This window comes from Ochotona princeps, chromosome 22, assembly GCF_030435755.1.
Source record: "Ochotona princeps isolate mOchPri1 chromosome 22, mOchPri1.hap1, whole genome shotgun sequence".
Taxonomy (NCBI): domain Eukaryota; kingdom Metazoa; phylum Chordata; class Mammalia; order Lagomorpha; family Ochotonidae; genus Ochotona; species Ochotona princeps.
In genome coordinates, this window is record NC_080853.1 from 24,038,843 (window position 1) to 24,492,343 (window position 453,501).

Below are 453,501 nucleotides of genomic sequence, written 5' to 3' on the forward strand. Positions count from 1 at the left end.
CGATCAAGATGCTTTCATAAATGGTCTTGAGGACTTAAAGAGGATTATTGATTGTCCTGTTCAGCACCACATTTGACTTCATGCTTGTTCACACCTTTTCCTATTTTGAAACCTCTTTTATGGGTTGGGCACAATGGCTCAATTGACTAATCTTCCCCCCAACCCCCACTAGAACCAGGATCCCATATGGCCACTGGTTTATGTCCCTGCTGCTCCACTTCCTATCCAGCTCCCTGCTTGTGGCCTGAGAAAGAAGTCAAGGACAGCCCAAAGCCTTGAGACCCTGCACCTGCATAGGAAACTCGGAAGAAGCTCCTGGCTCCTAGCTTCAGATCAGCTTGACTCCAGCTGCTGTGGCTACTTGGGGAGTGTGCCAGAGGACAGATCTTTCTGTCTCTCCTTTCTATAAATCTGCCTTTCCAATAAAAATAAGTGAATCTTAAAAAAAAAAAAAACAAAACTCTTTTTCTCTCCTCACTGTTAGCACTGGGAGGAGGGAGAACCAGCCAAGAGCCCCATTGTCTCTATTTGCTCAGCAGGAAAGCAGCGCTGCCACCTGTCAGAGCTGTCTGATCCGTGCCCCCCTGCTCCAGCAGCCGCCACGGAGCAGACTGGTCTGGGCACGGGACAGGATTGCTAGGCGTTGGAGACCTGGTGCAGGCCTGCAGGACCTCTTACCGAGTATACTGTCTTGTTGGACAAAAGCAGGTACTCATGAAATACACACATATATACAGATGCACTCATGCATGCACACAGCCAGTTATTTATTTAAAAGTCCTCATCAGTTGGCTGCAAACCATAACTATATGTGGAAAAAAGAACCCGTCAACCACTTGGGTCGTGTGGGTTGCAGTCCCCTGAGATGGACCAGGCCATCTGCCTGGTGAACATGGCAACATGGAGAATCCACTGAGCGTCCTGTAGTGAACTTTTAACCCGCCCCTGTGGCTGTGAGTCAGGGCCTCTGACACAGGAAGGGCCGTGGACAGAGGCGTGGGTCACCCCAGTCCAGGGTTGTGACTAGAAGCATGCAGGGCCCTGGGATTATCCAACCGGGGTGGGGCTGGGGGCAGGAGGTGACATCCAGTTCCGCTCATGCCCTTGGAAGGATGATGAAGGTGCTGCTTTTTTTTGTTTTTTTTTTTCTTGGAAATGCTGTGCTCAGTTCATCCTGGGTCCCCAGTCCTTCCAGAGCTTTCCATGCCAGTGTCTTGTCACTCCCACCTCATCACTAATCATGGCCAGGGGATGCATTAGCTGGCTGGCGGGTAGCAAGAATTTTTTCCAGAGACAATTTTTAGGAAATGACATTGAATTAAAGCTTATTTAAGATAACCTTGAGAATGTGTTTCAGAAGAACCAGGCCCTGCTGGCACTGCATGTTCACATTCCTTATGAACCCACAACTATGCCCTTGGCTCCTCTGGCCGAGCAGGTGGGGGCACCCATGCAGCCTCCACCACGGGGGTTCCTGGGAGACTCGACACTTTACTACAATTCCCACTTGGCAATGACCAAGCCAACACCAAGGCCAGGCAACAACTCTCTTACCAGCATTTTTCATCCTGTGAGTGGAGGATGCGGAGTGGGGGGCGAGTAGGAAGGAAGAAAAAAGAATATTGTATGCTGGCCTTTTCCCAGAGATACGCAGGGTGAGAAGCAGCCAGTAAACCTTGTGAGAGGCATAAAAAGGACAAGAATTGGTTGCTCTTTGCCCAGTGGTCTTAAAAGTCCCTCTCTCAGAAGGCTGGATAAAAAGCCCTTTAGGGGCCCGGTGTGATAGTGTAGTGGTTAAGGTCCTCCCCTTGCATGCGCCGGGACCCATATGGGCGCCAGTTCTAATCCCAGCGGCCCCGCTTTCCATCCTGCTCCCTGATTGTGGCCTGGGAAAGCAGTCGTGGACGGCCCAATGCATTGGGACCCTGCACCCGCGTGGGAGACCTGGAAGAGCTCCTGGCTCCCGGCTTCGGATGGGCGCAGCACCGGCCCGTTGCGGTCACTTGGGGAGTGAATCATCGGACGGAAGATCTTCCTCTCTGTCTCTCCTCCTCTCTGTATATCTGCCTTTCCAATAAAAATAAATGAATCTCTTTTTAAAAAGTGTTAAAAAAAAAAAACCTTCAGAAATAGGAGATAGGTCCATCAGTTCTGAAGGAGCCTGGATTTAGAACACTGCCTTGGAAAATTGATTTCTCCGCACCTAAGAAATACCATGTCATCTCCAAGACCCCAGATGCACTAAGGACAGGTTCCAGGGGTCTGTGTCCTCTTAGATTCCCACAGCACCCAGCTGTTCCCTGTGGTAAGAACCAGTGGCCCACCCCCACCTCTGTCTCCTCGGAGCAGGGCCCTGTGGGCCTAAAGCCTGGCTGCAGATGGCCTGAGGCAGGAACCTTGTGCTCCCCTGGAGCCTGAGTCTCCAGCCAAACCAAGAGCACTCCCACACCGCTCTGGTCACTGCTGTAGTCTGTTGGGGCAGACTGACCCTTGTAGTCATTAGGGAAACCTTGGTCCCTAGCTAGATCCCCAGGGTGCAAGAAATTGCTAGAAAAACAAGCACACTCTAGTTAGTCTCCCAGTTAGCATCAGAAACTGCAGCTTTGTGAGGCTGGGCACTCCCTGGCTTTGGTGCTGGCCGGCAACTCACTCAACAGCATCACAGCTCCCAGAGGGAAAGAATCCCCAAAGGAAGATGCCCCAAGTGGGACTTCACAGCCCTCCGACGCCTCTGCCCTCTGTCCTGGTCACCTGGGACTGGCCATGTGCCAGAGCCCATCTCTTTTTAGGATTTATTTTTATTATAAAGGCAAATCCAATTTACAGAGAGGAGAGGCAGAGAGAAACTGATCTTCCATCCACCGGTTCACTCCCCCAAATGGCCGCAGTGGCTGAAGCTGAGCCAACCCAAAGTCAGAAGTCAGGAGCTTCTTCCAGGTCTCCCATGTGGACACAGGGTCCCAAGGCTTTGGGCTGTCCTCTACTGCTTTTGCAGGCCACAGGTAGGGAGCTGGATGGGAAGTGGAGCAGCCAAGACATGAACAGGTGCCCATATGGGATCCTAGCATGTGCAAGGTGAGGATTTAGCCACTGAGCCATCACACCAGGCCTGAGGAGGAGAACACACTTCATGCTTTACCCACCAGCCGCTCTCGGGATAGCCTGATTGATCCCGCTCTCCATGGAGCATCTGACCAGCAGCGGGGTTTTGTCCTCAACAGGGTGCAGCACTCCTAGGTCTCCATGCTCCCAGTGGGACACTCGTCTGCCCCTACCCCTCTGCAGAGTCCTGCTCTTAGCACCTGCCATGGGATTCCACCCTCAGGAGCAGACAGTCAGGAGGAGGGAGGCAGACAGGACTGTTTCCTAGAACTAATGCCCAGACCACATGGGCCAGAACCAGTGCACACCCAGGCAGCCAAGAAATTCAAGTTAGCTCATGCAGGACCTGTCTTAGTTCAGTGGGTACAAGTCTTGAGACAGCAGGAGTTCTGCTGTCAGAACTGCAAGTTCCATGATACCAGCACCCGGAGCTCCCATGTCCCTGCCAGGGTCCCCATACCCTGAACTGCTACATTGTCCACACACATTGGTGTGTGCTGGACCAGCTCAGCACTGAGCCATCCACGTCATTTCCCCGACACCTCAGACCTGAGTTGTTTGCAGACAGTTAAGTTCAAGTCAGCCTCGCGCAGAAAGTCAGAACTTCAAAAAAAAAAAAGTCAGGAGGCAGACAGACGGAGCACTCCTCTCTCTGCTGGTTCACTCACTTGTCAGATAACCCACAAAGGCCCAGGGCTGGAGCTGGGAGCAGGAAGCCGGAGCCAGATGCTGAACCCAGGCATTCCAGCCCGGTGGATGGGCGTCCTAACCACCAGCTCCAACAGCCTGCTGGAAATGACAGTTCTGAAGGAAAACAGTGGGTCAAGGCAGAGTGTGCAGGACAGCCCAGGGTGCTTGGAACACAGTGTGCATTTGTAGCATGGTCCACGAACACTTCCTCACTCACCTCCCTGCCCTGCCTCGGGAGATGTTCTTCTCTTTGCTCCCCACCGATCTCAGCGCCGGTTCCTGTTGTGGCGCCTGGAGAACCAGGACAGCAGTAGTGCTGGCAGACCCCTTCTTTTCTATTTGGGCATTTTTTTTTTTAAGATTTATTTTTTATTGGAAAGTCAGATTTACAGAGAAGAGAGCCAGAGAGATCATCCATCCACTGGTTCACTTCCCAAGTAGCTGCAAAGCTTCTGCCGAGTCTTCCACATGGGTACAGGATCCCAGAGCTTTGGGCCATCCTCTACTGCTTTCCCAGGCCACAGGCAGGGAGGTAGAAAGGAAGAGGAGCAGCTGGGACATGAACCGGTGCCCGTATGGAATCCCGGCAGATGCAAGGCGAGGACATTGCGCCAGGCCCTTACTTAGGGCATTTTTACACACAGCAGTATTGAGGCCTGATCGCCTACCATGCAATTGTTGCATGGAAAGTGCACAGTTCAGGGATGGGCGTTTATTTAGCCTGAGGGTTGACTCCACATCCCACTTCCAAGTCCCCAAGTCAAGTCAACTCTGGCTCCCAACTTCAGCTTCCTGATGCTGCAATAACAATAGCTACAGTTCCCAACCTACTCTAAAGCAGACACTGGGAATCAGTCCTCCTAGCCCTCCACCCTGCACTCACCCCTTTGCCCAAACAACCACTCATCCACTTTCTGGCTGTGTGGACTGGCCTGTCCCAGACATTTCGTATCCGTGGATTCATCCAGTTATTGCTGCAGGGCACACGGCTGCTTTCACTTAACTTGTTCATTAGGTCCATCCATGTAGCAGCGTGAGTTTCAGATTCTTTTCTTTTTAGTGCCAAGTAGCTTTTCATTGTGACAATAGACCAGATTTGGTTCGTCCAGCCCTCTGCTGGTGGATGTCTCGGCCACTTCCCACCTCATGGCCTTCAGGACTAGCACTGCCGTCAATATCCACATGGTGTCTGGCTGTTCACAGGGATGAGAAAGTCAGTCTGGTGAGGGGAACCCACTTTGCTGTGGCTGAGCTGCCACTGACACCTTGGACTCATTTGTGAGACAGGGAGAATAACAGCCTGGAAACCTTCCTCCAAGACAGCCTGGTGAGCAAGTGAACTTGAAAATCCAGTGTGATTTCGGGCTAGGTCCAGAACAGCCCATTGCACCTGTGGACGGGAAAGATGGGGAGAAAAAATGCCAGAAAAGGTTTTTTCGTGTGCAATCCACCTGCTCCCTAGACCCCTGCCTGCAGACGCAGGCGTGTGCACACAGACACACATAATCTGCACGCTCTTCCCTCCCTCCCTGCTGGTGCAGCTGTCCCAGCTTTCTGCTTCAGAACCCAAGTTGATGGGCAAGTCCAACGATCAGAGGGAAGCAAAACCCAGAGCCAGGGCTGGGGCCAGGACACAGCCTGTGCTGCTGGATGGGAAATCCTGGAAGCTGTCCTTAAGCCATTTGGAGATGTTAATGAGACTGGCCAATTCCCACTGGTCTTGGGTTGTAGTGTGTATGCTCATGCCATCCACTGCTGCACCTGTTCCCTTCTGCAGAGCCATTCCAAGGGGTCTGAAGAGCCCCCAACAGCCTCTGATCTCCCACTCGGCCTGCCTTCGTGCTGGTAGGATATTCAGCACTCGCTGAAAGGCAGAACCCTAGCCGTTCCTCTCTGTCATCCATGCCAGCTCTCGCAAGCCTTCCCTCTCATTATTTTGAAGCAGTTCATCATTTTCCATGCTGACTGCCCAGTAATAAGGATCCAGGGAGAGGTAGCCACTTTGCTTGTCTAACACTGCCCACCGTGATCCCACAGACCATCCAGCAGGGCAGCCTTTTCCTCCATGATAAGAAGCTTGCTTCAGACTCTTCCCCCTTTGCCCTCCCAGTGAGGAAAAACTGGAGAAAGCAGGCCTCCCAAAGAGCCCCCATCCTGGGAAAGCCGCGGCGAGGCAGAGCTGGGAGAGCATGCGCAATCTCCAAGTGGGCTCCTGGACTTTTCCAAAGAAGTCCTGTAAAGCCAAGGAGGGAAGACATCTTCCTCTTGTGAAAAATGGCTTCTGGTGCTCTGTGCCTAACCTGTCCCCAAGTGGCTGCAGGTGGGCCGTTTGCTGTCCTGGGCCAAACGTCAAGGGCTGTTCCCAGGAGCCTCGCTCGCCTGCCCTTGAGTGTGAGTGAGGCTGACCCGTGACCTCCCTGCCCCACACATATGCAAGAATGCCATTACACCTGCAGATGCACACTGACCCTGGAACCCCACGTGCCTCAAGGTCATTGCCAACACCACCCCAGCACGAAGCCTTTGGAACCATGGTTATTCTTGAGTTTTTCCCCTCTTCTCACACGCACATACACACACAGAGGCAAAATATCTTGTATCTTTATGGACAGAAATCACATCTGTGCTTTACACACACAAAGAGGAGGACATCTCCCCCCAAGGGGGTAATGTCACCCCCTTGGGCTGCATGCTGCCGTCTGCTTACCTCTGCCAATAAGCCCCAGAGGCAAGAGCTTGCCTGCTTTGTTCAGTGTTGTCAACAGGAGCCTAGGACAGTACCAGGCACACATCCGGGGGCATGGTTGATGAAAGAAGGAAGTAATTATGCCTTGTGTCTCTCGCAGATGCCCTCAGGCATCGCACGGCCTCCCAGGCTCTTCCCCTTCTGCATCCCTCCTCTGGTGCTATCCAGCAGTGCCCAGGTCGCTTGATGCCTCATGCCCTTCATCCCGCCCCACTGCCAGGTCGGTGGGGAGGAGGGGGTGCATCAGGAAGTTGACAGCCCACTGCCCTGCTCCAACCACTGGGACTTGTGCCTTTGGGAGCACCATGTGTGTGTCAAGGACAAGTGACACTTGAGCCCCATTGGAATAATCAAGACAGCCCCCAACTGGCTCTGCCTTTGCATCTCCTTAACTCCGCCGTGGATTGGCAGTTACGGAGATATTCTTTGTGGGCCAGCCCACGGCACGCCAGGCTGCATCTGGGGACACCCGGGACAGGAGGAAACCGTTCTCATCAGCAATTACAAACAAGTCCTCCATTGTCAGCCTACGCCATCTGCTTTCATGCTTTCTACCAATCGGGTGCCTGTCTGTGCAGCAGAACCAGGGCTGAGGGGAATAGATCAGGGAGCCCCCCGCCATGAAGACCTCTTAGCTCACGTTGGAGAGGCGGAAGCACAGTGCCCCGAGAAGCTGGGCCTCCCCAACCCAAGGGCGACCCATACATGAGGCACCCTTCGTTTGCCATCTTTTTCATGGAAGGAAGTGGGGGGGTGCCCTCCAACCACACAATGCATTTGAACAAATGGAAATCTAGGCCGTCCCATCACCCACGGATGCAGACCCCATCCGAGTCTATAGTCAGCAGTCAGCACCTGCCTAGAGCCCCTCGTGCTTGGAGCACACCATCCTCTGGTGACGGTGGAGGTCGACATCAAAACAGGTGGGACCAGAAATGCCCCTGGAGCACCCAAGCCCAGAGACGGAGCCCAAAATTGTCAGCCGCAGAAGAGGGGAGCAGGTATATTTTCATCAGTAGAGTGAAGACTGTGTCTTCCTAGCAGTGCATGGAGCCCCGGCTAGAAGTCCTACATTCTGGACCTCTACCATGTGACAAGTGCAGCCCCCGTCACTCTGCTGACCTTGGCAGATGGGGTCAGCAGAAAATTCCTAACTGTGCCCGTGCAGATAATGGTGTCCTGTGTCGCTGATAAGGCATCCTGTGCTCAGCTCTGATGGTGGTCTCATGGCAACTAAATTCAGAAGGGCTTTGTGGTTTGGCAGAAGGAACCCCTGCCCAAGGCAGGAGAGTAGTGTATTTTTCAAAGGAAACAGGATAGTATGGAAGGGTGAGGTGATGGGTGCTACTAGTGGGTGATAGCGTGAGTCTGCCTAGCGGTGCAGCCTCGGGGTCCCTTCCCAAGCCAACCTATGCACAGCATGCCCCGTGCCCCCTCGCTGGGGCCTGTCACATTGTAGGTGACAGTGGAATGAGCCTGTAAAATGAAACTGGGGGGGGGGGGGGGAGCAGCATGATAGCCTGGCAGCTAAAGTCCTTGTCTTGCACTCGCCAGAATCCCACATGGGAGCTGATTCTAATCCCAGCATCTCCACCTCCTGGAAAGCAGTCAAAGATGGCCCAAAGACTTGAGACCCTGCACCCACGTGGGAGACCCAGAAGAGGATCTGGGCTCCTGGCTTCGGATTGGCACAGCTCCAGCTGTTGTGGTCACTTGGGGGAGTGGATTGATGAATGAAGGATCTTTGTCTCTCCTCCTCTCTGTTTATCTGTCTTTCCAATAAAAGAAATAAATCTTGTTTAAAAAATGGGACTTGGGGCCAGGTGAGCCTTCCCACCTCCAGCACCTCGGAGAGCTCCTTCAGTTGTCTCCTGGCAAGTCCACTGGTTGTGTTGCACACTGTTTTGTATCTTGGACCCTACCTTGTACCAAATCACACAGGAAAGGCTGGGCACTGGGAAGAGGGCCTGGCTGCCCCACAGCTGCAGGGCTCCCAGCAATCTCCACCTTGTGCATCCTGGGAGTTTTGATGCCTCTTCATTTCGCATTTGTGGATATGACCTTAGCTTGTGGAGTTTTAGAGTAACTTTTCAGCTGTGAAGAATCTCAGGAATTCACAAGTTTGTAGCCTCATGTAAATGACAGGGCCGGTGCCAGAGGGACACTTGTAGTCACTCGATGTCCTGTTCTCTCCCTCCAGATTGAAACACATGACCCTCCCATCGCAGTACCTGAGAAAGGTAAGCCTGACTTGCCGGCACCCGGCACAGCTCGGCCTGGCGCAGCCCCGCTGCCCTTGGGGAGCCAGAAGGGGGTGACTTGACCATCAGGTCTTCTCTGCTTCTGCTGCCTGCTGTGCCCTCCACCTCCCTGGGACTCCCTCACCCAGGCTGCCTCCCGCCAGCTCCCAGTGGCCCTGCCCTCACTCTGGCCCCTGTGCTGTATGTCTGTGCTGCCCTGGGAGCCTGCCTCGCCTTCCTCTCTTCCACCTGCAGGGCACTCATGCAGAATCTGAGACTAGCACCCACCGGTCCCAGGAAATGTCTGTCAGCCACCCTTTTGTGTATGGGCTTCAGGAAGCCAGTGGGTGCCAGGGCCAGCCCTTCTTCTGGGCTGCCATTGCCGGTGGCCTTGGACTGCCATAATGGCAGCCTCCTTGGCCTGCATGCAGGGAGGACAGGCAAGGGGAGGGGGCTACTGAATGGAACAGCTTGAAGAAGACAAGTAGAAGAAAAGCTGCCAAAGCTAAGAGAGCAAAGGACTTAGGGTCCACAGTCTGGTACCCAAAGGACAGGACAGCACAGCAGGCGTGGCCTTGCTGGGAAAACCATGTCCTCCCCGCCACATCCCCTGTAGAGCCCTTGGCATTGGAACATTCCAAGTTCCCGATCACACTCGCCAAGGTCTTGTTGACAAGTCCAGGTTTGTTGGCAAGCACTGATTCTGGAAGCTCTTTGGAGAAGCAGTGAGACAAGGGCAGAGGATGCAAAGACAGATGCTATCCATGAACCCAGTGACCTACCCCCCCCCACGACCAAAAACATTTCAGGAGCCAAAACCCTGCCCAAGAGGCAGTGAGCAGCAGGAGGGGAGGAGCTAGCAGGCCTGCTCGCCAGGTGTGCTGTCGGCCCGGTCGCACCGGGAGCCCAGGTGAACAAGTAGGTTAGGAGGGGAAGGGTGATGAAATGGTGGCGCCCCAGGAGAGCACCCCGCCAGCAACAGTGGCGGAGTGTTGCAGCAGGCAGTCCGGGATTCCTTGGAGCTCCCTCTGGCAGCCCTGGGGAGGCGGGGTGCAGAGCCACCTGGTCTCACATTCTCCTTTTTCCCTGCCCTGTGCTCACGTGGACTCATTCAGCAAGCACTTCACCCCTGACCTCTGTAGTCTTAGAGAGCCCCTAGGGGATAAGTGAGTAGTAACTCATTGAGTAAAAATCTCAACACATACAGCCGGGGAGCTGCCGATCGCACCAGCAAGGACTGTCCGAGCTGCCAGTGTAGCTTTGCCAGCTGTTTCACGGACTGGTCTGTGTCAGTCGCATGTCTGTCCCTTTTGTCCTGTGCTTGTGCATCGGACATTAAGGCTGAGTTAACTTTGAAAAGGTTCATGGCTTCTTCCTATGCTATTCGACAGCTGGAGGACTTGATTGGTTGATTCACTCAGTGAACATCCTCGCAAGCCCACCAGCGTGCAGCCTGCGGGGAGTCCCTCATTGGAGGCCTAGGACCCCTTTCTTAGTAGTGCAGATCCCTGGAACCCATGGCTGTAGTAGCCTAGACCGACTCCATGATGGGGCCATTCTCTGCTTCCTTCACAGGGTCCTGGATCCCACCTGCGTGCCAGCCCGGAGATGGATGTGGCTCCCGCAACCCCCTCTCCCAGAACCCCAAAGCCCAGAGCCTGCGGGAGACTTGGTTGCCATGCCTGTGCGCTAAACATCAAGCAAACCTCCTGAAATCAAAAGTGAATTCCAGCAACTTTCACACAAGATGGTGTCCTTGTGTCCCAGGACCCCATGAAAAAGCCACCAACAGCCAGAGACAAACCCACTGCCCATGGGCACTGGTGGGGCTTCCCCGAGCAGCACCGCATGGGAGAGTGTGGGCCGCCAGGGAGGGGCCCAGAGCAGTTGAGTTCCTAAGCCCCCTCTGGTTCCTCTCATTCACAAACCCCTGCATTGGTGTTGCTAGTTTTTGCTTCTTGTTAGGATGTACCATCTCCTCAAAAATTTCATCATCATGATAAGTGGCTCTCCCCAGGGCCCGGTGCCCAGGGGAAGGTCCACCTCAGTGCTTGAGTGATTTTCCACCTGTGCCCAAGACCCACGTTACCCTGGCCACCCAGAGGGCCCATCAACGCTCCCATCCCACAACACTCAGAAGGTTCTGGAAATGCAAGGTACCGTCCCTATGATGCCAAGGCTCAGCGTGGCAAGTGCCCATCAGGAGAGCAGGCGAATGCCAGCAGCTGCTGCAGGTGCCAGGCCTGGAATGGACATGTGCCTTGGGGAGGGTTGGAAGAGCCCTGGGACGTGTCCTGTCACACACTCAACTTTAAGGGGACAGATTCCAAGCAAGGGACAGGGGTTAGCAGGGGAGTCAGATGGAGGGCCTGTTGAGCTTGTTCACAAACAGGAAAAGCAGGAGCAGACAGGGAACCGAGGACCAGCCCTCTCCCTGCTGCGCAGCTCACCCAGCTCCTTCTACCAGCATCTCTGGGCAGGGGGACCCTGCTTGTCCTGCTGGAAATTTGTGCTCGCAGGGATGACCCGTGTCACTCAAGCCTTACCCCAGCGTGGACTCTGGGACTGCTTGACCCCAGAGCAGGAATCCAAGTCCATTGCCCACCTCAGTTCCTATTGGGAGAGGGCCCTTTTGCAGCGCACAGGGCCAAAGACATGAGAAGTGCAGCTACCAGCCAGGAACTTGGCCCTGGAAAGTTTGTTTTTCTGCCTCCCTGGGATTGCAGGTAGGGGACTGAAGCCTAGCCCACCACATGGGGGAGCAGGGATGTGGCAAAGTAGAAATGAGCTTTACCCACCTTGGGCCGCTCTGAAAAGGGCGGTGGACGTTCTGCTGTCCTCTTTGAGTAAAGCATGACTCCCAACAGCCCAGTCTCTGGAGTCTAGCTGCCTTGGTTCATGTTTATCACGCTCCCCAAGCCTCCACTACTCAGTTGGCAGCTGGAAATGGGTAGCTTCTGGAACATTCTATGTCCAGGATCTAGGGAGCCCTGTCACCTCTGTGCACCAGAGCCTCTGACCTTATAGGGGGAGACGACTGTAGGCGACCAGACACTCAGCTTCTATTTGCATTCTTGGGTTTTCATGAGCCCATGAGCCCATGCTACAGCCAGCACCCTTCTGAAAGAGCCTTCCTCACTCCACTCTTCTCGGTGACCCTAGGGTTGGGGAATTCAGAGCAGGTGGAGTAGGAGTTCTGGCACCATGTTTACTCACAGTCATGTGGATTTGGGTCCTTTGGGTTCTGTGGCGTGGAAAAGTGAACCGATCAAGTTGGGTTTTTTTTTTTAAAGATTTATTTATTTTTATTGCAAAGTCAAATATACAGAGAGGAGGAGAGACAGAGAGGAAGATCTTACGTCTGATGGTTCACTCCCCAAGTGACCACAACAGCCGGTGCTGCACCAATCTGAAGCCAGGAGCTCTTCCGGGTTTCTCATGCTGGTGCAGGGTCCCAAGGCTTTGGGCCATCCTCGACTGCTTTCCCAGGTCACAAGCAGGGAGCAGGATGGGAAGCAGGACTGCTGGGATTAGAACCAGCGCCCATATGTGATCCCAGCGCATGCTAGGCGAGGACTTTAACCACTACGCTATCGCGCTGGTCCTGAAGTTGGGTTTTTTGTTTGTTTGTTTGTTTGTTTGTTTTTAGTTTTCCCCCAGAAAAGCAAATATTGTGCTCTTGTGAAAAATGCCTTGCAGCAAAATCTGTGGAGGGCTGGTCATCTGGCCAGCTTCCTCCTGCCTCTCCCCCACCCTGCTCTGCCACACATGCACACCAAGTCCCAGTGCTCTTCCACCATGTAAGTGTCGGGGGGCAATCCCATATAGCTGGAGGGGCCACTCCTGGGCCCCCCTACATCAGGTCAGTCCCTCACGCTCCCTGCATACCACTCTCCAGATTCCCAACTAGGTCAAAGCCCAGGTGTGTCAGCTCACTAGACAGCGATTCCACCAAATGAGGACTTGCTAAAAGTGGCTGAGTGTGCCACATGGGTGAGCATTGGTCAGCAGCTAAGTCCATAGCCCGTCCGAGGCCCCGGAGGAGTTGGGGGACTGATGAGCCCCTAGAGATCCTGCAGCCTCCGTGATCCATGCTCACCCCAGCTTCCCCGCCCCCATCAGGTGTGAGTACCTGCGCCCTGCCACGATGAATGCTGTCACACTTACCATCATGTCTTCCCCACGTGACCGTGCTACTGTCTGCCCACTAAGGGGAATGTCTTCATCAGAAAGGAAATTGGCCATGAAACAGCCATCATTGTCTTTGCTCTCAGTATCTATGTACAACATAGACATCAAGCAAGCGTTTCTTCCGTTTCCAGGTCTACGATGTTTAGTATCTGTAAATAAGAGAAAAAAAAACTGATAGACACGGTAAATTAAGTTATAATGTGTCGTTTGTGTTTTACTGTCTCCTGTTAATTATCCTGACGCTCCATGCCTTCGATGACAGAGACCCTCACACGTGTCCTACGTTTGCAAGGTGTGTGTGTGTAGACGTGTGTGCACACCAGGACACACTGCCCCACAGTTCACACAACTCCACTGCTGACCTCTGCCTGACCCTGTCTTCCTCTTTCCTTCTGACTTACTGTGATGATCACAATAAAGTAGAAACGAGCTCCTTGATGCTGTGTGATTCTTTCCTCCCTATGATCGTTGGAAAATAAAGTGTATCATGGCATCTTATAAAAAGGTGATTTGAGTTTTTATTGAACAAAATATTCTCTTGACCGAAAGCCTATGAATTACCCCCAAAATGATGACTGTGCTTCCCAGCTAGGAGCTGACAACAGTTGTGTTGTGTGAAATTGGCCCCTCAGCTCCTCACACACACACACAAACCAAAGGTCCACCCACACAGAGGTGCTGGTCACTCAGCACTGCCCACCACTGAGTTGGCATCATCCACAGTGGACAGCACCCTTGCCCGTTCCTTCCAGGGACAACCTCCTATACCAGCTCCCTGCTGCTGGTCTCAAGTCAGCAATCAGCCAACTTTGAGGGTTTGCCGTGGCACCAGGTGTGAGGCCTGATGCAGTCATGGCCTGCTGGGCGCTCGGGCTCTCAGGACCCTGCCACCTGCCAGGCCGGCCAGTGTCCTGAGCCATTCCCAGGCTCCGGATACCACGAGCCTCTCGAGACTTTGGCCAACTGTGTAAGAGCCTATTCATCATCCCTTTAGTAAGTAGTCATTCACTGTCTGTTCCTTAGCATTTTGCTGAGGCTCAAAGGGGTTTGGGTGTCTTCCTGGAAAGCAAGCAGAAGCTGAATGGACCTGGCTTCCTGTTAGGTTTAAAATATATATATTTATTTTTTGTTAGAATGGGACCAAACCATGCTTCCATAAGGTCTTTCTTGACTTTTGCTGGGTGCTCTAATTTAAGGAAAGATGATTTCAAGGTCAGTTTAAAAGTTCTTGTAGGGCCCGGCACAGTAGCCTAGCAGCTAAAGTCTGCCTTACACGTACCGGGATCCGATATAGGCGCCAGTTCTAATCCCGGCAGCTCCACTTCCCATCCAGCTCCCTGCTTGTGGCCTGGGAAAGCAGTTGAGGATGGCCCAAAGCCTTGGAACCCTGCACGCCGTGTGGGAGACCTGGAAGAAGCTCCTGGCTGCTGGTTTCGGATAGGCTCAGCTCCAGCCATTGTGGCCACTTGGGGAGTGAATCATCGGACGGAAGATCTTCCTTGCTGTCTCTCCTCCTCTGTGTGTATCTGACCTTGCAATAAAAATAAATAAATCTTTAAAAAAAAAAGTTCTTGTAAATGTTCCAGAAAAGATGCAGCGAAGATTGTGTCACAGTCAGAACACGCCGACCCAGGCATCTACTCACCCCTGGGGCAGTCAGGCAGCTCGCCAGTTCTTAGAGTGTATACACCAAATTGAGGCCAGCTGGGGTCATTAAACCATTTATGTCAAGGGAGCACCATTGGCATTTGCTAAAGTGATTTTCATTGCATTTCATTATAAGATTTATTTTATTTTTATAGTAAAGTCAGAGAGACAGAGAGGAGGAGAGACAGAGGGGAAGATCTTCCATCCGATGATTCACTCTCCAAGTGGCTGAACGGCTGGTGCTGCGCCGATCCAAAGCCAGGAGCCAGGAACTTCTTCCAGGTCTCCCATGCAGGTGCAGGGTCCCAAGGCTTTGGGCCGTGCTTGACTGCTTCCCCAGGCTACAAGCAGGGAGCAGGATGGGAAGTGGAGCTGCCGGGATTAGAACCGACGCCCATATGGGATCCTTGCGCTTTAGCCGCTAGGCCGCCGCGCCGGGCCCCATTGCATTTCATTTTTCAAACCAAAATACGAATGCCGTGGAAATGGAACCCTAAATGAACATGAGTCCTGCGCTTTTTCCTGCTCGAGGTCATGAAAAGGTCATGTGTGAGCTCTGTTCAGACCTAGAGCTGTTGACTCAGTGGGCTTACCCAGCTGGAAAGCGGGGGCCTTCTGTGCTGTTCCTAACCAGCATGTGCACTGTACTCCAAAAACAAAACGCCCAGATACATCGGACAGCCAACATTTTCATATTCAAAATTGGAATGTCATATGTTTACTGGCACGAAGGTGTGTGTGCACTGCTACGAGCATGCTTCCAGGAGGCTCACATTTCACATACACCACGCTGCCTGGGCAGGAGTCCCCACACCTGCCCCGGCCCCCAGCGTCCTCCGAGCCTCATCCTTGGAGGAGGCAGTGGCCACGACTCAGGGCATTGGCGTCTCCACCTAGTTCCAGCCCTGGTGGGCTGTTGTCATCCTTCCAGGGGAGTAAGACGGTGGATACAAGCATACTTCTTCCCCCGCCGCGTCCCTTTCTCTTCCTCTCTCCCTTTCTCTATCTCCCCACCCTTAGCTCTCGAATGAAAGTTTTTGCAATAACTTATTTTGCTCTTAATAGCTACATTCCCCCTACGTTGGCTAAGACAAGGGAGCAAGACATTGGTCATAGGCTGTCACGTTACCAAACATGCTTCTGGAAGATTCTGCCTTTTCCAGAACAATTCTAGGAGAAGCCAGACCAGTCCCAGTTTGCAGCCTGCTTTCTGTGCCACAGCAAACATGCAAAGCAAAGATTCGATTTTCCTTACAATCTCACCCCCAATCTCAGATATCAGGGGGCCTTGTGGGTGTTATTATAAATCCTATTGAAAACATCCTAGGGGGAAAAAATCAACGCATGAAATATCTCAGTGTCCTTTCCTGTGTGTTTGAGGTGTCATCCACAATGTGCCAGTCCTGTGCCCCCCCCGCAACCCCTACCCCTGCCACCCAAATGTCTGTTGAGGTTGACAGCATGTTTTATCTGAAGAGGTCCCCACGTGGCAGCTCCCCTCCTGGGCACTCGCCAATCCTAGCAGGCTGGGAATTGGAGTGAGGCTCTCGGTGAGGGTGTGAAGTGGGCCGGGGCTTGCTATTACAGACCCTGAAAGGAGCTCTTTGACTTCAGAAAATAGCCTGGCAAAGAAAAGGTCTTTTTTCCCCCCTATGAATACTCGGGCACTGCATTATGCTCCTGAGATGACGGAGGTGAGTACTTTGGATCAATAACCCTGAGAAACTGCTGCCCAGCTAAGTGTGAGCCCCGCGGCCTCCAGCGTGGGCCTCCCTCCCTCCCAGGCAGCAGCTCACCGCCCACGGTTGGAGCCCTTAATGGCCTCATCTTCTGCTTTCAGAGGACGTGGTCTGTCATCCGACCATGAGGACAGCTGCCCACCGGCCGGCTGGAAACACCCATTTGGCACCTGCCTTCCTGGAATCCTTGGTATGTTCATTCCAGGTCGGAGGGGGGAGACCTGCAGGTGGGGCTGCCCCCCAGTCCAGCCCGTTTATTTACGTTGCATCAGGGAGATTGTGATGAGACAGCCAAAGCACAGGTCATTCCCCTTTCAGATGTGGTGATCTGCCACTTTTGCCTCTATTCCGGGATAGAGAGGCAGTTACTCAAAAGGTTATTATCTCCGCTCTTGCCTTGTTTTTTTGAAGATCTGATTTATTTATTGGAAAGGCAGAGAGGCAGAGAAAAGGAATGAGAGAAATAGGTGTTCTATTCACTGGTTCACTTTCCAAGTGGTTGCAATGGCCAGGGCCAACCTGGGCCAACCAAAATCAAGCCAAATGATTAGAAATGAAGGACACAATAACAAATTTAAAATTCAATGGAAAGTCTCAATAACAGAATGAGTAAGGCAGAAGAAAGAATCTCAGAATTGGAAGATGTTTTCTTCAATAATGGGGAAACAAGCAAAAAAAAAAAAAAATAGAAGAGGAACTGAGTCAAGCTAAGAAAAGTATCCGAGAATTAAGGAAAGCTATTACAAGCTGAATGTAAGAGTTACAGGAGTTCCAGAAGGCACAGAAAGAGAAACTGGGTTTTTAAATGTACTCAATAAAACAATAAAGGAAAATTTCCCTAATTTGGAGAAATAATTGGGAAACAAAATAACTACGTAAAGATTGTCAAAAATACAAAAAAAAATTGAAATACAGGATGGTTTTATAAAGCAAAAAAAAAAAATTGTTTCTCTACAAATTTTCAGAAACACCCTCATAGCAACAAACCCTTAAAAACACCTTTCCTACAACTTCCCTCGTCAGTTACACAGCCTGTAGCTACGACTGCCTCTCACTTACTGCTTCTAATAAGCATGGTATCCTCACCAGAGCCTTATTTGAGTTTGCTCAGCCCACCTGCACACACCAAGGTGCACCTTGGTGCTTGCCCTACACACCCTCAGACCTGCATCCTGGCAATGGCCCCTTCCCCGATCGCTCTGACTGCTGGGAGGTCAGTTGGACTGTCCAGAAGGATGCCACCCAGAGAATCTGTAGCTGTAAAGGATCAAGTGTCTGTGTCCTCGTGCCCCTAGACATTGAAGCTCTGTGCACCTCCATGTAGTGGGAATAGGCACCTCCAGAGCAAGGGGACAACCAGTTTGTTATTATGAAAACGTACTGCTTTCAGAAGCCATGGCACTGGCACTGTCTGAAGGGTGTAATATGAAATTTTTCATGGAAATATTTTTCTCTGAAGTCATCACACAGTGAGGCTGGCTTGGTAGTGCTGTGGGATAAGCCACTGCCTGCACTGTTGGCATTGCCAACAGTTGGGGTCTCTGCAGCACCACTGCTGATCCAGCTCCCTGCTAATGTGCCTGGGAAGGCAGCAGAAGACGGTCCAAGTCCACGGAGAGCCAATGGTACTACAGGCTCCCCAGATGTTACAGCTATTTGGGAGAGTGAACCAGTAGGTGGAAGGTCTCTCTCTCTCTCTCTCTCTCTCTCTCTCTCTCTCTCTCTCTCTGAATCTCTGAATCTCTCTGTAACTGTCTTTCAAATCCTAAGGAGAGAGAGTTCTGAGACCAAGTCCCTGTGTACTTGCTTGAGCTGATCCGTGTTCATTGGTGTTGTGTGTGCTGCCCCTGGGTGAAGGTGGGAGGGACTGCCAACAGGACCTGAGCTTGGAGATTTTCCCTTCTCGCCCACGTGCTGGTTGCCATGGTTCCCGAGAGAGAACTTGCTTGCAGGTGCAAAATAGTAAGTGATCTCCACAACAAAAGTGCTTTTAGAACCAGATGGAAGGTGGCTTCAGAGAGCCTGAGCCGACCCTAAGTGAGAGTCTCACTGTGGGGCTGTTTAAGAAGTCGGACATTTCTCTCCATTTTGATTTACATCTGTGGGATGAGAAAATTAAGCGGGGGCTGGGGGGGAGGGAGAACTAATAAATAATCTACAGATTTCTTACTACAAATGGACAGCGGTGTGAGAGCCATAATTACCATGCAAAGTGCTGAATTCACCTGACTCTTTCTGGCCAATGGTTATTTGTGTGTGCAGGTTAGATCCTGCTGAAATAAGAACTTTGCCCTGGGGGCGGGCCAGGTCCAGGGTCTGTGTGCCCCATTAGAGTGCCTGTGTTTGAGCTCCCGGGTCTAGCTCCCTGCTGATGCGCATGCTGGGCAGCACCACTCGACAGGTGAGCTGGTTGGTCCCTGCCACCCGCACAGGAGACCTGAATAGAGATCAGTTATAGAGTGGAAGGATGGCAAGGACTTCGCCTCTTCCATTGCCTCAAGTACTGTAGAAGAATTCATGGCTTTTGGAGGGAACCACTTGCTGTGGGGGTCTCTGTCATGCTTTCTTTTCTTCATTCAAGTCCCTGTTCAGGCGCCACTTGTCGCTGACCTGCAGCGATGGACTTGGTGCACGGAGATGATAATAACACACATGGACTACTGGCTGATGGTCAGTAGCCTAATTCATTTATTTTTATTGGAAAGGCGGTAAAGCAGCCGGAATACAAACCAGCACCCATATGGGATGCTGGCACTTGGAGATGGAGGATTAACTAGTGGAGCTATTTCGCTGGGTCCTATTGTTGTTGTTGTTGTTTTCTTAATGTTTTCTACTTTGATCTGCTTGAGAGGCAGAGCAGGAGAGGAGAGAAAGTGAGAGAGATCATCCATTTGCTGCTTCACTTCCCAGATACCTGCAACACCCAGAGCAGACCCAGGCCAAAGCCAGGAATCTAGTCTCCCCTGTGGGCTGCCCCACTTAGCTGCAGGGAGCTAAGTGCTTGAGCTATCCCCTGCCGCCTCCCGGGGTGTGTTTGTTAGCAGGCAGCTGGATCAGAAGCAGGGTAGTTGGGACTTGAACTGGATTTGCTTGTCTGAGTATTGCCTGAAATAGACCATAATTAACAAGATGGGACGGGCGTTGTGGCACAGTGTGTTAATCACTGCCTTGGATGTTTACATCCCAGAAGGGAGTGCCCACCCCTACGTAGCTGTCCAGCTTCCTGATGATGTACAACCTAAGGAGCCTGCAGCTGATGGTTCAGGTGCTGGGGCCCTGCCACCACGTGGCCCATTTGGAGTTCTGGACACCTGACATCGTCAGGGCCAAACCAGTTGTAGGCATTTAGGGGGTGAATCAGTGGATGAAAAATGTATCCCTGGGGCCAGCATGATGATTTGTCAGGTGAATCTTCCACCTGCTAGCACCACCATCCCGTACGAGCACCAGTTCCTGCCCCAGTTGCTCCACTTCCCATCCAGTTCCTTGCTCATGGCCTGAGTGGACGGCAGAAAATGTCCTGAGTCTTTGGAATTCTGCACGCACATGAAGACCTGGAAGAAGCGTCTGGCTTCCAGCTTCAGATCGGTTCAGCTTTGGCCATTGTGGCCAGTTTGGGGAATAAACCAGTGGATGGAAAACCTGTCTCTTCCATTCTCTGTAAAATCTGCCATTCAAATAAAAATAAATAAATCTTTTAAAATGTATATATCTTACATTCTTGCTCTTCCTGCCTTTCAAGTACCAAAAAAATATATATATTTTTAAACCCATGAACAGTCACAATAGAATTACTCTGGAGGCAATTTTCTACTTTCAGAAAATCCAGTAAATTTTCTTACTCCACCAATCAGGCACTGGAACAGTGACACCTGTAGAAAGAGCAGTCCTCAGTGTGGTGACAGTTTTCCAGGGTTCTATGACCTTTGGGATGCCGACGCACATCTGAGCCAAGGGCAGTGTTCTCAAGATCCGCATGCGCACAACGCCAGGAGCAGGATCCCAGGAGAGCAACCCAACAGCAACCGACTGCATTGCCTTCTGCACCGTCTGCCGACCAGCAGACTGCCCTGTGAGGGCTCTGCATCCACTGTGTAGGCTCTGCCGCCTGTCTGCTCTCTAGTCCAGTGACTGAACTTGGTGCCTGCAGCATGAAGGCAAGCAGAGAATGGGCATGACTGTGTTCCAGTAATATTTTAGTAACAATATTTTGCCAGGTGGCCATGGTTTCCCAAACCCTGTTGTTTCCTGTCACAGTGAGAGAAGATGGTGACGTCCCACAGGGATGGCAAGAGGCCGGGGATTCCAGAATGGCCTTAGAACATGTCAGATCCTCGTTACCACCACAGAGAAACTGGGAGAAGAGGAATATATGCTTAGTTGTTTTAAACCTCTTTAATTCGTATTAACAAATGTTGAAAATATTCAAAAATATGAAGGGAGTAAATTGCATTTACTCTGTAGTTAACCAAGCATGATGTCTTCTGAGAAAAACATGAAACAGTAAGTGTGTGGCTTGTAGGATTAAAACCATAGGTTACAGTTGCTGATGTATCAGACACAAGTGAAAACCTTCAGGAAGATATTGTGGTTAATTACCGTGTTTCAAGGGAAGCAGTAAAGGTTATTCAAAGACAGGAGGGAAGAAAGACTGTGTTCCTTTGGGAGGCTAACGATTTCCTCAGAGGCTGATGCTGCGTCTCAGTGGATGAAGTTGCCACCTTTGGAGTCCCGGCTGCTCCACTTCCAATCCAGCTCCCTGCTAATGTGCCTGGGAGGTTGGTGGAAAACAGCCCAAGTGCATGGGCCCCTGCAACCATGTGGGAGACCAGCAAGAAATTCCTGCCTCCTGACTTTGCCTGGCCCATCCCTGGCTATTGAGGCCACTTGGAGAGCGAATAAGCAGATGGAAGATCTCTCTCCATCTTTCTTTCTACCATTTTGCCTTTCAAATATATAAATACAGCTCTTTAAAAAAGGAAAAAAAGAGAGAGATTGACTCAGACTTAAGATGACACAGGATTCTGCTAAAATGTGGGTGCTCACAGTCGGCTCTGTGGATCACATTCCTCTGTCCGAGATGCCCAAGTCATTTGCATGTACCTTGTTCCTTTCTGTTTCCACCAGTCTTGTAACAACAGCCTCTTTGTGGATGAAGTCTGGGAAGGTAAAGCTTCAATTTACATAATCTAGTAGGTAGATAGTGGCAGAAAAGAACTGCAATCAATCAGCATTCCAAGCTGCTAAGCAACAACACTGACAGGTGTGTGTGTGTGTATGTGCGCACGTGCGTACGCCACACGTGTGATAGGCCACTCTTCTCATCCTTTTCCATTCTTTGTGCTGGGAGGAAATTTTAGCCCGATTTTCCCTCTACCTCCTGTATTGTTTCTCTGAAACCCACTCCTCCACGCGCTACTGCCTTCTCTGCATCCTATCAGATCCAACACATAATAGCCATTTGGCACCCTTGACCATCCTGCCACCGTCAGGTGTGACTGTCACCTGGCTGTGGGCGTTGGGACAGGGGATGTTGCCTCAGGGCCCCTCCTCCCACACAGCAGATGTTCCATGCAAATTGAAGGCTCTTCTCTGAGCACTGAGAGGGAACAATGAACTCAGGCTGACATTTCCAGCATTACTCTTCCCCACTTGGAAGGAGCAGTGATGAGGGAACAGGTTCACTTGATCCATACCATGTCAGCCAGCGCACGCATGGGACCAGCCTGGAAAGGTGCCTTTCAGCTGTCGGCACTTCACAGCATGCTGCTGCTGACATCAAGCATTCTGTGGGGCTCCTTTCCACTTGATGAGTGTTCCGAGGATGACTGGTCCCACTTGCACGACATGAGGAGCTAAGGACGGAAATTTCAGGCCTGCTGCTTTGTGCGGAAAGGCCACCAGCAAGAACTCACAGTCCATTTGCTCGCCACCTGGAGGAAGCAGGTACATCCTGGATGTTCCCTTTTGCCTGAACAACCAAGTCAACTTGCAATGAAAGGACATGGGAGACCCGTGCTGACACACACGACTTCCAAGATGAGACAGGTTCCAGCTTGGATCTGTGAAAACATGTCAGCTGACTTGGGCTCACGTGTTCAGGTGTGTTCTGTGATCCTGGAAGTACCTCCAGCCTCACAAGAGAGTGGGAGATGGTAAAGCTGTAAGCCATGTTATCTATCTCACTCAATCATGAGATATCAATTTTCTTTACCCCCTGAAGGTCCAGCCCAGGTCCCTGGCTGCTGATACCTCCCATAATCTTGCCCTGCAGACTCTCCAGAGGTTAGGATTAGGTTATGGTTGTGGTTACAGTTAGGGTTAGGGCTAGGTTTGGGTTTAGGATCAAGGGTTAGAGGTAGGGTGAGGGCTATGGCTAGAGTTAAGGTTAGGGTTAGGTTAGATAAGGTTAGGATTAGGGTTAGAGCTAGGGCTGGGGCTAGGGCTTGGTTAGGATTTAGGTTATGAGTGTGCCCAAGGAAGCAGCACTGACTTATCCTTGGAGAGTCTTCAAGCTGGGAAATCATGCCTGGATGACACTCAGGCCGGTGTCGCTGGTCTGCTCTCGACAACCCCAAAAGGGGTCAGGAGTGGTCTGGATCTCACGGGAAACCTAATGACTTTCCAGGTCATCTAACAACTATGCAGACAAGCCTTCTTGGCCCCTTGTTCCCATGGGCTCACTGTGCCAGACCTCGCTGGGAATTCCTGGCCATGGAGGCAGGGAGCAGAGCAGAGCAAACTCTGGAGCTCCAGCTCCCTTTACAGTATGCACCCCTTGCCCCCGCTGGGTGTCAGTCACCAGCCCTGCCAGGTGAGGACAGGGTTGTAGGTCCTGGGACAAAAATCCTTGAAGCTGGTGCTGGTGTGATCGCTCAATTGGCTAATTCTCTACCTGCAAGTGCTGGCATCCCATGTGAGCGCCGATTCATAGCCCGGTTGCTTCATTTCCTGTCCAGCCCTGCTGTGGCCTGGGAAAGCAGTAGAGGAAGGCCCAAAACCTTGGGAACCTTGTACCCACGTGGGAGATCCAGAAGAAGCTCTTGGTTCCTGGCTTCAGATTGGTTCATTTCTGACTGTTGTAGTCATTTGGAAAGTGAACCAGCAGATGGAAGATCTCTCTCTGTCTATCCTTCTATCTACCTTTCCAATAAAAATAAATAAATCTTTAAAATAAGAGGTTGGAATTTGAAGTGTCTTTGGGCCACCGCACTTGTGCCCAACTGCTCTGGTACCCTTGGCGTTCTGGTGGCCTCAGCATGCTGGCACGTGACTCTTGCTTGGCTCTCACAATGGTGTACTTTGCCACCGCATGAACTTTCTCCCTGTAACTCAGTTGCTTCCTTGACCTTCGTTGAATTCCACAGGCTGGGGCCAGCAAATTACCCACAGTGCAACACCCAATCCCAGCTGCTCTGCTTCCAACCCAGCTTCCTGCTAAGGATGCTGAGAAAAGTAGTAGTAGATGATGCACGTGCTAGGGGGTCCCAGACACCCACATGCTGGGCTCCTGGTTTTGACCTGGCTACTGAGGCCATGCAAGGAATAAAACAGTATGGAAGATCTATTACTCCCTGCCACTCTGCCTTTTAGATAAACAATAAAAATAGTTAGTGAAATAAATGTGAGTTCTACAGCTTGTTCCTTCAACTCTGAAGTATTGCAGGTTTGATGACCTTGGCCACGGAAGCAGTAAGGTAGCCTGGTCCTCTAACAAGCGACACGGGATCTACTTACTAGAGAGAAGCAGAGACATGCTTGGCTGCTGCAGAAAGAGGCCAGGCTTTGCTCCCAGCAAGCCTGCCTTCGGCCAGTGACTTAACTACTCCTAAGTGTCACAGCCCTCCTGACAAAGCAGCCTTCCCCTCCAGCATCTCTCAAAAGCAAGCCTCTGGGTTACAGGGAAGACAGAGGCCAAGGGGCTCAACCAAAACCAGAAAGCTTGCCCAGCCGCTGCTGCGAGACACCTGTGACGTGCAGAATTCCTGGTAACTCATTCAGATTGTTGCAATCGCTGGTGCCTTGTTTTGTCTGAAGCTACATCCATGGCTGCAGCGTTCCAAGCTAGAGCCAGGTGGATGGAAGGACCCAGCTGGTAGTAGGAGGGTACTGGATGGCACGGAGACCAAATGGGAGGCATTTGAGAAATCCTGTACTCTTACCCAGCACCCCAGGTTTCTGCAGGGCACTCCAGTAAGCCCACATGAACAAATCAAGCCCAGCAATGGGCCCCAGGTTACCTGAATGGGGCCATCACTTCCCCTCACCCCATCCATGGTGCTACACGGAAGGAACAAATACCAACATTGCACAGGACTGGGCTGTATTCCCCTGGGTCACACTGTTCCCACTACCGAGCAATGTTCCTGCTCTGGAGGATGATGGAGCCCTGCTTTCCTCAGATCTCCCCTGGGGGTGGGGTGAGGAGAGCCAAACCAGCAGCAGGCGGGAAGCCTTCCTCCAAAGGACAGGAGCCTGCGTGTCTTGCACCTGTCTCGGCGGGCTGGCTTCGGAGCCCAGGAGCCCAGGAGCGCTATCGCCTCTCATTCTCCCACACAGAGGAGAGATCTGAAGAGACAGTGCCTGCTGAAAATCAGTTTCCTTTGGCCCATAAATGCCTCCCTCCTGGAGGCCACGAAGCCTTGGCTAACACCCAACAGCCTCATCACTTGGCCTCTGCCGCTGGGAGCTCCTCCCCCACCTGGGGCGACCTCAGCAGCCGCTGCCTGTCTGTGATGTGCATGTATTTCCACTTGGTGCCCTACTCTGAGCACTTGCTATCTAGGGAGGCATTAGAGAGAGGTAACCTGATTTGCTTCCTGTGAAATATTCCGCTAACTCATATTGCATGACTTTGGAAATGAATTGGCTAAGTTTCTCTGTTTCCGCTCTGCCGTTTTTAAGTCCACGTCCACACACTCGTTTCATTTGCTCTCTCACACAAATGAGATTTTGGTTCCTGTTTTAGAATGGACGTGTTCAGTCCATTGACATGAATGTCACCGCAGATAAGGAACGAGGGAATCTATTTGTGTGCCCAACCAAAGGATATTCGATTTCTGAAAGAAAGGTGGAACTTTGGGGAATTCGTGCAGTATGAAGACAAACACCAAGGCTAGGTTATGATTAGCCAGAACCTGACCCCAAGAACAGGTATGAGTGCAACTGTGTGGCCAGTCTGGTGAGTTTTTTTTTTTTTTTAAGAAAACTTTATTGCCATAAAACATGCATCCACTGACTCTGAGTTTCCCGGCTGTTGGAAAACACTGTAAAATGCACAAAGAATATTTGTAAAGCTCTGAGCCAAGGTTGCTGGAAACGGGAAGGAGCAGCTATCCGCTCACCTCCCAAGTTTGCAGGGTGTCACTAATGCTGCTGTCCTGGCTGCTGGGAGCCCAAGGCAACCTGCCCTGGGGGAGGGGGATGCGACCTAACCTGTTCGTAGGTCTGTGGTGCGACTTCCAGCGTCAGTTCTGTTTCCTTCCTAAAGGAAAGCAGTTTTGAGTTCCAGGGGATTGTCTCTGAGCCAACCCTGGCCCATGACGAACTTGGGTGCGCAACCTGCTAATTTGCTCTCCTGGGGCGTCACTCTTAGCCTGCCCCACCCCTGCCCCAGCCTTCTTTGAAAAATGTTACTGGGTACAATTCTAACATCCCGCCGACCACCCTAGGATTGGATCTGGCTACCTCTGTTGGGGGGGAGAAGAAACACGCTGAAGGAGGAAAAGCGGTCCAGAGCTTCAGGGCTGACTATCAGGAATTTCCTTTGCAGAAATGACACATCATGAAAAACATTCTAACTACTGGCTATAACATTTAATGCCCCAAACAGATGGCATTCAATATCCCCCAAATTGGGTTGCTCACCTAGCTGGAAATAATTTCAGAACTGCTTACCTCAAACCCAGTTGCTTAACTCCTGTGGCACCCCAATGAGAACTGCTTTGCTCCCCTGACACACACCTTTTTGGGGAGTGGTGGTGGACAGTCTGACCATAAAAGAATTTCTACTTTTTTTTTCCTAGGAGGAGCTGCTTGTCCGGAACGGTGTGTGTGTGTGTGTGTGTGTGTGTGTGTGTGTGTGTGTGTGTGCCGGGCTGTGTGAGCGTCAGAAGGAGGCCCGTCTTGGTGGGAAAGGAAGGTTTTGCTAAGTCTAAGAGGGTCTCCTAACAGCCCCCGAGTGGAAGGGGGCAGGTTCCGGGAGCCACAGCTGTTTGTGGCCTTCATCCTAAGCCCTGTCTTCCAGAACTTCTCTGAAAGGGCCATTGGTTTCCCTGGGTTGTTTCTGGGGCCACGGCGGGCTGTGGCCAGATGGTGCAGGTTACTTGCTCTTAAAAACAAAGACGGCCTGTCGGAAGACGTGATCGCGGGATGCAGAAATAAAGCCCATCACACCGTGACCTTGAAAATATTTTATTTGAATAGTAAATCATTATACAGTTGAAACATTACTATCGAAGCTTTCTATAAATAGCTAACAATTAAGAAAATAATGTATGTAGAAAAGAGATTGCATTTAAAAGTAAGAGCTGCGGGTCATCCTTAGGTCCCCAAACGGACGGACCTCGGCAAGCAGGATTTACAATGGTACAGGGTTGTCTGTAATTTACTCTGACAACATATAAAAGTTAAAACTTTTCGCAGATCCCTTCAGGAAAAAAAAAGGGGGGGGGCGGGGAGAAGAAGGCTCTCTTAAAATGCACAGTGAAACGTCAAAGTATGGCAGAGGCCGGGGAGGGGAGAAAACGCACCCGGAAAACCCAAATGAACAAAGCCATCTGCAATCAAAAAATAATATCATCTCCATAATTAATATAAATAAATAAAGAATAAATAACAATTCTTCATAAATCAACATATACATGTAGAGGGAACACGTATGAAGCCCCACCCCCAACAAAGATGTTAGAGCCCAAAAGAAAGCAGAAGTGACGCGCGAAATACTGAGGCAGTTCCTACAGCGACTTGAAAAACTCCCTTCCCCTCCCCAAACCTCCCCCACCCCCCGCCAAAAAAATAATCCCAGACAACAGTTCAAGGCATTTGTGGCTATACTAAAACAAAACAAAACAAAACTCTTTTTTTTTGTTTTGTTTTCAGCGATTTGATTTGTTTACATACAAGAAAAAGGTAAAGCCAGACTCCAGCACTTTACAAGCCATCATAAAGCTAATCGTGGTGGGGGTGAGGGGGCAGTTCGGTTCACAGCCCGAGAATATAAAGGCATTGATATTGATTGCTTAGGAGCCACCCAAAACAACCCGTACGCTACATACAGAGAGAGGGAGAGAGAGGCGCGAGCAGACCAAGGATGGACACGGCAAACTCGAGTAAGAGGAAAAAGGCGGGGTGAGGGGTGTTGGCGGTGGAGGGGGGGAACCGAAATTCAGAAACAGCTTCTCCCCTTCCGGGGGCCGGGGTAGGGGACAGCTCCCAACCACGAAAGGAACTCGCGCTTGTTTTCTTTCTCGCAAAGAGAAGACCACGACTCCCGCGGCGCCGCCGCGCGGGGTAGGGGGAAAGTTGGGGTTGGGAGGGTAGGGGGCAACTCAACGCAAGAAGGAGTCACAAGGAGACGATGGGGGTAGGGGGTGGCTGGTTACCGTCACGCCACGGCCAGAGGAGCGAGCGGAGCCGCGGCGTGCGGGGCGCGAGTGCGCCGCTCTCTGCGGGTCTCCGAAGCGAAAGGCACAGTTTGGGGCGCCGGGGAGAGAGGAGTGGGTGGCCCCAGGGTGCACTCTAGCAGGCCGGACGCACGGGCACCTGCAGAAGGATGACCTGTCTGTTCTCGGACGGGTGGCACTTGTTGATGTGCCGCGTGAGGCCCGGCGAGCTGTAGAAGGTGGCGGGGCAGTATTTGCAAGGGAACACCTGGGCGGCGTGCAGCAGGCGCAGGTGGCGCTCCTGGGCGCCCTTGCTGGGGAACGTCTCCCCACATACCGGGCACAGATGGCACTCGGCGGCGGACGCAGCCAGGCTCAGCACGCCGGCCGCCTCACCGTCGCCGGCCGCCTCCTGGGGTGCCACCTTCTCTTCGGGCCCTGGATACAGGGCCTTTAGGTCCTCGGTCGGGGGCGCCGGCGACGGGCCCTTGGCCTGCAGCGCCTGATGGTGGGCCAGCAGGTGCTTGCGCAGATAGGCCTGGCGGCGGAACTTCTTGGCGCAGTGGTGGCACTCATAGAGCCCGTCCTCCGAGCCCGATTCGGAAACGCCCCCGGGGCTCGGCGTGTCTCGGTCGCTACCGCCGCCGCCCGGTGTCTCCCGCGCCTCCGCCCTGGCAGCAGCCTCGGGCTCCGGAGCGCGGGCGGCAGCGGCGGCGGGCGCCGGCCTTGGCTTGTGCCAGCGGCGGTGCGAAGCCAGATTGGCGGGGCAGCTGAAGACCTTGGCACACTCGGGGCAGCGATACTCCACGCGCACGATGCGCGAGCACTTATGCTGCGCCAGCGCGAACGGGTCAGCGTACTCCTCCTTGCACAGCTGGCAGATGAACTCCCCCAGGGGCCGCGCTGCACCCCCCGCGCGACCCCGCGGCGCCTCCACCGGACCCTCCTTGATCTTGAGCCCCAACACTGGCGACGTGGTCACCTCGTCCTCGAAGTGCAGCTTGCGGATGGCCTTGGGCTTCTTGGCGTTGGGGGCCTTGGCTACCTTGGCTGGGGGCTCCGCCGCGGTGGCGGCGGCGGAGGAGGGGGGCCCGGGCCGCTTGCCCGGTGGCCGGAGGGCGGCGGCAGGGGGCAGCGGGGGTCCGGGCCCTGGGCCGCGAGCCGCCTCGGCGCCGGCCGAGAACGCCGTGCCCATCTTGAGCTCGGCGGGCGCATAGAGCAGTGCGTCGCCGCCGCAGGTGCCGCCACCGCCCGCGCCGTTCGCGCCACTACCACCGCCGGCGCCGGCGCCTCCTCCCAGCAGCGCGGCGGGCGTAGGGAAGGACTCGGCAGACACCGGCGAGCCGAGGTTAAAGCTCCGCTCGAAGTACTTGTGCTTCTCGTGCTCGCGGCTCACGGGCCGCGTGGGGCTGTAGAGCGGTGCGGGGTGCGCGGCCTCGGGATTGCCGAAGTGTGCGGCCCGCGGGGGTGGCTGCGGGCCCGGCGCGCAGGCGAGCGCGGCGGCGAGCGCCGCATGGGCGCGCTCGGCGGGCGGCGGCGGCGGCAGTGGCCCTGGCCCGGGGCTCGGCGCCGGGGGCTCGGCGCGGGCGCCCCCGCAGCCCGGCGTGAGCAGCGGCGCGCGGTCGCCGTCCTCGCCGCCGCGAACCCGGTAGGACACGGGCGTGGACTTCTTGCTGCGCTTCACCAGGAAGCCGCGGGGCATGTTGGCGTGGCGCTAGGGCCCGGCACCGATTCGGTGGCACCTCCGCGCACGACTGCGGCGGCCGCGGTGGCGCTCAGTGTCGCCAGCCCATGGCCCGGGCGCGGCGGCTGCGGAACTCGCGTGGCGCTCGCGGTGGTGCCGGCGGCAGCAGATTGGCCCGGCTCTGCGCCCTGCACGCGCGGCCCTGTCCCCGGTTCTCGGCGCCGCTCCCTTTTTAACGGGGGGAGGGGGTCATTGTTCTCGCCTCCCGCTTTCTCCGGAGCCAATCAGCGCGGCCGCAGCTCCTCCGCCGAGCAGGGTTGGGAGGGCACCGAAGCGGCAAAAAAAAAAAGGGGGGTGTGGGCGGGACTCGGGGGTCGCCCGCTAGGTGCGGCAGATGTACCTGAGGGCGCGGGGGCCCCCGCGCGCGCCCCGCCCGGCGCCGCCGCCCCGCCCGGCCGAGGCACACGCCCTGCCCCGCCTCCCTTCACGGTCTGCTGCTCCTCTATGGCCAGCCGCACGTGCCTGGGCTTTGTGTCTCTCCTCCGGGGGAGCGCGGAGCCGCCAAATGGGCCCGTCCATCAGCGCGACAATGCGCGTTCCCCCCCCTTCCCGCGCTCTCAGGGAGGAGGGTGGGATTACCCCGCGGGTCGCGAGCGAAATAGCAACAAAGGAGAAGAATGGCCCCAAATCTGTCAGGAGGGTTCCAGGCGCGAGCCGGGGACAGGGGGTTGTGCGCACTGAGTGGGTGGGGGCGGGGTGGTGGGCGATCGCCAGCGCGGGCACGGTTGGAGAGCCGGCACGGAAACCCTACGGGGTGATGGGGGAACTGGGCCAGGGGGAAGTCTCTAGAAGTGCGTACGGCTCGAGGCCCGGCTCGGGGTGGTCCGAGTAGCTCTGGTTCCGTGAGAAAACCGGAGCTCCCAAGTTGCGGGGCGTGGATCGGGGATCTGGGCTTGCTGGCCGCTGCAGCCGAGGGTGCCGTGTGTGCTCACAGCGACCACCTGGCCGGCAGGGCATATCTCCGGAGTTGGACAAACAGTTGACACGGCATGCTTTCTCCATCGCTGGAGCCGGGTGCGGGGCGAGCTGGGCAGGGTTCCAGCAGGAACTAGTATTTTTCAACTTTATCTCTCTATCTACCTATCTATCATCTATCTATCTTTCTATCTATCTATGCTAAGTACCCAGTGAATCTGGTGCTCGGAGGGCGGGGTGGAGCCCAGTCCCCGCTCCGGCCCGGTCGCGGCTAGAGCTTCGTTCATCCAAAGCCAGTTGGTCAGAGCCCGAAAGGCGCGCTCCGCCTGGCGCGCTGGGGTGAAGTTGGCCTCATGCATTTTCATTCCGGGCGGGCATTTTGTCTGCCGGTTGACATCAGATGCTAAATCAAGGGCTCCAATCAAGGCACTGCGGAATAAAGGGGCCGCCTGTCTGGGCGCAGGCACCCCCACCCCCGGAGCCTTGCCCCTTCACCTTTGTAAAGGAAATTAACCTCGTGCTATTGAGCGCGCGTCGCGGCCAATCTGGACGCCAAAGAGACGCGTGCTGCTTGCCGGGGGAGGGGAGGGGGAGAGCAATCTGTCCTCCGAGGCAGGCTGCAGCCTCGGCAAGGACAAGCCGCCGCCCCCGCGCCACCAGGGACAGGCGCCGGCGGAGAGGACCCCCCTCCCCATGCCCCTCCCCTCCCAGCCGCCAGCCTCCGCCGAGCGCCCCGCCCGACCCGGTGGAGGCACAAAAGAGGCGGGTGTCCAGGGGTGGGGATGGGATCCCGGAGGGCCGGTGGCCGGGGAAAGACTGGCAAAACCCCGACGTCAGGTGTCCCGCGGGCGAGCGGAGCCTGGCGTGGCCGGCCAGGGCAGTCACCCGGACTCTGCCGAGCTTAGTGCACCCCAGATGCGTCCTGCAGGGTTTTCATTTCCGCTTTCATTCCTCTGAAGGCAACTGAGTGTTTAGGCCTTTCCCTCTGGAAAAAACACCCTGGCGTGAAAATAAAACCTCGTGAGAGAAGAAATACATTAAGTTTGGAGGAAGAGAGTTGTCTGGGATGCCTTCTCAAGGAGTTCATCGAGTTGGTTACTCCAGGGGCAAGACACCTGGTGATTTTTAATGCTTGTGGATTCAAGAGAAAACCCACACCCGGTAAAGAGAACACACGGGGACGCTTTTGGAAGGTTGTCACTTGGGTTTCTGAAATGCTGACCCTCACTGAGGCTAACTCTAGAAACTGGGAGGGCCTGCGGCGACTTTCTAGAATGCATCAGTCTGTGTGCCTCTGTTGTTGCCTTGCTGCACTGAGCAGAGACAGCTTCTGCACTGAGTGCCAGCTGCATTGTGGCCTAACGTGCCAGAGGCTAAGCCTGGCTGCCCCAGCTGAGTGTGGGGGCTCTGATGAGGAGTCTGTGGCCGCTGCTTTGACAGGCTAACAGAAAGCCACCTTGTGAACGCTTACGATATTAGAACACCTATTGGTTTAATGAGGGAGACAGAGGGTTGGACCACTCACCAAAACAATATCACAGTCCCCAAATAAAACCCCTGCCCAAGAGAACTGCGTGTTCAGTTTCGCCAGGGGGAATCTACTGAATGCTGTTCTATAGAACTGGCTTCTTGTCTCGTGTGTGGGTGTCTCTTCTGACTAGGCTTGTTTGCGGGAGGGAAATCTGTTTTCAGACAGGTACAATGCAAAATAAGTGGAGACTTGAGAAGAGGGACAAGCCTTGGAAACTAACTTAGTAACTCAGCTGCCAAAGACCAGCCACGCTAGCTCGCTCACACGCGCGCTCATACACGCCGACAACCTCCGAGCAGGTGGGCGTCCTCGGAGCTCCACCGCCTCTGGTGCGATTTTCAGAGAATCCGCGCACCCGCAGGATGCAACCCTCAAGTCGTGGCATTTGTCTTCCTCTAGAAGTAGCCAGGCATCTCCACATGGCACTCCCGCGGCCGCCCTAGGGGCACTGCGGTTCCGAGTAGGGGCGGCGTGCGGTCGGGTTGGGGGCTTCCAGACACAGCAGAAGGAACTAAAGCTGGGCACCGGGTGTCCTTTCCAGTCTCCACGAGGTCCACCCTTTCCTACCGGCTGAGTGCTAACGCTGAGGCAGGACTCGTGGCTGGGAGTGAGGAGTGGGCGGGGGAGGCTTTTTGCTTTTCTGCCTTCCCTCTCCGACGGCTGCAGAGCCGGAGGTCGCGGGCGCCCCAAGCTCTCCGGGCCGGCCTTGCGTGATTACAGTCGTGGCAAGCTCCCGGGTTCATCGTGACTCCACCCCCGACTTGAGAAATGGTGGCTCTTCGGCGTGTTCAAGGCTTCCGCTGAATCCTCAGATTCTAAATCCCACCCCACTGTTGAAATAAGGTTTATAGGCGCAAGGTGGCAGCTATCCGTGCCCCCGCCCCTCTCCCTATCCCCACTCTAACGCACACCCCTCCTCTGAGTTTCAGAGTGTCACCCACGCGCGGTCTTCGGTCCCCGCGAGCAGGCGGCTGGCGCACTTTGCCGCCGCCAAGTCCCTGGAGGGGGCCCGCGCCCCAGCACATCCCGCGCGCCAGACCCGAGCCTGGGGAGAGGCTTTGTGTTTGCAGGAATGAGGGGTTGTTGTGTCAGCCTCGGGGGCACGCGAGAGACACGCGCAGTCCGCCTGCTGCCCCGCCCGGCCCGGCCCGGCCCGGGGCCCCCAGCCGTCGCCTTTGTTCGGCACATTAGCATAAAGCTGCCAAGGATCTCCCGTTTAAATAATTCCACACAAAAGGAGAGTGCATGAAAGAGAACGAACAAGGGGCGAGTGTGCGAGGCTGCTCCGTCCGTCCGCCCGGCGCTAGAGCGTTTCCCTCCCGTCGAGTTTTCAGAGCCCCCGGCAATCTGCTGCGCGCGGGTGACTGCGGCCGGGTACCGCGGCGCTCTCGGCTCCTGGAAGGGCTCTTGGGGCCGTTAGGGGTTTTTAAAATTAATTAAAAAAATTTTTTTGCCTCGGATGGTATCTTCTAGGCTGGGAAGGGATGAGGCGGGGGGGGGGGCGGTTTTGGCGAGGACCTCGGGGACGGTAGAGTGGAGTTGGCGAAATCCAGCCGAGGACGCCTCCGGATGGCTTTGAAATCTGGGGCTCAGAAACGGATCGCCTGGCCACCTGCACCGGGAGCCTCTAGCCCTGAGAGCTCTGGTTACCCACAAACCCGAGACTCCCCACCCCGCACCGTGGCTGGAAATGGTCTTACTATAGAGAACTCTCTGCTTCAACACACCGCATACACAGGCACACCGGCACTCCTACACACTCGCGCCGTCCCCAGTGGATGCGAAGGCCTCCAGGCTTCTCCAAGGGAGCACCTTTTGCCTTGTTCTGGGTTCAACCCAGGGTTTGGGGATGTTACAAGGGAAGTGCTGTGCACCCCGGCCCCGGGCCCCCAAGGTCTTCTAGCCGGTTCCTTTCCTCTTTCTCGCCCTCCCTCCCTAGGCCTCTCCCCCCCTCCTTCCTTCCCACACCTGTCCCTGCGTCCCCGTCGCTCCTCCAGTCTCTCCCCGCGCCCCCTCTCCGCCCCCGCCCGATCTCCTCCGCTCTCTCTCCCCGCAGGCCAACGTGTGTTACTTTATTTGTCTAGAGAGAGCCTATTTGTTCAGTGATGTGTGGCCTCCTGGTCGCCTGCTTTAATGGGGGCCGTGGAGGCTGGGTTCGGTGCGCATTAGCATACAGCTGCCCGGCTCCGCGCCCGGCCGCGGCTTGCTTCAACCCGGCCTTATCAGCGCCGCTTCTCCCACCGGCCAACAATCGCGCAGCGCCTCGCGCGCCGCCACTTTCCAGCCCCCGAGTGGCTCGGACTCACTCCATCACCGGACCGGCTCCCCCTTCCCCTTCCGGGGGTAAATATTGATCGACGGCTTTTACTTTCTGCCCTCCTAACAGTGTTTTCTCCCTGCCTTAGATTTCCCCTCCACCCCCTTCAGGCCTGCCCGCCTGCCTGCCCGTGATACGCTTGCGTGCCATTTAGCACCGTTTGGGTCAGGGGGTTTGCCATCCCACCCCTCCCACACAATCCGTTTTCTCAACAGACATCAGCCAGGAGACCCTTGGAGGTGATTGGAGGGGGTGGGGGTGGGGAGAATAAAACTTTGTATAATTCACTCCCGGGTTTCGTTGTTGTTGTTTTGTCGGCATTCTGTGGGGTTTCACATTTCAGGTCAGGCCTTCCCCGCCCCCCTCTCTCATCCACTGAATCTCCACCCCAAGTCCTTAAAAGGACCCTCTGGCAGCTGGACCCCACCAGCTCACCTACTCTTAGGGCGCCTGCACTCGGGGTCCTGAAATGCTACAAGAGTTGCTGAGTGACAGAGCCTGGGTGCCCAGTGGTCTTGGAGTCCGGAGGCGACCCTCTGGCTGTGTGGGGTTAAGGGATGCAGGAGCACCTCCCCAGCCCCCCAGCACTGTGTAGGCTGGAGAGGGTCGCTTTCACATGCCTGGGATTTTTCTGGGTCAAAGAAGCACCCCCACACTGTTTGTTGTGTCCTGCCAGGATCCCAGGCCCCAGGAGCCCTGGCTTTGGCTCTGTTTGTGGATGCGTTTGGTGGTTGGGGGGGGGCACACACTCTCTTGGGAAAGACGTGAAGTGGGGAGGTGTGTCTGCCAGGCGCTGCGCTCCTCCTGTGCGAGTCTGAGAGTGGTGTGTGTGTGTGTGTGTGTGTGTGTGTGTGTTGGGGGCCAAATCCCGAGGCATGGCCCAGGAACGATTGTTCTCCCATTCTGACTACACAGTCTGCACCATATGGCCCTGGCCGGGCTCTCCCCCTAAATGCCCCCACGCGTCTGTGTGAACCATACATGTGAAGGAATTAGCGGCCTGCTGCCTCAGACACAGGTTTTCTGGAACCATCGTATATGTGTGTGTGTGTGTGTGTGTGTGTGTGTATGGAGAGAGAGAGAGAGGTTTATAGAGCGACTTTGTGGCTTCAACAACAACAATCAAGACGCCTTATAGCTGTGTATGATGGTTCTTCTGTCTCTGTTTGGCCAGCCCCGACTCTTTCTTCTCATCTCTGTACTTGTGCCAGCTCTGGCTATATGTGTTCATGAGAAACCGATCCTGTTCAGAGGGAAATCAATGTGACAGGATCTAACAAAAGAGCCCCAGAGAGCTGGATGTGTGTGTGTGGGCGGGGGAGGGAGGACTGCAGGTATTCCGACAGGTTCTAGAACCGATGCATTTTCCACCCGGGAGTGAACCTCCTGTCTTTACAAACAGCAGCCCTGGTTCCTGGCACCTCAGGTGCAAAGCGAATGAGCTAAGACTGATTCCTCACCCTGGCTTAGTCACCCGAGACCTGCAGCTTCCAGCGTTTTCTGTGCCTTTCCACCAAAGGTCTGGGACAGGAGGCTGAAAAGTTGTTTTTCCTTCCACCACAGTCAATTCTGCTGCTGCGCCACAGATCTAATTTCTCATCCTCTGTTTACCGATGTTCCATTCTCTGGGCATATGACTTTTTTTTTTTTTTTTTAATCACTCCCAAGTTCTACTGGGTAAACACGTGTAGCAAGAACAAAACTGGCGGCAGAACGCACTCCAGGAAATAAAACAGAATCACTCTCAGGGTTTGAACAACAACAACAACCCCACCAAAGTTTTCCTCGGGGCATGGTGGAGATGATCTCATTTGGTGGCTGAGATGTCCCGGGTGCCAGGGACCAGGAAGCTCGGACACACGTGCGCCACCTGCTGGGGCCGACAGGGAACTGTGGGCCCCGAGGGTGCAGAGCCCCGGGCTGGCAGCTACACGATGCCTGGCCACGCGTACATGGGCAGGTGGTAGTGGTTGTAGTGCAGGTAGTCCAGGATGCTCCTTTCCACCAGCGGCTTGTAGATGCTGTCCTCGAAGACCCTCTGGAGGTACTGCTGCGGCTTCTCGCTCAGCTCCAGCTCCTCGTCCTCAATCTGCCTGGCCAGCTCCTCCAGGGAGGGAAGCGCTTCTTCCTGGAAGATAATGGGGAAGGGCTCCATTGAGGTAGGCGGGCCTGGTGCCCCCAGTGAGGGTATGGGTATGTGCCTGGGGAGCGGCCCAGGGAGGAGGGAGGGCGATGGCGCCCCCCCACGTGTGAGCATGTGGGCGCGTGTATACATACATAATCTTCCCCTAGATTTGTATACATTATGGCCAGGTACAATACAAGGCAAACTTCTTCTCCTTCCCCCACTTTTTTTTTTTTTAAAGTTAGAGAGATCTGCCATCCTCCACTCCCCCAAATGGTCTCAATGGTTGGGATGGGGGAGGTGAGAATCCACACGCTTCTTCCGGGTATCCCTCGAGGGTGCAGGGGCCCAAGCATTGGCCTATGGTCCTCTGCTTTCCCAGGAACATTAGCAGGGAGCTGAATGGGAAGTGGAGCAGGCCAGAACACTAAACCGGTACGCACAAGGGGTGCCGGTGGTTGCACGTGTAGCAAACCACTGTGCTAGCCCCAAACCTGGTGGTTTTCAGAACTGTTAAGGAGTGCGGTAGCAGCAGGGACCTGATGGCATACCCTGGTATGGCCATTACACCCCACTCCACGTGCTGGGTTTCTTCTCATCCCCTGTAGATCAGGCTCTTTGCCCTCCCAGGCCCTCCCTGCCCCAGCCTCCCCCAGCACTGTCTCTCTGCTTCCTATCCTGATGGATCTGACCATGTGGGGTTGATGAGAGGAATCAGGCAGACTGTGACTGGTTCGTGTCACTTGATGTGCTGCCTGCACTTCAAAGCTCACCAGTGATGGTCGTTTAAAACCCTGAGTGTTCCAGACGGAAAAACCTCTCTGTAGGTTTCCAAAACAAGCATGACCTCGATCAAATGTTAGTACCTGCATACTCCTGAGTGGTGTGCTTTACTTGGTTACAGTCCCTAAGAGACAGGATGTTAACAACCTTAAATCTGACTTGTGGCATGACAGTTAAAGTCATTTCCTGCAAAGATGGCACCCCATGTAGGTGCTTGTTAAAGTTCTGGCTGCTCTACTTCCAATCCCATTTCCTGCTAATGTGCCTGGGAGAGCAGGGGAAGATGGCCGAACCAGACGAAGCTCCTGGCTCCTTGCTTTGGCCTGGCCCAACCCTGACCATTGTGGCCACTTAGGGAGTGAATCAATCTCTCTCTCTCTCTCTCTCTGTAGCTCCAGCTTTCAAATAGATTTAATGATTTATTTTTTTATTGGAAAGTCAGATATACAGAGAGGAGGAGAGGTAGAGAGGAAGATCTTCTGTCTGTTGATTCACTTCCCAAACACCCCCGACAGCTGGAGCTGAGCCGATTTTAAGCCAAGAGCCCGGAGCCTTTTGCGGGTCTCCCATGTGGGCACAGGATCCCAAGGCTTTGGGCCATCCTCGACTGCCTTCCCAGACCACAGGCAGGGAGCTGGATGGGAAGTTGGGCTGCCAGGATTAGAACCAGGGCCCATAAGGGATCCTGATGTGCAAGGCAAGGATTTTAGCCGCTAGGCCATGGTGCCCGGCCCTAGACAAATTAATCTTTAAGAAAAAAAACACTGCTGGTAAACTAATAATTTGTTGTCATCCTTCACGATAGAACTCAAAATAAAGGTGACTTGGAGCTAAGGATCCAATGCTATTGTTGCCCACCTTTGCAGCACTGTATTATAATAACATTCACGGCTTGGAAACATGTACATAGATCTGCACTGGAAACTGTGCACACACACAGGGGCTCATGCACACAGGGGCACGTGCACACACAGGGGCACATGCACACACAGGGGCTCATGCACACACAGGGGCACGTGGACACACAGGGTCACATGCACACACAGGGGCTCATGCACACACAGGGTCACATGCACACACAGGGGCTCGTGCACACACAGGGTCACATGCACACACAGGGGCTCATGCACACACAGGGGCACATGCACACACAGGGGCTCGTGCACACACAGGGTCACATGCACACACAGGGGCTCATGCACACACAGGGGCACGTGGACACACAGGGGCACGTGCACACACAGGGGCACATGCACACACAGGGGCTCATGCACACACAGGGGCACGTGCACACACAGGGTCACATGCACACACAGGGGCTCATGCACACACAGGGTCACATGCACACACAGGGGCTCGTGCACACACGGGCTCATGCGCACACAGGGTCACATGCACACACAGGGTCACATGCACACACAGGGGCACGTGCACACACAGGGGCACGTGCACACACAGGGGCACGTGGACACACAGGGTCACATGCACACACAGGGGCACATGCACACACAGGGGCTCATGCACACACAGGGGCACGTGGAAGCATACATCTTATCCCTCCGCCACCTGGTCCCTGCACTTAACCCTTCCTTGTCCTTCCTCACCTTCTCTGCCTGAATGCCACAGGGTTGCCCCCAAAGGGCCCTGGTCCCAGAACTGGACCTGTTGCTTCATTGTCTGAACACCTGTGAGCTTTGAGTACTGACCGCAAAGGAAGCATAGCGTGGCCTGCGCTGGTATGTTTATTTCAGCTTCCAATAATTCTTTTTTATTTGGGAAAGGAAAATAGAAAGTGGATTGCTTGTGGGCTTCTCCTGGATCACTGATTTATTTAATGGTCAGAACACACTCTCTCTCTCTCTCTCTCTCTCACACACACACACACACACACACCGGCTTCAAGCTTGGTGGAGGCAGTGTTCCCTCAGCTGTGACAGCAGGATGTGGCTATGTGTCTCAGGTCATGGGGGGGGGGTTGCAAGAGCATCCTGCGTGCAGCCGGGGGTCATTCAGTTTCCACAAAGGGCGTGAGATGATAGCAGGCCACCGATGCCCCAAACTGAGTGCCCCCACCCACAGCCTGGCTGATGCGTTCTGCAACATAGATGAGGTTGGTTTTGCTCCCTTCTCACTAATTTTCCTGCAGAATTTTTCTCCCTCCCTTTCTTCCTATTCATTTATTTACTTGAAAGGCAAACAGAAAGAAAATCTTCCACCTACTGCTCTACTCCTATAATGGCCACGACAGCTTGGATTGGACATGTGTGAGACTGCAGCAGGAGCCGGGAGCCTCACTGGGGTCTCCCGTGTGAATGCTGGGGCCCAAACACTTGAGCCATCCTTCGCTACTTTCCCAGGTGCGTTCGCAGGGAGCCGGATGGGAAGCTGGGATTCAAACCAGGGGATGTCAGTATCGCAGATGACAGCTTAACGTGCAATGCCACACAGCTGGCTCCAGGAAGGAGCTGCTTCGTTTCCACAAGGTGGAGAATGTTGTGGTTTTCCCTTTCTGTTACCAATGTCTGGTTCTATTCCATCGTGCATGGAGAACAGACTTTGTATGATTCAAATGCTTCCCAGTGTCTTGAGGGTGGGTGTTTCTGTGCCGCAGGTTTAGCTACTGCTCAGGTTGGGAGTCCTAGTCAGCGATGTTCCACCATTGCCACTTTGGTGATCCAGTTCCCTGCTATGTGTGTCCCAGGAAGCAGCCGATGACAAGCTCTGGTGCTTGGGATCCTGGCACCCATGTGAGAGACTCCAACTGAGATGCACTGCCCATTTAGACAGCAGGAGCTCCCTGGGAGCCTGCAGGAGGGAAGGTGAGAGTCTAGGCTAGCTCTCTGAACACAGATGTTCCTCCTCCAAGCTCTGCAACAGACTGCAGGATGTCAAGGAACAATTTCATTTAAAACTTTACAGAGAGAAAGATCTTCCCTATCCTCTGGTTCACTCCACACAGGGCTGCAACGGCCGCAGCTGCGCTGATCCAAAGCCAGGAGCCTCCTCCAGGTCTCCCATACGGGTACAGGGGCCCAAGGCTCTGGGCCATCCTCTGTGGCTTTCCTAGGCCATAAGAGGGAAGTTGGATGGGAAGTGGAGGAGCCGACACATGAACTGGCACCCTTGTGGGATGCTGGTGCAACAGGCAGAAGATTAGCCTGCTATATAATGGCAACAGCTGGCATTTACAGTCTTTTTTTTTAAAATAGAAGTGGGTTTCAACTTTGAGTGTCTTCCCCTTACATCTTTAAGACAACACATGTACACGTGTGAACATACGTCAATGTTCCAACAACTGACGCAGAAACTAAAGGAATGCAACTTTCCTTTTAAGGGTGAGTAACTCATAGCAAGCTTATAGGCAGCATTGTTAGCTGCTCGTGATAAGACAGTTACAAAGAGGAAAAAAGAAACTTGCTCCCTTTGCCCCATCAAAGAATTACATAAAATAACTTGCCCTGAAACATCGCCCACAGAGGCTTGCATGTGCAGTAGTTTCTTTGTAGTGCACAGTTGGCTTAACAAGTAAAGCTGTGGAATCAGAGTTGTGGCATAGTGTGTTAAGCCTCTCCCTACGGCGCTGGCATCTCATATGGACACTGGTTCAAGTCCCAGCTGCTCCCCTTCTGATCCAGCTCCCTGCTAATGTGCATGAGAAAACAGAAGATGACCCAAGTGCTTGGGCCCATAAATCCACGTGGGAGACAAGCAAGAAGCTCCTGGCTCCTGGCTTCAGACTAGTCCAGGTCCACCAATTGTGGTCATTTGCGGGAGTGAACCAGCGGATGGAAGCTCTCTCTCTCTCTCAACTGTTTAAAAGGCAGCAGCAGCAGCAGCAGCAGCCAAGCCAGAAAACGAGAATGCAGGAGGAAGCCCAAATGACCAACAGCTTTCAGCTGCTTGTAATTTGCAAGGAACAAACCTCACGTCCATCCGTCGCGCGTACCTTCTTGGAGGCTATGATCTGGCGGAGCTCTTTCCGGAGATCAATAAACCGATCGTGGAAGAGGGCCATGCACCACGACTCCGTGAAGTAGCTGGCGAGGCAAGCGGACAGAGTCGGTGAGCTGGTGGCCTGCTCATTACCATTAATAAAGTATTTTACCTGCTTTTTTTTTCTTTTGCCTTTATAAATAACAGTTCTGGCCCCAGTGCAATCGTTTGCTCATAAAATGCCTTGTGGAACAGCTTGGCCAATCAATGTTTTAAATGGATGTTCCTGATGTCAGGCCAGGTTCCCTAATTACATTTAAAGTGCTTTAATTCAGAGCTGGGGCAAGACCCAGGGAAGAATCCTGATTTTTATCAGGCTTTAAAAGCCTGAAGACTTGTGAGAAAACGGTGTCCCCACTCCCTGTCCTCGTCAGACACAACCAGATTGCAGGATTAACTGAACTGCTGCATAAACAAATTAAATTTGGGGGAGACAGTGACACAAATGCTGTTCGTCATTAAGGTTTCTGGATAAATAATGAGCAGAAAACCAGGCCACCTGGGTGGGGCGGCACGGTCTGGGCGCTGCCGGGCCCGGCCTTAATTGAATCTCCCTCAGCCCACCAGTGGCTCTCTTTTGCTAACTTGGCGCTGAAAGCCGAGAGAGAGTGCTCTCCTGCACGGAGGACGAAATGGCCAGCCCTCCGAGGGCTGAGCGAGCTGCTGCCTTCTTGGAATAATCGAGAACAGTCCCTGTCACTTCAGCCCTTGCTTGCAAAAGGCAGAGGGGGTGCCCTGGAGGAGGACAGCCTGGGCTCATGGCTCAGTGTATGCTAGATGAGCCCTTTTGTGTGGACCCGGTCTGCCGTGCCTGTTGCTGGCAGTGGGGGTCAGGTGTGTGCACGGGGCTGGGTGGCGAGGGGAGAAGGCCCTGGTGGCCATGGGTACGGCTGTGCCTCCTGGGTCCTGAACATGACAGGCAGACCTTAGGGACACAGGTGGACCCTGGGAGCTCTGCAGGCCTTGGAAGGCAAGCATGGTGATAGCAAGCCCTGTCAGGACCGCCTGGTGCCCACCTGTACCAGGTATTGCCTGACACCAACTCATCCAATTTCCTGCTCAATCACTTGCCTTGTTGTTCAGTGCCTAGATTCATCCAACTACAAATTCACTAAGCATGTATTCCTTTTTAATAAAGATTCCTTTGTTTGGGCCCGGCGGCATGGCCTAGCGGCTAAAGTCCTCGCCTTGAAAGCCCCGGGATCCCATATGGGCGCCAGTTCTAATCCCAGCAGCTCCACTTCCCATCCAGCTCCCTGCTTGTGGCCTGGGAAAGCAGTCGAGGACGGCCCAAACCATTGGGACCCTGCACCCGCGTGGGAGACCCGGAAGAGGTTCCAGGTTCCCGGCTTTGGATCGGCGCGCATCGGCCTGTTGTGGCTCACTTGGGGAGTGAATCATCGGACGGAAGATCTTCCTCTCTGTCTCTCCTCCTCTGTGTATATCTGGCTGTAATAAAATGAATAACCTTTAAAAAAAAAAGATTCCTTTGTTTGAAAAAGCAGAGGGGTCCAGTACAGTAGCCTAGTGGCTGAAGCCCTTGCTTTGCAAGCACCGGCATCCCATAGGGATGCCAGTTTGTGTCCCGGCTGCTCCACTTACCATCCAGCTTCCTGCTGTGGCCTAGAAAGGCAATGCAGGATGGCCCAAAGTCTTGGGACCCTGCACCCATGTGGGAGACCCAGAAGAAGCTCCTGGTTTCAGATTGGCTCAGCCCCGGCCACTGCGGCCACTTGGGGAGTAAACCAGAGGATTAAAGATCTTTCTCTCTGTCTCTCCTTCTCTCTGTAAATCTGACTTTCCAATAAAAAATAAAAATAAATCTTTAAATAAGTAATATTTGAAAAGCAGAGTTTCAGAGAGAGAAGGAGACAGACATCTTTCATGTACTGGTTCACCCCCCAGGTGATCACAATGGCCTGAGCTGTGCTGATCCAAAGCTTGTAGCCAGGAGTTTCTTTTTGGATCTCCCATGTGGATGCAGGAGCCCAAGCACCTGAGTCGTCTGCTTCTGCGTTAGCAGGCAGCTGGATGGGAAGTGGAGCAGCTGCGGCTCAAACCGGAGCCCAGATGAGATGCTGGCACTGCAGGTAGAGGCTCAACGCCACAGCGCTGGCCCCATTAATGAATTTTAAATAGAAATTTTAAAAAATGTTCCCAATTCATACTTTCAAAAAAGGGAGACTCGTATGCGTCACTGTGTGTTACCTCGCTGGTTGCCCAGGAGTCTTCAGGAGAGACGTATTCTTGCAGGTGGGCTGAAGGACCCAGGCCAGGTGACCAGAACCCCGCCAGATCCCCAGCCCCTTGGGGCTCATGAGCCTGGCACTCGCTGTGCAGACAAGCACAGGCACCCTTGCCAGGCACCCCAACCCCCCGGGTCCCCCATCCCCAGGGCTCATGGATCCGGAACCTCCTTCGCAGGTGTCTTTTTTTTCTTAATTATTTTTGTTTATTTTATTTATATTGGAAAGGCAGATATATAGAGTGAAGGAGAGACAGAAAGAAAGATCTTCCATCCACTGATTCACTCCCAAGTGGTTGCAACGGCTAGAGCTGAGCCTATCCAAAGTCAGGAGCCAGGAGTTTCTTCTGGTTCTCCCATGCAGGTGCAGGGTCCCAAGGCTTTGGGCTGTCCTCTCCTGCTTTCCCAGGCCACAAGCAGGGAGCTGTATAGGAAATGGAGCAGCAGGGACACAAAGTAGTGCCCGAATGGGTTCCCAATGTGTGCAAGGAGAGGATTTAGCCACTGAGTCATTGCTCAGGGCCCGTGAAGTATTTCTTGGAGTTTGTCAGAATCTTTAGCTAATGCTTTCCTCAATTTAAATTTATAAATGTCAGATAAGGGATTTTGAAAGCAAAACCAAGCAGTTGTTTGATGAGCAGCTGTAACTTCTGCCTGCTACAGCTGGGGTGATCTTGAGCTTGTCTGATGTAACTCCTCTCGGTCTAAGTCTTCGTGGTAGTAGCAAAGAAGACAGTGACGCTGTTTCTGATTTTACCAGTAATCACCAGAATTCCAGAGGAAGGAGTCGGCTGCTGCCTGGCGTAGGGTCGGGGCCATACGAGCTAGCACTATTTTTACTATTACTGTTCTTTATCGTGCTGTCTCTTGATGTTTGTGGAGGGTGCCTTTCTGGGGCTAACTGGGTGGCAGCTACGTGACCGAATACTGCTCGTTTGCTGATTCATTGCAGAATTGCAGTGTTTCTCCTTGGGCTTTCCTCCATGCAGGGGGTTCTGCATAAATACACCTGCCCGCAATTTACAGGTCAGTAAAGGGAGGAGAGACTTCATAACAAACCCTCCTTAAGTTTTATCCTGTAGTCAAGAGTTAAACAGACATAAATAAAAATGACACAGAAGTCATTTCAATGAGGCTTGGATTTTTTTTTTTTTTGCCTGCTTATTTTGTTGGATGTGCCAGTTATACCATAACGGCTAAGCTAGTTGTTCATACAAGGTATTAAGTTGGGGAACATGAACCAGGCCAAGGTTCCGAGTTCAGAGCCTGATTTTCTGCTGACCTGCCCAGCACTGCCTGCCTGGCCAGAGCACACGGGCTTCCTCATGTAAGTGGTGTGAAGCTTATCCTGCAATGGCTGCTTTTTCATGCAGCTCGGCTGGAACCTTACTGTCCCCTTCACCTTCTGCTGTGCTTGCCAAGCTGGGCTTGGCATCTGCTGCCCGTGTCTGCTTGTAGCTGGAGGCCGAGAGACCGAGAGTTTAGCTCTGACTGGCTTCCTTTTCATGCGCATCGGTGGGATGTCTTTGCTCGCTGCTGCTTTATTAGGGGCTGCATTAATAGAATTTGTACGAGAGATTCAGGGCCCTCCCGTTGCCGGCCACTGGCATTGATTGGTTATTTAAGTTCAGGGCTTAATAGTTCCAAGCAAGGCCAGCATTGAGTTCCACGCAGAAAGGGGAGCTCTTAGCATAGCAGCTTCCCTTCCTCTGCTCCATTCCTCTTGTTCTGACTTCTCTTTTCATAGAAAGCATAGCCATTTGCCATTAATTAGGCTGCCAAAAGCCGGGCCCTAGCATTAGGGTAGTAGCCATTCAGCACAGCACTCGGCCGTGCTCATTTCCTATCTATTTTCTGTAAAAAGAAAAGGGGGAGGCGTGCGTATCTGCACGCTGAATCCCCAGTGAGGCTGGGGCGGCGGGGGTACAAATGCCAGGTGGGATCATCGTGTGTGAGAGTAAGGCTGTGAGCGCTGGCAAGCCCCAAGAAGTAAGGCATTTGGCAGCCTTTGGTTAAAATAATTGGTCTTAAAAATTGAAAAAAAAAATGTGCTTAGCAGGAATACCATTTACCGGTGCAGGAAGGCACACATCATGTTTAACACATGTCTATGAGAATTAAATAAGGGGTATGCATTCAAAACAGGTCTCTTTTGTAACCCGCTTTTCGAATCCACTTGTTCATATATATATTTTTGTGTGTGACATTTTTTATCCACAGTGAGGAATGACAAGCTGTTCCTTGATTCTTTACAATTGCACGTTTGAGGTCTCCAAAACTGAGGCATGAAAAGTTAGCTAGCATATCCCTCCTGGGTCTTCCTATCCTAAAACATGACAAGGAGGGTAACAGGTTATAATCCATAACTCACGGGGAAGTATTAGAATTGTTCAGTCCACACTGATCCCAACAAACGAATGAAAAGATAGAAGGAGGAAAAGGCATGATTCTTTGCAGTGGGATGCTAACCAGTAAACAACGACAGTAAATGCATCAGGCGAGAGTTGCAGGTGGATGCTACATTAGACGGAGGGAGGCAGCATGATGGGAAGCAGAGCTCGACACAGTATCAGAGTAGAGCCAGTTAATGACAAGGGGAAGCAGTGGGCTTCTGAGGAGTGGCCTGCAGCCTCCACGTCCCGCAGTCATGCTGATACGCGGGGCAGGAGGGTGTTCAGGGCCTCCCCGCAGGCTGCACCGGGAAGGGCCTAGCACCTGTCCTGCGCTTCCTGCCAAAATGCACAACCTGCAATAGATGATGAGGACAAAACAGGAGTCAATCTCATCTGAGCATTCTGTAGAATGACGGACCCGTGCTTCTCCAACGGAATGCCTGTGGAAGACAGAGGTTGAGGGAGGGGAGGGGAGGCTGCCGTGGAGCATCTGAGATCAGAACCTCGGGTACAGTCCCTGCCACTCCACCTCTGATCCAGTTGCTGCACCTGGAAAGGCAGTGAAACGTGGTGCATGTCCTTGGGCCTCTGCCACCATGTGGGAGACCCGAGTGGAGTTCTAGGTTCTGCAGCCATTCGGGGGCTGAACCAGTGCATGGAAGATTCTCTCTCTATAACTCTACCTTTCAAATTAAATATATATATATATCTATATATAGATAGATATAGATATAGATAGATATCTATATCTATATCTATATCTATATCTATATCTATATATCTGAATCACATGAGCATAATACAAATGTGAATCTTCGCATTCTGGTGTTATATCCAAAAACCCATCGCAAGAACAGCACTGGGGATTCTTGCTCCTATATTGTCTCCTGGAACTTTCATGGTTTCAATTCTTACGTTGAAGTCTTTCATCGTTCTGTGTTAATTTTTGTGTGTGGTGTTGAGTCCAAGGCCACTGTTTTGCATGTGCCTTCCCAACACAATTCATCTGAGAGACGATCTTTTCTCTAGGGTGATTTTGGGTTTTTTTGCAGATTTGTCTGATATTACAGTTGGTAAGGGATGTACTTCTGGGTTTTCGTCTGTTCCACTGGTCTATGTCTGTTTTGTTGCTGATACCATGCTATTTTGATTATTATGGCATTTGTAATATAGCTTCAGATCAGCTAATGTGATGACTTTAGGTTTTTTTTTTTTTCCTCAAGATTGCTTTGCCTATTTGGGTTTTTTTGGTAGTTCCATATGGATTTTGCAATTAAAAAAAATGCTGTGAAAGAGTCATTGGACTTTTATCTATCATATATCTATCTCTATGTCTATCTATCTATCTATCTCTATATCTATCTATCTATCTATCTATCTATCTATCTATCTATCTAAGAGTCAAACAAATATAGTCCACCCTTTGGTTCACTCTACAAATATCTACAAAAGCCAGGGCTAGGTCACACCCAAACTAGAACTCCATCTGGTCTCCCACACAGGTGGCAGGGACCAAAGTACTTGAGCTGTCACCCGAAGTCTCCTTGGGTGTAATGGTAGGAAACAGATCAGAAGTGGAGCAGAAATCAGAGTCGGGCACTCTGATATTGGTGTCCCAGTGGCTACACTGCTCCAAAGGCCCACCTCATCACCGGTCATATTTTTAAAGATTTATTTGTTTATTTGAAGGAAGAATTATCAAGAGAGACCGAGAGACACACAGAGAGAGGATCTTCTATCTGCTGGTTCACTCTCCCGATGGCTATATTCGCCAGGACTGGATCAGGAGCCAGATGCTTCTTTCAGGTCTCCCTTGTGGGTACAGGGGTCTAAGGATCGGGCCATCTTCTGCTGCTTTCCCCGGTCATTACCAAGGAGCTGGATTGGAAGTGGAGTGGCCAGGACTGGAACCAGTGCACATATGGGATGCCAGCTCTACAGGCAGAAGCTTGAGTGCCACCCACATGGGAGACCTGGATGAGACTCTTAGCTCCTGACTTAGCCCTGGCCCAGCCATGGCTGTTGTTGCCATCTGGAAAATGATTCAGTGTATAGAAGATATTCTCTCTCTCTCTCTCTCTGGCTTTTAAATTTAAAAAAATTTTCCTTAAAAACAATCTATTTTGTTCTTATTTGAAAGGCAGAGTTACAGAGAGAAGGAGAAATAGAGCAAGAGAGAGATTTCCATCTGTTGACTCAATTCCCCCAAATGGCCACAACAGCCAGAGCTGGGCTGGTCTGAAGTGGGGAACCAGGAGCTTGTTCCAGGTCTCCCATGTGGGTTCAGGGGCCCAAGCACTTGGATCATCCTCCGCTGCTTTCCCAGGCCATAAGCAGGGAGCTGGATCAGAAGTGGAGCAGCCAGGACACGAACCAGGTCAAAGTACCGGTCCCATCAAATAAATAACTCCTTAAAAAAACAATTCGAGGCATGGGAAAATGTTCCAGATATCCCAATATGCTAAAATGGAAAGTTATCAATCAGCAAGTAAAATATTGTTTCCATATATTTTATATTCAGGGAAAAAAAACTACTGAACAGACACCCAGCAGCAAGGAGCAATGGCCATCCCTGAAGTCTGCTCGTGGGGAGGCAGCTTGCAGCCCAGCCCTGTGGGTTCAGCAGTGAGCATCCATCAGTTTCGTAAAAGAAAAAGCAGAGTTTTTGTTGTTGTTGGTGGTTTTGTTTGTTTGTTTGCTTTACAAAAATAGTATATCTAGAGAGAAAGCTCAGCAGTTTAGATATTTGTAAGCTTTCTCACTGGCTCACTCCCTCCATCCCTCCTTCCTTCCTTCCTTCCCTTCCTCATCCCTCCCTTCTCCTCTCCTCTCCTCTCCTCTCCTCTCCTCTCCTCTCCTCTCCTCTCCTCTCCTCTCCTCTCTCCCCTCTCCTCTCCTCTCCTCTCCTCTCCTCTCCTCTCCTCTCTCCCCTCTCCTCTCCTCTCCTCTCCTCTCTCCCCTCTTCTCTCCTCTTCTCTCTCCCCTCTCCTCTCCTCTCCTCTTCCCTCCTCTCCTCTCCTCTCTCCCCTCTCCTCTCCTCTCCTCTCCTCTTCCCTCCTCTCCTCTCCTCTCTTCTCTCCTCTTCCCTCCTCTCCTCTCCCCTCCTCTCCTCTTCCCTCCTCTTCCCTCCTCTCCTCTCCTCTCCCCTCCTCTCCTCTCTCCTCTCCTCTCTCCCCTCTCCTCTCCTCTCCTCTTCCCTCCTCTCCTCTCCTCTCCCCTCTCTCCTCTCCTCTCCTCTCTCCCCTCTTCTCTCCTCTCCTCTCTCCCCTCTCCTCTCCTCTCCTCTCCTCTTCCCTCCTCTCCTCTCCTCTCTCCCCTCTCCTCTCCTCTCCTCTTCCCTCCTCTCCTCTCCTCTCCTCTCTTCTCTCCTCTCCTCTTCCTTCCTCTCCTCTCCTCTCCCCTCCTCTCCTCTCCTCTTCCCTCCTCTTCCCTCCTCTCCTCTCCTCTCCCCTCCTCTCCCCTCCTCTCCTCTCTCCTCTCCTCTCCTCTCTCCCCTCTTCTCTCCTCTCCTCTCTCCCCTCTCCTCTCCTCTCCTCTTCCCTCCTCTCCTCTCCTCTCTCCCCTCTCCTCTCCTCTCTCCCCTCTCCTCTCCTCTTCCCTCCTCTCCTCTCCTCTCTTCTCTCCTCTTCCCTCCTCTCCTCTCCTCTCCCCTCCTCTCCTCTCCTCTTCCCTCCTCTTCCCTCCTCTCCTCTCCTCTCCCCTCCTCTCCTCTCTCCTCTCCTCTCTCCCCTCTCCTCTTCCCTCCTCTTCCCTCCTCTTCTCTCCTCTCCTCTCCCCTCCTCTCCTCTCCTCTTCCCTCCTCTTCCCTCCTCTCCTCTCCTCTCCCCTCCTCTCCTCTCTCCTCTCCTCTCTCCCCTCTCCTCTCCTCTCCTCTTCCCTCCTCTCCTCTCCTCTCTCCCCTCTCCTCTCCTCTCCTCTTCCCTCCTCTCCTCTCCTCTCCTCTCTTCTCTCCTCTCCTCTTCCCTCCTCTCCTCTCCTCTCCTCTCCCCTCCTCTCCTCTCCTCTTCCCTCCTCTTCCCTCCTCTCCTCTCCTCTCCCCTCCTCTCCCCTCCTCTCCTCTCTCCTCTCCTCTCCTCTCTCCCCTCTTCTCTCCTCTCCTCTCTCTCCTCTCCTCTCCTCTCCTCTTCCCTCCTCTCCTCTCCTCTCTCCCCTCTCCTCTCCTCTCTCCCCTCTCCTCTCCTCTTCCCTCCTCTCCTCTCCTCTCTTCTCTCCTCTTCCCTCCTCTCCTCTCCTCTCCCCTCCTCTCCTCTCCTCTTCCCTCCTCTTCCCTCCTCTCCTCTCCTCTCCCCTCCTCTCCTCTCTCCTCTCCTCTCTCCCCTCTCCTCTTCCCTCCTCTTCCCTCCTCTTCTCTCCTCTCCTCTCCTCTCCTCTCCCCCTCTTTCCTCGCTTCCTTCTTTCTTTTTTCCTTCCTTCCTTTCTTCTTCTTCTTCTTCTTCTTCTTCTTCTTCTTCTTCTTCTTCTTCTTCTTCTTCTTCTTCTTCTCTCTCTCTCTCTCTCTCTCTCTCTCTCTCCTCTCTCTCCTCTCTCTCCTCTCTCTCTCTGTCTCTTCCAGATCTTGATCTATTTGGCTTCTGTACCTTTGCATCCCATGCTAGTATACAGATCAGGTAACTGCATCTGAAAGTAGGAGACTCTCGCTTCCTTTCTTTGGAGTGCTGCTGCATTTGGGGTGATTTGTGATCCTGATTTTTTAAGGGAGCATGGTGAGGATACAGAGGAAAGCTGAACTTCTCCCGGTACAGTTTCCTCATGTTTGTGATGCTGTGAGGCTCTTCATTTGTTGGAGCCTTCTCTTGGGGCCCGGTGGCATTTCTTTGCTTTCCTGTTGCTGAGCTCTGAAGAAAGGCCTGGAGAGCTTGTCTGGATGGTACTCCCATTCGAGCTCGAACCAGAACCCTCTGCCAGCTGAGATTTCAGCGGTGAGAGGTTGAGTGACAAGTGCAGTGGGAGGGAGAGATCAGACCTCGAGGGCAGGCAGGGTGCTTTGTCTCAGCATGGTCATCCACAAGAGTTCTAGCTGCATAATCACATCATTAAGGGCCATCTGATATTATTGAAAACAAAGTTGTTATTGTGATACTTTCACAGTCTCAAGCCTGAGAAGCCTCTCATGGTCTAATTCAATAACTAAGCTACTTAAAGGTACAAAGTCGTGAGGAAGAACAGATTTTTAGCAAATTTGATTTTCATTAATGCGAGATGAATGTCTTCCATGAAACACTTTCAGATCATATTAATGACAGTATAGCAAACAGCATCCACGGGTTGCTAGGCAACACACGGACCCTTTAACAATCTCTGAACTTGAGAGGCCACAGGGAGAGGATGCCGGAGCTCAGAGACAGTCCCTATGTCTTGGCAACTGCTCCTGCAGGAAGAGCAGTGGGAGGATGGGAAGGAAGGAAGGGAATTGAGGGCACTGTCCATCATGGTGAACACTGTGTGTGCCTCTTCACTCTCCCTTCTGTCGCACTGTCGCACTGTGTGGGACAGCCAGGACCGAGAAGGGGGTTTAAATGGAGAGGTCAGTCTGTGTGTCCTTCCCTCTGCTTGGGCAAGCAACAGGCTGCCATGAAACCAGGGTGAGAGAGGGGGCTGTTTGCTGAGCCTTCCTTTGCAGGCATCGGCTGCCATCCCACCTCCCAGCAGTTCTGCTGTCCTTCCCCGAGTCCACAAATAATCCACACATTTCAGTTAAGAATTATTGTGCAAACACCTCCCCAAAACCTAGAGGCTTGGAGCCAGGGTGAAGGGTCATCGGCTGAGAGTATGGATGGTGCAGGGCCACTAGGGTGATGGAAGTTTTGTCACTTGTATGTTTGACACCTGGGTCGGGATTACTGGAAAGTTTGGCTCAGCTGGAACATTGGCCAGCCAATCCGCACTGCCTGAGCCTCCTCACTACATGACTGCCTCAGGATGTTATGAAAATATGATAGAATGTTCTCACAAAACAAGGTGGGAGTTGGCACGGTCTTCTACCTGCTGACCCCAGCAGCCATGTAGCCCCACTTCTGCCAAACTCTGGTGATAAGAACAGTCCCAAAGCTTGCCCAGGTCCAATGGCAGTGGACAGAGGCTTCACTCTCTGGAGAGAGCACCAAATCCCATGTGGTCCTAATGTGGAATTGGCACACCAGGCCAGGCCAGTGGTCTGCTCTCTTGGGCATCTGGAGCTGGAGGTGCTGAGAGGCATCTAGATGGTTCTATGGGTTTGAGGATTTGTGGCCTGGAACATGGGAGCTGTGGGGCAAGCAGACCAAGTCAGTGTGAAGAGGAGGATGGAGCCACTGCCTGGTCCCGCCTGCCAAGAGAGCCCAAGCCATCACTGCCCTTTCAGATGTAACATGCAACCTTGACCTTTACAACCTGTTCTTTTGCAGTTATCACTCTTAACTGGGCTCTGCTGTTTGCAGTCAAAGACTCTTACATAATTCTGATCATCAGATGATTTTTTAGGTGATTTTCCTATCATGATTGTGACGGTTGGGGCTAGTGTGGTGGGGTAACACATAAATACAGCAACTGCGATGCTGGCATCCCATGATGGGCACTGGTTCATGTTTCGGTTGTTCCACCTCTGATCCACTTTTCCAGTAAATGTTTGGGAAAACAGTGGAAGATGGCCTAAGTCCTTGGGCCCCTGCTACCCATGTGGGAGACCCAGAGGAAGCTCTGGCTCCAGCTTCCACCTGGCCTAGTGCTGGCTGATGCTGGGGCCACCTGGGGAGCAAATGAGAGAAGGGAAGCTTTCTCTCTGGTTCTAACTTTGACTTTCAAAATAATAAATCTTTTTTTTTTAAATAATGTGATGAATTATCTAAGTGGTGTGCATTTTGTTTATTGATTTTTAATCATAGTTATTTAACTTCTATTGTCATAAATGAAGTTTTCTGAAACATCACCTCCCATGTTTCCTTCTGAATTTCCTAGTTTATGTAACAGCTTTTGAATTTTGTGATTATTTTAACAATAAATATTAATCACTGTCTTTTCTTGTGGCTTTTACTGTTCTTAGAATTAATCACTGTTTTTTTTCTATTAGCTTTCAATGTCTGTATCACAATTTTTTCCAGAATGTTCCAGCAGTTCTGTAAAATGTCTCTCCATATCCCTTTATTTCTTCTTCTGGGTTTGTCTCTTCCCTGTCTGCTTGTTCTCTTGGCCATGTGGCTTTCAGTGTCACAGCCTTTTGTTTCAGTGTATAATTTTGGTGTTTTTCTTTTTTTTTTTTAGGGTTTTGATTATTTATTTGGAAATCAGAGAGAGAAATCTTCCATTGGCTGGTTTACTGTCCACATGGCTGAAATGGCCAGACCAAGGCTGGCTCAAGTGAAAGCCAGGATCCAGGAATTCCAATGAGGTCTCCCACCTGCATAGATAGCAGAGACCCAAGCACGTGGAGCCAGGCACATAAACAGGATTTGAAGTGGAACAGCCAGGATTCAAACTGGTGCTTGTATGGGATGCTGGTGACAGTCCCACAATGTCAGGCCCTGGTTACTTTGTAATATGTTTAATTGGAAGTATGCTGTGATAAAGCACTAGCGCCTGCTTCCCAGTTTTTCATCAGTTGTCAGATCATGGTCAATCTCATGCTATCCCTGATCAATCTACTCTTTTTTTCTCCTGGGTATTTTGAAAACTCACTGAAAATGGGACACAGGCAAATGGGGTGGGGGGACAGTGCCTTCTCTGTCCCCTTCCTACCCACAGGGAATTCAGCCCCTACACTTCCCTCACCGCATTGCACGGCTCTGGCCCAGACCATGGGAGCTGTGGTAGGGGTGTTATGGGTGCCCAGAAGGGGGAGGAGAGGCCAGAGGCAGCCCAGGACTCTGGTGATGCTGAGGCGTGCACAGATGTCTTCGTCTCTAAGGACCCTCCTGCATTCCCAAACAGCCTTGTCCCCAACCTTAGGGCTTGGAGGTGGCCCTGATGGTGGTTCCAAAGGGGTGGACAGACTCAGGATCCAGACGCTCAGCGGTCATCCCCAGGAAGTTTTCCACGGACCCCTGGATCCCCTCTGTTCTCCTAACACCAGAGTGCCACATGCCTTAGCCTGGAGCCCCGCCATGACTTCCACTTGAAGTGGAGCCCAATCCCAGATCAGGAACAAAGAGCTGGCGGTATTTCAAATGGCCTCAGGCATGGACATTTAGCAGCCCACGCTGGAGGATCTGGGTTTGATTCCTGCCTCTGGCCCTCAGTGCCAGCTTTCATCACAGTGCCAACCCAAAGTAACAGTGACAGCTCACAGGCCTGGGTTCCTGCTACCCAACAGGGGAGACCCAGACTGTGAACCTGGCTCCTGGCTTCAGCCCTGACTCAGCCCCAGCCATTGAGGGCATCTGGAGAGTGGACCAGGTGATGGAGCTCTTTCTTGCTCTTTTTCATATCATCTCTTTGTCTCCAAAAAATAAAGAAATAAAAATAAAATAAAAGTCCTGGCACCAGAAGCCCCCACCTTCCATGCCAAAAGACTGCTCGTCCCTTGATGCAGTTCTGGGACACAGGTAAGACTCCTCCAGCTTATCTGTTGATTTGAGCTGGGCCCTGTCACCTGCAAACTGCAGCTCCTGACCAATCACCACTGAAAGTGTATCAACAACAAAGCCTTCTCTCTTAACATCTGAACATGAATGAATTACAAAATAAAACACAAAAATCCTCTTAAAACGGCTACCAGTGATGCTGACTGACTGCTCCCCCTTCTGAAGGTCCACGTGCAGTGGCTGCCAATGCTGACTCCAGAGAGCCATCAGCTCCTTGCTGAACGGCTACATGCAGACAGCCCTCCCAAAGGGTCTTGGTGTCCCTGCCCATATGCGGTGCCCAGTCTGTACTCCAGACACAGGTGCCTTTGGAGAACCTGCAGGGCATGACGGCCAGGGCTCACACTGGTCAGGTTCTCAAGTCCTTCAACACCCCAGCTTCAGACAACAAAGCGTGCTATTAAGATCCTATGCAAGGCCAAGTTCAAATCCCCTGGCCACATCCTGAACAAGTAGGGCCATACCAACCTTCCTGCAAATGCATTTGAAGGCAGGGTGGCCCAGAAGCAGCTTACAGCAGGTGGTCGTGGGGTCTAACAAATCTCTGGGTAACGGGCAGGCCCTGCTCTCAAGAGAGCTGTCTCTTCCTTAATCACACCAACCACTGAATACTGTTTCCTGGCAGGAAAAAGTACTCTAAAAAATGCTTCTCCTCTGCAGATTTCTTCCTACTTAATGTGCTACAGGCTGAGCTGCTGCAATAAAGGCCTAGGTGAGCAGGTAATGAAGAAATTGGGGGTGGGGTGAGTCTAATCCTTGCTGGGATCCCAGCATCCTCAGACCTCCCTTGCATAAGAAACACCTGTGGATCTGCCTGAGGATGGGTGCAAGGTGCAGGGTGCAGGCAGCTGGACAGCACTGGGGAGCTGGAGGCTTAAGGTGTCCAGCAAAGATGACTGCCATTGAGTCCGGGTTAACAAATGGTAGCGCTGTTCAATTATCACGTGTGGGAAGGCTGCAGCTGGCAGGTGCACTTGTCAGCTGGGACAGCGAGTGGCTGGGGACTCATCACTCAGCCTGCTGAGGGGCGCAGAAGCCTCCTCCCGGCAAGCCCCGCAGCCTCCAGCGTGGCGGATGCTTTCCTATTTTGCTTGGATTTGTTCCTAATGATTGAACTATAGATTATGAATGCCGTGGACCTCTGATCCCAGCGTGACTGTGCTGGGCTCTATTCGGCCCTCAGAGTCTTCGGCACGATCCCTGGCCTGGTGCACAGTGCTCCGGCAGCTGTCGGAGCCGCTGGGTCCAGGAGGGTATCGTGGGATCCGAACTGTGGCTCCTATTAGCAGCTGCGGGGACTTGGTGGGTGGATTTTGGCACTCTCTTCTCCCCAGATCACCAAGGGTGAGTAAATAATAAGTCAAAAGACACAGCTCGGGGTTTGCTGCGGGTGGCGGAAACAGTGTTTCTGAAGGAGAAGAGAAGTGGCTGACGCCACACTGGGAGGCTCTGCTAATCTGTCACTTGGCAAAGTTCTCTGGGTTGAGTGAGGCTGGGGAGCTATGTGCTGGGCTGCACAGGGTCTGCAGCAGTGGGATTGCAGGGCAGTGTGCTGCAGGTGGCTTGGCCCCCTTGGGGCCAGTTCTGAGCTGAATGTTTTCTTCTATGGTCTACACAACAGCCCCGGGCAGAGCTGCACGCCTTCTGTTACATGGGAAACAAGGCATAGAGGAAACTGGGTGGCTCTCATCACACAGACCTCCCGGCAAAATCTGAAGGATCACAGCATGTTCCCTCCTTTCCACCCGTGTTGTTGGCACCAGTGAGACGTGGGAAAGTCTTCTGGGATCTGGAGAAGGAATATGAGTCTGGACCAACATCAGTGCCTGGCACTGGAGGCAAGTGTAGCTAATGTGGTTGTGGGGTGAGGAGGGTCCCCAAAAGTCTGAGACAGGTGCCACTGTCAGCTGTTGGAAACCCTCTTCCTGCCTTTGTGGCAGCCCCTTGATGTGTGGGGGACACACTGCAGCACCAGATTTGGGGTGAAGAACATTTGTCTGTTTTTGCCCATCTGGGCAATGGGCTGAACAACTTAGGCTGCAGGAGTCTCACTTCTCATGGTTGTGGAGTCTTGAAGGCCAAGATCAAAGTGACAGGATGGTCATTTCCTGGTAAGAACTCTCTTCCTGGCTAGCAGATGGCCACTGAATTGCTCCTCATGTGGTAGAGATGTTGCTCTCTAGTTCTTCTGCTACTGCCACTGTCCTACTGGATTAGGAGTCTACTCTTGGGACCTCAGTTGCCCTTAGCAACCTCCTAAGGATCTTTTCTGCCGATCCAGTTACGTTAGTGCTTAAGGCATCAATACATGAATTTGGCAGAACCAGGGTGATTCTGTAGTACTGGAGCCATCAGTGGGATCATTGGCTGGGGGACAGCACACTGACAGACAAGTGAAGAAGGCCAATAGGTTGGAGAATGACCCAAGAGATGTTGACTGGGTATAAACAGGGTGGTCTAGGTAATACAAAGGGGGTGATTTATGTCCTTTTTAGTAGCCTGGAGATGTTATTAATGATATGTAATAAATGCTTTCTAAAATTTGAAGGGTAAAAAAACCAAACAGCTAAATAAACAAAATCAAATACCTGAAGGATCCATTGTTTCCTGGCTTGCATTGCTACTGATGTAAGGTCTGTTGCTCTTCTCTTTAGTTCCCTGTGTCAACAATGTGCATGTTGGGGTCAGCATTGTGGCGCAGCAAGCTAGGCTGCCACCTGCGATGCTGGCATCCCATACGAGCACTGGTTTGAGTCCTGGTTGCTCCTCTTCCGATCTGACTTTTGCTAATGGGCCTGGGAATATCACTGAGAGGCACATATTTTTTTAAATTCTTTTTTCTCTCTGCTCAATCTTTATTATCTACAAATTCACAAATCTGTTTTCATTGGGATCTAATCTGCCTTATTCTTGTTCGGTGTAGTTTTCTATTTCAGACACTATAATGTTCATCTCTGGAAGTTGGATGTGAATCTTTATACACCTTGGACACCTTAACTTTTGACCATCTAAAATATAGTTATAATAATCATCTTAATATGTGTATCTGCTAATTTTAACATCTGTAACAGTTTGGAATTAGTTTGGAGTGACTGATTGCATGTTTCCATTTCTTTGCATCCCTGGTGATTTTTTTTTCCTGAATGGATGCCAGAAATTCTGCATTCCACTCTGTTGGGTGTTAGGATTTTCAGTGTTCCTATACACATTTTGACCTTGTTTCTGGGTACAGGTATTAAGAATATATTCCTGTCTTGTTTCCCAGATGTTTAAAGTGGGACTGCAGCGATGCTTTGTCTAGGGCTTCTTGTTTCCCATTACGGAGCCCCTTCTGTGTTCTCTTCTACCCTGGAGATTTTCAGGCACTGTTGTCAGCCCCATGTGAGTGCTGGTACTGTAACCTTTAATCCTTCTAGCTGGTTTTTGCCCTGGCTTGGGTCCCTTTCTCACCTACAGGTGCTGACAGGTGCTCAACCACATGCTCACAGTGGCTCTTCTGCTTAACTGTCTCTCTCTCTGTGTAGCTCTGTCATGTGCCTTGACCTCTCCAGATACTCAGACCCATCCCCAACTCAGAGAATCTGCTGCTGGGCTCTGCCTGGGTCCCATTTCCCTTCCCATCGGCAGAAACTCTCCAGTTCACAGGTTGGCTCAATGACAAGGTTGATGCAGGTCCCTAAGAGCAACACATAATTCTAATCAATTGATGGCCATTTTCAAAAGGAGTTAAGGATTTAAAAAGCTGATACTGAAATGATTTCATTCTATCTAGTGACATGTGCTACAAATGTGTTATATATGTGTCCATGTTGTATGTTGTGTCCATATGATTAAAGAAAATCCTTAAGAGCTTGGTTTAATTGATTTACAGTAAAAGAGTACTCATATAAAACTATTAACCCAGATACCTTGGGTTTACATAATATGAAATAAATCTGTGACAGACTTAACTGTCCTAAGTAATGGATCATATGTTGATATTACGTGCTAATTCTTTCATTCAAGGCTTTTCTTTATTTTTGTAACTGACCCAGGTAAAAAGGGAGAAGGTTTTTAGTGTTTCCTGTTGTGTTTCTGAATCGTGACTGCCTGGGAGAATTGTGTCTTAAAGGAGTTACCATTATCTTCCTGTTTTACTGGTTAAATCTAGCTCACAGCTTTGGCTGAGTGATCACTTTTACAGTGATCTGATGGTTTGAACCTCTGAACATTTTTCAAAGTTGTGAGCTGAGTCTTTCCCTCCGGCTGGATGTCAGACCCAAGAGAGCTCTTGGATTTCTTGGCAAACCAGAAAGCAAGGGTTAGGACTCGGAGTGCTGATTCAAAGTCTAAAAAAAGAAAGACAGAAATGCCCAATGGCATAGACTCACAAAAACTGGACATAGCCCCCCAAGACTGGCTGTGTCTTAGAAATCCTAACAGCAGGGACTCCCCTGGCCACCGGGGTGGCCCACGTCCCCCAGTGCTGCCACTCTGGGAACCTCAGGGAGATCATGGGCTAACTTGTCACTGAGAAACACTTGGCCGCATGATCTGATCATCGCAACAGTGCCCAAAATATTCACTGACTTTAAATACACCCACTTTGTTCTAGACCCTTCTGAGGAACCAATGGCTTGAGTGCTTTAAAGAGTATATCCAAGCAGGCACCTCACTGATGATTCACCTTGAAACTCCACTCACCTTAGATGGAAACATCTAAATGTGTGAGGGGACTCAGAAGGCCAAGTCTGCAGTAGTCACCTTCCAGCAACTGGGAGTAGAAACACTGCCAACAGGTGCCTCTGCCCATGGGCAAGAGCCCATGCCTTACAACTTGCAAGAGGCAAGAGGGTAAAAGTCTATGAGGACTCTGAAGTTAACGCCATCTGTCTTATCTGCCTATTGGGCTACGAAGACGGAACATTTGCAGATAAACATCTAAGCCAGCTGCTAAGCAAATGTCTGACTTGCTATCCCTTACAGGGGCAAAGCAGGCAAGTCATAGTCACCGTGTCAGTGGTTTTCGTTCCCTACTCTGCCCCTAAAAGGCAGGAAGTAGCCAGAAGGAAGTCCATGTCCCTATTCCATAGTTGTACAATGGAAAGCTGGCAGCAGAGGGGGAGGGAGGGAAGTGATTTGTAACTGGAATGAAAGCTTCTTTTCCCTTTTCACACTGTAACTAGCAAAAACCGCCTACGGATATTGTGAATTCCCTGTGGTTGGTAATTATTATTCATCACAGCATATGCATGAGTAAATAATAATATTTGCTAAAGAGACCCGGGAGCCTCCTGAAGGGGATGACTTGGAGTGGCAGGGCTCATACCCAGTAAGGAGATGGTGAGCAATGTTGAACTGCCAGGAGCTGAAACCTCCACCTGGCCAAGTTCATGGACAGACCACTACAAAGCCTCAAAGTCTGCTTGGTTAGCAGTTGGCCAGACTCACCCCACATGTGGTTACCCTTGCTCTTTAAGACCCCTCCCCCACCTTTTTGGATTTAGAGATCTCTCTGTCCCCACAACTGTGGATTTCTGGAAATAAACCCTGTCCTCTCCCCAGCTCTTGTCCTCTGGTGACTGGGCTGTTCTGAGGCAAGCAGCGAGGCCCTGGCTACTCTGCCTGGTAACAGTGACCAGGTTGGGACAGTCCCAAGCCATCTTGCCTTTCAGCTCAGGAAAGGTTCAGTCGGAAGACAGGAAGAGGTGACATTGTGTAGGAAGGGAATAAACCCATTTTGATCAGAGCAGCAAAGTGATTACAGAAGGATGCAGGCTGGGTCAAATGGATCTGGCCTTAGTTTCTGCCCAAACTTTCAGATCTCAGGCACAGTGCTGTTCAGAGCATGGACTGGATCCTCACAGCCTGGGTCACAGCGGAGACAACCCTTTGAGCAGCTGGGAATCGAGGTGGGATGCGCCAGATAGGAAGCACGTGAGGAAACCTGACATAGACCACTTCCTCCCGAGGGTAGAGATACGGACTTGCATTGGATGACAGAGAAGATTCTGGGTTGGGCAAATCGTCTGTACAGGTATCCTTTGGTGGGGCTGTCATGCCGGACCAGAGAGGGCTCTTTAACAGGGCCGGGGGGTGATGGGGCAGATAGCCGACTGGGAGGTGTGTGCAGGCCACGAGTGCCCACGTGAGCGTGCAAAGACATGCAGAAGCAGGAATGAGCAGCCTCATGCCTCGAGGTCTCCTTCCATCCAGGGATGTGGGCGCTGGGACTTTGGCAGGCTGATCATGGCACCAGGCTGCTGACCACAGGGGGAACAGAAAGCCCTTCTTAGGTGGTGGGCAGATGACTCCCACGGGAGTCTAATGAATGACCGAATGAACCTCTGGGGCCAAGGACAAGGTGGCTTCCCCAAGGCACTAACATCTGGAAGCCCACAGGTCGACAAGGGGATTACAGCCTTGTGAAGGAGCTGCTGTGGGGTAAGGAGGCAGCGTGGACAACACGATGGCTCAATGACTAAATCCTCACCTTGAACATGCACTGGGATCCCATATGGGCACCAGTTATTGTCTCAGCTACTCCACTTCCCATCCAGCTCTCTGCTTGTGGCCTGGGAAAGCAGTCAAGGACGGCCCAAAGCCTTGGGATCCTGCACCTGTGTGGGAGACCTGGAAGAAGCTCCTGGCTCCTGGTTTTGGATTGGATCAGCTCTGGCCATTGCAGCCATTTGAGGAATGAACCAGCAGATGGAAGATCTTTTGTCTCTCCTCTCTGTAAATCTGATCTGCCTTTCCAATAAAAAAATAAGTAGATCTTTAGTGTGTGGGGGCTTTTGGCATTCCCCCTTGAAAGGCTGTGTGCGGTAGCATACCCCCCTGCACACAGGCAGCTCGTGGTTATGCTGGGGAGTGCTTGAGAGCCCGCTCCTGCTCCCAATGTGAGAAGTGGTGATGAAATCAAGGTGTGTGAGTCCCTAATGGGCTCATACAAAGATGTTAGTGTTGAGATCTATTCATGCCACCAGAATACAGGATGCTGCAGCCTGCTAATTAGGGCTAAGGACGGCACTCAGTGAACAAGACATTATTATTATTATTATTATTATTATTATTATTATTATTTTGCAGGGTCATTGGTAAGTGGAGGAGAAAGATGATGAGTGGAGAAAGCAGAGGGGGATGCAGGGGGCAGGTCTTGGTTAAGGCCCCAGCAGAAGGCAGCACGAACTGCCTCAGCTGCCCTCCCCTCAGCCCACTTCTCAGCACCTTTGCTCCCCAGGTGACGCTGAGGCAACAGTACAACCAGGCCTGAAGAGGCCGACCAGTCCCGGGAGCATCTGAGGGCTTTGTGGGCAGGCTGGCAGAGATGGGCATGAATGAATGAGTGTAAGAGCTAGGGGGAGACTGGGCAGAGGAAGACTTTAGTAATCCACTTGTTAGTGACTTGAAAGGCTGTTCGGTTCAGAAAGGAAGAAATGATTTTTAAAAATGGCTCTATGCTTTTTGCATCTGTCCCTGCCCCTGCTATCAGCAGGGAGTGTAGTTGTCTCCACCTTTGGGGCCAAAAGCTTGCACTGGTGCCCCAAGCTCAAACCAGGAAGGGAATAGAGGTGGATGCCCAGCCAGCCTGGGCTGCAGCCTGGAGCTGAGCTGAGCTGAGCTGAGCTGAGCTGAGCTGCAGGGCCGCAACAGCTGTTGGCTGACTGCTTGCCCACCACCCCGTGTCCCCAGATGGCTGCAAGTGAGTCCCCAGCTCAGAAGGCCTCAACTGCCCCCAGCAACATCTGACCCGCGGGGCTGCCAGGGTTCCCACTGGCACAGCTGTGAGAACTGACTGGGTGTTCGGAGACTCAGGGAGGAGTCCCTGGTGCTGCTGGGCCTGTAGCACCGGCAGGTTCACCATGAAGTGGCTCACGCAGGAAGAGGCCCCAGGTGCATGGCAAATGCTGCTGGATTTGAATGAGACAGGTGGCACATGCTGCCAAGGTCAGGAAAACAATTGGTAACTGTCTCGCGGCCAAAATCAGCTAAAGCCGCCACAGTGGTTCTTGGAAAGAGCCTTGCCAATCTGTCTAACAGCAAACGGGGCAGGCAGTGCTGGGCCAAGAATAGGCACCGGGGCCTGGCAGCACTGGGGACGTGATAACAACGTGGCGGCAGCTGCTCTGTGCCTGCGGCTGCACATGAGACAAGCCCAACAAGGTGTGGCCCCCTCGGAGCCTGCCAGGACACTCAGTGACCAGGCTCTGCCCGTGACCTGCAAGTCTCTTGAGACGTCAGCAGGGACCTCATAGTGGCCACTGGAGCTCTGTTTTATCTAGTCACAGATGCTCGCTCTTGACATATCAAATTATCTTCCAAAATGAGCTCAACAGCTGCACCCCAACTAGCAGTTGCAAGCTCAGCATCTGGCTCAACACCACTTTCTGCAGAGATGCAAGTTAGCAGGGGCTTTGGTGTGAGAACAAGTTCCCTCTCCCTGCACCCAAGGAACAGCCTTAGCATATATTTTCTGACCAAATACAATCCTGTTTTTAGATTTTTTTTTATTTGAAAGAGTTAGAAAGAGGAGGAGTGGAGAGAGAGCGCTAGAGAAAGATCTTTCATCTGCTGGCTCACTCCCCAAACGGCTGCAATAGCCAGAACCAGGGTGATCCAAAGTCTAGAGCTAAAAGCTTCTTCATGGACATAATAGTATTGCCCACTTCCCTATCCCCCTGAACCCTTTTTTTTCCTTTCTTTTTCTTTCTTTAACTGTAATTAACTATGTAAAGATTGTCAACAACAACACAATAAAATAGATTAAAAAAAAAATAAAATAAAAGCTTCTTCATGGTCTCTCACATGTGTGGCAGGGTCTCAAACACTTGGGCCATGCTCCACTGCTCTCCCAGGTGCACAAGCAAGGAGCTGGATGGGAAGTAGAGCGTCTGGGATTCGAATCAGCACCTAAATGAGATGCTGATGCTGCAGGCAGTGGCTTAACCCACTTTGCCACATCACAGGCCCTGTAAAATTATTCTTTATGAAACAACTCAGCTATTTTGGATAAGGCTGGTGACAACAGTGACATCCTACTGATGAGCCAGGGCACAGACGTGCTCATTTAAAAAATGCTTGAGTTTTTCTTTGTTGAAGATGAATATGGGAATCAAGTCTATAAATATTTGAAGAGGGAGAGCTATGAGTATAAAAATTTGATGCTTATCAAAATACAGCATATATTTGAAAGCAGTAAGAAGATTTAAAAAAATATTTTTATTGGAAAGGTAGATTTATAGAAAGATCTTCCATATGCTGATTCACTCCTCAAATGGCTGCATGGCCAGAGCTGAGTCAATCCAAAGCCAGGAGCTCTTCCAGGTCTCCCACGCAGGAGCAGGGTCCCAAGGCTTTGGCCTGTCCTTCATTACTTTCCCAGGCCTCAAGCAGGGAGCTGGATGGGATGTGGAACAGCCAGGACATGAACTGGTGCCCATATGGGATGCCAGCACTTGCAGGCAAAGGATTAGCCAATTAAGTCATCATGCCGATCCCTGAAGATTTTCTTATATGCAAAGGATTTAAGAGACTAAATATTTACATTGGGGAAAAGATGAAAATCATTCATCTTAAAAATGTTCGGCAGGCCGGGGCTGGCGCAGTAGCCTAGTAGCTAAAGTTCTCGCCTTGAATGTGCCAGGATCCCAATTGCTGCTGGTTCTAATCCCAGCAGCCCCACTTCCCATCCAGCTCCCTGCTTGTGGCCTGGGAAAGTGGTGGAGGATGGCCCAAAGCCATGGGACCCTGTGTTTGCATAGGAGACCTGGAAGAAGCTCCTGGCTCCTGACTTCAGATTGGCTCAGGTCCGGCCATTTTGGCCAACTGGAGAGTGAATCAGTGGATGGAAGATCTTCCCCTCTGTCCCTCCTCCTCTCTGTATATCTGAATTTCCAATAAAAATAAACAAATAAAGAAAAAAAAATGTTTGGCAGACCAGGGGTGGATATTTGGCCTAAGACCCAAGACCCTACATTCCACAGTAGCGTGCTTGAGTTTGAGTCTTGATTTTGTCCCTGATTCCGGCTTCCTATTCATGTGTACACTGAGAGGCGGCAGGTGGTGGTTCCCTTGGACCCCTCCCAGCCACGTGGGAGCTTTGGGTTGAATTCCCGGCTTCGGGCTCCCGCCTGGCTAGCCCTAGGCTGTTGTACACATTTAAGGAGTAAGGTGGAAGATGGAGACTCTGTCAACCTGTGTCTCCCTACCTCTGCTGAAGTAACTTTTTTTTTTTAAGTTTACCATACCAGTAATCAGAGGAACTCTGTTAATTCCATAAAGAGCATTATCAAACATATAACTGGCCAACGCTATGCAGTTAATAGTGAACACATTATCCCTTGATAATTAATCACAAGGCAATAGGGGCTGGTGTTCTGGTACAGTGGCTAAAGCTGCCATCTGCAATACCAGTACCCCATACATCCCATAAGGACACTGGTTCGAGTCCTGAATGCTCCACTTTTGATCCAGCTTCCTGCTAATACACCTGGGAAAGTAGTGGAAGATGGCCAAAGTGATTGGGCATCTGCCACCCACATGGGAGATCCGGAAGAAGCTGCTGGCTCTGGATCAAGTCAACTCCAGCCTTTGTGGCCATTGGGGAGTGGACCAGGTGATGGAAGATCTCTCTCTCTCTCTCTCTCTCTCTTTCTTTCTACAATTCTGACTTTCAAATAAATAAGTAAATTTTTACAAACAATAAGGCAACAGTGCCACAGTTCACTTAAGTACAAGAAGAAACAGAAATAAAAGCCACAAAGCAGAGGGACAAAACTCGGCATGCCCCTCAGAACTGAATCCTTGCCTCTCCGGCTCCTCCCGGTCAACTCCCACTTTGCTGTCCCATGCATTTGACTTGACCATTCCCCGAGTCCCACAAACAGCAAGGTGTGACTCACCTGTAGAGATCTGTGATCTTTTGGTTCTCATAGCGAATGCACAGGTTGTTGAGCACCTGCTCGTGCTGGCCGAACAGGCGGATGTAGTTGGAGGTGGGGAACGGCACTTTCGACAGGCACGTGATGCTCTCCACCAGCCTGTACTTGTTAATATGGATCCGGAAATAGGTCCCGTTTTCCACCGAACCAGTGACTATTTCCAAACCCTGGGGTAAAGAGTCAGGGAGGGAGGGAGGCAGATCAGAAAACAGCACTGGAAACACTGCTGGACCTTGGAAACTTTCTCATAGCAACCGATTTCCTAGACAGAACAGATATCTCATGGCTCATTGCAAAGAGCCACGGCCATGGACCAACTCAATGGAAGACAGCCACTCTCGGGGGCAGTGGGCACTGCACGCTCAGACTTAACTAACTGCTCCTGGGGGTATTTTTCAACCATGATTGCACGGTTCTGTGTTTCTGAATTAGTTGCTAGGTTACATCAATTCTCTGTGACTCAATGCCTCGCTCTGCTGGTAAGTGGAGCTAGATTTGCTCTTTTCTAAGGTGTCTTACGACTCTACCTTGCTGCCCCTCTCTCTGCCCTCAGCACTAGTGTGGAGGTCCAAAAGCGATGCGGAAGGGCTTGAGCTATTTAACAGAGTGGCTTACAGAAAACTAGCAAAGGGAGAGGTTTGGTGTGGGATAAGGGGAAAGGCTAAAGTCTGCGGGAAACACATACCTACACACATGTGTGCACACCCATATGCATATATACACCCACACACACACAATGCAGGTGAATGTTTAGTTCGCAAACTGTTAAAGGTGTGGGTTGGTGGCCTGATGCCCGTTGGAAATCGGGTCAACTGCCCCAGGAACCCGGATGACAAGGGAAGCTGCTGTTCTAATTCTGGGCTGCTTTTCTTAGCTCAGCCCCTGATGGTTCCTGACTGCTACTGCCTGGGGACCTGTGCAGCGCTCTCCTATGGCTCGGACAGCAGAAATGCTCTGTGGATAGATGTGGACTTGCTCACTGGGGGTGGCCACACCTTCCCCCATGACTCTGAATTTGGTATACAACAACTTGCAGTCTTTATATATATTTGTTTTTTTTTGGTGCACACCGATTTCAGCTTTGTGAAGGTGGTATTTAGGAACCCAAGACAAGCTGGACTGCACTGACCCCAAACATTAACTTAGTTCTGGACATCACCTGGGGGCTTTGTCTAAGCAAGAAGACACTGTTTCGCTTTCTAAATAAACTGAGGTAACCAGTGGGTATCATGGGGCAAAGTCCTGATGATTGAGTTAGTCAGAGATGGAAGAGGCGAGATACTCGGGAGGTCTGGCACCAATCCCAAGGGCATGTGGGAGCCTGGTGTTTGGGGTGTGTGTACAGATCAAGTACAACTCCCAAAAGAGGTTGGGGAGGATATGTCAAGGGAGATCCCAGTGGCCCATCATTTCTAGGGATGAGTGGGTCCAACAAGAAACCAGTGTATACAGCTAAGGGTTCAGGAACAGGTGTTTATCTGCCAATAGAATGGTCTGCAAGGCATCTGATAACATCAACCAATAAAATGCAATGCATAGCAGTGCCATGGGTTGACAGTCCATGCTGTATTATAGAAACAGCTACACAAATTGTACTGGATCCTTATACCATTAAAAAATATTACTGATCATTTTCTGTGGATGGAAGACAGGGTCATTTTGATCACTTCTCCTGTAACTCTGCAGTTGGTCATTTATAATGATTACAACTTCCAAAATTTGTTTTTTAAAGTTATTCTCAACTATTTTGCCTGTGCTGTATCAAGAGTTAGACTTTGGATGAACAAATTGTGAGAAAAAAAAGAAGCACAAAGCAGCAGATGGAAGGAAAGAAGAAAATAAAGAGGAGAGAGGGAGAAGCAAGAAGGGTGCAGGTTCTGGGCAGGAGACTATGGCAGGGTGAGACTGTCTACAGAAGAATCTGCAAACATCCGGTCTGAGCAGTGAATGAATCCTAGTGCCAGGTGAGGCACCTGATACCACTGGACAATTCCTGGCTTGAACTTTACTTGCTGGCCCAGAACGTGCGACATTATTTCAGAATTAAGATATATACAGATATATGGCCAGGCTGTGCATGGATCTTCACATGCATTCCAGAGATTAACTACAAGATTAGGGGCAGGTATTTGGCACAAGGGCTAAGGACACAGTTTGGGGCACCCACATCCCACACCGAGGATCATGGGGTGGAGCACCCACAACCCACACTGAAGGGTCTAAGTCTTGGCTCTTTTCTTGAAGACTCCAGATTCCTGCTAATGCACATTCTGGGAGGCAATGGGGGAAAGATGTGTGAATTTTTGAAAAGCCTTTTTGCACCAAGATAAATTTATTTATGTAAAGATTTATTTATTTACTATTGGAAAGGCAGATATACAGAGAGGAGGAGACACAGACAGAAAGATCTTCCGTCCAATGGTTCACTTCCCAAGCAGCCACAACATCTGGAGCTGCGCCAATTTAAGCCAGGAGTGCAGAGCCTCTTCTGGCGCTCCCATGTGGGTGCAGGGTCCCAAGGTTTTGGGCCATCCTCTCCTGCTTTCCCAGACTACAAACAGGGAGCGGGATGGGAAGCAGTGCTGCTGGGATTAAAACCGACATCCATATGGGATCCTGGCTCATTCAAGGTGAGGACTTTAGCTACTACGCTGTTTTGCCGGGCCTCCAATTTATATTTTTAAAAACATTTCTTTATATTTGAAAGGCAGATTTACAGAGAGAGAGAGAAAATCTTCCATGTACTGGTTTACTTCCCAGTTGACTGCAATGGCCATGGATGAGTGATCTGAAGGCAGAAGCTTGCTCCAGGTCTCCCACGTGGGTGCAGGTGCCCAAGGTTTTTGGCCATCTTTCCACTGCTTTCCCAGACCATAAGCAGGCAGTTGGATCAGAAGTAGCGTAGTTGGCACACGAATTAATGCCCATTTGGGATACGGTGTTTCAGTCAGAGGATTGCTCTGATATGCCACTGAACCATCCCCTAAATTTATTTTTTAATTCCTTTTTTTTCCTGTGAGGCTTTTTGAAGGCTCCTTGTAGAAAGAAATTGTTATGAATCTGGGACTTGAATTTAAGATTTTGATGGAGTAAAGCTATCTGGCACAGTTTTCCTTCTTCTTCTTCTTTTCCTGCCTGAATACAATTATCCCTCTTCAGTTCCTTTATGATTTTTGACAAAGGTTGGATGATGACTCTGAGACTGATGCCAAATGGAAGACACGGAGACTAATCAGACTTGGTATTCATAAAATCCAGTTTCCCAGCTCTGGTGGAGAACACAGAATTTTAGCTTTCGTGGCATCCAAGGCAGAACTTGTTGTGACAAATTTCTTTATTCTGTGGTGTGGAAGCCAGCTAAGCATGTGGACCGGAATTTGTAAACTGGTTTATTATGAAGCCAGCTTGGGGTCCCCTTTCTTCCTCTTGTCAGGTTACCTCTCAGAGAGCTCTTGAGCTACGGGAGAATCTTCTGACCTGAATGCTGCTGTGAGGGGGTCTGATTAAGCATCATCCTGGCTTGCATGTATTATAAGAACAGCATTCCCTAGACCTGGGGAAATGCTATTCAGGGGGCGCCATTCTCAATCCATTGGCCATGTCCAGGTCATGTCAATTATTGCCTGACTATTTTGGCAACAATTTTACTTAATCAAATTTATTCCAACCCTAAAACATTGCCATGCAACCATGCTACTCTTTTTTTCCCCTCCATCCTCTTTGAATAATAAAACAGGAGGAAAAAAATCTGTTTCAATCTTCTGTACTAATTAAGAAGGAGGCCCACCTGGCAGAATGGTTAATTAAAGTCAGGGGTACTGTTCAAATGCTGTCATGGCCTCCGCCAGACTGTTTCAGCTGTGCTCACAGCAAGACTCTCAGTAGCTCATAGCCCCCCTCTCGCTCCTCCTCTGTCTTTACCGAGGGAGGCAGCAAGGGGGTTTACAGAGGGAAAAGCACGCAGCATCCTTAAAGAACGATCTGGCTCTGTCTGAAGCCACGTCCCGTGTTTCCCAGCCCTTACACATCTATGACTCAAGTTCCTGACCTACCCTCCACGACTCAGCCTCAGGAACCTATGGCCCCATCCCTCACCTCTGATGCCTCCGTGGATTTTCCCATGGTGGCCTCAATTGTGTCTCCCATTCCTGGTGGCCCTACCTTTTGCCATATGACCTTGACCCCTATTCCACTGCGGGGTGGATTCCTTGGGTCCCTTGACATGGGTGTCTGTGGACTGTGACTGTTCCCGTGGAAGATGCTGTGTGTCTCCCAAGGCTGGATCATTCAATGTCAGACAGCTCCCGGCTTGTTGTTGAGGGCTCTTTTATCATGTCTGATGGCTGAGGCCACTAGCCCCGGGGTAAGCCCAAGTTGGGGTGCCAGAGTCAGCCTCCAGTGGTGAATGGACTAGCTTTCACGTGACCTGCATTACGGATCTGGGCATGTCTTCTCACTGCAGGCTCTGGACATGGTGGGACAGAGACAAAGGATTCCCACTGTTCCCTGTCCAAATTCCTAACTCTTGGAATCTGTGAGAAAAATCCATTTGCTGCTATGTGCCACTAAGTGATGTAAGCAACAATAGAAACTGGAACAGCGGGCACAGTGTGGTGACCTAGCAGCCAAAGTCCTTGCCTTGAACATGCCACGATGCCATATCGGTGCCGGTTTAATCCCAACGGCCCTGCTTCCCATCCAGCTCCTTGCTTGCAGCCTGGGAAAGCAGTCAAGGATGGCCCAAAGCCTTGGGACCCTGCACTCATGTGGGAGACCTGGGAGAGGCTCCTGACTCATGGCTTCAGATTGGTGCAACTCTGGCTGTTGTAGTTGCTTGGGGAGTAAATGATCGGATGGAAGATCTTTCTCTCTGTCTCACCTCCTCTCTGTATATCTGACTTTGCAATAAAAAATAATGTTTTTAAATTAAAATTTAAAAATTAAAAAAAAATTGGAACAGCGTTCACTCTGGTCCTTTGGCTTTCCTTAATGTAGGGAAATTTTGCACCAGGGCATGCACATGGAATACCTTAAGGGATTTGGGAAAGGCCTAAGGGAAATAAACTTTTTAAATTAAAAAGTGTATTTATTTTCATTTTACTAGAGAGGTAGAGAGACACAGAGCAATGGAGACAGAGTGCTCTTTCCCCAATGGTCACGACAGCCAAGGCTGGGCCAGCTTCGAACAAGGAGCCGGACTGCAATCCATGTCTTCCTCGTGGGTGGCAGGGCTCTAGCTACGGGAGCCATCACCGGCTGCCTGCCGTAGTGTGCACTGGCAGGATGCTGGGGTCAGGAGATGGACCGAGACTCCAAGCCAGGCCCTCCAATGTGGGATGTGGGTGACCCCAAATGTCCTATTGGAAATAGGTTTACTAATAACGCCCACCACTGGCTGGCCACCTGTCTTGCTCCAATGTTATTTCCTAACCTCAGAGATACTGAGGAATTGAATAACTTGTTCAAGACCCAGGGGGAGTGGATGGAGGAGCTGGGATTGTAATTTCCTGATGGGGGTTGAAGGAGAGGCCAACCATCTGTACCACTGTGAGTCATTCCTGCCTCCAGGAATCTTCCAGTGGCTTCTACTTACATCTCATGGGCAGGACCCTGCCCCATGGCTGACACTATCCTTACGGAAGGCTGGGAAGTACATTTATTTTAGATTGGTCAGATCTTAACTCTTAAAAATATTCAAGAGAAGAAAATGAGAAGAGAAATGAAGCAGGCAGTGTTCAGTGTCTGCCTCTCTAAGAAGTCCCCATGACACATCGGCAGGATCCTGGGACACAAGAGCTGTCAGAGACTCTCCTTCCGAGAGGCCTGACCTGCAACCCAGGGGCAGTCCTGGCCCACAGCTTCTGCTCTCATCTGAGTGGTCCCTAATGGTGTGATTCAGGGAGAAGAGAACAGTGGATGCTGCACAGCCACTCCGTATCTAAGAAATCCATGTGCTCCACCACCACAGAAGTGTTGTTTTGGTAACGTGTAGCGGCAGCGTAAGTCACCTCAAAAACTCAGCGCTTAATTTTCCTGAGCAGGAGAACGGAGGAGTAAATGGTGGTGCAGCCAGACAATGGGATATTGGTCTAAGTCTGTTTCTGATCCAGCTTTCTGTGAACGAGCCTGGAACAACAGCAGAAGATGGACATCTACTGCCCAGGGGCAAGACTGTCTCCCCGGCTTCCGCCTGGCCAACACCTGGCAGGGAACAGGTATTTGCGGATTGAACCAGCAGGTAGAAGATCTTTCTCTCCTTCTCCATCTCTCCCTGCCACCCTTTCTTTCTAATCAATGAATTAATTAAAGAGAAAAGCTGAAAGGGGCGGGACTTACCTCGGACTCTGACATCTACCACAGGGAGCTTCTGATGTGCCAACTGATCCATTACAGATTTTCAGTAAAGATTTTCAGCCATCATATACACAAAGTCACTAACGTTTGGAAGTAATGTGAAATTCAGGGCTAATACTTACAAAATCAGACTGTGCCATTTGGACCTCCAAGGGAGTTGGAATGGCGGGTTTGGCAATATGCAGATAATGGTAGGAGCCGGGAAGAATGCCTCCTAGGGGAGATGACAAGGTTTCCACATGTGAAATGAAGAAGCTGGTGGGAGAGATCTGTATCTCCATCACAGCACAGACAGACATGTCCACAACCGTCCTCAGAATTCCCCACTAGAGCTCTGCTGGGATCACTGGGCTTTGTTAGTTAAAGCAGTATGACTGTGATGGTCTACCCTGTACCACATCCACTAATGCTCTGGGATGTGCCGTGATGGCCCTGTGTGCTCTGTGATTCCTCCAAACTCCTCATACCCCGACCTGTACCTGCTGAAACCGGATCAAGACCTCAGAATCTTTAAAAGGTGGCAATGCTGTTCCCATCCCCTCACTGACAGGGCAGGGTTGGATTCCGGCCAGAGCTGGAAACCATAAGCCCTCTGCCTGATGGGATCCTCTATGCCTGCCTGTCAGTCAAACAGCCCCCTCCCCAGGATGTAGCTCCCTTCACCTGGGAGGTGCCATGTAGCCACTCCTCCCCCTCCATCCTTATAAAAGAGGTTGGCGACTGGGAGGAGTTTTCTTCTTTAGTCAGCGACCCAGTTGACAGGAGCCACTGAAGGGTGCCTTCTCTCTACCTCCCTTCCCCAGCCTCTTCTCACTCCCTTGAGCTCACTGCATGTCTCAGCTATGCTCGTGTGTGTTTGTGTGTGCACATATGTGTGCATGTATGTGCTTTCTCACCTGCTAAATAAACTGTCACTTGGGGCATCATATATGTGCCTGTACTTGTAATGCTTCTCTAAGCAAAAGGCAAAGGATCTGGAATAAAATTAAGTCCCGCCCCTCCCACTTTGCTATCCATCTTCCAACATGTAGCCAAAAACATTTTCAAAAAATTAAACTTTACAAGGGGAAAAATGGATAAAGTTCTCTGCCTAGTGCTTTGAAAATTGCTTGTTATCAAATTGTCATTTTTTTTCAGTGCTTCTCTGGAGTCTGCTCTCCAACCTGTCCCCTTTCGCTGGCTTGGAGCCAGTGTGCCTCCTGAGGTTCACCCAGAAGGAGCCTGGAGTCTCGTTCAGTCTGTTCTTGTGTTTGCAGCACTATGGGCCACACATGCCCCAGGGGTCTGTGGGAGGTAGCATCCGGGCTTGCCTCACGGGTGCCCTGAGATGGAGCATGTCATGGAAATGTGTCTACTTTTCTGGGAGAAGGTCTCCACTATTCAGAGGTGCTGCTCACCGCCAAACACGAAGCAACCCTGCGCTGTATGAATGGAATTGTCCCCTTAGGGGTTCACAAGGCTAGGGTTTAGTAAAGGACTGTTTTTTTTTTTTTTTTACAAACACAAGTGGTTGAGTCTGTCCATCCAGAGAGCAGGATGAGGCCTGGGAGGCCTGCAAGGGTCTCCTTCTACCCAAATGAACAGGAAGAAGGGATTTGTACGAAAGGCTCGAAGCACTGTCACAATTACTACTGGCAGGCCTTCCAGAAGGTCACTGGTTGCCTCCTGATCTGCGGCCTACAGACAGAGTTAGGATGTGGTACGTGAAAAAGTGCTCAAAAGACCAAGGTCCTGGGCCTGCCTGATAGCCTAGTGGCTGGATCCTCTCGCCTTGCATGCACTGGGATCCCACATGGGCACCTCTTCTTGTCCTGGCTGCTCCACTTCCCTTACATCTCCCTGTGTGTGGCCTGCAAAGGCAATGGAGGATGGCTCAAAGCTTTGGGACCCTGCACCCATGTGGGGGACCCAGAGAAAGCTCCTGGATCCTGGCTTTGGATCATCTCAGTTTCAGCCATTACGGCCACTTGGGGACTGAACCAGTGGATAGATACTTTTGTTGGTTTCTCCTTATCTCTGTCAATCTGCCTTTCCAATAAAAATAAACAAATCTTTAGAAAAAAAAGTCCAAGGTACACAGAAATTGCAATAATTAATAAGGCAAGGGTCATCATAAATGCTTTAGAAATTAGATAGCTACGCCTCTGGGGAAGTCTGCCAGGGGACTGGGGACTCCTCACAGAGGCTTTTCTGAATGCTGGCCTAGATAGAAGATGGCCACACACACACACACGCACACCTTTGATCTTGGCTCCTTTGTACATGGGGATGAGTCGGTCAAGATCAGCAGGTGGCTCAGTCACAGGCTCAAGGGTTGGATCAAAGAGGTTGAGCATGGCCGCGGCCAGCTGAAAGCCGATTTCTTTGGAGCTGAAGTTGCTGTGAGTCCACTCATTGGAATAATATCTACTGGAGAATTTGGTGAGGGGGCCAGCGGCTCTGATAGCAATGTCATTGGTGTGGAAGTTGGTATCGATCACCAGCCGGCCATCATAGACCAGACAGGCATCATTGAGTGCTTTAAAGGTTTCATAATCCACGTTCTTCTCACCAAAGCTGAAGAACATCTAGAAAGCAAGCAGCCTCATCGTTACTCCTCACCCCTCTTCAATTCACCTTCCCAAGCCCGTGAAGATTCTCTAGGGGGAGAGAGACAGAGAGAGAGAGAGAGAGAGAGAGAGAGAGAGAGAGAGAGAGATTGTACTTGGCATTATGAACAAGTTTGGATAGCTCAATGACATTTTATGTAATCAATCAGTTTATAGCCAATGGTGAAATATTTTTCCCTGTAAGAAGGTTTACATTTCCAGACCTCCACTTTCTTTATTCTCCCATGTTTCAAATAAATGTAGCTCAACCTTCTCTCTGTTATTCCTCTGACACTTAATCTTCTTCTTAGTATTATTCCTTCTTCTATATCTTCTTAGTTATCGCATCCAGAGTTCTCCTTATTGACTCACTCCTGGTCTTTCTGACTCAGCAGGTGGGTCCCTGTGGGGCGCTCCAGGAAGGATGTGCAAGTCACAGCAGCCTCCACAGACCAGGCCAGGGCTCTTGCCTTTCTGCTCCCTGCCTTGCCTGACCTGACAGTGACCACCTAGCACCCACAGGGAAGCATAATTTTGCAAAGCCTCTTTCTATCTGAGTCTCCTTACACCCTTGTCCCTCTCCCTAGGTGTATGTCCCCATGACATACATTTATATATATTTTACATACATATTTATGTTCATATATATTTATATACATGCAAATATGGCACAATGGAGACCTCAGTCACCAGCAGGAAGAAACAGAATTCTGCAACCATGTGAACTTGGAGCAGGACTCTAAGCTCCACACAAAAGATAGCTAGAAGAAAAACTGGATTTTAGCCCTGAGTGTAAGCAGAGAAGCCAGCTACACTACGTCTATGATTCCCACTCACAGAACTATAAATAAATAGATGGTTACTTTTTTAGTCTAAGTTTTGCAATAACTGTACAGCAGCAAAAAGATTAATACATTCTACTTTATGATACCTACAAGAGACACGTCACAGACAGAGAGACACAGCAGAGTGGGAAGGAAATGGATGAGGAAGACACATCATGCAAATGGTTAAGCACAGAAAGCTTAGCATGGCTACATTAATATCAAAATGGACCTTAAGACAAGAGATATTATCTGAGATAAAGAGGGACACTTCCCAGTGATGAAAGGCAAATGGTGTTCAGGAGGCAGACATAATGACATAAACGCCCATGTGTGTAATAACAGAGCCGCAACCATGGTAAAGCAAAAATGACAGGTCTGAAAGAACAAATAAAATCTTCAACAACAATTAGAACAGATGTTAATACCCTCTCTCGCAGCAACTGATAGAATATGTACGCTTGGTATTTTTACAAAAAGATCCGTATACCTGCATATAAAACAACTGTCAATACATCTTAAAGGATTGAAACAATAATGAGCTTCTGCAGTCAGGCCTGTGGAGACTAGGGATATGTGCTTGCAGGGGGACAGGGGGACGGGGATGGCGCCAGTGGGGGTATGTGGAGACCTGGGTGCTTGTGCCCAGGCAGGTGGAGCAGGCCTGGGGAATCCCCTACATGCTTTACCCAGGGCCAGGGGGAGGGAGTAGAGCCCTGGATTAGTAGGCTGGCATATAGTGCTGGTGGACCAGGCCAGGGACCCAGGTGCTCCTGGGCACAGGAACTATGGATTCATCAAGGAAAAGGGTAAGGGGCTGTAGGGAAGGAAGGGCTGCTGAGTATGTAGCAGGTAAAGAATGACTTTTGAGGAACTTCCATCCACAAGGCCAAAGTACTTGCAGGTAAGCAAGAGGGCTGAGACAGAGCATTTGGAGTGAGGAAGTTGCAGGACTTTCGTGGGTCAGACAGATGCATGCCCATGTCGGACACCTGAGCTGGGCTAATTAGCATGGGATGATAGCTGAACACCACTCATAGACCCACACTAAAGCTAGGGCTGGAGGTCTACCTGTCAGGGCTAGATCACAGTACCTGCCAGTGAGAACAGGAACGGGGGACGGGCAATGTTAGGCTGGGCCATGACACCAACCAGCATGAGAGAGAACCAGGTCTGAGGGCAGAATCTGTGGGGGATTCTGTGGGCCCACTCCTGTGGAACTGAAATTTCCACTGGTTTGCTTAAGAGTTGGCAGTAGTGATGGGTTAAGCTAGGCATGACCATGGAACTCTCAGATACTCATGGGTGTTGGGGCTCAGAATAGGCTGGGCTGGTCCAGGCTGCAGTACCCACAGACGCACCCAAGAAGAAGGTGTAGTTCCTACTGGTGAGCGCGAGAACCAGAATAGGGGCAGTGGCCTGGGCTAGACTTGGTTGCAGTGTCTCTCAGCATGTGTGTGGATGGGTCTAGGGGGTGTCAAATGGGGCTAGACTCCAGCACCCACTGGTACTTGTGAGAGTCAAGGAGGGCATAGGGTAGGCTAGGCTAGGTCTTGGCACCCACTGAACCACGTGAGAGCTGTGTCTGGGCATGGACTAGGTGTGGCTGGGCTGTAGCATCCAATAGTAAGAACTGGAATGGGTGTGGTCTGGTTGGGCAAGGCCAGTGTTCCTGCCAGGACAATAGGTAGATTAAGTCAGTCTGTGCCAAGGATTCACCAGTGGGCACGAGATCTGCCACTGGGAAGAGATCTGATAGGGAAGCTTGGGAAGGGTTGGGCTGGGCTGTAGCACCCACTGCTTTATGTAAGAGCTGGGGCTGGAGACAGAACTGACTCAGTAATTGCGACTACCAGTATGTGCATTGGCTGATCTGGGTGACGGATAGAGCTGGAACTCCTACAGGCAAGCACACACAAAAATCAGGTCTGTGATCACTTCAGAAGAGGTTTATTTGGGGATATGCCTGACTAAACCACTGGACTCAGAACTCCAACCATGGGGAGAATTGTAGCATCTGTAGTCAGATAATGGAGTGCATGTATCAGAACCTGGCCTCATCAGTGGCTTAGATGGAACAGTGGATAGCATACCCAGATACACATGGAGAATTTGACAGTCCATTGGAGCCTGCAGAGGGCATCTGGTCCCATAACAGAGGATGGAGAGCAGAATAAATTGGTCAAATACCCCAGCCAAACTTGACAGAAAATATCTGGGCAAATGGAGACTCTAAGATGGACTATGTCAGCCAATGGACCTTGGAAGGATTTCCTCATCCTTGGAGCAGTGAGATCAACAGCATTTCAGAACTACTGAAACCACTTGAGCAGAACCCTCAGAGCTTGTTTCACATCAAGGACCCTATGATGACATTGGGTGCTATTTCCCATCCCCGGGTACTGAGGCAGTTGGAATGGCTTTTCCTCTTATCTCCTCCCAGATACAGGAAGAATAAAAATAAAATTGGAAACAATGGTCTCACCCACCTGCCACTAAACCTTGACCCTTCCCACCCTAATCAACTATGTAAACATCATCAAAAATTAATTTTTTAAAAAAGAAATAATAATGGATATGTTCTCTGATCACAGCCTACCGTGATCAGAAATCAATAAAAATAGACTATCCACATGCCACACACTATGGACAGCAGGTTCAGCAGCACTTGGATTATTCACATCTCATTATCAAAGTGCTGGTTTCAGTCTTGGATGCCCCGTTTCTGATCTAGCTTCCTGCTCATTTGCCTGGGGAGGCAGGAGTGATGGCCCAAGTGCCTGGGGCCTTGCCATGCATGTGGAGACTTGAAGAGAGTTGGGCTCTTAGCGTTGGCTTGATCTAACCTTGCTTTTGCAGGGATTTGGGGAAAAAAAAAACCAGCAAATGGAAACATCTCTTTCTTTCCATCTCCCTCTTTTGTCCACTTTATCACCCTGCCTTTTAAATAAATGAAATTTTTTAGAAAAAGATTTCTTTATTTTTATTGGAAAGGCAGTTTTACAGAGACAAGGAGAGAAAGATCTTCTGTACGCTGGCTCACTTTCTAAATGGCTGCAATGGCTAGAGATGAGCCGATCTGAAGCCAGGAGCTTCTTCCTGGTCTCCCACAGGAGTGCAGGGTCCCAAGACTTTGGGCTGTCCTCCTTCGCTTTCCCAGGACATAAGTAGGGAACTTATTGAGAAGTACAGCAACTGGGACATGAACTGGAAACCATATGGGATGCTGGCACTTGCAGGTAGAGGAATAGTCAATTGAACCATCAAACCAATCCCACAAATAAACCAATCTTTTAAAAAATTTTTTGAAACAAATTTCTTCCCTTACAACAATAATTCTATTTAGGATCCTGGCACTGTGGCAAAGCAGGTAAAACCATTGCCTGTGGCACAAGTATCCCATATAAGTTTGAGTCCTAGCAGTTCCACTTATCATCCAACTCCCTGCTAATATGCCTGGAAAAGCAGTGCAAGATAGCCCAAGTGATTGGACCCCTGCTACTCACATGGGAGACATGAATGAAGTTCCTGGCTCCTGGCTTTAGCCTGACCAGCTCCAACATTGAGGCCATCTGGGGAGCGAACCAGCAGAAGGAAGATCTCTGTCTCTCTTTCTCTGTCTCTCCTTCTATATCTGGAACGCTACCTTTCAAATAAATAAATAAATAAATCCTTAAAAATGCTACTTAGGGATCCGGTGTGGTAGCTTAGTGGCTAAAGTCCTCGTTTTGAACACAACAGGATCCCATATGGGCCCCGGTTCAGATCCCGGTGGCCCCACTTCCCATCTAGCTCCCTGTTTGTGGCCTGGGAAAGCAGTCAAGGACGGCCCAAAGCCTTGGGACCCTGCACCCGCATAGAGACCTGGAGGAGGCTCTGGGCTCCTGGCTTCAGATCAGCTCAGCTCCAGCCATTGCGGCCACTTGGGGAGTGAATCATCAGACAGAAGATCTTCCTGATCTCTCCTCCTCTCGGTATATCTGAGTTTCCAATAAAAATGAATAAATCTTTTTCAAAAATGTTACTTAGGAAAACCTCAAATATTTGGAAAATTAAACAATACACTGCTAAATAATTCAGGGGTCAAAGCATAGGGGGAAAATAGTTTGAATTAAATGATAAGTGAAGAGTTGGTGCATGGAAACCTGGTATGCAGCCCAAACGCAGGTGAAAGCTTATAGCTTCAATGTTTACATGAACCGTCCACCTAAGACATTTCACCTCAAGCAACTTGAGAAAAAAGAGCAAACTAAAGGCAAATCAGAGAGAACACAACGAAAGAGAAACTGACAGAGAAAATTAGCAAAGTCAAAAGTTAATTCTTTGAAAAAAACAAACAAACAAACTGCTATCCGGACACCAAGTGAAAGAGGGGAAAAAGAGAAAAGTAAGTAGACACAATTCACTAACATCAGAAAGATTTCTACAGGTTATCGCTGTAGGTCCTAACAGTAAATAGATAATAAAGATCATAAGGTAGGAAACACCTGACGCTGACAAATTTTAAATAAAATTGATTTTTATAAATATAACAACATTTCAGGATGAGTGCTGTGGTATAGTCAGTTAAGCTGCCGCCTGTTGTGCCAGCATCTCAGTGGGTGCCAGTTTGAGTCCTGGCTGCTCAACTTCCATCCCAGCCTGGGAAAGCAAAAGATGGCCCAAGTCCTTGAATCCCTATACCCATGTTGGGAAACCTGGAAGAAGTTCCTGGCTTCTCGCATTCACTGGCCTAGCCACAGTAGCTGGAAGCCCTCTTTCTCTGTAACTCTGAAATAAAATAAATTCTTAAAAATTCCTTGGAAAATGCAACTTAATTAAAATTGACATGAAGAGTATTAAACTCTCAAGAACCTTGTATCTAGAAACGAAACTGAATGTTATCAAAAAAGCTTCCCATAATACAAACTATGCCCAGATTGTTTCACTGCTGAATTCTATAAATCAAGGAAGAAATACTGAAAATCTTTTATAAGCTTCTTAGAAATTAAATTCTTAGAAATTAAATGTTCTCAAACCAGAACCTTACAAGAACATTACACACACAGAAAATTATAGATCAACAGTCCTCGAAGATAGAGTCAGAAAACCTAGTTGAAAAAAATGATGAAAACCTATTTTCACATAATATCCAATATACTGCAGGATAATGTATCGAGGCTAACTAGGGTTTGCTTCAAAAAGGCAAGGCTGGCTGAAGACTTTGGAAAATAAATCAATGCAATTGGTTGGGTTAACAGAAGGAAGGAGCAAAGGTTTTTGAGGAGATATGGGAAATTTACTTGGCAAAGTTCAACAGCCATTCATGATTAAACCCCTGAACAGGCTGGAAATGAAACATCACTTCCTCAGGCAGATCAGAGACCAGGGAACACTCCCCGGGCAAGCTCCTATTCATGGAGAAAATTTGAAGCTTCTCGCTTGAGCTCAGGACCCAGCCTGGAGCCCTGTCTACTCCACTTTCATTCAACATCACATTGGAGGTGTCTTTGTTTCAAAGGCAGAGTTCTAGAAAGAGAGAGGGAGGGCGAGACAAAGAGACAGAGGTCTTCCACCTGCTGATTCACTCCCTAAAGGGCTGCAGCAGCCAGGGCTGAATGAGGCCAAGGCAAGGAGCCAGGAGCTTCTCCTGGTCTCCCATCTGGGTGTAGGGGTCCAAGCACTTGGGCCATCCTCTGCTACTTTCCCCAGGCTATTATCAATGAGCTGGATCAGAATTGGAGCAACCAGGTATTCGAATGGGATGCTGGCAGTGCAGGTGGCAGCTTTATGCACTATGCTACAACACTAGCCCACGGCAAAATCTTAAAAGAATAAACACTCACCTGCCAGAGAACCTAGCTATTCTTTAGACACAGAGTTGAGATAAATTAAAATACTTGTCTACACAATGACAAGTATACCTAACAAGCAAAGGAATAAACAAAAACGTGGCATATCCTCGGCTATGAAAAGGAATGAACTATTGACACAGGGGACTGTGTGGCATCTCAAAATCACTTCTACTAAGGAAAAGAAGCCAAAATTAAAAAAAAAAATACACAGAATGCATAATGTAAGATTCCAGTTGTAAAAATAATGATGGTTTCAACGGCCACATGTTACCTATGCCAACCACTTACAGGTACACACGCTGTGACACCATCTGTTCAGTTTCCTAGGGCCGTGATAACAAACCACTAGGTAGCTCAGAATAACAAATATTGATTCTCTTACAGTCCCGGAGGTCAGACCGCTTAAAGTAAGCAGTTGGCAGGGCCGTACTCCCTCTAAAAGCTTGCCTTTCCTCTCTGATGGCTTCTGGCAACCATTGTCGTTTAGTGGCTCGTAACTGCCTCACTCCGAGCCCTGCCTCTGTCACCACCCAGCATTCTGGCTGGTACCTGCTATGGGCCATCAAGTCTACCTCCATTTGCGAACATTTGAGAATCGTTCAGAGTTCATCCTGAGGGGGACTTCTCTTCACTTGATTACATCTGACTCATTTCTAGACAGGAGTAGGTGGGGGCTAGGACTTGGAGCCCCGGTTCATCGTTGTAGACAAGATAACCAACGTCCTCATTCCCACCAGAGTTGGTCCCCAAATGCCCTGCTCATCGCTACCCAAGGCAGACACTAGGACAGGGTGACACCCTGGTGTTCCCTTTGCCTGTTCCTTATCAGACACACCCAAACCTGGGGTATGTCAACTGTGGCTGCCATTTCATGATACAAACCAGGGGGGAGACAGGCGGCAGGCTCTGACAGAGAAACAAGCCCCTGCCTGACCCCGAGCTGCGGCAGGATGGTGCTTCAGTAGTCAGGCAAAGCAGTAAACAAAGGCCCTGGAGAGCATTCATCTGTGAGAAACTTTTGCCATGGTTTCAATTCTAACTTGAACAAGGAAACAAAGGCCAGAGGAAACTCCCAGAACACCTGTATTTGATGGTATATGGGGGCGGTTTCCCTTTCCCCACACAGGGTTTGTGCTCATTTCCCAATGTCCTCTGAGGGTATACTTGACATTCCTACAGGATCACTTTTTTGGGGGGTGGGGAATGGCATTTTGATCTTTGTTTCTAAATCCAACAGTTGTGATATGTGTCCATAGAAGACATCATTTTGAAAAGCATATCACAACCGTTGATCGTTGTCTGCATTTTTCTCTGCGCACAGCCTAACACCCTCACTCTCAGGGGCAAATCCCAGCAGGAGTTCATTTCCAAGTCTGGTACAGTCCCCGCTGAGGTTGTCCTCTGCACCCATAGCCAGGTGTGAGTGAAGACGCCTTTGAAACGACCCCAGCCTCAACCACTCTGACTTCAACAGCAAGCAAGACCCGGAATGGGAACTGTCCAGTTGAGCCTGGTCAAAGCCCTGAACCAGGACACGCAACACTAATAAATGCCCGCTGTTGCTTGGGTCTCAGAATGCGCAGAAAACCCAGGCATGTAAGATCTGCTGTCTGACACCTTTCATGAAGACACCCCTGGTCCCTGCACGGGGAGGTTACTCCCTCCTTCTAGCCTTGGGAGCAACGTGCATGACTTACTGAGCACTGGAGCCTGAAGGGCTTGGTGGGTGTGGTGAAGGAGGCGCTGTGGATGGGGTCCGGGGAGTGGCCATCGTTCCACTGGGCCAGGATCGCTTCCACGTGAACCGTGACCCCAGCGGCTCTGAGCGCCTCGGCCACTGCGCTTTCCACTGAGTAGTTGTTGAGGCAGGTGACAGTGGAGGAGGGCGGGGGCTGCACCATGTGGATGCAGGTGCCCTTCACGCCCAAGTGCAGCAGCATTTCCACTGTGGTGTAGGTGTCGATGGTGTTCCCGTAGACAATGACGTTCCCTAGGAAAGGAGGGGGAGTGTGCTAAGATATGCAGTCTAGAAATCAAAAAAAGAAAAAGAAAGAAAAACCAACCCCTATTAGTCAAATGCTAATAATGCTGAATTGCTCCTGTGACCCTCCGCCACAGGAAGCCAGCGGTGTTACCTAGCAACGGTGACCAAGATAATTTAGTCAAGAATTGGCACAAAACATCCCACAAAGTAGTCAAGTACTTTTAACGCAGAAGTAGAACATTCATTTATGTTCCTGCCATTGGAAAGTTGAAATTATGCCGCACCGAATGGTCTAGGACAAAACCTTTTATCTTGTTTTTGTTCCCTGCTTGCTATACTTATTAAGGAAACAAAATTACTGAAATTTGTAATAATACAAGTTCTAAGATGAAAGGACAATGGCAAAACACACACGCACACACACATTCGTGCATACAAGATGCTATTGTTATTTTAATATTCCAATCCTGAGGTGGGTGGATTTCGAGGGTGCGTGTTTGCCTTTTGTGAAAATGAAAGACTGAGAATAAATAGTCTGCTTTAAAACAGACACTTTAATAAATATTCAGATTCTGAGTTTTAGAATTTAATGTGTCAAGACTCAGCTAGAAGGACTGCACAAACAGCATTTTGGTTTACAAGCACAAAGTCATAAAACGTTCTGCAAAGATTTCCCTTCCAGGGGCAGCAAGCGCCACCATGTGCTCCTGTTCTCAGAAATGCTGCAGAAACATACAAGCCCTTCCACGGTTTCAACAGCTTTAAGTAAATGACGCTATTCAATGAGGGAGGGCTACTACACGTGATTCTTCACAATGACTTGGCAGTCTTCAAAAAAACCTGTTGTACACTTACTTTTCAGATACAGGAACAATTTGCCTATAAAACACATACTTCGCTGAATCTCTCTTGCTGTTTTATGAAAAGGTATGAAAGGGGATTTCACAAGGCACAATGAACGACGTTATTTGTTCGGTTGGGCTGAATAAATTATATAAAATTTGATTTCAATCCCAAATGGAAATGAGGTGTGATGGCTCATTTTATCTGCTGAGGAAATATAAGCCAGAGAAAAATAAAAAGTCTTCTCTGGGGGTAACATCGTCTAGAACATTCTCCCATGCTCCCTGGTCCCCAGCTATGGGACGGTCACAGGTACCTTTCCGTGTGCGTTACGATGCTGCAGCCCCACGGCTCTGAGTGCGTCCCTCAGGGAGCTGCAACTGCCTTGGGGGAGAGAGGCGGCAATCGGCTGAAACTATCGTGGCCTCTACCTGACACAAAACAGGAATCTCGGCCGACCATCAGCAAAGCCAAAATTTGAACCAAAAACTACCTCAGACTTGAGACCTTCTTTTCCCTAAAACATGCGTGCCAAAACAACATTCCTTCTTAGTTAAACATATGTAAGTGTTGAAGCTCCAATGTAGAATTCAGTCATTTTCCATGCGCCTCTCTCTTTTTAAAGATTTATTTATTTGAAAGGCACAGTCACAGAGAGAAAGAGAGAGAGAGAGAGAGAGAGAGAGAGAGAGAGAGATTTCTTGGTTCGCTCTCTATATGGCCACAATGGCTGGGGCTGGGCCAGGCTGAAGCCAGGAGCTCAGAACTCCGTGTGAGTGGCAGGGGCCCAATCCCTTAGGCCATCTTCTGCAGCTTCCCCAGGCACATGAACAGGGAGCTCAAACCTGGGATGCAGCTGTGGCTACCCTTTTGTACCACATCACCAGTCCAAAGATGAATTTAATCAGTGTAGAAAGGGATCTTCAAAAAGCTCACCGAAAATGCCTATCATGAGAAAACCACTTGTGAATTTTTTTTCCATTCCATTGTCAAGATCTGATCACTGTTTTTTTTTTCCTGTTCCACTCGCTCGACAGATGAGAAATGATTCAGTTTTGCACTTGATCTGGCAGGTGACAGAGGTAAAAGGTCAGCTGCCCTACTTTAAAATGGCAAACGATAACTGATGATTAGAACACTCAGGGTGAATTTTCAATAGAGGAGAATGGGATATGACCAGAGCATTTTTCATGGAAGGCCAATCTCTGTTGCTTCTCTTAGGGGATAAATCATTAGCATTAGCTGAGAGCACAGAGCTGAACGGAGAAGCGGCGTCCGAGGAAGGCTCGGGTAGGAAGGCAACGGTGAAGGCTCCTGGAATGGGAGCTGCCAAGAAGGAGCACTCGTCCTCTCTTTTCAGCAGCCTTTGAAGCACAGCATGCAAGGGCGGCAGCTACGCCACAGGAGCAGTGGCTTCAGGCCCGCTGGGGAGGAGGGAGAAGGACGCAAATCAACATCTGGATGAGCTGTCAGTTTCCCTCTGCAGATGGCGAGGCACAAGGAAGACCTGCACATGCTGGCAGAAATGAAGATAATTGTTTTTGCTTTTTTTGCACATTGTAAGTGAAACCCCAGCATGGTGGCACAGTAAGGTAAGCTGCCACCTGCGACACCAGCATCTCACCTCAGTCCCGGCTGCTCCACCAGCCATCCAATTCCCTGCTAATGCAGCTGGGAAAGCTGCGGAAGATGGCCCAACCGCTTGGGCCCGTGAGACCCATGTGGGAGATCCACACAGACGTCCAGGCTCCTGGCTTTGGCCTGGCCCAGCAATTTTGGCCATTTGTGGAAGGAACCAGCAGATGGAAGATCTCCTCTCTCTCTGTGTAATATTGCCTTTCATATAAATAAAACTTAAGAAAAATGAGAGTGTAACCGATGGTTAAGACACCACTTGGGATTCCTGTGTCCTGCATTCCAGGGCCTTGGGTTTGCATCCTGGCTCTGCTTCTGCCCCAGACGCCTCCATATGCACACTCCAGGAGCCAGCGGGTGATGGCTCAGGAGGCTGGCTCTCTACCAGCCATGGGAGAAAGACGGGCAGAACTTCCAGGTCCTCGCTCTGATCTGGCCCAGCCCCGCCTGTTGCAGGCATTCAAGGAGTAAACCAGTGGATGACAGATACTTCTCTCTCTCTCTCTCTCTCTCTCTCTCTCTCTCTCTGTTTTGGATAAAAAGAGATAAAAAAAAAAAACCCACACATGGTGGTTATGCATGACCTCATTCACCTTTAGAACATGCCTATGAGGTAAGTTGAATTATCTCCCACAGAGGTGTTAAGTGGTGAGCCTACGGTCACACAGCAGTCAGGTGGATTGGCAGGTTCTGGTTTCAGAATCAGTGATTCCAGCACTGCACTTACTACCCTGGCATTTTAACTAGATAGATGTGTTCAGTAAACAGCTAGGTGATGAAGGTGTTTTTAAAAAATATTTCACAGGGCATTAAAATTGTGACATAAGCACCCATTTAAACAGTGTATTTTTAAGAAGTATGAACTTTTCATCGGAACCTAAGATTTCCATGCCCCATGCCTGACCTGCCCCACGTGCGCTGCCAACATAAAGAAAAAAAGAACATGTTAGATCTAACGAGACAAAAGCTTTCTGGAGGTGATTCAGGCACTGGAATTTTAATGCAAGACTTCTGACAAACACACTTTTAATAAGGCAGTAAACTGTATTTAAAGATGAAAATAATGTATCCAACTCAAGCCATTACGGCATTTTTTAACAAAAATTTACTTTCATCCCTCGATTCACTTTCATGGGAAGTATGGAGGTAACAGCAGGTGAATTTCTGTCAGTTCTCGGTGGTTCTGTTACCAAACACCCCCAGCTGATCACTCTGGGTCTCACCAGCGCTGGAAAGCTGCATGTCAGCCTGTGATGTCACTCATCCGCCACGGCTGGGGCAGGTACCGAGTGATGCAGGATGATTTATTTCTAGAAAGCCATCCAAGTCTAGAGTCCAGAAACGACTTGCGGTTTGGTTTGGGTTGTTTTAACTCCATCCCGGAACGAGTGTGAAATGCTTTGGGAATGGGGGTTGGACAGACAGAACAGTGGAGGGAGGGGCTCCCCTCTGGGCTGGGATGTGTGGGTAATGTGTGCCTGGTAGAGACTCAGAGGACAGTCCACCTCCTCCTAGGAGCTGCATCCAGTGCCCATGCTACCCAGATGCAGCTCCTTCTAGAACAGTCGTCCTGCTGACGTCAGTGAAGCTAGGCCTGGTGCCCAGTCACAATGAGGAAGATACAGTGAAGTTTTTATTCATTTATTTGATTCTTTTGAGCAGACCCTGGCCTTGAATGCCATCCCTCTAGCGCCAATTCCCATCATTAATGATCTGCAAAGTGGGTTGGGGAAAGTGACTGTTGGGGGAGATGCTCACATTTCTTCTGGCGTGGTGGTCACAAAGCGAGGGCTGATATGTCTGGAATCATGATGAGACAACACACTTCGTACATCTTCAGGACATACACATCTTTTGGAAAGGAGAGAAAGACACAGCCAGAGACAGAGACAGCCAGGGAGAGAGGTCCACCTGCTGATTCAATCCCCAAATGCCCACGACTGGGGCTGGGCTGAAGCTGGGAGCTGGGAATGTGTGTCTCCCAGTGGCATCTTCTCAGCTCTGCCAATGCCCAGTCTCCCCCACCCCCATTTTTTTCTACAAAATGCAACAAAATCTGTTGTGGGTTGCATCTCAGCATGCAGAACCCGTGGGGTACCAGGAGCGGGTACATTTAATTTCAGCGTGTTAATTGCATTGAAAGATACACTTAGCTATATTTAAAATAAATGAAGACACTTAATTGCAAGCGTTGATGCCCACTCTTGCGAGCACTTTATGGTCTTTCCACCTGCAGATGAACAGAAGGCCTGGACTGGAGTCCCAGCTCCCTGCCCTGAGTACTCTAAAGCTCGACTCCCAGGTTTCTACTCAAGACACAAGGGTAGTCAGACCCGGCCCGGTTGTTCCACCAGCAGGACAATTTCCATGCAATCCAAGCGTTAAGACAAGGGAGGTGCTTGAGAAAACCCCCTGGCAGGGTGCAGGCATTCATGCAAATGCTTTTTAGCTTTTGATTCCAAAAGTTGCATGTCACTTGAATATGCGTGTTTGTGGGAAGGAAGGACCTCGCACACAGCACTGAGGAGGAGAACAATGGGACAAGAAAAGAAACGAGCCCAGCCAAGGCAGGCCTTTTCTCCTAGGATAGGTCTTTTTGGTTTCACAAAGGGAGACATATTTTCCATATAATTGCTAAACATGTTTGCTTATTAAATTATTCTTTAATTAGTTAATGATTTTAGTCCTGCTTTGCTCTTCGGATATTCATTTTGTGTAATAAAATAATTATAGATAATTAAACTATCTGAAGCCTTTCTCTTCCACCCCCCTCCACCCCCAGCAAACATGCTGGGTCTCTAAAAATGACAACAAGTTGTAAATTAATCTGGAAAACAAAAGCATGACAGATGAATGATTTGGTTGGAATTAATTAGGCACTAATTATATACTGGAACTAGATGAAGAATGAGACTCATTACCAAAATCAAAACGCTTGTTCTGAAAAAGACACTCCGTGACGGACGTCTTTACCTTCCTCGGTGATGGAATTGTCCCTCATCCAAGTGAGTGCCTTAAAGCAGTCTTCCTCGCTGTTGAGTGTGAACAGGTTGCAAGGGACTTTGCCGGTGTAGCGCAGTTTGTTGGAGTTGGGAACCTCCCGGTTCGTCAGGTGCTGGCTGATGTCAGCCCCCGTGGGGCATGGGACCTGGTGCAGAGGGTGAGAGACGTGTGTGTCAGGTACTGAAGAAGAGGCACAGACATGCTTTGTTTCAGAAAAGGAAGCCCAGCCACGTCCAGTGTGGGAGCGCCTCTTTCTGTCTCCAGGCACAACCCATCAAGTCCTAGTGGAGTGCAACAATACAAACTTGGAACAGGTGGAGTGACCACTTAGTGCCAACTCTTCTGAAGTGTACGGCCAATGTCTCCGCAGCCTAGGGTTGGGGAAGGACCATACAGCAAGTTCCCTGGCTCTGTAGGTCAGGAACACAGACCACAGGCAAAACTGCTCTCTGAGCCACAGGATCAGGGTTTCAAATGAGAAGACCCAAAAGCCAGGAGTGCCTGGGGATCTGAAATCATCTGGGCCTAAATAATCTATCAAATCCTTTCCCTAGAGAAAACATGCTAGTATTTCAAAAGGACAAGAAGGTGTCAGGTTTTCTGCTTGTTTGTTCTGTGTCCAGCCATTGATCTAGGCTGTGTTCTGGGTCTTAGCTGGAGTCTCTCTGCCAGAACACCCACAGTCCAAGTGCCCCCTTCTTGCGGCAGAAGCTCCTTACAACATGGCAGCTGAGTTTAAAGGGCGAAGGTGCTGCAACAGAATCAGGACAGGGAGCTCCAAGCTCATTTCCAGTCTTGTCTTAGGAGCCACAAGTGTCTCCTCCATCTTATGTGTGCATGGAGATAGTCATAAAAATCCTACTTTAGAGCGAAGGAAGGATTCAAATTCTTCTTGCAAGAGTACAAGGTTCTAGAAGAAGGCATGGAACTGAAGTTAATGCAGCCATGATTAATTTTTTTTAAAAAATGTACAACAGGGATCATAGATAAACTTCAAGTGTATAGAGGGACTAGGCAGAAAGCAGAGGGAAGTGGATTACTATTTACTTACAAAAGTTATATGATTATTCTTCACTTCGTCAAAGATGTATTCTCTGTCTCTCTCGTCCTGTCTCCCCATTTCTCCCACAGACACCAGTGGGAACACACACATTTCCTTACTGTTAAGCTGAGCCATGGGGAACACACAATGCAAGACAGCGTGATACTGTTCCTGTTTGCCAATCACGCTGTGGCACACCAGAGGGCCTGTGCCCTGGCTGCGACATCCGAGGATGGCATCAGTAGTGGTCAGATCTTATTTCTCAGGAAATGCAAGAGCTGGGGTTTTTATGTAGACTCAGAAATTACTATTACCAAGATGATGATGATTCAAGTTAAAACCAGGTGAACACCCTTGTGAAAGCCAAATACATCAGCACAGTAGCCTGAGATTTCCCAGCGACTACCAGTGCACCTCTCTGATTTAGTGACCAGGTGGAAGCAGACACAAGCCACAAAGCTTCAAGGCAATCTATGCCATCAGGGCATCAGGGTCAACAGGGGCCACCTCCAGGGGAGGGGTCAATGAGAGTAAAGACTTGAGCCCCTGGCACTCTGGCATGGGCTGCAAGCATCCCTACAGCTTCCTACCTGCCACACTGGATGGCAAATCCATCTACTCTTTCTGACACCATTTTCCCATGAACTCTTTGAAGTTATCTGTACAGCGACCAGCCCATCCTGTGCGCCCTCAGCCTCCATCTCTCTGGCTAAGCACCTGTGGGGACCAAGTCTCTGGATGCTTTAGATGCTTGTTTCCATTCTTTAGGTGTGCTCAGCGGTGAACAGATCTGTGACCTCCACACTTGCTGTCACAAGTTGCACCCTTTCCAGCTGTGTCTCATTGAGTATTGACGTTGCATTTGTTGTAACTGCTGGCATAGTCTTCTCTTCGTGCACTCACAGCTAGCCTTTCTCCTTTAGAAATGGTTGTTGTCACTCTAATTGGGTAGTTCTCCCGTATTCAGTGCAGGAACAGTCATGCACTTGCAACAGGGTAGTTGAAATCACTGTTCTATTTTCCCCTGTATATCATCCTGGTTTATAAGTCTCGCTTTTAACCATTGCGGCTGCTCCCTTTGCCTTCTCCCCTCTCATCTTCTCCAGAGCTTGGAAGGTACATAAAAGTCAAGATTGAAATATTACCTTTGCTACTTAGGACAACATGCACTTCTCCCTTGCCACTGCTCTCCAAATTTTCAGCAACTCCTCAGTTTTACTGTAGCAGGAATTATTATTTTTTTGTACTTAATCTCAAACTATAAAGTTATGCAGATTTGCATTTTAAAAATCATGTGTGAGGCTTGCTACCTCTATTTGTATTAATGTGAATTTCAAGATTTTCTTTTCTGTCTCAGTTGTTTGTATTACACATTAAAGTAAGAAAAACAGAAAATATATTTTTTTCTTAGACTTGCACATAAAAGAATGGCTTTATGCTACTTTCAGGTGCAATAGATTTGGATGGGCAGATAATCATGGAATCATCACATTTTCTCCAAAATGTTGTGTAGTTTCATTTTCTTTTGTTACTTAATGCTGGTGAGGGAAGTTTTGATGTTTCTTTTGTTCTTTCCCAGGAGCATGGGTTGGTAATCTGTGATGTTCCCTTTGAAGTCTGTTCATTTTACCCCCATCTTTCTCATGACGCAATGAGAAATGCCTCGTTCTCTGACGTTTGTCAGAATGCCACTGAGCAAGCGTTTCCCTCTCTTTTGGCCAGAAGGTGGTCAGTTTGTCGGACAACATGTTTTCCACGTAAGAAAAATTTTCTTCTAGCATGTCTTTAATTATTGTCTCATTTGGTTGGGTCTCTGCTTTGGAAAAATCAATGATCTACACGTTGCTCCATCACACTCAGCTCCTGTCATCTTTTAGACCAGATGTGCCCTGTTGTCCTCTGACTGCTAAGGGAGCTTTGTACTTTGTCCTCAGTATCCCTGACTTAGCTCGCCAGTCCTTCTGACTCTGAACGAGGCTGAATGTCAACCCTGCCTTACTCGCCCGTTTCTCTTTATTGATTTTGTGGTCTCTCTGTTAATCTTCCGTCTCGGAGTCTGGGTGGTCAGATAGAACTGAGAGACCAGAAGCTTCCTGCCACACCTGTGGAATATGGAGGCATTTGTGTGTGAGGTCCGCCTTTGGGCATTTTCAAAAGCAGGTTTTCTCCTTGGTTTTTCTTGATGTCATTCCCTTTCTCTTCTCTCTGTGTTGCCTTTGGTCACAGATGTCACACTTCAAACAAGAAATTCATTGCCAAAACTCAATTTTGTCAGTTTTTCATGATCGTATGGGTCAGAACTTTTGGGGCAGGGTGTGATGGGTGATTATTTTTATTGTTTTATTTATTTTTAAAAAAGACTTATTTATCTTTATTGGAAAGACAGATATACAGAGAGAAGGAGAGAGAGAAAGATCAATCTTCCATCTATTGGTTCACTCCCCAAATGGCTGGAGCTGAACTGATCCAAAGCCAGGAGCCAGGAGCTTATTCTAGGTCTCCCACATGGGTGCAGGATCCCAAGTCTTTGAGCCGACCCCCACTGCTTTCCCAGGCCACAAGCAGGGAGCTGGATGGGAAGTGGAGGAACTTGTCATAAACAGGTGTGCATATGGGATCCCGGCACTTGGAGGATTAGCCAGTTGAGTCACTGCACTGGGGCCTTGGGCAATGCTTTTACTCCAACATTGACAGAAATCACTTGGTAATACTCAGCTGGCAAGTGGCTTGATCTGGAGGATCCAGAATGGCATCACTCACACATCTGGAGTCTGACAGGAATGGCTGGGGAGGCGGGATGAGTGGAATTGTGAAGCAGAGAGTTCACCTGTGCAATCCCCAGCAAGAGGCTCCAGGCCCAGGGATTCCTTCTGCAGGCATTGGGAGCTCCAGGAGCAATTGTTTCCACAAAGAGGGGCTGCCTAACCTCCATCAAGGTAGTCACACAAGCTTTGTTGCAACTCCATACTCCAGGAGAGGAGAGACAGGTTGCATCTCTTGGGAGCGAGAAACACTGACAAGTTCCCAGAGGATCCCATGATAGCCACTTTTCCTGGACATGCTACTGTTCCTGCCCCCTCATCTTCCTTGAAGTAGAATCTTGTATCAGATGTTGTCATATGACAAGGGAGTGAGGCGCTCAGGTACCATTGTAGGTCCCACACTTTTGTTCACCTAATATGTAATCAAGCTCTCTGGACATCACAACACATGGCTAGTATCTAATCAAGCTTGGGATAAAAAAAAAGGTCCTGCTTGTTCAGGTACTTGCCCCACCCACTGGCTTCCTGAATGGTCTGTGTCTCAGTCTTCTCATGGTCAATACCAAGCTCTTTTGACTTTGAGCTGAAAGAGTGTTGTTCTTCCTCTTTCTTTGTGATGTTACTGAAGTCCTGACTTATCTCTGGAATTGTCTTCAGGTGGAAAGCGGCTCTGTTGGCTCATTGTGGAGGTCATCTCACAGTGCTTGCTTTCTTTCTTTCTTTCTTTCTTTCTTTTTCAATTAAGTTAGTTAATATCTTTCTTTTAAAACAGATTTATTTACTTTATTTGAAATGCAGATTTACAGAGAGAAGGAGAGAGAGAGAGAGATCTTCCATCTGCTGGTTCACAATGGCCACAATACTATGGCTGAAGCTGAACTAACCCAAAGCCAGAAGCCAGGAGCTTCTTCTTGGTCTCCCATGTGGGTGCAGGGGCTCAAAGACTTGGACCATCATTTGTTGCTTTTTTCAGCCCATAAGCATGGAGCTGGATCTACAAACAGAGCACGCAGGACATGAACCGGTGCCCATATGGGATGCTAGCATCATAGGTAGAAGATTAATTTGCCTTGCCACTATGCTGCCCCAATGTGTTTTTTCAAAACCAGTGTATGTTCACCAAAGCCAGTAACCCAAATGAACAGGTATGTGCAAAGGAGTTATAGAGAACTGTTGTGAACGAGCAAAGCCACTGTCCCACATGGAGGCGCTCACAGATGGTCTGAAGTTGACAGACCAAGGGAGAAACTTTCACAAATGCATCATTGGGAGCTATGAGAGTAACTACTGAAGAATCAACAACAGAAATCCTTCAAAACTGACTCTAGAAGAATGACTTGAAAGTAAAAGAGGAGGCCTGGCATGGTAGCCTAGTGGCTAAAGTCCTTGCATTTCTTGCACCGGGATCCCATATGGGTCCTGGTTTGTCTCCTGGCTGATCCACTTCCCATCCAGCTCCCTGCTTGTGGCTTGGGAAAGCAGTTGAGGACACCCCAAAGCTTGGGACCCTGCACCTGTGTGGGAAACCCAGAAGAAGCTCCTGGCTCCTGGCTTTGGATGGGCTCAGTTCCAGTTGTTGTGGCCAACTGGGGAGTGAATCAGTGGATGGAAGATCTTTCTCTCTTTCCTTCTCTCTAAATATTTGAAAATAAATAAATCTTAAGGAGAGAGAGAGAGAGAGAGAGAGAGAGAGAGAGAGAGAGAACTTGAGAGTGAGACCTGCCACGTCTTTTCTCCAGTCCTGCAGAACAATTCTTTCCCTTGTGCACGGTTTTCTGATCAACCAAACGATGTGCACCTGCATCTCAAACGCCACTTCAGAATGAGGCACGCCACTCAAGACGCTTCATTAGTTTAAGTATACAATTATATTTTATAATAGGTTATCTTTGTTCTTAGGGATGTAAGCTTTATTTTCATCATCGGGTTTTGCTTTCAAAAAAATCACAGAATTGGTACAACAGCGTGCAAGAACTGAAGAGAAGAGAAGCGGAGAAACCAGGCCAGGCAATCTGCCATAGCTGGAGCTGCTCTTTCTGGTATCGCTCTGTGTATCTTTGGTCATGATGTCCTTCTGGGAAAAAAAAATGAAATTGGAACTCCCTTTATCACTTCTTCATGTTATGTTTCACTTTGCAAAAAAAGGGCAGGAGCTTAATGTGCCACTGACTAAAGCTGCAGGGGCAGCTGGACACACATGGACCGATGCCCAGGTCTTGGGACAGCTCGCTGTGTCCTCTGCTAACAGCTTCCAAAGCACAAACTTGCCAGCCACCGCTGGAACCCTGGGGTGGGTGAGCTGATGAGAGACAAGCTGTAGAGTGTGTGGCATTTTCTTCTGGTTTAATATTTTTACAACCAAGAGGAATACTGGCATAGGAACATGAAGTATCCCTCCAGTTCATCTTTATCTTTTAACCAGAGCAAAAAAAAAAAAAATCCTTTTCTATCTTTCAGTAATTAGACTTCTTAAAAAAAAAGTGTGTGTGGGGGGGAGGGTACAATGTAGGAAAGGAGGAAGGAAGAAAGAAATTGAGAGAAAAGAAATGAGGCAGAATTTGATACACGGGACTCCAACTGTGGGCCCTTCGGGAGCAGTCCTGAGTGTACCTGGAAGCTTGTCAGAGATGCAGCGTCCCGGGCTCCCCTGGCCCACGCCCTGGGCTCAGAATCAGCATTTTAACAAGAGTCACAGGGAGTCGTGTTTGCAAGGTGCAAAGTTCAGAAATGTTGCTCCAAAAATTCCAGCTGGTGGCTCTCAGCCTTAGCTTATAATTATTTGGGAAATTAAAAAAAAATTACGAGGGTGGGTGATGTGCCACAACAAGTTAAGCCATGACTTGGGTGGACCCCTGCACCACCTCATTGCGTATTTAGGTGCTAGTTTGAGTATGCTGACACCTCTGCTTCCAATCTTGGTCCCTGATGATGTGCCTGGGAAGCAGCAGGTGACCAGTCAAGTACTTGGGCCTCGGTAGCCCACGTGGGAGACCTGGATGGAATCCTAGGCTTCTGGCTTGACTCTGGCTCAGCCTTGACTGTTGTGGGCATTTGGTGAGTGAACAGATGAATGGAACAGCTTTATCTCTGTGTCTCTCTCTTTTCCCTGCAGCTCTGCCTTTTGAGAAGATGAAAATGAATATGCAAGGAAAAAAAATAAAAAGAATACTGATGACTGGGCCCACCAGAATAGCAAAATCCCTGGGTGGCAGAGGGTGTAGGTACAGTCCTGTCTTCAGAAAAGCTTTGGGTGGCCTCTATGCGCAGTCACAGCAGACAGAATACTGAGAGGGCTCAGTCCCCTGCCCCAGCTCCTCTGGGCCAGGCAGTGGGAAGGCTGCCAGCACACATGCCTCTGTGTGGACTCCATAGCCACTGACAAGATGATCTGAGACCCCTGGCCCTGAGTCCCAGAGTTCACTGGCAAGACCCAGCCTGCTTTCGTGGACTCCCGTGAGATGCCCAATGTGTGCTGCAGGCCAGAGAGGCGGCAATCTGTTACCCCAAGTCATGGGGGCAGCTCTAAGCTATCTAGCAGCAACACTTTCTTCAGATTTAGCTTCAACAGATTAATCACACAGCTGCAGGGCAGCCGGTCAATCAGACTTCCTAGCTTTAAGACTGAGAGATAGAAGGTGTGCATGTTTGCAATATTGTTGCAGGGGCCCACCACTGGTGCCTCCTGTGGCATCAGCAAATTGAGCATACAAACACGTGCATACCTGGTGGCATCTGGATCCAGCCTCAGCCAGTAGTTAAGTGTTAACAAACATGGCTTCAAGAATATTTCTCCAGCTCGCTGCCATTTTTATCTTTGAATAGAATATTTTTTCCTGGACTCGGTCCCTGGGAGTGCTATGTGGACACAGCTCTGGCTGCAGGCACAGGGCTTGGAGAGTGTATTTGTGAATGCACGGCGGCAGGCAGCTGTCTTGGAGGAGGACGTGCAGGCCGGGTAAACACATCCACCACGGACAGCTCCCAGCAGCCCCTGCCTGCGCAGCCTCACCTGGTACTGCTGGCCCGTACACAGGATGAGGTGATCGTAGTGTACGATATCTTCCTGGGAAACCACCACGTGCTTGGCCACCCGGTCTATGGCCGTCATTCTTCCCACCACCACATTAACCCAGGAGCACAGGGACATCAGCGCATAATCTTTATCGGTAAAACAGTGGCTGCAACAGAGAGAGGAGAGCTCCGTGAGTGACATTTGAGCAGCTGACAGTGGGTATTAATTAGACATCTGGGGAGCTGCTACAAGTCCCCTGATGGGCCAGGTCCCAGGCTCTGGCTGCGAGTTGACCAGGACAGATGCTAGATTTTTTTTTTAAGGTACAAACGAACATCCTTCCGTTAGAGCTGACTTGTTCCACCTGGCCTAGGCTGGTCCACATGGAGGGGGTGTGTGTGTGTGTGTGTGTGTAATCACTCTTCTGCTTCTGTGCATGGTGTTTTTAAGTCTGCTTTAGCTGCTGGACTGTCACACTGACCACAGGAAATGAGAAACAAGAGACTGACACTGCTAAGGCAAGGGCCAGCGTCCGAGAGTACAGAGAAATCTTCCATGCTAGTGCTTGTTCGATAAATGACTCATCCTACAATGAATGAATGGCTCGTGCCAAAGCAACAAGATGCCTTTTATGTGGTTAACCAGGTGAGGCTTGCAGCGAGGCCCACCCCTAGGGACTTTGGGGAGTCCCTGTGCTGGGCACAGGTGACATGCAGGGAACTGGCACTTGTGTGCAGAGTAGGACCAGTGAAGACTTAGCAAAGGTCTGGTGGCTGCACAAGCCCCATTTCCTGGTGTCTCCAGATTTACTGGGGCAGGGGGCGGGGGAGGGATTGCGATGAGGACTGTTTGAAGGACTTTCTGAAAGGTCTGACCTTGTGAAGATGACCTTTGGTAACACTCCTGTTGTGACAACCAGTGGTTGTCTAAGATGACTAAGTCGGATGAGTTTCCTTTCATCCTGCTGCTGCTCTTGTCAAGCAGAATCTTGCCAGGGTCTACAACCCCTGCTCTTGACCATGGCCTGGCTGCACCCTGGATGGCTTTCAGTCTCCTCACCTCTCCACCAGGGGTTGGGGGGATACTGAGCCCACCCTGGGTACTTTGACCATTGTGAGAAAGGAACTGGAAAAAGTAAGAGATGCTGTTTTGTCAAGTGGGATGCAGATGGGGAAGGCATTATCTAAATAATGTTAATGATACATAATCCTGTTTATTTTCCTCGGAGGCAAACAGGATTCTGAAGTGGTAATGGGAGAACACTTTTCTTCTTTTTTGATCCATGCAACAGTCTGGCCTTGCTGCACAAAGAGAATTCTAGTAATGGATGCCCATTAGACCCCGTTACCAGGGTCCGTGAAAAGAGACGGGCGCTCTGGGCTTTGCAACTCCCTGTGAAGCAACACTTAAAAACAAGATGATTTCATCTTAATAAATTAAAAAAAGAAAAGAAAAGAAAAGAAAATCAAGAGCTAGCAGGTCGCAGGGAAATAATGGGCAGTGAGATGAAATTCTCTTGTCAACAAGTACCCACGTTGATAGCTTTACAGCAGTACAGGTGGTTCAGGGAGCCCACCTCTCTACAACACATGGCCCCAGGGTTGTTCCCAGTCATCTCACAGTCCCTCCTGTATGCAGGCCATGCGAGGTGGTGGTAGGGGAAGTAAATGAAGTTAGTGCACAGGGATTAGTGCCGTGAAGATCTGTGCAAAGATAAATGCTTCTGCGGAAAATCTACAGAAGGCTAAGATGCCAGCACCATTTTGAATGATGGCATGATGGTGGTGTTGCTGAATGTCAGCATTCATATCTGAAGCTCTGTCCAGCTGGAACTGGGAACTTGGGGAACACTGCTCTGGAAGAACCCTCACTGGGATGCAAAAGGAGGCGAGTGAAGAGTGTGTGGGCATTTGCTCTTCCCCGGCTGCTATACCCATGACACTGCTCAGTTTTAACCATCTGGTGTCAAGAGACAGATCTTACCTAATTCCCCACCCCGACCCCACCACAGCAATGAAGCTGTATCCTGGTGACTCTAAAAGCGACCCTCTTCTGCCATTATTTCCTAAGCAGTTAGTGGGCATCAAGATTCTAACACAGGAAGGGACTGCTTGCCAACTCAATGAGACAGAATGACCACCACTAGGATTCTCCGGAAAGGGGAGAAGGAACCAAAGAAGGCAGATCAGTGACTGAAAAAAAAAAAAAGAACCATGAAAGGTCATCTTTACAGACCATTCAGAGGTGAGATGAGAAGGAAAGAGCAGAATTCAGGGTCAGGAGATGTTTGGAAGTGACCATATATAAGGAGAGTGGCCAGCCTGCTCAAGTTTGTGGTTCTCCTAACTTAGTGGGGGGACAGGAGACTAAGCCCCCAAACTTTGGGTACACAATGACAGCCCAGCTCCAGCATGGCAAACGTTAAGTCAGCAGAGGCCTACTGCCTCTTGGAATCACAACTCTTCAGAACGACAAAGAACTCTGATGGTTTTTTTTTTTTTTTTTTTTTATAAAGAACTGGATCATGATGCTCTCAGAAAGGAGGCTCACAATTAACTTTCCATTCTTCAGGCCTGACTGACCAATTAATGGATGGCTCCCTCCTTCTGTATCTCCACCCCTCCCGCGGCCTTCCTTCAGCTGCCTCCCAAGCATGTCATTAGCACCTCCGCCAGGGGCTGGGCAGTGTAGGGGAGGAAGATGAATGTGATGCCAAATAGTAACAACAGTAATAATCCAGAATACTGGCTAGGGACAAGCTCAAAATTAGTATATAGAAGGAAGATCATGTGTTATCAGATTTATGGATGTCATTTGCACATGTTAGTTTCAAACTTGGAGATCATTTCCTTTCTTGGGATTCTGGGACCATTTGAAAGGCAACATCCTGTCCAATCTGTGGTTTCTAAGAACTGTGATGACATGCAGTGACCCGCACAGAGAGACCTGGCTGCGTTACTCATTTAACTCTTGCCCAACACTTGATTGAGGAGACTTTGGTATGAACGTTGGAGCCAACTTCTTCATCTAGCCCATCATTATTTCCTGGGCACCTGCTTGTGCCAAATCCAGGAGCTGCTCCATGAGCAGCAACAAAGAAAGCAAGGCAGAGAATCAACCACTTAAAAAGGCAGATTAGGAGAGTTTCAACAGCAAGAGAGAAATACAGCAGAGCGAGGGGAACCCAAGTGTGTTGGGATGCTGACTGCAGATGAATGGAGCAGTCAGCATAGATCTAGTGGATCGGGTAGCAGTTGAGAGACAAGAGTGAAAACCCTGAGGACAGGAACTTTTCGTATTTGAGGGGCATTAAAGAGGCAAAGAGGCTGTTATGGTGTGTGTGTGTGTGTGTGTGTGTGTGTGTGTGTGTGTGTGTAATGGCACAAATTATAAAAGATGAGGTTAGAGAAGTCAGAAGTTGGGAGAGGTCTTAGGTCATAGCATTTCTAGAACATTCTGTGATAGCAGAAATGTTCTGCAGTCGTGCTGTGTAATATAAAACGGTGACTGGTGGCCACACGTGGTTGCCTGAGCCCTTATACATGGCTCCTGGAAGTGAGGAATAGAATTTCCATTTCAACAAGTTGTAATTGACTTAAAACAGCTGAGTGTGGCTTGGGAGTGTTCTATAACGCAAGGGGTGGATGAGCTGAATCCAGTTTTACAGTGTGGGCTGAGCTGCTACGCTGAGTAGGCAGAAGGACAGAAGCAGGGGTGACTCCCACAGCCTCCCAGCCTGGGCGGCATGGCACTCCCACGAAACCAGCTCAGAACCAGAATTTCCTGGTTAGAAATTTTGAAAGAGGGCAAGTGAAGAAGAGGACACTTGTGGGTCATCCTCTACGCTTGGCCAGAACTTGGTGTTAGGCTAATGCTAACCAAAACTTCCAGAAGGTGTGTTTCAACAGATACTTCTCATGATCAAAACCACCACCACCAAAAAAACATCAGGCTCAGGAAGTGAACCCCCTGGGTCAGACCCTTAGCAGTAAGGACAGAATTTGAAGCCACTTCCTCTTGGCTCAAAAACAAGACCATTTTTTTTTTCTGTACCATCATGATCCCTTCCAGGAAAAAAAAAAGTTTATAGCCTGATAAAAAGAATTAGGTCACAATGAGCTTGGTCCTACTGGCAAGGAAGCTGTGCTTGCTCTCTGCTGGAAGGCAAAGCCAGCCTTTTCCACAGAAGGAAAAGGGTCCCTCCATCACAGGCTTTGAAACGAACCCCCGAAGAGGGACCAATTTCCTTCTTCCTGGCGGGATAAATTGGGAGAGTATTCCCGGAGGCAGGGTGCCTGGTGCTTCTTGTACCCATGTTTTGCTGTAGGAAATTAAACCTGATGGAAGCTGTGTGGTAATGAAATGGCATTTTCCAGGACGGATATTATCACACCGTGATTCTGCAGGGCTGTGTTGAAAACAACACAGCTCACCCAGAGTGGCGTGGGAGGCCTCTGCCTAGCCTAACCCGGCCAAGCAATGTGGGGTGGGTCGGGGGGGGGGGCACCGATCGGTTAGCTAGCAAGTTTGTCTCTGTATTTCCTTAGGTAGACTTGAAGTCTGGGAGGGAAAACTTGCCATATCTCCCTTTTCTGATCTGAAATCTCTCTCAGCCTAAGAATGCACACAAAGCGGGACATTTGGGCTGCGGAGCAGAAATGCAAACACAATTCATACTCGCTTGCTAGGAATTTTCTTGGTTCACTGCCCAGAAGTTTTTTCCCTGGGAGTCCATGAGCTGAAATCAGGGTGAGGCTGTTAAACTTCAGGTGCGAGCTGCAGAAGAAAGAAGCAAAGGGAGAAAGAACAAAAGCGGTTAAGCATGATGCAGTGCAAGGACTTTTAAAATGATTATATTTCAATGTAACTTTCCTTCCTGTGTAGTCCAACATTTGCATTTTTTTTCCTTTGAGGCTGGCAATCTTTGCACAAACCTTCAGACAGAACTGAATGTTCAAATGAAGAAAGCAAGATTATGCTGATGTTGCAAATTGTAGAAACTTCTGGAAGCTTAGGGCAGACACTTTTTTTTTAAATTTGCTTTTCAAAGTAAAACAAAACTAAACCCACATATTGGGATGAGTGAGGTAAATTTGGTATAAATTAATGCAAAGTTTTAATTTCAGGCCATTTTCTAAGAAACTACTTTGATCATGATCATCACGGCTAACCCTTGTGCACATCCTCCTATACACTTGAAATAGTCTCTAGACTCCTTATAATACTGAATCAGTGTCAATTCTAGTGCATAAGTAGCTGTTAGACTGTATCATTTAAGGACTCACAACAAAAACATCTGTGCATATTCAGTACAGATGTTGCTTTTTTTTAATGTAATACTTCTCATCTGCCGTTGAACTCGCAGCAATGTTAAAGTCATGAGAAGGCTGACTGCTCTGTAGACCCGGAACAGTCGAGAGGCTTCCATTGACTATGTAAGTCCATTGGCCAATAGCAGCCTCAATGCTTTCAGATGCACTCAAATCAGGACAGCAAAGTAGAATATTCTAGAAGATTCCTTTCCAGAGCAACATTGCCTTCCACTCACTTTGGGCTTTCCAGAGCCTGTGGCACTTTGGTAAGCATTATCTTAGAGATCGGTCTTTAAGATGGTTCGTGCCGGGGGTGGGGGTGGCGGTTAGGGAAATCAGCATTGGAAACTGTAGATTGATTTGTTCAAGGTCAACTCACGAGCAGAGTGGTCAGAAATTATATCCATGGCTTCTGACCCTGAGCTGTGCCTTCTCTACTCATCATGCCGCCCTCTCTGACCAGACCCCACAAGCAACTTTCATGTGCATGCCCAGCCTGAAGATGGTGTGCGTTTCAGACTTTAAACACTCCTGTTTAAAACACTCCTGCTGCACATCTTCCCCTTACTTGTGGTCGGCATGATTTTTCTGGGTGAGCTGATCTTCTCAGAGGGTCCTGGCTGCTGAGAATATTCCCCCCCACTAAAACCTCTTCTTAATTCACACGTCCTCTCCAACCCACCAAATCCCAAAGAGGACGCCTTCGCCAAGTCAGTGGAGAACACCTGCCCCATCCCTGTGAAAAGACTGGAAAATCTCCAAATGTGGAGATGCTATCAATTTACTGACAGTCCATTAAGTAGCACTAAAAGCAGGAGACTTCTGATGATGGCCCCGGGGCTGGCCATGCATTAAACCCACTGCACCTGACATTTAAAAATAGCTAAATATTATGAAAGGTTTTGCTTTAAAGTCTCAAAGGATGGGTATCATTTAAGAATGAACATTCTTATTTGATATGAATAAAACCAAGCACATTTTATCCTCTGACAACAAGAATAAAACATTTTTGAATATCTTCCAACAGCCTAAAGGTCACAATCAACCTCAGCTACTTGTGATGGCCAGTCTGAAAGTGCACACTGGTGACAGGCCTTTGGTTTGTGATCATTTAATAAAAGATTCAGATAAGAATAACAACAACGTATGTCTATACTTGAATGCAATTAAAATTTGTTCTGGCTTTAGAGCTTATGTGATTGAAAAGTGGTTTACTTCGTCTTCATAGTTTGCTGTTTTCAGATTCAGTAATTTACTTATTTCAGGGGGTGACAGAGAAGGGACACACACACACACACATACACACAATCTTCCACCTGCTGTTTCCCAAATGGCTACAACATCCAAGTACTTGCTTCCTTCCCAGGAGTGTTACAGGAAGCTGGAAATGAAGCAATGGGACTTGATCCGGAGCTCTGGGATGGGAATGTTAACCGTGCAAGCAGCAGGTTAACTAGCTGTGACACAAAGGTTGGCCTCTAACAATAATCTTACCAGCTCTCTTTACATCTCTATCTAAGAAGGCTCAATGGTTCTCCCATTATGCCTCTTACGTATCTTATTCCCTTCATACTAAATATCTGAATTATCTAACAACACGGATCAAATGACCTATCAATTGCCAAATTACCATGCTGTGGTATCCTGAATTATCTTGCTGCACAATTAAAAATTTCCCAAAAGACAGAGCTGGATATTCTTCATTTGTACCACCTATAATAATATATTACAGAGGGTTTTTGTTTTTGTGGAGAGGGGGCATTTTCTGGATTTTTCTATGTAAAAGCAGCACTCTTCTACCTTTTCCCTTAGCCCTAATCCAATTCCCTTTGCACTCTTCACGGTGGGTGTTCTGGCCCTTTACCCAACCTTCAGGTTCCCGATGGAACACTTCTTGTTCTCACGACTAGTTTCCTTCCTCATGCCAAGTAAGTGCACCTTGCACATCACAAGGAAAACGGGGCAGCCACCAGCCCTGGTCAACTTCCTTGCTTGTCAAGCCAGGAGGCATCTGCAAAGAGTGTCATTCCATTCTGGTCTCACACATTTACCTGCCTGCTCTCTGAGTCCCTCTTGGGTCTCCCTTGATCTCCAGACCAGCCCATTTCTTTTGGCCGCTAAAGAAACTAGAGTCAAGTGCCAATAAGGTGGATATGTGACATCCACAGGGGCCATGGCCATGCTTTTCTGCTTCTCTGAGTGTGGCCTCCATCTGCAAGGTCACCTCAGGCCTAGGGTGGCTCCTGGCACATTACAGAAAGGAGAAATGGGTAGAAAGGGCTGCCTGTTAATGACCCCTTCTGAGAGTCTCATGCGACATTTCTCTTTACATTGCCAGAACTCAGTGATGCGGTTATCTGTAGCAGCAAGGGAGGCTGGGGAAAAGGTAATTTTTCAAAGAAAAATGTGAAAACTTTGTCAAAGAACTACCAGGGACAAAATGCAGAAGAGACACCGGGAGGCAAGCCCAAGACATTACTTATGTTGACTCACAAAAGAAAGGAAGGATGGGAATGTGAGAGCATCCTCATAATGAGGATCCAGGCTGCAGACTGCACAGTGCTCCAGGTTCTCTGCCATGCAGGGAACAGGGGTTTTCCACCACGGTGGGATGCCACCACTAACCTAACCATGCAGGCAGTAAGGGATGGAGGAAAAGGGCAGAGCAGGGTCATGGATGGAGAAGCCTCATCGAACGAGCTAAGACAACAGTGTCTTCAGGTTCCCTGCATGTTCTCATACAGCACCATGCCACAGCTGACTGTCGCATGCATTCTAACTGGCCTGCTCCACAGATGTCCAGCCTGACAGGTCCGTGTCTAGGCAACGCTCTGGGTAGCTCTAGCCCACTTCTCCTCTCTCTCTGGCAAAGTCATGGCCAATGAACCACCTCTTAAGCTAGGGATCTGCAAGTCCATCTCAGATGCGAACTCTCTTTCCCTCTACCCATGCAGGGCACTGTGTCCACTCACCTGGCCCTGGCCCCTTCGTCCTTCAGTGCCCATTTCCCACCCACCTCCCAGGGCACAGAACCTGAGCTCAGCATCTGGACTAGAAAAACAACCTCAGGGGTAGTTTCTGTGGCACAAGTGTTTCTCTTTTGTCCTGTTCCACACAGCTAGATGCCACTTCTTCCATGAAAGCAAATCTCAGTAGCTCCTCGTTTTGAAATCCCCAGCTTTACTCACTGTAGTGATACCAGAATATGGTGGTGAAGGTGAAGGGCTTGGGAGTCACTTGGGTGAGTTAGTTAACCTCCCTGTTGCTGTTTCCTAGCCTATGAAATGAGGAAGATAGAACCTCATATCTCCTGTGATGCTGTAGAGACAACATGGAAGCACATGTATTGTTCAGAAACAGCACATTTTTGATGAATATAAACTATTTTTATGACCAAAATGTTAACTCCAAATGTACTAGCTTGGCATCCAGGGTCATAAAAGTTGGGGCCTAACCTGTGCTTCCCCCAAGCCCCAAACTTCTTTGTAACATGTAATATAAAAATACATCACATATTATTTATATATTATTATATAATATATTATGATATCTTACATAATATATAAGTACACACCTCAATCCTTACATCTAAATCTAAGAGTATCTGCTCTGAAAGTGTAAGGTTTCAGTAATTCAGTCTAACTGTTCTGAGGATCAAATACGGAAATGAAATTATTTTTAAGATTTTTAAATGGGGATGACTTAGGAATAGTCTCCAAGTTCCTGCAAGTGGATCACAGAACACAGCGTGGGTCCGAGCAGGCATCCCAGGTAACGCCAGGGTCGGCTGCCCAGCAGAACGCACAATGCTCTGGATCTGGTGGTGCTGGATTAATGTACACAAGCAGTTTCTAACATCAGCATGAACCCTCAGCTCCAAAACCAAAGGTCACTGTTACCGTGGAAAAAAAAAAAAAAGGTTCGAGTTAAGTGCTCAAGCCAATGAAACATTAAACAAGTGCACCTGCATTTTCACAGTAAATAATTCCAGTGGGGATTTCACGTTGCTGTGGCTACAAAGGGAGGAACAGCTCGGAGATACTTGGAGAGTGGTGGAGGATTAGAGTATCCAGGGAAATAAGTAAAAGGGATTGCATTTCACTGCAGGCTTCTTAAGGCTAAACGGCCTTACCCTCCACACACAGAGGATCCCACTGCCAAACTGCTGTGAACAAGATAAAAAAAGAAACCAAAAACTTCACACGGTTCACCCTACATCTAAAACTAGCTAAGCCAGCTTGCTGGACGATTGCTTATCATCATCATTACTGCTGATATTTTTGGCAAGGTAGAGGCAACCCAAGCTGTAGAATTTAATTCACTGCTTTTATTTAAGCCAATTGTATAGAGAAAAAAGAGGAACTCCACATTGATCTCAATGTACTCAACTAAGCCTCTGCTAACAGAATTGTGCAAAATGGTGACAGAAGAAATGTTTGCCAGATGACAGCAAATCCTAACTCAGGATAAATATTTGACCTAACTGCATATTCTACTAGTCAAAGACTAACTCAGGTCTAATTCATTCTAAATGATATAGAATAATATCAGAAAGTCATTGATGAAATGCCCCCAGATGGTACCCCAAAACCGGGAGTTGGGTGAAATGTCAAAATTAGAAGGAAAATATTCTTGCCATATAAAACACAATATAAAGCAGATAAAGAGAATCTAACAGTCCCTCCCCCATTAAAATGTTTACGTTTTTTCATCAGTATTTTGTTTTTCTGTTTAGATCACAGCAGATCTCTGTTTTTCAAAGTTCTCAGATATTTGATGTTGGAACATTTCTGATTTGCACAAGAGGTTAAAGAAGCATGTCAAGCAGTCATCAACATTTTGCCACTAAAGACACTTGAACACGCTTTGCTGGCAGAGCGTTTTAAAAGCAAACCACAGATTTCATTTTACTTTATTAGCACATCAGAACGTAGAAGCCTAAAGCAGAAAAGCAGAATCATGGAACGGACTACTATACACTCAAAGAGGTGTCACAGGCGGTAGTGTTGGCAACTTACTTGCATTTTGACCCAACCAGACACGCCATGGAAGAACCATTTTTGAAGACCAGTGTGGAAAACTGAACGTGGGTTTCATATTAGACGGCAGCAAGGAATTACTGTATCTTCTCAGGAGTGTGTTAAAGGCACTGGTCTGTTTTGGCTCTGTTAGTGGAACTCAAATGGCAGCTGCACTTGGGCCACACAGCTGTCAATAGTGGCACACTCTCACCTCCAGAGTGAGACCAAAGAGAGGCATCCAGGGAAGGTTCCGATACACCCAGGAGGCGGCTGGCTCCGTCTCTTCCAGGATGCCCTCCTGGCTGGCTCCACCTCGGAGTGTGGGTCTGACCATCTCTCTGCTTGGCAGCCCCCGTGGGAAGTAGCACAGGATCTGGAGACAGGGGCTCAGGAGCACAGCTCCCATGCCTATCCTGAGTGCAGGCTTGTCCAGGGACGCACTGGGAGGGCACGAGCAACTGCCTGCAATGTTGCTGGGCTTCTGTGGAGTCTCCCAAGACCCGGCCTGGGACAACAGTGGTGGCAGCAGAAGGGACTGGGGAAGAAGGGTAGGTTTAGGGATTCAGGGTCTCAAATAAAACACTGCTGTATTATATCTCTGCACAAAGGAAACACATGAGTCCTGGATGAAAGATAATTAAAATGAGTATCCTGCCTGGGAGACCCAGGGGGAAGAGGGGAAACTCCTGGCTCCCAGCTTCAGATCAGCCCAGCCCTGGCTGTTATGGCCGACTGGGGAGTGAACCAGCAGATGGAAGATCTCTCTTGGTCTCTCACTCATTCAAGTAAAGTAAAATAAAACTTTTTAAAAAGTTGGGAGTTCTTGTGAAGCAGATTACAATTACGTTTATTTTTAGAATTTAGGGAAAATTATTAATGACCTTTAATCTACATATATGAAGAAAAGTATACATTTATACTTGAAGCTATGCTTACATGAGGGTGTTTCAAAAACTCATGGATAGAATTACAACGTATTCACTCTGATGTGGAAAAAACTTTGAAATTTGTGTAGTATTTTTTCTTCCTGTGTACACTATCTGGAAACTGAAAAAATTTTGAAAAATGGGCGTGGTTTTTTCCCCCATGTAAACTTTCTGGAAACAAGGAGTTTTCTCTGTTGTGAAAAAAAATTTTTTTGATATTAGCAGAGTTTTCTATTCCACCCTGTACACCTTCTGGAAATTTTCTGAAGAACTCTTGTATACTGAACACAGAGAAGATGGCAGCTACAGAAGACAAGGCCAAAAAAAGCTTCACACCCAAGAGGCAGCAAAGGACGCCTAAGCGGGCAAGTTGCTTAAGACTGGAATAACAAAGCGTGTTGGGAATTTGACAGCAAGAGAGAGTGAGTGATGGTTACAGGTGGGCCTTATTCACACCACATGGACACGTTTCTTCACAATTCTTCTTGAGCCTTCGTTCTTACCGGAGACAGTTTAAACATAAAACTTCATGAAATGCTTTTGACTAATGTCCAATTTATTGTCTACATATCATGAACTCAGGGTAATGGCTTCAACTGCTTAACGTTAATGAGAGCTCAATAATTCGATCTGGTAAGAACTAAAATAACAATATGACTTAGATGATTTGTGGAGAATTGCAAGATGTGGTTTGGAAAACAAGCCCATAAAAAAAAGCCAGTTTCAGTGCATAATTAGAAGGGGGAAGTGGGTTTTCTCGCAGATGAAGACCACTAATTTTGAGGAAATATTTAGAAACTGGTTCCCAAAGCCAGCTACATGTCAGAATTACCTGGGGGAGTCTGTGGAAATACCTACTCCTGGAACGCACCCCAGTCCTATGACGTGTAACCCAAAGCAGGGTTCAGGAAATTATTGTTTCTACAGTCTTCTCCATTCCCTCCCAAGGGGCTTGGATGCAGCATCTGGGACTTTGAGAATCTTTTTATTTACAGCCAGAACTACACAACGTTAACCCTAATGTCTAGGAAATGGAGTTACAACATTTCTTTTTTACACCGTAAATCCTTAAAAACAAAAGCCACAGCTTGGAATACCCACACCCCATCCTGGAGTGCCTACTTCTAGCCTTGGGTATTCCTTGCTTCCGGTTGAGCTTCTTGCTAACACATTCTGAGAGGCAGCAGATGATGCTTCAAGGGCTTGGGCCCCTGCCACCCATGTGAGAGAGCTGGATGCAATGCCTAGTTCTTGGCCCAGTTGTGACTTGACTTGGGGGAATGAATCAGTGGTTGAGAAAGACCTTGTTCTCTCTTTCTTTCTCCTTCTGATTCATCTCCCCCCGCCCATCGCTTTTACTTTCAAATAAGTAACTACATGTTTTAAGAAATAAAACGAGAAATCCAAAGCCATTCTCATCAGGCCCAAACATCTTACTATGTTGCTAGAGTTGGATCATCCCTTTACCAGGTTCTCGTCTTCAGAGTACTGTAGTTAGAAACATGCACTCCAGAAGTCATACGCTTCCGTTAACCACCAAAAATGGCCTGGCCTGGCTTTGGGCCTCACACAGCAAGCAGTGCGCAGGCTCTCATGCCTCAGAAAGCAGGCTCACCCGTCACCTCGACAGAAGACTCCATGCCTGTGTTGTCAGGCCAGGCTGCCTCTGGGCCTCCCTTTCAAATTCCCACAACATGCTCCAAGAGGGGGACAGGCTGACATTACCTAATGCCCCCAGTACACCTGCATGCAGTATAAAGAAGTCAATGGCTAGACATTAGAATTTAGTTCTCTCTCTGGGGAGGTGTACAGGTGGCACACAGCTGAGGATATACTGTGTCTTTGACTTTGGTGGGGAGTGTGGGGAAGAGCAGGGTTGCCCATGAGAAATGTGGGGTTCGTAAGAAGCAGGGTGGCAGGGCCAAGATGGTGTCCATCTAGGAGCACTGCAGAAGGAGTGCTGGTAAAGCACAGATGGCTGGGCCCAGCCAAGGTCCCCAGTGCTGTTGATGCTGGTGTCCTAGTAATGACACTTTGAGAACCACTATCCTAACAGTTGATGGCTGCGAGCTACTCAAGAAAGGAGGGTAGAATTTAAGAGTTTTCTATGAAGGAAGAGCAAGCAGACCTTAAAACCCTGCATGGACACCAGCTGCCTCCAGATGAAAAGTGGGTGGCCCTACACAGGCCACAGGCATCACTATCTGCTTCTGTCCTCCTGTCACCAGGGCCATGGTGCAGCAGAGGTTGACAGTCATGGTCACCAGCTTGGGGTGTGGCAGAAGAAGGGCAATCGGTCCTGAGATGAACAAGGAAGCACTGCCTATTTCATTTAGTCACTTAATTAGTGACAGGCCACATGGCAGGTTTCTGAAGTCTTCGGACAAATGTAAAAGATAAGAAGGGCTAATTAAGCTGCGGGCACAGGGCTGGCTTGCTGCCAGTGCCCACAGCTGTGCCGGAGATTGTGCGGAACCGAGATAACAGTTATGGTCACTCGGCCACGGTGGCAGCTCTGAGAACACGCTGGCCTGCTCCAAGCTCTTCTTAGTCCCCTTGGGTCCCAACCAGATGAGTGAGGGTCCAGTTGCTAGGAAGCACCGCTTCTCCTAAGTGGAAGTGGGAGGGAGCCAACGAGTCCTGGGCTTTCCAGCACTTTCCCTGAGTCAGAAGCATCCTTCTCTCTCCAGTCCCACAAGGCCGAAGGGATTAGCACTGCCCCTCACCACTCCACCCCACCCCAACCCGGCTGCCTTCAGCCACTGGCATCTCGTGATTTCTTTAATGCTTCCCCCCCACACCCGCCGCCCCCAGTACCTGTACAGGTTCTTTAGAGATTCTTTACGTCTGAATTGCATTAGGCAGGATTTTTTTTTAAAAGGGATTAAAAGGAATAAATGCTACAAACTGTGAAAACACACACACAGATGGACTGAATCAGAAGCGGGGGGATGGAGGAGGTCTCTGGTACCCAAAGACACTGACTGCACTGCAGGGAGCTGGCCAGGGGCGGGGCAGCGCATCTATCTGGGACCCTGTGCCGGGAAGGGCCTGCAGCTCCGCACTTCTATTTTGATGTTTTCAAAATCACTGAAAAATTAATCAGAGAGACACAGAGATAAAGCTCCCATCGGCTGGTTTTGCATCTTTTTCTTTTCTTTTTCTTTTTTTGGGAGGAGGGATATCTGCTTTTTTTCATTTTATAACTATTATTATCATCATTTTATGATACAATTCCATAGGCCTTTTAAAAAGATTTATTTATTTATTATTGGAAAGTCAAATACACAGAGAGGAGGAAAGATAGGAAAATCTTCTGTTCACTGGTTCACTTCCCAAGCGGTCATAATGGCCAGAGATGAGCTGATCCGAAGGGGCCAAGACCTTCTTCCAGGTCTCCTATGTGGGGTGCAGGATTCCAAGGCTTTCCCAGGCCATAGGCAGGAAGCTGGATGGGAAGCAGAGCTGTTGGATACGAATTGGCACCCACATGGGATCCTGGTGGTGTATGCAAGGCAAGGATTTGGCCACTAGGCTACCGTGCTGGGCCCTCACATGTCTTTCTAAGTATGACTTTGGAGTATCTCACATTCAACATAATAATACATCTAGGAAGTTCCGCAGGACTAGGCTTGGTGCCCTAAGGAGTAAGATCTGACTTTCTGAGTTTTGTGCAAGAGGCTTTTACATGTCCCTGAAAAGCTCTGTGGTTCTGGAAGTAGAGTTTCCCTGACGGATGCCGTGGAAGCCACGCTGAGAGTTGGCTGTTGATCCAGGACTGGGGAAGTTCACTTCAACCCCAGATAGGGTGGGTGGCAGAACCTTGGGGCCCCCTGCTGTGACCCTGCCCTGGCACAGATGTGGGGACTAGCTGTGGCACTACAAGTCAGAGGTGGGCTGCCCGGGACAAGTTCTCTGCACTTTACTCAGGGGGTTATTAGGGGTGCTCAGAGAACAAGGGGTGTGTAACAACTATGGGCAGCCAAGGAAGAGCTTTCTGATCTCAGAGAGCCAGGGCAGACATAGACACAATCCATTGTTCTCCAGGACTGTAATTTTAAAATAATTCAGGCCCATCACTCAAATCCCTTGGGTGTCATGGCAGACAGGTGTACCACAGAGGAACGTCTTAGCGCCTGCCTTCTCACTGCAAGTCCATTGCCCTCTGCACGGTCAATGAGCCAGCCTGTTTTCCTTTGATGCACCTCCTCCCTGACTGTAACGGAACAGGCACCCTGACCCGTGCTCTGCTGCCCCCATCTCCCCATGCTCAGCCCCTCAGTCATGTCAGGGAGGCCCACGGCCTGGCCAAGACCAAAGGGGCAGAGTCCACAGGGCCACCCTCTTTGGCTATTCCAGAGGTGCTTCTGCCTGGTGCCCTCAAAATCCAAGTGTGCAGGCCCAGCGGCTATGAAGAAATGAGCTGAGCCTCACCCCAACCTGAGTGACCCTTGCCCCTGCCCTCTGTCACTCCTCCACTGGTCAGAGGCCTCTCTCCAAAGCTAATGACAATTGCAGGAAGCTCTGCCAACAGGGCTGTCAGGCTCTCACCTGGCCCCGGAACAGTCGCTGGGAGGGCAGAGGAGGCCAGAGCCTGCAACACTGGTCTCTGTCCACAGGGAGATGCCTGACACGTGTCACTGGGCCCTGGAGATCTGATGGCCCTGCCCTGGGAAGGACAGGAGGCAGGTGACTCACAGGGCTGACCACTACCGACCAGAAGGAATGTCCAGGTGTGTCTATGCTGAGGGAACTGGGGATGGACAGCAGCTGAGAAGGTCAGACAGAATGCTGAGCTAAAAGACAAAACAAAACACTTGGCTCAACAGTTAGGACTCTGCTGGAAATACTGGCGTCCCGCATTGCTTTTCGAGTTCCATCTCCATGTCCAAGTCCAGCTTCCTGCTGCCACTCACTGTGGCAGGCAGTGGGTGATGGTTCAACTACGTGGGTCCCGGGCATATGCATGGGAGACCTGGGTTGGGCTCCTGGCATCTGGATGCAGCCTGTTCCAGCTGTTGAGAGCATTTGGAAAGAGAACCAGTAGATGGGGGAGATTTCTCTGCCTTTCCAACGAGAACACACACACAAAGTCCTATTCTTCATGCTCCCAGTTGGAACCAGGCAGAGATTCCAATGCATTAGGGGCAGACTTTTCCCAGTAACACCTTAGCACTTGGCGGGGCCGGGGAGATGGGGGAGGGGGAAGGACACAATGGACTCAATAATGGCACAGAATTTATGCAAGAATCGCTTTCTGGTGTCCTTTGGAGAAGGACCAGATGTGCTTTATAATGTCTTGCATGGAAATAATAGAAAGGACCAAGAGTGATGTCTGTTATGTCACCAGATGACAAGAGTGCCAGATTTTCGGGAAACACAGGTGACTGTGCTGGGCCTCAAATGGACTTTCCAGGAACTACAGGGCACCTGCGGGGCCTGTTCATGCAACCTGAGAGTGCAAGTGCAAGCAAGGTGGTTTTTTTTTTTTTCTTTTTTCTTGTCTTCCAAAATGTGGATTTAATTCTCATTGGCTGTTGGCAATCAGTGAAAACTTTGTTTTTTAAATTCACTCCAGCTCAAATAATTTATAAAGTTTAGTTTGAATGGCAGCCGGTTACTATGGCAATTGCTGATTTAAAATAATTATAGAAAATGATGAGAAAACTATTTCCTCTCTTAAGGATTGGAGATCCGTAAACTGATACCAGTCTATTTTTAGTGGACATAATCTGTGTAACAATGATAGAGAATTATGGGTACTTTAAAATGCTTTAAAAAGGTCTGCCTGATTGGGGAATTTAATCAACCAAGGATTTACATCAAAATTTATATTTATCTTGATTAAACCTAAGTCAATTCCACAAAAAGAAAATTACATGTGTATATCTTAATGTAATCAGTTTAAACAAACCATTATGACTAGGTATACGGCTAGATTAAGATTTAAGACCTATTTATGATAACTTCTTGACTGTTATGAAGTCACATTTCCACCCCGATAATGCATCATTCAAAAACGCTTGTGGGATATGTACTTGGCCTAGTGGTTAAGACACTCTGGTGTGGGCCTGGGGTTCAAGTCCCAGGGGTACTACTCCTGGTTCCAGCTTCTGGCTAATGCTCACTGGAAGGACAGCAGGGGATGATTCAACTAAGTGGGCCTCTGCCGCCCCCACAGGGGAAACCAGGAGTAAGTTCAAGCTGCCAGCCTCAGCCTCTGCCAGCCCCGGCTGCTGCAGCCTTCTGGGGGAGTGAATCAGAGGATGGAAGTGCTCTCATCACCTGGCTTTCCAAATATGAAAATAAATCTTTTTGAATATGACTGTGTTCCAATAAGGCTTTACTCACAGCAGCAAGCTATATTTGGCCGGGAGGTTCTAGTTTGCTAACTGCTGGTCTAGAATATTCCATCACCCTCATCAATTCATACAGGCAGAACAAACAAATTCAGGCCTCGTCGCTCAAGAGGTTCTATCGTGGATACAGAAAGAAAGAGAATTTTTATTATTGTAAATAAATTCAAAACTCACCAGAACACCAGTGTCTCCAAGAAGGAGATGCCCACACTGGACGCACCAACCACAACGATCCTGGCGTTGACGGTTATTTTAGGTTCCAATGTCAGCTTTCTGTTCGTATGGTTCAAGGCATAATTCAACTGGGGGGAGAAAAACACAGACACAAGGAGGAACTAGAGAACAATGTCACAGGGCACGTGGACTTCTCTAGCCAGAACATTACTGAAACATCTAAAAGAATCATGCTCGTGCGGCAACCCTGGCAAAACTCACAGGAGGGTATTTAATGTAAGACTGGAAGAATATGCACTTGGCCTGGGTCACCAAAAAAATGCTTGGTTTGGATGACGATTTTTGCGTAATTTAGGGCAGATATCTCATATAGATCAGAAGTATTTGAAGGTTAGTGATGACAAGATCAACAATTCTACAAGAAGACAGCCAAGCTCTCCCTGGGTGTCTGCACTACTGTGAAAGATTCCAGGTTTTTCCTCCCATGCTGGGTTTCCCTGAAACCTTTCACATTAGTTTGCATACCTGAACCAAAAGCATTATTTCTTCTTCCCTTCTGTATCTCCCATACCACTCAACACAGAACCCCGTGGATTGCTGAATGACAAACAGCTGTTGAATGGTAAGAATTGTTCAGATTTTCAGATTCTTTGGGGTCAAGGAGGACCCTCAAGTGGTTTATTATTAACAATAATAACTAGGAAAGAGGTGCAGAAACAGAGAGAAGAAATGGGGAGTAAGTTCACAACCAAATTGAATTTATTAGAGATAAATACATTCAAAGAGGGTGGACATCTGGCCCCTGTCTAGATGGATGATCACAAGGCACAGGCTCAGTTCTTCAACCGTCTGGATTTGTTAGGCTGGAACAATGCCTTGGGGTGTTCCTAGAGTTGGGGTGATTCCAAGGAAATAGAGGCAGCACCATCTTAAGGCACTGGAAACCTACTCCTTCTGATTTGGTCCACATTATACCTACTTCCTTCCTCCTCCCACCTCTCCCAGACTCTAGTAATCACTATTCTGGGTTCTGGGTTTTATGTTAGCTTATTCTCCCACATCTGAGTAGAACAGGTGACATTTGTCTCTCTCTGTGCCTGGCTTATTTCACCTGACAGTGCCCCCCAGTTCCAACCATTTACTGCAAATGACAGGATTGCATCCTTTTTCATGGCCAAATAACAGTCCATTGTATATATGTTCCACATTTCCTCTATATGGTCATCTCAAGATTCAGAGTGCCAGGGTGGGGGGAATTCCAGTGCATAAAAACAAATGTGTCACATTATGCAATGAAATTAATAATAATAATAAAAAAATTGCACAAAAAAAAAAAAAAGATTCAGAGTGCCAGGGCCTGTTCTTCTCATGGCAACATTAGCAGTATGAGCAGGGTAAGCTAACATAAGCAGTTCTTTCTGCCTGCTGTCCACAATCAGTCAGTCATGCAGTAGAGCCCAGGCCTATGCGATACGGAACTCCACTTACTCCAAGGAGGAGGTACCCGATGTCCTTTAGCAAAGGGCCCATCCCAGGGAGGGAGGAAAGCAGGTACGAAGGAGGCAGCCCTAAAGTGTCTCCTCAGTTGCTTAGGCCAGTTTGTTTCAAAAGGTCAATGGGGAACTGTGCCAAGAGTTCTAGTTCATACTGGTTGCGCGCAGGTGCCACTTTGTGCTGTGCTGCGCTTGATTTCTAAGCCTAGCAAGCCCCCAGCAAATTCCCTCCAGGCCAGCCTGGGACTTAGGTGGTGAAAACCCGATTTTGAGGATACAGCATTAAAAAAATCATCAAATCACAGATCTAACAAACACACGGAAGATGCAAACATCTTACCAGGGTGGGAACCCGGGATTCCTTCCACTAGGCATTCCCCTCCACTGTCGGGTCAACTACATCACGGGTAGGAAAGCGATTGGAGGGGAAAGAACCTACCTCATTCTGAGAGGGCTCAGAAACCATGATACAAAGGCAGCCGGGGGAAACAGAATGGGCTGGCTTTTGTTTCCTACACAATGGCTTTGACACCAACAGCTGCCAGGCCTCTAAAGAAATCACCTTTCTGTTAAATACACAAAGTGGCCTTCTAGTGTCAACAGTTAGCCATAGGCACTAGTGACATGGGCAGGTCTTGGGAGGGTGGTCAGCTGGCATATTGATTCACAGGAAACCCAGTTTTCTGTCCATGTTTTCATTAAATATACATCTATCCTCAGGTATGATGAAATCTGACCTGGGGGAACCCCCCCTTCTTATTCTTCTTCTTCTTCTTTTTTTTTTTTTGCTTTTGTTAACATAGCTGGTTTTCAAATGCCTTGAATAGAAATCTTCCCAGCTGGCCAAACTCATTCAGGGACAATAGTAAATGAAGACCACGCCTGTTGCTTTAGAAAAGTTTTGTCCCTGAGCTGCGAGTGCAGGTCATCTTTAATGCAAGCAGAAAATCTCCTTCCTTCAAATGACAGCTTTCATGGGAAAGAAGCATGGGTATGGAGGACTCCCTGGGTCATGTCAGTTTGTCCCATTCGGCTCTGAACAACTAACTATCCCCAAATGCCCTGTGTAGTGGAGATCCTGCTTTGGGTCTATTTCCTTAGTCATAAAGTAAAAACTAAAAGCCCTTATTATTGGCTCATATTTTATAGATATAAATTAAATATGTTGAAGCCCAATGTTGTGATGCAATGGATAGAGCAAAGTCAGCAGGGCACCACCAGTTTAGGTCCTGGTGCTCCACATCGCATCCAGCTCCTTACTAATAAGCCTGGAAAAAGCAGCAGAACATGCCCCACGTAGCTGGGCCCCTGGCATCCCCTGAACATGCCCCACGTAGCTGGGCCCCTGGCACCCCCTTAGGAGACCTGCACAAAGCTACCTCCTGGTTTCTTTCAGGCACAGTTCAGACCACTGCAGCCACTTGGGGAGGAAAACAGCCGATGCAAGATCTCTCTCTCTCTCTCTCTCTCTCTAGCTCTTTCAAATAAATAATTAGGTAGAAATCCAACATTCCTTGGAACAGTAAGTTATTTCTAAGATCCAACAGTGGGGACTGTGAGCTAATCACCCACACACCACACGACTGATGACACGATGGTACACCAGATTCTCACCTCCATAGCCTTTCAAGACACTGGATTCTACTTTCCTATTTGCTACCATCACTTTGGCACACTGCACATTGGTTTTCCATGTAGATATGAGCATGTACCCTCAGCAAGAATGGAAGAAAACAACAGATTCTGGCATCTGCGTTGACCTTGAAAGGCTAAAAGAAATGGCCCCCACCACACAAATTGACATTGAGGTCTATGGTGCATCCCAGACACAGGCCTGAACTCCCCCATCCTCCTGGGAGGAGACTGTGGTGCTGAGTCCTGAGGCCAGTGTGTGTGGACTGGAAAAGAGGAGTCAGGGGGAGTGAAAAGGCTGAGATGAGGTGACAGGCACCAGGCCCGAGCAGCTGTAGAAGACACAACCTCACTTGTTGCTGAGAAGCCTGAAGCTTCTCCGACAGAGGAGCCCACACGGCCTGCTGAGCACTGGCAGCTCTGGTAACGGCTTGCAGTCCTGAAAGCTTGGAGTCCCTCACATGGTCTGCAACTAGCGGCCACTTTCCAACTGCACTGAAGTCAGGAATTACTCCTTTTTCCAGTTTTTCTAAAAGATCAAGTATATTTGAAAAGCAGAGATAACAGACAGTGACAGATTTCTCTCTGCTGGTTCACTCCCCAAATGACTACAACTACCAGCGTGGTCAGGCTGAAGCCAGGCACCAGGAACACCGTCTGGCTCCTATGTGGTCACTCATGTCAGTGTCAAGGGCTCAAGTACTTGGGTTATCTCCCACTGCATTTCCCAAGTGCATTCACAGGCTACTGGATCGGAAGTGGAGCAGACAGGACTCAAACCAGAACCCAGGTGGGATGTTTGCTGCTGTGGCTGCAAGCTACAGCCTAACTCAATACACCACAATGCTGGTGTATTGAGCTAAGCATCTGATTCCTTTTATTTGAACAATTCTGCCGTACACTTTGAAACATTCAAGGAACGGTAAAAGAACAAGTAGGTGCATTAATGCGGCATAATAGAATCTCTTTTAAGGGTGCTGACATAATTTTTTACTCTTCAAAAGTGGTTTTGTTGGTCCTTTTTCAATTGCTTAAGAGTTTAAACAAATGATTTAAATAGAATTACCTAGGGCTAAATTTGATCTTTGTAGAAAACATTATTTCGATGTACATGTTCAGATGACTTTATACCCTCAGTCACATACCCTTACAAAGAGACCTTAAATACATAACTTTAATTTTATATTTGTCTTTGGAGCGTATAAAAAGTCAGTCAAAATATAATTTCAACTGTTATACACAGACATGGGTTCTGTGGCTTTACAACTGGTTTGGTTTCTCATCGGTACTTAATGTGACTTTGAATGTCCACAACTGAAACTCAATTTCAATAACAGATCCAAATTCAGAAGTGGACTAAAACTACTAACAGTACAATACATTAGAAAAAGGTCAAAAGAAGTACAAAAGTCCTTGCATAGCAAATGCAAGGTCCATGCTAAAATGGGACTTGGGAATAACTATGGTGGATTTGTTCTCATGTCAGCCTGTATTTGGGAGGTCACCTTCAGCCTCCGGGCTCATCACAGTAGGTGTCATCAGCCTGGTGCCAAATTTTGGCCTTGTTTTCCTAATTCTGCTTCTGCTTAGAATGTTGAGCCTCTTTTTCCTTAAATATCAGTTTCCTCAGGTGTAAAATACAAGTAAATTACACAGACTTCTACCTTCCTCAGCAGGCAAACATGGAGACCATTCATTTAGGGGGGAAAAGTCTACAAATACTGTGAGCTTTTCAGGCAAAAGATGTTACATGAGGCAAAATTGTACATCCTCTCTCCCATCTGCAATATGAAAGGCAAATCTTTGAAAAACACATTTTAAAAGGCCAAAACAATGAGCTCAATTTTCAGCTCACACCCATGTACATACACTTTTTTTTTCTTACACAAAGCTTCCAAAGACTTCAAAGGGAGCTCTATCCATGTAAGGAGATGGAAGATGGAGAAATCTAACCCATTAGGAATAACATTTCCAAAGCCCTTAATAAGCCTGCTTAGGCTTTCTACACGTAACTTTTTCCTTCTGCATTTCCATTCTCTCCTTTTTCTTTGAGAAGCCCTCTGTGCTCCTAGTTGGAGCAGAAGAAACGATGGACAGGCCAAAAATGCCAACCAGGTTGGGCCTCCAAGTTTTCACAAACTGGCCTATTTGGCAAAGTCTTGGCACTATTTACCAACTTCATGAAGGGTAGGGAGGTAGAGATGTTTAAAAAAAAAAACAGAACTCAGTTAGGAAAAGTATCTTTCAGGGATACACAATGTAATTTCAAAAAGTCGGTTACAGCCATTAATGGGGTTGAAAGTATGATGAGAACATTACTGCATCTGGCTACAATAACTCTGTGGCTTGGTCTTGTTGGCTTGAAGGATTCTCTTTAACTTTCCTCTTGGCTGGGTGATGGGGTGAGGTGGGCTCCTGGCAACACTGTGGCTCCAAGACGTGGCTGGACTTGATTTGGCTTCCAGGTAATGGATGACGGCTCTGTCTATGGTGTCACCTGAGGGTGGGGAGGGCCCAACAACGCTCGCTGGCTTCGTTTGAATGCTAGGAAGGCAGATGCAACATGGGGGCAAGAGGAGGCTTTGGTCATTGTGCATCTTCGCACAGGCACATAGAGGCATGCCTCAACAGTTTATGGCTTGCACTGTTCCTGCTTGGACAGGAGGTGAACTGAGTAGGGTTGGCTCAAGGACCCCCTGGTATGCGCAAAATCTGGCATTGGGAGGGGTTCTGATGGAGGAGCCTGGGCAACTCCTCTGGCAGGACACAGTCCCTGCAGGTAAGCGCAAGAAGCATGATAGGAAACAGCCCAGAATAGGCCATGGAAAGTTTCCCACTGGCACACATTTGGCATGGGTCAGGGGCAGACCTGGCTGAATCAGTTCATGTCATCCACTGGCAAATCCGAACACCAGAACAGAGTGTGGGTCGAGCCAGGTTTGGTTGCGACAAAACCAGTACACATTATGGAATGCCAGGGTGAGGTTGCCTGTACTGGATTTGACTGCAGCACCCAACCAGCACATGTGAGATCCAGGAAGGGAGGGACAGAGCTGGCAGGGGGATTAAGGGGCTGGTCCCCTCGCCGGACAGCTACTCCCACTGGAGAGCATGGGCTGGGATGGGGCAGACCAGACTAAGCAAGGCTGCAACACCTGTGCGCTGCATGAGGACTAGATCAGGGAAAAGCCAGGCTGGGCTGATTATTCCTGCTGGTGCAAGCATAAATTAGAGCGGGTGAGGGATGTTTGGGCTTGGCCGCAGCATCAGCTGGCAGAAGCTGGCACTGGGGACTAATTCTGTCAAGTCAAATCACAGAACCACCTAAAGAGTGCATAAACTGGGACTGAGAGAGACCTGGGAGGGAAAAAGTGGGTTCCCCCTTCCTGGGTCACTAGTCCTGCGGAAGGGCATGAAAACTAGGATGGGGGCTGGGCTGGCTAGACAGAGAGGCACTCAACAACATCCGTGAGAGCTGGATGGTTGAGTTGGTTAGATGGAACTAAGCTTTAATACCCATTGACAAGTACAAGAGCCAAATGGGATGGGGGACAGATTGGTCTACTGCTACACATACTGGCAAACCAGGGTAGGGGGTGGGCCTGATGGGTGTTATTGTGGGTCGCCCCAACTAGGCTGCAGCTCCCACTGGTTGATGTAAGGGCCGAGTATGTGCTGGGCAGAACCAGACTGGACTGCAACACCCATTGGTTCCAGTGCAACTCGGGACTGAAAACAGAACCAACCCAGCAATTGCAACCACCAGCTGATTGGGGTGATGGACTATGCCGGGCCCTGTGCTTGCTAGAACATACAAGAATCTGGTCTGGGAATACCTCAAGGTTTCTTTGGAGATCTCCCCAATCGAATTGCTGGACTCAGAACTCTAACCAGGAAAGGACAGAAGACAGAACAGGTCAATCATTCATCTCATCTATATGTTGGCAGCGAAATATGGGGCAAACGGAGACTTTATGATGGACCATCTCAATCAGTGGACGACCTCATCGAGCGAAACTGGCAGCGATTCATAACTGGAGAACTATTAACACCACTTGAGCAAATATCTCAGAGCATGCCCCACATCCGGGACTTGGGGTGGGCGGGAAACCGGGTGGGGCTTCTCCCTCAATATCCCCCTTTACCTCAGATACATGAAGGAAACAATATGGACATAATAGTATTACCCACTTCCCTATACCCCCTGAACCTTTTTTTTTTAACCGCAATTAACTATGTAAAGATTGTCAACAACAATAAAATAAAATAAAATTAAAAAAAAAGAGTTTATGGCTTGAATGAATCACTTAGTTTGCCTCTGCAAAATTATTGATTGTACTTCCCATGTAGGATAGTTATTTATTTAAGGAAGCAGCATGCCTTTAATTCCTTCATAATATCCCAGGCAAACAGCCGCAGCATTTCCTCAGATGGAATAGTAGCTGAGCAGAGAGGATTCTTGGCTCCCTTGTGGCGGGGCCAAGCCGTTGATGATGGAAAAGCCCATCCATCAGCAGCTGGACCAAGATATAAGACAGTGTGTCACTTTCACAATAGTAAATGTGGTGCTATGCTGGCGCAGTGCTATGAACCTGCACGCAGCAGACTCATGCTGCTTGTGCCTGTCCAACTTGTCACGCTTCCCTCTGCAAGGATGGTTAAGGATGGCTCCTGGAGAGTCAGACATCACATTCCCACTCCAGGTGCCAGCAAGGAGAAGGCACAGGGTGGGAGGAGAAGGGAAAAGGCTGAGGGGAAGAGAGAAAAAGAGACTTTCGTCCTGGCTTAGTTAGTCCTTTTCGTTAGCTTTGTCAGAATTCTAGCTAGGTGCATGGCTACCTGAGATGAAACTGAGGTCCCATTACCAAGGTGGATGAGAAGAAAAAGGCTACGGGATGGGTGTAACTCATCTTGGCCACAGTTCCTTTAGCCTAATTTCTTATGTTTATGTTTCCAATTCCATCTATCCCAACTCTTTCTACATCTGGCCATTATCATTATTTTGCAAACACTTCTAAAAGCTGAAATTGTAGATACCGTATGGCATGTACTGGTGAACATTTATTTTTTTTCTAAAGACTTGTTTATTTTTATTGCAAAGTCAGATACTTATATATAGAGAGGAAGAGAGACAGAGAGAAATATCTTCTGTCCGATGATTCACTCCCCAAGTGAGCGCAACAACTAGTGCTGCGCCGATCTGAAGCCAGAAGCCAGGAGTTCTTCCGGGTCACCCACATGGGTGCAGGGTCTCAAGGCTTTGGGCCGAACTCCACTGCTTTCCCAGTTCCTTCTTAAACATCCATATTAGAATAAAAAAGTGTTTTGGAAGCTGAAGGGAGTGATAGGAATCCATCAATTATAGATTGCATTTTTTTTCACATTAGCATTCCTGAAATAAGCCTTAAAGTCAACGACACACCAGTACCTTTTGTTTGTTTGTTTGTTTGTTTAAAGATCTATATATTTTTATTGGAAAGTCAGATATACAGAGAGGAGACGAGACATAAAGGACCATCTTCCGTCCATTGATTCACTCCCCAAGTGGCTACAATGGCTGGACCTGAGCTGATCCAAAGTCAGGAGACTCTTCTGGGTCTCCCACACGGTGCAGAGTCCCAAGGCTTTGGGCCATCCTCTCCTGCTTTCCCAGGCCACAAGCAGGAAGCTGGATGGGAGGCGGGATTGCCAGGACAAGAACTGGAGCCCATACGGGATCCCAGCATGTGCAAGGAGAGGACTTTAGCTGCTAGGTTATCACACCAGGCCTCATCCCAGTATCTTAACAGCCAAGGTTAGCCAGGGAGCAGTTGCAAGTGACACAACTGATTTTGGCTGTATCTGGGTTGCTTGGTCATGTCATTGCTTCCAGAGAATTATGTGCGTTACATATATGATAAACGTTGAGTTTAGCTGTTCCTGACAGCGTGCTCCCCGAAGATTCCAGCATGATTTGGTATTAAAAGAGGTGCTTACTGTGATTTCCCAGAAAGGTCCAGCGGGGTATACATTTTGTATTAGTGAAACAAATACTAGTCATCGGGAGAACGAGACTGTAATTTTCTTGCAACGCAACTACTGAGTGCTTTTCAGGATCCAATAAGGGTCAGCTCTCCACCAGCAGATGAAGCCCGGGTACATTGTGTTACTGAGACACATGCAAAAAAATGTTTTCCAATCACCCAGCAAACAATGCAATTGAAGGGAACATAAATTGCCTCCCCTCTCTGAATAGATGAAGAAATTTCAAAGCCATTAGACTTATATGACTCATTCATACGCTGTTCAGTAGTCTCATTAAGACATTGTGTTGCCATTTAATTGACCACATTTTCCCCCTTAATGGTACATAGAATAAAGGTACATCTTATAATTGATGAAGTCTTGGATTTGAAAAGTTAAGGTGATTAATTCACTTCTTTTCAATGAAATAACAGCCTTAGACAAGAAACTCATATAATCCTTCAAAATACAATTGCTTTCATGCATTGCATCAACGCTGGCAAAGGAGCTCTGCTATTGTCTTTTGGAGATGCTGAAATTCATTAGTCCCCAGTCTAGGGCACATAAACGTGTGCACCAAGACAGTGTGCAAGGGCTCCAGGCCTCTCTTTTCCTGCCCTGAGGAGTCTCAGTTGGGAAGGGGCCCTTGGGGCCTCTGCAACATTCTCACCTATGCTAGCTGGCTGACATTCTAGGGGTTATTTTTTTCTTCCTTCCTTCCTTCCTTCCTTCCTTCCTTCCTTCCTTCCTTCCTTCCTTCCTTCCTTCCTTCTTTCCTTCCTTCTTTCTTTCCTTCCTTCCTTCCTTCCCCCTCTCTTTCATTTTTATTGGAAAGGCAACATCGCAAACAGAAGGATAGAGAGAAAAAATCTTTCATCCACTTGCTCTCTCTCTAAATGGCCACAATGGCTGCAGCCAAGCCATTCCGAGCCAGGAGCCACTTCTGGGTCTTTGAGCCATCCTCACTGCTTTCCCAGACCAAGGTTTTGAGCCAACCTCCACTGTTTTTCCACAAGCAGGGAGCTGGATGGGAAGCAGAACAGCCAGGACAAGAACCTGTGCCTATATGGGATCCCAGTGCATGCAAGGCGAGGATTTAGCCACTGAGCCATCGCTCCAGGCCCCAGGGCTCATTTTCAAATCAGGGTCAACCACAACCTAAAGAAAATTGTGTGGGGCTGAGGAAGGGTTGAGCACACGGGGAAAGGAAGAAATGAAGCAAATGTGTGGTGAAGAAATGGTTCACAGAATCCGTGGTGAGCTGCCTTGCATCATTCTAGGAGCACGGAGTGGTCTCTCTTTAACAAAACACTGATTGAACAACCCACTGCCGAGTCATTCCCAGCTTCTGCAGCCCCTGGAAAGCACCATGAGGACTGGCATGCAAGGAGGGTGTGGTCCTCAAAGCTACAGAAACACACTCCAAAGGAACAGAACGCAGTCTTCCTTACAAAACAGCGACCTTCTCAAATGACGGCATTTTCCTACAGGCGTCCAAGAACACAAATTGATTTTTGTGAATCAAATATAAAGTGTGTTTAAAAAGAAACAACAAAAAAATCAACTCCGGTTTCCTCTTCCTTCTCAAAGACAGAACATTTCTCACACAAACTGTGTGTGATTTCTCCCACACCATCCAGTTCTCTGACACCACCTTGGTGTCCCACAACCCAATGAAATCCTGACACTTGCCCACATGGACACAGTCCCGCATGTCTGCACTGTCACCACCAGCCCCCCACTTCAGAGGCTAACATTACCACTTGCACTCTGATGTGTAAGTTGGAGACCCCCACGATCCCTCCCTTAGGGGTTGACAGCTTGCTCAAGTGACTCACAAAATTCAAGAAAATGGCTTACTTCCTGGATTGCCAGCACAGGATAAAGGGACAGGCCGTGAGGAATGGCCAGCAGCATGTGGTGTGGGGGTGGGGGAGCCAGGGTATGGCGCTCTCAGGCGTTTTCCAAGTGTGTGCCCTCCATCTGCTGGTTGCCACACTGCACCTCTCTGGTTAGGGCTGCTATGCAGAACCCTCCTGGGGGGCATCACTGATTAGATGGCTAGCGATTGGCAACTGAGCTCAACTTCCAATTCCTCTCTCTTCCCTTGAGGACAAGGGCTCGGGAGGATGACATTGCCATGGTAGCACATGTCTGAAAGGAGCTGGAGGAACAGTGAGGCCTGAGTCACACGGAGAGGGGCGCGGGAGAGGTAGGTGGGGAAAACTGCAGGGGCTGGGCACAGGGCTGTGGTTGGCCGAGAGCTGCCAGTGACCTGTGTGCACACCACCACTCCCCATGAGGCAAGATTGCCCAGTAACTCTCCAAATGTAGAGGTCCATGATACTGTCTCCCTTCCAGGGGAGAAAGCTGGCTGATCAGGTCTGGTCAGTGGCAATTAAGCCTCCTATTCAATAACAGTACTGCAAGAAAACTTATCTTTTTTTTCTGAGAATTTCTGTCCATAGTTGCTTCACCCATACGACATTCAAGTCTTTTTTTTTTTTAAAGATTTTTATTATTATTATTGGAAAGCCCGATATACAGAGAGGAGGAGAGACAGAGAGGAAGATTTTCCATCCGATGTTTTCACTCCCCAAGTGAGCCGCAACGGGCCGGTGCGCGCCGATCCGATGCCAGGAGCCAGGAACCTCTTCCGGGTCTCCCATGCGGATGCAGGGTCCCAAAGCTTTGGGCCGTCTTCAACTGCTTTCCCAGGCCACAAGCAGGGAGCTGGATGGGAAGTGGAGCTGCCGGGATTAGAACCGGCGCCCATATGGGATCCCGGGGCTTTCAAGGCGAGGACTTTAGCCGCTAGGCCACGCCGTCGGGCCCATGACATTCAAGTCTTACCCTCTATGTTTGCTCCCTCTTATTGCCCACCTGTATGTACTATAAGCAAGTGCATCTATGTGACTGTTCTTTATTTTTCAAGTGTGCCCCTGCAGACATTAAACAGAGCTTGGAACTAGGCTTCCTCTTTCTGCTGACATCCAATGAAATCTCTGAAGAAATTAGGTATATCTCTTTCATCTCAATGCAAACAATGCTCTGTCCCCCATCCTCTGCTGTGGTATTAGGTGTCCTCTGCAGACTCTCATGTACTGCCATGTCCTCCATTTGCACCTGGATATGCTGTCCACTGCTCCATCTAAGCCACCAAGGAGGCTCAGCTCTGACACATGCACTCCACAGACAGACCATGGAATCTGCAATTCTCTCCTTGGTTGGGATTCTGATTCCAGCTAATCATTTAGGGAGATGCTGGTTCAAATCCCGGCTGTCTCTGCTTCTGATCCAGCTATCTGCTAATGCTCCTGGTGCTTGAGCTCCTGCACCCATGTTGGAGATCCTGAAGAAACTCCTGGCTCCTAGCTTTGGACATGCCCAGCTCCAGTCAGTGAGACCATTTGGAGAATGAACCAATGGATAGAAGATTCCTCTTTCTCCTTTTCTCTCTGTAACTCTGCCTTTCATATACAAATAAATCATTTTTTAAAATGCACCAATGTCATTAAAATATAACTTTAAGGTCCCCAATGCAGCATCAAACAGAAAAATCCAACAAGAATAACACTGCTGGGCCCGGCGGTGTGGCCTAGCGGCTAAAGTCCTCGCCTTGAAAGCCCTGGGATCCCATATGGGCGCCGGTTCTAATCCCAGCAGCTCCACTTCCCATCCAGCTCCCTGCTTGTGGCCTGGGAAAGCAGTTGAGGACGGCCCAATGCATTGGGACACTGCACCCGCGTGGGAGACCCGGAAGAGGTTCCAGGTTCCCGGCATCGGATCGGCGCGCACCGGCCTGTTGCAGCTCACTTGGGGAGTGAAGCATCGGACGGAAGATCTTCCTCTCTGTCTCTCCTCCTCTGTGTATATCTGGCTGTAATAAAATGAATAAATCTTAAAAAAAAAAAAAAAAAAGAATAACACTGCTGTGGTTAATGAGCACACAGAACGCTTCCCCGGTTCCTCGGGTGCCTGGAAGGCCTCCCAGGGAAGCCGGGTGATTGCTCATGCTGGTTAACACCTACACGGTGGCAGCTGTGACTTTCAGGGCGTCTGAGATTCCAAACACAGAATCAATCAAGAGGCCTTGGGAAACACACACCCCACCCCTGTGCTGCTCGCTCTGTGGATATTCAAATGCAAACTGTTTTCCAAAAGCCCCCCAAAACCCCTCGAGTGGATGGATGGGAGGAGGCAGGCATACTGCACTGTAATTAACACCCAGTTGCCGCTGTCATCGTGCCTCAGAGTAAAGATAGGTCACGTACTTTTCATTTCTCACACGCGTGTCGGCGGTAAACAGTCTCAGCGTTCCTGCTAATGACACCATCTGGCGCCTGCCCCAACTGTGTGGCAGGAGCCTCCCAAACAAGATGTAACGGCAGCAGCACGCGAGGCCCACTGACATTTACAGGGAGGACATTTAGGACCAGGCGTCGGTTTGCACGGCTGCTGGAGCTGTAAAATTGTCACCTTTGCCAAGCAAGCAAAGGTGCAATAAATAATGGATCTTCAGCCATGCATGTAGCACCAAATCATTAAACATTTATCACGCAGGCACAGCATCATCTCAAGCAACAGTTACTGCTTGAAAAATTAATGCTGCTTTTGAGGGTTAAATGAAAGCCATGTCGCTTAAGCTTTTACAATTTTTAACGTGGTGCAGGAGGGAACACAAAGATTTTTTTTTCGAATTTATATTTTCAGTTGAACGCGATACTTAACATAAATAGCTCTTTTATAATGATTTTCTCTCGGGTAATGTCACTGTATGTTCTTTTGTTAAAGAAATACTTAAATATACATGCAAACAACCAAAACAATTCTTGGGGGAAAAAATCATTGTTACAGAAACAAACAAAAGAAAGGTTCTTAAGGAATCAAGAGTATTCTTCCTGTGGGGTAAAAAGGCCTAATGGATTAGTCTGTCATGGTTGTAATTAAGGAACTTTAATTTGGGATTAAGGAAACAAAGTCAAAAACCCAATAAAATCCCTCAAGTCACCTAGAAACATTTGCCTCTAATATTCCTTTAGAACACTTTTCCCAAAGCGTGCCACTATGTTCTCCTATATGTTTGTTCTATGGGTGTCTACTGCTGTAAGAAAGAAATCCAAGAAAACTCACAATTCAAAATACAGATACATTGGGGACAGCGACTGGCTCTATGCAGAAGTGCTTTAAAGAATGCTGCTTGAGCCAAAGGGACAAAGAGAAGCCTAGATGAGAACCATTTGCTCGCCTGCCGCCCCGGGAACACGGAAGGTGTGGCTGCTGGTGGTCGCTGCCACAGAAGGGGCCTCACACAAAGAGGCTGATGGGAAGTACAAGCTTTTGAGGACAACCGCCAGAGAGAGGCCCTGGCACTGGAGGCCACGATGAGGACCCAGTTCTAAAACCAACAAACATGCAGAATTGTCACAAAGAAAGAGGGGGCAGGAGGGAACCCCTAGAAGCTGCCAAGCAGTGATGTTTGAAAAAAAATAACATAATGTGCAGAACGTAAGAAGTGATTCAATAAGTGATTTCTAGCTCATTTGTGAGGCTCAATTCCTTGGTGAGGACTATTGCTTAGAAAGCCTCTAAGGTTTGTTAACAGGTGGATCTTCCTCTCTCTCCTTTACTCCTCAGTTTGGAAAAGAGGGGCTGGGGAGTGAATTCCGGACGCAGGGCATCCCTGTTAGGGAGGGGGACAGCCTGCCCACTGAACTCACAGGAGGCAGGGCTGTGCACTGCCACAGGGCGGAGGTCTTACACTGTCCCGTAAGATTAATTGGATTCTTTTTGTGTCCTGAGGTGAAAACTCAAGGTTCTCTCAGGCCATGCATCTACAATGCTGGCTTCCTGGGTTGTCTGGGAGCACCTCCTTCGGTGGGGTGCGGTAGGACTGACAGCAGGGCCTGGGGTCCAGAAATCAGCTGCTGGTTTGGAGTGACCAGGGAAGGGAACTTAGGAGCCTGGGCAGACAGAGGAGCCCAAGCTGCCCTACCTGAGCAGCTGGGGAAGTGTCAAGCTGTGAGCCAGCTGCCCACTCAGCTCCTTACTCAGAGGGATGACTCGATGGACTAACTGTAGTGGGATTACACAGAGAGACCCTCGGAGATGTCAAACCATCATCATGCTTGAGCCTTGATGTGAAAATGCAAGTAGCAAGTATGGGAAATTTCCTCAAGCACTCTCTTTCCACCCGTTTGTCTAGGCAAGGGCCACCCATTCACCCTGACACTCCACCTATCCCAAGTTCAGCACATCCCAGAATGCTAGCTATCCTGTGGCATCTTCTGGAAATGACCAGTGTGTGTGTTGAGGGGGAGCTCCCTGAGCTAGAGAATCAGGCAGCAGCACCAACAGCATCACCAAGAAGGTTTTTCTTATTTCTTTCCAAGTTGTGTCAGCTCCCGGAAATACTTTAACTGCTGTGCCATTACAAAAGTGTGTGTGTTTGTGTGTGTGTGTGCACACACACACAAGACAGGGGAGGGGAGGCGGAGGAGGCAGAGTCAGGGAGGGAATTAGAGACAGGCAGATCCCCACACCACAAACAACCCTCCTGAAGGTGTGAGAAAAACATCCAACAATGAAGGGCAAGACACGAAGAGCCACTCAACAGATGCATGTCATTTTTAACTCTTCAGTGTGGCTCTGGGTTGCTCTTGTTAATTATATCACCTATTCTTTCCTTATATCGATAATTACATAATTACATGAAACAGATGGGTGACAGAACGCACCCAGATGGCGAGAATGTAAACAGCCTCACAAATTGCTTATTCTTGGGCATATTAAAAAGAATTATTCAATAATACATAGATTTCTATACTCCACACATCTGTCAAGCAGAACCTTCAAAATGGCAGTTACTTTGTCATATTTTTTGTCCACTTAAACAGATACAATGTTGGCCCCAGGAATTCCTCGAATGCCAACAGCGAGGGGGGTACAAGAGTAGACCTTTGCCAAGTGTGTCAAATACCCGAGTTGATTGGCTTGCTCTCCACCCGCACTCTTGGAAAAAACAGAAACCTTTTGTGTCACCCTCACACAATGGCTCTAGCCCTGCTCTCAGCATTGCCGAAAAAAGGGGGGAGGATTGCCTTGAAGAACACACTCTTGAGATGTTTTCATTGCACCTGACGGGTATCCTGTGTGAGATTCTTCCAAAATCATATGAGATAAAAGCTAAAAGCTCCAATGCTATGTTCTTTGGGGAGTGGGGCGATGGGGCAGGTTCACAGGACCCCATAGTGTCTGTGATGGTGACAGGGGAAGGCGTGGCATCAGTTGGTTCCTCTGGCTCTGCACACCACCTCATCTGCCCCCTGGGTTCAGCAGTCTCTAAATGACCCCTCTGAGGAGAAGTCCTGTCCATTCTTCACACCTGTTTAGTTTTCTTTTTGATGTCACTTCCGACCCATTCCCACTCCTGCCAGAGCATCCCTGTCTGCTCCCACCTCCACTAGCATGCAAACAGCAGGTGGCAGGAATTGGCCTGCCTTTCCAAGGGCTGAACCCACTCCTCCAGGGCAAAGCCCTGAGGTCCACCATGTGGTCAGCACAGAGCACACAGGTTGGAATGACTACCAGCAATCACATGTCCATCTCTCAGCTTGCTGGTCTGTAATGCAAACTGGGTCCTGAGCCCGCAGCTGAGGCACAAGAGCCAGTTCAGGGAGGAGCAGAGAGTGACCAACAGGTAGGACTTCCCATCAACATGTAGGGTGGCTGAAGTCCCCTTCTAACTGGAAAAACAGCTACAACTCCTGAAGTTGGGGGCAAAAAGCAGGACACCTGGACAAAACGGTCTGGTGGGGAAAAGGAGCAAGCTTTGGGAGGACCAGCGCATCTGGCTTTCAGTGGAGCCATCTGATTGAGGACAAGAACCTGGTCTGTGGATGGGGGACCAACAAGGTACCCGGGAATCAGGCTGTTCTCATCCATTGCATTCTAGGAAGTGATGAACCTGTTGCCTGTGCTTGGTGCACTTCCCCAGGAGAGAGAGAGAGAATGAATCAGAGATGTATCCAGACACACACAAAGGAAGGCTGTAAGATGGATTCAAGGGGTCTGGGCAACCTCCTGGGATTTGGGATCTACTGCTATGTCCCTAGAATCTGCTCTCTAATGGGCCAAGTCCTGCCAGAGGTCAGGTTGAGCTCCTTCCCATTCCTGTTCCAGTTTCTTTGTGTCCGGGGAACCAGGGAGCTTGGCATGGCTGTCCTGAGTAAGGCCATGGGTTCCTGGGCACCAGGCAGCACTTTCCTAAGCAGACAGCTCTAGGGAAGCAGATAAAGAAAGGTGTGGGTGTGGGTGCGGAGACAGCTCCCTGGGAAGTGCAGCCAGATACTTTCAGCAGAGAACACAGCAGATAGAAAGAGCCAAGGCTGTGGGCAGGACACTGGCTGAGGAGTCGAACCCAGCCTCTCCTTCTCTTCTGTCCCACTGGCAGTTACTCTTTCCTTAGGGTAAGTTCGGATGATCCAAGTGTGAATGTGTCTCTGAATGACACACAAGGAGGGGCAAGCTGTTGGCAGTCACATAGCCTGGGGAACTGTGGAGGGACCAATCCCACCAACCTAGTGACCAAAGATCCGGAAAATGTTCTCAGCACGGAAATACTCATGCCTGGCATGCAACTCTGTACGACACCATCAGACCAACCTGCTATGTTGTGACTTGTGGTGGGCAACATCCCGTCCCACTGTTAGAATCAACCACTGGCGTCTGTTCCCAAGGAGCAGACAATGGTGGTGCATGTGGGGTGTTTTCTGGCGAGTGGGGCTTCACCGGGGTGACCACAAGTGTTGCCTGAGACTCTGTTCCCTGTGATCAAACCCAGGGATGGGCAGGAAAGCCAGGAGCACCTGACTACCTTGGCGGTCCTATCAATGCCCTGAGCTACATGAAAACACACAGAGTGTGGGGTGCAATGGTACCACCCCAGGAGCAGGAGCGAAAACAGGGGTTATGATTTCTCTTTATTGCTGTGTGGAGTTCAGCCCACCGAACGCCTCATGTCTGCCTGCATTCTAGCTGACTCACGCCTGTTACCGCAAACAAATAGCAATTAAAAAAATACACCTTTTATGGCCTCCATGCTATGATCCTACCATATTTATTCTCTTTCTCTCCCCTCCCCACCCTGTCTTTAAGTCATCCTCTTTGTTTTTTTCTTGCTTATTAAATGGATTCCTATGGAAATCATGACATCATCAATGTTGACGAAGCTTCGTGGCCTTGAGGTTATGCTCAGGGTAACAGGTTTGGACCCTTAAAGTGGTTCAGTCCCTTAGGAATGGGAGCAGCTGAAGAACTCAAGCTGGAGGGTTTCAAAATGCTTGTGTAATGCGGTAGTGTGGGGGCTGGCACGGGGGCAAAGCAAATGGGGGCTCCCTCGGTCAAGTCTGTGTGGCAGCCGGATTGGGGTTAGGGTGGAGGGGAAGCAGGCCTTGGTTTCCAAGTTCATTTCACTCTTTGCTTTCACTCTTTGCCTCCAGCGCCACCTTCCCCTACAGATGGGTGCTGCGTAAACAGTGACAGTGACTGGGCTCAAGCTGCTAATGGGAAACTACTGAACCGTGGGAGACTTCCAAGCCACCCAAAGCCCCATTTCAGCACAAAACCTCTCCAGCTTCTGGGTTATTATTTTTTTATCGTGATGTTTCATATCCCTGAACAACGCATTTCCTGTTGTTATTGTTTCAAATTGGAGTTCATTACTAGGATACAATGTACAATTTTACTGAAAAGATCTGAGAGTGAAACTTACAGTACTCAATCATGTCTATGTGTAACCCCGTAAAATTCCTTCATGGCGAATGGAATCACATATTTTTACAGTTTTCCCAAGGGCGGGAAGGAGCGGTCAACCCCACGAAGCATCTTGTGGGGCTGCAGCCCGTGTGTGTTTCCTGGTGCTTATGTAGCCAACTGCTGCCTTTGTATTTCATCCCTGCCAGTTCCCTGATGCTTCGGGTAGGAACCAGGAAACACTGGGGACTTGGGGCAGACATGCCCTTGGGAGAACAAACGGGTCCGTTGTGCGCTTTGTCTGTTCCAAGGCAAATGACAGGTGGCAAGGAGACTTTGGGATCCACACAGCCTGATGTTGGTGTTATCAAAGGGTGATGCCTCAAGTCAGAAATTTCAGAAGAACCTGTGACCCTGACAGCCTGCTTTCTGAAGATTGCAGGAGGAGGAAGGCCACTGAAATGAAAGAGACTTAAGCACCATTCAGCACAATGCCCTGGTGTGGGTTTGGGAGATAGAGGAGAAGGGGAGATTGTAGCCACCACCGTAGACCCATAGACTCGTAGACTACACTCCAACCCCTCGGCCCGAGGGCACGAGACTGGGAAGCAGCTACACGGAACACTCCCTCTCATACTGCTGTGACACTCCACACCTGTGAGCTCCTGCGAACCTAGATGTCTTCCCTGCCCCTCACTACTAGACAATTCCCAAATGTTCTCAGCATAACCACTAAATGGTTAAATGGATCTGGAATCCAGGCAAGTTATTCTGTTTTCTCCCCTCAGGTAGAAGGAAAGCTTGAAGTAAGGACAGACATTGGAGTGGAAGGAGAGAAATAAAACAGAAGGCCTGCCACTTGGCAAACCTGATTACTTGTCTGAAAATCTGTATCTTGGGATGGCATTATAGCACAAGCAGGTTGGGGACCAACGCAGTAGTCTAGCGGCTAAAGTCCTCACCTTGAACACAACAGGATCCCATATGGGGGCTGGTTCTAATCCTGCTGGCCCTGTTTCCCATCCAGCTCCCTGCTTGTGGCCTGGGAAAGCAGTCAAGTATGGCCCAAAGCCTTGGAATCCTGCACCCATGTGGGAGACCTGCAAGAGGCTCTGTGCTCTTGTCTTCAGATTGGCTCAGCTCTAGCCGTTGCGGCCTCTTGGGGAATGAATCAACAGACGGAAGATGCTCCTCTTTGTCTCTCCTCTGTATATTTGACTTTGTAATAAAAATAAATAAATCTTTAAATGAAAAAATAAAAAGCAGCAGGTTGGGCCATCACTTGTGACGCTGACAGGCTGTAACAACCTGTATGAGTGCAGGTGTGAGTCTAGGCTGCTCTGCTCCGGGTCCAGCTCCCTGCTAAAGTGCCTGATAGCTCAGACCCTGCCACCCATGTGGGAGATAAGCTGGAGTTCCTGCTGCCTTGCTTGGCCTGGTGCTGCTGCAGCCATTTGGGGAGTGAGAGCGGCGCATCCTGCTCTGGCTCCCCTTCTCCCTCTTCCTCTGATGTTCTCCTTTGAAGTCAATTAATTTAAAAGAAGTCTGCACCTGACAATAAAAAGTGGGTCTTCTGTACACTGATTATTTACTTACAGTAATAAATCGCCAAGAGAAATCATCTTTTAAAACTCAGGAATCACTAGGTTACAGTGATTAATGCTTTTGGATTAAAGTGAGTAACTGTACCATTGACCCAGCAATGCCCTTTCTAGGAACTTATTCACAGGAAATCATCACAAATGCACTTAAGAAATAGTAAGCAGGGACACAGTAACACTGCTTATAAAGAAAAAATGGTAAAAACTTATAAAAAGACTGCCATGGGGGAATAGGTGACCAGACCAACAATCCTAAATGGAGCCTTCGGACTTGGTCAGGCTGTCCTGTCCCACGGCAGCTGCATGAGCCTGGGCAGGTTCACAGCAAGCTGAAGGTTCTAAGGAGTTCCTCTAATGCACATGTCAGTGCTGGGGGTGGGGGACACCCACTGGCTAGATGAAGACACAAAAGGGTAAGAAGGACAGATACCAGAGAGAGTTTTCTGGAGACTTCCTTGGGGAGAACTGTTGCTGTGCTCTGGGACCCACCTCTTCCCCACCCTTAGAGCTGTCTTGTCCTGTGCCTCAAGTCACACCCATGGTGTTGGACCCTCTAGAGTATCGTGGGCATGGTGCACGATGGGACTGAGGACCCTAAGAGGCACTACAGGCAGGCCTGTGGCTGCTAGGTGACTGAGTGACAGGAGGTGGCCTGCACTCTCGTGGTTCTGCTCGCCCGGGGGAAGTGACCTCCATCACAGCTCCTTCCTGTAAGGTGCCTTCAAGGGCATTTACGATTCACGTAAGCTGGAGGACCACATGGCCCGCACAATCGGAATCCTGGCACGCGGGTATCAGTGTCACAATCTCCCACTGCCACAGTGAAAGTCTTGGGACAGGAATGATGGAGACGAGACTCTCCCAAGCCTGCCTACTGCTCCTTGACACTCCCGCCCCACTTGCAGAAGGCCAGAAATACAGCCAAAACAATAAGACAAATAGAAAAGGCAAGCAGAGGAAGAGTGGGGGAAGTGGAGTTAACTGAGCAGACAACTGGGAGTGGCAGCTTCAGGCTCCGTTATCCCAAAAAGGGAAACTGCAAGCTAGATGGAACAATCAGGTGCTGTGATTTCAAGTGACCCATGCAGCTTTCTCGACCTGAAGTAACCTCCAAAAGGTCACGGGACTCACTGCCGCCCTCTTGCCACTCCATGCTGACCTCGGTATTGTGACAGGAGGCTCAAATCAAGTGGCTTCGTGATTATTTCCTCAAGTCTGGCTGTGTCCTAGTGTCCCAACCTGGCATCCCAACATCTCCCCACTGTGGCTGCCCCTACTGTGACATGGGGAGAGTGACAAACACACACACACGCACACGCACACACACTACTGTGAGAACAAAAAAGGACAGTCCTCGGCAGCATGTGGCATGGAGCCTGCCAGACAGACACGCATGCTGTCACCAGGGTGCAGTCCACAATAGACCACGTACATAATCGTGGTCCCCTAACCTACCTCCCAGGCACACTGCTGGCTGTCTCAGTCCATGTCTGCATAGGTACTAAAGTAGAATTAAAGATGATGGGTATGGCCATTTGGCTTCACGACTGACACCTGTTAGAACATCCACATCCCGTGCAGGAGTGCAAGGGTTTGGTTCCCGCCAATACAGCCCCTGGGAGGTAAGTGTGGTGCAGCAAATCCCTGCTTCCCATGGAGGAGACCTGGGTCACGTTCCTGGCTCCTGCCCTGACCCCGCCGGGCTGATGTACAAGCAGATGGAACTGTGCAATCACCTGCTCCCTCCCTCTTTCTCGCTCTCTCTAATGTGCATTTTCCACCTCTAAGACGTTTGTGCAACAGCGACATCCCCTCGGCGGCATCTCTCCAAAGGGGTCCACATTATACCTGGTGCATGACTATGCTCATTAAGGGTCATGGACAGTCAGTTGGTGGAGACTTGTCTAGCTATTTTCATGACATGCAAGACTACCATATTAAGTAAAAAAAAAAAATCATGCTTCAGGTACTAAGTACTCAGGACTCCATATTTAATGGCATCCATGTGGGGTTCTTTTATCTCCCCCCCATAGAAAATAACCTACAAATAAAAATATCGAAATATTAACAAAGGCAATCTGTAGAAAGATTGCAGGTTAAGCTATTGATTTTCTATTATTATTATTATATAAAGATTTATTTATTTTTATTGGAAAGGCAGATCTACAGAGAGAGGAGAGACAGAGAGAACTCTTCCTTCCGCCGATTCACTCCCCAAGTGGCTGCAATGGTAGGAACTGAGCCAACTAAAGCCAGGAGTCAGAATTTTCTTCTGGGTCTCCCATGTAGGTACAGGGTCTCTAGGCTTCCCCAGGCCACAAGCAGGGAGCTGGGTGCAAAGTAGAGCAGCGGGGACATGAACTGGCACCCATCTGGGATTTCTGGAGCTTGTAAGGCAAGGATTTAGCTACCAAGCCATAGTGCCGGGCCCTATTATTTCAAGTAATTAATAAATTAATTAATAAGCTTATCTATTTATTTATTTTTGCCTGAATATTGCTAGTAAAGTGTGTACTGCCTTGGCAATGACTTAGTTATTTTCAATCAAGAGGGAAAGCCATGACTCCCCTAGTCAGCTTCTACAGAACTCTAATTGTCCTCTGTCATTTTGTATCCCCAGCTACTTGGAAACACAAAGAGCAAGGCCTCCTGTTGGCATTGCACTCCCTACTCTCCCCCCTGAAGGAAGATGCTGAGGATTCAGCCACTTGGCTGGCGAGGCCAGTTCCTGACCCAAGGGCCCTGCTGGGCTGAGCAGCGAGCAGCTGAGGCATCCTGAGGCACTTCTGGATGCGGGCAAGGCCTTCATTACCCTGGCTCTGCAGGAGCAGAATGCATCCCTACCACCCCCAATCAGAACCCTGCTGAGCCTCCTGGATTTTTCTTTTCCTTTCAAGAGCCTAGACAGCTCTCCTAAGAGCTGTAACATTACTGAGGGTGGGAGGGAGCCAAGATCCTGCTGATGGCCTCAACAAATCCTGCTGATGGTTCCTGTGTGTCACTCCCAGTCTGGATGGGTACTGGGCATTTTTCTTTGCTGCCTGGGCTCTCTAAGATATCTGTGCAGGATCAGAAAAGGCTGGCGAGGAGCGATTTTCTTCTAAAACAATCTCTGCTTTCAGAAGAACTGAAGTGTGTGTTAGCTTCAGCAGCACATATACTAAAATCAGAATGGTACAGGGAAAGTTAGCATGGCCCCTCAGCAAGCGCTGACATACAGACAAAGCAAAGCTTGTACAGCCGTGTCACGGACAGACTGCAAGCTCTCCTCCCGAGACTGTAAAGGACAATTCCACGCACTGCCCACCAACAGCCTACGGTGGACGAGCACTCCGGGTGACAACTTCCTGGTCAGCATTCCGGCTCCGATCTAAGCACAAGAGAATGTAAAACTGGGCAGCTTCTTTGGATGATAGCTTGGCACGTTAGACATGACTGACCTCCACAATTCCACTCTTAGGTATATGAGGCTCTTCAAAAAGGTCATGGAAATTATCTATTTTGGAAAAAAAGGAATCATGTGTGGATTTCAAAATCTTTTTTGCACCAAAATAAACTAATCTTTTAAAAATTTTTTATATGTTTTTATTTTTATTTTACCTGAAAGGCAGTGAGAGGAAGGGAGGGAGGGAGGGAGGGAGGGAGGGATGGGAAGAAGAGAGAGAATCTTCCCATCTCTGGTTCACTCTGCAAACACCCACAGTACCTTGGGCTGGGCCAGCCTTGAACACAGGAGCCTGGAACTCCACCCAGATCTCCCACATGGGTGCCAGGGACCCAAGAACTTAACGATGCCTTCACCTTCTTCCTCCCAGGGTGAACACTGGCAGGAAGCTGGACTTAGAGGTAGAGTTGAATCCCAAACTCAGGTATACGTAGGAGAGAGGCAGGCATCATAATTGCTCTGCCAAATACTCGTCCCAAAACTTATCTTTTGACTCTATGCTTCCACAAACTTTGTGAAATACTCTTACATGCACATACACCCAGGAGAAGTAAAAAACATACATGTGTGCAAAGACATGCATGTACATTTTCATGGCAATATTACTCACGATAGTTAAACAGTGGGAAAAAAATAAAAATGCCCATCAAAGATACAGTATGAACCACAGACTAGACTATTCAATGACTAAAAAAAGGGGGATCATGATAAGGCACAAGCTGCAACAAGGACCAACTTTGGAAATATGCTCAGTGAAAGATCTCTCTCATAAAATGATACATACCTGTCTGATCCTACTCGTATGAGGCATCCAGAACAGGTAAATTCATGGAGACAAAAGCAGATAACAGTGACTGCCTGGGGCAGGGGACAGGGACCCTGGAGGAAAACATAGTGCCTGGTGGCGGCCACAAGTTTGCTTTCTGGGTGACAAGCTGGTTCTAACGTTAGAGGACTGTGATGGTTGTGCACCTCTGTAAATTCATTAAAAACCATCAAATGCTGCAACCAAGAGAGGATGCGCTGTTGAATATATGTGTCTGATGCTGCACTGAAACTGTGGAGGGGGAGGAGAGACAGTCCTAGAATGTCTGTTCTAGAAAATGAAGTAAGATGTGACGTGGATTCGCAACAACACTGAGAGTGGTAAGTTACTTCTCTCAGTTTCTCTTACTGCAGAGCTCATGCTTGCCACACCAACTTCTAAGCTGACCAGGGAACAGTACTTCACTGGCATCCTGTCCGCTGGCTCCAGGTAAGCCTGGGGACACACTGCCCACGTGGGCCTCTCCCTGAGCACCTTCTAAGGACACCATGACCACCTGCACACTGGAGCTTAGTCTTAGCAATCTGTAATGTAAACTCCATACACAGGATCCTAATTTTTCCTTTTTGCTTTCCAAGTAGCTCCCTCCTCCCCTCTATAACTTTGGAAAAAATTTATAACAGGGACCATTTGGTGGCATAGTGCGTGCCACCATATGGGTGCCAGTTCAAGTCCTGGCTGTTCCACTTTTAATTCAGCTCCCTGCTTGTGGCCTGGCAAAGCAGCGAAGCATGGCCCAAAGCCTTGGGTCCCTGCACCATGTGGAAGACACAGAAGCTGCTGGCTCCTGGCTCCGGACTAGTCCAGCTTTGGCTGTTGTGGCCATTTAGGGAGTGAACCAATGGATGGAGGATTCTCCCTTTCTCTCCCTCTGGATCATTTTCAAGTAGAATAAATAAATTTAAAAAAATGAAAGAAAAAGTTTTATAATAAGAATCCTATACAAAACAGAGAATTTCCAATAGTAGTGGCCAAAAGCTGACCTGAGTGTACCCTTTGGGACCTAGACGGCTGTTCCTGCCGTGGTCAAGGTCAAAACCGAGAGCAGATGAAGTAGACAAGAGGAAAACTCCACTGTGCTTGAGGAAAGGCAGGGTTGTGGGTCACCATTTCGGGGATGTTGGCCTGGGACACTTGAAGAGATGTACCTTCTCTGCAGTTCGCTTTCCCGTATCAGCTCAGGACGGGAAGGCTCTGGGTTTTTTTTTTTTTTCCAGGCAGGAAAGGCTGTCTGCCAGGTTAAAGGTGGGGGACTGGGAAGCCGGAAGTGTGAGTCTGCAGCTCTGTCAAGAAACAGAACTTGTAACAGACTATCTGGGCCCACCTGCTTTGTTCGGGAACATTGAGGATGGTCACTGCAGTGTAGAGGCAACTGCAAGGGACTTCACAGAAGGTGGAATTAAAAGATGTTTGCTTTGGTGCAAAAACTGAGCAATCCATGCACTGTTTTTGCAATTGCACATTTTCCCCATGGACTTGGTGAAGGCCCCTCATCCGTACACATGCTCTTGTGAACATTATATGGGGCAGAGTCCCTGTGCTGGCCAGGGGAAGAGTCTCAGACTCACTAAAGCTGAAGGTATGGTTTTATTAAGAGGGAGAACTCTGATAACAAATGGGAATAACCCACCAGTCTGTCACTCATTTTGATATACAGTGTTTGAAGAACTGGGAAGGGGAGAAGGTAGGGAGGAAGAGATGTTGAAGCTTGGAGTGTCTGAAGGAAAACAAAAAATAGTGACAGAGAAAGAGAAAGACCACTAAGGAATTTCTGTCAATTATTCTAAGAATCTCACAGAAAAGGGGTCCCTGCAAATGGAAGAAAACGTGAGTCTTATGTGGAGCCCAAATGCATAGGAAACAGTGGAGAAGTGATTTGAAAGAGCAAACTTGACTGGCAACGGCAAGTTGAACTACGCTGGTATCAGTTCAAGGGAGCATCACCATGGTCACATGCCCGACGCTCAGGGCTCATGTGGGTTTTCATTTTTAGAAATGCCTGCTAAGGACTTGCTAAAGAGCTGGCTTTAAAAACACATCACACACCCCAAGCACAAATACAAGCAAGGGAAATCTAAGCGGGTGGGGGGGGGGGGGAGGAGAGGGGGGAGGGGAGGGCAGTGAAAGTTAGCAAGTTTAAGGAAGGGGTTGCGAAACAATTAAGCTGGGGGTGGGGGTATGGAATCCAGCAGGTGCTGGGAGAATAATGCAATTTCCTCAGGCAGCAGATGCACAAGTGAAACAGTATCCAGTAACAGTCCGTCAGATGGTAATTACAGCTGGACTGGGGAAGGACAGCCCAGATGAAAAGGGGCAATTCAGAGGGTAACTGAATGCCAGTGAGTGACATCTTCCAGAGGGATCACATACCAGGCCAGAGCTGGGCCAGCATTTAACTCCGAGAGGGGGGCTAAGTAAACCGTCATTTTCCTTTGTGGGAGGACAAAAGGGGCCAAGTGAGGGAGTGGGAGAACCAAAACGCACGGAATCCAAATGCAGGCCTCCAAAGAGCCCATTAGCCGAGATTTAATAGAGCATCACTAATAAACGGGCAGAAAGAAAATGACGACAGGGGCTGTTGATTCCTTTGGAAAGATGGTAGGCTGGTTTGGCCCCAAAAAATGTGAAGGAGGGGGGCTGGAGGAGAGGCGGAGTTTACGCGGTAATACTATGGCTGCCTCAAATCAAGATGAAGAACTGAAGCCATCCGTGTGGATGATGGGAGCACCTACCGATAAAAGACCACAGTTAGTGGCTGGCTTCACTTCTAAACAAGTTTTCTGGAGTTTGAATGTAACAGTGACTTACACTCCCAAGCCTGGAAGGAAAGCCACACCTGGGACACTAATACATATCCTCAAAACGCACAGCAGGTTCTCCTGAGCCTGGGCACCCCTGTTTGCCGTCTTTCACAGTTGATTCTGCAGCTAGACTGGAAGCTAGCTGGTGTGACAATCATGCTGAACCTCTGCAGGGGTTGAGAAAGAAAGAAAACGCAACTGGCCACACAGAACCACCCCCTAGGTCACGGAGTGCGTGGTACCTTGCTCCACAGCCTGTCAGTTCATCCAGTTTCTAAGCACCACACCCCTAGCCTCCACTGCAGTATGGATATGCCAGGGTGAGCTGTGATGATTCATTTATCAAACTTCATGGGTCCGTGAGAATGACACTCAGAATGTAAAAGCACACATGCGGATGAGGAATTCCAGCCCAGACAAGAACTGTCCAGCTCCATCCTGTTGATTATGGTCTTGGCCAGGACACAGCCCTGACTCTTCTGCATGAGTTTTCACTGGTCCACAGAGGTCGGGGCAGATACAAAGATGGATCTGTGGGGCTACCTCTGGAATGTGGGATGGAAATCATTGACCAAGTCCTGCTATGGAGTGGGCTGCCAACAAGCAGAAGCGATAGGGAAGGTGTTGTGAGTGAGACACACTGGTCACCCAGCCTGAGAATGAGCCAATGGGGTCTCAGAGTGGAGGACAGTGGGATTGGAGGGCACTCTTCCTGGCACATGTGTGTGCTGGGATGGGTTTCAGTCTCTGCTGCCTTGTGAGGGATTCAAACTGGCGACCCACTGAGATGAAAGCCTTTCTCTGCCATTACTCACGCCTGCAGTGATCCTGTTCCCTTGAAGATTGGCCTCCCAGATGAGTTCATGGAGTGCTCATTCTAAGAGGTTCTCAACAGGATAAAAGGTGGGGCCGTAGGTGGAGGGGGGCGGTGAGATGGGAAGCTTGAAAGGTGGGAGGATGGACATCACTTAGCAGTGCCAACCGCCCAACTCCGCAATAGTTAACCTGCCTAAGAATCTTACATTTAGGGTCATAGAGAAATCCCTTCTCTGGAAATTCCATTTGGCTCAAATTAGCGCAGATAAGTCAGTCTCAAAACATTATGGGTAACTAAAATGTCAAAACAGAGAAACAATGATTTTAATAGAATTTACCCTTTGAACTCCTGAATGGCTTGGCCTATCCCCGTGGGGATTAGAGCCTTCATAAGCCCTTTGTTGGAACTGTTCAAGGCCCTAATGAATTCAGTTATAAACCTGGCTTGCCCAGTCTACATCCTTTTTAACACCTCATCTGCAGACTGACCACCACAGGTAGCTGTCCAAGGTGCTGCCATAAGCACCAAAAACCCATGACAGCACCTTGCAGCAGGAGGCAAGCACACAGGAGAACCTTCTGCATGTCCTACCCAACAGTGCTCTTGTGCATCGCGCCTTTCTCCTTGAAGGAAGGGGTCAGCCACAAGAGGATGCCAATTTCAGAACCTTACCTGGATGTGATACTGAAGCAGCAACGCAGGCCTCCCTGTGGCATCACACACTTTTCCCTCCCAGCCCCTTCTCCTGGAAACAGTCTGGCTCTGTGGATGCCGTATTTCAATGACATGACTCACAAGCACTCTTAAGCCCGGTGAGCTTTCTCTGCATTAAACTTACGAACCTTGGCTCTCACTCCCAAAGATTCCACTTTGCAGAAATTTGCCAAGAGCATGCCTGTGGCCTAGAATGAAATGCCAGGCATCTGTAATCTGCTTCAAAATTGTGTGTAAGAAAGGGAAGTAGGTGAAGGCTAGGAGACCCCAAACTGGTCTAGAGTGAAAAATCATTGCAGTGGGACAGGGGGCATTTGGGAGTTTTGTGGGGGTGGGCCCACTTCCATGTGTGGTCTGGGACAGGTGCCCATGTGCCATAATGACTGGCCTATGGAGCTGGAAGGCAGTACAGACACTGACAGAAGCATCAGAAGTTCTCATGCTAATTTGAGAGGGTAATTTCATGCCTATTAAAACTAATAATGGAATAACTGGATTTGAAATCTGTCTTTGCTTTTGTATCTCATTTTCTCAGGAACTATTTTTTCCAACAAAACTATCAGTCTGTGATAGGTTGTACATTTTAAAAAATGATTCTGATTTACTCCTTTATTTGAAAGGTAGAGTTAAAGAGAGTGAGAGAGACAAAGATATTTCCCATCTACTAGCTAACTCTCTAGGTGAGTGTAACAGCCAGGGCTGGGCCAGGCAGAAGCTAGGAACCAGGAGATTCATCTGGGTCTCCAATGTTAGGTGGCAGGGCCCCAACAACATCTGCTTTCCCAGGCAAATTAGCAGGGAACATGCCAGGAAGTGGAGTAGCTGAGACCTGAATCAGTCGATGTCTGTGTTCCAGGTGGAAATGTACAGGACTACACAGTGGCAACCCCGTGATTACACATTAAAAGAAAAAAAAAGCAAGAGATGGTCCCTGGCCACAGAAGCTAGGCTCCCACCACCCTGCTACCTGTATGATTGGCATTTTCTAGAATAAAGAGTTGAGACTGGGGGAGCAAGAACTGCTGTTCGGTCCCAGTCTCTACTCAGATACACATATGTAACTGAAAAATAGCATCAGTGTAGTTTTTTTCTAATTTCACAAATAGAAAGATAAATGAAGGACTAGGAAGCTGTCACTGTCATACAGAGGACAGGCCTCGGGAAAGCGGCTCCTCCCTGGAGCTCCATGCGCAAGGTGCAGCCAGGGGACAGCGGACAGGAAGCCCCGGCCAGGATACTGTGAAGAAACTTGAAACTTTGCTTTTCTCCCCCTTTCTCTCATGGAGTTACGATAACTCATGGCCCAGCGAAAGTTTTGTTCTCTCTGATTTCTTTGTGTATGGAAACACAGCAAGCCCATGTGGCAGTCAACTCTCAAAAATAATAATAGTAACAATAATAATACTAACAATAAATCAGGGTTTCCTGTTCAGTTAACAGAAAATGGCTCAGTGCCTGCGTGCCTGGACATCTCCATCCAGAAACCACATCTGGATCATCTACAGCACTCCGCTTCCCCCTCCCCACTCCCGCTTCTCCCAGGCCAGCTAACACGTTTCTGTTCATCACACGTGCACCACCCCTCCCCCCACACACATACTTAGGACTCTTTAAAACACACACCTTCTGGGGTGGCAGCTTTGTCCTGGGAGTGGACGGCCATTTGCTGCCTTGAGAGCAAAGCACCAGTTTCAAAATGACTGGGAGTGGGGGCAGGGTGATTGGAAGGGGAAAGAGATGAAATGCTTGGGAGGGTGTGCCCACGGCGTCCCCCTGTGGGATCAATGTAGCTCACTTGTTTTAGGCTTGCTGGGAAATAACCACAGGCCACCGGCTGGTGTGTGAGGGGAGAGAGGGGAGGCCTTTGCTGAGGCTGCCTGTAAGGGTATGAGCGCCAGGTTCCCTGTAATTAAGAAGCAGCCTGCTCCTGCTAAGACACTGCTGCCACCCCATCTGCCGAGCCCGCAGGAGCTGGCACCGCGCCGCCCTGCCCGCCGCCCCACTACCCACCGGCTCCTTGGAGACCGCCTTTGATGGGGCGTTTATGCCAAGCTTTTCCAGGGGATAGACAATCTGTCGTCGTGGGCGAACGGGCACGAAGTAGTGCAGGGCAGATGTCAGCGAGTGGGCGTAGGGTTTCTGGAACTGAAAAGACAGCAATCTGTATTTTAGGGGAGAGAATGTCAGGGAGAGCGAGCGGCACAGATGGCCGCGTGCTGCTTTACAAATACAGAACCCTGCGCGTGGCCAAGTCAGGAGAGGGGAGGGGGGAGGAAAAAAAAACCCGGCAGATAAACAAACATACTCTTCGTGAGCGGAGGAATGAATTGTAGATAATGCCTGACACTAATGAAGATAATTACGAGAGTAATTACATTACTATCTCTGTGGGAATGACGGATAAACAAGTGGTTTGGTTTATGGGATTTTTCAGTACAAGTATTCTCCCCAGGAGGATACCCTTCTCAGCGGTGATCAGAGTCGGCTGGAGGCTGACCCCATTAAGCTGTGTTATCTGCGTCCTGTTAACCTTTGAGTGTTTGGCACGAGCTGGTTCTCAGAAGAGAAGCAGATAAAATGTCATCGAGGGGGCAGCTCCGAGCAGCTGCAAGAAGCTTCCTGGTTTGTGGAAGTGACTCCTGGAGATTCCAACCACTCGGCTGTTGGAAAAATGAGTGCCGTCAAGCAAACGGGTGGCCCTGGAAAGTGGACATGGGTGTGGGGCAAGAAGGGCACGCCACTTGCTCTTTACACTAAGTGATGAGCTGGTTTTCCGTTGAGTGAGACGGACTAGGATAAGCCATGTTTCAGGAAAACGCTTTAAATATTAGCTGTTTGCAGGTTGTTTTGAAGCTTGGCAGAGGACACTGATCCCAGTGATCTTCAGGTTTTGGGTGAAGCCAACTGGGAGCATTGCTGCTGTGCAGTCCCCAAGAGGATGCAGGCTGGCATTGTGGCGGAGCAGGCAAAGCCTCTATCAGGCAATGCTGACATCCCACTTCTACGATCCAACTGCCTGCTAACAGCCTGGGAAAAGCAGCGGAAAATCAACAATGTTCTTGGGTCCCTGCTAACTGAGAGACCTGGAAGAAGCTCCTGGCTCCTAGCTTTGGCCTGGCCTGGCCCTGGCCATTGCAACCTTCTGGGAACTAAACCAGCAGATGAAAGATCTGTCTCTTCCCACCCCACTCCCATCCCTCTTTCTGTAACTCTGACTTTCAAGTCAACAAACAAATCTTCAAAATAAATAAATAAATAAATAAATAAATAAATAAATAAATAAAGGTAAACTGAGCATCTCAAACTGATAGTCCATTTCCTGAAATGTAGGCTGGAAAGTACGGGAAGTAAAGTGGAACTGCGGGTGGATGGATCTTCACAGACAGCAAGGCTCAGGCAAGACGTGTCTATGCAGCCGCTCTGGGAACGGCCGAGGCATCCCCAGGGCCTCCCACCAGGGCTTCTGTAAACCTCCGCTGTTGACTTCACAACAGAGTCCAGAAATTCTGAGCCACTGTTCTGATTTTTTTAACTTTATGCATATTTCTTTATTTTCATCTATTTAAAGATCTAGTGCCACACACACACACGGAAGGATCATACATTTCCTGGTTCACTCTCTGAATGCCCCCAACATCCACGGCTGAGCTAGTCAGAGCCAGAAGCTGGTAACTCCATCCACATCCATCACATGCATGCCAGGGCCCAAGCCCGTGCACTGTGAGTTGCTGCCTCCCAGGATGAATTTGCAGGAATCTGGATCATCAGTGGAAACGCTGGGATTTGGACTAGCACTCTGATACAGATGTGTACATCCTAGGCTGTGGGTTAACCTGCTGTGTCACAACTTCCAGACTTCTGCCTTTGTGACTGTGAGTTGTCTTAGCAAGGCGTCCTCAGAAAATTCATGGAAAAATGCATATTATGAAAAAAAGATACATGGCTTTTAATTTTTCTGCAGCAAAATAATCTTTTAATGCCACTTTTTCACAGACCTTTTTTTTTTATTGTTTATTTATTTGAAATGCAGAGTTATCAAGACAGTGGGAGAGTGAGAGTGAGAATCTTCCATCTGTTGGTTCATGCTTCTAAATGACCACAGTGGCTGGGGACTGAACTGGAATGGGGCAAAACCAGGAGTTTCTTCCAGGTCTCCCATATGAGTGTAGGGACCCAAGAACTTGGCCCATCTTCCTCTGTTTTCCAGATGCCTTAGCAGGAAGCTACATCTGAAGTGGAGCAACAGGGACTCGAAATGGTACCCATGTGGGATGCCAGCAAGGCAGGCAGTTCTTAACCTGATATGCCACAAGGCTGATCCTCCACAAACCTTCATAAGTACCCTTGAACACCCACTTGCAGGGATGTGTGAAGAAAACTATCTGCATGAGTGCCAGCCAAAAAATTTCAGCTTCACTGCAGTCAACTGGGGACTTGACAGCCACATTTGGAAACCCAAAGGAACTAGTGCTTACACTTGTTTGAAATGTATATGTGCAAATCAACTGCAAGTGCAGACTGCAAGAAAATCTGTTTCCAAATGTTTTTCTAGCACCTACAATGTACAGCATAATATATTCTCCATTCTATACCACTGAAGTAATTATATGAATACTGTACAAGCTGCGTAAGACGTTGCTTTAATAGTAGACCAGACATGGATTCTCTCCAACCCAGTGCATTTAGGCAACATCATGAATAAAACCTAAGCATTCAATACCACACTCGGATGGTCACACAATTGGCATCTGGCCAAACACAAAAGTGAAATTAGGCAAGACCAGAGTTTTCCAGCAAAATTGATCTTTCTTATCTCATTAAGTTCAAATGAACAGCAACTGCATTGCTATCATGCTGCATTTACGGACAATATATTTATTTGAGAAAAAAGAGAGATCTCCAACTTGCTGGGTCACTCCTCATGACTACATGGCAAGGGCTGGAAATTTGGAACTCAGTCCAGGTCTCCTATGTGGGTGACAGGAACCTCATCACTTGAATCATCACCCCTGCCTCCCGGGGTCTGCAACAGCAAGAAGCTGAAGTCAAGAATGAAAGGCTATGTCAAACCAGGGTAGGGGGCGGGCCTGGTGGGGGTTATTATGGGTCGCTCTGACTAGGCTGCAGCTCCCACTGTTTTATGTGACGGCCGAGTATGTGCTGGGCAGAACCAGGTTGGACTGCAACACTCATTGGTTCCAGTGGAAGTCGGGGCTGAAAACAGAACCAACCCAGCAATTGCAACCACCAGCTGGTTGTGGTGATGGACTGTGCCGGGCCCTGTGCTTGCTAGCTAGCACAAGAATCTGGTCTGGGGATACCTCAAAGTTTCTTTGGGGATCCCCCCAATCGAAATGCTGGACTCAGAACCCTAGCCAAGGAAAGACAGAAGACAGAACAAGTCAATCAACCACCTCAGCTATATGTTGGCAATGAAAATACTGGGCAAATGGAGACTCTATGATGAACTATGTCAATCAGTGGATTCTTCAACGACCTCATTGTGCTTGGAGTGGCGAGACTGGCAGCGATTCATAACTGGTGAACTATCAAAACCACTTGAGCAAGTATCTCAGAGCATGCCCCACAGCCGGGACTTGGGGTGGGCGGGAAACCAGGTGGGGCTTCTCCCTCAATATCCCCCTTTACCTCAGATACATGAAGGAAACAATATGGACATAATAGTCTTACCCACTTCCCTATAGCCCTTGAACCTTTTTACCCTTTTTTCCTATGTAAAGATTATCAAAAATATAATTAAAAAAAAAAAAAAACAAAAAAAAAGATGTAAACAAATGGAAAAAAAAAATGAATGAAAGGGTAGTATGGAACCGAGGGATTCTACTGTAAGATGCCGGCATCTTAGATGACTTGTTAACTACTAGGCCAGACACCCTGTACTGCTCTTTGATTATAAGAAAAAATCCCCAGAGACTACATCTCACTGAAAATCTCATGTTTTTTTTTTCTTCCCTATTTTCTCCACAATGTTTCAAAATGCTTTTACTAAGACACATTGGCACATTGGCAAAATTATTGTTATATATATGTACAAACACACTTCAGACTGTTCAGTAACAAAATAATCAAATAAATAGAGGCTAGCATTGTGGCCCAGCAAGTTAGGACATTGCTGCTGCCAGCAATACCAACACATGAGAGCCTGTTTGAGTTCCAGCTGTTCCACTTCCAATCCAGCTCACTGCTAATGTGCCTGGGAAAGTTGCATAATTTGGCCCAAGTCATTGGCCCCTGCACCTAAGTGGGAAACCTGGATGAAGTTCCAGGCTCCTAGCTTTGGCCTGAGCCAGTCACAGTCATATGCCCATTTGAGGAGCGAGCCAGCAGATGGATATGTATGAATGTAGATGTGTGGTTAAGGAGAATGTGTGTGTGTTAGTGATTTCTAGGCACTGTGGGACCAGCTCTGAACAAGGCAAATGAGCATCTCACCCTTCATGGTCAAATATATCAGCTTAGCTAGGGAGGTGTGTAAAGGGGGTAAGGCAGGAAGACAACAGTGCTTGCTAGCTGTGCATGTAACAGAGCTACAGCAATGCGTGTTGATCACAACACTATCACTCCATGTAAGTGGAATAAGTACCCTATGGAGTGCCCGTGGTCTTCACTTACACAAAGGTTACAGTGAGATTGCATAGCTCCATCTCTATCCATCACTTTCATGGGGAACTTATAATACTTAGTTGGAATTCCAATGAGAGCCACACAAATCTTACAGAATGGAAACCATCTATCCTGTGGGCCCTTTACTCAAAGTCTCTCACTTCAGGAACACAGCAGGATCATTTTGGCACTCCACTGTAAGAAAAACCTGATTTTCATGCTTCTTACAAGCCTTTTTTGTTTTTTGCAAAGCTTTCAGTTTCTGTTTTGTCAATATGGAAAAGCCAACAAATTGTTCTATTAGTTATGTCATTTGTGATTGTCTTAGAAATTCAGAGCTTTCTGGGCTTTGTAGCATAAGAGAAAGGCCGAACTCCAGGGGCTCCTGAAAATCTAGGTCCCTGTTATAATCAAAACCCACCCAACAAGGAAGAGGCCACATGCAATCTCACACCCACAGGCACCCTGCTGGGAGACCGGGTCACCACACGTCCTCACCTTGCCTTCTCTGCTCTGTGGATAAATCGGGTAGTAGAGACATGACTTGTAGCCTAAACGAAGGATTTCCTTTAGAAAAAACTTGGTGTAGTGCCGGAAGATGGGGTTCAGGGCAAAGTGGTACAAGTGCCCATGCTCTTCTCGCTGGTGGTGACTGAAGTAGATGAAATCCTCAATGTTGTAGTGTGACCGGATGTACTCTATGTCCTACAGCGAGAGTCAAGGAAAGAGGTGTGAGACCAACTACACATGTGTTCTGCCACACGGCTAATCGCACTACTGTGCAACAATAGCAAGACAAGTGTGTTTCTCTCCCTCATTTACCACGTCGTTCTCACTGTTAGCTTGGTGCTTCCTGGACTCTCAGCCGTGTGGGAAAGTACCGACCCACAGTGCACACACCTGGCCTGGCACACAGCTTGGAGACGGCCATTCTGTGATGGACAATGTTTTTATGCAGTTGAAGCTAGTTTAGCGGGCTGGTAAGTATTTACATGTGAAAGGAAATCTGGGGCGCATGGATCCCAAAGGCCAAGGACTGGTCCCACCCTTGGTCGCCCCACACTGCCATGGGCACCAGGGGCTCATCTCTGCTGATCATGCATTGTTTTTGCCCTGTCCTGCTTCACCTCCCCACCCACCTCATCATGCACACTGCCTAGGGTGGGGAATGAGGGGTGCTATCCGAAGCGACAGTGACTCTCTCTCTGATGACAGGAAACTTCATTCCTGCCCACTGAGGACTGCAAATCACACGGAGTACACATATTTCAGAAACATCAGATCCTATAACAGACCAAAAAATACTGATGTCCATTTCTTCTTGTTTTCCACAGCGAAATTTTAAGAAGAGAAGCTTTAAGAAGAGAAATTGGGAGATGCACTGTGACATTTGTGACCAGGTCCCTCAAGCTCCCTGGCCTTCCCGGCTTCTGCTAGCAGGCACAGGGGAAATGAGGCTCAGGCTGTCCCGCCAGAGGTTGTGCCCACAGCAGAATTCCGATCATTTTTCAACCACAGTGACCCTGTAATGGCCTTGCCACCCTAGGACTTTCTTAATGATCCAGGAGACATCTCTTCCTGATAAAATGGAACCAGCAACAAGGAAAAACCTGACAGAGACCATTGCAAAGTCAAGAGCCAACAGAAGTGATCTGCCCAAAACAGAGATGGGTATGTGCAGCTAATTGCCCCTCCACCCCCAATTCCTTAAAATAAAAGCAACAACAATAGAAATAAACAAACAAAACCCAAAATGCTTTTTTGAAATCGTGGAGACACGCTGCAGTGGGGAGGATGGGGAGGGCAAAAAAACGCAAGGCAGTTCTACCTTGCAGACAGCTTTGCCTGGCAAGGAAAACTTGACCCCCTAGGCTAATCCTTTCTGGAGGTCAGTGAGTACAAGGAGAGGCACTGGAAAGGATAAATGCCTAATGATAGTAGCCCGGCGGAGTGACCAAATGGCAGACACACTCACACACTGGCATGCACATGTTTAAGTATACACAAAGTGGATGACTGCTTGAGTGATTGCTTGAGTTTTCAGGGTGAGGAAGTTTCCTCCATTCTTTGCAACATTTTACTCATTTTAGCCTGCAAAAAATAACCAAAAGGTTTCCAAATGGGATGCAAGCAATGCTTATGACTACATGCTTCAAAGGGGGGGAGCCTCCACTCTGAGGAAGCACAGGACCTGCAGAGGGGGCACAGCATGCCCACTCCTGAGGTGCCAGGCACCACCCAGAGACCAAGGTTAATCTCGCCACTTACCATTTCGTTTCTGATCACAGCAATGCCAACAATTTCTTCTGCAACTTCGGCCACGAATGCCTGCAGAGGTGTTCCATCCTGAAAAAATAATTATGCATTTGGAGATCCCTACACAAACATCACTCCCCACACGTTTGCCAGCTATCCGCAGTGGTTTTTACCACTAATTGCAAAATGGCAATGACAGAGCCAGCATCTACCAGGATGGTCTTTGAACACAGTGCCTTCCCTGTGGGTCCCGTCCATCGGCACTCTGAGGTCAGTTCTGCTGTTGCATCTGCTTTGTGTATGAGCAAACAAGGCTTGGGAGGCTGAGCAACTTGCCCAGAGACCCTGCTGCCACCTGTATGTGTAAGAGTGTGTACATATCGAGTTCCACACGTGCTGGTAACTGTGTAGCTGTGTGTATGTGCAGTCCTGTAGGATCGCAGCACCCGTCATAGGGATAGGCACCTCTCCAGTCCTGACACAGCATCCCTGGGCTAACTTTTCACAGCCATGTTCAGCTCCATCCCGGGCTTTGAAGTTCAAGACAACAAACAATCTGCTTCGCATTCCTAACATGTGGTTCTAATGGCTTCATCTCAGAAGCCATCTAGGTGAAACCACACAGTACATACAGGAGTTGGCTTTTCTTGCTCTGGAGCACTTTTCTGGAGACACAAACACAGGTGACACTTGTCACTACTGAGTAGTACTGCTTGGCACGCATATGCTACCACGCAGCCACTCACCTGCTGAAGAGAACCTGGGCCAATCTATGTCCAAGGTCTCACTTCTCTAGAATGAATGCCTTGCAGGCTGGCACTGTGGCACTGTGGCACAGTGGGCAGCACTGCGTAGAGGTGCTGTTTCACATTTTAGCTGTTCCACCTTCCTGCCCAGCTCCCTGCTAAGCTGGCTGGGAGCGCAGCAGAGGATGGCCCAAGTGGTTGGATCCCTGCACCCACATGGGAGACCTGGAAGTTGTTGGCTCCTGACGTGAGCTCTGCCCATTCCTGATCATTAAGGCCATTTGAGGAGTAAACCAGAGGATGGAAGATCTCTCCCTCTCTTTCTCCCTCTTTCTCTGTAAACTCTGCCTTTCAAATAAATGGATAGATCCTGGGTTGGCTCTGTGGTATAGCAATTCTAAGCCTCCACCTGCAGTGCCAGCAGTCCACAGTGGCATTGGTTCGAGTCCCACTGGGTACACTTCTGATCCAGCTCTCTTCTAATGAGCTGGGAAAGCAGCAGAGGATGGCACAAGTCCCTGGGCCTTGTAGCCATGTAGAAGATCCGGAAGAAGCTGACTGGCCCAGCTCTGGCCGTTGTGGTCATTTGGGAAGAGAACCAGTGGATGGATGATCTCTTGCTTTCTCTTTCTTTCCTTCTCTCTAAAATTCGACCTTTCAAATAAAAACAAATTTCTCAAAATTAACAAACAAATGCATAAACCTTAAAAAAAAAAAAAAAAAAAGAGGAACAAACACCCTGGAGTGTAACTTCTAGGTCTCAGACCTTTTTTTTTTAAAGATTTATTTATTTTTATTACAAAGGCAGATATACAGAGAGGAGGAGAGATAGAGAGGAAGATCTTCTGTCCGATGATTCACTCCCCAAGTGAGCCGCAACGGCCGGTGCGCGCTGATCCGAAGCCGGGAACCTGGAACCGCTTCCGGGTCTCCCACGCGGGTGCAGTGTCCCAAAGCTTTGGGCCATCCTCGACTGCTTTCCCAGGACACAAGCAGGGAGCTGGATGGGAAGTGGAGCTGCCGGGATTAGAACCGGCGCCCATATGGGATCCCGGGGCGTTCAAGGCGAGGACTTTAGCCGCTAGGCCATGCCGTCGGGCCGGTCTCAGGCTTTTAAAGGAGTATCCAACAGCCACCCTTGAGACCACCAGAGAACCACCAGATGCTCCCATGTTGGGCTGCGCCCAGCAGGTGCTTACAGGATCTCGGCGAGCCTCGTTGTATTGGGCCAGATCTTCCAGGAGGCTCCTGCTCAGCAGGAGGGTCCTGACAAGGTTTTCCACACCAGGAGTATCCCTCAGGGCAGCCAGTCTTATTTCAATGGACCTGCAGCAGTAGACAAGCACATTGCCTTTTTAGGTTACAGCACTGAATGACATATTCTCCCCAACATGGAGACAGAATTGTAAGATATTATTACACGTACATAAAATACTATCCAGCAACATGCATGAGGACTCTGTAAACAGTTCATAGAAAATGGAATCAAAGGAAAAATTTATTTTTGCTGTCCACATTTTTGAAACCCATGCACTGTTTTGTAACACGATGACCTTTTTAGTGAATTTTCTGAACACCTCATATGCATCTATAGATTTTTTTTTTGCACAAAAACAGACTTTTCTTTCAATTCTGCTTCCCACAAACTTTTTGAAAACCCTATCTGTATAAAGCAGTGAGGCTTGATTAACTTTGGAAGTCATTTGTTTCATTCTAGAAACGCTGGAAACACATTCACAACTGCAAAATGTAACTTAAAAGTCACTGACAATACCATGAATCATTAAAGACGACACAGTGATACCTCAAGTGCATTTAATTAAAAATGTTCACCATCGTGCTTTATTCCATATTTATTCCGTTTGTAGAGCCCACAACTTCCCCAGATGTATAAGCAGCGTTAAGAAATTACACTGAGTTCATGACTGTGTGCCTGGGGGAGCTGTCCAGAGGTGCCTGCTCAAAGGGCCTCACACTGCAGATTTGATGTTCTGAGATCACTGCCTTAGTCCATAATAATCTTATCCTTGATTTTGAGGGGATTTTTTTTTATTGGAAAGGCAGATTTACAGAGAGGAAATACAGAGAGAAAGATTTTCTGTCCATTAGTTCATTCTTCAAATGGCTACAATGGCCAAAGCTTCTTCTGGGTCTCCCACGTGGGTCCTATGTGGGTTGTTGGGTTGGAAGTAGAGCAGCCAGGACTAGAACAAGTGCCTATATGGGATGTTGGTACTTGAAGATGGAGGATTAGTCATGTTGAATCATTGCACAGGTCCCTGATTTTGAGTTTTTGAGTGAAATTGAGTGAGCATGGCCTGAAACTTGGAGCCTTGACTCTTGCAACCCTTCTCATCTCTCACTGTCTCTGTGTGATAGCTTCCCTCCTGCCTGCTCTGTGTTCCAGATACTGTGGGTTTCACAGGGCTTCTTTCCCCCTACTGCCACCTCCTTCTAGCAGAATGACAAGTGGGTTGCCCGGACTGGGGGCTGAAGGTGAGGGTCTGCCAGGCCATCAATCATCAGTGCAGTTCTGTACATGGAGCATGGAGAGGGATTGGGGTCAGGCACAGGCTCCCGGAGCCTCTGCTCACAACACAGGGTGACTGGACCCAACCTAGGAAGCCAGGGAAGTGATGTTATTCAGCCATACACTGGGTGTGGGCCTCTTGTCTACTTCCCATCCGGATGTCAGTGTGCTGCAAGCCCTTGGAGCTGGCCTGTCTGCTGAGGGTTGGGACAGAGGGCACATGGGAGGGAATGCCCATTTCCCAGCCCAGGTCAGAGCCCCACACTTTCATTGTGTAATCGGTTTCACAGGTTATGTATCTGGTTTTGCACTGAATTCTCTCTCTTCATTCATTATGAACTAAATAAGCACAGTGACACTCTTTCTAAGGTTGACAAAGTACAATAACCTGAACTATTTCTAATCAAGGAATTATCAGTGCAGAAATTTGAAAGCATGTTTCCTTAATTGCAAAGAACAATCTACATCTATAATGACTGGGTTAAAAAGATGATGTAAATGCACATATATAAAGACAACACCATAAGTGTACAACTTCAGAACATCTGTGTAGAGTTATAACAGGAATTTGACTAACTAACCATCATACTGGTAGAATTCAACATCTCTCTCTCTCTTCAAACCTGGCATCAGACAAAAGATTTTAAAACCCTGCAGGGAATTTAGATTAGTTCAATCCAAATCCATCCCCCAAGTGAGATCTAGAAGTCTTCTCTACTATATCATACCACCTACAGTTCCATCCTTCCAGGGATCTGGGCCCAAACTCAGCCTCCTCTTGCCTTAAACTAAATAAGCAGCCCACGATGTCTTTACTGGCTGGCAATGGTGGTATTAGCCTGTATGTCCGCAATGGCCTCTAACAGCAGACGCTTTTCACTTGGCTCAGAGAGCAGAGTGTAGGTTGCCCCCAGGAGACCTTTTCCTTTGTCTGCAGGCTCCAAGGCAAGGTGCCTGTTGTACACTCTGCTGCCTCTACTATCAGGCTCCAGCAACAGCAGCCTTCTTGTTTTGGCTTTAACTGGAATGAGATCAGGGAGGGGATCTACAGCCAAAAAAAAAAAAAAAACCCTGAAAGATTACAAAAATTATCAGAAGCACAGTGACAGGTGTATGTTCTGGCTGTTTTGATGTCGTATTTGAAGAGCATTAGGAAAGTGAATGGAGTCAAGGGTGGCATTCCCCTGTGCGTCCATCCAAAGGAGACGGTGCTTATTGCTGAACTGCTGGCAGCCAGCTGTTCCTTACCTAGGCTCCTAATCATAAAGAGGAGGGATATTTACTAAGAATCTGTGAAAATGGCACCAACACCTACCATGACACTGGATCACATTGGATCACATAAGCAGCCAAGAAAACAAGTTGCCTTCTGATGTGGAACGCCTGCAGAAGACGGTGGCTACATGGGCATGCATACCTGATGCCCACCTTCCCAGACCAGGCACCTGGCACGACTGTTTGATGCCGACCTTTTCAACTCCAAGACAAATGAGATAAGACACCTACAAGTTGCCATGTGTGGTGTGGTCAGGTTGTTTTGCAAGAAAACAAAGTGGAATGAATTTTTGATATTAATACATGCTAACAAAATTAAACTGAGTCTACTGAAATCTAAAGGTGTGACCTATGCAATGGGCTCATGCAGCACCTGTGGAATCCTCATTTCATCTTACACAGGCAAATAAAGCAGTACAGGCAAAACCACAAATTTTTTTTAAATGATGTTTCTATTGGGTTCTATCCAAGGATTGTGACTGAAAGCAGATGGGGCAGAGTACTGACATCACTAGAATATTCTATGTAACAAAATGGGCTTCCAAGAGGTGTCAGTGAACAGTAAACACGGAAAACAAACACCTTGAGGGGAAGGTGTTTGTTTAGAGGCCAACCACCCCAGGGCCTTTGCTGGGCTAAGATGACAACGGGCTGTATCATTTAACTCACTAGTATTCAGTTATAGAAAATAACTTTCAGCACAAAAGATATTAGTTGGAGGAATAATTCAGCACAGTTGGGAAGGGCAGCCAGATGGAGGGAGTGGCCAGGGCACTCCAAGGTGTTCTTTGCTGGTGAGTCAGCAAGAGGATGCCAATGGGAAGATTCAGAATGGGCACGTGGCAGGAAACAAAACGGAAGCCTTTACACCACCCACTGACATTACATTGAGTGGGAAACATCCTAGAGATCATGCTGTGAAGTCAAAGTGTTTATAAAAAAAAAGTAGGGGATGGCAGAGGAAGGGAAGGGAAAGGAGAGGAAGGAAAGAGAGGAGGCAAAGAAGAACAGAAGGGAAGATCTGTATGGTGCCATTTCAGACTAATCCTCTGCTTGTACAGCTGGCATCCTATACGGGCACTGGTTCACAACCCAGCTGCTCCACTTCCCATCCAGCTCCCTGTTGATAGCCTGGGAAAGTAGCAGGGGATGGCCTGAGTTCTTGGACCCAGAAGAAGTTCCTGGTTGCTGGTTTCAGCTCAGCCTAGCTCTGGTGTCTGTGGCCACTGGGGAGTGGTCCAACAGATGGAAGATTCCTCTCTCTCTCTCTGTGTAACTCTTTCAACACTTTTAACTTTGTGTATTATCTACTGATCATCAGTAGATGTTCTCATCTTAGGAGCAAATGGTGCTGGACCGAGGGAGGGGACCCTGTGCGTGGACTCTGTTGACAGAAGAAGTAGCCACCCTAACACTGGAATGAGTTATTTGTCCCAGTAGTCACCAGCATGGCCTGAGGGCAGATGACTGACACAAATATAATTTCCCGAGGGAAGAAGAACGAAATTAGGTGTGAGACCAGACATGAGGTCATGAAATTTAAAGCAACCAAATTTAAGAGCAGGAACCATTCATTCCAAATGTCAAACGAAGTGAAGCAAAAAACTGCGAAGCATGAGACCCATTTATTTCTTTATTTTTAATTATGGGATTAAAAAAATATATCACAGGTGTTGAAGCCCCACACCTTCCCAGCAACCGCCTCTCCTGTGTGGCTGGGAGGTTGGCAGCTCCTCTTCCGGCTTAGGTCTTCAATCCTCTCACCCCTGGATTCTCCACACCTGCCCTCCTCTGCTGCACATGAGAGGGCACCTTCCTCTGCTCCAACTGGGGCACAGGTCACAAGAGACCAAGGTTTCTGGGTCTTCCCTCCCTTCCTCTCCCTGGCACTCCGAATGAGGCCAGCACGTAGACACTGTCAGGGCTCTGGGTTTCAGCTGCTGAATAAGAGCAGCAGTGAGGGCCTCTGGGAAAGAACAGTCCCCACGGGCCAGTGCTCTCTTGCTCACAGGCACAGTGCTGTGAGCCTGCACCCCAGCAGACCGCTCGCTGCGAGTGTGATGGAAGCCAGCTCTGGAATGGTGTGGATGTGGGAGCAGGCAGCGGGGAGAGCCACAGGCCCAAGACCCAGGACAATGAAGATCTTTCAGCCTTTCTTGTCTTCAGGCTTCCTACCTGAGTGAGCCAAGGACTTCCTGATGGCTGAAGTCACTGTGAGTTGGGGTTCGTTCCATTTCCAAGTGAAAGCACCCTCACTGTCAATCGACATTTTAAACATGTAAAAGGATGCTGCAGTTGTAGCACAGCAGCTTAAGCAGCCACTGGTTTGAGTCCCAGAGCTGGCATCCCATATGAGTTCAGGCTGCAGTCCCAGCTGCTCCACTTTCAATCCAGCTACCAGCTGACCTGGAAAGCAGCAGCAGATGGCTCCAGCACTTCGGTCCCTGTCATCTTTGTGCCAGATCCAGTGGAGTTCCAAATTTCTGCCTATGTCCTGGTCCAGACCCAGCCAATGGCAGCCATTTGGGGAGTGAACCAGAGGACAGAAGATATGTCTCTCTCTGTGCAGGAGATCATTTTCAAATACTGCTTTATATACTGATTTTTTTGGTTTGATTTTTTGTTTGTTTAGCCTACACTGAACATTTGTTGACTATCAAGTACTCTGAGTCATTAACGTTTTCTTGCTTTTGCAAATAGAGGGTATGATCACTACTTTAAAAATTCACAGAGCATTAGTTTTCACATGCATTCTGATTTATTTCTTAGATTTCAAGCAATGGTGCTGAAGGTCAAAGGTATAAACTATTTTAGCGTTCTTTTGAAATGTCATGAAATGACACTGTAACACATTAGAATTAAGCATTTCTACATTTTAATTCTTGCCAATTGACCAAAATCGATGTCTTCTTATTGCTTCACTTTCTTCTGATTAGGCAACCAAGATTTTTAAATACCTGTGGACTTATGACTTCAGGCATGTGCAGTCTGGCTTTGCTCTGTTAGATCTCCTACTTGGGTGGTGAGTGAGTCCTTAAAGTTCTTGCTGTACCAGATATACCACTCTTTTACCTGCAGTAACTACTGTAAACATCCCTGTTAGGTCCCGGTGCAATGACTTGGTGGTTAAATCTTCACCTTGCACGCGCCAGGATCCCCTATGGGCACCAGTTCATGTCCTGGCTGCTCCACTTCCCATCTAGCTCCCTGCTCGTGGCCTGGGAAAGCTGTAGAGGATGGCCCAATGCCTTGGGACCCTGCACTAATGTGGGAGACCTGGAAGAGGCTCCTGGCTCTGGATCCGCTCAGCTCTGGCCACTGAGGCCATTTGGGAAGTGTACTAGTGGATGGAAGGTCTTTCTATCTCTCCTTATCTCCATAAAGCTGACCTACCTTTTCAATAAATAAATAGATAAATAAATAGATAAACAAACAAATCTTAACCAAAAAAATCCCTGTTGGTTACTTTTGAGTGTGGTCAAAAACTTTAAAAGGCAAGGAAGATCTTCATTTTTTTCTTTTCATCATTTAGAAACCTACTGGGACATGATAAGACAAATCTTGCACGATCGTCCTACAGTGCTCCATATACACATCTTCCCCACAGACCTTCCTCTAACTGGACCAAACCTCCCAACAACACACACCCCTGTTGCTGGCTCCTCCTGTCTCGGCTGGCTGCAGTTTTACACTTGTGTGGAACAGGCTGCTCACCCTTCTACTCCCAGAAACGGCAAACACAATCTAGCACTGTGGATATATGTTCTAAGTTTTTATGGTTTCAATATTTGCATCTGCCTCTTTAATCCCCTGGGAATCTATTTTACTGTCGAGCATTTTTAAAGCATCTGTCTTCAGTTCGTGCCATCACTGACAAACTAATATTTCCTCTCCCCTTGATTGGGACACGTACCTTGTCGTGATGCATGTAGACACATGTGTAAATCCATGGGTCTCTCATGCTGCACTGCACTCGGTCAACTGGGCACACTTTGGGATCTGTCTGATTATGCCAGAGCCGTGCTATTTCTTAGCATGTCCCAGGACACATCTATTCTTCATCTTACTCTTTCCCTGCATGCACTAGTTAAAACCATGTGATCAAGTCCTTTGCTCAGAATAAAAAGCAATTTCCAAAGCAAATGATTCACTTAGGATGGGCATGAATGCCTGTGCCTTTCTGTCTCACTGCCAGTTATGCTAGTTTGGCCACACATGTGCCTGCTTACTTGAGCAATCCAGCCCTACTGAAGACATAGAGATCCTGCTGGAGGGTGCAGCTGTCGAAGGGCACGGCCTTCACGAAGTTCTGGATGAGGTTGAATTCCGGGGTGAGGGGGGGCAGAGAAATGATGCAGAAGTTCTTGTCCTAACAACAGCCAAAAACCAGACACACAGAAAACATCATGTCATTTGCCAATAAACCAACTGCTGCCCTCATAGACCGAGGAAGACGCAAGCAGAAAGCACTGAGGAAGGACAGGACACTCGGACTAAACTAAACATCTCTCCTGTGAGTTGGAAAGCACAGCAAATTCAAGGAGATGATACAAGGATATGGTGAAAATCTCTAACTGAGGCCTCAGTGAGCAACCTTTCCAAACTTGCAGAAGGTTGCTTGCTACACGAAGGCCATCTGCACTTATGAATTCGTTTGCATGCACTAGTTAAAGCCAATAGTGAATTCGTTTGCATCACCAGGTAGCAGGTATCCTATCAAGAGTGCGCGTCCTATCAAGAGTCACCTTACGCTGGCAGCAGTCCCCACTCTGAGAGATGAGAGGGTGGCACTCCAGGACCTGGCTAGCTCTAAAATCTTGCCTTTTTCCACAAATGGATGTGTGTGGCTTTTATCATGACCTGGGTCCCACTTGGGCTAACAGATCAATGGAAGGTTTGAACCCTGGCACTGGGCTTGGTCAGCAGGTACAGGTCCTGACAGGTGCTATGGACCGGCCAGACTCACACGCTCCCCTGTGGTGACCAATGGCCGCATCTGGCCACTGGGCATTTGGACTACAGCACGTGTGACTGAGAAACTGAATGTTGAATTTTGGGTCACTTGCATTCACTTAAATTTTATTGGACTTGTGTGAATCTACTTATTGAACCTGGCATCTGAAATCTACCAAAGTCAACCATCAACTTTATGAAATCTAAATACAGGGTGAAGGTTGCTGAAACTTAGCACCTGAACTGATCTAAAACCACACTGGTTTCCAAAGACTGAGTGTATCAGAAAAGGAATAGCACAGAGTGGCTCGAGACTCCTTGCTGCAGATCACACATTTAAATTTGGGACACACTGAGTTGGACATTATTAGCATGAACTGCATCGGTTCCTCGTTCCTGTGTTTTCACACAGTGGAGGGAAGGACCGTTGTGTGCACAGTCAGGGCTCCTACTCTAGGCTGTCTGCATGTCTCACAGCCTCTCGAGCCTCAGCCAGGTCTCCACAGGTCCCACACAGGCAGCCTGCTCTTCCCGGAGTTAATTTGTCCCTTTGGGATCTCACCTTCCCTTGAACCCTGTAAAGACATTAACCTGTGTTAATCCAAAACCCTGGGGATGTTTGTGCAACCCAGAGGGAGTGAATCATTGTTCGACTTCATCTCCCTTCTTCCTAGCAAAATAATGTGATCCTTTCTGGGGACCTTGAGAGCCAAGCTGCTGAAGCGACTGGAGCTGACAACATGGACTGGGGGCCAAGTCTCCCCCGGCATCCTCTGGGAGGGGAAGACTTCCACTAATGAGTCCCTTCAAGTTGGATTTGAAGGATTAAGGATGAAGTAACGCAGGTATTTTGTTCCTGTTTCATGTGCCCCCAAAACGGGCAGAATTAAAATATAAACAGATCTTTCATATGTCTGTAAAGCCAACTCCACTTTTAAAATGCCGAAACTTTGAAATAAAAATGAATTAAACCTAGATCTCTCTGAAACATCATTGAGGAAAACTGCCAGTGTCAAGCCTGCATTCAGCGTGATCTGGATTGCTTTATGGACTTAAAAAAAAGAAAAAAGCCTTCAGACACGTACATATTGCCTACTGCAATACTAAAAGATTACATTTAAAAACGAAATGAAACCTGGGATCACATAGTATTGATTCCAGATAAGCAACCCGTATTTGGGTTTGCCTCAGCAGAAACAGAACTTGTGGAAATAACATTTGAAACGAGCCACCTGAAGAGGTACAGTCGTGGACCTGACCACAGGTCAGTCCGGGAAGTCTAGCAAAATGTGTATTATTCCTCCATGGCCCTTCTCCCCAACTTTCTGCCCTTCAATAAAACCCTAAGAAGTTGGCTGGAGTCTCCACCCCATGGCACCATGAAACGGAAGTGGAGGAAATGACCCAAATACCCTGAAATGCACCTGGATGTTGGCTCCCCCAACAGGCACTGAGTCTCTCTTTGGTTGCTAGGCACCAAGTCAGGCTCAGGAGCCAGCAGGGAGTGGAATAGCAACCTGAAAAATCAATCCCAAGTTCTCACCTTCCTACCCTGGCAAACACTTGGAGCCAGAGTAAACCATCATGTCACACAGCTGTCTGGTTCACTTTAGTGTCATTTCTGACACCTCCATTAAGCTACCATGGATGCCTTTATTCTTTTGAAAAACACGGTAATGCCACTGCTGAAAGGAATTATGAAACGACAGGAAAGCAGAATGACAGAAGGATTATTCAACATGACAGTCTTTCCTGCTTTTTAAGAGTCCAGGTCAGACCACCTGACCTTACACTCAGAAGACAGAAGCAGCATTCCAAATGATGGAAATTTCTGGATGCTGCAGATGGCATTTTACTTTTCTCTAACTTCTCTAGCCTACATATCAATTCTACTGTTTAAAATTCATGTACTTACAGGAAAAAGACTGAAAACGAAATTCATAAAATCCAGTGACCTGCAAAGAAGAAGAAAGCAAGCATTGTCATTGGCCTAGAAACAAGGGCAGCCCTGGTGGATATTTTAAAAGACTGATGGCGCTTTCCCCCTTGGGCAGTGATTAGCTAACTGCTAGTCCAAGTTCGTACCTAGTTGAACGATAAATCAGCTGGATAAGTCACACTTCCTATGGCAATAAAACAGTATTTTATGGCAATTTCTAATTCCTGCACATTAAAAAAGCCAGTATCAGTAGGGAAGACATTTGGTCTAGAGATTTAAACACTGGCCTTCCTAATGCCCACTTCCTACTGATAGGCATCACGGGAGGCAGCGAGTGACAGAAGGACCAGGTGGCGGAGTCCCCGCCCCCCATGTCAGAGGCCTAGGGTGAGGTTCTGGTTCCTAGATTCAGTCAGCCCCTGTCCCAGCTACTGCAAGAACTTACAGAGTGAACTGGAAGAAGGGGGTACTCTTCAGTGTGTGTGTCTCAAATATATAAAATATATATTGCTTAAAAAAAAAAGCTCGGGCCTGGCACAACAGCATAGCAGCTAAAGTCCTCGTCTTGAACGTGCCGGGATCCTCCTTTCTGTATATCCACCTTTCCAATAAAAAATGAATAAATCTTCAAAAAAAAAGGCAACACCGAAGATCATGTGTACTTGATCCTTTCCTTTCTTATCTGGACACATTGAAGAGAAGACGTGGTAATACGGGATCCTCCAAAATTCCAAGGAAACGGAGTTTTTAAAAATAAGCTTAATTTGACTCAAAAACTTAAAAAATACATGCATTTGGGGAGCTCATCAAAAAGTTTTTTGAAAAAAATTGTATTATTTAAAAACTATGCATGTATTTCAATTTTTTACAAATCAAAATAAAGTGACCTTTTAAAGTACACTTCCCATGAACTATTTTACATAGCCTCATATTGTTAGCTACTTTGATCTTTATTGGTCATTTTCTCTTTCATTTGTGGTAAATTTCCTGACCAGCTGCAGGTGTGCATTGACAAGCCAACTGGGATATCAAATTTCTAGCTGGAAATCTAAGAACTACATTTTAAGCACCATCCTGCACCAGAAGTTCCTGGTTCCCAGCTTCGGATCGGCACAGCACCGGCTGTTGAGGTCACTTGGGGAATGAATCATTGGACGGAAGATCTTCCTCTCTGTCTCTCCTCCTCTCTGTATCTGACTTTCCAATAAATCTTAAAAGAAAAAAAAGGCATTTAAAAATTTTCTAAAAAAAAAGATAACTATAGGGGGTGAACCCGGCGCCCCATTATCAGAGCACTGGCTCAAGTCTCAGCTGCTCTGCTTCCTATCCAGCTCCCTGCCAACGCACCTGGGAAAACAGCGGAAGATGGTCCACGGACTTGGGCATCTGCCACACATGTGGGAGACCCAGATACCCAGATATAGTGCTGAGCTCCTGGCTTCAGCTTGGCTCTTACCCAGTTACTGCAGCTATTCGGGGAGTGAACTAGCAGACAGAAGTGCTCGCGCTCTCTCTCCCCCTTGCCACCATTACTCTACCTTTCAAATAATAAATACATAATATATTTTTAAAAAATTAAATAGTAAGATAAAAGATGCCTCAGAACGTTCTGGTTGAGGCAGGTTAACGAACCACCAGCCCTGTAAAATCCAAAGGCTGGGCTTCTGAACACCACAATAAATTCTTCACCGTGGTAGAGAACCTGAAGATGAGGACTTGCCTTGCTCCATGCTTCTCATCGATACAGAACAGCTGAATGCAAAAGGCGGTAGGGGCACCATTGTAGCTGGGCCGGAAGTAGCTGGGCTCCTCGTGCAGTGAGCCATATGTTGAGCTCCTACTGACCAGGTACTGGGTTTGCTCATCCACAGTGGAGAGCTGACTGATGATTTCCAGGTCCTGCAGGGTCAAGAGAGGAGGCATCATTGGGATCTTTTTTATTTTTTTTTTAACTCATTTCCTGCTTCTCAGTGGCCCGAGGTTACACTGTGACTTACCTAACTCGATTCATTCTGAGCCAGGCCCATTTCACATGAGCTGTTCTCCAAGAAATCCCATATTTACAAAAGGATTAAAACAGGTTCTCGTGCAAACGTGTTCAGCTGGCCTTTGATACAGGCTGCATATTTTAACCATATCACTGGGTTAAGGCTAGACCAGTTAGTAGTAAACAGACATGACATCCCTTCAAAAAGGTAATGGAAAAATGAAATTAAAGCATCAGTTTATTTTGGTGCTAAGCTGCTGCCTCTGAAGAGGAAGGCAGGGGCCACAGCCAAAGGAACACAAGAGTCCGCAAAGGCAAGAGAACAAGGTTTCCCCAGAGCTTCCAGAAGCAATACACCCGAGCTACCCTTGTATCTGAGCATAGCATGACCCTTTTCAAACTTCTGACCTCCTCAACAGTGTGGTGAGAGATCAAGGCTATTTAAGCCACCAGATTTATGGTCATTTTTTCACAGCAGCCAGAGGAGACCGCTACAAAGACCTGGCTTCTGTTATTCTGAGGATAACAGAAGGGGAGGAGAGGGGCCACAGCTTCTTCTATTGGAAACGTAGACTTCCACTGGCTCAGCTCTTCTCTGTCCTCCACGACACCAGTGAGCCTGGAGCTGTGTCAGATTATCTCTCAGAGCAATCGTCTGGTTGTGTCAGTGGCAGGAAACATGGTGGGTGAACCAGGTGGAGAGTGGGGGATACAGTAAAGGGGACACAGAGTTGGGGTCACTCCATATAACATGCATCACACAGACCCCTAGGGTTTAGTCCCATTCTTCACCTGACAAAGGCCCTACAAGGACCCCCAGGTCCTCAGCCTGGGGTAGAACTCATGTGCTTCTGCTAGTCTTTCCCCTCAAAAAGACCACAGTTTCACCTTTCTCAGCTGTGCTAAGCCACTGTAAACTGCTCCATCGATCGCCTTGTCTCTAAATATTTTTAAAGTGCTTATCTTCCAATATCTCCTGTCTGTCTTGTGGTCCTTGGAGGTCGGTGCCCTTTATGTTCCTTTACTGTCATTTCAGTGGGTTTATTCCTGGAGGGACAGGAAATAAACATGGGAGGCCAAGCCAGCTTGTTGAACCAGATGCCCCCTGAGGGGGGTCGATAGATGTGCTGCGAGGGAAGGGGCTGCCTGTCTCCTTGTGGAGCCCATCCGGGAATGGTCACTCTCAAAAAAAGAATACTGTTCTCCATTGCAGCTCCCTCCTTCTCATCCCCAGCACACAAGGGTCAGGTCACCTTAGTATGTATTTTTCCAGAAGCAAACTCTGGTCTGGTCCATAGTTTACCTGAGGAAGCAGGGCAGGAAGTCCTGCTAGAAGTTTGGGGAATGGGGAGGCAGGCAAGCAAGGCCGACACAGGGTGCCCTGATGAGCGGGTTACCACTGCGCATTCAATCTTGAGATCTCAGCAGTCGGGGAGATCATGTCTCAGAGCTGTCCCAGTTCAGAGGTGGGAGAGCTGGGCTGCTGGAGGTGGCCTGGAGCACAGCCACCCAGGAGTCTGACCTTCCACAAGTCCAACACTAGAGAGCACAGACTGGCGGCTGTGGCTGGCAGGAGTGGGACAGGGGACCAACAGCACAAGGTAAGTCGGGATGTGCTGGTGATGGACCTGGCTCTGCATAGTCCCTCTCTTTCTGGCTGCATATGCTGCTCCTAGACTCATTTCCTCCTTGCAGTTACCCTGGCACAGGAGCAGACCCCACCCCAAGGGTAACACCTGCCTACACACAGGGGTAGACGGTCCCTTCAGGAGGAAAGTAGGGAAGTCCACTGGTGTTCTGGATCCAGGCCTTGTTCTCCAGATCAGCGCTAGGCATAGGAAGGTGCTCCCTTCGTCCCTTGCTGAATTTTATGTCAATTCTTTGACTGGCCAATCTCTGGGGAGGAAACGACAGGGACGTCTAACCCTCTGGTGCAGTTCCCATGTCTGGGATCCTTGTTCGGTGAGTACCGCAGTGTGTCCACATGGTTATGACTCACCTAGCTCCTATCCCCTCCTCATGGGCTGACCTATGCCTGCTACTGTCTGTCACCCTGAGCCCTTGGAAACCTGCTCAAGGTCCCGCACTCTGCTGCCAGAGGCCAAGGGAAACATCCAAGCATGTCAATCTCCCATGCACACACACCTATGTGACTTTTCCTACTCCAAAAGAGAAGTCCAAAACTCTGAGTAAGGTCGATGGAGCTCTGCCAATCTCCTCCTGAATCCCACGGTTCTGGCAAGAAACAGGTGGCACAGTCCCACGGACCTTGTGGTATAGCACATTAAGTTGCCACCTGCCTGCAAGGCCTGCCTCCCCATAATGGAGTACCCATTCAAGTCTTGGCTTCTCTGCTTCCAATCCAGCTCCCTGCTAATGCACTTGGAAAAGCAGTGGATGGTGGTCCAAGCACTCTGAAATTACATACACAAAGGGTCTTCAAAGAGCTCACGGCAAATGTGTGTTACTGGAAAAACGTGCATGAATTTCAATTTTTTGCATCAAAGTAAACATCCTTTAGTTCCATTTCCATGAACTCTCTGAAGTACATTCATTTATAAACACATGCTTACTCACAGCATATGACATAAAGCTGGAGAACACTCTGTCTATAAGTGTCTTGCCTCTCCACAATGTCTTTTGGCAATGGCAAGTGGTGGGGGGAAATCGTATTTATTGAAATAGTGGTAAATAAAATGTGGAAAGTGTAACTTCTTGTCTGCGCTGAGCAGGGGATATAGAATGAGTAATTAACTACAGTGAAACGTTAACGGGGTAGGGGAGGTTTATGGAGTAAGTTCTAAAAGGTGGTGGGCGGGACCCGGGAGAGAGGCAGAGAAGCAGGGACTGCAGCTCACGGACCCTAGCCGAACCCTACCTCCACGTCGCTAGTATTTTCACTGTGGATTGCTAGGGGAGGTTCCCCGGATGTGGCATCCTCTGTCACTTTTCCCTGCAAATGACAATGGAAAAACGTTAGAATTATTTGACAGCACTGACAGTGTGTGGCGATACAAAGCTGGGTGGTTCAGACAGAAAGGAGCTAAGAAAAGCTTCTAACTGGATAAATGACAGATGGGCAGATGCTGGAAGCTTTCTACAGTGCAAACACTTCCTAATTCTCTCCATATTTTCGTTACAATCCCACTCTTTTTTTATTCTTCTATGTAACCTGAAACTGGCTTTACTGAGCTATAATCAACATACAATAAATGACTCATATTAAAAGGATAAATTTTTGGCTCAATTGGTTAAATCCTCTTCTTGCAAGCACCAGGATCCCCATATGAGTGCCAGTACGTGTCCTGGTTGCTCCACTTCCCATCCAGCTCCCTCTTTGTGATCTGGGAAAGCAGTAGAAGATGATCCAAAGCCTTGGAATCCTAGACCTACGTGGGAGATCTGGAAGAAACTCCTGCATCCTGGCTTCAGATCAACTCAGCTCCCGGCCATTGTGACCATTTGGGGAGTGAACTAGTGGATAGATCTTTCTGTCTCGCCTTCTCTCTGTAAAATCTGATCTGCCTTTCCAGTAAAAATAAATAAATTTTTAAAAAAACGAAAAGCTACCTTTTTGAAAAGTTTTCACATATGCATGCTTCCATAAAATTATTACCACAATCAAAACAATCAACATACACACCATTTCCCCTGTGTTCCCACGTGCCTCTCGTACCCCTTGCTACCCTGCCGACCACAGGCAAACTGGGACCTGCTTTGTCACTACAGACTAGCTGGAATTTTCTGGAGTTTTATATGAATGAGATCACACAGCGTGTATGTTTTGTGGGCTGGGAAGTTGGGGTCTCTCAGTTATCTGAAACGCGTCCACATTTTTGCAGGTACACCTCATCGGTTTGCTCTCTTCTGTTGCTGAGCGACAGTTCACAGGGTGTGTGAACCACACTTTCTCCACATTGTCACCAATGCTTGGGCCGCTTTATCATTTTTAATTCTGGTCGTTGTGACAGATGTACAGTTGCATCTGTGTGGTTTTAATGTCATTAACCAGGTGTAATGTTGTTTCACATACTAAGTCTTCTTTTCAACCCCCCTGTCCATCTGTATTGGACTACTTTGTGTTGTTGTATTTGAGAGTTTTAAAGGACATATTCTAGGAACAAGTCCTTCTTGAGATTACAAATTACAGTTGAGAAGGTACTCTTAAAAGTTCATGGGAAATAAGACTAAAAGATGCATTTAGTTTGGTACAGAAACAAATTTGGAAGCCATGCATACTTCTTTTCATGATAGGTATTGTCCATGAAGCTTTAGAGAGTCCTTCTATCTTTGTTTGCTGTTTTTCTCTTAACAGTAATTTTCAAAAACAAAAGCCTAAACTTCTGATGATACCTAATTCATTTATTATTTTATGTATTGTGTTTATGTTGCTGCTTAGAACTCTTAGATTAACCGAATCACAAAGTTTTCCTTTTCTGTTATATTTTCTTCTGGCAGTTGAACAGGTTTGGGTTTTACATTTCAATATGGAATCCATTTGCAGTTACTTTTTATGTATGACATATATGTTGAGTTTTTAGATTTCCGAATATGCACATCCAATTGTCCCAGTAACATTTACTGGGGAAGATTGTCCCTTGTGCGCTGCACTGCCATATGACTTAGACATTGCGCTGCAGGGTTATTTTCCTGCAATGTCTTTTGTTGCAAGGAGACATGCTCCAGATGACTTAAGTTCTTTCAAGCTGAGACTTGTTTCAAAGAATATGGTCCAGCTTGGAAAATGTTTCACATCGTAACTGTTTTCTTTTGTTGTTGGGTAGAGCATCTGTGCTAATTCAAGCAAATAGGAAAGGATTTATTTTGCTCCAAAAAAAAAAATCTGTGCTTGCTTAAAAAGTCAACCATCTTTTTTTCTGCTAATATTCAACCTGCAAGGATGCCTCAAGTTCTTGGACTCTTTCACTCAAGTGAGGCTTAGACTGAGTTCCGGGGCGCCCACTTCAACATGGTCAGCTATGGTTTCGTGGGAATATGGGAGATGAACCAGCAGACAGAAAATCTCTGTCTTTTTGCCCCTCAAATAAAAGTATGTTTCAACCTCTTTTTTTCTTGTATAATGGACTCCAATTAAATGCATCAGTTAAAAACGCAGGTATATCCTTAGAGTTTGTTGCTGGATGGTTTCGTCTTCCTGTACAGATTCTTAAACTTTGTCCTGTAACCCCATTAAGTTACTCAGGAACAGATCATTTTTGGTTGTTGTTCTGGAGATCTACTCTACAGGACCTGGCAGGAGCTAGGGGAAGAGCTCTCCTCTCTTCAGGGCTCACTACTGTCCCCCTTGAGGCGAGAATCTGTCTTGTACTCCCCCAGCACCCTGTGGACCGTAGGGTTCTCACAGGGCCAGCTGCTCAGGACAGGCACTGTTCTTAGGCTTGTCTGGACATAGTTCACTCCAACCCTGCTGAGAGGGTTTCCCACATGGGTTGTAGGGACCCAGGTATTTGGGCCACCCTCTGCTGCTTGTCCCAGGTGAACTAGCAGGGACTTGGATCTGAACTCACGCCCCAGGATGGGATGTTAATATCACAGGCATTGGCTTAACCTGCAGTGCCACAATATCTAACCTTGTTGTTTGTTTGTTTGTTTGTTTTTAAGATTTACTTATTTTTACTGCAAAGTCAGATATATAGAGAGGAGGAAAGACACAGGGGAAGATCTTCCGTTCGCTGATTCACTACCCAAGTGACTGCAATGGCCAGAGCTGCGTCGTTCCTAAGCTAAGAGCCAGGAGCTCTTCCAGGTCTCACACATCGGTGCAGGGTCCCAAGGCTTTGGGCTGTCCTTGACTGCTTTCTCAGGCCACAAACAGGGAGCTGGATGGGAAGCAGGGCTGCCGGGATTAGAACCAACGTCCATATAGGATCCTGGCGCATTCAAGGCAAGGACTTAAGCAGCCAGGCCACCGCGTTGGGCTCTGAACCCTGTTTTTAATTGCATTCCTTTATTTTTATGTTCCTCGGTCATCCAAATCATTCTGCAGAAGATTCAGACCTTCCCCAGTGTTCAGTTTCTGGGGTTCTTCCTCAACCTGTTGCCCAAACTCTTAGTTATGGGCCTCTCCTCCCCAAAGACTGAGGCTGTGGTTTGGTCTCGTGGGTGTCCCAGCACCTGGGGGTACCCCCTCCCCAAACAAGGAGGAAATCAGCACTGGAAATGTGACACAAAAACACCTACAGGTTGAAACTTTCTGTGCTTTGGGACATCAGGATCTCTGCACAAAGACGACGCAAAAAATAAAAGAGTACAATCCAGGATGGTGCTAAGCCCAGAGTCCCCCCCCCCCCATGGCTCCTCTTCCCCAGATAGTCCTTGCCTGAGCTGAAGGGCAAGGGAAAAGCTGTTTGGTCCAAGGCAGGAATGGAGAAAACAAAAGGAAAGAAAGGAGGAAGCTGGCGGCTGAGAAGCAGCGCTATCACACCTGCTCTCCATCCTTCTCTGGTGGGAGGGACTCGGGGACCAGCCAGCAGGAGGAGTTGGTAGACCAGAAACCGAACGAGCTGTGCAGTGAAACAGGCTTGGATCCTGGCTACACACAGTGCTGATGTAGCTCTGTGTGGGCACCATTCACCTGGATGTGAGCCCACTCGTTCTCCCCACTTCTGCTTAGCCTCTTTGGTGAGGCCTCCTGGAGCAGAAGGGCGATCATAGGGGCCTTGTTTCTCAGGACCCAAGGGGCATGCACTCCTGAGGCCCTGCAGAAGCAGGTGGACATGAGAGTCCACAGACACATGGGCCTCTTCATATGGCTGTGAATCCATTGGTGGTTCAAGGCTGGTAGAGGTGGCTGGATATCCAGGCCCACCCTCCGAGTCCTCTGTAATCTTTGACAGTCAATTGCAGGTTCTCTTGGGGCGTGTTTATTAGGGTAAGAAGGTAGCTCACACAGTCCTCTATGGACAGCATGCCCATAGCAGGAGGTGCAGAGCAGGGGATCCCGCCCAGTAGGGCCAAGCCAGGGAAGCAAGTGAGCAGCTCTCCAGGGAGCTGAGATGGGCAGGGAGGAAAACATGGTTGAGGGTGCAGACAGAGCATCAGTGTCTTCAGTTTGGATTTCCCAGGGAGCCTTGAGTAGGCTGTTTCATCTGCCTGCTGAAATCAGAGAATGGTCGGGAGCAAGGCAGATGAGGGCTTGAAATCCACCCCTGACCCACATCGGGAGGAAGCCTGTGGGCCTTGTTCCCCTGGCCTCTTTGGCATGTGATGCCCCCAGCCCAAGGGATGTTCGTGGTGTCACGAGTAGCGTGCCAGCCCACCCTGCACCCAGGCATAGGGGAATGGTCTCCCTTACCTGGATACTCTCCCTGGGCTCTGGAGAATACGGCTCCTTCACTATTTGCTGGGAATCCTGGCTGCTACTGCTGAGCTCTGTATCTTTGGGAGATAAAAGAGAATAAGGAGAGAAAAGCCACAGTAAGTATCTGTGAAGCTACAGGAAATTGGACTGAAGGATCAATGTGTTGACAAAGTTCAGTGTCTCTGATGAATTTGATTCTATGGGGAGCAGGGGGTCATGACCCATCAAGGTGAGAAGATTGGGGTCTTCCACAGAGGGATCCTTGGTACTCCCCTGTGCAGGACAGAGCTCCAGGGGAGCTGCAAAGATGAAGCCACTGACAGTCGTTGAGTGTAGAGAGCCTGCTGCACAGGAGGCCTGGGCCTCTGTGCTAGGCTCGGGGTCATAGCACCCACTGACCGCAGGCAGCCCTCCCTGACGTTTGCAAACTACCGAAGGCCAGCTTCTCTGACGGCAGTTTGGAAACGATCTTAAGGCAGGAGGTGGGAGACACCACAATGAGCTATGTCTGTGCTGCTCAACTTCCCAGAGTTAGCTCAAGGGCTGCCTTCTCCTGGGAAAACTGAACTCCTAGCTGTACCAGTGACCCCAACGCTCACTTTGCTGTTGTCTAAGCAAGAGGAACTGAGCTAACACATTTTGTACAGTGCCTTTAAACTTCACTTAAAATCTCAGAACAACAACAGAAAAAGGTCACTGGGGTTGCTGTGGTGGTGCACCAGGATAATTTTCCACCAGCAAGCACCAGTATCTCACATGGGTGTCGGTTCTAGTCCTGGCTACTCCACTTCTGATCTGGCTCCCTGCTAATGGCCTAGGAAAGCAGTAGAGGATGGCTCTAGTCCTTAGGACCCTGCACCTATATGGGAGACCCAAAGGAGGCTCCTAATCCAGGCTTCAGGTCAGCTCAGTTCAAGCCTTTGCAGCCACTTAGGGAGTAAACCAGCAGATGGGAGGCCCTCTCTCTCCAACTCTCCATCTCTGTAAAAATGTGCCTTTCAGACAACAACAAAAATAAACCTTTTAAAAACATAATGATGTTGTTTGACTGAAAAGGCCTTCCTAAGGCCACCACTACCTCCTCTCTCTCTCCACCCTTCCCTCCCCACGCTGGGCGAGGCTGTCACGACAGGCAGGCCTGCAATTCTTGTAGCCTCACTTGGGCCTGTGTTGCTGGGAGCCCCACAGCTGCCCCGCCTGCTCCTGCTTTCTGGCCCCAGCCCAGAGCAGCCCAGGAGCGGGAGGCACCCCGGGCCTGCTAGAGGCTCCAGAGCTGCTGTCCCCACCAGCAGCATGGGTATCCAACCTATTCTGCCCACTTCATCTCCCAGCATCCCACGGAGGGATCCCCTCGGCTTCTTCCCCTCCCACAACATTCTCCTAGCCCTCGCCAGGGATACACAGTTCCTACAGTTGCCTTCCAAGTCCCCAAGATACTGGATTTTTAAAAATTTATTTATTTTTATTGGAAAGGCAGGTTTACAAAAAATAAAGAGCTTCCATCGCCTGGTTCACTCCCTAAGTGGCTCCAATGGCTGCAGTTGAGCTGATCTGAAGCCAGGAGCTTCTTCTGGGTCTCCCATGTGGGTGCAGGGTCCCAAGGCTTTGGGCTGTCCTCTACTGCTTTCCCAGGCCACAAGCAGAAAGTGGATGGAAAGTGGAGCACTTGGGACATGAGCCGGCACTCATATGGGATCCCAGCACGTGCAAGGCAAGGATTTAGCTACTGAACCACCATCGCTCCAAGTTACTGGATCTTTATACCTACTTCTGATGAAGACACAAGCAAATGAAGTACAGAGTCTAAGACTCAGATGCTGGGGAGGTGAGAAAAGCGTGGCGGAAGGGAGTAGGAGGTGGCTGGCATTGAAGGTCAGAAGTCACCTCCTGGCATAAAGGGTGGTGGCTCTTTAGCTTTGAGAAAGGCACGTGAGGCGAAGGGGGTAGGTTGTAGTGTGTGTGTGTGTGTGTGTGTGTAGTCAAGAACATAGAGCCCCTCCCATGAAGAATGACTGCAGGTAAAACCTGGAACATTGGATTCTGAGCGGCTCTAGCACATTGGGAAATCCTCCAGACATCATGTCTGGGGTTTGCAGCACCGTGGATTAAATCAGCAGCATGCCTGCCAGCTTGCCGCACTCACTGGTGGGGGTGCAGCACACACAGGAGCAAGTGTGCAGCCAGGAAGCCGCCACGTGCATCTGTTGCCAAGCAACAGCCATTGGAATGCATGCAGGACACCTTCCCCACATCCAGAACCTTCCCTCATCTGTCCCACCACTATCCCAGATGCTTTTCTCATTTTCACCACCACTCATGGGCTTTGCTCAGCAGCAGTATTTTTGAAGGTTTATTTATAGATAGATGACATATATATTCAAAAATATAATTTATATGTTTATTTGAAAATCAGAGTTACAGAGAAAGACAGAGAAAGAATCTTGTATCCACTGGTTCACCCCCTTCAAATTGCTACAACAGTTAGTGCTGGGCTAGGCCAAATACAGGAGCCAGGAACTTTGTGTCTCCAACATGGTGATAGGCACCTAGACCCAGGCCAGCTCTCACTGCTGTTTTCCAGGACATTAGTAGTGAGCTGTATTGAAGTGGAACAGCTAGGTTATAAACCTGGTGCCTGAGTGAGATGCCAGCATTGCAGCTGAAGGCTTTACCTGCTTTGTCACAACATCAGCCTCCAAGATTTTCAAAAAAAGATGTATTTATTTGAAAGGTGGAATAAGAATTTCTACCCCCTGGTTTACTACCTAAATGGCCACAATGGCTGGGGCTGGACCAGGTTTGAAGCCAGGAGCCCAAGCATTCAGGCCATCTTTTGTGGCTTTCCCAGGCATATGAGCAGGGAGCTGGGCTAACAGTGGAACAGACAGGACATAAATGAGTGCCCTTATGGGATATCAGTGTCCCAGTGACCCTTAACTCCCTATACCACAATGCCAACCCTGAGAGTAAACTTATACACATACATGTAAATACATGTGTATATCTGTATGTACTTACATGTGTGTGCATATATGTGAATATGTGTGTAAACATATGTAGATGTTTATATATGAATGTGTGTAGATAGACATACATGCAAAAATACAAACATGTGTGCATGACTGCTGATACTTTCCCAATTTAAGTTTTAAATTTGGAGAACTCCAAAATGCATAACTGAAAAACTGTAGGCCTTGGCTGGGTATATATTTCTCTTATAATCAGGATGAAGTTGCCAAAAAGTACAGGTCTAGAGGAACAGGTGAGATTGGCAATGAACTTAGAATCCTGCTGTGTTAGCTATCTGATAGTGTGCTACTGTGACACAATTATCGAGCGCAGCGCCTAACTGTCCTGGTGGAACTGCCGTGAGGGCTTGTGCTTCACTGTGCAGCAGCTGCCACGCTTGTCCCCAGAGGCAGCTGCATTTCAGAACTGGGCGAGGTGAACTTGTGTCGCTCTCCCCCGTGTCTCTGGGGTTCGGTGGGGTTTCATTAGCTAACATTCACGATGCACCCTAGGGTCCTCAGATCTGAGTTGCTATCCCAGGGCCACGTCCAGGCTGTGGGATCAGGTAACATACAACCAAAACCCACACAGATGCCGCCAGCTGAACTGCAGTGTTGTGGCTTATGCCACACCTAAGGAGCTTAGAGGTTATGAACCAGTGATTTCTTTCTTTCTTCCAGTGGGAAAGAAGCCACCACTTTCTAGAACTTCTCAGGGAGACTGTTTCTCTGGAGTAAGCGAGGAGTTCAGAGCCCTCCGAACACAGGGCCCACCCAAAGCACCGTAAGAAATGTCAGCGACTTCATGCTACATGATCATCCTTAAAGAGAGCCCCCAGCTCATAAAGACTCGAGGTTTCAAGGACTTCAGATCTGCTCTGACCTTTATCCACAAAGACCAACACATACAGAATACAAAATCATACAATTTGAAGGTTTCAGGAGTAAATAACAACAGATGGGCTCATGAATTTTTTACTTCTACCATAATAGCCATCCAGAATCCCAATCATATTCTTTTTCATCTATTATTATTCTTATAATTATTATTATTTTATGATACAGTTCCATAGGCCCTAAGATTTCTCCTAATCTCTGCCCAAATCCCCTTCCCCACTGAGTCCCCTTATATCATTACAACAGTATAATTCCTCATAAACAGTCATAAATCCATCATTGCAGGCATGGACACTGGCAGAGAGTCCAGCATCCTATTGTCATGACACATCCAACTGGGAGTCCATCCTCTATCTGGATACACAATGCATTGTATCCTCCCATCTACACATCATAGTCACTATACATACCCACCAGTGAAAAGCCACAATACAAATCAACAACAGGAAGAAAAACAAAACTTTACAATGCCATGAAGTTAAACAAATTGCCACTAGATATGATAATCTTCATTACACCATTATTATACATCCCCTTAAATGAAAAGCTACAAAACAAAATCAACAACAGGAAGAAAAAAGAAAGTTACAATGCCATGAAGTTAAATAACATGCTATTGAATGACTACTGTGTCACCAAAGAAATGAAAAAGAAAACCAAGAACCTTCTTGGAGAAAACGATGCTGCTGTATGATACATGAGACAGTGAAGAATTTTTTATTAAGAGTCAAGTGACTCTTTTTTTTTAATTGGAAAGTCAGACAGAAAGATCTTCCGTCTGATGAGTCACTCCCCAAGTGAGCGCAACAGCCGGTGCTATACTGATCCGAAGCCAGGAGCCAGGAACTTCCTCCAGGTCTCCCAAACGGGTGCAGGATCCCAAGGCTTTGGGCTGTCCTCGACTGCTTTCCCAGGCCACAAGCAGGAAGCTGGATGGGAAGTGGAGCTGCTGGGATTAGAGCCGGCGCCCAGATGGGATCCTGGTGTGATCAAGGCGAGGGCTTTAGCCACTAGGGCAACGGCTCCGGGCCCGAGACAGTGAAGAATTTAATGAGGAAAAAAACTGTTTTGAAGAAATGAAACTAAAGAACATCAAAATCCATAAGATATAGTTTCTGCTGATTTTTGTTGGTCAGATGTGTCTCCTGTAGGCAACAAATAGATGGATTTTGTTTCTTTTTTTTTTTTTAAATCCAGTCTACGAATCTGACATTTGATTGATGAGATTAAGTCATTTGCATTCAGGGTTAATATGAATAGGTGGTAATTTGGTCCTGTGATTTAGCAATGGGTTGTTCATTGATTTAGTCTTCTGTTGTTATTTTACTGGGATATTCTTTGCGTTGGCCTTTGATGGGTGCTATTCCTTTTCTCTGCCAAGAGAACATCTTCATCACTTGTAGGCAAGGTTTGGAAGAGGCTTATTCTTTTAACTTCTCTTTACTGTGGAAGAATTCTATTTCATTTTCAAAGACCAAGGAAAGTTTTGCTGGGTACATTATCCTGGGACGACAATTTTTGCTTTTAGAATCTGGAATATGTCCCTTCATTCTATTCTTGACTGTAGAGTTTCCTGTGAGAGGTCTCCTGTGAGTTTAATTGGCATTCCTTTATATGTCAGTCGATTGTTTTCACGTGCAAATTTAAGGATCTTTTCCGTATGTTCGATTGAAGAGAGCTTGATTAACATGTGTAACGGTGAAGATCACTTTTGGTCAACCCTGTTGGGAGTTCTTCGCCCCTCCTGGATGTTGTTTCCCAATTCTTTCTCCAGATTAGGAAATTTTTCCTTTATTATTTCATTAAATATATTTGTAAAACCAGTTTCTCTTTCTGCACCTTCTAGAACTCCCATAATTCTCACATTTGGCCTTTTAATAGTGTCTCTTTTTTTCTTGAATAATTTCTTAGCCTGGTCCGGCTCTGCTTCCAGCTTTTTTATTATTTTCCCATTGTGACAAGAAATATCTTCCAATTCTGAGATTCTTTCTTCTGCCTCATTCATTCCATTATTGAGACTTTCCACTGATCTTTTATATTTGCTCTATTGCATCCTTCATTTCCAATAATTCGGCTTGATTTCATTTCAGTGTTGCTATTTCCTATGTGATGTATTGCTTTAATTCCTGCATGTGCTTCTCATTGTTGAGAAGGAGCTTTATAACAGGTGTTTTGAATTCTGTATCCCACATTTTTTCGATGTCTTCCTCAGTGAACTCTGAGGTTTACAAAGCCTTTTGCTCCTTTGTAGGGGAGTCCTCAGTAATATTCATTGTGCATTTTGCTTCCACCTGCAATACTGGCATTCATATTGGTGCTGGTCTGAGTCCCAGTTCCTTCACTTCTGACCCAGCTCCCTGCAAAGGCTCCTAGGAAAGCAGTGGAAGATGGCCCAAGCACTTTCACCCCTGCAGCCACATAGGAGACCTGGAAGAAGCTCCAAGATCCTAGTTTCAGACTGGGCCAACTCCAGTTATTGAGGGTATCTGGGGAGTGCAGGAGATGGAATCTCTCTCTTTCTTTCTCTCTCTATGTATGTATCTCCTCCTCTCTCTGTAACTTTGCCTTTTAAATTTTTAAAAAAAAAGGAAAGAAGGAAGCAAGGAAGGAAGGAGGAACGAGAAGGAACATTAAGACACCACCACCACTAAGTGCTGTTGAAGGAGAAGAGTCTCAGAGAAGCGTCCTTGGCATGGCCATGTTTGGTGGTTCTGGAGTATCTCCAAGCCAGCAAGACTTATTCTGGCACAAACTTCTGCAAGAGAATCAACGAAACATATTTGGAGTTTACAGCAGCACCACTTGCAAGAACAGAATAACAGAAACAACTTCAATATGCCTCCAAGAATGGATGTGGCACATTCCACACAGTACAGTACTTCTCAGAAGGCAAAAGGAATGTCTTAGTTGTATGCCTATCAACATAACTGGGTCTCAACAAGCCATGTGGAGGAGCTCATCTCTAAACACTGCGTACCCATTTACACAGAAAAACATGGCTACAGGCTAGAATGAATCCACGGTTAGCGTACAGAAGCCTAAGTGAGAGGTCTAGAAGGATGCATACTAAAGCCATAACCACAACTACAGCTGGGGAAGACAAGAGATCAAAATGAACTCAGCTCTAAGTGCATTACCCTAAACTTTTGTAAGGGACTCTTTCATACGTTACTAATGTCGTATATGGAAACTGAATGTTTAGCTATGAAAGTAAATATCTTGAAAATATTACACAACAGTTGCTTTGTTTAGTACCTTAATGTTACAATTTCAGAAAAAAAACTTGAATAAAAAAAAAGACTAGTTCAGAAAAATCAAATGAGTTTACGGTGTTTGGTTTTAAGAGGAGGGGTGGGAAACGATTAGAAATTAAGTTAAATCATTCAGTTCAGTGGAGAACCAGTTCTAGACATCCTATGAGGTAGCCAGAAGCAAAGAATGAATAAGATGTAGAAGATGCTAACTGGCTCCCAAGTGACTAAGGGTCATGAGCAATACGTACACATATATGCACACAAACATAATCTTAGTATAAAAGTTGCTAGAGGGGCCCGGCGGCATGGTCTAGTGGCTGAAGTCCTCGCCTTGAAGGCCCCGAGATCCCATATGGGTGCCGGTTCTAGTCCCGGCGGCTCCACTTCCCATCCAGCTCCCTGCCTGTGGCCTGGGAAAGCAGTTGAGGACGGCCCAATGCATTGGGACCCTGCACCCGCGTGGGAGACCTGGAAGAGGTTCCAGGTTCCCGGCTTCGGATCGGCGCGCATCGGCCCGTTGAGGCTCACTTGGGGAGTGAATCATCGGACGGAGGATCTTCCTCTCTGTCTCTCCTCCTCTGTGTATATCTGGCTGTAATAAAATGAATAAATCTTTTTAAAAAAAGTTGCTAGATTAGAGATGTACACAAAGCACAGCATATGGGCCCTTATTTGTGTATTTTTCTTTGTTTTTTAAAATTTTGATCAGGTTGGGAAGCGCCAAGGATTAGGGGAAAGTGGATGAAACCATTGTTTCCAATTTTCTTTTTCTTCTTCCTGTATCTGGGGGAAGGAGGGGAGAGATGGGGAAAAGTGACACCCAGCACCCTAACCACATCAATACCCAGGGATAGGGAATGGCCACCTGATATCATTCCAGGGTCCCTGATGCAGAGCATGCTCCGTGGTTTCTGCTCAAGTGGTTTTGATAGTTCTGAAATGCTGTTGATCTCACTGCTCCAAGCATGAGGAAATCCTTCCAAAATCTATTGGCTGACATAGTCCATCCTAAGAGTCTCCATTCAACCAGATATTTACTCTCAACGTTTGGCTGGGGAAGTTGACCAATTTGTTCTGCCCTCCATCCTCTGTTATGTATCACATGTCCTGTGTAGGCCACAATAGACTGCCAAATCCTCCATGTGCATCTGGTTATGCTGTCCACTGCTCCATCTTAGCCATGAGGAGGCCCAATTCTGATATAAACACTCTACAATCAGACCACAGACCTGCGATTCTTCCAATGGTTGGAGTTCTGAGTTCAGCAGTTCAGTTGGGGAGATCCCCAAAGAAACTCATCTGAGGTGATCCCAGACCTGACTCTTGTGTATGCTTGCCAGTGTGGGGTCTGACTCTGTCAGTCACCCACATTAGCCTACGCACATAGGGTGGTTTCAGTTGCTAGTTCAGTTCTGTTTCCAGCCCCATCTCTTATGCAAAATGGGCCCCTATTTGTTTCTTTGGCCATTTAAAAGTATCTGTTTCACACGTGCCATCTGTGAGACAGCAACATTGTAGGGTGTCGGGGCAGGTCCTTGCATTGCTGAAGCGGTTGTTAAGTAAACAACACAATCCTAAATTAGGAAACCAAACCTTGGGAGATTCCCCCTTCCTCATAGATGGAGATGAACCACAACGAGGAGCCCTGAACCAGGACAAGGCAAGAAACAAGCAGCACTCACCACTCTCTCAAGCCTTGCTGCAGGGTGAAGAAGTCGTTTCTCTTCCTTGGCTGGCCTCCTACCCTTGTCTTCTTTGTAATTGTGTTGCTTTCCTGTGGCTGCTCTCACCAATTATCACTCACTTAGCGGTTTATAACGGTGGAAATTTATTCTATCTTGGTTCTGGAGGCCAGGAGCCAGAAATACGTGCTCTCCAAGATCGATCCTGAGGTGTCATCCATCCCACTGGCTCCAGGAACAAATCCCTGGCCTCTCCCACTCCTGGGAGGCGGCTGCATTCCTGGATTTGTGGCTGTGCTTTTCCAGGTTCTGCTTCCCTGACCTGACCATGTGGCGTTGTCCCTCTCTGCTTCATCAGGGACCCTGTGAAAGTGCTTAGGGCCCCTTGGATAGGCCAGGACAACCTCACCTCCAAGAGCCTTCATCAGTTTCCAAAGATACTTTCTGTAAAACTAGGGCGACAGGGGCAGCCCAGGTGAGCCTGAAGCTGGAGGCCTGGGTGCTCGACTCTCCCAGCTGTATGGCAGCTGCTGGGAGGACCCAGCCGAACAGCCTGTACACCAACGGTACCTGGGTGAAGCCCATGAGCTGCCCAGCAATATTCTCTGGGATCTTGGGAGTGTGGGGCTTACAGGGAATCTGAGAGATGGTACAGGTGGAGATCAGCAAAGACCTTAGACTTCAGGTCCAGGCAAGGAATGACTTCTCTGAAGTTCCATGGACGAGACCACTCTACTTGAAGGGCTACAACATGGAACCCACCAGAGAGTGTCAGAAAAGCAAACCGATTCTGTGAAGCTGGGCCAAGAATTCAACAAATATATGAGTGAATTGGGTCTGGGGGTAGAATCTGCAGAGCAATATGTAGACTCACCAATGTAGAACAGCAATATCTGTTGGCATGCAGAAGTATAGTGGCTGGGAACATGCCTGGTTGGGGAGCTAAGGGGACATCCTAGCTGGGCTGGAATTTCCATCAGTGAACGTGAGTGCCAGAATTGGTGCATTGTCCTGGGCTGAACACAGCTTCAATCTCCCTCGGCACGGGTGTGGCGTGGGTTTGGGGAGGGCCGGGCTGGGCTACATAGGCTGGAACTGGGCTGATCCAAAGCCAGGAGGTAGGAATTTCTTCCAGGTCTCCCACGTAGGTGCAGGCTCCCAAGGCTTTGAACCATCTTCCACTGCTTTCCCAGGCCACAAGTAGGAAGCCGGATGGGATGTAAAGTAACTGGGACACGAACTAAAGCCCATATGGGATTCCGGCACACACAAGGCAAGGATTTAGTCACTGAACCATCACACCAGGTCCAAGCCAGTTTTATCTAGTATTCAAAAGGACATTTCATCAATAATGGGACAGACTGAAAAGGTATCAACCCAGAGAAGATGCACTAAGAACTGAGAGTTCCATGTGTACCATGTGAAATTCACACTGAGGAACAAAACTAAAGAGGCAGTGTTGTGACACAGGGGTTAAGCTCTGCTGAGGACCCTGGCATTTTCCACTAGAGTGGGCTGCTCCACTTCTGACCTAGCTGTCTGCAAGTACAAGTGGGAAAAGTAGTGGAAGATGGCCCAAGTGGGGTTCCTGGTTTCAGTCTGATCCAGTACAGGCCATGCAGGCCATTTAAGGGAATGAACCAATAGACAGAAGATCTTTCTATTTCAACCCTTCTCTGTGTCACTCGGACTTTCAGACATGTAAAATTGATCTTAAAAAAGCAGAGAAGGATGGCCCAAAGCCTTGGAACCCTGCACTCACGTGGAAGGCCCTGAGGAGGCTCATGGCTCCTGACTTCAGATCAGCTCAGCTCCAGTTGTTGAAGTCATTTGGGGAGTGAATTAGTGGAAAGATCTTTTCCCCTCTGTATCTCCTCCTCTCTATAAATCTGCCTTTCAAATAAAAATAAATAAAGCGGGTCTGGCGGCGTGGCCTAGTGGCTAAGGTCCTCGCCTTGAACGCCCCGGGATCCCATATGGGCGCCAGTTCTAGTCCCGGCAGCTCTACTTCCCATCCAGCTCCCTGCTTGTGGCCTGGGAAAGCAGTTGAGGACGGCCCAAAGCTTTGGGACCCTGCACCCGTGTGGGAGACCCGGAAGAGGTTCCAGGTTCCCGGCTTCGGATAGGCGCAGCACAGGCCATTGCGGCTCACTTGGGGAGTGAATCATCGGACAGAAGATCTTCCTCTCTGTCTCTCCTCTTCTCTGTATATCTCACTTTGTAATAAAATAAATAAATCTTTAAAAAAAATAAATCTTAATAATAATAATAATACAGAAATCCTGAATCTAGTAACAGCTCCAGAGGACGTGGGTGGTGTTTGGGTCCTTTTTTTAGCTGAATGAGTCCAGTTGTCTTTGAAGGTCTGAAGGTGCCAGAGGAGTGAGCAAAATGCAGAGGGGGGCTGAAGGATTTCCACCCAGAAGCAAAGTGACTGGCTCCTCCTAGGCATTTAAATTCAGAAACCTTCCTTTGCTTATTGTCATTGCCAAGACTATTACTTTTTTCTTTCTTTTTTAATAATTGCTTCCTTAAAAATAGTCACTTCGCGCAGATTAAAATTTGGTCTGTGATATTTTAAGAGTCATCAAAAAATCCTTTGTAAACACAAGGAACGCACAGCGATCCTGATACGGTGGTTGTAGTCCCCCTGCCGGCCAATTTAATCAAGGGGAAATTCACAGTCTTCCCGGCAAGCAATTGATTTTCAACAGAAAAGTCAGCGGGATCAAACAGCCAGTTGGGATGAAAATCCCTTGAATCACCCCTATCGCCGTGTTTTCTAGCAAGCACCTCCTGACTCCATATAGTGTAATAGCCAAATTACTATAATTATCCTGCAACACAAGTGGCATATCAACATTATTTTAAACGTGGACTTTTTTGGCATAATCTTTCATTATTATCATTCAGCCTCCCATTTGGAAATGGAAAACAACAACAAACTGTGATCTACCCCCAGAAGAAAGGGGGGGAAAAAAAGGTCACCAGAGAGAACAAATGAAAGGGTTATTTACATGTGAATATACTGAGATGTGTTTTACAGTCAAATACACTCTTGAAATTCATTAAATGCCTTCTTCCCTGCTTCATAAATATGGGTGAAAAGAGACACCGCCTACTGAGAAAATAATCCCAGCACATAATACTCATAACGAATATGAATAAAGCCACTTTTCTTTCCGGAGACCTTCAGACCCTGGGTAAAAAAAAACGTATTTGTTGTTCCCGCCAGTTGGGAAAGGCGTCTGACTGTAGGAGGGTGAGACCCAGTCACATCCCAGGCAGCTTCCAGAGCTGAAGAGTGCTAGAGGAATGTGGGTCCCAGTTAGTTTGCTCCGGGCAAAATAATAGGCTTTTAAGTGGTCACCATCAGGTGTCGCTGCCGCCACCATCCTTGAAGACAGAGAGGGGATGGAGGGCAGTGCCAGAATGGGTCTGTGCTTGATAAACCAAGAGGTTCATCGAGAGGCCTTGGGCACCCTGTCCCTGGCAGCTCTGACTGGCAGGATCCATCCTGACACCCTCTAGACCATAGGCCTTGAATATGACCGGGCATAGGTCTGGCATTCTTACCTTGTCTTATCAACATCTCTACATTAGCACTCACAGAGTTAATCCTAGACAATCACAACTGGTTAAAAGCTTTAGAAGACAATGTGATTTTGCTACCTTCACATACTTTAGACATTCATGTGGCTAAAAACTAGAAATAAATAAAATAGAAAAAAGAATAAAATTCCAATCTTAACAAACCTAAGTTGATGTATTAGGCATCGCATAAACATGAGGTGAAACAGATACTGCTGCTGCCCCTTAATCTGCATTATTGTCATAGCCTTGTCGCCTTAGTTCCAAGACACCCAGAACCACATCATAGCATCCAGGGGAGGAGGAAAGATGGTGGGAAGAATGAGAACTAGGGTGTGAAGCCCAAGAGATTGCCGGGTCAAGGGGCGATGAGCCCACTCCAGGGGCAGTAAGCGTCACTGACCATGAGGAACCTCAGTGTTTTCTGTTTTTGAGATTTCTGCCTTACTTGCTCGGCTGGGGTTTGTGTGAACTCCAGGCCTGACAGTCTACATGACACCTGGCAGGTCATGTAGGCAGAGCACTCCTCAGGAAGGAGCCCCTGGTGTGCTTTTTAGATAAGACTTGCTCACCATTCCACAACCCACCAGTTTGAACTATTTGAAGGTTGCTTGCTTCAAACCCACCAACAGAAGCCTGCCAACTTGCTCTTTTTAAAAGTTAATAGTTAAACTGACCAATCATGACTGTGGAATTGTGTGGAATTGGCCTGAAATGTATAAAAACCCTGTGCTGTCCAACCTGGGCCCTTCTTTTGCCCCTCTACCCCTTTTTATGCCCCTTCTGCTGCTTCTGCCACTGCTTTTTAGCTGCTGATACTGCTTCAGCTTCTGATGCTCCCCAGTCCTCTTGGGCTGGGGTGATGGCTTGGAGCCTAGGCTAGCCTGAATAAACTGCCCTTATGTGTTTGCATCGACTTCCGGCTCCTGACAATTTTATGGGGATCTCAAAACCTAGGTACAACAACCACACCCAGGGCAGGGAGGCTGTAGAGACTGGGTGATTTAAATATCAATGTAGCCCCTACTCTGAATGCATCCTGCCATCCTATTAGGGAGCAGAAAAATAAGGAGTGGCATCACAGAGCCTCTTGGGACAAGGATAAGAATCGACCTGATCTAGAATATAGAAAATGACATTTATCTGGGGCATGGTACAATGGCTCAATTGGGCAATCCTTTGCCTTGTAAGCACTGGGATTCCATATGGGTGCCAATTCATGTCTTGGCTGCTCCACTTCCCAATCCTGCTTTTGGTCTGGGAAAACAGTCAAGGACGTTCCAAAGTCATGGGACCCTGCACTCTTACGGGAGACCTGGAAGAAGCTCCCAGATCCTGGCTTCAGATCACTTGGGGAGCAAACCAATGGATGGAAAGTCCTTCGGTCAGTCTCCTCTTCTCTCTGTGAATCTGCCTTTCCAATTTAAAAAAATCAGTAATTTTTTAAAATTACATTCATCTGGGGCTAATTCAGATTGTAAACTGGAAAAACAAAGACCAAAACAGTCTTGAAAAATGCACTTTGAGGTCTTGCATGATGGCGGCCGTAGCAAATGATTCCCAAAGCAAGATGGTGGCAAGTGCATCATCTGTTTCTCAAGAATTGTGACTGGCAATTACCAGAGTTGAGCTTGTCCTGTAAGAAAGGGACTAAGGGTTGTCTCAACCAACAGGTGGCCTAGGGGAAGCAGGGCAAGTCTTTCCCCACAACTAGCAAATGCTCAAGGATGGCAATTTACCCCAGGCCAGAGTTCAACACAATGGGGATGTTGTGGTCCTACCAGACAGCCCAGTTCCAAGTTTAGCCTGCAGATAGAACCTGGTTTTACAATAGCCTCCTGACCCCGCTCCAAGTGCCTCGAACCAAGACTTCCTTAGTTTGATTTTCTCCCTTCACTATGTGTCTCACGCTCTACCGCAAGAAAAAATGGTGAAGTCTTAACCCTCAGTGGCTGTTCTTGCAGAGGAAGACATAGGGAGAGGATGCCACTTGCAAATGAGAGAGGCTTCAGATGCTCCCAACCCTGTTCAATCCTCCCTCTCAGACTTCTGGCCCCATGTCAGGAGAAGATGACATTTCTGTGGCATAAGCCACGGTCAGTGGAACTTTATAATGACAACTCACTGCAAATCACTACACAATAGGAGTCAAAAGACTAGCGTCTAGGATGTCCAACTGTATGTTCTGAGATCTATGAAGCAATACACTGGCAGGAAAACTGCCTTGCTCTGTCCGGGAGAGCTGCATTCCTACCGGCATCCGCGTCAAAGGATCAGCCAAGCAAAATAGCAGGGAATCAGGAATATAAAATGCAACCCTAGGGAGACAGGCCAGAAGACCTCGGGCTGTTTAATATGTAACAAGGAAGAGAATTTAAACCCCCCCCTCCTCTTTTTTTTCTTTTCTTTTCAGTTGTGGCACCTAAAGAGAGCTTTCATGTGCTTCCCAGCCTAACAGAAAAGAGAAATTGAGAGAAGATGCAAACTTACGTGTAATGGATAAAAATGTAAGACATAAATAGCTGCTAACAGCAACAATGCAAAGGCAACATCTGTTGTATTGGACATGGGGACGTGAGCTTTTTACACAGAGCGTCAGCAGCGCTTCCCCTGGATGGCTTGGTAACTAGGGCTTGGGCTGATCCTTTTGATTCTCTCTGGTAACCCTTTTCCCTGCCAAGGGGCCCATCAAGTCCTACAAAGACTCCGTGAGGTGGGCAGCGGGTGTGCGCCGAGACGTCCAGGTCTGCACCAAGCAGGGGTCTTTGAAAAGCGAGATATGTGCTGCCTGGATTACACTGGACCAACAGTCAGAACAAAAGGTTTTCTGTTTGCTTTGGCTTTTTAAAATTTTAACTATTTGGACGAAGCAATGCCAATACAGCTGTAGAAATGCAGGCTGTGCCCTACTTTGCCTCATGCCTTGTCAAGAAAATTGCCAGCCCAGTTCTGATTCCAAAAGTCTTCATTGTGAGGCTGTGGCTAACAAAGGACACAGCTTGACTGGCAAATGACATGCAGGGCCAGCGGTGGGGGCCAGCTGGAAAAATAAAATATTGTTTTGAGCCATTTTATTGTCACTGACAGAGAATATTCATTAACCGTCAGGCATACGGAACATCTTGATGTGGTTCCATGTATTTTCAGAGGTGTTCACATTTACGGGGCTCTTAGGCCTCTTTTAGTGAATCTCTCCATAAGCAGGAAACCTTCTTCAGACTATCACTTTCCTGTTTTCTTACAAAGTCTTCCAATATCCTGGAAATTCAGCAATACTTTTTAAAAAAATAACATGTCTATTTTCTATCTACTTGAAAGGCAGAATCCCTGCGTGTCAGTGTGAGTGTGAGAGAGGCAGAGATTCAGGTCTTCCATGCACTGCACTGGTTCACTCCCCAAGTTCCCACAATAGCCAAAGATGGACCAGGAGGCGGCCAAGAAGCCAGAACCCTACCCAGCGTGTCCACGTGGATAGCAGAGGCCCAAGTCTAGACCATCATCTGATGCCTCCTGAGATGCATTAAAAGGGAGTTCAATCAGAAACAGTTACTGACACTTGAGCTGGCACGTCAGTATGGAAGGCAGGTGTCATAAAGCAACAGCAATTTAACCCACTGAACTGTAACACCTGTCCCTGGAAATGTACTCCTTCTAAATTAGGTTATCCACTGAACAAAGTAACACCTCTTATAAACTTTTACTAATTTTTCCCTACACTGGGACAACCACATCCTATTGGTCCTAGTATTGTACCCAAGATTTAGCACATGAAAATAAAAGATTACAAGTATCTAATAGGTTATGCATGCAAAATAATGAGCTATGAGCACAGGCACACATTTTTTAGGTGCAGTGCAAATTCAACAAGCACAGCTAGTTTTAAATTCAATGAAACAATGGAAAAAGCAGGTGTCATAAGGCTTGTAAGGGACTAGAGAAAGAAGGGTCATGGTAGTGGCTTAAGAACGTTGAGTCTTGGGGCTGATACAATAATGTAGCAGGTGGAGCCACTGTCTACAATCCTAGCATCCTGAAGGGGCATCAGTTCACATCCCAGCTACTCCATTTCTTATCCAGATCCCTGCTGACAGCCTGAGAAGAACAACAGGAGATGATCCCAGTATCTGGGCCCCTGTTTCCCATGTGGGAGACTAGGATGAAGCTCCAGGCTCCAGCACTAGCCCTTGGGGCCATCTGTGGAGTGAATCAGCAGGCATGGAGTCGGTGTGTGTATGTGTGTATCTCCCACTCCCTTTTTGTATGTCTGCCTTTCAAATAGATACATCATCAAAGAAGTGAGAGATTGAATCTTGACATAATTCTGCTAGAATATGTTGAGACTGGTATGAAAGTCGTCACTTCCATAGCTGGTGGGAATTGGCCTTGAGTGAGAGTTGAAACCAAGTAGTTTGTTTGGGTGGTGATTGTAGAAACAACAATTAGGACAATGAGGAGGTGGGGAAGGGAAGGCAACCAATCAATCACTGGTTTTTACCTAGATTACAGCTGTGGACAGCTGGAACTTGACACAGTGTGGGAATTTAGGAAATGGACCGCAGTTCACATCTCTGAGTCCTCCTACCCGAGAGGGAAGAGAGCTAGGGTGATGTTATGCCCTAACTCCAGTCAGTTCTATACAAATAAATGTTTTCACAGCTGGTAGGAAAAGATCAACCCAATAGAGACCTTATCTGGGTTCTCTCAGAAGGCCAGTGTGGATCAAAGATGCAAAGACAACCAATGATGAGGGAGTTGATGAAGGAGGCAATGGTCACGGGGGTGGGATGAGGGAGCCGGAGACCAGCTCCTGGAGTGTTAGTTTCGAGGCACGCAGGTTGCAACAGCATTCCACCATGTAAACGGCTCAAGGACACAGGGTTGATAATTCCAGGAGACATGAGTTGTCCCAGGCACAAACACAGATCAAAATAAAGTCTGAGGGATGTGAGTGAATCGATCAACAGTTACTCGTGAAAGGGTCAATTCGTCAAGCGACTCGTTGACATGAATAAACAGGTCACGGGTTAAGTGCAGCTCTCAGTCAAGGCAGGCTAAGACAGAAGCTGACCTGGCCAGCCATGTCAGCTCCCATGGAAGCAGAGGGGCTGTGTCTGGGGGCTAGGTCAGCTGCTCACAAGCATTAAAACCTTGCATGAGCTTGGGCAGGTGTAAAACAAATAGAACATCACCTGCCCTAGTTACCGTACATCAATTTCTGAGGATGTAATGAGGTAACGCACATGGAAATCCTTCAAGATAGGCAAAGTACTTAAAACACAATACAAAAAGCATAATAATGGGTGCTCACTTTTAACAAGAACTTTCATTCATATTTCAAAGAAATTGTATTTCCTTGAACTTGAGACTTCTATCCAGAAACACAAACACACACAGAGTACAGACAGACTATTCTCTGGAGCCTCAGTCTCGGTTACTGTTGACAGGAAGGCGGCAGCCAGAGGCGTGGCTGACTCCTAGCTAGAAAGACTGGTGAGTCTGTCCCCAAGTTATCTGAAAGTCTCCAATAGTAGCTCCCTGGCACACAGTCCCTAACTTCTATGATGCCACAAATCACACAGCTGTGTGTCCTGCTTGATTCTCTGTGCTGGTCACTGTACCTTGACTTCCGACGCTAGACTCCTTCGGCAGATCCAGGATGTCATCGGGGTGGGGAACGCAGAGGCCGTGGAAGGGTCTCAGGTCGAAGCACTCATGCAGCAGCTGCATGTTCACCCGTGAGCACACGCTCATGAAACCGACAGCTTCGCCATCCACCTGCAACGCCCAAAACACCTTGTTATTCTACCAAGAACCCGAATGGGTTTCATGGTGACCCTTCCACGAGCCCCTGATGGGTAGGGGGAAGGCTGGTGACTTAGAAGGCACGCTGAGATCCACGAGGGGCAGGTGCCTTATTTGGGTGGTTCTAGTGTCCAATGCCACACACAGCATGTGTGAGTTCAAAACATCAGATGAATGACCATTTGGGAACAATCATAGAAGGGTTGTGACTTAGGGAAACTATCGGAATTCTTGAGAGGAAATTATTGGTAACTTTAGCCCTTCTTGTCCTGTTTGTCCTGCAAAAACTCTACCTTGTCCATAGCCTCAGCCATTCGGTGTCTTTATGAATTTTTGGAAACCCCATCCTGAGTTTAAGGCTCGTATGCACTTTCTTCCTCTCCACCAGACACAGTTCTCAGTCAGACAGGTTATTCCAGGGACCGTCTCTTGGTCTCAAGTCAGAGTTACAGAGAGAAATATTTTCCATCCACTGCCTCACTCCACTGATGGCCACGATGGCAAGGGCTGGGCCAGGCCGCAGCCAGGAGCCAGGAGTTTCCTCCAGGTCTCCCACGTGGGCACAGGATTGGGGCTTCTGCCACTGTTTTCCTTGGTCACTAACAGGGAGGAAAACTGGAAGTGGGGGAGCCAGGACCTGAACCGGCACCCATTTGGAGTCCTAAAGTTGCATGGAGCAGCCTTACCTTTACCCATCTTTTTTAAGATAACCATTCCATTTTCAGAAAGAACTCAACAAACACAGGTATCCTTTATTGTCAAGAATGCAACAAATGCCCACAAGTGGCCAGAGTAAATGACTGCTATTTTAATATCTTAACTAGAAAGTCAAGCTAAATTTAATGCTGCTTTAAATGCACAGAAAAAATAAAATTTGGTATTAGAGTTTTTGTTATGATGGAGCCCTTCCAGCTAAAACCCGTTTGTGGGGTAAGTGCTTGCCATAGAAGTCTAGACACCACTTGGGATGCTTGCGACCCATATCAGAGCGCCTGAGTTCAAGGTCTGGCTCCGCTCCCGATGCCAGCTTCTTGCTAACGGGCAGGCTGGGATATAGAAGGGGACGGCTCAAGTAGCTGGGCTCCTGCCACCCACTAAGGAGATCCAAGCTGAGTTCCTGGCTCTTGGCTTTGGCCTGGCACAGCCCCAAGCCACAGCGCTTGCAGGCACATGGAGACTGAACCAATGGATGGAAGATCTCTCTCTATCCCTCTCTGTCTCTGTTCCTGTCTCTACCACCCCCACAAATAGGTAAGATGAACTTTCTAAAAAACATACTTGCTCTCAAACACGTGTTTGAAAAATAAATGTGAATCTCCTCTTATTTTCTCCCTAATACTGAAACACAAGAGAAATCTTACATCATTTTTTCCATACATAATCCTTTGTTTACAGGTCCCCCCAAAACGACACTTGCTGCTAAAGGCTGGGTTTACACAGCTGTTTTGTAAAGCCATCGACACTTTAGTAGAAGTCCAAAATAAACATTTTAATTTTTTCCCCAAATAACTAGTGGTTGTTTGTCTTGTGTGCACCCGTGAACAAAAGGCTGTGTAGCCGCAGTTGTCTGGCTTCTCTGTAATTTTAGGCCCAAGACTCAGCAGACGCTGATTAACCAATCCATCCACCATATGTGCAGAGAGAGACGGCCAGCTTCACTCCCGGCAGGGAAAATTGGCATCCATCTTGGTTCACATGGAGATGTCCTTCTCATCTACAGCCGCGCCGGCGCGCTGGAAACTTCAGTGGCCTGAAATACCTTTCGCTGGCTTCGCGGCAGGCTGCATGCGCCTGATAAGAATGTATTATTTATAAGACTGCTGTTAGTAATGAGCTGTTACACTAATGGCTCATTGTGTTTGGAATCTGATCTCAAATGGCATGGATCACACATTCTGATGAAAATGAGAAAAACATGTTTTGCCATTAGGAACAAAGGTTTAACACTCGCCAGTTCTACAACCTGTTATATTCCCTTCATTCATCCAGGGTTGTAACAATTTACCAAAATTCACAATTAGAGATTTGCCACAGAGCTGGGACCCATGGTGGAAATGTCTGCTGCTTCCTTTCCCATAATTTGAGAAACACTGCTTGTCAATAAGAGCATTTGCCAGAGTATCCAAATGCATCTTTGTATATGGATGTGTGTTCTCTTAAACAAATGATAAATTGATTTAACTGACGTTAAAAAAAAAACTGGTCTCATGAAAAGGCACTAATTGGCAGTTTTATTTATCCTCCAAGTGGCACAGGTCCTTTCCGCCACCAACGTGTCTCCAATGATCTTGCACGGCAGATTATAGCTCTTGCTTGTACTATGAGGACAGGATGAAGCACACAGCCCCGACTGCGAGCAAGCTTTATGCAGCGGCCCTGTTCGCAGAGGCTTATTTAGAAACACGTACATGTTATCACTCACACTTGCAGTCAGAAGCCCCACCCTCACCCATCCCTTTGGGGTGACAATCTTTCACAATGAGGGTTTTGTCCTCATTGTGACCATGGCTGGCTGGACTTTCTCCTCTCGATGCCAAACTGATGGCTGACCTGGCAGGCTTTCGCCCGCCTGCTGGTCAGCTTTGCCCATTTGGACCACTGCTGCCCATGCCCTGGATGATGCCAAAGCAGACACTTTGCCCTTATGTCCCCGGGGACACCCTTGGCCTTCAGCGGCCCTTGCTTAAAATCCCTGCGTGGACTAAACACCAGATGTCAAGTTGAGCCAGGACCTAGTTATGATAAGGAACTTGCCACAAACTCTGGTGACAGTAGCCTTCCAGCCACAACAAAGGCCCCTTTTGCTCATCTAGGATTTTCCAAACAGAACATGCCTTCTACATATACCTGCCCTCCAACTGCCACGGGATGGTCTGGGAAGAGAAGTCCTGGCACATTGCTCTGTTGTCTCTGGCTACTGTGGTTGACAAAAGCTTGGTAAATGCCTACTCAGCATTGAGGTGGGGAAAAGTCCAGATTTGTAGCCTTAGCTGATGCCTGTGCCATTGCCAACTGCAGGCTGCAGCAGGAAGCTGCTGAGCTTGAGGGTTACGAAAAACAGCACAGGAGCACGTAGAAACCACAGGTGAGCTCATCGACCCCAAGAACCCCCAGGTCGGAGAGAACAATGAAATAACTGGAAGTGGTGGCTTTTGAGTATTCATTAATTCTCTAACTCTGGAATTTCTGTAATTCAATTTTGACTAATGGATATGCTTAACAAGCACCTTGCAAAGTTCTTGAGGATTCAGCAATTAGCTCTCAGGGGGCAAAACCAAGCTTGCTCCAGCACACCATTCCCCATGGGTCCTTCTAACGGGCAGGTCCAGGGAGGCAAGCAGAGAGGTTGTTAACAGAACTGACCTTATGGGCATCAGTTCAAGACCAGGCTGCCCCACTTTCCATCCAGCACCCTACTTGGAGCCTGGGATGGCAGTAGTGCAGGGTCCAAAGCCTGACAACCCCTCACCCATGTGGGAGACCCGGAAGGAGCTCCTGGGTCCTAATCGGCTCAGCTCCAGCTGTTGCAGCCATTTGGGGAGTGAACCAGCAGACGGAAGTTCTTTATCTCTGTAAATTCACCTTTCCAATAAAAAATATCAATCTTTTAAAAAAAAAATTCACTTTGAACCCTACAAGGCTTCACCAGGTATAATTCTATTGAGACTGGAAGTCCATCTGCCCGCCTCTGCCCTGCCATCTTGAGAGTGCTGCTGAACTCACAACCCGAGCCCCATAGGGCACATCCCAAATTAAAGCAGCAGAGCTTCTTGGTGGGACCTGGGCCAGACACCTACTGCCTGCGCAGCACCAGGCCTGCAGTCCTCGGCCTGTGGCCTTGCTCTAATGTTGGCACACAATGGTGGGATAGGACAGGAGTGGGGTCCAGCTGCCTGCTAATGCATTTTAGAAGGCAGCAGATGACAGTTCAAGTCTGTGGGTCCTTGCCACCTCTATGGGAGACCTGGATGGAGTTAAAGGATCCTGGCTTTAGCATAGTGCAAGTCCAGCTCTTGCAGGGAATTGGAAGTAAGCCAGTGAATAAAAGCTCTCTCACGCTTGTGCTCTCTCTTTATATATATTTCTGTATGCATGTGTCAGTTATTGTCTAATACTTTTTTTAAAATCATAATTGTGCTGTATGTACTTGGCCAAGATTGATTTAATTGACCTAAACTGATTCCTAGCCTCAGATTCTTTTAATTGATATAATCTACTTGCTATAATAGTCCCTTTAAAAATATGCAATTCAGTAACTTTTAGAATATCCACAAAGTTACGTAGCCATCATCACTAATTCCAAAACAGTTTCTTCTCCCCACACCACCCTCTCACCCCCCCAAAAAAAACCCAATACCCATCATTTGCTTTGTAAGATTCATTTATTTATTTGAAAGGCACAGTTACAAAGATGAGGAGGACTTGGGAAAGAGAGAGACAGACAGATCTTCCATCTGCTGGTTCACTCTCCAAATGTCTGCAACAGTCAGAGCTGAGCCAGGCTGAAGCCAAGAGCCTGAACTCCATCCGGGTCTCCCATGTGGGTGCAGAGGCTTATACACTTCCGGCTGGTTTTTCCCAGGCTTATTAGCTGGTTAGCTACTTAACAGTGAGCTGAATTAAAAGGGGGTTAGCCAGGACTTGAACTAGTGCTTATATGCTTTAACTTGATACTTCATAATGCCACCTTCCCTAGAACCATTCCACTCGATGGTCTCTAACCTATTTTCTGTCTAGATGGATTCACCTATTGCAGTTTTCATGGAAATGAGATCATACAACATGTTTTTTTTATGCACAATAATTTGCAAGGCTCAAACATGACAGACTGTGTGCCAGTGTTACATTTGTCTATCTTTTCAAGTAATATACCATTGTATAACACCTTTGATGGATCCATTCACTAGCAGATGGACAGATAGGCTGTTTCCACTTTGCAGTATTGTGAATAATTCTACTGTGAATATTTGTGTATGAGTTTTCCTATGAGCATGCATCCTCAACCCCAGGCAGAGAGTGGCTGGGTGAAATAGTAACTCCACATTTAATTCTTACGGGGACAAGGTCATTGTTTTCCAACCTACTTGCACCATGTTTTAATCTCACTAGCAATGTATAAACATCTCAACTACTCCACATTCTTGCCAACACTGATTACTGCCTGCCTTTCTTTTTATTTTTTTTGGAGGGGAGATTTATTTTATCTACTTGAAAGGCAGAGTTACAGAGAGGTGCTTGCTTCGGCAGCACATATACTAAAATTGGAACAGAGAGAGAGAGAGAGAATCTTCCATCCACTAGTTCACTCCTCAAGTAGCCAAAATGGCTAAGGCTGTACCATGCCACAGTCGGGAGCTTCTTCTGGGTCTTCCACATGAGTGCAGTGGCCCAAGCACTTGGGCCATCGTCCACTGCTTTCCTAGACACATCAGCAGAGAGCTGGATCAGAAGTAGAGCAGCCAGGACCCAAACCAGAACCCTCATGGCATGCTGGCCACGCAGATGGTGGCTGAACCCACTCGGTGCCATAGCCCTGGCCCTACTGCCTTTCTTTTTCACACAACCATCTCAAGCGTGGTTTTGATTTGCATTTCCTGAAGCACATCTTCTCGTGTGTTTGCTGGCCATTTTTAAATCTTTCTGATTCCTGGATAAATGTCCATTTGAAGCTTTTGCACGTGAGTATGGATGACTCGTCTCTTGCGGTGAGAGTCCTTTGGCTATTTTGGTTCCAAGCCCTGTGGCACATACATGGTCTCCAACCCCACTGGTGATGTGAAGCTAACCCTCCAACTTCCCTTGTTATCCAAATCAGAGAACTCCTGCTTCTGGCTGCTTTTATTTTGTGTTTTGTTTTTGTTTTTGCTTGTTTAAGAAAGAAGCAGAAGAAACAGGATATCCAAAAGCAATGAAAGACCCAGACTTATTTCCACCAGAAAGGACTTATTGGAAATGTCAGCAGAATTTCAGAAAGGTCTGATAATAGCATTGCACAAATTGTAATTGCCTCATTTTTATCAAGTACTAAGATCATGCAAGAGAACATCCTTGTTTTTAGAAAACATTTACTGAAATATCCAGAGGTAAACGGACATTATGTCTGCAAATTACTCTGAAATGGTTCAGAAAAGCATATATGGGCGGATTAATTACTCCGATAAGCAAGAAGATGGTAAGGTGGACAGGGTACAATGTTAACACTTAAGGGAAGCTGGGTGTTTACAGGTCTTCCACCAATGTGAAATTACGTTGAAACATACATTGCTTTTTGTTAATCGCTTCTTGTAAGTGGAGCAAACGTCTGGGATCTGAGGACACTCAGAAATCCCTTACACCCCCGGCAGGTCTTCCTTTCCCGCTCACTGCAATGCCTGCTTTTCAGGGGCAGGGTAGAAACCTGACAGCAGCCAACGGCATACAGCAGGACCTCATGACAGGAAGCCTAAAGCCACCAACACTAGCTGGGGCTTCAACAGCTCCAGCGGTGCTCAGCAAAACCGGGGCAGCCTCTTTCCTTGTTCTCAGGGCCCACTTTCCCCCGAAACCACCACCTTAAGGGAGACTGGGGGAGAGGGTGGTAACCAACCTCACTCACAACGGCATGGTTTTCTTCATCTTGGGCCTCTATGAGTTCGGCCAGGAAGTATTCACCATACATCTCCTTCAGAATGGTGTCGTGGCGCATAAATATGGGCATGAGGTTGTCATGATCTTCCACTCTGTTTAACAGAAAAGCTCTGGGTTCAGCGTTGGTTCCCTACCACAGGCCAGATCCCGCTCAGAGTGCCAGGGACAAGGTAATACCCTTGGGGAATGAACTGACTGTTCTAGCAGTTCTTTCTGACGATAAGAAATGTCATCCACATAATCGACTCCAGATGTCTCACACGGGCCATGCCCACTCTGGGACGAAGAGTGACAGGGCAGCCAGGAAGCATCAGGGAAGATTTCCGTGAGCAGGGACAGGTGGCTGAGACCCACATGTGTGAAGAGATCAGAGGATGCCACGTTGAGATCTAGAGGGGCACTGTCTGGGCAGATGTGTTTAGGCCGAGTCTATGGGGCCACACTGGCTGTAATGTATGCTGCCACCAACATTAGCAGGAAGTGAGAATTAGGGATGGAACCAGCACTCAAAGGCAGGCACTATGACCTGGGATACAGGTCGCCCATGCAGTGTATTAACCACTCTGCCAACAGCCTGCCCCTCCACAAACTTTCTGAAGTACCCGCATATAAAAAATACAGGACTTTATCCAGATCATCTGGTGCTGAACTTCCCACAGCAAACCCAAGGGGGGAGGCCCGGCCCTCATCTTACATACGGAAGACAGCCCTGCCCCGAGGAATGACAGAAGAGGTGGCAGCGGAGCCATGGTAGGAAGTCAGGTCTGCTGCCCTAAGCCCAGCCTTCACACAGGAACTGCTAGGCTGACAATGAATTTGATACTTTTGGGGCCGCTGCTGTGGTGTACTAGGTAAAGCCTTTGCAGAAAAAAAAAAAAATCTCAGAAGAAAAAAAAAAACAAAAAATAGAATTTGACACTGCTTTTGGAAATTAGTAACAAGAGACTAAATAGCTGAGAGGCCAGGCCTTGGTGAAGAGATCAGCATCCAACTGGTCCTGCCACACCTCTCTCCCTAAAACAAACCCCTATTTGCGCCACTGCGCACTCCCCAAATCTGAACTCTGAACTGGGTAACCCCACGTGTGCTCAATGCAAGCTTCCACCTACTCCCAGAATGAAAATTTTACTTCCAGTGACACACTCAACTGGTACAGCGACACTGTAGTTTCATCAAAATCAGTACGTATCATGATGGAAGAGACATGTGTGGGGCTACTTCTAAAAGTTTGTGGACAACGGAGCGCAAAGAGCAGTTCATTTTGGTACAAAAATATTTTTTTAGTTCATGCATCATTTTTGGTAGTGTACATTTCCCATGAATGTTTCTAAAGACCCCTTGGTTGCAAGCCCCTTTTTTTTGCATCAAAATAAACTTACTTTCTAATTGCATTGTTCTATTAGGTTTCTGAAATATGCTCATGTCTAGAAACCAAGTCAGGTCGGTACTCTACCCAACCTCAGAGTTAGCCAACAGAGCATAGTCTATGAAGGAAAAAAAACAAAACAAAAAAACCAAAAATCAAACAAACAAAAAACATTCACAGAAGATGTCTGCCCAGGGGAGTATTAACATGCCTCCCCAATGGCATCTCACTGTTGCCTCTTGTCAACACACTGGGAGAACACACTGTGCAGTGCAGGGGAAGGGGGCCTTCTCCTTATCCAGGTGCCCAGAATCTCTGTGGGGGTTGGTTTGTTTTACCAGGCCTGGCCCTGATGTCACCCCCACTGAGTAGTCATCTCCCACGTGGTCCAGGTGTCACCATGTATTATTTGGGTGAGAATTTGGATGCTGACTGCTCCCCAAAGGCACCTGTGTGAAAAGTTTGGTCCTGTGTCTTATCATAATGGAGACCAGAGTGCTGGCCACTTGTTCCAACGACAGTGCTTGGAGGTGAATCCTTTGGGGGTGACTGGCCTGGATTGGCCTCCACACCTGAGACAAGGTGACCTTTTTAAAAGCCCACAGAGGTTTCCTGCCATACACTACTCTGTGCCACTTGGCAGGTTCGCCAGCAAGAAAGCCAAGTCAATGCTACTACCTGGTCCTGGAGTTGAACACCCAAAGTTCTGAGCTTAAGCAACTGCCAAAGGTATTTCATTGTAGCGACCAACCAAGAAATTCTCAGGAGGTGAGGATGAAATAGGGACCCAGAAACAAACACCAGCTGTGTTTGGAATGGGAAGGACTGGACTTCAGAGGCTGTGGTCATTTTTCTAGTAATTTTTCTAGCCCTTAAAGTCATCCTTGACCACTTGCACACCTGCTTTCATGTGTCTGGGATCACCTGGAAAATTATCAGTGGAGTCAGTGACAAAATGCACCAAGACTCCACCATAAATGCATAAAAAAATTTGTGGTGTTAAGACCGATTAGAGCAACAGCCACACAGCATAGTGTCCACTGCCTGAGCTGAGAAGCCAGACCACCTAAATCTGGACCCTGCCTCTGCCATTGGGACCCAGAACATGGATCTTCTTCTCTATGCCACACTTATCCCATCTGACACAAAAATAGTAAACAATAAGAAAACAGGTGAGGCTTTGGTTTTAAGCTTTGTAATAATATTGCTATTATTACAATAATGGTGATCAGGAGGACCCAATGAAACACCCGGAGGACACCTATCATTAGCAGGTGCAATGGGTTTCTAACTGCAGAATACAGCATCCCTGCACTGGCTTCTCACCAACAAATGAAACAATAAACTCTGTCACTCCATCTGCTCAGGCTCTGCCTTCCTCACCTCACTCCCTCATGCATAAACTTCTACAAAGCTCTCCTCTCTCCTATCCCTCATTTCTGGGATGGGTACAAAGTCATTTTCTTCCAACTTTCCTCTTTTACTACCAATGACATGAGTTGATGATACTCATTGCCCCTAAAGGGGCCCTTGCCATCTTCCCTCATCCTGCCTCTATCCTCACTGAGTGCTCTGACCTCATCACCCATTCTGAATTCCATCATCCTTCCAGAAACAGCTCCACCTCACACCCTCCAGTGACACTTCCTTTTGACCCCCTTTCCTGGGAATGCAATGATAAGGTGACTACCAGTTCTGGGGTTGATTTCCCATGGCCAAGGTATGACATCTTCCCAGCTAGGGAATACACCTGGCAGTCCCATAGCCTGCAGCACAGCAGTGACAGACAGCAAGGACTGGGCACTTAACCTGTGCTGGGACCTTGTCAGGGCCCTGTGTACTGACAGTACTGAGAGGTGGTCACAGGAAGTTTGATGGGGACACCCCCCCACCTACACTTTGCCCTTTGACTCCACTAGCTGAAACACCAGCAAAGTCACTTCAATCCCAAGCCTTGGTTTTTCTTGCCCACAAACAGGGTGGAGACAAGGACAGCTGTGAGGATGCAGTGATGAAATGCTGACTGGAGTCCAGCATCTTGTGTGTAGGGTGCCCATGGCAAACACATGCTCCCCAATCGAGCCTGCAGGGGCCCCAAGGAGAGGACCCAGAATATTCTGCTACCTTCCAGAAACAATACGTGTATAACCCATCAAAGCTCCTGACAGGTGGCTTTTCTCTGTAAAAAGAGTTTGCTTAAAAGAAAAATTCTAAGAGGAAATAACCAATACATTTATTTTCAAAGATTTTACCAAAAACAAGAAGTTGCCCCAACATTTACAAACAGAAAGAAGATTTTCAGCAGTGGGAAGATAATTCGATATCATTTTAAGCAGGTCAAGACAACAATCACACAGGGAACTATTTTGAAAGTAAACATGGAACATGAGCTTTTTCTTACATGCTGGATACAAAATGACTCTTTTTATGGATATGAAATTCCAGAGGCCAGGATGTGCATTGTGATTCTGCTCCCCATATTGGAGTGCACGTTTGAGTCATGGCTACCACGACTTCGATCCAGGTCCCTGCTAATGCATCTTGGGAGGCAGCAGGTGGAGGCTCAGGTGCTTGGGCCCCTGCCACTCATGTGAGATACGCAAATGCAGTTCAGGCTACTGGCTTTGACCTAGCCTAGCACTGGCTGTGGGTGGGCATTTGGAAGTGAACAAGTAGATGGGAGATAGATCGATCTATCTATCTATCTATCTATCTATCTATCTATCTATCTATCTATCTCGGTGTGTGTCTGTGTTTATATTGTTCTGCCTTTTGATTTAAAAAAAAAGCATGACTTTTTAAAAACCATTCAGAGAAGCCAGCACCCTAACTTTCATCATGAGCCCTTGGCAGTCCATTAACAAAGTATCCATTCTCATAGTAACTCCTCTGGCAGAAAAAAGAAAACATCCAAATCTTGTGAGTTTTGAAGAATCTACTCCTTTAGCCTGTCCCCAAAAAACAAAAAGGTGCTTGTACTGCTAGAGGCATTCCTTGGGGTAATCGATAATTTACGAGCTTGCATCAGCCCAAGTGCTAACAATAACGTATGGCATCAGCCTCGCAGTCTCAAGTGGCACATGACAAAGTCCAGCTGCGCAGAAACAAATCGCTCAGCACTAGAAGACGAGTCGCACAGGGAAAGGCCCAGACGTGAGTGTCCCAAGGCAAGGAGTACTGCCCACGACAGCCAGGTGCCAGGAAAGCCGGGTCACACTGGGACGTGGCAATGCAGTGCCAGGCGCCCGTACGCCACATGGCACTCCAGTAGGTTGTACTTCACCAGGGTCCTGGTTCATCCACACACAGTACAGTAGAAATAACATGGTTCTCCGAGTGAAGAGCCATGCTCCTGGGACTGGCACAGTAGCACAGCAGCCTAATCCTTCACATGCAGTGTTGCATCCCAGTTTGAGTCCCACCCGCTTCACTTCTAATCCAGCCCTGCTTGTGGCCTGGGAAAGCATCAGAGGATGGCCCAAAGCCTTGACACCCTGTACTTGTGTGAGAGACCTGGAGAAGCTCCTGGCTCCTGGCTTCATATTGGCTCAGCTCCAGCCTTTGTGGCCATTTGGGGAGTAAACCAGTGAATGGAAGAACTCTCTCTCTCTATCTCTCCTTTTCTCTCTGTAAAATCTGCCTTTCAAACAAAAATAAATGAAACTTTGAAAAACCAAGATACATTCTTTCCACTGAGAATATTGCTCGGGATCTGGGCACCATTATGCCCGTGACCCCTTTGGGGGAAGGAAAACACAAGGGTCATCCCATACCAGACTGAGTGACTTCTGGGACCCCTGCCTCTTCACCAGCCATCTTCAAGCTAAACCTAAAGAAAGCCAACAGCCCCCTCCTAACATGGGGGGAATGAATGGTGCTTTCTAGATTCTCCAGATGGCAGAGCAAAGGACAAGCTGGCTGTTCCTCCCAGACTGCCAGGAAATGCACTGGCTATCCCCACCACCCACTGTGGCCACTGAGTGGGTCTTCCCAGGGGCACCGCCATGTTCCAGAACCCACAGAATTCTTTCCAGAGCAGCCAGGCTGGGTGCCTAGGGTACATGCAGGTCTTAAGGCTGCTCCACTACTCAAGAACCTGCCTGTCCTATTCCTGCATTAAAGGGCACCTCCCCTCTGCCAGGAGTGGGCATTGCTTCCTTGCCAGCGAAGAAACCACTGGGCCTGCATGGCTGTGGCTCGGAAACGCCTCGACCAGCAGCCACCATGGCATTCCCAGCACTTAACTGGTGTTATTCTCCCTATCCATACGGGATCTGTATTTCATTAGCAATATATTAGGAATTAGAAATATACCACTGAAAAAAGTACTTCTGTCATCACTGGAAATGTATCTATTTCTTCAAACCCATGTGTATGTGTGTGTGTTAAGAAACCAATAAAGAAAGGGGGAAAAAAGTCCATAGGGAATGAGAAAGCCAGTGTGTTCAGATTAAGACAAACTTTTCCATGAATACTATCTCAGTAGAGAGTAGGAGAACTTCCAGTTGGCACCAACTAGGTAAATGTTTCTTTTTATATGAATTTGTAAAACAAAGCACCGTTTTCTTCCCATGATCTCTTGTGACCTCTAGTGGTCTTTTTTAAGAACATAAGATTCATCATCATTTTTAAACTATGCAAACAGTCCACATTTGTTGCTGCTGTTGTTCAAAGATTCCTTTTATTGATTGGAAAGACGGAGTGACAGACAGAGGTGGAGGGAGGGAGAGGCCCCCCCCGACTGGCTCACTCCCCAGATGACCGCAACAGTTGGGTCTAGGCCAGGAGCCTCGAAGTTTACTCTAGTCTCTCACATTGGTGGCGTGGCCTGAATGCTTGGTCCATCATCCAGAACTTTCTCAGGCACATTTAGCAGGGAGTTGGATCAGCAGCTCAGCAGCTGATTCCCACGAGTGCTCCAACATAGGGTGCTGGCTTCACAGGCAGAGGCTTAACTCAATAAGCCACAACACTGGCACTCACCTAAGGATTTAAAAATGGATCCTGTGGCCTTTTAGCTTCTAAGTCCCTGGGAAAATGTCATGATTTTAAAGATTATGGAGAGGAGCAGGCAGTTGGTATGTAGCAATTAAGATACCTGAATCTGGGCCTCAAAGTGCATGCAGGGCCAATTGGGAGGCTCTGCTGGCTATATCACCAGGATCTAATCAGGGGGTCCTAGAACCTAGCCTGGCATTCTCTTGCTACAGTTGGTCTGTCCGCTAGCCTCTGTGGGCCGCTTCCCAGGACCTGAGAAGCTCACCAGTGAATTCCCTACCTCTACTACGGCACTTGCTTTTGAATGCTTAAGGCCACGCGTCATGTAAACATCAACCTGTTCGCTCATATCAACTCGCTCAGAAGCCGAAGTAGATCTCCAAAGAAACTATCAAGTGCCTCATAAAGATAACTACATTACGAGTGAGAAGTTAATGTTTTAAAGTCATCAATCTTGTCTTTAAAAATGTTCAGTGGCTGCACGGGAACTGTGCGGACTTACGGGGCCGAAGGTGATAACTGGACAGCTGAATCCAACATGTGAGGACTGTCTCAGGCTAATCAGGATCTTCATCTCCTTAAACATGAACATTTCTTTGGGCTGGGGATGTTCAAACTCCCTCTTGTTATGAAGAACTGAGTCTCCTTCCATACATATTTTTAAAAGCTCTATCGAGTCTGTTTCAGCAGCAGTGTGGTCATACAAAATACAGACCTCTGTTAAGGAAAATTCTAGTTGTCTGATACTGTCTGATGGCACACTTGACCCTCTCCTGGGCTGTCATCCTTTAGCCCTAGAAGAACTAGAAAAAGATAAATTGCAACCCCCTTGCCCAGAAACACCCCACCAATAGTTTCTGAATCTGAGAACATCTCCAATAAACCAGCGATGCTTCATTAAGCCAAGCACAGATTTCCAAAGCGTGTCCAGCAGAAGCTGCTCTCGATTTCCGACATTATGCAAAACACAGAGGAGTAACTTCATTAATTAGTGTGTGGGTGCTGAGAGGGGGGCGGATTACAGCACAATTTTCCACATGGGTAAATCGGACATGAGGGGGGATTACAGTGTTCACTCACTGGTTCTAAATGTGCTGCTAGTCAAATGGCTGAAGGATAATTATAACTCCAAGCCCTGCCCGCACTGCTTGCGTGTCTGAAGAATGCATTCTTCACCACTAATTATCAGAGCAAGTAACTATTACAGATGAAACAGATGCTAGAAGATGAACGTAGGGGAAGCGAGAGGAAGGAGGCAGCCTCTGGGGCGGCACGGGGCCACGTACGCTGGTTCTCACTGAGCAGGAGGGAGATGGTCTCCCTGACTGCGTTTTCCAGATACAAGAAATTCTATGTCCCCAAGTCCTCACATTCCAGAGTGAACATTCTGCTGAGAGGACTTTCTGAAATGTGTCGCCTTTCTCCATCTTCTGCAAGCAGGGGAACTGTCACAGAGCCACAATTTTCACAGGAACTCACTACCAATACTCATTACAAAGTACTGGCTAGCTGGTCTGACATGAGGGCTACACTCCTCTTGGGATTTTCCTCATCCAGGCTTCTGTGGGCTGCACAAGCAAAGCAGGAAGCCATCAGAGGCCGTAAGAGTAAGATCTCAGGTTAAGGTATCCTTAAAGTTTCAAACATCACGGGTTTTGGCCACTGGGAGGTCACGTCCACGGCAATAAAGTTATCCCCCCCCACCAAAAAAAAATGGGCAGAAAGAGGAGGACAGAATGGAAGGAAAGGAAGAACGGGGTGGCGAAGTAGAGGTCAAATCAGAAGCATGAACTGACAAAGCACCCAGCAGGAGCTGGCACTGCTTTAAACACATCCGGAACTTCTGTATCCACCCTGCACCCTGAGGGGCAAGACTGGCATTGGTGGTGGATGAACAGAATCACCACCTCTCTACAGAGTGAGAGAAATGGATAATTCTTAGATGAAGAGTTACTTATGAACATGCCACGGATGTTCAGTATTTATATTCAAACCTTCTATCATAATGTCTTGCTGAATGCTCGTGTTGAAAGTATTTACACCTTAACATCCTTCAAGAAAATAATAATTCGGGCCCAGCGGCGTGGCCTAGTGGCTAAAGTCCTTGCCTTGAAAGCCCCGGGATCCCATATGGGCGCCGGTTCTAGTCCCGGCAGCTCCACTTCCCATCCAGCTCCCTGCCTGTGGCCTGGGAAAGCAGTCGAGGACGGCCCAATGCATTGGGACCCTGCACCCGCGTGGGAGACCCGGAAGAGGTTCCAGGTTCCCGGCTTCGGATTGGCGCGCATCGGCCCGTTGCGGCTCACTTGGGGAGTGAATCATCGGACGGAAGATCTTCCTCTCTGTCTCTCCTCCTCTGTGTATATCTGGCTGTAATAAAATGAATAAATCTTTAAAAAAAAAAAGAAAAAAAAGTAATCCACACTATGATGATTTATAATATGAGCTAGTAATATAAGGACCTTTGTTAAGAGACCAGAGTTATGGACCTGTGGGTTAAGCCACCACATTTGACCCTGGAATCCCCTATTGGAGCAATAGTTTGAGTACTGGCTACCTACTTCTGATCCAGCTCCCTATTCAGGAACCTGGAGACAGCAGCAGCAGATAGCCCAAGTTCTTGGGCCCTGGTTACACACATGGGAGACCTGGATGGAGTTTCTGATTTTGGTCTGATCCAGACCTGCTGTGCCCACTTAAGGAGTGAACCAGCAGGAAAAAAGATTCATTCTCTCTCTCCCTCCCTCTCTCTCTCCCTCCCTCCCTCCCTCTCTCTCTGACTCTGTTTCTTCCTGTCTCTTTTTTACTCTGCTTTCTCACTTTCCCAGTGAGGCACAGGCAACAGGGATGTGGCTCCAACTGTACCTTGCTTTGCGAACGTGCAGCTGAGGGTAGTGGTTGTGCCTATGACAGATGTGAACCGCAAAGTCCTCCTTGAATGTCAGACACGGGACGTTTCCTACTTGTTCAAAAACGGTGCTGAGAGTCGAGCCTAAATCACAGAGAGAAAGTGATGTGGCCTCATTTGATCAGGACATGTCCCTTGGGGCTTCAGGATAAAATGGCAGCTCCCGTTCGAAACCCAAAATGCCACACATCCAGGACCTGGGAGCTATTCTTCTTTCCCCTTCCAAAAGGCACCACTCCGAGGGTGAATGCCTATGTTAGCTACTGGGCATGCCAGGCAGTCCGCCTTACCTAGGCTCATGTAGTACGGCACAATGAGAAATATGAAGTGCAGCTCTGGCACAGCCTTAAACACAGTCCTGGCAGAGAGAGAGAGAGAGAGAAGGACAAGTATTACCAACAATGTACAGCAAGGTAATTCCATTAGCTGGCACCTATGTACATAACCACTCTCACTGAATAAAAAAAAATGCATACATAACCCCATACTGGCACCTCTGCTCTCTGCCTGCAGAGACAAGGGCAACTCTGGGGCAATTTCTGTTCTTGTCCATTTTCCCCCGAATTCCCAAGCGCCCCCTCCAGTCCATGGAGGTGCTGGGTCCAGGTGGCACACCAGATCTCTGCCAACATTGCCCTTTGACCTGGCATCTGAATGGCCTAGTGTGACAAGAAAAAGTGATTTGACAGTGGAGGCCATCACCCTTAAATGTATGCGAGGGCTGTCAGAGGTACACGGCCCAGCCAATCCTAGTTCATCATGCCCTGTTTTTCGGGGGTGGTCTCTGCAGCCTGTTGGTTCATAAACTTCAGGAAAACTCTCGGAGGACCATCAGGCTTAGGACACTAGCTCTGTGGTACCTCTCTGTTTACATTTCTTTAAATGACCACACTACACAGAAGCCTCAAGTGACGGCAGTGAAAGATATGTACTGAACAGAGTGCATTTTAAGGATGGGATTATGTTCTTTTAGAAATATGCCTGCGATTTAAAGCAAATGCTTTCATACAGCCATGAGCTATGAGCAGATTCAATATCCCAAAGAATTTCATGCTAGTTAAGGGAAATACTTTAGGTGCAGGCATTTGGCATGGTGGCTTAAAACATTGTTTGGGGGCCCACACCCCATCAGACTTCCTGGGTTCGAGTTCTGGCTCTGCTTCCAAGTCTAGCCTCCTGTACAGGTGCACGCTGGGAGGCAGCAGATGAGGGTGCCCATGCAGAAGACCTAGACAGAGTTCTAGGCTTCTGGCTTCAACCTGATCCAGCCCTGACTTCTGTGGGGATTTATGAAGTACACTAGCCGAAGGATATTCAATCTCTCTTTTTCTCTCTCTGACTTTCAAACAAAACAGAAATAAATAAAAAATATTTCAAGAAGAAAACAAACATTTCAAACTATCTGCATGGTCTCCTGTATTGTTCAATGTCCTGCAGGACCCTGCCCACTCACCGAATAATCTCTTTACAACAGTCAATGGAATACTCGTCCACGGCCACAAACAGGTGCATGAACAGTGTATTCAGGGGCTGCAGAAGCAAAGAGGACATGGATCAGAGGCTGAGCAGCACTCAGGCCAGGTCAAAGCAGGGCATTGGGGCAGCCACAGTCCAGAGCCACCTGGTCCTTGCAGGTGACAAGTTCACGTTGAAATGATGAGATACCCTCAGACTCCCAGTCCCTGCCTTCCATCCTGCAGGCTCAGGATTGCTCAGAGAGATGGGGAGGATCATGAATGAGTCCAGAGCTCCTGGTCCTGCCTTCTTTCCTCCCAGTGGGCAGGGGAGTAGAACTGATTATTGATATTAATTCACTAATTCCACAATGATCTTAACTCTGCTTTACCGTCTGAACAGGAAACATAGCCTTTATTATTTGCTTGATGTGTCTCCCAAACTCTCTCTCCCAGCAGAAACATTCAATTCATGATTTATTCTTTACCTTTTAGATAAAAATCACTCTTTTTCTTGCAAATATTCCTGGGGTAGATAATACCTTAAGCATAGACCAGGGTTGTAGTACAGTGAGTCAAGTCACTGTCTGCAATGCCTACAGCCCACATAAGTGGTGGTTCGAGTCCTGGACATCCCAATTCCAATAAAGCTTCCTGCTAGCATGCCTGGGCAAGCAATAGATGATGGTCCGAGAGCTCTGGCTCTGGCCCTGTCACCTGCATGGCAGACCTGAATGGAATTCTAGGTGCTTGCCTTGGTTCACCCAGCCTCTGTTGTTGCAGCCATTTGGGAAGTGAGTGATCCTTCTCTCTCCCTCCCTCCCTCCCTCCTTCCCTTTCCCTCTCTGTCTCTCCCATTCTCTCTAACTCTGCCTTTTAAACAAATAATTTTTTTTAAAAAAAAAAGATTGCTAGGTTAGATACAAAATGGTTCGCATCCTACAGGACTATGGACTGTAAACTCTGGGGCTGGCTCTTTGATCAGACAGGATCTACAGCTCCAAAGGACAACAGCCTACCAGGCCATGTGCTATTCCCAGGGAACTGTGAAACAGCCCAGGCAGGAGAAAGTCAGCCGAAGGTGCCAGCACTGGACTGATTCTGAGCTTGAGACAGTTTTTCTGGTGAAGGGATCTGGGGACAAAGGGGGGGCAGAGCAGCAGGCGGCACACACTGTCAGGCTGAATCAATGCTGAGCGTTTGCTCGGGTGTGTGTGTTACGTGTGGGCCCACATCAGGGTGAACCCACCTGGACACTCACCTGGCAACCCCTCTTTTCTGCATCAGGACTCGGGGGACACACATTTGAATCCTGCCAGCAGGTGAGGATACTGCCCAGTATCCCAGTTCCCTGGTCCTCTCCAGAAACCAGGGCCACTTTCTGCCCTGGCTGGGGCCAGCCCCTGGCAGGGAAAGCTCAGATTTGGCCCCTAGGTGCCCAGGTTTGGCTCCTAGGAACACTCACCTAGTTTCCTTTAGCGAACAAGTGGTCACATACCTGATGACAGCTGGAAAGCTACAGAGCGTGACGTAAGCCAGGGTCTCTCAGGGCACAGCATGGCTGGCGAGGGACCATGACGAGACCTGGGAGCACAGGCCAAACACTTCCCAAACCCTTGTAGCTGGCGGCCAGTGCTGGACGGTGAGTGGGTGAGCTAGGCGATAACTCTGGTTGGTTGCTTGGGCCCCTTGCCTTTCGCCCCCTCTTCCCGTTTAGCCACCACACTGTCAGTCATTTCCTGTGCGTGCCCAGGAACCGAGAAGACCTCATGGCACATACAGGCCTTCTCTCCCGGCCGAGGCTGCTGTCGCGGAGCGAACCGACCACGCCATTGCTTACCGTGCAGGGGATCTCACTGTCAAGCTCCCGGAACACGGACACCCAGTCGTCCTGCTTTGCTACATCCCAGTTCGGGTAGTCCAGGAAAGTGGCCTGGGCCATGATCTCCTCCTTGTCATTGTGTAGTGTGATGGCAAGGTTTGCCTTTTCTCTAGGGGAAAATGATGAACATTGTAGGTGTGAGTAAAGATTGCCAAAGTAGAGTGAAGGCATGTCATCTTCTCCCTCCTTGGGCTGCCAGAGCTCCATGGCCACTAAGTGAAGTTCACTGACCTTTCCAAGTGGTGTGCACGATCCTGCAGCAACTTTTGGGGTACATCTTTCAGGTGCTAGCAACTATGCCTTTATTTAAAATTCTGTCTTGGGGGAGATGGTTAACGCAGCACCTGGGATGCCTGCATCCAGCGGAGAGTGAGGCTTCACTTCCAATTCCAGTATTCTAATGTGCACCCTAGGAGGCAGCAAGTGATGGCTCATGTACCTGAGTCCTGGCCATCCATGTGGGAGACCCAAAGAGTCCCCAGCACCCACGTGGGAGACTCAGATTAAACTCTTTACTCTTGGCTTAGGCCTGGGCCAACCCTAGCTAGTGCAGCAGGCTGGTGAGTGAACAAGCCCACATGGTATCACCCTCTGACTTTCTCTGCCACTTCGTCTTTCAAATATGCAATCAGAAATGCAAAATAACATTAGCTCTCTTCAAACAAGTGTTATGTTAATAAGACTAAGTATCTCCTGACTTTCCCTTAAAGATCACCTAGGAAGAGGATTTCTCCTCTCACCCACTGGCCTGGTGTCCCTCTTGGCCCAAGACTGACACGCTCAGGGTTTGAGACCCTGAGTGACAACACAGGGAAGGGCCTAGGCAACCCAGGAAGAAAGGGTCACCAGCAAAGATCACAGCGTCACTCCATCTACACCAGAATTTTGACAAAATTTCTCCAAATCCGGAGCCTATGTCCCGGAGTCACATGAAATCTTGAGATCAGATATATCACCCAACCCACCTGCCAAAGCGGGGATGACAAACAACCTTGCTCAAGCTCAGAGAACCTCACAGGTGGATAAAAACTCAGAAAGGAGAAGCAGGCCTGCTCATGCTTATTCTGGGGCTCTCTGCCCAATCCCAGCCAGGGTTATCCCGTCTTATGGCATCTCAAGGCCACAAGAGCTAGGACTGAAGAAACAGCTAAGCCTCTGCCTGCGGTGCCACCATCCCCAGTTCCACTTCCAATCCAGCATCCTGCTAATGCGCGCTGTGCCCAGAAGCTCCTGGCTCCTTTCTCCCACCGGACCCAGTCCTGGCTGCTGCAGCCACTTGGGGAGTGAACCAGTGGATGGAGTATCTCTCCAACTCTCCTCTTCTCTGTAATGCTTTCAAATAAATGGTTCTTAAAAAAGAAAGAATAAAGTGCAGACTAAAATGAGAAAATGTAAGGAAATGTTAAAAAAAATCATGAAAACTGCATATTGAGAAAAAAAATACTGTCACAGATTTCAATTTTTTTTGTACTAAAATGAACATATTTTAATTTCATTCTCCCAGGCACTTTCTGAAGTACCCTCATGGAAGCAAAAGCAAAAAGCAACTAGAAAAATCACCTTTAGTGCCCTCTTGCAGCTAACCAATCATGGTTGCTTTGATTTCTCTCTAGATGTATCTTTTCTTGGGGGTGGCTGTAGGGATGCTAGGTGTACTTCATACATATTTAAAGGTGGAACTGCACAATGCCACAGGCCGTGGAGCTCACGTGTGCCTGCTGACTGGCATTTATCATGTCACTAGAGGGGCTCACCAGGCAGCCAATGCTCATACACACCACATTCGTGTACTTCCATTTCCTTTGAATCAGTTTGCTTTTTTGCTTACACAAGACTATATTTTTTAAACACTTATTTATTTTTATTGTAAGCTCAGATATATAGAGAGAAAAGGAGAGACAGAGAGAAATATCTTTCATCTGATGATTCACTCCCCAAGTGACCACAACAGCCAGAGCTGAGCCAATCCAAAGCCAGGAGCCAGGAGCTCTTCCAGGTCTCCCACGCGGGTGCAGGATCCCACGTCTCTGGGCCATCCTCGACTGCTTTCCCAGGCCACTAGCAGGAGGCTGGATGGGAAGTACGGCTGCCAGGATTAGAACTAGCGACCATATGGGATCCCGGCGATTTCAAGGCAAGTACTATAGCCGCTAGCCCATGGCACCGGGCCCCACAAGAATATTTTAATAGAAATTTCATATGAGTACCATCAATGGCAAGCCAAGTCTCTCTTGCTATAAACAGAGGATAGCCATAAAAACTAACGACAATTAAAAACCCCAAAACTGCTGGGGCATGTTATCCAGGAACCTCACCCTGAGTACTCACACTAGATGGACAGGTACCACGGGGCAACCTGGTGCTCAGCATATCCATCACAGCACCAACAGACACCATCACAATGCTTCTCATCCCTCATCCGTGAAGCAGGGGTGTCCCTGGCCTGCAGGCCTGACCCCAGCTCTAACTAGAGTGGGAGGGAGGTGAAGAATGGTCTCCCAGCCTTCTGGAATATCCACACAGGGACCCCTTAGCAGAGGAACATGCTCCCTCAACTTGTCCCCGTCAGATTAACTGAGGGCTCTGCCCCGCATGCCACATTTGAAGCATCTTCTTCCAGCTCTTGGTCTTTTGGGCTTGTCCACCCCAGACTGTGGGGTCCAGGCTCTGTGGCCTCAAACCGACAGCCCTTCCTCTAAGCCAGCAGAGAGACTGTTCATGGCACAAGGTAGCCACGTTTGTGGGCTGCGATGACAGTGCTGGCGGCAGGGAGGAAAGGAAGGGCACCAATCAGGGCCATTGAGGCTGCCGTCCCCTTGGGGGAGCAGCAGGCAATGTGTTCCTGGAAGTTCAATTTCATCTGGAAATGCATTTAGCCATGGGAACCTTGGGATGGTGGTGGGGTTCTCTAGTCCAATTACCACAGTGCCACACCAAATAGACATTATGGATTAAATAAGCTTTTGTGGGCTGGCCTGGGAAGCCAGCCAGGAAGAACTTTGTCTCAATGGGGAAAATGCACCACAATTTCCAAAAAGCAGACTCTACAAAGTAACTTCTGTGGCCTTATCCTTTTGTGTACATAATTTCTACTTCTTATTACCTCCTGGCCATTATGGCCTCCACGGGACAGATAAAAACCATCCAGAGAGTGAAAAAAAAAAAGGAGTGGGGGAGAAGGGAAGGGGAAAAGTAGAGGGAGAAGGCATGGTTTTGCAAAACTAGATTTCAAACTGTTCTTTGTAGTCACCTAAACACAAATTCAAGCAGCAAGTATCAAGGGGCTTCCAATTGTTCGTGAAAAAAATGTGCATTATCTTTTTGTGTGTGTGCATTATTTTAATTCTATTTTCTGCAAAATTTTTGAAGCCCCCTTATACACACACACACACACACACACACGTGTTTCATACAGAATCCACCAAAGCTTCAACATATTATCTAGTCATAGAAATTGGAGCTCAAGCCCAGCACGGTAGCCTAGTGGCTAAAGTCCTCACCTTGCATATGCTGAGATCCCAGCAGCCCTGCTTCCCATCCAGCTCCCTGCTTGTGGCCTGGGGAAGCAGTGGAGGACGGCCCAAAGCCTTGGGACCCTGTACCCATGGATGAGATGGAGAAGCAGCTCGGGACTTCTGGCTTAGGACCAGCTCAGCCCTAGCAGTTGTGGCCATTTGGAGAGTGAATCAAGGAGAACGCTGCAGTTCGTTATGGATCACATTACAATTTTCTGATTTCAATTTGACAATGAGGACAATCTTTAATGTTTGTGCTTCTGTATGTGTCACCAACAGCTTCGCTATTTTAATTCATCAGATATCATCAATTAGTCCATCACAACGCCAAAAACGGAAACCATCTTACTGGTATGAGTGTGAGTGTGTGTGTGTGTATAATGTATTCTATTTTTTTAAGACTGATTTTTATTGGAAAGATATATCTACAGAAAAAAAGAGACAGAGAGAAAGATGATCCATCTGCTGATTCACTCCCCAAATGGCTGCAATGGAAGGAGCTGAGCAGATCTGAAGCCAGGAGCTTCCTCTGGGTCTCACACATGGGTGGGGTTCCCTAAGCTTTGGGCCACCCTCTGCTGCTTTCCAAGGTCATAAGCAGGGAGCTGGATGGAAAGTGGAGTACCTGGAACATGAACTGGTGCCTATGTGGGGTCCCACTGCTTGCAGCAGAAGGATTAGCCAAATGAGCCATCACTCCAGATACTGTATAATGCATTTTATACAAGAACACTTCAAAAAAAGTTAATAGAAAATAAAATTAAGTAGGTTTATTTTACTACAAAAATATTTGAAATCCATGCATAGTTGTTTGTAAGATGCATTTTCGTTTTTAATTTTTATTTCATGATTTTTTAAAAAAATTCTTTGTTTTTCATGATACAGTTCCTTAGGCTCAGGAATTTCCCCTTATCCCTCCACCACCTTCTCCCCTTCCTCCTCCCCCCATAAGGTGCATTTTCAATGAACTTCTCAGACGAGATCGGGTGCATTCAGGGTGGTATGGCCATAGACTCAGTGAACTTTTCAAAGACACACACATTGTACACCTTCCCTCTGGCTCACAGTAACATCACCCCAAGAGATGTTAAAGTCATCACTGTGGTAACCTGAAGCCAAACTCTACCTTAGGCTGCTACTACTTTAAACATTTAATTGTGGCTTGACCAAACTTGGCTAGCTAATATTTTCCACAAAAAATAACTGGTAACAAATTAAAAAGACCTATTCTGGGGTTGGCAGAAGGTCTGTAAGTTTAAAAAAAATATATGCATCCTTTCAAGTTCAGAAGAACATTTTAAAAGCAGCAATAAAGAGTGAATTCAGGTCTTGCCTCTTAGCACTTGACACTGGGCCTGCCTCTGCTGGCCATTTGTAAGATGGACACAACAGTGGCTGCCCTGGAGCAGTGTCAGAGCAATGAGTTGGTCCTGACCTACAGGAATTCTCTCAGTCTGGTGGCCATCATCCATGTCTGGTCCCCAGCAGCTTCCCCACCAAGTGCAGTATTGGCAATTTGAATCCAAAGCCACGGGAGCTTGGCATGGGCATGCAGGTGAAGGACCCTGAGCTCTGCTGGTGCCAGGGCTTGCTGTACAGCCCTTCACATGGAAGTCAGCTACACACACCTGCACTGGAATGCCTACAAGGACAAGGATGTGGGCTCCCTCCCTAGGCTGGGATAAGATGGCTAAGACTCTCTTGAACTGGCTGGCAGCTGCATACTTACAGGAGGTAGATGATATTAAACTTTCCAAAGAGCTTCTGGGTGAATTTCCTAATGAGGCTTCTGATACAGTGAATATCCTGAGACTCCGTTCTTCGGCAGTGAACCACTTCCACCTTGCCTCTTGGAGAAGTGAGTACTGACATTTTTTCATCCTGTTCCCCAGGGGAGAGAAAACAGTCAGCTGTAAATCCAAGGTGATGAGACAGTTTAGTTATAGTACTCACAAAACTGGACATCAGGGCCCAGCATGTTGGCCTAGTGGCTAAAGTCTTCACCTTACACATGCCAGGATTCCATATGGGCACTAGTTCTAGTCCCAGTGGTCCTGCTTTCCATCCAGCTCCCTGCTTGTGATCTGGGAAGGAAGTCAAAAATGGCCCAAGGCCTTGGGACCCTGCACTTGCATGGGAGACCCTGAGGAATCTCCTGACTTTGGATCGGCTCAGCTTCAGCTGTTGAAGTCACTTGGGGAGTGAATCAGTGGATGGAAGATCTTCCTCTCTGTCTCTCCTCCTCTCTGCATATCTGACTTTGCAATAAAAATAAATAAATCTTTAAAAAAAAATGGACATCAATTCAATGCCCATATGGCCACAAGGAATCCAACACAGGGCTACTAGGCAATACATTTGCCCCTGGGGGCAGCTGGCAACGCCCTTGCCAGCAAACCAACCAACGCCATTATCCGTGGCAGGATAGGAGTTTCTCTGAAATTATCTGTCTAGCAATTTCTCCAACTGTACTCTTTGTTTCCAACAAAGCTGCATCAAAAATATCCTAAGAAAGGGAACGGGAAACATTGAGGAGGGTTACTCATGGATTCAGTGTCCGCTTAGATTTCACGGGCCACCCTGGCTTGTGGTCAAGGGTTACAGGGCAAATACTGACAGCTGCTGCTCATGTTCCAAACAGTTTCCCCGAAGGACAGCAGTTCAGAGACAGATTTTCGAAACCAAAAACAAACCAAAAAAGTGGGGATGGTGGTGGCGGTGGTTCTGTGGTTAAGCAAGCGTAGGAAATGCTACTGTTAGAATTCCGGGTGGGTCTCCCAGCCTGGGAGGATGTTTGAGAAGCTGCATAACAAAGGGGCCTGCTTGCTTTGTAGATCCCAGATGACCCAGCAATATCTGGGCACAGTTTCTGATAACAACGACAGCGCAGAGCCTCATGTGTCGGAAAGACGCTTCAAGACATGCAAAACCCAGGAACAGCAAACCCCTCTCAACGTCTCAGTCAGCCCTTCCCTTTGCTCCCCTCTCCTCTGTATCTATACTCTATATCTAATCCTGTGGGCTCCCAAACCCTCTGCACTGCCTCGAAGAGCAAATACTGACACACGGGAAGGCTGCCTCGTGGGCCACTGCAGTCAATGGGCCCCTCCAGAGATTGTGGCTCCTGTGACCTCGCTCACACAGCAGGAGCCCTTGGCTGGTTTTTTTGTTTGTTTGTTTGTTTTTAACATCACGCCAAGGGAATGGCATGGTGAGCACTGTGTTCTGGCCAAACACACCATGACAGGTGGCTTTCTGCTGTGGTTTGAATATCACGTGGAACCTGACCAGCACAGACCAGAGAGAGTACCAGGCGGAGCTCTCCCTCCGGCAGGTGAGGAGACAAATGTCCACCAGGTGAGGCGACTTGTCTCAGGACACACACTTGGTGGGATACAATCTTGGGCATCTTCTGTTCCAGCCAGGCCAAACTCCCTTTTAAATTGTGATAAAGCATTATGCAACTTTACTTCTGGGTGTACAGTTTAGTAGTAGAAGTCCCACTGCTGCTATGCAACCATCCCAGCGTCCTGCTTTGATACCTGCGGCCCCAATCCAGCATGTACCATGCTTAAGAGTACAGGTACCACAGCCCAACAGGAACATGAATGGCCTCCATGAACGGCAGGAATCCCACTCCAGCTTTGGCAGAAGCATCAGCAAGCACTAAAACGCCAAGCCTGTTGCAAAGGAGGCAAGCACAACCTTCCTTACAGACAGTCTGACTAATCAAATAATTATTTTCCCTGGGGCCCCTGTCACTGTGAAGTTTGGTACTTTCTCCAGAGACGTGGTGGATTAGTGGACAAAAACATCTTCCCATTGACACATGTTATCCTGCCTCTTATCCGAGTAGAAATAAGGCTTTAAGGATGCTTAGTTTCTCATCAAAGTTAGCCCTAAGTACAACGATCCTGGATTTGGCTTTAATGTAAATCTGGGAGGAGACACCTTGCTTGTTAAACACAACATGAGCCTCAGCTGTAGGCCACTACCTAGCTTGCTTTGCACCTAGGCAAGTGTTAAATTTGTGAGAGAAATGCAGCCAGCAGCAGGCGGGCATTCTGGGTCTGGTTAGTGCCAAATCTGTGTTAAGTGTGCTAGCATGCCAGCATACTTGCTTATTCTTTATTCTTTTCTTTTTTCTTCTATTTCTTTTTTTTTTTTAATTTTAAGTGATGTTTACATAGCTGATCATGGTGGGAAGGATTCAGGTTTAGACAGAGGTGGATGTGAACATTGTTTCCAAACTTTCTATTTCTTCTTCCCATTTCTCAGGGGAGGGAGGTTAAGGGGAGAAGTCATACCCAACCATCCCAGTACCAGAGGATGGGGAACAGCCACCTGATATCAACTCAGGGTTCCAATGTGGCACATACTCCGAGGGTTCTGCCCAGGTAGATGCAACAGTTCTGAAATGCTGTCCATCTTAGACAACAACAAGGAAAGCTTAGGACCAGACAGGAAACTGTCAGTGTGGACTCACACATACCTTACTAGGTAGGACACAAAGCTTAGTTACTCCTCATTAAGGTAATGAAGATTTCTCTGCACACCCCTCCTAAAACTGTTCTGCACTTCTGTTGACATATGCCTTGTTAGAGATATAAGCCAGTTTAGGCTATCCTAAAATCTGCCAAGTTCAGCAAAATTGTGCTTCAACACTATAAACTGCTAAATGCAAAAATGAAAATAGACACGAGACAGCTGAATAGTACCCTATAACCATTTTAAGGTGTATAGCAGCTGGTTCTGTGTATAAACTAAAATTGAAATGTCAATAAAGTAGTCACAGGATGTGGTTATGAACTTGCATTTTTTAACATATTTGTTACTCAATACCATGTCAATTAATTCCATAATGTTGTAAATTGTTTTTGATATTATGTGGTGGATTTTACTTGATCGGGATAATATTCCGCCAGCTCTGCCTTCAGACCAGAGATGGTCTCCTCAAGAAACCACTGAATTTATCTGTACAATAAGATGCTGGACTCTATGCTTGCAATGAAAGAATCTTGACTGAATTTGAACTATAATACTGAAAAGGTGGAGGAATCCACCATGGGGGGAGGGTATGGGGAGGGGTTGGGGGAATCCCAGAGCCTATGAAACAGTGTCACATAATGCAATGTAATTAAATATATATATATTTCATATAAAAAAAGAAATGCTGTCAATCTCGCTGATCTATGGATAAGGAATCCCTTCCAATGTCCATTGGCTGACACAGTCAAGTTTAGAATCTCCATTTGCCCAGATATTTGTTGTCATCATTTGGCTACGGTAGTTGTCCATATGTCCTGTTCTCCATTCTCTGTGATGGTACCAGATATGGGGAAGGCAGGGAACATGGGGAAGGCTAGGACATATTACCTTGGCCCCCAGGAAGGGGGTTGCAAATTGCCCAGGGAAGGAATCTGGGGATGGACTGCAGTAGGAGTGGCTGAGGGAATGTTTGACAAGGAAGGACTTCCAGAGTCTCCCACAGACCGGGCCACTGCGCTTGCAGGTAGGTGAGGGAGCTGAGATACACTGGTTCAGAAGGGGGAGCCAGAGGGCCTGTCTGGGTCAGACCAAGGCACTCAAGAATGTGGGATACCTGTTCTGGGTTAAATAGCATCAACCACCACATGCTGGCACTTGTAAAAGCTAGGGCTGGGGGCATGCCTGGCTCAGCTAGGCTGCAGTATGTGCTGTTAGAGTCCGGGCTAAAGCCCCCGGATGTCAGGGTGCGAGCTAGTCAATCCCCAGAGAACAACAAAGAGTCTCGCTGGTAATGCAAACAGCAAACAGAGTTTATTGTGCCAGCATGCTGGGGTCAGACCGCACTTGGGGCACACAGGCCAGCCAAGTGGGGCAGTCAGACCTCGAACAAACGAGCCCAAGACAGAAGCTTATATAGGCCCTTTTGGGCTGGGAAATACATCAAAAGTAACAACCTTAGACATGTTAATTTTTACGGCCTTCAGGCACAGGCAGCCTGTTCTGTTGCCATACCCATGATCTACCTGGCTCATCCCATTCTCACACCCTCATCTTCCTCCTGTTCCTGGGACCCAAGAAGAACTGCGCCCTTGCCCCCCTGCACTTGGGTTCACAAAGTTGCAGGACAGCAAAGAACAGATTTATCACTAAAGAGGAATCCTCCCAAAGTCCAGGTGCCTCCTGGCCTAGCAAAGTAGCAGTTTTCTCCACATAAAGAAACCTCACACTGCCCAGCAATAACCTTTTACCCACACTGTAACAGTGCCTGTGAGTTTTGAAGCAGGCAGACCAGAAGCCTTCCTTGTGTTTCCTCCATGTCTAAGATAGGACCTGGGTCTAACTCCACATTTCCTAACTCAGCCCTAAACCATGTCATGGCCCCTGGCTCTCAGGTAGGCTAGTACAACTGTTATGGAAATCCATAATGAAGAGTGCTTAGAGAACTCCAAATAAACCTGTCATATGATCCAGCTATCCCGCTCCCAGGAATATATCCAAAGGAAATGAAAATTGCATATGAGAACTGTTGATCTCAGAATCCCAACCATGAAGAGACTATGTCAGCCAGTGGATTCTGAAGAGGGGGGTGCAGCTCTGGCCAGAGCTGAGTCAATCCAAAGCCAGCTGGCTAGCAGACTAGTCACTCTAACAGTAAACCATCACCTTCGCTCCACTCCGCTAACATCTTGCCTTGAAAACACCCGGAATTCCGGGTCTCAGAGTTAACCGAGCACAACTCGTGAGGAAATGCCAGCCGAGGGGCACGGTCGTGGGAGCCTACAAGGCCTGGACCGCAAGGCGGCAACGGGAATCTTACTTTTCCCGCCGCTCCTCTTCCTCAGCGCCACAGCGTCCACGAATGAAACTCGGTGCCAGTTCTCTCCCCACGGGTTCCGCTGGACACACCAACCCTCAGAAAAGAAGCTGATGAGGCGCCTCTGAGTGTGCCCCGCGGCGCCGGCCAGCGACACCCACCTCAACCGCTGTTCCTGGACGCCGCCTCCCAGCTCTCTGCTCCAAGGAGGACGCGCAGCCCGGTTACCACGGAAACGGCGCAGCCTCCTTCGTGGCGCATGCGCGACGTCCCAGGTTGCTCTGGGACTTCCGGTTCCTGTTCCGGGCGCCTGTTTGTTGTGGAGGCCGCAGCTTGGTGGTGTCCGGGAGGCTTGGGGAACCCATTTCTGGCATTTGCTGGGGGGAGCAGGGCTCCCGACATCCGAAGGCTGCAGACATGGCGGCGTCCACCGCGGCGGGAAAGCAGCGCATTCCTAAAGTGGCCAAGGTAGGCGTGGGTAGCAGGGGGGCCTGCGGGGAGGGCCGGGCCGCTTCGGGGTGCTTGGGGCGCGCCAGGGTATTTTGAGGGGAGCTGTGTGTCTCCCTGCGCGTTCCAGGGCGAGCCGGTGTCGGAGTCTCGGGGGGCAAGGCGTCCGACTGCGGTCGTCCTGGCCTGGGTTTAGCCTGGGTTCTGCCTGGTGGTGAAGTCAGGGTGTCAGGGAGCTACACCCTCGACGTGGGCCGTGAGCGGTGCTTAATACACAGGCTTGAACTAAAAGCACGTGGGCCTTATTGAAGCGAATTAGACCGCTTCATTATCCGAGACGGGTGCCGAGCCTTTTGGGGTAGTCCTTGTCCCCCGTTTGTGCCTCCCCCCCCCCCGGACCCTTAGAGACAGCAACGCTTGTAGCGTGTGCTCCCCCCCCCCCGGGTGCTTGGGCTGGACGCTCCTTCAGGACCAGCTGTGTGTATTTCACATGCCATGTTGAACAATGCTGCTTACGATTCGGACCCTCAGCTTGCACGGAGTGCCTTTAGCCCAGTAGCACCTGTTGGCAATTTAAAATTTTTCTCTGACCTGCATTAGAAAGTCAGGAAAAACAAGTGGCATTGGTTTCTTTTTTAATATAACTTGATTTAACTAGGTATATCAAAAATATGACTTCAGTATACAATTAATGAGGTCTGTTATCATTCATAGCAAATCATCCAAACCGGTATAATTTTTGCTCTCCAGTGCCCGTCTCATTTTGGCGCCTTGCCCTAATGGTCACTGTGTTGCACAGCCCCACTCTAACACCTCCAAAACTTTACCATTTAAAGGTGGGAGCTCAGTGAACATTACCGCTCATTTGAAATGCTGTGTAAAACCAGAGCATTCTTTCAGATGCAGAACTGGGTCAGCGGGAGTAGTAATGCTAATTGAAGCAAAGTGTCTGCTAAGCATAAAATGAGCGTTTTACTCTCCTGAAAAGGCAGCATTAGCGTTGCTTTTTCTCTTGAGCTGAGCCTGTCACCTGTTGCTTTGTGTCCACCGGTGTCTGTGAGATAGGAAGCAGCACTTCCCTCCATCCAGCCTTGGAGGTGAGGGAACACGAGTCTGCTGTAGGGCTTGGAGGAGGGGGAGCGTGGAAGAATGTCTCCCTAAACTGGGGATGTTTTCTCTCACAAGGTCAAAAACAAAGCGCCGGCGGAAGTGCAGATCACCGCGGAGCAGCTGCTCCGGGAAGCCAAGGAGCGTGAGCTCGAGCTGCTCCCGCCGCCACCGCAGCAGAAGATCACCGATGAGGAAGAGTTAAACGATTACAAGCTAAGGAAGAGGAAGGTGAGTGTGCTTGCTCTCAGCGTCTCAGCTGTGCAGAATGTAGCATCCCATACGTGTGCTGATTTGAATCCCAGCTCCCTGCTTATGGCCCGGGAACGCAGCAGAAATCCTTGGACTGCTGCACGCACTTGGGAGAGCCAGGAGAAGCTCCTGTTTTCTGACCAGTCGAGCTGTGGCCCTTGCATCCATCTGGGGAGTGAACCAGCAGATGGAGACCTTCTCTGTCTCTGCAAAATCTGTCCAAATAAAAATAATTTTTTTAAGAAACGTAGGGGTGGGGAGAATCCAAGTACCTATGAAACTGTGTCACATAATACAATGTAATTAATGAATTAAAAATAATAAATAAAGAAAGAAAGAAAGAAATGTAGACATCAGAGTTGAAGTTTCTGATTGATGTAAAGCTGTATGGCCTAGATGAGGTTGATGTTTCTAGCTTTCTCGCTAACAGATAAATGTTACCGAGCTATACAAAACGTGCTATGAACTGTCCGTCTGAAGTAAAGCAGTTAAATGTATCAGACGTAGTTTGGGTGCTGAGCCAAAGGTGGAAAAGCTGCCAGAGATGCATACCTAGCCCAGCTGCCTTTTGCACTTGTTCGTGTGCTCCCTCCCACAGTGAGGGTTAAGACCTGTTCCAGGATCATGAGACGGTTGGGGTCTGATTTGACCTCCTCGCACTAGAAAGTGAGATTAATCTAAAGCATAAAACCAGAGCATTGCCGTTAAAGTTGTCTTCATGAGCATTTCCTTATTAGAGGCAAGCACAAAGTGTGTTAGCAGCAGAGGGGAAAATACCAGAAGTTCCTCACAGCCTAGCTGTTTGGTTGTAGGAGTTAAAATATGTTGTTAGGACCTTCTGTTACCTTACTCAAGGATTCTAGTATGTAATTTCTCCCAAACAAGAACCAAATGACCTCGTTAGTACAAGGAGGTGCACCTTGGAGGCACAGGTGCTGCATTTTCCTCTAATTTGATCCTTTTTGCCGTCTTCCAGACTTTCGAAGATAACATAAGAAAAAACAGGACTGTAATTAGTAACTGGATCAAATACGCACAATGGGAGGAGAGTCTGAAAGAGATTCAAAGGTAAAATTGCCAAGATTTATTATAAAGATGTTGTAAGTTGGGAGTTTTAAAAAATAGTTAGAAAAGGTTATATTCCAAGTGAACGAATGTGCCTCTGCTCAGTGGGTTAAGCCACCTCCTGTGGCGCTGGCAGCTTGCATAAGCACTGGCTTGAATCCCAGCTGTTCCACTTTTGATCCTGCTCCCTGTTAATGCACCTGGGAAGGCAGAAGGTGGCCCGAGTGCCTGGGCCTCTGCTACCAGGAGGAAGCTGGAAGCTCCTGGCTTTGGTGTTGCCCAGCCCCAGCCGTTACAACCATTTGGATGCTGAACCAGAGAATGGAAGGTCTGTCTCTCTGTAACTCTACCTTTCAGATAAATAAGTCTGAAAAAGAAAGCATGACTCTGGCAGTATTTTCCAACTTGCTTTGTGGCATCCTCCAACTCTTGAGGGGGCTTTAGGGACATTGTTGTAGGGGAGTCCTTGGAGAGGTGGCAGGTGCAGGTTGGATGGGTGGATCTTCCCTCCAGCGAGCACTCTGGCTACAGCATCAGGATTGTCTGCTTTCTGTGTCTTGAAAGTTTAGCAGTGTTCTACCTGATAACAGGGACCAAGACGGAAACTGCCCCGTCTTGTTGTGCAGCCTTTCTGTGCCCTGGTACCCTCTATGGAGGGTAGAATCACCACCCCTTAACCCGTCGTTTCTGTTTCCCACGAAGCTTGCCTGTTCGTTCTGCCTGTGCTGTGCACACCTTCCCAGCAGCTTTCTTCTCCTAGAGACTGGACTACCTGCCCCTAAGCTCATTCACCAGACATTTTGATTTCTTTCCCTTGGCTTCCTCCCCAGCGCTCTGCTGTGACATGTGTGTTTATCTTTCTGTAGACTTTGGGAGGTGTTTGGGAACCCCATCTCTTCCATTTTTAATGTCCCACACGTGGCTGACGGAACACCCATTAAAATGGCAGGGCATTGCAGTTGGTAGTTGCTACATGTTGCGTGTTCAGCTTTTGATGCGTTCAAATCTTTCTCAGGGCTCGATCCATATACGAGCGTGCGTTAGATGTAGACTACCGAAATATTACACTCTGGCTGAAATATGCAGAAATGGAAATGAAGAATCGCCAGGTTAATCATGCCCGTAATATCTGGGACCGGGCCATAACAACTCTGCCACGAGTCAACCAGTTCTGGTAAGTGCTAACTTAATGCAGACAGCCTCTTAGACACTAGAGAAGCCCCATGTTTTAGTGTGTTTTTCATTTACACAATTTAGAAGTATTGCCTGTGTTTAAGGTTACATCCTGCTTTTTCATTAATCATCCCATAAATGCTTTTTAATGTCTCATGGGTACTAAGTCATAATCATAGTGTGATCAGGACTGAGATGTTGATCGCGGTGATTTGTACCTAAAAGCTTTGAATTGAGGTAGACAACTTAAAAGATCTTCCAGTGCGTCAAATTGATATTTCAATATGAACACATACTAATTGACCTTAACCTTTAGGAAGGGTGCATCCTTAAGTCTTCCCGTTTAGTAAAGCCATAACCAGAAATTGTCAGAGATTGTGATTCTGTTGAAGGTACAAGTACACCTACATGGAGGAGATGCTGGGGAACATTGCTGGGGCGCGGCAGGTGTTTGAACGCTGGATGGAATGGCAGCCGGAGGAGCAAGCCTGGCACTCCTACATCAACTTTGAGCTGAGATACAAAGAGGTAGAACGGGCCCGCACCATTTATGAGCGATATATCCTTTGGATGAGATCTCGGGGTGCCGCTGTCCTGGGTGATGTCATCGTGGCCAGGACACAGTGTTCTTGATGGGCTGGAAAACAGGAAGTCTTCAGAAAGTTATGGGAAATACGGATTATGAAGATGCATGAATTTCAGAGTTTCTGCACCCCGATTAATTTAGCTTTAAGTTAATCCTTAGTGGTCTGAGTGATTGAGTCTGTCACAGTGAGACCCTGATTATTTATATTTCAGGACTAATTCTGAGGTTCCCTGTGGAAAATGATGCCCCACGGTCCTGGCTGCTGGGGCCAGCCGTGTTTTCTGAGGTGAGTCGCTGTTTGTAGTGGCGTGTGTCCAAGGGCTGGCTGTTCACCAGCTCTGAGCCCAGTGAGCCACTCAGCTCCCGAACTCCACAAGGAGCAGCAGAGTGCTCAGAAAGATTAGATGATACATGTGAGGGCACCTTCAGAGGCAGAAGTAGTTGGTTCTCATTTCACAGATTTCATGTTTATGAATTTATAAGCTTACTAAACCCAGCATTAGTAATTGGAGCACATTTGTGAACATAAAGGGGTGAAAAACTAGAGTCTTCCGGTGGGCATATTCTGAGCTGAAGGCCAGAAACCAAACCCACCTGCCTGCTCGTGGGCTCGTGGCTATGCCCAGGAGTGAGACAGGAGGACCCAGTGCTGGACGGAGCCAGCAGCTGCTACTTGGGAGCCAGTGGGGCAGGATTTGAATTCCCACTCGGGTGACCTAGGTCCATCACATAGATCTGTCACGTAATGCTTCTGCACCACATCTTCTGTAGATTATCATGAATACAGTCTGCCAGGATGAGCTGTGTTTGGGATTTATTAGTCTTCGAGAAATATGTATGCATCACATTTCCCCCGGAACATCTGTTCTGTTTGCAAAAATGGAGCGTCTGCAGGGACTGTGGAATATAACTTCACGGTGAGAAACAGCTTGATTAGGCAGTGTTCTTGTTGTAGTCATGACTACTTACTTGATTATCAGTCTGATGAAAGGGTTTAAGCAGCTGTTACATATAAGCCAGGCATGGGCTGAGCACTGTACAAATGCTGTCATTGAGACCTCATGACACGTCTTAATGCAGAAACTTGTACAGGTGAGGGTGGTCCTGAAGTTCAGTTGCTTGCCCACAGCCTCCCAGGCAGTGGTGGGGCTGGCACAGTGACCTGTGGGAGCAGCTTCAGGACAAGTGCTCTGTGTGTGATTCCTTGGAGATGGATTAGAAATAGGACCTATTAAATAGATCAAGGGGCAGTTTAAAACATTCTCCTTTGGCTATACTTAGCAGTGTGTGTTTGCTTTCAAAAGATTTATTTGTTTGAAACAGTCATAGAGGAAGAGGGACAGAGATTTTCATCCACTGGTTCACTTCCCAAGTGACCACATTGGCCAAAGCTGGGCCATGCTGAAGCCAGGGATTTCCCAAGTGGGTGCAGAGACCCAAGCACCTGGGCCATCTGCTGCTTTCCAAGGCACATTAGTGGGGAGCACCTATGGGACAGCAACTTAAGCCTCTGCCTGTAGCACTAGCATCCTGTGTGGGTGTGGGTTCAAGTCCTGGCCACTCCGCCTCTGAACCAGCTCCCTGCTGAGTGCCTGGAAGAGCAGTGAAGGATGGCCTAAATGCTTGTGCTTCTGCAGCGTCCGGTGGGCCCAGAGGAAGTTCCTGGCTCCTGACTTCAAATTGGCCCAGCTGCAGCTATTACTGCTCTGTGAACCAGTGAATGGAACTTCTTTGTTTCCTTCTCCCTGTAACTTTCAAATTTTTTTTAAAAAAAAAAAAGGAGCTCCCAGGACTGTAAATAATTCTTATACAGGATGCCAGCATTGCACGTAGAGCTGTGCTGTAACAGTGTCCCAATAGTTCAAATATTATATTACATACTCAACAATATTAATAGGTGCCATCTTATGACCACATTTATTTGTCCAGAAACTATACTAAAGGTTGTACATATGTTTTCCCATTTAAAACTGCTGATAATTTAGTGAGGTTGATATTTTTCCCTATTTACAGATGTAAAAAAAAAAAAAAGAGACATGTTATGGCTGGTGGCCTTGGCTAAGGGGTTTTTTTTTTGTTTGTTTGTTTGTTTTGGGTTTTTTATTGTTGTTGTTTTTGACTCCAAACCCTTGTTGATTCTCACCACTATCTTGGCTGAATGCTGGAAGAGGTTCTGTGGCACCCTTGTTTCTGTTGCATCACCCACGTGGTTCTAATTTGAGTTGGTATTTGGGTTTTTATTTGAGAGGCAAAGTGATAAGAGCTCCTATCCACAGGCCATTAGTGGAGTGTCTTGGGGAAGGAACCCAAGGTCAGAACTTCATCCCTGGACCCTCGGCCAGCTTTCCTCCCTTCTCCCCTTTGTCCAGTTTCTCCTGATGTCTTCTTCCTACTACTCTTTTCTCCTGTGTTTCCCTTCCAGTAACGTCCTCCACTCAGGGTATACAGAATGTCATTCTGAGCCATCTAGAACAGCCGAGATTCATGCACAGAGCCACCCCCCTTGGACCAGGTGCATTCATCCATGGGTCCACCTCTTGTCATGGCCAGGAACCTGCTCATCAGCCAGCCAGACACCCACACAGTGACTCTGCTTGTCTGCGTTCCTGGTTTCTCTGTGAGGAAGGCTTGGCCATCCTCTCGGAGCCTTCCAACCTGTGCCATGATCACAATAGCAGTCACACACTGAAACTGTCCTGGCAGGGTGTTGCTGTGTGTGGTCACTCTGGAAGCCAGCCTCCTGCCACCTGGAGGTTCTTTATTCCATCTGTGGTAGCTGCAGCTGGCTAAGCTTCTGCTGGAAGCCAGGAACTCATTCTAGGACTCCCACTTGGGTGGCAGGGACCCAGTTATGTGAGCCGTCACTGCTGCCTGCAGGTAGTCAGGAGCCGGAGGCAGGTCTTGACCCCAGGCTTGCCAAAATAGGACGTGTACGTTGAAACCAGCATCCTAATAGGCCAGTCACCTGCCCTTGTTTGTTTGAAGTCATGTTACCTTGCCTAGTATTTCCTTAATTCTCTTCCACTTGTCCTTGTGCACCCTGATGTTAAGAATTGGATTAAGTATGCCCGCTTTGAAGAGAAACATGCTTATTTTGCCCATGCTCGGAAAGTGTATGAGCGGGCTGTTGAGTTCTTTGGAGATGAGCATATGGATGAACACCTGTATGTTGCCTTTGCCAAGTTTGAAGAAAACCAGAAAGAAGTAAGTTTACTTAGAAAATTCAATTATATTGTGAAACAGTTTAGAAAAGATTTCATCTTGTTCATTTCTATTCCTTATACAGATGATCTGAAAATAAAAAATACAGCTATTCACAGAACACAGCATGTGTGTGTGGCTAAACTATATTCATAAGCTGAGCTGTTAAAAAGTGTGTCATAGCTGTTAATTTTGTTGGGCTTGTCTCAAAATCTAGCCTTTAAATACGAATGTCTGTAAGTGGAGAGTTGTTCATTTGGCATCCTGTGATTAAAAGGTTTTACAGGTAACAAACCTAGCAAACAAAAAGCTGAAAGTCCTCAGAGCAGAGAACAGAATTTAGAATGGGAAAAAACAAAGTAATAAAAAGCCCTAGGAACAAGTCCGTTTTTTTCTTTCATTGCTATATGGAAAATAATCCTTTCAAGTACCTCAAATAATACAGAATTGAAACAGGTAACCTTTTTTTCTTTTTTAAATTTATTTTTATTGAAGGAGATACAGGGGTAAAGATCTTCAGTCCACTAGTTCACTCCCCGGATGTCCGTAACAGCTGTAGTTGAGCTGGCCAGAAGCTGCTTCTGGGTCTCCCAAATGGGTGCACAGGTCCAAGAACTTGGTCCATCTTCCTGCTACTTTTCCAAGCCCAGTAGCAGGGAACAAGCTAGATTGGAAGTGGTGCAGCCTAGACTCCAACCGGTCCCCATATGGGATGCCAAGGTAACAGGCAGTGACTTTACCCAGCGCTGTACTGTGCTGTATCTCTTTACAGTTCTTAATTTGTTTTACTTTTTTTTACTGGAAAGGCAAAGAGTGGTCTCCCATCTACTGGTTCATTCCCAGACTGCAGAGAACTAGGGCTGAGCTGGGTTAGGACAAAGCCAAGAGCTGGGAATTCGGTATAGGTTTCCTGCATGGGTGGCAGGAAGCCAAGTGCTTGAGCCGTCCCCTGTTGCCTCCCAGGGTGTGCGTTACCAGGAGGCTGGAGTTGGAAGTGAAGCCTGGCTTGAGTGTGGGCACTCTGACCTTGATAGCAGTGTCCCAAGCATCAGTGGGCCCAGTGGCCAGCTCTCATATATATCTTAGCCTCTGCCTGATTTTTCTAGGGGAGACCAATACAGAGACTTTGGAAATGGTTAAGAGTGGAGAGCGCTGGGCAGATGTAGAGGAGGGATGTGTTAAAGAGGTGGAAGTAGCAGAGCTTGTTGAGGGATTGGACATGTGAATGAGGAGAGGAGAGGGAGCAAAGGCGGACCCCTGGGATGTCTAGTGTGAGCACATGTGTTTGTAGGCACTGCCTGCTGAGATTGATAAGCCGGCAAGGGCCAAGACTGAGGGTCAGCAGAGAAGGGCAGCTCAGACTGGGGCCTTGAGGTTGAGCGGTGCAGTGGCTAGCCAACCGGCCACAACAGGTAACTGTGTTCAGTGTGGAGCTCCAAACAGCTTCAGTCCATGTTAACCGAGAGACCTTCAACAAGCAGAGAAGTCTTTATTGTAGACATATTGAGGTCTCCCAGTCTGACCGTTAAGTATCGTTTTATGCCACCATAACACTGTATAGTTGGTGACTAGGATGAGAACAGTGTGTTAGAGGTAATCTGTCTACTTCCAGTTTGAACGAGTGCGTGTGATCTACAAGTATGCCCTGGATAGAATTTCAAAGCAGGAGGCCCAAGAGCTCTTCAAAAATTACACCATCTTTGAGAAGAAGTTTGGTGACAGACGTGGAATTGAAGATATCATTGTGAGCAAACGGAGATTCCAGTATGAAGAAGAGGTGAAGGTGAGTGCTGGTGTGGGTGATTAAGACTACGATTAACAAAGATGTGCTGATTAACATGGCAGTGGCACGGATAATAGCAAGTTAGGGTTACCAGTGAGGACTGTCTTGATGAGTATGATAAACGGGCAGCTATTGGAAGACATATGGGCACAAATGAGGCTGCTAAGCAAAGGCAAGCAAAATCAGGCATTCAGGTGTTGAAAGTCACTCTGGTGATTGCTGACTGCATGCCATGAAACTTGAATCAAAGTAATCTGGCTGCTGCGTTCATCTTGTGAAAGAAGAGTCAGGTGGATCCAGAAAACCTGTCGTGTGTGTCGCCTGTTCTCTCAGGTGCCTGAGTGAAAGATGTATGGTGCATGTGGTTCTGTTCCATTTTATTGGTATGTAGTGTTTTGATTTCATTGATTGTAGCATTTTCTTTTCTTTTTCTGTGTGTTTAAAATTGTTTTGCTTATCAAGTTGATTAAGGTATGTGAGCAAAGGACTCTAGGATTGAGGACCAAGTTTGGCGTTAGGAAGGGTCGTAGGCCAGCAAGCTATGTTCAGGATACTATAAATTGACTGTTGATTGAAAAGGTGCCTTTCCCAGTCATAAGCATCATAGAATCCCAAAGTAACTGTATTACAGACATGCTACGTAGTCTCATATAGAAGAAAGCACATTTTGAGGATGGACATCTAATTCATTTTCTGGGGACCGAGGACCGTAGGCTGCCTTGGTGTGGGACACATTGCCAGTCATCTGTGCTCTATATTCCTTTCTATTCATACAATTGCAAGAATGGTTTGGTTTGTTTTGTTTTAAGACAGGGAAATGCCAAAATGTCGAAGTCGGTCTACTGCCTCCCCATAGGCTAGCAAGTGTACTCTTGACTCACTGATCAGGTCTTCTGCCTAGGCTAATCCACACAATTATGACGCATGGTTTGACTACTTGCGCTTGGTGGAAAGTGATGCGGAAGCTGACACTGTGCGGGAGGTCTACGAGAGAGCCATTGCCAACGTGCCGCCCATTCAGGAGAAGAGGCACTGGAAGCGCTACATCTACCTGTGGATCAACTACGCCCTCTACGAGGAGTTGGAGGCAAAGGTGAACAGCACTGGTGTTACTTGTCCGCTGTTAATGGTTTCATCACCCGCTGCTCTAGCTTGCCTGTTGTGGGTACTAGCTAATACCTGGAATCCTGGAAATGATTTAGTTTTAAATTCTTTTACAAGCCTCTGTCCAGCCATAGAGAAACATTGAAACTTATGCCTGTTGAGAACAAAGGTGAAGTGCATTTTGTTATATCTCTTACACCTTGAGGAGCAAGGAACCACTTGGAACTTGAGGCAGTGATACGGACGTTGGTCCACATAGCTGCCTGGGTTTTTCCAAAAACCAGGGATCCTGGCCAGATTGTACAGTTTTTATTTTAGTGAAAGTCACATGGCATTTTTAGAACTTGATCAGTGTGACTTGACAGGGAAAGATTAACTTTGCATTGTTGAACTGAGACCACACAGTCTCTCTGTATCTGCTAGCAGGTAAAAACTTTCTCCAAAGGTGTGCTTTATGTTTGATGACTGTATGCTGTGTGGTTTTTTTTTTTTTAAGATTTATTTATTTTATTTGAAAGCCAGAGTTAGAGAATCTCCTCCGTATGGTCATTCATTCCTCAGATGGGGAGAGTGGCCAGGGCTGAGTGAGGCCAGAGCCAGGAGCTTCATCTGGGTCTCCCACATTGGTGCAGGACCCAAGCACTTCGGCCACCCTCCACTGCTTTCTTGTAGCTTTAGCAGGGAGCTGGATCAGCAGTGGAGAAGCCAGGACTTGCAGGTGTCTCTGGGGGATGCTGGTTTTGCAGTTTGTGGGTTACCTGGATGCCGCAATGCCAGCCCCTGATTGTGATTCTTAAATGAAAACAGTTCTTTCATGGCCAAAGATAGTCATACTTTTGATCATAAGTGTCGTCAAGAGCTTGAAAATAGCAACTTAGGATTACATTCAGTGTTGGAGTGTCCTTTTTTACTATAACTAGCAAGATTAGAGTTGGCAACAGACGTCAATGAATTTTAAAATTTGTTACCCTGAAACAGGATCCCGAGAGGACAAGACAGGTGTATCAAGCCTCTTTGGAACTAATTCCTCATAAGAAGGTATGTTTGCTCGAAAGTGTTCAGTTCCTACCAGATCAGTTTGGGAAGTGGTAAGAATGAGACCGGTTCCTTGCCTCTGACAGTCTGCAGTGAGTGACAGAGATTCATGTAGAAACTCAGAGGAGACTGGGGGTGTTGAATAGACAGAGTAGGAGGAGGAAGATAGTTACGCAGAGAGTACACAGCTTGTGTGGGAGACAAGCCAGATATCTCTTCAAGAAAAGTGTTCACACCTGGATACATGCCCGTTCTGCCTATGGATCACAGGTCACTGCGTGACTCCTGGCACAGGAAACTCCTTCAGTAGAAATTTTAGTCAGATTATCTTCTGGAAGAGGTAGGATATTCTGTCGTCTTAAAAGTGTGCCCACAGAGCCAAACCTGTTCTTTTTTTATTTTTTTCCTTTCTTTTCTTCTTCTTTTTTTTAAGATTATTTACTTTTTTATTGGAAATATAGAGAGAGGAGGAGGGACAGAGGGAAAGATCTTCCATTCACTGATTCACTCCCCAAGTGACCGAAACGGCCAGAGCTGAACTGATCCAAAGCCAGGAGCTTCCAAGTAGGGCTGCCAGGATTAGAACTGGTGCCCATATGGGATCCCAGCGTGTGCAAGGCGAGGACTTTAGCTGTTAGGCTACTGTGCTGGGCCCAACAAAGCCTGTTTTTTGTTTTTTTGAAAGACTTATTTAATTTTATTGCCAAGTCAGATATATAGAGAGAAGGAGAGACAGAGAGGAAGATCTTCCATCCGATGATTCACTCCCCAACTGATAATGGCCGGTACTGCACTAATCCGAAGCCAGGAGCCAGGAGCTCTTCTGGGTCTCCCACACGGGTGCAGGGTCCCAAGGCTTTGGGCGTCCTCGACTGCTTTCCCAGGCCACAAGCAGGAAGCTGAATAGGAAGCAGGGCTACTGGGATTAGAACCGGCGCCCATATGGGATCCCCGGCACATTCAAGGTGAGGACTTTAGCTGCTAGGCCACCGCGCCGGGCCCGACAAAGCCTGTCCTAACAAGAGGTTTATAAAGTATGATGAAGTGTCTGGATCACGAGAGATTTGCCTTAACTTGAGTGAAAAATGGTCACTTTTGCTTGTAAACAGACAAAATAGATGCCTCTTCACACAGAAATTTTAAGGGTATTTGACTGCCATTAACCTTCAGTTAATTTGAGTTGAATTAAATTGAAATGAGACTCAAATATTTTTTGTGCTTTTGTGTTTTAGTTCACATTTGCCAAAATGTGGTTGTATTACGCACAGTTTGAAATCAGACAGAAAAATTTACCTTTTGCCAGAAGAGCTTTGGTAAGTACAGAAGGGATCATGGTGCCTCATAAGAAATTCCAATGAGCCCTTTAAAGTTGCACAGTTTTTAAAGCAACAGTTACACAGTATGTTTAAGTCTGTAATGTTAGAAAGTGGGTGGCTTTGAAACATGCTTAACGATAAGAATATTTCTGTACCTCTCGTCAGCATTGGAAACTTAGCACTTACTCCATCTTCCCTCTGACTAGAAGTCAGTAGTCTGATCCTGTGCAAAGTTCTGTTTTTATTAAATGAAGTTTGTTGTAGAATTGAATACTATGTTTTTTGTTTGTTTGTTTTTTGTTTTTTAAAGATTTATTTTTATTACAGTCAGATATACACAGAGGAGGAGAGACAGAGAGGAAGATCTTCCGTCCGATGATTCACTCCCCAAGTGAGCCGCAACAGGCTGGTGCACGCCGATCCGATGCCGGGAACCTGGAACCTCCTCCGGGTCTCCCACGCGGGTGCAGTGTCCCAATGCATTGGGCCGTCCTCAACTGCTTTCCCAGGCCACAAGCAGGGAGCTGGATGGGAAGTGGAGCTGCCGGGATTAGAACCGGCGCCCATATGGGATCCCAGGGCTTTCAAGGCGAGGACTTTAGCCGCTAGGCCACGTCGCCGGGCCCTGAATACTATGTTTAAAAGCAGCTATCCCTTCCTTGTTCTCACCCTGGCAGTGGGCAACAAGGCAGCCTTCCTTCTTTGGGTACTTGTTCATGTAGAGGAGATATTGTACATCTGAATCACATTTCTAAGGGATCCTGAAAATTGAAGTCCACAGAGCTCTCTAGAACATCGCCTCTTGCTGAAAAGGAACTAATCGGCAAGGCCACTGTGTAGCTAAAGAAGCCCGAGGGCCTTCCTGTCGCCTTTTGTGAAGATGCCGTTTGTTGGGGGCTGGAGGGTTGGTTTCCATGTTGGCCCTGCTGTGCTCTGCCTCAGCAGCATGTACCTCTAGAACAGGCTGGCCGAGACCTGCACAAGTGGAGCCCACTGCGGTATCATGGTGGTCTGCTCATTCTCTCTTCCAGGGGACTTCCATAGGCAAATGTCCAAAGAACAAATTATTTAAAGGTTACATAGAATTGGAACTGCAGCTTCGAGAATTTGACAGATGCCGGAAGCTTTACGAAAAGTTTCTGGAATTTGGACCTGAAAATTGTACTTCCTGGATTAAATTTGCAGAATTAGAGACAATTCTTGGTGATATTGACAGAGCCCGGGCAATCTACGAATTAGCCATCAGCCAGCCACGCTTGGATATGCCAGAGGTGAGGATCTCACTTGGAGTTGTTCACAGTACTCCTCCAGAATTACTCTGAATGAACATACATTGTAGAATAAAAGATGACCTAACGAACCTGAGTTCTACTCAGGATTTGTGTTTGTAGGGTAGAAAGGCTGACTGTGGGGATGGCCCTGTGGTCAGGTACTGGAGTGCGGCAGCAGCCAAGAACACTGGGATGTAATAGGCTGGGGCTTTGCTGTCTTCCTCCCTTTCTCAATCTTGGACGGCTATGATAGGAGAGTGAAGGCTAAACAACCCCCCATGGAGGACTACAGGTGGAGGTGGGGGTTCTCCTGGTACTTTTGCCCAAGAGGCTCCACTTAGATCAGCTTGTACAAATTGAAGTCCTGACCTGCCTTTAGCAGTAGAGTTTAAACCACCAGGTGGCACCAAACCACATCAAGGACTGGTTTGAATGTCTCAGAACTCACCCTGGCTTTTTGTTTGTTTGTTTTGTTTTTTTTTATTTTGTCTTTTTTTTTTTAAAGATTTATTTATTTTTATTACAAAGTCAGATATACAGAGAGGGGGAGAGACAGAGAGGAAGGTCTTCCGTCCAATGATTCACTCCCCAAGTGAGCCGCAGCGGCTAGTGCTGTGCCGATCCAAAGCTGGGAACCAGGAACCTCTTCTGGGTCTCCCACGCGGGTGCAGGGTCCCAAGGCTTTGGGCCATCCTCGACTGCTTTCCCAGGCCACAAGCAGGGGAGCTGGATGGGAAGTGGAGCTGCCGGGATTAGAACAGGCGCCCATATAGGATCCTGGGGCGTTCAAGGTGAGGACTTTGGCCACTAGGCCACGCCGCCGGGCCCCACCCTGGCTTTTTGTACATATTGGGTAGAAATGACCCATGACTGTGTTTAATGGCCTGGGCCACTCTCACTGCATTAGTGCAGGGTTTTCTGTATTGCTGGTTCCATGTGTTGACTCTGCTTCCCCCACCACCCTGCAAACAACTGCCAGGTGCCCAGGCCCTGGCTTACTGATTTTTAGGCCCTGACAGGTTACACCTAGCAGATGGGCAGCTGTTCAGCGAATGCTTTTTCATATTGTTGAAACTATCCCTTTTCCTCGCTGTTCAGTTGCATGTGGCAGGGTCATGGGACTGCCTGGAGACTCTGGGCTCAGCTCTCTTAATAAGTTGCACATTTGAAAAACTCGCAAAGAAGTTCTGGAACTTCCAGGCCTTTTTTCCTATAATGTGAACTTCTAGCCAGTTTTTAGCCAACATGTAAATACCTGTATTTATATGTGGTATGTCAATTGTTTATTGAAAGTTGAATGTTTGTGGGTTTAGGGTAGGATGATGATTACGCTGTATATTGGATGGGGGCATATTTCTCTGCAGGCGACAAGACTGACTTGTCCTGTTTCTTAGGTGCTGTGGAAGTCATATATTGATTTTGAAATTGAGCAGGAAGAAACTGAAAGAACACGAAATCTTTACCGACAGTTGCTTCAAAGGACACAGCACGTCAAGGTATGTGATTTCCAGAGTAAGCTCTGACTTTTGCTTGAGCCCGTAGTCTTTTGTTGTTGTTGTTTCAAATGATTTTTTTTTTTTTTTTTTTTTGCTTTTCAAGAAAGTCCTACAGAAGCCTTTGTCATGCGAAGCAAACACTGTTTTCACTGTGTGTAAATCACTTGGATATCACAGGGTTGGAAAAAGTTAAGCTCTTCATGATTTTAAGATCAGGTCAAACACCTGATTACTGCTAGAAGCAGACTGCTTTAGTATTTTATGTTGAATGTTTTCAAATTTTTTTTAAATTTATTTATTTTATATTAATTACATTGCATTATGAGACGCCATTTCATAGGCTCTGGGATTCCTCCCACCCCTCTCCATATCCTCCCCCATGGTGGATTCCTCCACCTTGTTGCAGTATTATAGTTCAAATTCAGTCAAGATTCTTTCATTGCAAGCATATACCAGGCACAGAGTCCAGCATCTTATTGTCCAGATAAATTCAATGGTTTCTTGAGGAGACCATCTCTGGTCTGAAGGCAGGGCTGGCAGAATATCATCCCAATGAATTAAAGGCCACAACGTAACATCAACAACAATTCACAACAGTGTTTTCAATTTCATATTCTGTGGAACGTTGGAGATGAAAAGGCTTAGTTACCTTGAACCAGAAGTTGATTTTAGTGGTATTAGCACATTGTACCACTAGTGTATTTAATTCAGCTCCATGTATTTATTTAAAGGTATGGATCAGTTTTGCTCAGTTTGAGTTGTCTTCAGGAAAAGAAGGAAGTTTGACTAAATGCAGACAAATTTATGAAGAGGCTAACAAGACCATGCGGAATTGTGAAGAAAAAGAAGAGAGACTTATGCTGCTGGACTCTTGGCGGAAGTTTGAGGATGAATTTGGAACTGTAGCAGATAAGGAAAGAGTAGACAAACTCATGCCAGAGAAGGTCAAGAAGAGAAGAAAGGTCCAGACTGATGATGGGGTAAGAGCCTTTGGAACTAGGCAAACAAGTAGACACGTTGTCTTTGAGATTGATCCTTTGAAGTGGCATGTGACCAGTCAGACAAAAGCAGACAGCCAGGGCAGGGTGCATGGGCCAGCTTTGGGTGGAGAATGGAAGACTGCTTGGAGATGGTGGAGCCTAGGAACCAGAGCGTTAGTGGGAGGGTATATGGTGGCAGTGATGCCTTCAGATGGGCGCTAATTCAGAGACACCTTTATAGCTGTAGGTAGAGATTTGGTGGCAGGCAGTGATGGCTTTTGTGCCTGAGACAACGTGACCAGATTACTGGCATCTCAGTCAAATTGGTTTGAGGGACTCAGGCTGAAGGAAGGCCTGCCGAGAGAGTGCTTTGTAAAGCTGGACAAGTGAATGGTGCAAGCTGGCACTAGAGCGGAACCAGTAACAGTATTTGAGAAATGAATTCAGGGGTCATTTGCAAGTGAGGGTGGGTGTGAAGGCAGGAGCCAGAATAATCACAGATTTTGTGGCTATTGCTGCTAGATAAACATTATATGTGCCTTAAGTCCATGAGATGAAAATGAGACTGAGTATCTTTAACTGACTGTGGAGAGATTTGCTTAGATTTTGTTAAAGCATTTTCTGCCCTGGGGTTCCTTTTGATGTCTTGTAAATGAAGATAAGCTGAGTTCAGAGTGTGGGTTCCCCAGTAAGATCCTCCACTTGAACTGGAATCCAGTGTTTCAGCCCTGGCTTGCTTACCCTATTGTTTTATTTCTGCAGTCTGATGCAGGCTGGGAAGAATACTACGATTACATCTTTCCAGAAGATGCTGCCAACCAACCCAACCTCAAGCTGCTGGCCATGGCCAAGCTTTGGAAGAAACAGCAGCAGGAGAAGGAAGCTGCTGAGCAGGACCCTGATAAGGATGTTGATGAGAGTGACCCCTGACCTTTTTTCATATTGATAAATGTTTTATTATTTTTATAAATTAATAGTTTGGAACTGTTGCGACTTCCAGAAGTTTTTTTTTTTACTGGTTTACCACCAAGGAATGGATTGGAAACTTTTGACAGCTATTTTTTGAATGATTTTTAAAATCAACTCGAGTGAAAAAGTAAAGACCTTGGCAAGTAAAGGAATGGCTAATTTCTTTAAAGAACCAAGCACAGGCTTTTCTGATGTTTCCATGTCATGCTTTAGAAAATGAAATTCACCTATTTTAGGTGGACCTGTTTGTTTTTGGATTAGATTCTGTGGTAATTTTTCTGGTGTTTTTTTGTGTGTCATCAGAAATGTATTCCATGCATTCATCTTGCCTTGTCTGCTAAGTCCCACAGGTATCAGTGATGCTAACTTTCCAGGTTCCTCAGTTGTAGGATGGACTGATGCTTGGACAGCTGATTGGGAACATTAGGAAAGGAATGTATGTCCCTGGCACACAGTAAGTGGTTGACGAAATGTTCTGAGCTGTTTGCTTTTTAATTCTAATATTACAAAGCAGGAGGATGTCACAGATCTATGTGAGCCTCCAGTTACAATGGAGAGGGTTGGGGTGGCGGCAGAGATGTTCTCCCTGTATCTGTTGGGGGCAAGGGTAGGCGGTCCCCCACCTCCTGTCACTTCACCAGGCTGGGGATGGTCATTTGCTGACCCTTAGAGACCCTGACGAGGGGGGGGGAGAGTGACCCAAGGCTGTTACTTGAGCTTTCTTGGTTATTGTTCTGAGAAGTTTTCAGCTTCCTTGTACCAGAGGTCAGAAATTCTGTGAGGTTCAGCTGTCCATGTCTGCATCAGTGTGTCCACAGACCGAGGTGTGTGCTGTAAAACCCGCCACCTTTTCATCCCTTGAAGAGGTACTGGGGGTGCTCTGATGGCTTACCAGACCGAGGTGTGTGCTGTAAAACCTGCCACCTTTTCATCCCTTGAAGAGGTACTGGGGGTGCTCTGATGGCTTACCAGACCGAGGTGTGTGCTGTAAAACCCGCCACCTTTTCATCCCTTGAAGAGGTACTGGGGGTCCTCTGATAGCTTACCAGAGCCGCCTGAGTCGTGCCTCTGCACATGCTCTGACCTGGGTGTCAGTGACAGGCCGGTCGTGCAGCACATGCTCTCGGCTCAGACCACGTCTGGGATTTCCGCCAGATCAGGGCTGAGCGTGTGGACCAATTGGGAAACCCCTAAAAAGCCTCAGTAGGAGGAGGTCTGAACCACTTTTCTTAAATATGCTCACTTTTTGAACTGAATATACTTAATTCCTGGATGCCCATTAAGGCCAGTGATGTAGGGCTTTTTAAAAAAATATCAAAGTAGTTTGTTAGTGTGCTTCAGCACTTCCTGAACACTGAACTTACCCTGGGTTTAGAGCAACATAAAGGCTCTGAAGTTAACTGTTCACTGAATGACAATGTTTGCCTGCATTAACCTGAGAAGTTTCTTGTAACCCAGCCTGCATTGTGTAAGCATTTTTGTTTCATTTGCTCAGTGTGACTCCATTGATATAGTGCCTGGACAGTGTGAGCCCCTGGGATGCCTGATTGGCTCTGGCTCTTACCTGCTGAGGGAATCTGATTCCCCTCACTGGTGGCTAAGTCTGCAGTCAAGGGTAAGACAGACAGGAATGGCCATGGTCTTTTGTATTCTAACGTTGTAACGAGTAGTGCATATGAAATATCTGTAGGAAAAGTTATTCTCCCATGGAAGAACACTGCTCTCACTCACCCTCAGCTCTGCCAGAAGTCAGTCCTTTGATGAGTAAACGCTTCTTTAATAATCATTTCTCTTGTTTTCTTTAGTTTGTTATTAATTGGTTATTTCCAGGTTTCACACTGCATGTGAAAAAGCCATTGATCAAGCTACATGGCCTTCCTTCAGGAATTTCTTTTTCCTGTTTTAATCTTCACCAGCTGGGAAGAATTCACTGCAGTAGGAAGCGTGGGTGTGCTGGGCAGGGATCGTCTCGAGGCTGCGTTGGGATGTTTCTGGAGTGGCTTTTAGTGTAGCAGTTCAGACACTAGAGGGGACCCACCTCCGGATCCAGCTGCTCTAGCCTCGCTCTTCCCTGGACTGCAGATTCTGGGAGGCAGCAAGGAATGGCTCAGGTGGCCTGCTTCGGATCCCTGATTCCTGACTTCAGGCTCGCACTGTTGTGGGCATCTAGGGAAACCAGTAGATCATAAAAAGTTGAATCAAAAATGTAAACAATGTATGCTAAATGGTGACCTTTCGTAAACTTTGAGAAAACAGTCATAGAACCAACAATGTATTTTATTATACATCTTAGATTTATACATTTCATATAGGCCTTTAAAGCTTCAATTAACAATTCAGTACAAAATAAAAAAATTGCATATGCAGCAGTGGTTCTCGGGCCGTGCGTTGGGAGAGTGGAGCAAGTCCTTCCCTAGCACGCAGTGTGATGAACAGAGCGGAATGGTCTGCCTGCGCTGCCCTTGAGTGGAGCTGACAGCGAACAGCTTTAACAGGTAGGATATTGCTAACCGGAAATGATGATAGCTGAAGTAAGTACAACTGTATTTTCTTCACATCTTTAAGACCTTGAGGATTACGCCTCTCCTAATCGAGCTCCAGGATGAGCGGGTGAAGACCTTACTGTCCATAACCGGTGCAGCATCTGCCCAAGAACCACTGCCCAGGGCTATTCAATGTCCTCAGGCCTCACGGGATGCGGTAAGGGGATGATGGACTTCTTCTCCGTGTCCCTGGACAGCGCTTTCCTCATGTCTGTCAGGAGGCAAACGAGTCATGTCAGCAGCGAGGCATCAAACCTGAAATTCCCAGGCTTGTTTCCTCCATCCCCTACTTTGACCAGATTTTGAAAGATTTGTAACAGACTCCCAACTGCAAGACTATCACAGGCTGATAACCAAACCCCCAGTACTTAGTTCAGCACACCTCACAAAGGCAGGCTAGACATTAAGACCAAATAGTAAAGTAAATGAGCATTTCAGCTTAGAGACTGGATGTAGCCCTTTGGGTGTCCTGTTAGGGCATCCACCACCCTAGGGGGCTTACCGTAGGCATCCTCATCGGGTTCCCCGTTGCTGGCTGAGTAGTACTCTATGACCGTCCTGTATACACTGTAGCCCAGCTGCTTATACATGTTGACTGCAACTTGGTTAGACACTCTTACAAAGAGATCTACAAAAAATCCACCCTTTCTTAAGGGAAAAAAGAAAAGGAATGATGACTGTTTGAGCAAGCCAGTGTTACGTTTTATAAACATGTTTTCTTAAAAAGAGCATCTTAATATTTCTGTTACCTGGATTTTTAACAAAGTATTTTATTTCTTAGTAGCCTATATTCTCATCTTCCAGATCAGTCACAGCACACAACACGTTTACTGGTAAGTACAAATGGGACTATGAAGTCAGTGTCCAGGTGGCTGTCACGCTCAGGGTCCCAAGACCATGACCACCTTGCAGTAGTTTACCTATCAGAATTTAGTTTCTCCCGTAAACACAACTTTTCTCAGTATTGTGAACATCAGCTTTGTGTATGATTAGCACTTCACGTTGTTGAGCATCCCACTGTTGAAGCTGTCCACGGCATTCATTCCTACAGTCTGGTGCCGAGTACCTGTGGTGTAGTGTCTGAGGGCTACAGGTAGGGGTCACTGCTGTGCACAGGGAGGGTGTGTGGCTGCCAACCTGCAGGGCACAGCCAATCCTGTGCTATGTGATGGCATTGCCCGTGTCCAATTTCGTCCCTATCAATAGTTCCCCAACATTGCAATGATTAAAACAGTTTCCACCATGAAGTCATAGAAATACTCCTCTTATATCACACTCAAAGGGCTTTTTAGTTTTGCTGCTTGTGTCTAGGTTTCTAATCATCTGGACCGGACTTGGGTGTGGAGTCTGCTCCCACCCCTTTCACCTCAAGCCTGTCCTTACAGGATCTTCCCACCAGTCTAGACCACTGTAGTTAGCCCAGTGTAGTCTCAATTATATACTGGAGGGGAAATGGTTGTTGAATACCTTACCCTTTTTTGCCTGCCTCTTGCCTATGTTTAACCAAAAAAACTTTGACTACGTTCAATCTGCTGACCAATTTTGTAGTCTTCAGATTAGGCAAGCCACATAAAATTTCTATAAATCTCTAATGGAGGTTACACACTTATATTAGACGTTTCTTAACCACATATCTTTTTAGTACCATTACAAACAGCATCTTTTTCTAAATTTACTATTTGTATACAGAAATAAATTGATCTTTATATTAACTTTTATCTGGTAACTTTACTTAATAGTAAATTGAACATTTGATTTCTCTGATTTAGTTTTTAAGACAAGGACAGGCTTGCAGCCTACCTCTGTACTGCCTCAAGCTAAGACCCGTTTCTGTAATTCTGAAAGGTGCTATGCAACACAGGCCTTAGATGGCCTACAAAGCCTTAATACAGGGACACTTGAAGGAGTCCATGAAAAATATAATAGAAAAATGTAAAAAAACACTTTGAAATCAGGTACACTTTTTTCTTAATGTGTATTAATTTCTTAGCTCACTTGTGAAGTGGTTCAGATCTCCCTTGATAATGATTTGTCTAATCTTGTTTATCAATTTTTGTATGTTTATTTTAAAATTCATCTGATGGGCACATGCAGGGATCCTTTTTTACTCTGGTAACAATCACCCAACTATACCATAAATGTTTAAAGTAACTATGTAAAAGTTACAAATGTAAGTTAGGATCAAAATGTGACTCTCCTTTCCTGTACCTAGTGGTCTTTGAGCGTCCCTGCTGACGCTGCCCCTCCACCTGAGGAGTACATGCTCTCTGTTTCTCCAGTTTAAAACTTCCTCTGTCGTCTTGATCTTTATCATTCATTTTCTCCTCCACTTGTTTGGAAATTATACATCGCTTTAATAGTGATGCAGACACTTAAGTGTGCAGTGTTGGTATAAAAGTATACCTAACAAATCATCCTAAAAGACCTGTAGAAATGAACAGGGACGAGAGCGTCCTGGTTTTCTACTCACAGTGCACAGTCACAGACGGTGAGAACCTATTTGCAATGAAGTATGTCACTAATAAATGTGCATGAATTAAAACCTTACCAGGAATCCACTTCCCCTCCTTACTCAAACTTACTCTGAAGCAAACACTACCTCATGAGCTTTTCTTTTGCCTGTAACTTGGCTCACAGATTAGCCTCTAAGAGCCATTTTCTCTCTTCCACTATGATAGAGAAATGCTACCTTGACAGCTGGTCCAACTGATGCCCTTCCCTTATCTGCCACTTCTGAATGACAGAAGGGAGAAGCCTGTTTTAAACCCTGTACACCCTTCCACTCACGCTGTGCCATGAGAGTCACAGTTGCTACCCTACACTGAGGTACTGCCAACTATTTTAAATGTTCAGGGAAAACACAGATACTGAAAAACTGATCTGAAGTAGTTCAACATATCATGTTACATTTCATGACAATATTTTTATGAAGCTGGACTTCTGACAGTTGCTATCAAAATGGGCGATCTGTGATGGCAAAACCCTAACAGAGCTACTGGGTAATGCCACTGCTCCCCATCTGGGCCTCAGCCACAGAACAGGAGCGGCCCCCATCCTGAGAGTACTGTACGTACTGGAGGCTGCAGATGGAATTCCTGTCCACCGCTACACATGACAGCTGGTCAGCCTCAAGGGCAGAAATGTACATGTCCACCAGAGAAAATCCCAAAGGGTCAGGGTTCACAAATCATTAATCTTTTTCTAAAAATGAACACTATCTTACCTTTCCGAGATCTCCTCTAGTAGCTCCATGAGTTTAGCAGCCAACCCAAGGCGTCGAAATTCTGGGGCGACAGACAGAGCTGTGACATGCCCGTGCCACTCTTCCCTAGCCACTGAGCCTTCCGCTTTACCCATAACTGCCAAAAGAAAGACATTTAGTTACACTGATGGACCTGAGCATACAGAACTAGTGTTTGCCATTAGTTACCCTTACACTAAAACAGTACCGGTCTGAATTGTCGGCACCGAGGCCATCCAGTTAGGGGTAATGCTTTCATTTACGTGCAGGTGAACTGCTACGTATCTTAGTGCTACAATCAGTTAAGGTTTAGGAAAATACAACAGATTTTTAATAAACCCAGAGTACGCGCTGCACGTCACTTGGGGATGTGTATTTGCACATAGATAACTGAGTTCGTTTATGGTTCAAGTTGTTGGTAATGCTAATTCAGTGAAGGTATCATCCCCTCACCATGTACCAAATACACCGGGTAGTTAGTCTGACACAGAATGGTCCAGAAAAACAAGACCTAGGTTTTGGTTCCATGACATAGCCTGTGCCTGCAACTAAAGCTGAATAACTGAAAAATGAGACATTAGGATTATCCAGTTCTGCAGTCTAAACACTCAGACGGAAACCTATATTAAGGTCTTAAACCTATCACCAAGCTTGGTTAACAGAGACTCCTTAATAAACATTAAAAAAAAAAATCTTAAACCACCCACCAGAAACTATCAATAGCATGACACTTACTGTAACCCATTAATTCTCCTCCAGGTGCCTCTGCAACAATGAAATACTCTGGCCAGTGGGCCAGATACTGCAAGTAGAAAGGAATCCCATACTAGAATCCTGTTAAGGAGTGTGATAAGTTGACAGGCAGCAAAAAGTTCTTCATCACAGAAATAATTTGAGAAAACTTTCCTGTAGAGAGGATATTGTTACTTTATCCATATGCAATATTTGTTAACTAGAGCTCTTAACCAAGTCACGTAGACAAAGAGGGCCCAGTACAGACCAGGAACAGGACTATCTGATGGGAGGCTCACGCTGTAGCCAAACCACTTATGTGCGGGTGGACACAGGATCTCCCAATGCCTGTGGATGGTATGTTCCAGGCTCACCAGGACTGGGCAGCCACACAGCAGTTTGGAGCTGAGATTCAACTCTTTTTTTTTTTTTTTTTTAAAGATTTATTCATTTTTATTGGAAAGCCAGATATACAGAGAGGAGAGACAGAGAGGAAGATCTTCCATCCGATGCTTCACTCCCCAAGTGAGCCACAATGGCCGGTGCTGAGCCGATCCGATGCCGGGAACCTGGAACCTCTTCCGGGTCTCCCACGCGGGTGCAGGGTCCCAAGGCTTTGGGCCGTCCTCGACTGCTTTCCCAGGCCACAAGCAGGGAGCTGGATGGGAAGTGGAGCTGCCGGGACCAGAACCAGCGCCCATATGGGATCCCGGGGCATTCAAGGCGAGGACTTTAGCCACTAGGCCACGCCGCTGGGCCCGGAGATTCAGCTCTTACATCCTGGTTCCATTCCCAGTGCCCATCTCCTGCTAAAGTGCACCTGAACGGCTCCAGTCCTTGAGCTCCTACCACTTGTGGGAGGCCCAGTCTGAGTTCCCAGCTCCTGGTTTCTGCGTTGCCCAGCCTCACTTGGTGTGGACACTTGGGGCATGAATCAGTGGATGAGCGTTCTCTCCAACTTTACAGTTGAAGTCTTCCTAGAGGCAGCTTAACGACTCAGTTTTCCTGTCCATGATTGAAATTCACTATTTCTAGAAACACAGATAAAGCTGAAAAAAGGAATTTTGTCATGTTTAAATGCCTGATTCGCTCATTATCTACTCCTCAGCCCTAGGGTGTCCTTCCACGTACTCATGCCAATGTTTCTTCCTAGTCTAGATTTCTGATGCAAGTTTCTAAGGAGACTATTGGGCATATGTTTAAAAACTTGTTCCTGCAAAACCTGATTTGTGTTAAAATTCTTTTAAATCTGCTGACAGTTGATTTTTCAGGATTCCTTGAACATAACCCTAACATGGTCACTGCCATCTTGCCACTCAGACATGACACATACCTCCCTCTGCCTGATCATCAGGTCACTTCCAAATATGGGCTCACCTGGATCATGGGACATTATCACATCTGCAAACCCCTGCAGGCGAACACGATGGTGTGTGCCAGTAAGCCGCTGTCTGCTGAGCAGGCATCCCATGTTGGCACTGGTTCGAGTCAAGCCTGCTCTAATTCCAATCTGGCTCCCTGCTAATGCACCGGGGCAGACAATGCAGGATGGTGCAGTCCTTGGGCCCTGCACCCACGGACGAGACCCAGAAGAAGCTCCTGCTTTTGATCTGGACCAGGTTAGTACCTGGACACGTGGGGAGTGAACCAGCAGGTACAAGATATCTTTCCCTCCTCTGCCTTTCAAATAAATGTTTTAAAAACAAAAAACTTTATGCAGAAATATCAGCAAAAGTACAAATGGAGACCTTTGCTTTTCCATACTAAGCAGTCCCCTACCTAGATCTCTAGTGAACCTTCGCTACATAGCATTCTCTTGCCTGCTGAGACAATTTACCTCCAGACGAGTATCTAGACTACTTCCACTTGCTTAGGCTTTCACAAATAAAGCTTAATTTCACCATTCCCTGTTGTGTGTAAGCGTTGCTCTAAAACTTCCGAAATTGTAACTGCCCTACAATAGTCAACTTTCGTGCTGATGTAGCTCAGGGGTTGACTAGCTTTCTGTGTAAGGGGCTAGATGGGAAACGGCTCTGGCTTTGAGAAACAGGGTTTACCACAACTACTCAAAGGTGTGAAAGCAACTGACAGAATATAAGCTAACTAGCAGGAAGCATCCCAATAAAAGCTTACAGAAACGGGCAGGAGGCCGCATTTCCCGCCCCTGACACTGCCTGCCTTCTTTCAGCTTGCAGGGAAAAGTGCTGGCACTACAGTCCCCAGGGCCCTCCAGGAGGCTGTGCAGTCTGGGGCCTTCCTAGCACTTTCTGACAATCTCCTCTCACTTCACCATTACCAGCAGGGAATTTTGTCATTTTTCTCTTAACTTTGGGTGACAGGTTAAATATGGCATTTCATTTTGGTTTAAATTCACATGTCTTGACTGATGAGACGGGACATACTGGAGTTCACTAGGCTCCTAATGCCTTCTTTGGTTTTTAAAGACTTATCTATTTGAAAGAGTTACACAGATAAAGATCTCCTACCTGCTGGTTCACTCCCTAGACAGCTGCAACAGCCAGGGCCAGCCCCAAGCCAGGAGCTTCTTCCAGGTTTCCAGATGGGTGGCAGGGGCCCACACACTTGGGCCATCCTCCACGCAGGGAGGTGGAGCAGAAATGGGGCAACAAGGAGGGGGCATTGCAGGTGGCTTGCCCCACTGCATCACAACAGCAGCCCCAGCACTGTCTAAGCCACTGAAGGTATTAAACATGCCTGTTACTGTAGCATAACCCACTCTACACATCTTTACCCATTTTTGGAAAATGACAGGTAACTGTTACCCAAATCTTTATCTGTACTCCAGATAAGATGAGGTAGGTGGGGCACAAGACAAAAGCTGGTCAGGGAGAACCAGAAGGGTCCTGTACTGTTTCCCAACAGCACGGGTAAGAGGGCGGGCCACTCCATCTCCCCTATGGATCCAGCCATCACCCACATGGGCGTGACGCTGGCAGCCTGGGTCAGGAGGCTCAGGGCCGCCCTGGGCTGGCACCGGCTGCTGGTGACTTCATGGAATGCCCCTGGGCAGCTCTGTGTCCTGTCTAGCCATGCGAATCCCCAAGGGGGCAGGGCTGGCATGCCGGGACCCAGGCGGGATTATTCCATCAACAGTGTCAGGCAGGTTTAAGACAACTTCTGTCCTCAGTTGCTCCTTTGTTTCCACTCCTTACAATGTTGATCACATTTCCCAGCTACAAGCCTTTGTTTTTTCCTCTTGTTTCTTCATTTATTTACTTAGTAAATTTTTTTTTAGAAAAGGATACAGTTTCTGTAAGTGGATCCAAGTTACTAAAAGGAAAAACAAAAATGTTAATAGTAAGTAGTGTTTACAAAAAAACAGTCTGAATGTGAACTTAAAATGATACACCACAAGGGGAAAAAGTGCTTAACCTACAACTTTAAAACCACCTTTGGGGTAAAGAAAGCCACGGTGGCCACGGTGAGCTGTGACAGCAATCACAGAGCTGGCTGGACACTCCATCTAACTGCTGATCTACAGTTAACACCATTCAGCAGAACATTCCGGCGTCTGAGCAGCAATGGATTGTCAGCAGCACTCGGGACCATCCAGGCAGTCTTCCCCCAACAGGTTTCAGAAGCTCGCTGCAGCTCCCACACCCTGGAAATGTGGGTATTTGTTGCTGTCTAGCAGCAATGGACTTGGTGCGTGGAGCCGATAACAACACACGTGGACTCTGATGGTTTATTAGTGGCATCAGACTGAGGGTCAAATAGGATAAGGGAGGAGCTATTGAACTTATCAACAAAACCAACAAACCCCATCAATTGTTTCCATACCCTTGTTTGGAACTCTTGTTTTGTACATCCCACCAAGTATTCTCATTCACATGCTGTCCACTCAGTTGTTCTCATACAGATGTTATCCTATCAGCTGTAATCCTGTGCTCGCTGACCTTCTAGGGTCACAGTCCTTCTACAGGTCCTTCCACCAGTTTGTTCGCCCCTTTGCTCTCCTACACTCTGTGTCGTCTCACACTCCCCAGCCAGGCTGTGGTGCTGTGGACCCCCCATCCTGTTCAGGTCAGGGAAGCAGCATCCTGGGGACCCAGGAGCAGCAGTACTCCCCACCCCCTTGGCCCCTCTTTGCCCCGGATCCTGCTCCAGGACCTGCAGCCATGCAGCCATGCAGCCAGCCACAGGCACATCTCTAGTCCAGCGCACCCAACTTGCTGGTTTCAGAACACTAAGTGCAAAAGTTAACACATGTCCCCCAAGCATTATGTGGGTTCTATACTTTAATATTTAAATAACATTTAAAAGTAATTACATATCAACATGAATCTTAAAAATCAGTTATTCCCAGAAAGTTCACAATGGCATCATTTCAAAACAAATTTTGCAAGGTCTCGAAGATAGCTGGATTCTCAAGCGTGTGTTTGTGTGTGTGTGTGTGTGTGTATGTGTGTTGTGATCACAGGTCTGAAAAACACCACTGTGGTGAGAGAATAAAAATCCTTAGTGTTCCAGTGAAAATGGCTATGACCTCACTGAATGCCCACAGGGGCCTTTGGGGACCCCCGCCGAGCCTGACCTACAGCTGGGAGCCGTGACCCCAGCAGGCCTGCGCTCTCCCTCACGTCTCCTTGCCCACCTCTGCTCCTGCACAGGCCCCCATCTCCATTCAGCTGCCTCTTACTGCAGCATACAGTATACACACCCACAACCCACCCTGCCCAGCCCCAAGCACCTGCAGCCACCTCCTCTCCCTTCAGCACTCAGGACCCTGCTATGTCTCTCTCCCTTACACCTGCACCTTGGGAGAAATGTCTAGGTACACTGCACACTCAGCCACCAGCGCTGGTGACACCCTCCCCACACCTGCGGCCCCCTGCACTCTTCACTCAGCTTCGAGATAGCAGCACGCAGGCAGTTCCTCGGCCTGAGCCTGGCTGAGCCAGCTGCCATCCTGGAGCCGCTTCAGCCCGCACTCACCCCACCACCAATGTCACCCAGCCTGTCACCTGTCTCATCTACATGGAGATGCCTCTCCCCGATTTCTGCAGTTAGCCCAGGCCTCTCCCCCCCACACACCCATATGTATCTCTGACCCCTGCACTGGGGCATCTCAGGGCCACTGGCAGACAGCCACCCGTCGGGCCTACGCCTCGCCACTCTGACCGCATTTCTTCTGCAGCCCAGCGCGTTGCCACCTCCTGCACGTGGGGCTCCCCTGCCCAGGGTCCATGGGACTTGCTCTCACTTCTAGGTTTTTCTGTAATGATGCTGTCCCAGAACACGCAGTGTGAATCTCCCACTTCTCTTCCCTGCTCTGTCTGTCCTCTGGGTGCAGCACCAAGTTCTACAGGCTGCAATCACTTGTTTCCCTCCCAGAATGGCCGCCCCACCAGCACTGGTCTCAGCAACACCACACAGTCGGCACTCATATTCTCCCTTAAAGAGCTGCTCGCTGTCCTACGGCCATGGCTCCTTTCACTTCCTACTAACCGGAGTGACTCGCAGGACCTTCTACCCACACACCGTAGTCAAACAAGCAACAGCAGGAAGAAGGGGGATCTCCACTGGGTATATGATGGGGCCTTAAAAACGCCAAACAATCCTAAACCCCACTGTTGTGTTCAGGTGCGTTCTCCCTCCACCTCACTCATCTTCTGCAACTGTCACCCCATCCTGGATCTTCAGGTCAAACCTGTACGATCTCAACTGGCCCTTCCTGTGCACAGGCCCTCATTTCGGCTCCTGCCGGGGCCTCCCAGAAGGTGCAGCTGCCCGGTGAACTCCTCTGATTGCCTCCGAGGTCACAGGGCAGGTGCGTACACACCTCCCAAAACTGTTTCTCCAACAACCAACTATAGGCAGCTCCAAAATGGTGCCAGGGACCAGATCTTTACAGAAGCACCACTGCTTTGACTCAACGCTGACTGTTCTGGACAGTGAGCCTGCCAAGCATGGGTGTATTAACAGCACCCCCCCACACACACCAGAATCGAGTATTTCTACTGTGCGGCCTGCACTGCGGTGTGCCAAGTTAAACTGCAGCCTCCAGTGCCAGCATCCCACCTGGGCACCTGTTTAAGTCTCGCCTGCTCCGCTTCCAATCCAGCTCCCAGCTGGTGCACCTGGGAAAGCGGCAGCAGCTGGCCCAAGTGCTGGAGCCCCTGCACCTACTTGGGGAGACCTGAATGGAGTCACAGGCTCCTGGTTTCAGCCTGGCTCTCAGCCACGGCCAAGGCAGTCATCTGGGGAGTGAACCAGCAGATGGAGGGCCTCTCTCTAAGGAACCCGCATTTCACATCAATACATAATGGAGTCTCCCCACTCCGTCCCACCTCGGGGCTGCACCACCTGGGAACCCTTGGGCTTACTCGTCCACAGAACGGGATGATGGCATCTCACAGGCCAGGTGCAGGTGAGGGGCGGGAGCGGTCAACGCGGGGCACCTGGGCCACGCTGCGGTCAGGGCTTCCCCCAGGCCTCTCCCTGCAGGATCCCGTTCTGACCCGTCCCCGCAGCAGGCTGGCCCGGCGCTGACCGCACGCCCCTCCGGCCTCGGACACCAGGGCCGGCTCTGCACCTGCTGCTCCGCTGCCCGTCAAGGACAGGCGACATCCAGGACCTGGCGGTCGTGAGGGGAAGACACTGAGCTCTTTCCACCTGTCCAGAAAAGCTGCCCGAGTATCTCCCTTGAAAAAGCAACGCCGCTGCCTGCGAGGTGCAGCCCGGTCTGCGCTCAACACTGTTACCCAGCGCCGACACGAAGTAGACGCGGCCGCCGCCCCGGCCCCTTTGGGGGACAGCGGACATCCCGGGCCAAGGTCGCCAGCGGCGCCCCCGGGGCCCAGCGCCGCCTCCCCGCAGGAGCCCCGGCCGTGCTCACTCACATGTTGTTGAAGCGGAACAGGTCGTCGCAGGTGAAGGCCCGCAGCGTGGTCATCGCGCCGTCGCCGCCCCGGCTCCCGCTGCCCGCGCGCCCCGACCCGAGCGGCCGCCCCGCCGGAAGTCTCCCGCCCCGAGCGCCCCGGGGTGGGGCGGCCAAGGGAAGGGATGTGCTTCCGGGTCTCCCGGTTCCACGGCGGACACAGCTCCCTCTGGCGGCCGGAGTCGGGGATGACCGGCCCACTGCTTTGGGGGTTCTGACCTCCGCACCCCATCCATGGAAGGGAGAGCCCGAGGGAGCGGCCAGAGGAGAAGAAAGCTAGCGGGGACCCGCAACCCAAGGCGGAAAAGCGAGCTTCTCAGCCACGCGGGTGCTGCGTATTAAACCAGGAAGGGGTGGGTAGAGAGCAGGGGGAGAATCACCACCCCCCAGCAGCCCATCCTAGCGCTGAAAAACACGGTTGTGACCCCCCAACGTACCATAAAGCACGTTTTAAAACTTGGGGCCAGAGGGCCAGAGCCAGTGCCCCATATAGATGCAGGTTCCACTTTGCATCCAGCTCCCTGTTAATGCACCTGGGAAGGCAGCAGAGGATGACCCAAGTGTCCCACGTGGGAGACTCTGGCCGCACCCTGACCCAACCCTTACTCTTACAGCCATGTGGAGAGTGACCAGCAGATGGAAGTTCTTTCTGCCTTGAAAAAATAAAAGTCTTCAAAAGAAAATTGCATTCTTGGGACCCGGCAAGGTAGCCTAGCTACTAAAGCCTTTGCCTTAAACATGCCAGAGCCCATTTTAAATGCCGACACCACAGGCAGTTGCCTAACCTGTGGGACCACAATGCTGACCCCTTCCGGTGGTTTTTGTCCAAAATGAACCTGCAGTAACCATTCAAATCCCACCCTCAGGCTCCTCCCCCAGACTGGCTTCAGATCAGCTCAGCTCTGGCCATTACGACCATTTGGGGAGTGAATCAGAGGATGGAAAATTTCTCTCTCTCTCTCTCTCTCTCTCTCTCTCTCTCCTTCTCTCTGTAACTTTGCCTTTCAAGTAAGAATAAGCCTCGTGGATTACAAATGACAAGGAGGGATTTTACAGCCTGTCAATGCCAGCTGAGTCAACGCTCAGCCCAACTGGTCCACCACGGCTACCACCAGCTCAGTCCTTTGCCCTGAAGCCTTTGAGACGCCCAGCAGCCTGGCCTCCTGGGATGGACTGTCACTGACTTCCATTCTGGTTGCACTGGATTTTATTTTTAATACACAAACATGGTGTGTCTCCTGGCTGCCCGGCTTCCCTCCATTAAAAATGACTCATGGAACTCTCTATCATTTTACACTGAGTCATTCATTTGCTGGTTCGGTTGGAAAAAAAAAAAACCCTGCAAGCTCTGGTCATATTTAATTGCAAACCATCTTCCTACTCATTGAAAGCAAAGAACTGTGTGCCCTCAGCCAAGAGTGCTGACCTGGCTTCCCAACCGTCACTGCAAAATCCCACAGTGGAAGCAGGCGCCTCGCTGGCTGCTTCATCCACTTCTGCTTTACTTTTGCTTCCTTCAGCCTCTGAAGGAAGGACACACTGCAGGTAAATAAAGTCTTTGATAAACCCCAGGCCATGTGCTTGACATGAGCCAGCTTGGCTGGGCTCTAAAACATTATTTTTTATATATAAATAAAATATGAACTAGCCAAGAGTGTGGCAGTGGCCCCCGACCATCAGTGTGATAATCCACCTTCAGTTTTGCTAATTAGCATAGACCTGGCCAGGAAGAGTTAACATTTTAAAAGGGAGGGGCCAGTGCAGTGGCTCAACAGGCTAATCCTCCACCTTCAAACGCTGGCATTCCATATGGGTGCAGATTTGTGTCCTGGCTGCTCCACTTTCAACCCAGCTCTCTGTTGATGGGCCAAGTCCTGGAGACCCTGCACCCACAGGGGAGACCTGGAACAAGCTCCTGGCTCGTGGCTTTGCAACGGCTCAGCTCTGGTAGCTGCAGCCATTTGGAGAGTGAACCAGCAGACGGAAGATCTTTCTGTTTCTGCTTTCTGTCTATCAATCTGCCTTTCCAATAACAATAAATAAATCCTGCGGGGTGGGAGGGAACATAGGTTTCCCTTAGATAAGGAAAGCTGCACACAACTGTTCTCTACCCAAAAGAGAATTTTAAAAGAATTTTTAAAAAAATTTTTTTCAAAGGACGTTACACCTTGAGAATCACAGAGAACAGGAAGCAATCAAGAAAAGAACTTAGCAAAATTTTGCTGGAAAATTCAACAGACAGGGAAGGCGGCAAGTTGAGCTATGTGGGCAGAAAAATGAGCCACGGGCAAGCCTTGTGGCTTCTTGGCACAGAATCCCGGGAGGCTCCAGGATTCCACAGAGCAGGTGGGACCCAGGTGGGAGAGGAGACTTCAGAGCCTGGCAGTGGACCGGGCAGCCAGTCAGATGTGGCTCCTGAGGAATCCTGTGGCGCCACCCTGTGGTCGGCTCCTAGAATGACGGCAGCTAGATACCACCCCACCTGCAGCGGCTAGCAGGATACTGGAGGAGCTTGCTGTGGGGAAACGAGTTGACCAGTTGACCCCAGAGAAACCTCACCATATTTCTGGGGTCTCCCAAGAAAGGGACCTGGAACCACATGGCCATCCAAATGGGAGGGCCGTTCTTTAAAATATGGAAAGGCAGTGTTGTAGATAAAAAGAGAGAGGGAAGGAAAGGGGGAGAAGAGAGAAAAATCGAATTGATTTTCCGTCTGCTGGTCCACCCTGCACACGGCTACAATGGCTGGAGTTGAGCCAACGTGAAGCCAGGAGCTTCTTTCTGGTCTCCTACATGGGTGCAGGGACCCAAGGACTTGAACCATCTTCCATTGTGTTCCCAGACTCTAAGCTGGTGCCATAGGCCCAGGGCCAGCATTGTTGCGATGACGTCTACCACATCAGAGTGACGGGTCCCAGCCCCAGCTCTGGGGCCCAGCTTCCCGAGAATACACATCTTGGGGGGCAGCAGAGAAGGGTTCCTGCCTCGCTCCTGGGAGACCTGGATCGAGTTCCAGGCTCCTGGCTTCCGTCCCGGCTCCGTCCCAGCTGCTACGGCCACTGTGGAAGTGAACCGATGGGTGGGTGTTTGCTTGCTCTCTCTCACACTCTGCCTCTCAGGAAAAAAATCTTTTAATTTTTGTTGTTTTTTCATGATGGCTGAACAAAAGGAGCCTGAAACGGATAGGTTCCCCAGGGAACAGAGTAACTTCACAAAGAAATGAGCTGTCCTTTGAGAAAACAGCTCACCGATATTTTGCATCATGTGCAGGACTAATTACATGGATAACACACCTGTATAATTTAATCAGTGTGCACGTGTATAGCACATGTGTGTGCACATACATGTACAAGCAGCTGGCCTCACACATGCACACCCACAGCCCCAGTTCCTTGGCATCACCCACTGCACCCATACCACTGCCCCAGGACCTGCCCAGGGGCTTCTGGCAGAGACCCCGGTACTCACACAAATCCACTGCGAGTTTGCTCAAATGCATTGCTTGCTGTTAGGTCTCAGAAGGGCACAAGAGCTTAACAAGCGCCCGACAGAGGAAAGGAGTGGACTGTGGACCGAGTCGCCGGCAGCCAAACCTAACTTTCCCTGCTCAATGGGCTCTTGCAACCTGCTGAGCGCTGTCTGCACGTCCCAGTGAGAAGCAGCTTCCCCACGTCCCAGCTGTCCACTGAGATTTCCGTCCGAGTGACCCACATGTCTTAGCACCTGGTTGCCACAGTGAGTCTGTCCTGTACTCCATTACACATCAAGGAAGGGAGGTGAGAGGGACTGGTATTGTGATGCAGCACATTAAGCCACTATTGGCTGCGATGTTAGGATCCCATTACGACGCAGGTTCAAATCCTGGCTGCCCCATTTCAGATCTACCTCCCTACTAATGTGCCTGGGATAGCAACAGCAAATGTCACAAGTGCTGGAGCCCCTGCACTTGGCTCCTGGCTTCGACCTGGTGCAGCCTGGCCGTTGCATCGTATATCTGCCTTTCCCAAATCAATCAATCTTAAAAAAAAAGGAACAGGAAATGTGTTCATAAATAATCAAGGCAATTAATCACATCAAACTCCTTATTCATTTTGGAAAAACCTAATGCTTTTTAGAGTAATCCAGTTGAGTGACATGGTGTCTATGTAGCTAAGTAATAAACAAAAAGGAAAAGGAGTGAAATTGAGGGAAGTTGCTGCAATACTCAGCAGCCAGTCACACCATCAATGAAACTATCTAACTCCTTTCTGGAAAACGCTCCGCAGACCTCTGGGGGTGGGGGTGGGAAGGAGGTGCAGGGGTGAGCCTTCTGCAGATCTCACTGTGACTAGGAATCCAGGCAACCCTCCTTCCTCTCTGCACCCCTTCTTGGCAGAAATCTCCACTGGGTAGAGGGCCCCTGTTGCTCTGGCCAGTAGGGAACCCCAGGGGAGGACACCCCCAGCTCTCACATACACGCACATAACACACACACACATCATATGCATGCATATTCACAACACATACACACATAACACACATACACAAGCCACACATATACAGTACGCATGTTGTACATGTGCGCACTCACATACATGCACACGCACACACACACACACATATAAATATCCACATGCAGAAACACACTCACACATCACCACCAGCCACAGCAACAAGGACAAAGCTCAAAAATACTACTCACTCACACCTGACCCTTCACGCTGGCTCCCCTGCCCCAAGACGGTCACTGTCTTCCTCTGTTTCACCAGAAACTGGCCAGCATGTTAACACCACGGGTGGGTCAGAAGAAACCAGCAGCAGCACGAACATGTCCAGGCGTAACATCAACACCTAATGATGCCATGGCACGCGGGCTACCGTGCTGTGTAGCAGGCATCAGTGGGCGCTTTCTGTACCACCCTGGTGGCAAGATGGTGGTGTCCTCGGCTTGTAGCAGGGACACATGTCATGTTGCCTGTACTGGCAGGGAGCAGGCCCGGGAAGCAGAGCTGGGCCTTGAACCCAGGGACTCCACTGCGGGAGGTGAGTGCCTTGACCCTTAGAGGTCAAACCCTCGTCCCACATGTGTGATGTGGCCCACACTGACAGTGCAGCACAAACACAAGACTTTGAAGACAATGTATTTGGGGTCTGGAGCTTCAGAAAATGTGTGGGAAAATGGAATCAAGAGTTTATTTTGGTACAAGAAACTTCAAGTCTGTTAACAGTTTTATAATACGCATTGGCTTTGAACTTTCTGAAACAACTTATTTTTGCACCAAAATAAGCCGATCTTTTCATTCCATTTTTCTCTGAAAATTTTTAAATGATTTACGTACGTACTTAAAAGGCAGAGTGACCAAAAAAACAACAAATGGCTCTTCCGTCTACTGGCCCACTTCCTAAGCGGCCACAACAGCTGAAGCTGGGCTAGGCTGAAGCCAGGAGCCATGAACTCATCTGGGTCCCCAGCTGGGTGGCAGGCGCCAAGCACCTGGGCCATCTTCCACGGCCTTCCCAAGTGCATGAGCAGGGACCTGCTTAGGAAGCGGAGCAGTCGGAATGTAAAGCCATGCTTGGACACAGGCTGCCTCTGTCCCAGGAGGCCTCTTTTGACGATTTTTGTTTGTTTTAGAGCAACCAGGCTGTGGATTAGACACCAGAGTGCTGGCTCAGTTCAGGTCTCCCTCTGCGGAGCAAGGTGGGAGCTGGAGGGGAGGGACAGCCATGCTTCTGAATGGAGTTCCTTTTCTTTGTGTCCTATTGATCTTAACTGGCATGTGACACCACTGCAGTCATGGCCTCTATTTCTGTGCCTGGGGTACCAGAGGTGGGGGAGGAATATTTGGCAAGGAACACAACATCAAAAGCACAAAATCCTTCCTCTGGCCAGTACTGAACATATTTTTAGAGGTGGAAATGCCTTCTCGGCTCCCCGCCCCCAACAGCCTGTATATTTTTATTCTCCTTTTTTTATCCAAGCCTTGCTGGAGTCTGCTTCCTGGAAATTGCAGAAGTGAGAAATGCCTGCGTGGGGGGAAAAAAATGAAGCCATATGCTGTGTTGTAATTCCGACAGGCCCGCGTTGCCCAATGGCAGAACCAGGGACTGTCTTGTGATGTTTCCTGGTGCTCTGCCTCATCCCAGAGCCCGTGGGCACCTGCTGATGTTGCTCTCAGCCCACAGCAGTCCTGCTTTTGAAGCACCAGGATGGCATGACTGCTCCCTCCAGGGGCAAGCGGGGGAGGACAAGCTTGTGGACCGAGCCGTGCCACATCCAAATTCACGCCAGCAGGCAAAGCCCATGCAGCTCGCCTGCGGGACCTTCTGCGGATGCGCTGACTTGTGAGTTGAAGAGCCTTCTTACCCTGGAGTTTCCCTTAGCACAGAGAGTGTACCTGTTACATGCCAAGCATGGCTCCAAGCACGGGCAACGCAACAGGGCAGACGGAACCTGGCTGCCCCATGGATTTTGCAAGCGTGAACTCGGGGCCAAGACACCGCTGAGGTTGTCTGAGGACAGGGTGGAGACTTCTGCAGGGTCTTGGCTGCTTCCAGATTTAATGTGCTCTGCTCTAGCCCAACAAAACCAGGACGTGCTCTCAGCAACTCTTCCTTCCACTCCATGCAAGGTCTCTCCACCTGTGTCTTAATGAGCATGTCTCCCTCCCAACCAAATCATTAGCTTTCCAGGAAAGTGTGAGCCCAGCCCATCACAAACCACCCGTTTCAGATTTATATGACCTGGTATGGTGCCTGTTCACAACCCAACTCAAACAAAAGTGAGAAACAACCAAAGAATATTTCAAAAAAAAAATTATCTTCACACAGGATTATCGAACAGCATTACAATGTAGCATGTGCAAAATCCCATTGTTTTAAAAAGTCACGTACAAAAGGAAGTATAATACAGTATGGGCTGAGGGTTTCCAGGACAAAAGCCAAGGCCACTGAAAGTACAAGGTACAATGCCAACCCAACCGGAGGCCTTTGACTCTTCCACAGCACAATGTCAAGTTTCGATAACTACCTGTGTTGCACGATGCAGGGAGCCTGCCAAGCGCATCCCTGCGACCCGGCCTCATGAGGCATAAATCTAACTTCACTGTGCATTCTTGCAATGCAGACGGATAGTTTCTGGGTGCATTTTCAAACTCTTTTTCCCCCCAACTGCAACTTTTTTTAACTCAACAAAAGCCACATGATACACTATGTTTAATTTCTGCCCCAAATCATTTTATACTGTCAGTTTTAATTTATATGCAAACAGGGGAGGGTGGGGAATGTTATCTTTTTTTTTTTTCTTTTTTGGTAGAGTTTTTCAAAAGTTTTCCACAAGCAGATAATATGTGGAATCAATTTTGCCAGAATGGCATTGCCTATTTACAGGGGTGGGGGTCCTTTCTTCTCCTTTCCCTGTGTCCCTCAAAGAGCCTGGACCAGCAGAACACACTCCTCCATCCTCTATTAGGGTCTATCTCTCTCTCCACCTGCCTCTACATTCATTTCATTCTTGGTTCTCAGCGCCACTTGTCGAACACACGAAGCCGCACATCAGTAAACACGAAGAAGGTGACAGTACAGGTTTCCAAAGGCGTGCTGTGGCCAGTGTCAGGAAGACGTCGCTTTAAGAAATCCAACGGTCTCCCTGCAACGTTACCTAGACATCCAGTTACAGGAGAGAGACCGGGAAGATGCAATTCTCTCAAATCCAGCAAGAGATTCCTTTGCGATATTAAAATGTTAAAATCACATGCATAAAGTTACAAAAATATTTTAAAAACCAATCCTGACAGTTTACCTGCAACTGCTATAAAAAATTTCTATGAAATATATAAAAACAAAGGCTCTTTGTAAAAAAAAAAAAAAAAAAAGACGGGATGCAGCCATCCACATAACTGAGACAGTACCTGAGCCACTGCACGGGCCAGTCTTGTCAAACACCTGCTGTTGAAGTCAAGAAGAGAGTTTGTGCCTTACGTTTGATTCAGCACATACACAAAGACAGAAGGTAACCAATTCTGGGCCTGGCTGGGGCAGGTGTCGATCTGAACACACCTGACACACTAATGGTGATGCTGCACCTTAGAGGGTGAATCCTACAGTTTCACGACCCTCAGCCATGCTGCCTGGGCAGTGGTCAGCTATAGATGGCTTCGTCGCTGAACTGAGGGGTCCCCAAGGAGGGGACTGCTTGTCAGGATCGAGCATGGGGCAGCCGGAAGGCCATGCTCCCAGCCCCACTCCCGCCCCGTTGGATGCACCAATGGGTTGTCTCGTGTGCCTTCTTAAGAGGGCGTGGGTTCTTCCTCGCCACTGTGGAAGGTCACGCCATAAGGGTCGCTCTTGATGCGCCTATAGACGAAGTGGAAGACGTGGGGCTGTGGCCGGCTGTGCAGCTCGGCCTTGATCCTCTGAGGGTATGTGTCCTCTGCCAGCTGCTGCCACGTCTCGTCCACGAAGAGGAAGAGGCTGTACTCCTCAGGCTCCCCCACCTTGAACTTCTCTGCACACAGCTGACACACATCCTCAGTGGTAATGTATGGCCTCACGAGGAGGGTCTTCCCCGTGCAGCCGCTGTTAACCTCCTGGAAGGCGACGCGGAGGTAATTCTGCAGGCAGGGAGAGAGAAGGAGAGAGATTGGGAAGAGAGGGACACCAGAGACAAGATCAGCCAAGATATCCCGGCAGAGCCACAGGTGACCCCAATCGGGGCAAGTGAGTGCCCCTCGGGAGGCACTGCACGACGGTATTGGAAAGCTGCAAGGACTCCAACGGCAAGGAGAGAGGCTGATCTGTTTGTGGGCCCTGGGGAGGATGGCTCTGTGGATGAAGCGGCCACGTTGTCAGCTCACATCAAATGTGGGAGGCAGCAAACCCCTTCAGTCCCAGCCCGACTTGTCAGTATTCCTCAACAAGCCTATTAAGAAATCCTGGGGCAGGCGCCGTGGTATAGCCCATTTAGCCGTTGGTTGCAGTGCTGGAATCCCATGTGGGCAGTGGTTCAAATCCTAGCTGCTCCACTTCCAATTCAGCTTCCTACTTATGGCCCGGGAACGCAGAGGAGGACAGCCAAAGTGTTTGGGGCCCTGCACCCTTGCAGGAGACCTGGACGAAGCACTTGACTTCAGACTGGCCTAGTTCTGGCCACTGTGGCCATTTGGGGAGTGAATCAGCAGAGTGAAGACCTCTCTTTAATTCTGCCTTGCAAATAAAATTTTTTGAAAACAAGAAATCCCTGCTTAAAAATGTGAACCATATTTCTCATATTTACTCTCAGCATGAAAAATAAAACCAGGGCCTGGCACAGTAGCCTAGTGGCTAAAGCCCATGCCTTGCATGTGCCGGGATCCCATTTGGATGCCAGTTTGTGTCCCAGCTGTTCCACTTCCCATCCAGCTCCCTGCTTGTGGCCTGGGAAAGCAGTCGAGGACAGCCCAAAGCCTTGGGAACCTGCACCTGCATGGGAGACCAGGAAGAAGCTCCTGGCTCCTGACTGACCCAATCTGGGCCAGTGTAGCCATTTGGGGAGCAAATGAGTGAATGGAAGATCTTCCTCTCCTCTTTTGTATATCTGACTTTCCAATAAAAATAAATACATTTTTAAAAAGAAAAAGAAAACCAAACAGGAGAATGGTCTGGGCCAAGAATCAGGAGAGAGAATTAAAATATGCTGACCCAGGGGCCGGCGTGGAGGCATGGCAGAGTAAGGCACACATCTGTGGCACTGGGAGCGTGGGTTTGCTCCCTGTTGGCGCCCTACGAACACATCTGGGAAGGCAGCAGAAGAGAGTCTCCTGGCTTTGGCCGCTGCCCACAGGGGACACAGGATGCGGTTCCCGCCTCTGGCCTTGGCCTGACTCAAAGCTGGCTGTTGTGGCCACTTGGGGGACAAGCTAGCGGATCCGTTAGCTGGTCTCTGTCACTCTGCTTTTCAAATAGCTCTTTAAAAAAATATGTTGACACAGCAGCGTGCGCTGTGTTCGCTTCTGACACATCTTGATGATGGGTAAGAATGATTGACATGAGAAACCGTCAAGAGTTGATCATTTAGGCTCTCTCTGAATGGTGACGACAGGGGTTTCGATCCAATATGAGGTCCCAGGTGCTCCCAGGTGTTGCACAGAGCAAGTTGGATGGAGGAGACTGGATTCTGTCCCCAGTGACTTTGGAGATGAAGCAAGTAAGTGCAAGGTGGTGCTGGATAAACGTAACAGGAGCCAGCTGCAGGTGTGGCACTGGGACGCTGCCAGATGTGCACCTCTGGGAAATACAGTGCATCATGGTGGAAGCTTAGCCTGCTAAGCCACCATGTTGGTCCCGTAACTCTGCCTTTTAAGTCAGTGAGTCAATAAGTACATATATAAATACATGCACACACACGACTTGTTCCAAATCTGCTGTGCGAACTTTGTTTATGTGACATTTATCTGAGAAGGCCTACACAGGAAGGCAGGCTTGGGAGGCTTCCAGTCCTAGACCAGGCCCCGAGAGCCCAGAGGATCCAGGAGATGCCTAGCAGGCCCAGCCTGGCCCAGAGAACCAGTCCCACACGTAAGGACCACCTGCCTTGCCCTCCGTGACCCAAGAAAGGACCTGCCAATCAAATCTCCATCTTCAACCTACTGGCCATTAACATGAGACACTGGGGACCCAGTTCCCAATACACAGGGTTTGGGGGATGCCCCCCGCAAGCTGTTCTCCAACCCTGACAACCATGATGCCCATGGGGATCCCGGAAGGGAATGCTCTTGGGAAGAATGGCATGCTCCGAACACACATGACACGGTTCATGCCCGTTCCAATGGATGCCTGCCTGTGGGCCTGGGAGAGGTCCTTGTTGGCCTGGTGCAGGGACAGAGGCAGAGGGAGTCTGACAGCCAGGACCTGGCAGGGTGGGTGTCCTCCTGCCTCCACTGTGCTGTGGCCCCTTCCAGCGGTGGGGACACCTGTGCCTGGGACCTCAGCACAGGTTCCAGGCGGAGCCCGGGCGTGTCTCAGTTTCCGTTTCCACCCGAGCTGAGTGCTGGGCATTGCCCTCTTGGGTTACATGTGAAGGAGCTGCATGTCTCCAAGGCCAGCCGTGTGCATGAGGAACCAGTGTGAAGGTCGGGGACACTGTGCCGGAAGTTGTAGATGGAGAGAGGCCACGGGGAATGCTGCTCTCCTCCCATCTACCACCTGCCCCCGAGGGGAGAGGTGTTAGGACCCGCTGCTTGGGGAGCCGAGGAAGAGGACCCAGTGGCAGCCCACGTTCAATTGTTTAGCACGGGGCTGTGCTGGTCAAGGACCGGGGCTGAGGGTGCGGAGAGACACGGTGAATGTCCTGTGTCTGGCAAGAGATTTAACTCTGAGCTTGTCAAGCTCTTGGAGAACATATCGATCGTGCCTTTCAATCATGGGCTGATTTTGAATTGAACAGACCTTTGGATTACTTTCAGAGCACTAAAAACGCAAGGGAAAGGGCCCAGCACAGTAGCCTAGTGGCTGAAGTCCTCGTCTTGCATGCTCCCGGATCCTATATGGGTGCTGCTTCCTGTCCCAGCTGTTCACTTCCCGTCCAGCTCCCTGCTTGCGGCCTGGAAGGACAGTTGAGGATGGCCCAAAGCCTTGGGACCCTGCACCCACAAGGGAGACCTGAAAGAAGCTCCTGGCTCCAGATCAGCTCACCTCCGGCCATTGCAGCCACTTAGGGAGTGTCCCAGAGCATGGAAGATCTTTCTCTCTTTAGCTCCTTCTCTCTGTAAATCTGACTTTCCAATAAAAATAAATAAATCTTTAAAAAAAAAGGTAGGGAAAAAAGGGGGGTGCAGGAAGAGGAATACGGACACAGACATATCCATCTGTCATTCCTAATCCCCATTTAAAGCACAGACAAGCAGGTTGTCATTTAGATTGCGACCTGCAAAATGGCACGCCAAGACCCACAAGGCAGACTCGGGTGAGATCCTGGCGCAGGAACCACTCTTGGCGGGGCTCACCCAGCGCTCTAACCCGCCTCCCTTCTGGGAACTCCGCCTGGAACCGCCACGCTGGCAGCAGCAGCTCAGACTCCTGAGAGCTCCGACCTCAGGAGACGCGCGGGACCCACCGGGTGTCGGCGCCTGATCGCCTGCCGCAGCTGCTGCTCTGGGGGCTCTGGGACGTCCTGCTGGGGAGTAGGCAGCAGCATCACTACGGCTCCCCTTTTTCCAGAGATACAAGGCTTTGCACTGTGTCCCACTGCCATTTCCTGATGACACCTGAGTCAGGTGCTTCCGCCTCCTTCCCTACTTCCTGTCTGCTCAGGTCTTCGCATCCTGCCTGAACGTGACTTTGCTATCTTAACGGTGGCGGAACCTGGGCCAAAATCAAATTCAAATGCACATACCATATGTGCGCACATTCATGTATATAAATATGTACATATTTGAAGCTGACCCCTTTTTATGATGTGGCTTGATGCATGATTCTTTGACTTTTTGGTGGCATGAAAGTGATATGCATCCCATAGAAATCAGGCTTCAAACTTTCTGAAAGTTTTGACTTTTTCCCCAGGTTAGCATTATCTGCTTTCTATGGTGACGCAGGGCAAGGATGGAACAGTCATGTCTACAGCCAAGAGGGGAATCCCCCTTCCTCCACCCCTCTTGGTGCCGAGTTGGGAAACTGCACAAGTTAGGGGGATACAATTGTTTTTTCCAATGCAATATTCTTAGTTTACAATTCCACACTGGAATGCCTGGGTTCCAGTTCCAGTTCCACTGCCAATTCCATTTCCCTTGCTGGTGTCACCGTGGGAGGCAGCGGGTGGTGGCAAGAGGACCCTGCCATCACCATGGGGATGCGGACTGAGTGCCTGGTTGCCCCTTGCCCCCACACGTAAGGACCACCTGCCTTGCCCTCCATGACCCAAGAAAGGACCTGCTGCTATGGGTGTTCAGAGGTTGAAGCAAATCTCTGATTCTCTTTTACAAATAAATAAATAAGCATGTTTGGGGGATGGAACCCATTGTAAGCTGACGCACACCTCGGAAACAGAGAAGTGAAATGATAAGGTCAGAGCGTGGGTGAAAACATTTCCTTTTTTGTCCCATCAAGATGATTCAGGTGCGGCTGGCCCTGGACCCCAAGCTGAGGCGTGCTGGCGTGGGCCGGCACACGGGGAAGCAGTGGGGGCAGGGAGGGGGCGCGTGGACATACCTGGAAGTCATCCACAGACGGGACGCTGCGGTTGGCGGTCCTGCGTTTGTGCCACTGTCGCAGCGTGTCCCTGGTCTCCGAGCTGAGCAGCCGTGCTGCCTGCTCCTCCTGGAAATTCTTGATCAGGGAGAGTGCCCCGTAGGCGCTCGTCAAGTAATAACCTCCTGGAAGAGGCAGAGATGAGTGAGTTGAGAGCCACCCTGAGCCCGGTTGCATAACGGTGCTCCACCAGGGGGGCTTCCAGGATGCCCCGTGGCACCTAAACCCATAGATGCCCAACTCCCTCACATAAAGCGAGCTGTGTTTTCACATAACCTATGTAATCTTCCACTATACTATACAATACAACATAACACAGGCAGGGAGCTGGATGGGAAGCGGAGCAGCTGGAACATGGTTTGGCACCCATATGGTATCCCAGCCAATGCAAAGCAAGGCCCTTAGTCACTAGGCTACTGTACCAGGCCCACAACAGACTTTTTGAAGATTTCCTGTTATATACAATTGTATTTTTTTTGGCACCAATATAAACTGAATTCCATTTTCCTGTGAATAGTTTTTGAAATATCCATGTGTATACAATTAGGAGTCTGATGGAGTGGTGGCAGTGCACAGGGATACACGGCCACCAGGGGGCGCCCCAAATGTAGACACTGAAAGTCATTTCTTTGTCAAGAAGGATTCAATTCCCATTTTTGCTGGGATTCACTACCCACTGCGTGTCCGGCATGAGCCTCAGTGAGTCCACAACAGGGGTGAAGTTGAAAGAAACAACCTGAGTGTTGGTCTCCTTATTACATGTATGAAGGAAAACAACAGACGCTGGTTACAGGGACCTGCAAGTCGGCCGTGGCTTGGATGAGTTAAGAACCCTCTGCATGGGCACACTCAAGCCTGCTGTTGTCTCCTCCATCTCAACCATCAGCAGGGTGCTCTGCAGACTCGCCTGGGACATGAACTGGGCACGAACTCCACCACCAACACTTGTACTGTTTGTGGGCTGGGAGGGCGTGGCCCATGACCTGTGGCTGCTGATCCTGGCTGTCTGCACAGCTCAGCAAGAACTGCAGGCCACTCAGCCAGCACACGGGTGAGTGGCGACAGGCTCATGGTCAAGCACAAGCCCCGGGGCTCTTGAAGCAGCTCATGGCAAATGCAAAGCAGGAAAACTCCAGGCACGCATTTCAAATTCACTTTGGTACAAGTAAGTGTTCAGTTGCATTTTCCCATACACTTGCTCAAGTGCCTTCAAACGCTCCCTAGATGTATCTTTGTCTTTTTCCCCTGAGGACGTGTGCAGGTTAGAGTTGGCCACCTGCCCGGAGTGGGCGGTGCCTCTGATGGGACGTGCAGGACTCAGGAGATGAGTGGACACATTCTGGGAGTGAAGATGCTTCCAAGTCCCTCCAGGAAAACCTGCGGGCCCCTGCGCCCCGAGTGGGAGACCTGGAAGAAGCAGCTCCTGGCTTCACCCAGGCCCAGCTCTGGCTATTGCAGCCATTTGGGAAATGAACTAGCAGATGGAAGATTCTGTCTCTTCTCTAACTCTTTCAAATAAATAAATCTTAAAATATGAACACCGTTTTCATCTTCAAAGCAAAAACAACAACAAAAACCAAGTCTCCATCCATCTCACTAATAGCAACAGACATATTTTCTACCAAAAATATACGACAGCCCCCTTAGACTCAATGACACAATTTTTTTTAAAGGGAATTCATTCTGCTTAGTTTTCTTATTGGCACCTTCTAATTGCCATGAATGCATCTTGGTGAAGTACATTTAAACAGAGCTCTGTTTGTGTCTTTCTGACTTTTCAAAAGAACCTACAATGGATATGGATGACTTTTTCAATGCATTGTAGTGACTAAATACAATAATTCAAAAATACAGGCTTGGCAAAAAATATACAGGTAAACTTCAGATGCTAGCAGGTGCTAACTGCTTCATGGGCGTAGGATGTTCCGTGGCAGTTCGACAAATGTTTTGGAGCCCAACATGGGGCTCGCACCCCATTGGGAATGTACCACAGAACCACTGGATTTCTCATCTTTACAGCGTCTATTGCCTGTGATGGAGACTGCGCTCTGCGCCCCGACGCCCGCAGTACCTTCTCCGTGCAGCAGCGAGGGGTCCAGAAGCTCCATCATGTACTCGATCTCCGTGTCCAGCTCCAGCATGTCGCACTGGGCAATGACGTAGGTCAGGACCGGCAGGAAGTCATCAGCACCGTACATCCTCCCTGCGGGGAGTCGGAATATTTTCACCAAGTCTCCTTTCTTCCATGTCCTACTCATTGCTTTTTTTTTTTTAGACAGCCAAGAGCCACTACTTATAAACGGAGGAAGCCTGTGGATGCAGCCCATGGCCCTCCCAGCTCCTCTGCCCACAGGACAGAATTCTCCAGGCAGATGACACTTCTGTGTCCTGCAACAGCACATGCCATCAAGTAGCATCTTTGAGATATTTTAACTTCGCAGGACACATGGAAAATATTTACGTGTGTTCACTTTTGTGTCATGTTCCCTATTGTCTTTGCACATGAGTCGGGATGGTCAGACCGGGAATAAGATGGACTTTAAACCCTGAGGAAGGACAGCCCATGAGGGTGGGAAGTCAGCTTAACCCCTAATTCCAGGATTCCTTCCAATGCTGGCGCTGGACCAGGCGGATCCTCTACCACCTGCTCCATGCCCAGGACATATGCTGCTCCGTGTTGGGATAGTTTTGTTGTCCCAACAGGCGAAACGGGAAGTGGATGGCATCTGGGACACTGCTGGACTTCTCACAGGAAGCAGGCCAGCCCCCACAACCAAGCGTCCACTGCCTCACTGGTCATGAGCACATAGGTTGAAAAACTGTAATTCAGAACAGCATGAACACGCCGAGACGCCAGTCTGAGACTCTCTAAGTGATTCCGTGACAACAAAACAAGTATTTCCTGTAGGTGGCATATGCAGATTCTAGTAGTTTGGGACTTTCCAGAAATGACTCCATGAACAAGTATTTCCTGTGTGCAGGACATGCCAGCACACCTCCGGGCAAAGCTTATACCCCAAGCACCCAGACTTTAATCTCCACACTCAACCATTTGTCACACACACACACCCATTCCTTCCTCCCTAGGCAATGGTTAACACAGCCCCTGCATTCTCTCTCTGGTAGCTCTCACTAAGCCACTATACTCATAGAGGTAGAGCATCACCAACAGGACTCCAAGTCACCCTCACTCCTGCATCCACAGGAAGCTGCCAGGGGAAACCCGAGAGCTGACTTCCCAACGGTGGCATTCATCAAAGAACGCATTGACCTGGTGGCCCTAACACTTAGCTGTGGACCACTGGCCCAGACCCTCCCTGCCCACATGGATTTTCCATTGTGCCTGGGCTATACAGGAGCTTCCCTGCCTGAAGAAGGGCTCCTAGGAACTCATGTTAACTGTGGCACAGAAGGTAGAGTGAGGTGGTCAAAGTCGCTCAGTTACTGAACTCAGTCATCTGACAGGCAGAGAGAAATCTGGGTATTGATTCAGTCCCTCCAAATGCTCACAGTGGTGGTCTGGGGCCAAAGCTGGGTTCCAGGAACTTAATCCAGCCCCCCCAACCCACTGTGTGTGTGTGTGTCAGGAATCTGACTACTTGAGCCGTCACCATGTCTTCCGGGCTACACACAGGAAGCTGGGACTGGGTGCTGGAGCTGGGACTCTAATCAAGGCACCTCCAACATGAGCCACATGCCTTAAACCAGCATCCTAACCCCTGCACTAGACTCCCGGCCCCTTGGTGGAGGAACTGAACACAGACTCCAGAGGCTGAGCTTATAACTCTGACCCAAATCTTCAATGAGGGGCCGGTGTTGTGTTGTGTGGTGCAGGGGATTAAGCCTACATTTGTGAACCCTAGTCTCCCAGTCCCAGTTGCTCCACTTCCAACGCAGCTCTCTACTCACACAAGTGGGAATGCAATGGAAAAAGGCCCAGGTACTTAGGCCATCCACATGGGACACACAGATGGACTTCCTGGCTGCTGGTTTCAGCCTGGCCCAGGCCTGGCTGTGTTGGAGTGAACCAACAGGTGGAAGATCTCTGTGTCACTCCGCCTTTCAATGAAAACAAAACTTGTCTTAAATCTCTAATTAAATCGTCATTGTACAAACACCATGTGGTTATCTGATGCATGTGACTCATGTGCCAGATACCAGGGTAGAATTTACGACAGCAAGAGAAGGAAGGGAGGAGTCCTGGCAAGGGGCAGAGTTGAGATGGGTCAGGCCCTGAGCAGGAGCAGGGGTGAGACGGTCAGACCCTGTCCCCGGCCCTGACCAGGAGCAGGGGACCCTCAGCCCTGGCAAGAAGCGCCCAGGAGTCCCAGCTGTGCAGTCTCACCTGAGTTGCTCTCCATGACGGTGTAAATGAGCTTGCAGACCCTCAGCAGCAGCATGACTTTCTTCTCCGGGGAATACATCTTCTGCATGGTCATGAACTTGAGCTTGATTTTCTCCACATCCACCAAGTCGGGGGTGGGGGCGAAGACCCCCAGCTCCTGTGGGTTCCGCTGCCGCACAAGCTGCAGGTTCTCCTTGAGTTGCTTCCAGGAGCCGTCGGCCATGTGGAAGTCCTTCAGCATGGCCTCCACGTGTCCCTTCAGGGGCTTCAGGATGCACTTGTGCATGGCCTTCTCCAACACCACATCTGTCAAAGAAAGCGTGGTCACTGCAGCCACCGTCCCAAGACACACACAACATCACAACATCTGCTTGCGGACTTCGGCCACTCCGTGGTGGTGCTAGGACAGGCAAGTCATAACACCAAGCAACCAACTCGCGGCACTGAGACACACTTGAGGGGCTGATGCTATAATACAACAAGTTAGGTTGCAGCCTGCAGTGCTGGCACCCCAAAGGGATGCAGGTTCAAGTCCCAGCTGGCTGTTCCACTTCCCATCCAGCTCCCTGCTTATGAACCTGAAAAAGCACCCCAAAAAAACCCCACAAAAGTCCTTGGGCCTCCACCACCCATGTGAGAGACTCCGGAGAAAATCCTGGTTCCTGGCTTTGGCGTAGATCAGCCCTGGCTGTGGCAGGCATTGAGAGTAAGCCAGTGGCTGGAAGATCTTTCTCTTTCTGCTCCTCCTCTCTCTGTAATCTTTCAATTAAATAAAACATTTTTTTTAAAGACTCATACTTTTTAACAAAATTCCAAGAAGAGTAAATCTTCCCTAATAATGCCTTACTTGCTACAATCATGTAATTGAATATGGGGGCTCTTTTAAAAATTCATGGAAAATGGAATTTAAAAATTATTTTTGCTGCAAACTAAAAATAAATTATTTCTTCTTTTAAAAAACAATTCCTTTTTAAAGTTTTGGTTTTATTGGAAAGGCAGATTTACAGAGAAGGGAAGACAGAGAGAAAAGATCTTCCGTCCACTGGTTCACTCCCCAAGCAGCCATAACAGCTGGAGCTGCGCTGATCTGAAGCCAGCAGCCCAGAGCCTCTTCAGGGTCTTCCATGTGGGTTCAGGTTCCAAGGCTTTGGACCATCCTTGACTGCTTTCTCAGGTCATAAGCAGGGAGCTAGATGGGAAGCAGGACCGCTGGAACACCAACGGATGCCCATTTGGGATTCTGGTGAATGCAAGGTGAAGACTTCAGCCACTAGGCTACCACAACAGACCCACAGATTATTTCATAAAATGCATTTCTATTAACTTTTTGAAGACCTCTTACCTACTTGCACCTCTCTGTTTATGTGCCCCAACCTGCATAAGCTACATCCCCTACCTGTAAGTGCAACCAAACATTTCAGACTTTCTTTTGATCTAATTTTTCCAATGTTCCTTCTTGTTTTGGGGTGGGGGGGAGTAAAAAAAATACATCCTCTGAAAGAAAGATTTCCTAGTGGTGATATTTTGAGATCTCTTAAGATATTTTCTGAGGAAATACATTCAACCTAATATGCTAGGTGATCTTGGATTGCATCCAGTCCCACCTGTCACTGCACTGACTCTAAGACCCCGGAATGGGATGCCAGCGATGCCTGCAGGCCAGGTTAGCGTGGTGTCGGGGGGAGGCGCCTGGGTTTCATCACTGCATTCTGCTTGTGTAATGGATAGCCTTGTCCTTGGGAAATACACATAGAAGTATCTAGAGATAAAGGCCAGGGACCTCAGCAATCAAGACACAAATCACTGAGCAGGAAAGAAGGCATACCTGCACGCACATGTGTATATAGGTGTGCATACGTGTCTGTGTGCTTGGCGCTAGACAAGAGGGAGAGGGCTGGGACGTAAACCCAACGTGACCGTGGACTGACATTCGGGGAATCTGAACATAGCGCCGACATCTCTTTGTCCCATTTTTTTTTTTTTGCAATTTTCCTGTAAGTCTGTCTGAAGTGATTTCAAAACTGAAGGTTAAAGATTCTGGAGTGTTTCTCTGCTGAGAGTTAGGAAACACTTCTAAGTAGGGGACGCATTATTGTTCTCCCCTGCTTCACACGGTTGCCTGATGGAGTGGCTACTCTCAGCTGATACTAAAACAGCCAGGAGCACAGATCCAGAATCCAGGCTTAGACTGATTTCTATGACGACAAGCTCTCTGCTCTTCCAGTACCAGACTGCGAAAAACTGTTTATTTTAGAAAAGCAGACAGGCAGATAGAGGGCGGTGTCTTCCATCTGCTGGTCCATGCTCCAAATACGTACAGCAGCTGGTGCTGTGCCAGGTCAGACCAAAGGTAGGAGCCCAGGTCCATAAGCCATTAAATGCTGCCTTCTCAGGATGAGATGTGGAGGAGCCGGGATTTGAACCAGGCACTGTGGTATGGGATGTGGCATCCCTGAGCCACGAGCTCTCTCCCAATGCCAACTCTGTACTCTCACAGGTTTGCACATTCATACCGTTGGTACAGAAGTTCTACTGCAGCAGTTGCATCTTAATAAATGACACATTCATGTGGTTTCCTTTGGGAAGCCCACGGATCCACTTATAGGACTGGAAATAACTGAATGATATCTCCAGCTTTTGGGGTGTCTGACACCAGATCTGGTCCTATTGAATTCAAATCATTACTTTTTCCTAGGACAAAGAGACTTCCAAGCCAGCTGGTCAGGCTAATCCTGTAACAGTTTGATGATGGAGCCAAGTTCTGCTTTGAGCCTCCACCTCCACATCCCATCTGAGAGAGGTTATGAAGAGGGGCAAGGACACGTGTTCACTCTGCACCTGGCGCTGAAGCAGGCTGCTTGGTTAGCTTCAGTCACTTTGTATCTGCAAACTTGTGCCAATTCCAGGCCTCTCTGCTTTTACATGACCATTAGAATAAAGCGTCAATATTGGCAATTCATCTTGAGCATCCCCAGGGGCTAGGTCCAGAGGGTATCACTTCATTCTCATCTCATCCTTGCTACACTTCCATTATTTTTTGCATGATACTAAGTTACGCTCCTCTGATAAGTAAGGAAACACAGGCTTCAAAATGTCCCTCCAACAGCTTGCTTGAGACTACCCGGCTGTTTCGGGTAGCTGTTTCTACTGCTTTTCAAAGAGAATGGTCTTTTAAACCCCAAAGATCCACCAGTTTGCTGCACTTGTCTGAGGATTCTGAAAGCTTTATTCCTGGTGGTGAATGACCCCTGCTCTAAGGTGCATGTGCCCCAGGTGTCAATCATCAATTAGGACTGCACAGACATTCAGGGCAGGGCTGTTCATGCCAGTCCCACACGCAAACACTCTAGGTGAGTTATTTGACCTTCACGGAATACATCAGGGAGACAGAAGCAAGCTGAAAGCCAGCCTGTGCTTTTTACCTGGAAGCCAAGGTAATTTTTTTTTTTTTTTAATTTGAAAGGCAGAGTTACAGATGGAGAGACAGAGAGAGAGAGTGCTCATCCACTGGTTCACTTCCCAAATGGCTGCAACAGCTAGCACTGGTCAGTCCCGAAAGCAGGAGCCAGGAGCTTCTTCCAGGTCTCCCACATGGGTGCAGGGGTCCAAGCACTTGGACCAACCTCTGCTGCTTTCCTAGGCTACGAGCAGCGAACTGGGTCAGAATGAAGCAGCCTGGTCTCAAACTGGTGCCCGTACGGGATGTCAGTGCCATAGGTGGTGGCTGTACCTGCTAATGTCACAACACCAGCCCCTGTCATTATATTCTTTGAACTATATTTCTGAACTACAATGAATCTGTTCTCTTTGTATTAATATCATAGCAACATAAAAATAAAGCTGAAAAAGAAGAAAAAGAATAGGTGAGGGTTAACACAGATCACTTCTAAGGGCTCTGAACTGGTCCTTGGCAATGATGCCAGCAGGCAATGGGTCTGCTCGGAGAACTCCATCCCAGGCATAGAGGCGGCTGTGGAAATGTGTTGGTGGGTGGACTCCAGGGACCAACAATAACTGTTGGATAGCATAATTGCTGGTGCTATATCTGGTAAATATTTTCACAAGACCACTTTGTGGGGTGGGCACTGTAGCATGATGAAGCTGCAGCATGAGGCAGCCGCATCTCATACCTCAGGGCCTGGTCCTAATCCTGGACACTGTGCCAGGGAAGGCCATGGCCCCAGTACTCCTGCCCACCGTGGGAGACTGGGAGGGCGTGCTGGCTCCTGGCTCCAACCTGGCCCCAACCCAGCTGTTTAGAGAGTGTAACAATGGATGGAAGGTCTGTCTCCTCCTCCTCCTCTCTTCTCTCTCTTTCTCTGCATTTAAAATAAATAAACACTTCTTTAAAAAGAAATTTACTTAGAAATAAGAAAAGCTGGTCTTTTACAGGGCTCCCCTCAAAGTGATCTGTAACAGAGATGAGGAGTTAGGGAAAAAGTACGGAGGGTCTCACCACCCATCTCCGGTAGGAAAAGCCTGGTCTTGCTCTCAGAGTCAAAAGGAAAGCTGACTGGAGGAGCTCAAAGAAGGGAGAGGAGACGGGTTGAGTCTCTGCTAAATGGCTTCCCTCGGCTGGCAGGAATGCTAATGAATGCCAACAGATTCGCTGATGTCACAGGAACAGCGACACTGTCTTAGGTGTTGTCTACACGTTGCCTCTCAGTTCGTCACACAAACCCGGGCAGGGAGGGCCGCCCCTTCTTCACTTCAGAGGCGTGGAATCTGAAGCCCCCCAATTGATCAACGTCATGCAGTTAGCATGACCAACGAACGAGGGTGGGGAGGAGGCTGGGATTTGAACCCAGGCAATCTGCTCCCCAAGTCCTGGGAGCTACTGTGCCCTCCCCTTCATTCCCAAACAGCATACAAAAGACACTCAAACTATTCCAGGACAATGAAGATGGTGAGCCTGTGGTTTTCTGAAAGTTCACAAATATCTTTCCTATTTTGCTCCCAACAAGGAAGTGCCAGAGAACTGCTTGCAGTATGGCATTTGGCACTGTAGAAACCCACCGTGAGCCACACTCACTGAAAGACCAAAACCAGGGGAAAGTTTACTGAGAATATCTACATGATCCTTGCAACTGGACTCACAGGCAAGCAGGAAATGATCAAGACTACGACAATGGCTTGAGTCTCACTCCGTGCCTTACCGTTACCTAATGACACAGTTCTTAGAAAGCCCTCCGTGTGCTGACCTGTGCGCAAGGCTGGATTCCCTTGTGCAAGAAAGAATGAAGAGGGGGAAACCAAAGTCTTTCCTCTTCCTCTGACCTAGAGCATAGATTCCATCAGGGAGACATAGCGGCAGGATGTGTCATGAGACCGGATCGAGCGCGGGTTTTTTGGGGGTGCTCTTTCTGCACACCCACTGCTGGCCTGGGGGGAAGTGAGTCTGACACGCAGAAGTGAAGTCCAGAGAAGGCACTTGTCTTAGAAAGGGCACTCGAGCCACAGCCAGTTCTATCTTTCTAGGTGACTCAGGCCCAGTCCCTTCACTGCTTGCTGTCCCTGTCTGGGCTGCCATTGGAAACACCGTTCACGGGCTCTGCCCCCGACAGAGCTGCTCCAGCCTGAATCTAACTGGGCTGGAGACCACTGAAACACTATGAAATGTAGGGAATTCTGAACAACCTAGGGCAGGGTGAGGACCCCTGATCCCGAAGGCCTGGGACCAGAAGGTCTCAGATGTCTGCATTTCCCGTGTTTAGTTAGATGGACTTCATCCGCTGGGCATCCCTAAAACAAACATGTGAAACACTCCCAAACCTGAAACATTTTGCCCACAAGAATGCAAACTTTTCAATTTTAGATTTTTGGATCAAGGAGGCTCTATATTAAAAACGTGTAGGTTGGGCCCGGAGGCGTGGCCTAGCGGCTAAGGTCCTTGCCTTGAAAGCCCCGGGATCCCATATGGGCGCTGGTTCTAATCCCGGCTGCTCCACTTCCCATCCAGCTCCCTGCTTGTGGCCTGGGAAAGCAGTTGAGGACGGCCCAATGCATTGGGACCCTGCACCCGCGTGGGAGACCCAGAAGAGGTTCCGGGTTCCCGGCTTCGGATCGGCGCGTATCGGCCCGTTGCGGCTCACTTGGGGAGTGAATCATCAGACGGAAGATCTTCCTCTCTGTCTCTCCTCCTCTCTCTGTATATCTGGCTGTAATAAAATGAATAAATCTTTAAAAAAAAAAAACCGTGTAGGTTAAAATCTAATGTTAACTGCCAAAGATAAACACAATTGCCTGCTTTTTTCCCCTAGTTCTAGCCTTCTGGTTACTTTTATTATTACTATTATTATTATCATTATTATTTATTTCATCTGAAAGGCAGATTTTACAGAGAGAAGAGAAAGATCTTCCATCTACTGGTTCACTCCCTCAAATGAACCGGAATGGCCAATGCTGAGCCAACCCAGAATGAGGAGCTTCTTCTTGGATCTCCCATGTGCACGCAGGGATGTATAAGGGCTTGGTGCATCCTTCACTGCCCTCCCAGGTCATAAGCAGGGAGCTAGATCAGCAGCGAAGCAGCCACGATGTGAATCAGCACCTTTAGGGGATGTTGGTACAGCAGGTGGAACATTAGCTCGTTGTGCCACTGTGCTGACGCCATTTGGTTACTATTTTTTAAAAGTGAATTAAAAGTAGGAGTTAATGTTTGACAACAGATAGGGGCAGGCCTTTTTGGTAGGTAAGTCAAATCTCAACAACGGTCCTTGCTAATATTTATTGGTGCAATTCCTGCCCGTGACCTTGTCCACCCTCACGTCAACCCTGGAAAGTACAGACAGGACCTGGGACCTGGAGGTCAAATGATTTTCCCAGGATGCAGGAGACAGGGTCTGTGCCAGCTTGGTTGTTCCTCCTCTAACCAGCTCAGACAGCGGCATGTGGCCTTCCATCAGCACAAAGGAACCGCTGGTTTCTAATGTGTAAGCTTTATTTCCTTTTCACTGTAGTGTTGGAATAAGGATCAGTGCCCCCTCTAAGCATGATGAAACCTTTGCAGGCACTCACATGATACTCTGGCCAAGAAGCATACATGACAGCTGCTCGTCTTGGCCTGGGCTCTCCCAGCAGCCTACCGTGACAGTGGTTCTATTAGGAGGGCATCCCAGGAAGAAAAGCAGTCCACAGGGCTGCTTTGTTGTCACTATGAACAGCGCTGGGTACTCCAGAAGACCAGGACAGATCCACCTCAGGGTTGTTCCACCTACAGCAGAAGCTATTCTCAGAGGCTAGGCTCGGCATGGATACCCCAGCCTTTCTCATCTGCCCTGGGCAAGGGCTCAGTGGCATGAGAAAGCTGCAGGCTGGCAGGTGCTGGCAGTTGGACAGTAGGCCGGTAAGGAAGTGTCAGAGGTCACAGCATTATGCCATCTTTGACTTGTGGGTTACAAGTGGAGAAACTGGGGCACAGAGACACCAAGAAACGTAACTGAAGGCACACAGCTCATGAGCAGTAGAGAAAAAGCTTCAAACCCAGTAGCCTAGGGCAGCCCAAGTTCTTCATCAATAACTACTGCACGCCCCTGTTTCCCACTGCTAAATTGCTCCATCCCATCCCCACGGAGCTGGCAGTTGAGGCAAGTGGAAGGCAGCCTCCTGAAAAGCCTTTGTGTGACAGCCAGAGAGGCACAACGGTACTGTGCTAATCCCTGCTTACAACCTGCTCATCCAGAGCAGACCACGTGGTGTCGCAGAGGGACCTGGGTCAGAGGCAAGGGCTGGTGGCCTGGAGGGAAGCTGCCTGCTGGGCTTGCTGGGAGGACTGAGAGAGGGGAGGCTCTGCGAGCCTGGACGATATACTTGACACCAGGGAACTCACAACACCCCGTGAGGACCGAGTATGCATGGGACAGCTGGTAACCCATGACCTCGTCAGCTTCCTCTGTTCCCTACGAACAGGGGGCACGTTGGAAAGGGGACCCAGGTGGGACGGCTCAGGCTATCCTGTTTCCTCCCAGTACAAGCTGTGGTGTGATTAAGGTCAAGATGGAAACTGAGAGCACTTTGAGAAATGACTAGAAGAGCCACCTGGCTTCCTGCTCATCCATGCCCAGCCCGCCTCCCGGGGCACTCATCTCCTGACTCTTCTCGCCTCCAGCACTCCGCGTTGCTTCTGTCATGACCTACCACAGCCGGGACTTCTTCCCTGGGCAGGAAACCCACCCAAAATCAGACCTGGGGTCATAACCTGAGCCACACCTCCGGACCTGGCCAAGGCACATATGTAGCAGATGCACCAAATCCATTTGCTGAATCGAACAGAAAATCTTTGGGACACTCCAAGTTTGGTCTTGTGACTTCCCTGGACCTCAACAGTAACTGCAGACCTCCAAAGTGGACCATGTGTGTAGGAGGAGAGATGTGGAGAGATGGCTTGGGAGCCAAGGCTGAGTCAGGCGGCCAACCCGGGAGGGCTCCATCTCTTCAGGACCAGAGCTGTCCTTGCAGGGAAAGTGGAGTGGCAGAAGAACATGTCAAAACCTTGAAACCCCGACACAGCCATACCACCAATGCAGCATTCCAGGGACCTCTTGGGTCACACTCGCCAATTCTCACACGAGTCCCACTGACATCTCCTGTCTGGGAGGCAGGAAGATTCCAGGGAGAGAGAGAGAGAGAGGCACAGAATATTCTAGAGGCTGCCCTTGCGGCGCAGCAAGCTAAGCTGCTGGCATCCCGTATAGCAGAACAGATTCCAGGGTGGACCGCGTCACTTCTAATTCAGCTCCCTGCCAACGTGCCTGGGGAAACAGTGGAAGACGGCCCACGTACCTGGGCCACTGCCACTCATGTGCGGCGATCTGGGCACAGTTCTGGGCTCCTGACTTTGGCCTGGCCCAACCTTGGATACTGTGGCCATTTTGGGAGTGAACCAGCAGATGGAAGCTCAATCACTCACTCTTACACACACACACAGCCCCCACATGCTCTCTCTCTCACTCTCTCCTTCAAATACATACATACTGAAAGAAGGAAGAAAACACTCCAAGCACAGACATGTTCCTGTGACTTGTAATATAACGCCACCTGGCGCGCCGCCCCTGTGTGGATGCCCGAGTTACGTGCTCCTAGCCTGTGGGACTCCCCAGCCTAGGGCTGGGAGCTCTTGGGGTGACACAATGTAATGGATACAACCCCGTAGCCTTAAAGTCAAAATTACCCAGCACGTGATGCTTCAAAGGGGTGTGTGTGTGTTCGTATATGGGGGTGGGGGACTTCTTACGGTCTTCAGTACATTTAAACTAATTCTTGAAAATAACACAGGCATTCTTTTTACATAAGTCAGTTTTTCTCCTTTTTCTCTCCAAGAGCATTTGCACCTGTCAGGGGACAGCACCACCTGGAATAGGTCAGACGTGAGAACATCCAAGGTTGGCACCAAGGAGCATGTGCAGCCACACCTCTGGGAATGGCTTTTCATCTAAAGGACAATGGATGGATGACTCAGGGCTTGAACCAAAGTAAGGATTAAAAAGTTGAAAACGAAGCAGCCTAAGTATTGAAACTTGAGGCCAAGTTCAAACACTCATTTAAAAAAACTGATCTGAAATGAAGTTAGGGTGCTTGTCTAAGTCCCTGGGAATATTCCACCTATGTCTACTGGTTTTTTTTTTTTTAAGTCAGTGCAATTATCTGTTTTTAAGATTTTTCTTTTTTTATTGGAAAGTCATATATACAGAGAGGAAGAGAGACAGAGAGGAAGATCCTCCATCCGCTGATTTACTCCCCAAGTGGCCACAACAACCAGAGCTAAGCTGATCCGAAGCCAGGAGCCAGGAGCTTCTTCCGGGTCTTCCATGTGGGTGCAGGGTCCCAAAGCTTTGGGCCGTCCTCAACTGCTTTCCCAGGCCACAAGCAGGGAGCTGGATGAGAAGTGGGACCACTGGGATTAGAACCAGTGTCCACGTGGGATCCCAGTGTGTGCAAGGTGAGGACTCTAGCTGCTAGGCTACCATGCTGGGCCCCTAAAATTTGTTTTTAAGATTAATTTTTTAAATTTGAAATGTGGCAGTTACAGAGAGAAGGAGAAGCAAAGAGAGAGCTCCTCCATCCCCAAATGGTCGCAGTGGCCGGAGCTGAGCTGATCTGAAACCGGGAGCCTCTTCCAGGTCTCCCACACGGGTGCAGGGTCTCAAGGCTTTGGCTCATCCCCTACTGCTTTCCCAGGCCACAAACAGGGAGTTGAATCGGAAGCATCTTAGCCACTGGGACAAATTCCAACCTCTTAATCCCCCGTTTTTATGCACACTCTCTGGTGTCTAACCATATTGTCAGGATAATTTCTCTATGAAAAAAAAAAACATGGATACATGAATCTGTTTATGTTGAATATGTGAAGATGTTTTCTTCAAGTTTTTAAAAACTTCAATGGATAAAAACACACATTTTGGCTCAAAGAAATTAAAGGAAGAAAAATAACATTGCCTTGTTTTTCTCTATTGGCTTTGAAGAACACAAACAGCTGTTTTGTGTCACTGAGGACAGTCTGTGGAAAATCGTCCGAATGAAATAGAAAACTTATGATGACTAACATTTCTCGAGTTTGAGAAAGACTGTTTCTTGAAATAAGACTTTAAATCACAGGGTTGTCCAAAATTAAAGAAATAGGGGCTGGCGCCATAGCATAACATGTGGCACCAACATTCCATACGACGGCTGGTTTGAGTCCTGGTGGCTCTATTTCTGATCCAGGTCCCTGCTAATGGCCTGGGAGGTAGCAGAGCTTGCAAGAAGTCCTTGGGTCCCTGTTTCCACATGGGAGACCCTGAAGAAGCTCCTGGCTCTCAGCTTAGGACCAGCTCAGCTCTGGCTTTTGCAGACATTTGCCAAGTGAACCAGCAGACAGATTCCCTCTGTATCTCCTCCTTTCTCTCTAACTCTTTCAAATAAATAAATACATCTTTAAAAAAATTAAAAATTCTTTCATTAAAATTAAAGCCCCACCCACAAAACTACAACAAGTTCTGTAAACTAGAAATTCACTTTGGGTGAATTTCTTCTTTGGTTGGGCTATGCGGTGAACACCCATGAGGAAGACATGGTGCAGCCCCATACCTCCCTCTCTACGGCAGGGGACACTGGTAATCCATCGGACCGATCAAGGGACCGACCCCACGACGGTCAGCTGTACCCTTTATGTTAAAGCATGGGTTTGTCCTTCCCATACAAGGAGGGCCAGAGACAGGGGAGTGGCTGTCCAAGAGCCTCACATTCCATGTGAGCCCAGAAGCAATAGTGAGTTGATGCAAAAGGGAACTAGCTCAGTTCTATCCCCATTGACTTCCTTCTGCAACCCAGAGAGCCACACCGATGTCAGGCAATGTGCTCCTATTAAATGTCATGGCTCTTGCCTGGGAGCGCTCCAAAGGGTAAACAGAACAAATTCTTTATAATTGGTCACAATTGTTTATAGTATCAGTTCTCCATTAAAAAAAAAACATATTTGTTTGAAAAGCAGAGACACAGCAAGAGATAGAGAAATCTCTCATGCACATCAGTGAGGGATTGGGTTAGGCTGAAGCCAGGGGGCCAGAACTCAACCCAGGTTTCCCCCGTGGGTGACAGTGACATGAGGACGTAAGACCTCACCTGTTGCCTTGTAGGGTGCACATGAGCCAGAAACGAGATTGGCAGCAGGGCAAGAACTTCAACTTAGGCATTCTGCTGTGGGAAGAGGCATCTTAACTGCCCCATCGAACATCTGCCCCTGGTTCTGTCACTTCTAAAATGAATGATGGTTTATCATGTATGCCTGCCTAGAGAGTGTTAGAAGGAAGAGTAATTTGCAAACGCAAAATGAGAGTGGTGAGGACTCCCGGGTTCCTCTTCCCCATTGGTTTTTCTATATTTAACTGAAGAACGACCTTCAGAACAAGAGATTCGCACTGTCACCATAAACCTGAGACCCTCCTCCCTCCAGATGGCTGTGTCCACCCAGAAAGCATGGCACTCATTCTGAATGAGTTAGGCCAGGGAAATATCTCCTCCTACTTCCTTGCCACAGGATGGGTGCTTTGTAAATATACGGTTTCAGTGAAAATACCTGTCTTCAGGAAGCTACAGGAAAAGAGGACAAGACTAGATTTAAAAATTTAAAAATACAGATAAATCCAACCGGCATTCCAAAAAAAACCCTTACTGGCCCTGAAGAACACCTTATCATACAAAAAAAAAAAAAAAAGGTGGTTTCTGAAAAGGGCATTCAAACAGCAGACCAGTTCTTTCTCCTACCTAGTGGGTTCTGGTGGGAATGAGCCCACAGCTGAGACAACAGGACTCAGAGGCAAGCTCCCCACAAACTAGCCCATCGCTCTCCGGACTTCACTCTCTGCATCTTGGCCTGAGGACCTGAATCTGCAAAGCATCAACAACATTGATTCAAATAGAGAAATGCTGAGTTCCTTCTGGACCTCCAAGGCCAGAGCTGAGCTGATCCAAAGCAAGGGGCCAGGAGTCTCTTCCAGGTCTCCTGTATGGGCACAGGATCCCAGGGACTTAGACCATCCTCCACTGCTTTCCCAGACCACAGCAGGGAGCTGGATCAAAAGTGGAGCAGCTGGGACACAAACCAGCAACCACATAGAGACGCTGGATGTTTGCAGGTGGAGGATTAACCAGTTGAGTCACCGTGCTGTCCCCCCCACCCCACCCCCGCCGCGCCTTTTTCTTTTCAAATTTCAAAAGCACAACTTGCTGCACTTTCAAAACACAATGATGTTCTCCTGGGTGAAGCAATAGCATGAACAACAACAAAGCTCAAAACCCAACAACCAAACAGAATGGCAATGTTCCTGGAGGCACCGTCCTTCCACTTCACACTTGACTGGAGAGCTCTAGCCTACTGAGCTGCCTCAACAACAAGCTCCCCCGAATTACTGATGAGGAACTACAAATACAGCAATAGCAGAGACAGGAGGTTAGAAAAATATGGGCTCTGGTCTCCTGTAAGTTCAAGCGCTGTACCTGCTGGTCACTAGCTGGTGTGACGTTGAGACAAATGGCTCCACCTGGCGCTGCCCAGCCTGCCTCCCCCTCCTGACATTGTTTTCCCAGGGGTGAGGCGAGGGGGCCACTGAAACAGCTCAGGTGGGCTGCCTGCTCATACCGGTGGCTCTACTAACATCAGCTGCCTTTCTCATTATGCTGATAGCTTTTCAATTAAAAGCCACGTCTTTCTGGAACATGCAGTGTGTAATTTTCAGCATTTCTTTTTCTTTCTTTTCTGGAGAAAATAACCCTCAAGTTCTAAGTATCACATCCAAACTTAACTACCCAAAGAACTAGCAGAACAGACTCCCCAGGAATGAACCTGGGTCGTAGCAGGCAGCATCAGCAGGGAGGCAGCCCCAAAGTCCTCATTTCCGCTGGAGCCTGTTCGCTGTGGGTTGCTTGGTGCTGCTGCCTGCCACATAGTTCAGGCCTGACATCAGAGCTGGCCCCTGAAGCGGGCTTCTGGGGGCAGATTGAGGGCCCTGTTTTCCCTGGGATGGGGGGCTGCAGGGGCATGGGGGCGGGGGTGGGGACAGCTGGTGTGACTGTCTTCTTCTGGAAGCTAGTCCCCATTCCCCCTGGCACATCACAAGGGCACATTCCTTTTAGCCACTGCCTTCAGCAACACCCAGCTGACCACGCCCTGATTTGCCAGGAAAACAAACAAGCCTTTGAGTCCTTTGTGAGAAAAAAATCAAAGAGCAGCTGAAAGTCACTTTAAAGAGAGAGGAAGAAAAGGAGCCAGGGAGTGCAGGAGCACACAAGCCCACTCTAGCACACAGTTTACTACGACAGACAGACCCAACCGGCAAGCAGAAACCACTTGCCTGGAAGTATTTTAGGCTGTTGCTGCCCAGGAAGCAAGGCACTCAAATAACTTTTCAGAGCCGACTTTTTTTGAAACACACACACAAACACCCCTTGCAACGCTCTCACCTTGGGGGCGGGGGTGGGGGAACACTGCTTGCCAAATTCCAATGTGCCTTGGCAAGCTAGTGGCCAAAATAACAAGTGAGTCCTTAAGTGAGAAGATAAAGAAAGTATTTCCCCTTGATGCTGGGGAAACAAAACACCTTACACGTGACCTCCACACGGGGTTGCTTATCTTAAAGGTGCATAAAGCAAACACAACCCCCTTTCCAATTTTCGCATTCTCAGGAACAGGGCATGTTAGAGGGGCCAGCAGGGTACCAACCCTGTGGGGGACCACTGGGTGTCACAGTGAAATTCTGCATTCCTGGAGTGAGCCCAGGTTGGAAACCCATCCTGCTAGGATAGGTTGCATCTTCACGAGCACTCAACTCTTCACAGAAGCTGCGCAAAGCACTGCCTCTCTCAGCTGAAAGCCCAAGGACCTTTGCTGTCTGCTCTCAGACAATGCTCAACAGCTGTAATACACACACGTGTACACACACACACACACACACACAAGGCACCAACGCAGGTAGCAACTCGGACCTCCAGTGGCTGGGCAATACAAACTCTATCCCTGGGCAGAATCGTTATGCACTTTCCAAAAAAAAAAAAAAAAAAAAAAAAGAGTTCATCACCCCTGAAAGCTTCCTCAAGCTGCTTGCAGCTGCGACCCTAGGGAGCCCATTTCCCTATTCAAATCGGGCCAGGGGGTGGAGTTCGCTTCCATTTTTTTTCTGAACTTCACAATAAACTCTGTCCGAAATAACCGGCACAGGGTGTACTGCCAGGTAAGGATACGGTAGATTTTTTACGTTAAAAAAAAAAAAAAAAACCCGCCAAGGAGTACTTACCTATTTGGTCTTCAGGGATCAGTGACTCAATAGGGGGGTCCAGCTCCGAGCTCTGGGACAAATAGTTCTTAACCTGGGTCATGAACTGCCGGATGGTTTGCAGCAAGTCGGTGCTGGACACGTGGCATTCCTTGTTCTCCTGCAGGAAGCTCACGTAGTCCTGCACCAGGCACCCGAAATAGGTGCACTTGTCCCGGGACAGCTCGGCGATCCTGCGCACCATCCGCTTCTCCGGGGTCATGAAGGAGCTGAAGACGCCGCTCATCTTTCGCAGCTGGGACTTGACAAGCTTAGGCAACACGAAGGAACTGTTCCTCTTCTTTTTGGACTTGATGGGGGGCGCCATGGTCTCCTGGTCACTCTCCCCTTCGAAGTCCTCCAGGCTGCTGTTGGTGTCCCCCTCGTAGCCAAACAGAGGCATGCTGCGGTCGAACTCCAGCGAGTCGGAGGAGGAAGTGGAAATGCTCATGTCGCTCAGCCTCTGCCTGCCTCCATGGCACGGGGGCTGTGATTCAGAGCTGGGAGGCCGGGCCCTTGTGCAATCCCCCGGGGCGTCTGCAGGCGGGGCGCCACCTGGGCTGCCAGCTGTGCAGAGCTCGGGCTCGGGCTCCGGACCGGGCCGCCGGCTGGTCAAGGTCTTTGAGCTCCCCTCAGCTTCCAGAAAAGAAGCCTGCTTCTTCAGCCGGGGCGGAGGGATGGGGGTTGGTTTCGTTCCAGGCGGAGCTACGTTCCCATGTTTGTTATGGTTGACTGTTTCTGGCATGCTCGTCCGGGTTTCAGTCCCGGCCAGCCGAAGGCTTGTGTGCAGACTATTAATAGTGGGTGGCGGGGGCCTGGGCGGCGGCGAGCGAGGACGCTCGGGGCCATTGGCGTTGGGAGTCCTGGTGCTCGGCCGCTTGAGGCCTGCCCCGAGATCCTGGCTGTGCACTTTCAAGAAAAGGGGATTAATGAAACACAAGGCTCCGTTGGTTTGGCTGCACTCCAGCTCCGAAGGCGTCCTGGTTTTTATAGAATGCACTCCATTTATAAGGCAGAGCTGCCGCAGCGGGGCTGAGCAGCCACCGTCGTGGGCGTCGGCGTCGGCAGAGGGAGGCCTATGGGGAGGTGGAGGGTTTGGGGGTTTGTTGTCAGCTGGAGAGCTCCAAAAATCTGAAAGTCATTATCAGTGAACACAAGAATGTAAATACAGTACACTGGGGCCGCTCCTGCACAAATCACAAAGACAATGTGTGCCCCGGATGGGAGGTGCGGGCACTCGGGGCTGGGGGTGGGTTGTTTTTTTTTTTTTTTTTTTTTTTTTTTTTGCTTTTACTGCATTCCCTTCCTGGAAACGGCAGATGGGTTGATGGGTTGCCAGGCCCAGCTGTGGGCTCATGAGAGGGCTCCGGGCGCCTTCCACCTTCCAAGCCTTTTCAGAAGTGGCTTGGTGGATGCACGGCTCCAGTCCAGCCCTCGCACAGGCACAGAGTGAACTGGACCCGCTCAGACTGAGCTGGGCCACCAGGGCTGCCACGGACGCCCCGCCTGACTTTGAGCAAAAACGAGTCCAGGCTCGTCTCAATGGGACAGCACCGTGCCCATGCACTGGTCTCTCTGGGGATGCCCTCCACCATGGCAGCTGCCAGCCAAGGAATCAAGACTCCAAACTTCCCCTTTAATGGGCAGGCTGGCAGCTGCTGGGCCTGCGGGATCTTACACAATCCCCTTGGGGTTTTACACATTCAGCATTAAAAACTCCAAAAGGAGGCAAAGTATAATTAGGAATCCCATTAGCACACACAAAAAGAGCAAACTAAAGCAAAAGTCAACGTCCAGGGCAGGTGCAAGCTTTGATCCTTGAGCTTGCCTCCTCCCCCACCCACATCCCCAACCCTCCAACCTCCTTCCCAAGGTTCCTCGGAGCAGTGTAGGCTGGCTCAACATATCTATCCTGCTTGTGTTTTCCATGTAACTCAGGAAAGATAGTGATGTGAAAAATGTGTATGTTATTTCCACTTGGAATAGGTAATACTCTTTCCCTCTGCATTTCAAGTAAATGAATGCATCTTTTAAAAAAAATCATCAATTTCTACTAACCACAGTAGTCTGTTGGCAACCTGGGTACAATCCAGAGGGTATTTTCCCTTTTCCCCTAGAAGGAAAAGGTTTTTGCAGAATTGAAACCAGGGCTGACATAATGGCTCAACAGGTTAATCTTCCACCTACAAGCAGCAGCATCCCAAATGGGTGCTGGTTCGTGTCCTGGATGCTACACTCCATATCCAGCTCTTTGCCATGTCTGGGAAAGCAGTGGAGGATGATCCAAGTTTTTAGGCCCTTGGCAGCTGGCTTAGGATTGGCTTAGCTCTGGCCTCTGCAGCCATTTGGGGAGTGAACTAGTGGATGTAAAAATCTTTCCCTTCTGTCTCTCCTCCTTTGTGTAAATTTGTCTTTGAAATACAATTAAATTTTTTTTAAGTGATATCCACATGGATTCCCCGGGGTACTGGGATGACAAAGTTATACAGAAGAGCCCAACATCCCAGTCTATGGTGAATCGTTGTCTGGCAGAACCCAGGGGGTTGAGGGAGAGCCAGCCAAGGGATGGGGGAAGGGGGTGGCCAGTGCCAAGACAAGGGTCCTTCGGGGACATGGCCAGAAGGGCAGGGTGTGATTTGGACAATGAGGGTATAAGGCAGACTGGGGTCTTCCTTAGCTACCCATGCTGTGTGTGCCTGTTTGTCCCTCAGTAATGAAGTCATGGAGTCACACAGTCTTGTCCCAGCAACCAACCACATCCCAGATACACCTGTACCCGCAACACTCTGATACTTCAGGAAACGCAGATCAATGGGGCTGGGGAAATCTAGGGGGCGAGCCAGGCCCTCAGCCCAGTCCCTGCAGAGTGGGCCCTCAGAAAGAAGGGCCTCGTGGCCCTGTAGACACCCTGTCTTGCTGTGGCAGTGGGGGTTAGTCTGGAACCCTAGTGTGCTTGACAAAGCAGTATAACCTCAGCCCAGGGGTGACTCTGCTCCAGACCCGGGGGGCAAGGGCACCCACTTACTTAGTCCCAGCTGAGCTAGCTCTTCAAGTTGAGCCTCGGTCTTGGCTGTGGAAATGGCATAAGGCAACTTCAAGGTGAACGGCAGAACATCCCTGAGGTTCCAGAAAGAGAAAGAGAGAAAGAGAATGAAAGAATGTTGTCACGACATGTCTTGCTTGCGATTCTGGCATGCATTTTCACCTGAGGGACATCTCAGCTTGTCCTAACAAATACCATGTGTCTTACATAAACATCGTATGATTCCCTAATCATGACTTCTCTTTCCTAATAAAGCACTCCACACTTCCTGTGCCTGTCAGTATCATCCCAGCTGGAATAGGCCGGGAGACAACCAGACAGCCCTGCTGGGTTGCTAAAAGGCCACGTAGTTCACAGCATGGTTGCTGTCCCTGGTGGGAGATGTGTACCAATCTGCGAGCTGTCATCTCAGTGTCAGGCCCCATCTCTCAGGAGGGCAGAGATGCACAGCCCTACACGGAGACCTGTCAGCCTTCAGGAGTCTGTTGCTTTGACTTGCGGCATCATCCAGTTAGAGCTCCTACTGTCCTTTGTGCACTGGAGAAAAAAACTTTCTGCTTTGTCTGACACAGGCAGAGCTCTGAGTCTAACACACAGGTGAATCCCTCCCTTCCTCCTCCTCAGCCACAGGAGGGTCTTGTCATTCAGTGATCTGATGCGGAAGGTCCGAGTGGGCAGGATGTTGCATTTCGGCCAACCACCTAGGTAAGACTGATGTGGATGGCCCCGGCCACACTCTGAAGAGCAAAGCAAGTATAAGGCACTGTATAGCAACGGTCAGGCTGCTACACCAGCAAGCGGTACAGCACCACGTGTGGTCCCAGGCACCGCAGGTCAACTGGCCCCATCAGAAGCAGTCCTCTGACACCATGGCCAGGGTGCCAATTCATCACTGGTTTTCTCAGACAGGCCAAAAGCAGATTAAGCACAACACCTTGCCTGCCATACACAGGAAGAGGCTGCTGATGGAGGGATGAGTGGATACTCCACAGTGACAGTGACTTATCCCCAAAAGTTATTTTTCTCCCATGGTGATGTGGGTCTTATAAAAAACAAATGATTTATTCTTTTATTCCTTCATTCTGCAATTATCTATGCTTCTCAGTGTTATGCCAGAAGTTGTTCTGGAGGCTGGCAACAGCTGGGAAAGGTGTTGTGAGGCAGGTGGAATTGGATTGAGATGCTAAAAGCAAGCAGGGAAGTAAAGCAGAACAATCCAGGTGTGTGTGTGTTAATGGCGGAGTAGGTGCATCGGCCCTGGGGTGACAAAGGACATGCCATACATGAAAAATAGCAAGCAGGCCACCGTGACTGGGGTGAGCGAGTGAGAGACAACACATGGAGCGTCTGCCTGTGTTTTGTCATCACCAGATACTCTGAAGAGGGTAACGACATCAAATGACCTGCTGTCCACAGGCAGATGAGGCAACATCTCAGAAGGAAACAGATTAAATCTGGATGACCAGGGCATTCTGGAGCCCTGGAAGCTGCTGACAGTGAATAACAAAGTAGTAAAGCCGACGGAAAGAACAAAACATATGATCTGACACTTGATCACAAGTTCAACTATGGTCAAGCCACATCCATAAGACCCTCTTGGCTGTCCAACAAAACGTTGTGAGCGCCCCCTTCTGCTTGTCCACTCCTTATCTATTTGAGAGAACCCAGGTGGAGCTATAGCGGAGGGCAGCTGTCTCTAACAGCTGCATCCTGGCCTGGAAGGTGCAGGGGCCCTGATTGTAACACAAAATGAAGAATTTTGCAACACTTAAGTATCCTGCAAATCCATGTTCATATGGCCAGATCAACTTAGTTAAAAATCCACTTTAGTCAAGACAATTTGGGGGGGAAAGTCACATACAACAAAACCAACCTGTGTTTAGGTTTCAGTCTTTGCTCAGTGCAGTAGCTAGAGCTTAAACATCACTTGTCTTGAGTTGGACCTTAATGACATATGACAGGGAGCTATACCCATCATTTGTTAATGGATGGTTTTAGGCGTTCACCTCCCAGAAAATTTAATGTTGTATGTGAGGACTCTCGCACTGTGCCAGCCAGGATGCGTTCCAACACACACACACTTTTCCATCTATGCCCCATTAAAGAAACCCCAAAACACAGGCATCCTTGTAGATGGGAACGTTTCACCCAGTGCATACATACCTTCAATTTATTTTTCAAGACCATGTTCCAGGCATTCTGTTTCTGGAAGGGAGGGGACCTGAGCCATGTTGATGGCCCTGAATCCTGCCTGCTCTCCCGGGGGCAGAGGCTGTGATGCCCACCCACTGTATGGATCAGGCACATATGAACACCCTGGAAAGAAGGCCTTGTGGAGTTCAGAGAGGTCAAGTAGGGGCTGAAACCCAGGTGTGACAGTCTGGTCTGCGCAACTGTCTTAGAGAGTGGGAAATCTACGCGCTCTGGCCTCACTGGCAGACCTGGGTTCACATCTCGTATTAACTACTCATCAATTGAATGGTTGTGGCCAAGTGCCTCCCTCTGTCGCAGCCTCTGAGTCTTCATGGTCCTCATGGATGCAGTTGCCATGAGGACTGGAAACAGCATAGCAGCAGCATAGCAGGCCCTAACATCACTATATCGGAGGACTCGCAGCCTCAACCTCATCACCTGGGAGCTTGTTGCAAATGTAATCTCAGACTCTAGAATCAAATTCGGCAGCTTCACCCAAGGGATTCTGCTACACTCTGGAGTTGCAAAGGCAAGAAGTCTCCATCACATGATTACTGTAAACTGACACCGGGCTGCCAGGCGTTGGTGGCCAAGGTTCACAGTCCCCACTTGAAACCTCAACGGACTTTTCAGCCAGCCTTCCTGATGCAGCAGATCCTGTACTTCCTGACCTATGAACTATCTGCTTCAGTGCACCCTGGATGCAGCCCACGGCAGCAGTTCAACAGGCCTAATTATTTATGATCAACTGAAAGATCTCTAAAACACTGGGTGAGACGGGTCAGACCAACTTCTGAGCATCCACAACATTGCAAAGCCCAGTGTGATAGCTCAGTGGCTAAAGCCTCACCATATGGGTGTCAGTTCATATCCTGGCTGCTCCACGTTCCATCTAGCTCCCTGCTTGTGGCTTAGAAAAGCAGTAGAGGATGGCCCAAAGCCTTGGGACCCTGCATGGGAAACCAGGAAGAAACTCCTGGCTCCTAGCTTTGGACTGGCTCAGCTCCAGCCATTGCAGCCCTTTGGAGAAAGAATGAGCAGATGGAAGGTCTTTCTTTTTCTCCTTCTCTCTGTAAATCTGATCTGCCTTTCCAATAAAAATAAATAAATAAAACACAGACGAGGGGCACTCACAGAAAAACAGAAACATCAAGTGCCTTCGCCTGGCAGAGAAATAAAAGTTGGCAAATTGATCTCTGGCCTCCCCAGTTGCATAGATTTCTAAGTGCCTTTACATTGGCATCAAGCTTGGCAGCTTGTTTATCTGCCCTCACCATTCAACAGTCCTGGAGAGCAGGCTTCCATGGTTTTACATACACCATGGGCAGAGAAGGTCTCTTTTTGTGCTGCTGCCAAATACACTTCTGGCAGGCGGCAAGTATCAGCCGACCTCACTGTGGCTGACACGTGAGCGTGGGAGTTGCATGCTTGCCTGGAGTGCATGGGCAGACGGGGAGGGTGGTGCCAGGGGCTCTGCCTTAGCCTGGCCTACTTGGTCGTTGGCGTTTCCTTGCAAAACAACGCGGGCAGGTGGCACCATCCCTTTGCAAGGTGCCTCTAGGGCACTGGTCCCGTTCCAGCGGGCGGAAACACTCTTCTACTTCCTGCTGGTGGGCAGCACTGGATTTCCCCTCCAAAGTGTCTTCACTTTCTCTGGCTGTTTACTGTGTGGTGTGGAGCAGCTTAAAGATATCCAGGAAGGAGGGCGCTCAATGGCTCTCCTCAACACAGTCCAGCCAGCAGGTGTGGTGAATATCCAATCAAATCTTGCAGAAGTAACCTGATCCCAATTAAAATACAATGAAGCAAACCCCAAGAAACCCATCAGCCTAAATATGTGCTAGCTGTAACAAATAATGCCTGTTCCTGCATTGCATTGCATCAGCTGCAATGGGTGCCCAGTGTTTTTTTCTTAAGAGCAATACTGAGCTTTGTCTGCCCCCAAAACATCTGCAGGGAACACATTCTGTTTCTTAATCATGCAGAGAACACTCAGCAGAAAAACACTTCTGCCAGAAAGAAAAACAATGCACCCCCTTCTGACCTGGTTCACATCGGGCCCAGGGCATGGCTTCATGGAGCTGAAAATCAAGTGTTTCTGCGAGACCCAGGACACCAAGGTGACAGCCCAGCCTGTCACTCCTGCCTGCCTTTGGAGCAAGATGGATGGGTTGCATACTTGCCATTTGGTGGAGTTTTCAGCAGCATCGTTAGGGTCTTCGACAGGTTACAGGACTGAATTCTCCATTCCTTTCTGTGTGTGCACACGTGCGTGTGTGTATGTTGCTTGCTTCAGGGCGTCGGCTCAATCAGCGCCACAAAAAAATCCCCCTAAGAAGGACACTTGCCAACTGGAGGTGTCATGGCACTTCTTTCCTTCACTGTCCTGGCACTTAAATGGCTGTTCCTTCCATGGGCATCCAAGAGGTGGGCAGGCTCCCAGGTCCCTCTTCCCTGCTCTCAGGTAGGTAGCTTGGGTTGACCCAGCACGCAGCCAATGAGGCAGATGATGAAGGGACAGGCCTTACCTGCTGATGCAGTAGAAAGCCACGAGCCGGAATAAATCTGCAAAACTGATTCCTGAGCCTTCCAGGGAAAAGGCTGCAAGAGATGGGAAAGCAGCTGAGTGCCCCGAGTGCATCCTGGGGAAAGCAAGTAAGCTCCCGTGTAGCTTATTAGAACCAGCTGTGAGGAGGAGGCGGTACAGCTAGGAGTAAGCAGTCACAACAGAGCCTGGAGGCTCCCCCCACTCATGTCCGGCACATGCTCCAATACTTGGTAAACACGGCTTGCACAACCAAGCCCAGAACCCAGGGTTGGGCAGAGAGAGGCAGGGCCAGAACAACAACCACAGCCGGTCCCTGCTAAGACATAAATCTCCTGGGTCATATTCTTGTTTATTTATTTGGCCAAAACAGGGTCCTCTCTGGCAAAGGCACAGAGCAAATGGAAGGCAGAATCTGCAGGGTAACACAAAGCAAGCCCCCTTAGCTTTTGCTTCAATTCTGGCCGAAAGACTCTCAAACTTTTTCCATAGACCATGGCTGGCCCCATGTATGCTTCCTAACAGGTGCATCTAGCCAGGTGGTCTCCGTTCTTTGTCTTCTGAATGGGGAAGCATTCAGTATTAACTTCAAACAGTCACGATTTGCCAACACCTCTTTGTCCCCTCGGCCAACACTTCAGCCAGTGGTTCTTCCAAACCGATGCATACACCACCCTCCACCCAATGCAGTTTCTTCCCTTGCAAAATAATCCATGGCCACATTTATTTTTTGCTTAACTTATGTCATTTTGCTCAATCAGTGTTTCCTTGGCACCCCAAAACACATGCCTATCTCTGTCACATTTACACACACACACACACACACACACACACACACACACACAGTTTCATAGAAAATGGACTTAAAAGTACAGGGCCATTGTGATGGTGCAGTGGATTAAGCTGCCACTTGCGCAGCATCCTGTATTAGGGCTCCAGTTCTAGTTTGGACTACTCTGCTTCTGATTGAAATTCTTGCTCATGTGCCTGGGAAAGAAGTGGAGGATGGCCCAAGTACTTGGGTCCCTGTCACCCATGTAGGAGAGCGAGATGGGATTCCCTGGTGGTTGTGGCCACAAGTCAAAAACTTCCCTCACCATCTCTCTGTCACTCTGCCTTGCCAATATACGAAACAAATAAAAGCAGAAGCCTGAGGCTGGTGTTTGGCATAGCAGTGAAGTCACTGCTTGGGACAGCACATCTCAAATCATGGTGCCTGGCTCCAGACCTGACCTCTCTATTCCCACTCTAGCTCTCTGCTCATGTATATCCAAGCAGGTGGCGGCTCCCGCTCTTGGGACCCTGATACCCATGTGGGAGACCTGAACGGTGCTCAGGACTAATGGCTTCAGCCTGGACCAGCACTGCCTGTTGCAGGCATTTGGGGAGTGAACCAGTGGGTGAAAAGATCTTTCAATTTCTCTGTAGTTCTCCCTCTGTCTTTCAAATGCAGTGAAAATAAATATATAAACAAATGTTAAGTGTGAGTTTGTTATTGTGCCAAAAATATTATGGACCAAAAGGTTTTTTTTCCCCCTCATAGTACATGAAAAAACATTATGGAAAACTGCACATGAATTTCAAAATGTTTTGGTCCCAAAATGATATTACAATTTTAGTCCCATTTTCCCATGTTTACTCCAACGCACTGTGGTAAATAGGGCGGAGCTGATTTTTGGACAGATTAACTCCTCTCTGTCTCAGTTTTCTCATCTGTAAAATGCATGCCTTCCAGAACAGTAGCAGAAGGAATTTAAATTTGTAACACCAAAAAAAAAAAAAAAGGAATAATTTATATGATGAGGTACTGTCATTTTTGAGACCTCAGTGAACAAGGAGGCCGTCACAGACATGGCCATAGCAAGAAGAGGAGGCGGCTTCCAGGCCAAGTTTTCATGGTTAACTGAAAGTCTTAGAAGGGATTTAAAAACCAGGTGAGCAGGAGTGAGGCACACCCAGCCTGCTGGCTGAATGAAAGCTGCAAAATCCCTTGGCCCGGCCCTGCCAAGGAAAAGGCAGGTGGGACTCGAAAGTGGGAAAATCTACAGCAGGCTACTATTAAAAAAGAGAGAGAGATAGCTTTTGGGCGGTAGGAGCCCAAGCACTTAGGCCATCCTCCACTGCTTTTCCAGGTACATTAGCAGGTAGCTGGCTTGGAAGTGAAGCAGTCAGGGATTTCAACTGGCACTCACACGGGATGTTGCAGGTGGTGGTTTTACCTGCTATGTCACAATGCCAGCTGTGGTGGCAGGCTAATTTTAAGTTGTTAATTTCATGTGGTCTGCAAATGGCCCTAAGCAGGCCACCTGAGAGGAGGTGAGTGTTGGGGTTCAGCTGTTGCTTACTCATCCTGGAAGTTCACCCTGAGAGGCAGCAGTCAATGGCTCATATGCTTGGCGCCCTTCCAATCACATAAGAGGGAGGGTGACACCAGATGGAGTTCCAGGCTCTTGACTGAAGCCCTGGCTCTTGTGGGCATCTGGGAAGTGAACAGTGGAAGAAGGATATTCTCTCTCTCAAGAAAAATAATGAAATAACACACTTTTTAAAAGTTATCTGTCTCATTCTGGCTATTAGGCTTCCAAAAGCCAACCTGGGATCCGTTCATGTCTCAAATTCCTTTTCTTCAGAAAAGTTAGTCTGGAATGCAGTCCTGGTTGATTCTCTCCTAACGTTATTCCATTACTTGCCAAGTTTCACTTTCTTAGGGCTCTTCTGCTGGGAAAACATCTCCTCAGCAATTGCAGTGAGCTGTCAGGAGCCTGCTCAGTTCTGCTCCCCACCTCACCTCTCTCTGCAGCCTGGGATCTGCACAGACACCTCCTGGGCAAGCACTGCCATCTCCTGCCCCTTCTCAGAGGCTGGCAGCATGACACAACTGTGCATGCACTTTCCTACTACGATCACGTTCTTCCATGAGCAACCAGCCACCAGCCACCAGGGAACCGCAGAAAGAAAACTCAAGTCCTGAAGCCAGCTCTCCCTTCAAAACCTCTGCAGTTTCTGTTCCAAAGGGGCGGACCCTGCCTCTGAGGGGTTGCATTTCCCAGCAGTCTGCACAATCATGGTGGTGACTGCTGGGAGGGACCATGCCTGTTCAGGGTTACTGATGCGCGAGACAACGTGCAGGCGCACACCCAGGCGTGAGAACCTCTCCAAGGCTTTGTGGCTGCAGCCCTCCCCGCAACTCAGTCATCTGCAAAGCCCGAACCAAATCCATACTCTGGTTAACCATGCAAGAGGCGAAGACTACCTCGATTAGGCCCTTCCCACCTGCCAAGCAGACCACTTCATACACAGGTGGCTTAACTGACCTCTAGCAGCTCTGAGATTTACAGATGAGAAAATTGAGGCTTCCTGAGGTAGGAGTTGGTGATGGGGCTCAAAGCTCCCTTTACTTCCCCTCTCTCAGCAGCCCCGAACCCTTCATCCACCAACCCAGGCTGCCCCTGCAGCCCCACTTACTGTAGGTGCTTTCCTTGATAGCAAACTCCTTCAGTGGGGTTTCAGACTCAGGGGGCAGGCGAAGAGAAAGGACTTTCTTCTGCATCTTGCTGGATTTACGAACCAGGAAGATCTAGGGCAGGCAAAAGAAAAGTGAAGCTTCAGAAACATCTAGAAGGTTGGATACTGGCACTAGAGTTTCCTGGCACATGACATTCTTGAATAAGACTCCCTCCATAGAGGGATCACACAGCTCGACAGAGGCCACCACTGCCAGAGAGAGGAGTGCTCAGAGAGCACGCTGGAGTCCTGCCACTGATACCTGGCTCTGCAAGACCCACACTTTCCGTTTGCTAGAAGCTTCTGTTTTTGAGTGGAGAACTCCCCTGGTCTACAGAAACACCCTCTGGTGACTGCTTTCCTCCTGGGATTATGTATGTTCCACCCATGTCTCCCAGGGTTGATGAAACAAAGTACCATGGCTTCCAGCACAGGGGTAAGTGGAGAGCTCACTGGTTAACTGGGCTCTGGGATACATTCAAAATAGGAATGGGAATTTATGGCCTATAGTAAACAGGCAGAAATTATTCCTTTAAAAGATTTTTTTTGTATTAAAACATAAACTTGAGGGCAAGTGTAATGGCTCTCTCTATTGGCAAATCCTCCACCTGTAAGTGTTGGGATCCGATATGGGTACTGGTTTGTGTTCCGGCTGCTCCACTTCCCATCCAGCTCCCTGTTTGTGGCCTGGGAAAGCAGAGGAGGATGGCCCAAAGCTTGGGACCCTGTACCCATGTGGGAGACCCAGGAGAAGCTCTTGGCTCTGGGCATCAGATCGGCTTAGCTCCAGCCATTGTGGCCACTTAGAGGGTGAACCAGCAGAAGGAAGACATTTTTTTCCTCTCTCTCCTTCTTTCCGTAAATCTGCCTTTCATAAGAAGTAATAAATCTTTATAAAATAAATTTCTATCATTTACATAAAAATGGTTGCCATCAGAGGACATCATCTTGAATGACATAAGCCAAACCCAGAAAAAAGATACTGTCCATTCTCATATGTGGGAGCTGATATTAAAAAAGAAAAATCAAAAAAGAAATACTTGTATGTATCAGTTTTGCTGCAGATACAGTGGTTTATCAAACTTCTTTCAAATCTTTGTCAAACTGTTAAGAATGATATGCTTTGAGTACCAGCGTGGTGACTCTACAGGCTAATCCATCTGCAAGCACCAGCCTCCTCCCATATGGGCAACCAGTTCAAGTCCTGGCTGTTCTGCTTCCCACCCAGCCCTCTGCTTTAAGAAAGCAGCCGAGGACGGCCCATGTTCTTGGGACTTTTCACCCAATGGGAGAACTGGAAGAAGCTCCTGGCTTCAGATTGGCTCAGCTCTGACTATCGTGGCCATTTGGAGAGTGAACCAGCAGATGCAAGCTTTTTCTGTCTTTCTATGGTTTTAATGATCTGTGGCTTCGGTACTGTATATGAGTGAAATTGTGTTTCTGATGATGTTCGTATATACGCCTTGCCTACATTCCTGAGGAACTTTGTAGGGTTATTTTTACATTTTGTTTAACTCTTCATTTAGAGGAACATTAGCTTTTGACTATCATGTAGAGTAAATGTTTGATCTCAGGGCTGGTGCTGTGGCGTAGTGAGTAAACCTGCTGCCTGTGGTGCTGGTTTGAGTCTCAGCTGCTCCATGTTTGATCCAGCTCCCTGCTAGTGCACCTGGAAAGGCAGTGGAAGATGGCCCCAGTCTCTGGGCTCCTGTGCCCACTTGGCAAACCTAGAAGAGGCTCCTGGAGCTTGGCTTCAGCCTGGCACAACCTCTGCCATTATGACCACTCGAGGGGTGAACCAGTGCGACACAAGCTATTTCTGTCTCTTCCCTTCTCTGTTACTGTACCTTTCCAATACTTAAAATTAGATGTTTAAAAAACCTGAGCCAAACAAGAGTTACCTAAAAAAATTTGCACATTTAATGGAAAAACATGTGAATGTTTTATTTCTCTGGGAAAATGAGATGATGTGACAATGCCAGACATGCTGGCAGCCACCTGTTGGAGCTCAGACAGAGCTGTTCAGTTAGGGCCGCTCCAAGGCATAGGGCAGCTCACCCCAAGGCAGTCCAAGCGGTCTCACTTGACTCCCACGTTCCCTCCAGATTCTAATCTGGCTTTTAGACAGGTGCACATCAGCCCTACCACCAGGGCTGCCTCAGGCCACTCTCTGGCCTTCATCACAGCAGAAGGGAGCGTGCCAGCCCTATGCCATTGTGTAGGTTGTACACTGCCCCTCTCTAGGAGATTCTGTCTAACTGGTCTACCAGCCAATGGTGCTATTCTACAGGTTTCCATTTTTCTACCCTGTATTCGCTCTTTCATGTCTAGTGAGTAGTTCCCTAAAATCACTTTCTCCCACACCCTCCACCACCCAAGGACATCCTCCAACAGCAACTTTCGGGGAGGGGATGATCAATGTTCCTGAGACACCCTCAAACTGAAGCCGATGTTTCCTAGATCATATCTGGCTGAGTAGGAGGCCACAGCACTGCTAAGAGGGAGCCTGTATGGGGTGTGTGTGTGTGTGTCTGTCTGTCTCAGCGTCATTCCCCTTCTTAGGAGCATAAAATTCTGGGCCTTATTTCCAGAAGGACTATAGCCTTATCCCATGGGTTGGCCAAGTCTGCCCCCTCTCTTGGTACACAGCCACATGCATTCATTCCTGTATCTATTGTTGAGGCTGCTGCCAAGCCTACAGTACTTACATGCCGGGTCTGGGTAGACACAGCCATGCACCCTTTCCTGGGCTGCCCATATCTTACAGCAGGACACCCCCAAAAGCTCTCGTCACTGATGCCAAAGGGCCAGTTGTCCAAACCCCCTTTCTGCACCTGTGTCCCTCTGCTCTTCCTGCTGGCCACCACAGGGCTCCCCGTGCTCCACGATGCTCCCGCCATTGGCGTGGCATCCCCAGCCTGCCTGATCTCCCCAGGCAGGAGCAGGTAGGAGGATGGAGTGATTCCAAGGCAGGTTTTACCAGCAAGGGACAAGCAACCACTCACGAGTGGGGGAGAAAGGAACTGCCACCTAGCGACATGCCAATTTCCTCCTGCAGAACTCTGAAGTGCAACAGCAGACAACCCCTGGCATGCATGGGGCCACCCCGAGCGGTTCCCTGATCCTATGACCCTGCAGCTCAGCCACAGCCTGTGTGCTGGCCCAGGAACAGTCTCAGCAGAGAAGATCAAGCACAGCGTATGCCAACAGAGGTCTTGGTGCTGTCTGTTTCCATCTTTGAGAGAAAAAGAAATTAAGACTCACTCATCTGCAAGCCAAAAATTTTTTTTTAAAAAGTGGTAACAGTCAGTCTGTGGCTGATAGGAAACTCAAAAACTTAATTTTGTATCCAATTGTTGTGGCGCCACCCAACTAGTTACCATCGGACTTTCTCTCTTTGACTCTCCATTCATTTCTTAATCTCTACTGTGTTAAGTCTTTTTAAATCTGTGATTTTCTGCAGTTTCCATTTGTTCGGAAGTAGACAAGTTCTGCCCCAGTGGAAATGTCCCATATTCGGAGTGATCCAATGTGGTAGCACCCCTATGGCTTATGGGCATGAAAAATGTGCCCGGTACAATCGAGAAACTGAATTTCTGACTTACTTCAATTAATCTACATTGAAATAGCCACAGGGGGCAAAGGGCTACTACATTTCTAGCACCAACCAGGGTCTACTAATGACTGGGTAGCATTTTTCAAGAAATCTTGATGAAACAGTGGGTCCTGGATACACACACACACAGATGAAGAAAACTAAATCAGATTCTGAACTTGTGGGAAGCCAGTGATAAATGTAAAAAGAAAAAAAAATAGGATTCAATGTATGGGCTCTGGAACATCCCAGGGTCAGGATGAAAACAGAGCAACAGGCACCTAGGGACCTGAGGCTAGGCTTCTCTGTCCAGTTTCAAGAGGCCAGGCACAGGGCCCCTAGCCAGGGGTCTTCCACATAACCCAGAAGACCCCCACCCTGCTTCCTGCTGAGCCTTGTACTTCATAGATTAAATGAAGACAGAAAGCTGCCCCCAGAAGTTTCCAGGATTTTCCTGCATTGCAATCCCAGGTCCACATTAGGAACTATGCTCCCTATAAGCTGGGAAGAACGTTCTAGAACAAACACCAAGAGCTATAGGCAGCAGCAGTGGCTCTGGCTGCCTCCACCCATCCCCCGAGGTTCTGAGTCTTACCCCTGGAGGCTGGGACTGTAGAACTTGGGCTGCCTCCTCCTCACTCAGACTCAGCTGCAACCATATGGGGTGTGTGTGGAGGAGCCGGTCCAGGATGCTGAGCCTATTGGAGAGGCTGTCATAGCCAGAGTCCCGGGGGCAGGTCTTCATGTCCTTTTCCTCAGGATAGCCATCCTTGTGCCTTACCATGCTAGGAGAAAAGACAGACAGGGGTCAAATGTGGTCCTTCCACAACCAGAATACTACTCCTGCAAGCTCAAATCCAGCAGCGGAAAACATCTGGTCTGTGTGCCTTCGATGACCTGCAAAATCAGTGGGTCTGGCCCTGCCAAGGCAACCTCAGGAGGACTAGAAAATGCAGTACATTGGTGGTGGTGGCGGGGAGATGGGGGGGCAAGGAGAATGGACACTGTGGTACAGCGGGTTAAACAGCTACCTGAGATATCAGCACCATCCCATATGACGGCTAGCTCCAGTCCCAGCTGTCCCTGCCTGGGCTGGGTGCTGTGGCCCTTGCCACCCAAGTGGGAGATTCCGGCTTTGGCCTCACCCAGCCTTAGCTGTTGCAGCCATCTGGGCCATGAATCAGAAGACTTTTTTTTTTCTCTCTTTCCCTCTCTCTAGGTAACTGTATCCTTCAAATAAACAAAAATTTTAAAAAAGAAAAACAAAAACCAACAAATGTATAGCAGCCTAACGTTTAGTTAGTGACCTACGGATGCTGTCAATGTCCCAAGGGTCTTTGGCCGACCAAAGCTTGCCCAGCCTTGGCAGAGCTATGCACACAGGCACCTTCTAGCAATCACTTTTTTTTTGGTTGCCATCCTTTCTAGACTGAAAGCTTTCTGGAAGCAGACATGCTCACTTCATCCTAGATTTCTGCTACTTAAGGAGAGAACTTTGCATTTCACAGAGCAGACCTCCTGTTCCTAATCCATTTTCAGAAGTGCCTAAGCAGCCTACATAGTGGTATAGGCTTTGTCTTCTGGCATAAGGATCCCCTACTCTGAGGACAGAACTCCCAACACCGAGCCCCACCTACGGCAGCCAGGACGCCTGATGCTCACGGCCTCTAGCTGCAACATACCACGACGGTGCTGCTCCAAAGGCAAAAACACACTCACACATGCATGGTCACTTTTGGTACCAAATGATGGAATTTTATTTCCTCTCGCAAACCTATGCATTTCTATCATGCACTTATAATTTATAATAAAACTTTAGGGTGGAAATGGCATTATGCTGCTCAAAAAATCCTACTGACATCATTAGTCAACGAGTAGAAATAGCCCCAACACCTCTATCAAACGACAAGTGACTAGACAAATTGTGGGGCACCCACACAATGGAACACTCCCGAGCCACCAGCAGGAACAAAGGACTGACACATGCGACAACATGGCTACACCCACACAAAGCACATACAAAGCTCCCAGAGAGGAAGTTCCAAGATTATTCTGGTGCGAAAAAAATTATGTGTTTTTTTTAAGATTTATTTTTTTTTATTTGAAAGTCAGATATGCAGAGGGGAGGAGAGACCGAGAGAAAGATCTTCCGTCCGATGATTCACTCCCCAAGTGGCTGCAACAGCCAGAGCTGCATTGATCTGAAGCCAGGAGCCAGGAGCCAGGAGCCTTCACCAGGTCTCCCACACTAGAGTGTGGGTCCCAAGGCTTTGGGCCATCCTTGACTGCTTTCCCAGGCCACAAGCAGGGAGTTGGATGGGAAGTGGAGCAGCCGGGATACAAACTGGTGCCCATATGGGATCCTGGCATGTGCAACGTGAGGATTTAGTTACTAGGCTACTATGTTGGGCCCAAACCATACACTTTCAATGGGTGACTCTTCTGTCATGTAGATTACATCCTAAGAAGGTATAATGATCTTGGTGTCCCAGAGAGATCAATTAGTAGGTGATCCATTTCATCTCCATTTTATAAGCAAACACTGAGGCCGAAGAAATTACTGAACTACCTCGAGTTCCAAACAGGTGTGACACAGCTGAGCTAGAACGGAAGCAGTGGTCTCATGTGCTCAGCCAGCTTTGTGGGTGGCAGATCAGAAGTGGGAATCCTCCCTGTGGGGTGTCTACTAGATGCTCGACCCCTTCCAAGACACCCTCACCTCCTCCTGCCATCAGCCCTGAAGCATGGGTGCTGACTTAGGTCCTAGGATCCTAGGAACTGGGAGTTTCAGAATGGCTGAGTACTTTGCTCCAGCCCATGCCCAGTTGTAATCCATGAACGCTGGGCGCTGCATCCTGCTCCCTGCCCCCTACTCAGAACAGACACTGTCCCTGGCTCTCAAGGGGCAGGCTATCAACATGGCTCGGAAGCAGCCGGGAGAACACCTGAGCTCACCTTTGTTCCTCAGGTGTGAATTTGGCTTGGGCTGCACATGGCATTCACAAACCTGAGCCTAAGGAGACCCACATGTGGGGCCCAGGGAAAGCCTTCCCTGCTGATATGGACAGACGAGGAAACCCAGCATTAGGGGAATGTGGGCCATTCTGGGTGGACAACTCCACCCTGAAGAGGTGACACTGCCTTCAGAGGTGCAGGTTGACCCCAGGAGCAAGCGTGTCCGTGTCAAAATCTGTTTTAGGCAACTGGATTCACACAGCACCTGGTGAGATTCACAGAGAGCAGTGAATTTTTATTTTTGAACATTCAACTTGAACTTCACCATGTCTTTTTTTTTTTTTAATTGGAAAGTCAGATATACAGAGAGGAGGAGAGACAGACAGAAAGATCTTCCGTTCTTCAGTCCATTGGTTCATTCCCCAAGCAGTCACAATGGTCGGAGCTGAGCCGATTGATTTAGCTAATGTGCCTGGGAAATACAGAGGAAGATGGCCCAAGTGGTTGGCCAAGTGCTTCCATGAGGGAGACCCGGACGCAGCTCTGGGCTCTTGGCTTTGACCGGGCCATTGCAGCCATCTGGGAAGTGAACCAATAGAATACACATCTCCAACCCTCTCTTTCTCTGTAGAATTTTGACTTACCAATTAGAAAAAAAAATCTAGAAAAAAATGCAACACTAACTCTGATCAAGTTCTGCATCTTGTTTTGTTTCTGTGGCAGGCTAAGGAGGCAGGTGGATCATAGGCTATGGAAAGAAATCTAGGAGTGGCCTCAGGCTGGTCTTTGTTGACCAAGATCAAATGCAATGGTCTTTAACACAGCCACTGTAACGCTCATATACACCGAGAATAGATCAATGGACACTTGTTTCTTCCTTTAGAAGGGTGTGTCCTGTGACTCAGTTCTTTGAAGAAGCTGAAATCCCTTTGCTGTGATAAATGACTTCACCGTGAAAGCCATGGCCCAGTCACGAAGGCGGGAAGCAGACTCACGGAGCCTCATAAATGTACAAGCATAAATTAGACTTTGTCTTTGCACACGAGCAGGTGCCCTGAGTCTGCCAGCCACTGAAGGTTCATAGTGTGTTATTACAGGGTACCAGGGCTTTTATCAAGGGGAGCCCACAGGGCAGAGAACCAAGGGACACTGAATGTGCAGTACACACTTTTCACGTGCCCCACCCAGAGCCCCTTTATCACAATCTTGTCTAGCGACCACTGATAGACAAACTTCTTGCCTGGGGTGGGGAGGTGGGGGGAACAACTCCAGATGATACAGGGCTTCTGAGCTGCCTGCATGGTTAGGCAGAGCAGTGCTGTGGCCTGGCGTCCTCCATCCTTATTGTCCTACCCCTGTCCCCAGGCACAGGCTGACCCCAAGAGCAACAGTGCCCATGTCAAACTCAGTTTCTAGGCAACTGGATTCACACAACACTTGATGAGATGCAGAGAGCAGTAATTTCTTTTTTAATTTCTTTTTTATTTTTTTTTTTTGAACATTCAACTTGAACTTCAGCAAGTCTTTTTTTTTTTTTTTTTAATTGGAAATTCAGATATACAGAGAGGAGGAGAGACAGAGAGGAAGGTCTTGTAATCATTGGTTTACTCCCCCAGCGGCCGCAATGGTCGGAGCTGAGCTGACCCAAATCTAGGAGCCAGGATCCTCTTCCAGGTCTCCCATGCAAGTGGAAGGTCCCAAGACTTTGGGCCGTCCTCGACTGCTTTCCCAGGTCACAAGCAGGGAGCTGGTTGGGAAGCGGGGTCGCCGGGATTAGAACCAGTGTCCATATGGGATCTCAGCGCATGCAAGGTGAGAACTTTAACCACAGGCTACTGTGCCAGGCCTGAGAGCAGTGATTTCTAACACAGAGGTCTCCATGATAAGGAGAGGAGGCTTGTAAGAGGCAAACTGCTATGTAATACTCCGGGAGATGTCAATGACGGCCCGGGCACAGGGAGACAGCCAGAGGTCCAGCCACAGGCCTCCAAGCCTGGGACTCTTCTAACTTCCCTAGCCTTGTCCTTCTGACCTGAGAGTGGTAAATAACAGTTGCCGGCTTCTCCCAGCCAGGCAGTACTTGATACAGCACAGGACACTCGAGTAGACACTGAAGCTAATAATCAACACGCTATTAGGAAACAGGACACTCATAGTCCCACTCCACAGATCACCTAGTGATTTGCAAAAATGAAAAGGGGATCTGGCTTTATTGCAGGACAGGTTAAGCCACCAGCATCCCATACCAGCCTGCTGGTTGAAGTCCTAGTTGCTCCATTTCTGATCCAGCTCCCTGCCGATGCACCTGCAAAAGCAGCAGCAGATGGCCCAAGTGGTTGGGTCGCCATCATCCACGTGGGAGATCTGGATGGCGCCCCCGACTTCCCGCTTCAGTCTAGTTTAGCCCTGGCTGTTATGGCCATTTAGGGAGTGAACCAGCAGACCGGAGATCTCTCTCTCTCTCTCTTTCTTTCTCCTTATTTCTCTGCCTCTCAGATAGATAGATTACCTTGCAATGGAGAAACCCAGCAGACACCATAGTAACCAAGTCATTATCTTCCCTGCCCCACCAAGTGATCAATCTTAACTCTTCCAAACTCAGGGATTCCATGCAAGACTCCCAGCTCTTCAGAAATGTCAACATCAAATAAATCAGTAGCTTATCCCAATGGATTAAGGATTTGGAACAGGATTATTACAAATAAAAAATAAACAGAATGAAAACTGCATTGAGTTTACAGTCTTTATCTCAAACAGTGTCAGAATTAAAAAAAAAAAAAATGCTGTAAGAGGGCCCAGCACAATAGCACAGTGGCTAAAGTCCTCACTTTGAAATGCGCCAGGATCCCACATGAGCATCCAACTCCCATCCAACTCCCTGTCTGTGGCCTGGGAAAGAAGTCGAGGACGGCTCAGTCTTGGGACCCTGCACCTGCGTGGGAGACCTGAAGGAAGTTCCTGGATCCTGGCTTTGGATTAGAGCAACTCCAGCAGTTGCCACCATGGAAGATCTTCCTCTCTGTCTCTCCTCCTCTCTGTATATCTGCCTTTTCAATAAAAATAAATATATTTTTAAAAAGCTGTACAAAACAAGGTATATTTTCTCTTTCAACTATATACACAACATTAAAAATAAAATAAAAAAAATTTTAAAGAGAGGCAAGAGGTATTCAAGTAAAGGTCTATGCAGGCTAATTGTGTATTACTATTGGGTTTCTTGAAGATGATCATACTTCCTATGCTATGTAGGGAAATTGCAATGGGGAGGCAGGTGTGTAGCCAGCTGCGGCATCTGACTCCACCACTCATGTGGGAAGCCTGAATTGTGTTCCTGGTTCCCAGCTTCAGTCCCCTAGCTATTGGGGGCACTTAGGGAGTCTACCAGGAGATGGAAGGCCCATTCCTGCTATGAGGAAGAATTCCAGGGCAAAGTGTGAAAAGGCAGCAACGTTTCAGCATTTGCTACATTTAGGTGCCTATGCCCCATACTGGAACGTTGGCTGGAGTCTTGGCTACTTGACTTCCCACCCAGCTCCCTGCCAATGTGCCTGGGAAGCAGTAGATGATAGATTAAGTACTTGAATTCCTGCCACCCACATGGGGCGCCTGGATGGAACTCCTGGCCCCTGGCAGCAGTCTGCCCCAGCTTGTCCCTGCTGTTATTTAGAGAGTAACTCAGATGGAAGAATTCTCTGTCACTGTGCCTTTCAAATAAATAAATCCTAAACAAAACAAAGTAGAACCTTAGTTTGGTGAATAGCAAAAATAAAGTTCAGTGGGTCCACATACAAGGGAAAAAGTCAAACTCCTGCTGTCAGGCACTGTGGGGGCACAGTGAATGAGGCTCAGCAGGGGTACAGGGCTGTGGAGGGGTCTGCCCTCAGAGTCAAGACCAGAAAACAAGCACAATCCTGGGCTGTGTAATAGCATTCCAGACAACCACAGGCTGCACAGGCAATGGCGGTCCCGGCAGACTGTACTGCCTGGTGCCATGGTGGCTTGAGTTATTCTGTGATGGTCACCCAACCGTGAAATCAGCCAGTGACACACTTTTCAGAGCATATCCCTGTTGTTGACGTGTGACTGTACACACACAGGCAGCTAAACAAGGGAAACGCAAAGCCCTCCAAATCCCCGTGTGTGTAAAAATTACACATTCAGGAGGATGAGCAATTACCTGAGCAATTTATATCAACTACAACAACGGACCTCTTTTTTGTAAGAATAAAAGTGGTTTCAATTAAATATCTAAAATGCACTCATTTTCTCCTTTCTCCAGTGGCTACCAGGCTAGTCCAACTACCAGACTGAGTTGATTGACAACTTTTGAAACCTCCCAGAAGGAGTGGCACGCCCTCTATGGCAGCAGAAAAGGCGGGTGGTGACACAGTCCAGTGATGCCTTCCAGCTCCCTTCTCTGGGTGTGCATGCTCAAGTCCGCATTCCTCCACTCAAATACCCTCGCACCTGCCTTGGCCTCCAGCTATGTCTGACATGGACCTACACAAAGTCACTCTTAGATTTTATCTTCTGTTGACACCTTTGAGCCATCCAGAGACACTGGGATGACTGAGTCACTGAGAAAAACAATCCCCCACCCCAGGCACCAGGCTGGGTCTCTGCACCAAGTCTCCCTTTCCAGCCTTAGCGGGGGTGTGGCGAAATCTCTGGGGGAAAACAACCCTGTTTGTTTGCCTGCTCTTCCCAGGCATACCCAAAGGCTGTTGTGGGGGTGGGGGAATCCTTGAGGGTTGGAAGGAACTTGGGACAAGCTTCAGTCACCTCTCACCTTTGGCTCTCATCCAGAAGGGCCTCTTGGCAAACTCAACCCTACAAAAGACTCCTTGCTCTTCCAGCAGCTTAAGGGCCAGTTCCCAAAAGGAACCTCCAAGACTTTTAGCAAATCAAAGACTCTTCTTGTTCCCATCCTGAGTTCCTAATGAGCGGTGGTATTACGAAGACAAACTGATGGGAAGGACTGTTCTAAACAGGATGCTAACCGAGGAAGAGCCCCTTTGCCTGTGACTTCTTCAGATTCAGCATGATACTTCTTCCAGTTAGAAAGAGCTGCAATTCTGAGACTTAGCAAACAACTCAAACCAAAGCAAAACTCTACTGAGCGCATACAGCAGGGTGATTTGGGCATTTTATGACACTTTAATGGTTTGACAGTATTGGGCTGGTGCTGTGATGCTGGCATCCCATGGGTATGAGTCCCAGCTGCTTTACTTTTAATCCGTCTCCTTGCTAACGCACCTGGGAAAGCACTGGAAGATATTCCAAGTGCTTGGGCCCCTGTGCAAAGATTGGAGATCTTGAAGAAGTGCCTGGCTTCTCCTTTTGGCCTGCTCCAAGAGCTAGCTAGTATGGTCATTTGGGGAGTGAGCCAGCAGATGGAAGATTTCTCTTTTCTCTATTCTCTGTAACTGCCTTTCAAATAATTAAATAAGTCTTATTTTTTTTTAAAAGACTGCATTATGCAAAGAGTGGTAGGTATGTCAAGGTGACATACATAGGTTGTGTCTACTTAAATGTTCACTAAATATTTCAATAGTATTAGGTATGTGCGAGTTGTCAGACAGGATAGTAGGCAGTTAGGGTTTTCTGGGTCCCGGGAGTCATTTTTCTCAAAGATAAAAATGGTGTTTTCTCCTCCATGTCTCAAAATCACCAGAACAATTAACATATCAGTTCCCCACCTAAAGCACCCACCCAATTGCATTAACAAGGGGTAGTGTCTGACTAGCAGGGACTGAGGAAGTTAACATCTTTTTGAGCCTTTTGTCTCAAAGACAGGTACTATACAAATCAGAGTTTTCCCTCTGTTTTTAGAAAAACTCCTTTGAAGTGAAGTTTTAAAAGATGCCTGCACCCCCTGTACATGGGGTTTTCCTCCCTTGGAGCCCCTTCCTACCACTAACGCAGGGGCTGTCTCTTTCTTTCCTAAATAAATCAGACTTTGAAAACTAGAATGTGTCCCCTGAACATTCTTCTTTCATGTGAGACAAGAATGGAGGCTGCTGCTGTTGCATCTTGCGTCAAAAAGTTCTACAGCAGGTAGAGTTACAAAACGCCATTGTCTTGGACTAAACTCTGGCACCAGGCCTTGACAGACCAGGCTGAAACTCACTTGTTTATCTGACCTTCTAGCTATTGCCAAATCTGCCACCCAAGCTGGTTGCACTTGGCTTTGGGATCATGACACAAAGAGGGTGAACTGAAGAAAGCTGCTGTTGACCTGCCCTTTATTGCTCTGTCTCCCTGGCCCAGTCATCCAAGGCCAGGAAGCCTTGAAACAACCCACCATGCCTCCCCCTCTCCTGCCACCTTCTGTGGCCCTTTTCGGTCTCCTCTGTGTGGTTCCTTGGCAACCCCGGTCTATCCTAGGGTATGAACGGCTGCCTGATTTTAGAGTCAGCAAGAAAGCCATAATAGATCTAGACATGGAGTTGTTGTGATTTTGCCCTTTGACAACAGTCATGTGCACATAGTGCATTTCCCAACTGTGTTGAACACAGGAAATTTACTTTCTAAATAAACAAGTTTTTAAATAAATTGGTGGGTTAAGCTGTCACCTGCAGTGCCTGCTTCCCACATGCCACTGATTTGAGATCTGACTGCTCCAGTTCCGATCCAGCTCCCTGCTAATGCTCCTGTGAAAAGCAGTGAATGGCCTAATGGGCCCCTGCATTCCACATGGGAGACCCAGAAGTTTCTAGCTCCTGCTTTTGTATGGAAGATTCAAATTCTCTCTCTCTGTTGTAACCCTGCATTTCAAATAAAAATAAGTAAATCTCTTAAAACTGTGTATCTTTGCCATTCTTCAGCCCCATCCTTACTGAGTTCAAGCTGTTCTTACCAATGTCTACTACCATACCTGGCTTCTACCTACTAGTAGCCACCCTCTTTACCTCTTGTGCCTGCAGGTCAACTTGTGCCCACGGATGCCCCTTAACTACTCCTTGTACCCCTCCGGAGGAGTAGCCCATCAGACCCTCTCTGCCTCATATTTCCCTCTGTTACTCAATTTGACTCATCCCTGGGTCATAGGCAGCCTAGCCCAGGACAGCCTCTAGCAACATAACTGTGTACATGGGGCAGGCCTGTGGAGCAGCAAGCAAGCCACTGCTTGCAATGCCTGCCTCCTGTACCAAGGTGTCTAGGTTCAAATCCTGTCTGCACTTCCAATCCAGTCTCTTACCCAGGGCACTGTGGAAGGCAGCAGGTGATATAGCTCAAAACACTTGGGTCCCTACCACCCACGGATAGAGTTCTAGGCTCCAGGGTTTGGCTTGGTTCAGGCTTGGTTGCTTCTGGCATTTGGGGAAGTAAACCAGCAGATGGGGGTAAATATCTGTCTCCGTGGGCATCGTCTGTCTTTCTCTCTCTCTCACTCTGCCTTCCTAATAAGAAATGAAAGAGCTACTTCAGGCGCAAGCCAGGGGCCTGAGCAGCAGGCCTGTGGAGAGGTAAGATGTGTTCCGAGAAGTCTGGAGGGGTGAGAGCCAGGGCACCATGGGTGCAGGGCCCGCCCTTTGTTCCGCTGCCCACAGGTGCAGTCTCTAACCCAGGCTTTCCTTAGCCAGAGCCTAACGGAGACGCCCTGGCTGCTCAGTTCCAGTCTCAGGGGACAAAGGGTTCTGTCTGTGTGATTATCAGGAAATGGGTGGCAAGTCACCACCACAGCCACTCAGTGCCCCTGGCTCTTGGCCATCCCAGGGCCTGGGGCAAGAAAAGGAAGCAACTTGCTAGTCTTTCCGGAATAACAAAGTCTAAGATTATAACAACTCTGCCTCCCCTCTGTCTCCTATAAGCATTCTCTAGCCTTAGATCAACCATCCAAGTGGTGGGGTGGGAGGGGGGGCTCTTGATAGCTTGGTTATTAAAGTCATCGAAAAGGAGGCCTGCACATTGGCTCCACTGACTAATTCTCCACTTCCAAGCACCAGCATGAGTACCTGTTCATGTCCCAACTGCTCCCCTTCCCATCCTGGGCTGGGAAAGAAGCGGGGGATGGCCCAAGACCTTGGGCATGTACAGGAGCTGAGTGGCTTTGATTTTTTAAAGATTCAATTTTCATTGGAAAGTCAGATATACAGAGAGGAGGAGAGACACAAAGGTCACTCCCCAAGTGGCTGCAATGGCCAGAGCTAAGCTGATCTGAAGCCAAGAGCCTGGAGCTTCCTCCAGGTCTCCCGCGCAGATTTTACAAGGTCCCAAGGCTTTGGGCTGTCCTTTCCTGCTTTCCCAGGCCACAAACAGGGAGCTGGATGGGAACGGGACTAAGTCAGAATATGAACCAGCACCCATATGAGATGCTGGTGCTTGAAGATGTGGGATTAGCCTGTTGAGCCACAGAACCAGCCCCAGAATAGATAGATTTTGAAAGGCATGGCAAGGGTTCCAATCGAATCTACCCTGATTCTAGTGTCCTTCAGCCTCACAATTGTCAGGGATTTGGTGGAAGGAGGGTTTGTAGTGACTGAATCAAAGCACTAGTGCTGGGGCTGTGGTTCTCTGCCTGCAGTGCCAGCATCCTATAGGAGTGCCAGTTTCAAGTTCCAGCTGCTCTGCTTCTGATCCCTGCTAATTGCCTGGGAAAGCAGTGGAAGATGTCCCAAGTCCTTGGGCCCCTGCACCCATGTGGGTCGACTCAAATGAAGCTTCTGGCTCCTGGCTTCGGCCTGGCCCTGGCTTATCTGGACATTACAGCCATTTGGGGAGTGAACTAGTGGATGGAAAATCTCTCCTTTCTCTCTGTAACTCGGCCTTTCAAATAAAAATAACTAAACTTTCAAAAAGCCAGTGCTTTGGCCTGTGGCCACATGTCATTTAGCCTCAGTTTCCTTGCATCTAAAAACAGACTCCTGGGGGGTGGCGGGGGAAGCCGGGAGAACAGAGGAATGCGTTACCAAAGCAAACACAACCTGCGGGTGTGAGAGCCTGGACTGCATCTGGAACATGAACACCAATCCCATTGTGTGTCATTTCCAGGATGACTCTTCCATCATCTCCTGGTTTCTGGAGAGTCACAGAAAAGCCAGCAAACCATGGGCTTCCGTGCTAGGACCCTCAAAGGCGACTCTTGAAACAGCAACAGCGCTCTGCAGCTTGGCTTGGCAGAATGTAATGTGACTCGTTGGCAGGGGATGAAGGGGGTGGGGGTAGTCACCTTTGTGGTGGTACCTAGAACCTTCCTGCCGAAGGCTGCTAGCAGGTCCTTCGGGAGCTGTCAAGTTTTCCCTCTATTAGGACCTAGTACCAATCTCACACCAGTGCGTGCCACGTTCAACTATCAGACGGCAAAATGAAAGCAAAAGAAAAATAATCCAATGTTTTTTGTGCTTAAATTCCCTTGTGTTTCTCGTCTCTCCTGGGGCCCCTTCTCCTTTTGTCCATGCCCAGCCTGCAGCCGCGCCCCAGACCGAGGCAGCCCTTACCCGTGAGGCTGTCAAGCCACACCAATCCCAGAAAGGTACACTTGGCGACGAGGCATTGCCATGGGACCCAGCCTTCTCACTGCCAGCGGTCAGGGCATGGTGCATGGGAAGAATGAAGGGCAAGGGAGTGGGCATGTCACCTGGCACTGCAGACACTCACAGCCCATTGGAGCGCCTGGCTTCAATGCCCAGCTCCGGCAGCCCCTGGCAGGCAGCAGAGGACGTACTTCAACAGCTGGGCTCCTTCCACCCAGGTTTGGGGATCCAGACTGCATTTCGGCTTCCTGGCTCCAACGCAGACATTTGGGAATGAACCAGAGGATGAGATCTCTCTCACTCTGCTTCTCTCCGTCTCCAATAATTCAATAAAAGTTTAAAAATAAAAAGTAGTAAGGGGGCTGGTGCTATAGCGCAGTAGCAAAAGCTTCCTCTTGTGCTGGCATCCCATATGAGCGCTGACTTGTATCCTGGCTGCTTCACTTCCGATCCGGCTCCCTGCTAACGTACCTGCGAAAGCAGCACTGGGTGGCCTAAGTTCCCTGGCCCCTGCACCCTGTGGGCTGTCTGCTGGCCCACAGACATTGCCAGGTGAGTTCAGCATACCCACTGCCCTCTCCCCAGGGGCTTGAGGGAGAATCGCCACTGATACAGCTGAGTGGCAAGAAACAGTAGACGCCGTCCAATTTAACTCGTTATTGTAGTTTTTGAGATGAAATTTCAGGGCCTGGGTGACTTTTTTTGAGTTCTATTTCCTGTGGACTGGCAGGAGGGCACACAGAATCCGGAACACGGAGGGAGCAGTGTGTGTGTGTGTGTGTGTGTGTGTGTGTGTCCGTGTGCGTGAGCACGCGCATGCTCACACTGTCACTGTCACCAGAGAAGGGCGGTGGGCATTTTTTGCTGCGAGCTTCCTCTTTGGACTCTCCAGCTCCTGATGAAAAGGCCAGATAGGGAGTTAATACTGACCACGACCTTCATTTGTTCTCGAACAAAATAAGAAGTCCAAACAAAGAACCTGTTGTCCCAGTTGCCCTTGGAGCTGCCAACAGGCTAAAGAAGGAGCCAGGCGGACTCCAGTCTGGGTCCCTGCAGCCCGGATAAAGCTACCACGCTGCTGCCTGCCAAGCGAGCCTTCCTAGGCACTGCCGTTTTGGCTACCTCAATGTTACAGGTCACTCTGGTGCTGCTTCCTAGAGAAGCAGACCTGCATCCAAGACGGCAGCCAGGGCAAAGCCGACGGAGTATGAAATATATCCAACCTGGGCCTGGCACGTGGCCTAGTGGCTAAAGTCCTCGCCTTAAATGTACCGGGATCCCATATGGGCGCTGGTTCTAATCCCGGCAGCTCCACTTCCCATTCAGCTCCCTGCTTGTGGCCTGGGAAAGCAGTCGAGGACGGCCCAAAGCCTTGGGACCCTGCACCCATGTGGGACACCTGGACCCATGTGGGAGACCAGCCATTGTGGTCACTTGGGAGTGAATCATTGGACAGAAGATCTTCCTCTCTGTCTCTCCTCCTCTCTGTATATCTGACTTTGCAATAAAAAAATAATGAAAGAAAAAGAAATAGCTACAACTCTGTTTGTAAGTCCCTGTTCCAATTAGGTGGCCAGAGAAGCCAGCCATGACACACAGGAAGGGGCTGCCAACTTATGCACACAATGGAACCTGTTCCAGGGCGCTGGGCACGGTCTGCGTGGCCCACAACACTACCCTGGTCAATCCATGGGCAAGTACAATCACCTACCATTAAAACAGGAAGTACTGCAGAAAGTAGTACACACACATTATATTAAAAATTTAGATCTTTAAAGTGACACATTATATATATATAGTAGTCAGTCCAGCCTCCCTTCACCCCCACCCCCAATCAAAACTTGTTCTGTCTCAAGCGTTGGGATTCACAGCTATTTTAAACTTATTCTCTGCATCATGCCTTTTCCTCAATGTGCATCTTTTATTTTTGGTAATTAAAAAAAAAGAGAGAGAGAGAGAGAAATTGTAAATGTTCTTTTTTAAAAAATGCCAATGCCAAGTATGATAGATCTAACCAACCAAGAAATATAAAAGACTTCTTGGGCCGACCCAGAACTCGCTCTTCCTCCTGCTTAGCTTAACAATAAGGCTGCTGTTGCATGTCACCTTTTCTGAAACCTCTCCTGGCCTGGAATTACCCATTCACCCTTGCCCCGAGCCTCCCAGACAGAAAGCCTGCCATCCACCTCTACGGATCTGGCACACGATATGTCCTCATTCCATTATATGACACTCACGTGTTTGTAATTCTTTCCCTTCTTAGGTTGTGTGAGTTTTCAGGTATCCCTAACTAGGTGATCTCACAAATAACCATTCAGGGGCTGCGCAATGACTCAACAGGCTGGTCCTCTCACTGCAGCGCCAGCATCCTGTATGGGGCTGGTTCAAGTCCTGGCTGCTCCACTTCCCATCCAGGTCCCTGCTTGTGGCCTGGGAAAGAAGTTGAGGACGGCCCAAAGCCTTGGGAGCCTGTACTTGTGTGGGAGACCCAGAAGAGCTCCTGGCTCCTGATTTTGGATTGGCTCAGCTCCAACCATTGCGGTACTTGGGGAGTGAATCAGCAGATGGAAGATCTTTCTCTCTGTATATCTGCCTTTCCAATAAAAATAAACAAATCTTAAAAAAATGTGAAATGACATGGGATTCTGTGTTTCCAGTGACTGAAGTTGAAACACACAAAGTAAGGTAAAGGATTCTTAAGTGGGGAGAGGCTGATGTCACAGCCCAGTGGGCTCAGCCACCACCTGTGACACCAACATCCTCTGAGGGGTGGTTTGAGTCCCAGGTCCTACCCCACTTCTGATTCAGCCTCATATTAATGTAACTGAGAAGGCTTCAGAAGAGGGCTCAACCACTTGGCTCCCTACCACCAGATGGGAGACCAGGATGGAGTTCCTGGCTCCTGGCTTCAGGCTGGCCCAGCCCTGTTTGTTATAGCCTTTTGGGGAGTGAACTAGAGACGAAGATTTCTCTCTCTCATTCTCTCTTTCAAATAAGTAAAATTGTAAAAAATAAAATAAAATAAAAGTAGGGAAATTTCTGTTGCCAGGTCCCCCCAACTACATGTTCATTACATTTTGATTAAATACAAGAAACTACGTTTACAAAATTCAGAAGTGTCATTAAGATAAACTTGTATTTATACTTTCTCCACAATTTCTCAATTTTTCCCCATTCCTTCCTCTCCCAAAATTCCAGTTGCTATAAATGTAACCCAATGTAAATCATCACTTTGAAAGATTGTTGCTATCTAACTAAGTTGAATAGATAAGCACCCCACAAGCCAACTGATGCAATGTGTCACACAGTGAGCAAAAATGTTCACAGTAACCTGACTCAACATAGTACCCAACTGGAACCAACTCAATTACCCATCAATGGCAGAATGGATAAACAAGTTACACTATATTCATACAATGGGCTACTATAGTAAACATTGAATGACAGAGTTTAAAACACACACACACTGTAGTTATATAAAGCTGTTATATAAAGCTGCATAGAGGAATGAGTGAGCCACAGCAGCAGACAGCAGGATGGTGGTGACTCTGGTGTGGGCAGCAGCTGGAAGTGCACCCTGGGAGGGTATCAGGGACATTCTCCATCTGGCTATGTGGTCTGTTAACTCTGAAAACTTCACTTGGCTCGAGCCTGCCCGTGGTCTAGTGAGTTAAACTGTTGCCTGCAGTGCCTATATCCCATGCGGGTACCAGTTCAAGACCCGGCTGCTTCACTTTTGATCCAGCTCTATTAGTGCAGCTGGGAAGCCAGCAGAGCATGGCCCAAGTGCTCGGCCCCTGTCCACATGTGAGAGAACGGGCTGAAGTTCCTGGTTCCCACTGGCCCAGCCCCGGTTGATGTGACCATTTGGGGAGTGAATCACAGAGGACAGAAGATCTGCCTCTCTGTGTTTCCCCCTCTCTGTAACTCTGCTTTTTCAAATAAAATAAATACATCTTTCAACACAATTATCCAGCTGTGTGCTGCCTTGTTTACTTTTGCTGAATTCAGTTTATACAACTGGAAAGTTTGCTGAAAGCAACGTTAAGTGAGGATGGCCAACATGGTCACAACTCTCCCACTGGATACTTCCTCAGCAGGAACGTGGGACATATTTGCACCAGACTGCTAGAGCTGCCATTCACTTCTCATTCTGGATTCACTCTCCAGGCCAGGGAAGACATGAAGGGCTATACAAGGAGGTGATGGTGTACTTTCACATGGTTTTGATATTAATGTGGCCATAAAGCTGCCAGGAAGCCCAGCATTTCCCAGAAGAGGCCAGTGGCAGCGGCCACCTGCTACACTGTCACAGACGAGGGTAGAGCTGGCCAAGGGATGTTTGAATTCCAGGTGTCTGACTTCAGGGGCCAGGGCAGGGGAGGGGAGTTCTAGTGCCCCGAGCATCACCCAAGGATGACCCAGGCTCAAGGTCAACGAGAAGGTGGTGACAGCAATGATGGCAGCACCGCAGATGCGAGCAGTCAAGAGAGGCAGCAATGACCTTCAATGACCCGGGCTAGCCACATCTGTGGAGCCTGTCCACCCAGACTGAGCCCACATACTTCATGAGGGTGGTTTCACTGAACCCTTTCCTCTGCCTGGGGATGAAAGAAACATTGTGATGAGGCAGGTGATGATGATGATGATGATGATGATGATGATGATGATGATGAAGAAGCAGCAGCAGCAGCAATGTTGGCCCGCCTCAGACCCAGAGGTCCCCCAAGCCCCAAATAAAAATGGGGGTGAGGACTGAGAAGCTTGAGCACCTGCTCTCTCTCTCATTTGGTGAGAAGACAAGAGAGAAGATTCAGGAAACTCAGCTTAGACAGAGCAGATCATGAGGAACAAGAGACCGCTCAGCTCACACCTGCTTTATGAGGAGCTTTTTTAAAAAGCCAGACCCCGGGTTGACTTGATCTGCTTCCGCTCCGTGAGCAGAGAATTAAAGCAGCACCTAGCATGGAACTGATGGAGGGAGCGAGGCTGGAGATGCAAAGGAAAGAAAACTGGCGCCTTGTCTGTGCTGGGGAGGGTTTAGGTCCATCCTGCGCTTTGACTTGTCACTCACATGAAGCCATGTGACAGCCGGGCTGGAGATGGCAGCTTGCCACCTTCCAGGATGAGGAGGCCAGAGAGAGGAGGAGAAATCCAGGAGACAAGGACCTGGAGAAGCTTTGCAGGGGAGGTGTTAGGGAGGGGACTAGGAAGGTTAAAGCAAGGGACTAGTGGTGTGGCACAGCATGTGAAGCCCATGTTATCCCATACGGGAGCACAGTTCAAGTCCCGGCGAGTTTACTTCTAATCCAGCTTCTTGCTAACGCACCTAAGAGGGCAGAGCAGGTTGAACCAAGTATTTGAGCCCCTGCTACTGACATGGAGACCAGGATGAAGCTCCTGGCCCTGGCTTCAGCCTGCCGAAGACCTGGCTTTTGCAACCATTTGAGGAGTGAACCCACAGATGAAGATCTCTCTCTTTCAGCCTTGAAATGAATGAGACAACAGAAGCAGCAGCAGGAGCAGCAGGAGCAGCAGCCGGCGGCCAAGCAGAGTTCCATAAGCACAGTACCGTACACAGCTGTCCTACAGCAGCCTGGGTATGCACTAGCACTCCCTGGCTCCAGAAAATGCCGAGGCTCCCCAGCTTGTCTCAGTCTTCAGCACAAAGGAGTCACCACATGCCAGCGCAGGGGGGAGTCCTAACCTGGATAACCAGCGTGGCACTTGACCTGGCACTTAACCACCAAGGCTACCACAGACATGTCACAGCAGCCCTGACTGGAATAGGTATGACCTGGTCGCGGCCAACTGTGACACAGTCACGCACAGCCACGCCCAGGGGAGGAGCTGGCTGCTTCTCCTTTCCTGGGGTCATGGCTGCCCACCAGCTTGGCCTCACCCAAGTCTGCTTTCCTTCCCTCTCTGCTTCTCCATGGGTTGCTCTGCACCAGGCTGACGTGCCATCTGCTCTTTGCTTTGACTTTAGAAACAGCGCAAAGTCCTCTCTACCCTATTCCTCGCTCCGCTCTCTGGTCCTCCTGATTTCTCCATGGGGCAACACAGAGAAACCCAAAGTCAAGTTCTTGCTTCCAAAGACTTAGTAGGAGAATCTGGCTTCACGACTCTGGTCCTTCCTCCATGGCAGAACCTAGCACCTGCTAGCACCTGTACATCACTGAGAACAGTAGTAGGTGCATGGTAAAAAAAAAAAATGTGTGGCCTTCCAGCCTTTCCTCCCATTCAAAGGCTAAATAAAATGCCTCTGAGAAGTTATAAATGCAGTGTTCATCAGCATAGCATTCACGAAGAAGCTGATATGAAAAGAAGTGATGGCAGAATGCTCAGAGGTACTTGAACTTAGACACAAAGAGATTCAAGAGCAGCATGAAAGATAAAATGGTCATGCAGCTCTCCCTCATGGACCTGACTGGCTCTCCCACTCCTGCCGGAAGCCCCATGCCCACTCAGGAAGGGGGGGGGGTCACCTCACAGCAGGGTGCATCCTGGAGCTGGGAGAAGGAGAACTCTGCATTCCCAGTGCTCTTCACAGGACGCTCATCAGCCTGGACTCCCAGGTGAATTTTAGCTGCACCGTGCAAAGGGTGCAGAGAAATCCCCGGACTGAAGTTCCCAATGCAAGCAAGAAAAGTCTCCAAATGAAAACCACTGTGCACTTGTCCAGTTTTAAGGAGACTAGAACAAAACAAAAAAAATCGACTAAGAGCAATTGTTGACACCAACATCAAGAAGGAACAGGAGAGATGCATTAGTGCTGCGAGCACAGCAGGAACCATCTGGTCTACCCTCATCACGGTACAGAGAAGGAAGCAGAAGGCACACAAAAGTTTACATCGCTCAGGGGACACGCAGAAACTTAGGTGCCTGCGTACCGGTCACCACGTGCTCCCTCTCCTCTGCCCACAAGTCGTCAGGCAGGCTTGAAACCTGCCTGGGCAACCAGAATCACCTGGCTGGCCTGCCAGGCGAAGAACTCGGGCAAGCAAGACCTGCTGTGTCAATCTCAGCCTCACTTCTCACTGCCTGGGCAAACTGGGCACTCACGTGCATGAAGAACCAGCACCCAAAATACCATGGGTCCCTGCCTTCTCCCAGCAATGAGCCTGCTACCCTAGTCAGCAGTGGACTCCATCGTGTAAGAGCTGGGGAAGACCTGAGCCTAGCAGTCAGCCCCACTCTGGCCCCTTGTACCCTTAAGACCAGTACCCCCACCCCACTACCTAATCAGAGAGCATGTAGCCTCCCACAATGGCGCTATGCGCAGCCAGCATGACCCACACCTCTTCTTCGTTAATCATTTACAGCCACATGCAGTTTCCAGGACACTGGCTGGCTGGCTGGCTGGCTGGGGTTATTTTCTGACCTGAGAATGCAAAAGGACTCCATCCTGCTTAGCTGTCCCTTTCTGGAGACGGGTCGGCTACACTGGCTTCTGCTTTGCACACGGGAACTCCGGCTGCACCACTGTTTCCATCATGGTGAGGAGGTGGATATGGCACAGACAAGTTTTAAGTTTCTGGGTGCTGGTGCCAGGGGGAATTGGGAAGGGATAAAGTTCAAGTGCCTCCCAAGAAGCTCCTACGCCACTCCCACCGCCTACAGACAATGTCCTCCGGAGCTGCCACCACACTCTACAGCTCCCAAACTCCCCAGGAGGGATAGACAGCCGGCCCCAGCGACGCCTAGCAATTCTGAGTTCCTCTCTCGCACCCAGCCCCTCGGCACGGTTTTGGTCACCTGTGAGTTTCGTTGGGTTCCAGGCCATGTCCCAGACTGGCATCGGTCTGCACCATCTCCTGTTTCAGTTCTCCGATCTCCGAGGCAATTGTGTCAATAAGCTATTCAAAGACAAAAATAGTATGACATTAGGAAGTGAGGAGGCGTGGCATGACTTTCTTTTTTTAAAAAAATCTTGGCTCTGTGAGTTTCCTCTACCCAAGGAAAATCTCCTCTCAGAAAGAGGAAGAGCTTGGGTTTCGGTATTGTAATAAGGTGATGATTGTGACACACGGGCAGGCCTCTCCGCGTGAATGTGCGAAGGAAGACATACGTTCCAGTAAGGCAGGCCAATCCGTCAAGAGAAACGGTCCCCGAACCAAAACTCATGCGGTCATTGTACTGAGTAAGTGACAAGGATGTTGTGAAGATCTGGGAAAAAAGGAACTGTGGGCTCCACACAGAAAGAGAAGTTGAGGAAATGGAAAGGCTACTTGCCGATGTGATAAGTTTATATGACAAGCATGTGTTGATTATTATACGACACACCACAAAGATGTACTACATATTAACTACAACGAAAAATTTAAGGGGCCAGAGCTGTATTACAGCAGGTTAAGTCACAGCTTGTGCTACTGGCATGTCATATGGGCACCAGTTGGAGTCCCAGTTGTTCTACCTGCAATCCAGCTCTCTGCTAATGCACCCAGAAAAGCAGAGGAAGATAGCCCAAGTGCTTAGGCCCATGCACCCCTGTGGGAGACCTGGAAGAAGTTCTTGGCTCCTGGCTTCATCCTATCACAGTCCTGCCATTGAGGTCTCTGGGAAGTGAACCAGCAGATGGAAGTTCCTTTCTCTGTCTCTAACTCTTTGCCTCTACTTCTCTCTCTCTCTGTAGCTCTGACTTTTTGACAAGTAGATTTATAGAGAGAACGAGAGAGAGAAGGGAAGGGGAGAGAGAAAGATCATCCATCTGCCGATTCACTACACAAATGGCTGCAACAGCTGGGGCTGGGCTGAACCAAAGTCAGGAGCCAGGAGCTTCCTCTGAGTCTCCCATGTGGGTGCAGGGTCCCAAAAACTTGGGCCATCCTCTGCTGCTTTCCCAGGCCACCAGCTGGGAGCTAGATTGAACTGGAGCAGCTGGGACTCAAATCAGCAACCTATATGGTATGCTGGCACTACAGGCAGAGGCAGCCTGCATGCCTCTGTGCCAGGCCTGGTTCTCCATAAGTTCTGAGATAACAAAGTGTGAGGACCATCGTTCTAGCTGAAGATAAGTGTTACAGAGTGTGAGAGTGAGCTCCTCCCATGAGTCTTTTAAAGGGGCTTGTGAGGGGTGTGGTTACATAACAATGTAATACTGTCCCTTCTCAGATGATAGGTAAGTTACAGGTGGGCAGGAGCGATTACCTAGATGGTGGGGCCGAGTGGCTGAGGATGGAATTAACATTCCATTGCTGTTAGGACCCACCTTCAGGACAGAGGGTAGGGGACACAGCCATATTCCATTTGCCCACTGTAAATGGGTGCTGGCTATCACTGGCTGCACCCCATAACAATAGGCTGTGTTTTATCTCCAGCAGCTTGTATCCTATCCAGATGCTGAGGGAGAGAGAGAGAATTCACTGGTGCTTACAGCTTACTCAAATAAGTTCATCTCACTTCCAGTGCGCAGCCACTTGGCATGACACTAGCATCCCATACAGGCACCAGTTCAAGCTCTGGTGCTTCCTTTTTGCGCTAGCTCCCTACTTTTGTGCCAGAGAAAGCAGCGGAAAGACTGTCCAAGAGCTTGGGCCCTTGCCCCCTCATGGGAGACCGGGATGGGTTTCTAGGTTCTCAGCTTTGGTCTGCCCCAGCCCTGGCTGGTGCACCCAGCTTGGGAGTGAAGTAGTGGGTGAAAAAGGAAAAGCAAGGGTAGATTTGTATAGAAATGGAAGGAGATGGTGGCACAAAGGTGGCAGGAGCCAGCTGAGCGGTCTCTGTGTCACTGCCCAAGCCCTCACTCTGGGCCATAGCCAAGGTCCTGACAGCACACAGCCACAAAGCTGACAAGAAACAGAGAGCCCTGCTCCACAGAGGCCCAACCGTAGCCCCAGACAAACCGTGGAGAGGATGCTGGCTCCAGCAGGAAGACCAGCCACTGGGCTCCCTTCGGGCTGCCACACTGAAGGGGCCCATGTCACACGCGACATTCCCCAGAAGCCATCAGTCCCCTGCAGCCAGATGCCTTCAGCAGATCCAGCTGTACCCAGGCTTCTGCTACTTCTCGAATCCCTACCTCCTCGTCTCGGACCCTGGCCAAGCCAGAGGACCTGCCACAGGTGCCTGTCACTTGGATCACTCATATCACCACTTCCCTGGGGCGCCTAAGAAAGCCATGGTGACCCCCAAGGCATGGCAGTGGATGTGCACAGGGGAGGGGGGGACAGGCACTGATTGAGTTGTTAGGGGGACCCCTCCCCTGCCTCTGGGTGGGGATTTTTTCTCAGCCCCTTCCTTTCCCTCCCTCCACTCACATCCAGCCAGTCCTGACTCATCCAGCTGACCATATAGAGGATTTTTCAGCACACCTGAACTACAGCTTAGAGCTCTAAGGGTGCAGTCTACCTCCTGGAACTGCATTTACTACAGTTCTCAACCCCTTCCTCCATCACAAAGCCACTCCACCCTCCAAGATCATGCTCAGGCCCCACCAATCAGAGGCTGACAGTTCCCCACCTTGTCAGTGATAAATCTGTTCATTTGTTTCACTTGTAATTCCTGCAGGTTCCTGGTCTCCTCCCTTCTATTGGGTTCTTCTTTGAGGATAACCAGAGATGTCTTTTTTTTTTAATCACAAGGATTTATTTGTTTTTTATTGGAAAGCTAGGTTTACAGAGAGGAGAGACAAAGATCTTCCATATGTAGATTTGCTCCTCAAATGGCTGCAGTGCCATAGCTGAGCTGATCCAAACCCAGGAGCAGGAGCTTCTTCCATGTCTCCCACGTGAGGCTTTGGCCCATCTTCTGCCTGCTTCCCAGGACACAAGCAGGGAGGGAGCCTAAAAGGATGTGGAGCAGCTGGGACATAGAGCCAGCATCCATATGGAATGTGGGACTTGAAGGTGGACGATGAGCCAATTGAGCTATAGCACCATCCCCAACCTGCCAAGATACCTTGTCACCGCCACAGATGATCATTTCTGTATCAGATTTTTTTAAAAAAGATTTATTTATTTTTATTGGAAAGTCAGATATACACAGAGGAGGAGAGACAGAGAGGAAGATCTTCTGTCTGCTGGTTCACTCCCCAGTGGCTGCAACAGCCAGAGCTGAGCTGATCCAAAGCCAGGAGCCAGGAGCTTTTTCTGGGTCTTCCAGGTGGGTGCAGGGTCCCAAGGCTTTGGGCTATCCTCAACTGCTTTCCCAGGCCACAAATGGAGCTGGATGGGAAGCAGGGCTGGCTTCCATAAGGGATCATGGAGCATGTAAGGCGAGGACTTTAGCCACTAGGCTACTGCGCTGAGCCCTGTATCAGATTTGTTTAAAAAAAAATTTTTTTTCTTAACCTTTTTATTTGAGAGACACAGAGACAGAAAGACAGCCATAACTCTCTTTTCTGCTGATTCACTCTCCAAATGCCTGTAACAGTTGGGGGCTGGGCCAGGATGAGCTGTGAGGTCTAGCTAGACTCTCCCACATGGGTGGCACGGACCCAACCACTTTAGCCATCTACTATTTCCAAGGGTATGCATTAAGAAGTTGGAGTTGGCAGTGGAACCTGAACTTGAGCCCGGGATGCGAGTATCTTAATCTCTACGTCAAATTAAGCTAAGCATCCCTGAGCCCCTGGTGGCCTGCTGAAATCTTGGCCACACTTTCAAGTGGGTGGCACAAGAACTGCCCAGCCATTTCCTAACTGGTGAAGAGACCACCAATGTGGAACCTTTAACCTGCAGTTTTCCACCCATGAAGGAAAGGCCAGAGAACGCTTAAGATTCCAAGACCCTGCCTCAAATCCTGGAGTCTCCCTCTCCTTTCAAGAGGCAGCCCACCTCTTCAAGGCAGCCCACCTCCTCAAATCCTGGAGTCTCCCTCTCCTTTCAAGAGGCAGCCCACCTCTTCAAGGCAGCCCACCTCCTCAAATCCTGGAGTCTCCCTCTCCTTTCAAGAGGCAGCCCACATCTTCAAGGCAGCCCACCTCCTCAAATCCTGGAGTCTCCCTCTCCTTTCAAGAGGCAGCCCTCCGCTCTTCTTCCCCCATTCACCTGGTCACTTTGCAAATAAAACTTCTCTGTCTGCAATCGATTCTCAGCTTTTCATTTCTATATTGAGCTGAAGAAAGAACCCACTTTTCTGTTAATAGTTCCCTGTTAAGGCCAATGATGGCTTTGGTGTGACTGCTTTATCAAAGTTGGCCCTGTACATTTCTGTAAATCAAGTAAGATCCCAGGACACTAACACATCCTGTGCCCATCCGGATCTCTATGAGAGAAGGAAGCAGCCGCCAGGCACTGGCAGAGCGGGGCAGTGTCAGGGAAGGGACTTAACCACGTTCAGGGAGCATGTCCTTAACAGCCACATTTATTGGAAAGTCAGATATACAGAGAGAAGGACAGAGAGGAAGGTCTGCTGCTTCGCTCCCAAGTGCCTACAGCAGTTGGAGCAGGTGCAGGGTCCCAGGGATTTGGGCCATCCATGAGTGCTTTCCCAGGCTACAAGCAGGGAGCTGGATGGGAAATGGAACAGCTGGGATATAAACTGTTGCTCATATGGGATCCTGGCACATGAAAGGTGAGGACTTTAGCCACTAGGCTACCATGCTAGGCCCCAGCAAAACAGATTAAAAAAAAAATCCATGTACTTTTTTTTGTTTTGTTTTGATATGTGCATTTTCTGTGAACTTTTTTTGAAGCCCTCTCCTACCTTGGAAAGGCACATTCTGAACTTTCACAGGCTCCGCTGCTGTCTACAGCCCTGCTGGGCGCCCAGGGAGGCAGGCACTTGTTAAGGTGGTGGCAAAGCTGCTTGCCTGTTACCTGGTACAGGCAGGTGGCAGGCAAGACTCCAGGGTACCAGAGCACAGAGGTGGTAAGACAGGTTCTTACACCAAAAACCCAGCATGGGGAATTAAACCACACAGAGACTTAACCCCAAACCAGGAGGCAGTACAGCCCTCAGCTGCCCAAACCAGTGCCCTTGCTGTGGGTGAGTTTCCTCCTCCCTCATAGGAATCCACAGGAAGTCTCCTCTTATCTTTGAAGCTGGATAGCCACAGGCATGGCTGGGAAATACCAGGGGGAGGAGGGGTCCTATTGATCTCGGGAGGGGACGAAGGTAGGCCAGGGGTGCCTGACTTGGTTCTCTCTAGCCCCAGAGGTATTGGCCTGGGTGTGTCTGCAGGCAAACTGGCCCCCAAGGCCAGGAAGCGGAAGTGAGAACTGGGACAGCCCAGCTCCTTCATCCTCTGACGTCACACCTGGGGCAGGGTTATGGAGGCAGAGGAATCTACTCTCATCTGTACCATTTTGTAATCACTCTGGGTGACTTCTCAGTAGGCAGGAACCTCCACCAAGCCGCAACCCTGCACCATCTCGATGCAGTGGTCATGATCTGGCACCGTTTCAATGCAGTCACTCTCACAGCTCCTACCTGGCAGGGCACAGCTTTGGGCTGGGAGGGACTGTAGTTTGGATCACCTGGACTGGATGGGGAATGCCTCTGGCTACTCTCTTTCACTGCCCCCACCGAGCCAGGCTACAGGTTCAGGGCTCATTGAAGAACTAAAAAAGGATGCTGCAACTAAAATACAACAGGCACCCACATGCTTTCTAATTCTCTCCCTTCTTGGGGCCGGTCCTACGCTGTAAAAGGTGAAGCCTTGCCCTGGTGCAGTGGCTTAATGAATAAATCCTCACCCTGCAAGCTCTGGGATCCCTTATGGGTGACACTTCATGTCCCAGCTGCTCCACTTCCCATCCAGCTTCCTGCTGTTGCCTTGGAAAGGCAGTTGAGGATGGTCCAAAGCCTTGGGACCCTGCACGCACACAGGAGATTCGGAACGAGTTCCTGGCTTTGGATTGGCTCAGCTTTGACCGTTGTGGCCATTTGTGGAATGAACCAGCAGATGGAAGATCCTCATCTCTCTGTAAATCTAATCTGCATTTCCAGTTGTGTGTATTAAAGGTAAAGCCTCCAGCTGCAGAGTCAACACACAGACAGCCATTAGTTCAAGTTCAGCTCCCAGCTAATACACCTGAGAAGCAGCAGAAGATGGCCCAAGCGCTTGGGTCCTTGCACCCATTAAGGACACCTGGAAGAGGCTCCAGGCTCCAGGCTTCAGACAGGCCCAGCTCTGGCTGTTGTGGCATTTTGGGGAGTGATCCAGTGGATGAAAGCTTTTTCTCTCCTCCTCTTCCTCTCTGTAATCCTGCCTTTCTAAATAAATAAATAAATCTTTTTAAAAAAAAAAAAAATCTCTTCCAAACTTAAAGTATCTCTGTGTATTACTGGCACGGGTTATGAAGCAGAGAGCAAATGCTACAGGAAGCCTGACAGACTCCCACACCTGGTGGCCTGCACCCGAGGCCACTGCATCCACACCAGTGGAGAGCAGGGACAACAAAGGGTCTGGGAGGCTGGTCGCCCTCTCCTCTGCGCTCCGAAGGGGCTAATCTGGGTACTGACTTTTCCCGATTAGCAAGTAAGCCACCCCACCGCTTGCCACCCCTGTGTGCATTGGAAGCTGGAGGAGAGGAGGCTGAGAAAGGAAAGCCCCCTTCCCCCCAGTCTTGTTTTCTTTCTCTTAGGGTTAGATAAAAGGAGGGGGAAAAAAAGTGTCTGGAAGGTCAAGCAAAAATAAAAGAAGCGCTTCTGATAGAGCTCACTTCAGTTTCCAAGTCTCACCCAGGAATGTTATCAGAGACTGGAAAGGGGATGTGTTGCCGATAGGAGCAAGAGGTGAAAACCAGGGTGTGGGAAAAGTCAAGTGCACGGCTCCCAGCTATGGAATTTCTATTTCTCAAGTGCTCCACCTTGACCTTGGGGGGGTGGCAGTGGCGGGCTTTTAGCAGCCCGGAATCAGGTTTACTTCCAGGACAGCTCAAACAATTCTCTCTCTTGTTTGCTTCAGCAGGACCTTGGAGCAGCCTCATGGTCTGGCGGGTGCTTCTTTTCTACAAAAACATTGGGTTTTCATTCCAAGAAGGACCACGCAGGAAGAAAAAAAAAAAAGTCACAGCAGACCCCTGCCATCCTTGAACATCTCCAAGCTGCTTGCCAGTGTTTGACAGGAGTACATTTTAAAACTCTGATGATGACAAGTGAGCTTTGTTGTTGTGAGTCTGCTTTGCCCTGAGAATGTTTTTATCGTCCGTTTTTACTTTTCCTTCCATGGAATAAGTGATTCATTTATCTGGTGCCCATGTTGGCAGCATTTCTTAAGTTATCTAAGTTGTGGCTGTGAGTCCCTCATCTCATACATTTAAAATATGCTCTCGTACTGTTTTTCTGCCTTTTCAGTGACCTGAAGCTTTGACCGATGACAGAATCGACGGCATCCACACTGCCATTAGGGTTCTTGCTCACTGGCCCTTCTCTGGGAAGACATCTCTTCTCCTGAAGCAGTAGGGTTTTCTTCCTCTGCTTTCTGCTAAGATTTATGTGTAGTTTTGCCTATTTACCTAGGATGAATTCACTTTGGGGCCTTTCTATTCATCTGCAATTCAATTTTGCATATGGTCTGAAGTCAGGACTTGGTGGTGAGTGACAACCATCACATGGGCAGGACCACGGTCCCCAAGCCTGGAAGTCCTGGAACCCTGCCTGCGTTGGCCAGACCTGCCCTGAGACACGGGATTGGCCCAGGCTGCGGGATGAGGGGCCTGGTACGCAGGACTTTGCTCTTGATTCTATTCCAAATCGAGAACACATGAGCCCAACAGCATTTGGGCAACAGGTCCCCTTTAGCCCTCTGAGTCACGGCATCACCTTCCCCATACCCAGAACCTTCTGTGACCCAGAAAGCCACATTGACCATCTTCTTATTACCTTCCCTACTTTGCAGTTAAGAGAAATCACAGTAAGGCTCAAATAGCGGGTAAGAAAAAAGTCATTCACTACCCACCCCATCTCATCATTTGAATTACACAAAATGAGTGGTTTGATGTGAGCAACTTTCTGCTTTTAGCTTAGAAAAGTAAACAGTAGTGAGCCAAAAGAAATACGCACACATGAGGAATCTGAATCTGATATTGTAAGTTGGAATTCTGAGTACACGCCTGGCTTGGAACTCCGTGGTCCTTGTTGCTTTAGGCTGAGCATGTCCTCACCCACAGACAGGGGGCAGTGGATGTTCTCCTTGGGAATGTGGGAGAGTTAGAGGGTAGATGAGGCAGAGTTCTCGGCAGGTGCACACCTTTAGTATCAGTGGCACACTCTGTTGGCAGATACAGTCAGGGTCCTGAGCAACATCCTTCTGGGAAGGCCACCCCATATCCTCCAGTGCTTGAAGGTCAGGGGCCCAAGGACTTGAGCCATCCTCTGCTGCCTTCCCAGGTGTGTAAGCACAGAGCTGGATTAGAAGTGGGTCAGAAGCATGGAGCCAGATTGAACCAGCATCCATATGGATTGCTGGTGCTGCATGTAGGGCTTAGCCTACAATGCCACAGCACTGGGCCTGAGAGCACTCCTAGCAAGCACTCACACACCCACCTCTGCCCTGGATCTGATCCTGTAGAGTCTGACAGACGACCTTCTCCCATCTTCCTGCTTGGCCTCACCCCGGGTAACCATTCAAACCTCCATGGCTGCCTGGGGATTGTGCTCCCTCTCCCATAGGGTGTACGTTCCACCTTCATGGGCCAGCTCCCCTGGGTGCTGAGTGGACTGCATGCTTCTTCCCTCCCTCTGCCACAGGCCTTCCTCTTACAAACTTCCCTGTTCCTCGTGCTTCCAGACAAGGGTAAATCAGGACACGCGGGAGGTGGAGCCCTGAGCAGCCCACTGTAACCTCAGCTGCACGGGATGCAGAAGCAGCTGAAGCCACAGCCTCTGCGAAAAAGGGCACCACTTGGGGGTTCTGGCTATTCACCATGCCCAACACGAAGCTGCTTGCATACCCAGGGTCCATCTCGGCTTCGCAGTTCTCATTGAGAAGCAGCCCTGGGTTGTACAAAACAGGCCTAGCAATGACTGAAAGACCGCATTTACCCACATGTTAGAGAGCACAGGGTCGCCACCCCTTCTCGCCACACATGGAGGAGGCTGTGCAGGAACCGGGACCACCAAGCTTCGTCGGTGCCACAGACAACTGGCCTAGAATACATTTTTTTCTTCTCTTTTAAAATCACATTTGAAGTCATTCCTCTACCAATCAGTCTCACATACCTGTAATTCAGTACTTCCTCAGAAAAAAAAATGTTTTAAAAATGATTTTAAGGAGATATATACAGCGTCCATGGTTCAAAGAATGAAATGCAGAGGCAAGAGCAAATGTCGTGGAACAATCGGTTTAGCTGCCGTTTCAAACACCTGCAACCCATGTGTGGGTTCAAGTCCCTGGTGGTCCACTTCTGATCCAGCTCCCTGCTAATGCCCTGGGAAGGCAGCAGGTGAGGGTCTAAGCACTTTAGGTCCTTGTGATGGAGTTCCTGGCTCCTGGCTTTGAAGTGGTTCAACCCTAGCTGTTGCAAAATCTTTCTCTTTCCCTCTCAAATAATTAAATATTTAAAGAAAAAAAAAAAGATTGGGGCCAGTGTTGTAGTATATCGGGTAAAACCACCGAATTTGCCACATTGGCACAAGTTCATGTCCCAGCTCCTCCAATTCTGATCAGCTCCCTGCTAACATGATGGGAAAAGCAGCAGAAGACGGCCCACGTGCTTAGGTCCCTGCACTCTGATGAAGCTCCTTGCTCTGGCTTCAGCCAGCTATTACGACCATTTGCCATGTGGGAAGTGAACCAGCAGATGGAAGATGTCTCTTTCACTCCAGATTCATTTATTTATTTAAAAGTTACAGAATCTTAAAGGAGAAATAGCCAGAAAGAGAGAAGAAATGTGGAAGCAGCTTTGCACCTGTATCTTGAAACAGTTGTTCTGCTGAGTTGGTCATTTGTTTTGTTCATTGCCCAAGGTCAGTATTATGCTAGATTACTCAACATCCTCAGAAATCAGAGACGGCACCCTATCCATGCCAATGACTTTGCATTTTAAAGCTTAGTAATTCACCATGAAATTCCAGGTTGTCCCTGTTCTCTGTAGCTCTGCTTAACTGTTCGCATTTGTGTCTTGAGTTAGACCCAGTGCTTTCTTCCTGTGTCTTTTCAACAAGGGTTTATGGAGTTGCTGGAAGCAACAGCTCCTGGGCTTATAAAGGGGAGGGAATCCAGTACGCAATGTGCTCCATCAAGGATGATGTCTTGACACACCATCAAGGAGAGCAGAGATGCCAATTCTGGGAAAGAAATTGTTTCAGCAATGATGAATTCTGAAACGAGGTACACCTGTTTAGGTCCTCGGGTGGCTGGATGTAAGGAACGCTGCGGTCGCATAGCTGAATGTTTGCGGTTTGCTTGGTGGCCTTGTTAGCGACCAACATGCTGTGTGAGGAGCAGCATCCTAGAACTGATGACACAGGGCCTGCAGGGATGACCAGCAGGCCCTTCAGGCTCCTGGACTTGTCCTAACATCCTATTCAGGGCTGACCAGGGCTCCTGGAGGCCAGCCTCAGCTTCCCAAACTCAGCCTTGAAGACTAAAACCTGGCTACTGCACCCTTGTCTTTCAGTTTTCAGATGTCTCCACTGAAAAGCAACTGACAGGATCACCCTGAGTGCTATATCCATGCTCAGGGCAATTCAGCCACCAAAAAAAAAACCAAAGAACCAAAAACCACAAAACAACAACCAAAAAAAACCCATTTCTACTGAAAAAAAACAAAACAAAACAAAAACATACAATGTGACCCAAAGCCAAAATGTTCCCCTTAGAGTCTATCTGGAGATTGTTTAACCTCAGGGTCATCTGCAGGCCTTTTTGTTTCACTCATTATTTAATTTAAAATTAGAGTTATAGAGACAGAGAGAGAGAGAAAGAGAGAGATAGAGAATTTCTATCTCTGGGGACGCTAACTGAGTCTTATAAATGGGTGCAGGGCCCCAGGCACTTGTGCTATCTTCCGCTGCTTTTCCCAGGTGCCTTAGCAGCAAGCTACACCAGAAGTAGAGCAGCCAGGACTTGACCGGTGCCCACATGAGATACTGGTGTTGTAGATGGCAGCTTTACCCAAATACCACAACACCATGCCTACTTTTTTTTTTCCCCTGCCAAATGATATTTGGAAGAACACAGCATCCCAAAGGTTTGGTTTTATTGGCCTGTGTGTCTTCAGTCAGTTTTGGATTAGCTTAATCCAGTGAAATTACATGGCATGCAGGTAAAAAAAATGACTGAATGTTGGAATATCAAGCCAACAGTGCATCTTGTGAAGTTAGACACAGAAAGCTGGCCCTCAGTGCACAGTAGAATGTATTCCAGCTGCCATTCTGTAACACCAGCGTGCTACTTATCAGCATTTCCACTCCAGGACCAGCTTAGCATGCAGTGGACTTCCTCATGAAGCAGCGGAATCAATCTCTGACACAGGACTGTCGACTCTCCTCTGTGCTGCTATCACGTGGCACCTGAGACTGGGTAATTCAGAAAGAACAGAGACTTCTTTCCGATAGCTCTAGAGACTGGGAATCCAAGGTCAAGGGGCTCACAGCTGGCAAAGACCTCCTTATGGCGTCTTATATGGCAGAAGGGCAGGAAAGCCTGTGAGTGTGAATGGCAGGGAGTGAACAGCCTTTTATCGGGTGCTCAGTAACCTCAATAACCAATCCACTTCCAAGTTGAGGCCACTGCCCGGGTGAGCCAATCACTCCCTAACATGGTTACACTGGGCATTAAGTTTCCAACATATCGGCTTTGGGGAACATACAATGTACTTGTGGCCATGTTTCTTGCTTCTTGAAATGAGGCTATTTATTCTAAGGGTGCCTGTGATATCTAAGGACTGGGATGGTGTGGGGCGGGTGCTTAGCCTATTAAGACTTCAGTTTGCTCAAGCATTAAACAGACCGGTGGGTTCCCAATTCCCAGCTGTCCTGCTCTGCCTTTCCGGAATGCAATGGCATGAATTTGTAGCTACATTCACTTCCCTTTTGCCATTTTCCTATTGCCCAGCTGTCTCTACTGAGCTTGTCCAAGCCCCACAGGAAGCAGTGTGACTCATCCTTTCTGGAAGGCAATCTGAAGGTATAGAACAACACTTGAAGCAGGAAAGTATGAGCAGAATGAAAACTATGGGAGTCAACATTTCTCATTTTGGGAGTTGACCCAGAGAAACAACCAGATGTAAGTCAAAGAATGTTCCTGGCAAGTGTCTGGCAACTGTGTCCTGGGCACACAAAGGATCTTGCAATGATATGAGGGAGGACCACACGGTTACTAAAATGGTGTTTTTGGTATCTATTTACTGAGACATACACTCTAGAGTAAAACATGGTACATCAACAGATCAGCATCAGGATGTGTTATCAAATTGAAAAAACAAGTTGCAAAATAGTGCTGTTCCAAGTTATAGCACTGTTGGTTACATAGGGGGAGGCACTTGTGCAGATTGTTGTAATATAGTACAATTACAGATAGAGTAATAATTTGGATACATCCACCTCAGTATATTCACTGGACTCTTATCCAGGTAATGAGAGGTCATGGTTTCTTTACACTTCTATACTTCCCTTCAGCAAACACACTTTTTTTTAATATAGAAAAATAACTACTTTTATTTAGGGAGAAATAAAGGTAGAAGAAGAATTCAGTGAGTGGAATGAATTAGAGAACCTGCAGGGCTCAGCAAGTTGATATCCTGACAACAGGAGTTGAATTTTTCTGGTAGAAGTGCTTAGCAATTGACTGTTGGGTCTTGATAGAACAAAGGCTGTTCTGTCAAGTAGCATGGCTGAGCTGCTGAATTTGTCTCTTGCTCCCTGAAGCCAAGGCCATCTCACTGAGACTTGAGCTCACCCACCGATCCCCCTTGGGAGACAAACTTGCTGATTACACAGAAGGGTAGACTTCAAGAAGAAATCGAAGCTACTCCTATTCCAAAATATTAGTCATGTGCCGGGAGGTCTTTCCTTAAGAGGCAGAGAGAGTGAGCAAGCTCACTCTAATCTGCTAATTCTCTCTCTCAAGGCCTACAGTGGCAAGGATTGCAGCAGGCCAAAGCTGGGAGCTGGGACCGCCACCCAGTCATTTCAATTGTGTGGCAGAAATCTTATCACTTGGGCTATGGCCACCTGCCTCCTAGCGTCTGTGTTAACACTAACCGGGATCAGGATCCAGAGCTAGGATTTGAACCCAGATACTCTGATGTAGGACTAAGGGGGTCTTAACCACTAGACCAAACATGTGCCCCCTCAATATTTTTCTAGTTTAAAAAACTGCACAGGGACCAGTGCTGTGCCATTGGACTTGCTTGATTACGCACAGGCTCCCACACAGGTGTCTTTCATTAATAACCTGCGACATACGGCAGCTCCACTTGTGATCCAGCTCCCTGCTAATGCACTTGGGAAAGCAGCAGAGGACAGTCCTAGTCCTTGGGTCCCTGAACTCACGTGGGAGACCAAGAAGCAGCTCCTGGTTCAGTCCTGGCTGTTGTGGCCATCTGGGGAGTGAATCAGTGCATGGAAGCTCTGTTTCCCTCTCCCTCTCCCTTTGTAACTCTGCCTTTCAAATAAATAAGGAAAAAAAAATTTAAAAACAACACTGCCTAAGTTCTGAGCTGTAATTTTCCCTGCACTTCACTGCTCCAGATATCCTACAGATACCTACAACTTCCTAACGCCCCGAGAGCTGGAGTCTGCGTGTGACACAGACTTCTCCAATGTTGTCTGCCTAACACTAGTGTGTAGCGTGTAATGAGGCATGGTTTCCATTAAAACGTTACTGTTCCCATCATGGCAGAAGTAGCCAATGAAATAGCTAAGCAGAGTCACCATACACTCCTTGGACCCTGGTAGATGCAGGTGGACAGGGTCCTGGGTCTCCAGGGAGGGAACAGCATGTGCAGGATTGTCAGGACCGACTGTCTACCAATGTGCATTTCTGGGGACAGTGTTTTGCAGAAATCTCTCAAGATAGGCTATCACGGAGCTGTGTCCCTGGGAAAAGTAACTGGTGTGTATGGAGTTTCAATTTTCATTAAAAGACACAGCAGCAATGCACAGAGAGGAAAAGTCCAAAGGGGAAGGAGAGAGGGTAGGACTCGATAGCTTGCGACATCAACATTCTAGTGCGCTTTCTGAGAGCATGTGTTGGGTTTAAGGCATGATACAAAGGGAATTCGGGGTGGAAGCCAATGTGAAGCTCTGGCGCTTGCAGCCTTTGCAAGGAGCTGGGTGACAGTGCGGGGCTCAGTCACTGAGATCTGAGGACAGAATCTGTGGGCCCCGCGGGGCCACTCCCTGGGACACACACAGTACTTACTGTGAGCACCCCACCTACATCCCTCCTGAGGCTGGGAGAGGGACAGCCTTCTGCTGTAGGCACCTGAAAGCTCTGTCCATATGTGGCGGGGAGGGAGCAAGAGGCAGGCTGGGGAACACCCAGGAGTTCCCACTCCAGAGCAGCCCTAGCTAGGCAGAAGTGGGTGCAGGCATCTCACAGCTTCCTTGCCCTTAGGTGGCACTGCTCACAGGCTCCTACACAGGTGGCCAGGTCTCCAGTGGGGTTGAGCCTCATGTCAACCACCTTTGCTGCCTGCTTCCCTTTGCTGCTCCCCTAATGCAGCTTCATCAGATCTCCCTCCAGCATAGCTGTCCCTGTGTCCAAGAGAGTTGCTTCCAGGAACCCCCCCACCCAGCAGATACCAACACCTTCACGGCTCAAGTGTGTTCCTTTGTATAAAATAGGATAAAAGTACTTGCATAAAACATGCTCATCTTCCCCCATACTGGAAATCGGCCCTAGGTTACTTATCGCAGAGCACACATGCTATGTAAACAGCCGTAGTCGGCATCCTGCCTTGCAGGGAACATGGACAAGGAAAAACGCCTGCACATGTTTGGATTGGATGCAGTTCTTTTTCCCTGAATACTTTCAAGCCTGGGATGCAGAATGCATGTGTAAGGAGAGCAGACCATGCAGCACATTCTCCATTCACCCACTGCCACATGAGTTGGCCTCAGGCTTGGCTGTTGTGAGCAGGGGTGCAATCAAACCCAGCCTACAGGGATCGCCTTGACTGACTCCAGTTCTTGGAGTATACGGCATTTTGAGCAATACTGACACTGAAAACTATAAAATATTGATGAAAGAAGTGAAGATTATGCAAACAAATAAAAATAAAACTCGCACCCATGGATTGGAAGATTATTAAAAATGTCCATTTTATACCAAGTGACCTACAGTGCAGCTCTTATCAAAAGGTGAATGACATTCTCTAGAGACAGGAAAAAAATCCCAAATCTCATATAGAACTGTAAAATATTTCAAATAGCAAAGCCATCTTGAGCAAAAAGGACAAAAGTAGAAATATCACATCGCCTAAAAACTTAACTGTAAAACCTCAAATTGCAAACTCAAGGAACAAATACAGGTCTGCGCATAATGCTTTTGGATCAGACCCTGAAATCACAGGCAGCAAAAGCAACACAGCAAGAGAAGAAATGATTTGGTTTTGTAATTGACAAAGCATTTTGATGAAGTGCTCCACTAATCAACAAGGAAATGCAAACCACAACCAGAAACAAAATACCATCTTACCCAAGTTAGACCGACTCTTATAAAAAACGCAAACACTGGTAAGGAGGCAAAGGACAAGAAGCTCTTACACCGATGAATGCAATTTATCAAAGTCATTATGCAAGGCAATACAGAAACAAAACAAACAAAAATCAATCCTTTGGATCCTCCAGTGGGGAGTACTAGTACAAAAGCCATTTGCCTCTTCCAGTCAGAAAGCACCGAGAGTTGCATATTTTTTTTTTTAAAGATTTTATTGTTATTGGAAAGCCAGATATACACAGAGGAGGAGAGACAGAGAGGAAGATCTTCCGTCCGATGATTCACTCCCCAAGTGAGCCGCAATGGGCCGATGCGCGCTGATCCGGAGCCAGGAACCAGGAACCTCTTCTGGGTCTCCCACGTGGGTGCAGTGTCCCAAAGCTTTGGGCCGGCCTCAACTGCTTTCCCAGGCCACAAGCAGGGAGCTGGATGGGAAGTGGAGCTGCCGGGATTAGAACCGGCGCCCATATGGGATCCCGGGGCTTTCAAGGCGAGGACTTTAGCCCCTAGACCATGCCGCCGGCCTGAGTTGCATATTTTTTAAAAGATTCATTCATTCATTTTATTTGAAAGGTAGAGAGAAGGGAAATTCAGAAAGATCTTCCATCCACTGGTTCACTCTCCAAGTGGCTGCAACAGCCAGAGCTGAGCCAATCTGAGGTGCAGTGTCCTCAAGCCTTGGGCCGTCCTCCACTGCTTTCCCAGGCCACAAGCAGGGAGCCGGATGGGAAGAGGAGCAGCTGGGACACAGACTGGTGTCCCTATGGGAGCCCCGAGGTTGCAGGTGGAGGATAAGCTAGTTGAGCCATAGTGCTGAGCCCTGGATATTGTTTTTTGAAGAACATTATACAGTTTTCTTTCCCTGGAGAATAACCACATTTCTGCGATTAAGGGGGGCCCTGTATCCACAAGGTATGTGTTCATGTGAGTTGTGGTGAGTCCATGATGGGCTGAAATTCAATCCGGATTGCTCTGTTAAGATGCAATTCCCAGGGCCAGCATGGTGGAATAGGAGGCTAATCTTCCACCTGTGGTTCTCATATTCTATAAGGGTACCTGTTCTGGTCTGTGCTTCTCTACTTCCCATCCAGCTCCCTGCTTGTGCCCTGGGAAAGCAGTCGAGGGTGGTCCAAAGTCTTGGGACCCTGCACCCATGTGGGAGACCCGGAGGAAGTTCCTGGCTCCTAGCTTCGGATCTGCACAGCTCCAGCCATTGTGGTCACTTGGACAGAGAATCATCGGATGGAAGATCTTCCTCTCTGTCTTTCCTCCTCTCTGTGTATCTGACTTTGCAATAAAAATAAAATAATTTTTTAAGTGAAATAAATAATCTTAAAAAGATGGGCCTGGCACGATAGCTAAATCTTTGCCTTGCATACAGCAGGATTCCAAAGGGGCTCCCTGCTGATGGCCTGGGAAAGCAGTAGAGGATGACCCAAACCTTTGGTACCCTGCATCCACATGGGAGATACAGAAGAAGCTCTTGGCTCCTGGCCTCAGATCGGTTCAGCTCTGGCCACTGCAGTCACTTCAGGAGTGAAGCAGCAGGTGGAAGATCTTTCTCTCTGTCTATCCTATCTGTAAATCTGCCTTTCCATTTAAAACAAATTAAAAAAAAAAAACTAGCATGCAAATTGAGTAGCAGTGTCATTCATAGAAGCCAAAAGAAGGTGGCCATCCAAGTATACAACGATGGATGGATGGATAAAGAAAATATTATTCAGTATTAGGGCTGACATTGAGGTGTAGCAGATTAAGGCACCATCTGCAATGCTAGCATCTCCCACTGATGCTGGTTCACATCTCAGCTGGCTCTACTTCAGCACCCTGATAATGTATCTGGGAAAAGCAGTGGAGGAGGGCCCAAGTGCCTGTGACCTGTGTTCCTCTGGGAGACCCGGTTGAAGCTCCTGGCTTCTGACTTTGGCCTGGTTGCGTGCTGGCCATTGCAGTCATCTGGAGAGTGAGCCAACAGATAAAAAAATCCCTCTCTGTGTTGTAAGTCTGACATTCAAATAAACGAATAACTTAAATGAAACTATTCTTCAGTCTTGAAGACTGCATGCTCACTGCATGCTCCAACATGGATGATTCCTAAGGACTTCATGCTACAACAATGAATCAGACACACAAGAGCAAGTCTGGCAAGGGAAATCTTGAGGTCAGGTTCAAGGAAACAGAAACTAGAAGGGTGACCGTCAAGGACTAGAGGGAGAGCCGGGGGGAATTACTGTTCTGAGAACAAGATTTCACAAGATGAAAGAAGTTCAGCAGATGGCTGGGTCAGAGCGCTGCGCAGCAGCATGAAGAGAATCAGTGCCGCAGGACTGAAGGTTGAAAAGTGGCTAAAACGGTAAACTGAGTTGTCATACAGGTTATGCTGCGATTAATGAACACTCTCCAGAGTCAGAAAACAGAGTAGAAGAGATTGTTGCTGGCTTTGCGTTTTTACAATTGTGAATTTACTTTAAAGAAATAATCCACAACCAGGAAGGTACAGGGGTTAAGCACCATTTAGTAGATCCTGGTGCATTTGTTCACTGACTTGTTCTGAATTTTGTTTATCGATTTGAAAGGCAGAAAGATGGACGGACACAGAGATCTTCCATCTGCTGGTTCCCTCCCCAAATGGCCTCGATGACCTTGGGCTGGGCCACGTCAAAGCCAGGAGCCAAGAGTTTCAAGCACGTTTTCCACGTGGGTGGGCCATCCTCCATTGTTTTTTCCAGACACATGAACAGGAACCTGGATTAGACGTGCAGCACCGGGACTTGAACTGGCATGGGATGCTGGTATTGCAGACAAGAGCTTAACCTGTTGTACCACAATGCCAGCCCTGGAGAGCCAGGTTGGAGGCCTGGCTCCCATGTTTCAGACCCAGCTTCTTGCTCTTGTGCACCCTTGGAGGCAATAGGTGAGGGTTCAACCATCTGGGTTCCTGCCACCCTCATGGGAGACCCGGCTGAGATGCCCTGGGAAGGAACAGCAAGGGTCAGAGCTGGGAGAGCCAAGCTGAACTCCGTATTTCTTTCCTTCCTCTATGTTGCTCTAAGCAACACCCCAAAGCACCTGCTTTGTCCTCGGCTATGGCATTTTTGCTTCGGATGAGAAACTTGTCTATGGTTGGTGATTTTTGGTCTGGGGGGCAAGGGGCAAGGTGACACATACTGGGGGAAGATTCTGGGCGCAGGCTGAGTTGGAGAATGTGCTTTTAAAGTTTGGCAGAATTCAATCACCCAAACACACGGTGTGTGGGGCAGGCACTAGGCTCAGTGGTACAGACGCTGCTGTGACACCCACGGCCCACGGCAAGGTGCCTGCGTTCAAGTCTTACGGCCGTGCCCCACTGTAACTCCTTGCTAAATGCACCCTGGCAGGCAGGCAGTGGGTAATGGCCCAGGCAGACGGGTCTCTGCCAGCATGTGGGAGATCTGGATTGAGTTCATGATTTTTGGCTTTGCTAACTCAATCTTGGCTATTGCTGGCAACGGGGAGTGAAATTGCAGATGGCAGATTTCAACAGTCTCCCTTTCAAATAAATAAATGCATATTTTAATAGACATAAACACTGATTAACAAAAGGGAAAAAAATAAATAAACATTTTAAAACATATGGACATTCAGAAATAGGTACCAAGGGCTGCAGGAATCTACTGAGTAAGGAAGACATTATATATAACACATTATGTATTATATACACATATGACATTATACATAAACAATTTGGCATTATAGATAAGTACCACTGAAAATCAGAACCAGGGGATGGGCACCTGGCCTAGCAGCTCAGATGCCTGCATCCCACATTGGATGGCCAAAGTTCAACACACACCTTAGGTTCCCGATCCCATGTTCCTGCTCAGGCAGAACCAAAGATGTCACTGAGTACCTGCCATATGGGAGATGCGGATTGAGTTCCAAGCTGCTGGATTCAGCCTGGACCAGACTCAGCTGTTGTTGGCATCTGAAGTGAGCCAGTGGATGGAAGCTTGCTCTCTCTCTCTCTCTCTCTCTCTGCTTCTTTGCCTCTCAAATAAATAAACTTTATTTTATTTTATTTTATTTTAAAAAAAGGTACTAATAGGGGTTAGCACTGTGGCCTAGTAGGTAAAAAAAAAAAAAGGTGCTAATTAAAAACCCTGGAAACAGTGAAGCTTCATCAGGCTGGCTCCTGGGGGAGAACCTGCCAAAGCACATGATACTTCCATGAAAAAGCTGACCATGTAATCCAGTAGACAGAGCAGGCTGTCTCCAACCAAGCACAGCAGGGTGCCTGGGTGGGATCCAGGACCAGGCATAGGCCTAGGGTGGCGTGTGGTCAGAGGAGAGCAGGGTCAGTGTTGGGCTCTGTGGTTTTAGTCATCTGCTGTGCTTACATAAGAGGCTGTCCTTGTTGCTTGGAAACACACACATTGAACGTATGAGGCGCGCTTGGGCGAGTACTTCCAGAATGTTCTCAAATGGTTCGGAGGACAAGTCTTCAAAAAGTTCATAGAAAAAAACTGCTTGCTTGTTTTCAATAAGAAAAACCATACATGGATTAGAAAAAAAAAGTTTCTACAAAAATATGCACCTTTGAAAACCATTTTTCTGTGAGCTTTTTTCATTTCATTTAAAAAAAAATTTCATTTTCTGTGAACTTTTTCAAGTACCTTCCTGTGGGGCAATACAGTAGCACACAGGCTGACCCTTCACCCTGTATCACCAGCATCCCATATGGGTGCTAGTTCGTGTCTTAAATACTCATTTCCCATCCAGCTCTCTGTGGCCTAGGAAAGCAGTGAAGGAGGGGCCAAAGCCTTAGGACCCTGTACCACGTTGGAGCCCTGGAAGAAGCTCCAGGCTTCGGCTCACCCAGTTCCAGCTGTTACAGCCATCTGGGTAGTGAAGACCTCTCTCTTTACCTCTCTACTTTTTTTTTTTTTTAAATCTGCCTTTCAAATAAAATGAAAAAATAAATCTTTGAAAGAAAGAAAAAGTGCCTTCAAGTACTACTAGACATATGCAGCTACATGTAAAAGCTAAATAACACATTTACATAGTCACACAATTGCACTCTGTACTTGTGTGTGAGAGTGTGTATGTGTGAATGACAAAGCAAATGGAAGAATAAGTGAACAACCGGAGAAGCTATGACTGGCTCGAGAGTGCTGCATATAGAAAATCTTTCTATTATTCTTGCAATTTTCCTGGAAATTCAATATATATATACACACACACATACATATGTACTTTAAAGAGTAGGTGGAAAATAGAATTAAAAGATATGTTTCTTAAATCTCTTTGTGTTCTTACCATCCAACGAATAAGAGTAATAAACTGAACCAAAACTGCCCAAAATATAACAAAGATATGATGTTTCTTTTGCAGGAAAAAAAAAAACCTTTTGAACTCCACGGCTATTTTTTCCATTATATGTGCTTGTATGAATTTTTTGGATAGCCTTTGTAGGCAGGAATTTTTTTTAAGTACCACAATAAAGTTACTTTTAATTCTACTTTCCCCTGGGTTTGTCACGTCCCCCCATAGTGTGCACACACACACTCAGCTGATCCTTGTGCTATTCTTGCAACTCTCCTATAAATCTGAAACTCTGTCAGTACCCCCTGAGCCTCCTCTCCCCATCCTGGAATAAAACAATAAAACACTGCAACCCGCCACAGAATGAAACCCAGGTGGTTGGGAACCACTTCCTTAATTTCTCCTAACAAGTGCCAAGGCCTCCTTGGCACAGTTATGCTGTTGGGAAATCTCACCCATTCTGGAAAGTTCCGTCTGTTCTGTTCCTTGGCCTCCGAATCTGTAACAGTGGGCTCCTGGAACACCTGTGACGGGAAGCGCGGCCAGCTGCCGAGAGCCACGGCCCTTCCTGTACAGACTGCAGGCCTAGGAGGCACAGTTGGGCATGGCCTGCGTGCACACCTGCCACGCTCAGCCAGGCCCTCCATCTGGGCTTCTCCTTACCGTCACCAAACAGGTCCACACCCAGTGGACAACTCAGCTCCCTGTGAACCATGGGACTGCCCAGCCTTGTTCTGGAATGAGCTCCACCTCCTTCTACCTGTGGGATCTGCATGATGAACTGTGACTGCTCTGAGCCTTACCCTTCTCATCTGTAAAAGGAGCAGATAGAACTTGGAGGGAGAAGAAAGGGAGCCAGCCTGAGGAAAGTGTCTGGGATACCCACAGATGAGCCCCAGCTGAAGTCAGCCCTGTCAGCGCCAGGTGGGGCTGGAAGGTACATCCCGGCATCCACACACAGGAGCATACACACACGCCAAAAGGCGTGCCCCTGCCAAGAACTCAGCACCTGGCCGGCAAAGGCTGCAGAGGGTAAATGTCCATTTCAGCAAACAACGAACCTGTGCGTCACTGGGGAACATATCAATAGGATCTGCCGCTACACATTAAGTGGTGGCAGTTGAATACTTTACAGTATTTGCTAAACTGAAGGCCTTCCATCTGGTCGTGGGGAGGAGGAGGGGACCACGTGGTGGTATGTTGTCAGAATTCAAGGCGGAAAGATCAGACAACCGCTCCTGCGACAGGTGCGTCTGTTTCTAAAAGCTGGAGAGTGGGCCTGGTGTGGTTTTGCCATCATTTGAGGTTCAACTCCTGTGGAGTAACGTTCAACAGATGACCACAGAGCTCCTGGCACAGAAGGGAGGGTAGCACGCTACCATCTGCTGTCCATCAAGGAGTCACATCTCCAGCTCTTGGTTGATCCTGAAAAGCTAATGACCTAGGGCCTGACATGGTAACCTGGCAGCTAACGTCCTTACCTTGAATGTGCCAGGATCCCATATGGGTGCCGGTTCTAATCCCAGCAGCCCCACTTTCCATCCAGCTCCCTGCTCGTGGCCTGGGAAAGCAGTAGAGGACAGCCCAAAGCCTTGGGACCCTGCTCCCATGTGGGAGACCCAAAAGGAGGTTCCTGGGTCATGGCTTTAGATTGGTGCAGTACCGGCTGTTGCAGTCAATTGGGGAGTGAATCATCTGAAGGAAGATCTTCCTCTCTGTCTCTCCTCCTCTCAGTATATCTGACTTTGCAATAAAAATAAAATAAATCTTTAAAAAAATCTTTTAAAAAGTGAATGACCTGGAAGTAAATGAGTGAGGTTTTTTTTTTAAGATTTATTTATTTTTATTACAAAGATATACAGAGAGGAGGAGAGACAGAGAGGAAGTACTTCCGTCCGATGATCACTTCCCAAGTGACCGCAACGGCTGGTGCTGTGCCGATCCGGAGCCAGGAACTTCCTCCAGGTCTCCCACACGGGTGCAGGATCCCAAAGTTTTGGGCCGTCCTTTACTGCTTTCCCAGGCCACAAGCAGGGAGCAGGATGGGAAGTGGAGCTGCCGGGATTAGAACCAGCGCCCATATGGGATCCTGGTGCGTTCAAGCTGAGGACTTTAGCCGCTAGGCCACGCCGCCAGGCCCAATGAGTGAGTGTTTTCCAACACTCATTAACCTGCACTCTGGGAATGAGAGATTCCTTGCACAGAATGCCCAACTCAATTTGGCTTAACCCATGGTTATTCCCCCCCCCACACACACACACATTCCCTTAAGATACCCAAACTCTTTCCAGAGTTCTTTGCATGGCAGTGGGGAGGGACAGCTTTGTGGCATAGGGAGTGAAGTTACCGCCTGTGACACAAGCATTCCATATATCAGTGGGTGCGCTGGTGGCTTCACTTCCATTCTAGCTCCCTGCTGACGCACCTGGGAAAGCCATGGAGGATGGCCCAAGTGCTTGGGCCCCTGACACCCACTTGGGAGGCTCCAGTTGAAGAAGCGGAAGGTACAGAGTCTCTGCCTCTTCCTCTGTGTCACTGTGGCTCTCAATCAATCACTTTTAGGTGTATTTATTTATTAGAAAGGCAGAGCTACAGAGAAAAGGTGCAGGGAAGACTGTCTCTCTGCTGATCGACTCCCTAGATGGCCACAAGAGTCGGGGCTGGGCCAGGCCAAAGGCAGGAGCTTTATCTGGGTCTCCCATGTTGGTACAGGGGCCCAAGCACTCGGACCATCCTCTCTGCTTTCCCAGGTACATTCTGAGAGCTGGTTCAGACGCGCAGCAGCCAGGACTTGAATCATGAACCCTATGGCAGGTTGCTGTTGTGACTCTGTTTTGCCACAATGCCAGCCCCACCTTTCAAAGCAACAAATAAATCTGTTTAAAAATTGAATTGTTCCTGTGCATGGGACAGAACCTACCACTTCCTGGATGAGTTTGATCACCTTGAGACGACGTAGCACAGTTGCTATAAAGGGGGAATGCAACTGACGTGGAGCGTATCAGGACGCAACTGTCACAGGCGTCAGGAAGCTGCGGAATTTGCAAGAAGACTGCACAAGTTTCATGGAAAATGGAACTTACAAACAGGGTCACTTTCGCCAGAAATTTCTAAATCCTTATGTATGGGGTGGTCTTCAAGAAATGTAAAAAAAAAATGCAGGTAATGAAGAACCATGCATGATTAACTTATCTTTTGGTTCCATTTTCCATAGGCTTATTAAATTGATATGCTTGTGTTGGTCGGCAGACACAGCCAACAGGGGTCGCCCTTTATGAGGGTTCCTTCCATACCAGGCACCTTCTGTCCACCATCTCATTTAATCCTCATAAGTCTCGGTACTATGGGGCAGAGGCTCTTATTAATCCCATCCTACAGATGAGCAAACTGAGGCCCTGAGATTCTGTCCGATGTCACACAGCAGGCTTTCAAATCTGTAGCCCTTGCACCAGGGTTCCCCAGTGTAAGACACCTATCCCTTGGTTACACCAAAGTCATACTAGGCTTTGTCACATATTAAAAGGCTACCTTGGGGTGCCTGGCCAAGTCCCTATGGCCACAGCATCCAGGATGAACTCCCCAGCTGCGTTTCAGACCCTGGGGCTCTATCAGGCTGCCCACTGTCTTCCTCCGGAACTGCAGCTTCCTGCGTCTTCGTATCCTCTTTGTTTCCTACACTTCCTTCCCTTGGGTGCTAAGCGCTTGGGCTGCGCTGGGAGCCACGGCACAGGGCTGCTGTGCCTGACCTCTGACCTCCAAGCCGACCACCCTTCCATGGAATCTGTCACGCATTAGAATCCAGTGGCCAGACACACTCAGCCATGTCCTTTTCAGAGCTGGCGTCACCTGCACTTGTCCTGTCTTCAAGTTCTATTGCGGTATTCAAAGACAAGGACATTTCTGGAAATCTACTCCACTACCCAGGTTTGTAGCTTGTTGCAGATGATAACCCTGGGCTGTTGACGTGAAGTGTCCTTCACCAAAGGAACAGGAAGGCTCAGGAGTGCTACAGTCCCCTCCTTATTAGTCACCCAGCCCGAGGTGAAACACTCTGAATTAAGAACAACCTCATGTAATCAAGACCAGCTTAGATGGCTTGTCCAGCCGGCCGCTTGCAGGCAGTACTTTTGGCCACCTCTGACAACCTACGTACACGCAGCAAGCAGGGGAGTGGGGGCCCTGTGCTCAGACAGCAGGCTCTGAACCCCAGCTCTGCCACTTAAACTCTGGGGAACCACCCCTGCTTGGCAGGCATTTGCTGGAATGGAGATTCTGTCGCCTATCCTGGAGACGGAACATTATTTTCCCAAGTGGTCAGCAAGTTGTCCTATTGAGGGCGGACAGGAAATCTGGGTCGGGCAGTCTCTGCAGCCACCTAGCTGGGGACTGTGGTATGGAAGGAGCTGTAGCTGGTCTGTTAGCCAATGGCCCCTAGCAGTGCTCCCGTTCACAGACACACCTGGCAGGCTGGACTGACTGCCCGTGGTGACTGTCACATTCCCTCTCCTGGGCCCCTCAAGTCTATTCCACATATTTTACATAAGGGGGTGCCTTTCCAACATGTATTTATGTTATCTGAAAGGCAGCGTGATAGAAGGTAAGAGAGGGAGCTCTGCCTGCACATTGGCAAAGCCAGTGTAGGGGCCTGGAAGACTTGTGTCCCCTATGTTTCTCCTATATAGGGCAGCTCACGTACTGCCTCCTCAAGAAGCCCTCTCCAGTGCCCACAGGGGGAGCTGTGCCCCTCAAATTTCTTTCACCCGCTTCTGCCTCCAGCACATCCAGTGCCCACGATGCCCCTGCCTTCCTGCACACAGGAGAACAGGTGAATCACGTATGTATAATACACCCATGGATGTACAATGGTCCCCAGCTTTGCCCACAACAAACACATTCCGAGATATCAGGAGATGCAGGAACCACAGCCAGTACTGAACCCTCTGCAGACCATGTGCTATGGCTGGGAAAAGCTCACGTGGCAAAGTTTCCTACGTGGAATATAACTGAACCCAAAAATAAACCCAGGTTGATCTTAAGCCGACCCACACAGGAGAGACAGGAGGACTGCAGTGTTACCAGGCAAGGGAGCAGCAGGTGGAAAGGCCAGAGACACGATGGAAGATCTGAGAGAGCGGCACAGGTCAAGTGTAAAGAGAGGTGGGGGTTGGGGCAGAGGTGGGGCTGGAGTGCTGCTAGCAGCGGGGGACACGGGCCAGCTGTTTCATCTGAGGGAGGCACTGAGGCTCCATCCTTTGTGCAGTTGGAATAACAGCAACTAAGGGTGAAGCGGAATTACCAACATAACTGTAAGCTGCACTGCAAGTTTGGTAATTGATGCCTCTTTCACTTCCGCACGTCTCCAGCCTCTGCCCACTGGGTACCAGTAGCATTTTCCAAATATTTCCAGAGAACCCTTAAACGAGACTGAGTTCCTTGCCATGGGGAGCAGAACCCCAAGTGACCTCCCAGCTCTGAGACAGACAAGAAGCCCAGAATCTGGGAGCAGGAGGAGGGAGACAACCTGAAATGCCCCTTGGCACCCCACAGAACAACCCCCAAGTATTCCAGGGTGAAACTGAAACCGGGACACTGGCACCCCGAAGTGACCACTTGGTCTCTCTTCTGACGTTCAAGAGGCGCTGGCTGCGGCTTACCCCACCCCAGGGCACCCTTACTTCCCCTTGGCTTCTCCTGCCTTCTATGGGGAAATCCCCTGGAGCACCCCAACACGGGATGGTCCCCAGTCATGGAATGGGCCATACTCACTTACTGGATAAAGTGCAGGATGCGCACACCATTGGGTCTGAGACTAACCCACCCAGCATGTTTTGTTGTTTTTGTTTTTTTAAAGATTTATTTAGTTTTATTGGAAAGGAAAATTTACAGAGAGAAGGAGAGACAAAGAGAAATATTTTCTATCCATTGATTCACTCCCCAAGTGGCCGTTGCAGCCAGAGCTGAGCTGATCCAAAACCAGAAGCCAAGAACGTCTCCAGGTTTCCTACATGGGTACAGGGTCCCAAGGCCCCAGGCTACCCTCTACTGTCCTCCCAGGCCACAAGCATGGAGCTGGATAGGAAGTGAAACAGCTGGGATATGAACCAGCGCCCACACTGGAACCCAGCGCGTGCAAGGCGAGGACTTCAGCCACTAGGCTTTTGCACCGGGTCCCCACCCAGTATGTTTTAAGTTATACATGTCCTAACTTGCTGGGATTTACTTTCTCTTAGCGCTGAAATTCACAGGCAGCTTCTGCTCTGTGTTGTTTTATTTGCAAACTCAGCCAGCACAAGCCCACATCCTGTGAGTGAGGCCCTGGATGGCTGGAGTCATGCCCAAGGCTCCCAGGCTCCAGGATGGCTGCAGTCAAGGGCCCGTGGTGAGGACTGATGGCTTCCTGCGTAGGTCTTTGAGAGACACAGCTGAGAAGGGTGGGGTATGGGAGAACAGGAAGTGTGGGTAAGTCAAGTGAGGCCCAACTCATGTGTGCAGCCCAGGGGACCATAGGAAGTGGTGGGTGAAGGGTATGCCCATCATTGCATGCATGTCTGGGCACATGCGTGCTGCATCCCACCCTGAGAGATCGCTTCCAAGGTTAAGGACCAGTCAGCGACGAGCTGCCGCCTGATTCACCATCCACAGGACCCCGAGCAGGTGACTGAACCTATCCAGGCCCCAAGGGGGCAGTAACAGCATGAAAATTCAAGAGGCTCCTCATTTTCAGGACCTTTGAACAGTGGCCATTATCTACCTGTGTGCCAATCCAGCGGAGTGGGTGGTAGGAAAGAAACATCTCATCAGGTGGTGGGGAGCGCGAAGCCTTACAGACAGAATAACTGACCCAAATCATGCAAGAACTAGGAGCCCAGCTGACAAGGTGCTCACTCTCCACTTTGCAAAGCAGGGACATCAAGCCGCACCTAGAACCACGTGATGCTGCCGATGGAGGTGATGGACACCACGGCTGCAAAACCGCTGGTGGAGACCGCCATCTTACCAGTGTCCTCACTGGCAATGTCCTTGCTGCTGACCTGGGGACCCAGGAAGAAGCGGTCTTAGCCCCAGTCCCTGAGCCAGGTCCAGCTCAGAAGGCCTTGCTTCAAGGGAACCAGAAGGTTCCTCAGGTCCTGCGGGCACTCCACTCCAGGAGTGGGCAGTCAGTCCAGGCCCATGTCCTCAGCCGGGTACTGAGCCCCTCCAGATGTGCTCCAGGCAGGACAAGCCCCTGCCACCATCAGGAGCAGCAGGCTTGCCAACAGCTACAAGCATTTATTCACTTAGCTGCCGTTCTGTACCGGACACAGACAAAGTGCTTTTGAAGGATAGCATTGTGGAATTACCTGTTGTTGTTAAAGAGTTATTTACTTATTTGAAAGTCAAAGTTAGAGGGGTAATGGGCAGAGGCAGGGAGAGAGGAGGAGATGGAGATCTTCCTTCCGCTAGTTCACTCTCCAGATGGCTGTCACAGGGTTGAGCCGGGCTGAAGCCAAGAGCCAGAGCTTCCTGTGGGCCTCCCATGTGGGTGCAGAGGCCCAAGCCATCCTCCACTGTTTTCTCAGGCTGTTAGCAGTGCACTGGAAAACAGCTGGATTTGGAAGTGGCATCCACACGAGATGCCGATACCGCAGGTGGCGGCATTATTTGCTACACCATAGTGCTGGCCCTGTACAATTCTTGGGAAAGTCCATCAACCCCCGGTTTCCAGGTGGAAGATAGAACCCTAGGAGTTGCAGTTACGTGCTCCAAGCTGCACAGGCGGTAGGTAAAGCAATCTGGGTACGATCGGGTTGCCTCACTGCTGCAGTTCACCTGTTTCCCTCACCTGTTCCACCTGTGTGGTGAGGGAAGCTGCGGCTCAGGCCCCTGGGGGCGCCCTGGCCTCCGGATTCAGGGACACAGTGTTGGGAGAGCTTGACAATATGTGTGTGTCTGTATCTTCCCTTCTTACCACCTCGCACTGTCTCCTGACCGCTCCTCTCCGACCATCACAGGGGACTTGTGCCCGGGGCTGCTCGGCCCAGCTCACCCTAAGGGTTGGTGGGCTGTGGGAGCAGGCAACGAGCCTCAGCCTCCCCCTACAGAACTCCCAACTGGCCACAATGGCCAGAGCAGAGATGAACTCCAAGAGTCAGGAGCTTCTTTCCAGGTCTTCCATGCAGCCACACTGCCGCAAGGAATTGTGCTATGGGTTTTTCCACCCAGGTGGGAGATCCAGAAGGAGTTCCAGTGTTCTGGCTTTGGCCTGCTCTAGGCCCAGCTGTTGCAGCCACTTTGGGCATCACCAAATAGATGGAAGATTCTGTCTCTGTCTTCTTCTAATCTCTGTGAATCTGCCTTTCAAATAAAGTTAAAAAATAATACTAAATGGACGAACAGCATGTAGTGCACTAAAAAGGCTATAGAACCATGGAATCCACTGCCTTCTAGAAACACGAACAGGAACTGCCAGCCTTTGATTGCTAGAGAACCATGCCCAGGGGTGGGGGGGGGCAGGGGACATCAGGGGGACAACAGGACTTGACAGGAGGCACTGGGCACAGAATGAGAGGCGTGTGTATGTATATATACATAAAAAATCCAGTATCTGCTGCAAGGTAAGGCCACTATGCCGCCCATGATGGAATTATGTGGGAAGGCAAGCTGCACAAGGCAGGAAGCAGTGGGAACCCAGCCCCGGGGGACCGTGGGGGACCACAGGGGCCCAGGGTGCTAGGGTCAGGTCCCAGTGCCACAGCGTCTACATGCTAGCAGGTCTGGGCGCTGGGTTCCTTGTCCGTGAAGGCACAGGGTGTAGCTCAGTCTGCTGGCAAGTGTGACAGCCAACGGCCATACATGTGACACTGAGCGTTTAGGAGGGAGCCGAGCTAAACCGAGACCTCCTGCATGTGAAACACACTGCTTCAATGGCGTGCAACATTGTGCGTCTCAAAGAAGCACCCACTGTGCGCGAGTCCGTACAATTCTGCTGTCAATAAAAGGGAATAGCACACACACACACACACAAAATTGTTCAATATCTATTCCACACTGGCAGATTTCTTCTATGCTTTCCCTTGTTTTCAATGTTTTTCATGTGAAAATGCAGACTCGTGCCTGCATCTCACGTTAGCACTGCTCTGAGGCCAACACCAGGTGTCACAGTCTAGAAAAAACTTGATACACAAAGGGTGGGGCCAGCAGTCTAACCCACTGTTGGCATCCTGGCAGCTCAGACCAGAGCACCAGTTCAAGTTCCGGCTGTTCCACTTCCCATCCAGCTCCCTGCTAATGATCCTGGAGGAGCAGCAAAAGATGGCCCAAGTGCTTGGGTCCCTGCACCCACATGGGAGACTAGGATGGAGATTTGGCAGTTATGGCAGTTATGGTCATTTGGGGAATGAACCAGTGGATGGAAGATCAACACCCCCCTCCTGTTCTGTCTTTAAAAACAAATAAATGGATAAATCAAACATACACACACACAAATATTGGTATCAGGGTAACCATGCTACACTATAATACAATGAACAAATCGTCACCATGGTGACTACTAAATCTCTAATCTTCCTGCTATTTCCACTGTGAGGGGCTTAGACCTGTGTAGTCAAAGGCTTGTGATCAGGTGGCCTTGCACACTGGGCAAGTGACATCTGGGCACCAGGAGATGCGCTGGGCTACCAAGGGCCAACGCTCAGTTTGCACCCATTCACAGACCCCTATGAAGATCTGCTCCATGGAGTCACTACGAATGGACACAAGATTTGGGTTCTGGCCATTTGCTCGACATGGACCCAACATCCCTGTCGGCTGCTGCTCAACAGAAAATTATTTTCCTCGGCCATGCCTGCATGGAAACGTTTCCACACACTGGAGAAGAAAGTTCAGTGCTGGTTCAAACAGAAGGAATCGCAGGGCCCTAACTTGGGGCCTTGCCAGTTCCAGATGATTGGAAATATGTTCCCAGACAAAATTCTTACAAATAGAATGCTTTTTCACACAGTGGGGAAGAGAGACAGGTGGTTTGGGGAATGCTCAGCTGAGGCCCAGGGGACCACCACCCCTGGTTTGTATCATTGATTGGACCAGATTTTAGCCATGTGCTCACTGGGAAGCTTGTCCTGCCTCTATACAGTGGTAGACAGCTCCTCCATCGCTTCTCAGGAATTTAATTAGATGGACAGGTGGCTAGCCAGGTTAGGACACATGAGTCCTACATTGGAGTTCCCAGCCTCGGTGCCTCGCACCCGACTCCAGCTTCCTGCTAACACAGAATCTTACAGGCAGCAGCAATGGCTGGACTACCTGGGTCCCTGCCACACTTGCACATTCCTGGATCGGGTTCCTGGTTTCTGGATTCCACCCTCTAGCCAAGGCAGGCATTTAGGGCAAGACTCAGTAGATGACAACTTGCTCACTCTTTCTGCTTCTCACATAAATTCATACACATTGTTTTTTTGTTTTTGTTTTTTAGAAATATTACAGCTTTGTGTTTCTGAAGGACAAACATGATGCTCTTTGCTAAGAAAACCAAGCGAGGGCCTAGCACATCAGCCTAGTAGCTGAAGTCCTCACCTTGAATGCACCAGGATCCCGTATGGGTGGCTGGTTCTAATCCTGGCGGCCCTGCTTCACATTCAGCTCCCTGCTTGTGGCCTGGGAAAGCAGTCGAGGATGGCCCAATGCATTGGGACCCTGCACCTGTGTGGGAGACCTGGAAGAGGTTCCAGGCTCCTGGCTTCAGATTGGCTCAGTTCCAGCCGTTGCGGCCACTTGGGAAGTGAATCAACGGGTGGAAGATCTTTCTGTCTCTCCTCCTCTCTGTATATCTGACTTTCCAATAAAAATAAAATAAATCTTAAAAAAAAAAAGAAAAAAAAAAACAAGCAAGATGACAATGAGGCTCTTGCTGGGTCTGTGCTGCTAACCTGGGCATCCAGGCAGGACCGTCTGACTTACAGGTCTATGTGCAGGGTCCCTGTAGGGCTGACGCATTTGCTTCTGGGTAAGTTACCATCATTTTCCATTCACCATGTCCCAGAGACACAGAAATTGAGATTTACATGCTGGTCACCCTGTGGGCCCTTGGCCAGGGCTCCCACACCTGGTCCTGCCAGTTTCATTTTTGGAGCCAAGTTAAGGTAGGCACTTCATGAAACCTCCCTAGCCAGTGAATGGGGTCTCACCCAGCCTGGAAGGACAGTGGGAGACTGTGTGGCAGAGGTGAGGAGAGGGAGAGGTGGCAGTGCGGGCAACATCCAGAGACCAGGCATCAGCGGAGAGGGCTGATGTCACTGCAGCGCCAGAACAGGCTGCCAGGGGAGGGTGGTGGCACAGAGAGTTGGGGCAAGTTGTGGGAACTCCATGAATGCCAAGATGGAGGCAGCGGACATGGTCCCGTGCTCAGTAAGGTGCCAGAGTCTCCAAGCAGGTGATGGGAATCAATGGAATGGTTTGGGAACAAAGACGCAAACATACATAATGGGTGTTGGTAAGGGTGGGCTACAAGTGACATCCTCTCCCATGATGAACGACGGAGACTCTGTGAGAAAGGGACCGCAGGGCAGGGAGGAAGTGGTCTAGGGTTGGTTATGCAGGATTTGCTAGCACCTGGTGCTATTGGGATGGGGGGTGAAGCGGGGAGGCTCAGGGTGAGCGCTGTGACTGAGAAACAGGAGGGACCAAATGACACTGAGTTTCCTTGCAGCTAACTCGGGGCCACCCAGACCTTCTCCAGCTCCGATGAGGTCTTTGCACAATCTCATTCGATGTACCCTTCAGGGGGCTTGTGTCGCAGCACAGCGGCTTCAACCACTGTAATGTCGGCATTCACAAGAACACTAGTTCAAGTCCTGGCTGTCCCATTTCTGATCCTACTTCCTGCTAATGTACTTAGAAGACTGTGGAAGATGACCCAGAGAGTTCTCTGCTGCCTGCCACTCAGGTGGGATACCTGGATGCAGTTCCTTACTGCAGGCTTCAGCCTGGCTTAGCCTCAGCCTTTCTAGCCATGTGGGGAGTGAACCAGCAAATGGAAGATTCCGTTCATCTCTTCATTTCTCTCTCTCTCTCTAACTCTCCCGCTCAACAAAAGTAACACAAACCTCAACAAAACATGCCCTTCAAATCCATAGCAGTAGGTGCCCAAGTCCGTGACCGCAGATAGCTCTGCCTGTTATGTTCAGGATATCACTCCCACCACGTTTCCCCAGTGACCTTATGCTGCAGGAAGCTATTATTCCGCACAGGTGGTAGAGCAAAGTCAATGACGGTGCTGTGAAGGACCGTGGAGTGTGTGTCCAGAGTATGTAGTCAGAGCTTCCAAGATGCGATTACCAGGAACAACCACCACGGGTCACGCTCTCTAACCCCAGATTGCACAGACAACCTGTGCAAGCTCTCCAGGTACCTCAAGTCCTCCAAAGCCTCCTGAGTCATTTCCACATGGCAGTAAAGAACCCAGCTGCTTTCTGTCTGTACGTGACCCCTGGCAGGTCACGTAGGCCAAGCACTCCTCAGGAAGGAGGCCCCTGGTATGCTTCGTAGATGAGTTGCTCACCACCCTACAGCCCATCAGTTTGTACTTTTTGAAAGTTGCTTGCTTCAAACCCGCCAATAGAAGCCTGCCAACTTGTTCTTTTTAAAAAAAGTTGAACCGACCAATCATGACTGTATAATTATATGGAATTGGCCTGAAATGTATAAGAATCCTGTGCTGTTCAACCTCGCTCTCTTTTCGAGCAGCTGCTAGGCTGGGGTGGTGGCTGGGAGCCTAGGTTAACCTGAATAAACTGCCCTTACGCATTTGCATGAGTTCAGACTCCTGATGATTTTCTGGGCACAACAGCAGGACAGCTGGAAAGCACAGGTCAGGGAGCTAGCAGCTGTGGTTTAAGAAGATACTCTGTGAGTGGGGGAGGTGAGAAGGACGAAACAGAGGTCCTACGATTACCATTCAACTGTGTACATGCTACACAAAAATCATCCCAATAAACACATGGAATTGAGCTGTGAGCCAAGCACAAAATTCAAGAATCCTCACACTTCTCAAAATGATCCATAGAGTTACAGCGCTTCCCTGGCATTTCTGGGAAGCACAGGCAGCGGCTTCATTAATAGCCCATGCTGCGGGGTCCAGCACTATAGCCTATTGGCTAAAGTCCTTGCCTTGCATGCTCTGGGATCACTTATGGGTGCCCAGCTGCTTCCCTTCCCTTCCAGCTCCCTGCTTGTGGCTTGGGAAAGCATTCAAGGACAGCTCAAAGCCTTGGACCCTGCGCCCACATGGGAGACCCTGAAGAAGCTCCTGGCTCCTGACTTCGGATCAGCTCAGATCAGCTCAGCTCCAGCCATTGCGGCCACTTGGGGAGAGAACCAGCAGATAGAATATCTTTCCCTTTGTGTCTCCTTCTCTCTGTATATCTGCCTTTCCAATAAAAACTAAATACCTCTGACTATGCTATTGTAATAATACAGGTGAAATCAGTGGGGGAGAGATCTGTAGAGGGGAAAGGAAATCCCAGAGCCCAGAGCAAGGTCCTTCCAGAGCAAGGACCCTCGATGACGTCATGGATTCTCTGGTCCTCTTTGCTCCTCACACAAACCCCCCCTCGGCTCTTAGGAATCATAGCCAGTGTTCAGTGCTGTGATCATACACTTAATACTTCTCTTTACTACCAGAAAGAAAGTTTCATGGGGTTAGGGATGGCTTCTGGTTTTGCTTTGCTTTCTCCTTGGCCTAAGGGCAACAGCGTGGCTGATGACAGGTGTAAAACAGGTGCAAATGGCAATGAAGAATGGGGAGAATCAGAAGGGTCAAGGTCCCAGGAGGTGCAAAAGGAGACCTGTCAGCAACTGACCTTGACTCTAAGAGCCAGCGTTACTTATCCACAGGGCAGTTTACACGTCATCCTGGCACATGATCTTTAAGACTAATCAGAGCATTCCCAGAGAAGAATAACAATGTTTACAAAGAAGAAAGAAGTATATAAAGTGACACCATCACCTACACAGAACATCTCCCTTGAATATATTAAATAACTGAAGCACAGCAAAGAAACAAGAGGGTAACAAGTGAAATGGTACAGGCTTCTTACCCCATGGCTACCTCAGGGGGATCTGGCCCAGGAGCCCTCAGGTGGAAGGACTCCTTCAGCAAGTCCAGGCGAGTCTCTCACCTTTAGCCTGAGTAGTTGTTTGCATTTTAACAGAGCTCAGGCTTAAATCTCAACCCGCTGATCCAATGGAGAAAAAACAAGCAGTTCCCAATATGTTTCCACAGGTTACAATGACGGACTCACCAAGATTTAGGCAGTGCTTTGGGATAAGGGAGAGTTTGGGATTAGTCCTCGTGGCATATACACAAAGGCTGCAAGTGAGTGAGCAGCTGGCCAAGTGCGTATCAAGCCCTAAGTATCCCCCTTGCATTCCTCTGCCCGGGTGGATAGAGGTTATTACAGGTTTGATGAACACTCTGCAAATCAATGGAGAATTGAAACAGCTTACATCCACAGAGCTCAGCTACTGGGAAGGCAAAGTTAGACCATCTGTGTCAACAGCACTTAACTCTTTCTCCCAGGATTTTCCTGCTCAGAGAGTTTAGGTTGTAACCCAATAAATAACTTTGCTATTTGCGGCAGGAAATTCCTACAGTTCTGACCGACAGTTTGCTCACCTGGGAAAACAAACAACGATTCGCTCATTCAGACTCATTTCAAAAACCCACCAATGCTGAGCTACTTGGCCACAAACCTCGCTCAAGCCCAGTCCCTTCTGCACCTAGAAAGACCAAGCTTACAACCTACGGTCAGTAGGTTTTGTTAGCTTTGCTCTGTGAACAGGCCCCTTTGGCTGGATTTTTGAGTAGGGATGGCAGTTGGTCTCTTGGCAGAGGGACGTATCTAATAAAACGAACGCTAACACATGCCTGCAGCCCACGAGGGCCGGACTAATCATTAAACACAATTGTTTTTTCTCAGTAAAGAGGTTCCTCATCGTCCTATCTCTGGGAACAAGCCGGTGTTGGCACACTTTACTTCTATTTTCCTACTGTGTGTATGTTTTTTTTTATTTTGCATTTTCCAAATGTTTTATAATACACATGAGCGATTCCAAGGATGAGCAAAAGGAAACAAAGCAGAAAGACACAAAAGGGGAGACAGAATCATCAAGTGTCAGAGTGACCAGCAAGTCTCCATGACACATGAAGGCTCTGTCTCTAGTTCCCCTCCATCTACATGCTACAAATATCCACCACAGGGAATACACAGCATGAGCAGGTACTAGGAAGGGCACATACTTCACGGGCAGCAACATGTAGGCATCCATTTACAGTTTCATCTCATTAAGCTACACAGAGAGGATGGATGGCTTTAACCACAGTGCCCTGCTTCTCTCAGGCTCTAGTCTCAGGAGCCTCCGGGGTGCAAGATAAAAGTCACCAGCAGCAAATCACACCAAGCCAGCCTGCCGCACAGAGTCCAGGAATGTGTTGTTTCATTTGTGAGCCCCTGAAGCGATGTGTAAACACGCAGAGAGTAGAACACACTGGCCCGCAGCACCCACGTCCCACACAGCCAAGTCCAACTTACACTGTAAAAGCACATCCAACTGAGAAACGGCTTAACACCCACCTCCCCTCAACTTCCCCCTGGGTGCCTGATGGGGTGTGGCATCTCCCTGTGCCCGGCCCTTGTGCCACACAGAAGAACAAACTCACAGAACCTCCAACCTGCTGTAAGACACACTCGGGAGCTGAAGCACAATTCGGGCAGGCTGTCTGAGCAGCAGCTGGCCCAGAGTGAGTGAGTGAGTGAGAGAGAGAGAGAGAGAGAGAGAGAGAGAGAGAGAGGAGCAAGTGCCGGCTTCTCTCCAAAGCTCCCCAGGCGGCCAGAACCAGGGAGCAAGCTGAACTTTCACGATCGCCTTCAAGGACTTCTCCTTACCTTAAAGAAGCTTCCTCGCTTGTCCAGCCCACAGGCGCCCATGGTTGGTGTAGACATCTCCCCAGTGAGGCTCCACTGTGCGCCGGGAACTCCTGAAGGTAGAAACATTTTTTAATGGTTAGTCCAGCCTGTAGGAAATTCCTTTCTAAGCCACAGAACACTCACAACAACAGTCTTGCCAAGATCTTTTTCCGTCAACAACACAGTGCCATTTATTTCCCACCACAGCCCTTGCACCTCCTCACAGCCCGATTTCCTGCCTGGCCGGCAGGGTTCCTGGGCTGTGCCCTACCTCGCAGCCCCACCCCCAAGCTCTGCAGCTGACGGAACAGGTCCCCAGGACCACGGGAGACATAATGACGGCTTTGTGTGTTTTGCTTGACCTCAGCTGAAGCCCCCAAAAGGACCCAAGTACGTGTCCCCATAATATGCTCTCAAAGCTTGCAGATTTGATGTGGCGGAACAGAGAGGGGCCGAGGAAGAAGAGGAGGGTCTGTGGGGCCCAGAAAGCTGCTGCAAGGAGGTGAGGTCATCTACAAGTCCAGCCGGCTCTTTTCCCCAAGGCAAGGTCAACAGAAGGTCAGTGGGAAGAAATCGGTCCATTTTCTCTGGAGCAATCACAGGGACAGGGGAGCTAATCTGCATCCGCTGGTGACAGAGGTCAGCTTGTGCTAAGCGGCAGTACGTAAACAACCCCAGAATCATGCAAAGGCAAGCTGACAACACGATCCTGAAGCCAAACTGTGCTTACTGGAGCTTGCAAACTAACCTGCACGAGTGTGAAAAACTCAATGATCTCGCCCTTGGAGCCACAAAACCTTCAGCATTCACGGGGGAGTTAAATAAATCCCCACCCAGAGCACAGTGCACACAGCCTCCCCCCATCAACTCCTGCCATAACACGCACAGGAGGTAGCTCACCCCAGTAAGGGCAGACACCCATGGAAAAAAAGTAAAAACATCTCCCGTATCACCAAGGAATAAGCAGAGTGCTCCAGGGAGCCCAAGCTGCTTCATTCCCCTCTGGGAGACAGAGCCAGCCAGCAGCAAAAAAGGGACATTGAGGAAAGCGTTTAGGGATGTTACAAGCGGGGAAGACAAGTGTGTGGGCACAGAGGGGGGCTGTGGCCCTGCAGTCACCTCTCCACTGCTGTTCAAGAACCACACCTGGGAAAACTAAGACGGCATACCCCCCAAGCCTTCTTCCAGAACCTTCACCTGTTGGCGTCATTGCTTTGAAGACTGGGACCCCAGGAAGGTTCAGCGGGGTCTTCCCTGCGTTTGTTTCTGCTTGCAAGCCCACTGGGATGAAGGCCAGGGCTAGCCTGCTGACCTGGCGGCTCAGGAAACCATCAGGAACCCTGAGCTGCAGGGACTCTGAAGCTCATCCCTTAGGAACAGTGGTTCCAGAGCAGAGAACACGGAACACAGAGCAGAACGGGAACACAGAGCAGAACGGGAACAGCAGGGAGGGAAGGATGAACTGTTTAGAGCCAGAAGCACAGAACATTTGCAAAAAAAAAACCACCAGCTACATATGGCTTCCATGGAGCATTTTCCTCTTTCACATGTAGCCTGTGTCTTTCACGCAGCCTGGAAATTCAGGCATGGCGCAGTCAGAGCCAGGACTTCATTCCTCATCCAGCTCGTCCAGATCTAAGTTGCTCTATTCAGAAGGGTTTTTTTTTTTTGGGGGGGGGGGGCATTTATAAACCCTGTTGGATGAGCCCAGACAAGCAAGGAATTTTGCCTACAGTAGTGGAGCAAAGGCTTTTTTTTTTTTTTTTTTCCTTTTCAAGTCAGGCCGTGCAGTTTGAGTCCCCAGAGGAACAGACAGATCCCTTTCATTTTTTGTCAGAGGACACAGCTGCCTAAAGCAGCCCTAGGATGGAGATGCGTGCAGGTGACGGGGACACAATGCCAGGTGCCGCAGCAGGTGCATGCTGCTGTGAAGCGAATACTGGGGACTTCCCCGCAGCCCAAGCGGACAGCACACACACGGATGCCTTTGGAAAAAAAAAAAAACCAACCTCCCAGAAGTTCTGATTTAAGGTCTTTCCTATTGCAACAAATGCTTCCTTCCCAAATTGTAACCTCTTACACCTTGGCTCAGTATCGACAGCAATTGAGCCTAATTTAAAACAATCTTTGTTCCTTTCCATTCACAGTTCCCTAGCCCTCACCAGCTCTTTTGTCCCCAGACCACCCTAGGAACAGCCAGACTAAACCAGAAGGTACTGTGGTTGGAGATGCGGGGAAATCCTTGCATATATATATTAACATCAGCTGTTCCTTTCCTACTTTCCAGAGAAATGAGAAAAAGACTCTTGGGGAAAAAAAGAGAATTAAAAAGCAAGCCCGGTGCATCCAATGTGTCTTTCCAGATACTAGTAGCAAACAAAACTCAGCCACAGAACCCCTGACAACAAAATGTAGCCCTAGTGGGCCAAAGGCCACAGCAAGCAGCTGGGAACTGCCAGGCCTTTAGGAGAACACCATGGAAAGAATCTAAAGCAAACTCGAGTCAGGGCTGCCAGATGGCCGGACAAAGGCAGGCAGCGAACATGCCTCACTTACCCAGCAAATCCTGGCTCTGTCGCTCCCCAGAGGACAAGCAGCCGTGGTGCTTCAGGTGGCCCCAAGGGTCAAAAGTTATCGCTCTGGTAAAGGAAGAGCAGACCTTAAAAATCCAAGACTCCTGGCTGGGTTCCAGGCCAAACTGGCTGTCTGTTGAAAAGATGGCTCAAGGCTACCACCAGCAGGGCCAGCCCATGCTACTGACGGTGACCGAGTACTGAAGCCATGGCCACCTCCACCTGGATGCTGGCTGCCCCCGGGGATAGCAGCCGAGTGCCCCAAGAGTCCCAGCTCACCGATGAGCAGAGCTGGAGTGCACCAAGCATTCTCCCGGCTTTCGCACTACCTGGCCACAGGCCAGATTGGGCAAGAGAGAGGCTCTGAAAAGTATTAAAGAGACTCCTCTTTCCAGGCCCCGCCCCCGCCCTCCCCTTCCGTCCCCGCCTCTTACTTCATGAGTCAAACCGTAGCCTTCCTATCTGGGCACCGGATGCTGCTTATTTACTTACGTTTATTAATTAGCAACTAAAAATCACATCATTTGTGGTGTGCATCAGAGCACAGTAAAATCCATGGACAAGGCAGGATGGCTAAGTCAAGCTAATCGCATGGCCACCAGCCCCTCCCATATTCATCATTCATTCACAGAGACAACACTGAAAGCTCTTTTGGTGGTTTTCAAATACGAAGGGTTGGGGGGTGGGGGCTATTTCCAAAGAGTTTGAGGAAAATGGTATTAAAAGATAAGCTTATGCTGCTGCCAAGAGTTTTGAAATCCAGGCACTGTGCATGCCTACTGGCCATTTGCCATTAACTCGTTCAAGACTCCTGAATACAGAGCACCTCTGAAACTGAAATTCTGTGCCTCCTGACCAACATACCCAACATGGATGTCCTCCTTCCACACCCAACTCAACACACACACACAGACACACCCAGCCCCACAACCCCCTGCACCTGTACTGAAATCCGCCAATCATAATTCATCTTGGCCCAGTGCCTGTCCTCTGCTCCAGACTGCTGGGAGAAGCAGCCATAAAGCAATCATTCTCTTCTTTTTTTCTTTCTAGTATTTGCATCGGCCAAGGCCAAGGTGGACTTCAGTCTTGGTGAACAAGACCTTGTTATTAGAATTACTTTACAGCTAAGCTGACTGCAGCAGGACAGCATGACTCACCCGGGGGACCTGTCAGGTCAAGCCCAAAGCTGAGATCTGCACTTCACCTTTTTCGCCTGAGTCCTTAAACAGCTTCCACACCTTTCATTTTAATGCTTTTCATTTTTTTTTCCTAAGCAAGTAGGAGCGGCTCTGTGTCTAGAAGGTCTCTGTATTTTTCCAAAATTATCTTTGTATTACCAAACCTGACAAATTGGACACAAAAATGCTATTGCTGGCTCTGGTTGACAATTTCAGTTAAGTGAGCTTAAAAATTAAAGCATATCTGTGTCCATCACTGGCTTTCCCTCACTCAACATTTTTTTTATAAATGATTTGTTATCAGCCCGGCGCGGTAGCCTAGTGGCTAAGATCCTTGCCTTGCATCTACTGGGATCCCATATGGGCACTGGTTTATGTCTTGGCTGCTTCACTTCCCTTCCAGCTCCCTATTTGTGGCCTGGGAAAGCAGTCGAGGACAGCCTAAGGCCTTGGGATTTTGCACCTGTGTGGGAGACCCAGAGGAGGCTCCTGGCTTCTTGGCTTTACATCAGCTCAGCTCTGGCTGTTGTGGCCCTTTGGGGAGTGAACCAGTGAATGGAAGACCTTTCCGTCTCTCCTTTTCCCTGTGGATCTGAATTTTCAATAAAAATAAAATTGTTTTTACAGATTTGTTAAAATTTTATTGAAAAGGCAGAGGTACACAGATAGGATAGGGAAATAGAGAAAAAGAGAAAGATTTTCCGTAAGCTGGTTCACTGCCCAAATGGCTGCAGCAGCCAGAGCTAAGCTGATCTGATCTGGAGCTAGGAGCTTCTTTCAGGTCTAGGGGCCCAGGGTCTTGAGCCATCCTCTGCTGCTTTCCCAAGCCATAAGCAGGGAACTGGGTCAGAATTGGAGCAGCCAGGACATGAGCCACCTCGCATACGGAATGTCAAAGCTGCAGTGCCAGGGCACCGGCCCCTTAATTCTCTTTTAAGGTTTTAAAAACCCATTTAAGAGCATGAGTGCTTTCCACTAAAAGAGAAGTTAATTAGATCATTTATAGAAAAGCATGAAATCAAAAGTCAAGAACTATATTCCTGAAAGATTGGCTCCATCACTGCATTTTCCAATAGAATTAGAAATGATGCCCACATTGCCTCATTTTCTTAAGAACTGAGGAAACAGTTGGCCTGTTTGTGTATAATTATTATCCGTATTCTTAGCCAATGATCATTCCTGGTGTCCACAGCACTGGCCTGGTGTGCGGCTTATTCTGTTGGGAGTCCATGTGTGACTGGGTCACAGACTCCCTGCCTCTCTCACCTTCTCCAGATAACACAAGTTCAGTGCCAAACAGCCACCCGAGGAATGCAGCCGGGCAGCTGGCTAGGAACTTCTTTTCTGGGATAGAACATTACCTCTTGCATCTCCCATCCGATGCCCTCATTTCCCCTTTAAATCCATCCAGAATGCTCTCCGGTAAATGTGCCAATTCTCTTACTCATCTCTTGAGTGACAGCTCCTCCTGCCCCCCCTGGAATGGGTGGCCACTCCCAAGGTCACTGAAAGTACGTGTTTTCAAACCTCCTCCATGTGGTCAGGCACCACTGCGATGATGTCACACACACAAAGCAGCATCACAAAGCATGCGGGCTCTTATCCCAAAGGACCTGTGTGCACAGGGAGTCCACCTGCTCCAGGTGTCCTTAGGGTCTGCTGGCCAACCTATGGGGACCTGAAGTCAGTGCCTCCTTCCCACAAGGCCCTCTGACTATGGTGGAGGAGGGTCTATGGATGTACTACTGCTTTTTGGTTTGTCTAGACAGGCAGAGTCAGAGATGTTCCGTCCACTGGCTGACTCCCTAAAAGCTTCCCAGCAGCTGCAGGCAAGTCAAGACAAAGCTGGGAACTAAGTATTCCACCCAAGATGCCCAGTGGACAGCATTTGGGATCTTTGTTAGCAGGAAGCTGGAAGCCAGAGTGGAGGATCAGGTCCAGGGTGGGATATAGATGTGTTAGAGGGTGTCATTAAGCCGCCTGCTGGGATACCTGTTTGGTTGGAGTTCCGGAAATTCTAAACTTCCAATTCAGCTTTCTACTAACCTGCACCATGCGAGGCAGCAGATAATGGCTGGGTGACCTGGATGGAGTGAGACTCCTGGCTTCAGCCTGACCTGGCAGACAGAAGATTTCTTTCGCTCTGCCTTTCAAAGTAAATAAAATAAATAAACATTATGAATAAATGATTACATAAGTAAATCTAGGCCAGGTGCCTGGATGCAGGTGTCTAGTGGTAGCTCTGGGGCTGAGCCCACACTGAAGACACATAACAACAACACAGTTAAGACACAGAATAAAAAACATGAAAACTGCTTCTGAAGACTTGTGTTCAAGTATTTCATTCAAGTTGACTCCAGGTGATGCTGGTGGGGAAAAGGGCAACGCACAGGACATGCGCTGACAAGCAGGAATCACCCTGGGCACCTGCCATTTACCAGTTCTAGGGAGCTCTGGGAGCCAGGGAAGATGATCCCAACAGAAGGGAGCTGGATCTGTCCACCAGTTTCCCGGAGTTATTGCTGAGAGCCATCCCTAGGGGGCCTTCATTCACCAGCCCTTACACATGCTCCTGCAGCCAAGACAGCCCTGAGACCAGGCCAGCAAGCATGCAAGTGTTAAGGGCCTAAGGTGTATGGAAAGGACTCAACAGTCCCTCCTGCTACGGCCAGCAACGTTAGTCCATTAGGGCATTGGGCGTGGGATGCAGATGCCAAGCTTCTGGTGTCACACCGAGCTGACACGACAGGATGGCCAGTGCCAGACTCTGCCCCACTTGCTCCTGTGCCCTCATGACCCACCCACACAATTGGTGGAAGGACTTACATCCTGTGCAGATGTGCAGGGCTCACGATTCTGACCTCTATCCCACCCTAGGCTGAATCCCAAGCAGGGAATTTTCTGTGCAAGAACTTGAGTTGAGAGGCCCAGAGGAGCTGCTTACTAAGCTCCAAGGTTGCATTTGGAGCCCTACAGAGGCTCATTGTATGGAGAGTAGGGCTCCTGATAGGAGTTTAGGAGAGGGTATGAGTGGTTTGGGTGGATTTACATTCCTTTCCAACAAAATATGCTTTGGCCAGAAGGAAGGAGAACAAGAGCTCTGAGGCAGGTGGAAACTTCAGATGCTTATCACTATCTTATCAGATGTTTACTTCAACTTCTTGAAACAAACAAGGTAAATGCCGATAAACAAAAACAAACAAAAATTATGCCCAACAAACCCAAACAAAGCTCGCAAATGTCACCTCTGATGACTTCCTTTGGAACTACTACAGGGAGGGTGCAAGGTGAGTGGAGTACTTGCTTTCTCTCTAGTTCAGTAACTAATTTGAGCAAAATGTGGTTGATTGAGTTTTCTGTTCGTGGGGCAAAGCTGTGGCTTGTTGTCAAAAGATTTCTACCCTGTTACTGTAATCTGGTCTTTGTAACTTTAGAAAATTTTTAGCTTCATGTTTAATAAACACAAATGTTTTTGTTGGAATAAATCCAGGAACAATAGTCTACATGAAGGAAATATCTTTTGGAACTAAGTTCATTCAGCCACCTTAAGTATCTGTGTTAGTTTTCTCATACTGTGCAAACTGTCTTAAACCTTCTTCTGCTCTATTTTAACCTACGTGCCTTTCTGTTCCCCTGAGGCAAGAACTTACAATTATTGGAGATTCCTGCTTCATTGGAACAGCTTCATAGCTTGAGCCTTGATGGCCGGCTCCATGATCCACTTCTATGCATGGTATGTGGGCAAGGACTGGAGTTTTCCTTTTTCTAACTGGGATATTCATTTAAATCTAACTTGGTGGAAAATAGCTTGCAGAGATGAATTCCATTCCTCATAAACTTTCAATCAGAGAAGTGATAGATCCAACAGATTTTTCCCCCCTCTAGGAAGCTTTGCTGCTTAAGGTTACTGACCAGTGTCTACAAGGTTGCAACATTTTTAAAAGATTTATTTATTTTTATTGCAAAGTCAGATAGATAGAGAGGAGAGACAGAGAGGATCTTCTGTCCGATGATTCACTCCCCAAGTGGCTGCAATGGCTGGAGCTGAGCCGATCCGAAGCCAAGAGCCAAGAGCTCTTCTGGGTCTCCCACGCGGGTGCAGGGTCCCAAGGTCTTGGGCCAAGCTCAACTGGTTTCCCAGACCACAAGCAGGGAGCTGGATGGGAAGTGGGCTCACCGGGGTTAGAACCAGCGCCCATATAGGATCCCAGCATGTGCAAGGTGAGAACTTTAGCCGCTAGGCCACTGTGCCAGGCCCAAGGTTGCAATTTTAAATTTTGTAAGACCAGTGGGTATTTCTGTCAATGTCTCATCAATAACAAATGTGACTGTGCATGGTTTTTCTCTGGTCTTCGATTGCCAGGGTAATTTTTCTCAGGTCATGGTAGTTTCCCCCTCTACCAAAACTATAATCTGTGATTCTTTAGGAAACAATTACATTAGGTGCTCCTTTGTCTATCTTTTTAAAAAAAATGTTTCTTTATCTTGATTTGAAAGGCAAAGTTAGGGAGAGAAGGAGAGACAGAGAAAGATCTTCCATCCACTGGTTCACTCCCTAAGTGGCCACAAAGGCCAGAGCGGAGCTGACCTGAAGCCAGAGGCTAGGAGCTTTCGAATCTCCCATGCAGGTGCAGGAGCCCAAGGCTTTGGGCCATCCTCCCTGCTTTCCCAAGCCACGAGCAAGGAGCGAGATCAGAAATGGAGCATCCAGGACTGGATGGGACGCTGGACTACAGAGGATTACTTTACAAGCCATAGTGCCAGCCCCTGTGTCTATTTCTGAAGTGGCTTCGACGTTGGAAAATTTGTAATATTAGATAATCAGTAAAAAAAAGGCATCTGGAATATTCTAGTGCCTAGCAAGGAACTACCCTAATTTAAAACTGAATAGCCTTTGTCATTTCATATTTCTGTTTTGTTTCCTAACAGCCCAGCCTGTGCTTCCAGTGAATTAGAGAGAACATGTGTCTGTCCACACGCACCCGTGTGCTTAGAGCCTCCACACTCCCATCCCTGCTCCCAAGAAGTGGGCTGCAGAACAGCTGTCTGTTCTCTGAGGAACATCCCCTTGTAAAGCTGCAGACTCCAAATGGAAGCATGGTGGCCACCAACCAAGCAGGAAAATACCAACTCCTCTTCTACACATAGTAGATGTTCTGATAACATGTGTTTGTATCACCCTGCAAGTAGACCCCAGAAGTTAGGAAGGGCGATGCATAAACTAACAGTTCTCCCAAAAAGATGACTTAATGTCTGGGGTGTCTCCTAAGGGATCATGGGAACTACAAGATACTCTCAGGGACATGGGCTGTTGTCACCAAAAGGTGGTTTGGTGTCAGCCCCAGAAGTTTGGGTGAGTTCAAAGGATGCTGTCTTCTGGTTGGCCAATGGCATTCATGTTCCTTTCTGGAGAGACAAGTCCAGTTGGGGAATTTCACAAATTCATGATTTAGCAGTGCACAGAACAAAATCACCAGCAAGCTTCTGCAAGACTCTCTCTGCAGGTTCTCTGGGTAATGTAGGGACTTCCTTGCCCTCTTCTACCCTACTCTGATCTTCCTACTCAGGTGTCTGACACCTGCTGAGGCCGAAGGCCAGGCAGGGTGGGCCTAGCTGCTCTGTGTGGAGCCCAGGATAGCAGACAGACATCCCAAAATTTGGGGGACAGTGACCCAGTTGGGATGCTGTGTTTTGACTTAGAAAGAGTTTCTATTGCAGGTAAAGATACCTGCTACTTTGCCAACATTCCTTATATGGGCGCTAGTTCATGTCCTGGCTGTTCCTCTTCTGACCCAGCTCCCTGCTAATGTGTCTGAGAAAGCTGGGGAAGAGGTTCCAAGTGCTTGGGCCTCTGGCTTTGGCCTGGCCCAGCCCAGGCTATTGTAGTCATCTGAAGAGTGAACCAGTACGTGGCACATCTGTCTCTTTCTCTGACTTTTCCTCTAACTCTTTCAAATATGCAGAGAGAGAGATTCTCTTACAGTCATAAGCTTCCATCTTGACCAAAGCCTCACCATTCCCCAACCAGGCCCTATTCTCCAACCAGGCCCTATTCTCCTAGGGGTATCTCCTCTCTGTGTCTCTGGTTTTTTTTTCTATCCCTGCATTATTTAATTGAAGTGCACAAGAAAGTAAAGAGAGATCAAATCACCCCGTTGGCAGACCTGTAGCATTTTTGGATAGCAGCAAAAATTTTTTTAATTTTTTTTTTTTTGGTCTGGTTCCAATCAAAATAAGTTAAAAGCAAAAACCAGGGGACTGTGGAGTTGTCTTCTTCCTTTTGTACTTCCTTTTCTGGACTCAATTTGTCTTCAAAAAGCCCAGGCAGCAAGCCTTTTGGGTTTAGCTTCCAATGCAGGCTTTTCACTTCACATTCCGTTCCCCTGAAGCCCTCCTTCACTCTCCTGCTAACGACAACCCCAGGCTGGAAACAGCAGGAGGCCCATCCATCACCCACTGGACAGCTCTGCTGAGTCCACAGTCCAACCTTTCTCATCTTTCCTCACCCAGGCCGAGGGCGCTGGCAACCTTTATGACTGGAGCAGCTCACGGTTCTCGGGCATGCCTCCTGTCTGTGTGGACTGTCTTAGACCTCCACAGTCCCTCAGGGATTCTTGGGCTCCTGTTTTCAACCCAACCTTCCAGTGCACGCCTCCTAAGATGTCTCTACGGCCCTAACTGCCTCTGCTCAGTGTAATGTGCTGCCTTTGCTCCTTTGTGTCACTGTAATGGGATGCTGGCGATTCCCAACTCAAGGTGCTGAATTCAGGAGCACAGCACTGCCATTAGCCCTGCTCGGCCACACCATCACAGTGTGATGGTGCAAGCAGGGAGGGGATTCATGGGAGAAGCTGGTCTCCCTGACAAGAGCCTGGTCTCCAGTAACTTCCAGTGGGAGAATGTTTCCTGTTAAATACCTAACCCAACCCCACCTCTTAAAGGTAACACCACTTCCAGCTTTACACTGGGGAGCAAGGTTCCAGCAATGGAATCTGCCATATCCAAATCCTAGCACCTGCTTTAATCTCTGCTCCCCTAGAACAGGCTTGGAAACAAGTCCTTTATTTGGGTGCCATCCCAGGCAATGTTGGTAGGCAAGGGAGCAGGTACCATGTGAGAGACATCAGCATACAAGAATGGGTGCATGGGACCAACGTGACAGTTCAATTGGCTAACCCTGTGTTGGGACTGGCGCAGTGGCCTAGCAGCTAAAGTCCTTGCCTGGAAAGCATCAGATCCCATATGGGGACCAGTTCTAATTCCGCAGTACCACTTTCCATCCAGCTCCCTGCTTGTGGCCTGGGAAAGCAGTCAAGGACAGCCCAAAGCCTTAGGACCCTGTACCCATGTAAGAGACCTGGAGGAAGTTCCTGCTCCTGGCTACTGGCTTTGGTGAAGCACTGGCCACTGAGCTCACTTGGGGAGTGAATCATTGGATGAAAGATCTTCCTCTCTGTCTCTCCTCCTCTCTGTATGTCTGCCTTTCCAATAATAATAATAAAAATCATGTGTCATGTCTGCAAGTGCCAGCATGCCCTGTGGGCACTGTCATCTTCCTCCACTTCCCATCCAGCTCCCTGTTTGTGGCCTGGGAAGTTGGTAGAGGATGGCTCAAGTCTTTGGGATCCTGTACCAACACAGAGACTGAGAAGAAGCTCCTAGCTTCTGACGTCAGGTGGGCTCACTTCCAGCCCTCCCAGCCATTTGGGGGAGTGAACCAGAGAGTGGAACATCTTTCTGTGTCTCTCCTTTTCTCTGTAAATCTGCCTTTCCAATAAAAATAAACAAGTCTTTTTAAAACATGCATCTAAAAAAATGAGGCCTGGCGCGGTAGCCTAGTCCCATATGGGCACCAGTTCTAATCCCAGCAGCCATGCTTCCCATCCAGCTCCCTGCCTGTGGCCTGGGAAAGAAGTCGAGGACGGCCCAAGGCCTTGGGATCCTGCACCCACATAAGAAACTTGGAAGAGGCTCCTGGCTCCTGGCTTCGGATCAGCACAGCTCTGACCATTTCGGCCACTAGGGGAGTGAATCAGCGGACAGAAGATCTTCCTATCTCTCCTCCTCTCTACATATCTTTCCAATAAAAATAAAATGTATCTTTAGAAAAAAAAAGAGTATGCTGTCCACTTTTGGGTTATCTCCACTTCACAGTCACTTCTTGAACTTCCTTTGTTCTGTAAAGTTCTATAACGTCATTGCCAACAGTGGCAAACAATGAAACGTTGCTCCTGGAGCCTGCTGACTTAGGTTCCCTGGGCCTCTGGTCATAACACTGGCATGAGAAGGTCATTAAACCTTATTTAATGTGAGCCGTGGATTTCGAACACTGAACTCACAAATAGATGCATGTGCGCTGTGACTCATGCTTGTAAGAAACTTATCTAATGCACATACTTCCTCCTAACGCACGCCCTAGCCATGGTGAGCTCAGGTACACCAGTGACGACTTTGGGACTATAAGTAGGGGCTGCGGGAAGTAACAAAATTGACGCATCGCCCCTAAAAAATTGCAAAAATGTAAATAAGATAGCACTGTATAGACCATAAAAAGCTACTGATTTACAGTATGGGCTGGCCACAGAGGCCAGAGGGCCCCTTGGTCAGCTCAGCTGCAGGTGTCTGGTGATTCAGCATTTGTGCAGCTTTGTGCATGTGCCCTAGACACCACAAAGAAAACACCACAACAATAGGGGACCAGTAGCTAAAGTCCTTGCCTTGCAAGTGCCAGGATCCCATATGGGCACCAGTTTGTATCCTGGCTGCTCCACTTCCCATCCAGTTCCCTGCCTATGGCCTGGGAAAGCAGTCGAGGACGGCCCAAAGGATCCTGTATCCATATGTGAGACCCAGAAGATGCTTCTGGCTTCAGATCAGCTCAGTTCTAGCCATTGCGGCCGCTTGGGGAGTGAACCATCGGACGGAAGATCTTCCTGTCTCTCCTCCTCTCTGTATATCCGACTTTCCAATAAAAATAAATAAAATCTTAAAAAAAAAAGAAAAGAGAAAACAAGGGATAAGTCCGTGGGATAACTTTGGTCTGTCATGGCAACATCTCCTATGGGCACCAGCTTTTGTTCTGGCTGCTCCCTGTTACGGCCTAGGAAAGCAGCTGATTGAAGTTGATTCAAGACCTAGGACCCCTGCACCCATGTAGGAGTCCCAGAAGAAACTTTTGGCTCCTGGCTCAGCTCTGGCCATTGTGGCCATCTGGGTAGTGAACCAGTGGATGGAAGATCTTTCTCTCTCTCTCTCTGTAACTCTGTCTTTCAAACAAAACTATAATGAATCTTTGCAAAAATAGTTTTGAAAAAACCTATAGAAATGTGGGTAAAGAGAGGTGGGTTGGACCCACTGAACTCCATGCCCCTCCCACCTTTGCATTTTGATGGCTGCATCTCCAGCTCTGCTCACTCACCCAAAGTTTGTTCACTCTTAAAAGGCAGGCTCCAGGTCATCTTCCCCCTGACAGTTCCCACGACCCTGCCCTTTCATCAAGATCTCACCTTGGGGCCTGGCAAAAAACGATTCAGTAGCCAAATCCTCACCTTGCACGCACCGGGACTCCATATGGATGCTAGTTCATGGCCCAGCTGCTCCACTTCCCATCCAGCTCCCTGCTTGTGACCTGGGAAATCAGCAGAGGATGGGCCAAAGCCTTGAGACCCTGCACTCATATGAGAGACCCAGAAGAGGCTCCTGGCTTCAAACCAGCTCAGCTCTGGCCACTGTGGCAATTTGGGGAATGAACCAGCGGATGGACGATCTTTCTCTTTGTCTCTCCTTCTCTATATAAATCTGGTTCTCCAATAAAAATAAATAAATCTTTTTAAAAAGAAAGAGCTCACCCCATCCATCAACTGGGAGACAAACTGACCCTCAGGAGAACGAAGTTGCCTAGTGAGTTGGTGCCTGAGCTGTGTGCCTGCCCTCCCACAACCTCTGGGTTACGCTGGGAATGGAGTCAAGCCCTCTGAATGCATGGAGTCAGAGGTCCTACTGAGCAGGTTCCCTCCCAGTTCTTTGAGTGCGGAAATGCAGGGCCCGGTCCCTGCCCTGTTTACAAAAACAGACACTTCCAAAAGTAGATGAGTGACATCTGCAGGCTCCAACAGCAAACACAGACCAGCTTTTTGAAATGGAAAGAAGTTACAGGACCAGGCAAGGAGTTCTACAGACACACCGAGCCCCATACACTGCTGTCTAGTGCACATCTGACATCCCTCACTTGGATCCTTCCTCTCTAGCTAGAGGACGCGGGGATGAAGTCCCCAGGCCGGCTCAGCAACACTGCCTTATCTCCCTCACTCTCCTGCTCCCCTCACAGCATTCCCTTCACCTCTCAAGCAACTATCTGTCCTTGAATCCTTATCACAGCCTTGTTTCTGACAGCCGCAGTCGTGGGAACACACACCCCCCCCCCCACTGGCTGATCACACACCACCAGCTGCCCCTGGCCCACTTTCCCATGCTTCCTGATATCACCTCCTAGTCAATTACTGTTCCGATCACACATGGTTAACAACAGGACATATTCTGGGGCCAACATGATGGTACAGAATACTAATACTCTGCCTACAGCACCTGCATCCCATATGGGCACCAGTTCAAGTTCTAGCTGTTTGACTTCTGATTCAGCTCCCTGCTAATGTCCTGGAAAAAGCAGCAGAGGATGGCCCAAGTGCTTGAACCCCTGATACCCACACGGCAGACCTGGAAAAAGATGTCGGCTCCTGGCTTTGGCCTAAAATAGTCCTGACCATTGTGGTCATCTGGGGAATGAACCAGCAGATCGAAGATGTCTCTCTGTAACTTTGACATTCAAGTAAAACTAAATAAACCTTTAAAAGAGAAAATAGGGAACTCAGTGGCTAAATCCTCACTTTGCATGTGCTGGGATCCCATATGGATGCCAGTTCATGGGCCGGCTGCTCCATTTCCCTTCCAGCTCCCTGCTTATAGCCTGGTAAAGCAATAGGGGATGGCCTAGAGCCTTGGGACCCTGCACCCACATGGGAGACCTGGAGGAGGTTCCTGACTCCTGGTTTCGGATTGGCTCAGCTCTGGCAACTGCAGCCTCTTGGGGAGTAAACCAGCAGATGGAAAAATATTTCTCTGTCTCTCCTTCTCTCTGTAAATCTTCCCTGCCAATAACAATAACAATAACAATAAATCTTTAAAAAATAATTTAATGATAGAACAATTTCCAGGAAATGCATTTATCAGGCAAAGTCACAGAGCATTTACACAAATGTAGATGGATAGCTTACTGCACACCTAGGCTATATTATATAAACATGTATGACATACACTTACTTAAGCTGTTCCTACAGTGGTGATGAACAAAAGCACATGGGATTAAGTCAAGCACTAGAGGAAAAGGATGCAATCCTAAACATGTGGCAGGTACAAGATGCATGTGGCTGCTGCCTGTGTTGACACTCACTGTTTACAAGCCTATTTCCAACACCCACAGAATGAGTGCATGCTCAAGAGATAGTAACAGGGGCTGGGCTGTTAGTGTGGCAGCTAACACAGCCACATTCTCACATCAGAATACCTAGCCCTGACACCCCGCTTCAGCTCCTGACCTCAGCCTTATGCCAATATAGATGCCATAGGCAGCAGTGGTGGCACAAGTAACTGAGTGTCCACCACTCATGCAGGAGACCTGGAGGGAGCTCCTTGCTATCAACTTGAATCTGGCCCAGATTTGGGCATTGTGGGTATTTTGAGAGTGAATTAGCAGGTGGGAGCTTTCTCTCTCAAAAATGTATAGCATAGGAAATACATAAGCGAGTAACCTAACCATTTATTATCATTATTGAAGATTATGGACTGTACATAATTGCATGTTATATATACTGAGGAAGAGATCTATTTACTGAGTCACTCCCCAAATGGCCACAATGCTGGGCTGGTCCAAACCAGTCTCCCACTTGGGTACAGGGGCCCAAGACCCTCGCCCACCCTCTCCTGCTTTCCCTAGGCCATTAGCAGGAAGCTGGCTCAGAAGTGGAGCAGCTGGGACTTGAATTGGCAGCCATATGAGACGCCAGTACCACAGGCACAGGATTAACCATCACTGCAACCCCTCCCCTGCCACCAGCATGGCATATTTGCATGTGGTAGGCTGCTGACCTAGGGCTGTTACGCAGATGACTTGGTGGCATTTTCTCAGTCTGTCACAATCCTCCGAGGAAGCTTGCTCAATCCACACTGTACTAAGAATTCATGCAAATATTTTTGCCAAACAAAAGTCCAGAAAAAAAAAATACATGCAGACACAGTTTGAGTAAAATCTGTGTCCTGCTAAACAACCACTATCCTGTGCCCATGTAACTAGCCTGAGCCACTGAAGAGTGATGAGAACATTGAAATGTAAGATCTTGGTGCAAATAAATTGAGATACTATTATTACAAGTGCTACAGTGAATGATACATCCATCATCTTATTCTGAACAGGAAATGCCATTTGTATCAATAGAGAATCTGTGCCTTTTTTTCTTCTGGTCCAGTTCTCCAAAGTCCTTCTTCGTAATCCCTTGTCTGTTCCATTGTGGTAATTGGAAATTAACCTCACAATATAAAGGGGCCCTTGAATCAACCAGGAGTTTCTATGTGGGAAGTTAACAGAAAACCAATTCAAGTGGCTGTAAAACCAACAACAGCATCTCCTCACATGTTGTGCTGTGAACTGCCAAGGACACGAGTGTGAGCAAACACCTGGAGCAGGTGACGGGAGGGTGGGCAGAAGCTGTGCTCTTCCAAGGATGGCGGCAGGAGAGACACGCAGCATCACAGCAGGTGCTCTGGAGCAGGGCTTGATTTGTCACAACACAGTGGGCGAACACACAGCAAGACGCTTCAACAATGCCATGGAAAATGGAGTTCAAGGATGATCTTGATGCCTCAAAAACTGAAACGCAAAGTTTTGATCTTAAAGTAGTAAACATGCTAGCCAAGTTTAATGGGGAAAATGCACCCGACAGACCAAGGCAGACAGCTCAATCAAGAACTAGGGGTCCAGATGGGAGTTCTTACAGACTTGGGTATGGGCCCTCCATTTGTCCTCACCCATGCCTACTTCAGCAATATTGCTGGAAAGAGGTTTTTCTGGAGGTGGAGATCCTGAATATCTTCGCAGGACTCCAAAAATAGACCTAGCAGCTGCTTTGGTGTGGGCTGTGAAGATTCCCCGGGAGAAATGGAAGGTTATCAATCAAAACGTGCATCCAGGAACCTTCTGAAAACTCCATGTGTACTCCTGCTGACAGCTGTTCTGTAAAAACGCTGTCTGTCTTGGATTCTGCAAAAACATCAGGGTCATGAATGGCAAGGCAAAGTGGGGGAACTGTCCCAGGTTGGAAGAGATCAAAGAGACATGACAGCCCCCAAGACAGGAAGGTCATGGACTGAAGATGGACATTGTGTGCTCATGGCAGGTCACACTGGCTAAGCCACAGGAAGTCCAGGGTACTGGGCCTCGCAGCTACGGAAAGTGCCCAGCACCACCTCCTCCCCGAAGACACAAATGGTACATTGGGGACCCAGGAAACTCAAACTTCACTGTGCAGTTTCTACCCAAGGGGTCCTGTCTCAGTACCACGTAAGGTGGACACCAGCTCAGTCTCAGCCTTGGAAACCAGCAATCATCTTAATAGCAGGTGTTAGGAAAAGGGACAAAAACTGATGTCTGTGCAACACATAGTTTTTCCTGCCTATGGGACGTTTCCCAGCCCTCAGACTCTCCTGCTGCGTGCACAAGGTCCCTTCCGACACCTCTGTGACGTCACCATCACAGGGCACAGTCATCGACAGGTGTTTATGGCAAGCCCCACAACCCTGGAATTTATGGGCAATACCATGACACCCGCTCTGTGGACTCCACGTGTTTCCTGGCCCGGGGGGAAAAAGTCAGTGGCAAGAATTCCTGAGTCAATCTGGGAGAGCACTTAACGCAGCAGCCAGACATGAAATAATCTACTGAAATAAAACGCTGCCCAATAAAGGCCATTTGCAACTCCTCTGGGTACTTTTCTGCACAGAGGAAAATGACACTGTTATTCAAGCCAAATGAAACCGCCAAGAAAGTCACGACGCAGCCCATCTGTCCCAAAGTGCGTAGGTTCTGATTTCCTGTTTTTCTCCGAGAGGCCACACTGCCCAGCCTGGGTCAGGCAATGTGTGGTTTGTGGCCCAGCACTTTGGCAGTCCTGGGTGGGACAGAAAGAACCATCTTTGTCTCTCTGGAATAGCAGGGAAACCTCAGGAAGGCCACACAGCACAAAAATCAGATCATGAAAGCTGGGGAGCAACCGCAGTTAGCAATGGTTGCCCTCCTAAGGGCTCTGCCTGGTGTTGGCCCCCATCATGCGACGGAGTTTGGCTCTGTGAGCACTCCATGTTGATGGCTTTTGCAGCTCTGGCCATGGAGAAGCCTGCTGATGCTACGGGCTGAAAGAGTTCCTTCCGGCTAAGGGAGCAGGTCCAGTGACCTGGCTGCTGGATGATACTGTCAGAGCAAAACCCTACATGCCCCCCTTTCTTCAATTCATTTGAAGTCAAATCATGACGTCCCAAACATCTCCCACTGCAGAAAAACAATCAGGTCGAACCAACTCAACAAACCCACCACCTTGTGCCTCCAAATGTCAGGTACTGCAGAGAACATAGCATAATACTACAGCATTGTAGCCAGGGACATGACACCTGACCCCACCAGTGAGCAGTCAGGCAATCTCCAGCCAGTGGTCACTGCCAGAGACAGCTGGCCTGGAAGGCAAAACTGAAGCTAAGGATTTTTTCAGATCAGAAAACTCGCTAAAGAACAGCTAAGTTCAATGCAGGATTGGCTGTTGGGGGTGGCCTTTGGCATGGCAGTTCAGTTGCTGTGTAGGACCCATAGCACATGCCTGGTTTTGAGTCCTGGCTCCAATTGTTACCCAGCTCCTACTAATGGATGCCCTTGGAGGCAGCGGGTAATAGCTAAGGTTCTTGGGTCTCCATCGCCCACATGGGAGATCAAGATGGAGTTCCAGGCTTCTGACACTGGACTGGCCCAGTCTTAGCTCTTGGGGTGTTTGGGAAACCAGTGAATGGAAGCTCTTGCTGCCTTTCACTCTGCTTTTCAAATGAACACAATGTTTTTTTTAATTAACTACCTAAAGCTAATTTAGAAAGTAGGCCATGTGTGTAATTCTTGATTCTGCCCCTCTCCAAATGCAAATATGTTACTGGGATAACGGATAAAACTGTAGTATAGACCATGCATTAAAATACAGCATAAGTGTTAAAATCCCTGAATTTGGTAACTCGACCATGATGACAGGAGCATATGCCCTTTTTAGAAGTACATGTTGGGGCCTGGCAGCGTGACCTAGTGGCTAAAGTCCTTGCCTTGAATGTGCCAGGATCCCATATGGGCGCCGGTTCTGATTCCGGCAGCTCCACTTCCCATCCAGCTCCCTGCTTGTGGCCTGGGAAAGCAGTCGAGGACGGCTCAATGCTTTGGGACACTGCACCCGTGTGGGAGACCTGGAGGGAGTTCCTGGCTCCTGGCTTCGGATCAGCACAGCACCGGCCATTGCGCTCACTTGGGGAGTGAATCATCGGATGGAAGATCTTCCTCTCTGTCTCTCCTCCTCTCTGTATATCTGACTTTGTAATAGTAATAAATAAATCTTTAAATAATTAAAAAAAAAAAAAAAAAGAAGTGCATGTAAAGCGGTCAAGGAACACAAAGCAAACAGCCTACCAGCAAACGGCTTAGAGTAAGGGTGTGTGGGAGCACATGTGTGGGCAGAGATGGAAAGAGAAATAAAACACATTTGACAACATGTTAAGTATGTGTTAATCTGGGCCAGTGCATGTAAGGATTCTAGGTACCAGTAGCCTTTGTGTAGGTCTGAAATATTTTAGAGCAGACTCCACTGCTGCTCCCAATAACAGAAAACATGATTTTTAGTGATGTGTTCATGTTTTGGTCCAGTTCATCATGCAATATTGGGAAATCCTGAATGAACACAGAAAGCCAGGAAAGTCTCATTGCAACACGTACTCAGGAATGATTTGGCAGCACAATCTGACATGGTGCTGTGTTTAAAAGGACTGGGATTTACCATAGTCGGCATTTGTGGGTCTGTGCCTGGATAACCCAGCACACCATAATTGAGACACATGAAAACATGGAAGGCTATGGGCCTGGTGTAATAGCGTAGCAGTTAAAGTCCTGGCCTTGAACGCACTGGGATTCAATATGGGAGCCAGTTCATGTCCTAGAGGCCCCACTTCCCATCCAGTTCCCTGCTTGTGGCCTGGGACAGCAGTCAAAGATGGCCCAAAGCTTTGGGACCCTGCACCCATGTGGGAGACCTGGAAGAAGCTCCTGGCTCCTAGCTTCGGATTGCCTCAGCTCTGTGTGTTGCGGTCACTTGGGGAGTGAACCATCGGACGAAAGATCTTCCTCTCTGTTTCTGCTCCTCTCTGTATATCTACCTTTCCAAAAAAAAAAAAAAAAAAAAAAAGAGAGAGAGACAGAAGGCCACATCACAGACCTTTGCACTCACTACCCCTGCGCACTTCTCCCCTTACAGCCCCTCCCAAAGCGTACAAGCATTCCACTCAGCGGTCTCCCTGTGGGCGGCAGGAACTCAAGTCCTTGAACTTTCTCCATCTTGATTGTAACCTACATAGTTCGTGACAAAGATGAAAGCTCTAGGTACCACACAGGCCTGCTATCCAGGAAAACCTCGGCCCCTCTGCCGTTCCCATCCTGCAGGACAATGGCACAGCTCCACAGGGCATGCTTCTTGTGCCCCCTGCCCCTCAACATGCAGAGCAGGAGGGAGTCAGGGTGGAGATCCTGGCAACTCAATTAACAAGAGTTCAGCAATTGCCTGTCCCCAGTAAGCAGGCCACAGTCCTGCTTTGCCATCTTTCAGTCCTTGGCAAAGGCAATGTGGCTTCAACAGGGAAAGAGGCGGGCGGCTTCAGCCACGCTGGCCTCAGTCCGGCAGGGCATCAAGAAACGGGCAAAGGTTAATCGAAAACTAACCTTTCCCTCTCTTCTTTTTTTTTTTTTTTTTTAAAAGATTTATTCATTTTATTACAGCCAGATATACAGAGAGGAGGAGAGACAGAGAGGAAGATCTTCCTTCCGATGATTCACTCCCCAAGTGAGCCGCAACGGGCCGGTGCGCGCCGATCTGAAGCCGGGAACCTGGAACCTCTTCCAGGTCTCCCACGCGGGTGCAGTGTCCCAAAGCATTGGGCCGTCCTTGACTGCTTTCCCAGGCCACAAGCAGGGAGCTGGATGGGAAGTGGAGCTGCCGGGATTAGAACCGGCGCCCATACGGGATCCCAGGGCTATCAAGGCGAGGACGTTAGCCGCTAGACCACGCCGCCGGACCCTCCCTCTCTTCTTTAAGAAAGAAAAAAAAATTTTTTTAATTATTTGCAAAGTGATAGAGAAAGAGAACTTCCATCCACTGGTTCACTCCTCTCAAACAGCCACCGTGGCAGGGGCTGGCCCAGGCCAGGAGCTTAGAACTCCCTCCAGGGCGTCCTCAGGGTGGCGGGGCCCAAGCCCTTGGGTCACATGCGCTGCCTTTCCAGCCACGTCAGCAGGGAGCTGGATCAGAAGTGGGGCCACTGGGACTGCAAGCTGTGCTCCAATATGGGATGTGGGCACCTAGGGCACCCAAGTACCAAGCTGTGGTCTTTCTGGCCCTAACTGGAATTCTGAGATCTTCGGAAGGAGTTTCCGCCTCCTCAGCATGACACGCAGTATGCAGACACCAGTCTCCTGTACCCATCCTACCTTGAGCCAGCTCTGCCACCCGGCTGATGCTTTCCTAATGAGTAAAATACATAAATCATTAGCCTCATGTTCATTATTCTCCAGCAAGAGAAAATATTTTTAAAAATTTCTCAACCATTATACTTGGACAAAGGAAGTGCCAGATGGGAACTCAAGAATCTAGTTTTTTGGTGTTTTTTTTCCTTCTTGTCTAACTCAATGCTGTCTGCCCCGAGGGACACACTCCATAGAACAGGAAGGAAAGACCCAAAGGACAGCCGTGTTTGATGACCTGGAAGCTTTGTGCCCAGAGCCAAGCCTCGTGATTGTCAAAAATGTAATCTAGACTGACTGTAATAAGAACCAGGAACCTTCACCACAAGCTGATGGAAGTTTTGCCAAAAAAAGATGGGTGCCTTGCTGGGTAAACTGAACCAAACAATGTTACAAAAGTTCAAGTGAGAATCGATCGCTCTGGCAAAGAGGACGCGAACCTCACAGACAGTGCTGCACCTGATGGCCAAAAGCCAGGGTCAAGAGCCACGTCAACACTGCTTTCCCTGACTTATCCCCCACTCCCCACCGGCCACTAACCTTTAACCTCACAGATGGATACTGCTCGTCAGTTTCAGTACCTCATCTCTATCTGCGCTGTGTACGTTAAGAAAGTTTGGTTCATTCTCCCAAGAACTGATTTGGCTCCCCCAGAGAGCAACACAGCCCCAGGAGAGAACGTGTGCCATCCACTGACCACCACCGGACAGTGCTCCTGTAGCCAGGCTTTCTCACGGCAGGCCGGACAGGAACCCAGCATGCAGAAGATGGCTCTCCCCTCCACAGGCATCTCTGCTCTCCGTGGGGGAACAAGAGCTGAACTGCTGACACAGTGGTTCTGACACCTGCTACACTCCAGGCACAGCAGCAAGGACTTTGCGCACTGTTATGGTTTGGGTTCTTCCAGAGAGAAACCTGACCTAGGCAGGTGATCCAAGGAAATATCGGCAGGTGCATGGAAAAGAGAGGCAGGGGATGAGAGCTTGGTTTTCCTCCTCGTTTCTTTTCTTGGGATTTATTTATTTGGAAGGTAAAGTTACAAAGTGAGAAGGAGAGGGAAAGAAACGGATAAATGAATCCTGGGACTATAGTTGTGGCATAGCCTGTGACATTAGCATGCCATATGGGCACTTGTTCATATCCCAGCTGCTCCACTTGTGGTTCAACTCCCTATGAGCGGCCTGCGAAAAGCTGTGGAGGATGGCCCATCTCCTGGTTTTGGCCAGACCCAGTGCTACCTGTTGGGGAGTGAACTAGCAGATAGAACATCTCCCCCACTTCCACTGTAGCTCTGGCTTTCAAAATTAAATAACTCTTTAAAGAAAAATAGAGATCTTCTCTCTGCTGCTCCACTGCCCCCAACTAACTGCCAACAACCAGGGCTGGGTAAGGCCCAAATCAGGAGCTTCCTGGGAGTCTTCCCCATGAGTGTAGGGATGCAACCACCTTTCACTGCTTTCCCCAGGCTATCAGTGGCAAGGTGGATTGGAACTGGAGCTCCCAGGATTCAAACCAGTACCCATAGGGGATGCTGGCACTGCAGGCAGGGGTACCACTCGCTGTGCCACAAGACCAGCCCCAAGGAGCACAGTTTTCAAACCAATCACCACCAGTCCTCTCTGGTGATCCATTTCCCAGGGCATCTCTGATAAACCAGGTCAAACACAGGCTTTCCAGTGGCCCTATCTGACAGGGCCACTCCCATCACTCAAGGGCCGAGGACTCCTCCCAGGAACACTTACTTCCTGGCACTTTTTTGAAAGAGAAACACAAATGCTGGCAGCCAGAAGCCAAGCCGGTATGAATGGCAATGACAAGCCCCAGGTTAAATGGCAAAACAAAAAGAAAACAAGTGTATGCACAGTTTTATCTCTATATGCATTGTCTGGGAGTTTCGGGGAGACTGCCTGTCTGTGGTCTCATCCCTCGCACTCTAGCCCTGAGAAGTGGGCCCTTTAAAAGCCCAGCTCTTACAAACAGAGAAAGGGGCTGATTCTGTGGCATAGTCAGTTAAGCCTCTACCTGTAGTGCCAGCCTGCCTGTAGTGCCAGTTTGAGTCCCAGCAGCTCTGCTTCCAATCCAGTTCCCTGCTAATGGGCCTGGAAAGCAGTGGAAAGTGGACTTGGTCCCTGTACCCATGTGAGAGATACAGAAGAAGCTCCAGGCTTTTGGCTTTGGACCAGTCTATATCCAGCTGCTGTGGCCATCTGGGAAATGAACCAGAGGATGGAAGATCTGTCTCCACAAACCTGCCTTTCAAATTTAAGCAAACAAAATGTATTAAAAATAAAATAAACATGGAAAGAAAGCATAAAGATATTGAATAATGTTCCTAAATCCCACAGGGAAAAGTGGTGGAGTTAAGGGAAGATTCTGGAAACGACCTGCTTCAGCTCAGGGCTTTGTAGTTACGCAGTTTCTCCTCCCACAGCCATGCAAGCATTCTTAAGGTTTCCTATTCAAACAGATGCAGAAAATCAGGAAGATACACATGAGACGGAGCTCACCTGATGCAAATGGACCAGCTGGGATGAAGCGAGAGAAGCGGATAGCAGCATGTGGGAGCAGCCCAGCTTGAGGCCTCCCTGGAGCTGGAAGGCACAGGTCCCGTCTCCCTGAAGCGCGTTACAGAGCCAGCAGAGACAAGATCTAGCAGCGGACGGGGATTCCACCCGGGGCACATGCGCCTGACTGGCTCTCTGTGATCCAGATCAGCCGGCCTGCATGTGACAGGACCCTGTGATGGGGCTCAGGAAGCGTGTGTTTGACAAGACTTCCAGCATCCGAGAGACCAGGAAGCTGGTGACAGCCCAGGGCTCCAAGCTGGGGACTGTGCTCCCAGGCTCCGGGAGGAGAAGCAAGAGTCAGCTGGAGGCCCTCGGGAGCTCCCCACACCAGTAAAGGGAGAACTGCTCCAGATATACCTGGGAAAATGGTTTCCTTCAAATCACAGAGAGCACCTGACAGAGGGGTTGTTGCTGGCAGGAGCAAGAATCTGGGTGTAACTCCTAACATAGCATGGAGCAGGGCACAGAGAGCCATGAATTAGGGTGGTGGTTTGGGAGGTGTTGGGTGAAGAACTAGGAGGAGACACCTGGAAGTAGGAGGCTTTGGCTAAATGGACACAAGAAGCCTCTCGCTGGGGCTGGTGTGGGGGCTCAACATGCTAATCCTCTACCTTATGGTGCCGGCATTCCATATGGATGTGGGTTCTAGTCCTGACTGCTCCACTTCTGATCCAGCCTGGGAAAGCAGCAGAGGATGGCCCAGGTTCTGGGGACCCTGCACCTGTGGGGGAGGTCCAGAGCTGACTCCTGGCTTCAGTTCAGCTCAGCTCCGGCTGTTGCAGTCACTTGCGGAGTTAACCATTAGATGAAAGGTCTTTCTGTCTCTCCTTTTCTCTGTAACTATGCCTAGGGAAGAAGGGAGGGAAGAGAGGAGGAGGAAGAGCTACCTTCCTGAAGGCAGGCCAAGGTGAACACCATCTGCCGTCCGGGAATGACGAACCCAATCCGATACTTGGAGGGGGAAGGGCATGTTTTTTAATAAGCTTAGCACATTTTGTCGCTAAACCTGCACTGTAAAAGGAAGTGCGTGCTAGGCCTTGGGAGAAGAAGTCATTTGGTAAGCAAAGAATCTTTGACAAAAAAGGTTGTGATAGATCAGCCTGTGTGATAAAGGCTGCTAATGAGGGTGTTTTAGAGGAGAAATCAATTTTCTCCTGAGGCCAGATGGCAAGATATAACAAACAGGGACATTTGAGATGGGCTTTCAAGGATGAATAGGAGTTGCAAATGCATAGTTCTACAAAGGCTGAGACAGAAGGCACACGCTGGGAGACACGGTGGACTCAAAGCAGGGACCAATGACCTGGGCCATTCCCTATGCTTTCCCAGGTTACAAACAGGGAACTGGATCTGAAGTGGAAAAGCGAGGACTCATACGGGATGTAGGCACTGCAGTTGGAGGTTTAGCCTACTATACCACAGCATTGGTCCCCAATTTTTTTCTTAAATAGTGATAAGAGATTCATGCCACACAGACTCAGAGGATGAGCACCTGAGTAACACAGGGTCCCAAGAAGAGTAGGCAACATGAACATGAGTTACCCAAAGAATGGGGCACCCCAAACAGGGGATGCCTTCCTTGGCCACCGCTCAGGAGCCCCACGTCTATTCCCCACCTTTCAGTACCTGTTCCCTAGAAGTCACTCTGGGGATAGGGAGGCTGGAAGTGCTAAGGATCTGCCAGCCACTGAGACCTGCCCGTGACTAGAGTCGGCAGCCATACACCGTCTCCTGGGCCCTAGGCTGGGTGGTTCTAAAACCCACACCCCAACACAGAATCTCAGCGTTCTTGGGTGGCCTCCGCTCCCCTTGTCCACGGCAGTACGAGGCCTGATTAAACGCCTCTGCTGGCTTCGGCCCGACCCCATCTCGCCTCCCCAGTTCCCAGCTGATGGTTCTGGGGAGGGTGTGGTGGGAGGCAGCGGTCACGTGCCAGGCTACCCACTGGGAATTGAATGCAGGACTCCCAAGCTGAGGTTGCTGTGACAGGGTGTCCCAGACTGGAGAACAGAGGAGAGGCAGGGAAAGGGGAGGAGAGGCAGGGAAAGGGGAGGAGAGGCAGGGAAAGGGGAGGAGAGGGGAGGCAGAAGAGTTGGGAGCTGTTGGGCTTGAGTGGTCAGGAGACCATGGAGAAGAAAGTGGGTGGTGCCTCCAGCTGAGCTGCTGGGTGCGCAACAAGATAAGGGCTGGAATGTCTGTTGTGGAAAGCAACAGGAAGAGGAACGTAAAACCGCAGGAGGAAAACGAGAAACTTGGCATCTTACGCATACACCCTACTAGACTCTCCTGTCTATTCTCTTGCCAGTCTCAAGCTGGAGGCATCACCTTGGCAAAGGCGAGGTAATTAACAACTGGTGGAGCTGAGGTGAGAAGGGTGGACGTGTGACCCCCGAGAGTCCCCTCACACCACACCACGCACAGCACCTGCAGGTGGAGGCCCCGGGGCATCCATGCACCCTCATCCAGCTCACTCCCTGAGGCTGAGCGGCTCCTCTCCAGCTTGTTCTGGTCCATGACTTATGTGGAAGGCAGATTTACAGAAAGAGAGACCAATCTTTCATTTGCTGGTTCACCCTGCAAATAGCTGCAATGACCAGAGCTGAGCTGATCCAAAGCCAGGAGCTTCTTCTGGGTCTTCCATGTAGGTGCAGGGTCTTAAAGCTTTGGGTCATCCTTCAGTACTTTCTCAGGCCACAGGCAGAGAGCTGCATGGGAAGCAGAGCAGTCGGAACGTGAACCAGTGCCCGTATGGGATGCTGGCACTTGCAGGAGGAGGATTAGCCTGAGGAGCCATAGCTAAGACTATGTCTTAGGAGACTTAACTCCCTTCCTGTCGAGAAAATAGGATCTTACTGTAGAGCTGTCTTCCCAGCACTAGTGCTCCAGCGCAGAGCTGCTGAGTCCAGCCTCTGCAGGTCTCAGCTCTGCTGCTGCTCCCTGCTTGAAGCCCAGCATAGGATGCATACAGGGTGCCCTGTGGTGTTTACAGCAGCCCTGCCTTCTCTCCGCAGGTCGGTGCCTCCCTCGGCCAGCTCCCACCTGGCTCAGCTCCCTGCTGCCTGGGCACTTCAGCCCAAGCCCTGCCAGGGTCTCATTAGGAAGAGCAGACACGAATGTGAACCTGGCACTGTAGGAAGCCAGATGAGATCATGGAATTATTGACATTGACTTTTTGAAGGGAAACTTACGGAAAATGGGGGAGGAGTCAGAGGATCAGGGATGAGTAACTGTTATTCCAAAGGGAGGTTTTATTTCCAGGGTTTGGTCAAGAAAGGATTAGGATGATGATGGCTTAGGAGCGCTCAGCAGGAAAATGACTTGCCAGAAAAGCAGGAAAAGCTCTTGCCCACTGGACAAGAGCTTGATGCCCCAAAAATTTGGGCTGCATTGGCTTTTCAAAAAAAAAAAAGATTCCTTTATTTTTCTTGGAAAGGCAGATTTACAGAGAGGACAGACAGAGAGATCTTCCATCAGCTGGTTCACTCCCCGAGTGGCCACAACAGCCAGAGCCGAGCCAATCCTCAGCCAGGAGCTTCTTTCAGGTCTCCCACATGGGTGAAGGGGTCCAGGGACCTGAGCCATCCTCTGCTGCTTTCCTAGGCCTTAAGCAGTGAGCTGGATGGGATATGAACATCCATATGAGATGCTGGCGCTGCAGGTGGAGGCTTAATCTGTTGAGGCACTGTGCCAGGCCTGCACTTCCGCGGCTTTTTCAACACTTTCTGAGGCTGTGAGCATGGAAGACTCTGCTGTCACGAGGGAATCAGGCCCGTTAACGCACTCTGGAGAGGCGAGGCAGCCACGCAGGTAGGACAGCAGTGGGTCGTTGTCTACCCAGCCCCAAGCCCTCTAGAACACAGGTACACCACACGAGATGCACAGAGTTCTGGCTTCCGGTTCTGGCCTGGCCCATTCCTGGTGGCTGTTGTGGAGCAAAACAGCAAATGGAAGGTCTCTCTCTCACTCTGCCTTTGAAACAAAAATAAATAAATCTTTTCAAAAAAGTGTTTATACTTCTGTCCATCTCCTCTGGTTAGTCACTGGTAATCCTCTCAACTTGGATAGTGGAGTCATTTTTCCGTTTCCTTTCGGTCATCAACATTCAATTGTTCAAATACATTTTTGTTTCCCCTGGCCTCACTGTGCCTCCAGTCTTATCTCCATCGTTCCAAATGGCAGCCACTGGCAATAGAAGTTTGCAGTACAACTGAAGCCACTGTACTGATCATTTATGCAGGGGGCAGAATGCACTGGGTAGCAACAGCATAAGCCATTTTTTTAAAGCAACTTATGCTTAAAGCATCAGATTTTGCCAATTAAATAAAAAAAAATCTGGTTCCCCATGACTTCATCCTGTCTGAAAAATGAGCAAACAGTTTTCACTATTTTGCCATCGGAAAACAGCCAGCCCAGAAAAGAGGATGACTTTTCCTTCTGGACCACAAGGCTGGCCAAGTTCAAGGCACTTGTTTGCGGCCACTCAGCTGAAACGGAGCCCCTGGGACCTGGGGCTGTGGTTAGAGACCTCCACCTGCAGAACAAGCCCCTAAGGTCAGAGGGTGTGGCTCAAGCCCCAGCAGAGGGGTGTCCCTTCTACTCCAATTCTTTGCAGCCCTGTTGTGGGGTAGGGGGAGAGTGGAACTGGTTTTAAAATAAGTCCTTTAACTCTGCACCCGTGGAGACAGCTGCATTGACACAAAGCCACATTTGAGGCACAGCGTCTCGGAAGCCTGGCACCACGCAGTGGTTTTCGAGCGGGGCCCACGAGGGCTGGTGCGTCTGAGGGCTCCTGTGTCCGCCTTCCTCAATGTGGTGCTTGAACTGGACTTTCAGCTGACCTCGCAAAGGAAACAGTTTTCAAAGGAAGAATTTGCCGGCTGCCAAGAGCCCGGCCATGGCACGGCACGGAGGAAAAAGCCAGCCTTCTGTGGTTTTTAGACTAAAATACAAGTCTCATAATACCTCCGAATCAGCGGCCTCCAGAAAATGGGAAGTTTAAAGAGATGAGGCTAGAAGAAGCAGAGTTACAGATCCAAAGTTTTTCCCTCTTTGTGCCTGTGATCCACCCAGAAGGAACAAGTTCTTTTCTCCCCTGACCCTCCTCCTCCGACTATTTTTGGGTTCGTACAAGCGACTGTTCTTAAAGTCCAGTGCAAAGGGCTCTGAGGCTATCCGTGCTGAGCGCCCCCTCCTCGCCCCCCAGCCTGGATGCATCTGAAAGGCAAGGTCATTAACGCTGATGAATCAGCCTTTGGATTCACTTTCCCCGGAAATAATCCCCAGGAGAACCTCCGCCACCATTTATTTCTTTTTCTGACTGCTGACATTCTTGTTCTTACTGCTGTTTTAAGATTTATTGATTTATTAGAAAAGCAGAGTCACAGAGCAGAGAAGACAGAGAGAGATATCTTCCACCTGCTGGTTCATTCCCTTAATGGCTGCAAGGGCCAAGGCTGTGCCAAGCTGAAGCCAAGAGCTTCCTCCGGTCACCCCACGTGGGTGCAGAGGCCCAAGCACTTGAGCCACCTTCTCGGGCTGCTGTTTTCCCAGGTTCATCAGCAGGAAGCTGGATCAGAAGTGCAGATCTCAAATTTGAACCTGTGCCCACAAAGGATGCTGGCTTAACTTGCCAGCCCCCAAATTGCTTTTTTTTTTAAATCAGCCACACAGCCCCCAATTAGACAAAGAGACAGGATGGCCATCTCCTCCCAAATCCCACCTGCTTTTCCCCTACGCTCTGGCTTTTATCAACAGAAGTCAGCAGAACTGGCTGGCCCCCACCTGCTTTGGTCAACAAGGCTCCACTGGAATGCAGCCTGGCTTGTCCAGGCTGTCTGCATTAGCACTGAACAGTGAGTGCCTGCAGAAAGCCCATACAACCTGAAATAGCTACGATCTGCACTTTTCTTTCTTCCTTCATTTCTTTTCTCTCTATTTTTATGTTTTAAAGATTTACTTATTTTACTTGAAAGTCAGAGTTAGAGAGAAAAGAGACATCTTGCATATGCTGGTTTACTCCCCAAATGGCCCCAATAGCCAACACTAGTTGACCTGAAGCCAGGAGCCAGGAGCTTCTTCCAGATTTCCCACATGAGTGCAGGGTCCCAAGGACCTGAGCCATCCTCCACTGCTTCCCCAGGCCAGCAGCAGGGAGCTGGATTAGAAGTGGAGCAGCTGGAACACGAACCAGTGCTCGTATGTGACATGGCAAAACAGGGGGCATTTTGCCACACTACTGGCCCCAAGTTACATATTTACATATGTACTGATTTATTTTAAAGGCAGTTACAGAGGAGATGAGAGGGAAGAGACGGAAGGAGGGAGGGGGAGAGAGATCGGTCGCCCACTGATCCACTGCCCTGATAACTGGGCTTGGCCAGGCAGCAGCCAGAAGCAAGGAAGTTCCTCTGGAACTCCCATGTGGATGGCAAATGTCCAGGCACTCAGGCCATCTCCTCTGCCTTCCCCGGTGCATTAGCAAGGAGCGGACCAGAAGTGGAGCAGCTGGGACTTGAACCAGCATCCACATGGGATGGTGGGGACACAGACAGATGGTTAATGGACTGTGTCATACTTCAGCACCCATTATCATATTTAGCAACCAAGCATTAACTTCAGGGCAAAATACTCATTTTGTCCTACACAGTGTTACAAAAATACACAGAAGAGTAGCCACATACTTTTTAAGGTTTAAAAATTATGTAATGCCTCTTATAAATGTGAGTGTCTGGCATCACTTGAAAAAATAGCAGAGCTGGGAACGGGTGTTCCCAGGTGCCAAAAGTCGGCCAGCTGGAGTAGAGGTGTCCCTCCACCCCTCAAAGGGGAGGGCTTTCTGATTGGCCACAGCCACCACCATTCGCAGTTGCCGCACACAGGCTATGCACCTGTTGACCTGACAAACAGGTTCTCCAGCTTGGGCCTTTTTCAAACAACATACTTTCCAAACACCAAGCAACATATGAGTTGTCAGAGGAAAAGATTTAGAAGTAAAAACTATTGTTTTTCAGATTTATATTCCAGTGACTTCAGTTAAACACTAAGAGGCTTTGGTCTTTAACTTTCATCTTCATAGAATGGTTGGTCCCATACTCAAAGCCAAGAGTTGTTTCCTCCCATCGAATGTCTCAAGCAAGGAGATGTCTGAGCAGGCAGTTTCTAATCTTGACCAGCCAAACTGGAAAAAAAAAATGCCACCTCGTCTCTTAGAGTAGCACTCTCCCAAAATATCATGGCACTGGAGTCTTGCACACTTGAGGATTTACAGCTGGTTGATCAGAGACCAACAGTTGATACTTCCAGCATTTCAGAGCTTGTTAACTTGCTTAAGTTGTATTGCTATTAATAGTTCACAAGCCACAGCATTGAATGTTTTATAGAACTATCAAAATAAGCTCCATGTACAGCCAATGTCTTCTGTTTGAAAGCATCTCATTGTCTGGTAGGCGTTTTGCCATTTTCTCCTTCTAACCAAGGTGAGTTATTTTCAGAAGACGCTCAGGGACCCTGTTCTCTGTTTTGCTTGTAACGTGACTGCACAGTACGCTGGCGTGCCACGGCAATCACCAGGTTGCTGGATCACAGCGTTCCACCCGCTCTGGGACTTAGTTCTTCCATTGCTCTAACAGGACACCTATGACTGGCTCATTTAGAAAGAGATTGTTTTGGCTCAAGTGCTGGAAGTCAGAAGCTACAGCTACTGTGGCCACTTCTGGTGAGGCCATCGCCACACTGCAGAAGGCAAAATGACACGTGCACTCCTGCCAGAACCCCAGAGCCTGGGCGCAGTGTGGCCCTCTAACAGCCTGCTCCACTGTCACCATGCCACTCCAGCAGCAGGGCGCTAATCACTCTTAAGGAACCTCATCAGCTCTTCAATACCCCGCGTCTCTTTCCTATCAACATCGCAGCCAAACTTGAACACGAGTTTCCTCTAGGCCAGCCCATACTAATAGTACAGAATTTTGTCTTTGGCTGCAACGTTCTGAAACAAGGTGTTTCTCTCCCTTGGACCTGGGTCACCCCATATATAACATCGGGGGTGGATGGATTAGTGAATCCCCACTTTTTTTTTAAAGTAAAGACAAGAAAGAATCTTTCATTAGCTGATTCACACCTCATTTTCCCATGATTGCACAGGCTAAGCCAAGCTGCAGCTGGGAGATGAGGTGAGAACACTGCCCATGTCCCCCACATGGGTGGAAGGGTCAGCTACTTGAACCATCACTTGGTAACTCCAAAACTGTGCACTGACAGGAAGCTGGCACAGGGAGCAAGGTGGGACTCGGATATGGGAAACAGGTGCTCAACAGGTGGAATGTCTATTCCCTACCTTATCTATCTATCTATCTATCTATCTATCTATCTATCTATCTATCTATCATAGATTCCCTTTCTCCCAATGAAATCCTAGTTTTGGAAGCACCCCAGAGATTTCTTGGTTCTTAAAGAGGGCAGGTGGGGGGTCACTTCCTCATTCCACTCTCAGGCATCCCTGACCATCTCGACTCCTGGGGCTGAGCGAGGCATTCCTATCCTCTTCTGGACTGCAGTCTCTGAACTGAACACACTAACTGCTCGGTGCGGGCGGCAGGAGTAACCCTTCAGCTGCACAGTAACACGGGTGGGATTCCTGCCTCTAGCTCCACACGCAGCTTCTGGCGAACGCAGGCCCCGAGAGGTAGCAGCTCAGCAGGTTGGCTCCCCACCATCCATGGCAGAGCCTCAGGTGACTTCAGCTGGGTTGGGCCCTCTGTTCTGCAGGCATTTGTGGTGGGAACCAGCAGAGAGGGGAGCTGGCTTCCTGTCTGTCCCATCTCTTTCTCAAACAAATCAACAAGTAAGTGGAATTGCCCAGGGTAACTCTACTCACGAGAACTCTTGGCACACCAAGAGTGTGTCAGGGAGCACAAGAGCCGCTGCCTTCAGTGTCCCCCAGTTCTTTGGGTTTTTCGGAACTTTGCCTGGACCGAAGCTTTCTCAAGCTCATTGCCTCTGGAAAGCTTTCCTAAACACTTAGGTGCCTTCCTGGTCTCACTTCTCCCCAGTTCCCTTCTCAGCCAGCCAGCAAGGGCAGGGACCTCATGCTGGGACTGCCAAACAGCCCAACAGGATCCTCCTCCCAACTGGGAGTTCAGGGACCCTCCTCCCTGCTGGGAGGCGTTCAGGAAACCCCCACAATCCTCCCTCACTGGCTCCCTGCTTGGTTTCTTGGTTTCAACTTCTCTCCAGTCCCTGATTATGACAGGTTCTTGACGGTTCTGATCTTTGAAAAGGGTTGTCATGGTAAAGCCCTTTGTCTGGGTCATTTTCCAAAACAAGCATGAACGCACCCAGGGAGAGAACCCCCAAGGTCTGCTCTTAGGGTTCGGGTCATCATGGTGACAGTGCAGCCATCAGAGTCCCTGAACCTGCACTTGTCACTCTGCACCACATGAACACGCAGATTCAAGTCACTTCAGCAGAACTGAAATAACGAAAGCCAACAAATGTTCCAGCCAGCAACGCAAAAAAAAAAAGTCACAATTTGATTCCTATAAAAGCCCTTGCAAGGTCAGGGCCATAGCATGTGAGCTGAGCCTCAGCGTGCAGAACCAGGATCCAGTACGGGCACCAGTCTGAGTCCCTGTGGCTTCACTTCCAAACCAACTCTCTGCTAATGGCCTGGGAAAGCAGAGAAAGAGGGCGGGTCCAGGTCCTGGGGTTCCTACACCCAGGTGGGAGACCCAGAGAAGACTCCCAGCTTCCAGCTTTGGTCACAGCATCTATTTGGAGAATGAATCAGTGGATGAAAGATATTGCTTTCTGGCTTCCAAATTAAAATAAGTGATCTTAGAAAAAAAAAAAGGCCTTACTTGGCAACAATGGGGAATAGAATATGGCTCATTGATCACCTGCAGCCTATAGATTCCTCTTGGGGAGAACCGAGACCAAGGAAGAGGAAAACACTACAAAAGTCCCACGATGGAGACAATGACGCAGATGCCCTTTTATTGGACTTAGCCTGCAAGGCTCAGCACCAAAATATCCTCGATGGGGTTTCCAGGATTTTATGTCTGAGCGACGTTAAATCCTACAGAGGAAACAGGTGTTCACTGGCTGCCAAGCACACAGAGGTGTGACACCTACAAGCTGGAGAAAGTTCTCCTGGGTTCCAGAACCACGGAACCGCCTGGGGTCCAGGCTTGTGCCTTTGTTCCCTGCCCCAGGTGGAAATACTCTCCCAGCGACCCGAGGCAGCACTGGATACAAAGATGGCTCCCGGGTTATCACAAGGCTTTTGTTTACTTAGACCAAAGAGCCCAGCGAGAAGCTTCCGAATGTTTCAGTATTACCGTAAATCAGGCAGAAGAGGGTTTTCTTTGGAAAGGAAATGACGGTGTACATTTGTAGATCAGAAACAAAGCCAAATACAGGAACATCTGTGGGCACTCATGTCCCGCCGGCTGCCTGCTCAGGATCACAGAAGAAAAAAAAACAGCCTCTCCCACGAGACCAGCAACCCATCCATCCCCAGCATCTGCCAAGGAAGCCATACTAGGCTTGACCCCTCTCTTCCCAAGCCACATGGAGACAGGTACAGACCCGGGCACAGGAGCCCCGAGACGGAACTCGGGACTGAGACCTTGGGCCATTTGTTTATAAAATCTGAGGTTGAAGCTGTTGGTATAGAAATATTCAATATTTAGAGTATTTGAGAAATGTTAATATGAAGTAAATGTAAAATATGTACTTCTATATTTTTCCTCGAATTTAGAAATAATGTGTGTCGGTGGTAGAATGAGCAATAAAATGTAAAGGAAAAACTACAACCATATAATAAACATAACTATAGGGTCAGGTGTTGTGGTGTAGTAGGCTAAGCCTTTGTGTTGCTGGCATCCCATATGGGCACTGGTTCATGTCCCAGCTGCTCCACTTTCCAAATGGCTCCCTCCTTGCAGCCTGGGAAAGCAGCAGAGGATGGCTTGAATCCTTGGGCCCCTGCACTCACATGGGAGACCCAGAAGAAGCTCCTGGCTCCTGGCTTTGGCTTCGGATTAGATCAGCTCTAACCACTACCAGCATTTGGGAGTGAGCTAGCGAAGGGGAAATCTACGTGTGTGTGTATCCTTTTCTCTGTAATTCTTGCTTTCAAATAGAAAGAAAAAACAAACCTTCAAAAAGCACATATCTATAATCTTATCAAGCAGAAGTAAACATTGCTAACAATTGACAAATTTATTGAAGCAACTGTTCTTAGAAGTTTATCTTAATCTTCCAAAGATTTATTTCATTTGTTTGAAAGGCAGGGTTACAGAGAACAGAGAGAGATTCATTCTCCCCAAATAGCCAAAACACCCAGGGCTGGGCCGGGCCAAAGCCAGAAGGCAGGATCCTCCTCTGGGTCTCCACACGGATGCAGGGGCCTAAGCACGTGGAGCATCCTCTGCAGCTTCCCCAGGCTGTAACCAGGGAGCTGGATCAGAAATGGAGAAGCCTCAGGACTTGAACTGGTACCTATACAGGATGCCAACACTGTAGGTGGTGTTGGCTTAACACACTACATCAGAGCCAGCCGCCCCACATTTATCTTGTTTTTAATAGTTTATCTTTCAAATTGCTTTCAGCTGCAAGGTTTCATAACTGAATAAAGACACTGTTTCCTCCCACTTTAGGCATATGAGTAATATTCTTGTCAACTCTCCCATGCCCTCTGGAGCCTCGTGTGTAAGGCAGAAATCATCTGGACAAAGGACCGATGCATGCTACCGCATGGATGAGACCAGGATGCCAAGTGAAAGGAGCCAGACTTAGGCAAGTACAGAACAGACGAAAGCCTGAGGACAGCGTGGATGGATGGTTGCCAGCGGCTCGGGAAAGGAAGCAGGTGCGCGTGGAGTCCACCACAGCAGGTGACAGAAACAGCTGGAGTGAGCGGAGTGGGGCCTACCCCGGCTAGCGACAGAAACAGCTGGAGTGAGCGGAGTGGGGCAACACACTCAGGGTTTATACCCCGTGCCGCTATATAATTTAAAAGAGTGAATTTTATGATCTGGGAATCCTATCATAATTTTTTAAGTGAAAATAAGCTAGGACTTCATTAAAGTTAAAACCACTGTTTAATTTGATGGAATTAAATTAGTGAATTAACCACAGCTTCTAGCCTGTTTTTCTATTCCTCAAGACACAAAGTTATTGCCTTACTTACTGTTGAAAGAAAACAGGAATAGTTTCCCGAAGGCAGAGGCGGAAGATGTATTTTCATTTTTAGAAAAAAAAATATTTTTATTGGAAAGGCAGCTTTACAGAGAGAGAGAGAGAAAGATCTTCCATCCACTGACTCACTCCCCAATGGCCGCAATGGCTGTAGCTGAATCAATCCGAGGTCAGGAGCCAGGAGCCTCCTCTGGGTCACCCATGTGGGTGCAGGGTGTTGGTACACCAGCATATATCATCAACAAAAGGAAGTTAAAGGCTGGCTTAACACTTACTAACAGTTTTCCAAAATTATAATACCATTAATTCATGATTAATCCAAGTAAACCCACAAAAATGTGACTCTTCCCAAGGTGAAATTAGAAAAGGTTCTAAACAGAGGAACAGAGACAGGGAACACACTCAAGTGAGGCTGCGGGGTAGAAATGATTTGTGATTAATGTTGAAACTTGCAGGTAATAAAATGCAAAGAACAGCTGTGTCCCACTGGCTGAGTAAGCCCAGGTTCACAGGAGCCTCAGGCTGCTCTGGGGGTCCCTATGAGCCTGGCTTTCCTGCGTCTGCGCCCACCTCCCCAACCCCCACCGCCCCAGGTACGCTCACCTCCTTGGAGGGCTCTTTCCCAGGACTAAGGCAGTCAGGAACACCGAAGCACCTCCTCTGGTGTGGTTACTGTGGGCTTTGGGCATGGCTGAGCTAGGGTGTAACCCAGGCCCTGCAATTTCCCATGTGTGTATGCATCTATGTACAGGTGTGTACAAGTGTGTGTGTCTGTGTAAGTGTGTACATGGACATGTACATCTGTGTACATGTGTACGTGTGTGTGTTTGTATCTCAATGTGATTTACACTCTTGGAGGTACAGCAGGTCCTTAGAGTTCCCATCTCACCCTGATCTCATAAGGAGTGATTGAAATCACATACAAAGCTCAAGGAGATGATTACAACTGTAGGACAATGGCCACGTTGCTTGTGGACACGTGCCCAGATGCACATGGAGGATACGGCAGTCCACTGGGGCCTGCAGAGGACAGCTGGGATCATAGCAGAGGAAGGAGGGCAGAACAAATTGCTCAAATAACCCAGCCAAACATTGACAGCAAATATCTGGGCCAATGGAGGAGACTCTAAGGTGGACTATGTCAGCCAATGGGCCCTGGAAGGAATTCCTCAACCTTGGATCGGCGAGATCAACAGCATTTCAGAACTACTGAAATCATGCTCCACATCGGGGACCCTGGGATGACATCGGGTGGCCATTCTCCATCCCCAGGTACTGAGGCAGTTGGGAGGCTGGGTGTGGCATCTCCCCTTATCTTCCCCCTTCCCCAAGATATAGGAAGAAGAAAAATGGCAAACAATGCTTTCACCCACTTTCCCCTAATCCTTGCCCCTTCCCACCCTGATCAACTATGTAAATATCATCAAACATAAATTTTTTTAAAAAGAAGTAACACTGTTCTAGCTAGTATTGTAGCTGCTAGGATGTTCAAGGCATGAATTCTTCATAAATATATTTATTAACTTGAGAGAGAAGCGTTATCCTCTGACTTGCTCCCCAGATGCCCCAAAATGAGCAGGCTGGGCTGGGTCAAGGCCAGGCCAGAAACATAACCCAGTTGTCTCAAGTGGTGGCCAGGAATTCAGCTATTTTAGCCATCACTGCTGCCCTTCTGGGTCTACACTGTCAGGAAGCTGGAGGAGGCAGACTCAGATCTAGGAACCCAACCCACTACTGCAATATGGACACAGATGTCTTCACCTGTCGGCCAAAAGCCTGCCTCTCCATCCACCTGTTCCTCAACCGCCTAACCTTACCCTGTGGTCCACACAACTAGATGGTGGTGCAGAACCATGTCACAGGATGACCATCAGGGCACCAACTCAGAGAAGGGCTGTCCCTACTTGTCTGCTGCCTGGCCTGGGGTGACCACAGCAGGTAGAGTGGAGCCCATCCTGTGAAGGCTCCAGAGAGAGGCCCCTGGGGCTTGGGACTCAGCTTGGCACACGCACCAGATCAAAGGCACAGGCACGTGGCCAAATAGAATTTTTTTTAAAAGATTTATTTATTTTTATTACAAAGATATACAGACAGGAGGAGAGACAGAGAGGAGGAGAGACAGAGAGGAAGATCTTCTGTCCGATGATTCACTCCCCAAGTGACCGCAACGGCCGGTGCTGTGCCGACCCGAAGCCAGGAGCCAGGAACCTCTTCCGGGTCTCCTATGCAGGTGCAGGGTCCCAAAGCATTGGGTCATCCTCGACTGCTTTCCCAAGACACAGGCAGGGAGCTGGATGGGAAGCAGAGCTGCTGGGATTAGAACTGGCGCCCATATGGGATCCTGGCGTATTCAAGGCGAGGACTTTAGCCGCTAGGCCACTCCGCTGGACCCTCCAAATAGAATCTTGCACGTGCATCCTGCTGGGACGCCCTGTTCTGCCTTGGGACTCTGCCAGCTCAAAGGTACAAGCAGCCTTCAAGCCTCAGACCACCAGAACCAAGAGTCCAGAGAAGGCTTTCTTTTAACTCAGTTCTCAGGTACTCTGTGAGAGCCACACAGAACGGACCAACAGAAGCAGGATAAAGATGAGTACAACTTCCAGCATCACTCTGCTTGCCTTTTACGAGGTGAGCAGACAGGAGTGCAGACACACGTCCATGTCAAGAGCAAGCCTCCAAAACAGAATCAGACTGGGGAGGACTTAGCTTTCTCCCTGAGCACCTGCATGACGGAGACGGGTAGCAGAGCCTCCCTCTGTCTCAGCCTCTGTGGCTGGAATTTCACAGTGTAGAAATTAACATCTGCTTCCAAGGCCACGGTGCACATTAAGTTGCCTGGGGTGGGGGTGAACTCAGCACCACCCCCTACACCTGCATCTACCAACTGTCCATGCTGCTACTATCACAAGGCAGCAGAGGCCACCTGCTTACAACCTGCTCCAGCATTAACAGTTTCTTAAAGAAAAGATGCTCTGTGACATTGTAGCTTTATTTCCCACCTCAGTTTCCTCATCTCTAAAATGGAGACAACAGTAATGCTCGCACACTTCAACAATGAAATCAAAAGATAAGGCTTAATTTTGATATCAAAAAATGAGGAGGGGTCTGCAAAAACTTCAAGAAAGTAAATGCTATTAAAAAAAATTCATGGATTTTAAAATGATTTTGCAACAAAATAAACCTATCTTTAAATTCCACTTATCTACAAACCTTTCAAAGTACTCTCGGAAGACTGCTCGTTGAACAGTAGCAAGTCATCTAGGGACCTCAAGATGCAGACATTAAGGTAGGATTAAACTCAGTGAATCTTGGGACTGGTATCTAGCTGATTCTGAAGCTGCTGCCTGCAATGCTGGCATCGCACGTTAGAGTGCCAGTTTGAGTTGTAGCCCCACCACTTCCAATCCAGCTCCCTGCTTATGGACTTGGAAAAACAGCAGAAAATGATCCAAATGTTTGAGTCCCTGCCTCCCACGTGGGAGACACAGGGTCCCGACTTCAGCCGGCTCCAACCCTAGCTATTATAGTCATTTGGGGAGTGAACCAGTTGATACAAATCTCTTCCTCTATCAACTCTACCTTTTAAATAAATGAAATCGGTTATAAAAACACACACAGAAACTCGCCATTAGGGAATTTCCCGCGGGAAGTAACTGGGAGGCGGTGTGGGGAGCTGTGAGGCAGTGAGGCAGGGAGTAAGGCGGACTAGGCTCTGCACATGGCCGAGAACTGGCAAGGCCACCCAGGCATTGTGCAGCCAGCGAGGCTGCCAGCGGAACCTGTGTCTCTTGGGCACAGGCCTGCCTTGGCATCCCTGCCAGGTTTTGTCACCAGCTGAGAAATTCAGAGATGGATTACAGAGCACAGCAGCTGGCGCCCTTGGTCAGTTGCATTCCCAGAGTCGCTGGTGTTCAGACTTGGCGTCAGGGCCACACCAGGAGCCCCTGGAGCACAGCCAGGTGGCTGGCGAGGAAGGGGTGGCCATCACCACTACTGTCATTCATTGCCAGAAACAGCATGCGCATACAACAGAACCAATAAACGAATTTTAAACTTTGGTGCCTGGGACGCTGTGTGCTAATACTTTTTACCTTTTTAAAAAATATTTACTTTACTGTAAAGACCAAGTTACAGAGGGAAAGACAGAGAAAGAAGTCTTCCACTTGCTGGGTCACTCCTCCAAATGGCCACAATGGCCAGGTGTAGGCCAGGCTGGAGCCAGGAGCTTCACCTGGGTCCCCCTCATGAGTGCAGGGGCCCAAGTACTCAGGCATCTTCTGAAGCTGCCTTGCCAGGAGCATTAGCAGGGAGCTGAATCAAAGTGGAGCAGCCAGGACTTGAACCAACACCCAGAGGGATGCTGGCACTGCAGATGGCGGTATTACCCGCTATGCCACAATGCTGGTCCTATATTTTCTAATTTCTACTGTGTATTTGTTTTGTCTATTATAATAAACTTACAGAACAAAGTTCTTTACATTTGTTTATCCTTTTCAGAACACTTACTATATACACATGCTCAAGCTACATGCTCGATAAATGCTGAATAAGTAATGCATTCAACACCTTAAGGAAATCAACACAGATACAATCTTGAGACCAAGTTAATATCTATAGATTCTTGTCCATAGATTCAACCTCATAAGGATGGAAAAAATTCATAGAAAAAAACTGTACATTAGATTGCTTAAACAAATGTTTACAGAGTCCTCACTCTGTAATAATAATCCAGGGATGATTTAAAATATGCGAGAAGGGGCAGGTGTTGCGGAATAGCAAGTTAAGCCACTGACTGCAGTGCTGGGATCCCCTGAGCACCAGTCTGAATCCTGGCTACTCACTTCCCATCCAGTTCCTGTTAACGTACCTGGGAAAGCAGCAGATGGAAGCCCAATTGCTTGGACCCCTGTCACCAAAGTGGGAGACCCAGATGGAGTGCTAGGCTCCTGCCTTCAGCCTGAGCCAGCCCTGCTCATGGCAGCCATCTATGTGAAGTCCATGAGAAGTTGCTCAGGAACTACACGCAGACACCAAACCCTGGTACTCAGGGCCACAGGATTTTGTATATCATATGTTCCTACATCTCCGGGTCCCTCTTCCCATCTTTCTCTCTTTCAAAAAGATTTTATGTATTGTACTTGTAAGTTACAATTACCGAGAAGGACAGAGAAGCAGACATACAGAGAATCTCCTGTCTGCTGGTTCACTCCCACTCAACAGCATCCATGGCCAGTGCTGAACTGGTCTGAAGCCAAGAGCCAGGAGTCTGGAGCTTCTTCCAGGTCTCCCACATCGGTGCAGGAGCCCAGGAACTGGAGCCATCCTCCGTTGCTTTCCCAGGTCATCAGCAGGAAGCTGGATCAGAAACACAGCAGCTGGCTCACAAACCAGCACCCAATATGGGATACCAGTATCACAGAAGGACGATTAGCTTGCTATGCCACCATGTTGAACTCTGTCCATTCTTTTAATCCTTCTTAATTAGGATGCATTTCTCTTTAAATACCATACCACACATATCATACACTAGGGTTCAATATTCTAATACTAAAACTTTTAATATAAAAATGTATACTTTTAAATGTTAAATTTATTCATTAATTTAAGGGATAAGGAAATGAGAGAGAGAGAGAGAGAAAAAGAGAGAGAGAAATTTTCTCATCCACTGATTCATTCCTCCAGTGCCTGCAAAAGCCAGGCTTGGGGGCGGGGGCAAAGCCCGGGCCTTCCCTGTAGGTGGCAGGAAGCCAGTTGTGGACGGCATTCCTGCTGCCTGCCAGAGTCTATAATAGCAGGAACCGGGAGACAGGAGTCAGAGCTGAGACTCTAACCCAGGTCTTCCCAGGTGGACACAGGTGTCTAAACACCCACACTTAGGCTGCTCAGATTTTAGATGAATTAAAAAATGCTTGCCAGTCCCAGGTGCCAGGCACGACCTGGCTGAGAGCAGCTGGCAGCTGCACATTCCTCAGGCCAAGTCAGCACCCTCAGAGGTAGCACATCGCCTTAGTGTGCAACACGCTGGACAGCTGTTTGCATGCTGCTGGGAGGCTGGGGTGCCAGAGGCCTCTTAAGGGACACTCAGGGACCAGAGCCTGCAGGATGGAGGAGAAAAGAGCAAGAGTGGGTGAACACAGCAAGCGGAGATGACTGTAGGCTCAGCCAAAGCCACAGTGAGCCCTGGAGCTGCCCCGGGGGCCAGCTGAGATGCCCAGGTTGAGTCCCTCCAGGACCACATGTTACTGAATGTGTCTGACCACGACAATGGCCATGACCTTGGACCAGGGAGCTTTGCAGTTGAGCCTCCCCCAATCCCCTGAAATTGACAAGATGCCTAAGCTAGGGCCAGCAGCCAGCCTACAGGTCCTGCACATCACAGTGTCACAACGCCAGCACCCTCCACTCGTTCTAGTCATATACACACAGTGGCGGCTGCACAAGCTTTAGTCCATAGCAACAGGAAATTCCAGCGCAACCACAGCTGGGGTCTGGGGGACAAACTCTTGGCCCGGAGCTGGCTGTGATAAACATTTGCTTGCACGCTAAGCACTGTGGGAGATAACACTACCCAGGCCAAGTTCATGGCTGACTTTCGCATTACTGAGCAGGACTCTACCCCAGGTTTCAAGCAGCCTTCACCAGACCAAGCCTGAATGAGGCATGGAGAGGCCACGAGATGATTCCAAGGTTGGGCCATCGTATAAGTTAAGGATCACTGGCATAAAAGTTAACAAACCACAAACTGGAGTCAAGAAAACCTGCTCATAAAACACAAAGCTACCCAAAAAGCCAGCCGCTTAATGACCTCATACACATTCATCAGGCTGGACCCTCGCTGAATAAGTAGGCTTCTTTTTTTTCTCAAACTGATATTTCAAAAGCACATTTCATGCTCCATGCCCCACAACGAAACAAATGTCCTCCCGCAGCGCACACCCCTGTCACTGGGATGAACGTGACCTCTGGCCACATCCCTGCACTTAGACAGTCTTTCAAGATCACTCTCATCTTTCCGAGAGAGAATACAAAACGAGAAGGACGGAAACCTCCTATGCTAGCTTCCTAGGGGCTGAAACATGTCCACATGTCTTAGGCAAGTGATGGGATCCCATATGGGTAAGACTCGTGTGCTGGTTGCTCCATTTCCCATCCAGATCCCTGCTTGTGTCCTGGAAAAGCAGCAAAGGATGGCCTAAAAGCCTTGGGACCCTGCACCCATGTGGGAGACCTGGAAGAAGCTCCTGCCTTGGAATTAGCTTAGTTCCAGCCATCGTAGCCACTTGGGGAGTGAACCAGCAGATGCAGAACCTCTCTCTCTGTATCTCCTTCTCTCTGTAAATCTGCCTTTCCAATAAAAACACACATCTTTATTTTAAAAGAAGAGTCACATCTGCTAAACTCCTCGACCACTGGGGCGCTGACATAAGCAGACGAAGACTGCAAGGCTGGGAGAAGCGGACCGGCTGAGGACAGCAGCGGCCTGAGCGCCACGGGCAGTGGTCGGAGGGTGTCTGGGTATTCTCAGGGATTTCTGTCCCCAACCCAGAGAAAGCCCACGACAGGCTCTCCTTACGAGAAAAATGTAGGGAAGGCAATTTGTAGACCCCTGGACAGGGTGGCCTCTGGTTTCAAACACAAGCAGCAGACTCCTCCAGCTGTGGGCAAGGGCTGCTTGATGTGCAGGAGTTGCAAGACGGTACACTTGAGGCAAAAACTGGCCATCCCCAGGGCACAGCTTGGGTTTCCCAAGATGTTTTGTTGGCCTGGCTGTCCTTGGGCAGGGCTGCTGGACTAGGAAATGGAGAAAAACCCCATCACGTGGATCTGCATTTGCAAAAAGGAGCGGATAAATAATGACGTGCTTGCAGCCAAACAACAATGTGGGCACGAAAGAACGACAGCACAATAAACACCCCACACAAAGAGTCTGCACTGGTGGGTTGTGACCTAATGGGACAGGCCTGTCCCATGCAGGATGTTTACTAAAATGTTGATCTAGGACAGGAATGGCCTGGAGGTTAAGTGGACGGACGAGGATGAATCAGTTTTTCCTAAACAGTGGGTCATCTGGGCACTGTCTTTATAATTCCCTCCTCCCGGGTTCTCCACTGGGCTAAGAAATGGCTTCAAAACGACTCCCTCTATCAAAAGAAGTTAATAGATATGATGTGTTCATTGCATCGTACCATAAAGTTCATAAGAATTAAAATAAAAATGTTCAAAATGTAAACATGAACATCTGAGTCCAGCCTAAAAATCTCCCAGGTTGCATCTCATGATAGGCGCAGGCAAGCTCCAAAAAAACTGGAGCAGAGGAGATAACTGGGACAAGATGCAACTGGACAGGTGACCACAGGCCCCAGGTGAGATGCAGTGGCAAGAATGCAGAACCTCATGGGTAGGGCACAGGAAAAGCAGCCCGCCTGGGAGGGCACAGTTCACAGCAGAGACTGTAGGCTGCAGGTGACACCTCAGTGAGGCAGGTGCTCCCGTCACCGTGTGCACCAGGGACACCCAACGCCACACCTGTTGGGGAAAGTCCTGCTGGCTGCCTCCTGTGTTGCTACTGACAGCAGAACTCAGTGTGGTAGACAGAATGGCCAGATTCTGCACACTGGATGGCAATGAGGAAAGAACTCGCGAAGCAAGAGAAAAACACACACCTGACCACAAAAGGAGGGTTCAGGTCCAGAGAAGACGGGCAGACAGCCCCACAGCCTGCAGTAAGACACCAGTTCGGATGCCCTTGTCACATCCCCGGGGCTGACTCCCTGCCAATGCAGAGCCCAGCAGGCAGTGGGGATGGCTCAAGCACCTGGGGCCCTGCCCCCAGGAGACATGGACTGACTGCCTGACTCCTGGCTTTGGATATTGTAGACATTTGGGGCAGCGAATCAGTTGGTGGAAAATCATCTCCCCCTTCCCTCTCTACCCTACAAAGAAAGAAAAAGAAAACTCAGAGAACCAGCTCCTTCCACAGAGTTCACTGTGAAGAAATGACAGCACATTAAAGGCACACAGGGCACTATGCAAGCCAGCTTATTTTTAAAAATATTCATAATAATGTAGTAGAATGAGCAGCAAAGAGAAATCATAAATAATCGAAGCTTCATTATGTGCACCCAAACAGACGTATTTCATGCTTTAGTACTCAGATTTGATCTGGATTTATAACTGTGTTTGTGAGTCCAACTGTCTCATTCGTGTAATCAGTGAACTCCTGTACGAATAGGCATCATTAACAGGCAGCACCGGTGCCATCAGTGTAATTTTAAAATTTTGCATATTTTTACTTGAAAGAGAGAGACAGAAGGAGAAAGAGAGAGAGAGCACGCAGCCTTTCATCTGCTGGTTCATTCCTCACAGGCCCACAACAGCCAGGTCCAAGCAAAGAGGCTCAATTCCAATCTCTCCTGCAGGGTCAGGAACCCAAGGGTACACAATGGCAAAGCTGGGGCTTGAACCCAGGAATTCCAGTGTGGGATGAAAGTGACTTCATTATTGCATCTGCCCCCCAACCCCCATCAGCATCATTCAAGCACCCAAAAGAATGAGGCAAGTCAGGGCAAGAGAAGCTCATCGCAAGAGAGCTTTAAATACTAAAATCCAGGTGTCCATTTGGAATTCATCCTTGGTTCTTGGAGTCCCTTACTATTGTATTTCTCTACCTGCAGATTCGGACTCCACCCCACTGATACAGCCCCTGAAAATGCATCCCACACTTGGCCTCCCTGGGTGAGATGCTCTTGATGAGCTCTGTGGGAGGCGCTATAGTCAGAAAGGGAGGGAGTGGCCACTGGTCAAGCCCCAGGAAGCTCTGTTTTGGCATCTACACGTCTCCCAGGAAGCTCAACTGACGTGTAAGCCACGTAAAAGAAAGCGCAGTGGGTACACCCTGCAGACTGAGACCTAGGCTACCAGGGACTCCAGGGCCTGAAGATTCTGGAGAGGGTGCTCCTGGACAGCCAAGGAGCTGTGGAGCCGGAAAGGAGCCTGCTCTAAAGCCGTGTGCAGGAAGCCACCTTCCTACATGGTGCTGGTGCTCATTTACTGGGGATGAACCTTGTGCTCCCAGAAGCAGCTCTCCATCACCCTTCACACAGTTCTCAGCCCTCAGCCTCCTCCCAGTTCCTCATTGTGGTCCAGAGATCGGCCTTCCACAGCCACCTGCTGCTGACTGCTTCCTCATGGGACAGCTAAGTGCAATCCATATGATTTACTCTGCGGCCCCACACACTCTGGGACGGGGTAGACTACCCAGATTCACCACAACAATCACCTCTCAGCCACAGTCAGACCTCCAGGAACTCATGCCTGCTTGCCCTAAACCCACCAACTAAAACTCCCCATTAGAGCCCAGCACAATGGCTTAATGGTTATATCCTCACCTTGCAAGCACCAGGATCCCATATGGGTGCTAGTTTGTGCCCCAGCTGCTCTAATTCCCATCCAGCTTCCTGTGTGTGGCCTGGGAAAGCAGTAGAAGATGCTCCAAAGCCTTGGGACCCTGTAGCCAAGTGGGAGACCTGGAAGAAGCTCCTGGCTCCAGGCTTTGGATTGGCTCAGTTCCAGCCTTTACAGCAAATTGAGTGAGCCAGCAGATGGAAGACCTCACTCTCTCTGTCTCCCTTCTTTCTCTCTCTAGATAACTCTGCCTTTCAAATAAAAATAAATAAATCTTTAGAAAAGAAAAAAAAGTAGGGGGGAACCCAGCACAATGGCCTAGTGCTTAAATCCGGACTCCCATGGGCACCAGTTCATGCCCTGGCTGCTCCACTTCCCATCCAGCTCCCTGCTTTTGGCCTGGGAATGCTTGTGGCCTGGGAAAGGAATGGAGGATGGTCCTATACCCACATGGGAGACCTGGAAGAGACTCCTGGCTTCAGATCAGCTCAGCTCTGGTCATTGTGGCCACTTGGGGAGTAAACCAGTGGATGGAAACTCTTTCTCTCTGTCTTTCCTCTCTATAAATCTGATCTGCCTTTCCGAGATATATAATATATATATATAAAATCTTAAAAGGAAAAAAAACCTCTTCATCAGTGGCTGGTGTTACAGCACAGAGGGTTTAGCCTCTGCCAGCAATGCTGGTATCCCATATTGGAGCAACAGTTTAAGTCTCAACTACTCTGCTTTCCATCTAGCTCCTTGCTCATCTGCCTGGGAAGGCAGTAGGAAGATGGCCCAAGCACCTGGACTCCTGCCACCCAGACACTGTTGCAGCCATTTAGGGGATGAACTAGCACATGGAAGATCTCTTACTCTCTGGCACTTTAACTTTCAAACTAATAAATCGAAATAAATAAATAAAATGTCACCATCTATTTGGATGACATCCTGGACCCCAGGAAAAAGCACTGGCCCATGGGTCTCTCCCTACTTCCTATGCTCCTGGACGCCCACGGTGGTGGCCCTGTGTGTAATGTGCACTCCCTGGCACCTGTAAGTCGTAACACTTCACTCTCATCCCGTCCTACTCATCACGGAAGGAGTGCTGTCCACCTGACAGATCCAAGCATAAGCCACCCGCTTTCACCTCTTCACCCCCAGTGACTTCCTCCTTCTGTCTGATGCTACAGACTTCAACAAGCAGTCGGGGTAATACTTCCCACTGTGTGCTTCAAAAGTCATTTTCATACAGCGCTTGTCACCCCAAACAAGTGCCCCAAGAAACAGATGCTCCCAGCAGAGTTTATTTGGAAATATGCAAAAGCTGCATTTCTGGTTGCATGTGTTACAGTGGGGTACAGGGCCAGCCGAAGGGGCTGGGGCAGAAGGGAAAGTTTTAAGGACCAAAAGAAGTCCACATAAGCTATCTCACGACAAAGAACATGGGTTCCAGGAGCACGATGCCAGAGCCAGCGTTAGCTCACTGATGGAGACAAGGCCAGAGGTATCCCTGTGCAGGGGGCTGACCTGGCTTCAGGACACATCCTGGGCCAAGTGCCTGCAACACACTCAGTTCAGGGATGCTTTGCGACTGGGCCTGTGACAGGCATGTGGGCATGGGGCCTCCTCCTTCAAGGCCTCATGGCTCCATGATGCTGGAGCTTGACACTAGGGACACTTGGAGGACGAGCATGTCCCCACACTCCAGGCCTTCAAGAGGAGCTGTCCCTCTACTGGTTTCACCAGGAAAGCAAGTCAGGCCCAGCAGGCTGCGTGGCATCCTCAAGGCCTCAGGCTGGTCAGAGTCTGAGCAAGGGTTAGGTTAGAACCTGGCTCTCCTTGAAGGCCACTTAGGAGCTCCCTCCTCAGCAGCCGGCTGAATCTTACATTCCAGTTCCAAGCAGCAAGGCTGCTGTGGTTCTGGATTGCCCAGAGGTACCAGCTGATCAGCAGAAAAGGCAAGGGGCAGAAACATCCAGAAGCGAACTCTGTTGTCTCCATGGGATTGAGGCTCAGCCTTCCTACCACCATGGCCAAACAGCGAGACCACCTACAACTTCCCTGGCATCTGGCAGAGCAGGCTTTCCGTCCGTGCGGCCCTTTTCTGATGGAAGGTCAACCACATCCCATATCCAACCCTTTTCCAATCATATCCAACTCTTCCCCAACCTTTCCTAACCATATCCAACCCTTACTGCTTTCTCTTATATGTACATTTAGAACTCTCCATGCTGAAAATTATAAGAAATCTGAGGCTTCGCTAGGTAGTGACAGTTTCTCAATCCAACCAACGCTCTCGGTCGTCTGACACCTTGCTCAGCCCGTCAGGTTAAACATCCGTCCCTGATATTAACCAGCTCCAAGTCCTTACACCTGCAGAGGCTTTGCTCTGAACAGGAAAATGACATTTTTCCTTATCAAAGATTACAGCCAATAGCACCTTTGGGTGAGGTGAAATCCAATGGAGGTAAGATCACATCATCACCTCCTCTGGCAGTGCTAAACGCAAATGGAACGCTATTAAGAATAATGGAGTATGTTTCAAGGTATGACTTCAGAAATACCTTTATCAGGTTGGCCCATGGGAAAAAATTGTCTTAAGTTTAAATTCAAAAGGGTGAGATAAAGATAATGGTTGAGACACACAAATTGGTTCTGGTTTAGAATTGCACCGACAGAGAATGGTTTCATATACAAACACCATTCATGCGACACAGGCAAGAGACCATGGGGGACTCAGGTCACTTTCATGAAGGCTAGTAGAGTATCCTCAGAACTTAACAAATGAGATGCTTGTGTTTTTAAATTTCCAATGTGCCCGTACATTAAACAGAATCCGCAGACTGCTACACACAATACAGTCTTCATTGGTTTCCCGAAGGAGGACTCGAAAGTGACTGTTGTCATCCTCCTAAATGCTGAGGGTGACCACGGCAGGCGAGGCAGCCAGCTTGACCGGGACACATGGCCTTCTCAGGACTCTGCTGTGGCGTACGTCAACAGAAGGTAGCACCACGAATCATGGGAGTGGGAAATACAGCCATGACTCATGTTCACCAAAGGAAAAGGTCAAAGGGAGGAAAAGTGAAAACCACACACAGCCTCCCAATGCCACACCGGGTGTGCCGCATCAACTTCCGCTTTCTCAAAATCCAAAGACAAAACAAGACAAATAATTTTTCAAGACATAGCTTCATCCCTTCCACTGAGGACAAAACTGAACCAATATGATGCAAAATCTCTAAAAAGAAAACAATTATTTCAGTGAAGCTGGTATTTGTTATCAGAAAAAAAGGAATCAATGTATTATTTTCCACTTACTCTCAAATATTTCCTCAAGTTATACTGAATATTATCCAACTGCCAAAGGTGAACTTCTACTTAGAATGACTCCACCTTCACAAGCAGAATTCTTGCGTCATGGCAGGTTTTTCTCAACATGCTTTGATTCTAAACAGCAAAGTTTCTAGGAACAGCATACGGGAGCGAAAGCTAGACTTAGGAGAACATCCGATCGCCAAGCAAGTGAACAAACAGCAAACTCCAAGTTGCTGAGAACCATCATTTCAAAACCTTCTGGAAACAATGCCAAATGCCCAGGGGTTCAGACTTCAAAGATGAGTCAATTGACAATCCTAAGGAAACCCATTCCAAGTTCCAGGGATTTACAGGGATGCATATGTGATGCAGCTAAGTCTATGAAACCCCAAAACAGGTTGCGATCTGGATAGGATGTAGGTTAGTGCAGCATGAGAGATGACCAAATGGATTTCAAAATCAGTGTAGATCAGGAATCGATTGACTTGAAAAGTAGCAGAGGTGGGGTGGACCTTTCAGGTGGGGTGGTGTGTGGCCACAGTGTAGTGGACTGTCCCTACTGTCACTGGCGGTGAGGCTGGGAGTGACATGCTATCTTTGGGGGCAAGCTGCTGTCAGTCAGTGAAAATGCACTCAGGCTAGTAGAAGCACAGAGGATGAAGACGAGGAGGAAGACAGGGGTCTGTGTCCCACACAGGAGTCCAAACCCTCCAGGGAGCTGGAGCTGATATTTATTTTCCCCCAATTCTGGGAGTCTCCTTGGACCAAGCTAACCTGATGATAAGACATCCACCTAATATTTTCTTGAGTGTCCTGATAAATGTACACCTGTACTCCATTAGCTGTTTTGTAAAAACACATCCTCAAACCACATCAGAAACAGCACGTGGGGAGCGAATATTTTGCTCTTATATTTAATGCCTAACCTTCTGAGTTCATTTTGCCATTTAATAAGATTTGAAATGACCTATCCAGAAGGAATTTGATAAACGTGTCTTACTTTTTAGAATTTCTAAATCATATTTCAAGATACAGGTATTCCTAAAAGTGCACTGAAACTGCAAATAAAAGCTATTGCTTTCCAGTTTAGTTTTTTCACTTTTTGTTACAAAATTATGATCCAGCAGGTGATAGAGGTAATCACACGGGTAGCTAAATTTAATGTTGTGTGTAAACTGTAAATTACACTTTTATTGCAAAAGCAACTCATGTTTGTGATCAAAGAAATTAGAAGATGTAAATTCAAAAATCTACAAACATATCTGTTAGACCTGAGTAGATCTTGCCAGCTCTTTCATGTACTAATTTGTCTCTTATCCTTTGTTGTATTTTATTTCATTCTATCAGGCTCACCACAACTCAACACAAAGGATGCATGTATCTGTCAACAATTTTTGGAAATATCTTACACAAAAGCATTTCGGCCACTTTTGTCCTTGGCCTCCCAGCCTCAGCACACAAAAAGACTCGAGGAATGAGTCAAAGAATGAATAGTTAGTATTCACTAAATATTTGTACAAATCATTTAGACATAAGCCAACTTGCCCAAATTCAAGAGATGGCAAAAGAACTGCAGGGTCTTTGTTTTCCACCTCATGGCTCTGTATTTCACCTGCAGTGCGTGGATTAGCCCCTTCGTTCCTGCTGGAGCGCAGCACATTTGTGGGAGACATGCATTTGATCCACTTTCATTATACAAGAAACTGCAGTAAGAAACAGTGGAGTTCACAGAAGCGACCCTTGTAAATGGGGGCGGACGGTACAGAAGGCCAGAACAATATGGTGAAGTATAGTGTGGAGGACACGTGTGCCTGAGCCCAGCAGTCCATGTGGACACTGGAGAGAATGGCTCTGTCTGTCCATTCCCACAGGCTGACCCTGCGATGTGAGGTGTTTACGAAGCAGGCAATTCCTGACCAAAGCAAAGGGAGCCAGGCTGTGTGATGATGAAGGAAGATGATGATCATAGATGATCTGGACACTTTCAATGACCAATATCCCATTCAGACAGGAAGTAGTCAGGAAAGTAGGTCTTTATTTATTAGAAATCAAAGGCTTCGGGCCCAGCGGCGTGGCCTAGCGGCTAAAGTCCTCGCCTTGAAAGCCCCGGGATGCCATACGGGCACAGGTTCTAATCCCGGCAGCTCCACTTCCCATCCAGCTCCCTGCTTGTGGCCTGGGAAAGCAGTCAAGGACGGCCCAAAGCTTTGGGACCCTGCACCTGCGTGGGAGACCCGGAAGAAGTTCCAGGTTCCCGGCTTCGGATCGGCGCATACCGGCCCCTTGCGGCTCACTTGGGGAGTGAATCATCGGACGGAAGATCTTCCTCTCTGTCTCTCCTCTGTGTATATCTGGCTGTAATAAAATGAATAAATCTTAAAAAAAAAAAGAAAAGAAATCAAAGGCTTCACTGTCAGACAATGACCACTCCTAGCGAAAGATTTAAAGCCCCATCCTGCCCTTCCTCCACTCCATGAGACAGTCCCTGAGTGAGTCAGTCCAATGGAAAATGCTGGGTGGGCAGGCGGGCGAGTGGGGACAGGAACTGGAATCATGTTTTTATCCTTTGATGTGGCAATAATATTGACCTTACAGAAGAGAAGCTGCAGTTGTCTAGACTGCTTCTCACTCAGTGCAAAGCAAAACAACCCGACACACAACGAAGATACCAGCAGACACTTCTGCAAAGAAGAAAAATCAGAGAGCTAAGACCAGCAAACACCACCTCCCACTACTAGTCACTTGGGACACGCTGAGCCCAAAGGAGCCGCAAGGCAATGACTGCCATGGAGGAAGTCTGACACCAACGGTGATGCCAATTGCTGGCGAGGCCCCGGAGAGCGAAGACCCCGCATGGTAGGAGGGAATGTAAACTGGAATCGCACCCGAGGCGTTCGGTAGACTCACAGAGAACAAGTACACACCTACTGTAGGACCCAGAAACGCCACTGAAAACGGAAACACAAGTCCACCTAGAGACTTGCATGTGGATATTCATAGCGGCATTTTGTCCTAGTAATGAAACTAAAAACAATCCCAGTGTGTGTCACCTGTAGAATGGATAGACAAAAACACAGGTCCATGAAATGAAGTTCTAATTTAGCTTCTGACCCAGCTTCCTGCTAACGCACTTGAGAAGGCAGCAGATGACCCAGGAACTTAAGGCCCTGCCAACCATGTGGGAGACCAGGATGGAGTTCTAGGCTCCAGGATTTAGCCTGCCCCAGCCATGACTGGATGGAAGGTTCTTTCTGTTTTCTTTCCCTCTCTCTGATACTCTGCCTCTCAAATAAATATTAGTCTTACAAAAAAAAAAAAAAGATCTGGGCCCAGCGCAGTAGCCTAGCGGCTAAAGTCCTCTCATTGAATGTGTCAGGATCCCATATGGGCACCGGTTCTAATCCCAGCAGCTCCACTTCCCATCCAGCTCCCTGCTTGTGGCCTGGGAAAGCAGTCGAGGACGGCCCAGATCCTTGGGACCCTGCACCCACATGGCAGACCTTGAGGAGGATCTGGACTCCCAGCTTCGGATCGGCGCAGCACTCGCCATTGCGCTCACTTGGGGAGTGAATCATTGGGTGGAAGATCTTTCTCTCTGTCTCTCCTCCTCTCTGTATATATCTGATTTTGCAATGAAAATAAATAAATCTTTTAAAAAAAAGATCTGCATTTACTTCCTTTCTTAGCTAATTGATAGGATGGTATAATTAACTTACAAGTGTTTGGAGAGGCAGGGAGTCAGCGGAAACCGAGGCTTGTGCTGCAGACTCGCTGTGTGTGACCAGGAGTGGCACAGCCATGGCACCTCTCACACATGCTGCAGCACTTAGAACTCACAGAAAGCACAGACACCAAGTCTTTTCCACGCTAACTTGGTCAAAGTCCTGCACATTCATGGCTGCAAATTCTAACGACACGAAAGCTCTGCCTCATCTCCTTCCAGCTAAACTCCATCTGTGCCAGAGAAGAAAGCATTGAGAGCAGCAAAATAACATTTTATGGAATTCAAAGTCTTTGTTTTAAACATTGGAAAACACACAGATCACTGTCTTGGCTGACTTAGTCATGCTTCTTGCTGCTTCCCTGTCCAACCACCGCAGGCAGCTGCTGGGTGACAGCAGGTGTTACTGTGGGAAGGACACGCTCACCAACTCCAGACACTACATGAGCTGAGAGGAACCAAACGTTTGAAACAATTCCCAGCTAAGATAACAAAGAAGTTTCTGGAACCAGAGGGTTTATGACTTCTAATATCATTTCGCCCCCCGCCTCATGAATAACAGATTAGAATATCATTAAGCAGTTGAGGAATTTGGCCCAAAGTGAAACCCAAAACTGGCATTGGTAATGGCTTTCACTTCTTATGTCCTACTTGCCAAACTTGGCAGAAAGCAGAGGAAGTGAGGTAGATCAAGGGAGGTGATCAAGCCAAGACCAGCAGCAGGAACTCCTCAAGCCAAGGCAGAGTATGTGTCTCTGCCTCTTGACTTTGGCCACGTGACTTCTAACAGAATGCAGAAAGGGCCTCTTTGCACATCCACCTGCATGTGTGCATCTCCGCTCCCAATGGCAACTCCTTCCGGTAGCTAGCGCCTACCAGCCTGGCCTTGGCATGCACCTTGCTGGCCTAACACCGATGTGAAGCAGGACCAAGACAGGGAGCAAAGTCACCCAGCTGAATCCTGCCTGCAGCCACCAAGCTCCAGACCACCTCTGATGGCATAAACGAAGCGGATGCTGTCCTTGATTCTCCCATGAGGTTAGGATGGTGTGTCGCCACAGGCAATCACGCACAATTGGTTTTTCCACTTTTCTTCCCTGGACCAGTGGGTGGCAGTATATTCACTCGTAATTAGAATCATTTTATAAAGGTTCCCGTAACTTCCTTGTCCAAGGCCATTCCAATTTCTGGGAGGACAATTCCAAATATATAACCTACAGTCTGCATAGACAGTACTGAGCCTCAGCGACTCAGAGAGGTGACCTGGTCATGATGAGGGACCACAGGGCCCCTCACTTTGTTATTTCACTCACCCCCTCGTTGTGCTGCTGGGCATCCCTACCCTATAAATGCTTACGCTCTAATTCTTCATTTGATCTTAGCCTAAAGGCCGAGAAGCCATTACACTCCAATTCTTGACCCAAACTCATACTCAGCCTCATTTTCACAAATAATGGCTCACATCCATCGAGCACTTACAGGTGGCAGGTACACATGACGGCACATATGACCTCAGCTCTCTGTGCCTCTGCTTTCCCTTCTGTAAGACGGGAGCAAGAATAGGGCGTACTGCCTCACTTGAGGCAAATGCATCTGGCAGGCTCAGGATAGGAAGTGATTTGGAGCAAACTTTCCATAAGTAATTGTGCTGTCCACAAACCTGGAGTATCTTTGGGGTCTTTGCTTGTTCTTGTGTTTGCTTTTTAAATATTTATTTATTTTCATTGGAAAGTCAGATATGCAGAGAGGAGGAGAGACAGAGAGGAAGATCTTCCGTCTGTTGATTCACTCTCCAAGTGACCACAATGGCCAGAGCTGAGCCAATTTGAAGCCAGGAGCTTTTTCCAGGTCTCCCATGCAGTTTCAGGGTCCCAAGGCTTTGGGACTGCCTCAACTGCTTTCCCAGGCCACCAGCAGGGAGCTGGATGGGAAGTGGGGCCACTAGAATTAGAACCAGTGCCCAGATGGGATCCAAGCGCGTTCAAGCCGAGAACTTTAGCCACTAGGCCACGCCGCCGGGCCCTAACCTGGAGTATCTTTGTGACTCTCAGCATCTAAGTTGCATCTGCCAGGGTCAGAGAGAGGGAGGTGGGGGGACACAAGGAAACTAAAAGGATGAGGAGCAAAGGAGTGAATTCCATCTTCACCACAGCACTTTGCACGCTCAGCCAGCTGAAGGCAGCACTCGCTTTGCACTACGGTGGGAGCAAGGCGAACAGCAGGAAAAGTAACAGCACTCCTTTTTTCTAATTTTCTTTATCTTTGTTAGGATTGATTTTATTTTTATTGGAAAGGTAGATTTACAGAGAGGAGGAGAGACAGAGAGGAAGATCTTCCATCTGCTGCTTCACTTCCCATATGGCCATAGTGGAGCCAGCAGCCAGGAGCTTCTTCCAGAGTCTTCTACATGGGTGCAGGATCCCATGGGCCTTCCTACACTGCTTTCCCAGGCCACAAGCTGGATGGAAGTGGAGCTGCTGGGACATGAACTAGAGCCCATATGGGATTCCAGTGCTTGAGAGGTGAAGCTTTAGCCACTAGACCATCACGCGGGGCCTTCTAATTTTCTTACAGGTTTATTTATTTGAAAGGCAGGGGGACAGAGAATGAGACTGAGCTCTTTCATCCGCCGATCCAGTCCCCAAATGGCTATAATGGCTGGGGTCAAAGCGAGGAGCCTGGAACCCTGGCTGGGTTTCCTTCAACGGGGGCAGGGCAGGGGCCCAAGCCCTGAGCTTTCCCGGATACATGAACAGGACGCTGGAGCAGCAGCAGAGCATGCAGATTCAAGCCAGCGTTCTGATATGGGATGCCTGATAAACGGTAGCCTAACCCACTGTGCCACAAAAGCCACAAATAAAAGCGTTCACCGCTCACTTGATTTTAGTTCCCTAACAGATAAAAGGGGTTCTTTCTCCTGGAGCATCGCCAAACCACCACCAAGCAGAAGTGCTCAGACGAGGCTTTCCAGCCTTGTGACATGACATGGAAAAGGCGCAGCAGGAGGACAGGGTTCCCCAAAGCACCTGCCTGCTGGAGAAGGAGCCAGTCAGAGCTTTCACAGCAGACGTCTAAGGAGCGTCCAGCAAGTGGAAATCAGCCAGCCAAGTCTGTGCAACATCCCGACTGACCCCTGCAGCTTTCCCTGTCTGTGCGAGTTCACCTCCCCTCCGAGGACAGTACTGCAAGACCAGCTTTTCTAGAACAATCTCTGAAACACAGGCTCTGACGTGTATCCTCCAGCTGTGCCCCGATGCTCCCTGCTCCCACCTAAACATCACCCTCTTGCTTCCACTGAGTGAGACTCTGTGGCATGGAGTGGGGAAGCAGGAGAACCAGGGAAGATAATGAGGGCAAGTTCAGGCGACACGCTGCAGCTGCAGCCTGGCTTCTTGGGTGCAGGCAGGTAGAAGCTGCGGGAGGTGTCCCCAGAGGGCGGTGTCCGGGGAGAGGAAGGATTTCAAGCAGGCATGGCTGTGGCTCAAGGATTTTGCCCTGGTGGATTTGCTCCTTAAAGGTTCACACTTGGCCTTGGGGCTCCCAACCCCTCCACAACCCAGCGGAGAAAAGGCCAGACATGACCTTGTGGTAGCAAAAATTGCCTAATTATCCAGGTGGAAGGTAGGGTAAACCCAAAGATTATAGTTGACTTCCGGCTTGCTACAGGAGCTCTGCTCCAGCCTTGCCTTGCACCTGCTTTCCCATCCCAGACCTCCTACCTGGTTTGCCAAAGTGAAGGAGGGGTGATGTTAAGGCCAGGGAGCTGCCCTTTCTGTCTGCCAGGCAGGCAGCCCTCGCAGGGAGTGCTCAACACAGTGAAATCACACCGCATAGCTCCACGTCCCAGGCTAGCCGCTATCTAACTAGGGAAAGTTGTGTAACCTCTTAGGGAGCAGTTTCCTTGTCTATTAAATGAGGATAAAAACAGTCACCTGGGGCTGCCGCCACGGCATAGCACGTTAAGTCTCTGCTTGCAGGGTAAGCATCCCATATGGGCACCAGTTCAAGACCTGGGTGCTCTACTTCCCATCCAGCTCCCTGCCCACGGCCTGGGAAAGCAGTTGAGGACAGTCCAAGTCCTTGGGACCCTGCACCTGCATGGGAGTCCTGGAATAGCCTCCTGGCTCCTGGTTTCAGATCAGCTCAGCTCTGGCTGTTGTGGCCATTTGAAGAATGAACCAGGAGATGGAAGATCTCTCTTTCTGTCTCTCCTTCTCTCTCTGTAACTCTGTCTTTCAACAAAAATTTTAAAAGTTTAAACAAATGGATACAGTCATCTCTGAGGATCCACAGGGAATGGTCCGGATGCCTTTGAGGCTAGGAAACTCCCTGAGCGCTCCTGTCGCCATGACGCAGCCTGGTGTTAGCAGATAACTTCTGCCTCTCCTCTCACACCTTGCACATCATCTCGTATAACACCTAAAACACCGTTAACACTGTGGCCAGAGTCTTGACACTTCACTCTTAGGAACTCAGGACAGAGAAAAAGCATCCAATATCATGTTCAGTACCAATATAATACATTCTTCCTCAAGTACTTTCAAGCTGTGGTTGACTAAACCTACAGACGTGCCATCCGCGGGAAGGCAAAACTCTGCAAACTCCCCTCCTGCCCGGCCCTGTCACTGAGCTACGGTAGTGACTCAGAGAAGCAGGCATGATTGAGTGAGCCATAAATGCAACAACAGGTTCAGTGAGGGCAGAAACAGCTTGTGGGGCTGGCGCTTGGGTGCAGTAGGTCAAGCCGCTGCCTGAAGTGCTGGCATCCCATATAGCTGCTGACTGGAGCTCTAGCTGCTCCACTTCCAATTCAACTCCCCGCTAGTGCACCCGAGAAAGCAGAGGATGCCCCAAGTGCTTGGGCCACTGCCACCCACCTACCTGACATCTCCCAACACCCTTACCCTGGGGAGCAGGCCTCAATACAAGTTGGGGTGAGGACACACCAGATGGAACCTCTAGCCCAGAACACTGCCAGTTCTCCAGGGTTGTATGTCTGCTCCCCCACCCACAGCATGAGAATATTCTCCACTCAAACAGCAACCTTCCCAGGGCTGTGCCGGCACTTCCTGTGGCTGCTGACTTTATCAGTGTGTTTTATTGATGCCGTTTCTTTATAAAAGTTCAACACAAAAAGATGTTTCATCTAACAGGAAGGATGGTGGTTATGAGAATGAAATCTTGGGATCTGTTATAGTAAACTAAAACGGAGGGATGTGTGCGTGGCACAGCTGTTGTGACACTGCGTGGATGCTGCGTCCTGGGCTGCAGTGCCTGTGGTCAAGTCCAGCCACAGTGTCCTGCCCACGTGTCCCTGGGGGGAGCAGCTGGGGATGGCTCTACTTTTTGGGGTCCATGCCTGCCACTCATGTGGGAGTCTTGGATGGAATTCCAGCTGCCAGCTGTGACCAGGCTCAGCTCTGGCTCTTGAGAGTATTTGGGGAGGGAGGGAGCCAGTGGGGAAGCTACAGCTCTCTCTCTCGGGGCCTCATTCTGTGAGAATGGGAGAGACTGATTGCAGTGCCCGAAGCTGTCGCTGTGACTATACTGGGACACAGGTTATGCTTCTATCACAGTGATTGAACTGCAGTGCTGACAACGAGACGTGGGACATTTTCCTAAAGTTATGCTATAAAATGTGCTAATTACAGGGCCCTGCGTAATAGCCAAGTGGTTAAAGTCCTCACCTTGCATGCACCGGGATCCCATATGGGCACTGGTTCGAATCCTGGCAGTTCCACTTCCCTTCCAGCTCCCTGCTTGTGGCCTGGGAAAGCAGTGGAGAATGGTCCAAAGCCTTGGGTGACCTGGAAGAAGCTCCTGGCTGTGGATTAACTCAGCTCTGGCTGATGCAGCCACTTGGGGAGTTGAATCTGCGCATGGAAAACCTCTCTTTTTCTTGCTATAAATTTGCCCTTGAAATAACAAATATTAAAAAAAGGAAAAACATAAGCTCAATCAATAAGAATTAGCCAATAGATTTATAATCGTCTCACTAGGGACCTCCCAGTGGACTACAAGCGACAAGCACGTTAGAAGCACGTAATTCATCAGGCATTTCCTTGACCTCCTCGTCTATCTGCTAAAAGCTTTCTTCTTGCTTCCTTCATTGGAGCTGCAGGGCCACTCCTGGTTTGCAGCTGCCTGATTCATGACTCATCCTTTGCTTCAATAAACTCTTTCAAGTTGTATTGTGCCTCATTTAGTCTTTAAACAATTTTATTTATTTGAAAGACAGAACTGCAGAGAGGAACGAGGGGGAGAAAAAGAGATCCTCCGTGTACTGGCTTCAGCACCCACATGGCTGCGGCTGGGTCAGGCCAAGGGCTGAACCAGGAACCCAGAGCTCCAGGTCTCCCTCATCAGTGTCAGGGGCCCAAGCACTCGGGTCATCTGCCACAGCTTTCTCAGGTGCATTAGCAGGGAGCTGGAGTGGAAGTGGAGCAGCTGGGATTTGAACCAGTGCGCCTATGAGATGCTGGTGACACTGGTGAGGTTTAACGTGCTGTGCCACAATGTCAGTCCCCTTATGGACTTTCAAACAGCTTCAAAAGACAAACTTCCAACACCAAGACCATAGCTTCCTTTATACCTGGAAATACATGCTTCCTTGCCTTTTCATTATCATCATCAAGAAAATCCACATTTAATGCTATTGCAGTTTGGTTAATGTCCCCTCCAGGTCAAGGTCTATGTGAGACGAAGCAAGGTGGGGCACGCGAGAGTTGGTGCAGTCCCTGATATCCTCCAAGCCCAGTCAGGGGACAGAAGCACCAAGCACAGTCACACATGACAATGATTTTACACAACAGGATAGAGCACCGGATGGCATGAGCAGACACCAGAAGACCTAAGCACAGATTCCGGAGAACTCTCCAAGCAAGCCGGGATGTGAAACACAGAAGTAAGGTCCAGACACAGCACACAGAGGCACAAGATGCCGGGCAAAGCCAGCTCTCTAATATGTTGCTCTCTTGTCGTTTTACTCCAGTAAGGTCTGGTTTCTTTGAGAGCACTTGTGTTTGATTCCAGCCCAGAGCGACGTGTAGCTGGGGTGGCAACTGATATCCCAAGGCTAAAGTCAGACAGCCCCAGTTCAAATTCCAGTAACACAGACCTTGATCTAGTCACGCCACCTGTTTGCTTCCTTGGGAGTGCCACGGTATCTCCCTGAAGTAGCGTTGTAGCGGATTTAAACTAGCACACTCAAAACAATGTTGGTTTGGATTCTGAATCGGAAGTGGGGCACGGTTCAGCAGGGCTGGTCGCCAGGAGCACACCTGTCTGCTCCCCAGCACCAGTGCAGGAGACTACAAGTTGGTGGCGCCAGACTCCAAAGTCTCACTGGCAAGGAGTGGGGCTCACAGCCACCACACTTGGCGGGACTTCTCTATAGAGTCTGGGTTCCCTCCTCACGCGTGGCTTAGTGTCAAAGGCTTGCATCCCACGAGAAGAGTGCAGCCAGGTGGGAGCCACACCATTTTTCCTGATTAAAGCTTAACGGCCACTCAGCGTATTTAAAACATTTATTTAGTTATTTATTTCAAAAAGTTACAAGAATGAAGGATAGAGAGAGATTTTCCATCTGCTGGTCCACTCAACACATGGCTACAAGGACCCGGGCTGCGTCAAGCCTAAGCTAGGAGCCAAGAGCTTTTCCCAGGTCTCCCGAGTGGGTTCCAGGGGCCCAAGCACTTACACCATCTTCTATTGCTTTTTCCAAGCTATTAGCAGGGGTTGAAAGCAGAGCAGTTGGAACACAAACAGACACTTATCTAGTATGTCAGCATTACACGTAGCAGCTTTATCGACTATGCCACTACACCGACCCCAGGCACTATCATTTCTGCCACATTCCGTATGTTGAGGTCACCCCTGCGCCCTGCCCAGATTCAAAGGGAAGGCACAGAGACCCAGCGGATAAAGCAGTAGCAGTCAGATGGCCATGGCCATTTTTGAAAAACATGACCTGCCACAGTGACCTAGACCAATGTCTGTCCCTGTGATGTAATTTCTGTGGAATACCTGAAACGGGGGACAGGAGGGAAGGCAATGGGGAATGAGCTGCTTCTGGTGTAGGCTCCCTCCCCCTAGTAGCACCTGACTCGGGGTTGGGTCCAAGCAGAGCCCAATTCATGCCACTGGGAGAGATAAAGGATGAACCTTTGGCAAGTTGCCTCCAACGCGAGGCTAGTGCCGCATGCCTGTGAGGGCTTCTGCTTTCTGCTGCCAGGGCTGCCCACCTGTCCTGAGGCTGGGGTAGCCCCGCTGCAGCTGCATCGTGAACACAATCCTTCAGCAACACGCCCCAGCCCAGGCCCACAATCCCCATGACCACAACAGCCTGGAGATGGGCTGGCCATGCCCGAGGCTGCACAGCCTGGGTGCTACTCACCGCTTCACACCAGCATCTCTCCTGCTGTCTTCACGGGAGCTCAGCCTGACTTCCACAGCATCCTGAAGGCTGTGCCCGGGTGACGCTTCTGGAAGAAGCTCAGAACTCTGGATCGCTGGTTTCCATCTACGACACATAGAACGGGCCATTTGCAGGAGGGTTCGTGTGCATTTTGGAAAACCAACCACACCTCTCACACCCACCTGCATCCAGGAATGCCAACATCCTGCTTGCAAAAACAGAAAGAAAAATACTAATACCAGGTCAAAGTTCAAGCCCCCCCTAGACCATGAGCACCAGCACAGGTAGCCTCGGCTAGGCAAACAGTGTTGGAATTTGGAGTGTATCTTTCAAGATTGTTTCCGGGCATTCCAACAGCCAATTTTCATGTGGTCTTTCTTTCATCTCAGAACCCTTATGCCTGGATAAGACAGCCTCATGTTTGGTTAACTTGCACACACTCTCAGCTGCTCCGCCCGGCTCTGTATCTGATCTCTCCTCCCCACACCCCTCCCCAACCCTGTCCAGGCAGGTGTCACACACACCCCTTCCTTCACATCCAGGTCCACAGGTTTCTGACCAGGAATCTCCTCCTGTGTCTCTCCGGTACTTATTAGTGGGCTCTGTTGTTGCTGGCTTTATATCCAAAGTTACCCTGCTGTGTTTCAGCCTAGAAACTCCTAAGCTCAGTCTAAAAGATGGTTCTGGGAATACTGTTCCCTCTCTTTTTTCCTTCCTGATTTTTTATTTAAATGCATTGTAGTGCAAAAAGATGCTGTTTCTCTCTCTCTCTCTCTCTCTCTCTCTCTCTCTCTCTCTCTCTCTCTCTCCAGCAAAAAGAAGAAAATCCAGAGAAAGCCATTCTACCGTTACCAGATATACCCTCTGTGGCTGGGCTGCCCACCTGAACAGCCGCTGGCCCTTCATGGCCTTGGATAACACACCCAAATAGAGACACGCTGTGAGTAGCAAACACAGAGACCCAGTACGAAAAGATGCAGAATAAACACCTAAGTAATAAGTCTTCATAATGATGACATGCACAACTATTTCAAAACACTGAATCAAACAAAATGTGTACATTTCAAATTGCTTATTTATTTGTGATAGAAAGAGAAAGTAAGGCGAACAGAGAAAGCAAACTGCCATTAGCTGGTTCGCATCCCCAAATGCTCTCAATGGCTGGAGGAGCAGTGGGGAGAGGGCAGAAGCTCCACCCAGCTCCCATGAGGGGCAGGGGCTCAGCCAGCTGAACTTCACCTCTGCCGCCAGGGGCCTGGGTTAGCAGGAAACTGGAGTCCAGAGCTGGAGCTGCGTGTCAACCCAGGCACCCGGCTACAGCACGCAGGCATTCTAACTAGGGGTGTTACCATTAGCTCAAACATCTGTTCCTAAATAAAACGTTATTTTAAGAGATTTTTGTTATTTATTTGAAAGGCAGCATGACGCAGAAAGGGAAGGACGGAGGGAAACAGAGAAAGAGAGGAAATCTTCCATCTACTGACTCACTCGCCAAAGGGTCACAACAGCCAGGGTTGGCTTAGGCCAAAGCCAGGAGCCTGGAACTCCATCTGGGTGTCCCACAGAGGTGGCCAGGCCCCAAGCACCCGGGCCACTTTCGCTGCCTTCCCAGGTGCAGTGGTAGGGAGCTGGATCCCAAGCACAGCAGGACGCTAACCAGTGCTCTGAGACAAGATGCCAGCAGCACAGACCACAGCCTAAACCACTGTGCCACAACACTGACCCAAGTAAAACAGAACATTACTTTTACTGATAGCTTTCAACTTCAAAACAAATGCGACCCCAAAAAAGAAAAGGACCAGATGACAATATAGCTCACATTACACTCATACAGTATTGCTCTTCAAAATTGTTTCCCAAACCTTACTGGCCTCCAGCATTCTTTGGTCAGACTGGTATATTTGCTGAATTAACAGCCGCCCCCACACATACACACATACACATGCTCACATACACACCACAGAAACACAAACAGGCAACACAGATAGCTTCTCAAAACACACACACACACACACACACACACACACACACACACAGAGCCTTGCACACCTAAGCCTCTGCTGCCCCCTCCTGCCCTTATGCTGCAACGACTCTAAGGTCCCATGATGCCAGCCCGCCACGGCGCAGCCTTTCCTACAGCCTACCAAGGGGCTGCAGTGAGTGATCTCCCTAGTGCCATGTGCTGCCCAGTGGCAAAACAGACCTACTCGGCTTGGTCACACATCTGCTGTTCTCCTCTGACCCCGTGGTGGCTCTTACTCTGCCGAGTCCCTGAGTACCTGGGCCCCTTGCTCCTGGGAACACTCGGGAACACTCATTAATGGGGCCAGCATCCCAGTGCAGCAGGTTAGCTTACTACCTGGTGAAACTACTTATGCCTAGATGGAGTTCCAGGTCCCCACCTTCAGCCTGGCCCAGCCCCAGCTATTGCAGACACTTGGGGATTGAACCAGTAGATAAAAGAGCTTATCTCTCTCCCCTCTGCTCCATAACTGCCTTTCAGATAAACAGATAAATCTTTACACAGAAATAAGACAGGCACACTCAAGATCTTCACTCTCGCATCCGGCTCAGGGTACACACAGCTCCTCATGCTGACCGCTCACTCTCAGGCTATTTCCCTCCTCCACAGCACTGCTTCTAAGAGCCCAAATGGGCTCTGGCTTGTTGCAAATCACACGGGGCATCACACGTGGGGGCCACGGTCAGTACTGGATCTGTGTGATCCTGACTTGGAAGTCTCTGAGGCAGATTTTTGCTGCTGAAATCCGGACTGGGCTCACTGCTCACAAAGGGGTCCTCCACGCCGTGCCAAGTCAGGCAGAGCCAAACCTAACTCTCCGTCTGACAGGCATCCGTCCCTGTGACAGTGCGCCCCTCTGCTGGCTCCTGTTGCACCCCTGATCTTGTCTCGCTCGAGCTGTGTCCCGCTCCTCACCCAACCCCAAAGGGTGGCATGAGAAGCCAGACAGGGAGAGTGGAAAGGGAACACACCCCTTTCCATTCCCAGCAGCGGGATGAAGACCACCACCACAGGTCATCTCTTCTGCCTCTTCCACAAACTTCTCTTAAGAACATTCTGATGACTGGGTTTGGCGCGGTAGCCTAGTGCCTAAAGTCCTCTTGCATGTACTAGGATCCCATTTAGGCACCTGTTGGTATCCTGGAGGCACTGCTTCCCATCCAGCTCCCTGCCTGTGGCCTGGGAAAGCAGTTGAGGACGGTCCAAAGCCTTGGGACCCTGCACCTGCGTGGGAGAACCGGAAGAAGGTCCCAGCTCCTGACTTCGGATTGGCTCAGCGCCAGCCTGTTTGGCCACTTGGGGAGTGAACCAACAGACGGAAGATCTTTTCTCACTGTCTCTCCTCCTCTATATATGTCTGACTTTCCAATAAAATAAATAAATCTTTTTTAAAAATTCTAATTACTTTCGAATGGGCTTGTTTACCGTTCCTCATATAATGATTTCCATCTTCCTCAAACCATCCAGCTGTGACTTCACACATAACAGCTGGAGCAATATATGCGTATCCTACCCTAGTAGGTCATCTTTTTTTATCTGATATGTCCTCTTTCCAAGATTAAAGCTTAAAATTAAAACCCATTGGCCCTGAACAATCTGAACCCTAGCACTGGAGCTCCAAAATTAACTATTTTTTAAAGATTTTTTTTTTATTATTTTTATTGCAAAGCCAGATATACAGAGAGGAGGAGAGACAGGGAGAAAGATCTTCTGACCGATGATTCACTCCCCAAGTGACCACAATGGCTGGTGCTGCAACTGATCTGAAGCCAGGAGCCAGGAGCCAGGAGTTTCTTCCAGGGTCCCAAGGCTTTGGGCCGTCCTTGACTGCTTTCCCAGGCCACAAGCAGGGAGCTGGATGGGAAACAGTGCCACTGGGACACCAACAGGTGCCCATATGGGATACCAGCGCATTCAGGACAAGGACTTTAATCCACTAGGCCACCATGCTGGGCCCAAAATTAACTTTTCTTGTTTTTTTAGATTTATTTAGTTTTATGGGAAAGCCTGATTTACAGAGCAGAGAAACAAAGAGCCTTAAGAAAAAAAAAGATTATTTTTATTGGAAAGGCAGATTTACAAAGAGAGACAAAACACCTCCATCCATGGGTCCACTTCCCAAATGGCCACAGGGCCGGAGCTGAGCCGATTTGATGCCAGGAGCCTGGAGTCAGGAGCCTCCTCGGATCTCCCATGCAGCTGAAGGATCCCAAAGCTTTGGGCCACCCTCTACTGCTTTCCCGGGCCACTGGGAGGGGAAGCCGGATGGGAAGTGGAACAGCCAGGACATGAACCGGCACCCATATAGAATACCAGCTCTGTAAGGTGGCGCTATCATGCCAGCTCCCTCCTCTCTTTTTCTTAAAACTATAAGATCCAATTAAATAAAAGACAGGATTTTTTCTGAATCTTTTTCTTTTTTCACGTAAGCACATTCATGATTGTGGAAATTTTATATCATCAAAAATGACCTGTGCCATGTCCCAACCATTCCGATTCTAATCTGCCGATGCAAGTCACAACACAATCCAATCCTCCTGCCTATTCCATTTCTCAAACACGCACTGATGTGGCTCAGTGTTGGGGCACAAACAGGCTCCTGTGACGATGTGAAGACGGGGGGTCACTTACGGCCACCAGGGACCGGGAGAGCCTGAAGGAGGAGCGGGCATGGGCAGGTGGGTGGCTATTGTGTTTTCAGGTCCGTTGTGCCTAACTCAAAAAGTCCAAAGTCAACTGGGAATTACTATGAACAAATGGATTATTCTGGATCAGGATTTAAAAAACAACAACTCTCCAAATCTGCGTATGTGCAGAGAGAATGGAGGAAGAGTGAAGAATGCCTGCCTCCCCCATAGCAAGACCAGGGGTCAAGTGCTGTCGGAAGCAGGCCACCTGACCTGCTGGGAGAGCGGCTGGTCACCGGTGTGCCACAAGTCCCTAGTTGCAGAAGTTGGGTCTGAGGTTCTAGAAGGTTCGGACTGAGAAACCCAGTGGCAGTCGAAATATTATCAGAGGCGTTTGGGTAACTACACCCAGGGAAGAACGAATTAGTGCAAGAGCTAAATCAAGCCTTCTGTTGAAGTCCGGGTGCCATTCGTGGGTGGGACGGCGGCCAAGCTTGGACCTGCCCAGAAGTGGACAGAATGAGAGATGTGGAGCGCAGTTAGGCCAAAGTCTGAATGAGCGTCCCAAAGGATTGTTTTAGGGGAAAAGGAAAAACCAGTGTGTGTTCCTCCATCATGGGAAAGCGGAGTCAGACCCAATCAGGAACAGAGCAGAGCTGGACCTGGCACCCAAGGACGAGGAGGCACCTCCGGGATCAGCTTTCGGGGCTGCAGCTGGTTTCCCACTCATGTACGCTCCAAGTCCAGACGGCAAGGGACACTGACGCTGACACAGAAGGTAGTGAAGCGACCGAAGGGGACTAGAGAGACCACAGTGCAACAGGTGCCACGGGGGGAGCCAGGTGGGAGCAGCACCTGTCAGGCAGAACCCACTTCACAGATCAGGGCAAACAGTGGGGTGTAGACAGAGTCAACAGAGCAGAGAAGCCAGTGGCACAGGAAGATGTGAAAGGAATAGAAAGAACACACAGAGTGCTGCCCAACGGAAGGCATCTCAGGGGACAGCACTGCCGCTGCTCCACGGCTCGCCAAGGATCTGCGTGCATTTTCTTCAGGAGGTTGCGTGTCTCGGCTTCAGTGCCGGAGTCGGTGACCCACCCTGTGGGGTGGGCACCAGCCTGGGGACCCAGCTTCCCTGGGAACCTCTGACTGACGTGTCTCCTCTAGCCTTGAAGCTCAGGTGCAGATACTTTTTAAAATATATTTATTTTTATCCGCCTATGTGCTTATTTATTTGAAAGCTAAAGTTACAGAGAGAGAGAGAGAGATCTTTCATCCACTGGTTCATCCCCCAAAGGGCCATAATGGAGCCAAGAGCTTCTGGGTCTCTGTGTGGGTGCTGGGGCCCAAGCACTGAAGCCTCCTTCTACTGCTTTCCCAGGTGCATCAGCAGAGACTTGGATTGGAAATGGAGGAGTTCGAATTCAAAACGGCACCTATGCAGGATGCCGGCACCACAAGCAGAGGCTTAAAGTGCTAGGCCACCGGGCCCGGCGGCGTGGCCTAGCGGCTAAAAGTCCTCGCCTTGAAAGTCCTGGGATCCCATATGGGCACCAGTTCTAATCCCGGCAGCTCCACTTCCCATCCAGCTCCCTGTTGTGGCCTGGGAAAACAGTCGAGGACGGCCCAAAGCTTTGGGACCCTGCACCCGTGTGGGAGACCTGGAAGAGGTTTCTGGTCCTGGCATCGGATCGGCGCACACCGGCCCGTTGCGGCTCACTTGGGGAGTGAATCATCGGAGGGAAGATCTTCCTCTCTGTCTCTCCTCCTCTGTGTATATCTGGCTGTAATAAAATGAATAAATCTTTAAAAAAAAAGTGCTAGGCCACCACATTGGCCCCCAGGTGTAGCTCTTATTCTAAGTGACATGATGTCATTTCTTCCATGTCTGTCTGCAGAGTCTCACATCTATTCCATTGATCTATTTGTCCATCCCTGTTCTGATGCCATCGTCTTAATTATTTAGATTTTTTTAAATTTACTTTAAAAAGGTTTATGTATTTTTATTTGAAAGGCAGGTTTTACAGAGAGACACAAAGATTTTCCATCCGTTGGTTCATTCTTCCAATGCTCACAGCCGCCAGAGCTGAGCCAATCCAAAGCTGGGAGCCAGGAGCTTCCTCTGGGTCTCCCATGTGGGTGCAGTGTCCCAATGCTCTGGGCCGTCCTTGACTGCTTTCCCAGGCCACAAGCAGGGAGCTGGAGGGGAAGTGGAGCTGCCGGGACATGAACTAGTACCCATATGGGATCTTGACGCTTAAAGATGAAAGATTAGCCTGTTGAGCCACGGTGCCAGCCCCTAGCTATTTTTTAAAGGGATTTATTTATTTATTTTAAAAAGCAGAATGTTAGGGAGAGGCAGAGACTGTGTTCCTGGACTCAGACTCAACTTCAAGGATAAAGGTCACAGCTGGAAATGACCTCTTCTTTCTACAAAACAAGACATCCTTTAGTGTAGTCAGTCACAACCGTGCGGTTTGCCAAGCGGGTGTCTGAAATTCTGACCTCTGACCAAGCCGAATGAAGCTCTCCCAAAGTGTAATCTATTCCAAAAGCATCCCTTGATTCGTCCTGGGGGATTTCGGCACTCACACCTTGGAGACATGGTGCCTTCAATTTCAAGCCACTGCGATCGAGTGATTGTTGCAATAAGGGGAGTCGGCCGAAAACTATGGCTTCCCAGCACTCCTAAAAGCTGTGTTCACACTGCAATGCAGTCTGTTATGGCACAACCACATCATGTCTGAAAGTGCAAGTACACACACCTTAAGCAAAGAAATACCTCATAGCTTGGAGGAAAAAAAACCAGCGTTCATTCCGGTTGCTGGAAAAACGGCACTCCTCAACTCGCTTGATGCAGCATTGCCCACAAGCTGAAAATCTGACACTGACACAAAAAAACCTGCAGGATCAGCAAAGCATGGACAAAGTCAGGGACAATAAAGTGAGGCACGCCCGTTTTCCCTGCAGTCTCCGCAAGGGCAGTAAAACCACCAAGATCGGCTGAACAGTTCCACTGGCTAAGTAGGCCCTGTGTTCCTACACTGGCCTTGGGGAAAGAGAAACGCAGGGATAAAGACCAAGGCAGCACACACCTGGCGCAGGTGAGTGGTTCCCGGGTGCTCTCCAACCCCTCTCTGCAGTTTGGTCATCTCCCTGTCATATGTTCCTGAGTTTTGTCCATTCTAGATCAAAGCGCCTGAATTTTTGAGTTGAGATTGACTTTTTTTAAAGATTTGTTTAAGTGAAAAGCAGAGTTATGGAGAGAGGAGGAGAGACAGGGAGAGATCTTCCAAACGCTAGTTGACTCCCCAAATGGCCACAATGACCAAAGCTGGACTAGCCTGAAGCCAGGAAGCCAAGGTGTCCCCCAAGTCTCCCCACACGGGTGTGGGTTCCAAGGACTTGAGACATCCTCTGCTGCTTTCCTAAGCCTTTAGCAGGAAGCTGAATGACAAATGAGGTAGCTGGGACTTGAACAGTGCCCATAAACACTCTCCTTGGAATGCTGCATTACAATTTTCTTTTGCTCTGTGGGGTGTGTGTGTGTGTGTGTGTTTAACTGGATAGAAAGCAAATCAGTTGAAACGCTTTCATGCTCCTACTGCTCTCTGCAGAATGGACCCCAGCCTGCAACTCATCTTCTGCCTTGTGCTCCTTCTGTGATAAATTTTCGCTGCGGGACCAGCAGTGAACGGAAAGCTAATTGGAGATGCTGGTTCACGCTTGCCCTCTACCGGGGATATTGGGAAGTGCAACATGGGAGGGAATGCTTCCTTTTGAGGGATTTGGGATCCTGACAACCACGGTTCTCTAGGTTCTCTACCACAACTTGGGGCTCCTGGTTTAAACAGTAACGGAATTCACTGCTTTGGTGGCATTCAGAACATCCATTGTAGAGGCTGCAATCGTGGCGCAGCTGGTAAAGCTGTCATCCCCAATGCCAGCATCCCATATGGGCACCAGTTTGAATTCTGGTTGCTCTACTTCCAATCTGGCTCTCTGCTAATGTGTCTGAGGAAGCAGTCAAGGACGGCCCAAAGCCTTGGAACGCTGCACCCACATGGGAGACCTGGAAGAAGCTCCTGACTCCTAGCTTTGGTATGGTACAGCCATGGTCACTGCAACTATTTGGGAATAAACCAACATGCTGAATCTCTCCCCTCCAACCACCACCCACCCACCCCCCGGGCAACTCTGCCTTTCAAATAAATATTTTTTAGAAATGACTTTTATCCACTTCTACGTATCTCCCATAAAGCAGGCATACCTTAGTATATGTAACTTTCCACATGAGGAATATTGAGTGTCCGAATCCTTCCTGACCACTGAGGCCCAACAAAAGCTTCAAGTCATGACTGTCACCAGCCATCACCCACATGCGCCAGGCTTCCACCAGGACCATCCCAGGCAAGGACCCAGCGCCCTTCGCAATGAAGCGTGGATCCCCAACAGTTGCCTCGTATGGAGCGTGGCTGGCTGCCCCTCACGCCTGCCTGCTCAGAGGCACAGCTGCCCTCGGAGGCACCACCTGGACCTCAGGACTACAGGTCCTGCCATGCCCCCTGGGTGGCACCTGTTTGCCGGGGATTCTCTGCATTGCTTGGAAGCTACCTGGAAGGCTGGGCATCAAGTCTGTACTTTCAGCCTACACAGTCCTCAGCCTGGTGCAGATGGGAGCTGGGTGTGACACCTGAGCCCTCACCCGCCCCACCCTGACCCTGCTCTGGCCGGATGGGCCTTAGCAGGGCCAACTCTGGTTGTCCACTGCAGAGACTTGAAGAGCATATCCCCCACGGCTGCCTCATCTAGCTCTTCCCAGGAAGGCACCTGCTCAGAGCCTGCTTCAGGGGACCAAGCTCCTCGCCTGGGGCCTCACCTCCACCTGAGCCCCTACCTGGGCAGCATCTCCCAGACCACTCTGGGACGCTCCTGAGCAGGTTCTAGAGGGAAAGTGGAAGAGGCTGGTGTGGCCATGAAGGGCCCCGTGCCATCCACGACCACCGCCTGCCTGCAGCCAATGTTCCTGGAATGCATGAATCAGGATAAAGCTCGTTTGAGGAACCTGCATTAGCATAAACCCTGCTAGACGTGAAGGATCTGCTGGTTACAACTTCATCAAAATAGATGAGCCACATGCTCTGACGCGACACAGCATGAAGGCCACCAGGGTGTCAGGACACAGACAGCAGCCTTCCCACTGCCACCTAGGGGCTCAAAAAAAACCACCCCAGGGGCAGCGCTGGGGCCCTATGGTTAGGCAGCCACCTGCAACAACCTGTATGAACTCTAATTCATGTCCTGGCTGCTCCACTTCCCATCCTGCTCCCTGCTAAGGACCTGGGAAAGCAGCAGAGGATGGTCCAAAGGTCTGGGCCCCTGAACCCACACGTGAGGCCCTGATGGAGTTCCTGACTTCAGCTTGGCCAGGCCCCAGGGCCAACCACTGCAGCCATTTGGGGAAAGAACCACGATTCTGCCTTTCAATTAATAAATAAATATTTAAGAGAAGGACAGGATGCCCACCACTGCCCACTGCCCACAAGCACCTGCTGGCGGTCAGCCCTGGAAGCAGCCACATGCAGATGGAAATGGCAGCGGCTCATCCTCATTCCCTCCCCTTGTCACAAGGCTGGCAGGCATCCTGGCTTCCTCCGGCTGAGCCCGACCCTCCTGCACCAGGCAGGCAGTGGGCTCCCTGCATGATCACTGATCGCCCATGAACCAAATATCCACGTGAGGAGCCACGCTTTTCCAGATGCCTGGGGAGATCGGTTCATTGGACCGACGGGTATTTTTTTAACTTGTACTGCAGTAATCATTGACATTTTCAAGAGGAATTTCTCACCTGACTTTGGATTAAGCGGGTACACTCCTACCAGGAATTTAATCTGGAAAACAGGTCCAGTGTGTGAGACCTGGGTGTTGCATATTTTGTAAATCATTCTTGAATTGCACCATCCCACATTGTCGGACATCTGAATCCTGAATGCTTGCAAAGCCCACATTAAACAGGGTTAACTGCCTAGACACTAAATCCTCCAATAACTCTGGCTCATCTGAGATGAACTCCAGGTTACCACTGCTTTGTTGCCACCCTGTAGTGGGAATGCAACCTTTCTTCGACGATTCAAGCTTTTCCAGGGCCTCCACCACTGCCTCCTCAACCGCAGGGGCGTTCTAATTGCAGGCACAAGGACTGGCCAGAGTGTCCGGAAGTGGCTTTCTTGAGAAAAACAAACACCAGGACCTCATCTTCCTTGAAGTTCGTGACCTCTCCCATCAGAGCATTGGAAAGGGAAGGAAAACGCCGCATTTCCAGGGTGATGTGACACCCACTTTCCGAAACAGAACCCCAAAGCCCAGACAAGAGTTGATTCAACTGCTGCACAGTCATGGGTGTCTAAGGCCCACTCGGGGACACACTCAGGGTGCGCTCTGGCAGTGTCAGCTCACAGCACAGCAGCCACGGTGCCAGGGGCCGGGGCTGCTCATTGAGCTTCCTTCCGCGTCTCAGGGTCCATGTGATGGGGCTTCAGGCAGGAAAACACGAGTGGAAGGGACTCAGAATACCCTGGACATAGCACTTGAAGCCAGCTCCTGGGAGAGGCGTGGCACAGCAACTCAAGCCACTGCTTGCAACACCGGCATCCCACGTGAGAGCCACTTTGAGTCCCAGCTGTTCCTACACGAGTTCCTTCTAGGATGTGCTGCCACTGGCTGCCCTCACCACAGGCCAAGCCTACAGGGCCACCCAACCTTGGCCCTGAACTTCCCAAACTGTGAGCTAAGTAGACGCTCTTTCCTTGCTAAGTAGCTTGCCCTGGCTATGTTGTAGCTAATGTACTACACATCCCAGATGGTGTGCTGCAAGGTGGACACAGTAGGGTCCCATCAGCACTTGGAGCAGAGATGTCCGTCCATATCACCTACACGGAGAGTGTTATGCCCCCTCAAAGTTTGAAGCTGCTTTGCTAGCCTCTCCTAACACACACAGACAAGAGGAAACCTGGAGCAAAATGAACAAGAGCCCCGCCTTCCAGTTCAAGATCTCTACAACTACCCTTATCGATTGGAAAAACAAAATCAAATATTTATTTATTTATTCGTTTATTTATTTGTTTGAAAGGCAAAGTTACCGAGAATAAGAGAGGTTGGAGGGGGTGGAGAATCTTCCACCTGCTCACCCGCTCTCTAAACGGCCACAGTGGCTGGGCTGGCCAGGTCCACAGTCAGACACCAGCAGTTCTATCCAGGTCTCCCACGTGGCCATCAGGGGCCCCAGCACTCGGGCCATCCTCCACTGCTCTCTCGGGAGCATCAGCAGGGAGCTGGATTGGAAGTGGAGCAGCCAGGACTTGAACAAGTGCACTCATGGAATGCTGGCATTATAGGCAATGGCTTAATATGCTGCATCACAGCAAACGCCCCCTTGTTGCGTTTTTTTGTTTGTTTTTGTTTTTTGGTTTTTTATTTTTATTAGACAAGCAGAGTTACAGAGAGGGAGAAACAGAGAGATTTCATTTCAAGTGCTGGACATGACCGCTCAGGCTGCGGTGGCCACCAAGGATATATTTGGTTCACACTTGCCCTGCCTGCTTATCTCAGCCTGAGCTCGGGGCCGGCAGGGATGTGGCGTCATCAGCATTCTCCCCATGACTGTATCTTTAACGAGGCTCTGCTTCTTCAAAGCTCCGTCAATCCGCAGAGTGGGTGCTATACAGTGACAAATCAAGCCATCACTTGACATGCCTGCATTCTGTATCAGAGTGCCTGCTTTGAGTCCTGGCTCCTCTGCTTCCGATCCAGCTTCCTGCTAATGCACTCATTTGGCCCAGTTACTTGGATCCCTGCTATCCAAGTGGGAAACTTAGGTAGAGTTCCAGAATTCAACCTCTTACCTAGCCCAGCCGAAGTTGGTAATTTGTGTGTGTCTGCCTCAGCCACTTGGTCTTTGAATTAAATAGACATTTGTATTAATTTTTACTGGAAAAACAGAGTTAGAGGTGCAGACGGGGGTGGGGGTGGGCAGGGAGTGGGATGGGACAGGGTGGTGGTGGAAACAGAGATCTTCCATCTGCTGGTTCACTCCCCAAATGACCATCACTGTTAGAGCTGGGCTGATCCGAAGCCAGGAGTCAGGAGATTTTTCTGGGTCTCCCACATGGGTGTCGGAGCCCAAGGGTTTGGGCTGCCCTCCACTGCTTTCCCAAAGAGCTCAAGCAGAAGTGGAACAGCTGGAGCTGAAACCACCCCTGCAATGGTCCCACAAATAGGAAATATTTTTTAAACACATCAATTCATGATTGCTGCGGGAAGCCATCCCTGCAGACCACCCTAGGTCACGACGCTGTTTTGATGTTTTCCATTTCACAGAATTCTAGGCAGATGCAATCCTACAATTAAACAGCTGCAGTACAACAGAAGCAATCTTTCAGGAAATATCTTCAGCATTAACAATCCCTGCTGTGAACCCCTTTATACTCTGGACCAAGAGTTGAATCAACAAGGCAATGGAGTTAGCTATTTTCATCTCTCGCGTTTTTCTAAATTGTTCAAACTGCACACAATGAGTGGACACGGCCTTCACCATCAGAAAGAAAAGCAATTATCTGTTCATGGGTGCCAACAGGAACAAAAATGACTCAACTCTTATGGAAATTCCAGCCCTGCTTGCTTAGGGAGAATGTGCTAACAAGCTGGCTTGCTCTGCTTGAGCAAACCCAAGATTCAATGTCGTCTTTTCCTGCAGCACAATTGATGGCAGTTCCTGTAAAAAACTACATCGATTGCGTCAACTTGAGCATTGTAAGCAGTAGCTAGGATGCATGTTTTTCTAACGCTTACTTACGTTCATCTACTTGGAAGGCGGACAGAGAAAGACAGAGAAATTCTATCCACTAATTCACACCCCAAATGCCCACAACAAGAAGGGTTGGGTCTGAATGCCATGGGATCTCTCTTGTGGGTGGCAGAGGCCCAAGCACTTAAGCCATCATCTGCTGCCCCTCAGGGTGCATCCTCAGGAAGCTGGATCAAAAGTCGAGCAGCCAGGATTCACACTGGTAACCCCAAGTGGCAGCTTAGTCCATGGCTCCACGACACCTGCACCTGTGATGTTGCGAGCTCTGGCACAGCTGGATCCTCTAAACATCAAGGTCTTATTTCAGAAAACCTCAGTGTTCTAATACGAAACGTGCTTGTATTTCCAACGCTTGGGCCTGGGGACACGGATGTGAGGCTCCTGCTCTGTCATAGATGTTCCTCATTCAAATCCCCGCTTCCACGCCGTCACCCGGGGATCCTCAGGAAGCTGGGTATGGCCCTCAGAGTTGCACCAACCTATGAGCTGGGGACAGCCAGGAGGGCTCGGCCTCAAGACTGCTAGGACAGGGAAATGTTCTCACGGACATAAGCTGCCAGAGAAGAGCACTTCATTCTGCACCTGCTGCCTGGCAGGACTCCGTCAATATGACCTCCTGACGCTGATTATGATGTTATTTTTGTGTGGGTGTGGAATGCCAGGTCCCACTTGGAGGCACACAACATGGTATCTGCAATGTACAGCCAGTTGAATTTAGGAAATAATTGAGCCTGACACCAGACAGGCCCCCTCCCACCCCTTCTGGGCTTCAGCAGCAGGAGCCACTAGCATTTGCCCCAGTCAGGCAAAGAACCGGCCTGTGTGTGGGATGGGCTCTGGAACATTGACTCTACGGTCTACAGTCAGTGGCTCCTGGCTGGAGCACACCTTACCAGGTCTGTCACTTGGCGTTGCAGAGCCTCAGTTGCCCCCACCTACAAAGTGGGGATCAATACACATCACAGAACTAGGTGGGAACCACAAAGGAAGTGAAGCGGATGAGGCCCCTACCCCGCCAAGCAGCGAATACTCCTCCCCAAGGCTAAGTGCGCAGGGAAGGAATACCTGGCACGTTCCTCTCTGCTAAGATTCCATCCCCTTGCTGTAAAGCGAGGCAATAGGGTTCAAGGATTTTTTAAGGGTCCTTTTGTTGTCTCCAGGTCTTGATGTCAAGCCTCATGTAACTTTAATTCACCATCTGGCTTGGATGCCAAGCACCAATTCTTACAGTATCCCTCCAGGCCTCACACACACACACACACAGGGACAATCTATCCAGGCAACACCCTTCATCATCTTCATCAGGAGACATCATTATCCCCCTTCTCCCACAAAGGAAAATGCTTCCAGGCAGACGGCAGACAAAGGCAAGTGCTACACTTGCCTGGAAAATACTGCAGGTTCTTCAAGAAAGCTCACATGACACAGAGTTAAAAGGCATTGACTCTTGCTGTGAAACATTTTTGAAATTCAGACACAGATCTCGCATGATGTACTTTCTGCGAGTCCTTTGAAGACCCTTCAGATTCACAGATTGCCAACATTTTGGGGGGGAGGGAAGACCAAAAAATTGTAATCTTCTAATTCCATTTCCTCAAAAATGTTTTGAGATAACCATATACAGTTTCTGCAGCATTATCTCCCTTGTAGGATGTGCGGAAAGATTATGCCCCGTTAGGACTATAGATGGCAGCACCCACGGAGCCTAATTACAGGCCCAAAGTCCCTGAAAATTCAATTACAATTCATCTGTTTTTTTTTTAAAGATTTATTCATTTTATTATAGCCAGATATACAGAGAGGAGGAGAGACAGAGAGGAAGATCTTCCGTCCGATGATTCACTCCCCAGGTGAGCCGCAACAGGCCGATGCGCGCCATCCGAAGCCGGAACCTGGAACCTCTTCCGGGTCTCCCACGTGGGTGCAAGGTCCCAATGCATTGGGCCATGCTCGACTGCTCTCCCAGGCCACAAGCAGGGAGCTGGATGGGAAGTGGAGCTGCTGGGATTAGAACCGGCGCCCATATGGGATCCCGGGGCTTTCAAGGCGAGGACTTTAGCCGCTAGGCCACGCCGCCGGGCCCACAATTCATCTGTTTTTAAGAGAGATTTGGCTGTAAGAAATGTTCAAAGACACAAAACAAGAAATACCACAAAGCAAGCCTTTGCTCCTCCTGAACAGTTCATTTGTTGATGTACAACATTCTTTCTTAATTCACCAGAGAGATGAAGGGTTTTACACAAGAAGGAAAGGCTCCAACCGCTGGCAGGCAGCCAGAGACTCACATGAAGTCAGAAGAAAACAGCGGTGGATGTTTCTGCTCTGAAGAAAAATGGCCCAGCTTAATTGAAGGCTTGATTTAACACCAGATGGGAAGTGAAGCAGCTGGGACTTGAACCAGCACCTATCTGGGATGCTGGCGCTGCAAATGGAGGTTTAGCCTGATATGCCCCCGTGCCGGCTGCATGTAGCAGGGCTTTGCTCTTGGTGTAATGTGAGGTGCTGCAAGAACGATCGAAAGTGATGGGGATCCACGCCTGACCACCAGACGTGGCAACATGGCGGTCAGCGGGGACTCTGGCGAGCTCAGTTGAGGGGTGATGTGTCTGCCAGAACACAGCTGGAAAAGACAGAGGGAGGGATGTGGAGAGGGCATGCAGGCTCCGGGGAAATGGGCAGGTGGAGAAGGAGAAGCCCCAGTGGCAGTGATCCGGGGAAGAGGAACAAGGCAGAAGGGCTGGTGGGGGGAGGGAGCAGGCAGGGAGGGCTGAGTGCAGTGGAGACGCAGGTGGGCGGCAACGCCATGGCAAGGACGGTAGAAACTCTGACAATCAGAACGCTGGGAGCCAGGAGTCTGGGGAAGCACAAAGACTTCGGGGCATCTTCTTGTACAATCCCTTAGGTTAGAAGGGCCCCGCCAGAGCATTCTCATGAACCAAAACTGTACAGGGTCAGAGAGAGGAGTAAAAAATGCCAGAGCAGCAAACAGGTTCACGCATCGCTTCCCAACGAGCACGTGTTCTGAGGAGTGCGCTATCAGACCCACTCCACAGGGCAGGCACCGCAGGACGGCAATGACGTCACAGGAAGTGGAATCTTAACGGGGTTAGTTAGCCCATCATCGACCAAAATGTCGCCGTGTGGGTCATGACTGGATCAATTTTTAAAACTTAGCCTCTACTCTGTTGGTTCTACCTTCAGACCAGAGATGGTCTCACCAAGAAAACTTACTAAGACAATAAGATGCTGGACTTTATGATTGGTCAAAACCTCCAATGAAAGAATGTCAACTGAATTTGAACTATGGAAATGCAACAAGGTGGAGTAATCCACCGTGGGGGTGGGGGGAGGGTTTGGGGAGGGGTGGGGGGAATTCCAGTGCATAAAAACAAATGTGTCACATTATGCAATGAAATTAATAATAATAAAAAAATTGCACAAAAAAAAAAACAAAAAAAACAAAACTTAGCCTCGCTCCCACACACAATTTTTTAAAAATAATGTCAAAAACTGGGCAGAAGAGCAGAGCGAATTGGATAGCACAGTGCAGTAGTAGTACCCCCTTGGACCCATGGCTGGGAATACTTGAAGCAGCCATGAGGGTTGGCACTGTGGCATAACAAGCTAAGACATCACCTGTGGTGTCGGCATCCCATACGGGTGCTGGTTTAAGTCCTGGCTGCTCCACTTCCAATCCAGCTCCCTGCTAACACATCTCGGAAAGCAAAAGCGGATGGACCCAATGCTCGGGTCTCTGTGTGCATGTGGAAGACCCAGAGGAAGAACTTGGCTCCTGGCCTCAGCCTCACCCAGCCCTGGCCTTGGCAGTCATTTAGAGAGTGAACCAGCAGATGGAAGACCTCTATCTGTAATTCTGGCTTTCAACTAATAAAATAAATCTTAAAAAGAAAAAAAAAAGTGCTATAGGTTTCTCAGCCATACCTAGCTGTCAGGGCAGGTGCAGCTCTGAGGGGTGTACGGCAGCCAGGCTCAGGGGTTCGGCCAAGCGAGTTCCCTGAGGGAGGGAAGTCTATGCAAAGCAGGGGTACTAAACATAGCACCCAGGTCTGAGCTGGGGAGGATGTGGAGGGACAGGGCTGGCGGCAGGGCCAAGGAAGTGTAGAGCAAGGCTGCGGCTGGGCCAGAGCAAGTGACCAGGACAGTAAGACGAGGTCAGGGGCCCGTGTCTCTGCACAGATGTTCCATCTCAGGGTTTTCCGTTCAGTGGAAAAGTTAGCTTTGGCCACAGAGCTTGTCCCCTTGTCTTCACTGGGCCGTCTAGGTGATGTGCAAATTTTGTGAATCAGGTGGCGTGTTATTTTTAGTCCAGTTTCCCAAGACAGGGCCGACAACCAAAATGCTTCTTCAAAGGCAAGTTTATCAAACAAAATAGTGCTTGTTAGCATGACTGACCCTGAAGGGGACCTTCCGAGGGGAAGGGCACGACTGTGTCTGCAGGATGCAAGCACACCTTCCCGGAAGCCTTTCCTGTCTTCCAATCACTGTCCATGGGAAATACAACTAATCCTCAGATCAGAGACCGAGACCCAAAAGCTTCAAAGAGCTTATGGGAAAACAACGGCTACAATGTCCCTGGCTTCCGTGGGGTTATTCGTTCCCTGACGGTATTAGAGCTGGCTGGTTCTTTTTCATTTTTTGTTAAGATGTTTATTTATTTTATATTGGAAAGGCAGATTTACAGAGAAAAGGAGTGACACAGAGAAAAAGATCTTCCATCCACTGGTTCACTCTTCAAGCAGCTGTAACAGCCAGAGCTGAGCTGATCCAAAGCCAGGAGCCAGGAGCTTCTTCTGGGTCTCCCGTGTGGGTACAGGGTCTCAAGGCTCTGGGCCATCCTTCTTTTCTGCTTTTCCAGGCCACAGGAAGGGAGTTGAATAGGAAGCAGAGCAGTTGGGACACAAACCGGTACCCACATGGGATCCCAGCACTTGCAGGCAGAGGATTACCCAGTTGAGCCATGGTGTTGGCCCCAGGGGTCACTATTTTTGTCCTCTTGCAGTTATTTCTAGGGTTTCTTGATTCCTAAAGAAAAATACCTCAGGAAAAAAACTAAACAAGAGACCAAGTTCCATCTCATATTGATGATTCAAATGGGAAACTTACCGTGATGCCTCTCAGAAGGTACTGAAAAGCACTGGTTCCACCCCCCCCGCCACCCCCCCCCACCAGAGCCTACTGAGTCATTCTGGCTTCTCTGGGCCATGACTGCAGTTTTGCCTTCTCTGAACAGCAGAGGTGCGGAATCCCTGCTGGTGGCTGCTGACTGGCTCAGTCAAAACTCCCAGGGAGGGCACTGTGGCACAGTATGCTAAGCAGCCTCTAACAATACCCCGTGTCCTATCCTGGAGCTTCAGCTGGAGCCCAAGCTACTCGGCTTCCAATGCCACCTCCTGCAATGACACCTGGGCAGCAGCAGATGACAGCTCCAGGGCTTGGGTCCCTGCCACCCACGTGGGAGACCTGGATGGAGTCCCCAACAAAATCCCATGGCATTTTCCCCAGAACCAGAAAAAACATTACCAGGACTTTCGTGGACTCACAAAACACTCCGAAAGTCCAAAACAATCTTGAGGAAGAAGAACCAAGCAGAAGGCATTATCCTATCCGATGCTCACATAGATTACAAGGTTACAGTAATTAAAAGAGCATGGGGGCCTGGCGTGGTAGCCTAGTGGCTAAAGTCTTCACCTTGCATGCACCAGGATCCCCTATGGGTGGTGATTCATATTCCGGCTGCTCTACTTCCCATCCAGCTCCCTGTTTGTGACCTGGAAAAGCAGTAGAGGATGGCCCAAACCCTTGGGACTTTGCACCTATGTGGGAGACCCAGAAGAGACTCCTGCTTCTGGCTTCAGATCAGCTCAGTTCCGGCCATTGTGACTACCTGGGGAATGAACCAGCTGACGATGGAAGATCTTTCTGTCTCTCCTTCTCTCTGTAAACCTGCCTTTCCAATAAAAATTAACAAAATCTTAAAAAAAAAAAGCATAGGATTGGCATAAAAACATTCATAGGCTAATGGAACAGAACAGACATCCAAAAACTAAGCCCATACATCTAAAATCAATTAATCGTTCACAAAGGCACTAAGAACATATATCACAAACAGGACAGTCTTTTTGATAAACAATAGCAGAAAATTGGGTACCGAAATGCACAAGAAGATTGGAGCCTTAATCTCACCATGTTAAAAATCAGCTGTCAGGCCCGGCGGCGTGGCCTAGCGACTAAAGTCCTCACCTTGAATGCCCCGGGATCCCACATGGGCGCCGGTTCTAATCCCAGCAGCTCCACTTCCCATCCAGCTCCCTGCTTGTGGCCTGGGAAAGCAGTCGAGGATGGCCCAAAGCCTTGAGATCCTGCACCCGCGTGGGAGACCCAGAAGAGCTCTTGGCTCCTGGCTTCGGACTGGCTCAACTCCAGTCACTGCGGCCGCTTGGGGAGTGAACTGTCAGATGGAAGATCTTCCTCTCTGTCTCTCCTCCTCTCTGTATATCTCACTTTCCAATAAAAATAAATAAATCTTAAAAAAAAAAACAATCAGTTCTCGGGCCCAGCGCGGTGGCCTAGCAGCTAAAGTCCTCACCTTAAACACGCCAGGATCCCATATGGGTGCTGGTTCTAATCCTGGCAGCCCCGCTTCCCATCCAGCTCCCTGCTTGTGTCCTGGGAAAGCAGTGAAGGACAGCCCAAAGCCTTGGGACCTTGCACCCACACAGGAAACCTGGAAGAAGCTCCTGGCTTCTGGCTTTGGATCAGCGCAGCACTGGCTGTTGTGGTCACTTGGGGAGTGAATCATCGGACGGAAGATCTTCCTCTCTGTGTCTCCTCCTCTCCGTATTATCTGACTTTCCAATGAAAATAAATAAATCTTAAAAAACAAACAACAGAATCTGGCTCAGCCTGGGCCCTGGGTCCTGAGCCCTGAGCCACCACACCCAACCAGCCTCAGCTGGCAGGTGGAGCTGTGGACCCTCCGGCTTATCAGCACAAGCTCTTCCTTGTCTTCCTCGCCTCACAATCCCCTTCTCAGTCTCCGGGAGCTTCCAGATCCTGTCTCAACCCAGCCTGTCCAGCTGCATCGTCTTCCAGAATAAGTTCACTAGAACATTCTTCCCTGCTTCTGCTCCCAACTGCCTGGTCCCCCACGGCTTCTGGTGTTCCCTGCCGCTTATTGAATGTCCTGTCCAGGTATCTAACACTCAAGAGGTTAAAACGACTCAGGATTGCCTTCTCACCCTCTTCCCTGGCTGTACATACACGAGCACGTGGCAGGCACACCTATGCAGGCTGCAGCTGTACGCATGTGTGCACACAGCCTGTCATTGTCTGAGTATGGTTTGCTTCCCCCAACAGTTCCTGTGTTGAGAGCTTGGAAGATCTTTCTATGCATTTTTCCTTCTCTATCTATAAATCTGCCTCTCAGATAAAAATAAACAAAACTTTAAAAAAAAATCCTGCCTACTTTCTTGAGAGGCATGACAGGTGGAGGGAGACAAACTTCACGCGCGAACGCCTCAAAGGGCACTGAGAGCAGGATGCTTCGTTTACTCAGTCACCCTCAGCAGTGCTGTAAGGGCCAACGTCTGGCTTGGGACCCTGGGAAGCTGAGTTTAGGACAGTGGACAAGTGAGGTGCGTTGTCATCTTGCTTGGAAGTGACCCTCAACCCACACTGAGGGGCTTCCCAAGAAAGCTGCAGAATCAGGGAACTCTTCCTTGCTAATAATAGCCATGCAGGTTCTCAACAGATCGGCAAAGGGTGGATATCCCGGGCACGAGGAGAGGGCACAGGGTAAGGCGGGGAGTGTGTGAGGGAGGGACTGACTCCAGCCGCTCGCCCAGAGCAACCAGACCCTGCCAGCAGAGGAAGGGGCGTGGCTAACAAGGGAGCGGGTCTCTTTGGAGAGGGCGCCGGCTCTCCGGTTAGGGAAAGGTCTAGCATGGGGATAAGCCGACTTCCTGGGAAATCACAGCCAACAAACCCGCTATAACCAAGCTCCCTCCCACCTGCACCCACTCTACTCCCCTGCTCAGATCTGCAGAGGCCTGGCTTCTGGCAACAGAAAACGTGTCCCCAAACTCAACATTTCCCAGCCAAGTATCAAATGGGAAGGCCTGGGGCTGGCACAGGCCCCTCCCAGTGAGTCCAGGAGCTGTGCTGTCCTCGGTGGAGGAACCAAGACCCAAACAGGACTAGGAGCACCTCTGCCAAGGAGCATCTTTACAACGCAGACTCATCTGGCAAAAGATCTAACCGTGTTAACTACACGAGGTAAACTACAGCTCATGAAGGTGGCTCTACAACCACCTTCCTAAGTCCCCCAGGGACTCAGTACTGGATTCAATACTGGATTCAGTACAGGTCCTTATCATTCCTGGGGATTGGAAGGCTGCAGTCAAATACTTGAACAATTGGAGTTACCCCAAAGTTCCTAAAGTTCCTCCCTCCAGGCATCCTCTTCCCCTCCCACGCTGCGCGTCCCAGCCTCTACTGCCCAGCAAGGAAAGGATTCCAGAACTCCGGCCCAAGAGGGGCCTCGGACTGACCCCCTAGGGCCCGATCTTGCCCAGCATTCCTCGGTCACACAGTAGATGTTTTACAACTGAACTTCCTTAAACCTTGAGGCTCCTCCACCCCACTCCTCCCCGCCCCACTCCAGCCGTCGAGGGGCGCGCCGCCGTGGCTGGGTGGACGCCGCGCTGGAGCGAGCACAGGCCAAGGGTGGAGGCCGCGCTCCGCAGGGGGGTGGGGTTGTGGCCAGATCCCTGCCCAGCAGGAGTCCCGACTCCTCCTCCATTCGCCGCGCCACCATCAATCAGCAAGACAGCCCAAACACCCTTGGCCACTCGTACCGACCCTTCTACCCGGCTGTTCCATCTTGGGGTGGGAAGGGTCGGGTGGGAGCCCCTGCCCAGCACCCAAGCAATGCGATGTCGCCATCCACTACCCCCAACGCCAACACCGCGCCCCGCGCCTGACCCAGGTGCCCACGATGCTGCTCAGGTGCAACTCGCCGGACAGCCCGCCCCACCTCCGCGCTCATCCCGTACACGCACCTGCACCTGGAGCCGCGGCGCCAGCTGCTCCCCGTGGCCCCTCAAACCGCCCCCTCGGGGAGGTCAATTAAGGACACCCCGTGACCCTGGCTGGAACGCGGCCGCCCAGCGCGCTGGAACGTCACTCCGCCCTAGTCCCCACGGTCTGGAGCCCCCTCCCGCATCCGGCCCCGGCGCCCTGCAGCCCCACAACCCCGGAGGACGCCTGCTGAGCTCTCCCCAACCCTCCTCCGGGGCCGGGCTCAGGGCAGCGCGGGGACCCTCAAGGGGCTCTGGCTGCGGGCAGAGGAGGTGGGCTACTTACCTCTAGCTGGCCCTCTCCGCAGGTCCTGGAGGCGGGGGCGACCGCTGGCCCCTCGGACGAACGCGGGGCTGGGATTCCTCAGCCGGTAGGAACAAGGGGAGGAGGAGAGGACGAGGAGGAGAGGAGGAGGAGAGGCAAGGCTTTGTGTGTGCCTCCCGCCCTCCCTGCGGCAGCGGCGATCGCCATCCGCCCTCCCCCGACCGCCCTCCCCAGCTCGCCCAGGGCCTGCGCGGGGGCGATCCGCCCCGAGGTGGCAGCCAAGGCGCCTGCGCAGCCGCCGATCCCGCCGCCCCCAGCCCCCTCGGCCCGCCCACCCTCGCCCCTGCGTGGTCTGTCCACCCCGATCGCTGACGCCCTTCCCAGGAACTCGGGCTGGGACCTCGGAAAGTTTATCTAACCCGGAGCAAAGTTGGCCGGCCTGACCCGCTCGGCGCCGCCGCCCACGTCGGGGCCCCCACACTCGGGTCTTGCATCCCCCCTTTTCCGGCCGCCCCGCAGCAGCTCCGGGACTGTCTGCACCAGGGCTGCAAGAACCCGCTGGGTGCGGGTGCCGAGCCCCGCGCCTGGAGCCCTTTGGAACTCGCTGAAGGCGGGCAGAGACGCTCCAAGCCAGGCGCTGCGTTTTCTCACTTTGCACAAGGGCCAGCGGCCCTGGGCAGCAGCCAGCGTCCCAGAGGGTCCGCAGAGGTGCCAAGGAGACCCTTGTCTTGCACAAAAGCAGAATACTGAGAAAGAAAAAAAGACCCAGGCCAGGCCCAGAGCTCTTAGCTGCTCCCCTGAAAGCCCGCAGCGTCACGGAGGCCTCTCTGTTCAGTATCAGCTCGGCCCCCAGGGAGTAAGAAGCCGGGCCTCGCTATTGTAGAACTGGCAACTAGAGTCCCAGTTCGGGTCCTGGTGATCCCCGATGATTGATTACGAGTGAGCGTGTACACATTGGTGAGCCCAGTAAGAAAACGCTGCCCCACCCCTACCCTGTGTGGGCACCGGTCTGGAGTCCCGGCTACTCCACTTCCAATTCAGCTCTTTACTAATAGCCTGGGAAAGCAGCGCCGCGGGTCCTGCACCCACGAGCAAGACCCAGAAGAAGTTCCTGGCTCCTGACAGGCTCGGCTCCATCGTTGTGGCCACCTGGGGAGTGAACCAGGGGATGGATGGTATCTCCTCTGTAACTGCCTTTCAATGAAAATAAATCTTTAAAAAGAAAAGGACGAGCACCTGGCGGCGTGGCCTAGTGGCTAAGGTCCTCGCCTTGAACGTGCCAGGATCCCATATGGTCGCCGGTTCTAATCCCGGCAGCTCCACTTCCTCTCTATCTCTCCTCTCTGTATATCTGACTTTGTAATAAAAAGAAAATAAAAAGAAAATAAAAAGAAAAGACGAAAAGTCTAGCCCGCTTAGGGGTATTTGTAGTGGTTATGCCCTGGTTCTTGTGAGGGCCTGCGGGAGGTGGCAGTTTTCATAGCCTTTCCCAGTTTGTTTTTATTGAAACCCAGACCTTGTCATGGTTGATAAGTATGTGTTACCAGGCACTTCTGTCCGGTTTTGTTTGGTGCATGCATGATTATAGAAGCAGTAAGCGAATCAGTTTGACCAGACCCTAGCTCTTTCATCACTGGTCCTATGCCAAGTCGCCTGCTCTGAATTATTAAGCAAGCACCTGCTATGTGGAGGATATACTGGGGAACAGAACACAACGGAGTTTGCCCTGGGGAGCAGGGGTAGAACACAGAATAAGGCTGCCTTGAATATCACAGGAGGTGGGCGACAGGAAAGACACCAAAAAATGGTAGCCCAGAGAGACCCCCTCCCTGCGCCCCACCTTCCCCCACCGCAGCTCCCCTCCCAGGAGCTGGTCTCCTTTGCAGGCCGTGGCATTGAATGGGTGGGGGTGGTCCTAGCAGGGCTCCTTGGGAAGGTGGCGTCTGATCCATGACCTGGAGGAGGGGAACTGGCAGGAACAAGGACTCTCAGATGGTGAGTCCTGCAGGGGCCCAGGCGGGAACAGGTCAGGCTGGAGACAGAGGGCACAGAGCAGGCAACCAGTGGCCGTATTGGATTCCTGCTTGTTTGGAATGTGGAGTCCACAGCGATGCCTGCCTGGGCAGCAGAGGAAGGTGGAGATGCAGGTAGCCCTGGCCGCAGGCCCCTCCCACCACTAGCTCAGGAGCAGCCCCAGGGGGTTCAGGTTTTGTGAGGTTGCTGCCAAACTGAGCAGCCTCCAGCTGCGTTCTTCCCATTTCTTTTCCTTCTGCTGTGTTAGCTCTGTGGATGGCCCCTGTGTGTTCCTGAACTTGTCCCTCCACCCCAGGAGGACACATTGAAACTGTAGGCACCTGTGTTCCAGGTGTCCCTTCCTAGGTACCCAGCACTGGCCTGGGCACTGGGGCTACAGCCATGCACCAGACCCAACAGTGTGCGTTCCCAGAACTCAACGGTTAACAGGGACACAGCAGGACAAAGAAAGAAACACAGGAAATATATGGCAGGTGAGCCTGGCAGAAAAGCCCAGGCAACAGGAGGAAAGAGTGCTGGGAAGGTGGCAAGTTTGTAACCATTTAAAACAGAGAAAACCCCAGGGATCCAATACTAAGAGAACAAAATCTCCCCCTCTCCTCCCGCCCCCATCCCCCCAGGCCCTGGAGACTGGAGTGCCCACTCCAGCAACTGCAGAGAGCACCGCTGTTCTCCTGGCACTTTTGTCTGCAGGGCACTGGTTGGCCAAGAATGTGTCATTTCTGATGAAGTTATTTCCCCTTTCAAGCTGGCGGAGTTCCACTGCCCAGAGCCGGCAGCTCAGCAGTCTGTCTCCTCTGCTTCGCCAGGGAGGAGGAGGTAAATAGTGTGTGCACCTAAGGTGACCTTTGAATAGTTTTGACCTATGAAATCATCCTCATCACCATTACAATTCCTTAAAAAAAAAAAAAGATTTATTTTTCTTGGAAAGGCAGATTTACAGAGAGACAGAGAGAAAGATCTTCCACCCTCTGATTCACTCCCCAAATGAGTGCAATGGCCAGAGCTGAGCCTATCCAAAGCCAGGAAGCAGGAGCTTCTTCCTGGTCTCCCACAAGGGTGCAGAGTCCCAGGGCCTTGGGCCATCCTCTACTGCTTTCCCAGGCCACAAGCAAGGAGCTGGAAGAGAAGTGGAGCAGTAGGGACATGAACTGGCACCAATATGGGATCCCAGCGCATGCAAGGTGAGAACTTTAGCCACTAGGCTACCACACCAGGCTCTTCATACTTTTTTCTTTATAAAAATTTATTTTTTTTAATTGGAAAAGCAGATATACAGAGAAAAGGAAATACAGAGAGAGAGAGAGAGATATCTTCCATCTACTGGTTCATTCCCCAAGTGGCTGCAATGGCTAGATGCGCTGACCCGAAGCCAGGAGCCAGGAGCCTCTTCTGGCTCTCTCACACGATTTTGGCCCATCCTCTACCACCCTCCCAGGCCGCAGGCAGGGAGCTGGATGGGAAGTAGAACAGCCAGGATATGAACCACTGTCCATATGGGATCCTGGCGCGTGCAAGGTGATACAAGAGGGAAACACAGAAAAGGGGCTCTTCTGTCATTGGTTCACTCCCCAAATAATGGCACCTACCAACTCTGGGATCAGCTCCATCCGGGTCTCCCACAAGGGCAGCAAGAGCAAGGACTTGAGCCATCCTCCTCTGTTTTCCAAGCACATTGGCAAGCACATTAGGGAGCTGGACTGCTGGATCAGAACTGGAACAGCCAGAACTTGACCTGGAGCTCCGATGTGGGATGCTGACATTATACAACCAACTGCCTCACCATGCTGCCCTCAGTTCTTTTGCTGGGGTTTTCAAGGTGATGAAGTTTTAGAAAAAGATTATTGTGTCTATAAAAAAAGATGTATTAAGGAGCAGTGGTGCAGTGCAGGCTAAGCTGCTGTTTGTGACACCGGTACCACAGACGGATGCTCCACTTCTTATCCAGCGCCCTGCTAATACGCCTGGGGAGGCAGCAGAGCATGACCCAAGTGGTTGAGCTCCTGGCACTCATGTGGGAGACCCAGATGGAGTTCAGGCTCCAAGTCTCACCCCAGTCCAACCCTGGAGCAATCAGGACATGAACCAGCACCACATGGGATCCTGGAGCATGCAAAGCGAGGATTTAGCCACTAGGCTATTGCACTGGGCCCAGTGATGAAGATCTTAAAAAGAACAGGTGTACTAAGCATCCCCCACCATCTAGTTCTATGTTTAGTATCTGGTGCTTGTTCAGAAGTGTATTCGTGGACATGAACACGGACTATTTCACTCCACGTCAATGATCTTCTTTAGTTTCTGTGTCATTTAGGTTTGCTATTTTACAGCCAGTGTCCTGGTTTGCATCTGTCTTCTTCCTTCCTCTTCTTTCTGAACAAAACTGACTGGGGGAAGACAAACTGGCCTTGACAACTTTCATTTCAACCAGGCACGTTCCTGGTTGTCTGTGTTCCTGCATGCAGGTGCTGTTACACAGTGCATAAACATGTCAGCCTGTCCCAGTTCCCCACCGATTGCCTGGCCACCAGCACAGTGGATCTCTTTGTCCCATTCAGTGTGTTGGCTTCCATTTATTCTTTTTGTTGTTGTTAAAGATTTTATTTTTATTGCAAAATCAGATATATACAGGGAGGAGGACAGACAGAGAGGAAGATCTTCCGTCCGATGATTTACTCTCCAAGTGACCGCAACGGCCAGTGCTGCGCCGATCTGAAGCCGGGAACCAGGAACCTCTTTCGGGTCTCCCACACAGGTGCAGGGTCCCAAGGCTTTAGGCCATCCTCGACTGCTTTCCCAGGCCACAAGCAGGGAGCTGGATGGGAAGTGGGGCTGCCAGGATTAGGATCAGCGCCCATATGGGATCCTGGTGTGTTCAAGGCGAGGATGTTAGCCACTAGGCCACGCCGCCAGGCCCAAGCTTCCATTTATTCTTGTACAAGATTTCCTGCCGCAGCCCCTGCTTTCACTGTATTTGCATTTGTCTACAGCCATACCACCCTGAAGGTGCCTGTATCTGCATACACTAGATATATTTTCATATGCCCTCTGCTTTAAACTCTTACATAGCACGTTATTCTAGATGGGTCCTATCAAGGCAGCCAAGACCATAATCGGATTTCATTTGTAAACCCAACTGATGAATTTGGTTCAATGTCTGCTATCTCATTTGGTGCTTTTGTGGGTTTTATAAAACCTGTCATCTCCTGAGTTCTGTGCCTGGTGGTTCAGCTGGCTACACTTCATTTCTTTGTATAATCTCTAGTCATTTGAAAACTATGCTCCCTATTTTGAGTTTCTTCGTGTAACTTTTAACTTTCTACCAAATGACAAGCACTGTCCTTGGTTCTGTGGGTGTGCCACATGAGTGGCTCTCATCATAGCACTTGTCACCTAATAGGGGACAGAGAGTAAACACACGGGGCAATGCAATGTGAAGGAGCCCAGGGTGCGATGAACAAATCCCAGGGGAATCTGAGGGCGGGTGGCTGCAGGGCTGAGTGTGAAGGACAGCAAAGAGGTTCCTGATGTTCCACTGTTAAAAACTAGGAGTTGCATCCTCTGTGTATATCTGGCCTTCCAACTAAAAACACCATCAGCAGCTGCAGCCATGGTGCAGTTCATTAAACGTCTGTCTGCAGTGCTGGCATCCCATGTGGGCACCAGTCTGAGTCACCAACTATGGCACCTAACCATCCAGCACCCTGCTAGTGTGCTTAGGAAAGCAGTGGGAGATGGCCCAAGTGCTGGCGTTCCTGTCACTTATATAGAAGACCTGATGGCGTTCCCGACTCCTGGCTTGGTGTTGGCCCAATTCCCTACGATGCACCATTTGGGGAGTGAGCCAACAGATGGAAGAGCTTTCTGTCTTTCCTTCTCTCTCTGTAATACTACCTTCCAAATAAAAATAAATCTTCAAAAACGTCTTTGTTTATTTGAAAGGTAGACATACACACACACACACACCCCACACAGGGAGGGAAAGAGAGATCTCCTATCTGCTGGCCCACACTCCAGCTGTTGACAGCAGCCAGGCCGAGGCTGGGCTGAGGCCAGGAGTCCAGTTCTCCCAGCTGAGTAGCAAGGACCCATGTCCTTGAGCTGCTGCCCCTCGTGGTGCGCCTTAGCAGGGAGTTGTGTTGGAAGCAGAGACAGCGCCTGGATACGGCGACCCTCACAGGGCATGAAGACCATACAGGGAGCCCTTTCACCTGTCGTACCACCTGCCTGCCCTCAGAAGGCCACATTTAAGCTGAGCAGAGAGGGAAGGAGGACCCAAACAGGCAGTTCTCTTGGGAAGTCCATTCGAGTTTCGGCAGCAGGAAGCTCAGAGGGCAGTGTTGGGGACAGGAGGAAGGTCCCCGTAACCGGAGCAAGAGGCTTCCTTCGGAGGAGCCAGGGACTGGTTTAGCCCTGCCTGATGTTCATATGGAAATGACCACATGGAAGGTTGGGGCCGGGGTAGACTGGAGGGGGAGGAGCCAACAGTGAATGGGGGGCCTGGGTTGTAAACAGTGAAGTTACATGTAACTTCCCCTTTACAACCACACTTTGGCATCTTGCTAAACAGATTCTTGATTTTTTTTCTTTCCAAACAGTCTCTTTTTGTCTTATCTATCTCCATGTTATTGAGATATTTCTGAATATTCTCATTTTTCTCCATTTCCGTTGCACCAGCTGGGTCAAGGTATATTGCAGGCCAACCTCCCACCCCCACGCTCCCACCTCCCCTGCAGCTGCCCTGGGGGCGGGAATCAGCGCTCTGTGCTCCGCTGGCCATTCTGTGCACAGTGGGTAGGCAGGTGCGTCTCCCCCTTCTCCGCCCGAGTGTCGTTCATTGTAGATGACATCTCCATCCTTTCTCCTGGCCCACAAAGGCCTCATGCTCTTACCTGTGCTCCCACAGGGCCCCAGCCCTACCACATTCCCATCAACACTCCTAACCTTCATTCAGGCCTGGGCCGCACTGAGCTTGCTGATACTTCAGGGTTTTCCCCAGCAGCTGTCTGTCCAGAAGGTCTGTGCAAATGTGCATCCTAGACTCTACACAACAGAGCCTCAGCATAGTGAGTTAAGCCACTACCTGTAATGCTGGCATCCCTTAAGTCTCTTGGCTGCTTCACTTTTGATTCAGCTCCCACCTGGTATACCTGGGAAAGCAACAGAAGACAGCCCAATTTCATGAGTCCCTGCACCCGTGTGGGAGCCCAGGAAGAAGCTCCTGGCCCTTGTGGCCATCTTGGGCGTGGACACTTGCCAAACACACAGGGAAGCTTTAAGGAATCCCAGATGCTCTCAGAGAAGCAGGTGGACTGGGTGTGGCCTGGGCCTCCGAGACCTCCCATGGATAACAACCCCTGGCTCTGCTTCCGCTGGTAGCAAGGTGCTCCCACGAAGGAATCACCCTCTGCCCCTCCCAGCTCGGAAAGGGACAGTGTCACGGGCAAGAAACAGGGTGCAGTGTGGCTTCTGCTCTGCCGGCTGGAAAAAAAACGACTTTTGCGAGGCTCGGTTCTAAGCTTGGGGGAAAGCTGTCCAAAGAAGTGGCTGTGGTTTCCCTTTGACACCACATTGCATGAGTGCCTTGGTTGTGCACACACAGCTTTGAGGCTGCCATTCCCACCCTCCATCTGGTGAGCCAGGCTGGGGGTATGATGGCCTCCACTTTGCTTTTGAACTGAGGTCACTGTGGGCTGGTTGTCAAAGGAGGTGGCCCAGAGACATTTACCCACAGGCTAGAGCCTTCATGGTGGGCTTTACTCATCTGGAGGAGGAGCCTGGGACTTGGCAGCCTCTTTGGCAATGAGGTGTGGAGGTGGGCTTGTACACATATGTTCAGCAACAGATAACTTTTCAAAGGACACAGGCATCTAATTGATGGTAAGTCTGAATCTCCTCCTTCTGGTTATTGACCTGGTTCTCTTGTCCTCTGGGAAGCGGACTTCCACCTGCACATTGCAACATTTTCACAAACTCTTCATCATGTGGCTGTGTCCACTGTGGTCCTTGTCGCTGCTGTGTCTTCACTGATCTTAGCAAAGGCTCCAGTGTCCCAACACCTCCTGCACCTCTCTTTCTGGTTAGGGATCCATTTCCTTTTGGAGTTCTTCACTTTCATCCTCAGGGTGTTGCGGAGGGTGGGGAGATCAGCTGCTGGTTTGAACTTGAGTTCTCTACATACTCCTTAAAGATCATGCAAGGAAAGCATGACCCTGGGGAACCAAAGGACTCAGAGGGTCTTTGCTTGTATCATGGGGAAGCTCCAGCCCACAGTGTGGTCACTGGCAACTGAGGAAGGGATATCAGAGAGACTTCCACATGCTAAGCCTGTCAGCAAAGCAGGCCACCATTTTCCTACTGCAGTACAATAGATAGAGACTTTTGCACTCTCTTCTGAACTAGTTCCATAGGCCATGTTTATTCAGTGCCTGGGGGAGGTGGAAATTCGAGCAGAGCTGTGGTTTCATTGTAGTTTTGAGTGCCTGTCTTGTGAGTGTGGTTGGAGGCTTGGTCCCCAGGGCAGCCATGCTGGGAAGTGGTGGCACATCAAGGTCAGGCTTGACACAGAGTCCTTAAGTCACTGGGGAAGTTGCCTTGAGAGGGAATTGATGGAGTTCTCTTGGGACCCTGACCAATTCTCCAAAGAGCACTGTGATCAAGAGGCAGGGCTGGCCCCCACCCCACTCAGTGGCTTCCCATCTTGTTATGCAATGGCTCAAATGGGCACTCTGGCATTGTGATGTCATCCACCATGAGACCTCACCAGTGGCCAAACTAGTACCCTTCTCCAAGTTCCAATCTTGGATAACTAGACCTTTTTATAGAGATCATTAAGAGCAAAGTATGCAGAGGCTCTTGCTTGGATATTGGGTTATGAAACAAAATGGACCAATATGGTTGGCTTTCTCTCTCTCATTTTTTAAAAAAGATTTATGTATTTTTATTGGAAAGGCAGGTTCTACAGAGAGGAGAGACAGAAAGATCATTCATCCACTGGCTCACTCCCACAGTGGCTGCAGATGTGCCTATCCGAAGCTAGGAGCCAGGGGCTTCTTCCAGGCCTTCCATGTGGGCCAGAAGGTTCCAAGACATTGGGCCACCTTCCACTGCTTTTTCAGGCTACAAGCAGGGAGCTGGAAGGTAAATGAAACAGCTGGGACACAAACTGGTGCCAACATGGGATGCCAATACTTGAAAGGGGAAATTCAGCCCATCAAGCATTGCATCAGGCCCAAGGCCAGATTCCTGTATACTGTCTAAGTGTCCAATATTTGTGATATGGACCCTGATGTCACCTGATGGACACATTTCTGCAATTCTTCAATGCCACTGTACCTGTAGCAGGTGCATGAACTGCATCCTACACTTGAAGATGATGCTCTCTGCTCAAGAATGAGATGAGGAAAACTCAACATGAGATGGTCTTGACAGAGCATAGTATGTGTTCAAGTAAGTCCTCCAAAGGCAAGTCTTGAGGGTTTCCAGGAGGAATTCTAGATGGCCTCAATAGCATGAGGATCTGAGGGCAAAAGGGCCTCTTTGTGGTAGCTCCCTCCAGGGTGGTGTCCAGCCAAGCAGGGAAGACCCCTGAATTCTCCATGCCTTAGCATGATGTGGGGGCAGAAATAGCCAGGAGGCATACTGAGGCAACTGGCTCCAAGACATGCCATAGGATTACCATGGCCCTTGGAGTGCCCAAGTGGACCCTGTGGACCAGTGAAGAAAGATGGAGAAAATGGCAGTCCATTTCAGACGGATTCAGGAGTGAGACCCAAGGGGCCAGATGGCTCCCACAGCTGTAGACTAGGACAGGGATGGGAAAGACTGCGAGGCGAGACTCCCACTTAGCATTGTGGCTTGAGTGTGTCAGCACATAAGCCCCAAATCTGAAGCAGAGGCCTTCAGGAAATCATTAGGATTAGATGATGTCATCAGTTGGCATCCCAAGGAGAAGGAGAGAGAGCTGAGGCTGAAGCTCGCTGCAGGAAGAGCCTAGCAAAGCCGAGCAGATGTTGGTGCCATGTGCTTGTGCTTGGCTTGTACAATGCCATGATTGTGAGCAAGATGGAGCTGTGTTCTTCATGCCTAGCCCGGGCTCGGGATTTTTTTCTAGCAACAGAACAGTTTCTTCTACTGGTCTCCACCACATGATACTGACACGCTTGAGTTTTGGAGAATCACCTGCTGTACCCCTCCTCTTGACGGTTTCCAAACACATGGCTGATGGGCTGAACGACTGCCAGGATGCTGGGGGAACGGCTGGTGCCCAGCCAAGTGGGAGGCAGGAAGCGCTGTGCTCCAGCTGCTGCACAACGTGTGCTAGTCGCCTTCCAGATGTCCAAAGCCTGGGAAAGCCATGACACATCCACCTTCAAAGCAGCGGCTACTCTCCTACCCTGACATCTGCTTCCTGTTTCCAAGAAAGTGGTTCTTGCCCCCATCAGCTGTCCTCTGGTGGAAAACAGTAGATGTGTGGGCCCCTTCTGTGCCGGGACGGTGAGGCCTTCCTGTGTGTCTAGAAGGAAGGTCTGTGCCTTCAAGCTCTGCCAGCAGCTAGTGGCTGCTGACACTCTAGTCTCTGCTCTGTGTCACTGTGTTTATGGCCAATGTCTGCTCCTTTTAGAAGGAGATCAATCATGGGCTTGGGGGCCCCTGAATCCCAGATGATTTTATCCTAACAGGACATATTTACAAAGTCCCAATTTCTAAATACAATCAGATTCACACGTTTTGGGAGATGGGATTTGAACCTTATAAGTCATATGGTAAATTAACAGATAATTAGAACAGCGACACATGATAAATCTCATTATTCTTTGAGCCATAATGTTAGGACAGTTTCTTAGGCTGACTGTTAGCCCCAACTTTTTCAAATGTAGAAAGACTGGTGTACAAATACTTCAATAGTAAAAAATTGGGGAAAAATGCTGTCATCTTCTTAAATTTCTACCTAGCATTTACGAGAGGAAAAAAATAGCAACAAAGCAAGCAGTCATCCATAATGACAAAAGCAATACTGAGAAATCATAAATATGAAAAAAAAATCAGTTATACTTTTTAAAAAGCTAATGTAAGCTTATCTCTCCCTGGTCTTACTTGATAAAATCTTCCTAAGGGCAGGAATACCTGCTGCCTGTGACTGAATCCCCTCAGTTACCTGCAAACTCTCAAAGTGCCTGGGGTTTGCGTCCTGGCTCCCAGCCCTGCCTCCCTCATCTTCCTGATGACATATCCCCTGAGAGACAGCAGGGGATGGCTCGGGTACCCATGTCCCTGCCACGCAGCTGTGAGATTTGGATTGAGTCCCCAGTTTTTGGCTTCAGGCTGGCCCAGCTCCAGCCATTGTAGGCCATCTGGAGAGTGAACCAGCTATGGGAGAGATCTATCCCTTTTTCAAATAAAATAAATATAATTTAAAAATCTCAATAAGGAAAAAATAATAAGTAAGAATAAACTCTACCTTCATCTATCTACCCTCCTTTCCTTCCTTCCATTATAAAATCTCAAAGAACAGATACTAACAATATAGCATAATTTAAAAACATTCATTTAACTGAAAATGAGAGCAATGAAGTTTTCACTGTGTCCAGAGAGACGTCGATGTCCCTTCTTTATCCTGATGTACTTCACACCTTCTGAGCCCAAGCACTTGTAAATATGCAGTTATAAACAATCCTTTCAAAGGAAACCAATAAGAGTTTCACCTAATTATGCAAAATTTGGAAAGAATGTTGAGAGAGGCATGGGTTAAGGGCCAAGGTTGGCTTGCCCTCTCTGTTATCTGGGATGTCACTCAACAGACCCATCCAGGGACTTCTGTAAGAACTAGAGGTGCAGAGGCGTGCACCTGTTTAGAAACTTCAGCAAGTTACCTGCGGGTCTTGTCCAGGAGGGGCACGTGATTTCCGTCAGGACAGAAAGATCCTTGTCTACCAGGAGTTTGCTTGCACTTTGACCTCATGAGTCAGTCTCCTATTCAAACATCTGCACTTTGACCTCATGAGTCAGTCTCCTATTCAAACATCTGCATTTTCACCTATGAATCCTGAGAAACTCAAAATGCTTTGGGAGCCACTGTATC

The 453,501-nt window shown here is 48.9% G+C and overlaps 5 protein-coding genes across 12 annotated transcripts; 1 reads left to right on the plus strand and 4 right to left on the minus strand.

The window, feature by feature from the left end:
- Window positions 1-27,741: 27,741 nt before the first annotated feature.
- On the minus strand, window positions 27,742-29,960 carry INSM1 (INSM transcriptional repressor 1). The gene has a single exon (XM_004585975.2). The coding sequence runs from the start codon at window positions 29,658-29,660 to the stop codon at window positions 28,095-28,097; it is 1,566 nt and encodes a 521-aa protein (XP_004586032.2). The 5' UTR covers window positions 29,661-29,960; the 3' UTR covers window positions 27,742-28,094.
- Window positions 29,961-36,222: 6,262 nt separating this feature from the next.
- Window positions 36,223-220,922, minus strand: CFAP61 (cilia and flagella associated protein 61). Its single transcript, XM_058679390.1, has 27 exons — window positions 220,818-220,922; window positions 215,584-215,735; window positions 210,298-210,448; window positions 208,457-208,533; window positions 207,294-207,361; window positions 206,961-207,087; window positions 197,691-197,823; window positions 190,921-191,077; window positions 172,865-172,947; window positions 168,428-168,502; window positions 165,283-165,461; window positions 163,539-163,578; window positions 160,900-161,039; window positions 154,065-154,191; window positions 152,132-152,209; window positions 150,362-150,568; window positions 145,250-145,384; window positions 114,155-114,282; window positions 101,040-101,138; window positions 96,360-96,528; window positions 88,517-88,691; window positions 82,779-83,071; window positions 74,075-74,402; window positions 71,958-72,049; window positions 65,443-65,648; window positions 41,320-41,410; window positions 36,223-36,593 (listed from the first exon to the last, which is right to left on the minus strand). The coding sequence occupies exons 2-27, from the start codon at window positions 215,724-215,726 to the stop codon at window positions 36,393-36,395; spliced, it is 3,702 nt and encodes a 1,233-aa protein (XP_058535373.1). The 5' UTR covers window positions 215,727-215,735; window positions 220,818-220,922; the 3' UTR covers window positions 36,223-36,392.
- A 19-nt stretch (window positions 220,923-220,941) lies between these two features.
- On the plus strand, window positions 220,942-238,520 carry CRNKL1 (crooked neck pre-mRNA splicing factor 1). Its single transcript, XM_012927175.2, has 14 exons — window positions 220,942-221,124; window positions 222,289-222,441; window positions 223,439-223,530; window positions 224,543-224,701; window positions 225,093-225,259; window positions 228,312-228,490; window positions 230,100-230,270; window positions 231,172-231,363; window positions 232,353-232,412; window positions 233,642-233,722; window positions 234,757-234,996; window positions 236,391-236,492; window positions 237,224-237,472; window positions 238,235-238,520. Exons 1-14 carry the CDS (start codon window positions 221,074-221,076, stop codon window positions 238,400-238,402), a joined length of 2,064 nt encoding a protein of 687 aa, XP_012782629.2. The 5' UTR covers window positions 220,942-221,073; the 3' UTR covers window positions 238,403-238,520.
- A 2,177-nt stretch (window positions 238,521-240,697) lies between these two features.
- On the minus strand, window positions 240,698-251,963 carry NAA20 (N-alpha-acetyltransferase 20, NatB catalytic subunit). The gene is made up of 6 exons (XM_004585643.3): window positions 251,821-251,963; window positions 248,224-248,248; window positions 244,961-245,051; window positions 244,208-244,343; window positions 241,487-241,632; window positions 240,698-241,195 (listed from the first exon to the last, which is right to left on the minus strand). Exons 1-6 carry the CDS (start codon window positions 251,871-251,873, stop codon window positions 241,110-241,112), a joined length of 537 nt encoding a protein of 178 aa, XP_004585700.1. The 5' UTR covers window positions 251,874-251,963; the 3' UTR covers window positions 240,698-241,109.
- A 7,837-nt stretch (window positions 251,964-259,800) lies between these two features.
- On the minus strand, window positions 259,801-441,593 carry RIN2 (Ras and Rab interactor 2). 8 transcript variants are annotated; one of them, XM_058679241.1, is made up of 13 exons: window positions 441,411-441,593; window positions 418,493-418,618; window positions 356,276-356,367; window positions 319,256-319,356; window positions 299,662-299,851; window positions 295,433-295,544; window positions 291,951-292,023; window positions 287,212-287,303; window positions 284,169-285,317; window positions 269,404-269,709; window positions 267,130-267,261; window positions 265,020-265,183; window positions 259,801-260,449 (listed from the first exon to the last, which is right to left on the minus strand). In XM_058679241.1, exons 3-13 carry the CDS (start codon window positions 356,330-356,332, stop codon window positions 260,126-260,128), a joined length of 2,700 nt encoding a protein of 899 aa, XP_058535224.1. In that variant the 5' UTR covers window positions 356,333-356,367; window positions 418,493-418,618; window positions 441,411-441,593; the 3' UTR covers window positions 259,801-260,125. The 8 variants fall into 8 exon arrangements, with proteins under 8 accessions (XP_058535224.1, XP_058535225.1, XP_058535223.1 ...); XM_058679242.1 differs by lacking the exon at window positions 441,411-441,593 and adding an exon at window positions 441,107-441,124; XM_058679240.1 differs by lacking the exons at window positions 418,493-418,618; window positions 441,411-441,593 and adding an exon at window positions 361,412-361,581.
- Between the last annotated feature and the right edge of the window lie 11,908 nt (window positions 441,594-453,501).

Bases quoted from the DNA above. Each gene is read 5' to 3' on its own strand.
- INSM1 (XM_004585975.2), bottom strand. From the start codon at position 29,660: ATGCCCCGCGGCTTCCTGGTGAAGCGCAGCAAGAAGTCCACGCCCGTG.
- RIN2 (XM_058679240.1), bottom strand. The intron at 287,304-291,950 runs GTAAGGCCTGTC...CTGGAACCTCAG, and splicing joins GCTTTCTACTGCATCAGCAG to GGATGTTCTGCCGTTCACCT. The intron at 285,318-287,211 runs GTAAGTGGGTGC...AATGACTTTCAG, and splicing joins GCTAGCTCAGCTGGGACTAA to ATTTTTGGAGCTCTCCAGCT.
- CRNKL1 (XM_012927175.2), top strand. From the start codon at position 221,074: ATGGCGGCGTCCACCGCGGCGGGAAAGCAGCGCATTCCTAAAGTGGCC. The intron at 225,260-228,311 runs ATATCCTTTGGA...ATTCTCTTCCAC, and splicing joins CCGCACCATTTATGAGCGAT to TTGTCCTTGTGCACCCTGAT. The intron at 231,364-232,352 runs GTGAACAGCACT...ACCCTGAAACAG, and splicing joins ACGAGGAGTTGGAGGCAAAG to GATCCCGAGAGGACAAGACA.
- CFAP61 (XM_058679390.1), bottom strand. From the start codon at position 215,726: ATGTCAGTACTCACTTCTCCAAGAGGCAAGGTGGAAGTGGTTCACTGC. The intron at 163,579-165,282 runs GCAAGTCCTCAT...TCTTCTTTGCAG, and splicing joins GATGAGAAGCATGGAGCAAG to GTCACTGGATTTTATGAATT. The intron at 96,529-101,039 runs GTATGAATTGTG...TCTCTGTTGCAG, and splicing joins AGAAAATTCCTAGCAAGCGA to CCACTGTTTTACCGATAAAG.
- NAA20 (XM_004585643.3), bottom strand. From the start codon at position 251,873: ATGACCACGCTGCGGGCCTTCACCTGCGACGACCTGTTCCGCTTCAAC. The intron at 248,249-251,820 runs GTGAGTGAGCAC...TTTTCCTTTTAG, and splicing joins CTGTTCCGCTTCAACAACAT to TAACTTGGATCCACTTACAG. The intron at 241,633-244,207 runs GTAAGATAGTGT...TTTTCCCTTAAG, and splicing joins CTAGAGGAGATCTCGGAAAG to AAAGGGTGGATTTTTTGTAG.